The 576,716-nt window shown below is 42.2% G+C and overlaps 6 protein-coding genes and 4 long non-coding RNA genes across 24 annotated transcripts; 6 read left to right on the forward strand and 4 right to left on the reverse strand.

The window, feature by feature from the left end:
- The first annotated feature begins 7,205 nt into the window (after positions 1–7,205).
- Positions 7,206–8,218, forward strand: LOC112992654 (uncharacterized). The gene is made up of 3 exons (XR_003261585.2): positions 7,206–7,250; positions 7,529–7,626; positions 8,085–8,218. It is a non-coding gene; the product is annotated as an uncharacterized LOC112992654 (long non-coding RNA).
- Positions 8,219–14,229: 6,011 nt separating this feature from the next.
- Positions 14,230–313,587, forward strand: DOCK1 (dedicator of cytokinesis 1). Of its 2 annotated transcripts, none has more exons than XM_026115844.2 (52): positions 14,230–14,433; positions 38,282–38,365; positions 43,225–43,265; positions 45,927–45,982; positions 47,224–47,320; positions 51,209–51,357; positions 54,599–54,734; positions 56,431–56,588; positions 57,156–57,237; positions 57,692–57,827; positions 58,308–58,380; positions 61,015–61,157; positions 63,660–63,785; positions 65,426–65,550; positions 65,882–65,980; positions 67,241–67,313; positions 68,989–69,092; positions 69,589–69,772; positions 75,144–75,241; positions 78,754–78,843; positions 79,339–79,439; positions 80,739–80,873; positions 85,542–85,650; positions 98,278–98,348; positions 99,882–99,988; positions 111,799–111,926; positions 114,271–114,366; positions 189,470–189,571; positions 197,328–197,422; positions 231,031–231,109; positions 231,644–231,744; positions 234,378–234,436; positions 240,112–240,260; positions 250,651–250,736; positions 250,924–251,080; positions 252,659–252,699; positions 253,620–253,710; positions 258,237–258,356; positions 266,621–266,710; positions 269,195–269,299; positions 273,493–273,634; positions 273,844–273,922; positions 274,842–274,926; positions 276,532–276,618; positions 280,242–280,418; positions 281,480–281,563; positions 286,114–286,251; positions 289,359–289,504; positions 293,640–293,838; positions 298,853–299,006; positions 303,518–303,663; positions 312,249–313,587. In XM_026115844.2, the coding sequence occupies exons 1-52, from the start codon at positions 14,388–14,390 to the stop codon at positions 312,342–312,344; spliced, it is 5,655 nt and encodes a 1,884-aa protein (XP_025971629.2). In that variant the 5' UTR covers positions 14,230–14,387; the 3' UTR covers positions 312,345–313,587. The 2 variants fall into 2 exon arrangements, with proteins under 2 accessions (XP_025971629.2, XP_025971630.2); XM_026115845.2 differs by having other exon boundaries at positions 14,231–14,433; positions 61,078–61,157.
- Positions 120,801–168,143, reverse strand: INSYN2A (inhibitory synaptic factor 2A). Of its 2 annotated transcripts, XM_064514373.1 has the most exons (4): positions 167,868–168,143; positions 152,360–153,512; positions 134,392–134,463; positions 120,801–123,999 (listed from the first exon to the last, which is right to left on the reverse strand). In XM_064514373.1, the coding sequence occupies exons 2-4, from the start codon at positions 153,505–153,507 to the stop codon at positions 123,816–123,818; spliced, it is 1,404 nt and encodes a 467-aa protein (XP_064370443.1). In that variant the 5' UTR covers positions 153,508–153,512; positions 167,868–168,143; the 3' UTR covers positions 120,801–123,815. The 2 variants fall into 2 exon arrangements, with proteins under 2 accessions (XP_064370443.1, XP_064370444.1); XM_064514374.1 differs by lacking the exons at positions 120,801–123,999; positions 134,392–134,463 and adding an exon at positions 149,073–151,075.
- Positions 313,588–330,009: 16,422 nt separating the features above from the next.
- On the forward strand, positions 330,010–336,799 carry LOC135328767 (uncharacterized). The gene is made up of 3 exons (XR_010389803.1): positions 330,010–330,924; positions 331,064–331,140; positions 331,388–336,799. It is a non-coding gene; the product is annotated as an uncharacterized LOC135328767 (long non-coding RNA).
- Positions 336,800–370,016: 33,217 nt separating this feature from the next.
- Positions 370,017–383,754, reverse strand: LOC112992647 (uncharacterized). Its single transcript, XR_003261580.2, has 3 exons — positions 383,699–383,754; positions 374,387–374,515; positions 370,017–374,298 (listed from the first exon to the last, which is right to left on the reverse strand). It is a non-coding gene; the product is annotated as an uncharacterized LOC112992647 (long non-coding RNA).
- On the forward strand, positions 382,277–383,443 carry FOXI2 (forkhead box I2). The gene is made up of 2 exons (XM_064514449.1): positions 382,277–382,751; positions 382,841–383,443. The coding sequence occupies exons 1-2, from the start codon at positions 382,277–382,279 to the stop codon at positions 382,990–382,992; spliced, it is 627 nt and encodes a 208-aa protein (XP_064370519.1). The 3' UTR covers positions 382,993–383,443.
- Positions 383,755–420,035: 36,281 nt separating the features above from the next.
- Positions 420,036–432,910, reverse strand: CLRN3 (clarin 3). Of its 2 annotated transcripts, XM_064514375.1 has the most exons (4): positions 432,539–432,910; positions 428,073–428,252; positions 426,228–426,304; positions 426,042–426,096 (listed from the first exon to the last, which is right to left on the reverse strand). In XM_064514375.1, the coding sequence occupies exons 1-4, from the start codon at positions 432,765–432,767 to the stop codon at positions 426,088–426,090; spliced, it is 495 nt and encodes a 164-aa protein (XP_064370445.1). In that variant the 5' UTR covers positions 432,768–432,910; the 3' UTR covers positions 426,042–426,087. The 2 variants fall into 2 exon arrangements, with proteins under 2 accessions (XP_025971699.2, XP_064370445.1); XM_026115914.2 differs by having other exon boundaries at positions 420,036–426,304; positions 432,539–432,907.
- A 5,015-nt stretch (positions 432,911–437,925) lies between these two features.
- PTPRE (protein tyrosine phosphatase receptor type E) lies at positions 437,926–521,670 on the forward strand. 3 transcript variants are annotated; one of them, XM_064514381.1, is made up of 20 exons: positions 437,926–438,018; positions 481,685–481,798; positions 488,395–488,497; positions 488,736–488,809; positions 489,963–490,099; positions 494,441–494,531; positions 495,162–495,238; positions 495,368–495,404; positions 496,018–496,115; positions 497,725–497,844; positions 499,572–499,732; positions 502,764–502,899; positions 503,311–503,460; positions 504,247–504,340; positions 505,193–505,269; positions 507,349–507,483; positions 508,311–508,436; positions 510,191–510,351; positions 514,126–514,261; positions 516,112–521,670. In XM_064514381.1, exons 2-20 carry the CDS (start codon positions 481,759–481,761, stop codon positions 516,184–516,186), a joined length of 2,028 nt encoding a protein of 675 aa, XP_064370451.1. In that variant the 5' UTR covers positions 437,926–438,018; positions 481,685–481,758; the 3' UTR covers positions 516,187–521,670. The 3 variants fall into 3 exon arrangements, with proteins under 3 accessions (XP_064370451.1, XP_064370450.1, XP_025971626.2); XM_064514380.1 differs by having other exon boundaries at positions 481,685–481,794; XM_026115841.2 differs by lacking the exons at positions 437,926–438,018; positions 481,685–481,798; positions 488,395–488,497 and adding an exon at positions 488,504–488,662.
- LOC135328768 (uncharacterized) lies at positions 510,345–529,922 on the reverse strand. Of its 3 annotated transcripts, none has more exons than XR_010389804.1 (5): positions 529,691–529,922; positions 529,302–529,407; positions 512,876–512,971; positions 512,191–512,427; positions 510,345–510,460 (listed from the first exon to the last, which is right to left on the reverse strand). It is a non-coding gene; the product is annotated as an uncharacterized LOC135328768 (long non-coding RNA). The 3 variants fall into 3 exon arrangements; XR_010389805.1 differs by having other exon boundaries at positions 512,191–512,424; positions 529,691–529,921; XR_010389806.1 differs by lacking the exon at positions 512,876–512,971 and having other exon boundaries at positions 529,691–529,921.
- MKI67 (marker of proliferation Ki-67) lies at positions 529,431–554,324 on the forward strand. Of its 8 annotated transcripts, none has more exons than XM_064514376.1 (16): positions 529,431–529,449; positions 530,792–530,905; positions 533,270–533,351; positions 533,433–533,548; positions 534,074–534,143; positions 535,075–535,153; positions 537,101–538,630; positions 538,964–539,202; positions 539,990–540,410; positions 542,675–542,790; positions 543,563–543,734; positions 543,830–543,964; positions 546,267–547,354; positions 548,463–548,538; positions 549,075–552,164; positions 553,645–554,324. In XM_064514376.1, exons 2-16 carry the CDS (start codon positions 530,814–530,816, stop codon positions 553,800–553,802), a joined length of 7,464 nt encoding a protein of 2,487 aa, XP_064370446.1. In that variant the 5' UTR covers positions 529,431–529,449; positions 530,792–530,813; the 3' UTR covers positions 553,803–554,324. The 8 variants fall into 8 exon arrangements, with proteins under 8 accessions (XP_064370446.1, XP_025971623.2, XP_025971621.2 ...); XM_026115838.2 differs by lacking the exon at positions 529,431–529,449 and adding an exon at positions 529,944–530,180; XM_026115836.2 differs by lacking the exon at positions 529,431–529,449 and adding an exon at positions 529,944–530,120.
- The last annotated feature ends 22,392 nt before the right edge of the window (positions 554,325–576,716 follow it).

Genomic DNA, 576,716 nt, shown 5'->3' on the forward strand with positions numbered 1-576,716 from the left:
GACAAATATTCAGAACAGAAAAAACCAATTTGGACGTACATGTAGATATCAAACTTCTGCAGTGCCTATGCTAATGTGCAAAAATTCTGTTCAAAATTCACTTCTTTTGGTTATCACTGATCCTGACCATTTCAGAAACCATGCTCACCACCATGCAACTACATAACAATGCTGTATCCCATTCAAATACTCTAGCATTCTCCTATATGCTGTTTATAGTCCTCATAAAATACTTCTGTGTTATGTGTAATTTAAACTGTGAGCTCCTGATAAAGTACCATGCATACCTATGATGCTGTATAAATAGTAAAAAGGAAATAATGCAGTCTTTCAAATGCTCAAGGCTGAAAACTCATTTAGTCCTAAATTATTTCTGTTATTATGACCACAGATATTTAAATGTGAGATAAATTCTTATAAAGTTGGTTGTTAATAGAGACTATTAACTTAAATTTATATTAGTAATTTTAGATATTATTAACTGTATGAACTGATAAAAAGAAAAGCCTAATTGGAAAATGGAGATTAACTTCATTAAAGAGAACTTAACGATGTAACGTATCTTGTTTGACTTCTCTGAATAACTAGACTTTTCAGCCAACTTGCCTGGAATGAGGGTGTTCTTTACAGAGTTTGTGTCCTTGTTGCATTGCTGAATAACTCCTGTATAACTTCCATCAGTATAAAAGGAAAGAAAAATCTTCACAGAATTCAGCGGAGAGACGGGTGCAGGAATCCCATCCAGAGCAGTGTGGGAAGCAGGGATGGATGGACGGATGGATGGATGGACGATCTGCTTTCAAACTGTGTGGGAAAGCAAGGTTGTAAAGAAACAAACCTGAATAAAAAATTATTAAAGAAATAAATGAAATAGGGGAATCCCTATACTACAGTTTCACAAACCAAAATTCAAACTGAAAGTACTAAACTTACATGAATTTTAAGATTTACTTTACTAATACACATTAGTACAAGTGCTCAGTATATATATATAAATTTTCTCAAACATTTAATGTGGTGCAATGTTCTTTTAAAATGTATATAAACAATGTATAACAAATGAATTATGAGAACTTTATTCCTGCTCCTTGCAAAGTCCCATTTGTCAGTAAGACTAATGAGGGAATTACTCGAGGAGAGATCCAGAGCTGCAATCAGAATAAAGAGGGAGAGGAAAAATGAAGAATTACTTTTATGTTTTGCTATTTTCCCAAGTAGAAGAAAAAAATCAGAACACGTACACAATCTTTGGTCTGGCGATGACAACATTCTGGTGAAAACAAACAGGAATGCACTAGGCACACCACAAAACTCTTCATTTCACAGTACTTTCAGTCTATTTAAAGAGCATCTTGTAAATGTATGGTCTGTTTTTCCCAGGTTCAAAACCGATTTCACTAAGGACTGCTTGAAAACTGCTTTCATAGCCCCAATGTTAAGCCCTTTTACTTTCTTTATTTTATGACTGTGACTCTACTAACCGTGTTTTATATTCTTCCTGGGAGGCCACCATATATGAAATCGGATTAAAGACTGAACTTGAGGAAGTATATCTGCTCTGCTTCAATAGAGATTTTTTCCAGACTCCAAGTTAATGCAACATAAGATCTCAGCGCAGTATTTAATCATCCAAAGGAAAGATAGACCGCTCTCACAGAGAGGTAAAATCTTATTTTTAGCAAATTTGGGAAGTCTCTGCTTTTTAGGGTCATTACTCATAACGGTGACAATACACGGCTTAGTGCTGGTGCTGTTTGATCTAGAAATAAAAATGAAGAATACTAGATCGTTACAGGTCCTTATGCTACTTGATCACCAAATAGTGAGACAGTTAACTTTCTAAAAGTACTCTGAAAAGCGATATTCGTGCACATCAGTCAGCTGAGGCCTCACCGCTGAGGTTCACCAGCCCAGGTGGTCTGTCTGGGGGCAGGTGCAGCTGGTTCGCACTTCTGGGAGCCAGAAAAAACTTAAAGCAGCTCCCTAAACCTAATGCTGTTTCATCAACCTGTGATTATTGGAGTGAAATATAGGCCGGCCAAATGCTCTTGCTTTGTATCTAAAGCCACCATCTGGAAGACTTCCTTAATGCTGCCAGAAAGATTTTTCTTGCATAAGAAGAGTATCTTTCTATTACATCAAAAAAGATGCCGGGGGGTTCTACACCCCTGCTCTAAAGAGGGGTAGATGCTGATGAATGTAATTTGTGTTGTGTATGTGGCCTCGTGGCCACCTGAGGACCTGACATGTGGATCTCTGCCCTGTGGAACGGGTGGACAAGAGAGTGGGCGTTTGCAGGCAGGGAAAAAGGAAGTACAGAAAATATAACGTAGCATGTGCCATTGTCTATAACCTTATCAGTAAGTAAACCAGAATGGAGGTGACTAGGAATGGTGTCAAATTTACAGCACTTCACCCAACTCCATCTGTCTGAATAGCAGCTCTCTGCCATGCACAGTTGTCCAGGCTAACATTCTCCGTAGGAGAAGAAGGCTGGCTTATACAGCCTAGGTGACCTATTTTGCACATTTTTTAATAGGAGATGAATTACCTTCCCTTCACTGAGCACAGAGGGAGCCTAGGTGAAAACAACCTAAATTGCTATTATTTGAACTGTTTTAGGGAGAGCAGCGATACCCTAGCCAAAGTGTTTCGACACAGTTGAAGCGGTCCCAGCTCTCCCTCTCAAATCAAAGTTACTGCAGGATTATATATCCTGCCATAAATGCTGGTAAAGTCATCTTAAGGAAAACACTTAGCCTTTGTAGCAGAATACAGGAGCCCACTTTGCATTCTGTGTCAGATGCCGTATTTTTTTTTTACCCATCATAACCGAGGCAGCACTTGGATAAATATTCACAACCACCTTTACTGCTTGATAGACCGCTATGATGCTGTAGCCTGAGCAATAAGGTAGAGCTCATGCTTCATTTTCATCCATTTATATATTCCAGAGAGCTGACCTGGTTTTTTCACACTCCATACATTTTGCTCATCAAAATGGCACTGTATTTGCTGAACCAAACTCACCACCTCTGCCCCGTGTAATCACGCACGGTAGAGCTACCCAGCATAAAGTGAAAACTAGGACCACGACCCCCAGTTGGACTATTTTGCAGTCTCTCTGCAGTGATATAACCCAACACAGCAGGTGAAATTGTGAAATAGGTCAATGGGTATTGCCACCACAGCCTGTTGCTTCCTTGATATGTAATCCAAACTCATATTTGACTCAGGTTTGCCGTTCAATGTAAGGCAATCACTAGGCTGACACATAGTGACTTACATTTATTTTTCCTGTAGCCATACAGCTCTCATAGCAATGAATATCGCTTCTCCTTCGTGATTGCTAGAATCCAGTCGGAAGCGATAGGCTTGCTCTGAAAACTGAGCGTGGCCCACGGACTGTAAGTTACTGCTGGTCGGTCATGAGCAAACATGACGTTTTAATTAGTATTTTCATGGGTGAACCATGGGGAAACAGAATGAGAAATGACTTTAGAAATGAAAACCTGACGTAGGAGACAAGGTTGGGGATTTTTTATCTACTCTGTCTACATCTCTGTAAATCAGAGTAATAATTCCACTGAATCACTGAGGCTAAACTAATGTAGGTATATCTAAGATCAGGAGCAAGTTCTAGACCTCTGCCGCTTGCCAATGATTTCAGTTAGAGAACGTAGCAGTAATTACGGACATTGAGGAAAGGATGTTTGTGTATCTTCTGGCGTCCTCATTCCTGCCAGGTACGCAGCCCGGGGAGAAAGTCAGATTGCTTCTGCAACATATCACCAGAAACCTTCTTCAGCACTTTAAGTTGAAATCCTAACAAAATCCTGCGTGGGACCAGGATTTCGCCCCCATGTTTATCATTACTCCTTAGTACATTCTTCAGCCAATTAGTTGTCCTTGTAATTGCATTTCTGTGCAATACATTTTGATCCATTTGTCAAACACCATTTTGTGGCATGCTGTGTCAAATGCTTTAGCAAATTCTAGATGCTTTAAATATGTTCCCTTCCCTTCTTCCACTAATTTAGAATTTAATTTAAAAAGTAATTATTTTTGCTTGGCAAGATTTATTCTTTACATACCCATGTAAGTGACATTTTTTTTTTAATTAAATCCAGCTTCAAACCTTACATAACCTCGTACGTTTTCTCTGACAAAGCATGGCATTTTAGTTTTTGTCTTGAGAGTAAAAGTATTTTATATCGTAAAAGGCTCCCAATGATATTTTTATTCTTGTGCTTTCCTGGTGCATCTCTATCACACAGTGCATTTTTGAAGCCAAACAGCTAAATGGCATGTTGTTATTGCAGAGTTTTAGATTTTTACTCGATATGGCCCAAATATATATAGATTTGCATGTAGTGAGATCAGACCTTCTTCCCATGAGTAAACGTCTGTTTCATTAAGTTAAAAATTACTTCTGCTGGTTTCATAAATCTCTCCTCAACAGAAAATCTTTTAATTTTCATACCTATATATTCAGCCCACAGAATTTTCAGGTAATGGTAAGTATATGTTTAAGTGTCAGTATCTGAACAGTTGTCTAGTCTACCGTTTATACAGTCTATTATGGGCTGTCTAGTCTAGGAGAAGGATGGACACCATTAGGAGACGGCGTATCCCATCCTGACACAGAGATGTGAGATAAATGGGATGAACGTTATCTGCAGATTTCTTCTTTCTCCATTGGCCATGAGGTAGCTTATACTATTAGCGTCAACTAGACTCTAACTCTTTACAGATATATGGAATGAGTTCTACCCAAAATTGAAAATAAATTAAAAAATAAAAAACCATGACGCTAATAATCTGAATGCAATACTTTAATACATCATTCCATGCAAAATGCTTGCAATAAATGCAATATGCCACAATTTATTTTGTCTTAAGTAAAATTACCGCTATGAAACAACTATACATTTGCACGTGGAATCTATACTCCAGAGACATATTCTTGGAGACTAACCATAGACTGGGTGGCATGAGCAGAGGCCCAAAGACAAACCTAAAGACAGCATTCAGTACCACTGACATGTTTGTGTTGTTTTTCCGAAAGTATTTGCTGAAAATGTAATAATTAAAAAGGTGAAATAGGTCTAGCTCGTCACGTCTGCATAACACCTCAATTTTTTCAGGGCTGAATTTCAACACCTTCGGTTTGCCCTGAAATTAAAACATTAACAACTGTTTGCTGCTGAAGAAATTACTTATGCATAGTATCTCCAACTTCTGTAAAAATAATTTACAATAAATACCAACAGTAATCTTAAAAATCCTACGAATGGAAAAATGCATTTCATTCTTTAGAACTCTTGTATCTTTTTAATGCAGAAGGACAGAATCAGTACCATGTAGCAATGGAAGGTCTGGTAAATTATTTCATACATAACAATTCATGTTTGCTTATAATTATAATTCACAGGAGCACATTCCTGCAATCAAGAGACAGGGATGCTCAGCATGAAAAAACACTTAGCACAGAGCATACCGCATGAATAATTGCCTGTCAGTGTGGCTTACTAAAGAGAAACCACGATTTTACAAGACAATTCTTGTATCTGCTTGTCTAATCTAAAGACAGATAGCTATATAAATAAAAAGAGTTCGAGAAAAAATATTTCTTATTCTGAAATTAAATTAAAAGTTAAAAGTTTATAGTATGAAAAGAACTATCAAAATGTGACAATTGCTCTCACACACGAAAGCACAGACAGTTTTCAATTACCAAAAAATAATTCACTCTCTAAAAATTTTCTCTCTAAATTCTTTACCGGGCTTGACGGTCTTCAGAAAGTATCTCACATTATAGTGAGCCCCTTCTTCCACGCAGCCCTCGCCCACCCAATGCCGCGCGCGGGCGCGAGGCTTTGCAGCGAGCGTGGCACGTGCCCCACGCTGCCTGGGGGTTCAGAAGGAAGTTTGGCTTCCTGGAAGGACAAACTCGGGGTTATTTGCCTTATTAGCTGGTTGCACTTCCTCCTCCGTGACTGACAGGGAGTTCTTGGAAAGCAAGGACTTTGGCACTAAAGCGAATTAAATTTAAAGAAAAATCTTGCCCTTTCTTACAAAGCCCACCGTGAAGGCTGAAACTCCCGAGACCTCAAACCAGCTCACGTTCTCTGCCAGGATGCTGAGACTGTCACAGCGGCGACAGATTTCATAACGATTATCATTTGGATTTTCCACTGTGAAATACACAGTGGAAATATATTTCATATATAGTACCTCATCATAAAAATCTATCAGATGGAAACATCTTACAGCCATTGAAGGAAAGCTTTCAAGTACACTTGATAATGTTTCACTTGACAAAAACTAATAAATTTTTTAATAATAATCCTGGAGAACTTAGAGCCAAGAGTTCTCTCTGAAAACATTCAGACTCCAGAAATACATCGTTTGGTTTGGAGATTTATTATCAGTTCTGAATATTATAAATCTGAGATAGATTCCAGAAAAAGGTTGTAAACAAATTATTGGGACTTCCAGGAAATACATTAAAAACAGCCAAAGTAAAAAATTAAGCTGGCCAGTGAGAAAACTGTCTAGACAAAGCTTCCATTATATGATTTAACAATCCCCGGCAAATGCTGCTTAAAAGTCAAATTGGATTCCTGCATGGAATATTAATACTTTCATTGCAGTTTATGGCAATGCATATGTTTTATGGAGATACACGTACTTGCTCATTACAGACAGTCAGACGAAGAACATCCAAAACGGACTGGATAATGGTTTGTTTTATCAGTGTCTCTCTTTCAAATAAATAAATTGTCATTTTTAAGGCAGAGGCTTCTGATGTCGACGAGGATTTCCTCATTTTCACATAGGGACTTCTGTATTTCCATTTCAACCACTATCTATACAGACTTTCGTGTGTCTGTGCGTAGTTACTATGAGTGACATAAGGAGCTTGTGGCTGTCGCCTGAGGAAGTGACCCCAGCTTTCTCCTCCCAAATAACTCCCTACACATGCTTTGCAGGTTACAGATTCAGCTTAGCTACAGGAAACTCATGAACACGGAAAGAAGCCTAATGTGTTTGACTCATCTAAGTGCTGCATCCTTATGAACATAAAAAGCGACATTTTTATGGGCATAACGGGAGAATTTGAGGTGCTTTTCCAAGTTGGACAAAAGGGAGGAATTCTTCCTGAGAAAGCCGAAGACATGGACAAATAGATCTGTTCTTTCCTTTTTTTCTGGAGACTGTATCAAAATCACTACAAGCTTTGTGTGGTAAGGCAGACAAGAAATAATCAAAGTTAAAATAGTCACTGTTTGGGGTTTGTTCTGACAGAAAAGCTTAGAAAGGAAAGCTGTGTTTCTAAGCTTCCAGGGCTGGGCTAAAAAAAGAAAAACTTGGCAGGGATGGCTAACATTTATATAAGATCAAATGCAAGTGGTTGATTTCTTTGCTCGCAGGTGAATAAATAATAGCTCCGCTTAGGAGAAGCTGTTTTGAGCTACTTTAATCAATCGTGAGGCACAAGGTTCAACGGAAACATTTTTTTCAGAGGCAACTGGACCTGCCATGCTGACGCAGCCGGGAAGCGTGGTGTCACCGTCCTCTCATCTAGCTGGAAAGCGGTCGGACTGCAGGACGCTATCTAAAGTAAGGGGAAGTAGCAAATTCTGTTATTCTGCGGTACATCTGAAAAAGCTTTTAAAAGGGCTCTTTGAAAAATCAATCCTGCTACCTTTGCTGTATGGTAGGAAAGCCCAGCAGTCCATTTTGGGTTTTAGAAATCTGTTTTTGGAAGAACGCCAGCGGAGAGATGGAGGGAGAGATACTAGCTGCTGCTGGCCCCTGATCCGTGGCTCCCAGCCCAGCATGGTCCTCCGGGTGCTTGTGGGGTGGCTTCTGCTGCCGAGGTGGACGACGGCTTTAGGCCAAACGGTTGTCTCAAGCGGTGGTAGTTTCTCACACTACGTGTCGTCTCCTGGGCATCCTCTGATCCCTTTCTGTCTTGTCGCCCCTGTAACGGTTCAAATGGATGTAAGATTTAGATAAAAAGTTAACAGGATGCTTTTATTTTTTCTGCCAAAATTAGCACTTTTTTATACTTGCAGGTCATTTCTGTGAACCCTGTCCAGAAAGAAAGCTCTTTGTTCCCGCAAAATCATTTTCATCACTGCTTCAAATACTTCATACTTCAATAACTAGCTTCTCAGACCTCCAAATGACAGGTGATACTACATCATGTTTGCTCAGTATCATTACTTACTGTCAGCTCAGGCTCTTCATCAAAAGGCTAAGGGGAGCCCTGTCTGCAGGCCAAGCAAGCCATAAAGCCCTGGCTAACGCGTCACTTTTGGCCTTAGGAAAATCACATCATCCAGAACTGGCAGAAGCGGTCTGGAATTTTCAGCTTCTCCATTTTTGAGTGCCCGGCACATTTTAGAAAGCTGGCCCTAGCTCAGCTGTCTCGCAGTCGTAAATGGAGGCGAGGACGCTTCTCTGTCTCACAAGAGAGAGTTAATATTTGTTCAGCGCTTTCAAAATGTTAAGTGCTATGTAAGTGCTAAGCATTATTAACAGGAATAATGTATGTTTTCATCTTGAGCTTGTACTCCTCTGTCTGATCATTATCTAGCTTATAATAAATAATGAATTTACCAGGGTACAATATAGTCCCAGAAAATGTCTTTCTCACTCTCTTTAAAAAAACGTTCCTAATTTTTACTATGAAGCTTGAACAACGTAATCTATCAGATTCTAAATCATGGGTCACCTGGAATATATAATGTAAAACAACTGGTCTCTGGGAGGGATCTTCCCTAACTTTTATACAGAACTTTTTGTTTTGCCTGTTATCTCTGAGTTTGCCTGAGATGATGTAAATGGAGTTCATCATTACATTTAGAGTATAAATATCAACGATATGAAAAATGTATCAATAAACTTTAAACAGAAAACCATAAAACCTTATACTGTTATTTTTTTAAGTCCATTGCAAAGAGAATCAGGTTGTTAGTAAACAACCGTAAACAATATTTGTTAGTTCCTATTCTAAGGTCACTTGTACTGCTCTTGCCTTTAGCTGCGTGGACCTGTCTGCGAAATCCATAATGATGTTCATCACTGCTTGCTCATCAGTGTGGTTCTGCTGTTACTGAGTAAGGGTTAAAGTCCAGCTCTCATAAGTAACCCAGGAAAAATTAGGTTTTGTGTGATCTGAAATTTGCAAAGTTTCACTCACATAGTTGCTAGGCATTTCAGTTGTAAATACAAAGATTAAACCTTGAATTGGTGAAATTCTGGGCTGCAGTGAAGATCAAAAACTTTAAAATTACTGCTGCAATTTCCTTCCCAGGAGCTCCCAGAGCTTCAGTCCTGCAGGAATAAACATTTTTCCTCGCAGATGTGGCAGTAAGGCAAATACGCTGTTTCAGCGTCTCTTGTTCCAAACTGGTCACAAGGGCTGGCGATTAAAAAGCGGCATGCTCTTCTGGCGACCCGGCCAGAAAGTTCACGTTATTGAGGCGGCTGTGCTGCCCCAGGTTAACTACTTATTTGCCAATGGCCAAGACACTCTACACGCAATCAATCAAATAAACACGCCACCTAAGACGATGTGTACCGTGCTTTTTACCGAAGAGGAAGGGCCCCCCTACTAATGTAAACGGTATTTGTGCAGAGTACACAGGGACAGAAAAGACTGACCCTTTGCAACTTCTCAGCACGCTTTTTCTCAGAAGAATGCAAAATCTTACGCTCTGGCATGCTCAGAAAGCAAAGATTCCCTTTGACTAGAAAGGAAGACACATTTATCATAGCACTTTAAAGCTCATCTAAAATTTTTTTATTCTAGAGTGCAAGATGAAATACCAGGGTATAATCTACGCTATATCCATGATAATCATACCCTTCCTAAAATACATCGCTTTGGAAACCCCTGTGTGTTTATAAAGAATAACTAGGAGATTTGCATTTACACATTTGCATTTAAACATCTAACCCAATGAATATGTCTTGTTAATTATATCACTTCAGTGTAATATACTAAAAACAGTCTGAGGTGTTTCAGAAAGAACATAACTTACAAAACAATTATTTTCATGACAGGGCCCTATTTTTAAGGCTGAAACCAGGCAGTTTAATCAAAAATACTACCCAATAAATGAATTTCTTTATTTCCTTCCTGAAGTTAAAAATAATCATCCTTTATATTCCTAATAATATGTCCCATAATTGGTAAATAGAAAAATTCAAATGCAAGAAGGAAATAAATGGCACTTAAAACCCAACAGAATGGAATGAAAAGCACTCTCTTTAATCCACCTAGAAGATAGTAAACCAGTGAGATGAATGCACTATATGTCACCTTAGCTATACAGCCCTGTAGAAATTCAAATACTTCAGCTGGCGATTGGAAGAGGGTACCGTTCCACGTCTGGCATACTGGTTATCATAAACGTCATCCTACTAGAAGAAAAGGTGAAAATATCCATAGATAGTCACTAAGGAGCTCAAAGGAAATTCAGTCTCGGCTTCTCAGTTCTCCCTGAAAACTGTCCACATTCATCTGGACGAGATCCCCAGGGCAAACATATGTATCAGGTATATGTAAGACTACGGCTGAAAGACTGAAGTAATGTTTGCGGGTTTTTTTCATAAAATTAATTGTATTTCTGATCAAGAACAATACACTCTAAAAAAAACAGTCCTTTTTAAAAGTGTCTTTCCATCAAGTATAAAAATCTCTTACTCTGTGCATACCCAAACAGGGTGGATAGGCTATCTATTTCATCACAGGAATAATCTAGACCATAGAGGTCATTCTCCCCAAATGAAAACCATGTAGCAAAAACAGATGACAAGCATCTAGAATGGAAGCAACAACATTTCCAGCAGAAAACCTCTGGTAGAAACAGAAAAGCAAAACAGTTATTTATTGTACGTTTTTGTCTCCCACATCAACTCCCAGGAGGAACATTTCCAAGAGGAATTTGCACCATATATGTACAATAACTACTTATATATTTGACTGAAAATGTTGAATTTACTTACAAGGCTTGAAAATGAAAAAAATTATTCCAAAAATTGTGATATTTTTCTGCAATGGGACAAACATTCTTCTTGTGCAGTTATATGCAACGAGTATGAAATATAACTTGACTGCATCTGTACATTTATAGAGTATACTTTATTTATTGCAAATATATTTCATGCAGGTAATTGTTCTGTTCCCATTTATCCTCTTCAAAAGATACTTCTAATCTCTCTGACAAGAGTTCCAAATATCATTTGTGGCAAATATGGCATTTGGATTTTTTGGAGCTAATTTTATGAAAAACAATGTTTCTTTGCTCCAAGAGAAGTGCCTCCTAAGTCAACATGTTACATTAAAAAATAAGGTGAAAATCCAAAGAGATGACATAGTGATGTGATAAAACTTTCAGATTTTATGAAAAGAAGCATTTGTCAGTTCCCTCTTCATAAATGAAAAAAATATATGCACAGTGTGAAGAAACATATTATGTCTAAGTATGTAAAGTATGTCAGCTAGAACATTTTGCAGTTTAATGAAAAATATTTTTCATAAGGATACTTAATCTTATTTGTTTGCTGGAGAAAAAGAGAAATCTTTTACTTCCTCAGTATTACAGTCCTGTCTCATTACCATTTTTTTTCCTGGTTGTAAAAGCTAGCTGTGGAATATTTATGCATTGTGAATTAGGAGCGATAGTTTTTACTGGCTATCAAAATTTTAATGGCATTAGTTCTGCTTGTTACAGATTTTCATTAAAATGAAAACGTTGACAGTAATACAAGCAATATAGACCCTCACTGATCGCAATGGGGCTTTATGTTGGTCATGGGATTACCTGTGTTGATTCTGTTACAGGATGATGGTCAGATATGGCCATTTTTCTCATTGGCATCAAAATATTTTTTGCAATTGTAATACCGAACAAGGATTTAATAGGTAGGAAGGAGCTGTAAATAAGTCTTTGGCTTTCATTCTAGCGAATATGATACTTCCTACCTTTGGGCCGTGTTTAATCTTAGGCATATATAACTCCCAGTTGGTGCAGATATACACATACACTTCAACTAAGTAGCCCGTATCTGTACGAGGATTTAATTTAACCCTTAGTTAACACTTGAAGAAACAACAGTACTTTTCTCATGAAGGGAAACGTGCTCCTTTAGCATCCTTCAAAATGGAAGAAAACACAACAGTTTAAATTTCAGATTTGAATGTCGTGGCCCAGAAAGACGAGTATCTAGCATTAGCTTACTTCATTAGCTAATTACAGTTATTTGTAGGTTTAAATTAACATCAAAGTGCGCTGCTTTGTATCACCTCTTCACACCTCATATCTGCAGGGCTACTACTGTGTTCAAGGAAGTGATTCCTGTTTTTCAGCAGTCTAAAAAAAAAGTAAATCAGGTTCCCTGTAACAGTTCATTACAGTAACAGTCTTAAAGACCTTTAAACCATCTAATGCCTGAGCTGTCAAAAGCTGCTTCAGCCTTTTCTCCAGTTTCGCAGCACGTAATTAGTAGCGCCACAAAAATATTGCATTGTTTGTATGGAATTGCAAAATGTTCATCATTAGAAATAAATACTATTGCTGCACTGCTTTTCCATTTTACTTCTCCTTTTAGTTGCATGGAAAAACCAAACATAGTCATGAGAACAGAACAGATATGTCCATTATTTTCAGTAACTCACATTAATTTATCTTACCAAATACAAACCTTTTAAATCAAAGCGCTCACTTTAAGTTGTCTTTGGTAAGGCTCTGATCATTTACCCATTAACGCAGGATAAATATGACGACCCATGAAGCAGACTTTGAAAACCTTTTCATCTCCTCACTCCAGGGCACAGCGTGCAAAGGTGCAGTGGTTCAGCGTATCAAATGGCCTTTGAATTCCTCAGGACCAGAGCAATGAAATCCAGATTAGTTCTGCGCAGGTGGCAGAAGAGACACGTGAATCCCAAGGATGGGAAAAGCGAAGGCAGGTGGGAAGAGGAGCAGACTGCTTCCATGCTTGAGATGGAGTACTTCATCTCGAAACCTGGCAATAATGAACGATGTTGCAGAAACCAACCCCTTTTGTTCCTAGCAGTACAAGGAAGTAGGAGGAGAGAAAATAGATTCAACCCTGACCTCCAGAGAGGATCCATTTTCATGTGTACACTTGTGGTATGGGGTTTCTCCTTTGGTGGAGCAGCAATCTTAACAAATGATAGACAGTCAGACATTTTGTATGTCTTTATTTCTCACAAGTTTTATCCTTTCAGCTTTCCACTGACTTTTACACAGCTTAGACAGATCTTTCATTATTAAAGTCAAAACTTATATTTTCATTTTATTTTTACATCCCGGTACTGGGTCACAGGCTTTACAGGAGTACAGAGATCGGGAGCAGAGGATCAGGAGGATCATTCCCCCGTTCACTCCTTCGTAATCAAATTATCCCACAGCCCTCATCAGCTGTAGAGATGACCCAGGTTTCAAAGTCAGGAGTTTTTAATCATTATCGTCAAGGAACGATTTACTCAGGAGGGGCAGTACCCAAACACAGACAGCCTGCTGCTTTTAAATATTAACAGAAACCTTGCTTTAGGTTTATGGTGCTATCTCTGGGAAAGAAAACAGGCAGAAATCCTTGAGGGCCAGAGAGGAAAGTGTTCGTCTGCGGGGACAGGAAGGCTTGATGAGGTTAACAAGGAAAGTTATGAGTTTTGCTTGCAATAAAGAGAGAATGAGAGCTAAAAACGAAACAACAAACTGTATTTTAAGGAACGGGCACCAGGAGTAGACTGGGACGGTTTTCCTGGGGCTGCTGGGTTTCTCTGGAGATGGGGCTGAAGGAAGGCAGGCAGGTGGGTTTTCCACGGCGCTGATGGCGGGCGTTGGGTGGGAGCAGCAGCTTTTCTGCAGAGGTGGGACCCGAGGGAGGAGGCCAGGCGCACGGGGGCTACCCCCACGATACTGCCGCCTTTCCGCAGGGGACGACACCCCCCCATCCCGCTCCGCCCTCCGCGGGAGCCGGGGCAGACGAGGCGGGCGTCCCTGGGGGCAGCCCCGGGCCCGGCCGGCCAGAGCGCGGTTATGTGGGCGACAAGAGAGAGGACGGGGACAAAAGCCGGCGAGGCCGCACACCTGCGCCGCCGCCCTGAGGGGACGGGGGCGGCCTGGCAGCGCTCCCCCGCCGCCGCCCCGCTCCCCCTCGCCGCAGCCCCCGGGGGCGGCCGCGCCGGGCCGGGCCGCCAGGCCGCTGGCTCCGCCCGCACCACATGACTCCGCCGTCGGTAGAAACTTTTCCCGTCCCGCGGTTGGAAAATGGCGGCTTAAGGAGCGGGGCTCTCGCATCCCCGCCCGGTCCGGCCGCCGCCGCGGCCCCCCGGCGCCATGACCCGCTGGGTGCCCACCAAAAGGGAGGAGAAGTACGGCGTAGGTGAGGACCCCGCCGCGCCGCGCTCCCGCCTGTTGCGCGCGGGGCGCCTGCCCGGTCCGCGGGGGCCGCTCGGCCGGGGGCGGCGGGCGGCAGCGCCCGGCATTTCCGCGCCCTCGCAGGAGACGTCCCGCGGGGCCGGGGATCCCGCGGCTCGGCTCGGCCCGGCCCGGCCCGGGGGTCTGGCCCGGGCGCTGCCCCGGGGGCTCGGCGGCCGGGAGGTCGCTTTGAATCGTCCGCGCGAACGGCCTGGCCGCTTCGCTTCTTCTCCCCCCGGGGTGTCAGTTTAGCGGAGCGTAACTGGCCTTAAACTTACTTTTTCTTCTTTTATCTCCCTAGTAGCAGAGTAGGAGTCAGTTCCAACATTGCACTTAAATATCTTGTAGGAAACTAACTTTGCTGGACTCCCCAGGCCGGGGGGGACGGTCCTGAGCACTGCGTGCCAGCGGTGATGCCCACCCTGCTCGGGGGAGCATCTCGGCAGCGTTAAACGCTGGCTAACTTAATACCCCACATTAAGAGAAGGAAGGAGTGAAGGTGCGGGGGGAAAGGCCCTGTATTCGGCAGGGAATGGGGGCTTAGGGCCGGCGGGGGGTTTCCCTGTGCGCTGCTGCCCGAGAATCCATTTCGTACGCTGCCTCTTCCGTCCCGCTGGAACAGAGGGGGATTGTTCTCTGCCGCTGGTCAAAAAGTCTCAGTTTTAATTAGACAAAACCAAACTTCCATGTTTCGGGCAGTGCTCTGCCCAGAAGGCCCATTTTCCTATTGAGGATGCCGTGCTTTTAACAAAAGCAATTACTAGGGGTTGACGAGAAGAGAACTTCACTGGCGGGAGTGAGGATGCTTGTAACAGGGAAGGAAGTAATACATTTGACTGTTCTCTTTGCAAATCTGAAATTTAACTTTTTTCCCCAGTTCTTGGAGTCTGTTAAGTGTGAAGAACTGTTTTACTTCTGACAGTTTTAGTTTTACTCATAGCTCAGCCTTGTATATACAACTTAAATAGGGGAAAGGGAATTTCTGGGTCTGGGTAGAGCCCAACTGAATTTTTAGGAACGAATTTTAAATTCAGTTTGTATGTCCCTAGAAAGCCAGAGCGTGACTTCTAAAATGTCATTCCTGTGTTTACACTGGGTTTACTAGCAGATCGTAGCTACCCAGTTAGCTTTTCTGGGAACTCTGAGTAATTCCCATGTTAAGGATTCAGTAAAAATGTAAGGAAGCAGAAATGCTACAGCTGGCAGTGTCTCATTAAGTATTGCAAATACCTGTTTTATATTGTATGATAGGATATTTTTGAAATGTTGGAATGATGTAAGGAATGTTGTAATGTAGTGTACACTAGTGTTATAAACCTAGCTACTCTCAAGTGCAGATGCTCTGTACTTTTTTTACTGTGATTGAGCAGATTTGCAAGACCTGGCTTTCCAAGAATCTAAGTCATGTCTTAGGATTGCTTTTGAAGGGGCGAGGGAATAAGTGTATGGGGTGGTTAGTATATTCTAAAATCTACTTTAAGTATATTTGGATATGCAGTGTGGAAAATGACATGTAGTAAGAGACCTATACTTAAAGAAACAGAAAATCTTGTTTTGCAGTTCTACAAAGCACCAGATTATTTTCGCATTGGATGCCTTCTCATAGTTTAAGTTTTGAAAGGGCTCAGAGAGATGGTCAGTCTGTGTAATTCTTTTCTTTGTCCACAGCTCTTAGAGAAGTTTGTCATGGTTTCTTACAGTAGTTTTTTGGGTTTTTTTCTATAATAGTTTCTTTTTTTTCCCTTCCAAGTTAGCTGTGAGTGATGATCCTTAGTTACGTTAGGGATGAACTTAGTTATGTTCCCTGATGAACTGCAGGGGTGTGAGAGTCAAAAGTAGGCGTAGCGTTGCTATGAGGGAAAACCAGATTTAGAGACAATGAAACATAGCTATTGCATTTGCCTTCACTGTCTTGTGAAGTGCAGATTTTTGGAGTGGATGTCCTGTTTTCTGCGTCACTGAATTTCCTTCTAGGGAAGACTAATATTCCACTTGATTGCATGTGTTTTACGCCTCTTTTTTGTAGTAGTAAACAAGGGCGCTCCTGTGCATTGCAAGAGTTCTGGCATTTCATTTTTGTGCTAGGTGCGAAAACTTCCGAGTTGGGGCGGAATTGATACAGCAGTTACGCAGTCACAAAACAGAAATGGAGAAGACATAATTAGGGTGAACACCCTAATAAAAGAGTATTTCTTCCAAAGTAGTTGCAGTGACCAGTCCTGGAGAAGTCTGGTTATATAACGGGCAGTGGAACAACATTGTCTGACAGTGAGAGGGGAACGTCTGCATTTCTGAAGTAGGGTTGTTAATTGGACTGCAGTCTTAGTGATATATGTGTACGTGTTGTGTAAAGCAGAAATAATCAACAGGAGGGTGGTTTTTGGTTGTGGGTTTTATTATTTATGCTGCTGATGTGGGAGCTCAGAAATGTGGGTGTGTGTGCATATGTACATATAAATGTGGTTTTTTTGCCTCTTTTTTTGGCTTGTTTGTTGTGTGCATGACTAGTGTTGGTAGCATCTCAAGTTCCAAAGACTTGCTGTCTGTGATATACTTGGAATAAATGATGGAGTTACCTATACTGAAACTGCATTAGGATACAAATATTTCTAGAAATGCTCTTTCTGCTTAACCAACTTCATCCTATAATGTGGGATTTATGAATGATGCTGAGTGTCCCGTACATCTACAAACTAACCTTATTGTCTTGAGATGGGAAGCACTGTACTGAAACGTGTAAACATTATCTCAGAGCGCAGTTGTAAGTGTGACTCAGCCTCGCTTCCTGCACAAATTCAGCGCTCGGCGTGGGGGGAGGCTGGATGGGGAATGGGTGTGGATGTGACAGGATAAAATAATTCTTTTATTAACATAAGGAGAACCATCTAAACTGGAAAAATGATCAGCTTAACTGAAGTAGCTTTTCTCCTCTCCCAGTGTTTCTTATCCTTCTCCTTCATCTGTGAGTTTAGTTGTGTGTTCCATGTTTCTTTCCAAGTTATTTGAAAAGGCATGTAATGTTGTTGGGATGCGACAGTCTTTGGATGGAGGTGGCCAAACGAGTGTATGGCTTTCTGAACAGTGACATTAGAGGCTTTCAGAAAGTCCTAGGAGTTCCTCACGTCTACGGTGCACCCTTGGTGGTGTCCCAAGTGGCTGTGGCATATGGCTGCACAGTCTTTCATTTCATGCGCTCGCTTTGATGTGGATATTGTAATTTTGGTGTTCGCCCAAACGGAGTTGAAATATAATGAGCTCCAACAGGAGGTCTGTGAGCCTAACTGGCACTTCTGGGGTGGAATAAGAGAAAGTGAATTTAGTAACTTCCAAAGTTCCCTTGGACTTAGAACTGGAGTAGGAGGTAGAAATGGTGCTACTGTGGTTACTTCAAATGTGGTATTTAAAATGCCTTTTTGTTGAAAAGTCTGTGCAGGTGTGGAGTAATTAAACCACCACTGTGTGTGTGTGCGTTTTTTTTTTTTTTTTTTTTTTTTTTTCTTTTTTGTTGGTAAGTCAGTGATTATTACTTCAGGACAGCACATGATGTCCAGATAAGTGCTTCCTTATGCTGCTTATTATTTAGGTATGCCATAGACACTAGTGTTCTTATACATACATGGTCACAGATGTTATTTTAACTGTTGCACTCGTGTTACGGCACATCGAGGTGCTCTCACGCTTTCCCCTGGGTACACAGGGTGCTCGGGGAGGGCGGTCGGGAGCTGGTGGGCTAAGGGAGCTCCCTGAGGTGGGGATACGCAAGGTCTGCAACCAGAGTTGTGCCCTTGCAGCAGCCCTCTGAAATGGGGGTAGGAGCTCGACAGCAGCGCTGTCGCTGAAAGTTTTGACAGAATCCAGTATTTACAGTCCGCAGATGCTGTGTCTGGAGTTTGCAAGTATCACGCAGATGCTGTGACTGGTGGCACGTGGAGAGTCTCTTACGAGTTTAGCATCAGAGTTGATGATCTTGTGTTTGCATATTTTTAAAATAGAGAAGAAAGGGTTTTTGGGAAGTGGAAGAAAGGTATGTCTTAGTGATGCTGTTTTGTGAGAGGTTTTTAGTTCTTTGATGGGAGGAACTGATAGTTGACTTTATGCTACTAGTTATGGTTGGCCTAAGCCATGACATGTCCAAAACCAGAGGAGTGAAAATGCGTATGTAGTGTTTAATGTTGTAGTACAAGACTGTAGGATTTCATTTATTCAAGGTTGGTGTCTTACTATGCTGATGTCTTTCTGTAAGGTAGTAGCACCTTGTGTGAATTAAGAATATGCTTAATTAGCATGTGTGCTTTTCAGTGTGTTATACCACGTATTCTTACTAATAACATATGTACTGTGCTAAAGAAGTGATTCAAAATTTCTGTGTACTTGAGATTCTCCTGGAAAAGGGATACGTACTTTAGATGCTCTTTCACTGCTAAAAATTTAAAAATCCAACTACATGCTATCCTTGGTTTAAATATACACATATCTATCCATCTGTATCTATGAAGTTAAACTTCTTGTTGTGGAAATAGTATTAAATCATTAGGAAGTCTGGCTTCTTTTGGAGTTACTTAATGCTCAGGATATCATTCAGTTATGGAGACTATTTTTTTTTCTTACAATAGGATGTCTGTAGTATTTAAGTTGTGTCATGGTAATAAATGTCAGGACAGATTTTTGAGAAGATCTGCAAGAACTGCTTCTGTACTCGGATCCTATTGCTGCATTATTTGCCATTGTGTCGTAGGTAATAACAGATACTAGCGTTTTTGCTCACGTATTTTAACAAGAATTTCTTTTTTTTGAGGAAAACGCATGCAAATCGCTAGTCCTAGAAGCAGTATGCCCTGATTGTAGTTTTCTTTTGTGCTATCTTAAAATGCCTTTTAATGCCCTTCTCGCTAAAGGGATGCGTTCCAGTGCCTCACCTTTACTGGCAACATGTGAAGGATATGCAAGACCCTGGTAAATGAAGTATACCTGTCCCTAAATGAGTGACCTTAATTTGACTGTGGGTACGTGCTTGGTTATGCTCAGTTACTAGGCAGCCCGTACTGCTCTCTGTCAATGAACTACCCTTGTTGCAAGCGATGGATTGGAGAGGGATAAACACCCCGGATGAGTGGACGTGAGTGTGTGCACTTCTCTGTTTATTTCCTTCCAGGTCAGAGACAAGATTAAAACCAGTATCGTTCTGAGAAATGGTTCTTGTAGGGATTTACCAGAAGTACTATTTCTCATTGATTTTTCTCTAATAGCTTGTTATAAAATGTATTTATTAAACAGTGCATATATATTTCCTGTGTGCTGTAGGTGTAAATGCTGTATTTATTTTTAATTGGGACATTTTGGCTCTTGGGCCCTAATGTGTAAATACTTAGAAATGTGAGAAGTATTAATATCTACTTCAGTTTAATGGAATGGCCGTCTTATGACAGACATGCTCTTTACCCAAGTGTCTTTATTGCAAACCATTCCTGTGCTTTATAATCACCTGTGAAAAATCTTTAGGGTTCGCAGTGGGAACAGTTAACAAGCAATGTGACTTTATAGAGGCGGTAAACTAGCCAGACCTTCTTTCAGATGAGTTTAATGCACATCTGGCTGGAAAGGTTCTTTAAAATTTTTACAGAAGCTTAAAAAAAGAGTTGTGCTTTGATCCTGAAAGATAGCTTGTGGCTTTATTCTATTATTCTGTTATAAACTATTTGGAGAGGGCATATCATGTGCTTCTGATAGATGCTGTTTCATTCCCATAGACAGCTGCCTATTTAGAGAGCGAGTTTTCAATCAGTTTAAGAATTTATCCACTATTAATTAAGACACTTGCCCCTGCAAAATAGAAGGGAGGGGGAATTTTCACATAACCAGGATTTACACTTACACAAGTATGTAAGTGACAGTGGGACAAGATGCTCATTCAGGTGGTTTTTGGTTCAGTTTTAATTCGGGGTGCGGAAGAAGTGTTTCTGAATTTCTGGCTTAATTTCAAGTAGTACCTTAGTGCTTTTTCATAGCTTTTCTGTTTGTGTACTTGTCTTGCCAGAAATACATTTAATTTAGGTGCATTGCTACAATCCTGGGTTTAGACTGACTGCTTGCCATATGTGGCACTGCTTTTTGTATTTATCGGTGTGTAGTGAATGCATCTTCTTTGGTGCACAGGGAAAACTTTCAGGAGAAGGGGGGGAATTCAGCCAAATGCAATTTAAAGTCAAAACAACATGTTCTCTTCAGGAAACTTGTTCAGCTTGCGGCCACAGGCAGAAGCGTTGCAGTAATTGTTTTCAGAAATACATGCATTTCTGGAGTTTGCCCAATGTTGGCTGTGGACCACATGCAGGATATGCTTTTCTTAATACAGATATTTAGCACTCCTTTAGGAGTGGAGTCCAATATATTTTGTTAAGTACCTATAATCGTGTTAACTTTAAATAGCTGAAAGGTGATATATGTCAATGAATTGAAGCTCAAGTGAGGAAATAGGGCCAAGCCAGTTTTAAAGTTTACTCTGTTAAGGATGTGTCAGTTTTATTTATTACCTTGTGCCTGCTGCAAGTCTGAAACTTCTACAAAAGGTTCACCGGCAGCTAGCAGCAGTCTCTGTGAAATACATGGTCTTCTCTTCTGTACAGGTCTTTCTCTTCCTTGATGGGAAGATGGAATACTGATAGCGTAAATAAAAGCACATGATCTTGTAAGCATTTTTAACTCTGTTTTCTGATCTGTGGTAGATACCAGGGCTATTATAGCAATAGTTATTTGAATAGTATTTTAATGAAATCCTTAATGAATTGTTGAAATATTTTTCTCCTCTAGCTTGGAGGAAAACTGAAGTCTTTCCCTATCTAAATAATAATAAAAAAGTTTTAAAAAAGTAATTTTGAATCTTTATCTACATTTTAAGCTGTAGTTATGGAAAACTTTTATAGTATAATTTGACTTATCTTCCCGTGGTTATGTAATTTGTGCATTAAATCTGGTTTCTGGTGTAAAGACTTCTATAATACAAGCAGCAGCACTGAATTTCAGTTTTATCAGCACACTATGGAATATCCGTTAATGTATTTCCACTCCATATAGCTTTAACCAAACTGAAGTAATTATGTTGAGAACTATTATGTGTAATCATGTATCCATATACATAACAAAACAGATGAATAAGGGGAGTAACTATGGGCATGATATTTGAATTTGGGGATTTTGGGGATGGTATAGTATTTCTTAGTACTGGTGTTTTTTATTTAGCGTACTGATTATTTAGCACAAACACTTTAGAAAGCGTGTTTTCAGGGGTTTGTGGTGGTTAACTCTTTTCAGAGGGTGTTAGTGTAGCCAAAGGTTTCTCCCTTACCAAGCCGAAAAGACGAACAAGTCGCCCATATAGTACTTGCTGTGTGAGGTATGGACACTGATCGGAGTAAAAACCTACGTGGTCACCGTGTGTGCTGGTAGACACTGAACTTCTCGTGGTGCTCTGTTGTATTCCCCTTTGCTGGTGTAGTAGCTTCAGTGCTTCTCTCTGTCACTTTAACTTTTTTACTATGCAAATTACTACCGAGTTTGAAAACCTGCTCGAGTGGATCTCGAGTTAAGCCGTGTGTGGCGGTTTCAGAAGCGTGCTGCAATGAGGTAGCAGTACTTGAGAAATTTTACATGCCAAGAGTGTCACCGGTGGAACTGAAGAGTGCTTTTTGTGTGGGGATCTAACGGTGGAAATGGTGAATTCCTAATTGATTACCTGCAGAGGTTTGTGGAGACGAAGCTCCTGAATGGCTTTGAAAGGTGACATCTGAAAGTCCAGGTAGGCTCTTGGGACTTGTGAGAGCACACGAACCGTGAAATGCCAAGGCCTGGTGCAGCGTGAAGTACCTGAGAGCCTCTCAAAGCATCTAAATACCTCTTGAAAGTCTGGCCTTAGGTAGTCTGTGTTCACTCTGCAGGCATCTTCTTTTGCTCAGAACAAAGCACAGAAATACTGACATCACTGGCTTTGAAGTTGAGTGTGATTAAAATACGTTTAGGGAGCATAGTTGAGTAGCAAGTACCCCTGGGAACACATGGGTCCCGGGAGGAGGTAGCTGGTGCCAAGCAAGTAGCTAATGGCACCGGGTTAGTACCCAGATCTGCAAGCTGTAGGGCCTTGACCTGTACTCCTGTGGTGGAAATTACTACATGTATGGAAAATGGGGGTGGGGAAAGCTTGAATATGTGGGGGGAACCAGGATGGCTGGTGGGGGTGGTGTGTGTTTGAGATCCCTGAATAACAAAAAAAAAAAAATCCCTAAAGGGCATAAGCGGAAGGGAGCAGGGATAGGAGGATCATCCATGCTGAGATGCTCTCTGTCTGCCAGCATGCCCGCTCCCAGCTGCGGTAGCCTTTTACCTAGTCAGAGGATCGTCCCAGCTGGTCTGCGGGAAAAGGTGTTGGCAGGAGGGAATGGGTTTGGGGATTTACTTGGGTGGTTTTCTTAGCAATTAAGTAGTCTCTGCTCCAGTGCAGTAGGTATGTACAACTGTCTGTGGGTGGATATCAGAAATGAGGTGAAATGAAAGCAACTGGTAATGCCGAAAGTATTCCTGTGGTGGACCTTGAAACGGGAAATATCCGAGTACTGAGCCAGATGAAAGTTGCTGATGATGCTTGAGTTTTCAGGACTCGAAACACAGATGCTGAACAGTTAAAAGGATGCTTGCTTTCAAAAATCTGCTGTGCATGTGACTCCAGTGGACAAATCATGACTAATAAAGGACTGCACTTTATCAAGGTAATTATTTGGAATGTCTGATATACTTTCTTATAAAGGAGAAGTTGCATAAGAATTTTAATGACTAAGTAGGAATAAGGTTAAGCATGTTATTCAAGTCAGGAAAGTTACAGGTAAGGATGTGTGTGAGCCTTTAAATGTTTTCTCTTGACTAAATGTTAGGTTCCTCTCCTAAAATATGAGCGTATAAATAAAAACTAACATCATGGTGTTAAGGAGTGGAGTTCTTTTATTTTTTGTTTTCTTTCCTCTACTGGCTTAGGGTCACATGGGAGCATGTTACCATTTTTGCTGCTGCTCTGTGTCAGACAGTCTGTGACTCATTTCTAATTCAAATATCTAGAGACCAGTACTTATATTCCAGTCTGTTGTGTGCTCTGTGTAATGTGAAGAAGCAGTGATGTTATCTGGTGCCCAGCCTCTGGAGCCGGGTGGCCCGGTGGCTTTGCTGGGCTCCGTATCTAGCAGTGCGTTGCATTGTTGGCAGAACGTGGCTGTGATACAGAATTGCCTAAAAAAGCACACAAAAGAAAAAATCAGGAAATGAGAAGCTTTCTTGTGTAATTATGTCATCTGCTTATGTCATCTGCTTTTGCTAATGATTGTCTGGCTTTTGTCTTTACTCTCACATTTTGTTTTTCTTGTACACAAATACAGTTTTTTGCAGGCACTGTGTCACCTCTTGTCTTAGCTCTTTTCATCCTTAAATTCCTTCCTTGCCACTCACCTAGCTACCATATTTCACCCTTTGTGTTCAACGGAAATAGTGTTTGTCTTTGGAGAGTTTTAACTGGGGGAAAGCAGAAAATGTATTGGAGCCGCCGTCCTCTTTTCCTCCAGTGACCAACCGTACGCCCGTTTGCACTCCTCAGTATATGATCACAGCACTAGCGGAATACACGTGCACGAAATACAAACCCTCGTTGACCTTGCACCGTTCTGCTAGATTCCACGTGCTGTGTCTTCTGCTTTTTAATTTCCTTCTTGTGACTTGTGTTGTGTCCATCAGTTTGTAGCATTTCTGATGCTGCTTTGACCACGAAGATCGGTGGAATAGACTTGAGATACTCTTCTCCCTGCTCTGAGATGCTTGTTTTGCTTCTGTGGAATCGTGTCTGAAATTTCCAGGCTAAGGCTAAGTGGTGCAACTAAAACAATAGTTTTACTGATAGTGTTTTTCATAAGCCAATTGAAGCGTAAGTGGTGTGTGGGTTTAGTTTAGTTTTGGAGATATCTGTGCTTCTGTGCCAAGTAGGAGGTTTTCTCTAGCAGGTATGTCTTTGGTGTGGCAGGATCTAACTTGGCCTCTGTCCCTTGACAGCTTGTCAGCGAGATGCCTCTAGCTGTTGTCTGTCTTTCACCTGCGTGTGACCTTGCTTAAGTCTTTTGTGCACTTCTTTTTGCTTTTTCTGATGCTGCCGGTTAATTGTCAGGCGAAGAGAAAAAGACCTTTTTCTCATGTTTCCCCTTGCTGGGAAACGAACAGCAGCAAGCATAAGAGCAACTCGCAGTTTTGCAGAAGGCTGGACCTCTGCCCACAAGGACAGCAGCCAGCATTAACCCTTTTTTAAAACGAGTTGTTATTGACATGTGAAGCAGAAGATGAAGATGCCTTTCCCCAAATTTGCAGTTACTAGGATATTCTAAGGGGAATCATTCTTGCTTGCAAGTTGTGTGGCTGGAGGTGACATTATTGTGGCAGAGAGATTTCTTAGGCAGTCTGTGAGTCAAAGGGGGAAAACCGGCAAACCCCAAACCTTGACAGAGTGCCAAATACTCTTTCGGTATTTAATATATGACATTTTGTTTATCTTTGTCAGTCTTGTTCTTGTGTGTTTCATTGTAACAAAGAGTCTTAAGAGGATTCAGGAAGGATTAAACATTTATATGGGTAATGGGAACATCTGCAGTTAGATTAGATTGGATTGTTTTAATCCTAAGCATTACAGTCTTAAACAGCTCAAGGACAAAGTTGCTGACGGACCTGGGCTTTTTTCCTGTGCTGGCTATTTTGGTCTGCCAGAAGTTATTAGTGTTCCTCTAAAATGCTGATTGCCAGGCACTGAATTTTGGAATTCCTGTGGTCTGATCCAGTGAGACCTCTTTTCTTGGGAACTGCAGGACTGTGGTGTAGATGCAGGTAACACACATGCGAGTCTTGATGCAATTATAGCACATCCTTAGTTAAATCGATACTTTTCTATAATCATCTGGGAAATGCTGGTTAAAAAGTTTATACATTTAGTCAGTGTATGCTGCCTCTGTTCAACAGTGTATACTGTCGCTAACAGGGAGAGTGCTTAGCTGGGTATAACCAGATAAGCATATTTTAGAAGAGACTTAAGAGACTTTACTCAGTTATGATACTGTTTACATTTTTAGAAGTCTTCTGTGGATGCAGCTTGTGTTTGGCTTTGAGTTTCTAGACAAATTCATTCTTGAAATGATTTATTAAAAGGCTTTATCAATCACTTTTGCTGTAAAAGAGGCCTCTGTTTATTTACTGGACTGTGATAACTTTGTGCCAGTGATTTAAACTGGTCAGATTGGTGCCTTATTTGATCCAGTGTGGAATGTGCAGTTTGGACGCCGTGCAGCGATTTGACTCTCGGCACGCGTGTACGCGACCGCTTGCCTGGATGCTAGAAGAAACTTTAGTGGACATCTAAAGTGCTGGGAGAAAGGCGTAAGCCCTTACAGCGTAGGCCTGATGCTGTCTGTAACACGGTATGCCGATCCGGGAGCTGTTCTTGCCAGATAAATTCTTTAAGATTAGACGTTCAGGTATTATGTTTGTATAACAGTCGCTAGATGCTTCTATCATATATTTTCATACTCTTAGGTAAATACAGAAATTTTTTCAGAGGGGCAATGGAATAATGGAATATCAGCTCAAGCGCTGATAAGATACTGGTAGTGTTCATAAATGACTTTCTAAAAAGCAAAATGTAGGTGAACGCTTGTGAAACCTTGGGTGCCACAACTGCATTTCCTTTCTTACTGTGCCTGCACGTCGTGGGCATTTCTGTTACCGTCTTTAGATGCAGCAACGCTGTCTTACTTAAAACGTTAATAGACCAGAAACTACTTTTGGGTATAATGCATGTGTTTTTATTGTGTGTGTGCAGGTTTTTCTTTTTCTTTCTTTCTTCAGAACACTTAGGGCTCCTAATTGAGATGAATAAGTTGGATTCCTACGCTAAAATGGTTCAAATACTCTCTTCCTTCAACAACCCTCCTGTCCACAGCATGTGAGCTATGAAGCGGTTTGAGTCTTTCAGACTTTGTCTCTTCAGTCTTTCATTTTTCTTTCTGAAGTACTTGATTTAATAGCTTTTAGCTTTTCAAAGTTTAGCTCCAAGTTTAAATGATAGAATGATCCAGGTGTTTGGTAGGACACTTCCACCAAGCTTAGCCGGTGCAAATGCTTGTTGATTTACATATTAAAAATAAGCTGCTTTTCTGGCTATGGGGAACCGAATTGAGTGTGTAATGTGCTTGCTCTCGAGAGGGTTAGTTTTCTAGTAGTCTTGTGCTGAGGTAGAAGTCCCAAAACTGATGAATGGGTTGAATCAGAAACTGGAATTAGCCTAATAACCAGTGATTCATTGGATTATAAGAGTAGTTTTCCTCATTTTTTTGTTAAAGAGTATGTTAATGAGAAAGGGGTTGTGAAAGAGAGAGAGATTTGTAGTCCCATTTAGTGTGAACTTGTGTTGACAGTGGAAGCTTGGCAAATACACACCTTGGTGCATGTTTAGTACCTTTGCATTGCTTTGGAAATCAAAGTAGGTGGAAAATGGTTATCTGTAAGTCACCTTTTACATTGTAGCAATACTAGAAACTATCCATCTAATCCTCTGATGGAGAGCTGGATATTTTTTATATATATATATATATGTGTGTGTATGTATATGTATGTTGGCTAGCATAGCAGAGTAGTAGCCAATAGAAGAGTGTACGTTGTGTGCTAAAGCTTCACTTTTTTCAAGCAAATAGTTGGAATAATGCTGGGGACAGAGCATACTAAGAAAAGAGGTCAGGTGTGTATCATGTTTTAAGAGATAAGAAAATAATGTTACTTGCAGATTTCCTGCCCCGGTGACTTTATCATCCCTAGTCAGTTGTTCTGTAGATTAATTTTATCCTCTGTGACTTGATTTTGCAGCTTGAAATTAAGTTTCGGTGCTTGATTCCTTAAAATTCAGCCATATTTTCATGGCACAGTAAAAAGATCTGTCCTTATAACTCAACATCAGGCATCTGATGTGGTAATCGTTGAAATTAGCAGGTGGTAAGAACGCTTCAAAGACCAGGATGGGGTCTGGAGGAGCCCTTTATTTTTGTCCCGGAGCAGGAAGCCCTGGCAGCGAGCTGACTTACAGCCCTGCATGACGAGTACCCCGCTGTACACAAACACAGTTAAATGACTGGAAAGGACGGGAGCCACCGTGCAAAGGTTGAATGAAAGAGTATTTAAGACGGTTTCTTTTGAAGTGACTGGTTAGAGTAACGGTGACCACTTGTGTTTGTTGCACTCCTGCTTTAGATCAATCTTGGAGCCTTCCTTGCTTCTCCTGCCCCCTGTACTATCCTGTCCTAAACCGAGTCAGAGTGTGGAGAAGTGAGTAAAGACAAAGGTTTGTAGGTATGGTGGCACTAGTTTAAACTATGACTTGAAGTGTAATTGGTGCAAAACCTGTGCTTCAGTGGCTTGAAGGAGTAGCTTATTTTGTTTGCTTGAGCTGAGTGTGTGTAGGTTTAGGTTATTTAAGCAGAAATTAATTTCTCTTAGACTGAAAATGAGCATCTGTATAGTGCTGAGCAGGTATTTAAATCAGCTTTAAACATCTTTAAAGTTATAGCTACGCAGCTTCACACAAAGTGCTTGCCGGTTGTTGCTGGAGGATGGGAGCCTCATGCAGAGCATATGGGTTAAAGTGGCAGGGAGGTGATGTTTATGGAGGTGGGAACTGCTGCTTCCCCATGCGCGTGAGCTGAGGAGGTGGCTTTGGAGATGCTGCTGCGTGCGCGTAGGCGCGTGGATGCCTGCAAAGCCCCGGTGTCTGCCCTCGCCACCCCGCAGCAGAAACCTTCCCCGAGGGAGCTGGAGGTGGAAACACTTGTTATGGGCTTTGCAGTCAGGGTCCTCTTCCAGCTTATCCTCTCTTCTGTGTCTCTCTTCTTCTAATGGGTGTCTTTTAGGACTCTGTCTGTCTTCTTCTAATGGGTGTCTTCTAGGACTCGATGCCAGCATAAGTGTTCACTAGCCTGAAGACAGTAAGTTCAAGAATAACCTAGGCTTTCCTGTTTTGTTAAGTGGAGGTGTGATAGTTAGGAAATTACTGCTGGGTTGGTGGCAGTTTAAACGCTCTAGTGACACTAATATACCTGACTATCAACAGTGTTTTTAAATACTTTGTTCAGGTTGTTACGTTTAACAAGTAAGGCTTTATAGCCTTGAGCTATTCTGAATTAACAGGGGTAGTTTTGAGAGTGGAAGGAAGCAGGATAGCATTTATGATGAGAGCCTCTGAAACCTTTAAATGTACTAAGGTGTTTCCTGACGGTGGAGAATGGTATTTGTCGGTCCTGTAAGGCTCAAAGAATGGCATTTGAAGGCTTTGGTGTTTGCCTTTCTCATGCTAATTTGTGCTGCGTGACAGATTGAGTTAAATCAACGTAAATTACGGGAGAGAAGGTTTTGGAACAATCCCATTAACTTGTGTTAAATTACCAGTTAAGTGTTGCAACTATAAATTTAGGTTACTGTTGAACTAAAGTGTGTGGATTTTGACTTTTGACCTTTGAACTGTCACTCTACTTCCAGGCAGTTTCCATATTTGGTTTATGGAGAGGGTAATATGCGTTACCGCGTTTTTAAAGAGCAGTAATCCTCTATCGATTACGTTTTCTCTTCCCTTCTTTCCACAATGAAGGTGCAAATTACCGCGGGTGAGAAGGAGCCTCCTTAGATGGTTAGCGGTTAATTCCTGAGGATGTGCAGAATTCCCTGTAAAACAATGCGAGAAGGAAACCACGTTGCTAGTGAAAGGGATTGATTATGAGACACTGCATCTCCGAAGCTTCGAGTGCAGCGAACAGTAACTCTTTGTTGAGGTTTGCTGCCAAGCCAATTCTGTTGCTATTCTGAAAGCTGCAGGAGTCATGTGATTTCTTATGGGTTTGGAGGAAAAACAATTTTTCCCTGTTTTTGCAAAATGCTGCCCTTATCTTTTGATGCATGCAGTGTTTTTTTACTAGCTTCTATAGCTAAATTTTTGCATTAATTCCTGTATAAGAAGCAACTTCAGAATAATATTACATAGTTCCTATTTCTATAATAGCCTAGCTGTTGTGGAAAAGCCAAAGTGTTGGTGGATCAAACTACAGCTCCTAGCAGGTAGTTCTTCCCTCTGACTATTATTTTTAAGAAACCAGAACAAGTTCTTCAGGGATTATTTGACTGTGGATCCTTCTTCTGTAGTTCTTGTTGTTGGAGACAGCTTGAAGGACCGGGACACAAGGTGATAGCAAGTAAAAATTAATAGAATAAGGTCTGATGTGTAAAAAAGCTTAAAACACCATTTCCTTTCTTCTGCACTCCGTAAGCTTTCCCGGAAAAGCAACTTCTGTAGTTCTTCCCCCCACCCTTGTAGAAATCATGAGAAGGAAGAAGAGTAGGAATCGGAAACTTCTTTCCATCGTCCCATTTTCCTCTTGCTTTAGGCTATTTGCTTTGCATCATCAGCTCTGTGTTGTAGTGAATGGTGTCTTGCAGGGGCCATTTTTTGCTAACAACTTCTGCAGTAGCGTGATGGCTGTTTTATTGTGTTGAACTTGATTTTTATAGTCCATTGAAATGACTATTAAAATATAGCTGTGACATTAAGCTTGCTGCTGCACTGCTGTAGAAATGCTTAGTGAAAGACAGCCTCTCTGCAAAATTATGTTGGGTGCAATAAAGACCTGCTGCAATGGCAAGGGAAAAGCTTGAAAAAACATGACTGATGCTTTGGGCGTTCCCTGTCTTCAGAAGGAGCGAAAATGAGCGGTGTTTTTGGTTGTTTTTTTGTTGGCCAAAATCTTCATGCAGATGTAGCTGGGCTTCATTGGTTCTCGGTTTTGTGCAGCAGCAGAAGGCTGAAAAATGTTTTTTTCATAAATATTAGACCCGTGAAACTCCTGCTTCATCCCATGAGCAGCTAAGTGTGGAGGGACTTGCTGTGTTCATGATCCGTTACCGATCTTTCACCCGACTGGTCTAAAAACTACTGCTTTGAACAGTTTGGCACGTTATATACCCCACTTGAACACCAAATTGAAGCTTGTGTTTGGGCAGGCTTTTACAGTAGTAGCGCCTGTGCCATTTTAGCCCAGAGCGTGGGACTGGGAAGGACTTTAGTGGTTTGCCTGCGTTGCAGGCATGACTCTAATTGTCCCTTTCCTAAACTGGCTTTAGGATCGAGTTTGGTACGTCTGGGGATCGTTGTACCTGCCCCTGTGATTGGAAGGATAATTTTGGGATGCACCGCTCTAATTGGGATCCTCCAAGGCTGTCGTTAAAGTCCGTTTAAGTTGCTGTGACCCTGCCTTGCCTGGCCAGGCGTCGCTGCCTTCTCCGTCCTGTCGCTACCGTTTCTCCGATGGCTCTGCGCGTTACCTAAGGAGGGAAGATGCCCTGCAGGAAGAGCAACCGGTGTCTGAGCAGGCCGAAGCCCTTGCCGCAGGCCCTGAGGGGTCAGATGAGGACCGGTGCGGTGCGAGGGAAGGGACGGTAGTGTGCAGCCAGAGGCAGCTCCGGAGGAATGGGTGGGGAGCTGTAGCAGTGCCAGCTTAGTTACTTAGTCTTTTGTGGAAGCTCGGTCTAATTATATGGCCTAACCTTTACTCCTGACCAGTTTATACGCACTTGATGCTATGCCAGTATTGTCCTTAAGCTGCACTAGTTCCTCCCCCTTGTCAGTGTTTAACTCTTTTCCTGCCTTCTCCAGCGCAAACCTGGATGCGTTTTATGCATAGCAATACTGAAGATTTTGCCAAGATTTCAGGTAGAGGCAGCTTCAGATCTCAGTTTTTAAAAGCGTGGGCGTCCTTCCCTTGGCTGTACCGAGGCGAGGTCAGATTGGTGCGTGCTAAAGCGCTGTCCTTGTCCTCTTTGAGGATGTTGCTGATCGGTCCAGCGCAGCAAGAGCCCAGTTCCTGCTCCTCAGTGTCCACCGGCGACATGCAGCACTCGGACGGCGTCGGGATGTGCGGCAGCCCGAGGCTGTTAAGCAGCTTGAACTAGTCAGAGCAGTAGTGTAGGAGCTGAGAGGGGAGCAGGGAAGAAGGTGGCACGTGTGGGTAATACAGCTCTGCTACCAGGCAGCGGGTGAGGGCAGGAGTAAGGCAGCTAGCATTAGTTTTGTTCTTGGAAAATGAAGTCTGTGAAGAGATAAACAGTAAGAAAGAGGTAATGAAGTGTGTGGAAGCAAAAGTATCCACGGGCACAACTTCACCATGGTGAAGCTGTTGCTGCTGAGGGACAAATTCCTGCTTTGTGTTGCAAGTTAATGGGGAATGTGAAAGTTGCCTGAATTCAAGGGAACATCAGAACTGACTGACTTTGCGATTCTGTTACCACTAGACAGATGCCAAGACATCTGGCTCTAGATGATGATAGCCATTTTTCTGAACTGGCATCTTGCTTTCCTGCAAAAGCCAGTCTTAAGAGCTTGAGGTGGCACGATTACTTCTTGCATACAATGTGTTTCAGTTAATGGACTTGTTAATATTGAAAATTGATCTGAATTTTCTTGATTGGCTTGCTTCTTGTTAGCCGTACGTTATAGCACATTATTAATGCTTTTAGAGTCAATAACTTCTTGAAATTAGTTTCAGCTTTATGCCCTCGGTACTCAGTGTTTGAAGTACTTTGAATACACACGAAGTGGCAAGCAGAAGAGAGAAACCTCTTAAGAGTGAGTTGGTTTCTTTATTTGCAGGGAGCTAATGAAGTGTCTAGCTTAAATGTTGGGAGGAGCAAAACCAAGAGCCTGAACAAGTCTTGAATAGGTCCAGAGCCCTTTTAAAGGGTTTAACTCACATGGTAGTGCACGTAATTTTAAAATTGCACTGTGTACAGAAATAACTTTTAGTAATGGACTCTTTCTTTGCCATATGCTTTTGGGCCACACTGATAGTGGAAGCTGGGACCTTCCAACACAGTCAGTACACCCATTTCAGCATGAAAAAAGAGGACAATGCAGTCTGGATGGTATAAATAGAGTTTCTTAGGGCTTCTCCCTTTTGTTCAGAAATATCATCTGGCTAATTACAAAAGATGGACAATAGCTGGAATATTGAGGAAAAAATTGTGAATCTAACTTGGTGAGATTAGAAATGGCAAAAAATGGGGTGACCTCAGTAATGCGGGAAGAGCAGCACTCAGTATATATGGAGTAGGTTTACTTAACAGAAGCACAGGTGCAAATCCACGTTCCTGAAACTTGGTATTTTCTTCTTTCTTATCCATTAGCCGCAGCTGTAAAGTTAAGAAACTTGCCAAGGTAAGTAATAGAGGAGTAAGGAATTTCTATAACACTGAAAGCACTACTTTGCTTTTAGTAGAAAAATGAGGTAAACCTTCAGATTTCTTTTACTTCTAACAGTGAGATAGCCTCCACCTCTGTAGTTTCAGTCTGCTTTTGTAGAAAAAGCATAATTACCATCTTTAGATTTTCTTTTGAAGACAGTAAAACATAAAGGTGATAATGTGTTAAATGTAGTTTGCTCTCCTTCCAGAGGGTGAGACAATTAATGTAGATTTTAATGCAAAGTAGTTCCAGGGAATACTGTACTGCAGCATTTTTGTGGTATCTTAGGATATCTCAGCCTTCATACTCATCTTCAGTCAGAGGAAAGCTTTTTCAGTATGTGCTGATGTTGCCTTTATTTGCTTTTTCCCTTTCTTCCTGTGTGACCTCTTTCTAATTCTTCTAGTGTTGCACTTCTCATTTTTCTAGTATGCACAGATTAATGAATGCAGCTCTTTAAAGGTGTTTGTTTTGTATTCTCTAGTAGTAAATGGGTTTTAGTGCAATTACTGTAATGCCCTACTCATTGTTCCTTTCTTTATCAACTCCTAGAGTTTAAAAAAAAAAAAAAAGTTCTTTCCTTGCCCCCACTAATCCTTTGGCATTGTATTACTTTTGTATAGGTTTGCTCTGTGGTTTTATTAGAAGGAGGGGGGAAGCAAGAACAGTTTTTACTGGAAGAGTTGCTCAGTCTTTGTCTGAAAGCACAGCTGATGAAGAAAAATATCTTTGGTGATGTTGAAATGTAGCTCTCTTAAGCATAGAATAATACCTTTTACCCTGCTGTCTACACGTATGTGAGATGACTTTAGGATGGTTTTTGTCTTTGTGTGTGTGTGTTCTTGTTGACTGTTTCCTTACCATCTTAGTTCTGCTCATTAAAACAGCGTAGCTGAAACTCCAAATTCACAGCAAATACTGCATTTGCTGAATGCTCTTCAGGTTTCATATCAGCTACCTCCATGTTAACTCAGGAACAAATCGCAATAAACCCATCTGCAACTGTGCTCGTTCAGTACCTATATCAAGAGCCACAGCAATTCTTCGTTAATTGCTGTGTCCTGCAAAATTACTAGATGCTTTTTCTATCATGAAGAGGTTTGGCTGATTCTGTTTTTATCAGCAGGTTAGATGTAATACTGCACCTGAAAGGGTCTGTTTGCAAGCCAATATGAGCATACTTATAATATGGTTGTCAAGGAAACTTGGTATGATTTTACAAATATAGAAGGTCCCCACAACTCTCGATGAAATCAATCACAGTTAACGATGCCTAGAATTGGAAAATAAAGCTCTGTATTTCTTCCTGTACAAATTTGCAACAATACTGTTAAGTATCATCATGGTGGTTGTTTTCTACAAGCCAACCTTTTAAATGTAATTAAACTTTGGGGATATACAGGTGCCCAGGAAATGCATAGCTCATGCCGAAGGCAGCAGAGGGTAACCGCCCTCTTTGTCTTTTTGGAGGTCCCTGCCAGGGTGAGTAGTCCTCTGCTCCCAGAAGGGTTAGAAGTCACTTTCCTGGAGGTCACCTTCATAGGTGACTCCCTTGCTCACTTAAGGCTGATGTCTAGGTACTGGGCTAATTAAGCATGCCGTATGAAACTGATACTTCATCTGTACTGCAGACCATAGTCCGAGTTGACTGCAGTGGCATTGGGGCACAAATGCCTGAATTTATTTCTGTAATGCTTCTGTAGAAAGGCAGCATGTTAGCTCGGGAAGGAGCATCCTTGAGCTTCAGTTACTCTTGGCATCTCTTGAGCGTGGTCTCTTAAGGGGATACATCTACAACAAGAAAGTTAAGGAGAAGAGAAAATACATTGTAAAAAGTATTCTTTTAAATGATAAGCAAAGAGAGTGATTGATTGCAATAGAGAAAAAACTGATCTGTGCCTTTGGAGTTGAGGTTTATTAGAGAAGAAAAAGGTCTGTACAGATGGAGAGCATCAGAATGCTGTATAAGGCAGTGCTAACCAAGAGGTTAACTCGCGCTGTCTAGGTTTAGCTATATATCTTTTGGTGCTTAACCATCCTCCTTATTGCACATGAATCGTCAGAGACTCTTCCAACCTAATTTATGAGATTACATAATTGCATTAACAAAGCAGTGAGCCTTGGTTCCTTATTTAAGCACAACAGAGGGGCCTACGCTTAGATGGTATCAATATTCCTGATGCATCATTTACCTTAAAACTCTCCAAGTTAAAAATTTGTCATACTGAGTACTAGATTTTTCTAAATTAAGCAGAACTTTTTTTTAAGTAAAAAAGGACTTGGAAGTTATAGTTCAGGCTTTTAAATATTTTAAATGGTGACTCAGAATACAGTTGATCAGACAATGTCTTGTAAGCATACCAGTTTCATACTTTATTCTCCAAATTTTGTCTCTTTCCTGAATTAAAGCCTTGCTGTTTGCTCCACTCAAACATTTTATGTCATAACATTTTTAATGTCACTGTACGTATTAAAAAAAAAAAAAAAAAAAGAATTACCCTGGGGGTGAGCAAGCTGTTAGATTATATAGGAGTATGCAGAGCAGTTCAAGCCTTGTTTTGTAATCACCGGGGTGGAATGCACTTCACAGTAATTTTAGTTGTTTGCTTTGTCACCTCTTAATGCCGCTGCAAGTCGGAAATGTCATTTAGGACATGCATGTTCTCATTTAAAGTTAAACCTGTCCCCCGTGGTCACTGCTCCTCACTCAGTTGGGTTCAGGTCGGGGGAGCTGTCACGAGCAGTCAGTGCCATGTGATGGCTGTTCGTCATCTTGCATGAAAAGAGCCGGTCCTTACAGTGAAGCTCCTCTTAGGTGACCCTCCTCCTCATGACAGGCACCCGTTAGCACTCCTGCGTATAAATATTAATGTCCCTTGCTCATAGCTGCCTTTGATTCTCAGTGTTGCTCGGTTTTACTGCTGTAGAAATGGCTAGCTGAAGCGTGGATTTTGTACAAAACTGTCTCTTAATCTGTCGCAGCGTGCGTTTTCCTTGACTCGGATGTCTGGTACCGGACAGCCCGACCGCTCCTGGGGGCCGAGGGTGAGAGGCTCGAGACGGGCTTGGGGTGGACGTGGTGGGCAGCCCCCGGCGCGGTGCCTCGTCACAGCCGTGAGTGTTCGGCAGCGCTAACTGCTCTTTCAAAGACCAAAAATGTGGATTTAGGTGTTGAACTTTAGCTGTCCAAGTTTGACAGACTCGCTCTTGACTGTATAACTTTGTCTTTGCTGGTACGCAGAAGAACTTAGCTGCAGAAAATTCCTGGTGAATGTTATCAAACAGGCTGTCCCTTGTGCTGCTCTTCGGACGGCTGCCATGTGTTCAGCATTGTTCACGTTCCTCTGCTCCGAGCAGTTCAAAATGTTAATTTTTGTTAACGCTTTTCCACAGAGCGCTCTTCTCCTCCAGAACAGCAATTATGGTTTTGAAATGCTACACTTCAGAGAGCTAGCAGGGAGGGGTTTTCTGTCTTTTAATAATGAAAAAGTTAACAGAAACATTAAAACAGGAATAACTAGCTTGGTTTGTTTTGATGTCAATAAAACTGTATCACTTTTAGATTTTTTTTTTTTAGAATCCTCTACTGTTCGCTGTGTCTTCTCTTGTTGTTTCTGTGTCGTCATTTTTATCTTTTTAATGTTTGCACTCATTTTCGTAACTTGTCTAAAAGCAAGAAGAGTACTGTGGAGAGAAAGGATCAGGAATGCATGTCACGTGCTCATTATTCTTAACACCGTAAGTTGGAATCAGATTAAATTCTGCCGGACAAAAATGGTAGCTTGTGGAGACAGAAAATTAAGCTGTGATGTGAAATCTTAGTGTACTGATCCCCTGCCCTGGCCAAACCTAGTTTGCAGCACGTTTCTCAGTTGAGTGTCCTGTAAAGTATTCTGGGCCTTCCTAATTTCAGCGTTTATAGTTTGCAGATTTTTCTTCTGGGAAAGATGGGCAAGAATGGTCTTGGAGTTTGGAAAAACAGCAACAACAAAAAAAAACCCAAAATGTTTTTGAATATCTTCTGAAGATGATGGTTCCCGTGTCATTTCATTGGTGGCTGGGGTTATGCGTCTTTTCCATTTGAGATATCTTTGGTGTTACACCGGGCTACTGTTTTTCAGAGCAAAACAATTTCTAGTCTTTCCAAAATTACTCCCTGGCCAGAACTGAACTCTGGCAAAGCGTGAGCGATGTAGAGGTTGACGGCTGTGGGGTGTGAGCGATTTCCATCGGTTGCTTCCAGCGTTTGTTCCCATCGTTGGCTTGGTCGCAGGCTGAAGGCGTGCCTCCAGGAAGGATCCGAGGAGGGTTCAGCTGGGCCGACGTGAGCAGAGGCTTGCGGTGGTTCTGCGGAGCCGCGATGAGCGGGCTCTGCTGTAGGGAGCTAGCTGGGACTCCCAATAGACAATAAACTCCCTTTTCCAATGTACACGCTGACCAGCTTTGCTATTAGATACATCTAAACAAATCTGAGAAGTCTTTTCACTTAGTCCAAAATCCTTTCTTCACTTTTTCCGGTCTTTAGTATTGATATTAACTGCAAGTAGCGTGAATATACTTCAGGTATCTTTTAAAGGTTATGGCTCTTGCTGTTTACACTCGGTGGTGAGACCCCAGGCTTTTTCTGAATTGAGTACTGGAGCAAGGAGGCAATTGACATTTTATTGTCGTTGCTCGTGGTGTTTGCGACTCCAAGCGATTCAGAAATGTCCGCAAAACACGTGCGTTCGGTAAACTTCCACGTTGTGGTGGTGCTTACCTTTGAGCAACGGAGGAGAAAAAGGCCCCAGACTACTTCTATAGCTTGTGTTTGATCATTTATCCCGTATCCAGAAGATACTGTTAGTCACAGGACAACACTGTCGGACACTGTCAGGGCTTGCTAAGGTGTGAAATATGGTAGCTTGATTATGATATTATAAAACGAGGGATATGACTGGTCTCCCCCAAGAATATCGTTGGATTAATGCATTTACCTCTGGCATTTATGACTTCTTCAGTCCTTTCATTTTGAAGTGTAGTATTCATGTAGTAAATCTATGAAGTGTGACTGAGAAATTAATCCTTAATATTGTTTATAAAGGTGAGAATTTTCTAAAAACACTTTATAGGTGTTTTTGTGTGTTAAGCTGACAGTGAAACAGTGCAGTTTATTGCAGAGCTGTATAAAATTGGCACAAAATACTGGAAGACAGACAAATTCAATGAAAAATTAATTGAATGTATTTTTTATGAAGAAGTAAAGGTATTATAACTGGAGTGAAAGACTGTCTTTAAAAAGTGGCTGTGTGGCTTTTTTTAGACTTGTTACAAGGGGAAGTATTAGTGGATCTAAAAAGCTTGACCCAATATAGCCAGATATTATACAGAAAAGTTGTCAGTGGCGATAGTGAATAATAAAATCGAGTGTGCAGGGAAAAAAAAATCTTTGATATTATGTTGTCATATATATGCTAATAGCAGTATTTTCTTTGCCTAGCTCTTTACAACTATGACGCGAGGGGACCAGATGAACTTTCCTTACAAATAGGTGACACCGTACACATACTAGAAACGTATGAAGGTAAGCTTTCAAAAGTTGCATCTAATAACACTGTTTTTTGTAATTTACATTTCCTTTGGACTTTATCTTCCTGTCCTGTCAGGTGATGAATTGCTTGCTTCTTGCTAAAGGACAAAATGTTATTTTTAATGAACATAGAATTAACCAGGGCTTGATGTGAATGAGCAAGAGTGTGGTAGGTACCTGATGAATAACCATTTCCTTTTCCATGAAAGATGAATGTTCTCACAGCTTTATTTATATGGATCAATTGCATCATCTATTGTATCGTTAGAGAAATGATAGATGTTTTCCAGATACCCTCAGATAATGCAAAAGAGCCTGCTTCTAAAAGAAGTCTTAATCTGAATTTGAAAGTCACCTGGGTCCTAAATTATTTATCTCTCTCTCATAAAATGGATGTGCGTTAGTGCCATTGACTGATTTCGGGCTTTTCAGATGCTTTGCTTGTTTTGATATGAAGCTGTAGCAGCGTTATATGTGCCAAAGTCTTTCCTCCTTGATCCATGTAAAAGCAAACTTGAATGAAGAGTATGGTAATCAAGAGACTGTGAAAATTGTCATGTTTTTCTGCTCTTGCAGATCCAGTACTGAACCAAGTGAAATAACTGCTCTGTTGTTATACCCTTGAATCTAGATTTTTGTAGCCTGCTGTAGTTTGGAAAGGTATAAGTAACATCGTGAAAACAAAGTAAACTCTCTTTATTTAAAATATTGTAACACTTTTTGCTTTGAAAATGTGATTTACCTTAATATGTTGGTTTAACTTGTTTGTTTCTCTAAATATTGATCTTTTGGTATATCTCTATGGTAAATTTTCTGTGTCAGCTTGAATAGGATTTCTATTGTTATATCTACTAAAATAAACAATGTTGCTATATCAACAGAAGTGACTAACTTTGCTCATCACTACCTGCCAAGTGAACTTGCTCATTGTTCTTAAGTATTTTCTTACAGAATTCAGCCTGCCTCAGTAATAATTTCCCTTTGACGCTGCACAAAGTAATCTTTCCATTATCCAGTGTTATATGCTTTAACAAATATCTAATAATGAGCAAATTTTAAATGCAAACAAGATGATTTATATGTTGTTGTGCAGTTATATACTGTAGATTTATTTAAAGAAAGTGAGAAACTTTGAATTCTGAATAGCATAGCTGACACCATGTCAAGTCGTGAATGGTGCTACCTTAATGGGACAGTGGAGATGACTCATTTTTCACCTAGACTTGAACAACAGAAAGACCTTTATGCTCTCATCTAATGGCTGTTAGGCTTCAGGCACATGGGATGAGTTCATGTTAAAAGAAATGCAAATAAATTAGTGTTCTTCCAAACATTTTACACAATGATTAATCATTATCTACCTGCTGTGATGGGAAATGAGAGGCCATAATTCTTACCTCTTTTGTTCACAGAGCTGCCGTTATTAGGTAATTATTTGAGCTTTTTGATCTCCAAGTTCCTGTACACAAAATATGCCTAGATTGTGCCCCAGGAGGTTTCTTAGCGTCTGCACTAGTTTTGCTTCCAGGTGTCCTAGTGGGACCTTCCCTGTCATCACTCCTGTCCGTGTTGGGACTCTGTTCCCTTAGGATGCAGTGGAATGCGCTGGTCTGAACAACCCCCCCAAATAATAGGGCGGTGAGGGCAGCAAAGTCACTTGAAGAGTCAAGGGAATTATTTTCCAGTAATAAATACAAACCCGTAAGTTTTTCAAATTACTTCAATAAAGATTGAATTATTTCTTTTATTTAAAATGATGGTGTCGGCCTTTAAAGGAATACCAAATACCTTGTCAAGGTAACAGCACAGTAAATCGGTGCAGAATTCAAGAGAAATAGCAGCAAGTGCTAGTGAGAAATAACAGCAACAGCTAGTGCCCTTTGCATATCTTTCACAACTTGAACTCACAGATATTTCATTGGTCGCTTTTCCTATTTGGGCATTTACTTGGATGCATATTTCAAGCCATTAAATCCCATAATATTTGTTAAGGAAGTGGCTAGAACACATAACTAAGCCACTTAAAAGCTCAGGTCACTCCGGAAAATATTTATGGCATTAGCTGGTTTCCTCTCACTGGCATTTGTGTGAAACTGTATTTGTTAATAAATAGACTCAGGAGGATCTGCAGTTCTGTGCTGTGTACTTAAGTGTTAGATGTTGAGTGTGGTTTTTTTGGACTTTCAGAAGTCCAAACTACAGAGGCTTCAAAATCAAGAACTGAAGTTAGAGAGTGCCACAATTGTAGTTGATATGTGTATTTGGGTACCTTTTCTAATGTCATTAACTCACACGTGCACACACATCCCTCCCCTGCTTTCTACACCTTGCTTTGTTTGGTGTGGCGGATTAGATACCACTCGCCTAAAACAGCACTTATCTGATACTTGTTTTTTTTTCTTTTTGCCTGGAATCTGATAACAAAAAGATTTATTGTGCTTTGAAGAAAAATAATAATTTGTGACCTTAATGTGAATATTTCACATTTTTGAGAGACTTAGTCATCTTTGCATTGCTTAGCTGCATGTAGAAGAGAACTATCATCATGTAACAGAAAACTAAGAAATGGAGTAGAGTTTTTATGTTTTGGGTAGTCAGTTGGAGATTATTTCTTTCCCTCCTCATATATTTAAATTACATAGCCCTTAAAAGCCATCAAGGCATGGCTCGGTGCCTTCAGTGGAATCAGTGAGAGTTTGGCTCCTTGAGAATCGGACTCCCTATTGCATGGTTATGGGCTTGATATCCAGAAAGAGGAACGCTTAGGTGGTGGCTGCCAGTGAAGAGCCTGGCTGGACTTGCCCAGCTCCACTGGGACCTCTGCGACGGAGCGGGACTGTAACCAGTTCTCCAAGGCAGGTTTTGGCTGCTCTCTTACCTGCAGTCTCACGTATCTCTTGCTGCTTGCTACAAAGCTTCTCCAGCAAAGAAACCAGCGTTCCTATAGGGATGCACTACAGCTGCAGATTAAAAAGCTACACAGTGAGGAAGGCAATGTTCTGGGTTGGGCAGCAGCTCAGCAGACAGAGGAAAAGGGATTGAGTAATCAAAGAACACATAGCGCATGTGAGCAGAGGGTCTGAATTAAGGCAGTTTTAATTATGGGGTTTAGCATCAGAAATGCTGATCTTCAGTCTTCCTGTAACATAACTGTAAAATGTAAATTTCTTGGTTTATTCATGTAAAACTGAGGAAAAATATCTGAATTTAATCCTTCAGTAAGATTGAGATCCTTGCGTTGCCTCTGGCAAACAAAATTCTTTGTCCTCGTGTTTTGCGCCTGAAGCAGGAACTGTGGACGCTCATTTTGGCTTCAGTCTTCGTTGGTATTTGCCAAAAGCCATGGCCGGGTGAGATGTAAGATCGTCGCAGCCTCTGTAGGGAGGCGAACTGTGACAGTTGCAGATGCCAGGTTGAAAGAAGACAGCGTTAACCATTCCCGGGTGATTAGGGAGGGCACAGGGCTGCGAGGCAGCGCGAGGTCAGGGAATCGGAGTACCTGCTGCTTTGCTGCTGGGGAGGAGGCTGAAAAATCCTGCACGCTTGAGACCTTAATTTGCATTTCTGGTCCCAGAGTCTAGACTAATGAATTCTTCAGCCTTGAATTCTGTTCCTACCCAAAGGCTTCGTTGTGTTTTTTCTCTCTTGCTCCATTTGATCCCACCTTGCTCTCCCCTGTGTCCTGATCTCTGAGGGGGGCAACACAGCATACGTGCACATGCTTAGCGGTACAGAAACCCTGCTTGCATGTGAGCGCTGCAGGTAGATGTGGCAGTGCGTGTGTAGGTCTGTGCTGAACCCAGATAAAATCATACTGTGCTCTAAAAGCTGTGGAGCACTGCTGTGTTCACCCGTGGCTTCCCCGAGGTGCCGAGTAGGAAGGAGCGAGGCATGATGCAGGCAGACTGCAATGTAAAGTAGAAAATGCAAGCTTGCAAGCAAGTCCGCACCAAATTGGGGGCAGTATCCACAAGAGATCCCTTCTGACTCGTCTGGTGCAGTGTCTTCTGGGGGGTGAAATTAGGGTAGTTTGTAGAAATCCTCTTTTGTTTTTGGCTGCCCGGTCACACTGCAGTGCAGTGGCCTGAGAAGCCCTCATCAGTAGGTGGATCTCTTCTTTTCGACGTTTTGCAGAGCTGGTCCTTACCCCAGTGCTCTGGGGCATCGCGTGAGTAACGTGACGCATGTAACCCTTCCTCCCCGATTAATTATCCATTGGTAGGCTCTGATTTTTGTTGTTTTTTTTCCCTCTTCTCCAGTTGTTTTTCTGAAGCTGTTCTGACACCTCAGTGCAGGTTGATACATGTTCATATTCTCGATATTATGCCAGGCCCTTTCGTCAGGACTTTGGCCTGCTTTTGTATTTTGGTGTGGGAATGCCGCTGTAAATCCCAAAGTATTTTTTTTTTTGCTATTGAGATGACAAAAGGCTGATCTATATTTGAGAACTTGCATTTGTTAAATTTGTTTTTAAATCAAACTAGTTGCACAGTGCGCATTTCTAGAGTGAATGCTCTTCAGTTGATTTTGGTTTTGTTGGTAAATTGCTAATTGAAGTGAAAGTGACCTTGCTTGAGAGTGACGGTTATACGCGTAAGGTGACGTGCTGTCTCTGTTATGTCGTGTTCTCCAGCAGCCCGTCCATACGTCATCGCACTGGTTTTCTAGCTTTTAAAGAAATCTTGGTTTAAGCGATGCTATTAACTCTACAGAGAATTGAAATTCGGTTCGTTTTGTGTGTACGAGGGGGGAAGTGTGATTGGAAACAAGGCTGAGGTGCTGTTGAGCTGGGGAGGAACACATTAGGTGACATTAACAAACCCTTTAATGCTTTTCTGCTTTCTTCCTCCTAGGTTGGTACAGAGGTTATACACTAAGAAAAAAATCCAAAAAGGTAGGTTGTCCTGTTGTAGTAGAGTGTTCATTTTTCTCTTGGACAAAGATGTATTATGGCATTGGATGTGTTATGTGTTCATTACAACTGCGATCAGATGCAGTGCATTACTACGTGATAAGAACTTACCCCGTGTCCACTGGTCCCTAATGACTGTTTGTGTGTGGTCTGAACCTGGAGTAAATGAACGTTTCCAGTTAACTGAAACTGCTTTCGGTGAAGCCTGAAAGCTGACTTGGATGTCTAGTGTTTCTGCAGTGTAAGCAGGTGTATATTATGTACAGTCAATGTGGAATGGTTGATGTGCATCAGCTCGTTTACTGCAATAACTTGTTTAGTGCACCAGAGCCTTTACTTCGGTAAAAAGTTAAGTGAGAACTTTTGCAGAACTTTACATTTTAGTTGGTCTGTTTAAGGGCTGATGGCTTGCTTAATGTCTGTTAAATAATGCATTACTCATAAAAGGCAGTTGCCTCTTGGAAAATGGTAAGGAGATCTACACTGTGATTTTCAGCCCTTCTCTGTGAGAGGTGGCGTCATCTTCTACAGCGTAATTTTTGCCTTGTTGTTAGGCTTTAAGCGTGCATAAAGGGCTGCTGTTCATAGCAGCGTTTTTTGGTGGTGGTGGGGAACTAAATAGCAGAAATATTGCTTATAATATTGCATTTTAGTTTTTAGAGTTTTATAGCAGTAATTAACCAGAATTAAAAGACTTATATTTCTGGTTCTTTTGTCATTTCAGAATGAGAAACTAACATGTTTGCATACAGAATCGGATTTTGAGTTGTTTCTGCATGTCTAAAAGTAAAGAAAGAGTTTTATGGTTAATCCTGCCCACTTCCTAACAAGGCCTGTTTTATGTTTTTTTTTCCTATTATAATTTTTTGTGATATGCTTATTTATTTATTTTTAAGGAAATATTTCACAAATATGCCTTATTCAGCCTAAGCAGCAATGACACATTCCTGTTGGCTGAAATTAATTCCAGGTGTTGCTGCATTTGCTTGGCTGCAGTTAAATGTAGTCGGATTTGCTTGCTTTTTTTATTCCCCCCTCAGGCTAAAAGGAAAATTATACAGTGGTACCGTACCTATTTGCAAGCCTTAAAATGTGAATTTTGATAAAGTTCTTTAAGTGTAAGATGTAAGTGTACTTGCTCATATAAAATGGGAAGATACAGCGTTCATGTGAAAGGATGAGTGTGTTGTTCCTCATGCTGTGAAACAGATATGCCTCTCGCGCATACCCTTCGGGATGCAGGCAAGGGTGAAGCAGAGTATGTTCCTGCTTTCGCTCTTGCTTCGCCTCTGTCTTTTCCCTCCACTATTTGCTGCTTAAGAAGTGGAGCAAAGTGGCTGGCCTTCCCCTCCGTGTAGCGTTATAATCTGGATTTCTTGTTTTTTCTGTCTCTTCTTGGCCGGTGCTCTGAGCCCTCTAATCGTCTGCGTGTGTCTGCCTTGATGTCCCATTCCTTCCTCTTTTTCTCCTGAAATTCTCGCCTGTTCTTGTGTGTGGCTCTTCCTTGTGGGTCACCACTCTCTGCACCCTTCTTTATTATCTGCGCCCAAGCTTTACAACTGAGTGCTGGGTTTTAGTCTGCTGTTATGCACACAAGTATAGTTTTTCTGAGAATGATGTAGAAAACTAGAATGAGTAATTTGTGCTCCCCACCCCCAAGTTTGTGTAGCATCCTAAGAATTTCTTGTTTGCTTTCCCAAGTAAGAAAACTGAACCACCAGCTCTAAAAGATGAGGTGGAAGAAACTTACTTCCTCAGCTTGACTTGAAATTATTTCTTAATATGTGCTTGCACTATTTTGAAAATAAATATTATTTTATTTCTAAAATCTTGAGGTAGAGCATATATTTTTCAGAAAAGCAGTATTGGTCTCTTGAAGTACTGTTGATCAAAGAGCTATTTGGCTTGCAAAGCTAGCGGGAGGTTAATGATATGAGACGGTATATAGCAAAATTCAAGTCTGCATACTGTAGGTTGCAGTGAAGGATGGTTGTGTTCTCCATGTGCGCGCATCTGAGCCAGGCAGCCCAGTATCGTGTGATGTTCTCACATAGGCTCCCAGTTATAGGAGACACTGTAAATGTTGGGAAAACGCTGGGAGGGAGAAGAGGCATCTCCTGTCTCATGTCTAACCAAGCCTTCTTCTCCTACTAGAACAGGCAGCAGGACCTGGATTTGGGGAGAAATGTCACTTTGGAGAAAGCCTGTATAAAGTGACTTGTTCATACTTTGAAAAGCAAGTCTATTTTAGTTTGAATCTGTATATAGTCATCCGGGGACCTGGGGAAACTAAGGCAAACTGTACCTTAACTGAGGGGGAGACACTCCTTTGCAGGGCCACTTACAGCAGGGTATCTCTGCTGCTTTGTTCAACGTTGTGAAGATAAGCTTAAAAACACTGACTCTCCATATTTTTCTTTCATTTTTACTAATGTTGCCAAACCTTCTTGAAAGGACATACAATACAAAGCTTAAATGTTGCAAATTTAAAAACAAAAAGTTCTAATCTGTTGCTTAAGAGGACGTGAACAGCTCTCTATGCAGACCTGGCAATGTGTTTTGGCACGTTGTCAGGTAATAGATAATGTTATGTGCATCTGGTTACTTAAAATAATTTTTTCCTCTCTCTCCTCCCCTCTCAAGGGCATATTTCCTGCATCTTATATACATCTTAAGGAAGCAATAGTTGAAGGAAAAGGGTGAGTTTCATTTGAAAATCATGAAAATTCATTTTTTATATGTGTTGATGTAATTTCAGTGCATTCATCAGACGGGCTCGTATTTGCTGCCAGTTAATAAAAGAGCTGATGACCACAGTTTCTTAACTCATAACTGAACTCAAGCTCAAAGGTGCTAATATCAGGGGTGTGTTTGGCTTCTTGGGTAATACAGTGCTTAACTACATCAGCATGTAGCTGAGCTGCAGCATAACCTTTTCTGTTTTAATTTAAAAGCTTCAGATGAGTTAGTAATTTACCAGGGTGTTTCTTGTAACTTTTATTACTCACATGAATAATAATTACTTAGGTTAAACCTGCCCCCGGTTGGAATTCCCTGCTGGAATTCTGTCTTCCAGCGAGGAATTGTTTTTGTGGTTCTCCTGCTGCTTTGCCTGATGTATGTGACTGTAGTCCAGGCTGTTTTTTGTCAGTTAACAGCTGATAAAGTTCAAGTCCTTACATAAATACCAACCATTTCTGGGCATGCCTGTAAAAGTTTGTAAAGTTGATGTAAAAGATGACTTAAAAACAAAAAAAGGAAAAAGGAAAAAAAAGTGGAATGAAATTAATAAAAGATTAGCCAGGTATGAAATGGAGAGAAACAGGATTAAAATATTTTATTCCTTTGTGCCTGATTTATTTTTATACACTGTTAAATATGTAAATGATAAAACTACTAATCATATGATTGCTGCATAATGACATCTTTCTTGCTGATTACCAAACTGCCTTTAAGTACTCTGCTTCTGAGATATTAAAAGATCTTGCTGTTGTTTTAAAATTATGTGCCACCCAAGTATGAAACAAGTCATACAGATAGTTAATGTTAATGACTTGCATGCTTGAATATTTTTTATTAAGACCAATAGTTTGAAAAACTGCTTTGCTATCATGATGTTGCACGTGCTGCATATCTGGCTTTCATCTTTATTGCTTCCTGTAAAATTGGTGTTTCAGTAACAAATGGCATGGGGAGGTATTGCTTGAGCTCAATGGCATAGTCTCAGCCCACTGAAGTATCCTTTAAGTCGCGTGAAACAGGTATATATTACTGCTTCTGTGTGTTGTGGTGTATATTTTTGTAATTGTAAATTTATCATAAGTTATGTTATTTTGAGTCATGTTATTGGATTGGTTTTGGAAATGAACAGTTGCTTCTTTGAATTGAGTAATTTTGGGTAAGATGGCAAAATCATTCCTAACTTTTTTGTTCTTCTAAGGCAACATGAAACAGTTATACCCAACGAGCTCCCGCTGATTCAGGAGGTCACCACGACGCTACGGGAATGGTCTATAATATGGCGGCAGTTATATGTTGTAAGTATTCACGTAGAAAAACTATTTACAGTATTACGTGGTTTGCGTGAAGAGTGATGATCTGAAGGTTAAGATAGGAAGTAGGAAGAATCTGTTAATGACCTTCCCTTTCTACTGCTTCTGAAGGCTACTTCAAAACTAATGTTGTAAAGCTGTTCAGCATCTTCTGGGTCATGGCACAAATCCCAACTGCTTCTTTTGGGTGTCTTCTCAAATACTGTGTATTTCTTATGCAGAATCAGGTTTCTGTAGAGTGATACCTTGATCTAGCAGTAATTTTTTTGAGTAGTTAGGACTGGCTTGACTGAAAATCCTTTTTCATGGGGTACTGCAGCTTGCAGATTATCCAGAATACATTGGCTTTAAAAGATATTTTAGGTCTTTCTAAGTCTGTGGATGAATGTATTAAATGAAGAAAAGTCAGTTCTGAAGACAGTTCTCAAGCCTGTCACTCTACATTATGAGAAACTTGAATTTCCAATGTCAAACTTGTGGGTTGAAACCTCAGTCTTTGAAAATGCATCAGTATGGATCTTTATCTGGCAGTATTCTTGTACTTAAAGTTGATTGTTTTAAATTTATCCTGACCTTGCTTGAATTTAATGCCAATTATTTTCATATACTTAAGTTTAAGTAGGCATGTGTTAACGTCTCTAGCTGATGTCTACAAAAGCTTGTAAAATTCAAAGCTGTATTTTTACATGTGCTCCTCCTAGATAAGAATATAGTCCTAGAATTTTTGAGTAATAAACATTTACATTGTTGGGGTAATAGAAAAATACAATAGTCATGAAAGTACACAGATGAAAATACTCATAAGTATGGTTTAAATATTGTTCAAATGTTAAAATGCAGTTCAAATGCAAGGTACCCTAGCTGAGACTTCTTATGCTTTCATTGTGCTCTTACACAATGAAGGAAAACAGTCTCACATTCATATTATTTTGTTAAAATAGGGTTTAATGCAAAATCCCTATCTCTTAAGCATGTCTGAAATTTTGCTTCTACCGTAAAAGTAGTTATGTCATGTAGAATGAATGTTTTACAAAAGTGTGTTGCTGAGAATGTGGGAGAGGAGGCTATTACTCTAGACATGTGGAAAAACTAGAGATAGCAAGGAAATGAAAATTTACTTTTTTCTGTGCCTGGTTTATGCCTGGTTTACTTTAAAAAGATATTTAAAGGTGGATAGAAACCAGAATTGCTGAGCAGCTGATGCAGTATCCATTGCAGCCAGTGAAAAGTTTCCTGTGAACTTACATGGCTTTGAATTGCATCTGTGAAAATACAGTAAAGAGTGCTAAAAACATAGTATATTAAAATAATGTAGTGTTGAAGTAGATGATGGATAATACATTGTATGAAGAGAGACAGAGGGAGGTGGAGTTTCAATGTGGCATAATACTAGAGAGCTGATACATTGAGGAGCAGGGAAGAAATAAATGGAGGTAGAAGCACCCTTGGAGGAACAGAATCTGCAGAAGGCAAAAATATAGAAGAACTGGAACTAGGTAAGCAAAGAGAGCCAAAGTAAGGGATTTTTTGAGTAAGATCCCTGATATTTTCTTCAGTAATTCCTACTTGGAGTGTGGGACAGTGGAAAACTAGAGTTGAGTAGATTCAGTTGTTTGCCAATTCGGTCAGTATAGTGTTTACCAAACATTATCTGCGTTTACCCTGGGTTTCACCGCTCTGTGTTACTGCGAACAATGAGGATCGCGGTTTGACCCAGTGTCGTTCTTGGGATTACTCTGAGTATGAAAGGTGATATTTCTTAATGTCAGAGAAATATCACTTATACAACTGCACAAAACTGGGTTGCTATGCACGTACGATAAGAAAGGAGGGACGGTAAGACATTGTTGGAAGTTTTCTTACCAATTTTTGTGTGTTTTCTTGTAGCAGTAATTTTTTATGAAATTACAAAATTCCCGTAATATAGGAATCATTTTGTTCTAACCGTTAACACGTGGTATCTCATTTGTATTGTGTATTTGCTTCTATAAAGAAACAAGCAGCTAAACGGTGCTGCTGTGCGCTGTTAATAACTTCGAATTTGAGAGCAGATAGTGTGTGATGCCACCAGCGGTCTCGGTTTGGGGAAGGAAAGTGTGCCAGTCCCTGTCGTGCTCTCAATACGAGTAGGTTGATCACTTGGTGAGCTTGTTTGTAGTTTGTATCTCCAGGGTATCTGTACAAGTTAACTGCATATGGTCCATTGCCAAAAGGAGACTTGTTGCACGGGGATTGCCTTTTCAAGGGGGATTTGGTTGCCTGGAGGTAACAGGCTTCGTTCAAATCGGTCCATTTACAGACTTCAGAAATCATCCAAAGCCACGTGATCCCCATGCTTTCATATCAGAAATCATTCCGCTTCCGCAGTTATCCCAGTGTTCAGTCCATAATTTGTCTGAGTAATGAGTAGGTACCTAGTTTTGATTTGCAGATAATAAAGGAAGTGCCATGTTCTTCATCTTACTGGTTTGTAATTGCCTGCAGCATAGAAAATGGTGAACCTCTTTCTTAGGGGAATTTGTCTGCCTTTAGCTTCCAGGCATAGGTGCCTGTTGTGTCTTTCTCTGCCACATTAAAGAGCTTTTAATAACTGGTATTTTCTCTCTGTGAAGGTTCTCACACGCTGTAATCAAGTCAGCTGCTTGATAATCTGAACAGACTGCAGTCTTTACGTTTCACAGTCTGGTATTTTTCCCCGTGCCTCTGTGTTACTGTGTTCTTCTTCTGCACCTTGTGCAGTTTTGTTGTCTGTATGTATAGCAGAGAATTGTAACTCTATTTTAATTATTTAGTAATTCCAATTGCTTTTGGTCAAATAAGGCCTGGGTATAGTTCAAATGAAGACAGCTGTGCGTAGCCTGAATAGTTCGTTGATGTAGGATGCTTGGGAAGATGTAGTCTCTTCTGGAGTGAGTTGGACTAATGGCTTAGCTGGAATCTGAGAGTTAGGAAGGCAGTAGGAGAGTGTATCTGGGCGAGACCAAGCACTCAGAGCCTCAGTTTCTTTGTCTGTAGGTGTCTTTCCCAACCAAAAAGAAGACTGTTGTTCTGCAATTTCCATTGTGCACAGGGTTGTTCATGTGCCGCGCTAAAGCTGGGGCCACTGTTTAAGCCAATGTGTCTAATCCTGTTTTGTGGTTAAGGAGTTAATCTTTGGTTTTACAGTGTGTGTGTATATATGGATGTGCATACGTGTACATAATTGAAATGTTCTGGAAAAGATGCTTCTTCTGTTATAAGTATGGAACTTTGTCGCTCTGCGTCCTAGCTTAGCTGTGCGTTGCTGAAGAAAGTTTGTGTGTGCTGCTGTGTGCTACTTCAGAGCTGTAGTTCCAGGCCTTATAAACGGTTAAGGTATCTGACTTTCTGTGAGGTTTTTGCTTTCCTATTTTTTTCCATCCTTCTGCAGGTGTTGTTACCTGTGGACTTTTAAGATACTGAGGAATTTTAAAGTATTATTTTGAAGCTTTAACTAGAAAAAAGACTCTCAAGCAGGTATGATGCACGTGGGATATGGCAGAACCTAAGCCTCTTGCTGTTAGTTCACCGTTTTTAGTCCTGTTCAACTCAGTCTAGTGGATCCTTGGATAAAACTGCTATATAAACCAAAAAAAGATGTCTTTTACCTTGGAAGCTTGTTCTAAATAGATTATGATCCAGGTTTTAAGGTAACATAAGCATTTACATTTATTTACATACCTTATATTTGATGTTCTGTACTAGGGAAAGTTTGACTCTTGTTTTAGAGCTAACTGTAGATTTTAACCCTTTGAAACTCCTGTTTTATGATTTTAATATACTGTATCTACTTAAAAGATGCTCAGTAGACTTTATAACTAACTCTACGTGTTTTTTTTCCCCTCTTCCAAACAGCAAGATAACAGAGAGATGTTTCGTAGTGTACGGCACATGATATATGATCTTATTGAATGGCGATCTCAAATACTCTCTGGAACGTTACCACAAGATGAGCTCAAGGAACTGAAAAAGAAAGTGACTGCCAAAATTGATTATGGAAACAGGTTTGTGAACAATATATTACAAGTGTTTCCATTTAAAAACAAATCAGCTTGGTATTGCATATTAGCTATCAAGTACATCTTACAGGATTCTTTTACTCCTGTACTTATGCAGTTGTAATAGTACTATATTAACAGTGTTTTAATAGCAAGATGAAGGAAGAGGGAAATTGAATATAACATCTTCTAAATGGAGTAAAATTATAATATACAAAGTAGAATTCATATATTATTGTCACTTGCTTGATGACTTTATCAATTCGATATCGGAATAAAGCTGTGATTTTTAAGGTCGGTTGAAAAGTGTAAGTATTGCCTCCGTTCAAGCTGTAATTTAAACTCTACTCGCTTCTGTAGCGTGTAACTGTTGTTGCCTTCTCAAAACCACCAGCTGTGTGTGCCCTGAAGTTACTTATGCTGTAATGTGATGTTGAAGGATTTGGCTCAGAAACAGAGTTTAAATCACTGTTTCTCTGCTTATGTCGTATGCAGCTTGTGCCAGAAGATTACCAAACAGATTTAATAAAAGGAAATATCTAGTCAAGATGACAGTGGAAATTGTGAAGTCTTTAAAAAAAATTACAATAATATAGGTTGCATACATCAGATATGTCAGTAAATTAAATGTGTTAACTCTCGATTATCGGATAACATCCAAACAGGCATCTGGATTGAAGCAAAGTGTATTTTTAAAAAATACAAGTTGTAGGTTACAAGTTGTCTATATGATTATGACTTTCCCTTTCAATTAAAAGTGGGGAATCATACCCTTCTCTCAAAGAAATCAGGAAATTGTTTGAAAAAGTGTTTTGAATACTGAAAGAGAGCACTGTAGTACTGTGCACCTGGGGACTGAAATTATTCAGCAAACCAATCTTTAAATGCCCTTGTGATGTAAATAATTCATCAGATTTGAGCTATTTGTGCTTTATTTCTTAAGAACTGCCCAGCTTGCAATATTTCTGTTAATGTATTTTATCTGCAAAAGCTGTAATTAAAAAAAAAAAAAATCAAAAATAAAACCCAGTAACTCCATTCAGTAAGTAATTCAGCATTTATAATCTAAGATATGGACTGCTGTACCCCAGCAGACAATTAACCAGATGTTATTGATATTATTTGTTTGGCTACTGTATTTTACCATCTGGCTAAGGAGTTGGTTAAAGTTACTCTGAATAACCTCCAGATGCTCAGTGTTCAAATACAATAGAACATCTTGTGCTGTGTTTTATATTCATACTGTTCTGATGGACTAATTAAGTGATCAGAACATTCTCTGTAGAATATGGGAGAGAACTGAATTTGAACTTCTGAGTAAATATTCACAACTAAAAAGATGCTACATCTTTCTAATGTAGTCATATATTCACTCTTGTCTAAAATGAATGCGAGTGATGATTTCAATATCTGGACAGAAAGAATTCGTTATGCATTTCATAAATATTTGCTGATCTAATTAGAATCCTAACTTTTCCTGTTTTGTGAATTACTGATTTGTAAATATGGTTTTCCTATAAATAAAGGCAACAATTTCATTGCATATTGTTGGAATACCTGATGAAATAAAAGCAGTCTTATTTTTACTTCTAATGTGCATCTGAAATTGAATCAAATAATTTTGTTATGAAAACATATTTCTTTTTCAGTTGCAACAAAACTGCAAACAAACTGGACATTTAAGAAAAACTTCATTCCCTCCCCCTTCCCCCCCGCCCCGTGTCACTTGTATGTGAAAGGATGAAACAAAGGAATCAAAGGAGTGCTTGATCCTACTCACTTGGCGATCTGTGCAAACGTTCTTGTCCTGTTTGTGCGTAGTAGGCTGAGTCATTTTCCGAGTGTCTCTTCATCTGGTCCAGCTGCACGTCTTCTGCAGAAGGACTCTGCTTTTGTTCATCCAGGCCACACAGCTGTGATACCGGTAGCCAGTAGCTGGATCCCCTGCTCTGGCTGCTGTCCAAAAACCAGTAATAGGGAGCGAGAAGATTTTGCCTGCTTTTCTCTTTGGCTTCAGTGATGAAACCACTTTCTCACTAGAATGTTTTTCTGAGCTTGATGGCCCAGGGATGCTTAGGAGTTTTGTGATGACCAGGTCTGGTTACAGAGCAGAGCTGAGGAGGTGTTTCTTAACAGGCTGCTGCAGCCCTCTGGGACTTGTCTGAGTGATGCTCGTCCACCTTTGAATTAATGCATTGCAACTGAAGAGTTTTCTGTACTGACCCTACTCAAGGCTTTGTCTCAGACCTCCAGGTTTCCCTCTTGTTAGGGAGTGGCAAGGAGTGATCCTCTCAGTACATGAACGTCTCCATCTGCTAAAGCTCGTGTTACTCTTTTCAAGTGATTGAAAGTCATGTCCGAAGGGGGTTTACTCTCAGGTAAACTATGAACCTCCATGTGGTGTATTACATCCTGCAAGTTTGAGTTAAGCTCAATGATAAAACACTTCAAAGACTAAGTTTCAGCAGCACTATCATGAGAGGTGACTACGGAATTAGAAGATGATAACTTTTGGGACCATATGTATTGAAAGGGAGTTGGAGATCAGTCTTAGGTAAGTTAGGTAGAGAAATACAGATCAGCCTAAGCTTGAATCTTTTATCTGCTGACAATGCAGTATTAAAATGGAAAAATGTGGAAGATTGGACTTGATTATATTCTTGGACTTGATTATGAGTGGATTTGATTACGGTGGAAACCCTCCTTTCTGTGGAAATAATGATGTTAACACCACGCTGACAGAAATCTCGCTTCTGCCTTAGAGAAACATCTTGTGTGTTCTTGTACTTTGTGGATTTTTGGGAAACATGAATATGCCTGTTCAGGAGGAGGCTGTGAAACGGGACGCAGATTTGAACTGACCAATTTGCATGTGGTGTGACTATAGATGTTTGTTCAAACTGTTAAATGAACCGGAGGAGAAGACAACATTTCTTGCAAGTTTAGTTGTTTAAGAAATTGCTTCTCCAGCTTTTCCACTATTTAAATTAGGCTTTCTGGTTTTCCTCCGAAACGGATGAGGAATATCCATTTACATCAGTTCTGTGTGTGCTGTGGGGAAATGTGACTTCCAGTCAGGGATGGGTATCTCATGGGTTGATAGTGTGTTAAGTTGTTTTATGGTAACTTTTTCTAGCCCATATCAGGTGTGCATGAATTTCACATTAAACACTTGGCCTTTTTTTCCCCAGCATGAGCATTGCTTGAGCATTGTTGATTCACAAGTATGTTTTATGTTTTTCTATAGAATTCTTGATTTAGACCTGGTTGTTAGAGATGAAGATGGCAATATTCTGGACCCAGAGCAGACCAGCACAATTAGCCTTTTCAGAGCACATGAAATAGCTTCCAAGCAAGTTGAAGAGAGACTGCTGGAGGAAAAGGTAAGATACACTATGCCCCTGTAGCTATTCTTTGAAACATAGCTCTTGTAAACTAATCGATCGCTATTGCAAGAGTTAGGATTGAAAGAGTTGCTATGTTTATGAAGAGCTGTCAGGCTTAAGATCTGTGAGTACTTGCATGTCTTGGGCTGTTTGATTACCTTTTTTTTTCTTCCTTTAAAGGAATGCTTATTAGAATTTACAGTTACGTATCAATACGTTGTATTAATGAATCAGCTATGTTTGTGTGTTAATATGCGAGGTGCAGAGACTACTGTCTATGTAGCAAATTTGTGTCTTAGGTTGTGGTGAGGGGTTATTTTTGAGACTCAAGTAGAATACTGTGCTCGTCATGTTTTTGCGATTTTTTTGGTATGCCAGTCCTGAAAACTTCTTTGTCGAATTACAGTGAGCAAATTTAAAGACTCTCCCAGATTTAAGCAGTCAGCTTCTTTGCAATTCAAATTTTATTTTTTTAAAAGAAAAAAGGCTTATGTTGTAAAGAATGCTCCCAGTGTCAGGAACGCGATATTCCTGAGGAATGGCTCGTGAGTCCACCAGTGCAACTGAATTACTGTGTCCTGCTGAGTTGTAGTGGGCCATAGACAGGCTCACAGCCCATAACAAACTTGGTGTGAAAATACACTAGTTCAATCCCATTTAATCTCTACTTACATATTAAACTAATACATTTTTGCATTCAAAGTTTTTTCTGTGTCCCTGCCTCAAACAGTTTCGGCAGTTGTACCCCTGCTTTCCTTTTGTTTCCCTGAAAATGCTTTCTTCTTTTGTAGTCTCCCACAAATATAAAAAGTACAATAGGCAGAACATAGGTTTATTGTCCTGTCTCTTCTCTCTGCACCACTTACGGTATTTTAAGGGTAGGGTTGTAGTGTTTTTTGCACACCAGCTGATGTGCAGGAGCTTAGAAAACCTGCGGGTGTCCAAGCTTCAGGTTTTGCAGCTTGGTACTCTTGGCCGGAAGGGAATTTGGGCTATTTCCGTGGATTTTCGTTGAGGACAGAGGAGCCTTTTGCTATTTTGCACGCTCCCTGGAGCGATGGCTCTCCCTGAAGGGAGAGACACGGACCGAGCTCGGTGGCTCTGTGCAGTGGGGAGCTCTCTTGGCACCTAGTCTCTGCTCTCTGGGCAGCATCTTGGTTTCTTGGTCTTCTCCTGCCTCTATCATCTGCTCTTGCTCCCTCCCCTTTCTTTTGTCCCATGTATGTTCCTCCCTTCCACCTAGATAAAATAGTTCATGGAAGTTTTAGGTAAAGGATGAGGTGCAATAACCTGTAGAAACTGTAGAGCTAGCACTGTGCTCTCTCCCCTCTCTCCCAGTACTCTGCAGCTGCCTTAAAAATAGCAGAGACAGCAAAGAATGATCTTCCTTTTTTATCAGGTATTTCTGAGGTTCTGTGTTTTGCTCCATTTGTTTAGTGTTTTTTTTTTTTTCTTTTTTTTTAAAATAAGTGAATAAGTCTCTTTTTGCTGATGGTATGGGACTTCATGATAGGACTTAGGACAGACTGCTTTTTCTGAATCTAATATAAACGAAGATGACTGGAGCAGACACTCAACAGACAGCCCCTGCTTTTTCATCTGGCTGAAAGGTTTTAGGAAAAATGTTTTATAATGGTTGGAGATTCGTTAGACAAAGTTAAATTTAAAAGTTTCTTCTGTTCTTGAATTACAGTCTCAAAAACAGAATATTGATATCAACAGACAAGCCAAGTTTGCTGCCACTCCTTCGTTTGCTTTATTTGTAAATTTGAAAAATGTAGTTTGCAAAATAGGAGAAGATGCTGAAGTCCTTATGTCTCTCTATGATCCACTGGAATCAAAATTTATCAGGTTAGTGTCTTCCATCTCTTGCACTGCGTGTACTCCCTAGTCTGCACTTAATCCGTTTTAGTAGTAAGGTAGTTTTGCAGGATGAGGGGGCTTAGGGTTAAATTTCTTTGAAATGCGTAGGACGAGGTGATCTGGGAAGCTACAATGCAGCAGCCCTTCAGTGTCTTGCTCAGCACAGCATTGGGCAAGTCCCTCCAGCTGGGGAGCATCTCAGAGTCACACCGTTCCTTGTCGCTTTGTGTCTTTAAGTGCAGAGCTTAAGTGAGACACGAACACACCTGCAAGGCTTTGTGCACTCACCCACTGCAGCCTTGACAGTAATCTGAGTTAGATTACTAGATTCCTCCCTCCCTTAAAGAAATTCCTGTGCTTGTTGCTGGAGAACTGCTTTCTTTTATAAATTATATGCAATAAGTAAAATAGCAGCTGTCTACTAAATAAATATTCATTTGCTTAGGATAGAGATTGGGTTTAGAACAGTCTTCTGTAAATCCCGAAGTTGATTTTATATGTTTATGTTAAAGGAAGCTGTTTAAGCAAAAAGTTCTCAAAACATTGTTCTTTCAGTGAAAACTACTTGGTGCGGTGGTCAAGCTCTGGACTCCCCAAAGATATAGACAGATTGCATAACCTTCGAGCAGTGTTCACTGTAAGTGCACGGGGTTGGTGAAGTTTACAAAGTTGGAAGAACTTGTTTCGTATCTTGTGAATAATTGAGGAATTTAATGATTTGTACTTAAAAGTGTGGAATTACCTCTGCAGGGTATGGTCCTGGCGAAGATTAGTGCGAGACATTTCTCATAAGTGACTCCTAAAAATGCTAAACACCTAAGTTTCTCCTCTTCGGTATTTGTGAAGTTTTAACTTATTAGAAATGACTTATTAGAAATGATTTGGCTTCCAAAGCAATTAATTTGCACAGAATTCAAGATGAGACTTTAAGTACTGTTATGAAAGTTCTTTTACTGTGAGAATAATTTGCTCTGGTGCTAGAGGCTAATATGACAAAAGCAAATTCTAAGCAACAAACTTCTTCTGTCTTCTAAAATAGAACTTGAATTTCAGTTAGTCTAAAGTAATCTGAAGGAACTAATATTTCCTAGGACCTTGGCAGCAAAGACCTGAAAAGAGAGAAAATCAGTTTTGTCTGTCAAATTGTGAGAGTGGGCAGAATGGAACTGAGGGACAACAATACGAGAAAACTAACCTCTGGGCTACGGCGGCCTTTTGGAGTAGCAGGTAATTTTTTTTGTGTGTGTTAGATCTGTCTATGTTGCATTTTGTGGTTACACAGAAAGTTGTGTGAGAGAATCTCCTGTAGGATTGTATAAATTCAAATTTGTTCGTGGTTTAATCAGACTTATCATTCTCCTAGAATTTCCTGTAGCTTTCAGGAATTGCAGTTGGCTAGAGACTACAAAGCTAGCAAGGTGCAAGTCCTTGTGGTGGTTCTGAATAGGCAAGAATTTGAAGATACAAAACTAGAACTAACAAAAATTCTTATTCATGTTAAATAAGTCAGTTCTGTTTCTTTGGATGTTTAGTGTTTATTTGAAACTAAACGTTGTTCTACTCTCTGATTCTGAAATTGCACTTTTGCAAGTGACTTGTAATAGAGATGGAGTTACTGTTTTCCAGTCCCCAGTGTATGCCAGTGTATTCAAAACCGTTCTTCCTGTGTTGATCGTTTAATTCCGTACACTTTGTTCTTGTTTTCAGTAATGGATGTTACTGACATAATTAATGGAAAAGTTGATGATGAGGACAAGCAACACTTCATACCATTTCAACCGTAAGTAGGGAGTAGCTCAAGGCATGAGCAGAAGTGTTATAAAATCAGCTTCTGAAGTTAATCTTTGGATTGATACAAGTGTTCCGTAGATACCCTGAAGTTAATAACTTATTTCTGTTGGAAATTTTATCTTGTGCAGTACTTACTAATATTTCTTCATGGTATTTTCCCATTATTTATAATAGTGATAGCTCCAGAAAATTATGTTTTTTAAGGCCTGAGTTTAAAACATGCATTCTCTGTTTTGTTTTCTTGTTTCTTTTTGTTTAAAGATGTCAGGGAGGTAATGTGTAAGAGGACCTACTTAAAATAGTTATACTGCTTGTTCAAATCTGGCTGAGATTGCTAATGATCAGCAGCGTTGCCAGTGTCCATTACTGATTATTTCTGTGGAATGAGTTAATGATAACACTTACCCTTTTCTTGGTAGCTGATAAAATTTCGTGGTAGGGGCCACAGTAACTGCATACAAGCGAAGATTTAAAAATGTGAAGAATGACTGGAGTCTGTTCTTCAACTTTATCATAGGAGACTTTTACCAGAAACCTGAAGTATTTTGGCTGGGTGATGAGGGAGAAGATTTGTCCACTGCACATACCTGTTATAGTTGCTGTACAGAAACAAAGTCCAGTCCCTTAGGTTGACCTGGTCTTATTTGTAGTCACCCAAAACTGCATACATTCCTGTACCAACTCCAAGACTGCTGACATGAAGCGTGGGTTTTCTTTTCTTTGTTTGCTTGTTTTGATCTCTCAGAAGTATTGGCCAGAATACAGAATGATAAGAGTTGTATCCACACTGTTTAGTGACTTTAACAGTAATTGAATTAGCTAATAATAAATGTAGAGGTTTTTTTGGGGGTGGGGGAAGAGAGAGAGAGAAGAAAAAAGTAAAATATTTAGTGCATTATGTGAAACTTAGTCACGGTGTCCCTGTAAAGTAAAATAAGTACTGATATCAGTATTTCAAGTACGATCAATTTGGACTTCAAGCCACAAAATCATGCTAAGAAGTACAGGTTAAATAGTCTGAATTTTTGTGAATATGTAGATATATGCATAAGTATTCTTAATTTTGAAAGAAGTATTTTATATATAAAAGCTTATTAACTAAGGAGACTGTAGCAATATTCAGTTCCATCTGTAGTTCATAGGGTTTTTTCTGTCAAGTGGGGGAAGGCAGAAGGGATAATTTGAATGCATGTGCATAAAATGTGACTGTTTAGTTTTACCGTTGCATGAATAATAGACTGCCATCTCTTCAAAACAGTAAAAGATAAAGTTACATTAACTAAGGTCTCTCATTAATGTACTAATGGATATCTGGAGGGTTTTAACATTAAAAAAAAAAAAGGTTGGAATAATTTAATATCGAATTAATTTTACTTTAGAAAATAGTTCTAGTTCAAGACGTCTTACAGTTTGCAAGAGCCTGTAGGGATACTGAGAGAGCTGTAAGGTCTGCAGGCGCCGTAGGGAGCGGAGGTGATGTATGCCTGATGTCGGAAACCACTTCATTCGTGTATGACAGTGTCAATGGAGTGGTACAGAGGGTGTTAAACAATGTGACAATTAGAAGTTTAATGTTATTTTTAAAGGGAAACGGAGGCATTTGGGGAAGAGAGCTTTCATATTTGTTTATTGTATGGTAAACAATAGCAAGCTAATTTTTTAGTGCGGAAGTATGTGATGAAAATGAATCTTTGAATCAGACTGGATGCTAATGGAGCATCTAGTTTTCTGCTCCATTAAAACTGATTTATTTTTTCTGTGTATATAAATCAGCTTTTTGAAAAGAGGTACAATGTAATTTTTTGCTATAATAAATTAAAATATCTTTCAGGGAGAAGTGTATACCAAACAGTATGAGTAATGTGCAAACATGCAATGAATACTGGTGTCATTATTTCTAATGTAGACTTAGGCTATATATACGAGCCACATTTTTCTTCCCCATTTCATGCTTTGCTTCTGTTGTACCACATGCGATTCTGTTTCCATATCTTTGTTTGTTTGTATTCATTCACTAGCCACCAACACAATGGCTGTCAAAAGCACTTGGCGAGATTATTTAAATGACACTTAATGCTGCTTTTTATTTATAGACTTCATCTTTTCATTTATTCATCAAATTTAACAAAATGTTTGGGTTATCTGCTTTTCTTGTCCTATGCCATTTCTGTGAAATTTTTAGTAGCTTTTCCTTCAAACAGTATGCACTGCTGCTTAGTTTATAATTGTAGAAGTGACCCTGATGGTTTTTCAGGGCCAGTCTGCTATGTATCTATTGTAGAAAACCTGCCTGTATGGGTTTTCCCTGCTTAACAGGGGATTCTCAGGTGGGAGACATCCTTGCTATGCTGATGCAGTATTACTGGGACCTGTGCATGCGTGTTCCTGAAGGCAGAAGCAGCAACATGAGTTTGCTGTACTTCTCTTTAGTAGATCAGCATTTTTCTGATTAATGATCTTCCTGTGTCTTTCTTGTTACCTTTCCTGTCCTTTGTCTTGCGTTGACTAATCAAAACTCTTTGTCACAACTATGATATGATCTTTTGTGTTCCCTTGTTACTGTGACTTCTGGTTTTCTGTGACCCTTTGTTTCCTGGTGTTGGTCGTCATGTGCATCCTCCAGGCTAGCGTTGGATGACGCCATTCGACACAAGCAGCTGAACATATCATCCCGTTTTTCACCCAGGGTGGCAGGGGAGAATGATTTCCTTCAGACTGTTATAAACAAAGTGATTGCTGCTAAAGAAGTTAACCACAAGGGTCAGGGTATGTACTGTTCTTTATATAAACTGGCATATGGAAAACTTCTTACTGCTTGAATTGCAACATGTGATTACTTTAATTTGGTTTCCAGGGTGCATAATATTAATTTCCCTTGTTTGCTCTTCTTTAGTCCCAGAAAACGTACTTGCGCTCTTTCTTTCCACTCTTTCCCATCTCCTTTGTTCCTTTCTGCTATTTCCCCCCTCCATTTTTTTTCTCCCACCTTCCAGTGTTAACTTAGCTGAAGTTGTCTGTCTTTGCGGTGTCTGTAACTTGGACAACTTTATATTTCTACCTTCCCCACGTAGTATATTTCTTTATTTGAAACAGTGGTCAAGGAGATGGGCTCTCATGCCCTTCAGCTTGGGACATTGGTCTCCTCATGTTGAAGGAAGAAGCGCTCTTTGCCTTCCTGCTTTTTCTCCTTATTTTTCCTATTAGCAACCGCATTCACAGCAGTTGCCTCTCTGTCAAGAAGACGAGGGAATTACTCTCGTCAGAGCTGATACCGGTTTGTGCTGTGAGGTGGTAAGGACAGCCGCAGAACAAGACAACCCCGTTGATTGCCTTGTCTTACAGGCTGTTAACGTCACTGTTCATAATTCAGTGTACGCTCTGCTGACATGAAATTGAGTTTGCTTCCAAAGTCTGTTTTTTGCATACAACACTTCTTGCCTGTGATAGGCCTCCCAGTTAAAGGGAATTGTATCCTAGTTAACACTGTACTGGCTTCAGTCTCTTTTTGGTCTGGATTAACGTGCCATTAGGCATGCAAACGCAGAATTTCCAGTTAGCACTTCACCTGTGAGTATCTGTGGTGTTTGTAGGGGTATCTGAACAATAGATAAAAGGAAAACCATCTCCTTTTAGTGTTGATTTTTAGTAACTTATAGTAAATAAAAAAAAATCTTAATAAATTGTTGATTCCTTAAATTATCTATTAGCTAAATGGGAAAATCTAGACATACTCTTTTTTCCTATTTTCAGCTGCCACTGATGTGTATTGTAAGGGAGGAAACGCGGTGAGACTTTTTTGATTCATTTCAAATTCTTTGCCTAAAAAAAAAAAAAATCGACCAAACAAAAAGGATGAAGCATAGTTGCTTAGCCAGTCATTGTAGGTACGGTTACTATTTAATGACATAGCAGCTGTTGGGGCTGCCTCTGGCAACAAGTCAGCTTTTACAGCCTTTTATAAGATATTTTAATAGAAAAGAATGTTAGCTGCCAAATGTATACAAAATGAATGCCTAGTTAATTGTGTGTGTAACGGGATAACCCACAATTTGGATGATGATGAAGACTTTTTTTTTTTTTATTTTCATAGATTTTATTTTAGGACTTTTTCCTGAAAATTGCTGCTGTAATTTTCATGCTTAAACTTAATTGCCAGTCAACTTTACCAACTGTGTAAGAACTCACTCTTTTGTTTCTGTATCTCTTTCTGTGACAAGCATGCCTGATGTTAGCTGGCAAGCAGTGGCACTTTCTGATGGTAAAGTGAAAAGTGTAAACTGTGCAAATCTGCTGTAGGGGTAAATCTGCTTCTTTGAATTTAGTGCAGTAAAAACAACTTATGGCGGGGAGTGATGAGTCAGTTCAGGGTACATATCAACTGTTGGTGCTGTCTTTATTGGTAGCTTGATATTGGTTTGTTGTAATATTTCTTCGGTTCTTCCATTCTAACCGATGTTGCCACTTCTGTTTTTTTCTCTTGTGGAAGATAAAACATTTCATTAGAAAGAGCTCCTGAGGATTTCGGAGGGTAGATACAAGCTGGAGGCAATCCTATTAATGGCTTAATAACCATATTTCTACAAAACCCTTCGTGTAAGACTTCAGTGATAAGAGAGCCTATTTTTCAAAATGCTGCGAGGAAGAGGGAGTCCTAGTTCCCCTCCAGCTTCATCTAAAAGGCACTATAGGCTTGCTTATGTTTTTCATACAGCTTCAGGGGGTCCAGCCGATGTCCAAAGATTTCAGCTTCCTTTTTCCAGTTTGTATGATCCGCCAACCTGTTTTTCCTCTGAATGAAGACCTGATACAGTGAAGCCTTTAGGCTCTTACTGAAATCTTTGGCTTTAGTAAGCCTGTGCACAGGAGCCTGCCTGCATCTGCGTTAGAACATGCTGTTTCAGAAGTGTGACCTGACTCTGTCTTGCCAAGAAGCCTCCTAGATGGTACTGCTGGAAAGTGCACACTACAAAGGCATGACTCCTTATCTTGCACAGGTTTCCAGCTTCTCTGTTTCTTTTAAGTAGCCCATCAGCTTCAAGGTGTGGATTTTTTTTCCCCCAAAAAAGTCTGATATAATCAAACTATAGTGAAGTGTACTCTACTCATATTTCTGTTTGAAGAGCTCTATTTTTATTTAGAGGTCTGTCTTAAATGCATACTTTGAATGTTGTAAAGTGTAATTTTTGTAAGGTAAAAATATTTGTAAGTATTTTTCTATAATAACTAGAAAAACCCACAAGTTTAACAATTGTGTTCTTTACACAACAGGTCTGTGGGTGACTTTGAAACTTCTTCCAGGAGATATTCATCAGATTAGAAAAGAATTTCCACACTTGGTGGATAGGTCCACAGCTGTGGCTCGGAAAATGGGGTTTCCTGAGATAATTATGCCTGGTAAGTATAAACTACTGTATTGGGATCCTAGTAAGAATAATGTTTTCATGTAAGCTAAAATAAAGGTGGTGATCTGAATTATATACTTTCAACAGCTTTGTTTTGTCACTAAAATATTTTTATTTTTGATTGCTTCCTTAAAAAAGGAAGGTTTTAAAGTTAAATCCACAAGAACATTGTGTTGACTGTGTTAGTGCACGTGGTTAAGTTTCAGTAAGTGTATATTTCATTTGTTACCTGTTTTTAAAGTTTTGCCTATGCTGTGGCTGAATCTTCTTCGCTATTGGCAAAAGTTCAGAAAGGAATGAAGTAAAATGTATGTTTGAGTGAAGAATTAAATGGATTCAGTGTTCTTTGCAAGTGTGTGAGTTGTGTGCCCAAGAGCAGGGAGCCATTGTGTTGAATTAACTTTGCTTTGTTAGCTTTTAACCTTCTTTAAATACTTGTACATACGGAAGCTCTGGTGCGGGTGGGGAAAAAAACAACCAAAGTATGATGTACGTTGGAAATACAGCATCAAAGGATCTAGTCTCATTTAGTCTACCTCATGTTATTTGCTTAGCAAGGACATATGTAAAATGCATCTTCTGCAATGAAGCAAAACCAGAAAGTAGATGAGATGTTTGGAGGAAATAGCTTGATTCAGAGATATGCAAGTGTCTTAAAGTTGTGCTGGATTTGGATAATATGTTTGAAAGAAAGCCATGTGTGTGTGTGTGTATATATATATATGTATATATATATACATATGTATTTTTTTGTAGATATTCAATTCTGGTGTTTATTTACAAAAAACAACTTAGTACTTCTCAAAACAAAAGCAACTTTATCCATCAGATACTTCCAGAAAAATTCCTGAGTTCCAGCCCTGCCTATAGTGGCTAACTGCATTTCTCTTGTTTTCAAATATATCCAATGTGGTGCAAGTGCCTCAACATCTCTGCTTGTTGTGGTATGTGGCACGTAGATCATCTGTCTCATGAAATTACTGAAAATCACCTGTTTCTATGCTTTCAACATTTCAATTGAATAATCTTGTAGTAAGAGAGTTTTAAGACATAAAGCTAAATATAACCCCTCCTTGCATTGCCCCAAGCAGTGAAACTGTCAAACCATCTCCAACTTTAAAAATTAAACAGACATCTGTAAACTGTTAACTCTTTTTTTTTTTTTTTTTTTTTTAAATAAAAAAATTTAAGGTATCAGTTTTTGGGGATAAATTAATGACAATATTGAAATTCATCCTTTCAGGGTAATACAGAGTTAAAATTAGTAATGATAAAAAAGAAAATGGAAGTCTGGTGAGATGTTTTTGGAGTAATAGAGTATTTACTGTTAATAATGACATGACATTCTTCCACTTCAGAAACATTTCTGGTTTTTTTGATTCATCTTGGTGCACTATGCTTTTATAGATCGCATCTTAGAAATCTTAGCCCAGTTCTAGCTAAACATACCCTTTTTTCACTACTTTTAGTCTTGCATGTTCAAGATGATGTGGCTTTTTAATGTTTTGCTGTATATGTGTGTGATTATCCTTAAAATGTCGTGGTCATTGGTTCTGCGTGTTGTTGGTTTCACAAACTAGCAAGTGCAGTCTGTGACAATTGGGAAGAACTTTGTCCTCGTTTTTCTTTTAGGTGATGTTCGTAATGATATCTATGTAACATTGGTTCAGGGCGACTTTGACAAAGGCAGTAAAACAACAGCGAAGAATGTAGAAGTTACAGTGTCCGTTTATGATGAAGATGGCAAAAGATTAGAGGTATTAACCAAGCTGTCATCTGTGGGGTTGTTGTGTGGGTGTTTTTTTTCTTTGAACTTCTAATATTCATCAGTTTGAGCCTTTTTGACATCTTTCTAGATGTTTGTCAGTATAAATGCTTACTTTGATTTACTTTGATTTGCAACAAAGTTTTATAATTTGTCATAACTAAATACATTTTGTGATATTAATATATGCTGTTTGATACTCATTGTAAGAGGAGCTCTGAGCGTGGGTCATCCTTTGACCTGCTTGCTAACTTTCTTTTTTTAGTGAAAAAGTAGAGTTTGAGACAGGTGTAAACCCTTTCTCTTTTGTTTTTGTTTTCAAGAGTGTTATTTTTCCTGGTGCGGGTGATGAAGCCATCTCAGAGTACAAGTCAGTAATATACTACCAAGTAAAGCAGCCTCGCTGGTTTGAGACTGTAAAGGTATATAATGTTACATTAACTTTCCTGGGTTAATGTGAAATGAATATAGATTTCAGTGGAAGGTCTTGAAACACAAAACTAGGGATATTAATGATTGTGACCATGTTTAGTAGGATAAAAGGAGTAGGTAACTAAGGAAGGCATTCAGAAACTGCTAGAAAATAGATTTGACTTTTATTGTATAAAGAATTTCATCCTTTTGATCAAGACGACTGTTATGGGGGCATTCAGACATCTGTTTAGGAGTGGATTTACTTTATTTCCAAGACACTGATGTACAGAAGCAGGATATTTAAGGTTAAAACATAATTGCCACTGTGGTGAACTCGGTGTTTTGGGATCTGGCTCATTGTGCTTTAAGCTTGCTAAATTTGCTCAGCCTAGTAACACTTTAGCTTAAGTGCCTGGTTTTAATACGTGAGGCTGATGTTAGCTTCCGAAATATATAATGTCTAGCTGTAATCTGTGGAAGCAATGTCTCTGTACTGAGAAGACCTATAGCTATTCCTTCTACCCACCCCTGCATGCTGGCCTTTCAAGACCAAAGGTCCTCTTACTGCACGTGGAGCCAGAAGGTCACAGAAACCTAGGTGTGGAGCTGAGGAGCAGCAGGCAGCCCACAATCTGAAAGCAGTTAAGAAAATAGGATTGCTCTAGCCAAATACTGGGGGGAGAAGGTTGGGAGTGTTGGTTATGTCTGTGTTTTGTTTTGTTTTTTGTTTTGTTCCCCCCCCCCCCCAAAAAATTTTTTTTTGGAAGTTAATGGCCTTCAATAGCATAGAGGGCAAGGTGAGAAAAGAAAACAATAATAATAATAAAAAAAGATGGCAGTTAGTAATTGACCTGAATTGGTGCGAGTTTCTCTAGACTGTTGTCATCAGTAGTTATGTGTGGATCAGGTGGCACATCCATGTGACCTGGGGTATCTACAGATCTTGCTGGGGAACTTAGCAGGTTTGCTTCTTTCCTTCTGTTTCTTGGGTGCAAGAATAGTGATTTTATTTATTTATTTATTTTCCTGGGGAAATCATGACCTCTCAAGGTCTTACATGCAAAATTGAGGCTGGTCCTTATCACTAAGTCTTTGGAAAGAGCCAAGCCTCTTACTGAAAAGCATGAGAAAGCTAAAATAGTAGTTGAAGATGCAGGACTGACTTTCAAAGCATCTAGATGAAATTTGATAGTGGTAGAAGCTGTTTGAAGATACAGTATTCAGTGCTTTTTTTCCTCCTTTGTTTCCCCTTTTCCCAATACGTGAAGGTTGCAATCCCTATTGAAGATGTGAACCGCAGTCACTTAAGGTTCACGTTCCGTCATAGATCATCACAGGACTGTAAGTAATTCAGCCTTTTCATCACGATTCTTGTCAGTGTCCAGTGCTAAAGTCCGCAGAAATGAGCATAAAGTTCCTAGTTGTAGCAGACTATTGTAATTGTTTTTAGTGTGGGGATGATGTGTATTTTTCCTGCTTATTTTATATTAAGATCTGAACTTCTTTTTCCTTTGCAACTTCCTCCTCACTCTCAACCTTTGGCCTCATCTTTTTCCTTTCCTGGCATCATCTTTTTCCTTTCCTGCACAGTTAGTTCTCCAAGTCAAATAAAAGGGCTAGTGAATAAAGCCTTTCCGTTAGCAACTGAAAGGGCTGTGGTATTGCATATCCGAGAGGTAGGATGAGTAGAGCAGTAGTAAAGAAATCTAACAGTACTGTGTGCAAAATGGAACTGCTAAAGAGAGGCTACAGCAGGCTTAACATCAATAGTTGCTGCCCTGGCTATCGAGAAACTTGGTTTCCGCTTCTGGTTGTGACATTGACTTGTGGTTTGTTTTGAAGTAATTTTGATCTAAAAGATATTTGAGAGCTTGTGGTTCACCTTGACTTTCTTGTAATGTGGGAGGTAGCTGAGATCTTTTGAGTTGCTGAGAATCAAACCAAGACAGCTAGGTTTTTTTTTTTTAACAGTTGTTTTATTAGTAGTATTTGGGAGTCTTACGTTGGTTGTGATAATGTTCATTCCACATAGCCATTACATTGCGATTGTCTTGCTTGGTATGAATGCCTTTCAAAATCTGCAGCAAAACTTTTTGCTGCAGAATAAGTATTAATCAGATGTCCACTGCATGATTTTTAAGGTTTGTAATATTTTCCATGCATGTGTGCTGTGTTCTTCCATAGTAGTTATTTAATTAAAGCTTTATGTTTTCTAAATCAGTCATTAATAAATGATTTACTTTGCTTATACTAGCAGCTCTCATTCCATTAAAATATGTACAGATAATGAGTGTCATAGTTATGGCTGTGGACTACAAATTACTAGAGTAAGACAAATTTAAAATGATGCAATAGTTTAGGTTGGTTACAATTAAATATTCATTATAGACTGTGCCTTTGGGTCACAGTGCTTTCTCATAGGCTTCTTGGACTATCTCAAGTCGATTGTACTTTCCTTCTGCTTTTATTTCTCATTGTACTTTGTGGTTTCTGTTTACCCCATTGCCTTTTTTTTTTAACTTGGCTGTGCAGTGGGTCAGCTTTTGCAAGCTTAAGCACTCCAGCCATAGGTATGGATCAAATTCCTGTTTTGGCTCTCGGGTTCCCACTCTGAATGACAGAGCCCAGATGAGGTCTTCATTGCTGGTCTTTAAATCATTGTTCTAGTTACAAAGCACTGCCATTCTTTTAAGTCTGAAAGACGTGGGCATTAAAATTGCATCAGTTTTTTTTCCTTTTTTCAAGTTGCCTCAATTAAGCTCTCTCAATAAACAGATTTTAGACATATTAAGCATTGGTTAAGCTACTATTGGTGTGGTCAGGTTCTTATGCATTTATTTTTCAAATTTTTGGTTTTATCTTACGTATAAAAGATCCTCTCCTAATTTCTTATACCTTTTTCTCCATTTGAGAATCTTTACCGTGGTCATGCACTTACACGGTATCCATTTTTTTTGAGATTTAGGTGGAGTGTGTGTACTAAATACTTAACTACGTTTTTGTTTATTTTTAACAGCCAAAGATAAATCTGAGAAAATATTTGCCCTAGCATTTGTGAAGCTCATGAGATATGATGGAACAACTTTGAGAGATGGAGAACATGACCTTATAGTTTATAAGGTAGAATTTTGAGATACTTTAGTCTTTCCATGATAGCCAGAGGAGTGTGAGCATTATTTACTTTTAGTGAATTACTTTGTTATGCATGAATTTCATTGTAACTGTGCAGAAAAATATATTATAGAATATTATATTAGATCAAGCAGCTAAATACCAATTCTTATGCAGTTGGCTTATCTGGCAAATTGATGGTTAAACCTTGAATGTGATTTTCTGGGGATGCTTTAATGGTTGAATTTCCAAGGCTTGTCACTGCATCTTACTTAAGTACTTATGTGGAGAAGAGTTGCTTCTTCAGCCCTCTAAATGTCACATCTTGACTCCAAGGTGTAGATAGGTTAGTGATGAATTTGTACCCTTAAAGACCTCCTGGATACGTCCACTTCTGGAGCAAACCTAAGAAAATACAGTGTAAAATCAAAGTTTTATTATTACCAGGGCTTTTTTCTAGTTTTTCTTAATTACGTTTCGTATTGCACTTAAAACACTGCTGCAGGCAGAAGCAAAGAAGCTGGAGGATGCCTCTACGTATTTAAGTCTGCCATCCACTAAAATAGAATTGGAAGAAAAGGGACACTCTGCTACAGGGAAGAGTATGCAGAACCTTGGAAGCTGCACCATCAGCAAAGACTCCTTCCAGATTTCTACTCTAGTTTGTTCAACAAAACTGACCCAGAATGGTAAGTTCATAGAACTGCTGAGCTTCTGTTCCTTGCAATTTGAGAGGAGATGTGTGTGTTGACTTTTTCCCTTTTCTCTCCTCCTTCACCTGCGTGGACTTGTTGGTTGTGCGATATGGAGTGTTGGATGAATTGTCTGGACATGACACAAGCATGTGCCGAGAGTGTGGTATCCGACCTGTGCGCTGCCTGTGTGCTTTCTTTTGCTTCAGAACGGTTTATGTCTGTATGATAGCAGAGCGTTTCCATACCCATTTAACCTAGGCTTCTTCAGTTTGCCGTGTAGTTGAGACTTGTGCTGAAATATACTGAACACCTGCTTGGCAGCATTTTACTTGTGTGGATGTGAGTAGCACTAAGGGAAATGAGTGGTGTTCCCTCGTGTGCTCCCTCCCAGGAGTAGATAATGTCATGGCTGTGGTCCCAAATAAGCTGTTTTGTGAGATTTACAAGGTGCGATATTCTGTATTTTCTGTGTGGCCTAAAGAAAGCTTTGCCATCTTCTCGTGTTTGGCAGAAGATATGTGAACAGGAGAGGACAGGAGGATTTAGAGGGGGCCTCTACCCAGCGCAGAGCACTAGGATTGGGGTTGACGTATTTTGTTCCTTTCAAAAACTGCCTTACATACATTTTTCATCTTTGTCAGCTGGCTGCCTGCATCTAAAGCCTGTAGAAACGAGAGCTCATGGCAGCCACCAAGGCAAATATTTCACATAGCCAGCCTGCGCCCTCTCTTTCCTTTCTGTGCTTAGTTGCCATGGAGCGATCCGTTGTTCTCCTCGCTGCACCAGAAGGAGACTCGGGAGTGTGGGTGGGTCATTCAGAGGCGAGTGAGTCATTCGAGGGAAAGGGATCGCTCCTTGGTGACTCACGAAAAACGGGGGCTCTGGACAGACGGAGCAGCCGAGCGCGTCGGCTGTCGAGGCTCTGGGTGCGGAGGGATGGGAGCAGGGGGTAGCTGCTGGGACTGGCGGCTTGATGGCTGCTTTGTTCAGCCCTGTCCAGGGAGGATGCTTACTCGGCTCATACGACTTCCTAGTCACCTCACAGTTTTACTGCAGTCTTTTCAGCGATATCTCTATTAAAGCACATTCTAGGTATTTCGTATTCAGAGCACATCAGATTCACTGCAGTCTGGCAGTCTTGTAGCCCGAGAGGATGCTTAGCAAAAATTCAGAAGTAGTTTTGGAATTCCATTGCAAATATGGAATCGTATCTTCACAATAAAGCAGTGATTTTGTGCTTTGGTACAACACAGAACCCAGCACGTGGAACTGAGCTGCTTACTGCTTTTTGTTTGTCACTGAGATTATTAGAGGTTTTTCCCCAGCGTTTCCTAATGCTTATTAGTATTTAGAAATATTTCATAGTGGTCAATATATCGACTTTGCTTTCACAGAAGATATATTACTAAAATTAAGACTGAGAGAAAGTTTTTGTGTGTAATTAGCATAAAATTTGCTTTGGACTTTTGGTCTTTATTTAACGTTACTGATAATTACATTGTCTGTGAAACTTCCTAGAGGTGAATCTTTCAAAGTATTAGGATGTTACTAAACAAGATCACCACTTATTCTTAGGCAATGTAGAAAGGGGATAAAAAGTATACTATTAAACTCCTACAGATCTCATTTTTCACCTAAAAATTGGCAGTGCTGTTCAGATTGTAGTTTCTGAAGCTGATTTTTACTCCTGTTGAATTGTTAGCTAATATTGTTACTTTAAATTTTTTTAACGACAAAAAAATCATGATTATGTTCATTTACCAAAATGGTTATCAAAAGGAGAAAGTTATGTTTTGGCCCACCTACAATATTTGTCCACCTACAATATTTGTTTCACCCTTGGTAAGCATTTTAGAATTGGCTATAAAAGCTTATTTTTTGTAATTTTGAAAGTTAGCAAATCATGCAGATTTTTCTGCATTGCATTTGTTGTTGCAGACTGTCCTTCTGTGTATAGGTTCTTTGGATACTCACTTGATTTCCATTCTTTAAGAACAGTAACCTATAAATGTTGCTTTTCTATTAGTACCTTGTGTCCTTTGCGTCTGAAAGGTCTCCTAAATAGTAAAATTTGGCACTGATGAGACTTTAGCTAGTTTCTTTGAGAGAACATGATTTTGAGGTATTTACTTAGTTAACATTTGAACAGGTGTTAGTGATTCATGGCAGAATGCATTAGTAGCAATAAATTGTCTCCTGGCCTTTTCTTAGGTTTTGCAATTCATTTTGAGTAAGAGCAGCAATGTAAGCTCAAGAGAAGAATTAACCCCTTCCCCCCCCCCAAAAAAAAAACCAAACAAAAAACCCCAAACCAAACCAGCCAACCCAAAAACACACTTCCCCCACCAACCTGATGAATGAGGAAGGAAATCAGCTCTTTGCATGCAAACATGCTCTTCAGCATCACTTTTAACTCATGATGAGATTGTCCTCCCTTGTCAGCTGAGGCAGAAGAGAATGTTCTTGCCATATCTGGAGGACTCGGTCAGTATATACCTCTCTTTATTCTGCTTTCAAGACTTCTTAACAGGTAGATCCTTTATGGGCTGAAGAAACACTGTGATGTAAACACCAAGTATATTTTTATGCAAGGTAGTGGAGTCTTTATCTTAAACCTCTGGAACTTAAGGCAGTGTGAAGCTTGCATCAAACGATAGAGACCTCCGTGTTCAGGTAATGATCAAGAGCACCACTGTCATGTAGTGTCTTAACAGGCATAGCAGCATTGGGTCCCCTGTCTTCTCTAGGGGTCCGGCTGTCTCTTTACTGCATGCTTGCTTTGCCACTGCTGACATGTTGGGGGTTCTGACCACATTAGCGGTCACCCCAAGGTGGTTTATTTTAGGCTGGAAATGAGACTTGATCCCATATGTTCCCAACTGCAAGGGGATATCCCGTAACATCTCAGTAGATCTGTTTGTCTGCAGGAAGAAACGTTGGACCTTCTGTTCTTGAGGTGAGTGGGATAGCAAGGTCTGTTTTGGACCAGTTCATGATGTCATGGCCAGGTCAGGGGTGTGTGTAGATGTGTAATTTTGCTTTCGTTCTTCTGAGTGGCCTCACTGAGTTGTGACAAACTGAGGTCTTGTTTACTCCGGCATAGGCCGAGGAGTTCTGGTGTTTGAGTCGTCTTGTTCTGTCAGTTAGAAGTTGGATATACCAGCAAATACAGAAGGAGGAGCAGAATGGCATCAAAAGCGACATCCCCTTCTACACGAACTGCCTGTGGCTAGTGTATCTTATCAATGCCTGTTGTGAGACCATCAGGATGGATGTCCTTTTATTATTAGGGTGATAAGGCTAGGACTGGAAATACATTAATGGTCTTGCTGAAAATTTTCTCTGAACACCAATAACCAGAGAGCTGTCTAGTGATTTACCTACGTGTTTGCTCTTGTGAAGCATCCAGAGTGTGTGTAACGCTTACTAAAAGCATTTCTAAGTTTCCTTTTCTGCCTGAAGGGCTGTTAAACCTCTAGATAATAGTGACTGTTACTGATCCAGAGGCATGAGCTGGGAAATCACAAGACTTCAAGGAACCAAGGAGACCAGGCTTTCGGAGAACAGTTTAGAAGAATTTTGCTTAATCATTCAATCATACAATTAATAAGTAAAGAATAAGGCAGGGTATATATGACATGATGAATTCAGGTGCTACAGTGGCATAAAGATGAAGGTGATGTGAATACAAAATTAAAATAAAACAACTCATGAAGAAAAGCAAATGTTTAAAATCAAGAGGAAAGGTTACTTCAAAGAAAAGATACCGGAATTAGAGTGGAAACACTATCTGACTTGAATTCAGCACCTGAGTTTTGAGAAAACTTTAAGCCATCTGCATATGGAAACCTCTGCATGAACACAGGTGAAGGAGCGAAGAGCATAATCAGGAGGTTGGACCGCTTGTTTTTCTTGTTAAATAAAATAAAACCTTCATCTCTATCAGGTATCACTATACAATCACAAGTTACCTTGGTCCGAATAAGGTACAAAGATGATGAAGGCGGCTTGTTTTGATTTGAGGACTGCTCAGAGGGGGAATTATCCCATGGAGAACTGCAGCCCATTCCTCTCAAAGTAATCTTATTTCTTCTGTCGAACCAAAGATTCTGGGGAACGTACAGCAGCTGTGCTGGCTCTCTATATCATTCATAGAGTAAACACACCTCTGCAGTTGCAGGTCTCTGTAAGCATTTGATTGCTTTGAATGTTTGAATAAAACACATGAGGGTGGTTGGTCGGGGGAAGGCATTTGTCATTACTGATAGGAGTTACACTGGGCAGAGTTCAGATAGGTATTAACCATATTTTTGTGGGTGGGGGGGAATGGTAGTGTGCACTAATAATCTAGTGGCTAAATTAAAGGCAATCTTTAAAACCTCTTTTCTCTCTTTGGGCTCTTCTGCTGAGGATTACTTGCAGAGAAAGTGTGTGTTGTGCTGAAAGTAGACCTTTAATGAGGCTGGGAGAAATGTTTCCTTGATGTTAGATCGGCTCAGGCAGGGCGAGCTTGGGGTTTTGAGTTTGCTTGCATTTCATGTAGCATCTCAAATAATGCTAGCAGGGGTATAACTTACTGGTATTCTGGTGGTGTTAATATTTACTGGCATGCTTATTTGCAGATGAAACACAATTGCCAGTTGGCACGTGGGAGGTTGTCCTTAAAGGATACTGCAAAATGGTGCTCTGTTTCTTTCAGGACTAATAAAAGAGGGAGAGCTTATTTTTTCTGTTTCCTTATTCACCATTGAATGATGAAGTGACACGATCTTAGCAGTGGGATTTATAAGTTGGGGGCAGGACCACTGTCAGTTGATTTGTTTCATGATCTGATCTGATTTGTGTCCTGGGTGTCTAGCACTTGGAAGCGCTCAAGGAATCTGGACATGATGAGTTATTAAGCAGACAGCTTTCCACTGAATTAGCTTAGCTTGCAACGGTTTGCCTTGCATTTTCTCTTATTTTGCTTTCACTTTATTCAGCGAGAGCAAAAGCTAAAAACATGAATGCTCAAAGAATCACAGCCCTGTAGATACCACTGTGTTGGTAGCTGAATAATTTCATTTTGGCATCTTTTTCTAAACACAACCATTGTGTACAACAAAATTAAAACTGAAGGATCGGACTTCCTTGGCCTAGATTTTAATGCTGACATGCCAAAAGCAGTCGGCTTTTTTGAAAGCCTTTCAAAATTCTTTCATGATAGAAATATTGTACTTGGTTTCTGCAGTGTAAGATGCATAATAGAGATGTGTTATTGACCAGTAAAAATGGCAAGTAAAGGTTTTATTTGTCCTGAGTGCAGTTCTGGTGTGTGAGCGAAAGTAACTATCCTGCATATGATGATTATTTTTCTTACTCCTAGTTGATCTCTTGGGACTTCTGAAGTGGCGATCTAATACAAATCTGTTGCAGCAGAATTTGAAGCAGTTAATGAAAGTTGATGGTGGTGAAGTGGTTAAGGTAATAAATTAACTTCTTTAAAAATAAATTTGACGTTGTAATTTTGCTGAATCCTGTATTTCAAAGTATTCTCTCCTCCCCACAGCTCCCTGCATACATTCATGTGCAACTGTGACCAGGTATCTCTCAGCCTTCAGTACACTAATCTCCCTCTCCCCCCTCAAAGAACACTTCTGCTGTTGAGTACTGTTGAACAGATGTACAATGCAAATTTGTAAAAATACGGGGTGCTTTTAGCACTTCCATAGATTTTTTTTTTTTTTAATATATAAATACACAGTGGTAAAGAGTGTTTGCCTTTGTAAGGTTAAAACATCTTAAAATTATTACAGGATGTTAAATGCATTTTTCATATATGGATGTGGAATGCATACATCTTAATGTATGCTACTGATATTTTTTTTAAATTGTATCTCCTGAAAAAGGTTTAGCTGAGCCAAATTGTTTACATTTGCCAAGGCCATAAGGCCACTGAGTGATTGTGGTGACCTACATAAAGGCAGACTTATTTGTGGAAAAGAGTAGGCTGAGACTTTGAATGTGTTGTACTGAATTAAATCTAATAATGTGTCAAAAGATGTAATGTATTGGGGATAGATGACCCTTAAGGGCCTGTAGGTTTTTTTGACTTGATTTGGATTTTAATTTGGTTAATAGAAGCGTAATGAATGCTTCATCTTGAAGGAACTTAAAACATCTGAGACCACTGACACTGTTCTTTATTAATAGTGAGGTGAAAATAGCATCTTGCATATGACTTGTTTTTCAGGAAGGTTCTGTTTATTGTTGTTTTGTTGTGGATCATTTGATAGCTAGAAATGTGACACTGACACTTCTGACAAGTATTGTCGTAGTACTGTCGTTTGTAATTTTCACTGGTCTTCAAATGACATCAAAGAGTATACAGCAGATTACTGCTTGGCAGATATCGATGATTTTAGAAACGTCAACAGCATGCAGCACAGACAAGGTTTAGTTAAAGACAGTGTTAGAATGAATTCTCCAACTGCCTACATTCCCATTTTTCCATCTGTGTAGCAGAACTCCTGAAATATTGGGCTTGCTTCTCCCTATTCATTCTTTTACATAGGAGCCTGAGCAAAAGTTAATTTATGCTCACAGCAAAAGAGTGAACATTTAATATTGCTCTTTTCACTATTTTCATTAATTTTTTTTATTTAGAAGACCAGTGTTTACTTTATCCATCTGTTACAGTAATATTCAGAAGATTTTTCTATTCCGCACGTTAGTACTATCTACTTTGTAACTGTTCCTTTCTGTTCTTTCAGCTCTTCATCCTTCATGTTTTTAAACAATACATGATACAGGCTGTGTATATAATGAAAAGCACATATTTTAATAAAACATATTCAATTTTTCTTTTAAATTACTTCTGTTTTTTAAACTCCAGTAAAATACTTCTGTGTACTGGTGTTCATTTATGACTAAGAAGAGATCAGACAAAGATACTTGCCCTGATTACTTCAGTGGTATATGAAACTCTAAATTTAATCTTCCTTTAATGGAGGCTCTGACTTTAATAACATTTGTGCATATGATCTATGACGTTTGATAATATAAATTAATAGTCCGACTATTAGTCCGACTAGTAGTCAGCTCCTTTCCTGAGAAATGTTTTCCTGTGACTCTTGACAACAAGAAGCAATAAGCACAGGTCACTTCAATGGCCTGTACACTTCAGAGTATTCTAGCTGTTACATGAGGTCCTGGTAAACAAACTTGAAACTTTCCACGTAACATGAACTCTGCCATTGGAAGTCTATGTATGATGGCCAAATGTGATATAAAGACTTGATTAGTCATGGCACGAGCACGACACGGGCTGTTGCCCTTGTGAAGGGGACTTTGCCAGGCAGTGTTTTGGGAACTGCCAGCACTTCTCTTCAAACCAAGGTAGAAATTTCTCCTGTAAAAGCTCAGAACTATGCTTTACTCCTTTCTTATGCAAGTTAATGCTTAGATGTGCTTAGTATAAACTTCCATGTGTCCCAGATACCCTTTCATTAAATGAATGGGATGGTAAGATGTTTGTCACTTTTTTTTCTTCCCTCAATCCTATAGTGAAGTTGCAAGTTGGTTCTCCTACAGAATTGTAGTCTATTGGTGTGAAAGCTTGGCTGCAAGCCTTTTGGCATCTCCACTTTTCATCTTCAAATATTAGTAGCATGGACTGTGGCTCCACATTTACTTGTTTTGAGGACTGTTTGACATTCAGCAGTGTTTAGTGAGCTGCTAAATGAAGGTTAATTCATGAGACTGAACTCTGAATTTAGTAAATAGTCCACATAATCACATTTGGTCTAGCAGACTCTTTGTGTATACAAAATGTTTTCAAGGAGGAAGGTGGGAGTTTAAGCTGTTTTTTTCCCTCACTCCCACAATGTATATAATTTCCCTGTGTGGTTGCAGTCTCTGGAAGCATTTGCCTAGTGCTTGTTCAGACATTCCTCCCCAACCCTACCTTGTCTAGTCTACAAGACAAAAAACACTTACTTCATTTGAGACCAATAAACTTACTAGGACAATATGCATTGAACCCCTTCTCCCTAAACCCAAACCAACCCAGATTGTGGCAGTGATCCATCCTCATCCTGCCTTGGAGGAGCCCATGTTGTTTTGTCATCTGACAGAAGAAAAGGCCCACGTATGGAATTCTTGGCTGGTAAAACCAATGGTATTAATGAGCATCTTCAGTCTCTGCATGTGCTACTTGCTCTCCCTGGGAAGAAATACTGTAGTTATATATGCATAAAATAGCTTTTATCACTCTGCTTAACTTGGGTCCCCTGGCACTAATCTGCTTTTACTTTCATGTCTCACAGATCAGGGTATCCAGCCAACTGGCTAGTGAAGAGTCTTCTCTGTTACAGTGATAGAGGCCTGTAGGTTTTGAGCTGGGGCAGAAGGTTGTGTGTGTTTGTTTTATGTAGTTAGTTAGTTACTTATTTTTTCCATGCCTGCATGGATGCTGTTATTTGAAATTGTGGATCTGAGTCTGTGTAGTCATGAAATGCTACATGCTGTGCATTTGGTATTGTTCAGCTGAAAACTACTGAGGATGACTTGATTTATTTGGCATGAGACTGAGTTGCTTGTCTGTTCTGTGCTCTGAAACATCAGTTTTCAAAAACTGCATGATCCTGTTTAACTGTACATTGATACTGAATCTTGGAATATTTTTGTTCATTTGCTAAATTAAACTTTTTGTTCAGGTACCAAGTGTGATTTCTGACTCTTTTTTTTTTCCTTGAGGTTGTGGTTTTGTTTGTTTGGGTATTTTTTTTTGGAGTGGTAATGATGTATAGATACTCAACTAAAAAGTAATTCACTGAAAAAAAAATTACATATTCCTTTTTCCAGCTAACTTTTAAAATGTTTATACTGTTTGTACTGTGTAAAGTATAAATGAAAGCAAACTTGTCTCTAGGTATATGTAAAATTTGAATTTCATTTTTTCCCTAAAATATGATGACTTGAGTATTTATTTGTAGTTCCTTCAAGATACATTGGATGCACTTTTTAACATAATGATGGAGAACTCGGAGAGTGAGACGTTTGACACGTTAGTGTTTGATGCTTTGGTAAGTTTGTTTTCTTGCGGATGGGCTAAACTGTAGATACTATAATGACTTGACGAATCAATAAAACATAGATGGTGTAAATGCTAGAATGAAGGTTATAACTAATAAGATCTGTTTTTATTAATTTAGCTTAAAAATGCATGGAAGATGGTTTGATATATTTAAAATTTCAGTTGGACTTGAGATCCAAGAGTGTTTGGATCACATCATAGTCATCCTCCCAGTAAGGATGGAAACAATGAAGTCCATATATTTTAGTGGATAAAGAGCTGAGTGTGGGACACTTGTAAAACTGTGTGCACACGTCAAGAAAAACTTTCTCTGTTAAGAAAAGAAAGTTTTCACAGGAAAATAAAATATTAAAATATTGGGAGGATAACCAAAAACCAAAGTCTCCACCTCTGTTTTTAATGCTTATCTGAAAATGAAGATTGGTGAATGTGCAGATTTAAAGATTTTTCTGAGGCTAATGCAGTAATTATGCTTATTCTTCAGGTATTTATCATTGGACTGATTGCTGACAGAAAATTTCAACATTTCAATCCTGTCTTGGAAACCTACATTAAGAAGCATTTCAGTGCTACATTAGCCTACACGTAAATTTGAAAACTTTTTTTTCCCCCCCAATAGGAGTTTAATGTGGCTTTTTTTTCTCCCCCAGATAATAATATTTGGTTACTTAGTTGTGTAGTTCAAGTAGGAATGTGCCCATGTATCTTAGAGACAGGAAGCTTTTTGAGGAAGACTAGGCATAGTATATCTTTCTCTTCTGAAATAATAAAACCTTCCATCGATACCAAGGTAAAAGTCTTGATTTTTGTTATTTTGAAGGAAGTGATGATTTGATTTATGAACATTTTTTCATATTAAAAATTCTTGAAATAACAGTTAAAAAGCTGGCTTCCCTCCCCTAAACAGGGAGCGAGGCAGTTGCAGGGGTGGGCTTGAGGGTGATGGAAGATTTGACCATTCTGGCTTGATTTGTGACCATAGGTATGAGAGATCTCTGCCTCCTCTACCTCTTTTATTTATTTATTTAGGACAAGTTTGTTTATTTAAAGAGAAGTTCTATCTAGAGTGTATACTTACATTTGTAGCCTTTTTATTTCTAGTAAGTTAAATGCATGTCTGTCAGGACACCTGTCTACTCAACATTATTTTCCATTAGCAGTAGATAATGTTGTACTTACTTTTAATGTGCATATTGGAGCATACACTGTAGTTAAAATGACTTACAACAGAACTGCTCATAGTCGCATTATAACAACTGATTTATACTTGCTGGAAGCAAGTTATTGGAAGTGGTATTATTTTTAGAAGGGCATCACTTCCAAATTTGGTATCTTTAAAATACAGAATAAGAGAATTTCCAACTACTATTACACATATTTTGAAAAATAAACTTCACAACTTCTAGCCTAAAATCCCTGGGAAAGCTATGTAAAGGGCAGGCCTTGTTTGAAGATGAAAATCCTGTTGTGTGTGTTGTAATTCTAGAAAGGTGTTTGTGTTTCATTATTTAATTTATTTTTAATAATTTTTTGATTATTATTAATTGCTGCATCTTTATAATAGCCATTTAACCTGAACATCCCTAAGTACCCAATATAAAATAAATCTTATCAAGACTTGCTGTATTGCCTTCAAATTGGATGATGTAATAGTGTTTTTGTTTGGCTTTGCTTTTTTTTTTGTTGTTAAGAGCAGTGTCCCAGGGACTCTCCCAAGTTGCAACTACTCATAAGCAAAACCAAAAATGTAATGAGTATTCATTAGTTGCATTATTTTGTGACTTGGTGGGTATTGCTTAGGTGTGTAAGTTTTCTTTAAAACCATCAAAGTTGAAATTCTTGATTGTAAGCGTACTTGTAACTTGTATGTTTGCTTTTAAACAGAAAACTCACTAAAGTTTTAAAGACATATGTGGATAATGCTGAGAAGTGTGGTATCACTGATCAACTTTTTAAAGCCATGAAAGCTTTGGAGTATATCTTCAAGTTTATAGTACGGTCCAGGATATTGTTCAATCAGTAAGTATGGTGAATGCTGAAACCTCCAGTAATTTGGGGTATGACTTCTGCCTTAGTGGTAATTGACAGTATTGAAGTAGTTCTGACTTTGTTATGCTGATGTGGTTATAATGAAGAAGTTCATGTTATGACCATGCTGGTGCTGGTTATTTGTTTATAATAATATTGTGTAGCAAGTCACTGTATTTGGTCCAGCATCTGTCTTCCAGCAGTTGTCTCCAACTGTTTTCCCCGGGTTTTCCAAGCTGATTTATACACATATTACAAGTGTACGGAGGGAGCAGTGTGGTGTGTTAAGTCTGTATTTTGGTGGGTTTGGTAACCAAGTTTGGTTTTGGATATGGTTCATAACTTCCTGACCTCAGTGTTCACTCACTTCAGGAAGCTGATATGTAAAGAAGGCCAATCAGTCACTTTGCTGCTCTTATAATAAGAGCAAAATGATGACCTGTGTCATTAAAAAAAAAAAAAAAAAAAAAAAAAAAAAAAAAAAGGAGGGGGGGCAATAAATTTGGAATGGCAATTTTATGTAAAAACTGTCAAAATTGTGGGTAAGTAACACTCATTGTAAGCTTGTGAAAGCTAAACTCCTGCTCCATAGCACACTGTGGAATGAACCATGGAGTCGCGTAGGAAATAGAAGACATTGTTCACTGTTTTACTGTTCTAGAGACATCTTGACCTGCTAGTATTTACTTCAGGAGACAAATATTCCCTGAGAGAGCCAGATTTCCTTAATCATGAACCTAGCGGTATGGGAAATAGTAAATAGAAGAAATGTGTATCTAACAGAAATAAATCTTTTAAGTAGCACTTAAGCGTATAGTACTAATAAAATCAAGATGTGTTGCAGTTCTGTAGGTTAGGTGTGTGAACAAATACTGAAGCTTGCCATTATTTGGGAAACTTTTATTAATAATTTTGTGGTATTGTCTGGTACTGTGACTGAGATATCTCAGATCCGGGTCTAGCTTTGCTCCTGGCTTTCCTGCAAAAAAACCCTGCAAAATTCTGGGAAGCCTGAAAGTATTGAAAAATTTCCAGCAAAATAAAGGGACAGCTTTTTAGGATGGGATACATGACATTCGTCCCTGAACAAACGGTGCTTGTAGGTCTTGGGGGAAACCCGTGGTTTGCTGATCCTAGACGTGGAGAGGGAAGAGAGTAAAATAGACTGATAGGTAGGGCAAAAAAGGCATATATTATATGCTGCCTTTGACATATTTGCTCTTTAAAGAGAAAAGTATTCTTACAGCTAACCTCCAGAGCTTCCCGGGGGCCCCCACGCCGATCAGAGCAGGAAGACGGTGTTGGAGGTCGGGTGCTGTTTTGCACAGTTGTGCCTTCGCGATAGGAAACTTCTGTCCTTCGTTTTGGAGGGGAGGAGAGAGGGTGGAAAGGAGGGCTGCAGAAATCCTTCTGTGAAGGGTGATATTTATTATTTTTAATCAGAAAACCATTCGAGTGTTTACGAAAGCTCTTGTCCCTCAGTGTGGAAGCGGCTCTGGGGAGGGGAGCAGAGGGACTTTGGGTAGGTTGTTTTCCCACTTCACGCTCAGTTTTCTGCGTAGTGAACTATACAGTGACTCATTCGGTGTTGTCTGAAGTGAGAGTCTATCCATAAAATTTAAGTAATTATTCTAAGTTAATTTGGAAGTTGGTACTCTATTTTGTACACAAAATACGAAAAAAGTTATTGGCAAGTTTAGTATGCATTTGTCTTAATTTAGATTCAACTCTTTTACTGTTACAGACTGTAACAAACTTATTACAAGGGATTTATGTAGAGCTCTGAAGTTACCAACTTCACCAAGCTTTCTCTAAATTAGAGAAAGTAATTTATTTCTGTAATATTCTTGCAGTGAGACTCATAAAATACTGAATGTCACTTATATTATTGCTGGTCCTACAAATCACTTTAAAAGAGAAAAAAATAATTATCTCTTGCTGCAGATTAGATTTACAGACAAAATGACCCTTTAATATTGGCCATTGGATTTCTTCATGCTAAGCACTAATTCAAAGTGCTCTAGCATTGGGAAGACAATTCTCAATGACTAGGCTCTAATCAGAGAAGCTGCTCACTGTTGAATGACACCACAATTTGTTCTGCTGTAAGACTTAAATCCTGCCAAAGGGGTGTGATTGTTTGAAATGATTATAATGTGAAGTGTAGCAGTGTTCTGAAATATTCTTATTGTTAGTGTTTTACAGAAAAATGTCAACACGCAATCTTTTAAGATGATTACATATTTTAAACTCTAAGATAGTAATGTAGTAGGGGATTGAATGTATGCAGCATTTTAGAAATGCGATGCTAGGCAAGCTTCAATTTTGGATAAATATGTAGAAGCCTAGTTAATCTAGTTAGTCTGGGAATTCGAGATGATCAAGGTTTATAAAGGCAGACTACTGTAAGTGAACTTTAGAAATATCTTTCAGTTATTTGGTTTACTCAGTAAATGTTTCCACTGGTTATGTTGCTTTTGCCATGATTATGTTGCTTTTTTGCCTTAAACTTTTGAAGGCAGTAGCAAAAACTGTTTATTTGGTGTAATCCTGTTTTTCTCATAGTGTTTTTTGTGTGTTACCAGGTGTACTGAATAAATGAATGTTAAATAACTGGCAGCAGAAACACATCTGTCACTAACTTGTCTATTTTTATTACAGTTTTCCTTTTTTGAAACGCAAAGCTTTTTGTCTGTGTCCGAAGCAGCTTGATTTATTGGACTGTCAAGTTTAGTTACTCCTTATATTGGTATTGGTTGCACCTCCGATCTGTTCAGGGGAACACTGAAATCCATTATCGAAATTGGGAGTTAAGAAATAATTCGTGCTGCATAGCCCCCAATCTTAGCTTAAATGGGGAATAGAAATTTGCCCAGCAAACTAACACAATTTAATAATTTTGCTGTAGCTTTATTTCCCCTGTGTACTAGTTAAGTAGCTTTTTTAAATATCTGTGGCTCCCACAGGGTTATGAAGACGGCACCAAAAATGATATGCATTAGTTTGGGTGTAAAGCAGCAAGGACATTCTGATCTCCACGTTTCACTTAGAGATGTCCCTTTCCTGCTGTAATAATAGGTGATCCGTCATGAGCTCTAAATACACCTTGATTATTTTCAAATATGAGGATATAGTAAGAATGTACATTAGTGTATATGTATAGTGGGTCTTTTTGAGCTAGAAAAGCAATGCTGTATGCCACATTCAAGACTCCCTTCTGATAGGGTTTCACAGAAGAAAATGGAAGAAAAAGAGGTGAAAAAAGAAAATGGAGGAAAACCTCGCACTGAGAGCTGCTTTAATGGCTCATAGTGCAAAATGTGAAAGGGACATTTTTAGATGAGCTCGGGGAGAGGCGCTTGTGTTTTGGAGAGGAGGGCTTAGGCAGCAGAGTTGCTGTTGGATGAGGCTTTTTGAGATGCTAAAGCCTACACGGAGAAGCATGGAGTTAGGCAGGGAGAAATTCTAGTTGTTTAGACTTGACCCGCGTGCCAGTTTCTCCTGTGTTTCTTTTAAACACTGATCCTTCTTTTTGGCTGTATTTAGTCTGCGTAGCTTAATTTCATTTTGCAGAAATTAGTAAAATTGAATAGTCTGTAAGAAGTATGCTTGTGGCAGCCCTTAGACACGTGAGTCATGCCTAGTGGTCTTCTCCCCTCCCTTTCCATTTGTAGTGAGAATCATTCTCCCCTATGGTTTCCCCCCCTACATTTTAAACTTACTCAAATTTTCACATTTAAAATGCTCAAAGGAGTTTCAGAACTATTCAGTCATATACCATATTGAACTAGTGGACCAAGTTTTTTAGCTTGGTTTCATCTTTCTCCAAGTTGGTGTTCCTCAGGAGTCACAGGGCAGCTTTGATCCCTCTGGAAGTATCTGACCAAGGGATCCCTTAAAGCTGGGAGGTTCCTGCTGGCAGGTCAGCTCTGTGATAATGCTGCCTAATGGCACAGGGACCGTCTTGCCGTCTTTAGGTTTAGAGGTACCTGCACTGACTGTATGGGAAACAAGACGTAGACTAGGTTGGTGTCAGCTCTCCAGAAATTAGAGGCGAAAGGCATTGTAACTTCAGTCCTCTCTTGACATGAAGAAGAGGGTTTGTTGAGGAAATAGATGGTTGATGCATATTTTTCTTTTTTTTTTTTTTTTTCTTCCTTTCATGGTATTTGGTAAGGTCACTCCCTGTATGTCACTGGTGGATTTTAATGATTGCTGGCAACTTGTCTGTGTCTGGCTGCTTTCTGGCCTCCAAATGGGACTGCTTTTTGGCCTTGTTCCTCTTGGATGTCTGCCAGCTCTTGTACAGAGTGGAGAGTCTAGCCTGTTGCTGCTTTGGCGTGGGGAATTGGGTCACCGCTGAGGGATTTGCGGTGACTCAAAAGCCTCTGAAGAACAATACTGGCCATGGTATTGGACATAGGAGGTTTTAAAATATCAACTCCTTTTTCCTGCTGGGCAAACCTCTGTCAGTCCCTCTTTCCATTCCTTATTTTTCCATGAAAGAGAAGTCCTGGTTCATTGAAGAAACTTGTAGAAATTTTAGGATTTCTTTTTGTTAAAGTAATACAAAGAGTTGTCATCTGTCACTAGAAGAACAGACTTTGTGCTACTATCTTTAGCTAGCCTGTGCTTATGACATGTGTAATTATTTTTCAGACTTTATGAAAACAAAGGAGAAGCAGACTTCAGGGAATCATTGCTGCAGCTGTTTAAGTCCATCAACGAGATGATGAGTAGCATCTCGGATCAGACTGTCATAGTGAAGGTATGTGCTTCGGAGGTCTCTATCTTGGCTTTCCTTTTGCGTCCTATGACAGTGTGATTAAAACATTTCATCTTTGTTGCACTGGAAAACCATAATGAAGTGGTTGATGAAGCATGTGCTTGTATTTGTGCCCAAGAGTGTATTTTTACTGCAACGTGCTTAATACTTTTGGCGTCTGGTAAAGGCTGACTGTATAAAGACTGTGCTTGATGCAAGTAAACTTAGTTATATCACTGCAGGTACCTCACTTGTTTATTAACAGAGCATTTAGTTAGGGATCAAATAAAGGTTAGCTTATTTAAGTTCTTTAAGTCATCATTAAGTATAGCCTTCCTTTAAGGCATTATCTTTAAGATGCTGGTGACAGTGTGGATCATCATATCCTTAGGCATTTACATTTATAGCCTAGCCCTAGTGCGTGCGTCTTGTGGAAGACTAGGAGTGATTCAGACTGTAAACCTTTTTTCTCCTGTTCTGTTGTCCCTTTAGTATGATGCACGCATTTGGTAGAATTAGCTGGCTCACGGAATTGGGAAGGCTGTAGCTGAACATGGATGTTAGTGTTACAAAGCAGAAGCATTAAATTATAGGTGTTATAGACTTTGCTTCTACTACAGTCTGAGGTCAATGTAGCAGCATGTGTGTCTTTCCAGTATCATGTTCAACTGGCAAATCTTTTCCAGTTTGGAAGCGTGTAGCGACTGTAGTAAACAGCTCTTTGGTTACGGTGATTCCTAATAGCATTTATTGAAAGACCTAACTCTTGACCCAGTTGTGCTGAATTAGTTGAAATATGACAATCAGAAAGGGGCTAAGAACTGGGGTTGAATTTGGGAATAGTATGATACTATGACTCCTCAGATAGGGTGGTTCTGCGTTAGAGGAATTTTCTGTAGCAGTTGGGAGGCAAAGAAAGACCGAGACTAAGTGCTGTGCTGTGCAAGACCTTCCTGTTGAAGTGGGAAAGAATACAGCAAAAAGTACCTGAGTCAGAGACAAAGACCCTTTGTAACTGAATAAATGCAGCTATTACGCTAGTAATACCCTGCTGAGCTCACAGCAAAAATAGATAGTGGGGATAAAGCTATTGAGTTGGAATATTTTGGTTTGAAAGGCAGAACCGAGACTGTAAATTTTGATAACAAAATAGGGATATTATATATTTCAAGAAAGCTGTATTTTTGTCCCACTGGCAAGCTACTATACTGAATGGATATCAGTAAGCTTCAGTGTCAGTGACTTTGGATATGATATCCGGTGTTTTACAAACAGAACATTTTCAGATTATGAGGATTGGATGCAAGATTTATTTTCTTGAGAACCATTTTTGAGGCCTGCTTTGGGAAGATAGATGCCGCTGAGTCTTTCTTTTTCAATAGATTTATGCCTTGAAGAAACCATTACATCAATATCCAAAAAATAGGTTTTGTTATATTCAACTGAGATGCAGGTAAAAAGATGTTCTAGCAAAGGCTAGAGATGTCACACTGTAGCAGTGTCTGTCCTGGTCTGCATATCGTTTTATGTTTGAATTCTTGCAAGCTTGCGTAGGACCATCTACTGTCTACAATTAACTACTTGAAGTAGTTAGGTAATTGTAGATAGATGAGGTAGCCCTGTGTGAGGTTGCCCGAAAACTGTTTGTGGACACTTCTCAGAAGCCTCAGCAGCCTTTCATTCCTTATGCATTGCTTTCAGGTTCTTCGGACTCTAGTTACTTAGCTGTTAAGATATGTAATTGTAAGTATTGGCTTTCTGGAGCTTGTGAGATTGCGTTTGTTAGGTTAAAATATCCACTGAGCACTACATTTCGTTCAGTAACTAGGACTGTATGGTTGGAATCTATTATAAAGAATATTATTATTGAATAGGTGGATAAACAGGAGAGAGAGTGAGCATGGCTCCTGTAAAGGAAAATCTTGCTTGACAAACCTGTTGGAGTTTTGGGAGGGTGTCATTAAGCATGTGGATAAAGTAGATGTGATACAGGTTCAGCGTGTTTGTCAGAGACCTGGAGTTTAAAATTAAATACCATGGCAGTGGTGAGGAACTTCAGAAGGACTTCAAAAACTGAGTGGGCGAAAAGATGAGCTTCAGAGCAGATGAATGTAAGGTAATGCATTTTAGTAAAGGTAAATCAAACAATACCTGCAACTCCTGAAGCTGATCGTTGCAGTTCAGGAAAGATACTTTGGAGTCATCACTGACAACTCTGGGATTGTTGGTTCAACGTGCAGTGGCAGGCAAAGAAAACCAAAGGATGTTGGGTGTTAGCTAGAAGGATAATGGGAACAAACCAGGGCTGTCATTTTGCTCCTATGTAGCCATGGTGCATCCACATCGGTGTTCTGGTGTTCCTGTCTCAAGAAGTATTTACAGATGTGCAGAGAATCATGATCAAGGAATGGTGCAGCATCCTGGAAGATAAGCTGTCTGTGAAACTGTTCTTCACCAATTCCACAGTACAAGAAATAGGGTGTGCTCACCGAAACCAGTAGGAGGTCAGTTTAAAACAGGTAGAAGAAAGTTGTTCTTCACTCCTGAAGCTTGCTGTCACAGGAGGTTATGGAGATGGACAGGATCAACAGGCTCAAAAAGAAATTAGGCAGATTTATAGACCACAGATTCGTAAATGGACAGGCAGAGATGCACCCTCTAAAGGATGCTGGGGGTGCCAGGAGGGGTATGGACCACAAACAGCCATGCTCGCTTTAAATAGCATCTCCTGCGGCCGCTGTTGGAGATGGCACTGTGGGCTGGATGAGCTACTAGGCTGACGCAGAAACACTTATGCTGCTGGATACGCTGTTAGGTTTTTTAGAAGACTAATGAAGATGAGCAGGTAAGTTGTTAGGCATATTGTGCAGTGAAGATCTGCAGATCTAGCTGTAGCAATCTTGGGTTGTGTGTGGGTTTTTTTTTTCTTTGTTTCTTTTTCTTTTTTTCTTTAATATGTTTTGGGGGAAGCTGAATAAGTGTATAAAAAGTAAGTCTGTCTGGAGAGACAAGAAGTTGAAAAGACCTACACAGGAAACTCAGGTGTGTTACGCCTTGAGAGAGAGGTGCTTAATTCATAAATTTGAATATAGCTATTTCTTCTTGCAAACATTATATAATCTGTCTTGATATTTTATCAGCATGAAGCAGAACTACCACTGGAAAGTTCTGAAATCTTCAACTTTTCTCTTTGGTTTGGCTGTACTGAGACTTTTTTCAGCTTGTCTGTTAAGAGAAGAGGCATTCAAACTGACGTTGTGCTGGGGAGAATGAGTGACTAGTCTTATGTTCTTTGCAAGAATTACTTTTTGTTTTTATCTGTTCAAATACTTATGTCCTTGTGGAAACTGATGAACTGTTTCTGACTAGCTCAACTCTTCAATTACTTAATATTTTGTGTTTAAACTCCCCCTCCTCTACCTTCCCCCTCCTCCCCCCACCCCCCCAAAAAAAGACGTTTGGATACTTATAAAAATAGTTTAAAGAAAGCTGAATGAATGTACAAGGATTTAAGGCTATAGAGCACAAAAGGAGACTTTGGATTTATTACCCTTTTAGGCTTATGGCTATTTTAAATTTCTTGGTAGGGGAGAATTTGAATATGTGGCTGATTTGCACACATGACTTCTGTTTCAGCCTACGAGGATACTCAAAATCAAGAACCTTTTCTGTGGACAGCAAGAAGGAAGTGATACTTAGCAGTTTTGTTAACCACTTGTAGGGCTAACTTTACACAGATTAATTTTTTCTCAAGAATTAAAAACGCAAAAATGCCTGTAAAATCCTTTCCGGGACCAAAATCATGCTTTGCATTACTGAGGAGGATGCCTTGATTTGCACTCTTGCAGCTGGGAAGGGCGTTGGCTGAGTCTTGCACAAGGTCCTCTAAGATGCCTTGAGCTGGCCTGGAATTAGCAGTGTGCTTTTTGGTGTCAGCTGCTTGTTCTTCGCTGCTCCAGCTGCCTCTGACGGGCATATTAGTCAAGGAAGAGGGCCCCCAAAGGTAAACCCCGTTCTGGCCCTGGCTCGCTCTCTGCTTTGTTAGTTGTCACTTTGACTGAAGAGCTGGTCACCGAATGCTTTGTAGTTGCTGGCTAAGCGTAGGCATGGAAGAAACTGTTTTTTTTCCCCGGAGTATAAAGATCTGTTTCATTTTGTGAGCTTTTGGCATTGCAAAATAATAAGTTTCAAATTAGTATTAGAAGTTCATTTTACAATTGAGTTGTGATGCCTCAGCTACATATTTTTACAACAAATAGATAAAAATCTTTATTTTTGCATCACAACTTGGACAAAGATTTATTAGCATTTATAGCTGTTAAAGGACTGTTTAAATATGTTGCTATGAAAACATTAAGCTGGAAGAATGCAGTTTTCGTACTAGGTTGCAAAGGCAGCGACAGTCAGTACTATAGCCTTGAATTTAAACAGCTGGCATGATATAAATAACAGTGTTTAAAACAACATAGCTTTTTTGTATTGCTAGTTACCTAAACAGGATTGCTTGTTTGTGTCAGCGTTAATCCCCACTGTGGCAGGAATTTGGAGGCCACTTTTTGGGCTGTGTTGGTGCACGTGGAACTGGGCACTTGCTTTTGAAGGTGTGCAGTCGTCCAACCTGGAGAGGGAAATTAAAACACTGATGTAAGCTGACAGATGTTGTAGGTCTTCCTCTAACGAAAATGTTTCTTGCATGATGAATACTAGTGGGCCGCCACAGTAGCTTCATACATAGAGATTAAACTGTTTTTCAAGTATGTTTGATTTTTTTTTTCTTTTTTTGACTTATTTGTTTCAGTAAGGTATGCAACATTTGGTGCATATGCATATTTTTAACAGCTACAAGTGTAGTGAGCTTTCCTGATTTTTTTTTTTTACTCCTATTTTCTGCTAATTGGTGCATGATAATTATTTCCCTAACCTTTTACTGTTTAAGCATGAGCTCAGCTGAAGCCTAGCATGATGTTTCAAGTTTAGATAAAAATGCAAATGTTTCCTAGTAATTTATTCTTGCATCTCTTTGAAACAAGGGCAGTTGAGCCAGCTGCATCAAATTTATGAGGACTGTCTGATTTAGACTGTTTGTATGAGAGAGCTCAACTGTTCTCAGCAGGGTTCTTGCAGTTTGCTGGGATGTTTGCTGTTATGCCTGGTTTTGTACTGGCGTTCAGGGTGACTTAAAAAAAAGACCACTAAATGAGTTCTTTGTGCTTTTAATGATCTTGATAAAAGTAGGTGTGTATACAAAATTATCCTGTAATGTGACCAAAGAGGACTGGGGCAGAAGAAGATAACATTTCATTCGTAAGAATTCACTGGGGTATGTGTGGGCTTTTTATAATCCTTGTCGCTTTTAAAGCCATAATGCATATTCTTCAGTATCCATACCATATTTTATTCTCCCCTGATAATAAGCATTTATTGCTAAAGCCCCTGCAAAGTAATTAAGATACTGAAATACATTACTAGCTGCTCAGGTGCCTAGACCCCCCCCCCCCACGCCCCCCAACAGAAAAAAACCCACACCCCACATAAAACAGGAGCGCTAGTCTTGTAGGGTTTTTCCAACAGGTTAAATATTCATAACCAGCATTTAAAGTAGTACCAAAATGCTGCTCCGGGCTGAGGTTTTCCTGTTTTGTAGAACCTATTTGGGGAAGCCTGATACACTAGTAACAAATACAATGATCTCTGGAAATAGGCAATACCATTTTGCTTGTGATCATACTTCATGCAGTCTTAAACTTCGTGCCAGAGGCACTGGCTCAGATGTGATTTGGGATGAAAGAATAGTGCAGACTGAGGCAATTCGAAAGTTTTCCAGGCATTCCTGGAAACTGCTTCATCCAGCTGCTGACTAGGCTTTATTTGGCTGGGTTTGAATTTGACAGAATCACATCCAAGGATAATACTCATGTAGAAGGTTTGTGTTTTGCATTAAATGACATAGAAGATGAAAATAAACATTAAAATCATGTACAGACTGAGTCAGGTAAAGCAAATTTATTCCTTCATCGTACAAAAGAGTTCATAAGAATACATTATATTTGGCAATGACTTTTTTCTTATTTCTAAGCCTAGATGTGCAGTTTGAAGTGATTGATATTAGGAAATGACATTTTTTTAAGCAGGGTATTTTTATATCGTACAAATAGTTGAACTTAAATGCTGGCCAAATCAGGTAGTATACTATTCGGAATTTGTTCAAAACAATCTTATTACACCCTGTAGTTAGTATTGCAGTTTTAAACTGCTATTGTAAAGAAGCTTTTATTACCATTTTTTGACATGCCTTGTTGGTGTAAACTGCAGAAAGGGTAGAATAGGACGTAGACTTTTCTGTTGTTGCAAGACTCTTGTGCTATACTCTTTACTGCTTTGTTGGCATTTATTCACTGTTGATTGTTTTTATTATTGTAGTTAGTAATTTCCGTTCTGTATTAGTGAAAGGATTGCTCAGTACTCTCAATGGCATAATAAAAGTAAATTAATAAAACTCCCATTCTTCTCATCTGTTATCCAAAATTATATCAGAAGTGGTCTCAAGCTACTTTAGCCAGGCAACCATATCTTATTTTCAGTGTGCTTTGATAGGAGAAAGTGTTTGTGCAGACTGTTTTGTTTGTCCTCTATAGAGTAGTAGAAGGATGCTGTGATGCAATATAGTGCCATATTTTTGGTCTTTTTAATGTACCTTTGTGTTAATACAATAGTGTGTTAGATAAACGGTGATAAACTAAAATTTTTGTGTGGGAGAATATCATTATTCTTATTCAGCAAACCTGCAAAGGTACTAAATGCTACTGGACGAAAAAGGGGACATGCTTACAAACAGTTCCTGGTCAAAACGTAGATTACAGCATAAACTTTTGACTTTGAGACAGAAGATATTTAGGATAACTATCTAAATAGCGTACAAAGTATGCTTCAATCGTACTGATCTTGTGATGCTGCTTAAACTGTTTACGTGTGTTTCTGAGCACATGCGCTTGTGTCCTTGGCTTGTTGTTAGGCTACGTTGGCAATGCAACACATAGACATCTGTGTTATTTTTCACAAGGTGGACTAGACTGCTTTGGGAGTTGGTGACCTGATACTTAAGGTAATTCTCCTTTTACTGGATGAAGCCATCTCCTAGCTTAAAAACTTATCCCAGCTTAAAACTAGGGACACTTGGAGTAAGCTGGGTTTGGGGCATGAGCTTACACATTGTCCTAGAGAAAAATTTGTTAGAAGAGGGATTCAGATTTATTACAGGACTCCAGCACCTACAACATCATCTAATAGTGCATCATCTTAATTTTAGTTTCCTGGGTCCTAGCATGAATCCCAAAATCTAGGGTGTAGGTGCTTCTATTTGCCTAAAGGTAGGCATTAGAGATAATAAAAGGAGGCACATACCTGAACTCCCATCTTCATCTGGGAATACTTCTGCTATGTGCCTATTTTCATTTGGACATGAAAAGCTCAGGAACTTTTCATTAAGGTAGCTCCTTCAGTTAATGTTGGGGTTTTGAGGGTTCTTGTTTTTTAAAAGAAAAAGAAGGCATGCTCTTACTTTATGCCATATCTATACGCAATTGTAAGTGTTTTGACAGTTGCTATTATCTTTCCGCTCCTTTCTCATTATGTGATCTTGAAGGTCACGAAGGATGGCTGCTCTAGATAGTGAGCTGCTTGTGACGATGAGAGGAATACGTTGCAATTATTGCGTGGAACAAGAAAACCTAGGAATTTCATCCTGTGTATTGAATGCGCAGAGAACCGCGACCATCACTTACTGCTTAATTTATTCTATTTAAGCCAGAGCTTTGACTTTTCTGGACTTTATTATTTTTACTTAGTGAGCTTTAAGTCTTAAATAAGTGTGTCTATATATATACATATATATATATTTATATTTTGTAGTTTAGTACGGCATCCTTGAAGCACTTGAAGCAGAAACCTTAAAAATCACAGAAGTAAAGGTCTTTGTGTTTTGTCTATTGCTATTTTTGATATGTTTAAACGTTTTAGGCATCACTAATTATGAAGTTAAGTTTTTTTTTTATTTAGATTGTTGTGTACTTCTTGCAGAGATGAGGAGTTTGAACCTTTGTCCAGTACTAATCGAGAGTGGAAAGCGATCTAATTTACTTTTCTTTTTCAAAGCTTTGGAAGAAGGTAACAGGTTGCTTATTTGTTTGTTCCTGATCTTATATTAAAAGATGAGGACTGTTCTTTATCTTCTGAATTTAATATTCTTCACATCTATAGTCTAATATCCTGGGAATAGCCAGCATTGTAATTGTGCTACTGCCAATAAACGACCTGTTCTCAGCTGCAGGTTTTAACAGAATAAAAGCTATAGTGTCAGAGCTAGTCGTTTATGAAAGTTAGTAATTTTGACAAGTAATTTTGGTAGAGCTTTTACTTGCAGAGATACAGATTTACTGCTGTGGCTGCAGAGCCAACTTGTACTTTTGTACTGTCTTATTTGTAATTGTCAGTTCTGATTAGGAACTGGAAAATATATTTTCAAAATTTTCTGTAAATTTTAAGATATTAAACTTCACTGGTTTGTCTGTAAAGCAAAGCTGGAACAGACGATACTTGCAGTAAGTACAGGCACTAAATTGCTGTTGTAAATAGCTTTACCTGAAAGTACTTCATTTAAGTCATTAAAATGTTAATTTTGATGATTGTGCCAGCACAGTGTGAAATTTTAATTCAAAATATAAAAGACAAGCTCTCTTTTAGTGTGTGTTACTAAACATTTATTGCTACATGCATTTGAATGATAAGCAAATAAAAACACAGCAATGGCTGCAGTTTATAACTGGTCATTAGAGTCCTCATCCATCAAAACACATAAGCGTGTACATAATGGGGCTATTTGCATAATTACAGTTATGAGCTTGATTTCTGAGCATGTAAGTAGTCCTTTAAGCATACGTGTTAACACTTGATGATCAAGCTTGACGGTTTAAATGGACTGTGAATAAAAACTGGAATGCTTTGAAATTTACATCTAACCTATTGACAGTTTTCTTGTATTCTTTGTTTTTTTCCCCTGCTGTGAAACTGGCCAGCAACCATTGGCAAATTTTCCATGTTAGGTACTTGAAGTTATTTGATAGATATCATATGGTAATGGAGCACTCATTCTGGGCAAGCAGAGGCCTGGTGGCTTTGGAATTCAAACCTGGTTTTCTTTACTTTTCCCTTAAACCGTTTTGTCCACGAATGCTCCTGCAGACAAACTCATCAGTTATTTTTTTTGATTATTTATTTATTTTTTAGAAAAGCAAACACCAAAATATTACCAATACTGTGGCAAAGTTTTTATAGCTGAGCAAACTTTAGTGAGAATTACTAGGTATTTACTCAATTCTAGTCAATAGAATGAATTTGAGAACAAAATCAAGCGTGTGCTCTGACAGTCTTGTCTTATGAAACTTTTTGTTAGTAATATTTTTGTAATACTCAAAAACGTGTATCTTCATATTGCAGAAGAGTGTGAGCTGATTTGAAACTGAGCATGCACTTAATGGCTAAGCACACACTCTACTCAAACTTTTATTTAATATTTTAATTAGAATTTTGTTCAACTGCTTCAATCTGGTGTCTTCATCCAGGTTGTCCAGGACATTTCCATAACAATAGTCTTTGCTCACTTGGAGCCACTTGTGTAGTCTTATTAGATTTGATGCAGTTTATGTAACTGATAGCAAATTATTTCGTTTATGATTTTGTCCTTAATTGGACCCAGGCCTGAGTCCAAGTCCTGAGTGTCCCAAAGCTTTCTAGAGGGGGGTGACAGGTATCACTGCCTCTGACGTGATCCCAGGTCTGGTAGTGGAAAGAGGGAATGGAGTGCCCTGTGGAAGGACCAAGAGTTTCTTCCAAAAAACCTTATTCTTGTCACACAGAGCTGCTTTTGTCACTTTGGAAAGACTGCTAGTCTGTTATCCACAAACCTATCTGAAATGCTTAAAGTGTGGAAGAGCAGTGGTTTAGCACCTGCATGCAACTAAGCTTTTCATGGTTGCAGTAAAACACCTTCCTTGCCTTTCTCAGAGTTTGTGAAAAGAGGAAAACATCAGCTACAAGCTTAAAATCTCGTAGTGTTTGTATGGGGGTCCTTTCCCTTAGCTTTCTCAGGTGCTCCCACTACTTAATCCCTCACAGGCTACTGATGCATGTGATATATTTGTGTTTGACAGTTGTCTTTCTCTCAAATCAAGTTAGTTTTGCAAGCTCTGTTTATATGGTAACATAGTGGAGCAGCAAAAAAGCCCATGAGATTCCTAGGGAATTGGATCGCGGTCAGGACCATCCCGGTGAGCCTGCCCTGCACGTCTGCTGTTCTGGAAGTCCATGAAACACCTGGAGGACAGGGACTGCCACTCAGGAGACTTTGTATTTAGAGATTTAGGGTTTCTCTTTGACCGTTTCTCCTGACCAGCACCTGCCTTCTGTCTTGAATGGGCTCCTTTCTTTAATCTCTTCCTGCGCTGGTATACCAGATGTCCCGCCACCATCCACTAATGCCAGTATTTTGCGAGGAAGAGGCAGAAGAGAGGAGAGGGGTGGGAGTGAGTACAGTCCTGCTGTCTCTAACACGGCAGAGCAGTTGATTTAGTAAATGGCTCTTGATTGTCTACAGGAAAGAATTGTCCGAACTTGCATTTTTGGATATCTTTGCAGACATGGATAGGTCATCTCTAACCAGCTTACCAAACTCACTTTAATCTGCATTTTTTTTGTGAGAAATATGTAAATTAATGGCTGCTTCATACATTATTCACAAAACTACTTATTTAGTATCACTGATACCTCTTGTAATCTTACCTAAAGATATGCAAATGATTTAATTAGAATAATTATCCTGTATAATATACCTGAACTTTGCTCTAAAATAGTACATATTAATCATTAATGGTACTTGTATTTTTAGCTGGAAAGACAATTAAAATATTTGATTGATAGTGGAGTCTAAATGTTTTTTTTCCCTTTTTGCTGAACTTTTGGGCTAAGACAGCACTTGTGACTGTAATCAAACAATTGACCTAGTACATTCAAGAATGGTGTAATTTGATTTAAAATTATCAGGGTTGTGGCAGAAAAGTGTAGTAGTTTGAAAACAGACCAGTGGTGCTGTGTTCCTGTGCAGTGATATTCCTTGCTTCACTTTTCCTGTGGCTCTTCTTACTAATACTAGGACTGTATTGCTAAATAGAAGCTTTCTGTCTCTTAATACTCTTCTGACCATGCCGTTGTGAGGTATAATTGCTTGTGATAGCAGGGATTTCAGGCTAGAAAAGCTCTGAGAAGAAGAAAAGTGTAAGGGCTGGTCTTCCTTCAAATTTATGACCCAGCTTAAAAGGGTGCCGAGCACGTGCTGCCCTCACTGATAGACACAGCAAACGCTACGCGCTAAACGAACAAAACTGCCTGATGGGGGGAATGAATTGTTCTGCCTTTTGGAGGCTAAAACCCATCTGAACTCAAGCTGTTTCACGTTAAGAAAGTGCGAAGCAAAGTGAAATAGGTCTGGCTGTGGTGGTCTTCGCCGGAATTACCCTGTTCCTCTTGGGTCTGTTGCACAGCGGAGGCGAGAACTGGGCGAACCTCAGTAGAAACGGTGCATGCGTGTAAGCTGTTGACTTGAACATTAAAACAAAAAAAAGACTTTTGTACAGTTTTCTTAGGTGGAATATCTTCTCAGCTTTGGTGTTGAAATGAGGCTGAAATTTATCTTACTGTGGACATAAGGAAGAGAAGCAGGACAAAATGTGACATTTCAATCCATTTGCGAATGGAAGCTGGAAAAAAAAAGCTTGAAATGATTGAAATTGCTGTTTGTGTAGACTGTTTTTTAGCTTGGGTGTTATTACAGGTCAACTTACTATTGTTGTCTAAGCAAAAATGTATTCTACTAAAATCACATTAAAATTGGTTCGTATTAAATTGGACAGTGAGTTAAACTACTGGATTTTAATTACTGGATTTTTTTTATTGATGATGCAAATGGGAGAACGTTTGCTTTGGAAATAAATTAATAACTGTGGTAACAGTTATGAAGAGATGGAAAGAACCCTAAACCAAAAATAGTTAGTACGAATATGAATAGTTAAGACATTCAACCTCTCGGTAAAGGTTTATATCTTATGAATCATTGCATATATGCTGTGAAACGGAGTGACTGCTGGAAGCTCAAGGGCAATGAGGAGGAACTGCAGTTTCGTTAGTGGTTACTAAGAATTTGTTGTGGGGAAAAAGAATCATAGTGCATTTCTGCTTTATTTTTAAATAATGGAGGCAGAATTAAACCCAAACAGCTGTAGCATGGCTGATGAGGATAAGGAGAAGGAGCTTCTCTAGCTCTACAGTTTCTCCAGCTCTATAGAAAAATGATTAGAGGAATGTAACTTGTGAAGCCTTGCGTGCCAATTCATTTTCATTGAGTGTTAAGCTTAGGCAACTTATCCCCTAGATAAATTAGGCTAAGAGTAGGTTACAGTGGTTCAGCTGAAGCCCTGGTGAATAATTTAGCCAAAGAAACTTATGATGCAATTCTGTTCTCATAACCCTGCCTCCAGCTTTAAAGAGGTATAAATTTCAGTCTTGCTTGTTTTTATTTTTTAGGGGGCAGCACTTAAATACTTGCCAGCGATTGTCAATGATGTGAAGTTAGTATTTGATCCAAAAGAACTTAGGTAAGTAGAAATAATATGTACTGTGGTCTAAATTATACATTTTAACATATAATTTTTAGTATATAACTTTATTACTATACTGGAGACTCAAAGCTCTGATGCAATGAAATATAATCACCTGAGATACTATATCACTTTGATCAAATGTCTTTTCCTCTGCAAATGGTTGCAGGGCTACATAAGTACCTTATTTCTGAAGTAAAATGTGTAGCGTGGAGGTCTGACACTTCTTGACAAGCCTTGCAAGCTTGAATAGTAAAATGGTGTAATGAGATGCCAAGAATTAGCCAGTCAAGTAACTGACATAACCCCAAAGTTATATGCTTGATTATTCACTCTTTGAATTATGAATTTGTTGTAAATCATAATAGCTCTGTTATTGTTCATTGAAGCCTATTGCTGGAGACATTTCAGTAGCTTTGGAACACATGAATGCTGATAATAGTAAATAGAAAGGGTAATAGGAAGGAGTTAGAGAGATACCCAAATGAAGACCAGTATTTTAGCATTTTTAATAGTAAAAAAATGCATATTTCGACTTTTTATTTTAATGTGAAAGCAACATAACAGGACTGTGAAAAACGCAATGAATTTTTATCTAATTTGATTGCAGAAACCCTTGTATAGGTTGTCTGTCTCCATTTCTGTGTTGTGATGCCTCAGAGTGAGGCAGGGGGAATTAAAATAGAAATAAAGTAGGTAAGTGTAACCTTACTGTAACGCTGTCGTCAGGAAACTGGAATTTAGCTTCTAGTCCTCTGTACTGTAAACTTTTTAAAATGTATGTTCACGCTTCCTTTGGGACTGCAGAGCGTATCTAGTATACAGTTGCTGAACTAAACCACAATTTTGCTATGTAGTAATAAAAGTACTGGGAAAAAACTACCAAATGAGAAGTACCAAGATCTGGCCCTGATTTACCCTGAGCACTACAGTGTTTTTCCCATTGGTTATAGTACTAAAATTGAGGTTGAATAATACTTTTGAGTGTAGGCTTAATAGAAAAACAAGCTTTTAGGAACTTACAGAAAATTATTGAGACATTTTTCAATCTGTTATGTAAGAGCTCAGCTGAGAAGTTTCAGACCTTATTGTCCTAAAATACATGCATTTCTGTGTGCAGGTTTTTTTTGTTAGTGAAAACTTGTGACATGATGTATCACTCTTTTACTATTTTTCCATTTCTTGTTTAATGTGGTCATTATTATTATTCCACTAAAGGTATGTGATGGTTGAAGTAAAGGGGCAGTGTTACACACAGTTGAAGCTTAAGTTGATAAAGCATAGATGAAACTGAGAAACTCCTGTATAAAACTGGAGTAAAAGGGAGAGGCAAAAGAAAGAAGGAAAAAAGACAAGAAAAAATAATGTGTTGCTCAGAGAAATGTGAATTGTCCAACTCTGTGTTTGGAAAAAAGTTGAATTTTTTTGTCCAAAAGTATTCAGCTGTTTAGCTGCTACTGTGCAATTGGATTTTTTTTAAATATATTTTGGAGAGGTTAATAGATATTTTAATTGTCCCTTTGTACCTAGCAAACTTTTCACCGAATTCATCCTAAACGTTCCGGTGAGCCGGCTCACGATCCAGAAGCTGTACTGCCTGATAGAAATAGTTCACAGCGACCTCTTCACGCAGCATGGTAAGCACAACCGCTGGGACCGCAAAATCGTCACCGTGGTCACCGCCTCCAGACCTCTGGCAGTGGAAGGCTTGTCCTTGCTGCCAAAGTAGTGGAGGCTGTAACCAATTAACGTTGTTCCATTGGAAGGACGAGAAAACTTAAAATAAAGGAGATGCTAATTGACATTTATCGCAGGTTATAGATCATAAAGAAATGAAAGCAAAAACTCATAATTTTTAATTTAAAAGGGGCCTAAGCCTCCAGCGTTATTGGCATGTGTTCTAATTTTTAGCCTCTGGTATAGTTTTTTTCATAAATTATTATTTCAGCTTTTGTGCTCAGTAAAGTTTTATAGAGAAAGGGAAGTTTTAATGTCCTTTCTTTCTGAAGCATTGTTCTTTCCCTGTAAGCTGTCTCCTATCTGAAGTAAAACTATGTAAACCAGTTAGTGTACCATGCAGCCATGCTCTCTTATTTTCTCCTTTAAAATTAGTGGGCAAGCGAAGATAAGTTCAAGTAGTTGTCTTAGATTTCTCAGTTGGAGGTAAATCTCTTCATTCTTTCCTAGCCGACTGTAGGTTACAGGAACCTAAATAAGCGTTTACGTGCTGTCAAAAGAACGTAATGAGGGAGCAATAGGCAATGGTTCAAACATAAAGGAAATTTGAAGGATTCTTCTGTCAGATGAAAAATGCTGTGGCCATGAGATGCAAAGTGCTGATACAACAAACTTTTCCAATTTTAAAAAAACTTTTTGGTATATTGGCTTTCTACTGGCAGGTCTTATAGCAGGTCAGATGATGACTAACCCATACCTATGGAGCTTTGTCCTGGATCTGCTAATATTTGTTTTCTTACAGTTAGCAAAAAAGTACAAAGCCAACACAACCTATGCTGCATATGCTCCTTAATTTTGCCTATTCATGCCTGCTGCAGTTCAACTCTGTATTCCTGGCAGATGTGGTATTGCATGGGTCTGATACTAACTGCTGTGGAATTACGGTCTGCCTGTAGCTTTGCTTGCCATTTGAAGTTGTCCTTCTGATTTTGGTCTAGTACCAATAAAGAATGATGTTAAAGAACAAATGTTACATACGGATGGTACTTTTCATTCAGACATAATGGATGATTTTCATGAGTATAGTTTAAAACACTTTCCAAACGCCTTGGCTCTCAATTTATTTTTCTTTCTCGCTTTTCTCATTCTAATTTCTCATTCTTGTGTTCGTAGGTAATGTGTTTCATAAAACGTTTTGAGCAGTGGAGAATTCTCCAGGGGTTTAAATAACAGGGGAATACTTATGCGGATGCTATTTTATATGAGAATGTCTGAATCAGATACTGGAGAGGGCTGTAAAGAAAGGTCCAGTCTTCCACTTTCTGATTTGTATGAAGCAGCTCAATAAATACGACCGCTACTTACAATTTCAAGGAGCTTTACAAGCTCTTTAAAAGTCCCAAAGGGTGCTTTTTAATGTGAAACCTGACAGCCTCAGCATAATTTATCTATTAATTTAAATTATAAAATGATAGATTTAACAAGTTTAGTTTGTGAAATGACCACTATGAAATGATTGGAAAGAACTCATTAATGTGAGAAAAGAGACAAACAACAGGAACTGAAGCTTCCTAGACAGCTTTATTATTCTTTATCTTCTGTGGATTTTATTCAGTAGTATAGGCAGCATTTTGAAAATTTAACAAAGCTTGCGCTTGGTGATCAGTGGGGAGAGTAGTATGACTTTGATAGATATGCTTACCTAGCATTGCAAGCTATCCAGCCAAAAAATTGACAGAGTTAGGATTTTAGATTTTACTTGGAAGAAAATGTCATACGCTACTTGTTGCTTTTCATAGGTTTTGAAGGATTTAGTGGCTGAGATTTATCAGAAGAGGTTTTGTGTGTGTGTGTGTGTGTGTGTGTGTGTGTGTGTGTGTACACACACATATTAAAAAATACTTTTCTAATGTAAGTAAAGGGATCAAATAAAAATTGTGCCTTTAAAAAAATTAAAACTAGTCATGTAGATGTAGCACATGAAATTGGATTTTAAAGAATATTAACTCAGAGTACAATATTCCTTGAGGCTCTCCTGTTGCGTGCTGTGGGTGCACGTGCAGCCCTCCCTATTCCTCTGCAGATACTGTGTATTCGCATAATACAGCTCTGTAAAAGTTAACTCTCGGTTGCATGAAGCAATTTATTTCTATGTTCTGATTTTATTAGATGAAGATCGATTAAACAGAATATGCAAAAGCACATCCCCCTTCAAAGTCTGTATGTGCTTCTGCATGCAAAGGCGTTTCACAGGAATTCAAAGGACCATTTAAAAAGGTGGTTGGATCTGGGGGGGAGATCATAATGAAATAGCTTAAAATTAAAATCTATACACAATATAAAACACAATAAAGTAAAGGCTAAGAAAATACCCCCAAATGTAAGCCCTTACAAACTTGCTCTGAAGTTTTTACAAACTCAAGCAAATTTGATACTAACGGCATAAAACTGGAGCTAGTGCCGCTTCCCTTAGGATACGCGCTTCTGCGTTGCCCTCCCTTTTGCAGGGTTGTGTGTGGCCTCAGATATTCTTCTGTGTTGATAATTAATATCTCAGAGGCTTTTCTTGCCACTGATAATTCTGTACCTTGTTTGTGGCCAGAGAATGAATTGTACAGGAAAACTTTTAGGAACACTAAAATTCACTTGAAAATAAATTAAGCCAATAGCCACAGCCACTGTCAAATTCCCATTTTCCTTGCTCTGTGGGTCTGAGTTCTCATTACTCAAACATAGCTTATTGAATGAATGAGAAGGGACAGAGGCAGTACAACTAATTTTAAACTGATTGGATATTCATATGAAAATATTGCCTACTAATCCTGTATTGTATTACATAAATGAGTTTTTCTTTTCTGAGGAGCAATATGCAATACAGGATTGTGGGACTGATAGAAAGCTGGGAGACATACAGAAAATTGGATAGCATTTCATCAATACATTTCCATTGGAGAAAAATGCTCCAGTGCTGTGCCCTGAGAGATCGGGGAGAATTTGTGGTGTTTTGAGACGAGTTAAAATTCAAAAGACGTGGATTTGTCAAGCTGCAAGGATTTTTGGTTGAGAGGGGCAGGTGTGATAGATTGCCAAGACAGTGCTTGTACTCAAAAAAAAAAAAAAAAAAGCATGTTGAGTAAGTGATGGGTCAATGGTCTGCAAGTTTGGGATCTCGGATAAGAATGGGCTATAGTATTGTGGTTTGTATGTCTTTAGAAGATGATGATGTGAAATACAGTTGTAAAATCAGTTCACTTGTTTTCTGGTTATGTTGTATGCCCTGCATTTGGTGTAGAGAATTTTATTTCCTTCTGGAATTCAAGATAACTTTTGTCCTTTGTGGAACTTAAATTAATTTTTAATAAGTTTTCTTCAGCCCTGGAAGGAAAATCCTGTACAATCCTTATATTTTGTTGCTTTTGTCCTAACAGTGATTCATAACTGAGCCCTTGTACAGAAGGGAAAAAGATTAAATCAGTCTGTAGCTGGTCAGTCCAAGCAACTTTAGACAGTGTTTGTGTGTATATTTGATAGGAGAATAACAGCCAGGTGACTTTCAGGAGCGTATTTTTCCAGGCCTGTGGTTATTTGCAGAGACCAACTGTATAGATTAAATCTGTAGTAGATCTTCATGCTTCAGGTTTCCAGCCTTGAAATAGCAAATCCTCAAATACCACTAGTGGAGAAGATGCGCTGTTCTGAAAGCGATTCCCTGCTAATACAAGGACAGTTGTTTCTGCCTATTTCTAATGGTTGTATTCATTGAGTTCAAAGCCTGTTTTCTGCATATTAGATGATCTGCCTTTTCTCGCCCTCCATATTTATATCAATAATCTATTACGGCTTTAGCAAAATGAGTTTTCCTCTTGTAAAGCATATGTTACCTCTTGTTTTTCTCAAGCATGGAAAAATGCCTAAAGTGATAATATTCAATTGTGTGAACAGGGTGGGGGGGGCACAATAGAACTGTGTTTTAAATTGGTTTAATTTTTGTTTCCTTTCTTTCGTGACGGAACATTTACTGCAAGGTCATTGAGAATGTCCCTTGGTCACGGTCGCTGGAGAAGTTCTCCATAGGGTATAACAAAACTACTTTCAAGAACTGAATCACGGAGATGATCTAAGTGCTCTGCCTGCCTTTTGAGAGGGTTTCAAGAGCTAAACTGCCGTGCTCTTCTGTACAGTATCTTTCTTAGACAATTTTTTTGATTTCTGTGTTTTGCAGATAGATTACAGGAGTGGTGGTATTGGGAGAAAGCGTAATTCTGAAGGAGTTTTGCAGCCTGTGCTTTGGATTAGTTCAGTTGACTCTTTCTCACTCTCTCCCTGCTTCCTGTAGATAGGAAAATTAATTGCCAGGATTCTTTTGTACAGAAGCCGGGCACTTAACTTCTGTAGTGCCTTTGAAAACCCCAGTGTTCATCTGCACTAACTGGGATGCAATTCTGGCATGTTGTGAAGCATTTTGAATTCTCTGTGGTTAAGGTCCTGGTGCAGCAAGGTACTTAAGATTAAGACTTGAGCTTGAGTAGAGCCTTATAAATACTGGTTAAGGCAAGTAGGTATGCACATACGCTCAGCTATATCAATATGTCCTTATATGTGAATGCTAGATGCAATATTTTATATCTCCCTATATAACTAATATGTAAGTATATATTAATTAGTATATAACAATAAATATCTATAAATATGTATAAGAAGGATGGAGATATATAAAAATATATATATATAAAATACATAGTTATTGCCAGTACTGCAGTATTTTATCTAGCTCTGTGGCACGCACACACAAAAAGGGTTTTCTTGTGTATGGAGCAAAAAAACTCTTGACCATAACCAACTCTGCTTCCCTTCATCCTTCCATGTCTTTCTGCCCTCCAAAATAAGAACAATCAGCTCAACCCCCCAATACAGGAAACATCTCTTCTGGTTAACTACTTTATCTTGCAAGTATATCTTGTGGAAAAATATGTGCATATACATGTATGAGCTTATAAATTGGAGTGGAGCAGTTTTATAATAGTGTGTTAATACTTGCAGTTGTTAGTTAAGTGAAGTGTCTTTGAAAAATCTCAAAATTTTGGTTTTATGTAAACAGTGACTTGTTTGGTCCTGTAGAGATGTTTGTATTCTCTGTTGCTTTGCTTTACAAATGACTTCAAGCTAATTACCAAGTGAGCCATGTGGCTGCTGTATTCTTAAATAGTTGGAAAAGTGTTTTCTTTATTAGAAAATTGTTTGTCTATTAAATATTTGTAGAGAGCATAAAGCATTTAGAAGATTCCTTACTGTTTAATTCTCACTAAAATGATCATCTTTATCTTCATGCTGTGTAAAAGCAGCAAGGTTATTAAGCATAATTTTTATTTGGCTGCATTAACTAAATGAACCATAAAACAAAGAAATGCATTTGTCAGTGTCCCTACAAAACTGACAAAAATTTATTATGCGTATTTAGCTGCAACATAGTTCTGGTGTCAGTGGTCCATTGAAATCTTTGCTCGGATACTCCTAAGTTGGTAATGCCTCCTGAGCATCCTTTTGTGAAGATTAATATTTTATTCTCACTGCACATCCCTGTGACATTAATCATTGTGGGTTGGACTTGTGCACTAGAGGATGAACAGATGTCGAATTATTGTTGTCTGTAATCATTGTGAGTCATACTTGTGAGCTATCTTCAAAGCTGGCTTTTGAACGGGAGACTAGTGTTATAGGCTGTAGATTTATCAAGGCTGCCCATTAGTCAGTGCTGGGAGGTGTGTGTCACAGGCAGTCTGGTGAAGGTTAACCTTTCCTGTTCTGTACTTTTAAATAATCAAAATATAATTGATCAACCAAATTTTTTCAAAGTAGTTTATAGCAGAGGATGCATGTAAAATCTTGTCTCCCTGTAGAGCGTACTGCCATAGTATTAATTTGTTTAAAAATATACATTTATAGTGTTGGGTTCCATCTTCAGTTTTTGTTGCCTTCCAGTTCTGGTGCATTTCATTAGACATATCTGGAAAGCCTCAAAACTGTCCATGAAGTAGGAGCAGCTCTTCGAAGTGGGCTTGAAGTGGTATTCAGTGATAGGAAATCCAGCCAGTGCCCGCTTACTGGTTGTCTTCCTCCGTGGCCGGTTACTGGGGCTGATACCGCTCAGTGTCTTCAGTAGCAGCCTGGGCGAAGGGATGCAGTGTGCCCTCAGCAAGCTCCCAAGCGACCCCAAATTGCGGTGAGCGGTTGAAGTGCTGTAAGACAGGGCTGCAGCTTGGAGCGAACTTGGTAGATGGGAGAAATGGGCAGATAGGAAACTCATGAAGCTTCCCAAAGACACATGCCGAGCCCTGCACCGGGGTGGGATAACCCCATGCAGCAGTGCAGGACGGGGACTAGGGCCAGGGCCAGGCTTGCAGAGAAGGAGCTGGGGCCCTGGCGCGCAGCAAGCTGAGTGTTGTTGCTTAGCCAGGAAAAGAGGACTGGGGAGGCCCAAATGCCCTGACCGAATAGGGAAGCAGCTCTGCTCTGGGCTGGAGGTTGGGCTAGATGAGCCCTGGAGGTCGCTCCTAACCCAAATTATTCTGTGACTGTAAAACTAGGCCTTTAACGACTGTAAGAGAAAGTCAAAACTTGCATGTAAAAATCATCCAGCATGTAAATGTTTCTATTACCTGTGAGATGCTGATTATCACCAGGTTCCCGTTAGCCCAAGATTTCCATTAGTAATTAGAGGGACAAGTAATCTTTAGAAGGATTTCACAATGATAGTGCTTGCACGCTTTTTTGGGTGGCTGGGGGGGAAATCTGGGAAAGATCCGGATCTTCAAGTGTGGGAAGGCTGTCCCCATCTCATCAGGAAAAGTTGGGAGTATCTATAAATTTTCCAATTTAGTTATCTGCAAGCAGATCACAATGTTGCAAGTTTGGGAGTACGTTTGACGTGTGTGTGTATTTTTAACAACTCTTGATTTTGAGGAAGTCCTGAGATACTAATAAATGCCAGATCGAATAACTGCTACTTCTGTACAAGCTTCCCTTCCCTCTCTGTGCTCCGGTGATGTGTATTCAGTGATCATGTATCCTGGACACCCTGACACTTGGCTTTATCTTCCCATATTATATAACCTGCAAAAGGTACACACCAAACAGCAGATGATCACAAGTTTGATGTTTGGGAAGGCAGAGACAGTAAAGTGATGTCAAGTCCACCCGAAAGATCTCTGTCTTTTGTATAGATTGTGTAATACCAAATGAAGTAGTATGACAAATCAATTAGTTTTTCCTTTCTCAGAAATTCAACTTGAATACCTTCTCCCTTGATTAATTTGTACTGCAGACAATCCAACTTAAAGGTGACACAGCTGCAATTTTCGCCCTCTCCATGCTTGCAGATATTAAATTGATCTTTGACCATTCTGTAGTAGTGGGGCTTAGCGGGGACATGAAACGTTTTCAGACCTCTAATTAAGGGCCTTTGTAAGTTATTAAAGATTGATTCACCTCCCAGGCTTTAGAGAGGGGAGTTAGCATGTCTCTGCCGAAGCACTTAGCAACTGTGTGCCAGAGTGCTTCCTCTCCCTTGTATTTGGTGAAAGCAGGGGGCCATATCTTTGCATTGTGTCTTTCTTAATTTGTGTATTTTCTCTCCAAGTCAGTCAAAACAAGTAAGATAACATGATAATAACTGTGGAAGTTTCACAGATGCTTTCTGATTGCAGCACTGTCCTCCACCTCTCTGGCAGAAGCAAATTGAGCTGAACTAGGGAATTCATCAGACAACTTTATATGGAAAATAAGTAGTTAATTTTGACCTGCGTCCATCTGATGATTCCTGTCACCTTAGATCGGTCTAAATACTTGAACAAGGAAGGAAACCATTCTTGGGATAGGCATGAGTGGTCAAGGGCTGGAGTAGCTAAAGGAGCTGCTTTTTTCAGTGAGAAGTTTAAAATGAGTGTAAAATAATGATGATACTAACATACATGGTGAGTCAGTATCTAAAAAACCTTCTTTATGTAATGGCTAGATCTTCATTCAGATGTGTTTTTCTGTTTGAGGAGATGCGATATTTTTAGTTAAGGTTACGCATTTAAAGTATGTGACAGCGAACTATTACTTTAAATGCACATATTTTGCTGTCTGCCATACCAGGGCAGTTGTGACGCTTCATCTTTGTATAAATAGCTTCAGATTATTTAATGCATGTTTCTGTAAATAAGCTCTTTCAGTGGTGCTTGTTATGCTTTTATGCTTGTATACTTCTAGTCACAGTATAACAAAAAATCCTGTATCTTTAAGGTTTTTCTTCCGATTATAATGTTTCAGTGCAGCTTTGATCAGTTCCGTTGGGCCAATTTAATAGTAGAGATCACCATCCACTTTCACTTTTGGGATCTGTATAGATCCACGGATAATATATAGGTATAAACAAATAATGGGAACTTAGGCTGAAGCTGTTTGTCTGGTACCACATTTGGTTCTTTTGGAATGCAGTTCTGTGCGTCATGGGTAGGTATTAAAAAAAATGAGTATGAGGGGATGTGACGGATTCATGGCCAGACATACTTCCCTAGGTAATTACGTGGCAGGATCTAATGCCTGTTTTTTGAGGCAGAAACTTCAACTGACACACTGATTCTGCTCCTTTTTAGAACTATAAAGCTGAAGATTAAATAACCAAGAAGCATTAAATAGAAAATTCTTCATTGAAGAAACTGGTCTTCAAAGTACTTTCTTTGACTGAGAGCCCACTTATGCATTCCTACTGCATGTGTTCTTCCGTGAGTTGCTTGAGACTGGAGAATATTTTTCTTGAAATACTAGAAGTTGGATGTTCTTATACACCGCTCTTCTCGCTTTCCGTTTGTGACAAGGTGGAATGAGGATGCTGCTGTTTCAGTTCCTCTCTGCTATCTTGTCGAGACGGAGTGCTCTCTATTGTGTGTCGTAGCATGTTGTTTCTTGATTGTTTTTCACATCAGTGACTCTTTCCCCGCTGTGCAGTTCGTGTGGTTCCAGCCTTTGCGCAGGTACCTCGCCATAGGGCTGAGGGATGTGGTCCTGGCCAGTGCTCCACCTGGAACTCCTTCATACCTAGCATAAGACCAGGCTCTGCGGTCAGCTGGGAGTCCTGAAACTACAGCGAACTGTTCAAGTCGTTGCAGTTGGACCTTCTGGCACTGGCTGAAGGCTTCTGGCAACCTTTAAGCAAAGACTCCTTTCTTATGAAGTCCATCCTGAAGTATAGCTTTGTCTTGTCCATCCTGTCTATCCTTCTCTTTCTTCAGAGTGGCAAAAGCAAGTCCTTTTGGGTCCATACTATTATCATGGACACTCACCAAGCAAGAGTAACTTTCACCTTGGCCTTGAGTTTGTCACATCTGTATCAATTTATCTGCTGCAAGCCAAAACAAAATACCATAAGCACATATCTATTTCTTCATCCTTGGCACCTCTCTGCATCTGAGTGTGGCCCATGCATTGCAGTTCTATATGTAATAGTATAACATACACTATATTTTATAATATACTATACTAGTACCTTCTTCCCCACCACTGAGATCTCAGTGCTTAGGGAGTGGCGTCTCTTTAATATTGATATGAATTGTCAGGAATAGTCAAAGGTGGAAGTTCATGTGTCGCCTCCAGACGCTTCTTCAACAAAGGATGAAACCAGCAAAGGTTCTTAATTTTGGTGAAGTAAAGCCAAAGGGTCATCCTTTTTGGTGGTGCACATCTCTGTCATCCTTTGAGCTACTGGGTATTTGCTGCATCTTCTCAGCATCAGCTCATTCATTCTGTAACTCCTGCCTCTCCTGCCTGCTTCTGGATGCCACTTGTATCTACTGTGGACAGGTAGATAGGAAATGCGTGCCAATAAAGAGACTGGTTGGAGAAGGAGCTTCTGCCTTCAAGCAGAAGCTTTTACTCTAAGTCTCCCACTACCAGGACACGCTTTGAAGTTTCAGATGGTTGAAAGTTTGTTGAGCCTGGGTTCTTCAAGCTTTTCAGGAATGTGTTAGTTATAACTCCAAATGTGCGCTTTCACATTGCAGTATGATCATCTCCCTTTGAAAGATTAGTGTCTCCATTTCATTTTTAGCCTCGTGTCTGCAGTTGTTCTCTGTCACATCCGCCATGTCACGTGGTGATGTTCGCTAGTCCAGAACGATTAAAATGCTCTTGAAGTTCTTAATTGAGTGTTCACGAGCGTTGCTGAATGTTGTGGGGACTTCAACTTCTGTGTGAGTTTCTGCTAAGTAGTTCTTATAGTACAAGGCAACTTTTAGGAGTAACCAATACTGCGAAAGTATGTGTCCATGCTGACTCAAGAAAGATTACTTAACAGTAACTATTGTTTTTCAAGATATGTAATCCATGTGTGTATACACATACAGCTATGCTGCTTTCTCTTTCTCATGCATATCACTCTTCTGAGAGAAAAAAATTCTGCCTGCCAGCTTGGCAACACAGCCCTTTTAGCATAGAGACCTAATACTCTTTCCTTTGGACAAAACAGAGCTTATGCCTTCTCTTAGGTGTGTGAAATAGTCGGGCAGACTGAGAGGGAAAGGCATGTTTGAATACCAGGCTGACTGGATACATGCATAACTTCATCATCGTAATATCTCTTTGCAGCAAGTCAGGCTTTGATGATCAAGGCCATGAACAAGAATAACCAGTTCTCCTTTGGGTATAGATTTACTGGGAGGAGGGGCAGAGATGGAAGAGGCTAAGGTTTTTAACTCCCCTCTTTGCTACCTCGAGGATAAATCATGCGTGCTTCTGGTCTCGTGGTGTGGCTGCAGCTGGTTCCAAGTCCGAACGCTCTGCTCGAGATAACTCTCAGGTCACACGTTCATTAGATTCCATCAGTGCCCGAGCGTTACCTGCTGGAAGATGTAGGAGTGTCAGTGCTCGGTTTTTACCTTACGTTCTTGATTTTTGGGTCATTATTTACCTTCCTTTCAGTTTTGCTCATCTTGTCCTTATCTCCCCTTTCTGAAATACTTGTATGGTACAGGACTTCTACAAACCACAGCTGAATATGAGCATAAAATACCTTAACAGCATTTTTGGGGAAAACCACTATAGCATCTACTAAACAAGATGACTCTCTGACCCTTCTGATTTGAAGGGAGATGCTCCTATGTGCCTCTCTGTGTTGTCTTGGGGATGCTATTCCAAATGACCAAGCTACATGAGCATAGGGACACAGTGTGCTACTATCATGAAATGCTTCTGAAGAAGGCACAGAGATCAGAAAGTCTAGAAAAGACTTGGCTGAATGTTAATCTAAGTTGTATCACACATTTTGGTAAATTATGTTTGTGCTCCTAGACTATGCTACCTTGATTACAAGTGCAGGTAAGGTAAAGAAAGTGTAACATGCCTTTCCAACATTCATCCTGTTGAGCAAGTGTGAAGCTGTGTTTATGTGTAATGCTTTGTGTAGCAGTGTGTTATGGGTCTGATTAATCAATGTTCTTAAGAACAGGCAGGCAAAATCGGTGAGACTGCTCAAGCGCTTTGCTGAATTGGGGCCTGCAGGGAGAAAAACCGTACTGTTTGTCCACGCCTTCTTAACCTAATGACTCTATTTTCATTTGCTTATAACTTTCTCAGGTTTTCATCTCTTGGGCTGAAATGCAGGTGACTATTTGGAAATCTGGAAGTTACTTTTTCTAAAACTTTGTCTTGTATAGGCCCTGAAGCAGGTTGTATACTTAGGAGATGCTCTGAAGTTATTTAAAGCTGTCCATATATCCTTATGTTTTGTGTGCAGACTGCAGGGAAATCTTGCTGCCAACAATGACAGATCAGCTGAAGTATCACTTGGAAAGACAAGAAGATCTGGAGGCTTGTTGCCAATTGCTTAGTAACATCCTGGAAGTGCTTTACAAGAAAGATGTGGTTAGTATCTTGTGTTTCTGTGATGATTAGCACTTAGAAATGGGTCCTGCTAGGACTGATTAAGTAGGTAATCTTTTCTTATTTTTCTCTCCTTCCCTGTTTCTTCCTGTTTTCTACCAGCCTCTCTCCCTTTTTAAGTCTTCTTTTTAGGTATGCACGGACAAGGATGTGTTGTCTGATGGTACCCTCTCATGGTGTTTCTTACTGTTTCTGAGGTGCCTCTCTTGCATCCAATAACGTTTTTCCAGACATTGATCAGATAGTGAGTTACACCTTTCTTACACAGTGTCCAGCCTCTGCTAGGTGGAAAATGTTCAATTTTCCACAAACATTTTGAGAAACAATTTAACTTATATCGATGTTGACCTGACCTGTATGAACACATACTTCAGTAAACTCATTTAGCTATTTAAAGTACTGTTTAAAGTTGTATAGTAGAATTGGCCACATCAGGAAGAAATAATGTGAATTAGAATGTGGCTTCTTCTCTATGAATATGATAACTAATGTAGTTGTCTTAATGTTCAGAATATAAAGACATGATATAGTTGCACAGGAGAACCTGTGCTGTGCCCTGGGTTGCTATGTAGATGTGTAGCTTGCATAATAGTCCATTTTTGTCTTTTCTTGACTTCACACAAATATGCAAATATGGGTGCTTTACTGGAAAGCTTTAATGACTTGATGCTGTCTTAGAGCAAGTTTGGGCTGATGAGGCTGCCGTCTGAACCTTCAATCCTATGTAGACTCATCAACTAATTTAGTTAGAAAGGTCCTCTGGGGTCACCTAGTCACACAGCGTCTTACTCGACTATGTTTTTGGACTAGTTCTGGGTTTGTTTTTTTCTGAAGTACTCCAACGTGACTGCTTCAGGGAGCAGCTTGCTTTAAAAAAAGGAGTTTGTTCCTGACAGCTTGGCTGCTCCCTGTCACTTTGACTGCGTTGCTCGCAGCAGCAGCTACCTTCCTGCTCTCCCGCTTTCGGAGGTGACCCCCGCTGAAAAGGACTGCGGGGATGACGGGAGCAGAGCTGAGAGCTGGCCACCGCTGCCCGTCAGCGGCTGGCTGCGAGCCGGCTGCAGAGCCGCCAGGAAGGAGAGAGCTACTTGCCAGTAGAGAAGGGGGATGGAGAAGGGCTGTAGGGAGAGGAAGCAAACACTGCAAGCGAGAAGGGACATAAAGACATTGAAAATGGACAGGACAGCAGAAGAGCCAGGAATGCAGAGAAACTGAGACTCCCAAGAGAAAAATCCTAGGAGAGAAGGAAGGGAGAGCCAAAGGGTAGAGAGGAGCAGCGTACTGAGGCAGATGCGTTCCTCCCTGGAGATGCTCTTTGTACTAGAAACACACGTTTTATTCCAGAGACAGATCTGTCAGCAACAGAAAGAAAAGTCTATATTGTGGCAGTAGCTGTGGACGATGAAGGATCATTCTTCAAATATGCAAATATATTTTTCCATATATGCAAATATGCCTTTGATACTTAAGTATAATCTGATGATCAGCTGGGGGTATTATTGCGTGGACCCAAGGACAAGGAAGAAATTGGTTCACCAGAATGTTTGTATAGTAGTGAAGAAGCAACACACAGATACTGTTTTTTCTAGATGATTATATGGGAAAATGCTTCTAAATGTTGGCCATAGAATTGTTTCCCCTTCCCCTCCCACACCCACTTCTGAAGTCTGCTCCTTCCGACTAGTGCAAATTCTGAAGGCACCTGTTTATAAAGTAAAAGGTGGAATGAAGCTCGTCTGTTTTTTGTTGCTTTTTATTTCCCTTCTTTGTCACATGTTTTTTGGCTTCAGCTTCTGTAGACCTCATTCTTCATGAGGCTAAAAGGCCAGCTGCAATGAATATTTTTTAGCTCTTACAAAAAATAGTGGCAAATCACTTCTAATAGAAAATTATTAATTTGAAATAATTGACTGAAATTGAGGTTCCTTACCTAAAGTTTTTCTTTGTTTTTGTTATTTTCTTTCAGTTGAGCTGAATCTCTGTTGCAGAATAGGCTGCCAAACCCTGGTGATGACTGTAGGCTTTTGATGTTGGAAAAAAATGAGTTTGGAAAATGAAGATGTTAAGTAACTAAATGTCACAGGCTTGCTTTTCATTTAGATAACTGCAACAGTACACCTAAATTTGAGTAGCATGTATTAATAAAATAGACTTTGGATGGTCTTTATTAAAATCGGAGACTAATTTTCTCCTTTTTGATCAACAGCAGTAAGTGATGTTTTATTTAACTTTCACAAGAAGGGTGAATTTAAAGGCAAACATAAATATTTGAATCGTAGTGGTGTATCTTGTATCTAATTACCACCGATTTATTCTTTTTCCTTAGGGACCAACACAACGACATGTCCAGATAATCATGGAAAAGCTATTGAGGACAGTAAATAGAACAGTCATTTCCATGGGACGTGATTCAGAGCTCATTGTAAGTGTCTCTTGATGTAAACTTAAATACCTTTGTCACATCTCTTTGAACCTGACTGTAATAGGATTTAAATCCCAAGTGATGCAAAGCAATCAAAACCTCTGTTACTGTCCTTGAATGTTTGGAAAGCTGTAAAAGGTTGGCTTGTAATTTTTCTGTGACTTACATAGGGGAGAGAAAAAATATTTTAAAATGTTGGTGACTGAGTGATTAAGCAGATTGGAGATGTCTGTGTTAACCAGAATGATGTATATTTTTTTTGGAATTAACCAGCTGAAACATGTGGAAATGAAACAGCCTTGCATATCTGTTACTACCTCAGCAATCATTTGATTCTGCAAGCATTTACTTCCTTTTTTGAATAAGACCCAGCTAACATGGATAGCTGCAGTATTTCAATGATTGCAGAATGGAGCCCCCAAATTATTCCTTTTCTGAAAATCCTGAGGAAAGATTAATACAGTAATTGCAAGTTAGCACATTAAGACTCTGTTCTGGCAGGGCTTATTAGAACACCGTGATTTAGAAGCCTGTTAATTTTCCAACTGCGTCCTTAATATTGGGCTAAGTAATGGGAAAGAGGGGGGGAAAAAAAGCCCTTTTTATATCCAAAACAGGTATAGATCATTATCAATAGATCCCTAGATGATAAAAGTGTGTTTTGGGGAATCTTACCTTGTGTTTGCTTTGTCCTTGTACTCTTAGGCATCTGCTGCTGGCTGTTAATGCACAGAAAACTGGTCGAAGTGGACCAGATTTTTTTTGTCTGTCTGAGCGGCTTTCTGTATTAGATTGGTTTGGGTGTGTTTGTGTTTTGTCCCCCTCACCCCATGGAGCTCTACCTCCCCCCCTGCCCCCCCCAATTTTAAGCCCAGCAGAAGCCACAATCCTTTCTTCAGAAAGTGTTTGTCACATTTGAGTGCATTAGCACCCTCTCTCTCTCTTTTTGTCCACTTTTTTTTTACTCCTATTTTATTTCTCCCAGTAATTAGACAGTGATATTTCCCTTTTTATTACAAGGCTGTCTGTCCTCAATCCATCTTACTTATTTCATCTAGTGCTGTCCCTTTTACGTGGCATATATTTGTGCTCGTGTCTGCAAGCATAATACAGTTTCAATTTTTTTAGTGCCTCATGCACTAACATTTTTTCCCTGTCTTCTATTTTCATCACTTTGATTTGCAATAATAGTTTTTGTCACCAGAAAGTGATAATAGATCACCAGATCCATTGTTGGAGCAATAAATAGTTATAAGTAGCTGTAATTCTTACAGACTTAATGTTGGAATGTAGTAACAGAAAAAAAGTCTAGAGATTTAAGTATTGTCACTAGTTTTTGTGTAGGTTACCATAGAAATTGTTGATAATACACAGAACAGATACCTTAAATTGTCAGTTCTGTACAAGGGTACAGATATTCTTGCTACTTCTCCCATCTGTGAAGTAGGACTTGTAAGACATGAATACAGGAAGTTTCTGCAGTTATGCAGTATGTGAATTAATTCCTGTTTTGATGAATATGATTTAGATATTCATTATCCCTTTTTAATTTAGCAAATTATATTTGAAAACGTCTCCTGTATATATTTTTAACTAAATACAGTTGTATTAAAAATACACACAGCGATTATGAATGTAGCTTGAAATCATTCCATCTGCAGACACTATAATTACGTAATAAGTATTAATGGGACTAGGTCTATTCAAGGAGCACTTACCATTGTTTTAAAATTCAGTCCCTAGCTGAAAGGATCCTGCTGTGATCAGTCAGTGACACTTCATTTTTGTGGTGTCAAAAAGTAAGAAGAGTAAAATGCAGCTGCTAGTTAGGGGGTATAACCTGGCCCCTCTTGGATTAGCACCAGCCTGAGATTATGCATGAATTTTTCTTTTGTCAGTGCTACATGGTTTGACCTGGAATTGAAGAGAATTAACCATACAGGACAAGTAGAAGGAAGGCTATTTTAAAGATAAAGGATCTCTTTAGATGCTTTATCCTTTAGAAGGATCCTTTATCTTTCAGATAAAGGAGGCATAGTTCAAATAGTGTTTACTTTTTTTTTTTTTTTTTTTTTGCAGTAAAACACAGGACTTAAGTAATTTATTGCTTATATAACTATAGCTATATTGGTATAGTAAAGCTGGCACATCTACACCTTGAAGAAGTACTTAGCTATCTTATCTTCATCCAAAACCTAACATTGTTGTAGAATACATTTAAAATATAAAAAAGGATCTTGAGTGAGAATACTGAAAGATTGGTATTTAGTACTTTAAAAGTGAACTACATATCCATTAAGGTATCAGCTGAGAGCTTCGTTTGGGAAACATTTCTATGAGGATCCTGCTTTGACTAGCTCAAATGAAGGTAAAGCAGCAACCCTTTTCATCAGAGATAACAAACTTGCTTTCTTTTAGGTAGCAATGCAAGAACATAGATTCATAATCTGCTTACAGTGTTAAAGTTTGTTCAATTTTATATTCTTTATATAATTTGATTCTAATCACTGTGGAACTAGTGGCATATGGACTTGCATGAACTGTATAATCACTAAGGGTAAATATCCAAGAGTTGTTTTGTAGAAAAGTTGTTGCTCTTTGTATTTTAACTTACATGATATTCTCTGTATGCACTTTGGAGTTGAAGTAGCATGCATGACTTGCACTTGCGCTGGCTTTGGCTGTGTGATGAGTCGCTGGGAGTGTGTTTCTGAGAGGCTGGAGTTTCCCATTATCAGTGCAGGACTGTGAAGAATTTAACTAGTCAATTAAAATGCAGTTATTTTGGAACAGAGGTGGCAGAAGTATGTTGAATACATTCAATATTTTTTTTACATAAGTTTTACAAGTTTTTACATATGGAACAAAAATCTGTGGTAGAATGTGAGGTTGCTAGATTTTGTCTGTTACTGATACAACTGTGAGCAGAGCAGGTCAATTCCCTTTGGAAAAATGGTGACAGAAGATGAATGGGTGGTTGTGCAGAATTGACCCAAATCCTTATCTTGGAGTCGGACGCATGGCTCCTGCATTCCGGGCCACCAGTCCACAGTCTATAGTCATCACTGTAGTAACAGTAATTTTTTTTTTTTACGCTTTTGTTTCGATGTAGGATTTACAAATACTCCATAATATCTTGATCCAGGAACTAAGAAAGGATTTTAACTTTTACCATATCTCAATCTGAATGCAACTTGAGTGGTCTTCCCTATGAAACTACATTTGCTTTGTTATCATTTAATTTATAGGGATCACTCCTCTTCCAGCCTTCCCCTCCCAGCTCATCACTCGGTAACAAAATCCTGAGACGGGCTCCTTGGAGAAGGGTGCTTACTAAGCAAGGTCTACCTGAAAGAGAAGGGAACTCCTCCCAGTGAGAGGAGATAGTGTGACCTTTTCAAGGTTTTCCGGCCTTAAGTATTCTTCAAGGCTGTGCCTTGCATTTGTTGCAGATTTTGCCTGTTAAAACCTTATGTTGCCAGTTACCATGTTTAATTATGAGGTGCCTTTTCTACAGTATTGAATGGGCTGAAAGGCTTCTTTAAGAGTTTTTTTTTTACTTTGCAAATCTTTTTTTGAATTTTTGCTTCCTTAAATAAACATATATAAGTTACGAAATAAAAAATAATAATCAGCTATTTTTATCTTACACTTTCAAATAAGAATTATCTTGAAATAAGATAGAGCCATTATAAAAAGGAAAAGTAGACAATGAATAGAAGAGTGGGAAGGGATAGAATAAAATCTGATTTGACAGAATGTAACTGCTTAATCTTGGCAGAAGTTGGTAGCAAGATTTGTTAAAGTTAACATTTGAGATATTGCACTCGGTCTTCTAGCCTCTAGGACTTGTAAAAACCTCAGTTTCACTCTAGTTCAGAAGAGCATAAGTGTCTGTATTAACTAAGATTTAAGCACAGTCTTGCTACTTACCCGCGTTGTTTTCAATGAAAGCAATGAATTTATATACCTGGAAAGTAGCATTAGTTCCTAGCCTACCATATCAAATGACTTTAACACTCAGAGAAACACTTTTTTACAATTTTAGTACTGGGTACCTTTTTTCTGCAGTTCTCACTTTGATTTTACTTTATCTGTTTGCTAAATGAGTAAAAAGGCTCTGTTGTTTGCAGCAAAGACAAGACCTGGATGTAATTTTTCGCAGTTGTGCAGTTTCTTGCTCGGTTATGCGCAGACACTAAAATAGGGAATAAAGTGTAAGGTTTGCCTGATAACTCTGACCTTTTTATCCAGAGTGACTTTGAACTTTGCCTCCTTCCATATTTTCCTGTGTGTGCTCTCCAGTCCCTTCTGAGACTGTTCCTGGCTCCTTGATGGTTTATTTTGTTTTATTGTGGAGGAAAACGCTGCAGCCCTTGTACCGGTGGTGGAAGCAGCAAGGTTGCATTCTGCTTTGTCTGATCCAAGGCTGGTGGGGGTATTTTTTTAATCTTTTTCTATTTTTTTTCTTTACCTGCTCCAAGAAGCCTACTGCTTTAGGCAGCTGCATACTTTGCATGTGCTTAGAGTCAGCCCTGCTTAGGTTGCAGTAAGAATTTACCTATAACAAGACCACAACCTCTTTTATAGGGAAAAAATGTTACTTGGAAAAAGTCAGTCAAGCATACTTTGAGTCTTTCCTAAGTATAATTTTAAACAATCTTTTCTCTTGCCTAGCAACTTTTGAGGAATGTTAGGTTCCTTGCGAGTCAGCATATTAGCCTCCTTCAGAAAATCAAAGCTGACCAGATAGGATGTTAAGGCCAAAACGAATCATGATAGCTCCCAGCTTGCTTGTGCTCAGCAGCTTGGTATGTTTTTCATTTACAAAGCCAAGAAAAAGAACTCAGTTGCTGAAGTCTTAAGTTTCAGAAAGGTCACCAAGCCTGGGGTTTTGGGTTGTTATACAACTTTTGGAAGATGCTTCAGTTGGCAGATTTGTGTAACTATGGGGTCATTGTTACTCACAAGATCATCTCGATTCCTTCGTATGGTGGAACAATTCAAATTCCACCGAGATGCAGACGAGTGCCAGCTCAGATGTTCAGGAGCAAAAGCAGCTGTACTCCTGAGAGACTGTTCTTAAGAGCAGTGACTCTGAAAAACACATAGTGGTCCACAGTGACCAAACAAAGCTGGCATGAAGGCTTGCTGTGCTACTGCAGGAAAAAATGCTGTTTGGATTCTCTGGACTTGTGTGAACAGGTCGTAGTGGAGGGGAGAAGATTTCATGGCTTTCCTGATGAATGGGATGTTTCCCATGTTTCTTTTTCCTACACTTTAAAAAGAATGCAGTAAAACCAAAATTGAAGAGTTGCAATAATTACCAGCAAGTTGAGTGGGGAAGTGACTTGTGCTGGGAGATGTGAAAGACTTCAGCCTTCCTCGGTGACTAGAAAGAAGATGTAGGGGTGCCCCTTGGTCGTACTGAAGGAGAATCTCTGTGGCCTGAAAATGGCCCCTGTCAAAGGGGCGAAGAAAAGACGACGACTGATGGCAGCACGGGAGAGCGAGAACTTTAAGCACGCGGTTTGGGCATGGAAGTGGGAAGTAAACAGTGCAATAATCCATGAGACAGTGGTGGATGCTCCATTTGTTGAGATCTTCGAGACAGGCTGCCTGTCTGGAAGGAGTGGCTAAGTGAAACAGCAGTTATCTGGGGGTCACTGGAGAGAGTTCTAGGGCTTGCGTTATTTATGAGTTGAAGCTAGATGATGTAATTTGCCTTTCCAACCTTAAATATGGATTTTAAGATACAGTGAGTTCCAAATTGTTTGGTAGACTGCTTCATTTTCTTCACTGGACTTTTACGATATATGAAATTATACTTTTTATTAAATTGCATGTTTTCCTCCCTTGCAAAGACGCTTGAGATTGTGGTGCTAACTAATGTTGCAGAAGTTGAAGTGATATTTGAATGATGGCAATGATTCTGTTTCATCACTAATACCAAGCCTTTTTATGTTGTAAAATGAATAATATTGCAGAAGCAGCAAATGGGTATGAAATATGCTGTACCAATGTTTATCTAACCAAACTGCATTCACCTAAATAAAGTGGCAGCATGTTTCTAGCACTCCAATTATTTTAATAAGCAACATTTGTATTTTATGGATACTGAAATAATACTAAAAATTGCCTCATGCAGTCTGTTTCATTCTGCTAGAACAGAATTGTGTAGGTATAGCAGTTATATTTTTAGGGGCAATCCAGTTAAATTCAAGTAGTAGTGCATAATGTGTGCTATTACACAGATGCTAAATAAATGGTATAATCTAAAACTGTTCTTGATTTTTTTAAAGTGTTCGTGAGAAATGAATCTACTTGACTTTTTGTTTAAAGTGATTAAACATTAGAACATAGAGCAAAATTAACAGCACAGACGGTTGTTTTGCATTTGAAGCAAGAAAAAGCAAACACTTTTGTACTTAGGATAGGATTTTTCAGTTTTAATCATGACTTTTTTCAATTTATCCTGATTTTTAAACTGTTTTTACAGTGATTCTTTTTCTTTAAGAAAACAAGTGATACTTACATGAACTGTGTTTCCCAGTAGCTCTAAAACAAAGAATGTAACTGCTTAATGGAAAGTAGGCAGACTCAGAAAATAGCAAGTAATATAAAATCACTGCAGTATTTATTGACTAGAAAGTATTTTAAGCATGATATGGGAGCAGTGCATATAGTAAATCAGTGTATGAAAGTGCATGGTACTGTAGTGAATTCAGGGAAGCTGTGTTATGTGCCACGTTGAAAGTGGTGATGCATTTTCTTTGTTATAACCTCATACCTGCAGTTTATAAGATCTTCTACATTAGGGTGAAAATAGCTCCATGTCAGTCACATTTAACTAAAAGCTCTAAAGAATTATGTTTCTCTCAGTATCTAACCTGAGCCTGAGTGATCCTAAACGGAATACAATATGATACATTTTACACACTTGCAAAAACCTTTTATTACAAATGACATTGTATGATACGATATAACATGATATGTAATTTTAAGCAAGACTATATGTATGTTAGCTTTTTCATTTTTAAAAAAATGTAAAAAATTAAAAATTTGCAACTTGTTTAAGAAAATAGCCTGGACATATGTAGACCACTCGGTGAGAACTTTCACTTAGCTCTTAAATGTTTCACCAGTGAATCTTCCTCTGTCATTTGAATGATTACGGAATACTGGTCTCTGTAGGAACCGGTAACCACACATAAAAACAGTTCAAAGAGTTTTGTGCTGGAGTCCCTGCACACAGGAACGTCTAGAATAGGTTTATGGGAAAAGCTGCTGCTTAGTTGATACTAATTACTTGTTCCCCATTGAGCGAGGTTTGATTTTATTTTCTTAAAATGCTAGGTGTGTTCGCATGCATGACTTGATTAATCATTGCCACTATTTTAAAATATTGAATACTGTTGTATTTTCTTCTCGTGTCCTTATTTGATATTTCTTTGTTTAGGAAAAATACTTTTTTTTTTTCTTTTTTTGAAATACTTGGGTTTCTAAAACATGTAAGGTGGGCTGTCTTGTAAACAGTATTATAGCTTTAATTAAAAACGATATAAAATACATGAAACACATTTTTCCATATGAAACAATTGCACTTCCTTCCTGGTACACAGGATCACCTTTTCGAATCCTTTAGCTTTCACAGAAGTATCTCAGGATATTTACTCACGTGCGAGAACTCGTAGCCCTCTTGAAATTTACTACAAAGGTGACTTCTTCACTAAAGCACACTGGCGTTGGCTTGGAAGTGGACATGGACAGCTTCCATATTTGTGTTTTTATATTAACTTACTTTTCTTATTTTTTTCCCCAAAGCAAAAAACAAATGTTTTTCCTCATTTTTTTTTTTGTAAAACTTGTCACTGATTTGATCTCGAGTTAAGAGAAAAATAGCATAAATTGAAATATTCCAAGTTTTCAGTATGTGCAAAGTCTTCAGTAAATGATTACGTTTCTTCCACCTTTTTTATCCACCTAAAGACTGAAGAATAAATATCTTATTGACACTGTGGGATATGAAATTTCAAAACCAATACTTTGCGAACCAGTTTGTCACATGACACTGTGCTACTCAAATTATCTTCACTCCTAAAAGAAAAGGCGAGATTCCCATTTCCTGGCCAGTTCTAGCATTAAGCATTTTTCCCCAGTTATTCCAGATAAGAGTTTAATAATGTTAGCAGATATGTAAAGGAAAAGATTGCAGTGTATAGTTCAGAGCAACATTTTAAGTGTCATTAGAAAAAAAGAAAAAGGAAAAATTTGATTCACATTTCTTCCCTAAGGGTCTTGGCTAGCAAGTACAATTAATAAATTATTTAGATATAAATTATAATATGTTTGTTGGGAAACTCATCTTCGAAGCTCAGCTAAATAAATACCCTTGAAAATTGCCTCGTCCTTCTAAACAGGTTTCAAAGCATAATGCATGCTGTAAAATTTCGGGTGCCGTCTGCAATTGTGTACAGATTTTCCAAAGACTTTGTTACAAAAAGATACTAAATTATGGCAAAAGCCAACAATCCATAGAGCTTTGTATCACAGGGTGTTTTTGTTGTTTTTTTTTTGTTTGTTTTTTTCTTTCTGTTCCAGAATGTTTCATTTAGACCTTTTGGGTACCAAAAGATTAAAAATGAGATCTAGGACAGTGTATTGTCCGGTAGCCATGACCCTGTCAAATTCGTATGGTTAAAGGCATGTCCTGACTTTGGGAGACTTCTAGCTGCTTACCCATGGGAGATGAAGAGCAAACTTGTTAGTCTGGGGATGAGGTCTTAGCTAACTTAGAAAAGATGGTACCATGTTGAAATGTAATAACTCCGTTGAAGTTTACAACACATGAAGGCAAATATACATATAGTCACATCTTAGAGATTGATTATTCATGGTCTCGGACCACGTGAAAAATTGTGCTTTGTCCAGGATATCTGTGCTGAAAATTGCACTCCCCGATCCACATGGATCTGTAAAACTGAAGACCATTGCAAACGTAAGGCTTGCCTTTTTTTTTTTCCCCTCATTGGTGTTTAAAGACAATAAAACAAACCCCCAAAAGGCTTCAAAACAATAGTGATATTTAGCTGTGTACAGGATGACAGCCTACAATTTAACAGGTTAAAATGTGATGCTTCCAGATCTAAAGGGAGAAAAATAGTTTTACTTTCCATCTTTGTACAAATTTCAATTCAGGTTTTACATCCCACATTGGTGAACTGCAAATAAAAGTCAGCGAGGTATTACTTAATGCCTCGCTCCTGAACAGTAGTTTATAGGTACAAAGGCCTTTTTGGTACATGTGATGAGAACTGAATGCTGCCAGAATAGTCAGAACAACGTCGGCTGATAACACTGATCAATTTACCAAGATCCCTTTTAGATGATTGATAGGATTCCAGATATTTCTCAAAGAAGGCCTTGAACTCCATATGTAATGGACTTGGTTAAAGGAACCAGAGTTTCCATCTTCCATGCTTTTTTGATTCAGTTTTGGATTTTTGCTTGGGAGTTGAGGAGTAACTCTCCTGAGAATAAGGCAAAGGTGCAACCTGAGTTTCCTCAATGGGATGAAGTTTTCTCAAAACTGGCTGTAGTTTGTCTTCTTGCTGCTTAAAATCCAATTCCACACTAAAAATGGGGGAAGAAAAAAGCAATTAGCTACTAAATTATGATGATACAAAGATTTCTATTAAGACAACATCTGACACTGATATCCAAGGGCTTAATTTATTAAAATTAAATACAAAATAAATGTTTAAATCGGATCTCTGCAGTTCTTGCAACAGAAGTGAAAGCGAGTAATAAAAGTTTGCATATTGTAAAAGAAAAATGAGAAGACCTCATTACACTGGACTGCGCAGACTCTTCCCTCCTCGTTAGGAGGACCTGGGGGATTGCTGTCGAAGTGTCTTAGGGTGCCTGAAGCCTAGGAATGCTACTTTGCCCTTATCCATACGGAGAAATGCTCTTTCAAAGGGTTTTCCCCTTTACATTGCAGCCCTCCAGCATATGCTGATAGCATCTAAACTTAGCACTATTTCTAGCATAATAATATAAAAATCTATTTAGCTCCTGCTGCAATTGACTGCTGAAACAAAACATTTAATGATGTAGAGCCACTTATTAAGCTGGACCAGATCTGTAGGTAAAACAAAACCCCTATCTGCTATTAAAATTAAGCAGAAATAAGGGCCATTACTCATTTAAGTGTAAACCTGCATTCAAAAAATAAACTGAAACTCTAAAATATACCTCCTGAATGCTAAGCACTGCGCAGACTAAAAAATCCTGCCCGTAGTGAAGAAACATAATAAAGATGAAATTATACCCTAATATCAGCAGAGAGAATTACAGTTCCTTTCAAATTTAGCTTGTGAACAAGTTTGGCAGAGAGTCTTTTTATCCTGTCCTGCATATTACATTGCAGCATGGCACAGCTGGCTGTCGGAGGAGGAATTCAGGAGACAGGGTGGGATTAAGTTAAGAAAGGAATTTGGACCCTGCGAAATGAACAATTTGGTTTTTCTTCCTTACCTGTTGCTTAACACTTTACAGTTAACAGTATATGATCAAACTGTGTTAAAGATTGCGTTTGAATGCATCCTTTGAGACACTTTGATAGGTTGCCCTTTCAGCTTTACCTCTGAGATTTCTTGGGTTTTCAGTGACTAGGTTTGCTATTTCGGTATCGCATAAATGAGTTTATTGTTCCTGGATGTCAATTCACATTTCAAAAGCATTAAATACTTTTCTGCGTCCTTTCTGCCATTGCATGTTTAAACTCTACCGCTAGGGAAGCTGTGTCCGATTCCCCCCAGGCCTCAATGATTCCAGTGCAATTCACAGGCTGCCCTGGGCTGACTTACGGTTTTAATGGGGATCAAGGAAATGATTCCTTAAGCCATTCTCACTTCTCAAACTTAGATGTTCAGTTCCATATGTAAAAAAATGTTTAAACTTCTGTTACTACTCCTTCATTTTAGCTTCAGGAAAAGACACTCCACCTTGAATGTGTGCAAGCAGACAGTACAAAACACTTCCAGTTTCAGCGGAACCTCTCCAAATAAGCTGGAATAATGGAAATCATGGGTTTTTTGGTGGACTTTAGTACTACAGCCTTTGCAAATTGAGCACACCTTATCTTCTGATTTAAGGGGATCTCCTCCTCCTGTTAGAGAGGAGAGGGAATCAAAGATACTGACTACAGTTTTGGGTTATTTGGGGGTTTTGTTTTTTGAGGAGATGAGAAGTCTACCTCCCTGGACTTCTGTGAAGTCCCTGGAAAGGGCTGCTGGAAAGACGTAAGGTTGTTTTTGCTTTGGACTGCAAGATCGGTCTCTAGTTTAACTGTTAAACACATATTCTGAGTAATATAATCAACTATTTTCTGAGTGATTTGGATAAACTTTCTAATAGTCAATGGAGGAGACAAATTTGATAACGGTTCAAATATTCAAAATATTTTCCCCACCTCCATGTTAGTAAGTACTCAGAAGACATTCCAAGTTGGAGAAATTATTTTTTAAATTTCAGATGTATTCAGAACAGTAGCTACGAATACTGAATTTGTGGCAGATAGCTGTGTTGGGTGTCCTGTTACTAAGTAAGCACACTACAGAGCTGCTGATCGGTTAGTGTTACTGAAACAACACTGCCATCTTCTTCAATACCACCCTCTTTTGTTAGCTGCTCTTGGGTAATATGTTCTTTTTTGGAAAAAAAAAAAGCAGTGGGTTGGATACCTGTGGCATTAATTTTGTTGGAAGATTAGAGGATCAGCTGATTACGAATGCCCTACTCTATGTGTTTTCAGCACTCCATTGAAAGAATCTTAGCGTGAAACAGCTGCTTCTCCAGCACCTCTGTAAAACTCTTCTAAGGAGGCATACATATCTCTGCAGAATTTGGCTTATGCTGTAGTTGGTTTGTTTTTCAATATATATTTTAGAAAAGCAGGCGTTTCAGCTTTGGCATTGGCAAGGAGTTAATCTTTGCTTATCTCGAAATGTTATTCTCATGTCCAGCTAGGAAACTCTTAAGATCTACTTGAAAGTGATATAAATTGTTTCTTAAAAAAACTCGCTGAGTAGGATAACTTTTTATAATCAATTTCTATTAAAGATGGACTTCAAGAGAAACTTTCTTAGTTCTAGTTCCTGTGACAAAAGTCTTTCTAATTATTGTTCTTTACTGCATAAAATCTTTTGCACCTTATTTCAGGCTGTTTTTATCTGTTTATATCAAAATAATATTTTCCTTCTGAAGAGCACAAGAGGATGAACGGAACCATTCAGATTATTTCAGCTTTTATAAGTAAACGGATGGGACTGCTCGCTGTCTATGAAGATCAATTTATTTAGCTGTGTAGTTTTTTTTTAATGCAACTGTTCCTTTCATGCAGATGGTTTTCCTGCAGACTAATGCTTTAGTGTATACTGGTTCACTGCAGTAAAAGAACAAGAAGATTTTTCTTTGATTTTTCACATTTTTCTAAATTTAGCTATCACTGACTTTAGTTTTGGTTTTTAACTTTTTGTTGAATGTATGAAGTACTATTGAATTCAATAAGCATACATATCTGACTTTTTTAGTTACAGAAATGAAGATATTCTGCACATTCTGCTACATCTTTCCAATTCCTGCATTCATGAACTTTGTCACTTGTCATAGATTTGACAGTTTTGTTTTTCTTAGTGATTACTTTTTGTACTTTAAGTATATATAGGTTTCTCCTCAAAGTGACCTTTGCTTGAAACATTCTTTATGCCATGTAGTACTTCTCACTTTCACATTCCCTCTGTTTTCACCTCTTCTTTGATCGTTCCCCACAATAACCCCATAAACGTAATTAAAGTGGGAACTATATGTGCTGGCATTATGCATGATGGAGCTCATTATTGCTTTCAGAAGGATTTCTCCTTAGCGAGGTAAGCCTGAGGTGACAAAATAAATACACTTTTCACTGGCTACAACTACAAATGAGAATAAGCCCTCCAGAAATGAGAGAAGAAACTAAATATTACCTATGATGCCAGTAATACAAGTTACTACTAGAATTGTTTGATGCCTCTGATTAGAGCATGCTAAAAATTCAGTTACTTACAATGTTGCCAAGCTGAAAAGGCTTGGAATTTCCCATATGCATTTTTTTTCCCTAAACTACTAAATATTTACATGCTTTACATTTTCTAGGCAGTGGCCTGTGTATCAGTGTTTGGATATTCCCATGAAAATTTGGCCAAACAGGCTGAAATGACAGACTTTTGAGAATTTTCTTTTGACATGCTCATTAAACATATGCAAGAATTTTGTAATTAAAATCTCTAAAATTGCATCACAGTGAGCAAGTCTGGGTCCAGGACTGCAGCTGCAGCTCTGAATTACATTAGGTGGAACTGAGCCCCAAAACTGAGAACGTGAAGCCTGCTTTTTCTGACTTGTTTTCTGCTAGTTACTGATGCCAGTGCAAGGGGAACCCAAAATGTGATTTACTTCCCTTCCTCCTCCTTCCCAGTATCCTTATTTATTGCGCAGGACAGATGTGCAGTAAATTGATGGATCAGCCTAGTTGAGACATGAGCGAAGATCTAATTTTGTCCCTCGGAGGCATTACTCACTTGCTGGGGAAGTTGGATTTGTGGCGAATAAGGCAGCGTTGCAGAAAGAGTCAAGGGGTAACAGCAGAGCGGTTGAATGCTGCCTTGAAAACTGTTCTCCTCCATGACTGTTAATTTCGGGATTGAATAAGTGAGAGCCACCGTGGGGTTTCTCTGTTTGTTTTGCTCCGGGTCCAGTGTCCCTTGGCTTTTTTGCATTTGTGAGATGGAATTAGTGTGCTCGGAAAACAATGAGGCACTCGCATGCCGTAATAACGAGTACCAGCGCAAAACCTGTGCCAAAATTAATACCGCTTTCTGTGTAGACTTTGATTTGTATTCAGGAAATAGAGGAACAAAATATGCTGAATAGCTGCTCATCAGTGGAGGACTGCGCCGTTTATTTTTACATGCCGACAGAGTGAACTTTAAGCTTTTTCTAATTTTGTTGCCGTACGAGGCATCGTGTGTAGAGCCGGAGGAGTCATAAGCGCTTGGGCTGAAGCAGACGGCGCGTGGGAGGAGATCTAGCATCGAGCCGAGATGCTCGGGTGGGTCTGCTTCTCTTCGAGCGTCGGCACGCGCGATTAGCGCGCATCATCGCAGCCCGTCCACGGCTTCTCCCCGCGCGGGCTAGCCCCGTGGGCTAGACGAAGCAGGAATTAGGGAGTATCAGTGTGTCTCAGTCCGGGTTGCGTTAATTGGATGACATGGAATTAGTGTGTGCCATGCCTTAAAGAGCAGGATCCAGATAAGCACTAATCACCTGAAAATTTAGGTTAATACCCCTTTACGACAGTCCTTCTTTTAAATTCCCTGTTTTAACCTGAATATCGCTAAGGCCCAGGATCCAAAGCATCGTTAATGTTCACAAGCCATTAAGATGCACTTTTTTGTACTAGGCATCTTACCTTCTCTCATCTTCTCTGGACTGTAAGTTAACTCATGTGGGTAGAAAATAAGGGAGTGGAAATTACTAGTCACTTAGTTACCTGTCTTTGCTCTACTGCTATCTTAGGTGTTCACTTGTCTTATTTTTACTTTGTATCCCATACTTCTATAATAATTTTCCTGGATTATGACAAATGAATTAATTCCACCTGGACTCTATTTTACCTAGTTAAATTGTATCAGCATGGTTTTAACCTGTGAGCTTGTTTCACTTGGCGGTGTTGGATTGAGAGAGTTAAAGTTCACAGATTCAAATAATATTTTCAATTGAAGAGTTGGAGCACACTTCAGGAGAACTTTAATATCAAAGACAAAATTAAATATTGAAAAATAGTAGATAAAATTTCAAAGGCGTTGAGTATTTCTTTTTCCAAGGACTATGATAGCGTGGTCTTGACTTAGTTTGTGTTTTCCGCCCTGCGGAAAATGACCAGTGATTTTTGTCGAATAAAAATATAGTTTCAGAAGCTAAGGAAACTTTGTAAAATACTGCTGTATTTCTGACTTTTTTCGACCAAAAGGAAGTCTAGTCTGAATTCTTTCAGATGCTCCTTCATGGAGATAAGTGATGGTAAATGCTGAAGAATAATGCACAAAATATTAAACAGAAGACTCATGGAATCCTATAGATTCCTGTTAAAGGATTAAAATTCACAAGGGATGGTAATTTAAACAGGATTGGAAAGGGCAGTTCCACTAAAAGATAATCACAGCATAAAAGAGGCTATGAAGGTTTTTAGTCCAAGTAGGTTTTGGGTCCAAGTAGAATTTGTACAGTTCCTGCATACCAATGACATTTCTTAATAGTAAGATTTTGCTAGGCTTAAGTATTTGAGTTGTCTTTGTTCTGACAATGTATCCTCATAAAAATTACTTTCTATCCTTAAAAGTTTCAGTGGGGAATCTACATTAGTTTGTAAAAGATTTGGAAACTATTTTGTGAGCTCAGATTGAGATGTTGGTACTAATGGAATAGCTTAACATTTGACATTGATGCCAATGGTACCATATTGTCATTTATATTTACCACTTAAAATGACATTTTTTTGACTACTAATTTAAATAGTGTCTGGAACAACATGATGCAGAATAGTTTTTACTGACTGTTTTAGACTATTGCTTCATACTTTGTTTTTAAAGCTTATGATAATGACGGAGTTGCTGAATAAAAGCTTTTTCTTCCTCCTGTATTTGAGCCTGGAGCTCCATAAGATGTAGCATAATCGATACTGTCCTTATCAGAATCCTTGTGATAGTATGCCTTTAAAACAAACCTTCAGTAATTGCTCAACCAACCTCATACTATAGTACTAGCCTTTGAAAAAGTACTCTTGCCTTTACTCAAATGTATAAAGTAAATGCTTTTTATTACAAAATTTTGTGATGCTCAAAAAAAATAATGCTTGCTCAGTTTCCTGTTTATTCAAAAGAAGGAAACAGTAACTTTTTTCCTTTTTTCTCTGATACCAGGAGATGTGTTATTTTCAAAATGAACACAAAATAATATAAAAATAGATTTGGAATCCTAAAATGTAAATTTCCTATGCAAAATAGTTGTATTCTTAAAAACCAGTTTTTAGAATTTTAACTGAAAGTATCAGAGTTTTTGATCATGAAAACCAACAAAAATAACTTAAGGTACTGTAATCATTTTTTGCCATCTTCCACATAGCTTTAGCTCTTGTGTTGGATCACATTAACATTCTCAAAATGTCATCTTGAGGGGAAAAAATTTAATTACATTGTATCTGCATTCTAGCTTCCCAACTATGCTGTGCTTGACATTATGAGATGCAGTTGGATAGTCAGTAAGGCAGCTGATTCATTCCTCTGAAGATGCTGATTCACTTCAGCTTTGCAAAATAAAGGACTGAAAGAGCTCTAAATATTTTGTGCTGTTACTGTGTTCAAAGCTGAATCTGTTATTGCACTAAGAAGTACGGTACAAAACAGAGTTGGTCACGGAGAAGTTAAGGTTCTTTGTGAATTCTGAATTTGCCTTAGCACCACCTCTGCTTTCTGTCTGTGATACTGTTTCTTCCCACGTTGAGTGCCGTGGCTGAACTCGGTGAGCAACAAGCAATTATTTGGGTTTCTTTCCGTAATTTTATTAGTGTTCTCGTGTTTTCTGTGATGTCCAGTAATTGAACCCTGCTTTGAATCCAGAATTAGTTTCCTTTCATTTTTAATGGTGCCCCTCTGTTGCATGTCAACATTTAATAAATATAATTAATTTATTTTTGTAATACTTTTCTGTTATTGGAAGCTATTATCTCCATTTTGCAAATGAGGCCTGTGAGGGGGGAAAAACGGTTTATGGTCGAAAGTAATCAGCATGGTCATAGTGCCTTCCCGTGTGTCTGCAAAGGTGACTGGAAGTTTGAGCAGATGGCCTGAAAGGGTCAGGAAGCAGAAGGGTTTTTTGGAAACTGGGAATGGTTTTTAGATCTCCAAGACTGAGAAATGGAGAGGCAGATAGGACCATTACTCTGAGACAGGAGAAACAACTTTGCTTTGCATAGTAAGTGTGATACTGATGCGGGGCTGAGAAAGAAATGCTCAAGCTCAACGTGGCCGACCTCGGAGGACGTGTCGTGTCTCTGCAGCTTGTGGAGGTCTACCTCACCTACTTATTTTCCTTCTCTGTGCTAACATGTTAAGCGTTGTTCTCAGGTCTCCCCTATCTATTGCATGGGTTAACAGGTCCCAAGGAGGATCATGAGCCCAAAATAGGGGCATATTGGAAAAGCAGATCAGACTGGATGATCCTCTTGGTCTTTGAACTCTGATGCTTACTGACAGCTTGTAGGTTCAGTGCTCTGAAAGAAATCCAAGTTTTTGGTGCACCTTGAAGGGTTTAACCTGATTGAAAGCAGGGCAGGTGTTAATTTCTGTTCCTGTAAGGTGTTCTGTCTCAAAGAGAAATCATGTTAACTCTACGCAGCATTTGTCATGCGAACTCTCTGCAAAGGGTCATGTGCATCATTGCATGCAGAGTTTGGATGTAAGGGTAACTTTAGCATATTTGCTAATGAAATGCTCTACTTTTTTCAGAGGTTTCAATATTGTAATATTTGACTTGTGGAGGAGGAGATGATCCTACAAGGCATTCTGTCTTAGTGTTAGTTTTATCAGTGAATTCTCTTTTATCCCTTCAGGCTACTTATCTTGCCTTTGTAATTCAGTCTCCTAGTTGCACTGTTTTGCACTGTCGTCTAGTTCTAGGCTTCTTGCCTGCAGCATTTATTCTCCTAATTTGTCAGAGCTGAGCTGTTTTTTTTGCTAAAATTTCCCCTGGAAACATTGCTTTAGGCAAATGCCAAGCATTGAAAGCTTCAGTCCAAATGGCTATTGCGGTGGGAAATACTGAACAGCCAGAACTTCCAAACACGCTGTCACTGTTTATGCAGGGAAACACTTAAATTTGCATTTCTGGATTAGTTTCATTTGCTGTAAGGGTAAGAGGTAGAAACTGGAAGAGGAGGATAATTCTGACATGAGTAGCAGACTCCTGCACCACTTTAAATCTGTGTATAGATATGAGGCATCATGGGCTTTATTTGAGACTCGTGCACTATAAGCAGTTGGGCAATGCGTTATTATTGCAATAAGGCTGTTAGTAATTATCTGCTCTTACATATGAGACACATCACGCTTTCCGTATGTATCTTATTTTCAGTAGTTGTATATCAAACGCTTGACTAGCAATCAAAACTTAAAAAAAAAAAGTCTAATTGGATCTTTTTGGAAAGTCAAAGAAAAAGTATCCCTATTGCTACTAGACCTGTGCTAGGCTGCAACTTCCCAGTTTGCCCTGAAAAAGGAATTGCTCGGGGGCCTGTCTCCAGAGGAGCTCCGAAAAACTGTGGCAGAATGGGCTTCTATCCTTTAAATGCTCCTAAAGCTTGCTCCAACAGAGAAGGAAGTTAATTGGTTCCTCCCTCTGCATGGAAAAGCATCCGTTCTCCTTTATAGCTTGCTGGCAGAAAAGATGGAGTTGAAGTTTTCTGTCTTTTTTTTCCGTTCACTTCTAGGCTGCTAGTAGATAACGTATATAGAGTTGCAGGTCTTCTGCCTAAATCAGATACTGAGAAGAGAAGTAAGGAGAGAAGGGGGGAATCCTGTGCTCTTCAGCCCAGGCCAACACTTGTATCTTCACTTTAATTTGTATCTCCACTGTAATTCCACTCGCTAGAAATGGCTCAGGTGCAAAAAGTAAACTCAGAGTATTGCCTTCTGCAGAATAAACTGTGCCACGTATTAAACAACAGAATCTTCAACAAAACCTTTAAGCTTTAACCAGTTTGTTATTTTTCATCTGGTACTAAAAAGTTCTATGTACTTCTAAGGATGTAAAAGCCTGAGTAGCAACGTTGTTGTACTGACTAAAAACTGTCTGTATTGAATCTGCCTGAGGTCTGGGATTAGGTTCTACATCCCATATGGAAATTACCCGTGTCTGATGACATCTGAAATAGTTATTTTATACTAAAGTTGTCAAGAATTAACAGAAACAACTCTTTGAACTGCTTTCACTTAAACAGTGTAATAAGTTGAAAGAGACTTGACTTTTTAGCAGCATGTGAAAGACTTACAAGATTTAGCTGGACTCTGCAGCAGTCTACAGCCCAAGTAAATGAGGTGTAGAGTCCAGATTAGGGCACTAAAAGCTCTTCAGAGTACAAAATAGCAAAAGAGTTTTCCAGGAATTGCTGTAGAAGCTACTTTTTCTGAAATGATACCGACTTACTAACATAAATAGCTGAAAACTCACTATTCTGAAACAGGCAGGTCCCATTCTGCTACTGTAACTTCAAGAAAGCCTCTTCCAAAGCTTAAAATAGACACAAACAGATGCTGCTAACACAAAATATTCTCCACCTTCCTTCCATGCAGAGAAATATAAATATATATACAAGTATATATAAAATATATATATAAATATATATTTATAAATATATATAATATATTGTATATAATATATTATAATATATAATATAAAATTATATATATATATTTATAAATATATATATATATTATATACATATATATCTCTCTCTATATATATAAAAAATATTCCAGCATGTCCAGGATGTTTCCTAGACCTGAGAGCTTTTCCTAAAGGAGCATAGTCACATTGGATTGTATAAGAAGCCAGCAGGATGCTAAAAGATAAAACCAAAACCTTTCCATTTGCAATGTGCTCTCTAAAATAGTAATTTAGACATAGAAAGCAGAGGTGAAAATAATCTGCCTCATGCAGGGACTGCTTTTTTATTGTATTTTAATGTTAATATTAATACTCTATGCTGTTGAATTTTGTGAATTTACCAAAGAAAAATTTATTTTTGTATTTTGAACTGTTTTCATGTTATTGAAGTATCAAATCAAGACTAACATTTGATCGTGCATTAGTGAATAAATCATTATTTTTGCTCAATGAAAAGTGAGAATATTAATGTTTTTAACTTACCTGTAGATAATACATGCACTGTTCCTGCATGTGTCGCAGTTAGCTGTGTCTTGACCAGTCCGATATGAAAGCCTGCAAGGAAAAAACCATGAGGTCATTAAGAAGGGTGTGGCTTTTAAATGTTTTTGCCCTCCATCATTGCTTTTTGTAGTAACCAAGACATTTTTTTTTTTAACCTTAATATTGAATATAAAAAATATCTAGCCATTAGGAAATTGGGAACAAAAAATAGCATATTCAGCTTCACTGAACAACATGGGAAGATGCTGGTGTTTGGAAAATGTGTCTTTAATGACTGGAAGGAGAAAATATCAAAATATCTTTCCATTATCCTTTTGTAAATTAAAAAGAAAACAACAAGGAAACCAAGTTATGTGATCTTCTATTTACATAATGCTTCTGGGTACTAAAATGATGAATCATAACTGATACATTTCCAGTTTCTGCAGACAAAGCACTGCTGGTTTGGTGATTTCTAGTTTCTTTTCAAATACACAGTGCACAAGCCTTTTGCTAGTTATTGGCGGATGTGCAGAATATAATACTGGAAAATGACTGCTATTTAGAAATTTTGTCCGTCAACAATGAAGTCTGACGATCTGTTGTGCTGGCGTTTATAGCTTAAGAGCAAGAAAATGGCACTTAAATGACACTTCCTTTATTCACCTAGCCTATATCTATGCTTTGTCTCACTTTGGTTTGAAGGAATGTGTTTTAATTTACTGAAATATCATCTGACTTGGTCAACTGGAAAGAAAAATATTTGTAACATATAAAGGTATTTTTACGTACACAGACGAATTTCGTAAGAAGTGTAAAACGAAAAAATACAACTGCCTGGATATCAAAACAAATGTTCTTTTTGTGCATGCAGATGATTTTGAAATGAAAAATTTCTAATATTTTATGTAGTAGCATCAATTTTGTTTTCGATAAAAATCACACACTGAACTGTAGAGTCGTTCTCTTAAGTTACGTTTGGTTCGTGTAAAATACAGACTGGAATCTGTGAAGCTTCTTCATAGTGTGCTTTTAAAATAAACAGGACCCGTTAGTGGAAGTTTGAAGAAGTTGCATAAAATGCAGCGGGTTTAAGTAGAGGAAGGTTGCTGAGGCGTGGGAGGTTCATGGTGCAAACCGTTCAACCACCTGAGCATCAGGCAAGTCGGTGGTGGCTTTGCTCGGCAGCAGCATCTCGGCACCGCTCCTGGCCCTATCTGTGCTTGCTGCGGGGAGAGAGCACCTTTTCTCTGCTCCCCGACGGTCAAAATAATAACGAAAAATCTAACCTTCCCACAAACACTTGTTTAAATTAAATTCTTAGGTGACAAAATATCAAACCCCTATAAAATATTAATAGGAAAAGGTATAGCTCAAATTGTTTAATGCCTCTGTCTCTAAAATGGAAAATCAGCATTTCTTACATACTTGAGGCTATTTAATTTTCTTGGTGAACATACTCTCAGGGACATTAATATTACACTGTCACAAAATTTGTCCCTGTTTTATTTCTTCCTTTCTCTGAAAACTGTCATCTTATGCTGCGCCACTTCTCCTGAGTGTTTTTAAATGCCTCAATATTGCTTTAATGCTTTGAATATTGTTTGAACATTACTGATGTATTTTATATAAAATTTGTGTTTTGAAGGAAAAAGAAATTTATTGGTATGAGCTTGAAGGCAGAGAGTGGATGTGAAGCTTATTAAACCAGGCTTGTCTTCACAGGTGACACTTCCACTATGATTACTTTGATTATAAAGCATTTGGGAGGGTGCCACAGCAGAGTCTTCTAGGCCTGTGAATAAAGCTCCTCAGCACAAGGGTAGCACAGATAATAGTTAATAATAAGGTGAATCTACTTTTTTAATAATAACGAGGATTTTTTTTCCCCCTTGAAAGCAAAATGTGAGCTAGAGTTCTTGTTGTTCTGGTTGTGTTTTTCTTTGTTGTTTTAAGAGGACTTGGAACACTATGGATTTAAAACTTACACCAACTCGTAATTCAGGAGCCTTAAAAATACTTTTTATTCAGAGGAACTTACCCACATTAACCAGACTGCTAGATTTCAAAGCCAGATGAGCAAAAGAATTTCAACAAAAGCAGAATTTCTCTATTATTTCTATACTATTCTGTGCTGTTCCTTTTGTGGGGAAAATACTGATTTGTATTTGATTGTTTGTTTTATTGCCCATAAGAGGGATGAATTAGTATCTGTTCTTAAATTCTCCTTTCAAGCTGTTTTAGAAGCTGACATTAAAAACTGTCAGTGCAGCATTAAACTTGGACATTTAAAACTATTTTTTCCAGGCTATTAATCAACCACTAAAAATTCTTATTGGAGGTATAACATTTAAAGTTTACAGATTGGTTGATGAAAGCCTTTATTTACGGACGCTATAAACAGTATTTAATAGCGAAGTTTAGAGGAATACAGCTGAGTTGTCTGACTGCCTCGGCATAGGTAAAAGCATAAACACATTGAGTTGGGTGCCACTTTATTTGTTCGTTAGACTTCAACTGGGACATTTTCATTCTCTTTGTAAGCCTACAAGCTGACATTCAAATACAGGCAGTTATCCAGCTTGTAGACTAAAACCCTCCCGTTTTCCCCCAGTATCTCCTGTTTCTGCACAGGTTTTATGCTGTTCGCAATTGCCTACTGCTGCGCTCCTCTGTTTAAGCGAAAAGAAGGCTTTAACAAGATTTTCGAAGTCCAGTGTTTATGAAGGCAAATCATCGTATCCATGTTATTTATCCTGCTAACATCTCCGTTACCCTGGAGCGTGGAGGGACCAGCCCTGGGGCAAAGAGCGCAGGCGATGACTTGGCTGTAGTTGTGAAGTTCCTCAGGAAAATGACTGTCCGCGTTTTAGGGATATGTCTGCTCCCTAAAGGATTTCGCTCTGGGAGAGCGAGGTTTCGGGGTGCCGTTGTGAAAGCAAGGTGGCCAGGTCATCTGTTCAGTGGTGGGGCTCCCTCCCCAATCCTGAGAGTCAACATATTCTTGACTTTTTTTTTCTTGATGTTTTTCAATTTTTGAGCCTGGGAGCCACACACAGATGAATGAGGGTGGTTTTCAATAGTTTAATCATTGGTAAAGAGCCTTGCAAGCAAAAGTGGCGAAAGGAGGTGACCAGTTTGAAATCCTGATTCTTTTTGTAATAATAAAACATGTGAGATGTAAATTTTTTTTTTTCCAAAACAAAGATTTCTTCAGAAAACTTGTTCTTTTCAGAAATAAATGAAATTTGGTTTTGGATTATTTTCGATCCAAAGTGGAGTATTTCATTTTGTATTGAGTGAGATGCCTGGGAGCCAGGAGTCCCCAAGCTGTAACTCCTGTGAGCAGTGTACTTAAATTAAAAACGATTCAAAATTAAGCCTTGCAGCTTATTTTAACAAACTTAACATCCTGATTTTGGGAATGCCTCACTGAGTGTAAGAAATTTTATACTTTGTAATTTGCTTTAGTCTCTCCCCTTTTCATTCATTTTTCAAGAAGGAAAAAAAACCCAGAGATGGCAGGCATGGGGTGATTTAATCATTAATTTATTTGAAAAATCTGGAAAAAAGTCCGAGTGGGAATTTTTTTATAACAGTATTTCCACTGTTTGTTATACAAACATATGTCCTGCTGGCTGGAGGTCAAGAATAGTGGTAAGACTACTCTGGGCAAACTTTGGGGTTGAGCTCCTGGGAACGGCACTCGTCTCCGCGTCCCTGCGAGAGGCACAGCCTTGGTTTGCGTTGCAGCCCAGGAGCGACTAAAGCAGCAGCTGGGCAAGTTAAACCGGATCACACCGAGGTGGTGCTGCCACGTCTAGTGTGCACGCTGCGGTACGTCTGCTCCGCAGCTGCTTCGCGGTGCGGAGGAGCCTGTAATGTCTAGTAACTCCTCAAAGGAAGGCAGGCAGGCTCTCAGCCTTAAAGTGTAGATTAAACCTAGCTGCATTTGGGTACTAAGGTGGGACAAAAACTGTGCATGTTGAACACTCCAAAAGGCAAAATCAGGAATGTGCGGTCTCCCCTGTCTCTTGGCCTCTTACTGACTTTTCTCCTGTGTTACGGTCTTCAGCGTGTTCTTATATCCTGAGTTTCAAATGTTTTTGCTGCCATTGGTGATGCTGTTTGGACTGCTCATTTCAGGTCTCCTAAAACGTGGTGCTTTTGGACTTTGCACAAAAATCCATTTTTGCCTCAGTCTCTCTACGGAAAGGCAGACAAGCAGTTGTGCACCATGGCCCAAGAAGGGTGTATCGGTATTGAAAGGGGAGAAGGCGGCTGTATTCCTTATAGGAAAGAACTGTTGGTATCGAGAGGTACAGGTAGGGAGCAATGCTTGCCGCCATTGCCATCGAATACAAATTCTTTTCCGACTTCTACTTCTGACTTTTATGAGTAGAAATCCACCAAATTTGAGCCCTCAAAACAACTGACAATGCCCCATTTGTTCCTAGCAAACATAACAAGAAAGATGCCCTGGCTTATCTCACCCGCATTGACAGAAGTCTTTTAGCTTGATTAGGTTCCTGTCTGGATAATTGGGCAAAATCTGTGCTACTTGATAGTTTTCCTTCAAAAACAATAAAGAAAAGAAACTTGAGTGATAAGGAGTGTGATTTATGAAATCCCTTGATCATATAGCAAAGTAAACCTGGCACTGCCCATCACCAATTTGATGGGATGCATGCTGATCTGCAAAGAGTGAACTGAATGCACGTACTGGGCTGCATCGGCGGCTTCCACAGTATTCCTGTTATTGCTGTGTTTCATACGCTCTTGCACCTAATGTGCTGCGATGTACACTAATAAAAAGTCCTTACTCAAACAGCTTAATTCTTTGATATCTTCTGTTTTCTATTTTCACACAGATGGATAAAGCTGGGCCTGGTTAGCCCTATGTGTTATAGTCTAGATGCTGAAGAAAGGAAGGATATAGGTTAGTTGTATTGCTGCGTCTGCATCTAATTCACTGCGTGACCTTGGGAAGGATACCTGATCTCCAGCATCATTTCTTCACATACGCGTTCCGTCTAAATTGTGTATTGGTTGGAAGAGATTTTCATTTTATTGTATGTCTTTAGCATTCTTGGCACAACCTGAGCTTAACCTCAATTAGCACTTCCAAGTATTAAAATATTATAATGAAGAGCAGCTATTTTGCTGACATGGACTGGCAGTGACTAATAATAGGCTGCAATTTTCAAAGGAGCCTAAGGGAATTACACCTTATAAATCACTGAAATGCACTGAACTGGTGCACCTGCTTGAGGCTTCTTTTGAAAATACCAACTGTAGCACATCAAAATCTTCCCTTCATTTGAGTTGTTGTTTGCTAGTATAAATTAGAGACCCTGTTGAGCTGAGAGAGGGAGGCTTAGATTTGTATGTGCTGAAATGTGCTATTGTTCAGTAGGTAGCAAGTGAATGGGCACTAATTCAAGCATCCTGGGCATCTATTTAAAAACAAAAGAAAATCTTACAAAGCCATTTGGGAAGACAGCTTCATTACATCTGGATATCCTCCCTTATACTGTTCCAGGACGTAGGGAATACTTCATATTAATTGTGTTATTTTGATGGCGTGGTTTTACAGAAGTGGCTGTGTTTCAGAGCGTGTTTGTGCTTTGATCGGTATGCTCTTCAGATGATACTGATGTTCATCACTCTTTTGATGTAACACCACCAAAAAGGAGGATAAACAGACTTGTTCAAGAGATTTTTTTTGTTGATATTTTTATTAACATATAGTGAAACAAATTATGTTAAGAAGGCAGTGGGCCTTTGAAGTCGTTTTGAAGCGACAGTTGTGGGCAGCTCTGAATAGCTGAGGAAGTGTAGGCCATGATTCTCCTTAAATCTTTGTATAAACAGGTATTATATTTCTGTGCATTGCCTAGTTCTGCTGGGACTATTTACAGCATAGATAAACACACTAATATTATGCGTCTTTGCAGAATAATGGTTTAAAAACAAAGAGTCCAGTGGTGAACTTCTGAAAACCGTTGTTTCCTATTGTAAAGCTCTAAAGAACTAATGCTACTTAAAAACTGTGCTTCAAGAATTGCCCACACTTAATGTAATTTGCCTTTTATCAGAATAAGATTACCTCACCATATTACGTGCATTTTCATTGTCCTCAGGACTTGAGTAAGTCATGTTCTAGCTATGTAAACAATGGGAAAATCACTTGTATATCCTTTGCAGATTAAAATAAGTTCTATTTAGTTATGTCGGTTTAGCCTAACCTAGGAAACGCTTGCCACTACAGCTGCATGGAAAGCCTTCTTGTATAAACATGCTTCTATCAGCAAAATCATGTTTTTGTTGGATTAATAATCTTCCTCTGGTTCCCTTAAGAACATACACTGTGCCATCAGAGCAGCAGATGTGTCCAGCTATAACATATCTAGAATCAGCCTTCTGCGCACAGAAAACATTTCTGAAAAATCACTTGCCCGGGAGGAAGTAGAAGAGCTTCTAGAATTGCTTTGGCTTTACTGCTGATGCGTTTTGATTACATTTGCGACTACTGGCTTTCATTTATAGATGATAATGGTACCGTTGAATAAAAATCAAAGTCAAGAACACTGTAATGCATTGGTTGTGTTCTGCATAATGGTCTTGAGGCTCGAACTGTTTAGTTTGATGTCTTCCCCTGGATGCAAGCATTGAGTAGCTTCATGCTATTCGGAGGTGTTTCAGTCCCCCTTGTCCCCCCCTTGGCTTTCACCTGAAGATGGCTTTTTCTATGGTTTGTTGACCAAGACTATTATTCAGTTCCCCTGTACAAGCCCTGGGAGCATCCTGCGTGTTCCTCCTAGTAAACGTGGTTCCCTTGTGTTTGAGAGGTCTGTTCCCCATCCTGTGACCAGGTGTTAGCTCCCTTAGCAGTGTGCAAGTCCTGGTGATATTTAGAGCAGATAAAGAGGTGCTTTAGTATACCCTCATTTAGGCTGCACTGAACTTGGTTACATTTGCAGCGGACTGCATGTGTTACCGTTACCAGTACAAGCCAACTCTGTTACTGTTGTGCAGGTCTTTGCAGAGACCCCCGCGGCCTGTTGAGCTACCTGTGCACCTCCAGTGCTAACGGGTCCAGGCAGCATGAAGCCATGCCCTGCCTTGTCTAGCAAAGTCATGTTTCCGTGCAGCGAGGCTCTGCTTTCGGGCTGCTGCTTTCCCTGCTGGTCTGAAGTTGCCAACATAACTCTGCTGTGAAGCCTCAGTACTGGGCATATTTAGCAGCTGCAGCTAAAATCAGTGCTTGAGCATGGGAATACGTGTGCCAGGATCCTACGGTACACGGTACAAGCAGAAGTACCGTGGTTCCCGGGTAACCCGGGTATTTGGCAGTAGTCTCTGGGAGCACTGCGCAGATCTGAGTAATGCTTACTAAATGCCACCTGTCTGAACGGGGTCACCGCGCACCGACGCTGCGTTGTCTGACACATCATCATCCTTTTCCTTCCTGGCGGAGATCCTTGATAGCGTTAGCTGGCTAGTTTCCTTTAAGTAGTTACTAAATGAGAAGTAACGGAGCCGTAGTGAATACAGCTTTATTCTCTCTGAGGAAAGCTGCTGTCCGTGAGTTGCAGGGAGAGCAGGAGGGAGCCCACAGGCTGGACAGATGTGCAGAAGCACAGCTGGAAGGAGCAGGGATCGTTCCTGGGCCGAGCTGTGATTGAGGCCACGCAGCCTCTGGCTGGCGTCAGAGTAGCGGGGAAGACCACTGTTGTCATGCTGCGTACAAGCGTGTTTTAGCAACAACAAAGTGTAGGTTTTCTTTAACTGATGGTCTAAATGGTGGAAAATGAAAGCAGAAATACTGTGATACTCTAAAATGATACCAGAAACCTTTTCTACTGTGTTTTTTCATCTATCTTCTCATTGCAGGGCTGAAATTGTTCACTTGGTTTCTGAAAATACTTTGAAATGTTCAGCAGCTCAATGGTGAGATTTTCAGACTGCTTCCAAGACAGTAGTTTGTTGTCTTTTTTACTGGATCTTGACAGTTGGAAGCAGATGACTAATTTTCTTTTGGAGGTATTTGTGCTGTGGGCGGATGGCATGACTCCCAAGACAGCAGTTCAAGTGCTTTCACCCCATAAATACATTTTATATTATACTAGGGTTAGTCAGGGAGTGAAGGATTTAAAAAAAAAAAGGCATTTTTTAATAGGGCTGCCTATTGGTTTGAAAAAAAAAACCCTGACAATCAAAAGAATTTAAAAATATTTCAAGTGAAATCACAGAATTTCGTAGGAATTAGGACTCTACGAGGTCTAGCACATCGCTTAAATATGTGCCTTTGTCTCATCAGAAAAATCAGGAGGATAATTAGTGTCAACTCTGGGCACTAATAATAAATCAGTGAATTTGTTTGCTCTAGTTGATTAGCAACTGTATCACTGGCTAATAATTCTTAGGCCAAATACTTTCAGCAGGTTATCAGGGAGTTTCCTCCAGTAGTTGCATTAAGATGAGGTCTCTGGCTTTACCCCTTGCACTCTTGCTGGCAGCTATAAATCTCTCTGCTGTGATCTGCTTCTGACCTCAGTGTGTCATTATTTACATTCCCTCAGACTCGCGAAACTGCAGCTCATCCACAGGTCTGCTGTACCTGGTCTTCTCAGGATTGCTGCCACTTCAGAGCGTGCTGCTTCCCTCCTCCAAGTTCCCATTCCTCCCCCCGCCACCAAGGCCACCTCATTTTAAAATGAATTTCTTGTGCGTGTAATTTCTGGGATTAGCTGGGGCAATTTGCTCAGTGGTACGGTCATTATGCAAATCCATGCCTATAGCCTCGTGCCCTCCTAACTGTCTACTGCTCATGACCCCGAGCTGAATTATTTCTTAACTGCGGAGTGATTATTCAGCTCCCTGCACTGGGGCTAATAGCCCTTTCTCAGCCATAGTACAGAGATTAATAACTGCACAGTTTTAATGCAAAGGAAATCCTCTCAATTGGACCAAGAGGTATTTCACAGGTATGAACTAATAGTGCATTTATAGGTCAATAACGGTATTAAAACACAGCCCTTTGGATTTTGCTTGGCTTGGCCCAGTAGTTACACATAATGTTTCTGTAAAGGAGGGAAGGTATTAAGTCTAAGAGTATTAAGGCTTGGGTGTTTTTTCATAATTTCAAAGAGATCGAGATGCCTGCTCAAATACTTTGTGTGCATTACGCATATAAGCCTATACCAGATTATAATAATAACTGTATAAGCCATACTCTGTGTCAGCCAAAACCAGCTTGCTTCAATTTCTAAATATGACACTGTAGCATGAAATTAAGCAGAGGGAGTTCAGTTGCTGGCCACTGTTCATACTGTTTATGTATGATTATGTAGTACTTGCAAGAAGGCCGGTGGATTGTATGGAGGGGGGAAAAACCCCACAGGGGAAGGACCTTGGAAAAGCAGAACTTGCTCTGTAGATGTGCTGCAGTTCGAGTAACTCTTTGCAGGTCTTAATATGTTTTTTTCTCATTTCCTTAAGTAATGGTAATTTGAGATTTAACTGTAGTAAAGGGCATCCGCAGAGAAACAACGCTGCATGCGCTTGAGCTTCGCACACAGGTGCTCAGGAAGGCCCCTTCCCCAGCGGTTTCTCTGAGCTTGTGCAGGTGACAGTGAAGTAAACCAGTCTCTTCTCACGTGCCCGAGAAATTACCTAAGTCATGCCAGGTTGAACTACTTTGGAGTACAAATGGCCTTGTTAATACCAAAATATCTCTGCTCATCTCTACAGTCCAGTCTCTCTGAGGAGTGCAGGCTAATAATTCAGAGATATTGTTGGCTTCTGCAGCATCTTCTTAGGATATTGGAAACGAGCGGAAAAAACTGTACACCCAATACAATGCCGTCTCATCTTTCTGAACAAATTTGAATTTTAGAAGAGGACTGAGTACACCTGGGGCTGCTGCTTGGCGTGATTTCCAGCCTCCCTGAGAAGGGCGGTTTTTCTTCCCGGCTGCCCCCGACGTGGCCCATTCCTTCGTTCCTGCTCAGTGAGAGGTGGAAGCGAACAGTCACAAACTTCTGCCGAAACGGGAACTGCTCTGAAGCGTCTCCGTTTTGCTTAAGCCTTCTGTTAAATTATTGCTTTCCTAGTCAGTGTGTGCTTATAACATGGGAAAAAAATGACAAAGCTGGCAGAGAAGAGTAATGTTGGGTGAGCTGTAGACAGCAGGTGTGCACCCGTGCCCCTTGTGTTGGACCACTCTGCATGGTTTAACTTAGTCATCTATTTACTCATCTGTCTTTAAAATTACTCTGTATTGTGTGCAATTCCTCAGTTGCATATTTATTTCTTAATTCTGGACCTGGGTAGTCGGGAGCCTCAACAGTTTAAAAGCAAAGCACTGCTCTTCAAGCAAGACTTTCTACTGTAATAGTCAAAATCCGTTTTTCCCAGTCAGGATGAGAGAGATGAGTATGTCTTTGTGTCTGCACAAAGGCTCAGAAGTAGGTGTCAATTAGAAATCTAGGGATTAATCTCCTGGAGAACCAACAGCAGTGAGAAATTTCACACTGTAAAGCTCATTTTGTCTCATTTTTACATGACTGGAAAGATATCGGGCTCAGTGCTCTGTCTCTTTGGATTTTTCTGCTCCTGACAGTCAAAATGCAGTTATTAAAGGATTACTCTAATTGTGTAAAGTGAAAACTGGTAATTCAGTACCTAAATAAGGTCCTCTTTAAAAGCCTGATTTAGCAGAAAAACTCTCCTTGCAGGTATGTAATTTGGACAGCTCAGTGACAGCTGGAGGAGCTTCCCTTATGATCTGTAGTAATTCCTATGGATGCATTTATCTTTGCTTACTTCCCTTTAATCATTCACTATAAGACTTCACTAGTATTTGCAGATTTGAACTGTAGGAGTGAGTAATGGAGAGCTGTTGCTTCTATTGGCCTTTGGGTCACTGTCGTCCATGTGATGGAAAAGTTTGGAGCCTTCATTTCGCCGCGCAGCAGAAAGCGCTGCTGGGACAGGCCATGGGGTGGGCAACGGGGCTGCAGCTTGTTTTTAAAGTCTGAATAGCACCTTGATATAAATGGAAAAAATTTTTTTTAAATATTTCAAATACTGTTTTTTTTTTCCAGTTGTGGCTGTACAATATATGTAGCTAAACAGCTGGAATGTTTTAGCAAAGCAAGTAATATATTCTGAGACTCAAACTGTTTCTGATGTAATTTTTGGTGAAAACAGAATAGCCATTAAGAATATCAGTAACTTTGTTAAAAAGTTACTGTTTATTTTTTGTTTTGGTTCTTCCACATCCTGGATGTTGCTAACAGTTCATTTTTTCATTTTTGTTCAACTGTGCTCATTGAAAACATCATGCCACTACCTTCCTAATCAAGGATGTTTAATAGCTGTGAGCTAGAGATTATGGTAGGATTACTTAAGACTCTTTATCTTAAATATTATAGTATCTAGATATTCTGAATAGCTGGGACATGCTCCGCAAATGTCTGTGAACTGTGAAAACTTGCCCTTGGTTTTATCCACTGTGACAATATGATCTGAAGTTCGGATTTCAAGCAACAGAACAAATTTGTCCGACTGTTATGAAAAATCCTGTCCAAAAGAGAAATCTTATCAGCTTCAGAAAACCATAAGCCTTAGCGCCATTTGCATCAAGATACATAGACAAATGAAATGTTATGTTCTTTTGTAGCATGAAGTACTCCTAAGTTAACTGCCCCTGCAGATGCAGCCTGAGGTTGGATTTGAGTGATATAATGAATTTATTCCAGCGGAGCAAGTATCCAGAGCTGAGAGATACATGATACGGCCCTGCCACATCTACTCGGTTGGCGGGGAGGGGATACAGGACAGAGAAGGCTGGACCACTGCTTTATAACTTGGTGTTTACTTGCTATAGGGGCAGATAAATGGGCTTTAATGGACTCAATACTGAATCCTGCTTTCTGGGAAGACTAAGGAGTGAGCAGCTGAGTAACGGCTGCAGATGAGCTATAATCAGGAAATGAGCACGGAGCAAGGCGGGAGAACCTCGCGTGTGGCCACATGCAAACAATTAGTCTTAAAACTGCTGTAGTGAAATAACACTGGAAAAGCGTAAGTTTTCATGGAATTTTAGTTGCTTGAATATGGCTCAAAGTATGTAGTGTGGTGGATGCACCTTTTGGGCAATGACAGAAGAAGCCTCACAGTTCAGGAGGTGGCTATTAATAATCAGAATTAACTGTACACTTTCAAAAAAGGAGAGGAAAGAAGAGAGAAGGAGTGGTAATAACGAAAGGCCATAGGAAAAGTAAGAGAAGGGTGTTTTGTTGTTGATCGAACTAGAAAATAAAACCTGCTATTACTACTTGTAGTGTGTGTTTGTGCGCGCTACAGGAGGCAAATGTTTCACTCTAAGGCTGATGTTTGTGGAACCAGAAAAAAAAAAAAAAAAAAAAAGGACATATATAAATGAGAATATTCATGGAAACAACAATCTACTGTCCTAAAGGTTGTGAGATCTACAGAGCAGGAGTTTGTGCAAAAAATTCCTTGTTTTCCTTGACTAAGGAAAATGCATCTGAAGACATTTCCTGTCTCCACCTTAGAAAAGTGAATTGTTACAGTCTCTGTCTTGATACATCCATGCTCAGAGAAAAAATCTGTAAAAAAGGCAAAGTCTGAAATATGACTACTGTAGTTAGGGTAAAGAGAGGAAAATTTAGGAGGTGGTCTCAGAATAATAGCCGGAGTGAATTTGATGGCTCCATAGGACGGACAAAACAGATATATGTAAAGATCATAGAGCTGAAAGTGAAGTGCAGTCATAGTCGTCTTGTCCTTCCAAGGACTGTTGTTATGATGTCTAGAGATGTGCTTTTGCATTCAGTATATGATGTAGCTTGGGCATCAAAAGTGGAATTGAGTTTATTTTCTGTGGTTTTCATATGCATGTTTACAGTGCAGCTGTATTCTGCTTTTAAGCTGCTCAATTGTATTGCTTCTCTCCATTTCCAGGTTTTCCCCTAGGACCAATTTTATTAAACTTTTCCTGTGCCATGTCTGTAATTAAAGCAAAACAAAACCAAAGAGGGGGAAAAAAAATGCCGAACGAGGTCATATCATTTCTGCAGCTAGCACACTGCAGTGTGCTAGCAGTAGAGGTTTTTTCAGGGTGTTTTTTTCCCCCCAGAGGTTTTATTTCTGTAAGCTCTTTGAGCTTGCTTTTCTCCTTATGTGAAATAAGAAACTACCCAGCTTTTAAGAGCATCATCTAATGTGTAAAGGTGGATTTCATTAGACAGCAGAGGTTGTTACTCCCCCTTTATTTACCCTGTCCCCTTCACCTGGACTGAATAGCTGGATTGTACTTGAAGTAGTTTCTGAAAAAGGTGAGAGGCAAACATCCAGCGCAGTAATTGCTTCGGCTATCTGACTTCAATTTGCCGCTGTTCTCGCGTCAGGATGGTAAGTTTACGCTGGGCTCTTGTGACCTTGAGGATGATTGCTTGCAGTATTTGTTAAAACAGAGAAGTACTTGGATGAGGATGCTCTCTCTGCACTCGTCAAAGCTCTCCCCTTTTTTTGGTTTAAACATGCATCCTAACGTGCAGTTTTGTTAGGTGCTGCTTAGAAATGAAAATAGACACAAACATCCAGTATTAATTGGAAGGAAATGTGAAATGGCATTTAAATTCTGTCCATGGAAAATACAAACTTCCAAAGCCTCTTTGGAGGAGCTTTCTGTGCTGCAGACGTCGTCTCATCCTGCTTGCTTCAGGCACGTTTAAGGGCTCTGAAAACCCCTGCGCCACTGTCTGCTAACGAACGAATATAAACTCTCTCTGAATATGGTTCATTCCACTCTTGTCTAATGTGCAGCGTTTGGCCTATCAGAGTCCAAATACTGCTGCTGTATTTTTATATGGTAAACTGAGAACTTTAAAATAAGTGATTTACTGCATAATGAGAGGGGTCCTGATTACCGTTACTTTTCATGTTACGGATTTGAAGTTATTGCTGTTCTCCAACTGCAAAGTATTTTCAATTATTTGTTCATCTTCTGAATGCTCCAGTTGCATATTTGAAAGGTGGTACTGGGTTAGCCAGGTTTGGAGATTACTGATTTACAGCTTGCTTTCGATCCCATTGGCCTTAGTGAGGCTCCATACAGGTAATGGAGCAGAATTTGGCTTAATAAACTGAATGCGGTGTGTTTGAATATAGACAAATAAGTCTACAATTTATAGAGACTGTTTTTAGTTTACTAGATGATAAAGCAAGCATTATCCAGAGCAAAAACCTGTGGTGGTGTTTTTCAAAGCTGTGCTTTGCATCATGCAATATTCAGCATGTTTTTGCCCACTTTATGAGCTAGAAGTCTGAACTGAAGCTGTAGCTGTTTCCTCTGTTCATGCATGACCTAACGCGCATGTTGTTGAACACCTTTTGCTGTGGTGTGTTTTTTCTGAAGTTTTTGTAGAGGCTTCTACATAAAAATAGAATTACCACTTTGCCAGAGATGAATAAATAATGATACCTGCATGAAATACACAGTTTTAATAATCTCCTTTGATCTGGGGTGGGGTTGCACGCTAGCCATAGCGATTTCTTCCTCCCTTCCCTCCTCTTCCTCCCTTCCCTCCTCTTCCTCCCTTCCCCCCACCCTGCCAAAAAGATCTCCTACGTGTTCTTTAGGTAGATGTAATGCATTAAAACTACGCAGTGCCTGGTGAGAAGAGCTGGCTTTCCTGACGGCCTGGACTTTGCACTCTGTGAATAACAAATGGGTCCCGACCCCATGAGAGGGAGGGAGGTCCTGGTGCATCCCCGGAGCGAGCCCTCGGCCCCGCGTCTGGCGTCCCTGCTGCTCTGCTCCCGCTGGGTTTCGGCTGCTTTTTAGCAGAGCCGAGTGCTGCATGTCGTTGCTAACTGGAGATAATGTAGTACTGACGTTTTAAAAAGTATACGTGGATGATATTCACCCAAAGGACAATACTACTATCTTCAGAGGTACTGATACATTTTTTCCTGGCATAGACTCATTTAGTGATGAATCGCAGTAATAGCAGTTCAAGACCTACAGCATATTAGAGAAAATGAATCCCCTGAGCACTAGTCCCATGGCACTACAACAGCACTTAAACAACACTGATTTTCTTGAAGGGAGGAAAATCTGACTGAGAGATTAAGCTGTTTTTTGTCAGCAATCTGTGGTGTTTCTTGATGTGTGTTACTGTAAGGAATTTAATATACAAAAGAAAACTAGCAGAGTGCTATAAGCACAGAACACGGTTTCAGTAGATGGAAGGCTTGCATGTGCTTTAGTAAGCAGACATGCAGCAGTAATACTTTATTGAATTTCTTGTTATAAACTGACATAACACCTGATTAAAAAGGGGAAAAATACCGATAGCTGAGCACTGGGAAGTTACCTAAGGGTTAGCAGGGACATTAGTTGGTCGCTCTGGCAAAAAATATTGTAGAACTGAATGCAATTATGGGGAAGAATTATTAGAATAAAAGGATGGGGCAACCTATTAGTTTTTATATTTGGGGTGAAGATGTTGGTGTTAATAACGCAGTGGTGCCTTGCATGAGAGCAGAACGTCCTTTCGGCTGTGGAGTATGGCCAGTGGAGAAGAGAAATGTTCCTTGCATGTGGCTGCCATCTAATCTCTTTCAAGATCACCTAGGCTGGGGGAAAAACAAAACTGAATACAACTAGATGGATCTAGAACATAATTCCTAAAACGAGAGAACATACACAAGGCTGCATCTGCTGTCAGCACCTTCCCCCTCCCGCCCCGGCTCCGCAGCCCTCACGTCTAGCTGGGAGGAGGCGTGTTGAGGACATGCCGGGGGCACGTGGAAGCGCAGCTGAAAGCGGGTTAAGGAGGAGAAGCCTTTTTCTGCTCTTGAAAAGAAACAAAGCCCTCATCTGAGTCTCGCTGTGGTTTGTAGATGATATGCCTCCAATTTTTATGATTAGCCTCGGCCACTGGTGTAGGCGCCACTGGTGTGATTTCACAATTAACGTCAGCTAATCAGTAAAAACGTTTTAACAGCCTCTTGCACACCACAGGACATGTTTGAAATGATTTTAAAATGTGTGATGAGTCTTTAAGTGGTGAAGAAGCATCATTTTACCATAGCCAGGGCAGCCCACGCGGGGGGGAAGAGCAGAGGAGTCATAAGTAGTCTCTTTGTGATCAAATACAATTAGTGTTGCAGACTCGCACACAAGTCCGTGTGTACATGAGAGTCAGTAAAGATACTGTGAAGAAGTGGAGCGCGCAGACTGATTTCCACTACTTTAGGACAGCAGTTGGCGAAGGCTTTGTGTGGTTGACAGCTTCCAAAGGACTACCTGAAGACACGAGTTTGGGCGAGATCCCCTTTGTGCTGAAGGCATGGGTGCAGTCCTCATGTTGGCTACTTTGAATGGGTCCAATTATGTGAAAAGGAAAAAAATATATATATATTTGGGGGGTCTGCTCTTGAGTCTTTAGGCAAAGGGTGAAAATTGATATGAAAATGTATGGAGAGAGTGCTGGTGTTCATAGCAGATGACTGTGTGTGTATGTGTGTTCGTGCACACACATGCGGTTCTGGATGGTCAGGGGATGAGTAATGATGAAATATCTTTCGGTGTTTTGTGATTTGATAAGCAGCACGTCACTTCTTTCTAATTCTGTTGCAATTTCTATAAGTTAACAAAATCAGAGAAATACTGAATTATTTTTACTCAAAAAAAGAAGTAGTAGTAGTAAGTAGTAAGCCTGTGTTCCTTGCAGCTAGGTGAAGAAGCTTCCCAGTCTAAAGATTCAGGCACTAACAAGATCTTCTAAAAATACTATAACCATCCGTAAAACAAACTAAAAATGGTAAGGTTGTGTTGACAACACTGTCTAACAGTTAAGATCACTTCTCATGAAATGCATTTTGAAACTTTAGGATTAACAAGGTATTTTCTACATTCCTAAAAAAAGGAGTTAAATCTAAGATGTACTTTTTTGACTGAAATTAAGCTATGTACTGCTTCAAATAGAGTAGCAAGGGTTATCTATGGCTGTCAAATCTTAGCATCCAGGTTTCTTCTATCAAATTACGATTTCATTATAGAAGTTTATAAAAACACAGAAACAGTGCACATGCATTTTGAAGTGCATCGATTGAATAAAATTAGTAAGTTAAAGCAAGTAAGTCTTAAATGCTTTTGTTAAGATAGTAATAAAAAAAAGACAAAAGTATAGAGGTTGAAATATCTAGCTAAAGACTAAATGTTGTAAGAAGTTATTTGGAATGCACGTAGGTAGATTTAAGTAAGGTAAGGATAAACAAAACTGGGCTCAGGAGTTTGGCATTTATCAGATAGTGTGAATGCTACAAGGGAGACTTGATATTCAAGGTTTTCATTGAAATTTGCACTGGAAGAAATATGATTAAAAATGCAGGAGCTGAAAGTAAAACAAACAAGATTCACATGCCATTAATGGGATTATATTAAGGGTTGTAATAATATCCCTTAATCTTAAAAACATAAGTCTCTTACAGAATTATGATTGTTACGCCACGTGAGGTATTACGGTTAATGCAAGCGGCTGATGGAAAAGCCGGCGGATAATCCCGTCTTGGGAAACGGCTCGCTGGAGGAAGGTGCGCAGCTCTGCGCCAGGTTGGGGCGTTAATTCATCAGAGCTGCACAGAAAAGCTACTATAGGTCTTTCATTAAGTAACTACCTAGCTATATTCAAGTAAAATTAGAAGGTAACAAATCTGCTGATTTTTATGTGCAGGTTTCTGTAGGACTTCTCTCTAAAGGAGGAAGAATTAGTACACGAGAGAACTACAAAGTGCAACCTGTTGGTGTCCTGGGGAGGAACATGCGACCGCTGACACAAATTTACATTTGCAAACTTCAGGGCCGGATTCGCTTTAAAAAAAAATAAATAAAGGCAGCATTTAAAAGGCGGCAGCTCCTACTCACCCTTCTCTGTGCGCTTCTCCTTTCTCTAGCTCCTGTATGACCCCCAGCAGCACTTTTATGGTTTCCTGACTCGAGCTGATCAGACTCTCCATCATCTGGAGCTGTGCTTTCAAGTCCACCACTTCGGTGTGAGGCACGATTTGCTGGCACTCCTCGCTCGCCGCCACCGCCGGCTGGCAAGGCCGGGCCTCCTCCGCCGGCGCCGCGTTGGCCTCGAGGGCCTGGTCGCGGCACTCGGCCGCCGGGCACCGCGCCGGCGCCGAGCAGGCCGCGGCGTCCGCCGGCGGCTGGACGCCGTTGAGCCGCGCAGTCCGCTTCCTGCCCTCCTCGGCGGCGGGGCACAGCGCCCAGGCGGCCTCGGCCGCGAGCTGCCGCAGCTCGGGCTGCGCGCCCTGCGACGCCGGGAGATACAGAGCCGCCACCTCCGTCTTAAACACCCTGCCCGGGGCGGCGGCGGCGGCTGCCCGGGGAGGCTCCTCGCCGCCCGGCGGCCCCGCGGCGGCCTCGGCCCGCTCCCGCGGCGGGCGCTCGGGGTCCCGCGGCGGCGGCTCCTTGGCCCAGCCGTGCCAGGCGGCTCGGCCCCACGGCTCGGGGCCGCGGGCCGCGCGCTCCGTCGCGTGGGAGATGAACTCGGCCGTCTGCAGGCTGCCGCCCTTCTTGCTGCGCTGGAGAGCCTCCCCCGAGCTCCTGCTGTCCTTGTCCTTGATGTCGATCAGAAATCCGTTGTTCTGGCTCTTGAAGGTGTCGACGGCCGAGGCGCTTTTAATGATATTCCCTTTTTTCCGGTCCAAAGGAAACGTCTGGTAACACTTTTTAAGGTCCGGGGAAGTCTGGACTCCTGTGCTCTTGGTGACGTTGGGGATCGACCGTCGGGCAGGCACCGTCATGTACTTACGATAAGCCGTTTTGTAAGAAATGGGCTTCGCTTCTCTCTTGTCCGTGTCCTGTATCGTAGACAGCTGCTTGTCCCGCTGTTCGTTTTGGGCCTCGCAGATATCTTTAAACCTCACCTGGAGGGCTTTGTTTCTCTTCTTAATCTGCCGATTGGGATCCAGTGCGTATTTCATCTCCAAGGCGAGCGAAGCTGCTGGCTCGACTTCGCTTTCCGAGGGGGTGAGTAGGCATTTGCTGGGCTCCTTACTCACCATGATGCCTGCGTGCAAAAACAGTTCAAAAAGCCTTTTGTTACAACAGAAATACTGATTTAGCTCAAATATATTGCAAGCTATGAGAACGCTTCCCGGGCTTTGACGGAAACATCTGCCCCTCACAGCGGTTTTGCTTGATTCTTTTAATTAAGTCATAATCCTTGATATTAGACTTCAGTCTTTTGCTAGAAAAATAGTGCCTCTTTATCTCAGTATATTTGGGGATTTATTAAAACATTCTGCTACCCAGAGAGGTTAAATATAGGTAATTCCTGTTTTATAGCCAGGGAGATTGGATTGTAAATAGGCTGAGACTTCTGCAGGGTCACAAAGCATGGTATCTACATATCGTAAAAACAAAAAAACCAAAAAAAAACCCAAACAAAAAACCAAACAATAGTTTTTGTGGCACTCCAGAGCTGCGCCGAGGACTTCTCTGTAGACCTCTTTCCAGACTGTAGGCAACGTTGCTGCTGCCTGATTGATGGTGCTGGTTCACCATTCTGACCCCTCTGCAGGGGAACTTAAGCTGTCAGGAAGCCAGTCATAGAAATTTACTTCAAAATTAATAAAAAAAAGTCTGGGGAAAATGAATAAAAAGGCTATCTGTGCAAAGCATATAGTCCTGATTGCCTTTAATTCTCCTTTGATGCAAACGTTTAATAGCAAGGCTGTGATACTGCTTTTAACAACGCTCGCGCTTACAAACCCCACTTCTCTGTGTAATATACTCTGCATCTTTACAAGGAGTTTATTTAATTTGTCATTAGAGGTCTAGGTATTCTCTGTGTGTTTACTTATTTATTTAATCTGCCTCATAGTTTAACCTAAAATCTGGATAAAGCTTAATTACTGTTAGCAAGTGGTTGGTGCTGCTGTGTGCATAAAGATTATGAGCTATGGAAGTTCGTAGCAGAAGCAAACAGTGCATAAATCAAGGTTTTGCTTTAAACGCAGAACAACCCAACCTTCACTAGAAGCATTAATATGCCTTTATAAAAAGAGCTCCTCATCCCAAAGGTTCCTAAAGCACTTTAGAAAGAAAAAGGAAAAAAAGGCAACTGTGATTCACAGAAATGACCTACTCTGCTATTGAAACAGAAGCACCTCCTCGAGGATGAAAAGATGCCAACTGCTTAACACGGCACGTAGCGGAAAAACAACAGCTCTATCTCTGTACGGATCACCTGGGATCTGTAGGAACCATGAATGGTTAAGACCTCGTTTTTACACCTCACTTGAAAGTTGTCACTTTAGTCTCCTATTGCCCAGATTTCTCTCTAATGCTGAGATTTGCCAAATTACCAAATTCCCACTTAAATCAAGCAGTCTGCACGCGTTCCCTATTTAAATGCTGATGTACTCTCAGAGGGACTCAGAGAACAATGTAATATGAGTAAAGGGACTTTCAGGTACTGTAATTGAAATATTTAATGGAATAAAATAATTTTATCAAAAATGTAAGAAGTCTGAAACTCTTGAAGAGTTAAGTGCCACAACAGGGTCATGTTTTAAAAATCAACCCCAGTGGCACCAGGGAGTGAATTCTTATGGCTACTCTATACTTAGTTTTCATTTAGGAAAACACAATTGAGAAGCCATTTGCAATGGAAAACTTAAAGTATATAGTTTTTTTTTAAAAAAAGTACTAAAACCATTTTCCAGAAGTTCCTAACACGCCTGAGTGTGCACGGCAGACGACCTGTATACTGCAAGGTTTCCTGGGAGCAGTGGTCCATTACACTTGGAAAGGAGGTTATCCAGTTATCCACACGCTGAATTTAATATTCCTTCAGTGTCAAAGCCAGGCAGGGAGATCTAGGTCTTGGCTGAGTGCTTCGGCCTGAACTTGTAATCTTCTTTATATTGCCTTTTATCTTTTGAGATATTTCTTACACGTTAGCTCCGAATGGTCACACAAAAGTTTGATCGTGGCAGAACTTCAGTTTCCAGGCTATTTTTCACTCAAAGTCCTGTTAGGAAGTTTAGCCTGAGAAGGGGTGAAACGTTGTTCTCTCTCTAAATGGCATTGTGCGATAAAGGGAAAAAGTCTGCCATCTAGAAAGAGCAAAACTTAACCGCTCCAGCCAGGGACCCTAGCAGCACGGCAGCCAATTTTTTCGCCGCCTTTTCTTCTGGAGAGAGCGGGGTGTGAGCTGGCTGCCGCGGCACAGACGGGGCATCCTGAGCCTTGCAGCGGACTCGGCCTCCTGTGTTAGCTTGTTGCTTTCCAAACCTCCTGGGCAAATCTGCCATTGCTTAGATTTTGTCATGTTTTATTTCCCTGGCTCCAGGAATTTGTAAACAACTAACTGAAGTATTCCAAAATCTGTATAGTTTGTGTGTGTGTTTTTTTGTTTTTTTTTGTTTTGTTTTTTTAACTCATTTGTCACGTGCAGGTAGTGTGATGAGAAACTGCCCTTTTAGAAGGGGAAGTTCCTACCTGAGTCTGGATGAGAAACATCCAACCTGAGTATGAGGGGGTAGGGGAAAAGGGTGGAGAGAGCAAAAAGAGAGATGATTTGGGGACAAAACCTCTCAAATAATGAAATCTAGCATTGCTATGTAGTAGTTTTCACACTAAAAAACTTCAAGTTACAGTGGTCTCTTGTCCTTGGCACCTTACTGGCAGGCTAGGGTCAGTCCAGTTATCTGTATGCCTTTAATCCATGATGTACAAACAAATGGTAGTTTTTGCAGGAAAAAAATGAACTAATGAATATTAGGGAGTTTTTGGTCCAGAGGAGCGCCAAAAGAAGGGGTTAGTCAAGCTTTGTGGGGAATAATAGCATCCTATATTTTCTGCTTTGGATTATACCTTCATTGCAACAAACATTAAAGCAATGAAGATATGCCTGTATTTGTGACATATTCTGTATCCGACTGGTTTGCCCCAGTGGTTGACAGCTTCCAAAGATGCCGATGGTAGGAAATATAAATATCTATCTACCTATCTTAATATATAAAGCTGGAAAATCAGAATGCTGTAATGAGTAATGAAATGCTTTGTAAGATACAAACCGTCAGTCAGCTTGAAATTTGGCAGACATAACATGTACAGTGCTAAAATACATTGTAAAAAACTACCACTGAAACCAAACCCTCTGCACTTATTTCCATATTTATGAAAGTGTTCCATAATGATCTGCTAAACTAATGAGTTTACTGAAAAAATGAATACACAAAGATGATAGCCGCTGTGTCCATTAGTTTTCACATCTGCTAATGTGAGTTCTTGCACTGCTAAGGAATTGCAGCAAATATGAAATAGGTTGCACTTAGATGTGAAATATTCAGTAATTATGTCTGATAGGTGGACACACTTCGGAAGCAGCTTACAAAAACTGCTTTTTACCTCTGGAAGTCACCTACTGAAAATGTCTCCTAGGATTCCCTGTTGCTCTGGAAGTTCCTGGAGTCATGACTTTTGTTATTTGACAACGGGATCCACCAGCACAGTGGATTTACTCTGAAGTACTGGCTTGATATTTTGTTAGCACACCTCTGAATTGAAGACGCTAGCTCAATTTTCAGATCCCCTAATCCTTGGGAACGCCAGATCACTGGGTTAGTTTGGAATGACATACCAGACAAAATTAATTGAGTCTTTAATACAGATGAAAGCAGGAGCCTGATGATATTTTACAGAATGGAAATAAGATAAATGATGTAGTATAGTCTGTGATGCAGTTAATTTTAAGTGCCTTTAATAGCCAATAAATTGATTCTTCAGAAATGCTTCTCTCCCTTTTCCACCTGCACTAGCCTGAGTGATTTAGCTAATCTAGAGGTTTCTGTTCTCAATGGTAGCTTGGACTCATCATTTTCTAGATACCTGTGATTAAGAATGATAACTATCAAAAGAACTAGATTTTTTTTTTAAGTCTTACTCAGTCCTTGGTGTCTCCAAGGAGAACCCTATGTGCACATCTGATAGAGCAGTTGAGAAAGCAGTTGATTGGGAGTTAATATTTATCGCAGAAAAGTTTATGTGGGAGTTCTTTGTTTTGTTTCATTTATTTTTTGGACAAGGTGTTGACTTCAATTTTCGCTTACTTAGGCATTACCACCTACAACACACTCTTCTGGGAGGCCTGCTTAATCGTTTAACCTGTATTCGCGATCTGACCGTGCTAGAGGTCTGCCCCATTCCCACCGAAGTTAGCGCAAAATTCGTATTGATTTCCCGGGGAGCAGGAGAGCATGCCGTGGGCACAGCCCGGACTGGGGCCGGCAGATTGGAAAAAGAAATCTCAATTTGTTTCCTCTGCCTGCATGATTTCTCTGCAATTCTCCTGGCCATTACTCAAGCCTGTGGTGCTTTCTGGAATACAAGCAGAGACTGGCATACAAATGTGCGACTGGGAAATACGATGCAAACTGCTGGGCTTTGTGGTACCTTAGGAAACTCCCGAGATGCAGTTTCCCTGCTTGCACGAGCACTGCAAAGCTTACGGCTTACTCTGTCAGTGGGCTCGGAAATGCTTGGGTTTGGGGTTTAGCTCCAGGTGCCCATGAAATACAGATAATACAAGTAATTTCTTCGTCTATAATTACTAAGAACAAACCCTGACTGCATGACCTGATTTGCTAAGCTAAATATTTAAGCGATCACGGAGCTGATTTTTCATTTTCTAGCCTTGATTTGTTTTTAAACTTGTGGTTGATTACCCTTAAGCAGTGTTCCCTTATGTTTGAATATGGAAATAATCTATTAAATAATAATTATAAAAAAGGGATGCACAGAGAAGCCTTAAGTCAGTAAATCACTCTTCAGGGTAAGTCATAGAAACCACCTTCTTTATTATTTCAGGTTCCCATAGCATGTTTTATTCATCTACATGAATCCCTCCCTTTCAATTCTTCATTTAGTGATGTTGTCCAGATTTCCTTCCCTCAGTATGTAGCAATGGCATGCACATTTCTAGGAAAGAGGCCTATTTTGTGATTCGCATGCTAGTTAGGAGGAGCTCAGTGGGTACTGAGCTGTCCTGTTCAAATCAGTGTCGGCAGGAAAAACTTAAGTATATATGGGAATCTTTGCGGCACTGCCACTCCTAATGCAGAACTCTGCAAAGTCATGGCACTGTAAGGTGAATTACGCTGCTGAATTTCCAAATTGATTTGTTAATGAAGAAAAAGTAGATTTGTTGCTTACCTTATAATTTAAATTTGATTTCTGAGTTTTATGATTTAGTAATGTATTTAAAAATGAATTTGTTAATAGATTAATCAGAGTGGATGAAAGATTCCAGTTTCCAGATGTGGAGGAAAGGCACAGATTCCCGTCTGTGCATCTTCAGGCCAAATGAAGGCTGTAGAGACGGTAGCTATAAACTTCTGTGCACATACTAAGATTACAAAGATTTTTATGCATATATTTAATAGCTTAAAGTAAACATAATGCAAGGGATTGCAAATAATTGGGGTTTACCAGGTAAAGGAAAGGTGGTTAGTGATATGAAATGTCTTTAGGCTTCTAAAGATATCAAGGCAATACTTTCTCATGAGAAGTCTCCCCTGCCCCGTGTGCTATTTTTGTATGTCTAAATATTACAGTAAAGTTTAATAATGCATGCTTGTTTTTCAAAAACTATTTGATGCCCATGAGCCTTATTTTAAGTCCACTGAGGAAAAGAATAGGCATTTACTGTTAAAAACAAACATCTGAAAAAAACTTGAATTTACTTCCTATAAAAAAACTTAAGGTAGAAGCCCAAGCTTTATGTTAATTCTAAATATACCATAGCATACACTAGTAATAGCAATCTAAGGGTGATATATGTGTCATCTAAATGTTTTTCTTATTTTTGAGTCAACTAGAGTGTTGTTAATACCATGTCGTTATTTTCCCACTTTCAGACATTATAATTTTTTACTCAATTTATACAGAAGTATTTTCAGTCTTTTGAAAGGAATCTAATTGTTAGATTAACTGACCATGTTAAGATACAAACTTAAAAATCATGCGGTAGTGTCCTAATTGTAGACCAGTTGTAAGCAATGTCCAGTAAACAAAACCAGATTGAATAATAAAAAAAAAAGCTAGAAGATATCAATGATCTTAGCCAGTTATTAGTTGTTGGCAGAGACTTTTCTCCTGTGATATGAATATTTTGTGGAGTTTTAATATGCAAGTGTGAGGATCAAATATGAGTGCCAGATACATTCAAGGGTGCTTATATGTGGAACTCTTGTGTTTAAAGTAATATCCATCTGTAGATGGATATTATTAGGAAAAATTCCCACTATATTCTAGTGATGCACAAAAGTGGTGTGGTAGACCAGCCTGTCGTCCCTGTATCAGAATTGCTCATGTAAAGTAACAGAGTTAGCAATTACGGTAAATGTCAAACTAATACTTTTTTCTTTTTAAATCTGTTTTGAAACCCTTAGGCATTGAACTTCATTTTTTTTGCTCTGAATTTCCTTATTTATTGCTCAATACTGAATTTCACTCTTATTGCTGCATTTACATATTCTGTACTTTACCAAGTAGAGGGTAAATTGCTGTAGCCTTACAACTTTATTGCTTTGAGAAGTTTGCACCCCTCCAACGATTACAGAGCATTCCCACCGTTTGCCTGTATCAGGGCTTTCCAGCTTGTGGTCCGGAGACGCTTTGGGCTTTCTCGCCTACGTTATTTCTACGTAGGCCAGAGAAGAGGCCTGCGGGTGCTGCCCGGCGGCCTGTGGAACGGCAGCTTACAAAGGGCGGTTATATTTTCCCTGGAAGAAGCTTCAGAGGTTGCACGGATGGGAACAAAGCTGGAACCTACTAGCTTAGACTGAGCCTTTGGTTTTTCAGGTGTTAGATTCTGCTGCTAGGAGCAGCTGGGGGTTGCCGGACTTCGAAATAACGCAGTGCACGGCGGTGGGGATGGTATAATTTCCAAAACTGGATCTGCCAGTCATCTGGTTACGATGATGACACATGGTAGCTTCTTCATTGCCTTGAAAGTGTTCCTCTGGGGTAAATATGATCATGTGGCACCTGGTTGTTTCCTGCTCGGTTACGTGGCTTGTTGTTTCTGTGAAAGCTGGAGGACGAGTTTACCAGCACGGCTGGGCCACGCGGGTCTGCACCGCCTTGTCCTGCCGGTGCTGCACCCGATGCTCCTCGGGGCAGAGCAATGAAGGTGTCCTGGTTTGGGTGGAGGAACCACTAGTTCTGCACATGCTCTGCTGACTTACAGGAGTCCAAAGGCCAGCGTACTTCAGCGGGAGGCTTTTTATGGGACTCTCCGTTAAATAATTTACATAGCAAGCTGTTAGAAATAAAAGCTTGATGTCAGTTTGTTATCTGCAGTATTGCCTAATACTAATTTTTAACTGTTCTCAGTAAACATCAGTAGTTCTTGTGGGTGCAAAAAAAACCCAAAAACAAATGATGACAGACAGAGCCGTTCTGCTCTTTAGCTTAGGCCAACACATTGCAGAAGTGCCAGACCTCTAGAGAGGGTGATCGGGGCAGTAGGCACTGAGCACAGTTCTAGACCTCAAGCATCTGCATTAAATGTAGCTTATTTTCATTTTCATCTTAGCTGTATGAATGTTGGGTAGGTAAAGAAAGGCCGACAAGCAGGTCCCAGCTCCGTACTTCAGTCTTGCATCTTCCATTTCATGCCGCAAGGCACCGGAGCACTGTCGGCTCTTTCCGCTGGGATTACGGTGGAGCACAGACACGCACGAGGACTGTGTGAAGCAGCGCTTAAAAAATGCATGTGGGTAATTCGGGTCCAGAGCCTGACATCTGTAGCAGGATATTAACTGATGAATAGCCTCAGTCTAGGAGATTTGTATTTCCACTCCAGGTTGTCAGCCGTCACCAGGAAAGAAATGCCGTGCAATTTTCACTTTCTTGAGGAAGACATGTGTGAACGGGTTTTGGGTTCACATGCTTCTGGCTCTGCTGAAATTGTAAATTAACAATGTAGAGTTAGACCTGAGCCTGCTGATGTTGACTTCTGCGATGGCAAAGGATGGTACAAAAATCCTCATTACTTGAAAAAAGTGAAATCGGTACAGCAAAAAGCTGTTCTTCAGTTGTTATACTGTAGATATGTGTGCTCTCCAATTTTGTAAAACTTCTTTCATGAAAGCTGGTTCTGAGATGCTTTAGAAAAAAAAATAACATGAAGAGCCACAAACTCAGATGAGAGAGGAGGTTGTCTTAAACTTGAAACTCGGTGCGAATTCCCCAGATCCCAAGTCCAAAAGCCTGAGCTTCTCCTCAGCGTGGAACCGAGGAGGTTCAGAACCGACAGGTAACGCAGATGCAAACAGGCTAGCGCCAGGTCACCATGGAAAAGGTTTTGGACCCAGTTTGGGAAGAACTGTACGGAGGACGGAAGAGGAAAGCAATGAGAGCGTGCAAAGATAGTGCAGAGAAGTGGAATAGATTGCCTTCCGTTTTTGTGGACTCGGGAGACAATTTGGAGAGAGACCTGGAAATAAATAATCTGATGGTAGTATTTTAGAACAGATTATTTTATGCTGTGAATGACTGGAAAGTGTATTAACCTAATTAAATATCCTCTAAGAATATTCATATCCCCACTTGTCAGCTTGAGTTATATACTCTGCTTATCTGAAAGTGTAGGATTGTAGCTGAGAACTCCCGTACTATTAATAAGAATTGCCTGAACAAAGCTCCAGGCACCAGAATTGCCTCCTAGTCAGATAATTTGCATTGTTTTTATTGTGGCTTTGTGTTCAGTGCTACCACTAGTGTGAATGTAAGAATACAATACACTTTTCCTCCACCAACTTGTGCAGCTAAGACTGCCTAAAATACACAGATTCATCCTGAATTCAGGCACTTAGGCCCAGTCTGCAGAATGGATCAATGTTATCAGCGTTAACAGACAGTTCAAGCGTAATTTCTGCTGAACTACGCTCTCCAGCATGTGGATGTTTTGTCTGTCCGTTTGTCAGCCCCTCAGAGATACTGCGGTATTTTATTTGCTGATGGCCTTGATGCACAAAAATGTATTGAACTGATTCGTAACTTAAATTTCTTTACTTGTATCTCCTCATTCATTTCCCATTATATTTGCAGGAGAAAATAGTGAACATAATAGCAAAATGGGCATGAACAACCAATTGCTACTGGTTTGAAGGAGAAATTGGGCTTGCTATAAGTTTCCTTCCTTATTTGCATGTAAATGCCCAAACATCATTACTTTGACTGAATTGCCTCTTCTTCCTTGCTTTTCCTGCCAAGAAGCAGCTACCCAGACCCAAACCGCTTGTTGTGTTGCCGATCTTCTTAGGCTACGGTTCGCAATCCACGCCTACTTGAGCGGTTTTGTATCGAGCACTATACAACCTCCTTTGCAGTTTTGAAGAGCGCTGCAGCACGGTCCCAATGCGTGAGGCTCGCTGGGGCCACGTAACTCGTGTCAGCGCTGAACCACGTTTCCCGTCCCAGTGCTGGAGCCTGGCAGCTCCGCGCGAGTGAACCGCTGTGATTTTCCTGGAAGTCCTCAGTGGGCCTGGGCTCTCCTTGTGATTAAGCTTGGGTATCTACCGCTTCCAAAACCAACCCATTTACAGACAGCTTGGATAGAGCTGTCCAAGTTGTGGTTGCATGGCGAATTTTCCCCTGCATTTTGTTTTATGGGTCTCTCTGAAATTTAACAAGACTTGGAGTCCCCATTGCTTAGGGCGCTATGGAAATAGGATGTGCACATCTAAGTTATGCTGGTCTCGTAATGCTGGTCAAAACTGGGCCTGAGTACAAAAATCACAATTTTCTAAGCAATTAGAAAACATACCGGATTTTTTTTTTTTTGTCTGTATGGCAAAGCTTTTACTGCTTTAAGTTTTACGGTTATGACTTGTTTCAGAATGTGTCTTTTCTTCAATTGAACCACGGACAAGGTGTCTGTGTTTTTCCTGAAGGTTAAAAGAAAATGAAGAGGTGAGGAAGGCCTGGTGTAAAACAAGCAGGGAGGAAAAGAATGAGATGAGCACAAAACTTCTAAATCCTGCTTTGTTATTTTTTGGTGCATCTTCCTCATTTAGGCAATATAGAGTGATCTTCATTCATATTTTTTTTAATAGCTTAATTTTGTAACTGCGTTGGCATTATTTACAAGAATATAGTGCAATCATGGAAATGCAAAAATAAGACAAAACATTTGCTTCCCTTCTCAGATGTCACAAAAAACTGTTAAGGTCAGGATTTTATCAGCATTATTTCAGTACAAATAAGAAGGAATTCCTGTACTAGGTAAAATGGAAAAAAAGTAAATACAGATGGAGGAAAATGTCTTTAGATGGTGTAGACTACTGAAAAAGAAGTTAATGGTCTCTCTGGAGAAGGAGAGAGCTTCAGCCCTGCATCCAAAGGAGCAGGCTGTCCAGGTGGAAGTTAATGAGGGGGAAAGCATTTGTCGGAGCAGAAGAGGGATGCTGAGAAAGACCAGACCAGTGGGAAGGGACGGGGGAGCCCTAGACAAGTCAAGCACGAGGAGGAGGTTTGCAGAGGGCTTCAGAAATGTTTGTTTTAAGAAGCAAGTGTGCCAGGCCGTATCACTGCTCCTGTAGATTTTGCTAAAGCAGGTCACCTGGGTTAGATGTTCGTGGGTCCACTGCATGACTGTGTTTTTAGCTTGTTTAATGAAAAGCTGGCGTTAGACGAAGATTTTTAGAAACACGAGGCTGAACTGGTAGCATTTCTGCAGAAAAGCTGGTGTGGTGAGCAGTTTGTCCAAGACTTTTTGCAGTCGCCAACCGAAGCGTTTCTCTGTGTGTCCTGGCTGGTTGCTCCACTCTGCTCCCCCAAACATGAAGTGCAAGGTGAATATTTTGGTTTGTTTTGTTCCTTAATTTTCAAATAGTGTTATTCTACTAGTTACAGTCTCTGAAATTTCAAATTAAGATCTCATTTCAAATAGAAATTTCCTTATAAAGTTGTCTGCTCTTGCCATACGGTTGCATTTCTATGTGTATGTGACCATATTGCTGGTTAGCTTATTAACCATTATAGAGGACTGCACTAGCGTGTCTCGTTTAGTAGCTGCAGGAGCACAACTATATGGCCATAACGACACAGAGCTTGTGAGATGTTTAACTTTTTTTTTTTTTTAATGGACTGAGATGGGGGCCAAATGATCGGACGTATTGATCAGTGGATTTTGAAACCTGCCATGTAGTACAGCTTCAGCACATCTTTGTAAGAACAAATCCCTTCTTGTCAGGATGTGTTAAGAAGCTCTGACCTTCACCCATATATTGCAGGGCTTGGAGGCCTCCAGGCCCAGGGCTTGTAAATGTGTCTCAGCTTAATTCAGACTGTGAAAATGGCCCTTAGGTGTCTTCTACGCTCCTCTGAGTACGCCTAGCTAAAAAGCAGGCGATTGGTAAGGCCCTGACCACCACCACGTGGTGCCGTGCAAATGTACAGGCGAGTACAACTATTTTGAAGGTATTAAGGGATCAGCAGAGTGGCTGTTTTCTGTCTGAATGTAGTAAAATTGGCTTCAGAGTGGTGATGTGCTGCTGCAGTAAGAGAATGCTCTAATCATGTACTCTGTACTCAAAAATAATTGAGAATGCAAATACCTGGTGAATTTTACCGGTATATTCATAGGTTTCATGGTATTTTTCTATGCAGAGTAAGAGCAAGCTGCAATTTTTAAAAAGCCAAACCTGGAATTCACCACTCTGAGATGCTTCCTGAAAATATGCTTGCTATCGCATTTCCTTAAAGCATATATAGTTTGAAAACTGAGCGCACAAAAATGTAGATGAGTATTAATGCTGTGAAACAGATTTGTTGCTTACGTGTTTTTGATGACTCGCAGAGACTTTCAAGCAGTTCTTTAAGTAGGGGCTGTGCTAAGCATGACATGAGAGCTTTTGAATAGGTAATTTAAACAAGTTTTGTACGTGAAATTCTCCTGTTCCCCAGAATCCTAGATTTACTGTAATCGCCTCAAGTATGCATGGTTTCTGTGACTCTGCATCCTAACTTCTGCCTGCCCAAGCTGCCGGTGGTTGGACGAGGAGCTGCCTTCAGATGCCCCAGCTCCATTGCCTTGCAGAGGTGCCTTTTCCGTTTCAGCAGGGATTTTTGGCAAGCTAACAGGTTTCCTTGGCCGTCATTACCGCACCGGTCACAGCAAAGGACTAGTGTTTTATCATATCCCTGGGTTTGCTTTTCCCCTTCTCCGGAGCAGGCTAAACACAACATGGTTATTAATCGCTCGCGGTGCCGCTCGCCCACGCCGCCGCGAGGTCGGGCTCCCGCGGAGCGCGTCAGCCTGCCGTGGCTCCTCGGCCGCTTCCTCGGGGTGCCCATCCTCGCTGCGCCGAGCCGCCTCCCCCCGTACCTTCCTTCTCTGCGCCCTGCCTCCACCATGCAAAACCGCCCCTGTCGCGGAAACAGTTAACCCGAAAACACCGCCGAGATGCTCCTCCGAGCCACTTGCTTGGGAGCCTAATTAGCAGGAGGGCGCTGAATGCTAAGTGCTGTCCCCTCCCGACGGCAGCCAGACTTTCCTTTGTGCTGCTGCTGCCCAACTGGTTATTTTCCCTCTCTGTCAATGGGGGGCAAAGGTACTGATTTCTTTCCAGATTGGAATTACTTTAACCATCCTGTTAAAAATAAACATCATTAATAATTGTGGAGCCCTAAGGAGCACATATTTTTCATCAAGGGCATCATGACGTCCTTCCCCCCCCCCAAAAAAAATCTTATTTAGAGTCGGCCTTTAGCAGCGAGCCCATTAGAGGAAGGCAATATGCTTTCAATGCAACAGCACCTTAAACTCTTGTGCAGTAATTTTATTTTACAACTGCTCAGTATGAATATTTGGATTAGCAACATAAATCATATATTTTATTGAAATCACTTAATATAAATGTCATCACTGGATAGAATAAGCCCGTGGATGATCAGTTAGTCACAGCTGAGCACGGAGATATTTTCACTGGGTCTGCTTATATATAGTTAGCATGCTAGGAAAAAAAAAATCCAACTTTTTAACTTCAAGCTGTTATTTGTACTTGAGGAGAACAATATTAGTGTAGTAAAGACAGACAGACAGCAGCAGCCTGGCAGCACCGACAGGCTCAGCACTAGCAGTAAGGAAATATGTTGCTTATTCTTTATGCTCGTGATTTTTACTATAAATCTGTTCGCTGGAAATTTATCTCGCTAAATTACTGAGTACGTGCCATGGCAATTAGGATGCTTACATGTCATGTGATTTTTAGCTCGTAGTTTTTCATCTAGCGTCTCGATTTCAGCCCGGATGCATATAGCGTTCCTGACAGCATCGTGCACACGACCGGTAACCACACCGAAACGCTTAAACGGAGGAATAAACCTCCCATTTACGTGAGACCTGACCTGTTACTGCTTGGGCTTTTGCTACTGTTTTCCCGGGTTCAGCAGAAAAATAATGCAACGCTCGGAGATTTGGAAAACAGCTCTTTGCAAACTTCCCCCTCGCGGAGCCTGATGAGTTAAATTTCCCTCGGTGATGGTTGTGCAGGATTTTAGTTGCTTAGACATGCAAGGTCAAACGAAACTGCTCCGCTGCCTCCTCTGCCTCGTGGCCGAGGGGGACCACGGTCCTCCCGGGACAGATCCCCTGGGAGGAAGGGCAGCAGCGAGGCACGATGCTCTTTGCTTTCACGACTGCAAGATGTCCTTATTTTAAGGCTTGCCTGTTCCCCTGCCACACGCCTCCCAAACAAACCCGAGCCACCTGCAATCCCCCTTCCCCGTATTGCCGTAACTCCGCGTAAAGGCTGTGCCGAGCAGCGATGCCGAGGGTGACACGACCGCGAGACGGGCGCCCGCGGCGTGCGGCTCCGGTGGCCTCGGTCCGGCGGCAGCTCCCGCCCCGGTGCCCGGTGCCTGCTGCCTTTTGTCCCGTTCCCCTGCTGCATCTTCCCACCGTCGCCAATGTAGATGTGCGCGACCGATGCCGGCGGCAGGGGACGGGAGCGGAGTATGAAACGGGGAGAGCCACCGACTGCCGCGATGCCCACTCGCGCCCCGAGCAGCCGCCTTCTCCTAACGCAGCTGCTGGATGGCAAGTTGCGGGCAGCAAAGCAGCCCCGATTTCGCACTGCCATGTTTAACGGGCACTTCGGCAGGCTGCGCCTGGACTTGGCCGCGCAAGTTAAGCGGCGGCGGTAGCTGCCGGCCATGCATCGCGCGGAGGAGCCGAGCGCTCCCTGCGCCCCGCAGCCATCGCCCGGCTCCGGCTCCCGCTCCCGCGCAAGGCAGCGGTATTTTTCCAGAGCCAAGTGCGACGTTCGCCCCTCCGCCGCCGCGCAAGTTGCATAACGCGCCCGCGCTGCAGCGAGGCGGGGCGGGGGCCCGGCGGGGCGCTTACCTCGTGCCCTCAGCGCGCCGCCGAGCTGGGCGCCGCTCCGTCGCGCTGCATCCCCCTGCGCGGGCGGGCGCGGGGCGGCGGGGCGCGGGGCGGCGGGGCATGGGCGGCCCCGCGGAGCCGCCGGCCGCGCCGCGCTGCTGCTGCTGCCGCTGCCGCCGCCGCCGGCGCCCGGGCTCTGCGCGGCGCTGCGCGGAGCGGCGGCGGCCGGGGACTTGTTGAGCGGCCGCTGCGGGTGCCCGGCGCGCGGCTGGCGCTGCTCCGCGGCCGGCGGGGGCGGGGCCGGGGCGGGGCCGGCGGCGGGGGCGGGGGCGGGGGCGGGGGCGGCGCGGGGCCGCGGAGCTGCGCGCTGGGCGCCGCGGGCGGGTGGGGCAGCGCGGGGCGGCGCGGCGGGAGCGGCGCGCAAAGAAAAAAACAAATAATAATAATATTAATAATAATAAAAAAATTAGCAATCCCGCGGCGCAACTTCCTCACTCAAAACCCTCCGTTGTCCCGGTTTTCCCTCCGCATGAAGTCACCGCTGACGGCTTCGCAGCGCGACCCGTCTGCAAGCGGTGCACGAGTGGCCGCCGGTGGTAGATACCCCGGTTTCCCGGTTGCACCGTGCAGCCGGGGGCATCGGCGCCGGGGTTCCCGCAAAGCGCCCGTTTGAAAGCTGCGCTTTATTTGGGAGGAAAACGTGCAAGGTAGTGGCGAGCCGGTGCTGCTGCTGCTGGCTTCTAAACCGTGAATAAAACGCGTGCAAGTTGAAAGCAGGGCAGTTGGACAAGGCAGCAGGGGTTACCAAACACGATGGTATTTGTGGGGCTTGCAGCCTCGCGTCCTCTCTTTGCTCCTCGCCCCTTTGGCCACGTTATCGCCGTGTGCAGGGCTTAACGGAGCCCAGATGAGTGCAAAAAAAAAATTAAATGGGTCAGCTCGTTAATCAGAGCTGTCAGACAGGCCGGCGTGATGGACACGGGAAGTCATCTGGGGAGCTGTTGGTCAGTCAGCTCTCCCGTGGAGGCTCTCCGTGGTATTCCTGTTTAATAAACATGCTTTGCCGCCGCGTGCAGCTGGCCGGCGAGCCGGGCGTCACGGGTGCGCACCGCCCAGGCCGGGTAGCGGCACCGCGTCGCCGTCGGCAGCACCGATGAGAGCCGCCGGTCTCCGGTCTGACTGACGGCCCGATCCGCGGTGGAAGGGCTCGGGGTACCCGGCCTGGTGCCGGCTTTGCTCTCGTTGCAGGGGCCAGCGGTGGGTAGCGAAGTCACTCGGACCCTCTTGTCACCTAAACACCTAAATCTGTCCCATAATCATATTTAGGCCACTGTCCCAAGCTGATTACTCTTGCACAGCATTATGCATAGGCCTCATCGATAAAGCCAGGTGACTATACCTAGACTTTAAGAGAATAAAAAAGGACTTGCCGGTTGTGGGACAGATACTTTCTTGTCCTGCACCTCTGTAATTATTTACACTCTTGGTGTAAAGTATTAATAACAGGTAAGTGGGAACACTTTAATCATGCTTTGTGAAAAAATGTATATGATCTCTGATTATCGTGATTCATGCTGTTATGAAAATGTATAGGGATTAATATGTTGGGAAAGCGGAGACACTTCCCCATCCTATTTGCCAGTTTTTCCGCCTTTAAGAGATGCCGAGTGCAAGCGTTGCGTGATGAAATGTAGTGTCAAAGCGATGCTTGAAAAGGGAGAGATGCGGTTCTGACTTCAAACTGGAAAGGAAAAAAAGATAGTTTACTAATAAAAAGTACACCTTTCTTTCTTTCTCTCCTTCCCGTGGAGCGTCGTAACCTTCCCGTTTGCCTTTTTCTTCAGACGTTTGCCGAGGAGCGGCGAGCGCCTCTCGGGTCTGCGGTGGTCGTTCCCGGCAGACGTGGGGGGTGCGGAGGAAATCCTGCCTTCAGCCTTTAGGCTGAGCGATACAACGGTCAGGCTGGTTTTGAGAGCAGTAAAATAAATTGTTAGTGGTCTCTCTGTGGGAATGGAGAAGTGGTACAGCGAGGGATCCTTCTTACCCACGGCTAATTTCACACCCAATGTGGAGGTGCGTGTGTGTTTATAAAGGTTACTCTCCTTGCACAGCCTGGTTTTACAGCGTTCAGTTTTCGCTCAGCTCCAGCTTGGGGAATAGCACGTGGCAGCTGGAGCGCCCGGTACCTGCCAGGTGTTTCAGCTCATGCCGGCATGGAGAAGACGATACCCAACACCAAAGTCTTTGTCACAGTCCGCATCAAAGCTGGTACTTAAGCTTACCCTGCAAGGCACCAAAACGTGCAACGTACGGTGAGATGCAGGCTTAGACTGAGGTCAGTGTCCTACTAAAAGGGAAAAGACCAAAACCTGACACGGTGCTGAGTGCACGAGATGGTGTCCCGCTTGCAGGGTCCAGCTTCGGTGGTGGCTCCTCGCGTGAGCGTTGGCCCTGAGGGTGAGGATGGCCATGCAGAGCTGCTGCACGGACTCTGTCTTCAGGAGGGCCTTAGAGCTGGAGACCTTTCCTGCAGGATATTTTTTTCTTCCTCATTTTTCATCCCAAACCTTCTTTCATATTTGACAATTGTCATTTTTAGTCCATGTTTTCTGATCAAAAGTGCTAGTTGCATCTTCCAATTCCTATCTCGATTAAGTTGCAATATGTCAAACGTCGGAAAGGATTTATCCTTCCAGCGAGGTGGTGACCGCTGCCCAGGTCCTTTGTGCCTGCCCTGTGGTGCAGGGGGAGTGCTTAGGACTAGCCCAATGTTTTCACAGCCTCTTACTACCCCTTTTTACTTGAAAGAAGAGTGAGTTTTGCTTGATTTGAAACATGGAGGCTTGAACACTGTTGTGCTTTTTGTCTCCGTAATCCTTTGGGACAAATACTGTGATTGTACCGCTGCTAAAAGCAAGCATTTTCATATTACTGAATCTTCGCTTGCGCTAGGTCATGATTTTTGTGGCTTTATGTGATGACTGCGTTGCTTTCTATTCTAAATCTCTTACTTATTTAGTTGCACCCGCCATTGGAAGAAGAATGGCGAGATGTGAAATATGCTGCTTCCCTCCAGCTGAGGTGACTGCGAGCTCAGCCTGAATTTCAAGCAGGTTGTCATGCAGTGAGGTCCTTGGAGATGCGCCCTGCTCTGAGGAGGCATGCAGCCGCTTGGCTGGGGTGGCGGAGGAATAAGGTGTCTCGGTGTCGCGTTAGGCAGAAATTTGAGAGATTTAATTTTATGTCTTACTCCGTGAGAAGTTTTTTCCGTGATCTTGGACAGCGCATCTGAGTCTGTGCTTCTGTCTGCTCTTTATCTGTAAAGTGGGAGCAATTGCACATCTGTTAACTTAGAGGAGCGTTTTGAAGATGAAGTGGATTTAAGATTATGTGTATGATACCCATAATACCTGCGTGCAGTTAAGGTATTAAACAGCAGATTGAGCGAACTGCTATTTATGGGCATTCTGCTCCGAGAATGGAAATGCTGAGTAACCTCATTAGCTGCGGTGGTTGCTCCTGCACTTCACCGGCGTGAGTCTGAGCGGGGCTTGGACCTCTTTTATTTTCATTTTGAGCAGATCACTGGAAGGACAGCGTAACAACAGATCTCATCAGCGAAAACTCTGATGTTGAGCTCCAGCTGAATACCGTCTCATTAGGAACCCAAAACGCTGTACGTGTTAGAGTTTTAGTTATTCATGTGAATCAAAAAGTCCTAATTTTATTGGGATAGCAGGCTTTTTCACGTCTTCACTCTGTCTAAAGCTCCGAAGGGTTCATTTTGAGAAGACAAATCTGCTTGGGAAGGGAGCTAGCCTGCTGATTTGAAATGCTTGTTTCCTTTTCAAATGATTGGGGTTATGAAATAATCTGCTGTTCTGTGTGCGAGTTGTAGAAACACTTATCTGATAAAGATGTTCTCAATAGATGCAAAATTCGGCACTACTGAAATTATCATGCAGCCTGTACAGTTAGGAAATAAATGAGGGTCTGGGAGATGGGGATATATGATACCCTAAACGGCTGCATTTTGTGCATATTTGAAAGGCAGTTTAGCTTGTCGTCATTACTGATGATTTGTGCTTTTATGGCCCTTCTCTTTGCATCTCAGAAATCCTTTGTGCCCATCTGAATAATAAATCACCATGTTTGATTTGTTCAGTAAGAGCAAATGTGAAATTATGTCCTTATTAAGATGTCTCGAAAAACTGTAAGCGTGAGTAAAATTTTTTTAGAGGAGTGTTATGCCAGCTTTGTTAGTATTTTATTTAGTCTTCTTTATTTCATTAGCTTAAATCACAGGGATATATCTCCAACTATTTTATGGTAAAGGGAGAAATATTGCCTTGTTTTAAAAAAAATCTGATCGTAGTTTTGCTTTCAAACAAATAGTTTCAGACTTAGGCACTTAATGAAGTCTGGAATGAGCTTCAATTCGTCTTAGAGCTCAAGTTACTACTGAAAGGAAGGCAAATATTACAAATCATGTGAATCCTTTCATCTGCTTCGTATTTACTCTTTAGTGGAGCAATATGTTATTTATATGACATTGATTTCATTAGGAGGAGGATTTGATGCAACTTTTCTGTCAGAATGGAGAACCGTTAAACTTTATAAGATACTATAAACTCCCTAGCCCTTAGTGAGGCTTTCTTGATTGAAATATTGAACTATTTCTAATTTGAATATGGTTTAAAAATACAGATTTTGGGGTGCTTTTGCGTGTTCTTTTAACGTTAGAAGCCCAGACAGCAGTCTGGTACTAATGCGTAATACTTCACAGGAAGAACAAGCTAAAATAAAACACATGATTCAAATAAAAAATGAAAATAATACAGTTAGTTAATAAAGGGCATTGATAGTATGAAAGTATGTTCAATTTACTTTCTACTCTTTGATTGTTCCCTTTTGCTTTTCTTACCAAATTGAGTATTTTTGGCCTTAGCGGTCAGACAATGAACTCTTCAAGATAGTTTCCAAATCCATACGCAGGCAAAACCTTATGAAACCTTATTTAAATAAAGGCATTAGACACTCTGAGAGAAATGGAAGGTCATTGCGGACTCATTTAAACATATATATTATAAATTTCTTAAAAATGATAGTTTAGATGTTCATGTTGGTGTGTTCGTGTTGAATATTTGGCATGCAGACTAGCATAGGAACGCCCTTTCATAATGTATGTAAACAGATTTCCATTAAACTTTCTAAATCCAAAAATTTTTAAAAACTCTTGGAAACCCCACTTTGTTTATACAGTGTCCAATAGTAGCAAATCACATCAGAAGGCTTGAAAGTATTTAGCTCGAGCAAAGGACTTAGTTCTGTTATATAGAAAAATATGTATGACTATCTTTTTCATTAGGAAATTAATACAGAAAATTTTTTATAGAAGTATGAAGTTCATAAAAGCACAAAATATCTCAAGCCATGTCACGCAGCAGTCTGATTACAAATACGGGAAGCCTAATAACAACATTAAATGAGCCTATACATGACAGCAGAGGTCAGGTGAAGTCCCTGTTGATCCCAGCCTCGTGGCTCTTTGAAATACAGTACAACAAAAATGTCTCTGTTTGAATAATTAAAAAAAATTCTCCAGGATACTAATTAAAAACTATTATATGTAGCACCACATTGTGTTTTCTGTAAATTTTTAAAGAAGGAGTAGTTCAGCACCTTTAATATTAATAAGTATTAGCAGCAGTTGAGCGTAATTAGCACCTGCTTTAAATCAAAGAGTTATCAGTCAATATTGTGGAAAAGCCTAAGGAGTAAAACCACTTTCCGCGGGAGAGCAGCGGGAGAGGGACGGCGGCGGCCACCCTCGGACACCCAGGTGGGAAGTGCCGTCTTGCTGGTGATGCCGTTGAACGGCAGCCAACCTTTAGAAGAGTTTTAGTTTTCTTTCAGGGAACACTGGCAAGAGAGAACATGACTGTTAATGTAGTTAATGCTAGTAGTGGTAATTACCCCTCTTTTATTTTCGTTTTATTTATACAGCTCAGTAGAGGCAAGCGACAAGGTCAGCTGAAGTCTCAAAGTTTTTTCAAAATAGTCTACTAGTATTTGAGAAACCTCCTCCTTGTTAAGCCTGTATGACTGATGGGATTCACAGACCTTTGCGTTGCATGTGTTGTACGTTTGCCTGCCCGAGAGGTACTGCCGTACCGCAGCGTGTTGCACGGGAGGATGGAGATTGTGAGGGGACGTGCAGGTTACGTGGTCAACGCTGAACGTAATGACAAACAGGTTTTGAGAAGAGATGGTGGTGAGCACAGGTCACTTTTTCTGCAGGTCCTTTGTATGTGTAGCTGAAACATCTGAAAACCCATAAAAGAGTTAGTGTTTACTGTGCTTTTTATAATGATGTGGTGAAACTCCGTTAGAGAAAATCTGTTCTAGCTAGCCATATTCACTTTTTTATATACATATATATATATATATATATATATAGAGGAATCTTATTGTAATGTAAGGATTTCAGCTGTATCATATAAATTAGATAAAGTAAAAAGATAATGTGAAGATGTGCTTATAGGATCAGAGTGATACTCTTTGCCTCTGATGTTTGAGTCTTTTCCTATTCTTCCCTTCTCTGCAGCCCAGCTTGCAAAATACTTTTGGTTACTTAAAGTATTTTAAGTAGTATTAGTAGTAATTTAAGTAGTATTTAAGCAGTATTTAAGTAATATTAGGAATGTAAGAGGTAGGTGCCTTCTGTGTCAGACCAGTGGTCCATCTAGGCCGGTATTTTGTCTCTGACAGTGGCGATAGGTGACACCACTTAGAAATAGCGCACAAAACTGGCCATCTTCTGCGGTTGGTTCCGCATGTACCTCTCGGTGTCCACAACTGTCACGATAGGGAGTTGGTGCATTGCCTGTCGTATGTATTTATGGGCCTGTTGTCCAAGAACCTGTGTAATGCTTTTCTGAACCTCCTCACACTTGCTGTGTTAAAGAAAAAAAAAAGAAATACAGAAATTAGAGTAGTTTCTCTTACGTGTTTTAAAATCATCTCCTGTTAGTTTCAGCAACTGCCTCCTGGTCCTAATACTGCAAAACTGGTGAATAACAGCTCTGCACGCATTTCATCCACCACCTTTGTGATTTTGTAAACCTCAGCTCGACCCTGTAAGTCCCCCCTCAGCCTCCTCATCTCTGCTTGAAGGACTCTCGGGCATCTCCATCCCCTCTCGGAGGCACCTTCTCCACCTGCCTGACCCCTTCCTCTGCCCTCTGCAGCTCCCTCAGCTCCTCCTTGAACTGGGCAATCCGTAGCTATTCATTGAGTCCATTTTTACTTCCCTGGGAGATGACAAATCAAGGATTTTATTGAAAGGTATTAGTAAACACCACTGGATGGGCGATGTTTTTAAACTTAGCCTCCAGCATCTGTGGGCTGGGATGAAGAGCTAGTGAGGTTTGTTTTGACGTGTAATTTTGTTGCTTCACATCAGTTACAATATGACAGATAAGCTGTATGGCAACTAATTGTCCAAAAAGTGATTTGATGCCCATTTGTGGTGGCCTGGGTGCGACGCTGAGGACGCGCGGTGACCTCCTGTCATGCCGTCTTCACCGGACGCTTTCGTTGGGCAGTACAATAGATGCTATTTCTGAAGTGGGGGGAAAATAGGGCAAGGTAGCCTCGTGTTTGGAGGGTTGCATGTAAAAATCTTCTCTTCTTCTGGGGCCTCTTTTGTGTTTTGACAGGTCTCTACATTTTTGCAGGCGCTTCTGTCCTTTCCTCTCACAAAAGAGGTAGTTTAATCTTTGTGAGGTATCTTGGCCCTCGGTCTCCTCACTGTATTCCATGTGAGCTCATCTAGTAGACGTTTTGAGTGATTGTTTTTCATAATATTTTAGTTAAACAGAATTGAACTTGAGCAATCTAACTGTGTTTAAAAAAAAAAAAACTTTTTAATTTGAGATCTTACTAGCAAAAATCACAAGGTGAAGCTTCCTGGCTAGCAAAACTCTAGTAATTGGGAAGAAAAACAGAATACTTGTACATGTCAATTTTTCCATGTAATGGAGAACCCAAACCACTTTAATAATTCACATGGAGACAGTGACGATTTTCCTTTTGTTCATACATATTTATCAGTTGGCTTGAATGGTAAACGTAGTAATTCCAGCCTCCCCGTTAATGACTTGGGGTAACATTCGTAATCCTTATGCAGAAATCGTCTCTGTAGCACGCAGTTACGGAGGGGGGCTTCATCAGGGCTCCTTCCGTCGCCCTGCAAGAGAGGGTGTTTTTTTGGTTATTCACGTGAGGAGCTCTGAGCGTTGTGTATATGAACTGAAATATTTCTGCACAATGTGGCAAGTTCTGGGTTTTTTAGGCCGATGTATTTTCCCTTCAGGGTCTGCTTGAGGTGGCAGAAGGAAAGGGGTGGGAACGTGTCTTTTATGGTCTGGAGAGTCATGAAGCAGTTTGGGTGAGTGGTGGGACCTGGTGGAAGTTGAAAATATTTTCAACTAAAATATTCTATCTCCTGGTTTTCATATTTTTAGTATATCCGTACTGTATCAGATTGAATTGGCATATTTGTCTTTTGTGATGTTAGTGGAGTTATATGTTAATGATATGGTAATTTTATTATTTTTAATTATGGTAAAAGATAAGTGTGGGAAACCTGCTCGTATCTACATCATGCATAAATTGTTCTTGTGGATTAAATCTAATTGAATTGTGTTTGTAGTGGAATGTAAAAACAAAAAGTTAATTGTCTAGCATTTCTAGGAAAATAATAAGTTTTAACCCTAGCTTCTGATAATTATTTTTGCTTCGTTTGAATAAACCACGGAGTTCAAATACGCGTGTGAAAATCTTGTCGAAGAAACAGCAGTGCTCCCCGGCGTCTCGCCTCCTTCCCTGTGCTCAGCTCCAGGATCCACGCGCGCGTTCAGGATGGTTCCTTGCAGAGAGGTTAATCTGCTCCAAAACCGCTGTTCTTACTATCCAGACAACACGATTCAGCCGTTTCCGACAGCCCAAGGTCTCGATAGCTCGGAGACGCACGCCTGTGATGGGAGGACGGGGCGCTGCCGGTACGCACGCCTGTTTTATGCGTGTGCTTGGGTGGGATGAGTTTGCCAACGCTGTTTGCAGTTTCCTTTTTGAGAGTTATTTAAGCAATCTGAAGAAAAGAGTAAACTTGCACTTTTTTTTAAACTAGTGAGGGCTGTGTGATACTTTACGCTGATCTGAGCACATAAAGGCAGCAGAAGAAAGAGTTGTGCATGGCCCTTCTGAGGCATCTCTTGAGGTTTAATGTTGACAGACATCTTCTAAACAGAAGCCGGTCTTTGCCTTCGAGTGGACGTGGGGAGCTGGCAGCCGCGCATCGCCCCGCTTCTGATACGCTTTCTGCCTCAGTAGCCAAACTCTGCCATTTAGACCTCTTCTCCTTCACTTTGAGTGTTGTTTTCCGGTGTCTCCGCTTTACTAGCTTTACTAGCTGTTAATCCGGAGCAGCTCGGCTGGAGTCGGGAGCGTGCAAGTAAGTGTGTAGGAGAGGGGAGTCAGACCCAGAGTTTTAAGTGAAACCTCATGAGTATATATGAGAATTAAAACTGAGCTAGACTTGAACGAGAGTCTAAAAACAGAAGCCTGCAGCCCATCTTTGGCCTAGTTGCCATCTCTTTTGTTCTTCGTGTCCCAAGAAGAAGTGAGCCGGGTTCTCTGAAACACCGCTGGTTTTAGTTGGACTGTGCAACTTGCATGATCTGATAGAAAAAAAAAATATATATATAGAGAGAGAGAGTAATAAATATATATTTTTGCCCTCATTTTTGTTGCCATACCGCAGCCAGCTGAAGAAGTATTACATGCATAAATATTTGAATTATGAGGAAAATTTTAATTAAATCTGAATAGTAGCCAAAGATGCAGGGGAAAAAGTGTTCCTAAATCAAACTCGTTTCATGTAGCTTTTGCTTTAGCATGTGTCCTGTTCTTATTTTTTACATATTCCTTCCTAACGTTCGTTACATATTTGTAACGGGTGGGAAATCCCGGGTTAGTTCATCCGAGGGATGTTGCCTGGGAGAGCAAAGCCCCGTGGAGCAGCACCGTCCCTCTTCCACCGCCTCCACCTCTGCCGTGCCCGGGAACGTGGCCTGTCCGTCTCCGTGACTGTTTCCAGCACTGCGCCAGCACTGGAGCAAAATAAGCTGATTTTTCCATTGGCATGTTTTAAGCCACTGATTTTAATCTTGTTTTGGATTTATAATTTTAATTGCTTTTTCATAGAAAGATTAATTCTCATTTAGGTGTGGATATGTAATTAAAAAGATCTCTAGACTTAAGTTGCCTTTGTTAACCACAGTGCGTGCGCTATGTGTGTATTAAGGCAATTACATAGCTGAATATTCATCTAATCCTGTTCTTAATGTTTAAGTGTTATTGTGTTAGAAAATGATGAATGACTTCTTATTTGGGAGAGGATTTACTTTTTTCCCTTATGATTTCTGCCGGGTTGACGTTGGAAGGAAATGGGAATTCAATTATAGATTTGCCTCAGTGGTAGAAAACAGGCATTGAAAGTGCTTTGGTTCCTGCTGGTCCGCGGCGCGTCGGAGCCCGGCCGAGCCGGCCTGCTCGCGGCGGCCGGGCTGCGCGGGTGGACTCTGTCCTGCAGAGCTCTGTTATTCCAGTAGATTAGTTCCCTAAGCCATCATGCTTTTGTAGGTAGTCTATTTTTTTTTTCTAAAAAAGTGTTTAAATTTAGTATTTACTGAATCTGTCCTTTTTCTTCATGTGTATTACGGCTGCTCCCATTTACTGCTTGTTCCTGCCCTCAGACTTGGGCAGAAGGTTTGAAAGCAAAAATGGCCTTCGCTTCCCCTCTGCCCGTAAGAGAATGAGTGATATTTTCTTAATGACGCCTGCTGCACGCTGCCTCGTTTCTCCAGCCTGCCTTGCCCTCCGGTAAGGAAGGCGCGCAGCGAAGGCGAAGTGGACCCGCGCCTACCCGAAAGCCGGGCGTTTGCTGGGAGGTCGCGTGGCTCAGGCTTTGCATTCCCTCAAATACCCTGCCGCGTCTTCCCCAGCGTTCGCTTGTTTTCCTTTTGTGCTATTGAACGTGGTGAGTGGCCCCAAATCACCAAAAAAACCCCGGTGTGTCCTTAGCAGTCTGGCGGGTGTCTGCTTTTGGCGGGGGCTAGCTGGACCACTTTCTGCAGCAGGAGACACAACGACTTAGGTATCGCTAGCATCCGACTGGGATATGTTCTGTTACACTCTGTGGTCACGTTTCCAAATAGCAATTACAGCAAATGGATTTAATGAATTTGTTTTTCCAGGATGTACAAGTTCAGCTATTTTAACTTACATTTCATACTATAGCTGGATTTCATATTCTTTTAATGAAGCGTTTTTGGAGCTCTTGTTCCTGTGCGTTGTTTAGCGCTAGGCAGTCTGCAGCAATCCCCAGAAGTCTCGTGGGTTACTCTGCAGTGAGAAAGAAATAAAATTCAAATTTAATAACTTTAGAGGGGAGAATTATATTATCCTTGAGACACAACCACATATTATCAGTCTTCAGTTCTGCAGAGGAATCTTTCCCTGTTTTAACTCAAGTTCTTATTAAACTGCTATTGTTTCTTGGACTTCTGTGTGTAATTAAATGGGAAGTGCTAAATAGATGTGTATTTGATCTGGTATCATTATGAAGTGCAGATAGGGCTACTTCTCTAAATATCTGCAGATAGCCTCCAGCACTGCCTGTAGGAAAATATTTAAATTTCAACTTCTTGCTTTTCGTTTTCTGGAAGGAAATGCCACTGAATTCCTTGCAGCTCCTGGCAAACTTGGCAGACATACGGGAAAATATAACGAGGTGCTGAAATTGTATAGGAAAATGTCCTGCGCAAGAGAGACCTATGCAAGACAAAGCAAACTTTACAGTGGGAAGTTCCCTTAAGATGATGTTGTTGTCGACTTCTGTTCCTAGGATAAACGTAAAGTGTTGAAATTGCTGGTATTTTGGTGCGAGGTGAGAGCGCTGCAGCCAGCACCGCTGTTATAATTCCGGCGGTGGCCGAGCTCTGTTCACGCTCTGCGTTTGGGTCGCGTGGGACCCTCAGTAAATAATTTTCTCTCTCTCTCGGCTTCAGGTTTTTGCGTCTCTGTAATGGAAATAATGCTTTTTCACGTTCCTCTGGTGAACCGTACTGTAGCTTTCGAATGAAAGTTGCAACATATGTATTAGCAGTAACTTGCCACTTCCAGGCTCTGCTCTTACATCTGTCCTGATGGAGTGCAGGTGCTGCTTGAAAATCAAATTAAAAGTGAAGAGGTAGGTAAAATGAGGATAGTTCGCTAAGCAAAGAAGAGCAGCTTCATTTCTGTTAAATCCCCTGTTTACAGCTAGTAGATATTAATCTTTCGAGTTCCTCTTATCTGTCAATATTGGTACAGAAAGTCTAAATTATAATGTAAACGCGTTGGAAACTGTATTTCTCCTATTTAGCATAGTGACCTCCTAAATAATATTAATTTTGCTACTATATTGTGAAGTGTCCCAGAAAATTAAGCTGAAATTAGAAATGTCATAATAAATGCCCAGACCTCTATTAGCAGGGCTGTTTGTATTGAATCAGGCTTCCTGCTCTTCGAGGAGGAGACAGTGGGAACATTGACTATAATGGGGTTTTCATCTGGATAACATGCAAATGCGAAATGAGCCCTGTCTTTATTTTGACATTGATTAGAAACTCTTACAGTTTCTTGCAGAAATTCCTGTCTGCAACCAGTACATAACCTTCTGCCAAACTGGAAGTTGGGAAATGCAGTTGTGCATCAGCGACTGCCTTCCCCTTAAACCTGCTCCCAGCATCCACGGTCCGTGCTCAGCCCTAGCAGCATGGTGGGTGGTTTCTGCAATGACGAACCGAAGGTAGAAGCTGGTTCAGAAATGCAAAAGCCTTCCCAAAGAGCCTTCCCTTCTTGCACGTTCCTTTTTTAATCCAAGAGTATCTAATCTGTGTGTTTCTATCAATTAAATTTTGATTGCACGCGTTTCTGATGTTGCTTTCAAGCTCTCCAAGCCCCTCAATAAAACAGTTGTGTTAAATATTTTATATCACAACAGTCAAATGAGAAGCACCAAAACCAGAATAATTTGTCTTAACAACTGCTAAAAATGGCTGTTTCTTTTAGAAGTATACTCATCTAGCAAGATCCCCTATCTTGTATGAAGAGGAGGTTCATTTAAAAGATGCATAATATTCCCATGATTTGTCATGGCGATACCTTACTGCAGCATATTAGAACATAATTGGGTTGCTGCAGAGACAATATCCATTATACCGCAGCCTATCACAGTTGTTGAAATTACTTAGTGTAATCATTCTTAACATAGGATGACAGTTTTACCTTAAACTTACCATTGTATTTGCGAATCCTAAATTTTGGAGCAGGGAAGCTAATGGGAAGAGAAGACGCCTTGTTGTAGCGTCTGTGTCTCCGCTGCGTTCTCTTCTGTCTTCATAAATTTATATTAGCTGTTTGGTGACTTCTATCTGCTCGAGAAAGTTCTGCTTTTTTCCATGTCATTTAACTAACGCTCAGCGCTGTAACAGATATGTCTTTCGTTTTGAGAGTACTTCAGATGATGATAATAATAAGTATACTTAAATTAGCTTCCTAACAATGATATGAAGCAAGTAAGACATAATTTTGTATTGGGAAGTCTAAAATAAACAAGATAAAAGACTTTCCCTAGGGCAAGGAAGGCAGTTAGTTTCAGGTTCACGTTGGTGTCAGGAACTTTATTACTCCAAACTGTTAAGACTGGACCAAGGTCACTGCTCTGTCTGTCCACGCGTGCGTGTGCGTGACACCCCGTTTCTAAGGACTCTTGGTTTGGGTATCCATCGCTCTTGGATGGCGCGGACAGAGAGGGCTTGGGGCTCGAGTGAGATGCGTTTGTATCAGTAATTCCCCAAATGCTGGAGCACTTGATGAGGATTTTGGAAGAGTACAGATGAAATCAGTGTGCATGTCTGTGAACACCTCTGCTCACTTAGTGTAGCTCGAAGCCCCAAATAAGCAGCAGGTAACGGCAGAGGTGCTTAAGTTAGAGCCAAGATTTCTGGTATGCGCATGAGATTTGGAAATAAGCTATCTTAAATTAAATTTCATTATATGGTAGAAGATTCCCGTTTACAGCAGGGAGTGGGAGGGGTGGAGGAGAGGTCTTTCCATGGAGAAATGCCTCTAAATAGTAATGTCGGTTGACTTGTCTAGGAAGAGGGTTGGAACGGCGATAGTCACCCAAACGGAGCAGGAACAGGGGCTCGAGCAGAGAGGAGAGGCTGGTGGAGCGGGAGCGCGGGCACCCAGGTCGCTGCCTTTCGTGGTTGTTCCACCACGAGGCCCTGGCTAAGGGATAAACTGTATGGACAGTATGGACGGTACGGCAACATGGATACGGAATAGTGTACGTGCTTAGAGGAGCAGCACAAAGAAAGCAAGCAAAATGCCGGAGAGAGAAATGCCGAGTCCATCACAGTCGACTTTTTCACCATTTTTTAAAAACCCTCTAGCTTGTCATGGTTTATATCTTGTTATACTGCTGTGGTTTAAGACTTTGCTAGTATAGTCTTCTCATCAGGCCAACGTGCAGTAAAGCCGCTCAGTGCTAACCTGGAGAAGGAGGTGCCGGTGCATGCAGCAGAGGCGACAGGGATGCACGCCGTAGTTAGCGCGGTACAAACTCGCTGAACGTGCACTGTGGATGAAGGCTGCTCATCACCTCGCTGCCGTATTGGCTATGGCCAATGGGCTGACATGTCGACTGCCCAGGTAAGCAGCTCTCTGCACCTGGAGAAGTAAGGACAGAGGCTGAGAAAATATAATTAGGTGCATTCAAGGATAGCAGGTAGCTCCTCAGAACGACAAATGATGCCGGTCCAAATTCCTATGTATTTTTAGACAGTGTAAAAATATCCAAGTCCATCTCTATGCTTTCCTGTGAGTTCACATCTTTCAAGTCTAACTCCAAGCTTGCTCCCCTCTGGGTGCAGTTCTCTGGGAGTTGCTCCTCACGTAAGGACTGATGGGTGGGCACGCTGGACCCTGTTTATTCTGCATCGCTCTCCGTCTCCTTCCCAAGGTATCCTGATACGAGACATGAGTGATATGAAAGGCTTTGAAGACCATCCATTGATAACTGCAATAAAAATAAAGAATTCTAAATCCCAGAATCCTTCTATTCAGCTTTTATAGCTCATATTAAGTGCTGAATGTGTGCAAAATTCTATAAAAGCAGATTTTTGTGTGGCCTTTCCTTAAATATTTTTTTCCCTACTTGAATGCTAGCCAACACCCATATATACTGGGTTTGTATATTACATTAGCATTATTAGATGTGTAAAACAAGATACCTGAAACAGATTTATTAATGGCAGTTCTCTAGATTTTCAGTGAAATCATTTTTAACATTGGAGGGGGGAAAAAAAGGGTGGGGAAAGGCAATCGCATGTAGGAAAACCAAAAATAAATGGGCCGACCTCCACAAATCTGAAGTGCCATGATTTCACTTGAAGGGCATGGTATTTAACACTGAAAATATAGAGAGCTTTTTAAGTGAAATGTTTTTTTATTAAATTGGACTGTCCTTCATAAAGAGTCCTAGAAAAATGATAAATGGAGTTATTAAAATATTTCATTAATTTTTGCTTGCCTTTATGAAAGTTAGTGCAAAGCACTTTCCAAGTAGGGAACGTTTTGTGTGTTTTAATCATGCATTTCATAAAGTTTTTAATAAATAATCTTTTTGCAAAATGAATTGCAGTTAAACTACCATGATCTAGTATACAATTTGTGATCTCTAGGAAGGTAACTACTTTTTTTTTTTTTTTAATAACCTATGTCTATATTTACACCTCTCTGATCAGTACCCCTGCAACTGGGTAGCTTGTTTAGCTGTGAGCTTGAGGGCTTAGTAATCTATCAACCCCTAACATTTTATTTTTATATATATATTTATATTTTTATATATATATATATAGTATTATATTATCTGTGTTATATATGTAATAATTATAGCTGCTAAAGAAGTTTCCCTGTATTCAGAGGTTCCCCGCACATATCCACTAGCTGGGAATATAGGATTTTCAGGTCCTGTTTCTTTGGATTTCATTTTGAAGTAGGAAGATGACGCTGGGGAAGATCAGGGATGGTCGGAGAACTGCTGCAGCACAAGAAGCAGTTGAAGTAGAGCTGTTGAGTGTTTGTACCTTGCTGCGGCTCACTGGGATCGGAAAGGATCTGCTGGTTCTTCATTTTTCCAGGCAAACTAAATGAGAGCTGCTGCCCGAAACGGGGCAGAAGGTGGCTGTAGATTTTGTTCTCCTTCTAGCAGTAAGTGACCCCTGAATGCAGAGCGTTGCGCTTAACAGTGAAATGCAGGCGTGACTGCTGTTGTGTTTTCCCGTTTTTATTTTTGTTTAGATAATTAGCACATCAGACGTTCCTATGAATGTTTAATGATGTTTACCCCAAATCCTTGAATTTCAGTAGGATTGCTTATAAAATCAGACAATATTCTTATACCGGTGACCTTAACATATGTTGTAGGCAGCCACTGATGCCTCAATGCCTTAATTCACCCACACGTTAAAGCCTGATGTAGGCAGTAGTTGTCCTCAAAACTGCCTGCAGTTTTTGAAGAACTGCAAACGTTACACTGATAGAGATGTTTGAGCTCCGCAGCACGTAGAAACCAGGTGGATAGTGAGTATTTTTGGTAACGCTTGCACTAAATACACTGAAACATCAATGAAGCGTAACCTGGCTAGAGCAGTTCTGACATGAAGAAGTTTGGAAACCTTTGGACCTAGACTTTCAGACTTTATCACTTACGGTATTACGAATGCGAGCTCCTGTTTCTGGGAGAAAAGCTCGCATGTTTTATTCCTTCCGCTTACTTGTAGTCAAGAAGGCGGATTTGGCCTAAGGAATTCAAAAGCGGCGTACGGCCGAGGAGGGAAAGAAGTGATCGACGTTAACGTTGGCTGCTTGTCTGCATTCTGCTGCCGTACCTGTGACTTGCTTTTGCTCTTACGGAGTTGTTGAATTTACTGTCAGATTTTAGGAAAAGAAACGCTTCTTTTAATACTATGAGAACTATGTGTTTGTGTTAAATATATACATATGTATACATATGTATGTACATATATAATACATATGTTCACGGTTGGGAGTTGGGATGGTTTTTGGTTTGTTTTGGGCTTTTTTTTTTAGTTCTCTGCCCTTGTTCATGTGATGATACGGATAGATGCCTTGCTATTAGGGACTTAAAGAATTTGTGTCAAAACCATTTTCGGGGCTGCCCGGGCTGATAGGGCAAAATAATAGCTGTGATTCCAGCTGCTGCGTGCTGCCCGGCGGAGAGCGCGTGAGCGTGATGTTCGCCCCGACGCTGGGAAAAGCCTGTTAGCAGAAATGAGCTTTTATGCTTCTGGGGAACTGAATTACGCTCAGAGAGAGCCATTTCAGTCCCTGGGTTTCGGCCTATTTTGCTATTTCGTCTTAACCTTCGTAATATGTTTTCATTTATGCTTAGAGCAGCATGATATAGCCAGAATTACAGGCTGATGCATTTCGACCATTAGTTAATGGTGAGATATATACTCCACTACATTGTTGCACTAATGAAAAAGTAATTTTTACGTTGCTGAACAGAGCATCGTATTCTTTAACGTCTGTATTGACCCATACTGTAAAACTAGAGTTTCTCTTACAAAAGTCTCTGTTTTGGTAATTTGCAAAATGAAACATTTGTGTCTTGGAGGAAAAACCGAACGGATTCTCTCTTTATGGAGCCTCCCTGAGAACAGCCAGTGCTGGAGATCCTCCACCTTATTCACTCTTGGACTGTCGTTTTCTGTAATATTTTGCGTAAGGGAGCAAGGTTGGCTGCAGAAATCACTCATTTTACATTCACTAGGTAACTCATCTTTTAATGAAAGTTTGTACAGCAGCCAGCGTTCTTAAAGCTAGTTACTGAAAAGTGGAAGTTTGGTGCATTTGAAGGGTGATTTTTATCTTGTGGTTTCGAGAGTCCTGAACTAGGGAAAATTTCATTAGTGGCTTTTAGAAATTATAACAACTGATTTTTTTTTATTTATTTATTTTTTTTTTTGGTATGTGCCTTGTACTTGTAGGCAAAGAGAAAACCACCTTCATGGTTACATCCTCGCAAACTGGCAAGTAGCTGTGAGGGATCCATTTCACGTGTGTTTTTGAACCATGGAAACCCTGTGAAACCCCAAACCTAGGGAGTTCTTTCTTTCCAACTTCAGGGTCTTTTTCTGTATCTTTTAGCTGCTTAGTAGTTTAAGAGCATATAGGAAAATTTTAGCAAAAAATAAACGTGACTGATGGTTTTTCATCTGATCCAGATCATCCTGAGAAGGAATTGGTAATGAAATGTCCCGTAACTTTGTGCGGTTTTGATTTCTGTTCCACTTTCTCGCTATACACCAAGAGCTTCATTTTTCCCACCTGGAGATTTTCCTGGGAGAGAGTGGACAAGGCAATTTAAAATAGGATGTTTTTACCCATGAGGAAAAAAAGCGTTTGCTTAAACTGCTTACCCAGTGCATTAAATGCTCTTGCTTTGTATTGTATGAAGGAATTATGTCAGTCGCTTTGCAAAAACTTCGTTCCCAGTATTTGTTTCAAAGCTTTGCAAGTAAGGAGGTATGGAAACATCTTTCAGGATAAACCTTGACACTATTTCAGGGAATAAATAGCTGTTAATTGCAAAGGGCAACAGTGAGCCCCTGCGCTGCCCTGGCGGTGCTTGCTCTATAAATGTGGGTTTGCAATTACTACTACAGTAAAATTGGAATTGATTTTTTAGAGAATTAGGTTTTTTTAATTCGTGTTGCTTGGAGTGGTGTGCCACAGAAGATGACAGCAGTCTCTGCATCCGACCAAACATTAAATATCAACCTAGGATTAAAATTTAATAATGTTGTTAGTTATTGCTAAATAGTTAATGGGCTACGCTAAAAGCACCTACTGTACAATATTGCCTGTAAACAATTACAAATTTTTATTAGCATTGTAATTAAGAGCATGCTGGCTGCAAATGATACCTCGCTAAATGCAAGGAAAATCATGAAAAGTAAACACATGACCCGTAGTACACTCTTCCCAATGTTTAATGATAAGGATAAAGATAAGAAGATACAGATTTTGTAATGGCGAGGCACGTGTGTTTGGGTGTGTGTAATGCAGCAGAGGCTTAACGAAACAATATTGTATCAAAGAAAAAGGTTGTTTCATTATGAAGATGATACTAAGATGAGAATATTCCATTAATTTATGTAGGGAAACGGGAAAAAAATGTTGATTAACTTGTGAAGGACCTGGCGACTTTCTGCTGAGCTCCCTTTTGGTGCCCAGCCTAACTTGCCATTAGAACATGCAACAAGTTCCTATAGGTTTTTTTTTTTAACTAACACTTAAATGTGCTAAAGAATTCTCTCGCATTCATTTTTCGTTTGTGTTATTCTAAGTTGGTTTATTTTTCTGTATTTATTTGTCCAGCAAACGTTGCAGTTTTTAAGGAGCTTTCGCGTTTTCCTACTTCCATGCAGAAGCAGAGTGTTTGACTATCGCACATTAAACTTTCATGCGTCCTTTCTAGTTCTCGCCATGCAAATTAATAAGATATTCTGCTGTAATTGTCTCTCTCCTGTGACTCATCATTTTCCCTAGCTTATCAGGACAGTCGTAGCGATTCCCCCGTGAATTAGAGTGCTGCTGCAAAAAGAGGATTATGATCCCTTGGCAGGAGCTGGGATGCTGGAACAGGAGGAGAGGGCTCGTGCTGGCAAACAGCGATCTTCAACGCTGAGCTGTAAAAGAGGGAAAGGGGGTCACGGACAGGCGGGAAGGAAAGTGCACCGAAATTTTTCTGCATCTCTAGCAGTTACTATATCTAAAAAATGCAAATTTAAATGCATTTAAAAGTTTAACAGTTACTCCACTTTCTTTTTTTTTTTCCCCCCCCTCATATTGGAGGTTAACAGTAATTAACAGTAATTTCTTCAGGTATGAAATTCCTCTTCTGACTGTTGCAGCTGTATACATTAATTTAGATTACTTACCAACCAGAATTAGATAAACATAGAAATGTGGTCAAAGCTATTAGATGCAGAAACTACTTTCTTACAAAAAAGCTGTAAGTTTACTGACGGATTAAGGGAAAAGGACTGGATTTGCAAATGTACAGCTGACATTTTTATGTGAAGGAAGCTAAGTATACATTTCTGTGCTTGCAAAAACAATGGAATTTACCGATTATTTAAGTAAATGGTGATCTGTAAGAAGGTACATTGCGCAGAGCAAAGGTTGTCTTCTGCTCTCCTGGGCATTTATGAACCATCTGCAGAACCTTGTGTGAAATGACGGACTGAGTTATACCTGGAGGCTAGTCTTAAACGGCCAGTGTAAAAAAGTAAAGATTCTGACTTTTGCAGCAATGAAACATCACCTTGAGATCAGAGTGTAAATAAGGTGGCTCATCATGCACACAGAAAAACTGATGTCACTGGGAGTTTGATCTCAGTTACTTGGACTGATGTAGCAGCACATACTTATATTGCAAATAATAAAAGTCTTAAATGTAACAAGAAAAACTCTTTGCTGTCATAGAATAGAAAATTCCTGCGTGGTCTGTCACACTGTCCATGACATGGAATTACCTTGAAAACAAGACAGAAATACATGTTTACAATTTTATCTAACTGTATATAGAGTCAAAAAACATTCCAAATTTATTTGCTGAGTAATTCTGTTATTTTTTCCCACCAATTCTTTTCTTCATTAAATATCAGAAAGGGTATGGACTGTTTTACCATAACCAGTCAATGTGTGTTTAGCAGTAGTCTTAGAAGCGGTCTGAACAAGTAGAATTTGCCATTTATTGTACTGGGACTTTTAATTGCAATAGCAGTGTTTTTTCCTATAATATGGGTTTGGGGTACTTTCAATGGTATTTCCGTGTTCCAGAATGGAAGATTAAAACTATTTTTGGGTCATTTCTTTCTTTTTTTTCATGGTTTGACAGAGATGCATTCAGTACTGCTCTCCTACTTCTGTGACAGCTACTGTTTTTTCTTTGCTCCTTTCTAAGCATCACCGTGTTTGAACTTACCACTTAATGAAATTAAAACTTGGGGTTTGAGTGTGATACTCACTCTAATTGCTTTGAAGGCATTTCTTCCCTGAACATAGTATTGACTTTCCAAATGCAAATACTGTATTACATTTTTGGCTATAGTATTTATTACCTTCCAAAGCCTTTAATGCCTGAGCAATTTTTATATGAAGAATATGTTATAAAATCTTCACTGAAGAAGCTGGTAAAGCCATGAAACCAGTAAGCAGAAACTTTTCAAGAACCAGGCTTTCAAATGTGCTTTTTATTTTCTCAGCAGAATTTTGCATATCCATTAGCGAATTTAAATGATTGAATTATGTCCACTGCATTACTCAATGTTCTCTAACAACATTATGCTTTGGTAACAAGTATTAAGTTGCCCTATGCTAAATCACTGATGTGTTTATATTTTATTTTATAGGGGAGTTTTGTTGCATGCATGACTGCCATTTTAAGGCAAATGGAAGACTATCACTATGCTCATTTAATCAAGACTTTTGGAAAGATGAGGTCAGATGTTGTGGTAAGTTTAACGTGTTTTACCTCTTGATAGCATATTTTAGTTTGTGGTTTTTTTTTCCTGTTGCTGTTTGTTAGTTACAGTTATGAAATGTAAACAAAATGAGTTTCAAATTACATGATATGAGAATAATTATTACAGCTCTATTACTTTTTACCTTTTCCAAATTTGCAAAGGGCAGTCTTAACCTTCCTGCTTTATATAGGAATGCAGTTCATCTCTGGAACTGTTTAATATTTGAAAACAAGCTCTGAGATACTGAATTTAAGGTAATTAAAGGAAAATATTAGGAAATAGCCATGCCATGCCAAGTTATTATTAAAACTGTTTTGTTTAGGAAAAAGAAAAGAGGAAAGCTTTCTTGAGGAAGGAAACTTTTATTATTAAATCCTCCAGATGTCCCAGTTTTCTTCATTTGTTTAAATAGCTTTTACTTATAGACTACTAGCTTTAAAAATTGTACAAAACATTTTAACCTTAAAGATGCCCTCGGTTGTTAAAAAAGCAATAATAATTGAAATTCATCTCCTCAGAATCGTTCAGTAGCCTAACTAAGCCTACAACACGACTTAATTAGAGCATAATAGAAGAGAGTTTATAGCTAAGGAGATAACTCTCTAATGACCTGGAACTATCATTGCCATATGGCAAGAGCGTGCTGCAAAGTAGCTACCAAACTCGCTGGCTGAGATCCATCAATTAGCAGCTGACCTGAAGTCTGATCAGCTGTATTACATTACCCAGACTGCTACCAGGGATTCTCCTAGGCATTTTTAGCAGCTTTCATCTGTAGTTTAATCTTCGCGATGACCGTTATTTAGATATCCTTCCTTCTTCCAGTTCCCAAACTCAACAAAACAAAAAACCGTGGTCTTTTATTTGCGCAATTACTTTATGTTTGGACTTTGCAGTTTTGCCTTTTGTCCTTAATATTTTCCTCTTATTTCTGCTTATATTCTGTAAGATTTGAGCTATTTGCCCTGTGCCAGGTTTCAGATAAGGTGCTGGAGCCTCTGTCCTTCAATATACTTGTGCCTGCTCCAGAAGAAGAGGTGTTAAGGAAAAAGGTGATGATAAAGGTGATTCAGGACAAGGAAGACAAAGTCTCGCTGCGAAGGACTGCAGCAGGACATCACAACGCTGACAGGGTTTCTGGGTGCAAAAAGTGACAAGTGACATGCCATATGTAGTAAATCTAAAGTGATGCCTACAGGGAGAAAAACAACCCTCGCTTTACATAGGCAGCCATGAACTCAGGGTTGCATCTCAGGCATTTGGAAATGTAACCTAACCCCAGGTTATCGTAGCTATTTTTGTGCTTAGTGTATGAAAGAAGGCAAAAAGGAGCTTGGGTGTTTATAATTGTTAGGAAAAGAGAAACAAACAGAAAATAATGTTATGCCCCTTTATGAATCAGTGGTTCACTCACATTTAAGTTACTGCATCCAGTTTTGATTGAAAAAAGATGTAGTAAAATGAAGAAAGTAGAGAGAAGGGTCAGGGATAAAACCTTAAGGACCGATCCCATGAAATGACTAAAACTGGGACTCTTCAATCTGAAAAAGGGGTGTGAGAAGGGGAAATCACAGCTTATCAAATCGTGAGTGGTGTGGGGAAAATGAATAGGGAACGATCGTTCATTGGCGCTGTCAATACAGAGGGAAAACAAAATACAGCTCTCAGGCGGCAGGTTGTGAGCAAGCACGACTAAATGGTTCTCACACAATAAATAGTTATATTAGAGCTTTTTGGTACTAGGTACTGCAGCTACTAAAAGATTACAGGGATTCAAAAAGTAGCTGCCCAGATTCGTGCATGAGAACTTCATCAAGAACAACTAAATACAAAAATACTCTTTTGGCTTTAGAAGTTCCTGAATCAAGAACAGCTGAATGTTGAGAGAAGTGTCACTGTCTTCTCACCCTGTATCTTCTTGTATTAGTCTGCTTAGCCTGTACAGTCATCCTTAGGCCCTCCATAACCCTCTGCTGTTGACCTGTCGACTGACTTCAGAGACAGGAGAGCCGACCTGATAGACCTGTGGGCTGATGTAGGCTTACGCTCACAGCTTCTGTAGCGAGCACTCTTTGGGCATGCCTCTGCCTTCTCTGTTGACGTGGGCTAACCTCGAGTAACGTGGATTCGGGCTCTGGAGGCACAGAGTGCGTACAAAGGCCTTGGTCTCTAGGTCTGGACTTTGAACTTAGATTATGGGATCAACCTTTGAAACACAGGCAAGTGAGTGGCAAACCTGCAAGATGGTACAAACAGCCCCATCTTTGGCCAGAGCCTGGAGAAGTCCTTTGGTGAGAGAATGTCCAGAAATGGCTCCCAAGGATGAAGAGGAGGGATCTTTGCCTCAAAAGTTTTCAGGAAGAAGGATCGTCATATTTGGGCTCTCCAAAAGGTGTGGAGACTGCATGGCCTTTCTAGCCCGATTCCATAACTGGCCAGTGCCTAAGCAAATACATATATCCGCACAACTCCTGTCCGCAGCACAGAAAGCGTTCTTCCCAGCTAGTCTGCGTCGGCTTCTTGGAAGCAGCTCCGTTAATACCAGGGGGTAGTTCTCTTCATTTGGTTTTCCAGTAATAATCAAATGTTCAGGAATGTAGGTAAATGCAGCTCGTTCGGTGGAGATAATGTTTTTAGCGTATCGAAAAGACGTGACTGTTAAGGTTAATCAAGCCAAGTGTTTTCAGTATTTTAAAATGGTCCAAACCACGTAAACCTGGAAAATGCAGGCTGACTGTAGGTTTTTATATGGAAAGAGGCAAAGCGGTTTGCTCTCAAAACATGTAGTGAAAAAACAGAGAGAAAAAAAATTCATTATGACATCTGCGATTATTCCGATGGAATAGAAAGAGTTCATTAAAACTTTTCTCTCACTTTATGCTTTTTTGTCTAAATTTTGACTAATGGGTGGTTCTATAGGTCAGATCTGTCTGGGCAGAAAAAAAGGGAGTATTTATCAATTTGAAATTTGGTAAATGATCTATTTATAATTACTCATTTTAAGAGTTTGATTAATATGCTTATGCAGTGCTTTGTGGTACATCGAGAATTGCCTTTTTTCTTTTGTCTCGATTCCTGGTATTTTCTTCCAACTGTGTATGTTCTTGGTTCTGGTAGCTGAAATTTTTCTATACTCTTAAAACCTTATTTTCAGTCAGCTATGTACTGTTTTCCATAGTTAGGCCACTTAACTATGGCTTGTAGTTAGCGGATACACTAATCCAAATTTTTCTATTTGTCGGTTGCTGTAATACCTTTTATATCTTTAACTAAAATGTACCTTTTAAATATTTTAATACTGTTGTTGATTAAATGATAATGTATGCTAATGGGAGCTAAAGTACCTAGTAATTTAGTAAAACATTAAATGGGTAATATGTTAATGGTAAATAATGGTACCTTTAATTTAAAACTATTACTAAAACAAATGGAGGTGGGGAGGTATAATGGCAACACATTGTAAATCCTGCCATAAAAGCAGACTACAGTGGGTAAACCTTTTCTTCCATGGATAAAGTTAATTGAATTATCACTTAGGAGATAATAGAAGATAATAGAAGATAGTAACGCAATAAGAACATGTTCAGTTTTTTGCCTCTGTTCCTCTCCCGAGGCTTTTGGTTCCCTTCCATCTTCAGTGCAGCGATGCTGTTGCACTGTACTGTTTGTATATAGTGCTTGATGTTATGTGCTTTTTGTGGGAAAAAGCCCCTTCCTTTCACTTCTTACGCCTTTTCCATTTCGCTTTAATCCGACAATTTCTTTGCCTCTCCTGCCAGCGCCCTTTGGCTCTCTTGCTCTTTGGACCTGGGATTAAGAAGCAATTTAATTCTAACCCACAAGTCTACATACAGAGGTGATATCTGCATCTGCCATTACAGGGGTTTCAATCTAATCCTGACGGCATAAAGATACAGTGATTTAAAAGTGAAACTAGATGAACTCAAATAGAAATGTCTTTTTTTTTAAAAAAAAAAAAGACGTGTGAATGGAAGAGCTTAAGTGGAAACCGTGGTTGCTTCTTTGCATTTGAAACCTTTAAATCAAAAGCGGACATTTCTCACAACTCAGCTTGCACACACACACTTGCTCAGCCAGAAGTTACAAGCCTGGTGTTGGAAATGCTAAAGGAAACTCTATGGCCTGTGTTACGTAGGTGTGGGTTCTTCTAGATTATTATAGTGGTTGTCTTTGGCCTTAAATATCTGTGAGGAGATGAACTGGAATGCAACAAAACCCGTCTTGTAACTCCCCGTGGAACATATTATTTAGCTTCAATTTTGAAAATTGTTCAGATAAAGGAATTTCTGTCAAAAAGGAGAATTTCTTATTTCCAAGCCTACTATCATCCTGACATGAAATATCACCTGAGATCAGCGAGATGATTTCTGGGGCTAAAGGGTTTCTCTCCCTCCCGCCCCCTTGTCTTTTTGGGAAACTTTATATTTAGGTATTTGAGATCCGTGTAATGTTAGTTGACAGCAGAACCTGTGCTAGTGTTGTTCCACGTGAAACATTTCGTAACTGTTCCTCCTGAAGGCATTCAGGACAGTGCTGGGAAATCAGTGAAATGTGTAGAAGGGCAAGCTCCATAGAGCTTTTTAGATTACTTTCTTCTGCACCGCCGTCTTTCTTTCCCCGTAAAATGTTGCGCTCCTAGGACCTTTGATTTTAGCGGTAGTGTGAGAAGGTGCTTAATATTGACAAGCTTTGGCTAATCATTGATGTGAGTGGGTAATTATATGGCTTAAGCAGGCTCTTCTTTCTGGGATGTGATGTGAGAGTCATAGATTAGGGGATGCACTGATGCAAGAGTTGCTTTCTTTTTCATATTGACTTCATGCATATTTTAGCAGGCTATTTTTATTAAGCTTGAAAATTTATTGAAATTGAAATCACAGTCATTAAAAAATGTAAATGGTATATCTGTATCCCTGTGTGACGTTGAGCAGTGTGAGGATTGTCTAACCCGCCTCTGTCACCACCTACCCAACTGCAAGGCTGGGGTCGCTTTGCTTCCCTTCTGTAATTGAAGGAGACCCATGTATTTGGGAATTCTGCTTCCCTGGGATCTCCGGTGGGATTTGTATTTGTAGCTGAAGGGAGATCAGGAGTTGCACCCCTTGCTCCTTTACTACAGTTTTTCTAAAATCACTTTTAATGATTGGAACAGTTTGTGGTCCAAGTGCTGAGAATCTGCTGTCCAGACAGTCTCTACAGGAACACACCATGAACTCACAGCTGCCCTTCCCACCTCCGCCCCCCAAAAAAGTTGGGTTTTGCTCATAATGTGAGGTTAACTCATACAATTCAGTTGTTCTTCTGTAAGAAGGATAAAATTGGAGAGAGAGCAATGTTGTAAATACATAAAATGCAGGTAGGCATCAGAAGCTTTCTATTTTGATGAATAATTTGATTAGTTATTACACTGGATTATTTAAAAAACCTGGGTGAAAATAGGACCATTAAAATGTAAATGTCAGTAGATTAAAATGTATAGTTGAATCAGCAAACTAGCTCAAATCATGTGTGGCACAACCTTCAGGGTCAGTAAAGACTGCAAGTCATCAACAAAGTATATGAAAATTCAGCCACCGTTGCATGCAGCTTGATCAGCAAAGTGTGCAGAGCCTCAACAGCTCAAGCCTGTGACACAACAAATAAAGTATAGAGTAGAATTTATTACAGGAGACCAGGAAAACATACGTCTGTATTCATAAAATATTAAGAAAAATAACCTGTGAGAGCTCAAATCTGCCCTCTTGGATGTGCAATGACCCTTTGCACAGGACCGCTTCCACTGAAGCCTTGGTTATTGAGCTCTGAAGCAGGATCGGTGAGCAAGTGCATGCAGCAGAAAGAGCGGGTAGTCGGATGACAGAAATACTGTGCAGTGCCCGGTCAGCAAAATATGCAACGCGATTTTTAAAATTCTGTAACTCTTTCAGAAGAGTTCCACAAAATATGTGGAAATTAACAGTAGAGTATGCAGCGTGATCTCTTAAGTGAAAATATGTTTTCCTGAGCTAAGTGAAGGATGTGTCTAGAGTGAATTTTGCCTTATGCAACGGTAACATCTCATTAACCACTAGAAGTTCTGACTTTTTCTCAATCTTTTTGATGTCAAAACAGCTTTTCTGATGTTATGCTGTGATTTTGGTTAAAGAACGCAGGAGAGAATTTACTAACATTAAAAACGTATCTTTTGTGGCTGCTGATGCTCTGTTGGACCTCTCTGGCTCTGTTGCGACTGCACCGACAGATGAACCGGCAGATTACAGAAGTGAAGGGTGTTTTTCCGCAGTGGCTGCGTTAGACGTCCGATGCCAGGCGTCCTTGCGCTCAGCTCCCACCTCTCCCAGCCTCTCCGGTGCCGGCTTCGGGCTCTCCTCGTCCGTGGAGACGGGGGCTGAAAGCAACATTTATGGCATTACCAAGGGAAAGCCAAATGTCCTGGAAATAGGCATTTCTTCGGGATCTCTATATTGTGTCCTCAAGATCTGTGCAGCTCCCTCATTCACACCAATTTAGGAGCCAGGAAGCACATTTTAAAAGAATAATGAATCGAGAGAGAAAATCCAGCCAAGATGCTGGCTCTCATGTATGAAGAAATACTTATGAGAGCAGTAACTTCGTATTTGTTTTTCGTTGAAAAGATTATGTAAAAAACAGCCTTAGTTAAAAATCCAGTGAATGTATAATTTTGTGGGTTTTTTAATAGAAATTTGACATTTTAAAGATAGAGGATATAAATACCGTTACTGAAAAGCTATAGCAGAAGAAAAGTATTCTAACCTTGGACAAGAATAAAAGTTTTTATTCCTATGTGCAGTGGATCAAGGACTTTTTGCAATACATTTTTTCTGGGTCTGTTTTTTTCTGAGCATTTGATATTACTTAAAAAGTTAGATAGTAATTATAGATTCCCAAATTGTACAAGATGATTTACATTGTAAAGTACATGAGGTTTCTGGTCTAAAGTGATGTTTGTTTATATCTATGCAGAAATAAATTGGTTTAAGCTACTAAATTATCTTTGTTCTGGGTCAGGTTTTCACTTGCAGAAGCAATTACTGCTTCCCCCCTTGGGGAGAAAGTCTCTCGTAGACTCACGGTGGCCAGCGGAGAACCGTTCTTATCGTCTCACCGAGGTCCTGTATACCGTGGGCCACGAGACTTCCCCACATGCGTTTTAGAGCTAGAGCATATCTTTAGAAAAATACGTAATCTAATTTCAGAGAATGGAAGTCTTGGGGAGGACATTGATGAGACGGGAACACTCACCAACTGCCCACGGTGCCTGTTTTTGGTGCAACTGCAAGATTAAGTTAACACTTTATCCTTTTACTCTTTCTTTCATGTACCAGGGTGGTTTTAAAAACTTTTTACCTTCAAAAGGTCTGACCATGCTCGACATGTATTGTTATATGTATACTGCAGTAGACTGTATGCACAAAAGGGCCTGTGAGACTTGGTCCGTAGTCCTGTGGTTCTTAAATTAAGGTTTTTCAGCAAGGCTTCTTTGACAGACTGGTAATCCACTGTTGTTTCTGAGTTAATACAGTGGGTTGTTTACAGTGTAGGATTGCTATTATTACTATTTTTGAAAAGTTTAAATAGAGTAATTGTGGAATTTCTATACATTGTATACAAATATGAGTTGGTTGGATTTATATATGTTATATATGAATAATGTCTTTTTATCAAGCAGAATAATAGATTCAAATATTTTCTCTTATTTTAGGATTTTCTGATGGAAACATTCATCATGTTCAAGAATCTCATCGGGAAGAATGTCTATCCCTTCGACTGGGTTATAATGAACATGATGCAGAATAAGTAAGTACAGAGGAAAAAGCACTGAAGCTCACTGAGATGGCTGTTTCACGTTTGATCTGAAACAACAGTGTTGCTTAGAAACAGTAAAACACAATGCGGCAGCTAGGGCTTTTTTTTTTCTTCTTCTTCTTCTTCTGTGATGCAAATATTTAAAACTTGGCTTTGGAGATTGCGGTGGAGTGTTTTAGGGGACTGTTTTGGGGCTCTTTGAGCACACCACAAATTAGGGGTGGCGTCATTCAGAAAACCAAAATTTTGGTTTTCAACTGCAGATGCAGCAGAGCTCTATACATATATTATAATAATGAATATATTTCTTTCAGGATAACTGAGGTGGTTTCTACATGACCTTAGAAACTAGTGGCTGTCATATGCTTATGTTGAGTTCTACGTATGATTTCAGTGATGGTAACAGGAAGGACTTGAAAGGGCATGCATTTTAAAACCAGATGCCATCAGCCTGATAATGAAGTGACAGGCTGTGCATATTTCTAATCCCTGTTTTTTTGCTTGATAATTGCAGCATTGTTGTTATTTAACATGACTTTGTGTAATATTTTGTTTGTGACATTTATTAAATTTGTCAGGCACATTTATGTGTACTATGATGAACGTGTAAGGGAAAAACACTCTATTTACTAGTTGCCTGGAGAAATCTCTTATGTGCTTACTGCTAGCTACCATGGCTATAAAGTTGTCAGTGTTTACCTATATAAAATCCGGTATTACAGTTCCTACTTTTATTATAAAATCCACTGTAACTTGAATCTTGACTTCTGAAGTTGTCCTGGCTGTCTAATAAAATCCATTCTTTATAAATAATGAGTTAGATTCAGCCATCCTTGAATTATACCCATTGGTTGTGGATGCTCGCTTCCATGTGGCTATAGCTTGAAAAGCACCTGCTGTTTTAAATAAAAAGCCCTTTGAGCTTAGCTGATGAGGAAGATGCAAAGCCTGTAGGGTTTCTTTTTTAAAATTTTGAAAGTGGCTCTTGTTCAAGAATTCCAGACACCTTGAGAGTTTGTTGCAGATGCTCTGGAAACCCTCACAGCGTCTGTTATCTGGCATCCTTTCTGAAGGAGAACGCTTCTGTACTTTGCTGAATCTTTTAGAAGGTTGAAATGTGAGTGGCAAGATCTCCGTTTGGACACTATTAACCTCAATTAGCCAGTCACACAGCAACGACTGTGGTGCGAAGGATCGTACAGCGGTTCTTTCCCCAAATCTGTTGAAGATGGGTATTCTTCGTATGACCTTCTCAGTGTTCATTTCAGTGGGGTTTTGACCTTGATTGCTTTCTAACTGTGGCACTAGACACATCAGAGCAAAAGTGTAGAAGGTGACTTCCCCTCCCGCTCCTCTTTTTTCCTTCTTTTTTTCTCCCCCTTTAAACACAAAGGGTGGTTCTTATGCGTTTTCTCATTCTGCAGATTTGGAGTATTACGAAATGCGATGTAGAGGTCCTGTTAGGATATGAGTTTTGATTTTCTGCTCCTTAAAAAGTATTGCTGTATCTTTCTCCCGGGCTGAACAGTTGAGTGCTGCAAAGAACAGAAACGGGATATATAAACGGGATATATTGCTAAACCCTTTGACTCCTGCTGAATAGCTTCAGTACCCTTGGGTTATTTGGGTAGTATTTAAAGCTGAAAACAGCAGTGTTTTTCAGGTCTTTCTGTTGTTGATGAATATCCAAGGAAATGCTAAAGAGACTTGTTCATCTCTAATTTACAAGTTAATTTTCATTATACTTGCTCCTGTTTGTAAAAGCTTCTGAATTCATTAGAGTGTTTTTATTTTTTCCTGTCAAAGTTAATGTGGTTTCCAAAAACAGAAGACAACATTTTAAAATATTTTTTGTCTTTCTAGGCCATTTGTTTTCAGCCCCTTAGCTTTCATTAAAGGAAACTAGCAAATATTTAAGAACAAGTTCCATCTGCTAAAAGTAGCGTCTCATCTCCATAGAAATATCCGAGTATGCCATTTTATGTCACTCTTGCATAATATTTATTTCTGCAGATTTGAGTATTGTTGTGAGAGGAAAAGTATGAGCAAATTTTTTTTAAGTGAACTGATTTTTAGCTATATGCAGACTGTGAGTTCATCCGTTTCACTGATTGGGATATATGTGGTAGTTTGAGCTTTCAACCTTACTTTACTAGTAAGCATGCATGCTCAGCGTGCATTTGATTAAATGATACAGGTAAGTGTGCTGTGTTGCCACATATCCTGCCCAAATGAACACAAATCCCTTCATATTCAATGAAATTATGGTTACTTTTTTGCTCTTGGATGTGTGTCACTTAATACTCCTGCACCTTCCCCCTTCTCCCTGGTGCATCCACCTCCGTGGTGCTTTGGTGGCTGTCCGGCTCTCCGCACTCCTCCTCCGCGGTGCCCTGAGCCACACTTACGTCTCGGTTAACTTCACCTGGCTTTCCACCTCTTGGTTTTCTTTCCCGACAGTATTTTAAACGTGGTAAACTGTTAGCAGGTGGTTCCTAGCTGCATTCACGATTACAATGCCTGAAAATAAAGATGAGCTAAGGTAACTTCAAAAGAAAATCCTTCTTGCAGTTTTCAGTATTACCATTGGAAATTGCTAATAATTCCGTTTAGGATACTTGGGCAGTAAATTACGTTTACTGTGGGGTTTATATGCTTTCATATTTCAGGAAGAGTTATGTCTATGGAAGTGAAGCCTATCACTGGGTGGGAAGGAAGTGTTTTATGGGCCGTGGTGACAGCTCCTGTGATGATTGCTTTATGGCTATCTAGCACACACTTGAGAATGCAATTTAGGCCTGATCTTCAGCCCCCACGCTATTTCCGTCGCCGAGTTCCCTGTGATAAAGTTCGACTGTTATGTTGAACAGTTGTAAAGTGTTAGAGGGTTTTCTTGTGTTTCAGAAGACGAACTAGGACTTTGGGGACAGATTCTTCATTCCAGTGATCCCTTACAAAAAAGGAACTCAAATAGTTGCTTTTTTTTTTTAAACTATAAAAGTAGTTTTTAAAAGTTCATTTGCTGAAGAGTTGCCAGGGATTTTGTGGAGTTTACTACTTCTTCTTCTAAACCAGGAGGCTGTTTTAGGAATTGTTACCTTCTGTCACAAGCAGACAGCCTGAAATTAGTTTCGTCTTAAATAAGACAAAACACCAACTGAACTGCTTTATACTTGTGTAAATTAAGATCAGTGAAACACTGGTTTCAGTCTTTGCGTTTGAGGAGAGATGTCAATTCTTTTTGCAGACCCTATGGTGTTTTAATTTGTAATTCGTACTTTCACCCGCAGCCGTTCCAATGGTTGGTTGCCTCTGAAAAAAGGATTTGATGTTTTCTATCCTGTTTCTTGCAACTCATATCCACGTTTACACACGATACCTGTGTTATTTCTCTGCTGGAAGTCTCTGTGCGGGGAAAGAGAGGGGCGAGATGCTTCCCAGCGAGAGTGAGGTGTCTTGGGCCTGCGTTCGTTTTCCGGAGGAAACGCGTGTTGCGCCGGTGAGGCTGTCTGGAGACCGTTGCCGCTTCTCCTGAGGACGGCATGGCTCCTGAGCTTCCCTCCTCTTGCCGGGATGGATGGTACGCGCTTGTTCTGGGAGCTTTCGGGGAAACGCGGGCTGTGCTGCTGCGCGGTTGCCATAGCAGTACCTGTCAAATGTGCCGTCTGCTCCCAGAAGTCACGTCAGCTTGTAGTGACTATGGATGGGGAAGACCCTGAGATGGTTGTGGCTTAACTGGAAAGCTGAAGAAGTAGTACGCGCTTAACTTGCTTGAGACTTATTCTGACATATAACCCAAAGCGAAAATAAATGTGCTTTTAAAATCATTACATTTTTGCTACGTTGCCTTAATCTGCTATATTCTATATGTGCAAACACACGCACTCGTAGTTTTTAACGAATGAATCAAGCTAAGCTCGTCATAGTTCATAATTGACCAGTTTAGTTGTGGCAAATTTGGTGGAAGTGCAGCAGCTCCTATTCGAAGCTGTCTGGTGAGGAATCTCTACGGTCCCTTTTGGCTCGGTTTTCCAGATCTTTTAATACAACCGTAAAAAACATTTCGGTCCCAAACTATTGATGGAGGGATAAGCGGTTTTCAGAACAGGAGAGAACAGTCCAAAGGGAGGACAAGTATAGAAAAACGCAAAAAAAAAAAAGAGCCTGGACATGTAACTTGAGAAAAACAAAGTGATTTTATTTAGGAGTGGAACGAGCAAAGACTTCAGATGTGAGCAGTTCTGTTCTTCTTTAGTTTCAAGAATTTCTCTGTACCGAAGAAACTATTTACGATGTATAGAGTAAGGATAAAATTTTCAAAGCATGCAAGTTTCCTAGGGTTCAGTTTTCAAAATTAACTTTTGTACCCAAAACTTCTGCCTTCACTTTTGAATAAAACAGGCAAGTGCACGTTGATACATGACATGAAGATACCTGCGGGTCTGCGTTGCTGTACACGGAGGGGAATTGCTGTTGTGTGTAAAAGCTGGTTGCATAATGTATTGACCTTTTCAGTAAAGGCCGTGCAGGACTTTTGGTTTAGTATCGTGCCTGTCAAATAAACCGGACTTGGAAGGGAATTGACTGTACTATATTGGCTATATTTGAAACCCGCACAATTTTCGTCTCGCTCACAAGGCTGAGGTTCCTTCAAGAAGGTGCTCTTCTCAGCTGATGGGTTCCCACAGTGAGAGGACACAAAACATCCTCCGTAGCGCGGGTCATTTGGAGGTGTCGTACCTAACATTGGTATCACATTGATAATCTAAGAGAATGTAGGAACAGTTGTTTTTTTGGCAGTCTGCTAGATGTGATGGATGTGTTTTGCTCACACGTTTCTGTTCTCCGTGGCCACTTCCAGCAGCCTCTCGCGCTGGTGGAGCCAGACGGGCCGGCGTTGCGGATGGACGGGCAAAGTGCCTAAACTCTGCCCAACTCCCCCCAAGAGACAACTGTTACTTTTCCGAGTGCCGCCCCCATCATCTACTTTGTTTCATGATTTACTGCTTCTGGGGCCTCGAGGTGCAGTGATAATTGCACGCATTAAAATAGCTACCAATTTAATCCATGTGTATTCTAAATTAAGGATTTCATATGTTTGGAGACAGGTGTTTGTTCCTTCAGAAAGGCGTCTTGCAGAAAGGTGGGCTGCGTTGCTGTTTTGTGCATCCACTGTGATTCCTTTTCCTTCTGTGTTTTATTATTATCCTTCCCCTGACAAACCTATTTTTGTGTCCCTGAGGTCTGGATGGGTTTCGTTCTGCTCCTGGGAACGCAGATCTCCGCACCATGCCGTCTCTACATTATTGGTGAAGGCTGTAGCTGTTGTAGTTCATCCTAAAGCAAGAGGGAGACCGTGCTTTTAATTTTTCTGGGAAAAGAATCATTTTTATTTGGTAGTTGCTTCAAAAATATCAGTAGGGAGAATTAGACTAATATGCCTACATTCATTGTTCGCTAGTAGTTAGTGCCTTCTGAAACCATTTCTAAGGTATTTTATGAATATTAATTAAAGAACAGAATTTTTAAGACTGGTAGTTGGGGGACATCTCTTCCTGTTGGGGCGAAAAAAGCTTGTGGACAAAAGGGTCCAAACTGCCAATGTTCTTGAATCAAAGTTTCGTATGTAAAGTGGGGGGGAAGGTAGTGTGAGCTAAATTTAAAATACATACTAAAAAAAAATCTCTTTCAAGGCCTTGTTATTTTTTGCTCCTTGCAAAGTTTTTAGTAACAAGGTGGTATTAAGGTTTGGAGCCGAAGAGATTCCCGTTCATTAGCTGGTTATCCTCTTTTAAGACTGGTGGAAGGTTTAATCCCTCCAAGACATTTTGAGTCCTGCATGTATCTTACAAAGCATGAGAAGTGTAAAGAGATTTATGAAGTTAGAGTAACATGGTGGGCTTCCCATGCTATTGTCGTGGTTTTTACTTATTTCATATGGCTTCACTGCTGGGTGGCTACTAGACCAAAAGGCTGCCCTGCTGGTCATCTTCCTTCATATGTTTTAGCAACTCAAATATTCACTGTGCAAACTGGTGATGAGCAATTGCGAGGCACCTCGCAGTCTGTAATGCTCATGAGCAGCTCAGAAAAGTGATTATTTAAAAGAAAAATAGGACATACTAATTATATGCAATTGGCTGAAAGTCGCACCTTTGCTCAACAGTTAAAATGAGCAAAAGCAAGATTACATCACCAATGAGTTATTTTTTTCTTCATCGGTTTCTGGAATCATCATCCAAAGTCTGTTGTGGATGTGTGTTTTGTTTTGTTTTTAGAGGAGAAACTAATAAAACCAAGCTAATTATTTTGGACACTTACACTTTTTCCCAGCTTGCATATATACAATGGTACAAACACCCTTCTTAGTATGCTGTGTTGAAAAGAGGCTACAAGAGGTTATTAGGTTATGCATCCTGACAGCTCACTAGTAAAAAAAGTAATCAAGATCTGAAGAAGCATTGCAAAATTAAATTCAAATGGAAAAGAATGATTTAGGTGTTGTTTTCTCTCCCAGAATTTAAACTTGGGTTGGCATTAAAATACTTCCTGATAATTGTGCTCATGAGTGTATTATACTAAGCAAAGTATTTATCAGTTTGATTTGTATGATGCTATTTTGGTTATCAAATGGTCCAGTTCAAAAAGAGTATGCTATATCCACTGAGTGGAGGATATTAATATTTTGTTCTGTCTACTCATTTGTCCTGGCTTTGTGCTGTTTGTGCTGACATCTGATTTGTGCTGTTATTGTGTCATAAGTAATAGAAACCCTTAGCAGTTAGATGTCACGTGACGCTAACCCTGGCACGTAGATATTCCAAATAATAATCCGGGGAGAAGAAGTCCCGCTTGCCATGATCTTGGCTGGTCATTAGCTGTTCCACCATCCCCTTGCAGAGGTTGCAGCTTTTGCAGCAGAGCGGGTGTGCAGTGCCTGAGAGCAGGGTGCTACCTTAGTTTAAAGTGGCAAGGTTAGACTGGGAAGCGCTCCAGTTTGGGGGTTGCAGGAGCCAACTGGAAATTGCCTCTAGGACTGGTGCCCAACTCCAGAAGTCCTCGTGCAGTGAGTTAGCAGTGGTGCTACATGGATAGGCTGGGGGTAGGAAAGCTTGACTGCACTTTTCTGTTAATGCTGTTTTTATTAAAATCAGCAGCTTTTTGTAACCAAAACTTCTCATTGAAACTCATTGCAAAATTTCTCCTCGTTGGGCTAAGAAGTGATGAAGCCCTCGCCTTTGGAGGAGGTCGAGTTCACCTTCAAGTTCAGAGCTGAAGGCTCATACAAAGTGTGCGGAAAATCTAAGTTTACGTCTTTGTGCTGGCGGCCTGGGAGCACAAAACCGCCTAATTTTCTAGGTGAATTCCCCCATATTCTGGTGCAAGTGTTGATGTTTCTGAGGCTTGCACCTCCCCATTACTTCTTGGGCCAGACAGAAGAGCCTCTGAGCGATGCAGGAGCTGAACTGGCACCTTGCGAGCGCGTGCCGCAGGTAACGGGCTATTCTGCTGAAACCGTTCCTTTCTGCCGTTTGCATTTTAAGAAATGTCTCAACTCTTCTAATGCAAAATGGGGAAAATAGTTTGAGAAGGTAGAACTGTTCTCAGAACTGGAAATCTTTTTCTGACCTGCCTTAGAAACTAGTGAATTAGGTGCTTATGTAAGCTACCTATGTGGAAAACTGGGTTGTTCCCAATAACAGAAGCATTTTAAAATTCTGCTCTTAAATTATATCTGAGGGTATAGAATATCATACAATTTTTACATCTCTGGAAAATAGTTGTTCTTATCTTTGTGCAGCCAGTTTTCATAGAAGCTTTTTTCCTGGACCTTGTTTCTCCACTGATGAAATAAGGATATTCCAGCTGTTCGTCTCAAAGTGCTGTGATGAAAATGAAGAGACTAAAAATTAGAAAGCACGCTAGTTATGGCCACTGTAGAAGTTTTGTGAAAAAACAGTTCTGTCTCAAGAGCGGGGCTTGAAGGGGTGCAGCAGGAAAGGCGTGGGAGCTGGGTGAGGAACAGGAGTAGGAGAAAACCAGGACTTGGGGAGAGCCGGTCAGCGGGTGAGCTAGCTCTGTGCACCAAGTGAAGCATATTAGGGAGAAGAGCTGTGTTCATGCAGGTGAAGACTTATTCGCAGTGCATGCCTGGCTAACCTTAATTCTAGTATTTCCTACCTTTCGCATGCTTGGCTTTGCAAGCGCTCTGTTACTTTAACATAGTTTATGAAATCATTATTTGTATTTTATTTTAGTTTTTTTTTCTATTTTATTGCTTTTGAGGTGGAATATTTGTGATACGGCATGCCCTAGGCTCTCATGGGAAAGATTAAGCATCAATCATAAATGTGGCAAAAATCAAGGCTGAGAAAATTACCCAGGTGTCCTTTGGTGGTGTGAGGGCAAAGATGGTGTAGGAACGTCCCGCTTGTCCTGCCCTCCTTGGGAGCAGGTGAAGGCGGGTCGGTGCCGGCAGGCAGTTGCCCCTGGAAGGATGCACGGCTCTGAGGGAAGCGGGGTTGCAGCAGCGTAACCGTCCAGCCCTTTCGTCCCCGTCACGGCGGTGGCAGCCTGCCAGGAGCAGCGGAGCACTTTGCCATGTGGAGCGTCCTTGGGCTCGGCGGAGCGGCAGAAGGACCGCGCGTGCCGACGCGGGGGCCGTGCCCGAGATGGCCCGGTGCTGCACCGCTCCTGCTAGCGCCCTCGTGGTTAGCCCTAGCTTTAATGACGCTAATCTGGGGAGTCAGGAGAATCCTGAAGGGAAAAGGTACTACCTGAAACTATTCTGTATAGAAAAAAATCAAAATTTAGGTATGTATTATGTTGAAAGTTGACATACAGTATATTCCAAATGGCTTTTTTATATATATATATAATATAAAATATATACACAGACATATATACACAGACATATATACACAGTAGATACACCAGGACGCATATCCCACCAGAACATGCTGTTCCATTTATGAATTTGAATTCTGGTGCCTTGGCAAGCCGTCTGTACTCGGGCTGAATTACCTGAATGAAGAAGTTCTGCATATTTAAACAATGGTATGAAGTGATGTCAGCATCACATATCAAAATATGAAATGTCTCTTTTTTGGGTTTTTTTTGGCTCAAAATATATGGCATGAACAAGAACGTGTGGATCCTTGTTCCTTATAAAAGCAAGAGCGTGAAGCAGCTAATTAAACGAAGCTGAAGTGTTAAGTCAAAAAGAATGTTAGCACTCCTCAATTTTTACTAACAGTAAAAGCTAGCGTCATGTGATACCTATTTTTAAAACTGATGGTGTAGCAAATTTCACTTAAAATTGTTATTTTTTCCATGTCAGCTTCATTTGAAATACTACTATTACACATTTAAAAATATCTAGTAGGTGATAAATGTGCTGCTTGTTCACACTCAGAGTTTTGTTAATCTTTTTCTCTTCCAGTATTTTAAAAAAAACAACCTTTCAATCTTCAGAAGTAAAGCAAAATGTTTGTTTGTATATTCAAAATGGAAGTTCAGGCTCACATGTTTCTCTCTGCTGTTGCTCTGCAAGAACGATTTCTGTGGTTTTTGAATCTGGACTGTGAATTCCCTGGCTTTGGCCATGAATCAGTGACTTCTTCATTTTCCACACTTGGAAATGAAAGCGATAGGGGTGGGAGAGAAGATTGGCTTTTAGCTGATCAGTCTTATTTTAGGAAGTGTTTTGCTTGCTTTTCCTGTAAAATCAATTGCTCTGCACTGTAGTTTTCTCCTTATGTTTGCTTAAAAAAACCCAAACTCAGAAAGTCATGCCCCATTTCCTTCCTTTCTCCTTCCAAACAACCAAGTAAAAATCCAAGTAGTATTTGGAGGGACTCCAATAAGAAATTTGAATAACCGGCCTGATTTAAAAGAGAAAAGTGTGAATGTTGGGGTGTTGACCCTGTGCTGGAAGTGAGCTCCGAAACCCTTCCCTTGCCAAGCTACGAAGGAAAATCACCCGCAATATCAAGGAAAACCCTTTGCACTCGCTTCCTGCTGAGACAGGGTTTTCTTTCGAAAGAAGGCTTTAATGGTACAAAGGAAAGCGTAGTTGAGCACACGTCCCTCTCCTTATGCGCGAATAAACATTGCAGGAATTACTTTAGGCTGTTGATCCCGGTTGATATACTTTCCATAGCCAGATCAGCATCCTTAACGGTGCCAGGCTGCTCTTTCTGGCTGCTTCCCAGCAATCACCTTTCTGCGACACCGGGGTAGAAACCGTGCATGCCCATCTCGAGAACGAGCACTCAAGAAATGCAAGAAACCCTCAGCACGACGGTGGTGCTGGAAGTCAGGAGGCATTAAGCCTGTTTTATGCCTCAGACGGTTACGGACGAGAAAAATCAGCAAGCTCTCGGAGAATTTCATCCTTCACATACTAAATCAGCGAGGCTGGTTGTGTAGGTCTAGGTGTAAAGAACACATCAGCTTATCAGAGTTTCAGGGTTACTGAAGTTATTTTGCTCTGTTTGTTTTGCCTGGGAAATGCCTTTTGGAAGTGGTACTGCATACAGAACCGTCCTTTCCACCATCTAACGTGATTTCTCTTGCCAGGAAACGGCAACGGGAAAACGTGTAAATCAAGTTTATACAGGCTTGGGGGCTGAGCCGAAGCTTCCTTCGGAAATAACAAGCTGGAAAAATTTTGCCCAAATGGAAGGAGCAAGGTTTTGAGCTGCTTTCTGTTGGCCCGGACAGGTCCGTCTACGACGAAGGACAGGAGGGACATCTGGAAGCGTCACAGGTGGCTGCGCACTTAGATGGTCACTGATTGCACGTAGCCAAACGACACAGTATTTCATGGCACCTGCAGTCTGTTGCGTTGCCAAAGACAGATCGTCACATTTCTTCCCGCGAGAATGGGCTGACCAGGGGCTTTTTGACTCAAACTGCATCATTTTGCTCGTTCATTTGGTTTATATTGAACTATGGCATTTAAGTGATTGCTGCTTGAATTCGGATAGATAGATTTTAACCCCAGTGGATAACAAATCTCTTAATAGCCTTCATTTGAGGTTTTCCTCACTGTAAAATTCCTGTCTGGCCAAGGGGAAAAGGAATAACAACTTCAATTGTATTTCCTTCTCCTTCCAATTTCCTTCTCCTTCCGTTTGAAGGAGAACTGACTTGTACGAGAATAAAAGTAAGATGAGGATGTTGCTAGTCATTTTGCTGTATCATTTCAAATCCCTCTGTTTTTACTGCAGGATTTTTCTGCCATGCATTTGTGGCATGTTAAATGAACATGGTAGGAGGAGCAGCTTGATTAAACCGCAGTAGTTTATGTATTGTAAAATAGCATTTTGCTCTTTATGCATGAATTTTTCATAATTCATGGGAATAGTGACCAGCTCAGTTATGAGTTTAATATAATTTTGATAAAATGTGCCAAAATCTTTATTTGTTTTTTAATTTGGTGACAATGTCCTTTTCTGGCTTTTTGTCTTTTTAAAAGACTGACGATTAAGTAGCGTTTTGGCTTCTGAGAGAAGTGTCCTCCACATACAAAAAGACAACGAGGCCTTTCATAGGGATATTAAGTCTTAGGGAAGCTGGAATGATGAAGAAGAATGATGACCTCCAGAAGAGATGAAAACTGTCATTTTAACGGGGCAGAACCAGTAAAATAACAAGAACGCCTTTAGGTGTCTTTAGAGAAAGCGGAAACCTCAGCTTCTGGTTTTATACCCGGTGTCTCCGGCTGCACCGTGACAACTTGTTAAAGTTCGTTTTGGAGCTCCTACCACGGGGTGAAAAACACCGCGTCTGCCTAACACAGAGCGCCGGTTCCATACAAAATCATCCGCCTGATTAGACTTGTTATTTTTTTTGGCAGTTTAATCTGTATTGGCAGGCTTTGTGCCAGCCCAGGTGGCCTCTGTCTTTCCGCAGCTGGCGTGTCAGGCTGGTGCCATGCTGCGGATCGCGGGAGGAGAAGACAAACCTTCCCCGTAGCGTTAGGGCAGCGCGTGCAGGCGACGTGCCCCGTCCGTCGAAAACGGGGCATCAGCCCGGCGTTGAGCTGCGCTGCTGCGGTGCCGGCACTGGTGCTCGCCTTCGCCGCTGTCCTGGGCGCTCGGCAAGTCCGTGGGGATGCTGCAAAGTGATTTTTTGGAGTTCAGCTGCTGCCAGGAAACTCGGAATCGAGCTGCAGGGACGGCTATGGAAGAAGGCACAGGGCAGTGGAAGCTCTGCTGGTCTGCTCGTACGTGGGCAGGAGCACAGGTTGCAGCCTGTGGCAAGCCTGTTCTCCAAAACACTGGGAATTTAGTCTGGCAGATGGTGTTCTGCATAGCGATGAGGACGGATCGCTCTTCCTTCGCAAGGATGGATTGCACGTAGGTTAGACGGAGCGCTCACACGATGAAAGGTGGAAGGCTGGAACAGTTGTATCCATCCTCCCCAGCCTCTGTTTCTCTTCTCTTTTTCCTCGGGTTCCACCTGCAAACAAATTTTGCTTCTTCTCATGGTTAATTTAGAATAGCTTTGTGGGAGGAATAGGTGGTCCTATACTAGTAGAAAAATTAAAAACTGACTGACCTTTATGATACTATTCATTTCTTACCATGCTGAAATTATCCTTCTGGTAATTGGGCTGTTGAGTAACCACTTTTTCTGTTCCCTTCCCTGTTTGGCTCTGATGACGAAACGTATTCCTGCCTACGGTTTGCTCTGTAAGCCCAATCGTGTCTGCAATAGGTAAGGCACAACCAAACTACTCATCAGGCGACCTGGAAAAATATATAAGTTTTAGGAGAAGATGGCTAATGCATGTCTTTAAAGTGAAATGTCAGAAAACTAAAGAGAAACATTTCTGGAATGAATTGCGGTTCCAGGTTTTTCTCATTGCGGTATAGCACCTCCTTCTAAAAAAATCAATGTAAAATAAAAATATATAAATATAAAATATATAAATTTTTAAATATATAAACATATAAATATTTATATATAAATATAAAAATATCTCTCTTGGAGATATGTCCCCTACTTACTGCCTGATTAACACGACATGTGGGATGTACCTTCCTCTTTGTATACAGCATTATTAAGCACTTTTATGCTGGCCACATGCTCTTTTGGCACTCGCCACAGCAGACGCAGGTAGCCAGCTAGCCAGAATAGGCTGGTCCAGATGTAGGACCAGATGGTCACAGGAGAGGCCTGCTTGGGCACCTAGCTAATCTCCTCCCTCAAAAAAGGGATTTTGTCCCATGGAATATCACTTCTTAGCCCTAGAATCCTCCTAGTCTCCATAAACCTGTAATTTTCACTGCTTTTTGAAAGCATCTAAGGATATTTTTTTAAAGGATTGTTCCGCATCTTTTCCAATTTGTTCAAATTTTTCTGCTGCAGCAGTGCCAAGAAGTGAATGTCCTTTTCCAGGTGAGGATTGATGAGGGCTGTATAGAGAGGGATCACTGTGTTTCCGCTCCTTGCCAAATTCAGTGCTGGAGTACATAAGTGCAACTCCATTAAAGTCAACGAAGTTATAAAAAATGTGTGCTGAATTTGGCTTTCCTTCAAATGTTGCTTCTATATATGCCTCTGTGGCTCTTTTTTCACCATAACTGTGCTCTGATACCTTCGGATTGCTAAGAAGGGAAACAGGAGTTCGACTGCTCCTTGAGAACATTTTTCTTTGAGAACGGCTTCTTTTTAAAGGCTGAGGATTTGCTTTCTTCATCCAGCCCAAGCACAGAAGTGTCTTGGAAGAAGGGAAAAGTGAGGCAGGGTGAACTTCTGTTTCTCTTTGTGCTCTGAGGTCCGGGCGTCGCAGCTCCTTAGAAGCAGGGAGGAGAGGCCTGGGAGCATCACTGCTGCAGCAGGGGAAGGAGAAGACTATGGGTGCGGAGAATACCCACCATAAACAAAAAACTTAAAACCTGTTTAAGTTCCTGCTCCCATTTAGAGATGGAAGAGGTACCTCTTTAATCCAGCCCCTAAAATGACTAGCGGTCTTCAGAAAAAAGCTTGCTCGCTTTCTCTAGGAAACGCCTGTTTACTGGAGGAACTGAGGAAGGTCAAAATCTCAGTCTCTCCTTCAGCGCTGAAGTGAACCAACACAGTCTGTAAAGAAGGTGAATTTATAAATGGGAAACAAGGATTAAATGTAAAACCTTAGGGAATGGCAAGAAGAAAATGAGTATAGGAAGGGAACAATACCTGTAGTGTGAGTTGATAAGCAGCTAGGCAGAGGTTTTTCTAAAACTCTCTGTATTTATAAAAAGCCCTTTGCACGCTTTTGACATGCATATTGGGTGATAAGCGTATACCATGTCTGCTTGTCAAACATGGCTGCAAGCAGACAGTTGTCTTAAATTAGAGTGACGTTTTTACAGCTTCATATATTCTAGTTCCTGCAAAGACAACTGACAACAAGAAATGAGAAATTTATGAAGAATTCATGAAAAATTTATGCTGGCATATGTGATTAATTCATCCGGCATATAAAATATATGTTAAATTCCAACATTAAAGTTCATAGCTGCTAATAAGAAATTTGCAAATGGACTAAAACTGTTGCTAGTTTTGTATGAATATACACGCTGCATGCCCGATTTTGATCCTATGAGAGTCTCTGTTTGATCCATAGCGAAGCCAAAGTGAGTTTTAGACAAAAATGCACTGAAGGAAAGGCAGACGACTAGAATGTTGCCAGTGAGAAACTTATACTAAATCCTTCCATATTGCATCTTAAAAAAAGAAAGAATGCAATGTTCTTTTTTTGGTTTTTGTTTGTTTTTTGCTGAATGGTTTTTGGATGTTATCTTCACAAAGCAGAGCCCTGTGGAAATACGCGTCGAGGAAAATAATATGCATGTCACTCATTAGACTCACTTTGGTTAGACTCATTTGCATTAATTTTCTTTATAACTTGTGACAACTGTAATATTAATTGTTAATTTGTTTGTTTTAAATGTTAGAGAAGAAACGTTTACCCCCAAAGTCAATGGCAGAAATGCTGTTGCATTTGAAGAGGCAGCGATTCCCTTCTGTGGTTCCCTTGACACTACAGACTCCTTCGTTTTGTGCTTCACCTGGATTTGATTTAAAATTTGTGAACTTTTGTATGCTGTCCTTAAAATATCTAATCTCTTTTGCTTTTGAGGTTTCGTTAAAGTCGTTCTCTTGTTCTGACATAGAAATCCTACTTGTACAAGCTTGATAGATGAAATACAACAGTTGCCTTCATTTAACATGGGGATTGTGATAGGCTGCCTAAACCTGATAAATAGCAATATTTCGTATTGAAAAACTAGGCAGGATTCTAGACAGAGGAGCACCAGGAGGTGCAAGATGAACTGTAAGACTGAACGGTCATGAGAGTTGTTCTACAGATCTATAAAGCGCTGCGTTTACAGCCCGCAAAGACCGAGGGGACGTGTCACGGGAAGCACGTGCAGTACAACAGTAACCTGCCACAGTCTTACGGTGAGACAGAATTTTTGTACATGCTATTTTTCAAAGTACTTCAGCTAATTAAATATATTATTTAAATAGTAGGAGATGACTTTATGTGAATGTATGCAATCCATGGATCGTTGTAGTTCTGTGGCTGAAGACCACGCTCCTGCCTGTAGGTCACTTCACGTGGTGGGAGCACGTCTGTAGAGCAGAAGGACTCGGTGGCTGCGCGGGGGGCTTCTCGGGGGCTTCCTCCGGACTCGCACTGGCCTGGGCCCATGAGCTCTGGATGCCCCGTAGCGTTTGGAGCACCGAAGGCACCTTGGGAGCCCTTCTTCTGGGGCCGTTTATCTAAAGGGAATCCAGCTGGTCTGCTCGTGGTGTGAGCCACAGCTCGCAAAGCAGGATGGTGACTTGCTGTTGGCTCTGGGAAGGCATTCGTCTCTGCTGTCCAGACCGGTTAGGCTGAGCTGTGTTCGGTGCATAGATAGGCGAGAGAGCAGGTGAACTCTGCCGCGACTCGGCAGGCTCTCACGCGGCAGAAGAGGTCCGCGAGGTCAAGGGAGAGCGAGACGCCTCTCTCCATCGTACTTGTCTGGCAGCGGGAGAGGTGCGTGTGGTGCCTGGTGGCATGGGTTGGAAAGATGGAGTGACATGTGCTGGGAGAATTATCACCAGGTAGTTCCCAGCTGTGTTATTGAATGAAACTGCAGCGATATTGAACCAAGTCCTTTTTTTTCCCCTGCCTCCCGGTGTTATTTATTAATAATTGTATTCTAGCCGTACAGTGGATAACCTGCTTGGGATGGTAACTGCTGAAAGGCATCTTACAGAGCCAGAGATCTTCTTTGGGAATACTGCAGAATCTCGCAAGAGCTTTAGCAATCCTCAAGAGACTTTTTTTGAAATAAAAAGGGAGATTTACATGCTTCTACCTCTGCTTACAGAGTAAGGCATCTTGCAGAGGCTTTATCTTGTGTTGCTCTCTACTGTCGCTTTAGTAAATTTGATTCGTTAGCTGGAAGATTCAGTATGAAGGACCTTTGAATGGAAGTGGCATCGACAACAGATGGGTTTTCTAATGCTGGACACCATCTAAAACTTGTGTCAGTGTCTTACAAGAGTTAAGTGTAAGGATTTCATCTTTCATTTGCAGACTGTATTTTCTTTGTAAAATTTGTCAGTTGGAAACGTACCCATTTACATATATTATTAATTTGCTGCTTAGATGAGACCACCACACATCTGAATTTCCCAACTCAAATCCTCTTGCACATTTCTCTGGAGTATAAAGGGAAAAATTTGCCCCCCCTCTTTTCCTTTCCTCCAGAGATTTGCAGATGTCCGCGAGCCTCGCTGGAGCGGGAGCTCTGGCTGAGACGAGCAGACGCCTGGAAATCCCGGGCACGACCGCTGCACGTGCAGAGCAGTTCCAGGAGACGCGCAGAGCAGCCCGGCGTGCTCGGGTGCCTCACGCCTGCCGCCCTTTCGCGGCCGTCTGGGCGGTGCGTAGCACGTGCGGGGCTTGGACGGTGCAGCGTGTGCTCCAGAGGGAATCCAGAGATACTGCAGCTCTAGCAGTCTATCGTTTAATCTATACATTAGTAACTAATTGGAATGAAGGACTGTTAGGGTTTTCAATGTATACATATAGACATATATGTTATACATACTTAAAATTTAAACAGAAATTTGGAACGCCCTCTTAACAAAACATGCAAGCTTATTGATCTGCAAATGATGGGGTAATTAAAAATCCATGGCTTTTTTTGTTTGCTGGTGCATTTTGCAGGTTGATCAGCGTGCCTCAGATCCCAAGCTAATATCCTTCAGCTCTCCTTGACTGCGATAAGCAAGCGCTTTGTCCAGCCTCAACTTATAAAGCAGCTGCCTTAAACATCGCCTTTTTTTCATGAAATCGTAAATTGTCTGGACGCGGAGGGTGCTGTCTGCCGCGGGAAGGCAGAGGCTGGTGCTCTGCCTCCGAGCTGGGCACTGCTGGGCTGTGCGGGGAGTCACAGAAAGTGCAACTCACTCTCGCTGATTCAAGGGAAAAATACCTGGCCTGTGTGTTTTGGTTATTTATATCTCGTTCCGGGCAGTTCATATATTAAGAGGACAGAGGAAATTAAAGCCCAGGTTTTCGAAAGAGCGTAGGCGATTTGTACGTGATACATGACTCTGCGCCTCGTGATGGGGGGGATTTTTTCTCGCCCTCTCATAGGTTTCCCAGCAAAATGTTGACAAGGTTGTGGAAGGGCTCTGCGGGCTTAATTGTCTCCGTAGGTCCTAAATGCCTCTTTCTTTGGCCTCCGTCCTCTGGCTGCACTGACACGCAGGTATCCGTGGCACGGACTGATCCGGGAGCGAGTGCCTAGTGTGCACGGAGAGGGAAACACTTTGCCTCGTGCCATTGCTTAACCTACGTTATTTCTTGCTTCAGCTTTTTTTTTTCTTTTGTTAAATGCTTATTTTAAGCTAACTTAACAAATAGGTAAGGAAGATGGTGTGAGTAATTTCAGCTTGCAGGTGCTTTTTTTTCCTTATGTTTGTAACTCAGTGTCAGTATTTTTCTTTTTCTGTAGCTAAATTTCTGTGGGTTGCATTGATGAGAAAGAATTCAAAAGTAGCAGTAAGTCTCAGGGAAAGAGGGTTTTTTTTAAAAAAAGCAAAAACTGTGCAGCATTGTTTGCATTTATGCGTGTACGTAGCTGGGCCCCTGCTCGGTCGTCTCGCTGGAGGAGGGCCGTGAAACCCGGTGGGGACATGGAGAAGGTGCTTGGTGCTGGGCGTTCTGCCACGCCAAGCGCGTCCCTTAAGTAGGACATAGGATTTGTGGAGGTTTTGTGCTTTTTTGCACATTTCCGAGTCGTTGAGTCCATTCTGGAGCCTGACTCACAGCAAATACAAGAAAGTGACGAGTTTAAGGTGAAAATTCAGGTATTTTGAGACAGCTGCACACAAAACTTGTAACCGAGCAGGAAAGGGGATGCCAGCAGTAAAGCCTTCTGTGCCGGGAGAAGGCAGACCACGTTTTAAAAGCGGTGCAGTTCATTTCTGAAAGTGCTGAGGGCTGTGGTAGCCATATGCTTCAAAATAACGTGCATAAATTGTATAGACAGCCGGCCTTTGGGCACAGGTGGTGGAAGAGCAGCACGAGCCGCCGCGTCCTCGGTCCTCGGTGCTGCTTTCCGCTCTGCTCTGCGGACTTGCACGGTGCAACTAGAGGTAAAGGGTTTTGTAGAAATCTTGTGCAAGTCAAAGATAAGAAAATCTTTTCTTTTTTTTTTCCTTTTTTTTTTTTTGGTATGTGTCAGGAATCTGTTTTGTTCCACGTTATATAAATACTAGTCTAAAACGGGTCGGTGACCACCTTTAGGTAGCATCTTATTTGTTATTGAATCTAGTTTATCATAATAAAGTATTTCTTAGACTTTGTGTGATTTTATAAGTTATGTATGCTTTTGATCTTCCCTTCACAATCCTCTTTGAATGTATTTAGCTCTGCAGTGTTTGATTTTAATATACTTTTGGCTTGAATACAGTTAAGTTAAAATATTTTTAGGATTATTACAACACAAATCTCACTGGCAAAGCGGCCCAATTTACTCTCCTATGCAAGCATATACCTATACTGCTGTGGTTATTTTTTAATTGGTGAAATCGTATTTTAGATTGGTTATCCAAACAATTTGGGTATTCTAGGTAAATTAAACGTTACTTAATCGTGGTAACAACTGGTTCAGCTCATTTGTTGGTGCCGTCGTCACAGATACTTTATTTGCCATAAAGTGAGATTGATGGTGCCAGTTTTATGTAGCAAAAATAATATTAATTTGAATTATTTTTATAAGAATCGCAGCATCTGGGGAAGCCCGTCTGCGCTTTGTGGACCTTACAGATGTTCAAGCTGATTCATAGAGGAATTAAGCAATTTGCCTGTGTTCAGGAAGCGAATAACCAGCAGGGAAGAGCACAGCTCAGATCGTACATCATTTTCACGTGAAAAATTCTGCTCCGTTTCAATAACTAGATGAATATTAACCATAATTTTGTTTGAGGTGGCACAGCCCGCGTCTTGGGTGCGCGAGTAGAAAAAACGCTCAAGATTTTGTGCGGGGAGGAACTGCTCTGCTCCCCAAAAGTGCTTTCGAAATCGCTTTGCTTGCAGCTACAGGCTTCGCCGTAAAGGAAGATTTCTCATTCTGAAATTTCGGAGCCACGGGAACGGTCACATCGCTGGAGAAGGGACGGCCCGATGATTTAAGACTATTTAATGCCTTGCTTGTTGTGGAACAGAGTAATATAGACCCTGCTGGCCTAGCGGAGCGTATTACTGCGCTTTCCTAACGCCCCAAACTAGGGAATTGATTTATTACCCATTAGGGCTTATTAGAGCCCGTTCAGTGGGAAAAATGAGCTGCTCTAGCCGGACGACATAAAATTAACTCGAAATAAAAGTTATCTAGTGAAGCTTCCTCAGTTCTTTTATCCAAGTCAATCTCTGCTTGTTTTACCGTTTTAGAGCTTGTTTTACCGTTTTGGCTGGGTTTATCAGAGAGGGGCGTGCCGAACGCGCCCGCAGGGATAACGCAGAGGTCCCGGGACTCGGATTGCGCCACGCGTCCGTAACCCAGCTCTTCTCTGAAAGGACATTTGCTGTGTCCCAACGGCCACGCTCGTGCTGGTGGAGGTGCTCATCAGCAAAAGCACGGGCTGCCGATAGCCGAGGCGTGGTAGCTGAACGTGGACGAGGTGGTGTTTCCAGACCATCTCAGGCTGGACCTACTTGGACGGTAAGAGCGGCAGTCTTGCTCTCAGTTTACTTCTTGTCATCCAAACCCTCCTTGGAAACGCGAGCTGATAGCAGCGTGCTTCGCTGGCGGCAGAGCAGCCCGGCTGCAGCCGGCAGCTTTGCTTCCCGAGGACCTGGGGGGAGCTGATCTTTCTTCTTGCCCCGCTTTCCTTCCGTTCTGCCTTTTGTGGCTGTTGTTTTTAGTTTGGGTGAAGAGCCCTTCAAATGCAACGTGAAAGCCGTCTCTCAAGTTAAAACATGTAACTGCGAGCCGCTAGTAACGCAGAGGGGTTTCACCCCGCGTTTGCCTGCAGAAGCAACATCCCAAATGCCCTTGGAGAGGTGGGCAGGGAAGCACAGATGTGCTGCCCACCCAACCTGGCGATGCCCTCCTGGGTGCTGAGACCTGCCGAGGGGTGAGGAGGTGTGGGTGCCGGGCTGCTGCTTTCCGCGGCAGGAGCAGGGTCTACCCTTGCAGTCCTGCGCCGCCGAGTGCGAAGCGTCATGTGTTCTCTTAATACCGACCAAAAGGTAAAATACTGAGACCTTGTCTTTCATTTGTGCGTCATCATACCAGCGTTTTGCTGTAGCCAGATCGTGCTTGTTTCTGTGATTTGCAGTTTTCACCTGAGGGCACGTTGGTTTTATTGAGTGGGAAAGTCGAAATCCGCCTCGCGGAGCGTGCAGTCCGGGGCTCGGAGGATGCCAAGTCGTTTACTTGCTCAGCAGCATCTGCTGATGTACTTTGTGTCTCAGGGAAACGCAGCACCGTGTTCCCTCCAGATCAGCCCATCACCTTCATCTCCTCTCGCTCTTGTCGGCCCGCGTTGAGCCGTGCTGCGTGTTCCCCCGCCAACACGTCGGTGCTGTGTGAGGGGGAAAAGCAGCGTCTCACATCAATTTACCGGGCATTTCCACCCATTTTCTTCTTGATGTTGTATCTTAGAATTGCCAAGTCCAGTTGATGTTTCTTAACAGAAGCGAATATATACCGCTAAATGATCATCCGGTAGTTACGACGCGTCACAGACTAATATTTGCCTTTTTGACTCATTTAAAACATTATTTTCACTACATACGAATTCAGAATAAAGCAGAGCGTTGCTCTTTGAATGCATAATTGCAATTAGGATGCAGAAATAAAATGCATAAGGTTAATTTGGACTCAGGCTTTTTATGTTTATGTACAATTAAAGAATTCTACTGTCACGTAGAAAAATAGTCACGTGGCATTTGTGTCTGGGCTCTAACACAGTGATTCTAATGGAATTGCAAAAGCATCTTCAACAGACTTTGTTAGTAATATACTGTAATGAAAAGAAAAATATTTGTGATTTAGTTGGCTGTTTGAAATACTAGTTGGGTTTTGGGGTAGAGTTTTCATCTCTGTGTGTTTTGTGGCTCAATATATATAAATTTTTTGTACCTAAGGGATGCAGGTGGCACACCCGCCTTGCAGAACACCACAAATTTGTAGAAATATTGTCTGTTCTTGATGCTATATATAGTGTGCTAAAATGTGCAACATCTCCTACCCTCCCTCCGAGGACTGTTGTATTTCCTTCCCTCATTTGCCAAGAAAGCTGTTAGCGCGGTCATTGCCATTTGTATTCTTTCCTTTCTTGTTCGTTACAAGAAAGACTTGGTCTGTTTTATGGGATTCAGTAAATGTATAACCCTTAAGTATGCCTAAAGAATTTCACTAGGGCAGCATAGTAGAGGAAATAGTGAAATAGGTAAGTATATATAATATAAACGTATAGAAATAAAACCACAAAAAATAATCATAATATAAATATATATATAATAAAAAGGATAATAGAAACCCTTTCACTATTTCTCCCAGGGAAAATTTAAATTGCATGACCTAAATAGCAGGGGCTTCTTATTCTTTCCGATAAAGCTAGAGAAAAGCAAAAGACTCTTAAAGTGTGGAGAAAAAAAAAACCCCTTTATCTCCCAGTTGGCATTTTTGGAAAAACACTGTTAAAATTGTCTTTGCAACAGTGTATAAAATGTTTATTGCATTTTTCACTCTCTCTCAGAGGAAGTGAGGAAAGGTAATATAGTGCGCATGTTCAATTTTAACGTCCCCTAAATCTTCAACAGCGGTTCCTAAATCTTTTAGGCCTATCAGCATGATCAAAGCTGAACCCTTTTTGCTTTTGCGTTGGCGATGTAGTCCTCAAAGTTTTAATTGAAAGTGCTATAAATTCTGTCACAGTTTTGTACACCACTTGCAGCCCACTTTTAATGTCTTTGGGATGGTCAATGATCAGCAGACCGCAGTTTGGGTGCCACTTCCATTAAAGTTGAGGTCATGTAAAATGTAAACTAGCTGTCCGTGCCATTCTGCTTTCAGGGTTGTTTGCTCGTATATGGAAAAACTCCAGGACAACATGCTTTTTAGCACGTTTTTAATGTGCTTTTAACCCTTGACAAATTCTCCGGTCGCTGCATGGTGGCCTGGCTAGCTTCTTGCTGGGAGTCCAGAAAGCCCGGCTGCATCTGAACTCACCAGCTATACGGTGAGACATTGCTTCAGTTCAACGTTTTCCCTCCCAGAATTGCATTAACGTTTTCCCTCAAAGCTCCTGTTAGTAAGACCCGGCACTGCAAGTTCACTGTGTCATTAAAAGCAGAGTTTGATATGAAAGTTTTGCCCCCTCGAAGTGACCCACCGCGTTTCCTTCCCATTCCCCTCAGTGCCACCGCGGAGTTCACCTCCTTCCAGCCCGCTAGCATTTTCAGTGTTGCCGTATCACACGTGCTTTTTTCTTTTTTTTTCTCTAATTGGAGTAGACGGCCAGTACTATTTTTAAATAATCAGTAATACTTTGCCTTCTGCAAAAAACTGAGTCGTTTCAGTGTGGTCCAGGTGACCGAACATTTCGCGTAGGGTAGAATCTACTCAAGGAGCAGCCACTCAGGTGTAGTGCCTTTGGCGTCCTACGTGCTCTGCCTAGGGACAGCCAAAACGTGACATTCAGGCCAGAGGAGAACGCAAGAAGAGCATGAAAGGTGCATAAATGGCATATGGGCCCTTTGCCCAACTGTGCTTTGACCCACTTCGGGAAAATTGGCCCAGGGCCGTTGCTGGCTGTGCAATGGCTGGCTGCCTGTCTCGTCCTTGCAGGGCTCAGAGGCACGTCCACGGCACAGCAGCGCTTTAACGGTGCTGGCGCTTGCACGCTGGACGTTTTGCCATCTGCTGTGCATTGCGGGGTTTATGAACTTCCAGTTCGTTAGTGTCCCGCAATGCTCCTTGGGAGCATGCAACCAAATTGTTGGGACGGCTCCGTCTCGGCAAAGACTGGGATTCAACGTACTGCCGCCGTACCGTGCAGTCGCTGTGCAGTCCTACGAACTCAGCTGTCAGAAACAAAATTTGCATCTCGCGGTGTGCTAAGAAAGGCTTTCCAAGGTGCTGTTTATATTTCAAAAGGTAGAATAGTTTTCTGCAGTTTAAAAAAAAATGCTTTATCCATGCATGACATTTGTGTAGCTTGAAGAGCTTGCTGGGGATTAAGAGCAAGGGAGCGACAGAGCAACGTATTACCTACGCGTGAGAAGTTGTACAGAACCAGGCGTCCTTCCGCGCCGTCCAGCTACAAGGTTTCTCAGGACCAAGCTTTTTGAGAAATCGCTGGTCTCCCGTTTGAAGGCAGTATTTTTCAGTTATTCTGCAAAGCAGCTCACTCTTCTCTGGCAAATAGGTGTGTTTTAGCGGCACGTTATGGCTTTAATCCTCTAAAATTCTTAGCTCTCTAGGCAGATGAGGGCAGTATTTGGTGTCCGTGTACGTGTCCTCTTTAGATGTAGGTAGAGCAGTTCGGTTTTATACACGTTACCTGTTTCTGACAGCCATCTGACAGACAACGAAGGGCGCTTAATGTATTCTGCTCTAAATGCTTGGCAAATTTGGTTAAGCTTCTTAACGAAAGGAAAGATAGATTTGGCTGTACCTATAAACAACGGTATATTCATATTCAGTGGTGTATATATCTGCACAACTGTATTTCACAACTTATTTCATACGAAACTACTTTTAGCAAAAACTTTTGCTGAAATGCTTAGTCATTTTTTTGCTCTTTGGTCATTTGGTTGCACTTGCCTCTAAGGCTTAGACTCTTCTGGGCAGAAAATAATTAAGAGCTGTAAAACTGCAGTAAACACCAGCCCCTCCATAGCCTTTAGCACATCCGAAGGCTGCAAACCGCAACCACGTTGCTTTAGAGCGCGGTGTTTTACTACAGAAAACGCACGTGTCAAGGCCACAGATTGGTCTGTCCATAGCGTCGGAAACATTCCTCTGTCGACCTGCAATTCTACTGAAAACGTGGCGTGGTTGGTAAAATAGCTAACAGAAATGCTTTTGGTTGTCCGGTTTCGCTGCAGTTTCTTGTAAGACAGGTCGTTTCTGTCTGCAGTGCTGTTTAGCTATTCTAAACTGGCGAAAGCAAGTGGATCGCAGTGGTGAAATTACGGCTTAGGTTAATCAGAGGTGATCACAAGGAGGGCATCGTGTTTGCCCCCGTTGGGGAAGGACCCGCTCCTCCGCCGAGTCCCCTCTGGTTGTGGCTCTGCTCCATTAGCCTGTAAAAGCAACAGGACTGAAAGCCAAATTCAGCTCCTGTGAGCATTTTCTGCCATCGGGCATCCCGATTGACTTCACCTTTCGGGTAAAGGACAAAGAAAAGAGCAAAGTGAGCTGCAGAGACGCGCCCGATTTGTGACCTAGCACCGCGGAAAAGGTGTTGAGCTAACCTTTCGACACCTCCTTGCTCTGCACATTACTTTCTTGTTCCTCATTAGTATCCTGTGATGGATTTTGATAAAGTAATTAAATGCCCGTAGGAAAAATTAGGATTATTTTTGACAAAGCATTATGCGATTTACTTAGCCCTCAGTAATTGTCATAACAGTTGATTGTAGATTGATGCAAATGTCAAAGAATTTGAAATGGGGGGATCAATTCTATTGATTTATCCATGATTACCTAAAGTAGCCTTCTTCTGTATGCACCTCCAGATATCCATGGAAATGTATAAATTAGAGGACAGTGCTGTCAGCAGAAAATGAGAGCGCTTCCTTTGGTGCAAACAACGAGATACCATGACGTGTTTGAAAATTTTTTGCCAAATTCATAGGCAGAACTTTCACACCATGTTGGCAAATTTGCCTACAGTGGACTTTCCCACGCTTCCCGCGAGTTTGTTCTCTTCTCTTAATTATTTCCCTTTCCAGATGAAACGTTTCTGTAGAAAGCAGCGCACTAGGAAGAAAATATCTTTTGATTTATCGATTCTGCTGCTGCAACAACTGGCTGAACTGCTCTTCTAGTCCGCAGCGTGGGAGGGGTGGCGAGGTTGGCTGCTGCTGTGCTGAGTGGGTGGTCGAGGCAGCAAGGACTGGCTGTAGGACTCGCGTGGTGTGCTAGAGTGCTGCAGAGCACATATCTCCTGAAAAACTTCCTCACAGTGTGCCAGCCCGTAAAGCCAAGCAGATGTTTTATATAGCGGCAGACAGATAAGACGCTGCATCAGTATTCTCCATCTACGGTCAAGTCAAAATAAGAAGACATTGTTTAATGGCCTGTATCCATCTTGTGCAGGGGGACTATCTCAAAAGCCATCCTCCTTCTCACTTTCAAAACTTAGAGATCCGTTAAGCATCTTTCTGTGCCCACAGCTGGTGTTTACTCAGGAAAGTACTAGGCTGCCTGCAGAGCTGCATGTTGAAGCCTGGGGGAGAGAGGACCACCAGCCATGGACAGCTGGCTCGGCAAACGTCCGGGAGCACGTGAAACTGTCCTCTGTGGCCCGCAGTTGCTTGGAAGTGACGGTTTTAGCAAATGAACTGGCCAGCGGAAGGTGATGATATGTGTAGCTCAGTGCAGGCTCTTTGCATTTTATTGAGCAGTGTATTATGATGAAAACTGCTTGTTTAATAGCTAACCTGGGTGCAGAGACATCTTCCAGCAGCACTAGAGCAAATTATGTTTATGTTTTAAATATAAGATCTCTTGTAAGTTTTTGCCAACTTCCGTAATAGAAAAAGTCACTTTAAATTCACTAAGTCTTCTTTCTTCAGAATATTAATTTTTTGGGAAAAAAAAACCCACTAATGCTGTCAATGTGCAGTAGATCCCAGGTTCTCAGTTTTAGCCTTAGCTAAAAACTCTTCAATTATATTGTCCGCTAGCACTTCCATTAGAAAAAACTATTTCCAAGCTTTTATTACTCCACCATAAAATTCTCTAGGAGGTGAAATTTAGTACATAAGGTTACATCCACAGTTGGAGTTGCGTCTTAGATAAATTTTGAGGAGACAGAGTTTACGGGCGCTCTTGCAAAAGAATATAGAAATCTCAGGCTTCTTCTCTCTTGCCCGCTGGAAGTCATCAGGAAGTCACACGCTGCACTTCAGAGTAGTGGTGAGCAGAGAAGGGCAGTGAGGGTGCCTGAGCACAGGAACGGGTTGCCCAGAGCGGTGGTGGAGTCTCCACCCTTGGAGATACTCAGCACCCCACTGGGCCCTGAGCAACCTGCTCTGCCTTGGCTGGAGACCTCCCAGGTGCCTTCCAACCTCAGCAGTCCTGTGCTTCTACCGTTCTGTGAAAAGGCCATTAAGCAGGTTAAGCTTTGACATGAATGCTCTTCTCTTCTCCCATCTCCCAGTGAGAGAGCAAGCAAGGAAGCCAGCCCGTTCGTAATTTAAAACTTTAGTTAGTTAATAATTAAATTCCAAGAGCAGCCCATTTCATTGCCACCCTGGCTCCACGTGTGGCTCCTGCTGTTCCAGGCATTGCAGGCACTGTCTGCAGAAAAGGTCAACCTGGACTTGTGGGCGAGCTGGAAGAGGTGGCTGGAGCATTGGCAGGCATCGCAGCCCCAGGAGTTCCGCACAAATCACCAAATCCAGAACATTTGGTTCATCAGCTGATGGAAATTTTAATTTTTGCTTAAAAAAAAAAGTATTATGCTATTAATTTAACTTGCAGGTGATTGTCAAGTTGAGGGAGAGGATGCAGATGCTATTGTAAGAGTGCTAGGACCAGTTCTGCTGCCTCTACTCATGAGGATGCCTTTCTTGCCAGGAAGTCTCGTTGATTTTAAAAGGTACATGAAGTGGATCGTATACTCAGTGTGGATTCACCAGCTGGCTAGTAGGCAAGGTATATCCACCAGGACACTTAAATGGAATTTAAATTCCAACTTTGTTTTCTGGAAATATTTATCACTTCATTGTCCGATGTTGTAACTGTCTATTTCCGCAGGGTTTTTTCTGTCGAATTGATCTTAAGGTGCAAGTTAATTCTACTATAAAGGCTTTTTGTGAAATAATCCATTGTCTATGTTACAGGGTATCTATTATTGATAGTCAGACGGCAAGTTTGTCCTTCAGAATTTGTTAACTTGCAGCTGTTTGTCATTCCTCTGTCTCTATTGTTTTAGAGGACACACAATACAGAATACAGATTAGGAAGGAGAAGTCGGTGATTACAGGTAACGTGCTGAAACGGTTTCGGAAATATTTCTTAGAAAATAGGTTAATAGAGTGACATGGTGCCCCTGTACTGGTGTGAAGTACACCCCAGGAGAAGATGATGCTAACGTGCGTGTTTAGTAGCAGGTCTTCGCTGGGATTACTGTGTGCTGTTATCACAGGCAGCCCGGGAAGGAACGTGCATCGTCATTCAAAGGAAAGCAAACCGTCAAGATTTTTTTGTTTTAGAGTTTTGACCGCTATTTAGCCTGATGAGTTAGAAAGAAAATAGTGCAAATAATCTTTTTAATTGATTATTAAAAAAATAGAGAAATAGACTGGACAGAGAAGTACTGTATGCAGCAGTGTAAAATAAGAAAAGAATCTGGCAACCTTAATGTGGGCTGGGTGGTTGTCATGTTAGGAGGCGTGAAAAAGGGTGAGCAATAATAACATCTCAGGAAGAGAAGAGAGATGCAGAATTTGGGAAGGGAGAAAACTGGGGAGCAATATCCAGAGGCAGATACCTTCATACATGCACATTTCAGTTATTTTTATCTGCCTCTCATTTGACACAGACAAAATACGTATGAGATCACAGCCTGGGGTCACTACGTATTCTCTGTGTTTGGGTATGGAGAATCACCCTACTTGTATATGATGCCAAGAGCAAAGTAGTCAGAGAAGTATATTGAAATAAAATTTTTAATTCATGTGGGATAAAAAGTTTTTTAAAATTAACTGTGCTGTACAAAACCGAAAAGTTGAAAAAATAATTTGAAGGTGTTTGAAGTGATTGCTTTTTAAGAGAAGACTTTGCTGTTCATGCTTTGGTGAGCATTTGTTCAAGTTTGGAGGTTTGCGGTGGGATTTCAAGGTCTAGGTCTGTTGTTTCATACGCAGTCTGACAAGATAAGAGTAGTCTGTCTCATACATGCACAGTAAATTTGTCTCCCAGAGAAGCAAAAGCTCGAGCATGCAAGGAATGGTGATGTGCAGGAAGGCTGATGAGCTGTAATAAAGCATTCATTATCCTTCCATCTAAATTAGCTGGAATGGCCTCGTAATAGTGCCGGTGTAACCCCACTCCCAGTCCCTGCCTTCTACCATATTATCAGATAAACCTAAATTATTTTAAGCTGTATCTGCATATTCTTGTTTAGATAATCATTCTGTCATTACGGATGCTCTTTCTTTCCTCCTCTCTCTCGCCTTCTGTCTGTCTCTCTCTTTTTCTTTTTTACCTCTGTTTCTTCCTTTTTGATGCTTTTACTGGGGAACATATTTGTAGCTTGCGGTGTTTTCCTGTTATAAGTGTTTTACATAACTGCATACTGTGTAAACCAGGATGCCTGGGCATTAGAGCTAACTAAATAACGTACAAAACAGAATACGCCGTGAGAAGTTTTCCACTTTTGGCATGTCTCTCTATAGAATATTTCTGCAAACAAATATTTTTGCAGAGGTAGTTACTGAACTTCTAGTGAGCTTGGTTTGTGTGTATGTGTCACCCCATGAGCTAGGTGTGTTACAGCATCACACGACTTCCAGCTGTCCTTATCTGTTTTATTTTCTTTTTCCGTATTTGTACGCACTTTCAATGATAAGGGAGGCTGAATGGAAGAAAATGGGGCAGGGAATATTTTTTAATGTGAGTGAAGAAGCAAATCAGGGCACCTGATAAGTTATTAGGGAGAAGGGAGGAAGGAAGAAAAGGCTAGACCTGAGAAAGCAGAGAAAGACTGAGACGTTTGGCCCAGGTACTGCAGTCATGCTTGTAAATGGGATCCCTTTGTCCCGTCCTCATTTATTATTGCCGTTTGAAGCCTAGATCCTTCTTTTTGATAGATGTGAACAACCTCCTGGATTCAGTGAGGTTGTTTGTAGGAGAAAGGGCCTCTCTGCAGAGGTATAATTATGGGCTCAAAAAGTTAAATTTTGCCTTATTTGGCAGAGCGTTGTCTAAGCGCGTGTGCACGGCCCGGCTAACACCGTGCGGGCCATTGGAAGCCATTGGTAATCGATAGCAGGAAGAAGACCTTTTTGCAACTTTGAGGCTTGCTGGTTTCTGCTCAGCTTGTCGCCCACTGTTTTATTAAGACAATTCTGCAGTCTTCTGTTGTGTATTTGTGCCGTTGATTTTCCTTCTGGCTTAAAAAATGCTGATAAGGTTTCTCATCAGGAAATAATAAATAGGGATAAAATACCAAGAAGTCCTCACGATGGACAGAACCTCACTGAAGCTACCTAAATGCAGAAAAAAATGACAGTCCCTTGCTCAGAGGACCTTCATTCTCACGATAATAAAAGAGACACCAAAGTTGCTGGTGGGTTTGGGAGCCATCCCCATCGTCGTCCTCCCCCAGCAGCTCCAGCACATGGTGCACCTGGGCTCACCAGGGCAATAATTTGTTGTTCGCTAGATTTTTATGCCCTTTACCAATGGCTTTTCTTTCTTTAATGTATCCTGATGTGATTTTCTTCTGTAATTATACTCCTTCTATTCCAGTCACATCTTAAGAAAGGTTAATTTCCTTCTTTTAATTGGGTTTGTAAAGTCTTTTGTCTCATGGATCTCCTCCAATATGTCAGCGTTAGAGTTTCTTACTGTACGTGACATTCTCAGTGTTGGAGTAGACTGCGTTGTGATCGCTTCCCGACTCCAAACTTCTCCTTTTCAACATTTACCGTTGATGGCTGTTACTGGCCATCAGTAACATACTCTTTCATTAATCAAAACTGAACTCCACAAAAGCACTTTTTTCCCCCCGTTTTTACGCGCACACAGCTAGAAATGAGCGTTTCTTATTACTTGCACCGAGATAAGGTGTGCCACTGCGAATTGATGTTCACTGTATGAACATCAATGATAGTTCTCATTACTTGTCTCTTGGTCCGGTGATGTCCACGTGTGCCTTTCTTCCTTATGTGCATTGGCAGCAGCCAGGTTGTTCTTCAGTGCAGAAGTGACCCACTTGATTTAATTCTGCATATTCAAAACAGCTGTGTTTTGGGTGGGTTATCTTCTTGTTTTGTTGTTTTTATCACTCCTTCTCCCTGTGGTATCACAGGAGAAGTAGCAGAGAGCCGGTGACTAGCAGCTGTCTCTCTCGGTTCAAGCGTAGACATCAACCTCTCCAAAAGTTTTTGGAACAAACACTAACTACTCCGGTTTGGCGTTGTAGTTTGATTTCTCCTAGACGCACTTGCTTGCAGAGGATGCCCAAGCTGCTTCTATCCTGGTTTAAAATCAGAGGTTTCCTTCTGGAAGCAAGCGAGCATTTTCTTCCAGGTTATCTGCAGAATGTCGGCCTGTTCTTTGGGATCCTGTCTACGCAGGACTGTCCAGTTTGCCGTCAGGGTGGCACCTCTCGTGGGTGTAGGGGGAATATGAGGCACCCAAGTGTGATAGTCGGTGCTCTCAGCATGACAGAAAACTACATTTATCCAAATCCTGCTCTGGGGTCCTGGCGGCTGGGCTCGCGGGAGCAACGTGTGCCCCCTCCGCCCGCCCGGGTTTAGCTATTCACACCCCGCTTTGCTTTTGTTTTGATTTTAAACTAACGTTTTAACGCGCTTTTAATTAACATTTTATATTGGCATTGAAATCTCCGTCTCCGTTTTTTGGATGCTCTTTTGGGGATGCTCTTTGGAGTTGGGGGCAATACCTGTCTCCCCAAAGCCGGCCGACGCTACAGGGCGGCACGTGGGCTGTAAAAGGCCAGCGCTGCTTATTTACAGCCACACTTTCACAGATATTTTGTGGCTGGGTGTTTTTGCAGCTGCGGTGTACCGTAGGTTCCACGTTATTTGCTCTTTATTTGCATTTGCTAGAATTAATATAGGGGAAAAATGAGAGTTACAATTTAAAGAAAATAATGTTATATAAAGTAATGAGATTGTTCCAAGGCTTAATTAGATGGAGCAGATTGAATGCATTGCAGTGATATCTTGAGGCAACATAATTAAATTGTAGGCATAATCCTCCCTGTGTTAGAACTGATTTTATCTTCATAAGGCAAGGTACGCTAGATAGTCCTTCCGACTATGTTAAATTACTAATTCTTCTGGGAAGACTAGCGGATCTCATGGTATTATCAAATTTTAGAAACACAAAACAGAACAAGATAGAAGTCTAAATATCAAATTGTTGATATTCCGATTCCACGGATAACTTTAGCTTCAATCTTAGTATATGCTACAGCTCTGTAATTGAACCATAGATTTAAAATGCAGACGTATGCAGCGTATTATTGTCTATGCTGAATTCATCTCATTTGTGGAATCTCTTAAAGAAATTGTTTCCAGATGTATATACTGACAAAGACCCGGGTGAATAATGCACAGAAGTGCTGGTCTCGAAGTGCATCTCCACATGTGCGGGATACAAGTACATTCATCCATCTGAGATTTTTAGGTTTAATGAGCGATGCTGTAAAGTGTGTGTGTTCGTATGTGTGGACATATGAACATATGCCTTTGTCTATACATATATTATGTGTGCATCTAAGGGAATAAAAGGTTTTTTGGAGAAGAAAGCAATCAAAACATTATAGCTTTATCCTAGAATTCCCACTTAATATTCAGTGGAAGCGTAAGTCCGGTTGCAAGGCATGGACTATCCGTGATTTTTCCTTTGGTGCTTGGAGTCTCTTCCCTCCCTTCCAGTGACACAGCCGTGGAGGCTGTAGTGCAGACACATCCCAGTGGTACCCAAATCTTTGCCTTACTCATTTTTACTGGCTTGATTTTGTATACGTAAATAACCTGGTATCCCATCCTGACGCCCGTGTGTTATCTGGAGGCTTTATTTCCCTTGGGTTAGTGAACGTTTTGCTAAACATTTGTTTTTGTCAGGAGAGATCAGGAGGTATCTTAAACTCAGAAAAAGATCTTGTTAACTGCCTCTACTGTTAGGTTTTTAAAAATGCTGATATTTGTCAGCCTGCACAAAGGCTAACTTTATTTTTTTGCATTCTAATGTGATGAACAACTGTCTTTTTAAAGATTGCTATTGAGCTAAAAAAGGAGCATCTGCTGCGACTGGGCTTCATCGTTGCCCGTACTGGCAGGAGACATAAATCCGAACCGTGGACAGGCCGCGCAGAAGGCACCGTCGTTTGCCTGGCCATTAGCTGCCAGTGTCAGCATAAATTGAAAGTTTCCAGGAGGAATCTAATGTTTATTTTGAAAATGGAGATGAGGATACCAAAGAATAATATGTTTACTTTTCAGCCCCATGAATATGTAGTGACCTACTTATACTATACCATTTCGTTTTATTTTTAAAGCTTGTCAAGCCAACTCCTATTGTAATTTAGGAAGCGGCCTTTTTAGAAAAGCAATAAACTATACTGGGTGCTAAATTAACATTTTGAAAGTAGAGCACAGGACAGGCTTCAAAGTGTTGTTCATCAGCAGCATTTTTGTATGTTATTGTGCCATAAGTGAAATAGTGTCTGGCTCATAAGTGCTTAAAATTGCATTTTGCTTGATCTGCAAGTTAAACTGCAGACGGTTTCAGAGTCTAGGTTATATATAACATTAAGATGCTGTAACTTTAAAAAAAATCATGCTTTTTGCTAATAAACTGAATTTTTAATGATCTCTTGATTATCTTGAGGTGTTTTAAAGAGAAGTGATTTTATCCGAAACATTCCTTGCGTTTCTTTTACTCTGCATATGCTAATTTACTTGATTAATTTTGAGAACATCTGCATATAATTCTGAATGCTCAACAGTGGTGCGCTCACACTGCTTTCCAAGCCGCAGCCACAAATTCCACTTTGCAGACAGACTCCGGGGTTTGTCTAATTGGGATGCCAAATGTACCAAGGTGCCACAGCAGAGTGTGTAATTATGTAATTTTCTCTTGATCTTTCAGAGTCTTCCTGCGAGCAATTAATCAGTACGCAGATATGCTAAACAAAAAATTCCTTGATCAAGCCAACTTTGAGTTACAGGTAAGAAAAAATAGCAAACGGTATCTTGGGGAGTAACGTACATGTTGTAACGCGCTTCTGTCCGCAGGCCGTGATTTTGTCGTGTGGGTAAGTCAGCGTTCACCTCTTCCCTGCGCGTCAAGGCTGTGCTAATGTACGTGCGTCTCGTGGGTCTCATCCTGCAAAGGAACACCGTCCCCTCTAGAGCTTAGACAAGCTCCCTTCGTCAAAATTAATATGTGCATTACATTAAATCGTGTTTGTAAGTCAAACATAGATTTTTATTTAAAAAATAAAAAACTCGTGTTGACATTGAATTTTGCTTGAATCATCGAAACGCAGTTACGTTTTGCAGCTGGGAAGGGTTTTGTGGGAAATACGCACGAGGAGATGTACGTGGAATTTGCTACGAAACAACTTTTCTGTGGTGTCTGTTGCTTTGCCATTAAATTTTTATGCGCGTCATTTAGATGCTTCTAAGGTGTTTTGTAGATGTGCAGAAAAACATTTCAGAGCGTTAATGGTATCTGTTCTTGTCATTTTGGGGGTTTGCAGCTTTGGAACAACTACTTTCACCTGGCTGTTGCTTTTCTTACACAAGAGTCTTTACAACTGGAGAATTTTTCAAGTGCTAAAAGAGCAAAAATACTTAACAAGTAAGTCCTATTCGTCTTCTAAATCATGGACAAGAGCTTGAGGTCTATTAACATAATTTCAGTCTAATTTCTTAGTTAAATCCATTCAAATTGAGATGCAATCATGGTATAATGAAAGGTTGGTTTTAAAAACATGAATCAAGTATTGCATGTGTTTCTACCCTCGAATCAAGATCTAAATTACACGATTCATTACCGATGAAGATAGTATTTTATACTGCAGGATGTTCATAAAGTCAAGACTTTTCAGAAGTATTAACACATTATAAAACTGCTTTTTAAATCGCGTTAGCTTTGTGCTTATTGTAATCTCATTCTGCATGCGCTCTGTATTGCTTAGTGCCTGCAGGCCTCGGAGAGGGGATTTTCGTAGCTGCAGTAGGTTTCACCGCTGTCTCCCTGCAGAAGTTTCCTTGTGCAGCTGCAGCCACGTGCAGTGGCCGGGCTAAGAGGGATTGCGTTGCCCACCCCGGCACAGGCACCTTGGGCTAGCTGCTCTCTGCCTGAAATTTCACAGCAAATCAATCCTGTCCAAAGAAAAAAGACAGCAGAGAATTAGGAGCAGGAGTATTTTGTTTAAAGCGCGCGTTCCTGCTCCATTTCCTTGGATTATCATTAAATAACTGAACGAGGAGCACTGAAGAAGATCAGTTGCTTGTTTTCAAGCGGTTTGGGTGGCTGCTCTTTCTGTGTCCCGATGCTTAGAAAGAGCATGTGCAAAAGCAGTTTGTTTTCAGGCTCAATCAGGTTACCGCAGTTGATGCAAGAAGGTCAGTCCTGTTTTGGGCAGCTGAGTTTCGCCCTTCAGCCGTTTCAGTCCGTCATGAGTTTTGGCAGGCTTGCTTTGCCGTCTTTGCCTTACCTGACTGTTAAAACAAATTTTTAATCACTGTATGCTGTGATATACATACGCACGGCTCTGGGGGCTTGCTTGGTGAAACAGGAATATTTACAAGTTCAGTGGAAAAGTGGTGTCAAGCAGAGCTCAGGCTTCTGCACTTGGGATGTAAAAATCGTAAATAACATGAAAGTTACACATTTGCAAAAGGAAATCAAGCTGGTTTTGTAAAGCCAGTGAAATTTTCTTTCATTAGATTGAGAATTTATAGAACAAAATGTTTTTGCACAAGATGGGATCGACAGCACAAATCCTCTTTTGTGGTTAAGAGTAGGAAGGACACTTATAAAAGTCAAAGCGCCCCAATCAATCAGTTGGAGCAGAAGCGGATCGAAACTGGCTGCTGCAGGTCCCTGGCAATACCTTTGCGTGAGCTGATTATCCTCTGCGTGAGGCTGAGAGCCTTAGACGGAAAAAAAATTCAGATTATTTTTATATAAAACTACACAGTTGAAGAAATGCAAGAAATCAACAGACGTTTCTCACTGAGAATATAAGTAAACAAGTCATTTGAAGATGGTACTTAATGAAGTTTGCTGAATTGTAAATCTCTGGTATAATAATTTTACAAATTGTTATTTCAGTTTAATCATGTTTTGGGGGCAATATCTAAGACAGTAAATCGCACAGAATGCAATAAAAGTATGGTCTTGGAGCACTAACTTTTATTGGTATGTGAAACCACTGTCAGCTCTATGCCAAAGGGATATAAATAATCACAGAGTCCCATATCACCCTCACCCTCCTTTTTAAGGTTGTATTTCAATTAATACTTTTAGCATTTAACAATTTAAAATGTAGTTATTGTAATTTGTAGTTTTCGCTAAACATTGCATATAAGTGTTAGATAATAGCAGATGCTTAATGATACAAAAGAATTTATGTAATCCGTAATAATGTCAGGGGATGTCACTATTATCCCACAACAATCCCACAAGTTGCCAGGTGTTACCATTTGGCTAATTTTACCATTGAAATAATGATTTTAAAATGTAAATATTTTGTCGAGCATGCATATTTTCTTGGAGCTCATTAAGGTCCTGATCCAGTCATGGCAACAAACTGTCGGTGATCTGCGGTTTAGAGAACTTGGAGGAGTTTGCGCTGGTGACATCAACGTGCACGATGTCACTAGGTGTTTCTCCTCCTGTTTTCTAGGGCAACGCTGTGCTGGGAGTGCATGTAAAAATAAAATATGCCTTAGGCCGTAAAGCTCTCTGTTATGCTTCCTCCAGCCATTACAGTCTGAAAAATAGAAAATGCTCACAATTAATCTCTGTAACCACCCACATGCTCCCGAAGGACACTTATGTAAGCTGAGGACAAGGCAAAGAGAGGTGCCACAATTGCTTTCCGCCCTTGCTAGGGCTTGCAGCAGCACGTGCAGTCCGTGTAGCTCTCGGGGGGAGCCAGGAGCGCGGCGGCCGGGGGCGACCGGGGCCGGGGCTCCTGGCGATGCTGCCGCCTCGTTTGGGGAGGCGCGAAGGAGGCAGCCAGCCTCTGCTTTACCCGTTCGTGAAGGGGGGTCCGCAGGGTTTACTGTCTATAGGTGTCTCACCGACCGGCGTGAGCGAGGCTGCGTAGCATCATTACTATGAAGTCGTAGCATTAGTTGAATTTGGAGACCTTCTTGGGTAGTTTCAGATATTTTTCGATGCTGATCACACTTGGAAATGAAATGGGTTTTGCTTACTAGTGTTTGATTAAACACTCCATGTTCTTGTTTTCTTTTAAGATACGGCGATATGAGAAGGCAGATTGGCTTTGAGATCAGGGACATGTGGTATAATCTGGGTAAGTAGCCTGAGCGCTCATTGCTTGACATGTATCCAGCGTTTCTGTAAACAACGTTATAGATGGAACGAATCTTTTTTTCTCTTGAAATAACGGTACGGTTCCAAAAGGCATTTAAATGCAGGTGAGTTGAGAAATAACACCTCCTGTGCAAGCTTATTTCACTGCCCGGGAAGATGCATTCCTGTAGTCGAGGCTTACGTTTCCTCCGTTTCTTCGTGGTATTCTGCCTAATATTGCCTGAAAAGGGATGGTGATGGTGATGGTGGTATCCATTGACTGGTTTTTACTCTGTTTCTCCATAGGCACGTGCGCACGCACACACACACCATTCATGCAAGCAGTCACTGAGACGGTAGCAAAATGAATGGGTCCAAGGGGTGGAAAGAAGTTAGCCTGGAAACTGTTTAAAGTCTGATTTTTCGGTTTTGTTTGGCTGTATCAGAAAGGCTCAGGAAGATCAGGAAAGAACAGAAACTTGGACATCCCTCAAGTTCCTAGATAAGTTAGGCGTATCTGACAGTCCTGACCAGGCGTATGTGCTGTGGGTGTAATTTAGTTGTACGTGGATGGGATTTCATGAGAAAAACTGAGTATTTACTCTGACCTGAATGTGCTCACCTGCCAGATCTCATTTTCCTGAGCTTAACGGTGGAGACGCTTAAGCTGTTCAGAGTTTTATCAAAATTTCCTTAAATTATCAGAAATAAATGCATTTTACCAATTTCATTTATAACTCTAGCTGAACTGTTGTTGCTCAAGCTTATAAAAATTCAGCATATGGAGAAGAAGGGGATGTAAAGGTCCTTACTTATTTGATATCGCAGAGTTTGCATCCACTCTGCTGTAATGATGAAAAAAGCCATCTGAGAGCAGCTGAATTCGCTTTTTATTAGAAGTGTCTTTCATGAGTAAGTGTCTGGAGAACAGCTTAAAGCACAGTATGCAGTAATATATGACTTGACAGACAGATAATAAATTCAGCATCATGCCTGATGTCGGGTCAGCAAGCTCCGACCCCTGGCATCCTCTTCGGTAGTTATTAGCTAACTCTTTCACTCTTCCAGGCCTGCAGTTATCTACTTACGTGTTATTTTACTAATTTCTCTGGCAAGTTTGGATACTTAAGCTTCTTCCACTTTTTCAGGAATTTCCTGAACTGGAAATGTTTATTTGTGTACGTAGGCGTGCACGTAGCTGTTTCTACATGAGATTGTTTTATTCCGTCTGGTGACCGGGGAGTGCATCATGAGTGTTGCTAGTGTCACTAGGTGCTGTTGGACAGCTTCATTGATTGCTTTACATGGAGATAACAATCATTTTCGCTGGAGTTTTGTGAGGGTTTGAACTGATTGGCATGTAAGGGGGGTTATGTGCTTTCATGAAAGCCTTCTATATTTGGTAGAGTTGATCAGAGAGATTCTTCGTTCCAGGTAGAAGTTTTTTGTAAACTAAGTTTATCCGGGTGGATGACCACCATCCAAAAAGGCCTTTCTGCTTTTCATAAAGAAAAGCTTTCTTTTTCTCACCTTCTTGGGAATCCAGGCAGTCAATGCTGATCATGTTTTACTTCTGGCTCTTCATCACTCTCACGTATGTCCCAGCGTCAGTTAAGAAAGAATCCCGAGTTACCACTGCAGCAGCATTGATTCTGCTGTGCTTGACACCTTTTATCTCAGAAGTTTCACTACATTACTCAAATTATTAATGTATATGTTCAGAAACAAGATGAAAAGCTATAATTCTTGCATATGCTCGAGCATATAATTTTTATGACTGTCTGTCATTGTGCACAAAGTATGATGAAGCCAACTGACTTTGACTTTTGATTTATGTGTTAAAGGGTCTGGGTAAGCCTGAAAAATTATTATTTTATCTCATTAATTTTTGCTCACAAATACCATGATTAACATATAATACTTGCTAAGTTAAAACTCTCCAATCCGGAACAAGACAGCACTCGCTGCCAGTTTTCATTGAAAGAAGGTGCACCAAAAGCAATGTGTGTTAGTCTTTGGTGGTTTTTTCCTCCCCTATCACAACCTGAACATTAGGATATGATTTTGCATCACTGTTGTGTTAGAACCTTTGACCTGAGGGAGACAATAAGCATCATACTCACGTAAAGAGAGCCATGGCCTCTGCCTTGAAAATCTTGGAAGTCAAGTGATGCACGCTTAAAGGTGCTACGTGATGCATATACAAAACACAGCTTGGCACTGGCACACGCAGAGCAGTTTTCAATGGCTAGAGCAGTTAAATGTTGAAGAAATTGTAATTACATCAAAAATAATATTCTTGATCAAGGAGAGAGAGGGAAAAAAATATTGCTTTTATTGTTGACATCTGAACCTGCTTGAGGGAGGTTGGAAAGTGAAATTCCTCAAGATCAATTAAAATTGTTGCTGCTGCTGCTGCTGCCGCTGCTGCCATGCAGGGAACTAGCCACTGGCCCGGCGGGTCACTCCAAGTGCTTGACGTCAGAAAAGGTGTCTGGACAGAGATGTTAATCTTGTTGGAGGGAAGGCCAGGATTTAAAATAGACCTAAACCTTGTACACAATATAAATAGAAATCATTGCAAATAACATGCACCAAATTAGCCATGCATGCTTAGAGCTGACCCAAGTGAGATGTGAAGTTGCTAGCAAATTATTCAATGGATTTTTTATGGCCCAAATTAAAAGAAGGGGAACATGGAAAGGGAACATCATGCGTGCTATTAAATAAATAAAATGTCTTGATTTTGGTTCAGCTAATGAAATTTGGTACTATTCTGTGAGCATTTTATAACAGTGCATCTGACGGCAAGGCAGAAGGCAATACAAAGAGAAACTTCTACATATTCATAAAAATACTGTTTTGCATATAGCTCTTAAAGCAGCTGCACATTGTAGTTTTCAGAAGAGACTCCTCAAATTTCTTCCAGACTTGTCACATTTTGAATCTATGCGTGGGAGTTCCCACACTGGAGGAAGGAAGAAGAGAAACCCAGCGCGCATTCCTTGGTGGGTTGTTTATCAGTGTGCAGCGTGCGACAGCAGCTGGGAGGGATGCGGCTGCAGGCCGGAGCAGGGCTGCATCCTCTTGCGTTTTGCTCTCGTGCTTTATTTCATGGCACAGCGTTGCAGCGGCTCACATCATCACAGCGCGTACATGCGTGTGTGTCACTACACCCTTGATGCAGGTCATGCATCAGACATGATGGTCAGAGGTTTAAACCTGCTTCCTTTCCACCCAGTTATTAGGCAATGTGTTATTCCTTGTGTATGCTGGATGAGGAAAACCAGCCAAGATTGCTTAGCAGTTTAATTTGTGCTGCTTTGGCTTCCCATAGTCGTTGCCACCCTCCTCCTGCCGCGGCCCTGGCGCTTCAAGCTCCTAAAAAACTCCCTACGTCGGAAATTGCCCTGGAAAACAGCTTTGTGAAGCACGATGCCTCGCATCTGAAGCCGGGAGCTGCTGCCTGCGCAGTGCAAACAGCTTATTTCCCTTGTTTTTCTGTGCGCCAGGGCTGTGTAAATTCTGGTGGGAGCCACCCACGTACCCTCCAGATGAAATGAAGAGCTAAATGGGTTTCAAACGGCAGGCGAGGGATTTTTCGCGGTGCAGTGTTCGAGTGGATTTAATACTTTCTGCTAATAACTCTCACACTTCTATCCCCCCAAGTCCTCCTCCTGAATTTCATATTCTGAAAAGCGCTCTGTCCTCATTGATTTAAAAACTCTGCTGATTATTACCTGTGAGACAGCGCTGCTATAAATACAAACAGGCTTTGAATGACAAAAAGACTGAGCACATGCAGTGCGATGGCAGTGGGTTCTCTGATGGCTCTTAGAGACCGGCTCCGGCGCGGTGGGGACCGAACCCTGCGGATGCCTTTACCTCTCTTGACATCTTTGCTGGGCACCCGACGGGGCCAGGCTTAGAGCTTTCCCTTCGAGGCGTGACTTTGTCATGACGTGCCATGTCCAGTACTTTCTGAGCAAGAACTGTATATTCCACCATAGAAAAGTGATCCAACATTTAAAAAGTTTAAATTCACTATCTTTTCACCTCTAGACCTCAAAAGATATTATTTACTTTTCTGCGGGAATCCCTGTGCTGGAAGCAATGAAAAACCCGTTGTGACACGTAGAGAACTTTATGACATTGAATTTGTGCCTGACGAATATCTTTTGTCACTATCATTTGTTTTCTGAAATATTGGCTCTGACACTTTTCAGGCGTAATATAAGAAAACTGTCACCTGAGAGGCTGAATGTAATAATACTTAAATGAAAGACAGAAAGCTTTACTGCTCACTCTTGATGTTCCTCAACAGCGATCAGCATTGCAGGGCCATGCGAAGTAGCAATTTTAGCTGAGTACTAATTTGCCGTAAGAACATGCTAGCAGGATTCAGAAGTCTGCCAAACCAAGTACTTTAAATTGTATCTGCAAAAAAGAAAGCATTCTGTTAGTAAAGGATCTCTTCTTGATTACCTTTCTTCACATGTATGTTAGTTCCAGTCAAAATGAAACTGCTAATTAAATACTTCCATAGTTATACCCTAGTAGTCTTACTAGTCTAGCGGAATATGGATGAATTAAAATATATTTGTCTGCCATATACCACTGCAATGGGAAAGGAGTCTTACAAGGGAGGAAGCTGAGGGCTTCTAAAATGAGCTCAGCTTTAGAGAAACCTGATCTGAACCACCTCAATGAAGCATTAACTTACTTCTCAGTGCGCTTTCTTATAAAACATCTATTCGCAACTCTGTGTGAGAAGCTTCACCAGTTGTGTGTGCTAAACTTCAAATGTATCGTAAGATACCCAGATTTGTTTAAATTTATGTTCTGGTTTTTTTATTTTAAAAATCAAATGACATCCATCGCGTCGCAGAGTTAGCAGGATCCTGTAATACACTGGACTTCTGTAACGTCTTCCGTATGGGAATTTCATGATGTTTCATAAGCCTTATAGGCACCTTGCAGAATGTGTCATCTGCCTTCCCTACACTTCTAGCCAATAATATGAACAGTAACCAGGTGCTTTTAAAATATATAAGACGTTTCATGTTCCCATTAAGATTTAATTTTTATACCCTGTGGAAGAGCACAGCGGGGAGAGTTGGGCGAGGTGCCGTTGCCTCTTGGGAAGATAAATGTGAAACACGATTTGCCACTTAGATCAACCGTTGAGGGAAGAAGACACACTGTAGTCTTGGTGAAGACGTAGTTTCGTGTCCTGAGGCTGTGTGAGTGTGCACTCGTGCTGACGTTTTGATAGACTGACACGGAGAGCGTTTTGTACGCGGAGGAAGAGGTGGAATTCTGGTCGCCTGATGTAACCGATGGGCCTTCTGGCCACCTTCTCGCCCATCCGGAAGATGGATTTAAAAGAAAAACCTTTGGAACTGTGTAAATGCAGTTGGTTTATGGAAAATAGAGCAAGTTCCAGTTTGATTTTTTTGATTGAACAACTCTTTATTAATTCAGGCTTATGCATACCCTTTAGCTCCCCTCTCGAGTCATAAATCACACCACCTATTTCGGTAGCATCAAATCTTGAAAAACACTATGCTTTATTTGAGCTATGTGAGGATTTATTGATATAGCTTTTAAAGCAATTATCTTCTACCAAAGTCAGTGGCTGCTCACTAACTCTGAAATGCATTTTTCCTTTTAAAGGTCAGCATAAAATCAAGTTCATCCCAGAAATGGTGGGACCTATATTAGAAATGACGCTTATCCCCGAAACAGAGCTTCGGAAAGCTACAATCCCAATATTCTTTGATATGATGCAGTGTGAATTTCATTCGACTCGAAGCTTCCAGATGGTAAGCAGACGGCTACAAATATTTGAAGTTTGTAAGAAAGTTCTTTGACAGACATGTATGAATTTTTGTTATCTCTTGTTTTGCTCAAGCGTAATATAATTATGGGTTTGCTTATTTTCTACAAGTCTGAGTGGCTATAGAATTTTCATCTGAGGGTTTTAAATCCTTACTGAGGCAAAAATTTGCATGAAGTAAATGAAACCTTTCTTTATGATACAAAAGGAGAGCAAAGAGAGATGTCTTAAATTTTCACTGTGACTCAGGAGAGGAGTCTGCGTCTGAGTTAAATTAGACTTAAAGGAGTCCTGATGATGTGGCAAAGGGAATTATAACCTGTAAGAATTTGTCATCTCGAGGATCTTATAATTTTGATATTCTTTATAACTTTATGGATTTCGAAGAAGGGAAAAAAGCTATCCAACCGGTGACGGTGTTTCTTCATGCTATATAGGCACTCTAAAATATAAAGTACTAATGTAGCATTTTTATTCCATTTCATTTTAAAAAGCTGAAGGAAATCCTTGAATAAACACGCACAATCTTATCCTGAGAGCTTCGACTTCTGAGAGACAAGTGTAGTGAAAGAAAGTTTCTTGACATTGTTCATTTTACTTTCTTTCCCTTGAAACTTTACCTTATGGATTGAGTATAAGAGTGTGCATTCACAGCAAGGTTCTTATATGATTTTTTTTTGACATCGAAGTAATTTTTTCATTTGAGAACATACAAAGATTAGCAGTGCTTTGAAGACAGATTGCACAAACTTTAAATCCTGTGAGCCAGGTAGTTTGGTGGTATAAATCAGTGTAGCTCCATCACGCTATGAAAATTACTGTCAGTTCAGGATATGACCTTGTGAATTTTGCAATGAAGTTTGACGTGGTGTTCGTTACTTTTGTTCGTTTATACTGGCAGTTTTGCTTCTTGCGCGAGAAATCTTAACCTTTTCCGTACTTCTTTGTGAACTATTGTTCGTAACCAGCTCGTAAGAAATCTGTAGCCAGAATAAATGAATATCTGTGTGGAGTGACTTAAACATGTAAAATGGCATCAGCTTTATTACTTTGATTTGTTTTGCGCTGGATGCTGTATAGAAAGGTTGTGAACTGTATTTTGGTGCCATCCAATTACTGCCTAATCATTCTTTCTTATGTTTGACTCTGATGATACTGAAGAGATTGAAATGCTCACTGGGATGCCATTTAAACATTTTGCTGTCAGATACTCTCTTTTGTTACTTGTCATTTTTTATTTGTACAATTACATGGATCATGAAAAATCCCAGGGTAACTTTATAGCTAAATTTATGGCCCTGTATTTTCATGACAGAAAAAAAACCAGCTTTGTGTGGAATAGTTGGGTGATTTTAATAAATGAATGTCTTAAAATATTTTAACACAAACTCTTTTTGCCTTTTGAGAAGAAAAATGCCTTGTAGTTAAAACAGAGATGTCTTGGATTGTAGATAGTCAACATATATTTCTTATGTCACTATAACTTCTTTATTTATGGACATAACATTGATGACAGTTACAGAGGTAGCAAACCTTTGTCCAGTATATTTGGAATGCGTAGTCGTGTCTAACAGAAAATAATCAATCTATCCATTTATAATTTTGCAGATAATGTAGTTATATAGCATACTGGCAACTTTAAATCTGTGTTTTGGGTGATGAGGATCATAGACTGTAAACAGCAGAGAATCACAGAATGATAGAAAGTCTGGGTTGGATGGGAGTTCTGGAGATCCCTGGGTTATCCAGGGCCATCTGCCCCGAGTCTTGGATGTTTCCAGGGAGAGAAATTTCACCCCTTCTCTGGGCAACCTGTTGCAATGTTTAAGAATATTTTTCTTACATCCAGATGGAATTTCCCATGAAGCAACTTGCTCCTGTTGCCTCTTGTGTTGTCACTGTGCACTCTTGTGAAGAGAGTACCTCCATCTTCTCTATAACTGTGTTTTATGTACTGGAAGATTGTGAATAGATGCCCCTTGAGCCTTCTCTTCTCTACGCTGAACAAACCCAATTCTTTCAACCTCTCTTCATGTGCTAAGCTCTCCAGCCCTCTAATCCTCTTAGTGGGCCTCCACTGGACCCTCTCCAGTTTCCCAATATCTCTTTTGAACTGGGGGGACGGAAGCTGGACACAGTATTCCAAGTGTGGCCTAAGAAGTGGAATAATCACGTCTCTTGATCTTCTGGCTGTACTCTTGCTGATGCAATCCAGGACACAGTTTGCTTTCCTTGCTGCAAGTGTGCACTGCTGACTCGTGTTCAGCTTGCTGTTCGCCAGGTCCTTTCCAGCAGAGCGACACCCCAGCCAGTCCGTCCCCTAGCCGGTACTGCTGCTTGGCACTATTCCAGCCCAGGTTCAGGACTGCACATTTCTCTGTGTTAAACCTTACGCAATTTCTTGTTGGCCCAGTCTTCCAGCCTGTCAAGGTCTCTCTATATGGTGGCTCTTCCTTCCCGTGTATCTAACTGTGCTCCCAGTGTGGTGTCATCTGCAGACTTGGTGAGGGTGCGTTCATTCCTATCATACAGATCACTTTTAACGATATTGGGTAGTACAGAATAGTACTGAAAGGACATAGGACCCGGAATCAACCCCGAGGAGCTCCGCTCATGACCAGCTGCCTGTTTGACATCGAGGCATTAACCACCACCACCCTTCAGCAATCTAGGCAGTTATACATCCATTTTGTATTCCATCTTCCATTTGTTTTCAGCTTGTCAACAAGTATGGTGTAGGAGACCGTTTCAAACACCTTGCTAAAATCCACAGCTCTCCACTCACCCACTTGTTTCGTCGTAGAAGGCAGTCAGGTTGGTTAAATATGATTACCTTTGGTAAATCCATGTTGGCTTTTCCCAGTCACCTTCTTGTCCTTTGTGTACCTGGACATAGCTTCCATGGGGACCTGTTCCATAGTTTTCTCAGGAATTGGAGTGTGCGTGACTGGACTGTAGTTTCCTGGTTTGTCTTTTTTGTCCTTTTTGTGTTTTATATTTGCCCTTCTGTGGTCCTCTAGGATTTTCCATGATCTCCATGGTCTTACAAAGCTTGATTCAGTGTGGCTTTATAATGAGGTCAAGCGATGTCCTTAGTGCTCTGGGATGCACCCTCTCAGGTCTTAACAACCTGTATATATTGAGTTTCTGTAGGTGGTCGCTACCTCAACCCTCATCTGCTATCAGCGGTATGCTGTTTGCTCCGTCAGTGCTTCTGGGCTTACAGGCTTGGCGGCCGACCTTCTCTGTGCAGACTGAGGCGGAGAAGGCGTTTAGTGCCTCGGTCCTTTCTGTGTCATTTGTAACTAGCTTGCCAACCCCATTCAGCAGCAGACTGACATCTGATGTATGTGACATATCTGTGTGTCAATAATTGAGAATCAGTTATCCCATCAAAAAGCTTCCCTGCAGCATGCACTTGAATGGGACAGATCCTCTAATGGGTTATATCCTAAGAAAGCCAGAAGTTGATATTGCACTACCCAGAAGAAAATTGTTGAAGACAGGAGGACCCTATAGCATAATGGAGGCACAGAAGCCAGAATGCATTTGTCCCTTTCTCCTACTGCGCTCCGGTGGTACTGAAGAGCAGAGGCATACTGGTGTAGGCTACCACGAGCATCTCAGACTGGTGTCACTTGAAGCTGTCTGGTGTCATACCGATGTTGAGTTAGAGCTGGTCCTAAGAACCAAACAGTCGAATCCAAGTCCCAAGTGCTTCCCTATGTTGAACAAAAATGGACTGCATCATCTGTCTTGCAAACTGTAACTTGTTTCTTAATTGTAGTGTTTGCTAGCTTCTAAGTAACAGAAATAGATGTAAAATGATTTAAGTATCACCACTGCCTAGGCAAGCTTTCATACTTAATGTGTCTGTGCAATGGAGTGCATTATATCGTATACGTGCCACCACCAATTGTGACTGTCCAGCTTTGCTTTCAAAGAGAAGTTGAGAATTGAATGGTTGGCTGCTGTTAAACTAATCTGCCAGAAATCCAATTAGCTAACCTTATTAGTCACATCAACAAGGGTTTAAACAGGCTCCACTTCCCCAGCAGATGTGTAAACCTCATGATGTGTGGGAGAGGAATTTAAATATTTTTGCAGAACTTTAATGCTGTGATGGCTTGTGTTATAAACAGACAGCTTTCCCCATCACCTTTTTAATTTCCGTATGGATTGGTTTGCTTGGTAAAACCTGTAAGAGACAGAATGGGTGTTTCTGTTCTTCCAATATATATAGTCCCAAGGAAAAAAAAAGATGATGAATAAATTCCTCTGTTTTTTACTGAACTAAATTAAAGGCATTAAAAGCTGGAGTTGCCCAGTTTTGTCCTCTCCCTCTTGAGGTGCTTTGAAGCTTTATATAGGCTTCAAAGTAGCCTGTACCTCAAAGCATGGATCTGATGCTAAAGTCTGTGTGGGACTGAAGCTTCCCTATAGAAGAAAACGCCTCCTTCTCTGCTCTGCTTTTTTCCTTTGCCTGTTTTACTAGCAAACCCCCTAGATCAAAGAGAATATGTCAGAGCTACAGAAGTGATGAAAGAGAGTTGGTTTGACTGTTCAAGGGCTGGTCAGGTGATGGTGATGGATCCCATGGCGACTGCTGGAGAGAAATTTCATCATGAGACAGTCATTCGGCTAAAATGTAGAATTCAGCCATGAGCTCCTGCTTTTCTTACCTATTCTGTCCATCTGTTCCTTCCTTTAGGCTCATTTCTTATGAATATTCTTGCTTGTTTGCCTGCCCAAAACTTTAACTTTTCTTTTCTCTACCTGTCTCATTGCTCATTTGATTTTCTGCTTGTTTTGAGTTGAACCCGTTCATGGAGACATGCAGTCAATGCCAGAACTGGTACAAAATAAACCGTGGGGGAAGCAGGGAGGAGGAAGGGAGAGGTACCTGTCTTTGGCAGGAGTGAGATGTTGGACACGACCTCCCTTTCTTATGGTATTGCACCATAAGATTGCTTTTAATTGCCCTGGTAATTAGTAGAACTGGTAATTAGTAGAACTAGTTTATTTTAAGAGGCAAAATCTATTAACGAAATAAGATAAAGGATTAAGTCAGAAGCAATTCCCTTCCCCTTCTTCCACAATGTTATTGCATCGCTTGTTGAATAACATGGAGGGGAGGACCCTTATGTGTAAAGAATGGAGTGTGAGAGATGCAGCCCCCCTCCACTTTGCAGTGATGAGCATGAAGAAATTATGAGTCCTGTGTCTCGAGCTTTAAGGCTGATCAGCGCTATTAAGGAGCATCATCCCCGTGTCCGATGGTGATAGCTTCAGTGGTGTCAAAGGAATGGCCTGAGTAAGAGCCCTGAGAAAACCACAATACAGCTGTCCCGTTTCGCAGGAGAAATTCGAATAACGTTTTGCAGAATAGAGCTGTGGCCAAAAAGATAGAAAAATCATATAGGGATGTGTAATAAATGAGTGCATAATATTTATGATTACTAAAATAAAACTATGGTACAGCTAAAGTACCTCTAGCTAGTGTTCTGTTATGAAGAGAAGTAATTGAGTAAAGATGAGAAAAAATGAGGGGAGACATTTTTAATTCATTTCTAAGAGATAACAATAAATCCCAGTGTCATTGAGGCAGTAATACCGGCATTCATATTTGCAGTGTCATTTCTTGTTGGTTATCAATGAGTTTCAGATTAATACATTTCTCTTTAACAAGTAGTAGCTAATTTATCTGAATATCTCTCAAGTTTTACAACCTATAATTCATTATTAAATCTTCTTACCACTTCTGAGCCTTGTGTTAGCATCCGTATCCCCCTATTATAGATTGGCAGACAGAACAGAAGTTAATGACTTCTCCAAGGTTTTGTGATGGTGCATATTCTCTGTAATCTCACTGAATGTGCAAATTAAGTTAATTTCAATAAGTAACCTTTTTAGTTATCTAAGGTTGAAGTGTAAATGTTTAAGTTTTTCTTGTTTTCTGGCCTTTTGGAGAATATTGGGCTCTCTCCCTCAGCCCACCTGAAGCACAAGCAAGGAAGGTAGTGTAGTAAGGCCAGTGACCTCCAAAGTCATCTAATGTTAAATGGCCGCTTGAGCTATTTGCTGGCTAGAATGCTGTGAGAAATAGTAAATGGAGCAGATGAAACTGTTGGGAATTATTGCCAAGTTTCACAGCAACCTTTGAACAAATTTTTACAATAACTGTGTACTATTTCTGTATTGGAACTAATTTCTAGAGCTGTTATCTGGCACTTTTATATGGCAGATTCAGTATTATCCCATATCTAACCATGTTTATAGCAGATTGGAGGATTGAAAATGGGAAATCATCTACAGGTAGAATTAAATTGTCCATCAGTGCTACAAATGTAGCCTAACCATACTTCAGGTAAACCTAAAACTAAAAATGATTAGTTGAGCTGACACTCCAAGAAGCTAGATAACTCTCATCGATTTGTAACCACAGTTTTCTCCAAATGGGAGATTGTAACAGGCAGATGAAGTAATGGATATAGTCTTTGCCAAAGTTCAAACACTTGCCCTGAAGAGAAGCTGAGATCTTCATCAGCTGCAAGTAAGAGCTGATAATAATTTCCAATAATCTTCCTAACATCTCCCCTCGGGCTTTCACTGTCAATAGAAAGATAGGAATCGAACTCGTAGATTGTGCCAGATATTCCCCAAGCCTCCAGAAAAAGCCTCAGCAGGGGTCACTGGCTCTAACATAAGGGCTGAAAATTTGGCAGTTCTTCACTTAAGAATAAATTCCATTACAATAATTGCAAGCTGACTTCGTGTTGTTGTATCTGTTGTAAAAAATAGAGGAAAAAAAAGTCTTCAGAGAGAATTTATCACCAGATAAAACGTCACACCAGATGCAGTGCCTCCATCACTGTTTTTTGTGGGCACCAATCCTCCTCAAATCATGGAAGGCAATAGCTATGTAGACCACAGCTTACACTAATGCTACCTTCTTCTGTAGAGACCCAGAAGACATTTTAACTATGTTAAACAGTGTTTAGTTATCTGGCTTGTATGACCCAGACCATCTCAATTGCCTGATAAGTATCAATAGTGATCAAAGAGCAAAGCCATTGGTAAAGGTCCTTTCTCTTCAAAGCACAGAAATGCCACAACTGTAGCTCTGTCCCACCCCGTTGTTCAACCCAAGTGGGCATTTAGGGAGATAGGCTGAAAAAGCCAGGATCTATAGAAATTTGAGTAAAATTGATACCAAGAAAATGCTGAAAATCCTGTCTGACAAATTTAATTGCTGCCCTTCATATGAGTAATCTCTTTCTAAAAAACACATTACCCAAAGGGCTAATGCTGGCAGCAAGTGTCATTTTTCACACTGGTGTAGAAAGCCAATTTCTTTCTGTGTCTTATTAGAGAACATGAATTTTGTGACTTCTTTGTTTCATTATTGTATTGCCTTAGTGTTTTACTTGACATGTCCTTGTGCTCTGGGAAACGTATTTCAGCTTGTGTTTGCTTCGTAGAGGGGGTGGATTGCATTATTCTTCTTTTTCTCATTTTCCTGTCATTTTTTGAATAATGCATTCATTGTATTAAGAATCTTATTTCACTTCACTTTCCATTCATTTCTTCCCAAGGAAAGTACTGCAGCGCTGGAACAGGTTGCCCAGAGAGCCTGTGTAATCATCCAGCCGTGGAGATTTTTGACACTTGGCTAAAAGAAAGTCGCAGTTGGCCTGATACAGTGTGGCATTAATCTTGCTTCAGCTGGGAGTTGCGGCTAAATGATCTTTGAGGTCTTTTCCGGTCGGTGTTTCTATGATTCAGTGGTTCATGTGGGGTACAGAAAAGTACCTTCAAAATTTCTAGAACTCAGGTTTTAATCTGACTTTTGGGGTTTTATTTTTTAAAATCTGGCCAAGCAGAGCAGTAAAAATTGTTTTAAGATGCAGTATCTGCTGTTTGGTTACTTAATCGATTTTATCACTGTGTGCACAGTATGATGTATAGTTAAGGTTTCTTAGCTGTCTTCATATAAGTTCCAGTTTTCGGTAATGCAACTTTACCAAACTTTGCAAAACTGGGAAATTTTGCAGACTGGATGTCTGCTCGCCTATTTGGTTGGTTCTTAAGTTACATTTTGGGGTGTTGTGTTGCACAGAGTCATGTTGAGACCTGAGTTGTGGTTGCCTTGCGAATCTACTTACTGATCCAGCGGCCATTGCTTGGTCTTTTTAGTTTCCAGGCTCAGGCTGGGGTCGCGCGATGGGCAGATGGCCCGAGGGAGGCACGGCTGGGCGGAGTGAGGGCCAGTCCCGCTCCGGGACGGACCACAGCTGGCTTGAATTACGCGTGTTGTCAACCTTTACCCGGAATTTGCGCTGAGCAGTAGGTCGCTAGCTTGTAGTCACTGAACTTGGAATTTTTTTGCTCTGTTGTTAAGACAATTCTGGCTGGTTTCAGGTGGTATATAAAAATAAATTTCCCAACACAAACACTGAGGAGACAAAACCTGGGGTGCCCTATGACAAGTGGCTGTGGCAGAAGGCAGGACATGTCTGATTGCTGTTTGACGGAGATGCTGTGATAACCTCTGCCGGTGGAGGGAGGACCGTGTGGGCAGAGCCGAAACGCAGCATACGCTGGCAGGAAGAGGTTGGTGGTGGACGTGGCTACGCCTCCTCCAAGCGATATAAATTACGGTGCCAAAAAGCACTCTGACCGTCAGAGTTGCATCATGACAGCGCTACCTTGGCAAGGGATGTGTGATCTCACACTCCAGCTGACATAAATATGCCAGCAGAACTTTACAGCGTGGACTGAAAAATGCAGCTTCTCTTTATAGCCAAACCAATCTCAACCATGCCACCGGCCAGGGATAACAGCTCGTCTTCTCCTGCTCCCGTATGTGCCTGATCCCGTGGGAGATGACTCCCTCCGGGCCCCGTCCGCGTTGGGTCGCGTTGCCGAGCACTTCGCGCTGCAGCTGCGTGAGCGTGGGCTCCGCTCCAGGAGCAGCAGCTCGCTTGGCGGCCCACCAAGAGCGAGCCCACCGCCCACTCGGACCTCCGTGGTGCCCGCCCCGGGCTGCTTTGGGATGTCGGTCCCCATGCCCGGGTGCCCGTGACCAGCCCTTGCGCGGAGGCTGCAGTCCCGTCCACGGCCGGTCTGGCAGGGATTTTGCCTCCTGGCACATACGTTTTGCTTTTGTCTTCGAGGTGGAAATTTGAGGAGAACTTGAGCACAGCATAGACTGCAGCTGCGGGCTCTTGGGCACGTGACCTCCATTGCGCAGCTCTTTGAAGCTATGCTCGTGGCCCCCTTGCCATTGCCCCTGGTGAAAGAAGCCTGGTTTTGCTCACCAGCTCTCAGCAAAAGCCAGAGACCAACTTCTCCAGTTATGGGAAGCCCCTTCGTTCTCCCCAGGCAGCCCGAGGTGGCTTTAACATAGGACCTCATACTGTTGTCACCGTCAAGTGGATACTTTGGTATGAGGAGGTAGTTGAAGAAGTGCCATCAGGTTCCTGGTACAACTTGGAGGTGGTGAACTGTAGCATTGGGAAGGAAAGCTCGTAGCTGGGATGGAGGTGCACGTGTGGGTGGCGGGACCTCTTGAAGGGGCTTTGCTGCTGAAGCCAGTGTTTGAGGAAAAGCATCCTCAGTCTGACAGTACATCGAGCTACAGAGCATCCATGCTTTTCTCATCAATGCATCATGGGCCCTAGTCAAGGTAGCAGCAACAGGCAAAACCTTCTGTACCCATTAAAAGTCCAATGAATTATCCAGTTTGCATTTAAAATATATTCCAGTGCCCACTTGAGATTGCATTCTTTTATTATTTCCTAAATAAAAACGTTACTCTTAAGCTGTTTGTAACAATTTCCTTCCCCTCTGCAGTGACTTATAAACAGTTTATTGGGTTGTGCCACAGGGTGAGCCAATGTCTCTGTACTGAGGAGAGATGTTAGTGATGCTAGGGTTTGCATCCCGCTGAACGATGCAACTGGCTGAGCAGCCTTAGGTGTCATATATCATCAGAAATAGAGCTTTCAGAGCTTTTATTTATTTTGCTTTTGTTGCTATTATCATTATTGCAGGAGATGCTGTGTGCTCTACTTTGTGTGTGCTTTTTTGCTGCTCTCATTCTTGTCATTTGTCTCCTTATTTAGTTTTTCCTAATGCAAATATTTAAGCTTCATTTAGCTACATGACCAATGATTTCTTCAATGAAAGATCCTTGTAGGGCAGTAGATCATAGCGGATAGAAGTCTAATATCAGGGACTGCAAACTCTTAAAGGCAATCAGGCTTTAAAACATCTCGCAGAGATACCCAACCACTCTCTGAACCATTTAGGCCACAGCAATAATGTGAAATATTTGCCATCTGATTATTTACGCTTGCTTTGTTTAATTATAGTTTGAAAATGAGATCATCACAAAACTGGATCATGAAGTGGAAGGAGGCAGAGGAGACGAGCAGTACAAAGTGTTATTTGACAAAATGTAAGTGTTGATCAGCAGCGGGATTTATGTCACCATGAAGTCAGGAGAGAGAGCAATTAGACTACAATGAACTTTGTAGCCCAGAAGTAATTAAAATCTGTTAATGATGCACAATATTTAAAATTGCACCTGAGTCAAGCTCTTTTTTCTGCGTGTGATTAACAAGGCATATGTAATTGTTTCCTAGTCTCCTGGAGCACTGCCGAAAGCACAAATACCTTGCTAAAAGTGGAGAAACTTTTGTGAAACTCGTTGTCCGCTTAATGGAGAGGCTGTTGGACTACCGGACCATAATGCACGACGAGAACAAGGAGAACCGCATGAGCTGCACCGTCAACGTGCTGGTAAGCCGGGAGAGGGGAGCAGCCCCGCGGCACCATCGCTCACTCCACGTTTCCTTTAACACCTTTCGCAGGAGGCTCGGTTTGTGTCTGGGTCACTGTCCAGTTAGAGACCAGCTAAACTTTTGTCCATTTAAAGCAGAATTGGAAGCAGTAGGTGGTCTTCCTCACCAGATACATGTCAGGCTTTTTGGTGGAAGCATTACAATATGAGATTTTACTAGCGCAAAATGAACCCCTATGGAAAAATTACATTAAAATACATTTTAGAGACCTCTAAGCTGGTACTAGTTAGATTAGATCTTTTTCTACTGTATTTTGTTTAAACTTGTGGCACACAGCGTTTACGGCCTAATGTGATATGGCTGAGAGGTTTCATGCAGGCCATTTTGGAAAGATCTGTGTAAATATTTGGCAGCTTTTTAGCACTTGTGAGTGCTGCAGACGTCCTCGGCGCGTGGAGCGCAGCCGTCGTGCCCCGCTCCTGCTCCATCAGAGTGGGAGAGGGTGTGGAGGCATCAAATCACAAACTGCGATTGGTATTTTAGTTTGTTTTCCCTCTGTCTGCATCTCAAAAAATGTCAGGACGCTTGTTATTTCCCCCAACACAGAAGTGTCTTCTACTTAAAAAAGAACAAAAAGCCCCCACAAATGGTAAAAACCAGACTGCAGAAATTTCAGGTAGCATGGTTTCGTTTGGTTCAGTGCGTCTCTGGAGCTGAGCTCACAAGAAATGAGCAGGTATACTAGCTATAATGGCACATTCCCTTCGTTACAAGTCATTTGCAAAGCAGTACGGAGTATCGATCATATTGCTGCGGCTCTCTTCGACGGGAACAGTTCTATATTGGACTTACTCATGTGTTAGTGGCTACCCAGACTGATTTATTTATTGTTTAAATTTATCCTAATGCATTGAAGGATAAATTTCTGACTGTTTTGTTTTCTTAGATATATGTTAATTTTTCAAGTCAAACTTTAAATTGGATTCAGAAGTGCCTTAAATATCTTGCCCAATTTATCATATCCTGTATTTACAATATTTGTAGTGTTAACTAGTTTATCTCAAGGCCAGAGGCATTCAGATATGTCTTAAGGGGAGGCGATGATGATGTGTGGTATATGAAACCAGATAAATAACGCTATTCTAACTTTCTATTCCCAAAGAAAATATTAGAATCCAAGAGCAGATGATGTATTGCTCAAGTAAGGTTTAGAGTTTTAAATCCATAGTACAACAGTTACTTAAAATTATGGTTTTGTACATTACCAAATTTCAATTGCAAGTGGTTAATGATGTGTGACTTGCAAATGCCAGCAGCAATTTCTAGCAGCACTCCGCTTGCAAATTCTTAACCTTTGCAATGAAACATAAGCCCTAATATGCTACATCATGAAACATCATCACAGCATTAGGTTTTGTAAGTTAAATAACTTGTGTTCTATCGCTAGAGGCAGATTTCATTTTGCGATTTTGAGGCTGATGTTATGCAATTATGAATTTTTAATCTGGAGCATGTTCTGTATACATTTCTGACTGCGAAATCAAAGACTTTGTAACAAAATAATTTTGTATTTCAGAATTTCTACAAAGAGATTGAGAGAGAAGAAATGTACATAAGGTTTGTAAACATGACCACTGACAGATTTTGCTTGACTTACTGTAGCACAATTGGAGAAAATTATGTTTCTATTAAGCAATCATTTGGGGGTTGGAGGGGAAGAAGTAAAGAAAAGCATACCTGTCCTGGGGCTTAGGTACATTGAGTTCATTGAGAACAGTGAGCATTAGGGTTTAGACTCATGAGCTTTTTTTTTTGTAACTCCTTCAATTTTATTATGATGCCTTTATAAGGAAAATAAGTAAAACTAAGGAAGAAATAATTTTACTTTCTGGCGACTTACAAAACATATGACTGTTGGAGGGGGAAAAAAAGGACTATCCATATGATGACTGATGCTTATTTTAAATTTAAAACTTCTGGGAACCTTTCAAATTCTATTTTTCGTATGAAGTAAAAATGGTAATATGTTGTCATGCTTTTTGTAAACCTCAGGGTTCCTAGTCCTCTATTTTTACTTTGGCTTAAAATTGGCTAGACTGATATGCGAAAACAATGACGCTTGTGTTTTTACTGCTATTTTTGGCATCTAAATATTATTCATGAATTCATTCTCAGATGCCTCTTAACTTTGGGGAAAAAAAGAAAAAACAAGTGGAGAGAATCTCCTTCCAGGGGCATGATGATGTTGAAATTAAGGGACAAGACCTAGATCTATCTCCATATCTGAACAATTAGAACAATACTACTTAAATAAAATCTGTATTGAATTTGTTACTCTTCACAAGTCGTTTATAGGTACTGGAAGAAAAACGCAATAGAAAAGCAAATGCTCCTTAAAGTTCATCTGAAACACAGAAATGGGAGCTTTAAATAATCCCAGATACGTTTACCTGTTTGAGCATAGAATTTAACTTTTGCGATCTCCAAAACAAATGATTTTGTAGCATTTTAAGAACCAGTGCTTGTGTTACTTGTAGGTATTTGTACAAACTCTGCGACCTGCACAAAGAATGCGACAACTATACGGAAGCCGCGTACACGTTACTCCTGCATGCAAAGCTGCTTAAGGTGAATACTGAAACGCATTGAAGTTTTGAGAATCGCGGTACCAGTAACCAATGGCAGAATTGTTTCTTCAGTCTTGGGAACTGATGAACTATCTGTGCTTTGCCTCTCACTTCGCAGTTGTGTATTACTGCACTCTGAATACATGCTGAGGCAACTGTCAGCCCTCTGTCATTAGTGTGTCAGAGCGCGGTTTACTGATCTTGATCTAAAATGATCAGAAGTGCAATCAAGTAGAGGCTGCAGGTTGGATTACAAAGCTCACTGTAATGTAAATTCCTTTTAAATAGGACAATTATGTAATCTGTGGAAGCATCTTAGCACGTATTGCAGTAAACGAGCTGTCCACCAGTTGTTTATGCAGAAGTAGTGCAAGTGAGGCGAAGAGACTGCCCTTAGGTGCTGTTAGGGATCTGTACATTTAGTTTTGATTTGGGATGATAAAAGAGAAATTCAAGTGGTCTCTTTCGAGGTTCACGCCTTTAAAAGGTATGTCTACTGTTAATGCAGTGATACACAGTTTACAGCACTCTTAGAGACATACCGTATTGCTGTTCTTTGCAGAGTGTTTTGGTGTAACCTACATGAAGAACAGCAATATAAATAAAATTGTATATATACAATGTATATATACATGGTACACCTAAATAAAGCATTTGAGTTTTTAACACTATATAGTGACAATCAGTCATGTTTGATCGTGCAGGAATTTCACTGAGAATTTTTTTGGTGTGTGGAGTTGTCTAAAACGTGCAGCTGGTTGACATAATTGTGTCACAGATACCGGAGCGCACGCAGCCGTGTCCCCTGCGTTATCACTCGGGAGGATTTCAGCGGTGCTTAGTGGCAGATGTTTCGTTTTGAAATCGCATCTTCAATATAGCGACGTCACTGCTAAATTAGTAGCAGCGAGTTTTATGCTTAAAAAACCAGTTGATAGAAAAGTAGAAATCTGAATTTTGTAAGAATCGGCGTTTTCTGAAGCATTTGTTTTAGTCCCATTTCACCCCTCCAGGCACCCGCAGCGAAATCTCCATCTCCCTCTCCCTCTCCGGGGAGACCTGCAGCTCTCTGCGTCCTTTCTGGATGCGGTTTTGCCGTCCGGTTCCTTGTGCGCAGCCCGAGGCCGAGCAGCGCCGCTCGTAAGCGGGCAGACACCCAAAACCAGAATCACCGAGAGCTGCATCTTCCCCGTTACCTGTTTCTTATGCCAGTGGCACGTGTATTGCAAGCCGTATGTGTTATTGCAGAAGCTACGCTAGCGGTAACTGCTTTCTTCAAGGGACTTTATTCCATTCTGTGCAGCAAATTATTCTTAGCAATCTTTGATTTATTCTACGCAATCTCGAGAGAAATGTTAGTGTTGAAACAATCTATTTTGAAAAGTTGCAGTGGAAGGAGTGGAATGAAATGCTCTTAAAGGATGCTTCGAGATTTATTTTACTTCAACACTGCGTAAACTGCATCCAAACTGTAATAAGACTAAATATGATGCAAACCATACCTCTGCAATTTAAATTAAGACACTTTGAAATATACTTACTCTGTTCTAAAATTGATTGAGGATTGCAACACAAAGGCAACATCAGTAAGATTCATCTGGCACATAAAAGCACTGGAGCAATGTTAATATTATTAATATTACTAGAAGCGGGGGCAGTTGGGAGTTACTTGTTTGGTAACAGAATTTTCTGTGCCAAGACATGTCTCGGAGAGGCGGAGGGCTGAGGAGATGACTTTGACACCTTCAGTTGCCCAGAATGGTCCAGCGAGTTGCCTGTGGGAAGAGGTTTGAGTGAGGAACTAGCCGATTCTCTGAGCAGAACGATCTCTCCCGTTCCCGCGAGGAAAGTAAAACAGGACTGACAAATTGCATCATGCTTGCTTATTGCACCTCGCATGAGTGAACCCTTTAGACAAGATAAAGCCTCCCCTTCTATAGGTGCTGCATTTGCTTGAAAATGGTGGAATGAACAGTGCCATAAAATGTCATTCTGAATTTTACCCGTTATGTCCTGAATTCTCTAATCGATAGGCTTTATATGACCTTAAATTAGAGTTTAGCCAGTTTTTCTTTCTTACGGCATGTCTTCAGAGACTGGATGAGTATCTTCATTTGCTCCTTTTATTTTCCTGAAATAAATATCCAGAACAAATCCAGTTTTCTTCTCTTATAATGCAAATCAACAGAAGATGGGAAACATAAGGGTAGTATTTATCCTGGCTTCTCAAAACTCAGGAGGGTATTACGTGTTTATTTGTAAATACACGTGTTATAATTTGGAATTACTTTATGATAAGTGGATATTGATCTGTCTAAAGGAATGTCCTGTCATTAGCATGAGTTAGCGGTGGGCAGAGGGGCTCAGCATTGCTTCCAAAGTAGCAGCAAGAAACCCTGTGGCTTCAGTATTGTGGTGTGGGTCACTCGGAGCTATTGAGTGCCCCAGGATTCTGCTGTCATAGCTTGAGGACAGGGTTTTCAATGACACGCAGCATTGGCATATGCTTCATCACACTGATTTTAAGGGGATCACATTTAGGTCAAGGCTTGGAGCTTTTGAGAAATCCACCTCTCAATTTGCAAGAATGCTGTCTGGGTGGAGAGAGAGTCAGCATCGTTTTTGGCGGATTACTGCAAGCTGACGAATTGCACTTTGGAGAAGAGACTTAAATTTTATTTTTAACCCAGTTATTCAAGATTAAGGTGCTGAAAACTAACAGAAGACACTGACACTGGAAAAAAAAAGTTACTGCATTGTAGGATCCCATGGAGTTTGAGTTGCTCGGAAACATGGCTTTACTGTACAAAAGAGGTCTATTTTCATGAAAGCAGTGGAGATTTTAAAACCTCACCAGATCACTTGTATTTAAATTCTAGCCTGTGTTCCAGCATCATCTCTTGCAGAGGTTAGGCTAGATCTTTGGAAAAAAGGCTTCGTTCAAACGCAGGCTGCAATATTATTTTATGTGCGTATTTTTAGAAAGAATTAAAAATTGGAAAGGGTTTGAGAGCGAGCTGAAAACAGTGTGAGAACTGGAGAAAGCTTCCGTCAGTGAGAAATTTTTCTCTGGCTGCCCGGCCAAAAAGAGATCAACTTGGTTTGCACCACGTGCCTATCTTCAGGGGAAGAAAATAGTATTGAAGAGCCTTCTAAAGCAGCTTAAAGTTCAAAACTGTAGTCAAGACACATCTACATCAGACAGTGTGTAACCACTGGAAGACGCTACCAAGGGCTGGGGTGTAGCCCTCATTCCTTCCTGTTTCCAGAAAAAGGCAAAATACGATTTTGTGAGATACACTTTAGCCAAACATAAATTATGCTTTAGTCAGGCACAAAAATCTTGGCCAAATAAAGAAGTAATTAGGTAAAATATAGTATACAGGAGCTAAAACTAGATGATATAACAGCACTGACCAATTCTATGAATAAATCTGTGAATTGCTGATCCTCATAGGGGTTCGTTCCTTTCTGGAAGTTAAACCATTTTATTTCTGTGGGCAATCCTCCTTCTATGGCAGCTTTGCTCTTTAGAGGAGAAAGGGGGCAGTTCCTTTAATTTTTTAATTCTTTTTTTTAAACTTGGTTTCTTAAGGCAACAGGTCATGTCGGAGCTCCTCTCCCTGGCTCTTTTGCAATCAGTGACAAATTCCATTTGATTTGATGGGCTTTTGTGAGCCTCAGAGGTATTAATTGCCTGCCAGCTTTGTGCAAGTAGGTAGCTATGTAAAGGCAGCATATACTATTAGCACCCTGGGGAGGGAGAAGCTCCAGTATCGTCTCATCTCCAGTTAGGGAAGAGTGGTGGGCGGAGGGGAGAGAGAGGTGGAAGAGCTGGTGTGAAGGCTGGAGTCCAGCAGTTTGGGCTATGCCCTGCCTCCCTGGACCCTCGAAAATGCCGGTGGAAGAGAGAAAGCCGTAGGGAATTGCTCGGTCCGCTTGGAGCTGGGCATTCAGCGAACCAACAGCGGTAGTTATTTACTCCCGCGGTCTTCAAGGTTCATCTCGTGGTCAAATCCTCCAGCAAGCTGGAAGAGCAGCAAGTGTCTAAGAGTAAGCAGGCTTTATGATTTTAGTTGCTCTTTTCCATGCCTCCCGAGATTCCCAGCAGAGCTTAGCTCTTTAGCTTCTGTGTCTATAGCCCTTTCCACTTGCATTGATGTAGCTTGGCTTCAGGGTTTCTCCCAGCAAAAACCTGCTCATGTTGATTTGATACCTCGCAGGCTGTGCTAATCAGCAGGCCAAGGTCAGGCGCATCAAATGCGTTGGGGAGGAGAGGAAACCACTTCAAGAAGTTTCCTTTTAGCTGATATCTGTAATTAGCCTCTAATTACAGCATTCAAATAAATGATCCTCGCGCCCAAGGAATCAAATTACACAACTGCAGTAAAATCTTGGTTATTGCATTAGCCGCGGTATCACTTTTTGAAATCAAAATGTGTATTTTAATTAGCCTAATTTTACTGCCACATTTCATCACTTCTGATTTGCTTTCATTTTTCCCCTCTTTATTCTTGTATTATCCAGTGGTCGGAAGAAGCATGTGCAGCACACCTTACCCAGCGGGATGGATACCAGGCGGCTACTCAAGGACAGTTGAAAGATCAGCTGTATCAAGAAATTATCCATTACTTTGACAAGGGCAAGGTAAAAAGGGAAGAAAAAAGCCCAAATATGTTTCATTGCTTTTTTTTCTCTAACTGGCAGTCGAACAGTAAACACAGCTTGCATCAAGTGACCTTCAGGGAGCTTTAAACTTCTTATAAGTTATGATTTGGAGTGTTTTATTTAAACAGTTTGCCCGCTAGCACTTAATAATACCAAAAAAGTAATAGTAAAAAGAAGAATCAATGGTACGTTTATAAGTGCTGTGTTAAGGATAAATATATGTGCATATGATGCTACAGAGAGGGGGAAAAAGTCAGTAGCGATGCATCTCATTTGGGGGGACTTATTTTCTTTGGCCATTGCAATAGCTCTGCTGGCTAGTGCTTCAGCTGCCCTTGCTTATTCTTGCGTAGGCAAAATAATTCCCTCAGAGAAAGGATGCCTGTGTGGTTCGTACCCTAAGAAGGTGGAGGAGAGAACGATCACATGAGACTATTTCTTTGCAATTGCTTCTTTTTTGCAGGATGAGTTTGGATTTCACGTTGCATGGTGGAAGGGGTGGGTGTTGGTGTTACCTGTCCACAGCGATGAGGGTTTGTAGCTCAGTAGACAAAGAATTAGAGACGTATCCCTGTTTGGTCATTTCATGCAGACAGTGTTTAAATATAGAGGTGGAAAGCTCTGCGCCAGAATATTTCAGAAACATAAACTCAGGTTTTTAAAAGCAATTTTTGTTGCATCAACGTAGTGCAAACGAAAATGTCATTTTCTGGGAGAACTTGAATGTTATCCAACCACCTCATATTACCAAGTGAGTTTTCAGCCAAGTCATATTAGTATTTTGACAGAAACTTTGTTTAAAAGGTCAAATGCTATGCCTTATCTTAATGCTATGTTTAGAAATGGTTACTAAATGATGTTAACGAGTTTTATTCCTAGATTGTCATAGAGCCGAGCTACTCAAACAGGACAAGTGTATTTCTGTGGCACACTTCTGCTTTCCATAAAACTTTTACTAACCCTTTAACAACTGTTAAGAAGAAGAACCCAATTACAATTTGGGTCATATTTGATTTAAAAGTAGATTGATTTTAATATTACACTCCTCTCTTGAAAGGAAGAGTCAGAAGTTGCATATCTTTATGTTGTTGTTTTACATTTTTATAGGTTGCAGTTTCTCTTTTATGGTGCAAGTATACAGTCGATGGGAATTGCTCTTCTGAGCGCCAGGCCACTGCATTTGAGCTGTAAATTAAAAGCTATGGTTTCCTTTCATCTGTACTGAAAACAATCTATGTGAAGGTTGTCTGCGCCCATTTCTGCTGATAGCACTAATGAGCTGTTTATATAAACAGCAGGCAAAATACCTGCTGCTCACTTTTCATCGGGTGCCACATTACACAGCACGGCATCCACGCTTGAGAGACCGTTGTTAGACGGAGCAACCATTCGTAATTTTTTCTCAGATCGTACAGCTAGAAATAAGAGAAGGATCTGTCTGCTTTCAGAAGAAATAGCACTGAAAGGGCTATTCTGTGTCTACCCTTTTCCCTCATATTTAGATAAAGAATCTTCATTCTTCTAAAATTTATTTGTGAACTGTGACATCGAGGGAACCACTGTAATTGCTTAATCCCATCTCCTTTGCACGACTTAGGTCATAGGATTCCTGCTTAATTTTTTTTGTGAGCAAACAGTTCATTTTTAAAGCACTCCTTTCCTAATCAGCTGAGCCGGTGGTGACAGAATTTTTCATATCCTTCAATGAAAAGGGAAAGAAAATCAATATACCCTGAGAATATGAATATCTTCCGTGAATTTTCAAAAGTCAGGAAGTTCAAAGCTGAAGTTTTCGCAGTAGAATTAAGCTGTTTTTCCTCTGTGAATGAAGAGACTCTCAATCGGGATGTGCCCACATGAGGTTAGATCAACTTTTTACGTTTACCAACGCAGTTTGCAAATTTAGTCCAGCAGTTGCTTAAACTGTGCCATTCCCTGATGAATAACACATCTGAAATGGCATTTGCTGTGCATTTTTGGAGTACTACTGCTAGATACGCTAAGCCGTTCCTGCCCCAGGCTTGCACGGGTGTCTCTGCCTGACGGTTCCCTCTGCGTTGATCCTACCACTTTGCTTTCTCTTCCCGTAAAGTTGTAAGAGATGTTAAAGGGCCTTTTTACACTGAAGACCCAGAGCTACATCCAGGCTTTTACAGACGCTCCGTAATTTTTGTTTTCCATTTAAAGCGGTTGTGAGCATCCCTTCCCTTCTGCTTCCCCTCCAGCCGGCGAGACTGGTGGGAAGGAGAGGACTTGAGGGAGAGGTGGACATGGTTAGACACATAGCGTAGGAGGAATGGCAGAGGGGGATTCCTCAAGAGGCAACGCTTGGTATTAAAACATGGGCCTTTTTTGTAACGGGAGACGTAGTTCAGCCTCTCGATGATCACGATCCTTCTCTCGTAGCTCAGTGATTTCCCAGGAGGAATTTCCTTGTGTAGAACAACCAGGAAACTTATTCCCCCAAATTCACATTGACAGCGGGGTGAATTTGCGGGAAGGTATAATCGTTGGCATTCACTGTACACAGAAGTGTACCACTTCTAGACCAGAAGTACCTGAGAAATTCAGCCTATAATAAGCCTGAGTGGGGGCTTTCACTGGGTATCGTTTTGGTGAGAGCAGAATACTGGCCTTTGCCCTGAGTATCCTGCTTTGGTTGTTTGAGACACATTTAGTATTCCTCATTCTCATTTTTAATAGATTTTTCTTAGCAGTCTTGCTTTTTGACTTATATTTGACCTTCAGTCCTGAAAACAGTATTTGCTAAAGCTGAAGCACATCCTTAACCTTTATGAAATTACCATCTACAGATACAATTTCTGTATTTTGCTCTCCTACTTTATGGATTTGATTCTTTTTTCAATAATTCAGAATTACCTTTCTAAGCTGCTCCTTTCCAAAATAGTATGTTCTCCCCTCCGAGTTTCCCTAGTGCTTGCATGGTTTTCTTTCTCCCCTAGATCATTCCCCTTCTTTGTGTGGAACTTTTCAGTCTCATCTTCATCTCGCTGGGCTTTTGCCCTTAAAAGCTTCATCTTCACATTTATCACTTGCAGTCTGACTTATCCTTTGAACCGCTCCGAAGTGTTTGCTCTTACTATGTTTTGCTGAAGCCTTGTAATTTCCAATAAAACACTTAATCCAAGGACTTTGCTGAAAATTGCTAGGCTTGAGCATATCATGATGAGAAGGAAAAATAGTGGCAGTAATAAAGAGACGTGGGGTGAAATTTCGCCGGTGTGGAACCATTGGTGTTAGTCATTGCTAATATATTCCTGGAGCCAAGAAATAGTCTGGTGTCCTTGGCAGAGGTATCATTTATGAACAGACTTAGGCGGTCTCTGCGGCTCTAAAGGAGGCGGCAGCACTCTGATTCCTTCGCAGTAAAACGTGCAAGCGGTAGCGTGTTTCCAGTTTGCCGGTGGCTGCCGCAATCCATAAATTAGCCGCTTTCTGCGGCTACTTCGGAAACTGAAAGCGCTCGTCCCAGAGAGAAAAAAATAAATAACTGCACATTGCTGGCTCGCCCCCTCCCTCCTTCCTCCCCCTTCCAAAAAGCTTTTGCTGTTTTGCTGGAGCCACAAAACACAAAATATTTGAAAATTTCCAGGAAAAGCCGTGCTTTTGCCTTCAGGTGCCTTTTCCAGTTCATGGGATATGGCAAGGAATGCCTTTTTTTCCAGCTAACAGGATACTGGAGAAATCCACCTGTTTGCAAAGAGTCAGTACACGGCTTGTGTCCAGCTTATATCCCACTTCATGTCTTAAGCCTGTGCAGAAAGCAGACCGTCTTCAGGGATCAAAGATACAGTGTGTGATCACGTTCCAAGTGAATATAGCAAGTCGTTTTAAAGGGTTTCCAGCCATCTTGCAACTCTTAAATACAGTGCTAACAGTAGAGAAATATGGCGTTTTAATGTTTCATTAAGAATATTAAGCTTTAACGGTTATCTGATATTATCTGAAGTGTAGACAGTGTTTATAATTCCCCTAATACTTCAGAATGTTGCATGATAATATTCTTATCCTTGAATATTTCATTTTTATTGGCCATTAACTCAGCAGGAGCTAAAAACCATCCTAACATCCTCCATTCCTGCTATGAAAGAACTCAGAAACGAAGTTGGACGCTGCAGTTCTTTCTGGGCAACAAGTAATCTAAACTTCAAAAATAAATTAAATTGCAAATTTTGCCATGAAAAGGTCTCCTTCTGCATCTTCAAAGTCCCCCCCATAAAAATTTGCAGCCTGTGTCCACATAACTAGATTTAGGTTATGCACATTTTTCCTATGCTTTCAGCATAAAGGAAGCATTTTTCTTCCAATATCAGGAACCTTTCGCTTGTACCCTCTCCAGATAAATTGTTTCTTGCATTAATGAGTTGTACAGCACAGAAATCCTGTGTGGTAGCTCCCCGTACGGCTCGCTCCTCCAGAAGACCTGCCGTGTCCGAGGCAAGCCTGGGAAAAGTTCCAGTGCGGGAAATCTGTGAGGCAGCAGATGGGGAGTTACTGACCTTCAAGAATATACATTTCATTTATCAGAATCCTTTGCCGCAACCACGCTGTCCTCACCTGAATAAATTTGCTCTGTAGTAAATAGAGAAATTTTTCAGAGGACTGTGCAGGGTATTTTAAACGCGCTGTTCCTGTTTGCTTTGTGATGTTAAAAATAAATTACCAGGTTTAGTTTTATTTTCCTGTTTCCCCACAAAGGAACATTGCAGGTGTTTTAGTCCGGTTGAACAAACAATATAGAGAAAAGCCAAGTGGTTAATTGACTTGTGGACCTTGGAAGTTCAGGGCACTTGACATTTTACAAATTGAGTCTTATAATACAACTCCTCACTGCTCCTTCGCAGGATTGAGCTGGACTATTGGATTTCAAAAGAGAGATGCTGGAGCAGAGCAGGATTTTTGAGAAGTAGTAACAACAAAAAGTGGGTCCTTTGCTCAGACTCCTTGGCTCAAGGAAGTTTAGACATAGGCAAAAATTGAAAGAATCTCATCCCGTAGTTGGGCAGTTCTATCACGTATTTGTGGTATAATAGCAGAAGAATGGTTTTATCTGTGATTTGTACCTGAAGGTGTTCCATGTAAAAATGATGTGACAGAATATAATTAGTATAACTTGTAAACTAACTTTTAGAGAATTCTATTAAAAGTAATTTCAGTAATTTAAGTCAGAAACAAGTGTGTTCATAGAATCTGTTTTTTTTTCCTGTTCAGCTACAGCTACAGATAAGGGAATGGTTATTAAATGGAAGAATGCTAGGATTGTGCGACTACTGGGTGTGTAATCGAGATAAACTAAATCTATATCATATTTAATTTGAAGATACATTTCTTAGGCTCTCTGGTCTGTAACATCTATAAAAATCATTATTAATATTGATATTCAGTAACATCTAAAGCTGTTGATCAAGATGGGGGGGCTCCTTCTGCTCAGCTCTGTAAAACCACGGCATCTGCGCTGAAGTGTTTACAGTCTTGACTGACAGGGATGGGAAGGGAAAGAACTCACAAAAAAGATACAGTTCTGTCAAAGTCATAATTTAATCGGTGGCAGAGCCAGAAGTAGAGCTGAGTCAGCTGAAGCTGCACCTCCCGCCTCACCTTGCCTCCAGGTAGGGCGTGAGGATTCGTCGTCTTTAGCATCGCTGCACTACCGATAGACGTTTCTGTGCACGCAGTGCAGGTCGGGGTTCGATGGCATCTGGGCACTGCAGAAATAAAAATGGTAATGCAACTCTAGAATTATATAGACTACCATTTATTGCAAATCCTGTTTGCCACACAACTGCTTGACTCGGATCATCTACAAATGTTTTCACAAAGGCAGAGAGAGTAGAAGTGCTTCTGCTTTGGAGAGTGACTAGTTAAATTTGGAGCATGCAAAGAGAAAACAGATGCAATGAAATTACGGCAACGCCATTTTCTTTGAAATGAAAATGTGCAAAAGAAGTTATGGATGACTGAAGTTAAAAAGGAGGCAGCATTCAAAGTGAAGAAAGGTTAAATGATTTTTGAAAGGGTTCTCTTGCTGACTTATCAAACAACTATGAATATTTGTTTACTTTCTATAAAGTGGTAGGATATTGCTCCTCTGAGCCCAAATTAACCTAGCCTAAAATGTAAGAATATGCTCATTTTTTCCCTAAATATTCCTTTACTCTTAAAGTCATGTTAATTTTTGTTTAGAGATAAAAATATATTTCTATATCATCATTCTAGATTAGACATATAATATGGGTAAAAACTTTGCAAACCTTCCGTTTTTCAGAAGTTGCGTTCCCGAGTGTAACAACTGCCCTGTGATTGTCTGCAGATGTGGATTCTCATTCTGGTGGTTGTAATTAGGCTTTCTGATGCATTTTTTCATCTTCAAAGCACTTTACAGACATTAGGTAACTCGTGCTCATTCCAGTCCTCTTCCCTAGGAAAAGAGTATTGTGAACCCTGCTGTAGAAATGAGAAAAATCAGATGAACAGTCCAATATCACCTGAAGTCACAAAGAGAGGTTAATGTAGGTGGCAGATGCAACACCTCATGAGCTCCTGTGTTAAATTAGGTCACTATTCAGCTTCCATTTGCCCAACCGTCCGTCCCGTTGGAGAACATGCATCCATTCTTTTTGAGGGGCAGAGGATTTTTTCTTTAGGACTCAGAAGCTCCCTTTTCTCACTGAGACATGCCAGCAGCTTCTGGGGAAGTTCCTGGCCCATATTTTCTTTCTTGCTTCCCTGACCTTGACAGCATCAACCACGTGTCCCTGTGGCCTGTTCGACCCCTTAGCTGGTACACAGATCAGGTCAGTGTTGCCGGCAGTCACAGTAATACCACGAGCCTTATGAACCTTTAGTGGTTTGGTTTGGTTTTCAAAGCCTCAGTGTCTAGAATTAGGACATTTCCTAAAAGTCTTGTTTTTCCCAAGTCTTCCTGAAATACTAATAAATGTGATTTCAACTTGCAGATCAAAAGGCAAAGAAAATTTACCCAACATTTATTAATTTTAGCTTTGAGCTATGGGATTTTTTCTTTTTTTTCATTTGTGTATTTTGGAGATTTTTTGGACTTTTTTTTCTTTTTTTGGTAGAATGTTTCTGGTTTGTGCAGCGAGGTCAAGCAGGTCTCCATGGGATAGACACAGGAATTGGTTGCAGTCATGAAGGTTTCCCAGGATTGCCGTTCTCTCTCCTCTCTTCTCCTCTCCTCCCAGCATCTAGCTCTTGTCATCTCTAGCAAGCTGGTGATGCTTTATCTGAAAGTCTTTTTTTTCCCCCCGCATAAGGCAGATGTCTTTGGGGAGTGATGGGGGAACATGTCCAGCCCTTTCCCTCAACCCTCTGCTCGCCTCCCGCTCTTTGAAGCTGCATCCGTCTCTCTGTATTTCACCAAGGCGAGCAATGCGTGGCGTGATACCGAGAAGAGTATTAGGTGGTGTGGACAGGGGATTTAAATTTAAGATGAAGAGTAATATGAAACAAATTGATTTATAACTCATTCCAGCTCTCATATTTTTTTTTACAAAGCGAGGTCAGCAGTGCCAGCCAAATTTCAGCAGCAGAGACAGACCATCAAGTTTGGCCTTGGATTTCCTGGTGTGCTAATTTAAGCACCTTTTTGGTTTGGAGTGGTGCTTTACATTCAATGCAGAAAAAAAAGAAAAATACACATTTAAAAACATTCTTGCTGCTCCTCATTAAGATTGTTGGCTTCTAAAGAGCTGAAGGATATTGTTAAATTACTTTGGGTCAGTTGAGATGCCTGCTGCATTTCATGGTTGAAGAACAAGAGAAGAAAAAGAGCCAATGGAAATATAATGAATATTTGTTGAAAGCAATATCTGCAAATTGCCTGTCCTGTCTAATCTACATTATAGATATTAGAGAGAGGAGGGTGATTATAAACTATAATCAATCAACAACATATATCTGAAGTGCTAGGCTCTGGGTTTCTTGGTGGGCAGGCCGTGTGTACACATTATTGGATCTCTAGCTGGGCTAGCAGGAGTCATTTTATTTCTGAAATAATTTGATCATTTTACTTGATTTGCACTCAAGAGAGACACGTGTGGGTAAAGCTCCCGCAGCTATTTGGCACGTCTTATGCACTGTGTTTTCAGGCACGTCACACAATACATTTTACTAAGATTTATTTTATTCTGATTTTGTGGTTTAACTAAGGTATGTAATTAAGGTTTTTTGTTTAGTTGGTTTTTGGTGTTTTTTTCCAACAGATGTGGGAAGAGGCCATTGCCTTGGGTAAAGAACTTGCAGAGCAGTATGAAAATGAAATGTTTGATTATGAACAACTCAGTGAACTACTGGTAGGTTTTTATAAAATAACGTAGATACTGTGATAGATTTTCCAGGTTATAATTTTTAAGCTTTTAGAATAATATTGAAAATTTCTCTTATGTTAATATAATGCAAAAATAGATGCTTAGTTTGGCTTTTTTGGACAAATGCTGATAAATTGACTACCACTGATGTGTCTGAAAAGGATATATTGATATATATGTTTTTAACCTGGACGAAAAAGTTTGTGATCATGTTGAGCTGATTTATTTGGGGTATAAAAGGAAATCTGGCATTTAAATATAGATGGGAGCATGAAAAGTCCCCATTCTCTTTGAAGTGTCTTTCCACATTCACATTTCTTTTTTTAGATATGAATAATCCCCAAACACTCACATCTCGAGCTAGTTCTTTTTCCCTGATGTTACCCATTCATTATGCCTGCGCCCTTTTTTCTCTTGCTCTGCTCCAAAGAGATAAATGGCAGCTGCCACTTTCACTCCGATCTTCTCAACTGTTTTCACACAAGTTGGTACATCCAGTTTTGTTTCAGAAGATTTTTGGCTTTCAGATTTTTGATAGTTTTGTTCTCATTTTTTTCCCCTTTGCACTCACCAGAGTACTTCTTCCTTAGCTTTTTGATTGTTTCTCCACTTTATCCTGGTCATTTTTAGCTGGACACTAACATGGTGAAAGCATTTGTTGGAGAAAAAAGGTAAATCTCACCCTTCCCAATTTTATGGTTTCTTTAGTCCTTTACAGGCCCTTCTCTTTTGTTGTATCACTTCTTGATGGTCCTCGTTTTCTGGTAAACAGGCATTTTAACTATTTTTGGTTAACTGTATTTGTTTGCCTAGCCAATGCGTCTGGAGCCTGGTTTCACGTTGCTTTTTGCTCCAGGCTGTAAAGGATGTACAGATAGAGCATTGTGTAGGTGCTATATTATTCAAGAAGAGCCTTCGCTGGTCTGCTGGCTGTGCTGCTGTCCACAGAGCCCCGGATGCTGCGTTCAGTATCGAATATGCTGCCTTGCAATAGAAACGTTCTTCTTCAGCTAGAAATTATTGTCATGCGTCAGATATGATCATTCACCAATAGACAGCTCACGTCTGAGTCCCTTCCTGTTAATTTTCCATCATCTTTACGCTTACAAATGGAAATACGAAAAGCTTTTGTCACTGAGGCAACTGTTCTTTATCACACTTTATTCATTCTTTGGAGCAGAAGCTTGAATTTGCACTTCATACACTGTAGATGATGGCTAAAAACGTTGAGTTATGGATTTTTTTTCCTTTTCTCTCATGCACTAAATATGCCATTATTTACATTAAGTGAGATAATTTCAGAAGATGCAGTGGTATAAACCCGATTTAGCTCACTGGCCTGTGTAAAGGAAGTTTGCCCATTTCTAACGTGGGAAATGTAGAGCTCGCACTTCTCATAGTTGTCAAAGAACTGAGTTTACCTGCTTATTTCACAAGAGAAACTGAGGGAGAGCCATATCAATGGTTAATACCATAGTGCCTTGGACATTGACCCATGATATGGGAAAGATCAAAATGCAGTTTCCAGTCTCACGTATCCCGCAGGCTCTTCTCACTGGTGCATTCTAGCTCTCTTTTTTCCCCACAATAAAATAAGAAGTTTTTTCTTTCTCCCTGTTCTCCCTATCGTCTCTTTTGTTAAAGCAATATTAAATATTAGACTCTGAGACAATTCACAAAGGACAAAATAGTTTTGCTACAGGTGAACTGAGATATATATGGCAGATCTGGGTCTTTGTAGTCTTCTTGCCGTTTACTGTTATCTGTCATATGGGAGCAGTAATAAAGCTGCCCCCAAATCGGAATTCGTTCTCGTACAGAGCGTAATAGGCTAAACATAAGTTAATGAACAGATCGTTTAAAGCTGTACATTTGTTATTATTTCATCATTTGAGATAAAGGATTCCACTGTGAAAACAGATGGTGTCTCACATGTGTGTATTTATTCCAAAAGTTATATTTTTCTGCCATTTTCAACTGCACGCTTTCCATATACAAATAAACAGTTGTAAATATGGACTGGAAATACTAGAAAAATGTAACGAAATGCAACAGCTGAAAACTGAGAAGTCAGTACCATGGAGATGAACTAACTTTAGCACTGAGCAGTTGATAGCATCTTAGCTCCTGCATCTCTGCGTGCCGCCTGTGTCGCCGGTCGCGCCTGGTGACGGAGTCGCAGTGCTTGGGGCAGCAGCACTGTCGTCCCTGGGAGCTGAGGCTGCCTGGCGATTTCTGCAGCTTCCTCAAGAGCTCGGGATTAAATACGGAGGTTCACCAAGATGAGCGTGAAAAGAATGGATGCAGAGTCTAATATTTCAAAATATGAGTTAATATCTGTTAGAAAAGTGAACAAAAAGGGGCAAGAAAGAGGCGTCTGTCACCTTAGAATTTCAGCTCTAATTTAAGCTTAGGAAATCTGCTTTAAAGTCTGAGTCATTAAATGTGTTTCTTCTATTTATTTTTCAGCGAAAGCAAGCCCAGTTCTATGAAAACATTGTGAAAGTGATAAGACCTAAACCAGATTATTTTGCTGTTGGATACTACGGCCAGGGATTTCCCACGTTCATAAGAGTAAGTGTTCTCCTTTCTCCACAGATGATAGCCAGGTCTCTTGCTTTGGAAACTTCACTCCGTGTGAAGAAATCACCGATACCAGTATGTTATTTACAGTCTGTCTGACATTCCTTTACCTATAGTGGTTGTGTTTTAGCTCTGGATCCAGTCTGTGAAACAAGGTTATAACCAGCACCATGTGAAATGGTGACATTTTTGCCTGACAGGGAGATATGAACAGTAGAGAAGTCTTTCTGTATGTGGTCGTGTTTTCAGGTGAGTGTCCTTCCCAGCACAGTCTCTAAAATGGAAGTTGGATGTCACGGCGTCAGCTTTGTATACTACCACTGCTTTTCTCTACGTGCTGTTGGCAAGTTTTTTTGCATGTTGACCCCTTAAAGGAGTTGTGACACACAGGAGACCTGCATGTTATCTTTAAATGCAGTCTTTTATCCTAAATTTTCGTGAGTCATGCGTCTATTTGAAACATAGGTCACTTAGCTGATGACAGCAATGGAAGTCTAGTAATGTTTTAGATTTCTTCCGCTGGTACTGGGATTGTTACAGAGTTGAGCTAGTGGTTAGCTGGGGCACTTAAACATCTAAATTCCATCTGTATCATGAGTCTCTGGACTATGTCCTCTATTTGGTAGTCAGTGACATGGAAATAATATGTTAGCTATTTAGCTGCTCTGTTGCTCATATCTATCTTAAAAGCTGAGGATTTTCAGTTTAGGAAGAATCTCTCTCCAAACCCCTGTGGAGGAGTTCCAGTAGATTAAGGCAGTTCAAGAGACAGAAGAATAAGATTACTTTTGCTCCAGAAGACTCGGAGATTCAGTCTCAGGGGCTGCTAGTGGGTTTCCTCCTGGAAATACTTGTTGAAGAGATGAATTCCTGAATATAACTGAATAATTCCTTTTTAACACTCACATATTATGCCATAATAAATACCAAGGGTAAGCCCAGGCAAATGCTAAAGTCTGGCTCAACGGGTAGATCCAGTGAATACTGATTAAGCTGGTTTTATCAGTTTGCTTGTGGTCAGCTGGTTCCTTTAGATATATTTATGATGTATTAAAAGTGTGCAAAGTAAAGAAAAAACCATGATGATTTCAGAATAGAGTTGTCTTAGAATGATCCTCCCTCATGGAAACGTTATGATCAGATATTCACACAGAAACTTAAAATGTTTTCAGAAAAGAAGGGAAAGGCTTGCAAAAAACCCCAAGAAATATAATATTTACTCCAAGTAATCAGGAGTTCATTTGGAAGAAGTCTACTGCTCTTCAAATAAATAGGGCATTAGAGGAGTATTGTTTTCCCATTAGATCCAGCCTCAAATGGATTACTCTGAAAAATAAACAAGGCTACTCCAGAGCTCCAGTGGAGTGGCAGCAGAACTGGACGCATCCCCTGCACGTTGGTCTGTGTTGTGATTGGAATTAAGCTAGACCAAAGTATGAAGGGCATTCACAAGAGTTTGTGGGATGTGCCCCTGTTCTGTATATTCAGAACTACAGTTCATGCTAATAAGTAAATGAAAGCAGAGGGAGAGGGGTAGATGGATCCAGTGTTTAATGTTGACTGGGAAAATCCAATACGGTCACCAAGAGGTGCACCCCAAGCATTCCTTTCATGAGCATAGCTGAAGGTCACAAAGACCAGCAGTGGAGAAAATGTCTATGTAATCCTATCAGCAAACAGTGAAGGGTCATCCAGAATCTTGGTCAAGACGGGGAACAGGGAGGAAATATAGAGGTAAGCTATGTAATGAAGTTTTTCGTATCACATATGAGTCCTTTTTCACAAACTAACAAAAGATCATGTTGAAGAAGTAGAAGTTCTTGAGTTATCCCATGAAGAAGCAGATGCACATGGCTTTTCATACCTTCTGGGGTGCTGCATTACAGGTATAGTTATGCCGTTTATACGTCCCAGTAAGCACAACTAATTATCAGTTCCCCTGAGCTGAAATGAATAGAACTGACCCTGGGCAGTTTCTGCCAGGCTAAGACTGTATTTTGGAGCATCCCTTGTGTGCAAACTATTAAACAAAAATTTGGAGATAAGCTCTGATATGTTCGCCCACTCTGTGTGGTCTCCAAATTATGGCCAGGCAACTCTTGCCAAAGAGAATGTGACTATTCGGTGGAGTAGGAGCATGATCAGCACCCAGATCTGCCCTAAAGCTCGTGAAATGCAATTCTGCAAATTGACAGAGCCATATGTTAGTAACAGACGTGGATCCGTGATGGTGTGCAAGCTACGGTGGTTTTTGAATCAAGAGACTGATGCTAAAGAGATGATGATGCGGAAAGCTAAGCATTACTGTCACGTTTGAAGTACATGTCAAGTATTGTACATGAAACATTCTTTTATCAAGCATCAAAGAACAAAGACGTTTCTTTACGGTACATTAAATAAGAAAAGTTTATTAAGACTTCTTTAAAATCTTAATTGTCTCTTAGGTTTTACCAGGCAAAAAAAATATTTATTTTCAGGTAGGAAGGAGTCATTGTTGAGCTCAACCAACCTGATTCTCTGGAAAATAATTGAATTAATATTTTAGGCTACTCCTGTAGAGAAGGTTTGCATTAACAGCTGTCTTCAAGACTATGTAACACAATGCGTGATAAAATCGCGGGTAACTTTACAGAGCGTATTGCGGCTGTGATTCATCATGAAATTTGGCTCACGTCTGGTCACTCGTAGCAGAGGGCATCTTACCCTCTCCAGACGTGGTAGACGTCCAGTGAGGTAGAGCCGCTGCCGAGAGCGTGATCATCCTGGGACCGCAGGAGACGCAGCGGGCTGCCGCGAGCGTCTGGGTGCAGGGGCTGTGGGGTAGCTGGTTGCAGCTCCCACCCCAACCATGCATTTATGTGCAGCAAAAGTGCACAGTACAACATGCAGTTTTCCAGCTGGAGCTCTGTGTTAAACTGTATAGTCCAAGGGATATGATACAGAATAGCGTTAATCTGCTGTATTAGTATTGAACTGCTTTTTCTCATCACAACTGAAAAATTTTTTTGTAAGTGCAGGAAAACTTATGTTTTACCGTAGGCTTGAGGATTCATCAGTTTGTAATAAATGAGCGAGAAAAACTCTTAAAATTTGGCTATTAAGTGCCTTGCTGAATGAGTAAATTCTCCATACAAGCTTTTTTCTCCTATTGTAATTCTCCCTGTGAATTATAATACACCTCCTAGACATTTGCCCTTCATATCTTTTTTCAGATAGAGTATTGTTTTTATCTATTTTTAGTTTTAACAGACAGCATTGCAGAACTAAACCTGATAGGTAAAGGTAAATCATTTCATCTTTTTTACCTGAATTCCTAACACTTTTTTTGTAATAAATGCTATATAATTTTCTCACCAGGTGTTCATTCTGAGCTGAATAATAAACTTAAGGTTAAGCATATTCAGACTCAGGTCTTGCATCCATGTCAAAACCTACTTTACTTTGTTTGGTCAGTTTACAAATATGCATATTTTCTTTAGAATTTAATGTGTTCAGTACATACATGGACTCTATAAAATATATCATAGTTTTCTTTATTGTTAGCAGAAGAAATCAATACATAGAAATACAATATATTTAATAATCTGAAAGTTATACTGTGTTCAGACAACGGTACTCTGGCAAAACTAATAGACTAATGTGAAGTCCACAGCGTACAAGTCTTTCCCCAAAAAGTCGGTATCTTTGGACCTCTACTAAAGCTGACCTCGTCTCACGTGTATAACTATCTCTGCTACTCTCACTTGCTCGTGTCAGTACCGTTTCAGTACACGCAGAGAGGGCGCCTGGTTCTGTTTATTTACTTGCATTCTTACTTTGGAAGATGGATTAGAGGGCTTTAAGGAGATCTTGGATTTCATAGACAGTATAATTTGTCTCAATACTTTTTCCATGGGCCTCTGTGCCATAGATCCTTTAAATCATGTGTTTCAATCCTGGTGAGTTGAGCTGGGCTTACACATACGCTTGAAGGTAAGCACGTGCTTCATGGTCTCAGTGCTGAGCTGGAGTCACCGAAATGCCTCCTGCTTTATGGAATTGGGGTCAAATATTTGTAAACGATCATATCATAGCGTTAGGAATGTAAAACATCTCCTTTACATCCTTGGGACCAGCGTTTAAGGGATCCCAGTTTGTTGCTGTGGATGCTGCTAACAGGATTTTGCCTCCCCATTTGTTTCCAGAACAAGGTGTTCATCTACCGGGGCAAGGAGTACGAACGGCGCGAGGACTTCGAAGCGAGGCTGCTAACGCAGTTTCCAAACGCGGAAAAAATGAAAACGACATCTCCACCCGGCGACGACATTAAAAACTCCTCTGGCCAGTGTATCCTTGTGTTTCTGCGTGCAGAAGCCCGCACGCGCGCCCGGGCTGGTGGCTGTGGCCGCAGGAGCAGGGCACTGCTGCCCTTGTGCCTTCGTCGGTGCCGTGTGTCGATCCGGTTGTTCTAGGACTCTCTTATCCGCTCTCTGGTTGAAACGTCTCTCTTGCGTAGTTGCAGTTGTCTTTTTTCAGTTCTTAACCCTTGGATTCAGATATTCAGTGCTTTACCGTGAAGCCAAAACTTGATTTACCTCCTAAATTTCACAAGCCAGTGTCAGAACAAATCGTGAGGTGAGTTTCGGTGGCTTTTGCAATTTTATCAGTCTCCCCTCTAACATTTAAATTAGTTCTTTGTATAACAGATGTTAGATAGTGAACAGCTCTTCCAGGCTGTCCATAAACAATAGATGAAAATACTATGTGGATGCAAAAGGAAACCGTAGGGAGGAGGAGCGCGTTGGGACTTGATTCCTTAACGTGAGACCCCCTGTTTAGTAGTTGCTATTGGGTAATAAATAATAAGAAGTGAGGGAAGGTAGAGTATGGTTATATGGACATTTTGATCGGTGGCAGGAGGAGTTTGTAGCCCCTCCTCGGGCAGTGCCTCCAATGCTGTCCTCAGTTGACTTGTGCAAGTGCTTGGGCACTGTTTTGTCAATGAGATTAGCAGCTTTGGGAGCTTAAAAATAAGTCAGTTCTGTGTGTGTGTGTGATGTGGCATCAAGACAAACTGGCAGAATGAACTAGCTCAATTAATACTCGCTTTAATTTTATAGCTGGGATGGAACTGCAAAGTATCACCAAAAATCTAATGGTAATGAAAATTAGAAACAAATTGTGGGAGGCTCTTTTTTATGATTCTTAAAAAATTTCTAAAGCACGATAAGTTATATTTTGAAATAATTTAGAAAAGGTTATGTTGTTGCAGATAGGTGGGTGTTCTCTTGTTTATTTGGGTTATGTTTTGGGGAAGTGGGTTTTGTATGTTCCTCTGTAAGCATGCAGCCCAGGAACATAGTGATCGTACTGATGGTTCATACGTATTTTTCCTATTAGTAGAGGTCATATGTAACCCACTGGAAAATGCTCATCCCACAGGCATTTTATATTCATCCATAAACTTTTTGCTAGAAATAGAGTTTAGCGACAATTCCTAAACTGAAAATATTTGATACTGATTATGCTTTTCCTGGGATTTTTTTTTTTTCAGTTTCTATAGGGTCAATGAAGTCCAGCGGTTTGAGTATTCACGCCCTGTTCGAAAAGGAGAGAAAAACCCAGATAATGAATTTGCGGTAAATAAAAGAAGCGTACTTTTGGGTTTTGTTTATTCCCCTCTGTTCGGAGAATCTCAACCATTCTTTGTTTTGGTTATTTAAAAATGAATTCTAGGTTTAAATGTGATTGTACTTGCTAGAAGCTCGATAAAAAAGCAATTTATCATGTTCTGTTTTATGCCAGTGAAAAAAACAATGCACAAAGCTATATTTAGTTTGCGAAAACCTGTTTTGAGAAAGAAGTTCAACACTATTAGGCTTTTAAATATAGACGTCTCCTGCTGAAACCTCTTGCCATGAGGATTCTAGTCAGGCATCTTCTAAAACCAATCTTTTTGCAGCAATCCTTTTTCTTCTCCATATGTTTCTTCTAATGGTCAATAAAACTCATTTGAGCACAGGTTGTATTCCTCAAAATGTTTACAACAGGTTGCGTAAAATTGATTACCTTTTTTTTTATAGACATCGTTTTATTCACGGTGGTTCTAGTAGGAACAGTTAGTAGTAAAGTAGTAGTAATTAAAATGTTAAATTCATTCATCATTTCTTAAGCAAAGAACTTAGTTTTCTGTGTAGGAGTGGGGCCTAATCAACTCCGTTCCTAATGAATGCTGAGTATTTGATTTACTGCAGCAAAAATTTGGGTGTTCATTCAGAGAGTCCTTGCGTTTCTCTGGCCTCTTTTGGTGGCCGTTACATCAAAGTGGCTGATTTGCTGATCTGGAGGGGTTTTGCTGAGAAGGTAGGAAACCCCCTTTTCCTGAAGCCAGAGTGCTAAACCAGACCACTATAGTTTATGATATATTTTGAGTGCAGGTAAAATCTTTAGGCATATCTAAATCATTCTGAAAACTCATCTTCTGTTGCTGGGAGATGGAATAAACAATTCTGTTTTAAAAAAGCCTCGTATAAATAAGATGAACTATTAACATGCCAGTCCTAACAAAATCAGGTCAAGAGACTTTTTTGACATCTGTTAAGAAGCAAGTATGCAGAGATGAAGAAAAGTTAAATCATGTTAAACGATGTTAAATCATCAATCCTTAAATTCAAAACAGCAAAAGGATGTGAAAATAAAGCCATTGCAGTTCACAGTCGTTTACATCGCAGAAGCACCGAATGATTCAGGCTGGGGCCTGAAGGTCAGCAGGGGACCTCAGGAGGGTCCGGTCCAGCCGGCTGCTCAGGGCTTTTATCCAGTCGGGTCTTGAAACCTCCACGGATGGAGATGGCACGGCCTCTCCGGGGATCCTGTCCCACAGCTCGACTGCCTTCATGGGAAAAAAGCTTTTTCTTACGTCCAAATGTTGTGGTTTTATGGAAGATAGTCCTTAAAAGCTCTGGAAGTTAAACTAGAAAAATGCCCGTACAGTAGAAACAGGTGGGTCTTTTACCCAATGTTCTCCTTTCATTAAGGGAGCAACATTTCTCTGCTAGATGATGTATCAGTGTCAATGCACCACACCACCCTCAGATTTAAATCAGCACTATTCGGTCGTCTCTCCAAACCGAGATTCCGCGTGAACCTTCCTTTTTAATGTCTGTGATGCTGCAGTGGTTTAGGTCTGTGTTTAAGATAAAAGCCGTCCGTCTGATAACGTGAGGTTTGTGTCACGTTTGCAGAATATGTGGATTGAGAGAACCATCTACGTGACAGCCTATAAACTGCCCGGGATTCTGAGGTGGTTTGAAGTCAAATCAGTTTTCATGGTAAGATCAATTTTGCTTTACTGAAATTGCATAAAAGAACGTGGTTTTTATACACTTAGCGAGCACTTCTATTTCTGTACAACTGTGCTTGAGTGAACACCCAATCAATGCGGCTATAGTTGACATCCGAACACAAAGGAAACTTGCTGGCTTGCTGCGGATGCAGATTATTGACTGAGGGTGGCTAAAGTAATGCTCTTCCACTCCTGGTACAAAAAAAAGAGCGTGCCTGAGTCTTCCAGAGCTTTAGGGCAATTTCCGATAAAGGGCTTGAAATACTTTTAAGAAGTACTTCTACCTTGCAGCAGGTGAGCTTGTAGAGCCGGTGGTGCTAGGCATAAGCCTGAAATGAAGGAGGACCTGAGATAGAGCAGGAGAACCCTAGTGTATAAAAACCAATCTGCATTTTGGAAAAGAGAATTTAGGTATTTTGATTGTAATTTATGCAAAATATACCACAAACCAGCTGCATCATACGTGTCTGAATTTCTTCTCTACTTATCAATTGTGATTAAAGATTCTTTTTATGTTGCTGCTTTTCCATAGTTAGCCAAAATATACCCTAGCAACCTCACTAACTCAAAAATACGCATTTCTGTGGTTGTACCGCTTAAACTGTTTAGATAAGACATGTCCATTAAATGTCTTAAAGATTAAATTATTTTTACGCAGCTATAATTTTTAAATAGCAATAAAAACATTGTTACTGCAGTCTTTAAATCTCCCTTGTGAGACTTATTTTTAAAGGGAAAGAACAATTTGCATATGATTAATCAAAACCTTTTTCACTGCTCCATTGAGGTTATGTTGGACAGTTGTATTTAGATGAACAGAAGTAATGCAGAAAATTACTATGGTATCTATAGTAACAGAATATGAATGTGATATTTGACAGTAATAGACAACTGTATAAAACGCATTGGATTTTTAATGAATTTTGCGTTTTCAATATAATCCTGATAGAGAAGATTGTATTTATCTTCCTGATTGCCAAAAGTGTTGTTTATAAGGGCTGGCAAATCTGATGAAAGTCTCTTTTCCTTAGGAGTTAAGAATAGAGCCTGACAGGCTGCTTTATGCAAACAATTTGTATACATGCACCTTTAACGCTATGCTTGTCACAGAAATGTGCATAAATCCTGGGAGAGTGCTTTCTATAAGCTTTTTGTAAGTAAGGATTATATTAGTCACACAGTTGAAAAATGATACCAGAAGGGGACTTAATAATATGTGGGAAGACAGCAAAGGATAACTTTTGACCTAGCTCTGGCATAGTTACTACAAAATTGGTATTGACTTTCTTCAAGATTGCTGTCAGCTGCAGTGCTAGAAGCGTGATCACCGAGTCTGCATCTCTCTAATGCTAAGCTTTGATTATGGATACAAATATTATTGCTATTTTACTAAACACAGTGAATTAAAATACCTGTGACCATTTTGTGTTCTATTGATGGAACTAGAACACCTTTAAATGAAAAGGTGAGATTGTAGCAAATCAGTGATAAGAGAGGCCTGTGTAATTTAATAAATGCAATGTATTATGTTACACAAGCAATAGAAATGCGCATCATTTCCTCAAATGTGTTTGTTTTTTTAAATTATTGTAATCATTTCTGCACAATTGTAGCTAAACCTTTTCAGTTGGTTCATTATCTACAAGGAATCTGTTGTGTACATGCATTTTTCTGAATCTAATTTGCATTGGTTAGACCCAAACAATTTTAGAGGAAAAATTTGCTGAGGTCAGCCAGTGAATTAGAAGCTGGATTTTGAATTATAGTTAGTGAGTTTTAAAAAGCGCAATTACTAATCTATGCTTTGTTTTGATGTTTAATCTTTAAAGTGTTCCAAATACGTATAATTTTTTCTTTGCCATAAATAGATTGTTTAGTGCCCAGAGTTAGCAAGCTACTTGGAAGAAAGGTCATAATTACAAGTATAGAAATTTGTAATAAATGGCTTTCATCAAGGTCCAAGGCACAGTTTATAGTAGGCTGGAAACTGCAACCCTCCATCTGCTTTTAAAAAACTAAGAGAGAGGATTGTCCAAATGGTAAAAGAAAGGAGAGTGAGAAAGCAAGCCGTGATTGCTGACATAGAAAAGTTAAAAGGATGTCTGTCAGCTCAATGAGTGCTAATTTCTATAGATATTCAAGAGCTTTAAAAGCAATGGTTCATCAACAAATTATTGGATAGCTATCAACCCGTTAATAAAAATGACAAGAGTCCTAAATTTAGCATGTGATGTTCACAACACAGCTCGAACGGTTCTTGACGGATGAAATGCTGAATCGGGTCTCAGATAGATTTGTCCGGCTCTGGCTGTCAGAGCAGTCATCTCGCGAGCACCCGAGCCGGTGCCGGGTCGGAGCAGACCGAACGGCACCATTTGGCCTGTTACCTTCCCTCCCTAAAATAATTCACCAGGCATACTTTTAAAAATGCTAATTAAAACATCCTCGATGTAATCAGACGGCAGGTGTAAGAGTAACAACTGAAGAGATTTGATTATAAGTGGTTCTCAGCACCATGTTAAGCAACTGATAGCTAGGTAGAAGTGCTGCTTTGTTTATGTAGCATTTATGCAGATTAGGGTGTAATCAAATACACACTTGCATTTTCCTCACAGGCCCCAATTAACCTTTCTTTTCTGTTCCTACCATATCATTTTTTAAATGCAAGTAGACGATGACTTCAGTCTTCCAATGAGGACTTTCTGCATTGTGGGTTGCTGCTAGTTAGTGGAGATTTTTTTTAGCCCGCTGACTAAATATGCAATTTTAGGTACATTTTAAATATTTAACCTGTTTTTCAATATGAAGAGCCGCCATTCCCAAAGTCACAGTATCTGGTCATAAATAATAGCCAGAGATCAGTCAATTAAAATAAACCAAGTTTTACACAGTATGAGAACTACTTCACCCCATTAAGGCATCGGAGGATCTCTCTTCATTGAAGTCAAGACTCTCTGAGAAAGAAGAGTTCGTACTTCAGTTATCCAAGTTAGGGAGAAGAAAACATGACCTTGTCAAAAAAAAAACACAGTGGGTAGTGTAGAAGCCATCTCTTCAACATATTAAACTCTATTTCCCTGGAAGTACACCAAAAGTAATCACTGCAAAAATACCTTCTTGATTTTTGAGCTTCTTAAGATTACATTTTCCATCAGAAAATCCACATTAAGTTATCATTTATTTCTCACTGTTGCACTAAGCTGGATTTTTCTTTGTACTTCTAAAACTTATCGGTTCTTAATCCGGGATGTTCTCCGTAATCTTTCAAAAAAAATTCATGAGTCCTGTCAGAGCCTTTCTAAATTTTTTGCTCTGTTACACTTCCAAGATCTAATCTCTACTATAGCGGTGAAATTCATTTAACTTTCTCCATTAATACCGATAATCATACCAGTTATTATGATATATATATAGATATATATATACATACCAACATTTAACTGCCCCTAGCAACCCTTTCTACTAATTACTGGTTAAAATATCTTGTGTTGTGAAATTTCTGAAGTGTTTGGAACTGTGGTGGTTGGGTGGACAGCCAGTTCTACTGAGGTGGCCTGGCCAGTAAAAACTCTATTCCTTCGTTAAAACCTCCTTTTGTTGTTGTTTTAGGTTGAAATCAGTCCACTGGAAAATGCAATAGAAACTATGCAGTTAACAAATGATAAGATCAATAATATGATTCAACAACATCTAAATGATCCAAATCTACCTATTAACCCTCTCTCTATGCTACTCAATGGCATTGTGGATCCTGCGGTCATGGGAGGGTTCACAAACTACGAAAAGGTAACGTCAAAATCAACTGTCCTGTCCTACGTCACCCCTTTGGACCTGGCCTCTCCTGTGATGCTGTAGAAAGCGTGTGTGCGTGCACCCGTATTTGCGTATGGACGAGATGCGTATGTCCCCTTACACGTGCTCTGCAGAACGTTGCCTAGAACCTGCATTCTTCAATGTCTTCCGTGTATTTCTGGAATTTCTGGGTACATTTTTGCCTTTCTAAATTTGAAGTAAAAGATGCTCAGCAGCGAGCGTATTTTAACTGCCAGAACGTTCGCGTAGGCATGTGGTGGATGGTTGCTCGCTGCGGTTGCAAACTGAGATTGATGACATCTGAAACGCGCGCTCTAATGCAATTGGACATCGGAGCCGAAGCAGGAATTCCTGGGTGCACTTCAGTGATCAAAGTAACTGATTGCAATTTTCTCATTTGCTTTCAAATACATGAGTTTGTAAGGATTAATCAAGTAACAGAGATGACTTCTGAGGTACCAGCCAGTTGCAAATCTCTCTAAATAATCCTAATGGCTTGTTACAAGTAAACTGTTAAAACTTATATGAGTTATATGAGTTATATTAACATTGGGAAACTATAAAAACTGTATTAATTATTCATATTTGGAAAATTAATCTTATTAAGCTGGCATACATAGGCAACATGTCTTAATAACGTAAATGAAGTAAGTGCACACCGAGTTAAGCTGCCGTCGGATCATTTCTGTCCTTCGGTAACTCTGACCCACCTCATCTACCAAGAGCTCCTGCGCAAGAGTAATGCCCAAGCCGGATTGCTCAGCAGTGCTGCTCGCTCGATGAGCAGAGTCGGTCTTCTTCACCATGCAGTCATCTGCCCACTTCACTGATCGCAAAAGATGGATACCTTAATCTTAAGATATTGTTAAATTATCTCTCTTTTTCCTAGATTTTCAGCTTGTATTCATAGCTGTTGCTAGTATTTTGTAGCACTCTTGGTTTGGTTCATTTATCTCTGCTTCAGGTAGTTCTTCTGCGGTAGTAGGTGTCAAATCATTTTCTGAAATAACTGCTCGTTTTTCTCTCTTGTCTAGGCTTTTTTTACTGAAAAATATATGCACGAGCATCCGGAAGACCATGACAAGATTGAAAAACTGAAGGATCTGATAGCTTGGCAGGTAAAAATTTTGAAGTCACGTTGGTCAGGGGCCAACTACTCTGCAAAGGCAGCTTAATGTCACTTTTGAGAAAATTCAGACATCAGACTGTTCACCCTCTCTACCCTTCTGCAGCATTTAAAACTGTCTTGGAACATGAGCTAAAGTTCATCTTTTCAAATATGACATAATTTGTCATTTGATAGACCCACAAGTAACAAGCATGATTAACCTTTTTTTTTTTTTTTTTACCACAATATAGTGAAAAAATATCCCATGTCCCTGAAATGAGAAAATATCTTGTAATAATGTTGGTTAGCGTTACTGGCAATTCAGTTTTGCATTTTAGTTTCCTAGGATTGATTTCATAAATACTTCTAAAACTTAAGGGTTGAAATGCTTAACCCTGCATCTCACCTTCTCCCCCCACGCGCTGAGAGAGGATTTCTTCACATGTTCTCTTCTTCCTTCAAACAGCATATTTTCCTTTTATTATGTGGTAGATGTACACTTACAGTACCTTTTAGCACAGAATCTTAAATGTGGGAGTTACTAAAATTAACCTACATGTGGAAATGGATAGTAAATTCATCTAGACACTCTGTGAAATGTTTGATATGTCCTCTATATAACTTCACGTGGTATAAAAATAGTACTGATCCATAAACGCCATAATGGGTGATGAAATCACCCAGTACTTTTACGGTCGTTGGCCAGAGCAGAAATCGTTTTAATACAAGTTCACGCAGCTAATATTTTCTGAGCCAGGAGTGGAATCCAGATTTCCAGTCCAATGCCTGAAACAAAGCCGGATCCTTCTTGTCTCAAGAACTGGATTTCCATGTACCGAAGAATATTTTGCGGGACAAACAGGAAACAATCCCAGTTTTGTCCCGTAGCTGTATGCTGACCTTTTTACAGTGCTCTCAAGATAATTTTGTGATGACTAACAAATACCAATGTGACTAGGACTGTTTTTCCTCCAGAAGAAGAAAGTACATCATTGTCTTTTTATATTCAATTGTGCCTTTATAATAAAGGGAATAATTTACATTTCTAGCGGATTCAATTTTAGAGGTAGTAAAACCAAAGATACAACACTGAAAACAAAAAATTGCTCTGAAGGCTGTAAAACAGCCACTGAATAAAAACTCTCTTGGTCTGCCAAAATTCTTTTTATTTATTTATTTATTTATTTTTCCTGGGAGCTTTTGCAGAAGATAGGATTTGAGGAGCTTTTAAGTTCTATAGAGGAAAATAATTTGATCCCAGAAGACTAACTTCATGTCAGCTCTCTGTGTTTGCCTTTATAGCTACATTTTAAATGAATTACAGACACATTTTTCCTCAGCAAAGATTCGCTTTGCTGACATTTGTGTATTAAAATAAGACTACTATTGGAAAGTATGTATTCAAGCTAATCACATTTTATTTTAATTATTCAGTGGTTTTAAGTACATAATTTCCCATCAGTATTTTAGTTCCAAACAATAGGAACCGAGAAAGAGGGAGAAAAAGGATGAAGAGAAACTGTCTCATCGCAAAGGCTCTCCACTGGAAGGTCTCGCCATTTCGCGGTGGAAATCAGTGCTTTTTGAATTAGCTTAGTCTTTTGGTATATGTGTTGTGTAACCTAAGATTGAAACCTCTTCTAAAAATATTTCACAGTTTTCAGAGGGAAGCTTACTTCTAAATATTGGATCATATAATGAGAGAGTTGTTATGGAAACTTTCCAAACTCAATCAGTGGTTTGAATTCATCAATGACTTGACAGTGATTGAAAGTAAAAATGAGTTTTCATTTTTCAATAACATGTACTGTGGTTCTTGGGGTTTTGTAATCGCATAGAGATTTTCTTTATGCAGTATAAATCAATCTGGATATATGAAATAGTAGTCTGACAATCATGTTATCAGCTGACTGCTTATTTTTTTCTGCCCCTTTACCTTGCCTTTGTCTTGATCGTCTTTTGGAATAGCTGCCTTTCAGGACATGGTCCTCGTATAATTCCTGTGAATTTTAACTGTACATTTCTTTCTGCCTGTTGTTTTTTCAGCTAAATATCATTAGTAAAGTAATGTCCATTTTTGCCCAAGTTAGTGCTTTTTCACTTAGAAAAAATTGTTCCTGTGCAACTACATCATTTCAAGCTGATCTTTTATTCTAACGTAAAGGTAATGAAGTCCACACTGATGCTGTTGTCACTCCACGTTTAGCCAGTGTATTTACAGCATACAACAACTAGTGCATGACACTAACTTCTACATCCCTAAAAGAATTGCAGCATACCAAAGTTAACAGTTTTTAAAGCATATTTTGTCAAAAGATTTTATTTTAAGCTGTTTAATAAGTAATGTTTCGGTACCTTTTTAAACTGTTCAGACTAGCAGAAAATCAAGATCTTTTTTAAAAAAATCAAGGAATAATCATAAGTTGCAATACAGCTTTATGAAATTCTAAAATCAACAAAGAATTACAGAATAAATGCTATCTTGAGCTGCTTTCCTTTCTCATTTAGGTTCAGTTACTTACTGTTATCTTTACTTTTTCATTCATCTGTCCAAAGCTGAGGGCACCCTCTTAGCGTATTTTAAAATACCCCCATAAGCAAACCCCTCCCTTGCTCCAAAGCCAAATGAGCTGATGCCAGAGTGACCGTCACATCATTCTGCCTCTGTCTCCTTGTGTTACACCGATTTGTTCAGGTGGAAAGCGTGGTGTCACTCGTAAGCAGATTTCCCTGTGTCCATGCCTGGAAAGGAGCAGCGGGAGGAATTTTGAAGTTAGTGGAAGAAGTTGAAGCAGAAATGATAAAACAGTCTGAGAGTACTTTCTTATATAGCTAATAAATGTTTAAAATATTAGTCTTGAGCAGAGAGGGTCGAATGTTCAGACCAGGAAATCTGTAGCAAAGGAGCAGGAGGTTTATGAAATTTAGCTCCCACTAAGCTAAAGGAATTCCCCAGGGAATAACAAGCCACTTCCTCCTCCTCCCCCGGTAGGTCTTCTCTCCTTCCCTTCACGTAGGATCGGTGCCGTCTCTTAAGCTGCACAAACACCTTTCTTTCAAATAGGAAGCACCTATTTTTTTCTGACTATGGCATTTACCTACCAAAAAAAAAAAAAAAAGAAAAGAAAAATTTGCTTCCTACAGCCTGATTTTTCTAATTTGGAGGTGTTGGCTCCATAGGAGAGACTCATTAGTGCATTTTCTCCTTAGGAAAATGATCTCAGAGCTGTCTGCTCTGTCAGCAATCCTTTCAAATAAATGAGCCGTTTGACCACTTACCCCTTCAAAACAGGAGGGTCAGAATTTGACCTGGTATTTATGAAAATTTTCAAATTCATTTACTTACCTAGAGCAGAGAAATTAGCTGATTTTAATGTTTAATCTTTGTGGAGTGCAAATCCATATGGCTCTAAAAAGAAGTGGCTACAGTGAAAAATATTGTCATTCTTTTTTTTTCCTTAAAAAACTACCAAAAGAAGTAACAGCTGTGCCCTGGTAAAGAGCAGCAAAACACATGGAATCATCTTGATAAGATTTCTTAAGCCCGCTCATCCGTAATTCATCTGTGTATTTATTATCCTCCTTACTAATAAAGCTACTCATTCTGATTGCTGCTCAGTCTTATTAAAAAAAATCTGTTTTTAATCAGTATTATGATTTAATTATAATTTATTAAGAAGAAGCTTCTTAGCTTGATTGCTGTGGAGAATATCTAAGTCAGAATCAGCAGTGTGTGGGCTGAAACGGACCTGGAAGAGGAAATATTTTGCCTAAGCTTGAGATAGAAAGCTCTGATGGTATGTCTGGATGGCTGTGGGAATGAAAATGTCTCTCTCAAAACATTTTAAAAGGTCAGCTACACCTCCACGCTATGAACTAATTATATAATCCTGTGCTGGCATGGATATTTTGTGACAGAAGCCTTGCACATAAATGATTACTTTCAGTTACAAAAGAGAATTAATTCAGTTCTTTCTCCTGTTTTTTTTCTCAGAGAAAATAAAATAATTTTACTGAGAAGTGCAGCTTTTTATGTGGAGAGCTATAAATTTTATTAATAAATATTGCTGTGTAATATATATGTGAATGTCCAAGGGTGTAGCTCCTTTGCAGCTTTAGAAATAGCATTCATTAAAGCAAACATATAAATATTTTCTTCTTCAAGTTTTTATTCTCAGGAAGCTGGGAAAAGACTAACGTTAATAACCCGGTTTGAGAGTCATCATTCATCCGTATGCCACTTTAAAGTGCAGCACGTATGGGGGCTTGTGAATATAACGTAATAGGAATATTGGTGCTCTCAGATAAATTCAGCTGTGCCCCTAGTGCATGATCACTGGGCAGAGGGATGGAGGTGGCAATTTTAATGGACTGTGGGTAGCAGAGGAAAAGGAAATCAAGTGTAACATTCCTCAGGTACCTTTTTCACTATGTTGTGCTTCATACTTTTTTAATTCCATAAGATCCTTCATTCCTCCTGCAATATATGCAGAAAACTTGTGCTAATCCTTCACTTGCAGAAGACTAGCATGCTAATTGTAATCCCGTTCTGATTCCCAGATTCCCTTCCTGGCCGAAGGCATCCGAATTCACGGGGAGAAGGTGACCGAAGCGCTGAGGCCCTTCCATGAGCGGATGGAAGCCTGCTTCAAGCAGCTGAAGGAGAAAGTAGAGAAGCAGTATGGTGTCAGAACTGTTGTAAGTCATCTGCAAACTTTATGCTTCGAAAGATATTTGGAATTGCTGTAAATTGGGGGCAACTTTGTATTTCTCTATTATAATTCTCACAGATTAAAAGAAGCAACATTAATGCAGGATTGACAATGATAATTATTGAGCATAGTGATTTTCTTCTAGTTTAGGGGTTACAGCAGTGGTGGAATTAAGTTCGTTTTTGGACATGGACATACTTCTCTTAAGGACCTCACAAATTCCCAGAAGCAGGCTCCCAGAAGGGGTTGCGGCTGGCCATGTGTTGCACGTCAGACTGGATGTCACGTAGGGTTGTACCAAGGGTGTCTCTGGTTACTGATGCTGTGATCTGTGCTATATTGTACCTGCTGCAGACGCGGTTGTACTCACTGATCTGCATCTGACGCTATCAAATCATTAAATAGTGAACAGAAGCTGTAAGACCTGTCCAGAAAGCTTTTCTGCTTCGTTTCGTAGCGTGGGAGTCATTTCTAACTTGCCTGAATCTGTTCCTTGAAAGTCAGGGCAATTCTTCAGTGTTCCATTTTTAAGGAATTATTTTTAAAAAATTGTTATCAAGGGATCGTAGCATGTTGGTTCTAGAGCTGAATGTCGCCTTCGTGTTGTTTTAATTCCTTTTCGGATGTCAGGACTGTACTGCTCTTCCGTAGTGGGCTGCTCTTAAGTGTAGCTGAGGTCTCTGATTCCCCTTGCATCTCTGATTTTCCCATATTGTGCCACCACCCTCAATTTAGGGAGGCAATAGATAGCTGCTACTTGATGGGATTTAGTAGTGCTGGAGTCCATGCTTCTGTCATTCAACCAAGCTTTTTTCAGTTTCTACTTCTGCTTCATCTTTAAGGCACAAACAAGAATTTTATGGTGTTTCCAATTAGGTTTTGTTCTGCTTTATATGTGTGTTGCACGTAGGGGAGGAAAGCCAAAAGCTATCAGACACCTTCTTAATTGACAGGATAACTGGTAGTTCTATAAAAAGCCGCATGGACCAGATGCTATTTTATGAATCAGTTTTAAAAAGCTAGGAGTAGAGAAGCAATTGGTGTTTTAAGGCTGAATATGCTGAGCTGATGTCCTAACTGAAGACCGCTGGGGCTAGTTTTATGCTGTATGTACTGGTAGCACTGACAGGAGTGTTGCCTGCTGCAATTTGTAGGCTTTGTGAAAAGGAAAGGAGGATGAGGAATGGCGTTTGTGCTATAATCCCAGTAACCCCCTTGGGAAAAGAAAGCCGGTGAGCGGGTCACAGCAGACAGGTCCCGTCAGGAAGAGGACGTGCTATCGAATGTCAGAGGCTTAGCTGCAAGTAAATGGTGACTTGTATTGCCAAAGAATTGGTTGAATTCTGCAGTGCCGTAGGAAAACACCAAATTTCATGGCTGTTAAATTGGGGTTGGGTTGTGGCTTTCGGAGGTGCTCTATCCATTAATGTATGTGTTTAGGCAAATGTTACTTCACTGTTTTAGATGTAGCTCAGATTTTGAAGGTTATCTCTGCACCTGTGAGACTAAAAACATTTGCAGTTGTGTTTTTGTTTTGTGCCTGAAAACTTGGCATCTGAAGCACAATTCCATAGAGAGGGAATCATAGAAAAAATTGGCCCCTCTTCATGCCTTTCCTGCTTTCCCGTCCTTAAATCATCCAAGACAAGATAATCAGATGGGAGCTCCCAGCTAGGCTGAATTCAAGTGGCTGTTCCCAAGACAGCAGAAAACTGGAGTAATATGACACATTCCTTACTCCCCATGTTATTGCTTCTCCCTGCGGCAGTCTACTCTTTACGCTGCAATCTAGTCCTTAATAAATTAAGAAATGAGATTAGGAAAATGAACAAAATTGGAAAAGATTGAAAACAATTGCAAGTTCTCCAGTTTTATTCCTGTCCCTACATGAGCAGCAATCACTAAAATGTGCCTTTCATGAAGGAACGAAACCCCTAAGAGAGGCAGCCTGAGCACAGCCTTAAAGCAAGGCTCTCTTCATCCAGCTCTTTCGGGGCATGTCCGTGAGCTTATGGATGCTATGCCAGAGGCACACCGGTATGGTCAGCACCTCCCGTTGACTTTTATGGCAGGCCCAATCTCTTCAGAGATTCGTTACAGGTTTTTCTGTAGCGACGACTTATTTTTCACCGGTGACGCTAATGTCGTAGGTGGGACTTGACGATCTTCACAGCGTCCTTCCAAGCATGGTTCAACTTGCGGTCCTTTAAATGCCACCTTGCCGGTGTATTTAGGAAGGCAGTAGTATATCAAATAGTACTTTATTCCCAAGGAGAAGAGGGATATTGACATTAACGGCACTTGCATGTCGCTTACTTCAGTGATGTACGTGGGCATCGCAAGGCAGGCGCCGGGGAAGCCAGGCACGGGAGCCGTTATCTCTCTAGTTTCACTCTGTCTGCTACTAGGAGTTGTCAGGATTGATGGAGTTTTATCGCTTCTGTCTTCCTTGTACAGTGCCAATTTACCAGTAGTCGACAGGGTGGAAAATCTACCTGTAATTAAGCAGCATGAGGTTCTTATTTGTTGTCTGAAGGAGCTCAATTATTTTATGCATATATCAGTTATTAATGACTAACAAAGCTTGTATAAATATTCGGGACTCTAAAATTGTCGGCACTTAAAAGAAAACCTCTGTCATATATTTTCTTCTTAACCAAGATGTTACTCTGTAAATTGGCTTTCTTGACATAAAGATCCTGTTAGTGCATTTTTTCTTTTAAAAAAAATCATTTTAAATGGCTTATTTTAAATATACTGAACGTCATTTCCATTGCAGAGATGAATAAAAGGTTCTTTGCAAGTAGCTGCTTTTTAAAGTCTAGATGTAAAAAAAGCATGTAAATTCCATTGAAGCAAATGAAGCATGAGAAAATGTTTAAAATTGTGCGTGTGCTTATAAATCAGGACCTAAATAGATCCTTTTTGTCCTTTAAATCTTCTTTAGAGTTGATATCGCTGTCATTACACATGATGTATAATTTATTTATATTGAGAAAAAATTTGTTGAAGCTCTCAGTGTTGCTTTTGGTGGGCAGATGTTTACCTGCTACGTTGCGTGCCGCGAGGAGTAAATCGTGCGTTTCTTTGCAGCCGTCCAGCCTGGACGACCGGCGAGGCAGCCGGCCCCGCTCGATGGTGCGGTCGTTCACCATGCCCTCGTCTTCCCGACCCCTCTCCGTCGCTTCGGTCTCCTCCATCTCATCGGACAGCACGCCTTCTCGGCCGGGCTCAGACGGGTAAGCGAGAAACAATCGTTAAGGGCTTATCTTTGCAAAGCAGGATTTAGCGTGCAGATCTTCACCTTTTTCAGGTCGTGACCACCGTGCTCCAGATCGCAGTGCTATCTCGGTATTAATCATTCATAATGAACCGTGAGGGTTTTTTTGGTTGGGTCGTTTCCCAGGGTATTTTATCCCAGATGCATTTCATTGAGCAGCCCCACCGGCATTTGTGTGGCTCAACAGTGTGACTAACTAATGGGCAGTGGGGATGCCCGTGTGAAATGACAGCCTAACAGTGACTACATAAAAAGAGAATAATAAACTTTTATCTCAGGATATACTGCTAGATTTTATTTATATATATGTATTTGTGTATATATATAGATATATATAAACATTTTTTATCAAGGTAAATATAATGCTGTTCTCAGTTCTGTTTAAAACAAAACAAAAAACTCCAAGCATCCGAACAAAAATCCCCGAGCAAACAGGAGCTGAATTACCACCCTTTAAAGCACTGCAGATGATATGGTTCGGAACGGGTCTTTCGCTAAGTGTTGGATGAAAGGTGTGTTCAGCCGGTCTTGTAGGGATGAACAGGTGTAGCTTGGGAGAGGGAAGGGATTAGCTAACTGCTCAGTCATTTCTTCTCGCTTTTGCTGCCAGAAGAAAAGCTGCTTATGGCAAGATTGTACTTCAAGACTTACCAAGATATTTCACACGAGACCTGGGAATTCTGTTGCTAAGCCCTGTCTCGCGGTCGCATCCCTCAAAAGAAAGGAAGGAGCTGTTTTCTGTCCGGGTGTCCGCTCAGCCTCAGAGCTTCCTTCTCTCTCTTCCCCCCACCTCAACGTTCCCGTAATCCAGAAACTCAATATTTAACCAAGCGGCAGTTTTTAAAAAGTCTCCTGAAGGACTGCTAACTTAGAGATGTGCTAGAAGTGTTGGTGTCCCTTGTGCACCTTCAGAGGGAGTTATTGCCTGAGGAGAGAGCAGAAGCTTTGAGTCAAATGAAGTACAGCACCTAAGGACCAACATGATACTTACCTTGATTACAAACAATTTATATGCCCATTGGGAATGAAGTGCAAACAGAGAGCTATTCAGATCTCATTACATTACCCTCTACAGCATACACACGGTAGATCATTTTTGTAAAAACACAGGACAGCAGCAATTGTATCAGGGACGGTAATGCGTTTTGACTAATTCATCCCGAAAGTTGTCTTGCTGGAACTTGGGGATAGCTACCATCCTCGGTCAGTGGGCAACTTTATTGTATCTCAGGAGAAAATTATCCATGTTCCTCTTCCATGTCTCATCTTTTATTCATTCTCTTGCTGCCTCTACCTCTTTCTCCTTTCCCTTCAAACTCGTTGCACCTATTTTTCTTTCCTTGCTGAATGTTCTTTTGTTAATTTTTGCATCTCCATCCCAGCTGTGTTATAGTCTGTGTCACTTAGCAGTTTAGGAGGATCTCATGAGTCAACTCAATATGAATACGAAAATGAAACTCCCAAACATCACTTTGCAGCTCAGCTCCCGCTCGGAGCCTGGGGCAATATAGTTGTAATAAATATGAGGACATCATAATGAACAAATTTCATTACCAAGAGAACCTGAGAATATTCTCGTTTGCTTGATCAGTGGAGCAGGAGCAGGAAAATCATCACATTAAATAACCTAGTGGAAGACCTCTAAAAGCTGGCAAAAGACAGTAAGAAATAGATGGGTGGTCTGTAATGATTAACCTGGAGGAAGTTACCCCACGTACGCATAGTTCATTGGTTTTATAGTCAGTCGTCCATTCCCTCCTTCACATTCCCCACTCTTCTTATGTTACTTCTGAGATTAAAGATGGAGCTAAGAAAAAATTAAAAATGGATCTGATAGAACATTTTGCCTAGATCACCCTACTTATATTTTATGCTGCCTCCCAGCTTTATAGGTTTTAAACAGTAAAAACTTAAAGCAGACGCCGACATACTGCATGTTTTACAACTCCCAACTCTACTTATCAATAAAATTCTGACCTTAAAAAAAGGACCTTTGATTTATTCACTGCTTAAAATGGGACTTCAGAAGTATCCACGGGAACACTGAAGTCTGAGTTGGGAGAGGGGACGTCTCAATAAGTCCCTGCGACGTCCCATTTGCCACCTCTTGAAAGTCTGAATGTGCTTTAAGTGCGAGCGTGGCATGCTGACAGATACTAGTTCGTTTTTATCACTGATATATTGCATGCAAATAATTAATAGTACTAATAACGGTAATGCCTAGAAGGGAAGCAATTAATTGTTGTCTAAAAGGTTGCAAATCCTCCTGTAAACTTGTAATCTGCATGCGAGGTGGTAGCACGTACAGATGACTTTTGCTGTAAGTCGGCACGTAGCCAGGCAGCCTTCGGATGGCTGAAACACAGTAAGCAGGAGACCCTCGTCCTCATGCAGCCTCTGCCACCCGTGCGCTTTGTGACCGCCGGCAAGTCTTTCTCCCCTTTTTTCTCTCTGCAAAATGGGATGAAAGGTATTCCGTAAAGCGCTTTGATACGGAGAGATAAGAAATCCATGTAATATCAAAACGTTATGATTTTGTTTCCCAACTTGTATGATTTTGGCTTTCGGTTATGAGGGTGATGAGTGAGGGCCTGTTGCTGCAGGTTTTGCTCTGAATATCTTTCCATCAAAGGAGCTAACTTATGCTGAGAGCTGAAGGGTTGTTTAGGGTTTCAAACTAAAATGAAAAAAATAGTCCAGATGTAACACAACATAAATTAGAATTTTTTTCACTGGATGTTGAGGCTAATGACATTGATTAGGATAACTTAATAAGATAATTTAATTGGAAATTGTCCGAAATATGAACCATCGGATACACTGCAGTACAAGATCGTGGCCTATGCAGGCAAGCATCATCTTGGCATGCTAAACATTTTTCCAGTGTTATAAAATCAGCTAGTTCCTCTTTGTTTGAGATTTTCTGTTTTGATTTGGTTTGTAATGTGGTAATTTGTCACATCCTCTTAAAATCTGTTAGCATAATTTTAGCTAGGTCATGTTTTTTAGTAGTTTATAATGCAGAGTACATCTTTAAAGTTTTTAGGCCCAGCTAAGAATATTTTTAGCTAGTTAAAAGCAAAATGTCTCTTTACCTTCTAAATAAGTGAGTCATTAAAAAAGGTGGGATGGAGGAGAGGTTTGTTTAAATTATGGAGTGAAAAATTAGCTAAAAAGTTCCTATATTATTTAGAATAGTGCTTTACCTTGAAAAATAAAATAAACACTCTTGAAACAAAAAATGCTTTCCTTTGGAAGTTCATTACACCCCTAAGGATTTTTTTCTTCATAACTAGAATAAAAAAATAGTGATGGAGTGTAAACCTTTCAGGTTACGGCAGCGCTGTGTCAGCGCTGCACATACTCACGCGCTTGCAGCACGTGCCTGTTTTGCGATTGCTTCAGGTAAGGAGCGCTCCAGATGTGAGATCTTTGGAAGTTAACCCTTAGCTATTGCCAGCAAAAGACTTAAACTGAAAATCTGTCTGATTTTTCATTCTCGAGTTTCTTCCGTGGAAATGTACTGGAATTTGGCCGAGTTGCAAGCGTTAAAGCCCTTCACGTTGCTCACGTCCCTTAGACACTTGCTGCTCTGCTGCAAAGTAGTTTCTCAGCTGCTCTTCCTTCTCTGAGGAATACGTGCATCCTCTTTCTCCACCAAAAAAAGCTGTCCGGGAGGAATTTGAGGCCATTTATAAGAAATACCTAAAGCTGCTGTTAGAGAGACAGTGCGTTCGGCTGGTTGCCAGCCCCCGTTGCCACAGTACGCATAGGGGCAGCGTTGGGTTATAAATTCATTTTTATATAAACACATACGGTGAAACTCAAGAGTTTGTAGAGCCCTAAAATAGGGGATTTACAGCAGGGCAGGGAAATAGGCAGTCCTGATCCTTCAGCAGTTCTGCAGTAAATTTTATCATGACAATTAAGATTTTTATGAACTTCTGCCCCCGCTTTGCTTTCTTGTGAGTTGTACTGGATTAATAAAGCGTCTTTGAGCTAAAATGAGCCTTGTTGGGACTGTGAAAATTAAACTTGTTTCAAAAATAGTATTTTATTGATCTAAGCCACAATATTTTTTAATTTTTTTTTAGGTTTGTGCTTGAGCCCCTCCTGCCAAAGAAGATGCATTCGAGGTCTCAAGATAAATTGGACAAGGATGACCTAGATAAAGATAAGAAAGAAAAGAAGAAGGAGAAAAGGAACAGCAAGCATCAAGAAATATTTGATAAAGAATTTAAATCTACGGATATTTCTCTGCAGCAGTCTGAAGCAGTGATCCTTTCAGAAACGGTAACTTTGATAGCAAGTAATGCTTTATTTAGTTATGAACAATGTTCATTCTATATTTAACTAAAAATGCTGAGTTTTACAGTTAAGTTTATTTTTAAAGTAAAAATAACACTGCCTGAATACATTATGATGTTAATATATTTGATAATCAATAGTTACAATATAAAAAAATCAAGGTATATTATATGAAAATCTGCCAAAAGCTATATAGGCCTGTTCAGCACAAGGAACAAATGATCTATCTGAAGTAAAATAAATGCTGCCATTTTAGCAGTCTCTTCAAGTTATGGTTTCCAGTGGATTGTGATGGGTTTTCTCATATTTCAGCTGACTACCGCAAGACACTTTTTGGTGGAAATGTTATAAGGTCATTTCATGCATGGAAATTATGTGTTCTTGAAAGGCTATTTTGAGCAGAAAATTGTGAGAAGTTCCACTGGTGGCTGTGTATAAGGATATTAACTATAGAGTATATCTCTTTTAAGCCCTCTCTTCCTAGCATATATCTAATTCTCTGAGAGTGTCCTAAAGGCTTAGGTAAGTTTAGAAGTTTTCTTTCTTAAATTGAAAGCACGTCCATTTTAAGCTGGAGCAGCAAGTGTATGAACTTCTAGTTGTAACTGTGGAGCCTCCGAGTGGACTCCTGTTTTCATGGCAATAGTTTAAAACTTGTCCTCAAGAAATACTGGTAATGGTCTCTTAAAGATTTGCACGTGTACTCGCACAGTGAACTTTTAATTCAGCAGAGTCTTTCATTGGTGGCTGTAACATTTACGTTGGACTCCTGAAACTACTCCTCTCTGAGCAATCGCTCGTGACGATAGCTCCAGTTCTTGGTAGCAAAAACGCCTATAAAATCCTTTGTGCGTTCCAGGAGATTCATCCGAACCCTTTTGAAGCCCGTGACAGTTTTCCATTGACGTCAGTAAATTTGGGATCAGTCCTGGTTTGCTAAAACGGAGATCCCTCCTGCCAAACCAAGTCAGACGAGCATCGTGAGAATGTTTTCGGAGAGAAAATACATTTTGCATAAATTTCTGTATGTCTCATCTTTTTGGCACAATGCATTGAGCTCTGGAGGTATTAGGCACATTGCAGCAGTCATATTTTGACGGAACCTAAACATTAAAATGCTAAGGTTTGCGCTCACACCTCCTGGATCCCCAGACATACTAGCAGCGTCTGTGGGAGAGAAGCAGAAGAAATTAGATTTTTGGAGCAGCTAAGTCAGTTGGGCTTGCAAGAGTCCGTGGGATGGGATGCATGCGAGGATGCTGGGGGAGCTGGCTGATGTCATTGCAAGGTCTCTGTCGTCTTCAAAAGGTCTTGGAGATCGGGGAGGATTCGCCGCTGGGGAAAATGCCAATGTTGTTTGCACCCATGTTGAGGAAGGATTATCCGGGGAACTTCAGTTCATCCTGCCTCACCTTGGTCCCTGGGATGATTATGGAGCAAATGCTCCTCGAAGTCATTTCCGAGCACATGAAAGACAAGAAGGTGACTGGAAACAGCCAGCAACAATTTACCGAGGGCAGATTCATTTACTTCTGGACACTTGCCCTCTTCGATCTTTGAACTAGCAGCATTCACTACCAATTTCTGTGAGTGAGACTTATCCCTGTTACCTCTTAGGAGCAGAATTCCTGTATTTATTCTTATTGATTTTAACTCTTCCTTGGCCACGCAGCAAGGATTGTAAAAACAGTATGGTTAGAAAAACGTGCTTGCACACAGTATAGCCCATGGAGTTACAGCCTTGACTGACGCCCATTTGACTGCTTTGGAAACATAATGTCTTAATCCAGAAGCAATCATACTGGAGATGCATCTCATTTACTTCAACAGGAAAAGCAGTTTCTGGGCCAGTGTCCGCTGGAGGCAGTGGAGATCTTACACGCGTAAAAGGAGGACGTGATACCCACCGGGTTACAGTTATTCCAGTTGTGTCCCTTCCCGGATGACGAAAGGCAGAGACTGCTGTCTCCCCTTCAAGGCACATTCACGTTTGTATTTTGAGGAACAGAAATGGGCTAAGCTCCAATTTGCTTTGACCTGAGTTTTCATCTCTTTCCCCACTGAAGAGCTTTCCGTGCATGACTGGTGTGGCTAATTGTCCCCTGGTTAGACAGAGAGGGGAAAAATTAAATGCAATCTTCATTTCTCGCGGTTACTTTGAGCCGATGGGAGAGCTTCTTGGGATCTGCAGTGCACTAATATAAAAAGGAGTGTACTGGTAAAGAAAAACTCTTTATTTTCAGTATTTGCAAAGTACTTAGCAACCTCCAAAACGACAAGTCAATTTTTAATGCTTGATATTAATGTGGTTGATTTCCTCTAATGTGTGAAATGGAGAAAACGCTCGATAAAGCTTAGTTTGAGAGTCGTTGTATAATTCCCACTAATGTTTTCAGGAATTTTAGAAACACAGTGGCAGGTAGCATAAAGAGAAAATTTGCCTTGTCTTAAAATTGTTGCATTCTGGAGACGTATGTACCCTATCATCATTTGTGGGTAAAAATTCAATTTTTCCATCATCCTACTTTTGTAGGCTGCATTGTGTCCATGTTTCCTTTCTACATTTAAACTACCCCAAACGCACTATTACCCAAAGCAATATTACTGCTGTGTTTTATGAACAAAAATTTAAGGCACTTGGGTTTCTCTTGTCTTCAGAGCTTGGAAGCAGAATGTTCGCCAGCCTAAAAAAAGACAATGATGGGAAGGAATAAAGATATTAAGGATTACCACTCTTGGGCACCCATTTGCACCCAGGTGCCTTGGCATCCCCGAGCACTTGTCTCGATGGATCTCCTCCATTTCCAGGATCTCCTCCTTGCAGACCCACTTGCTCCATCTAAATAGCCCGCGTGCGGAGGCAGTGTGTGACCGGCCTCCTGGTCGGTGGCTCTGTCTCATGTCCGTCTGTCGGAGGCCTCCACAGAGCTGGAGTCACTGTTCAGTGTGATGCAGTTTAATGGAACGGGAATTTCCCCCGCTCTGACGCCTTCTCTTACGCAGGAACTTTTCCTTCCAATTCAATGAATCTTCATGGAAGAACATGAGAAGATTTTAAAACTGCAGATTTATTTCCTGGAGATTCTGCTTTCTTAAAAATCTAAGATTCAGGCACTGTGTTGTCTAGTTTCATAGCTTAAATACTTTTTTTCCCAAATTTCACTGTATTCATATGAATCTTCTAACTGTTCAAAACCCAAACCCTAATTACAGAGATGTTGTACTGCTTTGATCTTATCAGAAGATAAATTAAACACTTTGATATGTGAAGATCATCAGTAATGTCTTTTTAGTTTTCCAGAGACAAACATCTTCTTTTAAGTATCAAATAAACTTCTTTAATTTAAATTCTCATTGTTAGTTCTTTCACTCTCTGAGTTGATAGCAAATCTAATACTGAAGCCAGGCAGTTAACAGACAACTCAAAAGCTTATGTTAGAGATCAGAATAATAGGGTGTGTATTTTGTCGATTTAATGACGTCTCACACCACTCACTATTAATCCTAGACTAAAAAAAATTAGCAGTGGGTTTGCTATGGATTAGCAATCTCCTAAAATCTGAGTTACTAGAGCTGATATCCTCTAGGAGAACCGGTGAACCTTCAAGAAGAGGCCCAAGCTTATCAGTATCACATAAAAAGTTAAAATTTACTTGAAAAGAACAGCCATAGACCAGATTAACTTGTGAATTTGCTTTGATGTTTGATTCTAGTTGTTCTTTTTTCTCTTGATTCTGGAATTCCAGGTTTCCCTACCCATTAGTGCATTCTTCTTTGTTGCTTTTTTGTAATCATATGCCTCCGAGAAAGTGATTACAGAGTTTATCCATTTCATTAAAAATCTGTTTTAAAAGATCTTGCAAGAAGAAACTTTTGAGGTCTCTGAGACTTCAATTTTAGTATCAAGCAAACTTCTGAAAGTTTTACCCAAAGTCTTTATTCTCTTTCATAAAAAGTTACATACTTAATGGTCATTTCTGTTAGATGGGTCTTAGATATAGCCCGTAAAGGAAACCCATCTTTTAGAGTTTGTTTTCTGAAAATATGTGGTAGCATTCATTCTAAATTTCTCCTTCTCAAAATATTTTCCAAAAAAAATTGCAAAGCAACAAAATTATTCAAAAAGCATGAATTGCTGCTGGCAGTTTCCGTTTTGTCCTACCATGGTACCTTGGCTTTACCGCCCATCTCAGCTTCAGGCTTCTGCTCCATTTTCTGTGATCTCCTGGAAATGAGAACTTCCTTTTCTCCCTGCGATTACTGGAAATATAGGTACCAGTGGATGACTAAGAAACAGCAGAGCACAGAATTAAAGTCCATAAAAGCAATCGCCTTAACTTTTGTTTAACTTGTATTAGCCGCCCATCAGATTACAAGTAGCATTTCAGAGTTTCTGATGGAAAATTAAAATGGATTATGAAGCCGCCAGAGCAGGACAACAGGGCTATTTCAGTGGATTAAACACGAGCGCAGAAATGCAGAATCGAGGAAGCGGTTTTGGAAGGTAAGTTCTGCCTCAGAAGAGACTTGGAGCATGCAGGCGGCTGGAGAGGGAAATTCTAAGCAGGAGGTAGAGCCCTGTGAGAAGAAAGAAGAGATTTTTGAATGTCAGGCAATCGTGTGTGAGGTTATAGACTGACTTAGCTCTCCTATGCTTTAAGCAAATGTTTTGGGAATTGGCTCATTGCTTCAGAAAAATATGCCAGGCTGAAGGAATTCTCTGCATTAAGTCTCATTGTTATTCCTGAGAAGAAGGGAAAAACATTTGGAGCTGTGAAATGCTGTGTTAAATCGAAAGTATTGTAGGTTATCATTGCCTGTTATGGTTTGGGAAGCTGTGGGAAAATGCAGCAAGTGCGAGTTCTGCTGCGCAGGAGTAACGTGCCTTCCTGAGCTGTGTAGCCTCGATGACCGTCATCGTGCTGCCAGTATCTGCTTATACTCTGTGTCGTGCTGTAGCGAAACGATTATGATTTTCATTGCTTTTGTCTATCTGCAGATCAGCCCGCTGAGACCACAGAGACCAAAGAGCCAAGTCATTAACGTCATTTCGAGTGAAAGGCGCTTTTCCGTGTCTCCTTCCCCGCCCAGCTCTCAAGTTACACCACCCCCAATAACTCCACGGTCAAAACTCTCTTTCAGCCTGCAGTCCAGTAAGTTTTTGTTTGCTTTATTTTAATTAAGTTCACACAGCCACAGGATCACAGAAGGGTTGAGGTTGGAAGGGACCTCTGGAGATCGTCTAGTCCAACGCCCCTGCTCGAGCAGGGTCACCTAGAGCACGTTGCCCAGGATTGTGCCCAGAGCACATTCCAGTAGAAAGATGTGGTTCCTTAGCATTACATTACAGTTAACAGTAACTTCATCTTTCTACAAGTCCCTCATATGTGAATCTTTTTATAGTGCTCACTCATGCAGCTATACTTCTGCAGATTACAACTTTATGACCTGAATAAGTATTTTAGGCAACAGATCAGTATTAAGATCAAATTTTTCATTAATATTTCTGCCCAGAAATTCTCACCATCTTGGTTTTTGGTTCCTTTGTTTAGTCTTTGTGCCATCAACCATGTGATATGACTTGCAGACGCAAGAATTTACCTCTCAGTGCTGCGCTTCTTGCATTTGTTGACTGACAAAAAAGATTTCAACGTGTTACAAAAGCAAGCAAAGTTGTTGCGTTGACAGTTTCTTTTCCGTTTCAAATAATCATTAATAATTATTTATATATTTAGTAACTATCAAAAATTGGATCTGTAGGGCATTTTGGATCATAAACACTGAAAAAAAAATCTTCTAATGTAATTATACCTTAAAAGAGCTTTTATTTGCTGTGTAGTGAATGCAAGCCAGAGAATAAAATGTCAGTCTTTTACAACTATTTTTGTTTGACATTCTGACATCTGTCACTCAGTTTTTCTGTAAAATACTGTATGTTTGGTTCAGTCTTTAGGAAACCCTATTATAAAATTAAGTGTAATACAGCACTTATTTCTTTTACAGTGCCATTTTCCAAAAACTGACTTTCAGCGTTTTCAATTGCTGGCACTTGGCGTGCACACACAAAAAAAAAAGTGATCTTTTTGATATGTGTACCCAACCTCTCATACAACAGACAGGAGTTACATGTTAGTAAAGAGGAGTATAGACGGGCAGTTTTAAGAAAAAATCTTAGTTGGTCAGGTTCACTTTTTTAATTTGCTTTTTTGATATATAAACATTTTCTTTAAATAATCAGCGTTTTGGAAAATTTGCGTCATAGCAAATACATGTGTTTGTTCTACAAATCTGCAGCAACAGAATTGTCCTCTAAAAGGCGTGGGGTGTTGCTGTAGTTGTTTCAAATTGCTGATTACAAAGCTAATGTGGAAGAGGAGAAGCAAGCGCAAATCAGTGGAGCATTTCCTTTGCGCAGTCAGACACCCTGAACAATCGTTTTGATAGGTGTGAACTCTCTCCTTTCTTACCGGTTTTGATTTCCAAAAACTACCAGCGTATTAAAAACTGAAAATACAGAGAAAATGAACTATATGTATTCCTGCAGAGAATATCCTCTGAGTGGGATTATTTCTTCTTATATTTATTAAAACCAACTTGATCTCTTTTTTAAAAAAAGTATCTGCAGCTATCATGCATTTCTGAGAATATTTGTCTTGTGCTAGAGATTTATGGGTTTGATGTAATATGAACTTGCTTGCTGCAAAATACTTGCAACTTCTGCATAATCTTTTGAAGAGTTATAACGCTGAAATTTCCAGCAATTCCAAGGTTACTTCAGTGCAAACGTAGACCACGCACGGTTTTGGGTTGCTGAGCGATCCTGCCTGCTTGCTAGCAGCGTGGGAGAATGGGGTGTAAAACTTGGTCATTAGGTTAAGATGAAAAAGGTCTAGTTAACGTATATTATGAACTATTTGTGCAGATGGAAATATTCTGCCCACAGTTAGGGGGTTTCAGTGCTATCTTGCAGAGGAGTCAGGTAGTGAGGACGCTGTGCACAGGCTCAGCTCGGACCGTGGGAGCTGCAGAAAATGAGCGCTGTGACCGGAGCGGAGGAGCGTAGGGAGGAGGAGGAGAAGCGGAGGAGAGCTGGTGGCCCTCCAGGGCATCGCAGCCCTCGCAACGCGGTTGTCTCCGCGAGCTGTTCCCTCTGTACCTCTCACGGAAACCTTGCTCATGTGTCTTTGCATGGATCTTCCAAATGTCAGCCTCAGACATGCAGGATCAGCATTAGGATTTAGCCCTTAGAGAGACAAAGTGTTTGTGTTCTCAAAAAATAACTTTTTTTTTAAGTGAAAAATCCCTATACACTTTTTTCTGACCAAAAATGAAGATGAAGTTAATTCAATGGTTGTGACATAGTTTCTAAAATATAGTAGAGATACTGAATGCTTCTGTTGCAAAGATTTTATTTTTTACATCTTTTTTAGTAGATAAAATATTGTAAGGAAAAAAGTGTTTCTCTGACTGTGGTGAAATTCTAGTTTTGGCAATTTGTGGTTTCTTTGAAGAGCATTAAACTGAAATTGTATGAATTGCATGAATGCAATAGATACCTTCCCTGTTTCAGAATTGTGATTATGAAAATACTTATTGTAGAAACAAACATCTGTCATGAGCTGCAGTGGCTCAGATTTGATACAGTTCTAGTAATATCAGTGTTCTAATTCATAACAAAATTTGCCTTACCTTCTTGGTACCTTGTATTAGGTTGCACGTAATGGCAGAGGTGAAGTTAGATACTGTAAAATCATGTTGCATTTAAAAATGAAGTATTCGGGACAGTTAAATTTGCCTCCTAAAGGGTTGTAAGACTGAATTTGTAACATTTATCTACATGCTATTATGCAGATTTTCAGTTTCCACCCATGGAAAATATGTAGTGAGACCTAAAAACATGAATTGTTTACACTAAATACTGAAAGGAGGTTTCCCTCTGCAAAGCACAGCTCAGGGCTCTGCTAAAACTTTGCCTGTAAAGAAAATACGATTTTCCAAAGATCTCCCAGTGTTCTCCTAAATTGCATATAAATAAATAAATAAATAAAACATATGTAGTCGTAGATAGGCAGACACATGCAGCATTTATGCTAAGGAGCTGTTTTCCAGGAGGTTTATGCCCTCCAATGCCTGTGATATTTAGACATACGGCATGGCTGGGAAATTGATACCAGATTAACAAGGAAGCTCACTTTCAGCATTAATACTTGGTAATAAGTGGGTAGCATTGCTTTCAAATTACATGTTTTAATAATATAGGCTTAGTAGAAGTAGATTTTCATGGAGATACCTGTCTGAAAATACTATGAATACTGCAACCTTTGGGGAATGGAGAAATCCGCTGTATCAAAAAGCAAGGATGACAAGCAGAAGGGACAGAGGAGGTGATGAGAGAGACTCAAGGACTGCTAGAAAAAAAAAAAAGTATTAAAGAAAGGGCCCATAAAACCATTCAGGTCCTGAAGGACAAATAACCATTTTCACCCTGATTCAGGAGGAGCCACTGAAAGTTTGAAAGCCCGGGATGGAAAAGATTCTTGTTCCTGATGTACTGAAAGTTCAAGTGAAAGGAAGGAGGGTGAAATTACAGTTTTCAGTGACAAATCGATACCTCTGCCTTACAGTTATATTGTGTTAGTCAGAGCCCATTTTAGAGAACAATAAAAGGACGCATGGTGTAAGATATTGATAGCATCCTTGCAATAAAAATATCTGCATAAACAAGTTCTCCACTTGTTTCACAAATCACCCCGGTAAAATAAAAATAACATTTTTTTTCATTCTCTGAATGAGAACAGTTTCCCTAATTTGTCAAAAATAAATTAAGTTTCTTATCTCGTCAAGCTCATAGTGGATTTTGCATTTGTTGGAATGACTGAATTACCCTGAAATGCACCGTGGGTGGTTTTCAGCAGAAAAACCTCTGTATCACTCGGGCCTTAATAAGTGGAGCTTTATTGTCCCTCAGGCTATTCCCCTCCGTGTTAGGATTTATCTTCTATGAGAAAGGAACTTTCTACCCAGCCAACAGCAATAAAAAATGTTTCTACCATCTCTTGCATGATTTTATTTGCTTAAATACCTAGCGGTGACTGCTCATTTATTATTGTTATTTGGAGTTTGGAAATTTTTGAGAGGGAAATGTAGTTAATGATAGGTTTTCATTTGTGCGGTTTATTTACAGAAAGCTTTCTGCTAGTTTACTATAGACAGGTAAATAAAGCTTGGCTTGAGTGTATTCTCTAGATGCACTTACCAAAACTTTTGTTATTTATTAATGTACAAGGTGTAAATGCAGAGCTTACAGTTGAGAAAATTTTTTTTACTTTATGAGCTATGAATATTTCTGAGTGAAGCTTTAAGGAAGCAAAACCTTCCATTTCTATTAGAAAGAGAGAGATCTTTCAAGTATTTTAGGGTGTATCGTAAAACTTAGCCCGTCTTGACACAACATACCTGCTTTCCAGTCATTGTGGGGGTTGTTCATTTGTACTACTTTGCTCTAAAATCCTTCTTTAGGTGAACTGCAGATGGAAAGAAGAGAGGACAATGATGTTTCATGTGCCGTATCGTCATAGTCTCAGTGCCGTGAGAATTGGTGTAGTCTGGATCTTTGGATTCAGTTGGGTTATTCGAAGAGCTCAATAAATGTTCCTTTTTACAGATTTGGAGCTGAACGGTATGTCTAGTACAGAAATCGCGGACATCCCTCCTCCACTGCCCCTCAAAGGAAGCATGGCAGATTACGGGAATCTCCTGGAAAGCCAAGACTTGATTAGCCCCACGACGTCCCCCCCTGCGCATCAAAGGGTGAGTCCCAGCGATGGTGATCGCTTTCTGCAGTTTTATTTGCTTTTGCACTTTTAACGACCCGCAGCCAGAGGTTGTCCTGCTGGTGGAGAAGGCAGAAGATCCACGGATTTCTGTGGTTGCAAAAAATGTCGGGAGCGTGAAGGAACGGCATCGCTCCTCCTAACTGACACCAAGGCAGGTTAGATTCATGCTCATGGAGAAGACAAAGCAAAACGCCGTTAGATATGTTGGTAAGGGAGCTTAAACGGACAGGGTATAGTCCCAGCAGCAAATTAGGGGTACTCCGTGCCCCCTCGGAGCAAAAGGAGCTGCTTCGCAAAAAACTTCTCAGCAGTAGTGATTCCTTTCTGCTCCCAGATGTATCCTTCTAAAAGTTCTTCATTCAGATGAAATTCTGCTGATTAATTTGCTTTTCAGTAAATTTTCATGGTTACAAAAACCATTGCTAATCTCAGCAGGGAAAGAGTCAGGTAAGAATTTAATCTTTCTGTGTGAACAGTTGTGCTTAGCGCAAACCACCGCAGTGCCTTAAGGCAAGCAAGCCTATCTCTTCCCCGGTTTGAAATCGTAGCTGTTTCTGCTGTTGCACCAATTTAACGTTGTCAGGCTAAATGGAAAAAACAGGTATAGAAGTCACTTTAGGAATGTGAGCTCTGTTGTTCACAACACAGTGATTTACTCGTTATATGCATATTTTGAAAACTTTGCTGTTCCCACGGTCTCTTCAGTAGTGCTTCCCTGGAACTGGATGGTTTTAATGAACATTTTCATTAAATTTTTTTGTGAACCCTTCTCCTCTCTATTTTCCAACCCAGCGTACCAAGCTCTTAGTGTGACGAAACTCTCTACGTTTCGCCGGCCTCTCTCTCGGGGCGCTGCTTAACCTGAATACAGGGCCCTGAGTAGGAAATTGCAGAGTGTGTGGGAAGACTGCCAGGATTTTTGTCTAAGGAATCAATTTTCATGAAGAAACCTGAGAAATTCAAATTAGCTTTCAAATTCGTTAAACTCCTCACCTCCTTTATGAGCTCCAGGATAGCGAATTAATTTTGCATGATATACTGTTAATTTTTGGTCATGGTAATAGCTCAGGATTGCAAACTTGCATTCGATTCTCAAATAAGAGGTGTTAAACAAGGAGATGATAAAATGTGTGGTAAGGCATAAAATCCAGATTGCAAGGTTGCTTTTCCCTTCCCTGCAAGGCTGTTTGAAGGCGCTTTCTGTTCAGCGGGCAAATGCGAAGTGATTACTGTCCTGTTTGCAAACACCATCATGCTGCGACGGTTAAAGCGCAGATCTGAGGACGACCGAGGTCCTGGCCTCAGTCTTGTTGCTGTTTTCAGTGTGACCTTGTGCAGCTCCTCTACCTGTGACGATCATGATTTCTTTATCATGAGATGGAAGGTTGTAACAACAGTAATACGATCTGGATTTTTGCAAAGTTGTATTTATTTATTTATTTATTTAGTAACTGTAAAAATGGGCCCTGTTGTTTAGCATCCCACCTCGAAGGAGCTCAGGATTTGACCGTACCTTAGAAACGTAGTCGAATTCAAGTTACATCTGCTCAGTTAAGTGTATAAAATTTCCCTCGGCATCTACATTTTTATAAACCTTTGAAGAATAGGGAATATAGTTACGAAGTCTGGAAGGTGAATCGGAAACAGATTTTTCACAAAGCCCCAGGTATTAGTCTTAGAATATTTTAGAGTAGCCTTATACCAGTCGCTTTGCACATTCATTTGATTAAGCTTATAGGAAGTAAGTTTTAAAGGACATAAAGAAAATGAGTAGTGCTGGGCACGAAAGAACAGATAGGTACATTCTTATTATGGCTATCAATAAATCCCAGTGGATGGTTTTTCATGCCCTTTTTCATGGGAGAAATAACTACAGTTTATAATTATCTGTCTAGTAAACTGATGATTTTTTTTAAGTTATGTGTGGTTTGTATCAATAAAGAAAAATCAGTGAAAAATATTACAGATAATGTTATCCTAGTAGCTTTTAAATTGGAAAGATCTCCCAGCATTAAAAGTTATTATCTGGTTCAGTATGGCTTCCCTTTCAGTAACTTACTAAAAAAAAAGTGTAGAGAACAGCAAAGCCTGCCTCGATAAATGCATCAAGGCATGCTCACTGCTTTGAATCAAACTGCAGGCAATAATGTCATATAGTGCCTGAGACTGTAATCTTAGATTGTTTGGACTCTGCCGTTAACTTAGTCTACTTAAGTCTTTTATCCCAGTAATCATCTAATTATAAGTTTCTGATTGCCCTCTTATTCATTGTTAACTATGATACCTTATGTATGTTTTCTTGCACTGTATGACTTGTTCTGCTAAAAATGTTCTTAATGATATATGGGAACATAAAAAAAGAAGTCTATGACTCCTGCAAGGATTATTATTACATCAAGGGATTCCTTTAGGCACTTCTGATTCTTTATGGGTGCATACATATCCTTGCATAAAAATCCACCGCCTACTTAGTATTCACGGGGAAAAGAGAAACTCAAAGAAAAAAGACAAAGGAGCACTTACATTTATAATATCCGCTATAACACTTACTAAGCAGCAGATAATGGTTCAGAGGAGAACATCTCGATCAGTCCATCAGCAGATATGGACCTTGGCAAGCAGAGCGTAGCAGAGGCTGAAGCACTGTGAGATGCAAGACCCAAACCAGACCCACGTGCCTAATGATGGCAGCAGCTCTTTGGACTGTTGCACTAGTGACATGCAGACTGGGAATCAGTTTACTGCTTAATTGCACATATTGAAAGCGTTTGCACAGAAATAAAATCCAGAGGATGTTTAAACATGTTGCAGGGCCTCTACTGCAGTGCCGATCACTCTCCATCTCTTACATTAGCTGCAGGGAGCGAAAAATGACCTAAAAGGCTTCAGTGGGTGTGCTGTCCTCATGTGGCCAAAGCCCGGGGCAGGGAACTAGAAAACCAGCTGAAGCTAGTAAGGTGGATAGTAATTAGGGAGCAATTATTTCAGTGTTATCAATTGTTTTTTTCTTTGACATTAGTCCTCGGGAGGTTATTGTCCGCTGCCCTGCCCTCGATCAGGATAGCTGCAGGGAGAGGGCTCAAGGCTTGCTGCAGGTCTCTCCTGGGGCAGGGAAGCATTAGCATGAGCAGCCTCTCATGGAAAAGCTGAAAAACGTGAAATGGGAAAAAAATCAGTTTTATTAAATTTTAACACTAGAAACTTGACTATATGCTCTGTGTTTGGTCACAAATGGAAATAAACTTACCCTATTCCATCTGATACTCCAGATTTTTAAAAAAACAGGACCCTCTGGTTGAACCCCAGGCTTCCCATGACACATAGAAGTATGTTCTGTATCCAGACGATATTTCCCACCCAAGATGGTTTTGTATGCGCTGATACAAAAGAAAACCCGTTTTTCCTCTGTTGTGATGAATGAGAGTTGATGGCCAAGACTGACATGGGAGGCATAGATCCAAGTTTGTAGTCATGGGACCTCAAGGTCTGAAAAAGCATCGGGAGGGATGGACGAGGCAGTCCAGGAAGACCAGCCAGAACGTTTTGGTGGAGGTGGGTGAGGAGAAGGTGTTGGGGAAGAGAAGTTTGGATAAGACAAGCAACGGTGCTAGGGCTTACATGGAATCCACCTTCTCAGGAAACAACGACCAGACACATGTTTCTACGTGTAAAGTTGAATTTTAACCCAGACTTATGGGAGTAGGGCTTTCTGTAGCTAGAAGATGACCAAAACACCAGTGGGATTCGATTTTTTTTTTAGTGTATTCACATATGCATACAAGACCCCGGAGGTGTGCTGATGTAAGAAAGATCATGCTTTTTAAAATCATGCTTTTTAAAATTGAGTTAGCCAGCATGGGCTGAAGTCCTAAGACTCCATGTGCAGCATGGGCTTTAGCAGTGTAAAATTGTATTAAATGTGCTCTAACACGGATGCTGCACAGCACCTCTGCCCAGTCCCCCTTCGCCCGCTGCCAAAATTCCCGCGCGAGCTCCGGGGAACGGCGCTGCTCGGCACCCGGGCGTCGAAGTTGGGCTTCTGCACAACCTGCCAGCCAGACGCGGGTGGTGCGGCAGGGGCGGCTGAGTCGAAGCCCTTGCTTGTTGCCCTTGCCCGAGGAAGTGGGCTTAGCACGTGCCAGGCGGGAGGCAACACGGCGCGCCAGCACAGCAAGACACCCAAAATTGCTTTCTGTCCTCAAGATAGTCCCCAGGAAGGGCGCTTCTTGGAGGTGGTGCAAAGTCAGACCAAGCTGTAGTACGTGGAGTACGAAAACAGAGTTTAAATAAGCATCTAGCATGGCTGCATCCAGTACTTCCCACGTAACCTTACACACTGGGCCGAGCACTCAATTAGCTTAAAACGTCTATAATTCGATTTAGATTAGTGGAGTTGTGTTGATGGTGTCAGCCAAGAATCTGGAGCGTTATCACCCTTTTGGCATGCGAGTGCTGTTCCTGCAAGACTTCACGTTACGTGTTACTTTTCTATGCAGATAACGAGACTTTGCAGGTTGCTGCTTGCCAGGTGACTTGGTTCCTTGCTAAAACCAATGGTACGAGCGAGAATCTGCGATTCAGAACCCAATATTGGGAAGCGTTTGCACAGTACCGAGTAGGCGATAGCCTGATTGCCTTCCATTTGAACTGCTTATGGCTTAAATAGTGCCTGTCATTGGATCTCCATAGCCAGTGTATTGGTGACCACGTAATGTCAATAAAAACAGATGTGGAGGAAGGGATCTCTTCTGCAATAACGGCACAAGGTTCCATCTCAAATTTTGTTTGTGGCTTTTTTTTTTACAGTTTTTTCTGACCAAGAAAATCTCATATGTTTTGCTTCTTCACAGAGTAAAGATATTTTCGTCTTCTTTATTTTTCCTGTATCCTGGACGTGCCTAGTGTACTGTAGTCTCTTTCTATAAACGAATGGAGACAAATGTTTTTAGACTTGCTTCTTTTCTGTATCAGGGAGAAAAACCCAAACAAATGGGAGCAATTTAATGTTTGGAATAGAAGGAACAGATTGCTTCTGTGTTGCAGATGTGCCTTTTACATAAGGTTTCTGCTTCCCTTGAGGTACACGTGAGTCAGGGAGTCTGCCCAAAAAAGGTCTGACGGTGAACCAGCAGCCTCTGTCAGTGTCTCAGAAAGCAAAAGCATGCTCAGAGGCTTGCAGGGTTCACAATTAACCGCTGAAAAATAAATACGAGCTCTGCAAAGTCGCTCCCAATTAAATGTAAAGGAAAAAAAAAGTTGGAAACTTCATTTTCTATTTCAAAGTTTCTAAGGGCGCAAAGAACTTTGTAGGCGTGAGAGTAATTTTCCGAGGTGGATCTTGGAGGGAGAGAGGAGGTGGGCTTTGGGGTACCCTGTGCTTGCATAAGGGGATGCATCTCGGCGCTTGGGCTGCCGGCCAGGTCGGCATTTGCACCAGTTCTGCACCGGCACGTTTGGTCTTGCTCATCTCTCAGTGATGGTGCCCCGACTAGCATTACATGGCCTACTTAATATATTCAGTGGTAGCTTATTATATAAATGAACATGTACTAAATTTATCCTACTTTCTAATGGAAATTGTAAATTCAATTATAATAATTATCTACCTATCTCTGTTATTTCTTTCTGCCTAATTTGCTTGCAGAATCTAAGCTCTTGCAGGTTTTGTGCTTGTTATTTATAGCATATATATTTAGCTTATTCTCATTTTATTTGCATTATATATGCTCTTTAGTAGCAGGTTTTCAGGGATAATTTGATTGTTCTGTGATCAATATGAAGGGCTCATTTGTTTGAGAAATGCCCTTGATCTAATTGAATTGAGAATTATTGCCAATGTAATGTTAGTTAAATTCCAAATAGCTTCTCACAAATGATGCTATCAGCAAAGTTGGCTTCGTCTAATGATAAATATGAAGTTGAAGATATCTGAGAGGAAAACACTGAGGGAATGTGTATGTTTGTGTACACACATGTTTAATGTGTATTTTACAGGGGTACCTAGATTATCTGCGTTTTGAAATCAGTGTCTTCTACGTGAGGAGTTCATATATGTTGTATGCTGATGTATGCATCACCGTCATCTTTAATGGACTGATTCAATACTTATCCTCTTTACATTTGTAAAGGAGGATAGCCAGTATTTCCAAAAGTCTTGTCCATAAACTCATGCTTGAATACATGATTGCAGCTGGCCAGTTTTTCAAACAATATGAAAGTGCAGGTCACCATTACATGTGTGAGGTTGAGTAACCCCTGACCACCCAGCACCTAGGGGCCTTCACAGGGATTCAGGAGCTGACCTAACATACCCGGTTGAGGAAATATTTGGTCAAGCAGAGCCAGTATTTCATGGGTCTGGCCACAATACTTAGAAAAGAAGTGGCTTTTTTTTTAAGTTCAGTTTTGCATTTAGTAAAGTAGGAGTCTGTCTTTATCTGCTTTTCATATTAGTACGTTGACATGGTTTTCTGACTCATACATCGTTGTGCACTGTGTTGCATTGTAAATCAGAAACGAGTTGTGTATAGTTTGCTATCGAAAATGAATGCTGTTTCCTCTGAGCCCCGTTTTCTTTCCGGGTACATCTCCAGCAGCGGTGTCTTCTACAGTCTCCAAGCTTTATTTAGGAATCTGGTTGTTTCCTCAAAAGAGGTGGTAGAGACTTTAACAGGACTGTCGATATGAAGGTCTCCATTGCCAAATATGTTAATTCCTGTCTTCATTAGCGTGTAGGAAGCTTCCCCTGGTAGATGGGGAGCCTAAGCTGTCAATGTCTGTTTGACATCTTCTTGACGTTTTTTACCCGTTCTGACTGCAAACACACCCTTCCAAGGAGGATTAGCTCCCCCGCTCGCGTGCCGAAAGCTCCAGCGTCCTGCTGCTGGTCATCAGTTTCTCAGCCGGGAGCGGATTAAAAGCGATGGTTTTCCAAGTGGATGCAGAGTATTTTATGGTCACGGGCGAAGGCGAGGGCACGCGCGAGACAGGGACAGATTTGGGGGCATTGCTTCCCCAAGAAGAGTTGGTGATCCCTGTTTGCTTGCCAAGGCGGGGAGCCAGGAGGAACGAGGAAGATGCTCAAACGGAAGGGAAAACATGTCTTTCCAGCGAGGATACAGGAAAGCTCTTCCAGCAGAAACCCAATGTTCCTGGCTCTGCCAGTAGACGAGCTTATCTTGCTGTTTGGTCGAGGTTTAATGAAGCTACCCAATCTGGTAAAACTCTACATTTATCACTTTACCACTTTGGTAGTGACCAGACTGTGAAATATCCTGGCATCATCCAGAACCACTGTGTTTTTGGGTAGCAACTGTGGATATCATTTAAAGGCTGTTACTTAAAATTGCACATTTTCACATGGTTTATCAGAGCTGTGTGTGTAGCAGTTTGAGTATGCTGCTGTGCTTAAGAAATAACCGATTATTTCGTCCAAGACCTTAACAAAAAAGTTTCTATTTACAGAGGGCCCAAGTAAGGGAGAAAAAAATCGCTCACGTAAATATGACCTCAAGTAGAAATTGCAGCACCAGTAGGAATATTGCGAATACGGCGCATGCAGTATAGTCCTAAGCCGTTGCAAACCCGCGCACTGTTCTCGTGGCAGTGATCAAGGAAAGGTGGCAGATGCACCGTGTGCTCTGGGATGGTTTAAAGCGTTTGCACGCGGCTATCGTTTCCGTAGCCTTTTATCTGGAAACAGCCCCGGTGACGGTCCAGCGCTAGCAGGTAGTATTTGTGCAGCGTGTCGCTGCAGGAGAGCGTCGGTGCGCTGATGGAGAAGCTGTAATGGCTGCGTAGCCCAAGGCTGCTGCAAACCCGACTGCAAAGCCCAGAAGCAAATCTGCAGTGTCCTTGGTCTTGCTGAAGCGGGTCCCGCTTTATCATACGTATGGCTGAACTTTATGGGAAAAAAAGTCTAATCTCCATAATAATTTCTTTTTTGTATTTGTCTAATTAGCGGGAGAATCCAAGAGTACTCTTGTTCTGTTGTATAATGCATGAAGGGATTGAAAACCTATATTTTTAAATAGTCTGGGTTTCTGATTTGAACGTTTTAAACATGGCTGACTGTATAATGGTAAATTGTAAGATACTTGCCTATTTAAACAGTTTCTTTTTATTTTTTAGAATGACTTGTGTTCTAAAAGTGTGAAATATAGAAATAATGGAGAAGTAATGAAGCCGTTACTTGAGCGTAGCCTTTAAGCTCTGTAGTGCTTAGGGGCTGAGGGCAATCAATACAGACCGAGAAATCGATATTCTATCATGATATAAACTGTGGAATTATAAACTTCGCCAGTGCTTTCAAAAGATTTTTCCTGAAATACCGAGCTAATTAATCATGAACTCTTGAGAGATTTTTCATTGTCAGAAAAATTGTATTTTAAGCTAATGGCAAGGAGCATTCGGTCTTTGTAATAGCAAATTCTGAGAAGTTTTCATAAATCAGGTGGTTACAAACTTAGCCGCTGTCTCTCGCGGTTGTACATGAACTATGGGATGTTTTGGAAAGCTGCTTGTGGGTAACATGTTCTACCCGAAATTCGTTTCTTCCAGCACCTGCCACCTCCGCTGCCCAGCAAAACTCCCCCGCCTCCGCCTCCCAAGACGACTCGGAAGCAGACCTCCGTCGACTCCGGGATCGTCCAGTGAAGAAGGAGGCGTTTTTTCCAAAGACGAAGCTGTAACAATTCATTTCCCGACGTACTCTGAGATACGTAACGTTTACCTCACTCCGGTGTGCCGTATCTAACTCGTAGTGCAATGCTCTAAGTGGGTAGGAAGCGCCTTTCCGGCAGCGCGGGAACGCCGCCGCGCCAGCCCCGCTCCCGGGGATGCTCCCCCCGCGGCTCGGGAGCAATCCGGCTTTCTGCGCGAGAGCAGGAGCCTTCGACTGACAGCACCCGTTCCTGAACGTTTTCTGTTATTACTCCGAATAACTTAAAGCATATAGGTAGCCGTGGAGATTAAAACGAGAGCTGCGTATTTTGTACCTAAAGCACATAGGTAGCTGTGGAGTTTGAAATGCAAGTTGAATATTTTGTACCTAATTTCAGTGTATATAGGAATCAATGGCAATATTCACGCTGAATTCAGCGCACGTTGGATTAGGCTTCGCCATAATGAGAAGCTGCCGTAGGATTTCCTCAAATAACACCTACGCCCAGGGCTTAAAATCAGGCACAGCTTCTTTGTGAAATGCCTTTTTTTAAAAAAAAAAATTGTTCTGTCTTATAAATAAGCTGACTGTTGATGGGCTTTTTAAAATTAGTTGTTAGTGATCCGTCATTTACCTGTTCATTCAGTTGGCTGTTCTTGGTGTTGATCAGTTTTAAACTAGGCAACTTTTTTAGGCACTGACAGGCACGAGTGTATAGGAAAAGAAACCAGGTGTGCAGAGAGAGGATCTGTGGTCATTCTAAGCCAAACGGTTGAATATGAGACTGGGAAGAGCTTTTTCTTTTTTTTCTTTTTTTTTTTTTAATGTGTAATATTTCTTGTGGATTAGGATGAACTGAATGGGATCATTTTGTCCTTGTGCCATCATTCTGTACAGAGTTTGTATATATGATGGTTTTTAGAATGTTTAATTTTTATGGTGCCTGCTTTTCATGTAATAACGAATTAATGTACCTGCAAATAATGCCTTACATATTTTAATTTCTTAATTGCTGAGAGTGTAAAAAAATGCTAATTTTTTTTCAGGTATTAGGCTCTGAAAAATATTGGACAATGATGGGGTGAGGTGTTGGGAGGGAGGAAGGAAACTAACTTCATACTCTAGCGTTTTTTATTGTCATCACACTTGTTTTTTACTATCTACAATCTTTATACTCTTACGATAGGTTGTTTTTAAATATACCACTGACCTAAAAAATAAAAGATTATTTTAAAAGCTTGTCTAAGAAAATGCATTTCCTCGGTATTTTTCATCCTTCTTGCAGAATTTCAGGAGCTGCTGGACTCAATAGAGAGATACACGTACACCCACGTTGTTTTGTTTTGTTTTTGGAACAATTTTGGAGGAGTCTGTGGTCTTTCACAGCACCGGTATGCTTGTTCTTACATATGTGCAGTAATGAAATAAAACACACATTTCAACACTGTAAACACACATTTTTGTATGCTGTTGCTGCTGAAGATTGTGTTGAGATGCTGGTGAGTTTTTCTCATTTCTGTTCCATTTCCTTTCTAGAGGACAGAGACAGATTTTCACACAGGCCTTTTAACTCCATGCTTGCGAATTGTATTTCTCATATAGTGTGTGTTTTCGCGTGTCCTTAATAAATTCTTGTGCAAGCAGGTGTTACAATTTGGCCCTGCAAGACTCCTTGAAGAAGAGTAGCACTTTCCAATCGCACGTTCAAAATCATAAACTCTAATACTCGCACACATCTGTGTTTTACACATACACAAGCCTGTGACTGGGAACCGAAAATCAGACTCTCGGATTCCCTTTCAGACCCAAATTGTCACTATTTTACAATCTAACAGCTTCTAGGCTATTACTCGTATAAAACCGAGCCAGAACGAATCATTACCCTTCTCGAAGTGTTGGAAAAACACACTTCAGCAAATCCAGAAGCTAATTCAGATGCAGTCGCTAAGCAATGAACAGTCCTGCTAAGGCAGTTATTCTTCCTTCAGTATATTTGCTGCCTTTATACTCTGGTGACATTATATCAGAATATCCAAATGCGGTATGAATTTCTTGTGACACTGCAGCAACAAAGCTCAGCTGATGTAGAAGAGCTCAATACAAGACCATACTGGAAAGGAAAGGGATTAAATTTAACCAAGCTGATACCACTGACGCTTATTCTCTCCTGACTGAGTATTGCCAAGCCCCAAGGCACCCGTGTCCAAGTAGTTGTCCAGAGTTCCTTGCAGGCACATAGAGGATGAGAGATACCTGCTGTGAGGTCCTCATCCATCTCCTGGGTTATTCTGAGGTTGGTGACCAGGTGCTGGTTTTTGGGTGTGCCCTTGGGGAGCTGACAGTGACTGTAATCTTTCATCTCGCTATTCGGTCCTCCTTCTGTGGGACTTCATTAGGCAACACTACTGATTTATTTGCTGTCTTATCTGGTGTGGATCTAGTATGGTTCCAGTTCTGCTCTTTATCTTCCCACCATCATCTCCCAGTGGCCTCAGTCCATTCTTGGTGCCATCTGTCCTTTGTATTCCTCGTCTGGTTGCCTTGAGTAGCTGCAAGTGGATGTTGCTGGGACCTTGGTGATGTGCCTATCTAGGTGTCCCTCCTTCGTCCTCGTGCATCCATGCCCAACAATCCCCATTCATACTTCATTTAAATCAACATTTCTGTTACCAATATCTGTAAATTTATTACCAAAATAGATAGAGCTGATGTGACACTTAGCAGACCCAGAATTTAATCTCTGAACAGCCTTTCAGCTTGCTTTAAATTCGAAAGACCGCACAATCAGAAGGCTGCTGAAAGAAAACCACGGGGAAAGGTGATCCCTTCGTGTCTTCCATAGCCAGCCTTGGCAAGGGCGTTAGCAGTGTCCACGGGGGCCCGTTTGTCACCATTTAAGACAAGTCATACTGTTCATAGATAAACCACTTGTGATCTGCTCACGCAGACTTGACTGAACCAATGCTCTGTCGAGCAGTTACCCGAAATTAGAGTCTCCCTTTTTTTCTGGGAGCCAGATTGACATCACTGCAATACTTTGTCATCGCTTGAAAGGTAAAGCTGAAAACAGCCACGTCCAAAGGCTGTTCATTCCTCCAGGCCACAGGTCAACAGGAGTCATTAAAAGCAGGACTGTCACGTCCTTGAACACTGCGGGATCAGCCCGTTGGAGCGCCCCGTTCCCATGGGAGCAATGCCGCAAGGCTTCGTAACAGAAGTTCTCCCAGCAAAAGAAATTTAATGGTGTCAACTTTCCAAGTAGTATGAGAAAACAGATTTTGATGGCCTGTAGTCCTTGCTTCTTGGAATTTGGCTTATATTTACATGCTGAAAGTTACAGTTCTTATATAGAAAACGGAAAAATCTCACAATATTATTTCTCTGAGCCTTAGCGTTGGATTGAGAGGGGAATTTTTACCAGTGTACACTTTAATTCTCGTCAGTCCCATGCAAAACCCTGAAAGGTTTGTTGGGGAGTTTTTCGTTTGTTTTTAATCAGATTTGTTTTCAACAGAAAGCTCCATGCAAAGGTCAAATCTTAAGCCAGTTTTTGTAACTGACATTTATGATTACTGAAAATGTCTCCGATGAGGGCACAAATGCTATGTGCAAAAATGTTTTTAAAATCTGTTTTGTCTTAGCGTGCGGGCTGTTCCTTATGTTGCACGTGTGGTGTGTGCCTTAGTGGTCTGCAGAGCGTGGCAAAGCTGGCACTAGCTATGGATGGGTCTGCGTCGTGGGAATGAGACTGAGGGTTTTTCTTATTGAAGGTAACGGGTGAGGCATTCACATGGGGGAGGATCCAGATTGGAGCCAAACTGGCGTATGAGTCAGCTTTTGTCGTTTCTGGGTTACGTGTTTATTATGTGTGTCTGTGCACACATGCATATATCAAAACCCTCTTTTTTTAATGTGAATCTCCTCATTCCATTGACTAGCGAGGCGTGCACCGTCTTGCTTCGCGTTAGACTTCCTTCCCCTTAGTTGCTGTGACCTTTCTTTGGAATTCTTCCGTGCAAGGAGCTCGGCGCGGTGTTGAGAGTAGCCGTCCCTGTGACGAACGCTCGCAATCATCTGTTCTTAGTCCAAGTTCCTGTGGATAAACGAGTCATTCCTCATATGCATATTTGACACAATCAGGTGAGCTAAGCAAAGCGTTTCTTCTATAGGCTACAGCGGGTTTGATATTTAAATCTGTGTAGACCGGATTTAGATAGTGTATGGTATTACAGGTGTCTTTCTATTTTTATAATCCAATTTTTGCCATTCTGCACTAGGCTTTGGAATAATTTTGGATGCCATTTGGAACAAAGTATTTCCTGTTGGAGCTGCAAGCGGAGGGAGCTGTTTTTCCGGCTCCGTTACGCGAAGTGTGGGTCTGCGGTGCTTCACGGACCTGCCGTCGCTAATCCTGTGTACCTGGCAGAAACGCGCGGCGGAGGAGCGGGTTGCCCTCCCTGCCGCTTTTCAGCCTTTGCTGGGAACATTGCACTTTGCCTTGTTGAGGTTCTCGACGTTTCCCATCACGAGTCTCCCATTTAAGTTATTTGCATTCTCCTGTAACAAAAAATCATTCTATTTCTTTTTTTTTTTTAAGTAAATACAGAACGCCTTTCTGGTTGTGTGATTATTCTTAATGTTTCCTATGAGACTCGACACTGATAAATTATCTGCATTTTGCTGACTGTATTTAAATTCAGTGGAAGGTGCCCACGCTAATTTTGCACTCTGTGTCTTCACCTTGCCTTGTGCCCAAGCAGTAAACTGTGTTACATGTAGAATATGCCTGTGCAAGAAGGGCCAAGCGTGCGTGGGTGCGAACCCTGAAATGCTTTAACTGTTTTCCTTTATCTTCAGCTTTCTGTGTTAATACAGTAATGAGAACTGTGAGGTCCAGTTGCTCTGACATTTCAATTTCCTTTCATCCTACTTTTGTACTTTTCATGGCTTTAAACTGAATTTCGGGCTTGCCATTGCCATCTTCCTGGGGATGCAGAAATGTGTGGATAGGTATAAATACCTTGTTATTGAGCAGGAATTAACCAGCTGTTATACAGTGAGGCTGTTGATAGGGTTTTTAATTTTTTTCCCCTGGTTTTGTCATATGTATTCTGTAGACATGAACAATTACTGTAAATGAGGTTTCTCTATCAAATGACAGAGATTTAAATTTTTAATTTCCAATGTGTGTTGTATTCTAGCACTTTAATTCAAAGACGCTGAATTAAATAACTCATTTCACATCTAACTGAGCTGGCTCTGAAGCGGTGCGTTACATGGATACTCACCAACCCCGTTGCAAGACTAAGGCCGGCCGGTGAGTACGCTCAGTCCCTTCTTGCATTTTGCCAAGCCGTTTCCATTCCTTCATGCTGTCTTGTTAAGGTTACATATTGATGCGTGGTTTTCAGAATCCAGGTTAGCTGGGTGAGATTCATTGCTATCCCAACTCCCTGTCTGCCATCCTGAACGGACCGAGATTCTGCGGGTGGTGAAATGGTGCTATATTGGGTGGAATCCGTACAGTTTTGGCCTGCTATTCCATTCACTCAGCTTTTCAACGCCCAGATTGGCACTTAGGCTATCGAACTTTTGTGTCTGCAGCCCAAACTCTCTTGCAGAGCTAAGGAACTAAATGGGGTAACATTGAGCACAGCCTATTAGTGCCACAGGTTCAGTGTGAAACTTCACTTTCTTCGCAGACAGCTTATTATTTGCCTTCTATATTATGAACGAAGCTTCCTCTGAGCTGGAGCTCAAGACAGATTTCAGTAAATGGCCTGTGCAGCACATTCTCCACGTCTTCAGCCTCCTCAGTAGACACTTGCATTTCCATACGTACAAATGCAAGCAGTACTAATACAGTGGCAGGCAAATATATAGGTGACATTTAAAAATTACTTTTAACTACAAAAGCAGACAGTTTCCTGGTCTTCCCAAGACACTTAACATCTAGTCTAGCATGTGAATTCATTGCACTGTTTTTGCTGGTAGTCATTGGGGGAGCTACTGGTTTCATCTTCAGAGTCATAAGAAAACTAAACTCTTTGGAAATGTTGATAGCTGAACTTCAGAGAAACCCCCATAGACTTAAGCTTTTGCTTTTCATCATGAGAGAGGTGTTCTCGGGGGAAGGTGGAAGGAGGAAGAACTGCTGGTGAATTTTTGCCAGCAAACCTCCCTGCCCTTGCCCAACGCTCTTGCATTTGCTAGTGCATTGCCCCTTTTCTCCTTTGAAGTACGAGAAACCCAAATCCTGTTTGCATCTTATTTGTCAAATGATTCCTGACAAACTCCCATGGAAAGCATGTTTTTAGAAGGCTTTTGGGGCCTGGGCACCAGGGTTCCCGTGTGCTACCTTGAGCTCTGCCATGCCACAGCAGAGATGTCTTCGTTACGGGCAGTGCCCGGTTACTCGCCTCCATGTCCTTTGGGTGTCTTGCATAGCGTCGCATGAAACAGCTTTCGGCCTCTAATCGTAGTCATAATTATATGACCAAGAGTAAGCATTATCAGTCTCCTACGCATTGCTAGGCCGGGAGGTCTAGATGCTTAACAAATGCTTGAAAAGATGCTTGTTTTGCTCCTATCCAAAGCTGTGGCCCGTTGCCAGTTCTCCTCAGAGGGGAATGTATAGTGTCATCAGCCTGTGAGCGAGTCCTTCACAAAGGGACAGAGAGACAAAATCAAATGTGACATTGTTTTCCGCCAGATAAGGCAGGTTTTTGTGTGCTCCTGTTGTTGGCAGTTCTTCCCAGTTTTATATTTGTTCTCAGAGGCCTTATTTTCTTACGACGGCGCTTATATTTACTCAGCGCTGTAATCACAGTTTAAATTGTTTCCTTCTCCGCCATCCCTCCGACCATTGACAGAGCATTGTATCACTGGTGGAGAACCGAGGAAATTGAACTGCAAAAAATGTCTCTACTGAAAAATACTTGGTAGAATATGAAACAGCCCATGGAAATTAATAGGTATCCAAGCACCATTTTAAAACAGTGTGACATGCATGCTGTGCTGACTCAAAACCGACTAGTGCAGAAGTGTAACGATTTGTGAGGTAAAGAAATCCCACCGGTGTCGGTCTGTGCAAAATGCTTTTTAGAGTAGCGTAAATTATGCAATTTTAAATGCTTATTAACATTTGTTTTAACATTATGAATACTGGTTTGCGAAGTGAGTTCTTGTCAAAAGAAAAGTCACTGCAGAATATGGGAAGTTCATTTAAGCTGTAGTTATTGTTTCTTAGAAAAGTATATATATTTTCCTGAATTTTGAGCGCATGTGCTCAAAATCTATCAGAGGAAAATCAAAAGAAATCAAGCATAAATGCAGAAATTTCAAATAAAAAAATACTATCTTTTTTTCAAAGAGGAGCTGGTTATCTCCTCTGGACTAGCATTGCAAAGCGGCCTGTCCTGATATATTTTTATACTCATGATGAGATTTGTCTGCCAATATTGTGTTAGTGTACTTGGTTGTGATCTTCTTGCCATGAATTTATTACTGGGTAGAGCTGGCAAATTTATTTGTTGTTCTTCTATGTAGTGTGGTGTTGTTATCTCGATTGCCAGAAGAAAGTAACAGAAAAAAGTAGACATAAAAGTTTTTTAAGAAAGAGGTCCCTTTGTGTCTTTCACTCGTGACCTCGTGGTCCATGGAGGACCTTTGCTTAAGGTAAATAGCAGAAAGCATGTCTTAAAATAGGCCAGTTCTCTTAAAAACCTGGAAAATCTGGAGTTCTGTTTTATTTGATGGCAAATGCAGTATTGATCTCTCAAGTTTCACACCACTCGTACAGTTTAAAAGCAGAAAGGGAAGACGGAGGGCTAAATCCTCTCCTAAGTTGCAGCTCAGCTGTACCAAATCCGTTGAAATCACTCTTCACAGGTATCGCTTTCAGCAAAATGTAGAGTCTTTTCCCCAATATTTAATCAATGCAAATGAGTCCATTAAGCTGTATAATAACTTCTTCAGGATAACACTGAGTTTATGCCCATGGCGCTTGCACACATCATTTCTATATTGCATTATTATTTTTCCTAGTACAGATGTAATACTTCTGCCAAAGGGGATGTGATAGCGTTTCTAAAATGCTGATAGCAGTAAGGAGAACTCTTGCCAGAAAGGCTTAGTTTGTTCCTCCTGTACTATGCCAAAAATAGTGTTATGAAAAGATTTCCTTTTTTTAAATAAATGACCGATCAGTACATGTTCAATTTGCCCCAAGTAGTCTACAACTAATCTTCATTCGAGAGTTATTCAGACAAAATTGCTGTTCCTGTCAGTGGATTACACAAAATACTGTCTAAAAACTGAATTTGGATTTTGTTTAAGTTGAAGGACTGTCGTCTAAGAAATTAATCTCATGTTTGAGTTGCAAGGAAGTGGAAGACGATACTAAAGCTAGGCTTAGGTTGAAAGTCGACTTTGAGTGATGATTAGCCTTGATTCTTGGTGACTGGTCTCCTTCCGTTGGTAAGACTGGGGTTTAACTGCAAAACCCCTTCACTGGATCCCGCCTTGCGGTGGAGCGTGCTTCCTCCAGGGAAGATCCATCCAGTGTCCGCTTCCAGCTCCCGGGTCGAACAGGTTGGGGTAGGAGTCTCCTTTCAAGCTCCGATCCATTTGCCCTCCGAATGTATAGCTGTGTTTTAAAATGTCGGTTAAAAAGCCTTTTTCTCCAGTGCTTGGAAATTTTTAGCTGCTGAACTGGTTCCGAAATCAGTAATTATTACTGAATGCAGATGAAGATCTATTCCTTTTTTCCTTCTCGGTCTCACGTGAAAATCACAATAATTTGAGGATGCTGAGGCTCTGCCAGCCAGGACCAGCACAGCTAACGCTGCGTCCGTCTGACACGGGGCGAAGGAGGCTGCTTCCAAGACACGCAGAAACAGGCACATTTCTTCCCTGGCAAAAACTTCCCTTCCAGTAGTCGTTAACGCTTTGCAACAAAATCAAGGCGGTGCTGAAATAAACCCAAATGGGGGCAATGCAAATGCAAATAAAACCAACGCGGCTGCCAGAGCTGTGGGGGATAAATCAGAGTCCTCCGAATCCAGGGGAAACGCGGGTTGCCGCAGCAGCCGGGGGCCGGGAGCTGCAGTCTGGTTGTGCCCCTCTCCCCCGGGGTTACCCGCACCCGGCTTTCCCTTCAGGCCGCGGCGGCCCTGCCGTGGTGTTTTGCAGGGATGCTGCTTCTCCTGGAGGCCATCGTAGTACCGAAAAAAGGAAATTTTTTTTCTCTGCGCAGAACTTATTTTTCCGCCCGTGTTCGTTGTTTCTGGCTGACAACCAGCATTACCCGTGGTGCAGCCTAACGGGACGTGACCAGTGACCGCGAAGCCCTGCGTGGGAGGGAGAGCCTTTTCTAAACACCGACGGTTGCATTTAAGATGCTCTCTTTTTTCTCCCCCCTCCCTTCTCCCTCCTTCCCGCTCCCCCTTTTGCAGGGCAGTATCGCGTCTGCAGGATACACCGGAGCTGCGTGCGGATGCCGAGAGGTGGCTCGCGGGAGGGATTTCCACGCTCGACCACCACCGGCCCGGACCCCGCTGCGGCCGGGGCCCCCGGCTCCAACCATCAGTGCTTCCACAGCTCTGCCATCTCGGTTTCATTAAACCGCATGTTGCATGGGCTCTTCATTAAACTGTCTGCAAGCCAAGCCCCGTTGCAAGCGAATGTCGTTGTTCTTTAACTAACTGCTCTTTAAAATAGCAGATTGCATTTCTCCCAGTGTAATAACTGTGAAAATAATAGGTCCCTGCACCTCGTGCGGTTTTTACTGGGAGGACAAGAAGAGTCAAAGGGAAGAAGGCCAAGCGCTCACCTGTTCTACTTCACTAGCAAAAAAGCCGGTTCCCGCACTTGATCCGTGTCAGGAGCAACTTTGACAAGTCCGTGGGCTTTACATGATACACAACATTTTAAGTGTATTCCTGAGGTTCTTTCCTGCTTTCTCCCGCTCTCTGTAATCCCCCGAGGCCTCCCGTTGCTGCCCGTGGTCCGGGGAGCCCAGCTCGGGAAGAGCCCAGCTGGCTCCGGTGGGCAAAGAGCTTTGAGGCGCTGCAGAGAGGCGAGAGAAGTCACATTGCAGGCAAAGGAAGGGGGTTTTGATACAGGATCATCAGTAGCTCAAGGCTTCAAGAAGAAAAATACCTGCGTGGAGAGGTACAAAATCCTAAAGGAAAAGGAAAACCTGGGGAAGGTTGGATCATCGAGTCAATTTTTGGGGCAATGGCCATCCCGTTGCTCAGCCTCGGAGCGCCTCAGATTCGAGCTACATTTTGTGTCCGTCAGCCAATAAATAATTGCTGTATCGTTTAAATTGCAGGCTGCTGGCAGAGTCTTTTTGCACGTGGCTGCAGAAGCTGAACAAAGTGGCCCAAAAGGGGCAGTAACGGGTCCGTTGCACGTTGTCAGAGAAAGCAGCGGTCCCTGCTTGCGGCTCCTTCCTACAAGTTGCTCTCCAGGCATTTTCTCTGAATTCATTTCGGGGAGGAGATTTGCCTCCTTTGAAGCGTACAGAGAAAAGAGGGTCAGGCAGCCGCCAGCCGGGGTGACGCAGACCCCGTGTGAGCTCCTGCTCTGCGCTCCTGCTAACACCTGATGCTCATCGCTGGAAAAGTCCCACTGCGGTAACTTCCCAGTTACCTTCGGAAAAATTGTTTCTCTGATAATGGAAAAAAATAGTTTGTTTCATAGCTGCTACTTCCACAGCTCAAAGCTTAGCCGAAGAAAGCTGGTTCTTGCACATAATGTTAGAGTAAGAGCTAGTGGGAAGGAAAAAAATCCCCCAACAGCATCAATTCTAGGTGCCTCTCAGCAAGAGCACACGGAAGTTCGCTCTCGGTATTTGCTCAAACACGTGTTTAATAATGGTACTACAACTTAAGCATTTAGTCTAAAATCTAAAAGGCATCTGTGTAAATGAGAGATAAACTTTTAATCTGAAATTGGTATTGGCAGCTGAGTGTTACATTATTTGCCTGTTGGATTAATACTGAAGATTACATGCCTCTGATAATATGCTAGTATTTTTTTAATTTTATCTAAACTAGTCCACCAAATTAAACTGTTACAACTATAGTATTTAGATTTTGATAATGCCATAGGTTGCTATAACTTTTATATTAGAGAGATAACAGTAACAGTATATAAATAGTCCTATTTCAGTTCTCTGGTGAACGTGTTAGGTATCTTACCACTTAAACCTACATCTTACATCATGTCATTCTGCATCGTACGTAAATCTGGTCCTCCAACCTCGCTTCAGCATGCCGGATGCAGAAGGTACCGCCGAGATGGTGTGCGTGTTCACATCTCGGCCTCGCTGAAGTCAGTGAGGGTTTTTCATTAATTTGTTATTCCTAAAGTTGTGTTTCACCTTTTTTTTTTTTTTTTTAATGCCCGTAAGGCTCTTTAAATCTTTACTATCTTGTTCACAAACTGGAAGGATTTACAGAAAGTGCAGCCTGCACTTTCTGCAGTCTAAAAACTGGCGTTAAGAGAGTAAGAAAACTGAGTCATTTCCCTGGTTAAATGTCTTCACCCAGATTTCGCACAACAGAGAGAAATGAAAATGCTAAAAAATGGAGGCAGTGCTTGAAGCCTCGGCGAGTGGGAGCCTCGGACGAGTGGCTGCAGCGGTGTATCATGGCTTTCCCCAGTTTCTTGGTGGGCCGGCGATGGGCTGCCGGGACGCGAGCCGAGAGGGCAACGCGGGAAACCGGCCGCGGCTTCCCCGATGCGGCGCGGTGGGTGACAGCGGCACTGATATGGCCAAGCCACCGATGACATTTTAAGCCCTTGGAGCTGCCGTTTCGCCTAGGCTAAGCCCCCACCACTCGAGGAGCAGGATTACTGGGATCATACACAAAAATGACGCTTTGATTCTCTATAGCTCCTCATCCCGCTGTTTGCCCTCGGTGTGGTCGCCAGCTTCTATGGCTTTTTGTGACTTTTCCTGTCTCTTCTGGACTGAGTCAAGGCTTCTAGTTATATCATCCTTTTAAATTCTGAATGCAGGAATTCTCCGCATCTGCCTCGCTGCAGCACAGAGAGATTGGCAATGCGGGAACATACGTATAATGTGGATTTAAAAGCGTTTTCACTTAAATGGATTTGATTTTATCATTCTAGATGACTTCCACTTCCCAACACATTGCTCTTATCAGGAGCATGGTAGCTGTCAAGAAAAATGGGATTCAACCATTCTGACGAACTTAAGGGGAAAACTCAGGATTTTGAATATTTTGTTCTCTGCTCTAAGCATTATACCATTTTTTTTGTTCCTCCTTTATTTAAGGACAAATATTTGTTCAGTACTGTCCTGCTAAAAGTGCAATGCCAACCTCGTGTTAAAATTCAGAACCTGAAGTGGATCAATTTTATAATTTCTTTTTTAACTTTAGACTTGTCAGCTCTGTTATTCTCAATACAATCTGACAGTTGTGGGTTAAAAAGACATCAATTACCTTTTGAAATTACCCTCTCTGCCCTAGGATTAGCTGCATTTCTGCTGACATTGAAAGTTCATTGTGCATACTAGACATTTTTTGGAGGAGGGCGAGGGGGGAGCCTCTAAGTGCTGCATATCACTATTTTATTGCCCTTCACTAGCTGCCTTAGCTACCGCATGGCACTTTCCCTGGACCCGTACCTTGCTCACTCTTGACCACGCTAGGCAGTCATTTTAGTTACTAAGAAAAACTAGTCTGTGTAGGTTTATTGTTATCGTTTCACTACTCTTGTAATTGGTACAGCCTGCAAATTTGCTATTTTGCTATTGCATTTATTCTATTAAACATGTAAATATTGAATCAGTACCAAGGACTGCCACTCCTGAATAAACGTGGGCAGTTTTGTTGTGTTCTGTGCTGGAAATGGCTTTCCTATGGTGCAAATGTTTGTCCAGGCTTCAATATTTTCTCTTCTGCATTAGGATGGGACCAAGGCTCCTGCAAGTGTGTTTGTGTGGTTTTGGTTTTTGCAAAAATAGGAGAGGGTGGAGGAACAGCGGAAAGGGCTTATCCAGAGGACGGTTCACACCTTGACACTCAAAATTGCCTTCTGGAGGAACTGTGCTGTAACGTGTCTCTTGTGCCTGAAAGTGCTTTATTAATAAATACGCCTATGCTTCTATGGGAGTTTAGGAGGATAACAGAGGCGAGACTTCAGATTCGGTTTCTAACAAGGACTAGTTCCAGAGGTCAGTGTGTATAATGTGAAGCAGCTCGCCAGAAGTGACTGACACACACGTATGGGAATGCCCAGCTAGGGGCATCCTCGTGAACTGAACTGCTGTTAATCTGGATTTTTCCCATACCTCCTCTTTCCCTGCAGAAATGCTCTCGGGACATGCACTCTGCAGACAACGTGTATATCCAAAGCATTTTGAATCCATCAGATTTGGTGCCCGTGCGTCGTTCAGCCATGGGGAACACGGGCAGGAGTTCAGACGTGACCGTGCAGCGCCCGGTCTGTTCGCCATCGGTGGGGTCTGCTGTGTCCATGCAGCACGTGAGCGCTAGGTCTGACGTGTCCTGGGCTTCTGGGATTCACCACGTAAAACACATGTTGTCCACTTTGCAAAGGCGTAAGCTCAAAACCCCAGGCAGAAATAAGTGAGATGCTGAGATTAAAGTCCTTTGTCCAAAGCAGACTGACACCAGCTATTTTGGCATCTTCTCGCTCGCACTCTCTGATTTTATTGACAGCTTTTGCCAGAAGAGAGGATATGCTAGGAAAGATCACCTTAAAAAAAGGGGGCAAGTATGTTCTTTGATCTTTAACATCTGGTATTGACGTTTTGAGTGACGGGGTTGGATGGTTCTTTGGTTTGAACTCGAGCCATAAGTTCTCATGTCCACGTGTTCCGTGACTATATTTGACCTGTATGGAACATACTCAACTGCTACATCCTCCCCCCTCTTTTCCGCATTTAGTCAGGCTTTTGTGCATATTTTCGGTGACAGTAGATGAATTGATACTAGAAATGTTGCAATTTAATTTCTAACTAGAAAACAGGGAATGTGACTGCAAAGGAAATATTGTGACCCAGCAACAGAACTGTCCTAGATTCTCACATCTTGTTTTGAAATTTTATGACAGCCTTATTGCCCAAGGGTACAGCATAATCACTTCGCAGTTCAGTGATACGCTTTCTTTTAGCATCTGTACTAAATGCGTTTTTATGCCTACTGTATGTAAGAGCGCTTTTTTAATTTTTCAGATGGAAAAAAAAAAAGAGCTGGATCAAAATGTGTAATAGTTAAAACTTCCTTATTTTTATATGGAATGTAAATGTGCTTTTTAAATTAACCACCTCCACCCTCCTCCTGATTTCTTCATGGATTATGTTATTTTCCTTACTATCATAAGACAGGAAGCCTGGATAACACTGTCATAGCTCACTATATTGTCGTCTTTGCCAGGATATCCTCTAAATATCTAAGGCACAGTATCACTATTGGCAAAAGTTACTTTTTGTTGTTAAAATCATGAGCAGGTTATTGGTATTTTAGCATATTATGAGGCATTCTCCATAAAAGAATTACGCTGGAAAGATCAAACACAAGCCCTGAAAGGTGTGCTTGGTGTCATTCCAAGAACCTTAAACCATCAATTAGTTCATCTCTAAATGAATCGTTCACGGCAGTGTTTCTTGGGCTGGGACTCCAGCTGCCACCAGGCACGGTGCAAGGAGGGCGAGTGGTCTTCATGACAGTAAGTGAGCTCCTCCATTCAATGTTTTGGGTAGACACGTAGGTTCCCTTCCCCAGCCCAGCCCTGGGATAGCATGGGGTGTGCTTACGGCTCGCGGAGCGGCGCCCGTTTGCACCGAGGTCCGATTCCCTGGTCTTTGCTCCTGTGGGGTAGCTCTTGCTCCGCGTGGTAGCTCTGAGTTCGGTGCTGTTCTTCCAGCCCTTGTGCTGGGATCACGTGCAGACCTCCCGTGATACGCACAGCGTATAAAGGCCAGCATGAACCTGAGAAGATATGAAATCATTAAAGAGACAAAAACATTTTTTGTAACTTAAAATATATCTGCATGGTCATATTTACATGTGCATGCAACTAAAATAGATGCACAAATGCAATAAACATATATTGCTCTGTTTTTCTCTTAAAGTCCTATGTGCAGGGCCTGAAAATCATTGTTTCAAGTCCAAGGTGCGTGATCATTGAAGGGGTAGACTGCTAAAAGTGTAGTCGTTATCCTGAAAGGTGGTTTTAATGGCATATTTTTGGATCATATGAAACAACTTACTCAAGTAACTCAATAAATAGCTGAGTAAAAATTAGATGTTATTGCTCTGGCTCTTGTCTCCCCAAGAAGCATGCTTGGATTTTTCCGGAGCACTTTTTGTGTTTGCTTCCAGTGAAACCAGAATACGTTTCACCTTGATTTCAATGGACCTTTGACTAAGTTAAGTTCCTCTAAAACCCCGGCCCTGTGCATGGAGCTGATGAAGAGCGAAATAGACTGTGCTGACAATTAGGAACCGTGTTTTGGAGGAAAGAAGCCATCCCACTGCCTTTTCCACTAAGATACTATCTGACATCTCTGTTAAACGGGGATGGTATGAAGCAGTAGAGTGAGCAAATGTCCCAGGAAGACCTTTTTCTCCTTGTCCCAGCCAGACCTCCGCAGTAAATCTTACTTCTTTTGTTTTGGAGGATAGACTTGACATTTGCCGATATATTGTTCTGTGTCTTCACAGTGTCCCAGGCCTTTCGGCTCCGTGACAGTCGTGGACAGAAGGTTACGAATGAGCTCTATGCCCTGAATTATTTCACCTGGCTGCATGGTTCCCGAGTCTATCATCCAAGAGAGGCATTTAAGTGTCAACATTTTTATTTTCTGCTGTCTTGAATGAAATAGGACCTTCACTCCCTGTGACTAGCATAGCATTTTCTCATCTTCTCTTGGTGCTTGGATTAAATGCATAAAAAATCTTGCAGAGGTGTGTGATAAGTTTTAAAAAAAAAGAAGTAGTTGTTAAATTAATAAGGAAAACATAAGTCATGAACTATTGTATGGCCATAAATACTGATTGTATTTCTTGCCATAGAAATTAAAACCAAATTTATTTGTATTTCACACCACCTTATTTAAAACCAAAATTCCTGTTATATTACTGGAAAAGTAGTTAGTATATAGGGATGAGAGATTAAACTGTCGATGATCTCAGTCCTTTGTATTCCGTTATGATCTGTTGGTCCCAAACGGTGGTGGTAAGGTACCACCACCTCCATATCCACTAGATTTCTCATAATTGATCTGAATTTTCAACTTTCAGTTTATGGAAAAGGTTGTGTAACTCTTACTTCATATATTCTTTTCCTTTCTGCTTTTTCTTCCCAGTATCATCATCATCATCTTTTTTTTTAAGGATACGCACTGATATGGGCTTTCTAAGAAATGTGGGCCTATTATTTTAATTTTATCTTATATATCCTATACCTGACATAGTTGGGAGTAGTAAAGTCATTTTGAATGTTCAAATTAGCTCTTAAATCACATAGCAAAAGTTGAAAATGCTTTCTTTATGGCCTTCTCTTACGGAGCAGCATCAAAGCTGGCAATGATCTTTCCTCCTGGAACATTAGGAGCAAGTTTAAAAGAACTTTAAACTTCAAAAAAAGCCGTAAGCTTCAAAAAAGCCAAAAGCTCTAAGCTTCAAAAAGCCCTAAGCAATCAACATGCATTTTTCTAGCTACATGGAAATAATGCTTTTTTCAAGGGTACTTCTTATTGATCGTATTTAAATAATTAGTTCAGTTCTGAAAATGAGACCACACCAATTTAGCTGAATAGTGAATTCAAAACATTCACTTTATGTACCAAAGCTTCAAAATATGTTCCCCAAAGTATGTTTATACCTGTACCTGCACCTTCTTCTTTCATATGCATGCTTTGATGTTAGTGGCAGCATCATACAGTTGTCCTATCCTAAAGAGTCCTGTTTGGAGGTATGTACTGCATCCCAGCACTTTGGGGAAGCTTTTCACTTTAGAGAGGTTTTTGCCAGGTAGAGATCAGCGACCTGTTGAACATCGCTCATCGCAGATCGGAGGGGCAGCATCGCACTCAGACCCATATCTAAGCAAGGAGCGTCTGTTTTAAGTGATGAAGCAGCTCTGATCAATTCTCATGACCCGAGCTGCCTCCCCAAAGCCTGTTCCTTCCTCAGGATCCGGTTGTGAGGAGCAGTCTATGATGCCTTTCTGGAAATCAAAGTGAACAGGTACGTATGCACTGCCATTACCAGTGTTTTAAGGCCATCACTGAAGTTTTTCATACAGATCATGCTCTCCCAGGCCATTATTATACAAGAATTATGTTCCTCCTGCTTCTGGTGTTGTTTGCATGGTTTTTAACGCCACAGCCCTGGAAGCCGGTGGTTCTGGCGTGACTTGCTGCACGGTTTTGGAGGCAGTCAGAAGACACGCGCGTGTGGTCTCTCGTTTCTGCACTGGGAGAGGAACACCTGGGTGCTTCAGGGCTACATGACCGAAATCAAAACAGGTTTTTGCATTAACCTCGACAAGAGAGAGACCTGGCTCTCAGTGCATTTGTGCACACACGCTGGGACCTGCGAACGCTCCCGGCACTCGGGATCTGCCCGCACATGCGTTCCATAACGATCATCGGTGATGTCCTCGGAAATCCTTACAGTCTCCTGCCACCTCCAAGTTGATCCCATCGTTTGTAAATCGGGTGGGTTTTGAAGCAGCTCGGGTGCCGCTGGCTCGGCAGCCGGCAGTTGCGGTGCTCCTTGCGCTCGGGGGTCGAGCACCGCCGCCGTGCTTCGCGCGAACGCAAACGCGTTCGAGGAGGCTCGTGCCTCCCTCAGCCGGGGCGCGTTTAGCAAGCGCGGTTTGCGGTGCAGCACTGCCGCCGCAGAAAGCCCTGGACAGCCTTTGGGGACGGAGCGTGCTGCGAGGAGCTCCGTCAGAGACCATCTGTCCCCTCCATGACCCACGAAGAGCCCCAGGCTGGTGGCATCTCGTGGTGAGATGGTGCAAAGGCAGGTGATCGGCCAGGCACAGCGACAGACTGGAGGGGGAAAACGGGAGAATGGGAAGAACCGAAGGGACTGGAGCTTGCTGAGCTGTATCTGCTTCTAATGGCTTTGGGACCGAGCGCTACCCGAGCAGCGCACAGAGCCGTGGGAAGGCTTATTCCTGTTGGGAAAAGAATTACCGGAGAGTGGTGAAGCGAGGATGCCGCGGCACAGAAAGCCGAGCTGCCCCAGCGCCGGGGAAGCTGCTGATGGCCACGAGGGGCAGGGGGAGGAGGTGGCCCAGCAGGGAAACGCTGCTGGGTGCAGAGCAGCGTGTTTATTTTCTATAAGGAAACGTGCAGTTTTGAGTGACTGGGCTTCTTCCTTCTTGTGTGACACCTGCATGAAGGACACTCATCTTTTCAGGGAGCTTTGGCTTCTTTGCTGTTTCCATCCGTGCTGTGCAGTGGCGTTTCATGCATGGATACCGAGAAGGACCTTCCTGGCCGGGGGATGCCATCACGCCGTGTGAGCTACCTTGGGCTTGTCCTCTCCTTTGGTAAGAGCTGGCCAAGGACGGGAGTGTTATTCACAGTTGGCCGATGTTAAAAAAGTTCCTCTTCAAATTGCAAACTCGTTATCATTGTGCTCAGGGTTAACGTAGTGCATCATTTCTGGGAATGGCCATTTTTTAACAGGTCCTTTCGCTTAGCGGCGCACGCTAACGGGGACAGCTCGAGGTCGCTGAGAGTGAGGCATCCTCCAAAAGCATCAGGTACGTGTGGGGTTGGGGAGCCCCGGTGGGGCTCTCTGTCCTCTTCAGCCTCCCCTGGCCCTCAAAATAGGCAACTCCCTATATGTTAAATTCCTGTCTGGCCCCAGCCCCTTCCCTCCACCCTCCTTTCTCCTGCTACTCTGCCATTTTTGCCCATTTTGCGCTCCGCTCTGTGTGGCCAGGGGAGGTGTCTTGTTCCTTTGCACAGCCCCTCTCACCTCCGTCTGTCCTCATTCTCACTCGTTAGCAGCAGACGGGTATCTGCAGATGAAGACCTGGCAATCGTTGCTGTGTTCAGCGCCTTCCCTTGGATGTGCCAGCAGCTAAAACAGGCTTTTCTTTGACTGTACAGCGAGGAACGGTGGGCTGCAGCATGTGGGGGGCCCAGGGCTGCCAAGGTAACAGAGTGAGCAGTGATGGGTGACTGCTTTACCTTCGATATCTCAGGTGGTCAGGACAGCTATATCGAGATTAAATTTTTGCTTGCAATGAGGTACTGTTTTACAACAGTTGGAAATATTTTTGGAGCTCTTTTAAATAAAAAAAAAATAGTACAAGCACTGAATGTTTCGGAAAGCAGACTGCAACTCGTAAAGAACATTTGTCCTTTTTTTCTTCTTTCTTGCATAATGCCGAATGCAGGGCAGTCCTCGTACCATGTTGGGAGTCCCAGGCCTGCTGCTTTCTGATAATGAATAATAACAGGGTCCTGACAAGGCTTCACCCGACTGCACTGCAAACCTGTCATGCCGGGGTGCTGCCCGTTCGCAGTCGCCCGTCAATGAGCTGATGTTCCCCTTCTGGTCTTGCTGGCTGCAAGCAGCGTTTCGGCCTTGGCACGGGTTGCGTCGTGACTCCGCTCCATCATTTCCATCACACTGCAGCGCGAGGGCATTGTGCCTTGCTCATTCGCTGATACGGTCTTGGCCGTTAGCTGGAACGCAAAGTAGATATTAACTACTCCTGATAATGCCTCTGACACACAGCCACTTATTTCATCCATCATTTTGGTCCTCGTTGTACTACGTGTCTCAGAATTTCTCCAGTTTGTCCTGGAAAGGTCGAAACACTGTGTCACAGTCACCGCCTTGCTCTTTCTTCAGTTCTTCCTTGCTTTCTGTGCGGATTGACTTGGAAGATATCTAGAGACAGCGAAAAAGCTCTTTTGACACTTCCAGACTAATTCCTGTTGCTACAACAAAAAAAGGGCAATAGCTTTCACTCAATGGAAAACTGTCTAATGGCTGCCTGGGAGTCTCATTTCCATGTCCGCGAATAGCTGCAGACTGTCATGGCAGTAGCCTTCCCTATATCTGAACTTGTTGCAATCGTGTTGTAGAAGCAGGCATTTGGCAAAGTAATTAAAAGCTTTGAAGATTTTATGACTGTCGTTGCAGATATTATATGGTGCTATTTGACAATTCGTTTCAGTCTCTGCGTGAAACGCCTAAAATTGTAGGCATTTCCTAAAATAATTGATGCTACTGTTATTGTCATATTTTGAAATCGATCGTTATGGACATTCTGTTGCACCAGTTGTTCTGTGAAAACTTGCGGGTTCGTTTTGTCAGAACTAGTGTCTTCAGCACGTTCCCGTGCTCAGGATGTTGATGATGACAAGCAGCACAAAGAAGCGTAAACCAGACTGATGCAGATGTCTAAAGGACGTCATTGCCACGTGCTTTGCCCCAGTTCAATACACAGTACTCTCTACTTCTTATCTGGGAACTTCCTCCTATGACAATTTTTTTCTACTGGACTTTCTCCTTGCAATCATTTCTGTTGTTCGATAGGCAGCAAAAGTCCAGATTACCACAACACTACCAAAATCCTAGAATTGACCCTGGGGCCGAGTAAACCACAGAAGTCTTGAGCTAGCAAGAAGTACCCCCTACCAGACACTGTCTACTGGTTCTTCTGACAGAAAGCTGGAGGAGGACCACAAAGCTTTGTACCTTCCGAGGTGCATCATCAGCATGAGAACATGTAATCGTCTAGTTGAAATCTCAGGCAGGAAACATGGCCATCTCCAATTCTGTGGTCAAGCGAGGTAATGCCGTATCCTGGAGAGCATTAGGGATGGATAAGAATGGTCAGTACCTGCTTGCTGCAGACACAAAGAGTTCTTCCTGGGACCTGTTCTAGGAATAAGCTGGAATTGTGTCCCCCAGGACATCTTACTGTTAAAACTGATGAGCTGAAGTCTGCAAGGGTCTGTTTTCCAGTTCTCCGCCACTGCAGGACAAGGTTATATAAAATGTAATTATACTGGTTTAAATAAATATAAAGTGAATGGATGCAAATATTAAAAATGAAATCAAAAGATTGCAGTGATCCTATTTTTGAAAATAGTTGTAGGCTCCACTAAGAGATAGGTCTGATTGCAAAGCAAATAGTAGAGGGCAAGATAAATCATGCAGTCTTACAAGCAAATACGAAGCACTCTATAATATAGAAAACCTGTCTGATCTGATAGTCTCAAATAATTTAAGCACTTAATTTATGAGTGCATACTATTTTCAGTCATTTCCAAAACTTCCTGAAGATCTTAGTCATTTGACAAAATAATTGGCTTCATAATGTGTCAGTAATGTACATAGTCCGTGTGTGTGTTGACATATGGTCTCTCTGGCTATGAAACTTAAATCCTTCTTGGGACTAAAACACAGGAACTGATGTGCAGAATAAGGATTGACTCCTACTTTTCCACTAGATGCAGAAGAAGATAATTGTACTAACTCCTAAAGTCTCAACTGCTGCTGGATCTTTCGCATGGGCAAAAGGTAGACAGAAGGGACAGACTATTCCCGTCAGCATGCTGGAGGGACGTAGCATAGTGCCGTCGCCATTTCTTTGGAAAATATTCCAATTCAAGCACTTAACTGATCTAAGTGCAGCAGAAGAGGAAAGGGGCGCAACTGATGTGACATAAAAATAACACGTGACGTTTTAGGGCTTTTAACCGGCATCCAGAATTCTGTCCAGAAGCTCCTGATGTCTTTGTCCTTCTGACCCTGGCTACCTGTAAACTGGCACGGGTTGCTTCTTCGTTATTGGTTTGTATTTCGCTCCATCACTCTCTGTGACAAATATGTACAGCAATTTGTTTGTGGAAAGGCAGAGAAGAAAAAGCGGTTATAAAAAGCTATGGCTTGTCCGACAGGACGTGAAGGTCTTTTAACTGGTTACTTGGCATTCAGGTCATTTGCTTGCTGAGCTGTCGCACGAAATAGTTCATGGTAAAACTAAAGAATTTCTGTCTGGCTTTCCAATATTTTCTTACTCCTTGACAAGGGATATGGTACTCTTGGGGAGAGAGTCGTCATCTCCTCTGCATCAGATAACTGTTTTCATGGAGCTTTTTGGTGATGTTTTGTCTTCCCGTGGAACGGAGCTCTCCCAGAGTGTTTCAGTGTTGCCTTCAGGACTATAAGGCAAAAAGTGAATTTCTGGGCTCAGCTGCGTTTCCTAATCCTGGCACAATGATTTTGAAGCGTGACTGGGCGTATTGCAGCGCTCCTTGAAGTTGCTTTGGCAGCGGGCAACGGTGCTGGGTGGTTTTTTTGGAGCGCCTAGCCCGATGAAAAAAGTAATCCCAGGAGGTGGCCGGGCAGCACCGCCGGCATTCCTGCGTCACGGTAACAACTCGAAGCTCTATTTGGCTTTAAAATGAGTCTTCCGAGGAGGCTGGCGGATATCGATTCCTTCACTGCGGGTGGCTAATGCAGCTCCCCAGCCCCTGGCCGCGGTGGCTCTTTGCTGCCCGGCCTGGGACAGGTCTCGTCCCCTGCGGGGGGAAGGCCGTGCCCAACCAGTGCTGATTGCCGGCCTCGTCGGCGGCCCTTGCTGAGAGGTCGAGGAGGGGTCTGCAGCGAGCCGTCGGGAAGGTCCCGCGCTGCTCCCTCAGCCGCCGCGCCTGGCCTGGCAGCCTGGCACCAAGCGGACCCGGCTCGCTCAACATTAGTGCTAAAAGCAGAGGAAAACGTTGACAGGGAGATTTGCTTTTCTTTTCGTTTTTAACCTTACAGAGAGACTGGTTGTTGGTGGGGCGTGTAAACCTGTGTGTTCTCCCCAGCATCACTGGACGTCAACCCAAATAACACGGCGTCTTTACCTCTGAGATGCTTAATCATTTCTAACATTTTCACCTGAAACACTGCTTAGTTAAAACCTCAGTCAAATCAAGCAAGAACTGAAACGGTGAAAATTAGAATCAGTTTGCTCTCCCACATGCTTAAAATGTACGTGGTTTTGCCAGGACTCAAGTGCATGGAGTTTACTAGACGTTCAGGTTTGTTTGTGCAGTTTCAGAGGACCCGACTGTGCTTTTAACAGCACGTCCTGTCAACCGGACTGAACAACCTCTGCACAGGCCTGACTGTAACCTGGGAAAAACACGGGTCTGGCTGGCAGCAGTGCTGCGCCCTTCGAAGACTCCAGACGATTTTCTCATGTACAGAAACTTATGTACGCATATTTTGGCAATAAGAATCAGCATTAGGAATGGAAGACTCAATTATATTTTATTGTTATATTTAACAAGAAAGGCATAATATAAATTAGTAAGAATGTGTATAAACTCAATTTAATAACTGTGAGAAGAAAGATGCTTGCATCCTCCAGTATGTGGAATTTATAGCCTGGTGCAATGTAATCACGTTTATATGAGGGTGAGCATAATAAACTGTAGAAATTCACACTGCAGTGAATGATAACAGTAGACATAATTCTAATGATACTCAGTACCACATCTGAAACGCTGAACATAACCTTGTAATTTGTGTAACAGAGACAATAGAAGAAGATTGTTTTGTTTTGTGGGGTTTTTGTAAGTGAAAGACACTAACCAAAGACTTAAAACAAATGAAAAACCAGGCTAACACCATTGAAATCTGCTATTTATACACCTCATCTTCTGTTTTCCATGCGCATTAAGAGCATGATCCCAATAATTCCTTTAAGGTCCCTATCGAGACCTTTTGACCCTCGTACGACAGCAAAAACGGGCGAGTGGAGCGCTCCTGATGCTGCCGTCCAACTCCAAGCCGTGCACCTTCCTTTCTCAGACAGCTTCTCAAGCTGCCGACCGGGCGTGAAGCCTTGCGAGTCAAGCAGACGATGGCTGCTGTGCTGCCCTTAGCTGGTCGAGCCCCCCGCCGTGACGGCAGGCCCTCGCGGGAGGCCTGGTAACTCGGGTTTTAAATCCAGCAGGGATTTCAGCCTCCCTTTTTGGCCGTAAGATTTGGTTCTTTCAGAGAAGTCGGCTGCGTGCAATTGATACTCCTGGAGCCTCGAGCGCAGAACAGAGTTTTAGCATCTATTGCTAAGCTTGACATTTCTCTGCGTTTCCTACGCCGCTTCCCAGCCTGTGACCTAAATTACAAGTGGAAGATATTACGCCTGGATTTTAACTTAAGAGCTCACTACACCCACAGGACAAATTAAAGCGCAGTGTTGTTTTTTGATTGAAGGTAAGCAAGCAGGAAAATTATACTGTATTCTTCGTTTAAACTACTGTCAGAAATGTGAAGACTTTTGAGCAATATCTTGCTCTTTCGTCTCTAAAACCTGTCTCATAACCCCACTGAATTTAGACAGAGCACCGTCCTGCTTTCACTTTTGGCTTGTTATGTTGCAATAAAATGCCATCTAGCCTTAATTCCTTGCTCTTTCTTGCTTACTGTTGAATATGTTCCCCTCAGAGCTAATGCTTGCCTGCTTCTGTATGTCTGCAATATTTGGAATTCCTTTACCATAAAGTCTATGGGTTTTTGTGTGTAACGCTGTGAATACTGGATTGTGGCACCAGAGAAAATCTTGGGAAAGGAGTGTGGCAGAGGTCTGTTTTTTGGGCTAAACACAAATCTTGTTTTTCTCCTTATCGTGAGAAAGTACAGATGGAGGCAGTACCTGATTGTTCATCTGTGGCTGGTCTGTGGCTACCTGGCTGCTCCTGATGCTGGCTCTTGTAAGCCTTGCATGTACTCTTTCTTAAAAACAAACCAAAAAAGATGTTCCAAATTTGCAAATGGTGAATCTAAACAAACAATCTCTGTCCTAGAATAGCCCCATCTCCTTTGATTATTTATGATTTGCCTCACCTGGGGGGGTTCTTTCAGCTGCTGATGATATGCCACTGGACTTAAACATTATGTCTTCTGCTGAAGAGCGAGATTTGTTTAACTGCAACCCGCCTTTACATTCCCAGGGAAGCTTTGGTTGATACTGGACAGTGAAGCATTTGGTACTGGGTTTAGCTTTGTGGAAGTTCAGCTACTACCACAGAAGAGTTAATTGACTTTTGCAGGTGGCTTGCGCTCTAAGTTTATCCAATGTCAGGATTTTCTCCTGACACTGCTCATAGACGGGGTGATAATCTCGTGTCTGAAGGCAAACATATAGAATACGTTTTAGTGATCCCACGGAGCGGTTTCCCAGGCAACTGTAACATCTTCATACACAGCAGGGCACAGGGGTTGCCTTGCCCGGTTCTGTCTGTGCTAGCAGGGACTGTAATCAGCCAATATATCCTGCCATTTTTGTCGAGGTTAAAGAAGCGAATATGGTTTGGACTAGCTTTGGAATTTTCTTCTTCACGTTTGAGTGATTCAGGGGTCTGGTGTTGGCCAGAATAAAGAATACTTGACTGCTCAGGTTAGAAAGATACGTGGCCCTGTTACAACCTGCCATCTACGATTAAATGGATGATAGCTTTTGTGAACACAGTGCAACACAGTGCTCAGTGCCACAGCTGGACAGATGAACCAAAAAAATACCCCTTTCTCAAGACAACTACTATGATGTAAGAAAAAAACCCCCATACAGCTAAAATTAGGAAGAGGAGAATCAAAAGATGACTTCATACTGGGGAAAAACATAGTAAACACATTTTGTTCTCGTACTGCATTCATTTTTGCGGAAAATGGGACTGACATCGGAAGGACAGCGGGGAGGACGAAGTCTGCATGGATGCTGTGTTCCCCTTGTCAAAAATCTTTCCCCAGCCTCTGTTTATGCTATGCCACCCCACGAGAGGCAACTGGGCTGTGGGAGAGGTTGTAGGTTATAAAATGCCCATGGGGAATTCAGAGTTAAGTTCTCCGTTTCGTATCTCTGACATTTGAAACAGAAATAGCCAGTTTACGGCTTGTGATCTACGGGGATTGTAAAGCAATTTGATGTGGCTGAAGAACATAGTGTGTAATTTGGCATTGAAAATTCACATGTTAACTCTGAGAAGTGCATCATGTAACCATAGTAGCACTGAACTGTGAAACGTTGCTGGGATATGGGAAATCTTCGGGTTGCGTCTCTTGGTTGCATCTTTGAGGCACAGTTACCAGTATCTGAGCTAGCTTGATACGCCCGCAAACTACCATCGTACCTTTGACTGCAGTGGAGACATGCCCTAAGGCCACAAGCTTCAACACTTTCCAGGAGTGTGCTACCCTCACACGAGAAGCTTGCGATGAGTTGAATGAGCGTATTTTTAGCTCTTGTCCTGTTGGCTTAGATGACACTGATAATATGAAATTTGGCAAGGCATAGAATTGTAGGGTTATTTGAGTTTGGAGGGACCTCTTGCATGTAGCGTAGTCTTGCCGTGGTAGAGAGCCTGGGAACTCTGCGAGCTTTGCTTTCTCGGTCTCACATTCATAATTTGTTGTACGAGTCTGCAGCACCTCAGATCTCCTGAACTGATGATGGAGGGCAGGTCCACGCCAGGCGCTGGAGCACAGCGCGGAGCTTCCTCGGCTAGCTGAGACTGTGCTCGCTCGCTGCAGTGCCTGGGCAAGCATCATCTCATCCACGGGATGGGGTCCCTAAGCCAAGAAGCTCTGCTGAGAAGGCAGCTCAGCTGCCCTGCCACGCTCACGTGGTTAGACGGCTTTCAGGACCACGCGAGTGGTGCACGTGGTGCTTCCATGAAGGGGAACTTCAGACTAGCACTAATTCAGGCTCACGGATCCGCTTTTCACCATGGCGATGCTCAGAAAGCTGAACTACCGAAACGTTCGCTGAAAGCAAGCCAGAAGAGTCACCAATGCACTAATGTGTTGATGTTTGTTTTTGAGTTAGGATGAAAGTTCACTTTCACTACGCACTCCGTTCTGAAAAATGCATCATTGCCTTGCAGGAAACGTGGGTAATCCCCATAAAGGAAATGCCCTCCCAGACCCTCCACCTGATTGCGGTGGTCGGGAGTCACTTAGTCTATCCTGGAAAGTGTAATATTGAAGTCTGTCGTATAATTTCCTGAGTGTACGTTTGTGACGGGAATTGGGTTTAAAAGCCTGAACTTTTACTGCTTGAAGAAAAGAACTAGCTGTCAGCAGGCAGGCTCTTTGGAAGGAAGGAAGAGTCACAGGGGCTTTCTGTGGACTACGTGTTTGTTTCTGACAGTCAATACAGTGTCAAAGTGAATGGAAAGATGGTAGTTTCACATAGTGTGTCTTACCAGCTTTTCCTGCGGGACCGGGGCAAGGAAACCCTGCGGTAAGCGGCCAGGGAGTATCCAATGCCCTCTCCAAAGCTGCTGTTTAGCTGGCAGCCGTGGCGAGAGGGGCAGCTCAGAAAAGAGCCTGAAGATGTTGACATTAAAAGGGGAATTCAGAGCATAAAGACAGCAAAACAGATTAGATTAGTAGGTTAGGTACCAATGCAAGCGATACAGAACAACAAGGGATGCAGATATAACTTGTTGCAGAGTTGCAGCATGTGCTAAAACAGTGCTAGGTATGGAGAAAGGCATGCATACAGCAAGAAAAGCTGGGTCAGCTGAGACAGATTTTCAGCGAGAAAACTGCAAGTTCTTCTGTCCTTTGGCATGTGATATTTTTGATGAAGCCTTTTGTAAGGGGGGGAGGACACGAGGGGAAATCAGGCTCCGTAGCTTACGTTCAGACAAAAGGCACGTCAGCGTGGGCACCGGGTGGTACGACAGCGACATTAGCTCCGGTCTACGTGAGGACCTTTACACGGCAACGACAGGCATCAGATGACGACCCGGGGCTGGCACGCTGCAAGGCAGCAAAGCTCCCTGCTGCCGGTCGTCGAGTTAAGAAAGGTCCCGTGGGATGGTTGACGCCGGGGAAGTGCTGGCCCCGAGCCACCGGCCCCCTCCCTTCGCCTTTCGGGCTCAGAGCAAGGCAGAATAATGGTTCGATTTTGTCTTTGTTCCAGCAAAATTTTAAAGCGTAGGTATATTCACAGCGTGGAACTTGCTCTAGGGCTCAGTGCCTGTTTGTTTTCTGTTTAGGAGGTCATTACGGAGAAGATCATTTCTATCAAAAGGGTTTTTGCTTCTTTGCTGAGAAGGATGATTCCTTTAAAGAGGATGCAATCTCCTTGTTTACTTAAGTGGTACAGACAAGTGGAAAGAAAACAGCAGTGAGTCAAAAGAATATAGTGGGTAGGACAGGTGGAAAATGCTCTGAGTTTTGGAGACAAGGGGTGTCCTCTCACCTGCTACAAATGTCGACTGCTGTTCCAGATGCAGCCACTTACTTCCTAAAGGTACTTTAGATTTTGCATCACGAGTTTAAACTGGCTTCTTACCATTCTCCACAAATGCCAAGAGCTAATCTGCAGAACAGCTGAGATTTCTCCCTCTCAAACATTGCCCGTTCAGAAGGAAATGAGCCACCTCTCACTTGTGATCTGAATATTTTCTCATAATTCTGCACCAAAGCTTAGCTAACTCCGCTGTCTTCGTTGCTTCTGTCGAAGCCAACAGAACAGGACTATCTGTAGAGGAAACGATACGGCTGATAGAGGTTTTGCGTTCAGCTGATCTTGTTTTTCATCTGCAAGGTCACTCCAGACAGTATAAAAGCCGGCCAAGGGGCAGGTAACGCACCTCTTTCCGTCCCTGTCGTGAGTGTGTGGCCTCCTTGCTCTCTCCCGGTGATCCTGCCGTTACTGCCGATCTGCAGGTTTCTAGCATGCTTTTTGTCACCCAGCTGCAGTCGTTTCATTGGGATAGCTGTGCTACAACTAGTTTTTGCCCTTCGTTGCTCTCTTTCCTTCCATTCCCAAATGCTCACGCTCAGGTGTGCAGCATCTCGGGGACTTACAGAGCAGAAAAAATGGCTTTGTGCTAACTGGGATCCTGCAGACCAAAATACACAAATTTGCTTGAGCCAGAATGTTCTGTTTGCACCTTAGTTTGGTAAAACATACCCGATACATTGCCTTGTCTTTCTTGGCCTGTCTACCTGCCTGAGAGCACTGCTTAATTACGGTGATTAAGCGAGATGCTCAACCTTTTTGCATACTGCCTGAGTGCTCCGCAGCAGCCCGAGCTCGGTTCTGAGCCGGGGCCGTGCGGTGTACCCGGATCTCCCCCTTGCTGAGCACCACTGCTGTCTCTGGGTGCACCAGCCCTTCTCCTGGCTCAGGTCCCTGGCCAGCAGAGCAGAGATTTTAGCTTTTCTTGAATCCTTTAAAGTTTTATCTCTTCTTCTTAAGTCACTTCTGTATTTCCTACATTTTTTTCTTCTCACTGCTGCCTTGTAACATTAGTTTCCTGGTCTTTCTAGTTTCTCTTCTTGTTCTTACTTCTACTGCTCTTCATGCTATCTCGGATCATTGAGATCCTTGTTCTGTTTGAGCAGAAATTAGGTTTCGGCTTTGACAGGTGTCTTTTTAGCTCGGTACTGACATCTCCTCTTAGGCAGCAACTTCCTGTAAGATCTATTTGAGAAATTTCAGAAGGCATAAATTACGTTGGCATGCACAAATAAGCATAGCAAAAATGTTAATTACCACCACATCTCAGTTGCTGAGTCTGTCCTTAATGGGTTGAGCAAGTTTTGTCTGCTGTGGGTTTTTTTTCTTTCCCAGATAAATTATCAGATGACTTTAACATTTGGTGGTTGTGCATACAAAATAAGGAGAGCTTTTTTTTTCCATGTACTTCTTTTCTGGAGACATGCTAAGGAATCAGACAAAAATGCAATATCATTTATAAATCTGAAATATTTTCTGCCATGGTTAAATAATTTTTTTGCCAAAAGCATATATGTCATTTGCAGCGGAACGCAAGGCGAAGCTGGTGTCAGCAGAAGTCCAGTGGACATTTATGCAGTGCACAGAGGACCTGGCAGGTACCGTGCACCAACGTCCACAGGAGATGGTGACTTTCGGCATCTCAGACTCAGGTTTAAAATGACTGCAAAATCGGACGTAATTGGCAGCTTTGCCCAGGGCTGCGGCAGGGCAGGCGTGATGGGGATTGTCAGACCTGCCTGCGGAAACTCACGCTTCATCTGCCCACATAATCTCCGTGTGCTTAAACTGTAACCGGGAAAAAGAATATAATTGTGATTTCGACTTTAAAATGCCAAGGATGTCGATGATGATGTAGCTGGCGATTGCTTTGGAATCGCTCTGAGGGCAGGAGCCACAAAACATGACTTTAAAGCTGATTTTGGCTTCTGGTAGCTCAGCCTGCAGCTTTGAGCCCGTTTGCCGTGACGGGGTGACGTGCACCTGCACCGGCGGGAGGACGCAGAAGCCCTTGGAAAGAGGACGGAAACCGGCCCTGAGGTTGTCCTGGCACGGCTTGCCGCGCCGGGGCTGCCCTTCTGCTCGGACCGGCCTCACCACGGCTGGCTGCAGCGTCCCGGAGCAGCTGCACCATGTCCCGGTGTGAGGAACATCTTCTGCATTTCCATGAATTTCACTCCCTGGTCCTTACGGATTCCAGGACTGCTTGCTTTGTGCAACTTTCCTCGTTTCTGAACATCTGCCCACTCAAAACCAGCAGACCAGCACGCCGTTAAGGGGTGGGAGGCAGGAGCGGCAATGTTCCTTCGCCTTTTAGTGTTCAATTTCCCTTTTCTCCTCGTAGATCACAGCTGCGTGTCAGAAGGTGCATGGCTGGAGTCTTCCCTATCGATAACGAGAATTGCATTGAAAATTAGCCTTCAGAAAGGAGCCGTGCGTCTTTGAAGTGATGGCTTCAGCGTCGCAGCTTAGCGTAGGAGCGGTCCCCGTTTGGAAACGGTGCTGCAGATGGGACGGTGGCAAGCACAGGGCAACGCAGCAGATGTGACACCGCTTCCAGGGAACTTCGGAAGTTGAAAGAAGGAAGCAGAACTGTTTATCCACAGCAGCAAACGCGGTCCTCAATGGACTCGGAAAATATGCACCTGACCTTTGATGAGATTATTGTGTCCTCCGCAGAGAGCCGTTCTGGGTAAACACCTTTGTGGCGCAGGATCAAGGTAAATAACAGCGATGACAGGCAGCCTCCCGCTCTAGGAGCCTGTCACGCACTGCCCGGGCCGTAGCCGAGCAGAACAGGCCAACCTGGGCGCTTTCCAGACGTGCAAAATTTGTGCTTCATCCCAGCTGCACGGGTGGGTCCTGGGCTGCAAGACCCCTGACGTTACATGCACTTCATCATGTCCGTTCGTTGCCGCTCTTGGTAAATCTCATCCACGGTATTTCAGGTTGACAGTGAGAAACCAGCAATAATAACCTAAGGAACAAACCGGCTGGCAGCGTTCTGTTTTTCCGGCGTCTCTGTACCTTGCTGGGATTTTCTATTATCACTGAGTCAGTAGCAGATTTATAGCCTGCGAGTATGATTAATTTCCATTTTGCACCTTGCTCTGATCTCGAAGCAAACCATCCTGCCTGGGCTTCTTGATTACCATGCTCTTGAAAGCGAGCAAGAGAGACTTGGAGCTCGGAGCAAAATTTCCAGGTGGCTTTCCGCGAAGAAAACATGACGCGGTTTCACAGGGAACGTCCTGGGAAGGAAAAATAAGATTTAGCACTTTTCCCTTACGCAGACCCGCAGCCTGCTGTGGTCTTCCGATGTTCGGGGTTATATTAATGGACCATGCAGACAGTCTTTGGTATATGCTTCTCATTATTTTGCTCCTTCAGCAAAGGCATACAATACCAGTTTAAACACTTTCGGCTTACTACTGTGATGGGGGAGGGAAATATCAGCTTCTAAAGCTTATAGGGCTATTAGCCTTATTAAGTTGCAAGGCTTGATAGGCTTATACGCGGGCTTTGCAGTGAGTTTGATATGTTTTTCCAACCAGACACAGAGAAACCCAAATCAAAGCAGCAAAGAGATGCAATGCAGTAATACTCCCTTAATAATTCAAGCAGGAGGGAGGACATGCTTGTCGGTGGGCTTTTCAGGGAAGTGGAAGCTGTTGCTGCTAATTCAGACTCACAAAATACAGATTTTATGGATGCTGGGAATGTTCGTTATGGTTATTAATGATTCGTGTTACCTGTGAGACCTGCCAGTGAACCTTGCCCGAGATCGGGGCGCACACTGGGTGCTCTCCAGGCAGAAGAGAGGACAGAAATGTCAATTGCCACTCGTCCTGTTAAACCTGTTCCAGCTAAACCTGAAGTGGGAATAACTGGAATGTATCTAAAGCTCGGTATACACTTCATGCATACAGATCACGGTTGCGGTATGCTAAATTGCATCTAGAAAACCCAGAAAAAAAAAATCAATTCAAACATAGAAGCGAAAGCTAGTGTGTTTGAGTCCTGCTCCTGCTGCGATCGTGTACCTAACTGTTTCTGTGTTTCGCAGGAGTATACGAGTCTGGATTGGTAATGTCTCAATAACACATATCGGCATCACTGAAATCTGAATCTGCCTCATGTGAGAGCAGTTTGTGGTCAAAACTCTTCAGAATGTGGAATTTTCTCTGAGATTTTGCAGGAAAAAAAGCACATCACTTGCCTTTCCCCCTGAGAGTAAGATCCTAAGGACAGCGGTTTGTCACAGGTGACATTCGTGGCTTTTAGGCAGAGTCAGAAACCATAAGCAAGCTGAAGAATTTTGCTATAGATAAAGTCATCATAAGAAGCCAGATGATAAAAATGATTTTCATAGACTATTTCATCAGACAGGAAGGGCAGCTGAGCCATGCGTCTATTTGTCCATGACTAAAATTCTCATGAAACCGGCACAATTTAAATGAGTCCTTCACAGGAAAAAAAAATTATGGTAGCTATTAAAAGGCGAGAGAGAGACGCTATGTAACCAAATCAGTCTCAGAAATCATTGCAAATCCTGAAGAAGTGCTAAAAATAGGTCATATTGTGGTCATTTATAACACGAGCATGAGTGAAATACAGATAAACCCTCAGATTAACTATAGATTTCTTCCCCGTATTCAGAGCAGATGCTATCAATTTTGCAAAGCCTGTGGGAGACTCACTGTCACACGGGTCTCTCCCTTTCCCACCCGCCGTACGAAGCACCCTAACAAGCATATTTGCTAGTTTTGCTCCGAATGTGACCAAAGTCGATGGGGGAGCAGAGCGTAGCCGGCACGGGAGGACGGGACGGGCAGCTGGGCTGCTGGCCAGAGACGCGGCTGCAGGCAGAGATATAAGTGTGCCCCAGCTCCTTGATGTCTCCAGTGAGCTGCTCTCCTGCACCCATTGCTTGGCCTCTGCAGCCTGCAAAACCACTCCTGATAACGGTGCAATAAAAGTGGGAGTAGGAGGTGCTGACCAGGCATGAAGGAAGGTCACCAGGAACTCATGCAATTTGCAGTTTAATAAAAAAAACCCAAGATTACCCAGAGACTGGGTGGTACAGCTCTGCGTCCAACCTGCGTGTCCTGAACTTCAATCACGAGGCTATTCTTGTCCCTCGTCTTCCACAAAGAATGTTCTGTGAAGGTTAATTTTGTATTGAAATGGAGTTAACTAAAGGCAGATACAATGGGAACCGATGCTCAACATCGCTCAAGCAGAATCCAACCCAAAGTGCTTTCCATTGTACCAGAAACATCGAGCTAATCCGCTTATCTGCTGGAGTTGGAGGTTGTGTGTGTGTCGGGACGGGATGTTCAATTCCAATGAAAGGATTTTCTCTCTGAATAGGAGGACACATACTGAATATGCAAATAGTCAAATGTTCTCTTGACAGTTTTTATAAATGGATTGCTTACTACGGTGTTCAAATCAGGCTAATTTCTTCTTTCATTTCTATAGCTCCGTTGGTCCTGAAGGATCCTAAAGTCCTTCAGCAGCAACCGCAAACATGTACTTTTTAAAAGTAATTTAAGAATGCCTGGATTATATCAAACACTGACATGACCAGTACCACCTTGTACAGCGATGAAGCGGAAAAGTGTTCAACCACCATCTCAGATCAAATTATGACTTTTTCTCTAAAAGCGTTAAAGGATCTTAAATGCCGCTGTAATACTTCAGGCCTTGTCTGAAGACCTTGTCGCTTTGAACTTCCCGGAGTTAATTGCATCTACATCAGGAGACTGAATGTTCCAGTCAAAATTGCCCTAATTTATAGCAGCTCCCGTCTCCTCCAAGACTCGCACAGCGTTGCCTTCTGGAGCCCCGGTATGTTGATTTTTCAGTGTAAACATTGGAGAAAATGAAAGATTTGAGGCTGCTGAGTCACCGGCGTGCGTGTCTCTGGCACTGGGTGAATATCGAGGGGAAAAATCCCTGAGCATTTTCACCCTAAGGGGAAAATTTTAATTCCCCCACTGCCAGGGCGTCTTGGCAGGTGGGAAGGGGTCGAGCACGAGCTGGCCACGTGCCCCAGCACTGGGCATCGTAGCTGCTCTGATTACAGTAAAATATAAGGTTCTTTGAGGAACTTTCCACTTTAATTACACTTGCACTGTCTTTCCCTTGCAGCCAGGCTTTGCGGGGTGTTAATATGATATATTGTTAAGCAGTAACATTTTTTGGACTCTTTAGACCTTTGACCATATTTGCTCAGATGATACAGCCTTAACTGTAAGCCCACTTGAAAGACATTTTAACGGGACACTTTAGATGAAATCAGTTGGTGCTTTTGTAATGGCAGCTGAACGCGCGTCCTTGCCATTTTCCCATTTAACAAGAATAAAAGGCCAAGCAAGGACCAATTAGTCATAATGAAATCAGCTTTGATGACATTTTCACTCCTGAACTCTGGTATAAAATGGTCATGCAAGAAAGGACTGAAGGGACACGTGGAGAGGTAACTGCACATGCATCCCTACACTCCCGAGCGGAAAATGAGCAGGTAAAGAGGCCGCAAGGCACTTTGCGTACGGAGAAACTTTGCGTGCTTATGTGCATGCGTATGGCTTTGCCTGATTTGCTTTTAAATGTAAACTGATTTCGGTTTCCCTTGAAGTCTGTGCAGGTTGAACCTTGTTTTCATTCTCTGGATCTCAACAACATTCATGTGCTCGAGTTACCCAGTTGTCCCTTCCGTGGTAAGTCATATTCCCTACTTACTTGAAGATCAGATATTTCCTTTCTCTCACCTAGCTATTTTATTTAAATTAATTTTTTTCAATTAATAATAAGAAACTTCTTGTATTAAAGCTATGGGATAAGTATTATCTAATTTTCCTGCAAGATAGCTCCTTTTTCTGCTTTAATTACTAATAAAATATGCAAGCTTCTAAAATAATCATGTGAGAAGTCTACTGAATATTTAATTTAGAGTATGGGGAGCTTTTGCAGAAGTTGAAGCAGTCTATGGAAAAGAGAAGAACACCAGTCTCCTCTCCGTTTCATCTCCATTCCTTGTCTATATTGAATAGGTACAATAATCTAGGTATACTTCTTTTATTCATTTGTTGCCAGCTAGTTTGTAGACTGCAACTGCTAAATGTATTAACCATTTTTATTTTGTGTATAGGAGAAGGAGAAAAGCATAGAAGTGCCGTTGTGTTCTTATGTAAGGTTATGAAAAATTGCTCCCTAGGATCAGTGATGTGAATTTGATTGAACTACAAAAGAAAGCTGTAAAACAGAAGTAACCAGATTATTTAAAGCAAAGAATACTAATATTCTGTAGTGCTAGCTGCTGTTCTAATTTGCTAGCTGCTAGCGTGGCTGGGCGCGAGCGGTGCGGCACTCCGGGAGCCCTGGGCATGGGCTGGTTAGCCACGTTTCATAGCCGGCCTTATTTCTAGAGCGACGTAATAGGGAAAATGAGTTTAATATTTAGGATAAATCACTGCCTTGCACGTCAGCGTAACACATAACCTGGTTACTCGATAGCAGAAATCCCTGCACAGGTTGTGAGGCAGCAGCTCGATGCTCCGGAGGGAACGTCTCTGCTTCTGCGTTTCCTGCAGAAAGTATTTCTTCATGCCAGGGAGAAACTTCAGTCCGAGGAAAAAGCCCTGGAATGGGAAAAATAAGGCTGTGTGGTTAGTGACTTATGTGAGCCTTTAATAAAAGTATTAATAAAAGCAGCTGCATTACAGCTAATCTTAGTGAAGCATAGGGCGTATGTCTCTTAAACCCCTAATCAGCAAGCTCGTAAATCATGATAGAGTGAGAGATGCACCTAGCAACGACAGACAAGGCAGGACAGGTTTTAGTTCGAATGCAATGTTAATTTAAATGCGATTTGAATTTGTGCAAGTTTTTATGTCATTTATACATTTCTATAATGTCAAGTGCAGGTAGAAGGAGCATAAACATAACACTACGTGGCTTTTACTCCAGACTTCTTACAATCCCGTTACTATTTTGTCATTATTAAATTTAGTCGTGACTATTATGGTAACTAGTCATAACTACTAGAAATCCTTTTCCTCCAAATTTCTGCTTCACAGGTACTTCCATTTTCTTTTAGCTGTCATTTGAACTCAGTGATTTCACAGGAGTGCTAACCGGGTGCTGTTACGTCGTTAACTGAAAAATCCTGTTTTATAGCAATAAACATGCACGATGTCTAGGGGACCTATGTTACATGTCATAACAGGTCAACATCAGGGAAAGCAGTTCCTGAACATAACGGTAACCATACCTGTATTTTATATCACGAATGCTCCAGTTAAATATTCTGTAAAGCTGTGAAAAAACATGTGATTCTGAGTACAATGAATCCTTAGCAAATAATAGGTCATTCTTGTCATTCTAGGCATAAATTGTTTTTGTGTTTCTGCTTCGTGTTTTATACTGAACAAGTCCTGGCAAATGCATGAAATCATAATTTTACCTTTTCTTATCTTTTTTTCTTTTTTTGATCTTCAGAGCAGTAATCCTTTTTATGTGAGTTGCCAGCTGTACGGGAAACCCGATTACTGTCTCGTCCTGCTGAAGAGCTGCTTAGCCAAGGTGGACAGGAGCGAGGAACGGGCTTTTTTGAGGCCTTACCTGGAGCTGCCTTTCAATAAAAGGTCCTTTCGCAACGGCGTTGGATCAGGAATTAAAAAAACTTCCTTTTGAAGAGCAAAGTCATAAATAAGTGTTCGAAACCATACCCTCGATTTTAGCACCTGATGCTTAACTTTGTGCTTAAAATCACTTCTGACGCTTTTTTAGGATAAAACCGGCAGAGAGAAGTGTGTCGGTGTCTTCATCCTGTCACCAGAGGTTTGCCGCGAAGGTCGCAAGCCAAGCGAAGCCGATGGAAATGTCGGAGGGGGCTTGGCTGCCCGAGTTACGGCACGGGAAGGTTTTGTGTTGGGATGCATGTTTCCGTGCGGTTAATCCCCCTTCCCTGCAAAGCTGCAGATTTGATCAGCTCGCTCTTGGTTAACCCAAAGGCAGTGCCGTGCTGTGCACGGACGTGTGCGTGCAGCCTGTCGCCGCTGCTCCTCGCGGATGCTCCTCTCCGCCGGAGAGGCACCACGAGGCACGCTTGCACTTCCCTCCATCCCTTTTACTTGGGGATGAATGCGCTGCTCTGGCGATATTAACAGCTTTAAAGCACCTATACTTCTAAATTTCCAAAAAAAGATATGATGGGCCTCATCAAAAAGCAGAATCGGGCCCTGCTTGCAAGTTCTAGCTTCTTTTTAATATAGTTATTTAAAATGGCTTTACAAGGAGGTGATCCCTTGGGATGTGCCATCTCGTTTTCAGGAGAGTCCTGGGAAATCCCTCCAAGGCAGTGTATCGGTGCCTGGTCCCTTTGCCCCCGTTAAGCGCCTCGCGCAGGCATCGCCCGTCTGATGAAATGTGCCAAATGCAGCTCCTGCCTGGTGGTGCAGTAATGAACAGTGCTCCTCTTGCTTCATTTTTTATGGAAAAAATAATAAAAAAGTCCTTTGGTCTGAAAATATGTAAATGTTTTCTGCAGGAAAGGTCATCTGCTGAGTTATGTTTGTGTGAATTTTGCCTCGTGGCCATTTCCTCCAAACACAGTGTAACAAGCTGTAAACGTTGGCTTGAAAATTCTGCAAACTGTCCACGTGATGCATTTTGAATTCAAAGCTAAATTCAAAACAATAAATCGGTATGTGGAGCCTTTCTAATATTTCCCTATTCAATATCGTTCCTGCATTTTGCACCACTGAACCCGTGGAGAAGAGTGGCTTGAGCACACAGCTGGGTTTCTGGGCTGTGCTGGCTCCTCGCTGTCTGGTACGAGGAGATCGGACGCACTGCGGTCTGCATATGTCCAAGCCGACAGGTCTAAAACACCACATTTTCTAAAAATGCTTAGACACTTGCACTCCTTTTGAGCACTCTTGGCACCTAGGTCACTTAGCTCTTGCACCTCTTATTCAAGTGATACCTAGAGACCTTTAAAAATCCAGACCTTTAAAAATCGATAAGGAAAATGTTGGATAATTATTATTCTTATGTATTTTAACTTGTGTAATTTCCGGATGAGAGGAAGCCCTGGTCGGGAAATGCGGTGGCACAAAGTAGTTTCGCTGTAGGAGGGAGTTTGTCCTCTTTCCTTCTCAGCTGCTGTGATTTCAGATGTAGTAAATGTCCTGCAAATGCAGTTTTCCAACCCAAGCAATCTCCATCTCTGTTCGGATCTGTCCAAGAAGCAACGTTTTAATGTCTCGGGAGATGTAAGAAGGAAGCTCCACCACGATCTCCAGGTTTCACAAGCTGTAGTTAGTCACTCCTCTGCAAAGGTTAAATTGCAAGCAGAGTGAGCATAACTTTTTTGCGTGTCTCCTGTGGACACCCTCTGGGTGCAGGGGCACCCCGGTAGCTCCGGGTGCGCGTGCAGGCTGCCGGGCTGCTGGCGAGAGGTACAAAAACTTGCCCGCGGATCCTTGCACCAGGCTGTGGCACCAAAGCTGTGCACCAAATGTGTCCCTCCGCCACCCTCCTCGTCCCCAGCGGTGGCCCCAGCACCCTGCAGAGACCCGGAGAAATTATTGCACTTTGCTGCTGCGCCCGCGCTCCTTAAGAGCGATCCCTGCCTTCCAGCAAGGCACTGAGGCTCAGCGCTGAAAAGCACAAACCCAATAAAACACGAACAAGGGAAATCTGCCTGAAGACAGTTGGAGGAATTAATATATATTTTTTATTCCTTCTTCACAGATTATTGGCAAGAAAGGCAATTAGATAACCTGATGTAATAGCATCTAATTTACCTGCAAGATTGAAAATTAGTTGTTGTAATGAAATATCAATACCTGATTTTCTGATTACCAAGCATATATTAAAAAAATTCTTCCCTATTTAGATTTCCTAATTTGCTATTATATGCATGTAGACGGTAATGTATTCCCTTAAACTACTGAAAGGAAGCTAGGAAGAAGTCTCTTGCCGCTTTTAGCTCTGGATATAATTTTGACCTTAAGAAAGAACAAGGCAGATATGAAAGAGTATATTAGATGTTATTATTGCCGTAATAAAATACAGATAAAAATCATAGTGCAGAAAGAACCTAAGACAACTATTAAGCATTTGTCATATAAAGAAAATCAAAATTTAACTTATCAGATATTCTGGCACTTAAAAGATTCATCATGAAAAAATGCTTCTAATAGCGAAGCGTCTATGCAATATGTCATTGATGAGCTGACTGCTTAAACGTTTGAAGAGTTTGGAGAAAGATGAAAGAAGTGTCAGAGATATACTTTTTATTAGTCTGACAGAACGTTTCACTATGTTTGAATTTATATTTAGTAGAGAACCATTATGGCAATACTTTTTTTTTTTTTTTTTGGTAACAAACTAAGGTGAGCTCAGTGTGTGCTATCCCAGCATGCCACAGTTAGTGACCATAACCAAACCAGCAATGTAGTCTGTTGACAGTGAAAAATAAAGCGTACATCAGACTATTCGCTTCAGTATTCAGTTCTGCATGAGCCTTAGAGCAGGGAGGATTTTTCTGCCTTTGTGGTGACAGAAAGACTTTTTCTTCTAATTCCCTCCTGGATTTGAAGTCATTGGGTCGATTGTGCTTAAAATTAAGCATATCTCAAAAACCTGATAGGCTGAGACCCACCTTCTGAAAGTCTTCAGCAGGAACCTGTTAGGGGACATGAAAGGGCTTGATGTGAAAAGAAATGAGCTATCAAGAGCTGCTCTTGAGGCGTCATCCGCAACTCATTGAAGTCAACGGAAAGGTACTGAGAGCCTTCAATGGGCTTTGGATCAGACATCCCGCGTATTAGCTCTGAGAGCATTTTGTATTCGCTTCTTACGGTCGGTCAAATGAATCCACTGAGTCACTATGGCAACCCTTGAACACCTCAGACAGGCGAGGTTCGCTAATAGATTTTTCTTTCCAGAAAGCATGCTCATTGATTTTTTTTTGTAGCTTGTGCCTATTGTCCCTTTTAGCCCACCATATCTTAATTTGGGGCCCATAACGCTGTTTTTTTTTTTTTTTTTTTTTTTTTTTCCCTAAAAGGAAGCCAAATCCCGGCGTTCTGAGTCTGCATGAGCCCCGCGCTCGCAGCCCGGTCGCCGACTTTGCCTCTGCAAAGCTCTACAGTTGGCTTCTTGTCTTCATTAGTAGCCATTAAATTATAATTAGTGGTGTGACACTCAGCTGAATTCAAGGGCCGTGAGAACGCATGTGAAAATTTAATATTAAGCACAGAGATGTAGGTACAAGAGAGAACATCACTCTAGAGCGATTTCCTCCCCCTCCCCGCTTATTTTTTTCAGAAAAATTATGCTAGCTGGTAGGTGCCGGTTATGCACATCGTGGTGTTTCGTCTACTTTGTTTTTAAGTAAAATCACAAAATAAATAAAAAGAAAAATGGATCTCGAGTTGATTCAAAATGCAGGGGGAAAGGGAAAATATGTAAAAGCGAAGCTGAGCGTTGGTGGAAAAATCACTGTCGTTTAGTAGTATTTGTTCTTCTGAGCTGAATATTTCATTTATAAGCCTCTACAGTGCTGTTTTAGAATATTTTTAGAGTAAATGAAAACCTGGAGTAATGAATTATTCCAGTAAGAGCCTGCTGCGTTGGAAGCACTTTTCTGCAGCAGGGCCTGGGCACTTTTGCCTTGCTCGATGGCCCATTCTCAGCGTAATCTGCAATTCACAGTAATGGGGGATCTTAGAAGGGCATTAGTGCCGCACTGGTTTGTAAATGCATTGATGCATTGACTGCATCAAATAGATCTCTGCTGACTGCGGTGGGATGTTGGACATACAATTCACTTATGGACATTTACTTTGGAACCGAATCCCACTGTTTCTGGTAAACATATTGCTGAAAGACTTGAACAAAAACATACTGGCAGTTATGGTAACATTCCCCACTATATGCAAATGTGTCAAAAATATCAAGCATTCTCGGTTGGGAGGCATAAGTCCTTTTTCTACATATTTTGGATAAAAGAATTCATACCAAAATAGCCACGCCGCCTGCTCTGCAAAAGCCTTCTTGGTCACGTGTGCCTTTTGGTTTCCCCAGGGTATGACATGGGACATATTTTACTGTGCTGGTCTTTTTGCTTTTTGGTTTTAGCCAGGTCTGCAAATTATTCCTTCCTGCTGGCAATGCGAATCTTGCAAGCTTCCTCGATGATAGGAGCAGCACAGTCACGAGCAGATTTTCTACTGCTCAGTGATGCCTAGCAAAGTGTATCCTGCGAAATGTCACTTCATTTCACAGTTTTAAATTCATTCTCACATCCAAAATCTGGCAAAATTATTGTTGCACAAGACACTACGGCTTGTCGGGAAGAACGCTAAGTCATTCACACGATGAGACAGCAATTGATGCTGGCTGGGATGCTCCGCAACGCAAAGAACCAGCATGTAAGTCCAGGGGAAAACAATTTGACTGCTCGTTTTTGACTCAATTTCACGTTTTGGCATCAGAAGTCATGCCAAGTGTGGACTGTCACAGCGTGCTGCAACCAGAGCCTGCAGAACAGTGCTGGACTCTGACTGCCATCCTATCGTCTTCCTCCAAGATGTGCAAGAGAATTGCACATGCCATATTTTTATATCTTTTAATAAAACACCACAAGTTGAAGAATATAAACTCTACTTAATGCTCTACTCATATTCTCCCTTATCTTTGGTTACCTTTGGTTCTGCAATCTAATCATGTCCATTTTTAAGAGGGCTCCTTATAGCCACTTAGGGTAATGTAGCACAATTGACTTCAGGAGCTTATGCAGCAATTTAAGGCCACATCCTGATTGCTGAACATAGCGAAGTGTGCTAACTGACGCATGGAGCTGCTGTTGATTACTTTAAACCGCCTTAAATGGAAGAAGACAAATGACCCGTGCGGGTAGAACTGGTGTAATTGCTCTATGAAAAGACACTTACAAACCAAAAAGATTTTTCTTTTGCCACTTGCAGATGTGTTTTTCTTTTTTGCCTAGCTAAGAATACATATGTCACTGTAATGGACTTGCTCACGGGTGCTCCTCGCTGTCAGCGGCCAGGCAAGTCCCTGTTTCAGAGCGTGGTCTCCGTTTCAGGTTGATGTAACTTGAGCACCAGGCCATTACAGAGCTTCAAAAATCCCAACTCTACTCTTGGGTCAAGCTGTTGTGTTTCCAACCTTCTGCCACCAAACTCCTTGCTTTGGCACGTGGGTGCTTGGTGACACATCTTGCCAGTGTGCCGTGTGTTTTTCCAACCTCGGGAGAGGGGACGTGCAAGAACGAGACGTGCAGTGGGTTCACGTTGGCTCCGTGGCATTTAGTTTAGGGCGATTATTTTGTTTTTTCTGCATGCAAAGTATCACGTCAATCTGAGTATGTGGGTATTTGAACTTTGCAAATCACTCTTTATGATCAATAATTAAGGTGCCATTTGCATACTTATCTTAGGAAATGAGTTACATTTATCTTCACTAAGCTCTCAGAACTAAGTCAAGTGGCGCAGTGCAAGCTATCGCTGTCTTTCGCTGTTCGTCCCCCCTCACCCAGGATGAAAGTTTGTGTCTTTTGGCCTATAGCACTGCTCAGTCAATGATACCATGAAGGCTACGTCCCTTAAAATGAAAATAGAGTTTTTGGTCACTAGCTTAATGTGGATATTTTGCTAAAACATACTCTTTTTTTTTTTTTCCATTTTTTTATTCACGTAAAATACCTTGTAGAGAATTTTAGGTGGATATAGTGATACTGCATAAATAACTAGCATTTTTTTAAGGGCCGCAGGGCTGAAGGCTATTACATTTGACACAAGCAAACATTAATTGGAAAGTGTATATTTTAGTGCTTCAGAGCTAGTTTGTGAATATATGGGATGTGGGTATTCATTGCAAACATACCATTTGTATTGCTACATGACAGTTCTGCTGCTAAAGCGTGGATTTTGGGCAAAGTATTGGCCTCTGAAGGCTATTGCTTGGGCTGGTGTAAGACAGAAGTTCACTCTGCAAGTTCGACCTCACTAATATGCTTTTCCACATGAATCGCTGTCCTTCTTTACCCTGAAATACCCAGGAAGGTATCAGAATCTGGCCTTTCAGTCGATCGCAGGAGCTTTTTACCGTACTTGTTGGCTGTATTCTTTCAACGTATGTCCAACAAATGTAGAAATTTTATTTTGAACACAGTTTTAACAACATTTGTTTTATAGTGGACAGTAGGAATAGCTAGGTCAGCGCTCGATCATGGCTACCTGGTGCAAAACTGGCAAGTACAAACAAACCCAGCTGCTCTCTGGGGATTTGGTCTCCAAGTGCATGAAAACCTGGTTTTCCTGGGCATCCCTTTTAAAATTCTTGGCCTTCAGGAAACGCTTGAATTTATCATAAATAAACGATGACTTACACATGTCAGCAGTGGAGAGTGAAGAGATCCTTCTCTTTCTGTTAATATTTTTATACCGTGGAGTTGCAGAGACGTAAAACGGGGGCCGCAGAGCGTAGACGGGAACGCGGTCTTGCAGAGCAAATAGATGGAGGCACTTCTCCGTCTCCTGGCGTGAGCCGTCACCGGGAGACCGGCAAAGGCAGCAGCCGCACGGCGCAGAGGAAAGGCCGAATTCTGGACAGACCTGGTGCCAAACACGGTATATGAATTTGGGTTACTGCCACTGCCATGACTTTAACGCTGATGCCGGCTGCCTGGCAGAAGCATCTGCGGTGGCAGCAGCAGGGCACCTGGCCAGAGGACGATCTGCTGCGTCTCGCCTGTGCAAATGCAATACTAATTAATTAATTAATTAGTATGTGTCAGCACTAGAGTAGTGCAAATGGTCACGATTTATGGGAAGGAATGGGTGTCTAGCACGTGATGGCACGGAGGAGATCTGCAGAGGAGAAAGAACAGGCTGAAACGGGATCTCTGAGAAATGTGCGTATTTTGTAATCCTTCTCTGTACTGCACATTTGCACAAGAAAGAGTTACCAGAGAGCTAAAAGCCTATGATGGATGTATATTTTATCCTTTCTTCATTTTCATGATCACAAGCTTGGTTTTTTAAATTTGGTGGGGCTGGAGATGAGCGACGTGGTACTTTTTTCTGTGTGCGCTTGAAGTCACTGCAGGTTACCATTCCATAATTATTTTTGTCATAAAGACAAATGCCATCCTAAAAAAGTTGGAAGCTAGCAGCACCTTGGCTTTGATATATGAATATTACCGCTTTGAATGTTGGAATGGCATTATAGATGGTTTATGGTTTTATGACTACGAGACATTTCCTAGTCTCTGATTCAGAAATACATTTTCTACACGTTTTAAAGCAACTTTCAGTCTTTGACATCTTTCTTTTCGGCTGGTCTTTGATTTCAAAACATTTTGCGAAGTGAATTTAAGAGATCATAGGATTTTAGAAATATTCATCATGAAACTTAGGTGCAGAGTAGTCACCTTTAGCCACCTCTATTTTAATACCCTGCAATGTCAAGAAAGGGCTGCATTGCATTAATTCACTCCAATTCCTGCTGGGAAAGCACAGAGCCTTCATATTTAGCTATTGCAAAGTGAAATAGTTAATACGTGTTACATTTTCTAAATTGTATACCCTTCTAGCTATACAAAGATCATGCAAATGTGATATTTGAACGAATATGTTTGCAGAATTGTAGTAGTTTTTTAAACGAAAATAGCACCGTTTTATTTCGAATGCATTTCTCCCCTCACCCCTAGCCTGCCAAAGCGCTTGCGGTTCTGCACGTTATAAGAAGCGCTATGTGAAATGCGTTTGGAGGAGCAGTAAAACGGAAGACTGCCCTCTAACGTCAACAAAGCCACTGAAAGCGGGCAGAAGAGGCTCCGAAAGGCTGCGGAGGATGATAAAGATCAGCCATAACTTCTCCGACCGGACAGCGTTTCGGGTGTAAAATCATGTGAGAGTACATTTGAAAACCGCACTTCCAAAGCATCAGAGGTCCAGGCGCCAGTAAAAGCCAAATCAATCTGAGCCTCAAAGGCTGTTTGTTTTAAAACCCTCCACCAGATAAGGAGTCGACCTTTTCCTAAACCTCTTCAAATACAGACTGGGACGCGCAGTCGGCGGCGGGGGAGTCTGCGCAGGACTCGTGCAGCAGGACTGGCGTGTAGGCAGGTCTTCGGGGTGTATATTAGCCGCCAAAGTCAGCTTAAGGATGCTCGATGGCCGGAGCGCAAGGCGAAGGCAAGGCCACGGCGCCGGCTTGGACGCGGAGGCAGTTCTGCATGCGAACAACACACGGGAGCACAGCGATGGCCTTTTCCCAGGGCAAAGCTCCTGCCAAGGACTAACTGGAGCCCAGCAAGGACTTTCCAGAAGTCTTGTGCTGTTTTAAGCAGCTGTGTTAGTGACAGCTGTAAGGAAACCCACCACCGCTTGCACTAATGCGTGCTGGCGATTAAGTAACAAAGCTTAACGAGCACGAGGCGTAACTCCCGGTGTGAGGTGCACGCCGTCATCGCTCACGCCTCCTCGGGTCCTGAACCCTGCCGTGCTTCTGGAGTTTGCTTTAAGCTGCTGACTGACGGCAGCTTTCTGCGGATCTCAAGCTGGGTTGTTTACGGTGTGACTACCAGTTCGCATGCTGGTTTCTGTCTCGCCCTGGCACCAGAGCTACTTCACCGTGGAGAAGTACTTGGGGAATAAACATAAAATGTGTTTCTGCAAATACTCCTGCCTGCAATGTTTAATTTTATGATCATTCAACAAGCTCATAGGAATATTCGCAAGAAAGGAACACCAAGGTGGATGCAAATTCAAAGGTAATTGAAACATCAATCACATATTCACTGAAAAATATTTACAGTATTTTCCAACTTGAGAAAGGAATAATTTAACGAAATGTACATCCTAGGGGGGTTGTATGGGCAAATTTTATTCCAAGCATTTGCACTCAATGCAGAAACTGTTCACTCATCAAGTATTGAAAAAGGCCAGAAAGGAAACAAAACCCCAAAGGGATTAAATAGGGCTAGCCAGAAATCTTCTGACAACATGTTTGCATTGGAAAATGACAGTTTGTAAAAAATGGAGTGATCTGAGGAAATCAATCAGTCTTGACAAAGTCACAGTGAGGAGGATTTCCTGCCAGGTCGCCTGTCCAGCTCCCAGGTTCACGTCTCCTCCGGGCTTCGGAGCGTTGTTGCTCCACTGTCCCGGCACCGAGTTCCTGGGACTGGTCAGTGGCCGAGCTGTCTGAGCTGGCGACGCGGCCAGCAGAGCCTCTAGGTGCTGGCACCTTGTGTCCCCACAGCATCAGGTACCTCTTTCAAAAGGACATGTAGTTTTTTTTCCCATTTCTTAATATATTTTTTAATTTCAGCATTTCTTGTATTGGGGTTTCCGGTCAGAAACAAAGCAGAAGCCAACCCAGCCTAAATACTGCTGACCACCACCTATAGAAAGGATGTCTCAGTGTAGCAAAGCATCTAAGTGTCCATCTGTCTAAAACATGAGCACATTTATTGGAGTTCATTCTTGGTATTTGTTGGTTTATTATTCTTTATTTGTATTTCAGTGCTTCTCAGATAATCCGAAGGAAGCTGAGTGTTCACGGTGCCTACAAGAGAGGAGTTCGCAGCCTCAGAGAGCTTTCTCCTAAATCAGCCGTTCCCAAACTGTGGTGCAGGTATTGATGGTGGGGCATGAGTCTTGCCTGAATCGCACTATATCCGACGTGGAGCCTGCGGTAAGGCGCTAGCGATGGGGATGTTGAGGGACACGTGAGCACGGGGCATCAGGAGTGGGAGCAGGGCCTGCGGCAGGTACCTCTGCCAACAGCAACAGAGGGAGCAAAGGGGCAAATCTTGACCTAAATTGCAACAGACGTGGCAGGGAAATGCAGAGGTGACTCCTTTTAGCCTAGGTCAGAAAGCACATCAGAGTCAGAGGCGTTCCTGGTGAGATCACATGCTGTCATCCCTTCCTCACCTACCCCTCTCTACCCATCCATCCCTCTATCTACTCATCTCTTCCATCCAGCTATCTAACCATCTCTCCATCCATCTTCCATCTATCTACACATCTGCCCATCCATCTATGTCTTCATCCAGCTGTCTATCCATCTCTCCATCCACCAATTTATCTACCCATTACCTATTTATCTGCAGTTAACCCCCCCCACGCCCCTGAGTACAAGTCAAAGGCATCGCAACGAGCTCTCCTTTCTCGCGCCGTAGCTGTGCGCAGCGCGATTCCCAGGCGTAGCGGAGGTGCGGCCACACGGGCAAACGTGTGTGCGGGCTTCAGACGCCTGCTAGCAGATGGAGCCGGTACAGATGGCACGGCTATCACATACGGGGAGGAGGGTCTGGTTCCTCCGAGCGCGGGTGTGAGGTTGTTCTCAAGCAGAGAGGTCAGAATAGCTTTCACTCGTCACTTGGTATTCTTGGTGCCTGTTATCTTGGGACGGAAAAATCTGTAAATATTGCACGTCAAGGCTCGTACTGTGGGAAGCTTCAGGTGGGATGGGCATGTGAGTGGTATTTCCAGATAAGGCTATCTGTGTTTTGGAAGCTATTTCTGATAAATCCTGATTAATTGTTATTTCTCTTTAATAAATGCCATAAGCACAGATGAAGCTCTCCTCCACATAGCCATGATGTGGTTTAAATTAAGATTCAGGAGAGGGATGGGAACGCTCCATCATTAAATGCGTGGGGAGAGCAAGGAAATAGGGCAGCATTCTCATTTTCGAGAAACAATGCCTAACACTTTCTCCCAAAACACAAAGCACAGCAGTGGGTAGAAAACAATATTAAATCTGTCATGCTTTTATCTCATTCTTAACATCTCTGTTCAAAATCTAAACTAACTTGCACAGAAAAGCAAGGATCCCTCTAATAAAGCAGCGTTCCGGCAGCATAAACAACAGCCAAGCTTGAAAGGGAAAAACCGTATCTGTGCTCTCCTGACATTATATAACTTTTTAATAGCAGAGTATTCCTCTGCAGTGAGTGAGCGTTTTTATTTCTCATATGGATTTTCTTAGAATATTAATGGGAGAAACCAAGTAACAACAAAGATTCTTCCACTTTAATAGCTGATGGAGTGGATTATATGGAAAATGAGCGCTATGTCTTTTATCTTTTCCTTATGAAAACACTGCCACCAGCTGGCTAAAAAACGATTCTGACTAGGGTTTTACACAGAAAGAATTACAATCCCTTTTTTTTTTTTTTTTTTTTAACCCACAGCTAAGCTGAAAGTGGTACCTCTTTTTAGCTCAGTATGTTTTCAGAATAGGGAGCACTGAATATTTGTATTTTCCATTATTTTTTAAAAATTAAGGTAACACCAATAATGTAATTAGTGTTTTTTACTTTCCACATATTATTGTTAAACATGCTTCCCGGGTGAAGCTTGGCATGTGGAAGGAAGGCAAAGGCCACCCCTAAATGATGCCCTTCCCTGACTTTCCGCCTTCCTCCCATGGTGCGGCTGTCTCAGACGCTACTGCAATTTGGACAACCTCAGCTCCATAAGTGATTAATTTTAAATTAATAGCAAAATAAACACGAAAAACCGAGGCATCTGAAATACATCGCAGTCGATTTGCTCTGCCTTTTCAGATTCACAGGGTTTTACTGATGGCCAGGGTTTTGTTGACTCGTTGCTCACGGGGCTGGAATAAAACCTGGCAGCCAGGTGCTGCGACGGCTGCAAATGCCTCAGTTACGGGGTCTGGAGCCAGGGCTGCTGGTGGTGGCACGAACGTTGTCAGCTCCTTACTCGCTGCTTTGCTCAAGCGTCAGTAGTGGCTAAGGCGCGTTGGCAGCGTTGACGTTTGAATTGCCATGTTGGTTTTTGCTCCCGTGCTCGAGACAGTTCATGCGCTCAGGCTGATCGTTTTGGGCTGAGACCGATCGTTTCGGGCTCTCTGCAGCCTCAAGAAAAACGCAGTTCAGTTTTTTAAAGTTGCCGTAACAATCAGGGGGAACAGAAATCTTCTAAACGGCGGCGGAGCTTCGGAGGCATAACTCCGCGCTCCGGAGGGACTCGCCATCGATCCCGTGTCTGAGAGGCAGCGGACGTTTTGCAGCCGCAGAAGCTGCCAGCCCGGGGGTAGGTGTCTCACGCGGCAGCACAACCGCTTCCCTGCCTCCAGCAGCCTCGTTCAGCCCCAGACGCGGCCGGTGGCCTTTTTTTTTTCCCCCACAGATCTTCCAGCAAGTTGAAACCACTGGGGATAGCTGTGTTTCAAACGCATGAGAACCTGTGTTCAAACCATCCGTCTGCTCTGAGTTCTCCCCGCTACCCGGTCAGGACCTCCAGGACCTCCAGGACCTCCAGAGGTGGAACGGGATGATGGTCGGAGCCCCATCGGTGCTGGAGTACTGCGCTGGCATCGCTTCTGTGCAAGGGCTGATGGTCTTTGCCACAAGACATTTTGCCTGGGTTACTTTGCCAGGTTAAAGTAAATCGACCCTTTAAGTTAACCCCCACGCTTTTTTCCAGCACTGTAGCACACCTTAAGCTTCTCCACAGTGAAGGCTGTATTAAGTTTCTTGCTGAAAGCAGCCCAAAGTCCCTCTGTCTCACATTTTCAGCAATGATTTCAGCTTCCAGCCAAAGCAAATGGGGCTGCCCTTTGCTTTAGCACAGCTCAGAGTTGCAGGTAATACAGCTTGCGTTGGAAATAAAGGTTCCCCCTGGCCTTACTGCTCAGCGCGAGGGAAGAGCGAGCTATGCAGATCAGCAGACCAAGAGAGCAGAGTACGCAGTGCATGCCGTGGGGAGGCTCTTTCGAGATGCTGTGTTACCCTTGCAAACAAAAACAAAAATTCAAGTACCGCAAATAGCAGCATCCCCTTCTCTTGCACAGCCAACAGTGGAAAAGTCTTTTATTGATTTTGTCTGAATGTCAATATCACAGCAGAAACATTGCAACAGAAACAAGCTTTTTTTTTTTTTTTTTTTTTTTTTAACGTGCATACACAGAAAAAATAAGGAAAACCTCAAAACTCATATTCTGAAATGTAACTTTCAGCAGTCTGTCACCACTACAGAAGGGTGATCCAAAGGTGGACATACTCTTGTAGACAGAGCAAAACTTCCCACCCGTGGATGAAAGCTCACCTGCAGATGCAATCTGTCCAGCCTTCGAAGCAAAGAGTTAAAAATCCAGAACACCTGGGGTCCAGCTATGTTTACACAGCTTTAGGTTAATACCTTAAATTCTCTCAGAGTCAATTAATCTATCATTAAAATGCGATTAATTGCTACCCCACAAGGGTAGGCTTAATGAGGAGCAGCTCTCTGATCGTGATGTCTAGAAGCAGGTTGGCTACGGGCACGTTGGGTTATCCTGGCGTTTAGGCTTGTTCTTAACATCCGACTTGTGCGCGAGCGCCTTGAGAGCTCATTAGGCCTAATCTAACAGCACCTGTCGCCAGCGGAAAGCTGAATCTGCCAAACGCTGGTCCAGAGCCTTGCCCTGCATGGTAACTTCACCGAAGTCATTGGAAATACCCTGGTGTAAGATGGGTGCACCCAGAAAAGGAATTCATCCCACTTCAAGTACCCGCAGAAAGAAGTTTAGGATGAGTCAGCTTTGCATTTCCCAGAGAATTAATTCCATCATATGCTTTCCAACTTAAAAATAATTACGAATTTACATTAGAAATATTTGCTGCTAGTACTCATAGACTTCTTCTATGTCCATAGGATCTTCTACTTGTACATATTTTTGATTTTAGTTAGGTCTGGGGTTGATCTTCCCTTAGAAAAAGTAAAGATCAATTTAAAAAACACAATTTAAAACTCAACACTTCTTTACATGAATTAAATACATGAGCCATTATTGGGCAAAAAAAAATCAACCTACTGCATTTTATTCTGCATAGAGTATAGGTTTCTGCCCAGTTTTCCCTCTTACCTTGAAATTACCAAGGATTAAAATAATTCATGTTATTGGTTTTAACAAGAGATAGTGATAAATTATTGAATGACCCCAAGTATTCTGCAAGCATTAGGGTTTCAAAGCAGCAGCCCACGAGGCCTGCTTTGGGCTTCTTGTGATGTATTATTCCACCCAAATTAGCGCGTGCTGCAACCTTCCGTGATGTGAGACTAAATTAATTGTTCCTGTTGTTCCTTGGAAACTAACATTTCTCTAATGATCCAATTTCTCATTAGGCAACACTAAAATACTGCTTTTGCTAAAGAGCAGTTTGCCCAGAGAGGACCTCCTTGGCATCTGATTTGTCGTGAGCTGACGGCAGGCGTAGTACCTTAAAACCTGAGAAAATTAGAGCTATTTTTTCTATATGCTTTCCACACGCTACGTGTGTACGATTCTTCATATCTATGAAAATGCCTAAGGAGAATATTGCTGTTCAGCAAGAACAGCAAAATAAATGCATCCAAGTCCATTGGTACAAGTTGGCCGCGAGAACCTTCCTTTCGGATGACGTTTAGGGCACACCAGCTTTCACAGGCCGGAATTTGAACTTCTTTTAGGTCTGGATTATGCCACGTTTTTCAAACGATCCCATTAATTCCAGCTGAACTCCTGGACAAACATGGCAATGCCCCACGCAGGGAAGCGGGGAAGCGGTCCCTCGCCTTCCCGGGCACGCAGCAGCGTCAACGCACGGGACTTAACGCGTGTTAAACTCCTGCATGGACGTTCGCGGCCAGGAGCAGCAAGTCCTTAGCTCAGTGGGCTGTAATCCTGCCTTCGAGAGGAGGATTAGAGGAGGATTAAGCTGCAGTGAACCAAGGTCACCCTACTCCTGAGTGACAGACTTCTCACAGGGTTTTAGTACAGTTTGGAAAATGCCCGTTGGCTTCACGCTGCTGTACGGTTTACCCTGCCTTTCTGCAAGGGCCGGTGTAGACACGACCTTGGTGCTGGGAGCTGCAGAGGTGCGTCTCTGGGGGGGGGTGGGGGGTGATCCTTCTGATTTCTGCAGTCACTGGAGAAACTTGGGGTGGCTGCAGGGTGGGCAGCATCTTTGCTGGCTACCGCAGCGCGGAAGCGATTCCTCCATAGCTATTGCCTGCCAGAAGCTGGTGGGAGCTGCAAGTGGAAACCGAGCTACATGCAAAAGGGCATGGATGCGGTGGAATGGTAGGTTTATTGAAAACCAAAATATAAAGATTTCATCTATCTTTTTTTTTCTAAAATGTTATTCATACTTTCTATTTTGGGATGTGATACATAAGCATATATCCTGCCTGCAGTCTATAAGCATGCAGCTCTGATTCTGAAATGAAAAGTTGTCCCATATTTAAACAAGAATTTCAAGCATTCTCAATGTAACATTCATTGCAAGGAGATATTTAGGTATCTGCCTCTTTCCAGCATCCATAGAGGTCACACTAGATTCTGAATTTATCATTCAGTTAGAGGTTTTCTTATGAACAAAAGGTATTTGAATAATTAAATTCAGTTAATCAGTTGAAGTCTAACAGAGGATATGAAAAACCTAAATTGAAGATAGACACGTCGAAGATACAGCTCATATTTTTGTGCAGCTATGTGCATATATTTTGCTAGCGAAAGCCTTTTTTCCTCTGCTGGTCACTGGAGGCTGGATTGCTCTGAGTTACCTGGCAGCTAGGGAAGGGCCTCAGAGCAATTATGCTTTTAAATGTGCACGTGTGCGCGTCTGTGGCTGTCTAGGTATATATATCTTCTAAACGACAAATTAGCCAGCACATCTGAGAACTCTGCGTTATACGATAGTTTATTACGAGCTACACAGTAATACTAATTGCACTTGTAATTACCATAAAGCCTGATGGAAGAAGCAGAGCATTTACGGGATGGATTGCAGTGGCTGAGCCAACGCGGGTGGCCCACCAAGAGCGTCCCCCCACCCAGTGCCACCCATCTCCCCGCATCCCTCTCTCTTCCTGGGGCCCTGCCGGTCCCCGAAACGTGCTTTTCCTCCCCAGTAAGTCCCGCAGCGCAGGCTTGCGTTATGCAATATGCGTGGGTTATGAGTTATGCAGCCATTCCTGCTTAATATTCAGGTTTCCGTGCAGCTCTCATTAACTGCCCTTGCATTAGCTCCCCGATGTGCAGCGCAGTTGGGCTCTGCTCATTTTACAAAGAGAATATGTTGACCTTCAGTCAAATTCAAACAGATACTTTAGGGTATGATTTAGAAAGCTCGTCCTAGAAAATGAAAATTGTAGTGTGTCAGGCATTACAAATGTCTTTATTTTCTCTGTCTGTTTCTGTGGCTTCACTTCTGATTCAGCACATTAGCACCTGCAAGAAAAGCTGTTTTTCCAATGTTCTTGGCAGATTTCTGCTCTGGATTATTTTAGATTGCAATGTTTTGCTTGATGGCAAGACATAAATAAATCCATAGGCTCCTATTCCCCTTTGATATATGAATTAATAGAATAAAAGATGAAACCGTCTCCCTTAAAAAATGTTTGCATACATTACTCAGTCATGAAGCTTTCGGCAAGTTACTCATGCAAAAAATGAAACAAAAGCGATGTTCACTGAAGTTTTGTATTGTATTTCAGCAGGTTACCATCGGGCTACTAAGCTGATTTATTTTCCCAAGTCCTCCTTCTGGATACTCAGTCAATTTTAAAATGGGAGCAAGGAAATATCTCCGTATTTAGAAAAACTGATGTGCTGCAAGCAAACCTGGTCATGCAGCAACGGTGGGAGCGCGTAGCAAAGCCTTCTGCAAATAAAGCCGTTGCTTCTGTAGTAGATACCTGACTTCCCAGGACAAACATTCGGACAGCAAATTGACTCCTAACAGGACTGGGTGAGCCAAATACCTCCAAAAATGTTGTATATTGAGTCAGTCAACGCAAGAATCTGCTAACGTAAAGAGTCCTCAGTTAACTCCTATGTACTTAGCGTGGATGAAGAGCCTGCCGTAGGCTGCCACGGGCTTTGGCTTGGCGCCTCGAAGCTATACCTTGGGAGCGAAAACGTTTTCACAGGAGAAATTACTGAGGATCTCCCAGGCTAACGCCGGCTGGCTCCTGCCACGTTTCCCATGGTAACGTGAGCCGTGCAGAAAAGAGGGAAAGAGCTACCCTGAGGGGAAAAAAATGACAAGGATGGAAAATGCAAGCTTATGAAGCTGCTTGTTTCCCAATGACTAAACAGAGAAGATTTCTCCACTGCCTCTTTCTAACCCAGGCCACCACCAGCAAGGGGACCGCTGCCGTCTTGCTCGTGTCTTGGCGGGGCTCAGAACAGGCTCCTCGTTCGCTGAGGTATCTCTTCTCTCACCCAGAGCTGCATAAATGAACAAATATGGGGTTTTTTGATGTTATGAGTCAGAAAAAACATCATTCCACAAAAGTGAGGCCTCCAGAGCTGCTCCAGCCCTGCACCTTGTGTGAGACCGCCGCTCTTGCACTTTTCCTTCTCGTGCTGAACAAAACCAAATCTTTCAACTCTTTCGGAAAAGTCAGTTTCCCTCCAGTCTTCTTAAATGATGTTGCCTCTCGTGCGGCGGTCGCAATGCTGCCTCCCCTTCGGCGTATCACCCCCTCGCCCCAAGCCGTCCCTGGGGTACTGCTGCTTGGGCAGAGGCTCCTGCCCAAAGCCCACCTCCCTTAATGCGTGCCGTACCCTCAGCTTGCTACGAAAACCTTGAGCCGGGTTTTTTTCCCAGTTTTGTGGCAGTGTGTAAATACTACAATCCTTTCTGTGTTCCTGCATCCAAGTTGTGAACGGAAATATTCAATAGAATTAGACCAAGAAAGGATTCCTGTGGATCCACACTGAATTATCTCCCAGCGTAAACGTAATTAATGAATTACTTTCTGAGGGGAGAAAATGCTGTTTTTCCCAACAAACATCCAAAAGAAGTGAAATTCCGCCATTGCTGCCAAAGCTCCCGCTATCACGCGGTGCTGGAGCTCTTTGCTCTCCACCGCGGCCCGTTGTGGGTCCACATCGCCAATGCTCATCGGCTCGCCGAGCTCCTGCGGCTTTCATGAACATTTGCAAATATACGAAACTAGCACAGCACTGATCCCAACACCCAAATGCCTCCACACAGCACTCCGGGAGCGTTGTGTTTATGCCAGCAGAGCTCTACCAAGGGTTTAGCAGGCGGAGCGCACACCGAGACGAGAGCCAAAGGTTGTTCCAATTGCATTATAATGATGAACGGGGCACCCCCATGAGCGGGGAATTCGGGTGAAATCCATGGCGCTTAACTTCAGCCACCTAGGAGCTAGGTGTCCGATTAAACAAATTATCTAGCTGCCTCTGTGGTCAAGCATCTTGTCTGGGCGGCTTGTTAATCCCGCAGAGAGCTGAGGACATTTCGCTTCCATAATCGCGCGGTGGGAGGTGGTGCGAGGTGCTCTATGAAAATGCTTGCTGCACCCTTAGCACCCTTGGTGTTTCCTGTCTTTTATAATGCCACGGGGGCCCAGATGAAGGCTGTGTCAGGGATTGCGTCCTGACTCTCTGTTTTTAGGGATTTATAATTCAACCAGTCATTTTCACTGCAGGCTGAAATCTGGCGCGCCGACTCTGAGCCGAGACTAAGCTTAATCACTAAACTTAAAAGAAAAAAAAATCATCGTGGATGGTTTGTGTTACTGGAGTAGTTTTTGGTTTTGCGATGTTTTGCAATACTTTTTCTTTTTTGCATAGAAGACTTTTTTAAAGGAATGGCAAGAATTGCCGTGACACACAGACTAGAACAAGTGTTGTACAGGAAGAGATTAATAAATTGCCACAAATTTTAAGTGGTGACTAGTGGTTCCAATATACACCCATTACTTTTTTCATCGTTTTGAAGGTAATAACACAAATCTTCTTCGGGTCCCTGGAAATTATCTCATTTGTGGTACACGTTGCTGGTTTTGCGCGGTGCTAACAACTTAAAAATGTTAAAGCCTTTAATTGCTCAGAATGAGGTTTCCTTTGCTGTCTTCCCCAAAGGTATGAAAAAGAGGAAATTTCTAGAATAAAGTGTCCTTTTCATGCTGTGTTTTCTAAGCACAGATCAGCAGTTTAACTGCAAGCCAAAATGCTTTTTTTCAGCGTGAAGGTAATAAACTTTCCGGTTAAAAAAATGTTTTTGAAAAAGGCCCCAGATAGATGGAAATGTCAGTTAAATATGTGCTGTGATGAAAAGAACAGTTATTGCCCTATGCGAGCGCTACAGCTGCCAGTGAAGCTAAAATAAAATTACAACAACTTAAAAATAACACAAAGAATTTATTGGATTGCTACAAACAAATCCTAATGCGATCGGCTGCAAAAGGATTTGTGGTGCTGGTGTAGTAATTAGGGTGAATTTGACACATTGTCTCGCAATGTCCTAATATTAGTAATATTTTGTCAAGTGTTATAAATGATGTAGCGATGGTCTGGAGTGATCCTTTAATGGCTGACTCAGCTGGTGCTTCCTAGACAGTTTTTCATCGGTACATGACTACCCAGTCATTTTTTAAAAAATTACTGGGATTTCTGATAATTTTGCAGAAGAATTCATCATTGCAAAGCGGAGGGCTTCCCCTTGCAAAGCGCTGGCACGCTGACCTGGCGGGAGGCATTTCATGCGAGCGAGAAATGCAGCACGAAGCAGCTCGTCCGGAGGAAAACCCCGATGCGCGGGGAATGCTCTGAGTCGGCCAAGTCTAGCATTAGAGATATTTAACAATAGCTATTGCAGGAACATAACGCACCGTGCGTTAGAGGAGCAGCCCTTGGCTTGGGGAGCGGACGTGCCGCGGTGCAGGATGATGGGTAGCGCGGGAGAGCGGTCCAGGAGGCGCGAGGAGATGCTAAGCATAAGATCTAAACAGCGGCTGCAGTTTTATTAAGAGTTTTTGGTAAGTCACTCAAACTTAGATTACTTACCATGCCAGAATTTAATTATTTAGTCTAAAATTAAAAAATCTATCATTCATCTAAAATTCATCTAAAATTCTATACCGAATTTTTGGTCCATCTACCAAAGCAGCCTGCTGCTCATCCTCCGCCCGCCCCTGCCAAATTACGCAGTTTTAGTTCTCTCTGATGACTTGAGCAATAACATGGCACTACACTGTACAACAAATCTTTCATTATCTTTTTTGCTTCCAAATGGACTTATAAAAATATTTTTCCTGGTGTTTTCAATTACGAGAGAAAGCTTTGCACCATGTGGATGCCTCACATAATTCAACCGATAATCTCAGCAGTCAATTAAATTTTAAACACTTTTCCATTAAATACTTATTTTAAGACAGTAAATAATTTAACATGTTTCCATTTAAAAGTGTTTCACATCACAAAGTTTTCAATCTTCTTTTTTAATAAAGTGATTTCAATCTTCTTTTTTAATAAAGTGAGTCACATCATCCTATGTATTGAAAGTGAAATAAAAGAACTTTTATTTAAGGGGTTTTTTTAGCTAGTGTATTTGCTGTTAAGAATTCAGTACATATATTTCCATTTGCTAACTTAGTAGTATGTAAAAGTAGAAGAAAAATGGAAAAAAAAGAAACATGAAAACCCTGAAATCAGGAGACAAAACTGAGGTGCACTGACATTTTACCAAGACTCTGCATCAATTTCTATTCTGCATTCCTGTCCAAAAATGTGCATCTCCTTATTGTCATAAGTAGCAATGACCAGTGTAATTCAAATTACAGAACTGCTCTCCAATGCAATCACCTGTAGTGTTCAATATTTCTATGCTTTTTCTTTCCCAGAAGTGCTCTTACGTGTTTGTTAACTTTGAGCAAGAAACCTTGTTCTGCTGTAAACACTGTTTTAGGAAGTCAGTGTTTGCTGGGAACTACCTTTCATCCACTGACTGCAGTCTGAGATTTCCTCTCTTCATCCTGACTTAGATGATAAACTGGGAATTGTTTAGGAAGATACTTCTGGAAAGATGGGAAGAATATGCATCTCCCTCAGCGTGTGAACCAGAACATCTGAAACCCGGATAACGCAGCATTGCAGAAGCCGTAGCCTGCCTCGGGCCGTTGGCTTTGCACGCTCATTGCATGCGTGGCAACACGCAGGACAGCACCGGGCCCGGGAAGGCGCCGGCCGACATCGGTGGGGCTCGGCCTCCATGAAATCCCGAGAGTCAGGCTGGGAGAGGTCAACACCCAAAAGTCATCTGCGTTCAACGTTCATCGACTAACACGTCTTAAAAATGTTGTAAACGAGCTGGGAAATACTCGCTAGATGAGGATGCGCTGCAATTCCATTTTGTGTATTTATCTCATTCACTTCATAGCACGAGTTATGTTTCCTGAGCGTCATTCACGAGCGTAAGCCGCTTATCCCGGCATCATTCTCTTCTCATCCCTTTTCTCCTTACAGGCATCAATGGCCTGGAATTATCCCAAAGCCTTAGGAGCAGGGCTAGGTGCACAAATCCGGACGGCATCCAGCGTGGCGGGACCTTCTCTTGGCGTGGGCATTGTCACCATGAGAACGGTGCTCCGCAGCCACCGTGCACGACATGTGGAAGGCCCTGATAAGAGTTCCCTTAAAGCCTTTTAAGGAGATATGACTGCGAGTGCACTGCTGTCCTGCAGAAAACAGTGGGGAAGTCCACGAGAAACTTAGCGGGCACTGGACCAGCTTAAAGGGAATTTGCTCACTTCTAGTTAGTTTGTATGAATTGAAAGCTTTTTGTAAATTAGTCCTACATTTAAAAAAAAATCTTTAAGTTGGCATGTGTATCTGCTGCCCTTAGGCATTCCCCTGTGGAATAATTGCACTTTTATAGAAATTAATGTTTGCTATACTCTGCAACGCCTAGTTTACCTTTCGACCTGAAAGCAAAACACTGGGCCGCGTAGCTAAAGCCTCCTCGTTTTAAGGCCAACAGCCCAGAAATGTCCTTTTCGTGCTCTTTACAGAGCTACTTCCAACGCGTGGACTTTTTTTTCTTTCTTCACGCAAGCAATCCAAATATAAGAAGGCAAGCTGTGTACGTGGGACTTGCGAGAGGCGGGATGTGTATTTTTAGGAGGATAGTGACGTTCCTGCAGACGCACTTCTGCGCTTACGTGCTCGCTGCCCCTACGCATCCCGGTGACGTTTCCCAGCCGGAGCTTTGCCGATGACGTGCTTCGTGGAGAGATTCAGCGACTAGGTGGAAACGGGTGATGCTGAGTAGTATGCAAAAATAAAGTTGGAAATCAAATGATATACTGCTTAAAGACAATTCTTTATATATAGAGATAAATATACTGCTTTTTGTGACTGTGAAGAACATGTCCCAAGGGCAGTTTTGCGTGGGAGCAGCAATCCCTGGTGCTCAGCACTCAGCTTGTGCAGCCGGAGGGCTGTGCTGGCCGGCGCTGCACCAACGCACGTATCCGGACCGTGGGGCACGGAGACGGATCCCTCCTGGGCCCCTGCAAATGCAGAGACCTCTGGCGCGGTGCGTTGATACTGGGTAATTATTGCAGATTTCATAGCGAGCGGGGGCTGAGCGAGCAAACACGTTGGGAAAATTTGTATGCCGAGCTGCTGATTTTTAAACTTTAATATCTTAACTACTTATTTATTCGAATGCCTTATGCACCTCCTTTACAACGCTGTCTATTTGCTTGCAAGATTTTACGTAACGTTTGTTCAGACAAGGGGAGGGGAGAGGCTCGGGGCGGTCGCCCCAGCACATTCGCTCCACCCATCGCGTTTCGTAGCCTACGGTCACGCATTTGCAGCATGCCCTGCTATTTTACGGATGCTTGTGGCCACATTACGATTCTCAGCAAGTTGCTCGTTTTTGTAGGAAGGAGAATTTGTGGAAGAAGGTCAAAGAAGATTAATAAGGCGCAAAATGTCTAATAACTACACATATTAGACAAAACTCGGAGAATGATTACTCTGACGCTCACACTGTGCTGCTCGATCTTATTACCCTGCATTAGTGGAATCCGTAATTTACAACTTCAATAAACTCCCAACCTCTTTGTGCCAAAATATACATTGCTTTTGTTCTTATTAGCTGCGTAATGGGAAGATGCATTATGCAACATAATCACCCTGCATAAGCAAACTTCTAATCACTGCTAAGAAATCCTTTATGAGCAACTAACAGAGACAAAACCGGACAATTCCAAGATTATGTGCGTTCACCTTCAGGTCTCCAGCGTAATAGATATTGCTGACGAGTAGAGGTCGCTCACTCTTGGAGGAGATGTCAAAGAAAGGGCAGGCTCCAAGTACCAAAGTTCACACGTTCTGCTGTGCAGGAAACACGCGGGCACTTTTTTGCCAGGGCAGATCATAGCCACAAACATAAACCAGGCCAATCTATACAACACGTTACCACTTTGTCTTTTGGATCTTCCCTCGGTCTCCTGACTCGGTTGTCCTCAGCTGCTGCACGTCAAGGAGGTTTTTGCAGGCTGAACCTAACTTTTTCAGCCCAGTGCTAGTCTTCATTTCGGTCACTTTAACTGCTCCTGCAAAAAGCATTTTCTTACTTTGTTGTGTCGCCTGTGTCGCACCACTGTGAATATGTGGACTGGTTTTCTCTTGCATACATAGTGAGCTCAAACAATGTATCTTCATTTTAAGGCCTTTCTGGCCAAATCCATCCACTTACCTATCATGTCTTTTACAGTACCGAGCCATATTGCCTGCACTCATTCAGCGAGCGGTGCTGACCTGGGTTGCTGATGTTTAATGTATTTAAACAAACTTTGTTCTCTTCTGCAAAGTCACCTTGCCGTCCTTTATATTCCCCCTTATTATTTTATCTTCTAGGATGACAATAAACAACACAAATGATGATTTGTGGCCCTGGTTTTCCATGCAGACCGCTCTAATTTCATTCTTTCCCTGGTGCCTCTGTTTTCTTCGCCTGTTTTAGATGATGTTACTCTGAGATTGTGTGTTTTGGGGGCTAGCGGGCATCCGTGCGTACGGTTAGAGCAGTGGAGCCCTCTTGCCCATCCCGCTGCAGTGCAAGCTGTCATAACAATAATAGCAGCAGTAGTAATGGTAATAATACTAATAGCTTTAGAGAACCCCCATTTTGGTGCCAGATGGGAGAGGGTAAGCTGGGGGAATTCAGGAAATACGAAATGTCAAATTGCACCACTTCCACACACGTATGCACGCAGTAAGGACGTAGGCACCACTTGGACCTCTGCAAATTATATAGGTGCTCTTGCAAATGTCTGCAACGGGCACTGTGCGCTGCATGCCTTCCCCTGCTATTCAGGCACGTAGGGTAGGAAGCGCACGGGAGCTGCGAATTAAACAGGGCTAAATCATGTTTTGGGGTGATTTCCCTTGGCCGCCGGTGCCGGGCAGCGAAGCACTGGCTGCTTTGTGTTGGCTGACAAATCAGCCTGGATTTTAAGGCTCACTAAGGAGGTTCAGCAGAGATTATAAAACGATCATATTATTCAGTTTATAGAAAGGAAAGCAGACGCTAGTGCTGTCACTTAATGCTGCCCTCTGAAAGGCATTAGAAGCGACTGAGTAGAACAGCATGGGAAAGGTTACGTGCAATATCTACAGCTCAACCGCCATGCATTGTTTCACTCCCTAAATCTAATTCACTTTTCCACCCACTACTTAGTTTAATTCCCATGCATATAATGACTGGAATACAGCACTATTGTGCTGGGAGCCAGCAGAAAGACCAGGTAGAGGTCAAGCGAATGTCTGAAAAACAGAACAGATTATAGTAAATACATTGCTTTATTACGGGTTTTATGCTCTCATTTGTGTAAGAAAGAGCTCCTGAACTTACTGCTGATGGTTTCAAATATTTTCATACTGTTGGAGTAACAGTGTTGGTGTCCTGACAGAAGCAGGCTACAGCCGCTGGTGTCCTTGCAGGGTTGCAGTGGTTTCTCGGTGACAGCCGTAGCCGTTAAACCTGCAATAAGAACCGTAGGCAAACCATATTTACTGGGCCACATCACGCAAAGATTCTCCCTCTGGGTCTGGACTAGTGTGAGTTTGGGCTCTGCCAGAAATCGGTTCTTCACATGCTTTTATTACTGGTGGCGATGGTTCGGTTTTGTGTGTCTGAGAAGGAAAGCTTCAGACAAGGCAATTTGTTTTAAAGAGTTGTTTGGGGTTTTGCAAACTGTGAGAAAAATCTATAAAGGCGTTTTGAGTTTTTTACATGCAGAGATACACTTTCCCCATTTAAAAAAGCCCCCGTCAGGCTTTGCACCCCTTGGTACTCCGACATAACTAGAAAAAAAGGAAGAATAGGGAATATCACCACGATCATTTCACCAAGGAAGGCAGCTGGGTGCCAGGCTGCTCTCCCGTGTCCCTTGGTGCTGCTGGCACCCTCCGGTGCCGGGGTCGGCGAGCGACCCGAGCGGGGGGCACCGATGCTGCCTTGCCCCACGGCGGCCCCACGTAGGGAAGATGCTTTCAAGGAAGATATTCAGTGTAATTGCAGGCAGGGTAGCTGCATGCAGCGTGCAGCCGGAGCTGCTCCCCTAGCCCGGTGCAGCAATGCCGGCAATGAAATGGGCCTCACGAATAATCTCCATTTGCTTTTTTTTTTATGCTGTGCAGCAATGCTTCAGGATGTTCCCGGTGCAACATCATTCAATTCAGTAAACAGAGGCAGAGATTAATTTCGCCCTCTGAATTTCTCATTGGTTAAAATGAACTATGTCATTCGGAGAAGAAAACTGCTTGTCAAACATTTCATATTTAGCATGAGCATTACACTCCTGCACAGCAAACATTTGCACTGTTTTATACCAACTTTTCTGAATCCCTACACATCTTGACTTTTTACACCTGCAAATTAGTTGCATGAGAACAAAATTAAAGCATTTTAAAAGAGAAGAAATGTGGGTTGCAGGAAAGGCAGAAGGCGATATTATCAAGCGAACAATATGTCTTTTTATCTCTGACTTCTGTGAGTCAGTGAGCCGCGTTTCTGACACGGGCTTTCAGGGGCTGGAAATGCTGCAGCGCGAGAAGAAAAACAGAGCTGAGGCATCACCTTGCCAACGAAGGGCAATAAAGCAATTAAACAGCCCGGGGGCTGCTTTAGTTCTTTTGATTCTGAAAGTTTTTTTCCAAATAAACGTGTGAACTTATGGTTAACAGTATAATATCTATAAAAATAATTAATATCACCGGGGCTTTTATCCAAGGTCTCCAAGTGACTTTACAGGCAATTAATCCCATGAGGCTGTAAGTATTAATGCCATCCGTTACACAGCTGCGAAAGTGAACCGAGAAGAGCCTAATTGGCTGAATCGAATCCCTCGGAGTAAATGGGATGTGGGGTTTGTGCCTTCGAACCGGGCTGAAGCGCTGGCAGGACATGAGAGTGGGAGCGTGGTAGATGCCCCAGTGGACCAGGGATGTCCCCGCGCCAGCCCGGCCACCGACCTTCCTATTAAAGAAGTAGTAGAAGACCCCGGCGCCACACAACGCATTCCTTGCACGGAGAGGTGGTGGGAAGGATTTCAAGGTGTCACCACGGGGAAAGTAGGGTGGTGCTCATCAGGGGGAAAAAAGGCATATGGCCTTTGGGGAGCTTGAGGAACGGGGCTTTTTGCAGCGTCGAGAACATATGGTGCCTCGTGGACAAATGTTTTTCTCAGCAGTAATGTCCTTGACTCTTTTTTTCTGTAAAAAATGCTGCAATGAACAATTGATCTTGTCGTTTCCCACCAGCTACGCAACACACTGTAAGGTACCATCCAAAACGGATAAATCTGATATGCTGTAAAGCACAGATGCAGTCTTTATTTTCAAAGGGAAATCTTTCAGCCCGTCGAACCATGAGTATGACTCCAAGCTGATTTTGCATCATAGGATTCTTAGCAGGAATCGCAAATTACAAAATGCTTCAAAAACATGTTCTCCTCCTTTATTTCTCTTCTTTAATATTTTTGATTCATATTTTTGAACTGAAAGACATAATGAGGAGCCTACAGACAGAAGGTGGGAAAGGGAAAACATTTTTTTGGCATTATAAGCAGAGTCAAAGTCAGAAAATACTGTAAGGAACAGTTAAGACAGTCACTGTGGTGATCTTGGTTAAGGTGCTGAACCTACAGCGCAGTTTATAATGTTAATGTATGCAGAAGAAGTCAACAGCACAGGAAACTCAAAGGTTGGCTGTAAATCTTCTGTTTCCTAAGATCATTTTTCTGTAAACACGATGCACCTCTGTACCACAACTGATGAGTGACTATGTTATCTCAGTTTCTCTATATTCATACTCAAATCCTCTAGCTCAGCGGGCTGCGCTTGGAAAGAGTCTTGGCATTGGTGAAGAGCAGATTTTATTGCATTTCTAACCCCTGACCTTGAAGTCAGCTAATGGTGACCCCAGGCAAGGTCTAAACCCCAAGCAAGTCAGACTGGCTTCTGCATTAACCCAGAGCTTGAAACTGTTCAGGAGCTGCCTAACTTTTAAAACCCAGTAGGACACGGCTGGGTCTCAGGTATCCGGCCATCTCTTGCCCTGCACTTTGGTTAGTCAAGTAGAGCCGTAGAGCCGACGTAGGAGGTACGAGGCAGAGGCTAGCGGTCACTAGCAGAAGGAGATGAACTTCTGAATACTGGCAAAACTGTGTGTCAATGAAAAGAGGTTTGCAGTGGTTAGAAGCCGAAGAGCTGAAAGGGGAGCAGTTAACGTAGAAACACTGGTGACTTTTTTTTTTTTTTTTAATCTCAGATGACCAAAAAACACTCATGAAATTTGACACTGTTTGGTGACCACAGGTTGGTTTTGGCTTGAAACCATTGCCAGCAGAAGTCAGTTCAAATGCACGGCACGGTGCTAATGAAAGCAGACTTTGAAGCGGCATAAACAGCTGGCAGAAAATGAAGAAGTCTCTCCCATCTTCTGCATGGTTGCCCATCCACGGAGCACGGGCAAGCGGTTCGAGGACCTACGCCAAACAACACAATGTGCAGACCTGGTGGTCAGAGGTCAGGAAGTTCACAGGAAAGGTGGAGAGCTGACAGGGGTCTTCGGCTTCAGAAAGCGTGGAAGCTCTCGACCTAAGCCATTATTAGCAAAAACACAGAAGAAATGTCCCGGAAACAGAGCCGAAGGTTGCTCCTAGCTAGATACAGCTCCTCATCAGGTGGGCACAACCGCTGCCGTGAGCCGCAGCCTTGGTTTGCTTTCGGTGGGCCCCCTTGGCAGAAGCATGGAGCTCTCCAGTTATTTTCTGTCCTGTCGTTCATCAGGGGATGGAAACTCCTGGGCAGACCCTGCCCGCAGGTGGTGAGCTGCTCCCTTGGTAAAAGGAGGATGCTCGAGCTTTGCTTAGGAGAGCTGTGGTTCCCGTGCCCTTTTTCCCAGCTATTCCCTCGGCAGCCGCTGCAGGAATGAGGTTGGTGGAGCGCATACACCACCTACCCACCGCCCAGGACTGTGCTATGATTCCACCGAAATTTGGGTGGAAATCAGGAAACGGGGCAAGCTGGTGGCCCAGCTCTCCCATCCCGCTCCTGGCAGCTGGAGAGGGAGCGTGGGGCACAGCACGGCGGCTTCGGGGGCAGATTTGGGGACCGCCGGCCACGTGGCCGGCTGGCAGGTTGCCTCGCTCCTCCACGGCGTGATCGATGGCCATCCTTGCTGGGGAAATCAACGGCTCTGCTCACAGCCCAGCGTGGCCAGCCTCAGCACATCCGAAAATAAATCATAAGCGCTCACAGGGACTTCCAAAACCATGCCAGGCCCTCGAGGAGACATCCTCCGCATGCCGTGCCATTAAGGGCATGTTCTGCCGTAATGAATAGCCTTTTCGGTGACAAACTGGGGCAGCCCCGGGACAGGGGTAGGTAACGGGGAGAAGAGCTGCTCCCTGGGAGAAGGAGCGGCTTTCCCGGGGCTCGCTGTGGACCACTGCTTTACAAAACGACCTTAACCATTTCACTTGACAGTGTTAACTACACCCGTAGGTCAAGCCTGATGCTCTGCTGCCCTGCACCACGCGCAGCGTTTCCCCCGGCCGAAGCCACCACGCCGGGGCACGGCGACACCAGAGCCTCGGGAGAGGTGACAAACCTGTTTGCTTTACTAAATGCGGGGAAGAAAGGCTTCGGCTTCTCCGTTCTTTCTCTTGCAAACGCATAAACCATCACGTTGCTCTGGCCATGCACAACCCTGCCCCTGAAACGAGGTCTGCATGGTCCTTTGGTGGAGCCGCTAACCTGTGAAAGGTTTGTAGTGAAAGTCACCATCGTCTCGGCCACCCATTCATAAACAAGCAGCTTCTCTACACGCAATTAATTAATTCATTTAAAATCCGTAAAATATCATTTCTTTGCACTTATTCCCAGAAAGAGGAGGATGTTACACCTCCAAAACTGAGCAGACCAAAGGCGGTTCCTATCAATAGATGTGAACACCAGCAAAGCAGAAGGGACTCCCTCATACCAGTTCACTGATGCACTAAAATAAAATATGAAATAAAGCGAAGTAGAAATGCAATATACAAAACATAAGCTATTTATATGTCATTTTTTATATAACCTGAATTTTTATACCATGTTTTCTGACTCTGGCAGATCACGAAATGTGAGAGTTGAAAAATGGAATATTGCTGTGCTGAAAAAGTTATTTTAGGTCATTGTAGATATTTCTAAAGGCATTGGTTATAATCTGGCTCTTTTTTGAGATCATATTTCTACAGTTGTCTGGATTTATCGGTGGAAGCAGATGAAATGTAGTACCAGCAGCACTTTAAAAGCACTTTTAGAATGGCTCTTCTGAAAAATATATCGCCTATACAGAATATATAACCACGCGGTATGATCTACAGTTGCATCCACATTGCCAGCGAATGATGCAGGTCACCTTTGCTCCTCAATGACCTGTAGGGAATTTATTTCTAAGACAGCCTCTTCTGAATTTCAGGCCGTGGTCTGGGATCACTTTACCAGTTTGACCAGTTTGGGAGGTTTTAAAGCACAGCGTGGCTGGGGGGGGCGAGAGGCCGGGCGCCGGAGAGCGCGTTGCGTGGCCGGCAGCTCCACGGGGGCTGCGCCCGGGAAGCTTTCAAAGCGCTGCAGCACCGGGAGGTGCATAAACCTGCGTGGCGATGGCCCGCGTGGGCCTTCTCGTTCCGAATTACTCGTAGCTTTGTCAGCCGAGGAAAGAGAAAAGCTTAGGTTTAATAAAACCAGTAACAATTACAGATGTTTCTAGAAGAGACTGTTCCAGGCCTAAAAATCTTTTAATTAAATAAAAACTACTTTGACAAAGTTTTTGACATATGGGCAGGAAGAAAATTGCTTGACTGAATTGCATATTGAACGGCAAATTCTGGTAAAGGCAGAAAAAAATATATGTGTGAAATCCAGTCCACAGATTTACACGAACAATTAGAAGCGCATAGAAATGAAATGAATTACCCATGGAAAGTGTATAAATTCAAACCAAGCGGGATATGACACCCAAGGAGCGGGGTCCGATGGCAAGACCTTTTGTGCATGGAAATCCTATGAGTTTGAGGTGCAAAAGGTTGAAAAGCGCACATGCCACGTCTCTTGGGTGACGCCATCCTTGACGTGTGGTCCCGGCAAGGGCTCGCCCCACCGGTCCGAAGCTGCATGTGAAAATCAGTGAGAACACGTGTGCAGCTTCAGCGCGGCAAACCCGCGGAGACGCGTCCTCGTTCCCGGCTGCTTCGGAAGCGGAGAGGGCCGTGTCGCCCCGGCCGCGTCCCAGCTGAGCTCTCGCCGTGCCGCTCGCGGTGGCCAAGCGGGGAGAGCTGCTGCAGCGGCTGGGCCTAGGAGGTGGCCTTCGGGTGCACGTTCCCGGCGCGCACGTTCCAGACGCGCACGTTGGAGGCGGCGGGGAGAGGGCGATGCCGCGGGAGGCGCCGTTCTCAGCGGCCCCGCTCCCGCTAGATGGCATCGCAGCCCCGCGCTGCGCCGTGGGAGCGAGGGGAGCGGCGACGGCTGCAGAAACCCGGCCGCGTCTTGAGCTCGAACTTCGGCTTTTCGGGCAAACGGCGACGCAGCAGCTGGCGTCCGAACGCCGACGCTTTGTCAGCGTATTTTTTCATTTAACTATTTTTCTAACATAGCGCAAATAACACCACGCTGTCTCCTCACACCTGATGGATAAAAGCACTTTTATATCTTTTCTTTCCTTTTAATCCTTTTTCTGATTTTTTTTCTTTTCTTTTTTTTCTGGCTGCAAAAGGACCTTTCTCCATCAACTTGCACAAACCCCTTCGTGGTTTGCAGCCCAGCGTCCCCCTGCATCAGCGAGCTCCACAGTTTAGCAGGCGGAAAGTAGGCTTTTGGTTTAAGCTTGCGGCTTAAATATTTTACCTGGCCCCTCTTCAGCGCTTGCACTCGGTCCAGCACCGAGTCCTGCAGGCCCTCGTGCCGCGGCGCTCGCTGCACGCAGCAGGCGTATATACATGTGCATGTATGTAATGGGTCGTAAACATCACGCTGCGGGGCATAAGCCATCCACTAACTATCCTCCATCAGGAAGAAACCCAATCCCCCGAGCGGTTTTCACATCTCGGAAGCGTCTGGCACCAGGCAGACCTGCCACGGGAACGGCCATATCCTACATGTGCACATGCAGGCTGCAAAAACTCCTAAAATATATATATACACACAGGTGCTCTTCTTAGAAAGAGCTATTCGGGGGGTAAGGATGATGCTGAAAATGCAAGGGAGATCTGGCGAAATGTATTTCATTTCACACCTGTACTCACTGACCCCAGATACAGGTTGATGGATCAAGAATTGGAAATTATTTTATTTCTATGATGCCACCTGAAGTATCCTAATTCCCCGCCACAGATCAGCATCCCACTGTATATTTATCTCTGTGTCGCTGCAGCTGCTGATAAAGCCAAGCCTTTCATCTGCATTTCTCAGGACTGATTTGTAATTTCGAAAAGACAGATGTGCTCTAGAGCAAGAATAAATACAGAAATGCAACTGAAAATCCATTTTTCAACAGATTATGTCCTCTGTCAAAGATGAACAATTTATAGATGATTTTCTTCTCACAATTTTAACATCAGCAGGAGAAAACGTAGCCAAAAAAGTCTGTTTTTACAGGAGAACAAGAAATACAGGCGAAATGTGTTTCTCAAGTATTTACAGCACGTCATGCACGTGTCACAAAAGTCGAGTTGTGCATGTGCTTTTTCGGCTGTTGCATTGCACCGAAGCTGGACAGTTTCGCAGTTTGCCAGGGACGACGGGCGAATTTCGCCTTTTCTTTGCTGGAAACCCAAGTGTGCCGGCGGGGCGGCTGGGCCCGCGCTGTCAGGACGCCGCAGACCCCCGGGAGAGGCGTGGGGGAAGGGGCTGCTCCGCTCGGAGCCCAAAATCCTCTTCCAGGTTGCCGGAACGGGACGTTTCGGCCGGGCGGCAGCGGCCCACGCGCGGACCCGGGTGCCGGCGAGCGGGGGCCGCCTGGGCGGAGGGGCGGCTTCTGCATCCGCGCTGGCCGGGAAACCGGGGGGGGGTCAGGGGGCCGAAGCCCCCTCCCCCGCGGTGGGGCACCCCTCCTCCCCCGAGCAGCCGCGGCGGCCCCCTCTCCCCCGCCGCCGGAGGGGGGGGGGGGGCGGCTGCGCGGACACGCGTGGGCCGGCGCAGGGCGGGGGCGCTACTTAAGCGGGGGCGGCGCCGGCGGGGAGCCCCGCGGCCGCGCAGCATGCAGGCGTTCGGGCAGCCGCCCGCGGCCGCGCAGCCCCGCGCGCAGCAGCTGCTGCAGGCGACGGCGGGCGGCGACCCCTACGCGCCGCACCGCGCCCCCCCGCCGCCGCCGCCGCCGCCCTACCTGTGGCTCGACGGCGCCGCCGCGCCGCCCGCCCCCTACGCGCCCGCGCAGCGCCCGCTCCCGGCCGCGGCCGCCGGCGCGGGGGGCTCGGAGCTGGGCTGGCTGGCGCTGCCCGGGCCGCGGGAGCTGCTGGGCGCCGCGCGTCCGCCCTACTCCTACTCGGCGCTGATCGCCATGGCCATCCAGAGCGCGCCCGACGGCCGCCGCACCCTGCGCCAGATCTACCGCTACGTGGCCGACGCCTTCCCCTTCTACCAGCGCAGCCGCGCCGGCTGGCAGAACTCCATCCGCCACAACCTCTCGCTCAACGACTGCTTCAGGAAGGTGCCCCGCGCCGAGGACGACCCAGGTGAGCCCCCCCACACCCCACCCCCGGCGGGGCGCCCCGCGCAGCCCCCCCGCGCCCCCCCCGACGCCCGCGCCCTCCTCTCTCCGCAGGCAAAGGCAGCTACTGGACCCTGGACCCCGACTGCGGGAAGATGTTCGACAACGGCAACTTCAGGAGGAAGAGGAGGCGGCGCCCCGACGCCGCCGCGCCCGACCCGGCCGCCCAGGCCCCCCCCTGCGCCCGGGCGCGGCCCGACGTGTGAGCGCCGCCGGGGGGGCCCGACGGGGCGGCCTCCCCGCGCCCGCCCGCGGCTTCTTCTCGTCCCCAGGCTTTAAATCAAAGCGCCTTTTTGGGTGCCCCCCCGCCCCGGAATCGCGGCCGGCGCGGCCGCCCCGTCGGGCCGGCAAACTCCGCACCGGCGGGGCGAAACCGCCGGCGGGAGCTGAAAATGCAAAAAGCGGCGGGTTGGTGGTGGTGGTGGGGGGGGGGGGATTTTTTTCTCCTTTTTGGCCAGAAGCGCTGACGAGCCCGCGGGGGGCACCGACGGGGCGGGGGGCGCTCGGGCCCCCGCACTGCCAGCCGGGGCTCGGCGGAGCTGCCGCGGCGCCGGGGGGACCGAGGGGCCGAGGGAGGACAGAGGCTCGTGGGGACCCCCGGCCCGCGCTCTGCCACGGCGTTTCTCAGTAATAATAAATAAAAAAACCTTTCTTTTCTCCAAGCACAAAAGCTCATCTTTGTGTCGGCCCACGGAGCTGACAATAATTTATCCGCAGAGTCTGAGATTTAATCGGGCGTCCAAAATTAATCCGGATCCCTGCTGCGGAGCGCTTTAATTGCCGCTTTCCCGACGGGCAGCCTCCCCCCGACGGCGGCGGGCAGCGTCCGCGGGGAGCGGTGCCAGCTGCGGCCCGGCTGCTCCCTAAATACTGGAGAGGAGACGCGATGCTTTTGGCCATCTGCTCGCTTACCTGTACCTGCTCCCTGCTCCACTCTGCGCGTTGTTCTTTAAAGGCCCTCGAGTTTGAGGAAGAGGAAATTATGGGTTACGTAATGCTGCCTTTCCCTTCGGCTGCGCTGCCTCCTCCTCCCCCTCGTCTTAGCTCACGGCAAAAGTGCGGTTTTGTTAAATAAACAGCTAAACACGTTATTGCTGTAGCTTACAAGAAAGCAAACCCAAAACATAGAGCTGGGGTTGTTTTTGCCTTAGAAAGGGACCATAAAGCGAGCTTGACCAAGAGACAAACAGGAGCAAAACACAACGAGTCAGGTAAGACCCTGCAGGGAGGCAGATGCGGGATGCTGAGATGGAGGCAAGGAATAAGCTTTCCCGGCTGCCTGCGTAGCAGTGCCCAGCCTGCAAACACCCAGCGCGGGGCAGCCGCAGAGCGAAGGAGGCAGCACGCCGTACTGCTCAGCCTGCGCTAGTCTGTGCGGCCAAGTTTCTCCCCTATTAATCGCCTGCTTGAGAAAAGCTTTATAGGAGAAAGCTCGCTATCCCAAAACGGCCTTTAGAACGGTCCAGCCCTCATCTCCTTGTGTTTATGGTGTTATTTTCTCAGGCTATCCGGTGAGGAGACATTTAAATTGCAACTCCCGTTTCTTTTTCAAAGTGGATAGACTAAGGGCCAGGGTTTCCAGCTCTGGTCGCAGTAGGGTAACCTTTAGCTACGACAGTAAGGGGTGCCAGGAAAGTTGTTTTTGCAGTCAGTTGCCTCTTAAGTCCCTTTATCCTGGTGGCTGAGGGTTGCAGTAAATGAGTTGTGCAGAGAGGGAAGAGGAGTATCTTCACAAAAAAAAAAAATCCCTTTGATAAATCTCCTGTTGAAAACATATGTGTTTCAGAGAGGCATTCAGATTTATAAAAAAGCTGCTTTTAGGCGGTGAAATTCCCTCGCCAAGGGATAGATACCCGCTTCTGAACAGGAGGGATGGAGAAGCAAGTGCCTAACCTGCCGCGGGGCGCGGGCGGGGCGAGAGGCGCGGGCGGCACGAGGGGCTGGGGACGCAGCGCTGCCCCGCCGGGACCCTCCCGCGTTTTCTTGCCGAGCGACCGGATGGCCTGAAATCCCAGCGAGGAGCCGGCGCGAGGGTGACTGCGGGTGACACATCACGGGGCCCAACCCACAGCTTGCTCTGCTGCAGGTACGACGCGCTGGATCCCACCCGAGGGACCGAGCTGGAGCTTTTGCACCGTTTGCGTTGGGACAAGAAGAGCCGTTCCAGGATCCCCAAAACGCTAGCAAAACACGAATAAGGAAACTCCGGCTGGCTGCGGGTGCTTGAGGCTTTCGCAGCTGCAGCCGTGCGGTGCCGCCTCGCTCGGCTCCTCGGCTTGATGCTGCCGTGGTGGAAGTCCCCGGGCGGCTTGGTGAAGGGATCAGACCGCTTTGCGAGAACTTTGCTGCAGGGACGACTTCAGATGATGATGATTCAGTGTGTCCATCCGTTGTATATCCTTGTGCCTATGCTGTGCTTTTCTACTTTTGTGTATTTTAAAGAAAAAAGAGGATTTTTTTTAAAATAAACCAATCTAACCAGAGCAGGGAGGTAGTGAGCTCTTTAAGCAAATGCACCGCTTGAAGGGTGGGTTGCATGAGGGAACCGGTCCCTGGGTGCAGATGGTGACAGGGTAGCTGCCAACTTCCACGAAAAAAAGAGGAAAATATTCCGCGTTTGAGTGCTGAAGCTGGAAGGACTCTGCTTGCCGTGCGTGGCTCGGGCAGCGGGGTCTCCCCGGCCGGGGGCACCCGGTGTCGGCCGGCGGTCTGCTCCGGGAGCGCTCGCCCCCCTTTCCCAGGCCCGTGCGTCCTGCTCCCGGATGTCACTCGGGCGCTGCTGGTTTGAAAATCTGCTGGATGGGGCTGTGCGTTGCCACACGGAGTTGGGTCCAGGTGGGAATGGAAACACGGGGGGTTGCAAGGGGCCGGTCCCCGGCGGACGGGACCCCAGGTGGGACGTGTGGCTGCACACTGCCGTAATCCCGAAACCAGGTGGTTCGCTGTTTTTAGGGCTGCATGAGCAAAGGCTGCAGACAACTTTCTGATTCACCCATCTCAAACACCAAGAGCTCCTCTGGGTCTATGCGAGAGTGAGCAGGGATGGGGCAAGCGGGGTGGTGACCACCCATGCTGTTTGTGCGGTGGACTGCGGTGGGACTAGCTGCTCCTCCTGGCTCGCAGAGCAGGTCACTGGTCATCTCTTCCCTGAGCAGCCAGCATAATCTCCTCCCGATGGCCAACAAGCTTGGCTTTGCCTTGAGCTCATGCAGGGCCTATCTCCAAGAGCTGAGAGCGGCCAGATGGGTTCAAGGGGGCAGTAAGCGGGCTACGCACGCCCTGGGGTGGAGGAGTAAGAGTGAAGGACTACTAAACGCAAAGACAGAGCTATACGCTCACATCAAACCTTCGCTGCAAATGGGAAGGTCAATGGGCCTTAGCCCATAGCCTCAGCGAGGGGTGAAGGTGCTCCAAGCACGCGACAGCGTCAGCGTTTGCCTATGGGTCACGAGGAGACTACATAGACGTGAGAGTCTTGCAGGTGGGTACCGTTTCAGGTATCTCATGATCCTGGATCTGCTGGAAATTGACCCTTTGCTGCAGTTTAGAGCAGCTTGACACCTCACCTGTGTTGTGTTAACGTTTCATGACCGCACAGGTGGATCTCAAGGAAAGAGCTGGCCACAGCTCACGTCTCTTCACCATTGTCCCCACAAAAATCTGGGGTTGGAAAGATTTCGCTGTATGAGGGAATGCCCAAGCAGAAGGAGAAATCAAGCTCGTGGTTCCTTTAAGCCAGGACACACTGGAGAATCAGACTTACATTAATATGCTGTATAAAAGTTCAGGAAATAACAGAGTTAATGGTATCAAATAATTATTCATGCTACTGTTGCTCCGCTTTCTATCCTGTGCTTCTTACAGAGGATGCTGTAGGACTGGCAATAAATAACAACAGCCTTGGCTGATTTTTCAAAGATTAAACTATGAAAACGAGGAATTAGATGATTTCTGTATCAAATAAGATTTCAGCATGACAAAAAAGCCATTTCTTTACTCCAGAGCAACATGTTGGCCTAGGTAGGAAAGAGAACAGGCTGTCTGCTAACCATGAATTATCCATGTAGGAACCTGCAGTGATATCGTGGCTGCGGAGCTAGACAGCGGCGGGTGGCCAGCGGCTGATGTGCTGAACAGCGAGTTCTTGCATTGCGGCTTGAGCGCGGCTTCAGGTCCGAAGCCGAGCGAGCCTGGAGGTCTCGGCTCCGCTCCTGGCGAGCAATGGTGGTCTTCACACAGAACATCCATGCAGAAGCGGCTCGTCGCCGCGGGCAGCTCCTGCTCACGAAACGCTGCGCAGAGCTCGCAGCGGCATCATGACCCGCCTCGCGTACGGGCGCGGCGATCTTCGTTGCGTGCGAGCGGTGCCCGCGGGGTGTCTGCCGGCTCAACTGGGAGGGATGGAAACGTCTGAGCATGCGTCCCAAAAACCCACGTGGTCGTTCCCGCAAATTCCTCTTGTTTAAGCAGGGAAAAGACAAAAAGCAACTGAAAAGGGCAGAGAGTTTTCGCATCTTAAGAATATTCCCAAATCTTCATCTGTGAATGATTTTACTGAGCTCGATCCCGTATATTTTAGTCTTTTTTATATGCTATTGTTATTTACATTTTAACCTAATTGCAAAGGCAGTAATTCCTTCTTAGAGCGATTATCACTTGACAAGAGAAGTCCATAATAAATGCAAACTGGAGATGGCAAATCAAATTTATTTCTAACTTTTTCTTCCCTTTTTCTATCACAGCTTATACTTACATACAATTCATCCTTACTAAGCATTACGATTGCCCTCTGCTTTACTGTGTTAAGATATTGCTTCCCAAGGTTTTAGGCAAAGCAGAGCTGGCAGTGTGACCATCAGGTTGTGTGCAGCTGTTTTGCACAGGTAAAATCAATGCTTATATTTGTAACCGTAGCTTTTAGCGTGTTACCGATCCCAGCATTGAGACTACCGATTTTGCAGTCGTGTCTTAGCTGTGAACGTCGTGCCGACCCTCAGCAGCTTGGGAGCACCCGAGGGACAAGGACCCGCTCCCGGGACCCCGCGGCCGGCTCGGGAGAGCGGTGCTGCCCGTGCCCAGACCAGCTCCCAGCCGGAGAACGAGCCCTGGGGGAAACAACGCAGGAACGAGGGTGATATAGCGGAAATGCAACAGTGATATCACAGCAGAGCAGAATTATAAAAATGCCGCCTCGTATTGACTTTAAGACCATCTGGCCATAACAGACTAGAGACTCTCTGATCCTGTCTGCGGTAGCGTGCAAATACTGCAACAGGACATAATCTTCCCGTCTCCCCACTGATATCCACCTAAAATGCTCTGCTTACTCTCTCCCCCAGGTCAAACTAACTTTTCTTCCTTTCAGAATGACAATCCTCGACTTAGCTATAATATTGAAGGAAAGCACGTCTTTGTTATCTGTATAACCAGCAAGACGAAGGGAAATTTTTCCATTTTAAGACAATTATTGCGATACTTGCTCAGTGATTTCCTGTTATTATCTCTGTTAACAGCTTAATTCATTTATAAACACCAGTTTTTGACAGAAATGATATATTTTCGTTTATTTTCTTTATAAGTTTATCTTGCAAGGGGTTGCTGTTCATGCTGATTCCAACGACACTTCAAGCTTTTGAGTTTTCCAGTGTTTTTCTAAGATAAATCAAGCCATTAATTTTTCCTCAGGCTGAGAAAAGCCAGTGCAAAAAATGGTTCAACCGCTGGACAGCTGGTCAGCAGCATGGTTATTCGATCACTTTTAAAGAAGGGATCCTCACAGACTCTTACCTGCACTGGCCATGAGTTGTTAAAATAAACGTTGTTCTTCATTGTTCATTTGCAGCTGATGTTACCTGTTTGGTGTTTTATAAAAGCTTAATATATTTAATCAGAAATTTTATGAAATGCCCTGTCATTCTAGCGTATACCTGTACATTTACATTAAGACAATTTTTCCTAATGTCTTAATAAAATTAGGATCTATTTAAAAATCGTTTACATTGCTCAAGCATGTAGGAGAGCATTCTGCAACGGGTGCCTGGTCGGCTGCTGCTTTGCCACACTTCAGATAGGTGCAGGATTCACAATTACCGGCAGCTCAGCCTAATGCACTTATTCTGTATATAGTTTCTGGAAAATAAAACATCATCAAGCAATGTAGCAAATAAAAAGTCATACGAGAAAGATTTTTGGAAAAAGCTGTTATTGTTTCCTATCCAGTGTCTCTTCTGGTAGTATATACAGCCATGTATATATGTACATACGTATGTATATATGTATATACATACTGAGAGGCGCAGACTAACGCTGTTACTAATTACGAGACTTACTTTCAAGGAGGCTTCTCTATAAATTGATCGTTCAGTATAGCCCATGCTTATTTTTTCTTACAATCTATCGGTGTTGGCTTGCACTCAGCTTTCATGCCGAGTAATTTATCGCCTCTCGCTTGGCTTTTCCCTGCTCTACGCTCTGCTGGGCGTCCGCTGCCTAAGGCGCACATTAGCTCCAGCACCTGCGTCAAAGTAACTCCAGCCGCGCTGACTTAACCTTGGCTTGCTGGATTGAAACCTTTTTGCTCGGATAAGCCCTTGGGCGGATTTGTTCGGATGGCAGCGAAGATAGAAGCTGCCTTAAGAGTGACAAGTTTTAATACTTTAATTAAAGGTTTCAGATTCATATGCCCAGTTTTAAACTGCAGACTTTTTTTAAATTGCACGGCCTGACTCTTCAGGCTCCCTTTTAATCCTGACGGGACCCTCGGCCCCCCCTGAAGTTTCTTTTTCACACTTCTGCCTCTATAATGAGATAATTAGACATCTCATGGTTTGTTAAACTATGATCTCTGAAAACAGGCTGCAGAGCTTTTGTTTCAGTAAGGGAAGCCTGGTCGTCACAGGCTACTACTAACTGTTGTGTAACCTCAGGGGACAGATTTTGCCCTTTCTTAAAGGAAGAAACTGCTCAGAAAATCCTGCCTATTAAGAGCAGCATTTGATTTAATGCCCGCTGAAATGATTAGATTTCAATATTTAAAATCAAGGAGCTGCTTAAGCGTTTCCCTGAATTTGAGCTTATACTGTGAGCAGGAGCCTCGGATGAGTCTGGAACCGGAACGTGGGAAAACCCTCGGGAAGGACGCGGTCGGTGCAAAGCCGGCGCATGAGCAGGGCAGCTGGGCACCGTGCAAGCTCCGCTCGCCTCCAGCTCTGCGCGTTCACCGGCCTGCTCAGCTCCTGCATTGCAGGTAACAGCCGTTATTCAAAGACCATTTTCTTTTTTTTTAATCTATCAAATACTTGCTATTGGCAAGATCATAGTAGAGGGGAAAATTGCTAGGAAATTCAGCTTTTTAAAGGGGGACACATTCAGAAGTGAAGTGTTCTGGGTGTAGAAGGCAAATATGAGTGTCGTTGCAGCAGCCTGCTTGCCTGGGGCTCCTTGAACTATACCGTGGAAAAGCCCCCTAAACCTTCATATGTCAAAATTCATTAACCACAAGTTGCATGCAAGGCAGTAGAAATGCTTTTCTTTTAAGGTTAGTAGCCTAAACTCTTCTGGTGTCCTGTATTCACTCTAACCATCATCGTACTCTCAGCTTTATCTTCAAAGTTCACCTCATCTGACCTGAACCGTTGGGGACCTCCCAGATGAGGACTTCCAATGGCATCAGTACCGCTGTCCCCTTTGGAGATGCAAACAGACTGGGAGACCTCATGGCTCACAGCCATCATCTGGCCCAGCCCAGCTCTCTGTTCCCTCTCCCACGTCCAGCTGGGGAACCCGCAGCGTTGGCCACCCATCTCTTACTAGGCACAGAGGACTGCCTACCCACTTCACATCACGCCTCTCACCTCTGGTCACCCCAATTTAACTCGGGCCGGGCTCACATTCGGTCAGTGTAGACTGTTGCAGGTGTAGATAGTGGCTTTCAGCGCCGTGACACGTCCCCCTCTCCAGCGCCCCGTTTCAGCTGCTGTGCTCTTGGCAACTTTTATGCCACAAATGCAAAATGATCAATCACTCTAGACTTAAGCAGAGCAAGGGGTGTCAGCAAGGAGGCAATATTGATGTTTCAAGCTCTAAAATGCGGCAGCGTTGTCGGCGAACTAGCATGCAAGCGGCCTGATGGGGCAGCCGGCGGGGACAGGACCCTTTCGCTCAGTCCCCCACGGACAGGTCGCTCCGGCTGCGCTCCCGCACGTGTGCATCGCTACCTGAGGGCCCATTGCCTACCGCTACACACAGTCAAAGTTTAAATACTCCTAGGTGTGGGAAGATAAGCTGTGCCACTGCTCCACTTATCATTTATCCCTCTACAGCTGTATTTTCAAAGACGGAGCTTAGCTGATGGGCAGTCCTGGGAGGTCAACGGCGTGCGCCTCGGGCTTTCCCTGCCGTTGCAGCGGGCTGCGGCTGGTGGAAAGGCATGGCACGCTTTGCAATCTGCATGGGTATAGCCCAGAACATTTCTTATTGCTGTAAACAAGGAATAGAAAACAAGAAAAAGAAAACAAAGCAAACTTCTTATGGTCGAGCAGCTTGCATTTTTGCAGAGAAAAATGTTGCCTGGAGTCTATATTCACTTCTGCATAGTTTTCTCATTTTACTAATCTGATGTGATGAGACAGCTGCCGTTTGCAAATCCATCTTCCATAGTATAGCAGAAGACCTGTCCTGCAATCTCGTGCAAGTCAGTGCCTTACCACCCTTGTGCTGCACTGGGCAAGGCTTGGGGCAGAGTAGCAGCATTGCGTCGCAGCAACTCACGCTGCCGTTAATGCTGTGCCACACGCTCGTCACTCCAGTCCTGCTTCTTTCAGTGCGTTGCTGCCTCTGAACACCGGACAAATGCATGCTTGCCTGCTCTGTATAAAATACCGTGCACTTTTCATATGAGTGGAGTGCACAAGCATGCACAGCACCTTAATTTTTGCTTTAGATACACAAATCTCTTTTCATAATATATGCAAGTCTTAATTATTATGCACCTTCCACAATTACATCAGTCGTATTTTCTATGCATGTAGAATGGAATGGAAAAGTATAGTGATGACAGGGAAAATCTGATGTTAACGTTTCTTCTGCGTGCTCACAAAAGGCAACATCAAAGATGCAGAATAAACGTGCGTTTTTTATCTAGTGCTAAGGTATGGCTCATTAACGCTGCAAATCAAGTTTCTCCTTGCACTGTATTTGTTTCATAACAACACATTAGCGACAAAGTTTGATACTTTAACATGCTTCTCCTGATATCTGAGTCTAATGGGTCCCTGCAAGCATAAACCGTATCTGCCACCTAATTTCGCCAGCTCTGCCCATAAAACGCTGCCGTCTCCGGCAGAGGCTGTGCGATAGCGGGGAATCATGCTGCCGCTCTCTGGGAAGCCGCGGGAGACGGCAGGCGTCTTTGGGGCAGAACCAGCCGCTTTGTGCGGAGCTGGACACGGTGAGCCGGTCAGCAGACGTGTCTGCAGTTTAACCCTTGCTGCTCCTCTCCATCACGTTTTCGGCGCAGGGCTGGTCTGCGGGACACCGCAGCAGAGCTTCCAGCTTCACCGGTCCGGGGGGATAATGCCCACGTCAGCTCGGGGCTCCTGCCAGATTCTGCCTGTTTAACCAAAGCTGGGCTTCGGCACTGGGTTAGCTAAATTAGCGGCATTTTGACATATCCACTTGGCTCTGCTTAGCCCTGTAAATCTTTTTTTAAGATAAATCCAGGTAGGCCATTTTTAACCCAGAAGTGGGGAACGAGGCCAAAACCAGAAAGAAAAAATGGAAAATGGACTGTCGATGGTGGCATATATTCCTATTTATCTTTAAACAAAACTTTCCTGTGCCCAGTATGGATTCTTTTCTTACCGTTGCTTGACTTTTCCCTTTCAGAGGTTCGCTGGTGCTTTCACAGTCGTGAGATCCAGGCTACCCGGCAGATTTTGCAGCCTCTCTGATGCCTTTTTCACTCTCAAGAATTTTTTCCCTCTAGATACCCGTTAGCATTTTTTCCCTTTTTTGTTTTTTAGTCCTTTTTTCCCTATTTCTGCCACCGTGCTCGGTGTTAAATAGTAGCTTCCTTTGTCACGTCCTGCAAATAGTCGTAGACTTTCTATTCCTCTCCTTGTCCCGCTCCGTTATGTTTCTGGACACTGAGTGGCTGCCCGCAGGGTTTCCTCCAAAACGCCCTGCGGTTTCGGCTTTGTGCCTGAAAGGTCTGATTTCCCCAATTAAAGAGGCCGAATTTGTTTGTTTATTTGTTTGGCGGGAGAGACAACTCTTTTTTCAGTGAGGCTAAGAGCTTGCCAGCAAGACCCAGAAATCACTAACTTGACGTCTAATTGGGAGTGAGAGGCGGCTTTTTAAAAAAGAATGAATAAACAAAGTTTAATTAAGACACAAAAAAGGTAAAAGCATGAGCTGGACCCTTGCAGCGGCGAGGCCAAGTCTCGGCTCTTCTTCTCGCGGATGGACTTCCAGTGAAGTGCAACCTGCCTGCGTTACACGCAGAAGAGGAAACCAAATATTCGGGTGAAATTAGCAGGGCAAAGTCCTCGCTGTGGTCCGTGAGATGGCCAGATCGGACCGCTTCGCTGCCCCGTCCCTGGTAAACACTGCAAGAAAACTCGATCAATTGAAATGCTCAGTTAGGAGTCCCAGTGCTCTCCTGGCACAGCACGTTCAGCCCGGTGGCATCGCACGGCTAATGCTCACCATAAATTCATTAACCTGCACCTGAGAAGCAGTTCCTGCCTGCCTTGCATCGCCCCGCTTCGGAAGTCCAGCCCACCTGGGAGTTAGAAGCATTCCTCCATTTCTGACCTGGCTTTAATCGGGGCCATGGTGCAAAATTTTGTGCTTACTGGAAGAAAATAATTTTTCCTTTTGCTTATGTCATCCCCCCCTGCAGCGCCTCCTCCCATTTGCCTCCTCCGCTTTGGGCGCTTGTGCCCCTTTCGGCCAGTTCTCGAAACGCCCGGGAATGCTTCCACTCGCTTCCCCTTTTCTCAGGTCATTTGTCATCTTACCACAGATCAAGTTCTTCGATGAAGCCCGGATAGATCTGTTGCATTGCTCTGGTGGGAAATCGGTTACCGTATTGAAGAAAGATAAATTAGTCTGGTGTTATAGCCCAGTCTCCATTTACCCTTCTATCTTTACTGGAGGAACAGTTATGTTCTCATCCCCCCCGGCCTCCCAATTCATCACATTTTGCACGGCCACTCTTTCGTCTTTAAAATAACGCCTGCGTGATCCAGATAATTTAGGAAAAAAGCAGATAAAACACAGAGGACATATTGACTGCGTGTGTAAGATTAAATAGTGCCAGGGAACGTCCTGAGATGCAGAACTGGGCTGTCGGTGCGGCTGCGCTGGTCGGGCAGTGCCTCGGCCCCTTGCGTCACGCCGTCCCGCTTGGGAAAATAAAAATACAACGGCACAGACGGAGCTCAGACGCAGCCACCTGCGGGTTAGGCGTTTCTGGTTTTACATACAGCTAACCCCTTGGGCTCATCACCGGGATCATAGTTTGCGTGCCGGAAATTGCAGCAAATCAACTTAATCTGGTGTGATAGGTCCCTGATGGCATCGGTCTGCTTCAAAGAGGGTGTTTCTCTAGCGATGGTGGGATCTCCCCTGCTCCTGGAAGGAGGGAATTGTACCCACTGGGATTCGTGATCAAACCAGTGTCGTCTTCGTCGCCAGCACATCCCCTTGAGCTCCAGGTGCTCAGCGCTGCCCTGCTGCCGTGCCCGTCCTGACTTCCCGGAGAGCAGAGCAGGAACCACGGCTTTGGCTTCTGGAAATCCCACCCGTCACCAAGGAATCTGGAGCAGAAGCCTGTGGATTTCAGCTCAGACTGAAGGGTGAGACACAAGTACATTTAACCCCCGAAAAAGGCAGAATTCGGGGTAGTGTGGTCTAGGGGCTTACTCACCAAGGGATGACTGGAGAGGTACGAGTTGTAATCACGGGCTGGTGCCTAAAGTACAGCACAAACCTGTGAAGGGTTTCATGATGGCCCAGCTGAGAGGGGAGAAACTGCCTCGAGTGACAAAATGAAGGTTATTTTCATGCTGGGAGTCTTTTAAGGGCGTAAGGGCAGGCACAGGCCCTCTTCTCCTCTCAAAGGTGGGGTGGTGTAAGGATGCAGCTGAGGGAACTGCGGGTCCTCCTTTATGCAGGGGACGAGATTGTCGTGAGCACATACTCCATATTTGCACTTCAAAATAATTTTGCAATTTGCAATTTTCCTTTCTTTCGAGCATTTTAAAAATAGTTTGCCTTTCCCAGCTTTCCCGCTGAATATTTTGGAAAGCCGACAGCGGTTTTGCAGCAACGCTACCGCAGAAGCAGGTGAGAAGGCAGCGGTGCTTGAGCGTTGTCTCCTTGGTCCGGCATCGTGTCCGTCCGGACGCCCTGCTGGGTATCTGCACTTCTCATCCTTCCTGGATAGCCTTACAGACGGATACGCAGGGGCTCAGAGGTTACCTAAACGCACTACACATCATTCCGGCCTGACACTTGTAACACTCTAACTCTGGAAACGCTTCATAGTAAAGAGCCCAGTGATGACTTTTATAATTCCAAGTGACCCAAATCATTACTATATCTCTTACCAGGTGTCATCAGTTTTCAGAGTAAGTTGCAACAGTTTTCTCCTCCTGCTGGCTATAAAATCACCGAACAAAAGGGTTTGCTAAGCAGGGGGATATATTTCATGCTTCTGAAGTTTTCTCACACTCCGGAGATCCTGAAAATAATACGCACTCTCCATATTTCCCACTGCAAATGACAGCAGAAACTCATTAATTTGTCTCATAAAGAAATACAGGTAAAAATTATTCGCATTCCTCCTGCCTTCTGCCCAGCAAGATGATGCAGCGTAGGAAATTGGAATGATGCTTGAAATCCAAGACACATTTCATTGCATTTGTGTTTTACCGCCACAACGGGAGCTGCTTAAATGAATATCCCTTGCTGCTGTGCCCGCAGCAGCGCCAAGCCGTGGCCACTGAGATTTGGGTCCTCTGTGTCACACCTCTCAGGGCAACGCAACTCTTCGGAGAGGTCTGAGTGACTATATCTTGCCCAGAAGACATTTCTGGTAGTTACCAGCGAGGCTGAGAAGCGGGAACCTAGAGGCAAAGAGGAAAACGGGCTCCTGAAACTGAAAGAAGTGAAGAAAATAGAGCACTGGGAGCAAAGATGAAGCAATGAAAAGGAAACTATCCCTAAGGCGTCTGGCTGTGAAAAAAATCAAGCCAGCCAAAGGCTGCTTAGCAGCTGAGGTCCTAGGGTGAGCCCATCAGGCATGTGACATTGTTTTTGTCTTTTCATATTTTCGTGGAAGAAAAATCATGCATCAGCAAGGAGTCAGTTCTTGATGGAGTAGGAATTTCATTAAGTCCTCTTGAGGAAATTAGACTGGAAAACAGAAGAGCAAAAAAAAGCTCTGAAGGAACATAAAAGTGTAACGAGGGGCTGGCTCCTTCTGCTTTGTTCAGGGAGGCAACAGGCTGGTGCAGACGGCTGCCAGTTTAGCCAGGGGAGCAAGGGATTTAACTTGCCCCTCCAGGGTTTCAGAGAGACACTCTCAGCACAATGCACTCTTAATTAACTTCCCCTTTCCCCCGAGGATCTTGAAACATCCAGTTGTTTTTGGACCTACCTGAATAGAAAACTGTGCCTAATTCTCTTTCCCAAGTTAAAATTTCCTAAGCGGGACCTCTGAGGTCAGTAAGGGACCGGGGATTTGTCTCCCGCAGTGTGCGCAAGAGTCAGCAGCTGATGTACTCCTGGCAAACAGAAAAAGCAGCTAAGAAATTAGCCTCAGCTATTCTTTTTAACTGCATGTATTGCAATAGTAAAGTGGAAAGTCTTTAAGAAGTGTTTTAACGCGGGTTAACGTCAGGCCGGCTGCCTGCGCCTGTGGGTGCCCATCTCCTTGCTCTCGCCAGCTTGCAGCTGGCCCGCATGTGAGCTGCGGAGATCTACTGATGCGAATGTTGCGTATTTTGGCGAAAAACTGTTGATGTCTAGGCTAGAGCACCCACCAAGAGTGGTGTAAAGTGTCACAGCCCCGGCAAAGTCAGTAAGTATTTTCACGAGCTGCAAACCTGTCTCGGTGGAGCCGCAGTGGCAGGTCAACGTTAAAGTGCTGGTCTCCTCGGGCACCGTGTGACATGTTTTGTGCTTTTCTAGTGGAAACTGCTTTTTTTAAATATGCCAAAAAATTGACTTACTTAACACGGCTCTTCAGGAAGCACTCCTGCTCTCTCCACGTTTCGAGTAGGGTTCATCTCAACAGTTGACTTATGCTTATTGTTTAGTCTGAGGCAAGATGCCTGGGATTACATTTGCCCTCTAAATGTCTTGTTACTGCGGTTTAACATATCTTTATGATGGGCAGTGTCAGGGAGGCTGAAATCTCAGTCTTTCCTGGTGTAAAGCTGAAGATGACAGAATGCCAACGAGACAACTGCCTTTTGGAGGACAACCAGTCTTTCCCCCTAGTTTAGGAGATCACTAGCCGGCTCTTGCCTTTTGGGATCATTATTTTCTATCAAGACCTCAGCTTCTCATTTTAAAACAAATATTGTCCTTGAAAAGCATCATCCCATTGCTCTTGGTAAAATGATGCTTCATTGAGTTATCTCCTTAAGCACATGTCAGCAATTGCTGTGGATAAATTACATACATCAAAGAATTCTAATGACCACACTTGGAGTCAAATTAGCCTCCTGTGTTTGCATCATTAATTAAGCTCAATACTGCCCTTTTGCGGTATTGGCCTCCCCTAATAGCCTACGATATCTATGAAGTATAAATTATTGCTGGTCTGTTTGGGGTCAGTTTGGATACGCTGGGTGTACTGACGTGATGTAGTTTGCATTAATTCATTCTGGACGGGCTGTTACATTGCACGTCTCTTAAGTAAATGGTGAAATACCAGGAAATTAAACCTGAGTACAGTGTGTTGTATCTCTGCATCGGAAAGCAGTCATCACCGACACGTGATTTCGGTGTTTTCATGGACTGTTCTATGCCAGGGTGTGCTTGTTTTCCCAGTCTCGGCACGTGTAGCTGCCCAGGGTCCGTTTTACACCCTTGACGACGTGACACCACCTGCACACAGCAAGGGACATAGCTGTGGCCATCTCCCTGCAAACAAGCAGCGGGATAAAAAAGGTGGGCCTGCTATAAATTGCAAAGAGAGGTAGGAGAACGAGCAGTGCCTTAGACAGCAGGCACAGCTGTTCTCAGCCCTGCCTGTGTGCCGTCTCCAAGTCTGCTAATCATTCAACGCACGACTGTGCACAGTAAAGCCAGCTCCATCCACAAAACTTCCACCAAACCTGTATGATCAGAATGGAGACAACTGGCTTTTCAGCGATTGGTTGCAAAGAATAAAACAAGGAAATTAAAAAGTGGGTGGAAATTGGCAGGCCTCAGCAATAAGCCAAATTCTGAGCAAATTAAAGCAAACTGGTACGAGGTAATTATAGAAACGAGAGCTGTGCTTAATCCTTTTAGAGCAGGGCCCTGCACGAAACATTAGGCAACATTCACCCAGGCAAAGAAGAGAACATAAAGAAGCTGAACGCCAAAGTCAGATATATTTAAACTATATTTGCATCTTTATGACACACGTACACATACTGCAAGTTTAAAGAGGCTCAATTCAAACATAACTGTATATTAAAATTTCCCCAAAGGTGGACTAGCTCATTTCACTCTCATTTCTGAACCATTTATTTTAGATGTAGGTTTCTGGCACTGGCAGATTGCTGAACTAGGTGTTCCAAACTCAAAGTTCCTAAAGGGAGCTTGGCTGAGGTCACCCTTCAGCTGAGAAAGCCCTTAAAAAATCTCTTAGCATTGAATGAATGAATGAATGAATCAATCAATCAATCCATCCATCCATCCATCCATCCATTCATCCATCCCTCCCTTGCAAATAGAACACAAAGCCTGTGCTTCACATTTCTTTAGCTGGAGTGTTCAACAGCTGCATCTTGTTGTGGTTTTTTTTTTAATTACCTGGTAATTAGGAGTCACCTAATTACATATAAAAGTATGCCCTAATCATAGAGCTTGTTGCTATTCATGCAGATTGGTTTTTCTGTGTAACCTGTGCTTGTCAACCAGCAGTTACATGAGCCTGTTACTGCGTGGTAGTATAACAGTGCTAATTCCCTGCTTTCCCCCAAATCTGAACTTGTCAATGAAGCAATAAGAGGTGCTAAAGAGGCAGCTTGTGCTTCCCGCTTCTCAGCAGAAACTCCACGCGGACAAAGGTGTTTGGCTTTCAGCTCCCTTGGCTCTGCCGGGCAGGCTGGCGATGGGGCTGCCTCATTTTAGCATGCAGTGTTACAGGCCCTCGCTGCAAGAGCCGGGGCTGGGAGCCTTCGTCGAGGGAAAGCTAAGTGTGCGTGGTTTGTGTTTGCGTCTTCCTTCTTTTTCTTATTTGAGACCACTTTTATTAGATAGCGATAAGAAAAACAACAGCTGAGTGAATGAATGTGCCTTTTCTGCATATCCAGTGTATAATTCTTGGTAGAGAATAAATAGCATGTTATCCTCATTTTAACCTTCCAACCAGGACCAAGTATCTAAAATGCTTAGTAGCATCAGAAGTAGACTTGCTAGCTTGTTGTTTTATTGCAAATTATTTTATTTCTGTCAATACCTCAACTTTGGTCATCATGTGGCTGCATAAAAGTCTACCTAATTCATGTGCGTATTTCAGAAATGCTAGGAACATCAATGAAAGCTGCTACAAGGAATAAGACAACCACACTTCTAACTTCTTATTAAAATTTCTTGTTGTCGATAAATCAATCTTATGATTTATGAAGCTTTTTGGATTGGAAACACCACAGAAACTGGTTTAAAAATCTACTCCTTTGTTTCCCAGTCCTGTATCTCCCCCTCTAGTCTTCCAGTCTGGTTTTACTCCGGTTGGTACTCCTGAGGTGAAAACCCACCACAGATGCCCAACTTCTTCAGTGCCCATCTCTTAAGGGGGTCTTAAATGATACTGTTCTTGCAAGCACAGAATTGGACTTTCTATGGAAATAGTAGCATCTAGAGCAGTTATGTACTCTTCTTATTTTTAAAGCATATTTTTGAAGCTTTCTGATATGCTTAAAAGATTATTGTTGTTTTAGCTGCAACTGTAGGCTTTTTTTTAAGATTTGCTTCCTAAGTAGTTTAAATGCACTAGTAGAAAGTGTTATGCGTTTGAAAAAGTACCAAGGAAAGGTATTCCTCTTACACACCATTTTCTCCGAATCCTTGGAAATTTGAATGAAATGAGATAACTTATTGGTTTCTTCTTTTTATGAAGAATTAGTCCAACATTTGTTTTGTCTTTGCTTTAATAGCGATGGGGATGTTATAGAGAATTGATGTTTGAACCTGGCTTTCAGTTTCACAGAATGTCTAAGATACGAGGTCTGGACCCAAACCTGAGCTCCGCTGAAGTGTTAAGATCTTTGATTGGCTTGAAGCCTTGTGTAATTTCCTTTTCCCCTTACAAGGAAAGGATTAATGATTAATCCTTCCAGTACATGGACTCTAGATAGGTTCCTCTTCTGTATTGTACTGTACTCAGCATTGCACTTTTTTTTAAATGTGCCACTTATGTGTTTGTTGTAATTCAGAATCTCTTTGACATCTACAATGATGATCATATTCATGATGAAGAAAAAACAAAAAACAACACCCCACCCCAATATCCTGAAGACCTGAGAACAAATCTCATTCCCTCATGCACGCACCAAAGCAGTCTCCCAGAGAGAAAGCGGGCAGGGGAAAGGGAGTGGGGAGGGCTTTGTATTTAATAAGTGACATATAATGCTCGCAGTGGGTTATGCCTTCACCCCCGTATCCTGCTGAACGCTCCCACCCTCTGAGATGAGAAAACTGCTGCTGTCTGGGTTTTTCTTCATAAAAAAGTAGGCACCTGTGTGGTGCAGCCTCTCCATCTTGCCTACGTGGCCTTGCAAGATGAGAACATGCCTGAGGACAAGAGCAGAGACATCTTTCTTGGCAGGGCACAGTGATAAAACATTAAATACTTATGTTCCTTGGATTCCCTGTGCTGCTTGTTGTATGCTTTATGGTTCTAATGCCGCTTATGAAATGCCTCAGATGTTACGGTAGCTCAGGGCCCTAAAAAATTAATTACTATGTTTTATTTATAAACATATATTATGTTTATATTTATAAATAAATATAAAATATTATATTTATTTATAAAAACCCTTTCCAGTCCTTCTATAGCTGTGTCCAGAAGGAAGCTGAAATATGCTCTTTTCCACTTGCTAGCTCAGGAGTTCACAGCTGGAAAACTCTGATGGGACGTTCTCAGAAGCTGCCTGCCTTCTCCCAGCAATTTGCTTGGACCTCTAGGAGTTGATCTCAGACTCGGAGTTTAGTTCACCATATACTTTGCTTTTGGGGCTTTTAATGAATCCTAATAATCTCTACCCGTGGCTAATACTGTAGGGTAGTTTTTCTGCTGTCCTAGGAATACATCAAATCATGTTCTTTCCCTGGCAAAGAACTTCTGGGAGGGAGGACGTGAGTATTGCGGGTATGGAAGAGTCAAATAATACATGATACAGCATCCATTGGATAACTGGAGACCGCCTATAAGATGTTGAACTGTTTTAATTTCCACTGACTGCAAGGTTAAAAAACATATCCAGCATGTTGTAGGGCTCAACCGCTGCGCTTTCTAAACTTCCTAATTCTCAAGTTCTGTATATTGTTTCTGCCAAACTTCTTTCTTTTGCCAGGAGAGTCACAATCGATCAATACATCACTTGCAAAACAACTGAATGATATTGCTTTTGTTGGGTTTAAGAGCCATTTTACAAAAAGCCGAAACCTTAAGGAAAGGCAGAAAATATTCTGACATCTGGACACAACAGTAATTATTTTAAAAGTAGGCTCCCACAAGATCTACCAGGTTCCAATTCCTGAGTGAATATTCTTACACAAAATAATACAGCCCTCCGTTTGGATAGTGTCCCTCTGGGCTAGTTTAAATATCTTTGTCAGAGCTTCCCTGCTGGTTCCAGAAATCCTGCCCTCGTGCTATGCCCGTGACTGCAGCCACCCAAATCATGGCTTGTACCAATATCCTAAACATGAACTTCTTGGATTTTTTTCCCCTCTCATTAAAAACTTCTGAAACCTAATGAAAATGAGCAAAAATACATCTGAACAAAAATATTCTTGAGATTGCTGTTGGAAAATTTCCTCGCTGTCATTACGCTAAATCAACGGAAAGTTTCTTACCAACGTGAGAAATTGGACCATAAAGCATCCGCTCCTGTTGCTGCAGGAACCTCTTCAAGGATAAACTGCTTCTGGGGATGCTGAGCGGTGGGAAAGAACATTTTTCTGTTGTAGATACATCCGCTGGATAACGCTGCTACTTCAAAATTAAACTGCCATGGGAGAACACATGCTGTGATAAGACTTAACCTTTGTTTTTGACTTTTTCCAGAATAAACTCTAGTATCTAACTTCATTGAAAACACTTTTTATGTTACTGCTCCAGCTGGAGATGTCGTAATGCTCCATTTCTATGCATCAGAGATTTTGAGGTGTAAAAAGACAAAACGATGGCCTTGTAACTAGATCGTTTAAGCGGTTGCTTGTAAGCTGAAGCCTATGTCCATCAGCGTGACAGTTTAGCATGTGACTTTTTACGGTGCCATGGATGCTCCCGTATACCGCTGTTGCCTGGGCACGGCATTACCTTGTGCTGCTCTAAAGATGAACCTGAACCCTCAGCCTTAACGTGGACCAAAACTGAGGCTCTATCGTTAATAGTGAGGGTGTATGGAGATAAAACACAGTGCTGGTGTGAACATTTCGTTTTAGGTCTTGAACTTCTGTCAGTAAGAAAAGAGCCCCAGCGGATGGGGGGGGTTAGCAAGGGCACCAGCTCTGGCACCCACGTGAGGAACAGAAACTCCCAAATTAACGTCTTAAAGGTGTGGAGCTCACTGAAAGTGCTTTTTATTTATTTTTATTGCTTTAGCCATGTCAGTCCCCACCATACAGGAATTGCACAAACCCAGTCTCTGGAAACAGAGTGGAAACACAGAGGAATGGGCTGTTATGAGAGTTGGAGATCGTCCTTGATGATGAACTGGGGTTCAATACCCTTTATTGGCAATATCCTACCCAGCTCCCTGGTACCTCCACTCTAAAGTGCACCAGGACCATTTATAATGGGTCATCTGGGGGAAAAGGAGGAAAAAAAGCTTGCCCCATGGTTTGTCTGCTTCTCAGACTGCTCTTTAAACTTCAGCGAGTCTTTGAAAACCTGCTCAGTGAGACAGTCAATAGCACCTAATATTTCATATTTTAAAGGAAGGTATTTCTGAGTCATCCTAGGCTGCGTCTATGACTCAGTTGTTTAGACAACGAACTCTGAGCAAATGTCACAAATGCCAGGGTATAGGTTGTCGCAAACTGTGAGAAGTAAAAGAAAAACTCATTAAGACATAGTGCAGCAGCTGTGGCAGAGCCCCTGGCAAGGTCCTGCTTCTTTCAGAAATATCAGATAGCCGGAAAATTTCAGGTAAAATCTTGACAGCTTGTCTTGCTGCAAGGGGCTCTAGAATGATTTAAAGCTTAATCTGTCTTTCCTGATACAGCCTATTATTTGATTAAAAATGCCCCACAGCATTATTTTGTGATTTATTGATAGATTGTAAACACTTCCCCCGCCTTGTCAAAATACGATGCCGTGCTTAAATTTGTGGACTTTGAGACTTTGTGGACATCACAGGGATTTTTTTAATAATGTGGCAATGGCTGGGAAGGAAAACCCCAAGCGATGTGTTGTTTTAAGCGTGCGTGTCCAGCAGCTGACGGCCTCATGACCGCTGTGGGGGGCCTGGGCACCACCCAGGCTTCCCGCAGGTCCCCGGGCCGGCGGCTGTCTCCGCGCCGGGTGACGCGGCGGTGGTGCGCGTCGGACAGGCTGACTCCCGGCGCCGCCTTCCCGAGCTTCGGACCGCCGCCGCCTCGCTCCCTCCCGCGCCAGTGCTGCTCGCGGTGGTTTGTATCTCCCGTCCTGTAACTTCTGGGCTCTGTAAGTCAATGTGAAGCTCGACGAAGCAAAATCAGCCTTGCGATGCCTTTGTGGAGAGAGGTCGGAGCGCGGCAGCCAGATACCGTCCCGCCCAAGGCGGGGGGAGGAGGGTAAAGCATAGCTGTCCGAAAGTCACCTTTCCCACGACGCTGCAGCAAGCACCGGTTTGATCTGGGAAGAGAGCCTTGAACCAGCGTTAGCTCCAGGCCTATTAACCCCATCGCTTACTTTTCTCCTGCCTGTTCCTAAAGCGACTTTTGACGGCGCGGAGCAGCCCGTGCTGCGGTGGCCGCTGGTGCGAGGCGTCGGGGCTGCTCCCCACACCGCGCTCCGGCCACCCCGGGCGAGGGTGCGTTTTGCCACTTGCAAATGCTTCAAAAGTGTCCGTCGCGGGAGGACAACGGACTGTAAACACTCAGGCATACAGTCCTGGTTCCGGTACTTTTCTCACCGTTGTAAAAGCCAGCCATTCACCTTTCTTCCCTCCGTAGATAGTGGCTGAAGCAGCTTCACATTGTGTTTACTGTCAATATAACTCAAAGTAATAATATTGTGCTCCCTTTTTAACCCTGGCCAAGGCACCAAAATGCCGAACCATTACCACATGATAAAGCGGTTCACAGTGCTGTCCCCTGCACCGAAATGTTTTTTCTTTTCCTACCTCTGTAATCTTGATTTCTGACGAAAGAAAACAGATCGTTGGCTCAGGATAAACTCTTTCAAGAGGAAGGCTTGGCTTTGCTCTGCTCCAGGCCGGGCACAGCATAACGCCAGGCGTGGGTCCGTAGGGTTTGGTGTGCTTGGCCGGACTCGGCTGCCTTGTGCCCTTTTATCCTGCCCGGCCTCTCGGTGCCCTACCAAGCCCCAGGCTCCCTTCAGCTCCTGCACCATGTCCGCTATCCCTGGGCGGAGGCCTGATATCCTGGGGGGAAGCAAATGGCATCGCACAGCTGTGTTTAGCCCACTGGACTGGCCTTAACGAAACCTGAACGTGCCGCACGCTGCCAGCCCTTCTCTTAAGTGAAAACCTGCTTTTTCCCTCGCTGAGTGCTGCTCTGGATCAGAAGATGCTGAACCTCTCCAGCCTGCCCGATGCCACGCGGACAGCTGGGATCGGCGCTAAGACAAGAAATCCGGCAAAGAAGCTGCTCTGTTCTTTCTTTAGATATTGAAATCCCGGTGCGGTTCCTGTCGGGGAGGGTGTTCAAGAAACGGGTCTGGGCTCCTGCCTGCCCTCGCGGTCGGAAGGTGTGGGTCAGGTGTGGAGCTCACCGGGAAACTCTCCGGAAAACTTTCTTCTACCTTATTCTCCAAACTTGGTGCAACTGGAAAAGCTTCAGTTTTCAGGCATAACATAACCACTCTACACCTTGTATCTTGGGCAGGACAAAAATGAAATCCTTGAGTAGCTCCTGGAATACTTCAATACGTTCTTAGGCAGGGTTTTCTTGGCCTGAGGTCTACCCATTGCCACTCGCTGCCTGTGGCTGCGCTGTTATTACGGGGTGGAATACAAAAAAGAAGAGAAGGTCTCTGAAATGCTCCAGGGACAAGGCACAGAAGAAGGAAGACATTGTTGGAAGATGTGGCTTCTCTAGAGTGAGCACCCTTACATCCCTTCGGTGCTGGATGCTTGGAGGGCTTTCCTCCTTCCTTGTCCCATTGGGTTCAGAGGCCAAGGTGGTCGCACACCAGCAATCCTTCGCTGCAAGAACATGGATGCTCACCTGAACTATTGGTTTTTAATCTCAGCCCACCTTAGCGAGCCCAGGCAGCTCAGCTGCTGCTGGGAAGGCCTCTGCCCTTGCCTTCTCTCACTTCTACGCAGGCGTTTGCACAACCTTTCCTTGCCTTATTTCTTTTCCAAGACGGGAGTCACTTGATGCTTGAAGCTCTTGAGAATATGGGTAGAGCCAAGGTGGAAGAGCTGGAGAGTGGTGATAAATGACTGTCATAAAAGAGCTATTTAATTTAGCCAGAGACTTCTCCTACCTTCTGGCTTTCCAGTTGCTGTAGAAACTAGGAGTCTTGGGAATTTTGGAACTGATTAGAAAAAAAGTACGGTATTTCTGTGATTGTCTGTCTACTTGAATGTAACACATCAGTATTGAGTTCAGGACCTTGGTTCATTCTATCAAAAGCGTATTACAGTGTTCAAGAACCATTTGCTTGATCTTTTAATTCAACGGTTAAAGTGAGTTTCAGAAACGGTCAAGATAACTCCTAAATTGGTAAAGAAGGAAATCTGTTTCTAGCATAACTTTCCTCATGCTTTTATTTCCATCTTTGAACTCCTCTGAGCAAGCTAAGCTTTTAGATGAATTCCATAAAATAGTGTGGCATTTCCAACAAAAAGGAGACTGGCAGTATTTCGGTCATGCGCTTTTGTTGTGCGGAGGGACAGGGGAAGTGTCCCTCTTCCATGCGTGCTGCGCGGCGTGACATCCGCACTCCAGTGTCACATCATGCAACTTCTCTGTGCGGTGACAGAGACGTGGGGGTCAGGGCACTGTCAGCCCTGTGGCACTCTTTGGCACAAGCGATGTACTGTGTGCAATAAATGCAATAACTATATTCTGATTTCTCAAAGTGCCATAATTTGTCTCATGTTGTCACCGAAAATAACGCTCTTCATAATGAGCACGGCGTGAGGTGGGCACCGCCCAGGGTTATATGAGAAAATACAACATTGTGCAGCTAAACTGTAGTCAAAATAAGGACTAGGGCCAATGCAACCTACCTTTTAGCACTTTACTAAAATTACTGCATTGGACGTTTCCCTGATGGCAAGACTTGGCTGATGAGTGCCAGCTACGGCTTAGCTCCGCCTGGAAAAGCTCCGTGAGATGCTGCGGGAATGACGTGTGCCGTGCTGGTGGCACAGCTTGACGGCTGCATGGCTGCCGCTGGCCTTCAGCCCATGCACACCTCTCTGGTCATCACGATGGTGTTGAAAGAATTGACGACTTGCCAAGCTGCCTCCCCATATAGGACCTGAGACGTGCAGAACTGGCTCAGGAGAGTGCCTGACTTCAGGAATAAAAGACTAAAGCCCATCTAAATCAGAATAGCTGGAAACAACGATGCAGATGCTCAAGAGTGGCGTAATTCCCCACGGCCCAGCTCCTTGCTCACAGCAGTGACTTCACAGATTTAATATGAATCTGCCCCATTTAAATTGCAGCACCTGGTTAAGAGCTCGGTATTTGTCTCTGCGCACCGATTTATGAAGACAGCGTTTATCTGCACATGAGGATTTATGGGCACGTAGCTGAGCTTCGTGGCTCACCTCCGCGTCGCGGGCTGCGCGGGGGGCGAGCTGTTGCTGCCGCGGCTTGCGTGCGCTCGCCTGCCCTTCGCTGTAATGGCAGCGAGAGGTCTCGGGCCTGGCAAGGGATGGCGCTGGGCTGCGAAAGCCCCTGCTGTGCTCTCGGGGAAGGCATCGGGCGCCCGTCGCGTCCCCGCTGCTGATCCGGCAGTGCGTGCCTTCGTCTCCAGGGTCCCCTCCGGGCCCAGCACGGCCGGCGGGGCTTGTTGAGTGGGAAAAGACCAAGGAAGTCCCAAAGCCAAGAAAGTTTAAAACCAGATCCTGCTCTGACCGAGGATCTGCTAACCATAGAGGGGTAGAGAGGAGGGGATACCTTGGGGGAAAACACGTACGATGGAGGAAAACCCTCGGCTTCTGACTTTCATGCCCTCTTCTAACAGCATAAATAGTTCTTTTAGACTATGCTAAAAAAGCCTGAATTTTTGTCTTGGGAAGCTACATACGCTGCATCTGCTGCTCTCGGTGAGCTGTGGGTCCACGCCTGGGCCTTGCAGCCTGGCAGGAGGAAGGGAGCAGCGGGAGCAGCCCGCGGTCCCGCAGCGATGCCCCTCGCGCCCGCGTGCTTCTCCGCGCCGGGGCTGCAGCGGGTGCCCTCCTGGAAAGCCCTTCTCTGTTATTTAGCATCCTTAATGCACTTTCTGTCGTGCAATGCTTGAAATGTTCCTGGCTCTGTATCTCAGTGTATCACAGCTCTGGAGACTTAGTTTTATTACGAAATATGCTCTTTTAAGAGAATATTGGCTGAAATTTGTACCCACTTTTCGGATAAGTATTTATTTGTTGTTGCTTTTGCGAGGAAAGGAGCTGGTCTCTGCTCAGCCCCTTACTGCACGCTCTCCCAATTATCTGTCATTTAGCGATGAGAAGAGCAGCCTTTTAGATCTGCAGTCACATAATCATCGCAAAAATCTGCAGGGAGAAACCAAACACCTTGGGAATGGTCACTGTTGGCCTCCTGTATGGTTTAAAGTGCTCAGAAGTGCCTGGGAGAGGTGTCATCGGGAAGATTAAGAGGAAATTTCCTGAGGCAAAATACTTGTGGGTCTTAAAATGTTTTCTTTTCTTTTAGAAAATACATTTGTCCAAGCGTTTCCCACATGGGCTGAAATACTAGTGTCTGCGCAGACAACATAATTTTATACCTGGCACCAGAGGGTAGAATCATTTTTAGACACATGGGAAGAAGCGAAGCAGCTAACCTTAGATCCTGGTGCTCTATAAATCCTTACATTTTAGCCTAGAAGCTCTTTTTAAAATAGTGCTCACTAGAGCATGAAGCAAGAACCCTTACTTATTTGTTTGCTTTTTTCCCTTGTTTTTTTGAAGTACCATTATTATCTATTTCTGCATGCAATGTTATTTTGTTGTTGCTATGGTAACATGATGTGCCTGTCTCAGGAAAGTAGAGGAGAGTTAAACTACTACTACTACTATCATTTTTATTTCTAATTGTCACTTGTGGGTCATCCACAGAGAGGGCACAACCTCCATCCACCAAGCCAAAGAGACTAACCCTGTCTAAGAAGATGCTATGGATATTTTTGTTGTTTCTGGTCTCTTTAAGCAAAGTGTTTCTATATCACTGTTCCCTGTTGGACACTGGGGACCTGGAGTCCTTCCTTGCAGGCAAGATCTGGAGATCATATTTGTGGAGTGATGACCAGAAGAATGACCTTCTACTGTTAATTTCTTATATTGTGAGCTGTGGCAGCCCCTCATCTGCACGTTTTTTTTGTGGTCCTGACCTCTGCCCTGCTCCACAGAAAAAGGACTTAACTTTCCCTCCGACTTCAGCTCAAATAAGTCCTGCAGGTACCACCAAGGAGCAGCCTCCTCCGGGCTTGTCCTAATGGCTCCTTCCACACCATCTCCCACACCTTACAGTGACTTTTTCTTCATAGTTGCCCAAAGAATCGCATCCTTCTCACTCCAGTTTTTGCAGAGCCACGCTTCTCTTGCAAAGGAGAATTCAAAATTATATTTTGAATAATAATTTACCAGGGGAGAAAATAATGGTGGGGACCGCGTGAAGGTCTAAGACTAGATCTTCTCTGGGCTACCAGCATGCGGTCTGCAGCTGTGGCATTAGTTAGGATATTTTCCATGGGGTTTACTGGAAGTTAGGTTTTTAGCAAGAGAAAATGCAGGTGAAACCCTACGATCTCTGATTTAATGATGCTTCCAATCTCTCCGTGCTGAAGGTATGCCTGGCACGGAAGCACTTAGCACAACTATTAATTTTGATACTGAAAATATCTTTCTAAATTGCATGTTTTCAGGTGTCATGCACTGAAAGCCAAGCCCGGACTTTAAAAACCAAGTTATCTTTTATCTGTAAAGAAGCAGGAGAGAAGCTACCTAGGGTATTGCTGCTATATAAAGTCTTTTACAATTCTTTTGGTTTTGTAGTGCAAGTGTCTTGACTTACTGTCTTGTAAGCAGCTAAAAAGCAACTCCATTTGTGTTGCGGTTGCACTAAAACATCTGTGGCTAGACGGACCATATATTGTACGATAGGAAGTTTCCCATCGGAGCTGGGGATTGAATTGGCTCTAGGGTCTTGGTCCTGTTTTCCTCTAGTGCTATGAACTGGTAGCTGGAGTTTAATTCTGGCTTGTAATTATAGCTGGAAAGCTCACAAATAAAAGCTGCTTGACGCCTGGTTTCATAATTTAATACTAACAAGGCTGGATGGCAAATGAATCAAAATTGTAAAGAGATAGGTAGCGGTGTATATACTTTTTTCCACTCATTTTCCTGACTTTAGTGTGTCATCCTTTGCCAGACTAAATTAACACTTCTTTTTGTTTTGTTAATGGTATTAGCAGCCCCGTAATTAGTAATGCGCTGGGGTCACTGGGGGTCAGAGCAGCAGCCTTATCTCTCCCGAAATCTCCTGGTTTTAGTACTATTCCATCAGGCCCTGAGCTTGTGCGTGCTCTGCAATGTCTCGCTTTTTCACAGCTACTCCTTATTTGCCTTCAGTTCCTAATATTAGCAATGCAATTAGCAATAGTAGCAATGCTGGAAAAACAGGAGTAAAGAATTAATTTTTTCCATAAGAGTCAGGTGCTAGTTGTGACTCAATAGTTGGGAGGGAGATTTGGATGTGCATTTGTCTCCTCGAACTGCTGGATTACAATTTAAAGTAGGCAAAAAGAGGCTGGTTAAATCTTCAAGGCAGCGAAAGGCAAAGAATTTTAAAAACATATATTTATATTTAATGCAGCGAACTTAGTTTGCTTCAGACTGCTTCTTCCAGGCTCGTCGGTCCACTGTCTCGATAAACCGATCCTCAGCCATGCTCGCCCACTCAAAACGTGCTCCGTCTTTCTTTTCTTTGAGACGCTGTTAGCTAAATCCAGCAAGTCCTGTTCACTTTATGTCGCTCTTAACAGAGGAATAAGAAGTTCCTCCTCAGCAGCTGCCCGGCAGCACAACCCTGCGCTGCATCTTCTCCTGGTGCTGCCTCTAGTGCCGCCGTGACGGGGACAAGGTCGCTTTTAAGCATTTGCACATAGTCTATGCAGTTCTCTGATGTGATATCTTCAGATGACGATCACTGCGTATCGCTGCTCGAGTCCTTGACATAAATGCTTTGGGAGGGCTTCTGAAACACTTTGGTCTTAAAAAATTTTAAAAAAAAAGTTGATATATGTATCTTTACCGTTGCTGTACTGCTTTGCTGAAATGAAGATGGGATAATGGAAAATATAAAATTCCTGTTAAATATTGTTATTATGCACCCGCAGCCGGTGGAGCTGCCTCCGCACACTGCAGCGTGCCAGTCCTTCCCGCTCCGGGGGCAGAGCAAAGCCCTCTCCCGGCGCAGGGATTCAAAGCAGCGGAGAGCAGCAAATGACTCCTGCAAGGTCCTGTATGTCCGAATCACCGTTTCCTTGCAGAGACACAAATATGCAGACCCCCCCTTTTTTTTTCTCTGAAGTTCCCCTACTAGCTGGAGAAAAAAGCAAAATAAGAACATAACATTTCTGCATCAAGTTTATTTGCTGACTGCAGGCACCTTGCGTGCCTTAACCTCTCTTAAGATTCGTTTCTGTCTGCATATCTGGATTAAGTCATTTGAATTTGTTTCATGGGGAAAGTGCTTGTGACCTAAGTAGCTCTTGCAAGCAATATATGGTTTTGTCCAGCCATTTTTGTTAATGAAGCCTGTGTTTGCAGAGGTTTCTGCCAAGTCCAAACAAGAGTGTTAAGCACAAAAAATCAAATCGGTATGGGTGCAGCAAATCCTTAACTGCACAAACAAAACAAAGGTCAAAGCCTGAGACTGAATAGTAAGTAATAATTCAGACAAACTACCTTTAAATATTTACACAGTTGTAAATACACATGTGCCTGTCAAAGCTGTGATGCTTGTTCCTGTTTCTGGTTGAGAGTGGTGGATTTTCGTGGTGGTTGTTGTTTTTCCCCTCTTTCCAAAGGGCAAAGAAGCCGTCGGCGTGCCTGAGCGGTGCAGCCGGGCTTTGGGCCGCGCTCCTGGTGCGGCTCCAGCTCAGGACCCGGGAGTCCGGGCTGCTCGTTTCCACCAGGGATGGAGCCCGTGGCAGGGCACCCAAGCTGCAGGCGTTGCTTCACTGCGCAGAAATTAATGAAAAGCCCCAGTCAAACCCAAACCCGCAAAGCCTGATCGCTTTGGGGAAGCAGCTCAATAATCTCGCTGGCCGAATAACTGAATCGCAAAGAACAGCCCACCGCGAGCCACGACTTCTCCCCAAGAGCAAGCAACTACCGAGTCCCTCGGCTGCAAAGGTCCTAGAGACGAAGACTGTGACTCTCTGGTCAAACAACTTGATTTTTTTCATAATTTTATATGCTTTTTCTCTCATTCTAATGCAAAGCCGCTTGAAGCATGGTGGAAAGTTATGAAAAGGGAGGTCAGATCCTGGTGCGGGGGAAAAAATGAATTGTTTTTCGACACACAGGCACTGTGCAACCAGCATCCACTGACTGCAAAAGTCAAGCGGGCTTTGCGGTTCGTGGGAGCCGCCGTCCCCGGGCGGCCTGCCGCAGCGCGTGCAGCACGCGTGCTTTGCAGAAACTGAAGTGGCAATGGGGCCACAGCAGCCTGCACAAATACAGCTTCATTTCAATTGCAGAGACCTTTGTTTTCCAACCAGACCATGATTTCTTCATAGACTTACTTCTTTGCTTTGAGTTAAGACTGGAGAGTTTTGGTAGTGTACCGAGGGAGACTTGGAAAAACACAGGTTGTAGGTTAGGAAAACTTCAAATCCTTTCTGCAGCCTGCGGCCGCACATAATTAAAATACTTAATTCATCGTTTGCAAGCAGTGCTCTACTGGGCAGTATTAATTGCAATGATCCTCAAGCCTTGACCTTATGACATTCCTCCATGCTTCTCCTCCCTCTTATAATTTCCTGTGCTCTTTCACCCCTTCCCTAGACCCCAATGACCTTTACAATTTCTTTTTTTTTCCTCCACATTCTGTCTATTGCATTCATCGGAGATTCCTCTTTTACTACTAGGAGGCAGAGAAGAAAAATGCTTTAAAACCTATTCTTTTACAGTTCTTAATCAACTACCTGACTTGTATACCCATTGGTAAACTCTTTATTGTATATATTTAAAAACACTGAAGACCATCTTAACAAAATTTAGCCACAGCCTTTCTGAAAATGACTTCACCATGCAGTGGGCCGGGTGATACAGCTTCAGTGAATGGCCCTGCAAAGGTTCTGCTCTCTGAAGAGCTACTCTGAAATAAACTGTGGCTCTTGGAGTCAGTGAGGGCCAATTTTCATTTTAAAAATACCTGGAAGACTTCCAGAGGCATTTAATTCCTCTGGGAGGTATGGCCAAGGTGCATTAGATATTTAGTGAGGTTTTTTTCAAACAGTGCCAGTTTCTGGCAGTTCCTAAATACCTTTAAAATTTTGATGCTTGATATGATCCATTTGAATTTTCTACCTCATTTCAGTTACCAGCTGATGAGTTGTATGTTTTTTTGTTTGTAATATGTATGCACACATTGAAGAAAAAATACCTGAGTCTCTCACAATGAAGCCGAAGTAGATTTGATAGCCTGCTCTGAAAATCTCCTAACGGGACTTCCACGATGGGGAAATCTGTTGGATTTCATGGCACTGCTGCTTGTTTCTCCATGCTTGTTCGAAAGAAGCATAAAAGCAGGATCAAACATAATGATGAGACTGTAAAAGCCCAATGTTCAACTTCTAAGATTCACTTGTGAAACCCAAGTGCACTTTGGTTCACAGAAGTGTAGCGTAAAAGGTTGCTAGGACCCAACTTGCAGGTCTGGTAAGAAGACCATGCCCAGCTTCAAGGCACCAACTCCATGGACAGACCCCAGAGGCTTCGACTGACCACTGAGGTCTCCATGAGGTCCAGCTGGGCAGTTGTGTGCTCAGGATGGGCTTGGAAATGCGCTGAACGGTGAACCCCGGAGCAGGGGATGGACATTAGCCAAGGGCTAGGACTCGGCAGCAGGTTTGCAGCCTGGTGTCCCTGCTCGTCCTCCATGAGATCCGTGCACCAAAGCATCAGGAAACAGCTCATCCTTTCAAGTAAGAGCCAAGGAATCAGCCTTTCACCCAAGAAGTGGTAGCTCCCCATTGGGTCTAATTGCTCCCTGTCCCTGAAGGAGTCCAAAATCTCTCCTCTTGCCTGTGGGAGCTATTGAATGGAGAGTAACCATGCAGACTCAGAAATTTCCTCCTGCCTTGAAAGTGCGTGACTGGCAGACAGCAGAGTCGAAACTCTCTCATCTCACCTTCCTCTCTGGCTCAGAAAACCTTCAATTCTGCCTACAGTCTTCTTGTTGTTGTTTTTCTTCATTATATCTGAATACTTCCTTAGTTTGGCTTGAGTAATGCTTTCCTCCTCCATTTTTTAAGCAAGTTGCCACTTCAGAAAGTCCGGGTGTTGGATTTGCAGAGGAGCAAATGTGGGAAGTAAAAGCACGAAGCACTGTGTTAGGCAAAATAAAAATGTTGTAAGGAACATAAACCTTAACCTTTAGGGCACAAGCCAAACTTTAAAAAGTTGGAACTAAGGGGAAAAAACTCGATTTAGTGGGAGCTTTACACCATTTATTAGATCATAAAGCTGTTGGGATTATTTCTTAACACTGCCTATATTATTTATGATAGTTTGCCATATCCTTGTCTGAAAATACTCATTTTTTTTTTGAAAACTGATCTTGTTTCAGTTGAGAAACTCTTCCCATCTAATCACATCTCAGTGCTCGTCACCATTAGGCACCGGGAGGCTTTTACTGCTCTAAAAGACCACTGCCCTATCCTGACACTGACAAATTGAGGCCTTTTATTCATCCCACTTTCAGAATAAGACTCGCCTGCCATTTCTATGAAGGAATGTAGTAGCTTCAATGTCTTCCTCTAAAAAGGCTTTGGAGGAAGCAGCACCCCTTCAGGCAAATTCCCCATCATTGATCAGAAAAGCACCTGACATTGGGGGGGGGCAGGTCCTGCCGCGGCTGCCCCTTGGCAGAAGCCCCCTCGTTGCACCAGACTGCAGCACCTAAGTAGGTTTAAATATTTCATAGACATGTTCCACATATTTATTTATGGACAGAAAATGCTGTTTTTTTAAACCCTAAATTTCTTTCGCAAAGGAAAATTTGTTAGGTGGTTTTTCAGGCGCAGGAGGATTTCTTTGGTCAAAGTCAGAGCATCAGAGGGAAGGGGTTTCTGTACCGCAGTGTCTGTAGCCAAGACTAGGCTCCTGTACGTGCGCATGTGCAATTAGAGAGTCTCGGCTTCATGTCAAAGTCCAGTGAAAACTAATGGAGAAACTCATAACTACTCCGAAAGCTTTTATTTTTTTCTGGGCAACTAATTTAATCAATTCTAACACATTATCAGAGCAGAGCAACCTGAGCAAGTAAAACTGTCCTTGGACCTCAAATTGTTCCATGGATGAGCAGGAGCGTGCGGGTAGCTTCAATTAATGCTAACAAATAGCTACAGCTGCATGAGACAATTCACACGAGAGGAAAACCTCACAGACTATATTCTTTACCTGAAAGTCAAAAACTCTTGGAGAGCCTATTTAGTCCTGAAATTAATCTCAGACCACAGTCCGTGTATGGAAAGCATGTTTTATCGGTACCAAAGATGACTCTGGTGCTTTTGAGAGTCAGCAGATGTGCACGTGCAGAGGTAGGTTTCTGCATCCTTGCGAGTGCATGGTTGGCACTTGCTAGCTTCTTAGAGAAAATGTTGCTCTTTATTTTAGAGACATATAACAAATGAGTGTACGAGATGAAACAAAACTTTTTTTTTTCTTCTTTCTTCCTCCTTCTTGTAATTCCCTGCCAGAGAGCATGTCTTTGAGTAAGTGATAGCATCCTTTTTCTCCTAAAGAAGGATGAAAAGTAACATCTACAGATAGGTCAGTGCCCTGTTCCCTGACTTGCCTTAAGAGAATGTTTTGATTAAAGAGAGAAGATGCTTCCCTGTTCAGCTCCCCCTTTTATACCTCATTTTCTTTAGCCTGCTGCACCCGTCTCTGATTAAGGACTTTGATCTTCTCTTACATCGCTTGGTTTTCTATCAGCCTTACCTGCATTTACAGGAATTTACAGCCTGAAAGTATTGTTAACCTGTGTTTCACAACAAAAAAAAGTCTGAATATCCACTTTAGAATTAACCAGAAGCTACAAGTGCTTTTCAGTAACCTTTTCTTTAGTTTCCATTATTGAAACTATTTCCAGATTATTCCAGCAAAATAATTTGAAGACATGCTTGCTTGCAGGACACTTTGGCTTCTGTGAGCATATTCCATTCATTAGCTCATATTAAACATAGACGTGCTATCAAAATCCAATATACTGTGCAACAGTTTCGAGCTGCAAGGGAGCATCGTGATATTTGCAACAGAGGAGATTTATAATCGCATTTAAATATAGCATTTAAAACTTGACTAATGTGTTCATTTAAATATTGTTCTGAATGATAACCCTTTGCTGTATTATTGCTATCTTTTCCTCTTCTGTGCAAAACCTTCTTTCCAGCAAATTGTGTCTTAAACCAATCTTCTTCTGAAATCTAGGACCTCTGGTCACTTCAGCGTGTCTGAATCCATAATGCCAGGATTGCAGGGAGTGGAGAAAAGGGAGCGGTGGCGATGAGTAACTACCAAGATGGTATCAGTTAGTAAAGGCCAGCCTGGTGAAACGGGGGCCCTACTTATCTTCCCACATTCGTGGAAGACAGATGAAGATGGATGAAAATGGGTTGTCAGTTCTCTTCTCATCAGGCTCTTCAGCGATATTGCAGGTAACATGCCTTGCCAGGAAAATTGGAATTTATGGGCTGAGAAACGTTCTTTAGAAATTAGAAACTCTTGTTTGAGAGGTGTGTTTGCCAAGCAGCTATAACTTTAGAGACCTCCACAGAATGGGTGTATCAACAATGAAAAATTTATTCATGAGAGAAAGAAGGAAGGGGTTATAGGAACTAGATCCCTTGTTCAATGTACGGCTGGAAGGTACCTGGACACACGCAATGAGGGAAGGGTGAGAAGGGGACCTGCATGGAGTGGGAAATGAACAGGAGCTGCTTTCCATGGAGTTCAAAGTCTCTGCAATATGATTACATTTATTTATAGGATTTTTCTCGTTCTCCAAAGAAATTGTCTGTAAAATGAACATCTAAACTGTTCCATTAAAAAAATTCCCTCAGCCCTAAATGAAAGCATTGATTTGAAAATCATGATGATGTTCAGGCTTTGGAAACCCCATCAGGAAAACGAGGCCGAAAAAAAACCCTAAGCAAAGAAAAAAACTAGACAATCTTCAATGTGGAAAAAAGATTGAAAACAAAAAGCAAAACAGTCTCCAAGATGGAAAAGCTCATTCCTCCTCAGAGGAACTCGGCCTCAACTAAGATCTGATTTTCACTATGAAGTCAATAATCACATTTAAAAAATAAAAACAAAACAAAAAATCCCTTTATTTCCTTTCCGTTTGAAGCCACTGTCAGAAGTGAGGCAGTTCCATACAGTTCAGGACTGTAATCTCCCAGTACTCACCACACACTGGAAAACTGAGAATTGCCTCTGAAAATGTGAGTCATCTCTTCTGTATTGAGAAAGAAGTGAAGAAGCAGCACAGAACCACCTAAGCAGCCGCTACCCGAGGAGCTGTGGCATTGTTATGTTTCTTGATGACTAGTTTAAAAATCTTAAGGACAGGAAATAGAGCCATGAAGAATATTTTCTGAGCCCTAATGCTGGAAAGTGAGTCAGAGTGCCTCCGTAACTACTGTGTTTGCTAGCCATTCGCAGTCCCTGGGGCGACGTAGAAGCTTGGAGCCCATGCGTAGGCAACGCTCGGAAGACAAGAAGGTAGGCAGGCCTCGATCTTTCTCACTGCACACTGAAAGGTGTTTTATTTTAAAACCATCAGGGGTCATCTTGCAATATTTTAGTAGTTCTGCCGCAATACGTTGTCGTTTTTCTGTCATGCTCATAAATATGTTTCAGTAATGTCAGAAAAGACAGAAGCTGTATAGTCAAGAGGGAGAGGAAAGAATGGCTAGGATAAGCCTGCTTAGTTTCTGCATGAGTTTCATCACTCTACATGACAAGTGTGGTCATGACTGAGCTGTAGAAAAGTGGGCAAGTTGGGAAACATAGGAGTAGAGGGCACTTAGTTTGTTTTTTCCCATACAAAGGCAACTGGATAGAGAAGACTCCCTGATAGTAACTATGTTGAGAGAATTAGTAAGTAGACTGTGGCTTGCCTGTGCTGGAAAAGACCTATTTTAACTGACCACAACTATACAGGCGGAATATTCCTTGCCTGATGTCCCCTAAGGAGGGTGCTTAGCTCAAGGTGTGTGCCATGCTGACCCTGGGTCTGTGCCACCATTGTCCCATGGAGGAGAGGAAATTCCGGAGCCGTCGGCCAGGCTCGAGGTGCTGCCTGAGTTGGGACAATAAGGTTATTATTATATAAATATTAGCAAGGATCATGACCATGCTTAATCTGACCTGGGCCTGTGGGCTTTCTGGGGATGGTATGACCATGGCTGATTTATTCATTACCGTTTTTAAGCACTTCTTTTTTCATTCACTAGCGTGTCAGTATTGCAGTAATGATTTGATGTGACGTGTATGCAAAGGTGTCTGATCCTTAATACTGTTAGACTATTTTAATGTAGGCTTTCTTTGATTTTCTTTTTCTTTCTCTTTTGGCTTTGGTTGGTTTTGTTTTTTTTTGTTTTCCTGAAGAGACACAACAGTGTCCTGGAGAATTTGGTGGCTGCAGCAAGAATTTCTCTTGGGCTGCTCTAATCCATGTAATCTTATCTTCTCTTCAAACTAAGATGGGGAAAGGAAGAAGAGATTAGCTGAGGATATTTTGATCCCCATCCATTTGTGCTTACAGGGTAAACATGAAGAGATCCATGTCATTGTCATGTTAATTTGTTCACGACCTGATCCGCAGCCCACTAAAGCCAATGAAAGTTCCCACTCTTTCCTATTTTCAATTGCTTTGCAATTGCTGCCAAAGCTGCCGGCTGGTGCAGAGCCGCCGGCTTTGCCAAAGGTGCCGATGCACCGAGAGCATTTCCTACCGGCTCCAGAAGGACCCTCTCTTTCATATTTCTGGACACGTAGAGGTGTCAGGTCTTACCCGTATGGAGGTAGTGTCTGGATTTTAGATATTTCAAAGCAATTTATGTGATGGAGTGTTGACAATGTAGTTGTGGGAGAGGTTTAAATTTTCTCTCCCCAATTGTCTCTCTGTCTTTGACAACTCAGTCCCTCCATTTAGTCCCCTGCGGCACGCTCTAACTTATTTTTGGAGGTGTATGGAATCGCTGAAAGATTTATTGTCTTGGTAACAAATTTTCTGATGTCTTTTTATTGTGTTTAATCCATGTGTTGACAGAAAGGAATTTTCTTCTTGATTTGCTCCAGCACAGGATTTTGAAGTTATTCTTAAACAACTTAATGGTGTGCACAGAGCAACAGCAAATGCTGCCCACTTCTTGCATTGACTTTGAATAGGATTAGCTTTTTTTTTTTAATGAAGAACATAAATATCCACATTCATGTCTGCACACATGCTCGTTAGAGGTACGTATGTGATCGGACGTTCTTACAATGCACTTGGAGAGTCTCTCTGTGCAGTTTCCTGCCTAGGAGCAATAATTAATAGCTTCTACATGTACTTCAAGTGTGGGGGCATTTTTTTTCCCTATCCCTCCACCTTTCTTGTTTATGTCACTACTCTTTCTAGGAGAGGATAATTAAACATGGAGCTAATTTTGCATGCTAATGGTATCAAATAACAGGGAAAATATTTTCCAATGTTTTGATGTCTTCCTTCAGCTAGTTTGAAGCCTGGGAAACGGTCACTGGGGACCACGGTCACAGACGGGCTTGCAGTCGTGCCTCGTGTCCTTCGTTTTGCCTGGGCACCAACCTTGCAAGCTCAGATCTGCGCAGTGTATGTCTCCTTTCGGAAGCTGCTCTAAGAAATCTCACGAATGGGGACAAAAATCTGCATTATGTTATCCTGCATTTGTCATGTGATGCTACCGCCGTGTTGCCTCTTCTCTTTAAAGTGTGCCACGGACTCATCGCTTTCCCAGCTATAGCCCGTTCCAGCTGGGAGACTGTTGCCAAAAGCTACTGTTAACACAGAGAGTTCCTACTGAAGTGTTTGGCAGTGGCGCAAGCAAGGAATTCACTAGATTTGCTGATTTTCTTTGGGTGACTGAATATGAACCCTTGGTTTCTTGGCACGTTATATTAAGGGGTTTTTTACCATTATTATTTTATTTTATTTTTCCTTGTCGTGAAATCTTACACATAAAACCTTAGGATTCAGTGTGGAGCCTAGAAAGAGCCCGTACAGAGAACATAGAGATGCATGTTTTGTGCATGAACAGGTGAAGGCAACGTCTATGTTGAACCCCCAAGTCCTTAGTAAATTAAGCTGCAGCTTTATTAAAAGTAAGTGGTGACTTCCTTTGAAGTGCCTATAATTAGGATATCATCTGTCTTTCGGTGGTGTTATTAGTGTTGGCAGCTACCTTGGGGCCGTGGACAGACCACGTGCCGGTGCTGCCCGTCGGTGTATTGCCCTGTTCCCCAAAGGGCTGTGAGCGTTCCCCACCGCTTCGGGTTCCCCGCGCTGAACGACACTCTTATTTTTCCCCGTAAGTCCCGTTAGGCAGATGGTATTACTCCTGCGAGCAGTGGAAGATGGATCTGACCCCTAACGCCTAAAAACACACATAGAAACAAATGGTCCGCGGTCTGCTTAGGCTTCCTCAGGTCACCACTGCAGGGTGTCCAGCACTGCCAGGGGTCCCCAGAGGAGCTGTGGCAGCTTAAAGCACAGCCTTTAAATAGATCAAAGGAGGCTTGAGAAGCTTCCTCAAATCAATGACATGTTCTAGGGCAAATTGTTCATTTAAATGATGTTATGCAAAGAACAATGTATGCCATGAGAGGAGTATATACGTGCAGCGCTGTTAAATCATAGAGAAAATCGATTAGAAACATCCTAGAGTGGGTCAGAAATGTTACCCTGTATCAGATAAAAATGAGACAGTCTGTTTTTTTCATGGCAAATTATTTGAATTTCTTTTTTTAATTTAATTTTTCCATAATTGGGCGGGGGGAAAGGTTAGGGGAGGGACAAGGGCTGGCAAAGTTTCCAGCGAATGATCTGTTGTTTTGGGGATAGCTGGCCTGATCTAAGTGAGGTTACTCCAAGTAAGGTCCACGCTTATGGACAGTCCCGAGCAAAGTCAGTAGTGTTGGGTCTACACCTCGACCTGCGCAGCCCTAAGGTTGCACCTCGCGCGTGGCTCTGTTCCTGCTGCTAGTCCTCCCCGGCCTTCATCACTGCCTCATCTTCCTCCGGGGGGCTGGGAGGAAGAGCATTTACCCAGTCTATGCTGTGCCTATGACAATATGGTATTGCCATTGCATGTGCAGCTAGGAAAGTGCTTGGTCGCTCTCACTCCTCAATCGAAAAAAAAAAAAAAAAGAGAAGGAAAGGGATGTTCAAGCCTGGGAAGGAGGATGCTGCCCTCTCACGGCTTCCCAGGCAAAGAGCTCGCAGGGAGGCAAGCTAAGCAGCGGGGAGCATCCACCGTGCTTTCCAGCAGCGGTCTGGCGAGCGGCGCAGGAGCCGAGGTCAGCCGTGTGGCTGCCGGGCCCAGCAGGACAGCGCAGATCCGAGGTCTCGCAGCGTCCCGGGTAACGCTGCTCCTGAGCGCGGGCTTTGCCGCCTCGCTCCGCTTCTTGTAGCAGAGTTTGTTTTGGCTCTTTTCCTGAACTGCAGTGTTTAAATGTGTGCGCGCTCCGACAGTTAGCTCTATTATTTCTGACAATTAGAATATTTTGAACAAAAAGATGAATATATATGTCCATGTTTTGATGGGATGTCATATACCTACTCGGGATTTTATGCCGCCAGATCTCTAGAAGAAGATCCGTGCTTATTAGCCGAGATTGGTTTGTAAGATCTTATTTCTATGGGTGAGCTTCATGCACACGCATCACGGCCGAGACCCGCAGCTGCTGCGCGGTGCTGCCCACTCAAAGGAGCCGTGCAGAGGAGGAGAGGGCATCCTTCGACGCGCGGGGAGAGGAGCGGGCGCGTTTTCATAGACGTGCACAGATCATCGGGCACCGCTCTGAGACGGCTCCCTCGGGGCGAGCACCGCGAAGAGCAGGGAGGTTGTTCTCTGCCTTGTTGCCTGTTTGGAGTCCGTTTTACAAGCAGACTTTTTTCCTCTGAGCCAAGTTTGGCACTGATTTTGTCTTATTTTTAAAATGCCTGTTCCTATTGCCCAGCTAGAAAGAGCTGCACGTGCCAGAGCCTTCCCTGCTTGCCCCTGGGAATCCGGCCCCCCAGAGCAGCGGTGCAGTGATGGGCGACGATACAGCACATCCTTCTCGAAAGGTAACTTCAAATAGAGCTTCATCGAAAGCCATTGCGACGTTTCTCCGGACCACTCTCCAAAGCTAAAAAAAGTAGGCAGGAGAAACGAGATGATCCCTGCAATGCGGGGATTGACTTGCATCCACTCCTTAGGAAATGGGCAGCTGATTAGAAACATCGATGACAAAAACTTTCCACAAAGAGGAGACTCAAATCTGGCCAGGGTAAAGGGTTGTTTTTTTCTTGTCCTTGCAGCAAAGTTTTCCAGGTGAGAGCTTCTCTGGGATGTTTTTCCAGGCAAATATCAAGCCAAGCGAGGCATCTCAGCCGTAGAGCTGTTTGCTGCTGACACCCAGCGATGCCGGGCGATGCTGCCCGCTCTCTAAGGAGCTACAGGAGATGCACTGGCCAGCGTGCAGCCATCCCCAAACTGGGGCACCACGCAGAGTTTCCATCGCCGTTGAAGGCATAGCTGCATTTTTACCTGCAGCACTTTCTCCTCGTATGATGGGGCAGTTGAGCTCTTCCAGCGCCAGCATTTCCACTGTGAACTTGTGAGCTGTGTCACGGTTTTAAAGCAAACGTTTTAAAGGGTGAGTCATGCAGAGGAAGGGAGGAGCTGCCGAATGACACATCTCACCACCACGAAGCCTGCTTTTCCAGCATAAATTGTACCTCTGACTCTTTCTCGTGCCATGTGACAAAATGGATAATGTTGCTTTATGCACTATAGGTGTGACAGCAGGCATGAGTGTCAGGTGGGACTCGTGCAAAGGGAAGACATTCAGGCCGTAAAAGGTGCGGTTGCTGGTACAACGCAGTTAATTGTGAGAATAAATGCTTAAATCAGTGCTAATCTACAGCTCTCATGCAGACCGCCCCATGTCTTGTGGGGCACAGCCTGTCCTACATCCACTGCTCTTGTAACGCTTATTTTTAATTTCGCTAATAAAAATCAGCACGGTGTTGGTGGCACTGTGCTCGATTTAGCGCATCGATTGCGAATTCTGGCAATCCTCCTCCAAGCAGAGATTTTTAAACAGCGCGAGCGGGATAATCCTCTGGCAGAAGAGCTGCTGGGGACAGGCATGGGCTTATCGACGCGGCTCTCCGAGCCAGGCCGCATGGCTACGACTGCATTTGCCTGCCGTTTCCAGCTGCTGTTACTACTTAAGGTAAGCGCTGATTTACCAGGCAGAGAGGATCTGCTTTCGCCGAGCCCGGCTGCCTCCCTCCACCCGGGCAGCCACAGCTCGTCGCGGAAGCACTCGCACTGCTGGCAGGTGACGAACGTGTAAAATTACCCGCTTTTAGATAAGGTGGGAGCTTGATTTTTCTTTCAAGCGTGCATCAAGCTGACAGTGCAAGCTTTTTTCCTTGTTACCTAAGGGTGAGCTGCCAGGATTTGTCCTCATTAAGGGGACGAGCGCGCTGAACACAGCTTCATTCATCGCGAAGGCTGGCGGCTGGCAAGAGCCAGACCGTTCCTTTCCGGCATCCGAAAGCTGGACGCAAGGCCGGTTTATGTCCCGTCCTTCCTTTCCCGCTCGGCCCCTTCCCGGGAGAAGCGGGCTTTGGCTCAGGTGCGCGTTCCCTCTTCCGCAGCTTGTGACTCGGGTGGGAGGTGGCACCTCGGCGCAACGCAACCGCGGCCGTAACGGCGACCGTCGCTTCGAGGCCGGGGCCAGGGCTCCTCCGACGTCGTCCTGCCACGAAGACCTCGCTGCCCTCCCAGCAAGCGCCGGATGCAAGTGCAGTCGCGCGGCGTGATGGATGCTGGCCGAGCGCGACAGCGACAGATGCGCGCTGAGACCGTGCGAAAGTTTTTGCAGCCAAAGCAACGCCGGCAAACGTTTGGCTTCGCGCCAGCGGAGCTCACGGGTGCAAAATGTCTGACGTTTTAACCGAAATGTTTACAGCAGCGGAAAGCAGTTCCAGGCATGGTTCTTGCCACAAGTGCAGAGCAGATAACGCCTCTCGTTTCTGTGACCCTCCTGCCCCCCAAAACAGAGACCCTCCTTTGTTTTTTTCCCTGCTCTGCACTCATCACACTTTTAGCCAAATTTTTAAGCAGGATGTAAAATACCTCCCTGCTCGGACTCCTTTGATAGAGTACAGCTGCATGAAGTACTGGGCACCTCAGTCCCGAAGCTTTAGTTTTTGGGCATACATGGTGAGAAGTCACTTTTCGTATCTTCTCATTGCTTCGTCTTAGCTGCTGTTTCATTTCCTCCTGCATCGTGGAGCAGATGTCGAGCACGATGGTGAAAGTGATACCGCAAAGGGAAAGCGCGTGATCAAGACCTGGTCGTCCAGCCGCGGGGGTGAGCGGCAAAAGAGGAGGCCGACCGTCCTGCGCGGGGAGTTTGCTGCTGCCGGGGCACGTGTCCCCAGCGTGGCTTCACGCCGTGGCCCGGTGCCAGCGCTCCTGCCTAGCGAAAGGTCACATTCCCCTGCTCATTCGCCCTGGGCGGAATCGGGAGGGAGCTCGTCGGCGTTGTGCAGCTCCAACGTTGTGTGCGTCTGTGCACATACCCTAGACCTGTGTTTATTAATTAAAGTGTACACAGAGGGGAGAGGTTTGGCTATAAAACATCACAAAGAAGCCCAATATCTGGCATTTGTGCTGGGGCAAAGCGACGCTCCAAGGTGGCTCGCAGGAGAGCGGCGGGCCACCACGCCTGCTCAAGGTGCGGCTTTACAGTCCTGCTAATGACGCCGACCGGGAGCCTATAAATAGCCTGGAACAGGGTTTTGCTAATGTTGCTGCAAATTAATAAACGTGCATGCTGACAGCAGGCTGTGATTCTGCTTTGCGCGGGCCGTTTCCCATCCTCTTGCTGCCAGAGGAGCCCAGCGTGCGGTTGCAGCCGTGCAGGACGGCTCCAAGGCAGCGACGCGGGAGGAAGGGGATGGTGCTGCTGCCGCGGCGGGGTGGGAGGCTGGGCGCGGCGAGGTTGTTCGCACGCTCGTGCTCCTGCCTGGCGAAGGGAACCTGCAACCCCATGTGCCGTCACCTAGGCAAGGTGTGGGGGGGACCTCCAGGAGAGGGGACCTCCAAGAGAGGACCCCGAAGTGTTGGGGCAAGTGAGAGCAGGGAGAATTGCGGGACGAAAGGAAGCACTGACACCTCCGGGACCATTTCTCACAATCTCCACGATTTCTGGCATTTGCACTATTTTTGTCCCTTCCATTCCCAAATTACATACACAATCAAAACAGCGTCTTTGGTCTTCACAGCTGGATCCAAGGGGGAAGGCGCAGATGCCTTCGTATGAGGCCCGTGTTGGTGCACCCCGGCCGCAAGCCGGGGCAGTCGGCAGCGGGGCGCTTCTGCAGCCCCCAGACCCAGAAAACGCGAGGTGGGAGCCAGCGCCGCGGGGGCAAGGAGCAGCCCTGGGTTTGCTTCAACCCCACGTTCCAGGAGACGGCAACGGTGAACGGAGAAGAGCTCATCCCGGGTCCTCCTGCCACTGCTCCCTGGAGGCTACGCGCGCCCCGCGGGCTTGTCCCCTCTGCCGGGAGGTCGGGGTCTTCGCTCCGCTCGTGCTTCCCTTCTAGGGATTCCCCGGAAAACCAGAAGGCGCGTGACGTTTTCCTCCCGAACGGTGCAGACTTAGGGTCGTTGCTGTTCTGATGCACTTAGGTGCCATACATCGATGGAAATTTATAAGCACTACCTGAGTACCCAACGTTATAAAGAAAATCAATCTGCTCTGAAGACACGATAGGCTATTTTGTTAATTGAACTATATGCGTACCTTCAATCTGAATGCAAATGATCGGCCGTGATTGTCCACATTAAATAGTCTTTTCCTGTTGCACGCTCTTTTCCACGAGGAAATCGATATCCTTAAAACAGAATGACATCTTTTGGTGCATTTTCAATGGGTCTTTCCTGCTCTTTCTTCTTATAATACCTTGCGTGGTCATAGAAATATATGATGATAATAGTAGAAATGTTCAAGAAAATGATAAGCAGCATGATCCAATATGAATATCCGTAATTGTTCTTGGAATTAGTGTATGTCATTGAAATAGCGTAACATACCTCAGCCAATTCTACAGAGAGGCCGTTGCTTTCTATGTTCACTGCAAAAAGTATGAGGACTAGAAGCATGAGGATTCCTAGAAAATACAAACACAAATGTTAAAGGTGGAATCGTAGCATCATTTATGTAGCTACCTGTAAGTAAAAGTGTTCTCTCTACACCAGTTGGAAGACCTGGACTAGAACAGAGATGAATCTGCCATTTTCTGTTAATAAAATATGAACGTATTTAAAGGACATATTTTGTCCCATCTAACAGTGCCTGGCATATGTTGTGACATAGGTAGCTACTTCTCCATCCCGCCAAAATTAGCAGATTCCCTTTGACTTTTCTTAGATAAGGCTATTTCATGCAACCTCTTCTGTTGCTGAACTTGGTGCTGATGTGTGTAATATATTCTCCCCTTAGGTGACTCGCCGGATGCCTATTTGATATGAGTGCGAATTCGTGGGGTGTGCAGGTGCACAAAACCCTGAGCAACCTGGTCTGAACTGCGTGTCGACCCTGCTCTGAGCAGGAGGCTGCACTAGGGACCCGAGGTCCAACCTGAACTATTCAATGACTGATCAGTCAAAACGAGAAGTCCTTTGAGATCCGCATCTATTCCCCACAGCCTGCTGAATGTATGCGGACTCCTGTTACTTTGAGATTTAGCTAAATCATGCTTGTACATGTTTTCTTAGTGCTGACAGAGGTATAATCTGGTGAAAATATTTCTCTTCCTTCCCCCCCAGGTATACTGTCCTACAGCCATTCCCGCTGAAACAGGTTCAGGTTTTTGCAAGGACACCATGGCATTGCCAGCTCTCTGGTGCGAAAGCTAAGAACCTTCAAGATACACCCACATCAAACGATGCATGATTTTTCCATGCAAACATGCCCCTGGTTAAATAAACTTCCAGGTCAGAGCACTTATGGGGTTGTAAAAAGAAACTGTAATACTCGGTCAACACATGGGGTCTACTTTCTCGCTCATGCTTTGTTTTGCAAGTATTTGGTCCTTTGGTCCTTTCTCTCCGGTTCAGAGGTTGCATTTTGGGTTTCCCTTCCTGCTAGACCTGGGTCGGAGGCTCCCAGGACCGGCGTGGAGGAAGGCTCCCATCCCACGTGGGCTGGTTTCAGAGGTGGCTTCAAGGTGAAGCAAGTCCCGGGTGCTGCAGGCGAGCAGCTTCGTCCTTCTGAAGGACAAGGTGCCAGTTCTGAAACACTTGGCGACCAGGTGTCTTTAAAGCAAATTTCCTGAGTGCAAACCCAGCATTAGAGGGAAGCGTAATCCTCTCGAGACAAGCTGAGTGTGAGCGCTCAGTGCATGTCCTCAGACACGAGGAAACGGGTCTAAGCATCCATCCTGTAGGCTAGATCTTAAAGGCCAGATGTGGCATGTAAGTAACCCAGGACCATAAGACAACAAATACCACAAAATGGTGGTATTTTCAATAGTGATGTAGATTCTTAGAAAGCTTAAAATTTGCCCTGTGGTCACATCCAACACATACGCTTTTCTGTTCTGTTTTAATTCTGCAGTTTGTCGGCTTACGCTGCTCTTCTTGCTGTGCAGCATCAAGCATTAAGTGATTTTGCAGCTGTTGGGGCTTTTGCACTTCCATTTTTGCTGCCAGTGAATCCCAGCTCATGCTGATTGATGGCTTCACTTAAAGTAAGGAACACAGTTTTACCAGCACTTAAAAGGCAGTTCGCGGATATCCCAGCAGACACGGTTTTAAAAACCAAAACCAGCCCAAAGCAGGCTATTTTCCAAATGTTTCCCTTTTTATAAACGTTTATTTCTTAATCTGGGAATCCAGGAGAACAACCAAGCGGTGGCTAGGGGCTGCGGGACTCACCGTTGAAGGCGTTCCAGGTGTAGACGCCGGTGGGCCCCAGGAAGGTCTGGTAGGGATTGCTCACCGCGTTGACGCCCGTGAAGCCCGCGCTCAGCAGGGAGCTCAGCAAAGCCAGGACCAGCAGCACGATAATCGCCACGTTCACGGCTTTCGTCTCGGCGTTCTTCGTTGCATCGGCGACTGGAAGAGAGGAGCTCTGTGTTAATCATTGACCGGCGCTGGTAACGGGAGGTTTGGCATGGTCATTCGGGGACAAACACACGAGGCCTGGATGGCAACGGAGCTGGTGTCCATACCCCGAATAAATTTGTCTCCTGCCACACCACGCATGGAAAAAAATATAGGTGGTGGTGGTGTTTCCTCTGCTTTTCTAAAAGGATGGAGCCTGGACGCTGCTGCGGAGACCACGCGTGACCAAGCTGGGCGTCTTAACGTCCAGCATCCCGGCACCTTTCCCTGCTGGTGCAACGTGCTGCGACGTGCACGCGTCGTGCTGTCTGCTGGGGTTTCTATACCCTGGGCACGGATTGCCATATCTGCTCGGCACATACAGCCAGTCCCACCAGGACTGTACAGTTCGCCCAAATCCCTCTAATTATCTGCTGTGCTTTTGGTACTATAGAAACGCAAACGTGGATGCAATATACTCAAAATGTAATTGCAGTATAGTTGCATCGAAATATATTATTCTCCCTCAATTTAAAAGAAGGGCAGGGGGCAACTCTAACGTGCTGCTGGCTGCCGTAACCTTCACCTGTGACAAACACGGCGACAGTGCTCTCGTGCTCTGTTCAGACGGGTGTTGGGATAGACATCCCTCTGCAAGAAAATGTTCCTTTCTGTGCTGCTTTTAGTACGAGGCTGTTACTGCAGAGTTGTCGGTGCATAAATTGGAGAAGTCATAGCCATAAAAATAACAACAGCAAAAATAAGAAACACCCATAAAAAAGAAAATAAGCACTCATAGCCAAAAGAGCAGCTATTGGAAATGAAGGAGGAGAGCTTCCACCTCGCTTTATGTATTATTCTTGGGAAACGGAGAAGCCTGATATAAGTTAACTTCTGCTCCAGGAAAGGGCAGCTGAGGAAGTGTTATATAAATCAGATGCAAATTTCGGGAATTGGGAGGTTAGGCATTTGGGAGGTATCACTAAATTTGATGGAAGCGAGCCCAGCCCCAGCTGCCCCGTGACCTTGCTCTAGGCAGCCCCGGCGCTGCCCAGTCCCAGAAATAGCGCTGCGTTTGAACGCGAGGGGCTTCTGCGATTTCTCCCCGGCAGCCGTCCGTGATCTTATCGCCCAGAACATCTTCAGAATTAGTTGAACGGCTGCACCTCTTGCACCCCTCATCGATTTTATTTGTTTATCTCTGACAGCGATCCCAAACCCAGGGCAATGATTTTGTCAGCCTCCCCTTGTCGTAAGCAACAGCACAAGACCTTTCCAAAGGTTTAAATAAAATGCTGGTTTTGTACAGGCAATTTTTTTCTTTTTTTAAGTAAAGTGGTCAGTAAGAACAAGGAATATAGACTAATGGATCTGCTCGAATGCAGTCTATACAGATCCACAACCAGCTAATCCTCTGCAGTTAGTGTAAAACAAGTCAAACATGATGGGATGAAAGCAGAGGTTTCTGCCTCCGTCAGGTCGCCCCTTCTTCTCCTGTATCATCACCTTTTTTGTTTCTAATCGTCTTTAACTCTTGTGCAATCGGATTTAATTTCCCAAACTTTTGCTGACTTGAGTGTGAACAACTTCGAGCTACCAGCCTGGAGGTCTAATTTCGGAGCGGTGCTGACTCGGCAGCTTTCACAAGGTCGAGGATCACTTAAGAGTAATTGTAATTGTGCCTTAGGACTGAAGTTATTCAGAAGTTATTAAATAACTCTTACATTTTTCCAGGTCATTCTGCTCATCTCCAGGGCCTCTGAAGTAGCCGTATTGATTTATTACCCTATTAAGGTCATTAATGGCAGTCTATTAAAAGAGGCTACCTCGATCAGGCGGTTCATGCTCTGTAAGCCTGCAGAAACTCTCTTCCTTTGTTCGCCTTTTATCTTTACGCTTGGAAATTTCTTTTAATGGTGCGGTATCCAATACAGTAAGCTGTTGTCTCTGTAAAGGGTTTTGTCAATCTACTTTCATACAGCTATTAATAAAAGCAAACCTAGACTAGGGCTAATAAGTTCTCTAGGTCCTCGAGAGTTATCCTCTTTGATTACTCTTTATTATTTATTTCACGCGTTCCATTCTCCCTTTTTTCGCACGGACCCAGGTAGGAAAATTCCCCCAGGGAAACGCACTGGGGACGGAAAATTCCCCCGGGGAAACGCACTGGGGACGGGCAGTGGACACCCGTGCCGGGGCGTGTTTGCTAGCGACAGGTTGCACCGCACTTTAAAGAGATGTTCGTAACTCTTCTCACTGTTGTCTGCAACCTTCGAGCGGAGAAAGAGCAACGCTGAATTTCGCCACAGCACAGGCAAATCATTGCTTAGAGACGCAGGTAAACGGAAGAGGTTCTACCGTGTTAGGCGGATCTGACTGCGAGAATTAAAAAATAGTATGTGTACAATTCTGTGAAATATTTTTTTCCTATTTCAAGAATGTGTACACTCATGCTTGATGTAAAACTTGACAATCGTGTCTAGAATAGACCCTAGGAACTAGTGTAAAATTAGTTCATTTTATCTTGGATACATGCCTAAATGACCTTAAACTGAGGGAGACGGGCAAATCTGTATTTGGACTCTCTTTAAAGCATGCTTTTCTTCCAGCAGCTGTTGAAAGCAGCTAGCAGCTCCTAAGCTCTCTTGTTTTGTTCATCCCTCAACGGTTTATATGTCAGAATTGAAGGGACATTTAGCAAATGACAAGCACAAAGCCCTAAATTTGGGGGACAAAAAAGAAAAGAAGGCCGTGCGTGTAGCCCGTGCAAAGAGCGGCACTCTCACTCATGCAAGCGTTTTGTGAGCGCTTTTCACTAATTGCAATTAAAATCCATGCGGCGGCAGCGCCCGGGCACCGTAATGGGGATGGGGGCTCGGACAAAGGCCGGGGGCTGCCCCAGATCCGGACTCGCCGTCGGGGGCCCCGGCGCTCCCGGGGGCCCCCTTAAACCCAGCACGAGCTGCCGGCGGGAGCGTGGGCCGGGGCTCCGGCCAGCTGGCACCGGGCAGACGTAATCGCGCGGAAACAGTTTCCACGAACGTGCTTTCTCTTGTGGGAATTACCGAGCTCGTTCTGGTGAGGCTGTAGATTAACCGGTTGCAATGCGGCTCCCGGAATTTGCAATTTTAACACCGTTTTTTTGCCTAGTGTTATGTGTTTTGCATTTTGTGTAGTATTACATGCCTCGTGGGGAACACAGCTGCACGCAGCTTTTTCACGGTGATGCCACCGTATAATTGCACAGTACGGCTCTGCTGTTGCACTGATCTGGGTGCCTGCTTGGCTGGCTAAAATATTTCGGGGGGAAAGAGCTGGTGGGTGAAAACCGTGGCCTCCCGCGCTGGGGGCTCAGCTCTGCGGTGCTCTGCCTTGCCGGCTCGTCCCACCGCAGCTGACAAAAGACAAATATTGCAGAAGTCCCTCCTGGGCTCCCAGGTTTTTTGGCCCTCAACCTTACCATTGAGCAGAGGTGCCAAGAACTGCAGGTGCAGGAAAAATAGGATTAGTTGCCCATAAATGTAAGATCCAGTTTGATTCCAGCGGATGTTTTCTGGGAAGATACCCTAATATCTCGTTCCAAAATCTCACAGCAGCTTTCCAGACTGTTGTGATGATAAATCACCTGTAAACTGCTGGTGGGGGGGAGAAGGGGCAGCAGAGCTGTGTTATAATACGTGTTACATATATGCTATAATACATGCTTCATAGTGCAATGCAAGAAAAGAGTCACGAGGGTAGTGACGCGCAAGCCTAAGTTTCGAAAGCACGAATTAAATGCTGAAGTATGATATTAGCACTTAAAAAAATGGGATGGGGTGCTCTAAAAGGAGAAAATAAAATGGGCACTGTGTTTGGTCTGATTTCTATGATGTCGGGCACATATAGAAACACCGTATCTGCCTGAAGCACGACGTTCCTCTGTTTTGTTCTCCTCCCTCCCGTAGTGTCAGAAAACCTTCTTCCGTGAAAATAAGGCTCATTTGATAGCGGGTGTCTAAAATCAAGCAATTAAAGAAATCAAATTCTGGAAGCTGAGTGAGGTTTGAAATCCTGTGATGAAATGGTAAGAGCGGTTTCCCTGTTCCTGCTGGAAAATCCCGTTTTATACAATTTCCTCCTTCAAAGGTGAAGGCTACGATCCCAGGCGGATACAAGAAGTTACTACCAGCAAGAGTGTTGTGGCATTTAGGTGCTTTTTTTTTTTTCCTTATTTTTGTCCCACTTAAATTCCCAGATTGGCTTATAGCTACCCTCGCCTGAACTGACGGCACGGCGGGCCCGCGGGCGCGGCTCACCTTGGAAGGACGTCTCCGAGACCTGCAGGCCGCCCGTCACCGTCTGCTCGCAGGTGCCCTGGAAGAGCCCGTAGGCGACGGTGACGGTGACGGAGGAGTCGGCGCTGGAGAAGCGGATGTCGCTGGTGACCCAGGAGCGGGTGGCGAGGACCACGCAGACCAGCACGAAGGAGCAGGCGCTGGTGAAAAACGCCGCCGTGAACAGCAGCGTCTTCTCCTTGGACGGCATTTTGTCGGAGGGATTTTTCCCTGGGTTCAGGGGAGTTTCTGCCCTTCGGTCCTGCCGAGCATGAGCCCCTTCCCTCCCGGCGGTCCGGGACCTGCTCCCGGCGCCAGCACAGCGTTATCCCCGGAAACCGCGGCGGCAATAAAAATGTAAAATAATTGAACTTTGGCCGGGAGAAAAGGCGTTGCTATAGCTACGACGAAACAGCCCGCGAGCCGGCCCCGTTCCCGCTTTTCTCCCCCCGGCCAGCCGGGAGCCGGGCTGGGAAGCCGGGTTTGCGCTACGGCTGCGGCTGAGCAGCTTCGCGAGCCCCCGGCAGCCTCCTGCAGCAACGCGGTACGGCGGAGCTTCACAAAATGCCCTTTTCTCCCTTTAAACGCCTGAGCTCGCTGAACGGCCCCGCAACGTCCGCACGCGCGAGCGCGGCCAAATTCCCAGCGCCCGTCCTGAAAACACCGGGTGCTTCGGGCTTGGGGGGGGGGGCAGTCCTACGTATCGTCCGTGGGCTATAGGCTGTATATTTTTTATATACTTACATATATATATATATATAGTTCTGTACATTTTCCAGTGAGAACTGTTATTCTTGGGTTGTTTTCTCTTTGCTTTCTGAAACGATGTTTGATAACTTCCCACTAATCTCAACAAGCATCAGTGGTTTTAAAAGCACGATGGTCTTTAATTTCTTTTTGCCAAGGAGGCTTCAGATCTTCAGTTCTTCCTCACCTGAGACCAGAAATGTGCGTTATCTGTTGATGAGCTTAAGTACGCTATGGGGAGAAAGAAATACCTTAAATAATGATTAATTCCAAAGAAGTAGTGCATATGTAAAGGTAGCAACGCTGACAAAACCTGCCGTGGACTCTGAGGCAATAAGCTATAATACACACCTTCCCTCGGCCAGGTTGACTTAAGCACAGGCAAAAGACAGCAACGGCATGATTTCAGACCTAAAACACTGCGCTTAATATTGAGACTGAAACCTAATTTTTAGCATTCAAAGTACACTAGTTACTCAGTCTGCTGTTTTTTTCTTGTGAAATCTGAATCCTGAATTAATAGTCTGTCGGCGAAGGACTTCTCAGGAAGAGAAGACGTCTCTTCTGTACCGCAGCGCTGGTCTGCTCTAATTGTTTCGGGGGAAAAGGTTTCCTGGTTTCTTATCTGAAAACTTTAAGGCGGTAATTGCATTCGAAATGAATGCATTTTATTTCGGAGATCGATAACCGGACTTCTATAGCACATGGTGTTGTAAATCTGTTTTTTATATTATATGTTACTTTGAAGATATTTCTGATGCTATAGCTTTTATGAATTTGTACATTTTATTCATAAATAATTTATACGCTTCATATATATTCGTACTAAAATTTCTATGCTTCATAAACCACTATACAGCATTTAACACACATAGAGGTCTGTCAATACGTGATTTTAAGCACCCAGGGGAAGCTTCCCAGCCATCCTAAACGCATTTAACTGTCCTCCGGCACTTTGGTTAAATTTTAACCGCAGCGATGAGGGCAAACTCCATGAGACCGATCCCTGGCTGCCTTTATACCGTCATACTCCCGGCGTCGTTATAGCCGCGCTCGAGGAGCAGAGTCCGGGCGGCTCCCGGCGAGCGGTCCCAGCCCCGGCAGGGCGGAGGAGTTTCCTCGTCGGACGTGGGGGGTTTTGTGCCGACTTCACGCCAAGCGCGCACGCGTGGGTCGGGGCTGGACGTGGGTCGGGGCCGAACGCACCGAGCCGCAGGTCGGCACCGACTGTGCCTCCACCAGCGATTCGGCCCTGTGCAGCGGTCCGGGGGAAAAATCAGGGCAATTCGTTAGGAATCAGACCAAGAGCAGGAAGATTCGGAATCCATTGCTACGTAAAGCCCTGTATTTTTATAGATAAACTGTGTCACTATGTCTCTTATGTGCAACCCGGTCTGCTGTAAGCAGTTCCGATCTACTGTAAAATACAACACAAAAGCTGATAAAAATATAAAATTTTTTGGTTAAAACCTTTCGTTTAATAATAATAGTAATGAAAAAATTCACGCACAGTGAGACCACGTAGCATGCTAGCTGGTTGGCAGTTGCGCTGATACCTGTGGTTTTCCTTGGACACCACCTTTGTGGTCCATCCTTTTACATCTCACACCGCTTTTACGTCCGTTTTATTTTCCATTGTGCCGGAGAAGTGCGAGACACGTGATTGCTGAGGAGCTTGTCCTCTGAGGCAGCAAGGACTCGAGCAGCTGGTGGCTTCAGAAGCAGCCGAGATGCCTCCACGGGAGGCAGACCCCCATGCAGCGCTGAAGGATCAGGCCTTGGTTTCTGCTGCTTCTGAAAGGGGTGAAACGGGGTTGAAACAGGTGACTACAAAAGTGCAACGCTGAGAATGACACTCCTTTTTTCTGGTAGCTGTGCAGGCAGCGCTCCGAGTGATGGGAACAGTAATCTGTTCACGCCTTTTGGACTGGGCGAGGGAAGTCTGATAAATCATCGTGAATTTTATTGCTGCTGGAGAAGAAAACCTGAAGCTCGACTGAACTGAAAAATTACTGCAACAACTGTTTGGGGCTGTTGTTTTTTTGATTTTTTTTTTTTTAGGAGACTTAGGGGGATGTGGTCACAGCAATTGCCGTGTGCCGATACCCGTCGCGGTCCGCGCTTGCTGCAGCTGCGTGGTGGGTTTGTACCACTGCACCTTCTGACCGCGTTCTCCTGTTGCTCTGGGCTTTTTTACAGCGCCGTTGGAAAAAGAAAAACCACACACATGCACAAAACCATCTCAAGTGTTGTCTGGATTTCTTCCCAGAAAAAGGCAGACTCTCCTCAGCCGAGACCTCCACCACCGAACAGCTCCTGATTGCTCAGCTCCGGCGTGGAAGCGTGTTGGTAAGTGCTGTCGTGACATCTGGAATATCGTACCCCCGCCAAACCCTCCGAAGAAACATCCGTCCGTATGAGCAGTTCTCCATAACGGTGACTCTTGGGTTCCAGCTTGAAGTGAAAAAGGAGGAAGACCCCCGACCGCACACCGGTGTCACCGCCAATGCAGTGAGCAAGATCTTGTCTTAAATGATCGCGGAGTCGGCACCTGTCTTGGTGTCTCCAGTCACCATCCGCGCTGCTCGAGAAGGCTGTAGCGGGGACCACAGCCCGTGCTGCTGAGAAGCTACCGTAACACCGCGAGACATGAGGCCACACTCTAAGGTGGCAGGGAATGATGCCCGCAATCCTCATCTCATTTTCCAGGATTGGTCTTGGCTTGGGAAGAAAACAGCATCCGCCCTCTCACTCTTGCAGTGCTGTGGAAATCCAGCTAAGGGTCGGATGCACTGTGCTACTGCCAATTGCATAGCGGCCACTTACCAATAAATAGCAAAGCCTTGTGAAATATTTTGGGAGCTTTTTCCTAAGGGAAGGAAACCCGCAGGATTATACGTCCCACAGAAACTCATAGGATTGTATAGCTTGTAGTCAGGAAGACTAGAAACAGTCCTCAAAATCCTGTCTCCAAAAGCTCTGGCCGCACGTTAGTGTCTTTTGTCCTTACGGGCATGGTACAGCAGGCAGGAAGCACAACTTGACCTTACTGGGAGCTATTAAATTCCCTGTCATGCTGGAATACTCGAAATACATTTTTGGTGTTCAAATATTGCATATTTCTGATCAAAGTTTTCTTTAGCCGGGAGCAAAGAGGATGCTTTTTAGAACAAAGGGCAGCAAAGCGACTATAATCGTTCGTGGGAATATTTCCACCGTTTCTACCGTAACAATATTATTTCCACCGCGAGAAACAAGAAATGCAGGTGTTGGCTCCTGCCAGCAGCCTGTCAGAGGTCTCGCAGCTCCTCAAGCAAATTGGGAGAAGGAAAACGGTTGCCAAAGCGCTGACACTGCTGGGAACGGGCTTGATTTGTGATGGGAAGAGAGGAAAAGACAGATGCCCAGTGGACTGTGAGACGGACAAAGAAAGGCCCCTGCTGGAGCTCCGTCGGGCTAAACATGCCACATCGACCGCTTATTATCTCACTTTGCTACAGCATTTCATTCTTCCAGTTTCTTAAATCTATTTTCACGATGAAGCAAGAAGCTCTGTCAAGGTAGCTGAATTTCCTCAAGCCCGTAGCAGCCAGCGGACGGCTGCAGACTGGGAGCCGGTTGTCCTTCAGCGGTTAATCACTGCTGGATCCTCTAATTGCTCACTGGCAGCTCCCCCCCATCCTCTCCCCCTTTCTAATGGCATAAATTCTCTTCAGAAGATAATTTTTCTGGATAAAGCACTGTATCACGGGACATGACAGTGTGCCCTTTTGCTTTAGCTAGCAAATGAAGGCAAAATCAGTCCCGGGCTTTGTCACCCCTATTTGCCTCCAGCTCGTTAGTGAACCCCGTAGCACAGCAGTGGCATAAGACTGCGCTTAGGCGGGTGGACGCGGCTGCACGAAAGCAGAGTTAGTTACGATGACGTGGATCAGCAAGGCTGCATTTCAGCTGCGCTGTGTTATTAGCTACACCGAGACCTCCTGTATGGGTCTCCAGAGCAGGAAAGACTATATGAAACTGTGCCGGAGAGCTAGCTTTAGTGGCCCTCCTGCTCCCTTAATACTTGGGTACGTTATGGGCAAGTTACGTAGTTTATAGCCCAGCCAGTTTCTTTTTATAACCCTATTTCACAATTGTATCATTTCCTTAGCTATTCCTGTTATTTCCTGAGAAAGTCTCTTTTCCCGGAGCATTGTGTCAATAACTATAATTTTAATATTGTGTGAGTTCGGTTTCACTTCTTTTTTAGATTGCGATTAATGAGGTTTTGAACCGCAGTGCAATAGCACCTGCGGCTTGCGCACGGCTATAAAACGCGGCGATTTTGTCCAGCGCGTGTAACAGCTCAGTTTATTTCACCGCCTGGCGCCACGCAGCCATTTGCGCTAACACAGCGCGTGGCGAAGGGAGAGGCGGCGGCTCGCAGCCCCCGGCCCGCAAGCGGCCAAACGCCCCCCGGGCCCCGGGGCCGCGGCTGCGGCGGGAGCGCGGGCGCTTCCCACGCCGGCGGCGCAGGGGGCGGGTCGCGGCGGCGGGCGGCTCCGCTCGCGGCCGCCAGGTGGCGCCGCGGTGGCGGTGTTGGCGGCGGCGGCGCGGGGCGGAGGCGGCGCGGGGAAATTTCCTGCCTCGCCGCCGCCCGTCGCCGGCAGAGCGCCGGGGGGGCCCGCGGCCGCGGCAGCCTCCGCGCGGGGCGCCCGGGAAGCGCCGCCGAGGTGAGCGGGGTGCGGAGCGGGGGGGGTGGGGGGGGTGCGCGGGGCCGCGGGTCTGCGCGCTCCGCCGCTGCAGCGCGCCGGGGTGGGGGGGGAGAGGGGGCTGCTGCCGCTGCCGGCGGTTGAACTTCAGCAGTTCGCTGCGAGGCGCAGGTGCAGGGTGGGGGGTCCTGCACGCTGGGGTCTAGGTCGCTTTTGTGCCCTGCCTTCCCCCCCACCCCGTTTTTGCGTTTCGCGTGTCTCGTACCCCCCTGGATTACGCAGCCTGTTGCCAGTGTGAGAAATGCACTGGGGGGGCTGAAATTTCGGGAGCTGGAACGTCACGGCTGGGGACTCTGCAGCGCAGCGGTCTGCCTGAAGCCTTGCCGTCACACGTGAGTTACAGCAAGTGGTGTGCTGCGGCTTCGCCGAGCTGTGGCCTGCCCCTTGCAAGTCCGGGAGCTCTTGCACGCTCATAAAGCGACAGCGGCTTAACGGGGATTTGGAAGTACCTTGATACCTTCCTTACAGCGCGGTAGGTACCTCCCAGCAGCGAAGACTGCTCCCGTAAAATAACCTCGTTGCTTGTAGCGTGCCTGCTTCACGCCACCTGCAACTCGTAAATGAGATAAATGGTGCCACATGTCTTTTTCTGGAGCCGTTGCCTTATGGACCAGAGCTAGAGCCCTGTGTTACTGACTGCAGTAGCTTTCGAGCGCGTTGTGGTAGTGCTTGGACTGGCGTGCATGCTGACGTTTCCCGTCTGAGAGGCGATATGAAGAAAAATGGGTGGATGTGGGTTGAGAAGCTGCAGAGCGCAAAGAGCTCTGCGAAGCCCCGGGCGTGATCCTGCCTCCGTCCAGGGGCTTTCGACAAGTTCGCTGCCCAAGTTATCAATAAAATGCTTCTATGCCTCCTCACGTTTGGTGTCATGTAAAGGTGGTCACCAGGGTTTCCAAGCAGGTCAGTCACCCTGTGATGAGGAAGAGCAGAAAGGAGCAAATAAAATAGTGCTGCACGATGTTGCATAAAGATTAAAAAAAACCAACATTTGCTTTCCTGATTTAAGCACAGTCCACGCATTGAATGAGTAGGAGGGCCTGCAGGAGAAATCGTTCCGTTAGAGAATCTAAGGAATATATTTGTGTCTCCTTTGAACGTTGCTGTCGTTTTGTAAATGCCGTGCTGTGTTTCAAGCTCTGTTCCCAGCGTAACCTTGCGCGTGGCTTCGTGGCAGGCCCTACCGGCTGGTACCAGGGTCTGAAAGTTGTGTCAGAGCAGTTGAGGGCCATCAGTTATGAATGAAGGTGGAAAAATCATGTTTTCAAGTGGAAACGCTACCTTGAACGACTCTGTCTGGAAGTTGTGTGTACCCTGAAAATGCCTCCGCAAAAGCAGGCGGAGAGGACAGGAATGTCCTGGCCAGGAAGTGACATTGCACCCGCTCCCAGAGGGTGAGTCTCTGCCTGGAGCAGAGCTGGGGGCGATTTGGGGTCTTGTCCCTGCCCAGAGAAAGGGGGAACCCAACGGTGACCTGTGCTCTGTGGCCAAACCCGCAAAGGAGCCAAGCTCCAGCAGCAGTTTGCTTCCCGGTACTGAGCCGAGGTGAAACCAGTGGTCTGGGTTGGAGGTGTTGGGCACCTCGTACAACCGTTCAGAAGCTCCTGGGTCCTGAAGGCATCGCGCTGAAGTCTAACCCGTCCAGCCAGCCGTTCTGCCAGAAGTTGGGGTTGATGATGAAGCAGATGCTGTGTTTGCCTCTTCCCCACAGGCAAGCGCAGGAGACCTTGGTTAAACCTCATCCTTCCAGAGGTCGATCCTGACATCTTAATTGTCAGCTGGTTATTCCCTGCCCGCGTGCGTGTTGGCGCGGTGCCGGTTTGCAGCGCTGCTGGAGCAGGATGTGGAGGGACCGTGGCCCCACGGAGCGGCTCCGGGTCCACGCTGGTGGCGAGACGCGGAGGCTTCCCTTCTAATGGGCAGATCCTTGATAGGCATTTCATTATCGATTGCCCGATACAATATTAATGGAAACAAAGTCCCTCTGTAGCCCAAAATGTAATTTTGTGCCCTGTAAATGGAAAGCGTCATAAATCGAGTTGATACATTATTAAGGACTTCTGAATTGCGTGTTCTTGGTGCATTGCTCTCGTTTTGCTGGTTGAGAGCTGTCGTGGAGAGTGACTCAAACGCAGCTTTTGCTGGTCTGCTGTGCGGTGCGGCAGAGCCCCAGCTTGACCGAGCGTGGCTGGAGCCGCCAGCCCGCTCCGCGCCTGCTCGCTGAGGATGGCTGACCCTAAGCCCGTCTTTGCTCTCGTTGCCTGTGTCCTTCTGCCTGGAGTTTGAGCCGGGTGTATTCCTTGTCCTGGCTGATAAGCAATTTGTGTACTCCAGAATGCTATAATGCTCTCTCTCTCTATATATGTTTTTTTGAAGTGACTCTATTTATTCCAAACTCTTTGCTAAAAAGTACCTATCTTCTAAGTGTATATGTACAGTAGATGTGAATATTGGTATAAGCCAGAGCTGAAATGAGATATTGATAGGGGAAAGATTAGGAGACATCCAGCAGTGGTGACTTATTGCAGTATGTGTACAGGGCTTATTTTCCTGAGTTATGCCCAGTATGGAACTTATTTTAAGGCATACGTACAGTGTTGCGCTTTTTAATTCAGTTTACTTTGTGAAGGTGTGATAATTTCATCAGCGATGCCTTTCGAGATCTGTTGCGTTGACTGCAGAGTATCCCCTGGGGAACTGGAGGAAGAGATTGGAGATGTTTTGAGGGGGTGATACTGTTGGGCTATATCTCAAATTGCAGAGTGCTCAGGTATTTTTTCAAATAAGTAAGCCAACTGATGATTTACAGTGAAACAGCTTTCTAAGCAGGAGTAAAATTAAGTTTTTTTGTTTGTTTGTTTGTTTTTTTTAAAATCTGTTCTTCTGTCCCTTTCCAGTGAGGAGATGGAAAGGTATCCATCCTCCTTCGGGAGGTCTCTGGGCATCCGCTGCACCTGCGCTGGACCACTTTGCTACTCTTCTTGCTAAACGCCCTGAAAAGATGCACTTTTCCCCTTGACTTCTCTCTATTGACCACCTGTTGAAGAGGCATAATAAAAAAAGCTGGTCCTAGAGATCTCGGGCTCGCCCCTGAGGAAGTGATACACCTCTATGCAAAGGCGTTAGATGAATTAAGGGGCCTTTTCCTACTTGTGGCTTTTGTTGCTCTAGGAAGGGTAATTCAGAATAAAGTATGCAATTGCACATTCATGGCAAAGTCTCGTTCTTCTGAGATAGATCAGCTTCAAGTTTTCAAATGGTTGGATTTTTCTTCAACTATTGGAGGTGCTTGAGGCTTCTTCTTTTATTAAAAATTATTATTTTTTTCATCTGAAGTAACTTTGGAGAAAACTTGGGTAAGGTGGAAAGCTGCTGTAGTTCAATGTGGTGCCCCTTTCGGTGGGGTATTTGAAGACCAGCAGAATAATTCTGATTTTCTGGTAGTCAAGGAATATGAGAGTGGTTGTTAGTAAGCGTGAAAACAAAACATCTTGTAAAGTGTACTGAAAATTAATTTTTCTCCTAACAGATTTTTTTGCTTAACATACTTGTTTCTTTAGCTGTAGCTCTTTTTCAACAGAATTAATTCCAAAAGCAATCACACACATTTAAAAACAAGCAAGCAGATGAACAAACCCAACTTTCTCGAGCCTTTAAATGTTCATCTAACTCAAATATAATGTACTTTAACCCTTCCCCCATTGTTTAGCATTTCTCTTACTAAATTGCATTTCCCACCTCATGTCGTTGCTCCTTTGATCTTATCTTCTTTGCTTTCTCTGCCGTTTGTCCCTTGATCCTTATTTTTCTTTGCATTTCTAGTCTTAGCTTCTGCCAGTAATAGCCATGCTTTTGTGGAACAAGCAATGAGTATGTTTGTATTCTGTGTTTTTAGGGATTAGATGCATCTTGGGTATTTTCTGAGGATTTTTTTTTTTAAATCTGGATTTGAATTTCTGAAATGTGTGTAATTATACTGCACAATGTCACTTAAATTACTGTGGCTGAGAAATTAAATATTTTCTCCGCTGTGTCTCATTGTACTAATCATGTACAATTGGGCAAAGTTTGCAAAGAGCTGCTGAGAGACAGATGCTGGTGCAACAGCTTTCCTGCTGCAGAAGACCAGCCTTTGTGCAAGGAGGTTAAAATGATATATGCCTTTCCTGTTAAACACAGGCATCGGTTTAAATGGATTCGCATTAGCACTTTGTTTGCACTTGTCAAAGGCTCCGTAATTTTAAGTCAAACTACCTAGCCTGCTGCTTCAAATTGCTTTAAAATTACACATGTGCTGATCAATGTGGAGAAGCTGAATTAAAACCTCAGTCGAGGGCGTGTGGCCACAGATGCAGCACTTAATCTGGTTTTCCCAGGCTAAGCTCCTGCCTTTGGCACCTTTCCGCTCCCCCCTGCAGCTCTTGGGATAAGTTTTTCTTTTTTTTTTTCCTCTCTCTCTCTCTCTTTTTTTTTTTTTTGGTGACTTTAGTATTTCTGGGAAGGTGGGGGAGAAAAGAGGTGCAAACAGGGACCTATATTTAAATAGTGACGTATTTGCATTACTTATTTTAAACTATCAAAAAAAAAAAAAAGCTTGTGATAGCTGGACTTTGAGATAATGGGCACTCCCAGCATGTGTGGTTTTTGAGAAGACTGACTCCTTTTCTAGTGTAAATCTCTGCATTTAACTCAAACAAAACAGCCCCTGGCATCGGATACAGCAGGATATGCAAGAAAGCCCTTGGCAGTCAGGTTCTTCACTGCTTCTTTTTTTTCTTTCTTGCCGGTTTTGATAAGCAAACTGCAGAGGTTGCTTGGAGTCGTGTGCGTGTGCCTTGAGGGTGCAGATGGCACTGGAAAAGCCCGAGACTTGCTGTGCTAGGTCAGGCTGTTTGTCCTTGCAGCTTAGCCTGATCTACCAGGATCTCCAGAAGAAGAAACTCGAATACGTCCTCGGACAAATCGCTTAGCCCCCAGAAGACGTCCCCTGTAAACAGGGCAAGGTGTCCAAGCGCCCGTGGTTGCGGTTTGTCCTGCGAGAGGGGAAGCTTGCTCCTTCCAAGGGACATCACCGGTGATGTCCAGCGTAATTCGCTGGGCAGCTCCTGCCTTCAGACTTAGTCCTGACCCTGTGCTGCTCTCTGCCCTACCAGTGGGTCAATATACTGCTTTTTTCTCTGATAATGTGATATTTATATGCTATAATAAATTTTAGCGTGTTAATGGAGCACAATATCTTTTATTTTATTTTTTTTAAACACTCAGTCCTTCCTGACCCACTGGCCTCTTTCGTTCCCACAGCAGTTTTAGCGTCTGTAATGTCTATATTCCCGCTGTGCTGTTTGCTTTAGAGAAGGTTGTCTGTGCCTGCGACCCTGCCGTGGCAGAGGACCTACGCGGCATCGTCCCTTGGTGTAGGAGCGAGCCCGCGGGTGGCAAGGGAGGACTCCTGCCTCCTCCAAGCCCTTGGAGTTCTTCATCAGTGATGCGATGTGAAGGAAAATCAAAGTATACACCTCAAAGTGTTACACCGAGGTGGAAAAACTACTGTATTACAAATCACAGGGCGAGACGGAGCTCAGGTCTTTGATTTTGAGATGTGAGGGATGGCTTTTGACTAAAGCCTGCGCTTCTTCACGTCTGTGATCTGATGTATGGACTGGGGAAATCGCGTACAGCCAGACTTTATCTTTGGAAGTTATTTCACTTTCCGAGTGATGTTTACGTTCAGTATAAATACCGGTTTGAAGTAAAGCTATGCTGCTGGTGCTCCACCACCAGCCTCAAGAAACGTGTGGGCTTTAATCCCAGGTGGAGATGGAGCTCAAGTGTCCAAGCGAGGTAACTAGCTGGCAAACGGGGTTTTCCGAGCTGTCATCCTTTATGGTCAGCGGAGGCACCTTCTCTTTGGGGATCGTCTGAAGGGAGTTTAAATTTGGGAGTATTGAGACAGAGGGCAGGGCCCGTCTCGTGAGCTGCTGCCGTTTGGTGCCTTCATCCCTGTGCCGCGGGAATCTCCGCGGAAGGAGCGCTGCAGATGGGGAGCGTGCTGCGCGGGACGCCCGGGCTCTGCAAGGACGGCTCTGCTCCGAGTGCTCTTATTTTCAAGGTGACTGGTTATGGAGATGCTGAAGGGGGGGGAAAGCTTATCTTGGCCAATTCCCTCTGGAGGAATTGGGCTGTAATCCTTAATAAGGGGAATTAACCTGATTGCAGAAGGAGATGGAGGGTGTGCTGCGCTTGCTCTGGCAGCAGTGGGTTAGCAGAAGAAAGCTTTTTTGGTGTATGGGAAGGTGCACGTACCTTAGCCACTGTGGCGGGGTAAGACCTTGGGGTCATCTCTATTTTTGGAGACAAAACTCATTTTAGACTTGTCGGAGGGTGGATATACGGGTATCTGCTGTTACTGCCCTGCCTGGCTGTGGCTGGCTGTGAGCTGTCGTCCCCGGGAGAAGCTGTTTTGCCCCAAAAGGGGGTATTTGATGGAGAATTGGGGCTGGACCGTCGCTGGGCTCGTGTCCCAGCTCTGAGCTCGTTAGGAAAGCCGGGCAGTGGCCGGCTGCCGTTGCACGACACCGGCATTGCTGGAAGTTATAATCGGCACCAGCTTGGGAGCGTGGGAAAGGAAGGAACTCTCCGAAGGACAGCGGCTTGCAGAAATATGCCCATCTGTCAAGGGAGAAAACAAGAGCACAATGTTTTGATCAGCTTTGAGCTAGAAACGCACTCGCCGCTGTGTGCCAACTTTTCGGAGTGTGTTACGGGCTTTCGTTGCTTCCGTATTTGAATTCCTATCTATTTCAAAGTCTTAACCCATTTAATGACTTTTACTGAACATAATCTCCTTGCTCAAAAATCTACATTCTTTTTTTCCTCTTAAGGCTAAAAATACTTTTCTGAAGCTGTCTGTAACGCGGACATGTGGTAGTTATTTCCCCAAATATGTGCACTCTGCTTGGAAGAGATAGCTGGATTCTGATCTTCAGCCGTGATCTTCCACATTTAATTATAAACCCGATAATAGTTGTCCAAAAAAGGCAGCTATATGATGACTGCTGTGAAAATGCCATCATTATACCAAATGCGAAATCGGGGCCTGATGCGGTTCAGGTGACTTTTTGGGTATCTGGCCTATATTGCAGAAAATAGCTTATCCTTATTTATTGTTCCCTGTAGGTGGGTTTTATTCTGTCCGAGAAATAGTGGCTGATAATTCAAGAACAACGGGACAGACAACGCGGTGTGACACATAATAGGTATCTGTTAGCAGAGTTTCTGGTAGGGGAACTTTAAAAATGTTCCTTTTATACAATTACATTTCTGGAAAATATGCTTGCATTGTACTTTACTTTCAAAAACGCTTAAAAAATATTAAAAGTCGTGTCCTGCAAAGAATGACCTGCCTATGTCAGAGTATTGCTTGTCAGGATAATTGGGTCGATACGCTGTTTTTTAAATAGATGAAGACATTGAAATGCAGTGAGGACTAAGTGCTGAACTGAGGTTCCTCACATGTGTAAAGTTGGAGTTAAAACTGGAACTAGGATCTTGCTGCCTATGGTTAGAGTGCTCTTCTTAATAGGTCCATCGGTCTTAAATGTCTTGGTTCGTGCTGCATTTGTTCTGAGATTAATTTCATGTATTCACCTGTTTTCTAAGGCAAATTGTGAATGTTGTGTAGTTAAAGCTGCTTCTCCAGGGGTAATTCAGGGGACCTAAACGGGGTTTCCACCTCTCCCTGCCTTTCCGAGACCCTTGTCCCTCGCTGTCGCAGTCCCGGGGGGGGTTGGCTGCTCCCGTGCTGCTGTCAGCAACGTGTCTTATAAACTTGGGGTTTCGAGGTGAAAAGGTGCGTGGTTAATTACAGGGATCAGGATGGTCTGTGCTAGCGGTGCAGATCATGGGATGGTTCAGGTTGGGAGGGACCTCAGGAGGTCACCTAGTCCACCCGCCTGCTCGAATTCACTTAATTAACCTCAAATACATGGACATGTAGGTGTGTTTTGAGATCTGTATCTCTATAGGGAGTTTATCCATGGCAGTTGAAACATCTTAAAAATCAGATGCCTGCGGGTGACCTGTATCATTCCCTTGATGGAAGCAAAGTGGGCACTTGCCTTTTCAGCAGAGAGGAGCTGATTTGCTGCGGAGGGGCGGGAGTGAGAGCTGTTGGTGTCTGCGGGTGAGCTGACCCAGAGACAAGGACTGAGTGAGAGAAGGTGGGATGCAGGAGCAGAACCTTGTGGAATCGGCATAAAAAGCTGGAGGAGAGTTTCAAGGGATTTTTCCCCTTGGAAAGGCATCCTGATACGCTTTTAAAAAACAGGGTTGCAAAAGCCTAGGGAAGACGGGAGGCCTAAGCGGACCCTAACCCGTGGTGGCAAGCTAGTGCGGGTTTTCCGATGGCGATGAAAACTCGGAAGTTAGCAAAAGATGGTGTTTTGAATCACAGGTGAGATCCAGTGGTTTTATTATTATTATTATTTTTTAATTAAGCAAGCTGTAATTGTAAGAAAAAAGACGTGGCAGAGCGAGGGCGTTTTAGAGAAGAGCAAGAGAGAGGATGGTCAGTCCTAGGTTTAAGACAAGTTAATGAAAGTAGAAAAACTGCTCTGAGATGAGAAGAAACTCGTAGTTGTATTAATAGTATTCCTGTGCAAATTGTTACGGGCTTTGAAATGTCGACAGAAGAAGCTGCTAGGTGGGTGTCGCGGGGGCAGGCGGCAGATGGGCAGCGTTCGACGAGGGGGAACAGCCTGCCCGTTCCTGGCCTTGGTGGCCACCACCCCGGCTTGGAGCACGACCGGGGCAGAAGGACGTGGGTCGATCCAGTGTTGTCGTGGGCCAGCGAGATGGAAACTCAGCTGCTTTCTTTTTTTCTTTTTTCCCAGCCTAAAGACAGTAAGTGGTACTGTGATATTTTCCTGCGCAGGCCACATGGAATTCTTCCTTTTTCAGTATTTTATGGCTTCCCTACTATAGTAATACCCCACGAAATGTTGCAGTAAAATGGCTGGAAGAAATCAGTTGTGGCAAAAGTTTGGGGTTTCCTATTCCTGCACTGAGCAGCAAAAATCTAATTTCAAAGAAGAGCTTACAAATGGGTCATTAAAGCATTAAAGACTTTGGCATAAAAATGAAGAGCATCCAAAATCTGCCGTAATTTTTTATGGTTTGAGCATCGCTGTGCTTTAGCCTTCATGTAGTTGAGGGTGTTTGCTGGTTTCGTGCCATTTGGTGATGCTCTGTGGCTTTGCCGTGGGTTGCTGAAGGCAGCGCCAGGATGCAAGTGCATGCAAGAATGGAGCAAAAGGGCTGATTATTATTTTTTTTCCTTCCTTTCCCCAAGAAAATCCTGTGTTTCACTGCAGTGTTCTTAACCAGAGGTGATAAAAGTGCATGAGTGGATGCGCAGTGGGCCAGGGCTCAGCGCTGCTGCGTGGACCCACGGGTGCCCACGCGTCACCCGCCACCCACCACTGGTGCTATTCACGCCGGCCCGGCCGCTGCCAGGGGCTGACGGCGGTCCGCGGCTTTGCACACAAACGCGAATTTTCCTCTGGGGCAGAAGCAACAAAGCTCCAGCAAAATGACGGTGTTCAGCCCCAGCCTGTCGCATCCTGGCCGCGGCGAGGCGGGAGCGTAGGGAAGGTCCTGCTGTCCCATCCCGTGGGCAGGTGATGCCAGCTCTGCAGTATCCCGGTCTCGTGGCTGTGTTTTATGTCTATTTATCATTTTTATTTATTTATTTTTAAAGACAAATTAGGTCAGAAGGGCGTAGTACTTTCTTTCAAGGTTCTTTGTATTGTTTGTCTATGCTTGAAAAATAGTGTATTGATCATTTTGGCATCGATGAGTTGTATCTATGGAAAGCAGTCTTCGAATATTGCCGTGGCCTCGGGTAGCAGGCAAAGGCAACTTTCTTAGCTGGCTTCTGACAGCGATGGTTAGAAATTTTATAGTCTAAATGATGAAAGAGATGCTGCGTTTGCTGGGAACTGGTGTCCCGTTAGAATTTATTGCTTATGAATTTGCAGCAGTTGAGCAGTAGCTAATAAATTTTCAAAAAGTATGAAATGGATGTTGATTCTCCTAATTTGGGGGGGGGGCAAAAGGAAGCAAAGAACAGAAACCTCAAAGGCATTTGTGTAATTCTCAAGTCTACGATTAAGAATTCCCATGGAAACCTCTACAGCTAGAAGGTTTTCCTCCTTTATTGTTTTCCAGCTTCTTGGGTCTCCTTAGAAGCAGAGATAAACTTGCATCACGCGTCTGGCGGGACAGTGCGGAGGGGCAATGAGCGGTGGTAGTTGTTGGGCAAACGGGCGTCCATCACAGCAGACCCAGGAATTTTGCCTTCAGGAGAGGCATTGAGAGTAGTTACCTCCATTGGTGGACTCCACGGTGCAAATTGAAGATGGAAAGAAAGAAATGGACTGGTAGAAAGAGACAGGATAGTTATTAAAGCAGCGTGCAGCTCCTGTTAGAGGAACGTGCTTATGGAGGAGTCGGAGCTCTTTCGAGGGCATATGTTATTTGGTATTGATGCAGAACGTTGAGTCCTCAGTTGAGTCTTTCTCTCGTTAAATCGCTTCATAATTACTTTAAAATGGTTTCAAAGCTCCTTCTTGGCTATTTAAAAAAGGAAAAACGTCCCATCTGTGTTTCTCCAATTGCGTTCCTCAGAATCGCAGTTTTTCGCCCAACGCGGGAGGTGGGCGCCGGAGCAGAGACCCTAGAAGATTGCCGCAAACGCACCTCCCTTGTTAACCAGTATTTACATAAAACACGCTGACACCAGTTTGGGGAGACCGAGTGGGATGCTTTCGCAGCTGCTGAAATTTGCACACGAGATGGATGTTTTGATTTAAAAAAAAAGGTTAGCTGAATATTTTTCCCATTTATTCCCATGTGTCAAAATCAAAGCTGTGAGTCTCTAGGCCTTTTTTTTTGTTGTTGTTGTTGTTGTTTCAATTGTTTGCATTTTTTTTCCCCTAAGGTTAGGATTTAGCAGCTTCTCTTAATGGAAGAATTCAATAGCTTAACCAGATAGATAAATGTTAAAAAAAGCCTTCTAGGCAGAAATGAGCTAAATATAACTGGTTTTGGATTCCTGTTCATTTTTTCGTAGTATTTATGGTGTCTTCCTGCCGTAAGACCCCCTATGGCAATGATTACAGTTATACTGTTTCGCTTCTATGTGTTTTTTTCTGATTTGTGAGACTGGTAATATGCAGCTGTTTCTCTCGCAGCATTTTAGGCTGGAGTACGCGGTTTGTTTGTTTTCGAGCCGTATTTCAGAAGCCCGTTGTCGCGGAAGAGGGCTCCGCCTTCCTCTACCCGGGTTGCGATGACTTTGTAGAAGCATAAAATGGAATCGTAATCTTTTTCTCCCTGTAGTGGGAAAACCATTCCCTGCCTCATTTCTTTGTTTTCCTCTGCTCCACGTGGATGCTGATGCTTCTGGCCGCTCGGAAAGTAGAGCAGAATCTTTTTTTAGAAACTAGAGCAGAATTTTCATAATAAACCTGATCTTGTGCAGATTCAGGGCCTCCTTGGGGGGAGCTGAGGGAAGGAAGCTGGAGTTAGGGAGGGTTATAAGCAACGTACTTTCAAGGATCCGTATCCTAAAAAGTCCCCCTGGATTTGCTACTGCTTCTTGGATTAGGAGACCCTTTAATTTGCTTTTAATTAAAATGATTTTCATTTATTCTCTGCCTTCTTCAGAGGTCCCAAGGCACCTTATAAACTTGTGTTTATATGTATAAAATGCAAAATCCATATTCATGCAATGCTAAGGTTTCATGTTAAAGGTAAGGATGAATGTGAGTTTAGTCTTTTTGGTGTATGTTACGGTATTTTTAGAAGCTCAATTCCCCATTACAAGGCAAATTTTAAACCATTGTCGTTGTACGTGTTGGATCTAATAGACATTGCAGTTCAAAATGGAAACACTGACCTTTCATAAGTATCTTATCTGAATCACTCATTTAAATAGCCAAAGTTTTATTTTTCCAACTTTACTAAGTTGGAGGAAAAGTCATAAAAACAGCTTTATACGTTGTTCCTGGGCTCGCTGCGCGCGGCCGTCCTGCCCGTTCCTGCACCTGCGAGGTCGCACGAGGCATCGCCTACCGGCAAAAGCAAAAATGCTGGATTTTCGGGGGGATACTGGAAAAGCTTCTTGTCTGTTGGTGCTTTTTGTTTTGGTGGAAGTGTAAGGTGCTGCCTGGCAGAGACGTGGAGCAGATTTCTTCTCATGTGCATGAATTTAGACAGCTTTAAATTAACCTTGTGGCATTTTGTAACGAGCTGCCCTTTGCTGGAGGCAGAAGTTGTCGTTGTGCTTTTGTGCCGTGTGTGCAGCCCTGCAAGTCCTGCAGTTGTACACGTGGTTTTGATAGGCAGTGATTTAAGATGGAAAAATAGAACAAACTCCTTAAAAGTGATTTAGACATCTTTATTTCATGAAGAAATTGCGTCTTGAAAGCATGATCCCGTGCTAGAAGAAGAAAACCTGAATTTTCTTGCTTGTTTACACAGAGCCAGGAATGTCACTGTTCAAGCTAGGACAAGCAAAATGCCATTTTTGACATTGCACTGTTGTTGGCTGGTATTACACCAGAATTGTGAGCGGCATATTTCCTTATAATGCCGTTTTTGTTTCCCAGCTGAATGCGGCAGTGTTCGGCGCTGTGGAGGAGTTATTCATGAGGAGTTCACAGAACTTTCTCAGGAAAGTGGATGGCTGCGCTCAGCAGTTTGAGCCTACGGAGGAGTCTCTCTCTCTCTTTTCTTTTTTTTTCTTCTTTTTCTGGTTAACTTTTGAAAGGCTGAAATCTTTATGTGCATATCTGATGTACCATGGCAGCACATCTGACCGAGCTGTCTGTTTATTGCATACAGCAGTTGTATAAAGCAGTGCTTTAAACAAAGAATAGAGATTGATACGGGAGCGTTAAACGCTGAAACTATATCCAGTGTGGTCAACCTGGGGAGCTAGGAGACATTGAAGTGGCGTGGGGGGGTTGCTGAGGAAGACCTCGGTCAGTTGGCTTGGCAAATTCATTGATCCTTGCCTTTTCTAGGCATCCTAACTGTGAATTTGAGAGCGTGTTTTTGCATCATTTGCACATTCGGTTTTAACTGAATTGACTTGATGATGTTTTGATGGGCTTGATGTCTGATTTAAACTGCTTTGGCCATTTGGTCTGGCTCTCCGTGTCCTGTGTTGCCCAAGCTTTTTCCCCACGTGATCCTCGCTGAAGAGGAAGAACACCAGAAAGTCTCAGTATTATGTTCTGGTGTAACTAGTCCATGAAAGTGCTTGAAGATGTGAAGGCTGATACTGGACACAGCACTAGCGAAGGACCTGGTGGGGCAAAGTGTCTCCTAAAGGCAGGGATGAAGGTGCTTCGCAGGGCTCCTTCTCCCCTCTGTGCCTTAAGGTCTTCTCTGTTTTATGGTGACAGCAAACTTCTGCTATTCGAGTCTTGCTCTAGATCTAAAGTGGTTTATTTCTGATGGGAAGTAACCTGTTAACTTAGGGCTGAGGTTTCATGGTTTTTTTTCCTCTTTTTTTTCTTTTTTTTTCTCTGGACACGCATCTGTTAGGCAGTAGGAGAGCTATATCTTAAAAGTTAAAATGACAAGTGCAAAGTAAAGGTAAAAAGGCCTTTCATTTCTTCATTCTTGTTTTTTGACAGTTATAAAGCTGGCTGTAAATCTCATGTCTGCTGTGACCTGTTGTTGCAGGTGGGCTGTAATAGACACTTGCTTTGGGGTCGTGCTCACGTGAGCCTGGGAAGCGCGTGGCAGGCTGCCCATCGTGTTGCAGACTCTTATGATGTTGAGATGATGGACTTCTACCCATGGCAGTTGCCTGCAGTGGGCTTTATTAAGGGCTGGTTTATGCATTTGTGATGAAAACCATACCAGTCGTGTATTTTAAGACTCTGCGAGCCATCTGTATGGCGTGTAATATTCAGGCACAGATGTTAGAGAAACTACTGAGTGCAGTTATGTGAAAAGTCAGTGCAAATTCCTGTTCTCTCTGAAATTAGGATGGGGCTCCTTGTTTTGGCTCCAGGGAAGTTAGATTAAATGGGCTTGGTGAAACAACATCAAATATGCCTACGTGCAGCTGGGCGTGACCCCAAATGCTTTGCAAGAGCACGCTGCTCGCGGTGTGCTTAGTGGTGCTACCGACGTGGATTATGGTCCCTGGGGAAACGGCGTTTATGCCGTGGGCCCCGTCCTGTGCGGGAAAGTCGGCATGTAATAAATTACCGTAACGTTGGAAATCCAGTTGAAGAGATACATCCTAATGCTCTCATGGGCTTCTTCAGGGCAAAGGGTGTCGAAAAGATCCTATGCATTATACAGAAGTAATGGAAGGACGTATAGATTTGTGCATATAGATGTGTTCCTGTTTTACCTTGGTGTTTAATAAACTAGCCTTAGGGCATTTGGTCTGCACTGCTTGCTCTCTGCTATGATCAGTAATTTGTGTGTGAGTTTATCCCGGCCTGGCTCAGCAGTGAATGCTTAGAAGTTGGTTTCACCTCTTTTATGCGTAAGAAGGAAGTTCCCTAATGACCACAGGGTAAAATCATTTTCAGAATTACTTTTCTAAAATAAACTTAGTATTTAGGAAGTTCTCATGACTTAGCTGGACAGGTTCCTGGAAAACCTAATCTAAGGCCCTGCTTCCAAGAGGAGGTTGGACCAGATGATCTCCAGAGGTCCCTTCTGACCCAGGGTGCTTGGCAGTAGCCTTTGGGAGCCCAAGGAAACATGTATTTCAAGATTTCTTTCCCTTTCTGTAAGGGTGAGGGGGAAGTCCTCTTAATGCACGCACAAATGCAGGGTGAGTACCCGCGGTATCGGCGTACGTGCGGTTGCACGTCCATCGGTGGACTTCTGCGCTGAGCTGTTGGTGTTCCTTCTGAACCGAGATGCAGAGTGACATTTGCTAGTCCACCTCTCCCGAGTGCTTGTAGCAAATAGCCAAAATATGAGCAGCTGAAGGCTGCTGAGATAACTGCAGCTCTTGGAGCGTTTTATACTCATCGAGGAGCAATTTGGGGGGTTTCTTTTCTTTTTTAAGATGTGGTAGAAAAGCTGGATGTTAACGTAGGCCTACTTTTGAATTCTTTGTACATCTAAAACATCCGAACAAACATCCTTTGTACATCTAAAACACTGAAGGCACGCAAAGCCTGACCTTTGAACGCAGTGATTTTTTTTCCTGTTTACATTGGCCAGGCCAAAAATTATTTATTGGGTCACGAAGAAAACTACCAAATAAAAACTAACATCTGTGCAAGCTCTCAGAATGTAAGTGGTGAAACTTGGCATGTTCTGCATGTGTGAGAGAGAAGGGGGGAGTTTCAGGAGATCCTTCAGGAGTTTTGTGTGATGGCTGTTTTGTTTTTTTTTTTTTTTAAATCATTGCAACCACATGGAATCAAAATGAAATTGCTCCCTGCTAGATGGCAGTAACACTGAGCTGTGCAGTCAGATCTGCCCAGCAGCTGTTCCTCATTTAATCTGAACAAGCGTGAGAGTGAGATTTGTTATACGTAATTTTCCGCTGGATGGTATTTGGCCATATTCCTATTTTAACGTCTTCGTCGGTGACCGGGCTGTGGGATGAAGCACGTGCAGAGGGTCAGCTGATGGCACCACTTTGCGGGGAGCGGGTGATGCGCTGGAGGATGCTGCTGCTGCTCGGAGGAAGCTGGAAAGCTGGAGGAACGGGGCGGGAGGAACCTCAGGAAGGAGGACAGAGCCAAAGGCGAGGACGTGAAGTGCGAGCGGAGCCTTCGTTCAGCCCAGCGGGGCTAAAGGGTGGCACCGAGCTGTGCTCCGAGCTGCCTGAAGGAAGGTCATGGAGAAGGTGGAGCCAGGCTCTTCTCCAAGGCACAAGCAGCAATGGGCACAGCAGGAGAAATTGCCACTCAGTATATGGAAGAAATATCTGCATTTTCAGCGGGAGCAGTGTGCAGCACTGGGAGGCTGTGGACTCGCGGGACAGACCCGGACAGCCGGCTCGAGCGGGGACCTCAGCTCTGCTTAGAGCAGGAGGTTGGACTGGATGACCTCAGAGGTCCTCTGCAGCTGAAGTTACTCAGCGGCACTCAGTATTGATGTCCACCTAAAAGCCTTGCCGGGAAGCTACACTTGATTTTTAAGTGACTTGCTACATCAATTAAAAAAAAAAATGCAAAAAAATCTCTAAATGACTTATTTAGTGGAATTCACGTCTGCGTACAGCACCGTTCAGTTATGTACAGCATTATTTCAAAACCCTGAAGATACTTTTTTTTATGCATTTGCTTATTTTGTTCATTATTTTTAATCATTATGGCTACTCTAAGCAGATGTTCAATATTTAAGCTTAGAGCTTATTTTGACAGAATAGCGTAGCTTATTAGAGCAGATACTCGGGCTGTTCTGTGGGAACGCAGAGCTTTATAAAACATCCTCTGCTTGCAGGTTTGCACTGAATCATATTCCGAATTAATTTCCATAGCGTGTGTGTACTGTTATGCTTTTGTTTTTAGACATGCATGTTATCTGCTGTAATCTTGGAAATCAAAACAATTTTATTAAAAAAATGTGTTTTTAAGTTGACTCAGAGGAAAATAAATTTTAGGTAGTGCAAACCATCCTGATGCTTGTAACAGAATATAGGCCAAGCGGAGAGCTCTGCTTCCAGCCGGGAAGGGTGCAGTGCTTTCCTGTACTGTCAATCTGCTCCGTATACTTGGTTGGTAAAAGCATCATTACAGTTCATATTTTTAAGGGAACTGAGAAGTGAATAGGTACTTAGGTGATTGAAAGATGGTGTGTTTGAATGCTGGCCTGTCCCCATGTCGCACCCTATGAAAGAGTTTGGCTTTCAGGGCCATCCCGCCTTGCTCAGGTGCTGTTGTTAGCCCCTTGGACCAGTGCATGCAAGAGCAGAAGCAGTTTGTGGAGGAAAGAAGAGGCTAGCTATGGGATCTATCACGTGGTTTTCCAGGTTTGACATTTTTTCCCTGCTGAAAAGTCATCAGTTTTGGTCCAGATTGTGTCTTGAGGCATACCTGCTTTGGTGTTTTTTGCAGTGCATTTTATGTATCTGAACGAACACGGGCTAACGAAGAGCGGGAGGTGCTGGAAGCCCTCCGCAGAGCGAGCGGGCGCCCAAACTAGGGCAGGAATTAATGATTAATCCGGCGGTGGAGCTTCACTTCTGCTCCACGGCTCCAGGATATGAGGAAGTCGGGGACTTCAGCTTTGTCCTTGTCAGAGATGATCTCCATGGTGTTTCCTCTGTCACGGGATTGTTCTTAGCTCACCTTTTTCTCCCCTCTCTTCTGTCTCCGTTGTCCTTCAGAGGAGTATTTGGTAATGTGTTGTTTTAGCTCCTGAAGCATCTCGCCCTGAACCCCACCTAAAAGCATCAGCCCCAACAAATATCTAACTTGGGAATCAATGACTCCAAATTTTTACATTTTTTGCTTAACTTTGTGTTTTCCTGTGCTTGTGTGCCTGTAGGTTACTACTTAAGCAACACTTTTGCTTTACTATTGAAGAGTCAAAAATGCTGAAGATGAGCTGCTCTTAATCATGATGTCAGAATATTGGTTCTGTTATATTAACTACGCTGCCGTGAAATAGGATTTCTTCTTTTTTTTTTTTTTAAGGAAGATCCTTAAGCTGATCTGTTTAACTTCTTATTTTCAGTTGGTGCCTTGTCCGTCCTCTGAAGGACTCAAACCCATCGGTTTTGTTGGTACGTTTAGTGAGACTTGTGGCTCGCTGGTATCCAGCAGTCTTTTACGCCTTTACGTAGCTTAGTGGTGTGATAAGCAAAGACGGCAGAGAGCCAAACGGGTGCAGAGCTGGAGCCTGGAGATGAGTTACGATCTCAGTATTTCGCCTCATTTTTCAGGAATGTGGCTGTAATTCTTTGGTGGTGGCACGCTGGTGGGATTGTGCCAATATGCATGTCTTAGAAATGCGGAGAGGCTCAGGAGGTCTGCAGGACCCTCAAGGAGGTCTGTGGGAGCGCGGGACCTTGCCGGGATGTCCACGGGGTCCCCGGGACGTTGGTGCACGTCTGGTTGCACCTTGCTCTGGTGTCTCCTGCCGTTGAGGTTGATGGAGTGATCACTTTAACGTTACATGAGAGGAATAACTTTCTAGATCTATTTTGCAAGCTGGACTGGAGTTTTTAGCTACGCAGCAGTCTGCGTCGTAGATATAGGAGCAAATTATCCTTATTTTGTTCTCCGGATGGCAAGGGGTTGACTTGAATCGAGCAAGATCGGAACTAGGCATTGTCGGCTGCGCAGCTGCCAGAGGGCTTTTTTGTCAAAAAAGCATTTCATGCCTCTTGTCTAATCAGGTCTCAAGTTCCTCAGCGTTTGGAGACTTCATTAACCCTAGTTTATCTGCTTTCGGCTGCTTTTCTGAGTTTTCCAGTTAGAAAATGCTAATGGTGTTGTCTAAAGGGGAAAAAAGCCGCTCTTGGGGAGCAGGCATGGTCTTGGACACGTCAGCCCGGTTAAGCCAGCTTTAAAATAAGCTTTAAGAAGCTGAGGTTGGAATTTCTCAGCGTTGATTTTCCCCGTGGCCGTTTTCAGACGGGAAGATGGTGTTGTCGTGGCTTCGGCCAGCCGCTGAGCAGCCTGAATTTTCCCTTTTCCAGTCACAGCAGGAAAATGTTGATGTTGAGGGGCGGCTGGAACGGCTCGGGTCGTGCCGGCGGGTTTGCGGGATGAGCCGGCGTCACGCGGCAGAGCCGTCGGGTTCCCATCCCCAGGGTGGCACCACAAATGCTCCGCGTGTGCTCTATAAAAAAGCTCACCCGGGTGTTTTTGGCTGATGTATTCTGGAGGAAGGGTTTGACGGCCTGCAGCGTTCGGCCCCTCCGCAAAAATGGATCCCGCGGGGCAGCGGCGTTCGCTCCCGCGCGGTTTCACCTCCTTTGGAGAAAAGGTAAGGGGAGAGCGGGAAGAAGCAATTTGGCGGCTGAGTTGAGCGCAGCGTGTCTGTGCCCAGAGGTGGGAGCAAACTTTGGGGCAAATGTGCCCAAATCCTGCAACCCCCCGGGAAGGAGGAGCGCGGGGCCACGGAGCTCGGCAAAGGACCCGAAGGGGCTTTTGTCATTCAGTAATGCCATCCCATAATATGCAGGTCTAACTGAAATGTGATGGAACTAGCTTATTTAATATAGCTGGAAAGATGGAAAGTAGATCAGAACTACTAGCAGGCTGTCCACTGACTGCTTAAATGACCTGAAATAGTCTTGCAAGGATTAAAATTAAAAAAAAAAAAAAAAAGAAAGAAAAGGGATTATCGATTATAGCAAATTTTGCACCATTTGGAAGTATGAATAACTCGGCTAAAAAGAGCTGGAAATGTAGCTTGGAGGAAATGCTTCCCACATCTCTTGGGCCTCTGTTCTTCTCCCGTGCACTTGCCTGCTCTCTGCAGCCGGGGCTCCAGCTCGCGCTTGCAAGCCCCAGCGTGCGTCTGCGCTTTGCGAGAACAACGGGCAATTTCGTTACCTGGCTCCAGAAACACAGAAAACCGGGAAGTTATTTAAAATACTCACTGCTTTAAAAGTGTCTTCATTTTGGAGGGGCTGCTTAGATGTAAAGCATCAGTACCTGGGCGTGTGTGAGTTATGCAGCCTTGCCCTGAGGCTGTTGCACGCAATGCTATTATTAACCCGCTTCAGCGGAGAGGGTTATTAAAAGGAAGTAAGGCTGACCGCCGTTTCGCTTCTCCGAAGCTAAAAATGTCGTTTTGGTAATTCTTGGGGCTTTGCTGTGTCTGAAAAAAGAGCCCTAAAATTAAGTGTTCGTGTTGCTGTAGCCTGAGGGGATCTCAGCTCATCTGGAAGTTTTGCAACTGTATAATTAAAAATTAGGTAGGGCATACTTGCAGTCTCTTCTTGTGTCACAGCGAGTGACGGGAGCGTGCTGTCGTGATGCAGGATTATCTGGCTCGATGCCTCTAAAATTGCACTTCTGGTGAAAACTTGAGCTTCTCTTCCACGTCCTACATCTGCGGGAATGGGCTTTCGGGTGCGTTTTCCCGCGGTTTTGTTGGGGAGGTCGCTGGCAGCGTCTGCGTGCAGGCAGGTAGCTGTTCCGCCGTTAAGCGAGAGGGGATTTCGGAATAACAGGTTTTCTCTGCAAAACGCCTCCAGGATTTGCTCGTGCTGCCTTTGCTCCTGCTCCTCCCAGGGCATAAGAGGTTGTTTTTCTTTTTTTTTTTTTTCCTAGCAGCCCTTGTATTTTATCCCCGACACGTAATGGGAAGTGACAAGTGAGCTGAACGGGGCACAGCCGAGCACCTGGCTGGCTGGGACGCGCCGTGCCGCGGTGTGCGTTTGTGCATCGCGGACTGAGCCCGGGGCCGCCGGCGGGTTTCTCCCTCAGCAGAAGCAGATGGCTGCGGCAGGAGCCCATCTCCGCCAGCCTCCTTCTGCCGACGTGCCGCGATAAACACGGGGGCAGGGCAGACTGGGAGTTTTTATTAAAGAGATGGCTACTCTCTCAAAAAACAGCTAGTTTTACAATGGGAAGAACTTTCCAAATGTGCCTGCAAAACTGCAAGGACTGGTGGCTCAGGGCCCGTCCTTTTTTCTTTTTTTTTCCTTTTTTTTTCCTTTCCCTTATTCCTTCCCTAAGGAGAAACATTCCTCTATGGTAAAATCCAACTTTTAGAGTGTGCACAAGGAAAAGAAATAAACTTGTTTTTAGAAATCATTGCAAAATTACGTTGTTTTAGGCAAGATATAGCAAAATACGCTGTAAATACCCCGAGCAGCGCTCTAAACTTGCTTGTGCTAAGTATTTCCCAAGAGCATGTTTCTGTATAATAAAATGGTATTATTATACCATTACTCTCCTATTACTATTAATTGCATACAGTTGTTCTCGCGTTCCTTGGTGAATATGTTTAAGTATAGCAATTCCTTCTAACACCATTTCTTGAGAGTTTGAATGCTAACCTGCGACACGCGTTGAGTGCTTTAGACTAAACCTACACTTTATAAGCAATAATGCTATCAGCAGCTCCAGTAGTGACTTTTATATGGGTCAAATAATAAAACATCAGTTTATCCTATGGAAAGGATGCCGGTAAATGTACACGGCTATTGACAGCGGCTCTCGGTGGAAAGCAAAGATGAGTTTGGCTGTTTGCAGACAGCAGAAACGCTGACAGCGAGATGCAGCGCGGGCAGGCGACCGGGCTACATCGATGACCGGCATTGCCGCCGCGCCCTGGGTCTCGCCGGGCTGTCACCCTTGGGTGATGCCGCCCCAAAGCACCGCGGGCTTGCGTGCGTCTGGGTTAACGGCGATGCAGTTCTCAATATCCCAGCAAAATAAGAGAGGGGTGCGTGTATTAATAGCACACGTGATGGATGGCAAATGTCGCTGCCTGAAAACGTGCAGCGTGGCGGCCGGGAGTCTCCTCCCCTCCTCCCTTGTTCATCGGCTGATTTTGCTGGTCCCCACGTGCCTGCCGGCTTCCTCTTTCGGCCGCCTGCGCGTTTGCATGACGTGGCTTGACCGCTTGAAATCACGGGCTAACAAAACATTACCTTGCCCTGTTTTTTGGTTGCAGTCCAGCCCCCGCCATCCTCTTCCCCCTCCTCTGGTGACGCTTTTTTATCTCCTTGCGTTGCTACCAAGAGTTCCCAGCAAACCGAGCCGTTCCGGGCAATTTCTGGTGGACTGTGTAATTCCTCTGTAATGACTGTACTTTAAAAATGTGACTGGCTGGAGTCAATGCTAGACGTGTAGGACCTGCCTGGTGCGTGGTCGCCTGTGCTATCTGCCTTCGTCTGTCCATTTAGTGCCCTAAATGAAGCAGCTGATGGGGGAAAGGCTCAAAGTGGCAGCACGTGAAGGTGGAAGATACCACCACAGCGTAGAAAGGGCAAGTTAGACTTCTTCAGCAACTATAACCACTCTTGAGTTGCCTGATTTTCCAAATAAATCATGCTTAGGTCCGTTCTTCCTTGAAAGATGCTTTGCTAGCACTTGAGACCTGCGAACCGGGAGCAAGAGCTTGGGGCGTTGCTGGAGGCGGCATTGCTGGGCATGGTGCTGATGGGACGACCAAAGCGGGAGGCAGCTTGCAGCGACCACGCGCCGACGTCGGGGCAAGGCCGAGCTGGCGAGGGCCGTGGGGTGGGCTGCTGTCCTCCGCCCTCGGCACGTTGCCACCGGAAAAAATACATCAGCATCGGGAAAAGCCTTGCGGGTTTATTGACCGGGGAGGAGGAAAGGTAGCTCCCTCGGGGGTGGTATCTCCCCAGTCAAGCCTGTGTGCTCCGCTACCGCGAGGAACGCGTAGGTGACTGCGCTATATAGGTCACAGCGATCTTATATAATTAAAAAGCTCTTTTGCCGTTGCCACTTCCATAACCATCTTTCAGGATGCTGTTTGGCTGTATCTTCATTGCAAACGTATGAAATGAGAGTCAGCAAAAAACCGGTGCGTATAGCTGTGTTCATTGAACTACAACCCTTTCTTGAGGCTTTTGACCCAGAAAACTTGTTCTGCTGCGGGAAACTGTAACTAGCTGTTCTGGGGAGAAGAGTTTGGTTGCATCCTCAGCCGCTTCCAGGCGCCAGGCCTGAAGCTCGCCCTGGCTGAAGTCGTGCTGTACTGAGGCCCGTCTGCAGGACAGGGATCTTTTGCACTTATTTAAATCACTTCTTTTCCCCTGCTTTGTATGAAATGACTCAAGACGGTGTGAGGTTGCTATAGCAGTTAATAAACTCTTCCTGATCTTAATCAGAGTTGGATGGGAACAAATGGCAGTCCCCGCTGAACCTGCCCTGGAGCAAGCGTGGCAGGAGCAGCAGCTTGCTGTTTCCCGTCCCGAGCTGCGACAATCGCTGGCTCTCGTCCAAGGGAAGCTTCACGGCTGGCAGTCAAAGGTGGGGTGGAAAAGGGAATCTCCTCCCCTGGGCACGGGATAACGTGCCAGGCGTGGAGGAAGGTCATGAATGAGGAGCTGTGGCGCAGAACAAGATATGGTATTTTGCCAAAAGCCGCGGCGCTTGTTGTGTACACACCACGTTTGGCAGCGAAAGGAGGACGCAGGCGCCTCGGAGGTGTTGATCATTCCCGATAGTCCTGTGCAACGCGGTCTCCTCCCGAAAGCTGCCTGCAGCCTCCCCGTGATGCCTATCCATATCGATGCTCACAGTAACGCGATCCGGGAATGACTAAAATGTATTTACAAAACAACGGCTTGGGCTTCGCTGCTGGGTTCACCGCGGGCGAGCGCTTGGGTGGAGGAGGCGCCGGGCACCGTAAGGCCTAGGAGCCGGCGGCTCGGCGGCGGAGGAGGAAGAGGAGGTCTAAGGCGGCATCCCCGTGCTCAGCACTCGCGTCGCGCTGCCCGTGCCGAGTCTTCCCCGGCACAAGGGAAGGAGGCAGCTTTCGCTGTTGGTTTCTCTTTTCTGCCCATCTGTTAAGCCCCCTTCGCGCTTGTAGTCCGACAGGCGTATTTTTAGCAGTCCGGCTTGTTGCTGTTTGGCAGACTGATGCAGTTGATGCGTCGCCACGAGGAACAAGGAACGGCGCCCGAGAAACAGTTCATTAAGAATACACAAATAGGTCTAAAACCATCAGATGTCCTCCAAGTGATTCTCGTGGTGTAACGTGGCTTCTGATTGCTGCAAAAGGAGGGAGAATGACGTGAAAAACCCAGATCACTGAGGGCTTTTGTTTTTTCTTGACTTGTGAGCTTACAAGTAGGTCGTGGCACGTAATGGTTTTCAGTTTGGCACCAGGAATTATGGGAGAAATCATCGCTCACACTGGTTTTCCTGAAGTTAATAGAAACTTTCTATTGAAAATGTAGGAGTCGAGGATGGAAATTAGTTTGTGGGTCATATTGCATTTTGGAATTTGTAAGGCGACTGACTTTTAAATCGCAGTTATGTGCATGTGCATGTGCAGGCCATGCGTCTCAAAGCGGTGGTGGGGGGGAGTGGCAGGAGCTGCGGCGTGTTGGGCGCGTCGTGTCCATAGGGATAACCGTCTGTCAGAGAACATCTCCCTGCTCCAAAACGACGTTTTTGTTGCTTCGTTGGCCCATTCGGCACCGTTTCCTGGCTTCGGCGCTGCACCTCGCTTCAACTCCCCATTGAAGAACGTGTGGACTTGTCGGTGAATCTGGCTGAAGCATGGGTGAGGCATGTTTGGAGAGTGACAACCCTTGCTTTCCTCCCCAAGAAACAAGGACAGATGTCGCAGCTGGCTTGTGTACGGCTTCGCTTCTGCAGAGCAACACGCCGTGCCGGGCAGGACTTCATCGCGTGGTCCACCTGCGTGTGGGGGTTAAAGCGTGCGCTCCTCCGCGGGACCTCTTAGCCGGCGTGCTGGTTTCGCAGTCCTGAACCGAGCGATGCAGCAGCTCGTGGGTCACTGGTGGAGTTGTATGCATACACAATTTGGTCGGGAACCCGGTGGGAAAAAGAAGGTTTGGCTGAAGTTTTTGCTCGGACGGAGTGGGAAGCCCCAGCCCCGCGTAGCAGCGATGCTGCAACATCGCCATGGCAACTGGTGAAAACCGCTGCGAAAACGAGAGATTTCACGTTCGGTTGCGGCCAAGAATTATTATTAGCGTCTGACTGTAGAGCTGTCACGTTGTTGTGTCAAAGTTTCTCCTCCAAAAAAAAGTAAACGGGAATGGCTCTTTTGCTAGTGCCTTGGCGGAGGCACTTGCAATCCCGTGCTGTAGCATGAAAAATAAAGGGGAGGAAAGCCAAAATATGGGCAAGAAATGCAGCATTCGCTGCACTGACACCGCTATTACGTGCAGGATTAAAAACTAAAAAACGCCTGCTGCAGTCCGCAGTTGAGTGCGCAGCCCGCTTTGAGCACGCCTGCGTGGGAGGCTGTTCACAGCTCCCCATCGGGGCTGGAGCAGAACGTATCTGGAGCAATCGTGGTAGATACGGAGAGCTGCCCTTTCAAAGGGGGGATTTGTTCCTTAATAAACCTAAAATATCAGAAAGCGCACTGAATTATGCAAACTATTTAGCAAATCTCTCCAAAACGTAAATATAAAAGGCAACTTGGTAATTACAAAAGGCGTGCCCTTTGAGTCGGTGCTTATTCGGCGCAGAATTACCATCTCATGTCCCCCTTCGTTCAGAAACTGAACTATTTAAGCAAATACCGTATGATATTACATATGGTATTTTAATGGCACCGACTTTGCATAGCTTCTGCTCAACCTAACCTGATAAATGCTACTTAGAGAAACGTGGAGTTTCAAAGCAATCTTACCATTTTTAATTAAAAATTAGGTTAGCTTGCCAAAAAAAAAAAAACCACCTTTTTTTTTTCCCACTCCTTTAATCAGGTGGTGACAGTTCCTTTTAAAAAATTGCTTCAAGTGAAGATTAGTGATCTTTTCATGTTATTTCTGGCTGCTGCATTTTAACTGTTGAAGGGAGAAGGAATGAGCGTAGCTGAGAGCCTACCACCAGCAGATGAAGACCGTGGAGAAGGCATCTACACGAGCTCCGGTGGGGAGGGCATCTACACGACCTACCTGAAAGCTTTGGGCCAGAAGCCCAGACACATACATTTTTAGGTACTTGAAGGCACCAGAAGCCGCCTAATAAAATTTCCAGAAGCACTGAGGCTTCAGATCAAAAATGTAGGATTTTTACCCTTTCACAGTTACCCCATGCCTCCTTTGAGGACCCGGGTTGGTGTCTTACTCCTGTGGTATTTGGAAGCATGAACTGTTTGTAAACTTTGGAGTTGGGTACTGTGAGTTTATCTATGGGCAAGCTACTCTTGTCATAGGAACTTTAGCCTTCGAGGGCGCTTGCTGAAATATTTTTAGCCCTCTACGTAATTGGGGAAGTACCACTTCCACTGTAGCACTGCCAAACGGTTTCTAAGACTTCCTAGGAATTTACAAAGATAATGAGCAGTGTTTAGTCGGAAAGGCCAATTAACGTCTTTTCATAACTTTAATCTTATCTTGAGATTATTCTGAAGAAATACATTTTGTTTCATTGCATCTGGCTTTGCTAGGGTGGAGGCCTTGGAGTCTGCAATAACGACGTGACCTCTACCCCCTTCCTCCCATTATTAACATTGGAAGGTTGTGATGGTTTTCCTCTGTTTGTTTACACATGAAAAATCTATTTGAATAGATGAGCTCCATATGCCACTTCCTTCCTGAGAAAGCGGAATGTATAGATAGGCTTTAGTGATCAAAATGATGTATAGGCACAACCCATCCTATTATTTTTAAATATCATCGCGACTATGGTATTAAAACCCATGATGAGCTTGCCTTTATTGCAAGGTAAGCAGTCACTTGAATATTGGCCATTAAAGAATACTTAGAAATACAGAATCAGAAGTTCTCAGATGTGATTAGTTGTGGTTTGACTAAGTGAGACATGATTTGTGGTCTCATGCTCAGCTGCAGAGGTTCAGCCTTGGCTGTTACCCAAGCAAATAAAACCTGCTACTTTTTTTTTATGAGCACTCAGTGTGGTTGTCCCCATTTTCAGTGCAGTGTAGAGAAAAAGGAGACTATCTGGCCACATTTTTTTTATATATAAAAGTTGTTATTTAATTATTACTATAATTTTAGATTGAACTGTATTTGAACAAGCAAGTCCCCGAGGTCGCTTTACAAGTATGTTTGAGGTGTGTTTTAGACTTTGAGTGTTTGAAATTAATTTTTTTTCCTCAAAGAGCTGTTCTCAAGTTAACATCATACCTGAGTATTTTCAGATCTTTTTGAGCATTTCCGAGACTGTTCTGTGAACTTGCGGTTGAGTTCTCATGACTATTCTGGATTATTGTATTACTGATGAGATGGTATAAAATACCATGTCTAAAACAGCCCCACAAAAGACTTGAGCCTTATTTCAGTGCTTTCGGCTTAAATTTCAAGGGCTTCGTTGCGTTTGTATGTAGAATTTCAATAAATATATATTGCCTATATTAGCTTAAGTGGTTAGAAAAGCAGCGATAGGAAGGGATGGTAATCCCCTGGTTACCAAGAATGGAGTAGAGAAGTGTTAAAAGTAGCTAACTACTTTCACTGTCGTGAGCACGCAGGTATTGCGCTGTTTTTCACAACGGGATCATCTTCTGACTGAGTCCACGTGCATGTTAAGTATAGGCATGTCCTGATTTTGGGTGTATCAAAGTGTCGTACACCAGCAGATGCATTCAACAATTCTACACAATTGCCACTTTTTATTATGTTATTGGTAATTAAAATGATGTCGTTAAGTAATGTAAATGCAGGCACAATTAAAATAGTTCTTCTATGATAGATTTACCCTCTGGCCATGTGCACCAGAGTTTGCTCAATATGATTTTTCTTAGCAGCAGAGTAACATGCTCCCAGGGTAAGCTGCTTTTTTGTCCTCATTTAAAGGATATTCCGTTACCTTTTCCCCAGCTTTGCGTGGTGCCTCGCTTTGCTGGTGTGCACGGTGCCTCCCTCTTGCTGAACAAAAATTTGCTTACTTCCACGCGAACAGCGTCTTTCGTGGTGATTAAAAGGAATTAAAGATTATAGGTATATAAAGACAAGTAAAAATCCCGAAAGTGTCTTAAAAATGAGTGTTCCTGCATCAGGAAAGTGTTCTTTGACAGCTACTTATATATAAACACTTTGTTTTTCAAATAGTTTTCACTTCAGTGAAGAAATGAGGCATAAACCCGCACTTTCGGATCCACGTGTGCATTCTAGAAATGACCTGTAAATATTCTGCTTTTTCAGTGGTCACAATGAAGTTCATAAAGATTTCAAAACAGCAGCGCTCTAGATTTTGCAGCTGCTACATTTTGAGGTCTGTTATGTTTCTTTGGGGCTAACTTTGTGTATTTTAAATATTAATCCTTTCCTTTTGAGGAAACATCTTAGAAAAATCCAAGCATTCAGTTTTGCTCAGACTCATCCTTCTAGTTAGCTGAAAGGGTCTAAACGGGAGATGTATTATTTCTTGCTGTAGTTGCGATTAAAGAGGAGGTTTTAGCACCAGATGTCATGGGTGGACTTTGAGGAGAAGGAGCAAAGCTTCTCCGTGGTCGGTCGCTGTGCATGTTCTCCTGATGTTCCCTCTTCTGAGCCAACAGGATATCAATATCCAGGAAGGAAAATAAAGTTCAAGCGTAAACTCCCGGATCAAAGGAGGTCAGCCGGCACCTTCCAACCTTCGTTCTGCTTATCTGTGATGAAAATGCATTTTTTTTTCCCTCCCCCGAATGTAAACAAACAAACCAAAAGGGAAAAGCCTGTGAAGTCCCTGGGGCGCGGGCAGAGCAGAGGTGGGACCATGAGGAAGGTGAGGACGGGTAGAGCGGAGGGGATGAAGGCTGCCATGCTGATGCTGCGTGCTTCATAGGAAGCTTTTTCACCAACACCTTCTTGGCACTAATGTTTAATGTAAATGGGAGCGTACTGTATTTCAGCATTTTGGCTAGTCCCCGTTTTTGCTGCAGGTTGGACCGGCCTCTCCCAGGAAGCTCAGATTGCTAGGACCCTCACGTAACAACGAGAGTTACTGCAGTGGAAAGAGGGCTGAATTTCAAAGTTCAGTGACGGTATTTAATTTATAGCCCTCTTATTTGGGGCAGGAAGAAGCTCACTCTGCCGTTCAAGTTTCTGAATTATTGAACGTGACTAGCGAAAGCAGCTTGGCAGAGAGGGTCCTGGTGGACACCAAGGGCTCACTCGTGGAGCTGGGCGTGGGATCTGTGCTGCGTTACCACCCTCCCGAGCCGGGACCTGTCGCGCCGGGGATGCCCCGGGAGCCCTGCCCGGGGACGGTGCTGCTCCGAGGAGGAAGGAGGGAGGAGAGCTCAGCGCCACGTGGGGAGTCCTGAGGCTTGAGCAGCTCACGCATGTTACCGAGGTCTCGTGAAGACTTGAAGAGTTGCAATATTCATAACAAAACTTCTAAGGAGAGCGCTGTTCCAAGAGATTCTGTGATTCTCAATGCTGCTCCATGTAGTCCTCTTCTGTAGAAGTAATCTGTAGGCATTTTTTTTTAAAGGGTTAAAATTCAATATATGAAGTACAACATTAAAAAAAAATGTGTTCACTGTCAGCCTTTCTCCAGGGGGGTTGAGTGGCTTTAAATACACTCATGACTTAAGAATTTATGGGATTGCATGGGCAAAATGTACATGGGAACATATTTAGGGAAACTTCTATATGTAGACATTTCTTCCCAGAATAAGGGAGTTTTTACCCAGTACAGTGACTAAGAGCCCGTGCTGGTGTAGTTGTGCAGCTACAGTGCACCACGCAGAGAAACTGGGAGTCACCGTGCCTTTCCCACATTGTTTGGGACCTTGGTGTTGCCTTCTCTACGCTTCACCAATGGCTGAGCACTACTGAACTGGGATTAAAGGCTGAGGAATCCCACTCTATATTTAAATCTGCTTTTGTATCTCTCTTTTGCATCCAGCTTTCAAAAGTGACCCTTTGGTTGGCTAATATTACACGTACTTGGCTTCAGCTCTACGTTGTGTTTTAGCACTTTCAACCCAGCTCTCTGAACTGGGGCACTTGCAAAAAAGGCTGATGTTTAAAATCCGGCTGTGGGTATATGTAAATATTTATTGTGGTTTAATAACTTTGCTCACTTTGAACAAACTGGGTTTTGATTTTTCGGTGGTATTTAAAGGCTGTACACGGAGCACATGCATGTGCAGTGGGTTGCTCCTGCAGCTAAGCTGGAAGTGAAAACGGGGGCAAGGCCTGCGGTGTTTGTAAGCTGCAAGGGCTGCTGCTGCACTGTGAAAACCTTAAAAATAACTGGGTTTTGATTTTTCGGTGGTATTTAAAGGCTGTACACGGAGCACATGCATGTGCAGTGGGTTGCTCCTGCAGCTAAGCTGGAAGTGAAAACGGGGGCAAGGCCTGCGGTGTTTGTAAGCTGCAAGGGCTGCTGCTGCACTGTGAAAACCTTAAAAATGCCCCAGACCAACTCTTTTGGCTCTCTGAACGGTCCAGTAGTGTTGCAGGATCCCAGTCCTGCCAAGGTTACTGTGGATGTTGAAATTCCCGTCATTGCTGTAGCTTGGCTGTGCTGTCCATGCTTCCCATTGCTCCTCCTGGCTTTTTTCTTAATGGACTTGCACTTTTCAGACGGTTTGCACCATTTCACAGTTTAGTACTATGACCTTTATGGATGTGTAATATAGGGGCCCAAAACAGAAACGTGAGCTAAATAGTCAAAAGTAGGCGATAGCCTAGAAATCACTGTTTTGGAAGGTCTAAAATAGATGAACTGTTTTTTCTGGATCCTCAGGCAACCTAAGTTCTGAAGGTTCTGCAGTTGTTATCGTGCATGTTTAGCAAAAGCAGGCTATCTTTTCCTAAAACAATATAATCTTGTACTTCTACAGCTGCAAAGTCTCTGGCTCCTAATTGGATTTCACAAACATAACATTTGCGGCATAAAAGATGTTGTTTTAAGCAGCAGTGTGTAGCCATGATTGGTACTGTTTTTCCTTGAGGTTTTCAAAAGGAATTTTGCTACAGAAGTTGCAGTATTATTACTTCATAGTAAATATCACAGATGACCAGAAAACCTATTTCTAGATGAAAGGACGCTGCTTTTATTTATGTGGCATTTAAGAGAGCAAAATCCTGATCTAAATACTCAGAAAAGCCATGAGAACAAAATAAATAGTATGTTCCTGCTTGCTTGATCTAACGCTGTATTTTCTCAAAAGATGCAGCCGCTCTCCCCAAGAGATATCCTTGTATTTTGGGTAAGTAGCACACATTTTGGAGAAGGCGGGGAAGCCACTGGCCTAAATACGTGTTTATCTGAGAACTATTCCATTAAAGGGAGGTTTTAAATAAAAGCTATCTTAATCTTAGTCCTTTGGAGGCTTGGAGGCTTTTAAGGTTGCAGAGCCTGTACGAACTGCACGGTCGCTATTCTGTCTTCATTACGGAGTTTCCTTGATTTTCTTGCAATTCATCATTACTTTGGATGCTAGTGTTTCGGTAATGTGGGTTTAGCCTGAGGGGACAGAACAAATTAAGTGTACTCTGTTGGATTTAATATTATACCTAGTTTGCATAACTTTTTTGAATGACTGTTTCAGAGGAGATCATTCTGTGGCTGTAAAAGTTGAGATTTCCTTAAGGCTCGTCTACCTCGGAGCACTGGGTAGAGAAATGCATTTTCTTTTTCTTTACTCTCGAGATGCTATCAATGATTTTTATATAGTATAAGTAGTGATTTCTTTTTTTCTGATGAGCTCATGTTTGTAAGTTGTCTCTAATACACCAAAAAGGCTACACATGTGCATCGGGGTGTGTATCACATGGGGCAAATACCTGAAATTCTGGGAGATGACGCAGATATGAGGACTGAGTTTGTCTTGCTCACAATCTGCCAGCTCTGTAAAAGTGCATATTTTGCAAGGGCTGTGGTCTCTAGGCTATAGACAAATACCGTAAGGGGGTAGCAGTATGTTGGATTTTACAATTCTAGCTCCTGAATCTTTTAAAAGTGTCTTGAACGATGCGTGTATACTCAGAAAGGTGTAGAAGAAGGAAGTCCCTGCAGCTCTTAATTTTCCTCTCAAGTTGTGGGAATGATGTGTTTTGTTTTTCTTCCACTTTAGCTCTTTTGACGTGCTCTCCCACCCACTGTGTCGTGTGTTAGTTCCCTCCTTTAACCTGTTCTTCCCTTCCAGGGCCCTCCCGGCTGCTGGCTTGCGGTTTTCTGCTGCAGTATTTTGGAGAAGTAGCAGTAATCAAGGAGGTAGCAGAGGCTGGAGAGGAGGAGGAAGAGCAGAAATCGGGGGGTTTGCAAATGCCTCGTTTCTGCTGCATCAAAGTTGAAGGGCTGAGTATCAGCTGGAGAACTTGCTATGGTGTGACCCAGCCTGGGGACACCCGCGTTAGGAGTATCCATGTAATGAAGTGATAGACTCTTGGAAAATTTTGTTGTCACTTAAGAAAAGGTAGTAGATCCTGCGTAAGACTGGAATGCTGGCCATAAAACACTTGCAAATGTGAAAATCAAGTTAAGTGGTAATTTCAGGAATTGATGCTGGCAGGAAAGAGTTTTTCAGACACCAGGAAAGAAGTGAGAGCTCTTGGAGGCAGAATAGCTTTATTTTTCTCCCCCTTTAGGAATGAGCTGAGTAGAAAGGGGCATGGAGCTGTTTAATGCAGAAGCTTTGAGCATCCCAAGATGTTGTGTCATTCGGCAGGTTTGTGGAGCAGAGGTACATGTTTGGGGACGGCATAACGTGGCAGGGGAGGAACAAAACAGCAGTGCAGTCAACAGTCCTTACTTAGCCAAAGCTTTCTGTTGCCTCGCATGGTACATTATGAACTCCGGGAGTCACAACCGTAATTTTTGCAACTGTGGTAACTCTACCATGCTATTCCGCTTGTGTTTTACTCCTCTGCTTTGTTTTTGATTATTTTCTCACCGCTTGCGTTCTTGCAGACCAGCGGCTAAGGCTGCTGGCGTTGATGTCGGAGATGCCGGGAAGATGATGCCATTTTTTTCCCATAGGAAAAGGCGGCGATGCCCAGGGAGGCGCAAAGCCTTTGGGACAGGTGACGAGGCGCGGGCACGTTTGCTGCTCCGCAGTGGAGAGAAACCTCTCCCCGTGGTCGGGGAAACCTGCATGGCCACGAGGAAGGTCACCCCGGCCTCCCAGAGCAGGGCAAAGCCCACACTGACAAAATTCAGCGTTTCAGTACTGTGCTCTCGAATGAGCAAGGCAAGGTCTGTGCTTTAGATGGTTACGGATATCAGGGGCGTTTTGATTGATCCAGGAAGACCCAGCATGAATTTAGGCAAATTAAGTCCGGGTGGAAATTACTACCATTTGAAAATGGATTCTGAAATGAATTCAGAAGGGCAAAGGGCAAAAAATGAAAAACTTAATAATATTTCAGTAAGGGAATCTATATTTTCATTCAGGAGGAAAAATTAAAATCCATATAATATTAGTTTTCTAAGGCAGTGGACAGAAGTCAAGAAAGAAGAATTATCTGTGTGGCTTTTTATGCATCAAGGCTTCAGTCTTAAGCCTGCCGTCTGGAAATGTACAGCTTACGGGCAGATTAATTATAGAAGTCAAATGGGCTTTTGTGAGTGTGAGTTTCTTCAACATGTTATAAATCGCAGTTGTAAGTAAGCGATTTTTCAAATTAACAAAGTTTAAGATACCCACTCCTAAGGTTTAAGATGCTCCATATGCAGAAGCTCCTGAGGGGTGGGGACGATATTCCACATTGACTTGTTGCATCGGGGTTGGCCCAGAATTTCTGGCAAGCTTGGGATGAAGAGGTACCGATACCGTTACTGCTGTCGTCTTGGACGTGGCACGCGGTGTAGCAGTGAGGATGAGAAGAATTCGAGCAGGGGTGTTCAGGCACTGGAGATACTGCGGGTGCGTTTTAAGCATGGTTGGAGGCAGCTCACGCGGTGCTGGGTGGCAGCATGGGTGCAAACGGGCTGCTCAGGACGGTCGGTGTGGACCGATAAGGCTTGCTTCAAAGCAGCGGTCACCCCTGTCGCGCCGAAGAGCGTTTCCCCCCGCGTAGGAGTTGTGAACTGGCTGTGTAATCTTTTCTGAATGTAAATTGCTCCTAGATAAGTTGGTGAAACAGCAGACCTCGTGGATCTCGAATGGAAGTAGAGACAATTACTTCCTTTATGCATACGAATAAACTTCTGCCGCGGCGTCTTTGAGGATGTCAGAAAAGGGCACCGTGCCTGCAGGGAGGGGGGGATGAGTCATTCCTGCTCCTCGGGGGCTTGGTGCCTCCTGAAGTGGAACCAGCTGCTCCAGAGGGAGCCGTGGCCAGTGCTGCTTGGCTTTATACGGCTTCCTTGCAGGGGGTTGCTTTGCTTGTGCCCTTGTAGATGCAGCAGAAATGCAGAGTGCAAGCTTCCAGAGAGCATTTTTTTTTGGGGGGGGGGGGGTACGTATTTCCATAGAAATACAGTTCTAAAAGATAGCTAAAAGTCCCTAAGATTATGTCTTTTAGCCAGATAGGTCATGCTAGCAAGACTACCGTGGCTCTTGCATACCTGCGTTCAGAGCAGGCTGAACTGCTTTTGTAGCAGCACGGCAGCATTGGTACGTGCGTTGCTTTCTGAACTGCTAGGAAAATATATTTGGGGTTATAAAATACCATCGCAGACTCCAAAAATAAATCCGCTCTTTGGACTGGAGTGCCTCATCTCTGGTGAGGGCAGACGTGGCACGCCGGCTTCCTCGTTGGAGTCCTGCACGTGGACGTAGGAGGACTTTGCTCAGTGGTGCACCCCTTGCTATCGCTATCCCCAAGCCGTTGCTTGGATCCATACAAAGACCTGGACGTCTGTCCTCTTGCTACGTCCATGAGAAGCACCAAACTAGGGAGTTTTTTAAAGGCAAAAGGTGACCTTACGGCCTTCTAGCAGCTTCTGGGCAACGTTGCAGCAAATCTTGCTTAGTCAAAGAAGAAGTAGCGTGCTCAGCGGCGAAGAAAAAAATTAGGAAACCTTCGGTTTTGTTTTGAGGCGCTTCCTGTATTAGGTCAGCACAGTCGCGTTCGGCCGGAAGGGTTGTTTATCCGACACGGGTTGCTTCAGCGCGGTGGAAGCTCGGCGAGCGAGGCAGCGGGGCCGCGAGCGGTGGGGATGCCGCCGCGTGGAGCCCGTCGCCGAGGGCGGACGCCGGGAGCCTAGCCGGGGCGGAGGGACCGCGACACGCCGGCAGGTAACTCCCGGCAGCCACCGGCTTCGTGGAGTCAAATGCTTTTTTTAACCTCCTCTTTATGTTCTCCTAACATGCTCCTGCGGCTCTTTAGCTTTCACTCCATCTACCCGAGGTTTTACCAGGAGTTACCTTATTTAGTGCAGGCAGCTGTAATTGCATTTCACAGTGGACCCATTAGAGATTGGTGTCCTCTTTGGCAGATTTTCCCCAAGTCTCTGGATCTTTGATATCAGAGTCACCTGTATTTGAGATCATCTTCAGCTGTCGCTTAACTGGAAGGTGATATCCAGCATCACACTTTAAATATATACACTAATTTACAGCTTAATTCCTTAAGCTTAACTCTGTGCAAGCAGTGGTGTTAAGAAAAAAGCGTCCAACTCATGCAAAGCTTTATCCTTTTTTCTAAGCTTAACGTAGAGCTTTTTCCAAGCTCACTGGCTGTATCGTGCAGCTTATGCTGAAGAGCACCTGTGTCCTTTAGTAATCGGTGAGTAATACAGTGGAAACTATATAAACCGTGCAGTGTGTTTGTGAGCTTTAGATGCTGCCGGCACCTCCTCTCCTCTGAGCTCCCCCTCGGTCCTGTTGCACAGAGGCTTTGCTGGTACGGTGACAGACGGGAATTGCCCGTGCCTGTAAGTTCAAGAGCGGGTGTATTTTAGAGCTAGTGGGGTAACGTGGATTGTTCATGAAACATCTTTTTTTTCAGTGCACTGGGGGAAATATAGATACCTATATGTTGCACCTACGGAGTGCACTCTGTAGGAAAAAGGCTCCTGTGCGGGCACCTCCCTCGCCCGCATCCCTCGCGGTGTGCATGGGTAGCAATCTCTTTTCTTCCTGAGAGAAAGGAATGGCATTTTGGCAGGCTGGGACCGCTAACAGAAGATGCATGCTGTGGCCCAAAGTCATCCTATTTTGGGTTAAAGCTGCTGCTGTTTGTTGTGCATTTACTTTATATAGCTAAGTTTATGTGCTAACTTAGTGGCTATTTCCAGGGTCGCAGGAAGGGAGGAGACCGTGGCCGTCTCTGACGGATGCTGCAGCGCGCGTGTAACAGCAAGCCCAGCTCTCGCTTTGCTTTTAACGCCGGGGAGCTGGACCACCTCCAGCCGGCTCCTTCGAGCAGCCGGAGTATCGGGGCTTTGGTGCACGCTCCGCAAGCAGCTGCGTTTTCAGTGCACGCTTTCCAGGGTGCCCCTATGGCGACGGGACGTGGGTGCTGTATAGCAGTGTCTGGGCTGCAAGGTCAGTGTCCGCCCGCTCCCGGCGGTTTGCAACGCGGCGGTGCCTCTCCCATGGCAGCAGAGCCGTGAGCACGCACATTTCCCAAAAATGCACGCTGGAGAGTGCATTTTGCATCGCACATCTTCAGTCCTCCAGAAGCAATTTCTAATATTCACAGAGGTCTATCAGGAGAGAGCGTTTCGATGGCGGTGTGTTTTCCGCAGCTCGAGAGTAAAAGGGCCGCTGGGATGGGATGAAAGGCGGCCTCTCGAGTTAATTGTGGGATTTTATTGGTGTTTCACTCTGCTGCTCTCGGGTTACTTCTCTGCATCGATTGCAGGCCGCCTAATTTATGTATGAGCTCTGTTTGAAAGGCAGCACAAATTGATTTGCTGACAAGGCACGGGGAAAGGTGACCCTAATTTGTCACTTAATTTTCAAACAGGCCTACTGGGAAAAGACACGTACTAGAGCCGGGCAAGAATTAAAATGCAAATTTCCGCGTTCGTTTGTGAGAATCTCCATAAATACCTAGTGGAACATAATGAATTTGTGGCAAATGTTTAGTGCTATGTGAGATGTTAAGGAGTTGCTTAAAGCAGTGAAGACTGAGCGTTTGTGCCGATAAAATTGTGCAAGAAACTCGGGGAGCGCGTTGCTGACGGTGGGCGGGCTGTCGCGTGCGTGCCCTGCGGAGACGGGTCTGCTTGCTCGGTGAGTCTCTTCCTTGTCCGTGCTTCTATATTAATGAACTTGGTCCTTTTGTGAACTCTCGGGGGAAATAGTAAATAATTCAACATAGAGCCTTGCTGTACACATCTTTTTTTTCCTAAAATTAGACCAACAAGAACAGACGATGCATATTTATGTAGCAAGAGACACATTTGGATATGAAATAGGAGAGCGAAATAGCCGTGGCATAGGCCTAGTGGTGGCTAGCAGGTACTTTTACAATAATTCAGTGTTTTTTCTTTGATTTTCTTTTTTTTCCCACCCAGTCATTTTCTGTGCTTTAATCCGAACTCGGGATTTTATGGCGTAAGGGCCGGGAAACGCGGTTGCATCGTGAAGCGGGCCACGAGCTTTGCGGCTCTGGGGACGTCGCGAGCGTTGCATTTGGGGATGGTAGTTCAGCCGGTGCCGGCAGCGGTGGCTTTGCAGGAACGGGGGACAGGGGAAGGCTGGCTCTTGCTGTTCTCTGTTTATAACCTTTTCTACATATAAAATTATCCGACTAGCTCATGATATCGCTAACGCAACGCGAAATGTTCTATTAACTGTCTCATAAACTTGATGAGATTAGTGGAAGTTAGCGTATGTGTCACTTGTTCTCCATAGGTCATTTCTCTAATTAGCATCACTCTTCTTTTTCCTGCACATGGATGGACGTTGCAGAAACCGCTACCGCAACTGAGCAAGTTAGCCGAAAGAAAATGGTAAAACTGGTCATTTAAAAAAAGGAATGGGTCCAAACCCAGCTATACAGTAGAATATACTGGGAAAGAAAACTACAATAAACTGGAAACGGAAATAATTTGGTCTTTCTGTAAAGCTGTGCTGTACCAGAGATTCGCGTTACGGAGTTACCTCCCAGCCAGAGCTCTGAGCCTGCGGAAATACTGCAGATTTCGGTACTGCAGATGACTTGCACAGCTCGCTCTTCAGCCCGAGAAATACTTTTGGGAAAGTTTGTGCTTTCCATGGGGGGTGAGGTCTGTATGCGGAGGTGCCTGGCAGCGGCTGAGGTTTGCCCGGAGCGTGGGCGAGAGGAGGTCGTCCCGGGACGGTGGCGGCGAGGTCCAGGCTCGGTGTTTCAGATCCTGCGTGTGGAGGTGTGTGGAGTTGCAGCAGCAGAAAGAAGTGGGTTCATTATTATTTATTATTATTATTTTCATTCCTGGAGCTCTGAAGCTGCAGATTAAGGCATCTAGGTAATTCATGATCTGAATGTGCGGTTTTCCTAATAGATGGCTGCAACCAGAGCTCGTTACGTTCCTTATTTTAAACACGTCTGAACAGTCCTCTCTTTAATATCATTTACTCCATATTTTCATTACTGCTTTGACTCTAATTGCAATGAATAATAGAACCAAAAAGCCAAGCAAACAAACCAAAAAAGCCCCTGACCCCTGTAGCACTCCTTGCTACTGCCTCGTGGTCTGGTCCGCGTTTTTTGAACCGTTTCCCACTGGTTTCCCTGGGGTCAGCGCCGCTGGCGCGGGGCGGCAGGAGCCAGTGCTCGGCACCCTGCTCGGGCCGGGGTGCAGTGGAGCCATAACGGCGGTGCTCAGTCCCCTAGTTACTAGCTCAAAGCATCGAGAAAGTAGCTAGGACCAGCTCTAGGGTCAGTAGAGTTATATATATATATATGTGTGTGTGTGTGTGTGTGTGTGTATATATATATGTGTGTGTGTGTATATATATATGTGCGTGTGTGTGTATGTATGTATATATGTGCGTGTGTGTGTATGTATGTATATATGTGTGTGTGTGTGTATGTATGTATATATGTATATATATTTATTTTTTAGATTAAATCCTGTTATGCGGTATGCAGGGCGTACCATTTTCTACTATGCTCACCTAGGAAAGTCGCCGCGTGCAGATCTTCTTTTCTCCGCTGTCTGCTGTGAATTTGTCTCTCCGCTGCCGCGGCCTCCCACGACACTGAAAACAAACGTACCGATTTGTCTGCCTGCATTAGCAGCCTCTCAAGCTTCGTTATTCTAAATGAAAATTCACTTTATTAAGTTAATTGTTACTCTGCCTCACTACCTCTCTTTGTGCACATGGTTCTTCTGCTTGGTGATCTTTCATCTGGTTGTTGCCATCTCCTTTAGCAGCACCTCGTCGCGTGTCTTCTCCTCCCATTGGGAGCCCTGGGTGCCGGGTGGACGTGCAGCGGCGCGCGGGCTGCTGGGAAGCTTAGGCTCCTTTTGCAGATGGACGAAAGTTTCTTTGGGAATTGTCAGCACCGTTCCCACGTGATGGGTGCATCTCCGAGGCAGGGAGGTCCCTGGCGGAGCCGCTCGGCTGCCCGGGCACCACCGCGATGGGCAAGTCGCGCCAGCCGCGGGCGACCTCGGAGCCCGTCATCACCCCGGCCGATGCTCCTTAAAGGAGTTCGGTTAGAGAAAGAGGAGGCTGGAAGGACAAATTCGAGTCACTGAGTAGCTCGGGATAATCATCTCAGTTTCCTGCTGCGGTCTTTAATTGTGCTTTTTACTTCCAGGCATCATTACCGTATAATATATACAGTATATAGAGAGTAACATAATTTACCTAGTGTATATTGTGTGTGTGTGTGTGTATATATGTGTGTATGTATAAATAAAAAAGTATATACACACGCACGCTTTTTTCCCCCAATATTAGGTTTCTTTTCCCCAGTGCAGGAAGGCAGCTACATCCGTCTAAACAGTTACTGAACGTAAAATGTAAACTACTGATGTAACTTGTAAACTAACCTTTATCCTGAGTGCAGACAACACGTCCCCTAAGTCTTTTTCTTTCTTTTCCCCCCCTCTGGATTTTAGGACCTCCAAAGTCTCTGAAGCAATGCTGAATTAAAGGGATTCATTAAAACAAGGAAAAAATTGCTATTGTATTAGTTTTTTTTAAAGCTCCTAATTTTTAAAGCAGATCAAAACATGCAACTTCTGCAAAACTTCCCGAGACGTGGTTTGGTGCTTGAGGGATAAGTCCAAGCGTCCCCTCTGAGGGGAGGTCTGCCAGGAGACCGGGTGGTGCCTTCTGCTCCGGTGGGCGGCTGTCGAGAAGCCGCAGACGTGGAAAGGTCACAGTCACACGCTTGTCGCTTTGCTTGCGTTGCAGAAACCAGAGCTAAGCTGTTTGCTCACAAGAGAGTTTATTTCCCAGGTTTTCTTATTGAAGATTTGATTGGGGTTGCTTTGTTATCTTGAAGACAAATCTCCTGAATTCATCCCTCTTCCACGTGTTCATTTAGAACCGAATGTATCATGAGAGTTTGTGCTAGTAAATCTTCCTCGTTTATTGTGTAAGACTCCTACGTACCCCAGTTGACGCTGCCTTTACCATTACGTTTGACAAATACCTTATTTTACATGATATGCTAATCTGCGCCTCTTAAACGGGCTTCTGATGGCTTCGTGCAAGGGCAGCAGTGCTGGAAAGGTACGCTGCTTCTTAAAGTGATTTTGTGAAAACGTGATTTGAATGAATAACTTTCCTTAGCGTGCTTTAGCGGTAAAGTTTTCATAATCACCTTATGACATAATGGTGCTAGATATTTAAGTTAAATTATAACTAAGCAAGGTCCTCTTGTGGTATGTGGTTTATGGCCCTCTAATGGGTTAAGAGGTAGTTCTGGAGGGTGCAGCGGGAAAGCCCAGAGACTTAACGAAAGAGAAAGTAGCTGCGGTGGAGCTGGCAATAAATCACAGCTGTGCAGGGCGCGTGGGGCTGCTCCCTCGGGGGCCGAGCGCCTTGGGAGAGCCTCCGTCAACCATGGCCACAGCGGCCGTGCCACCACGTCTTGCCTGCTTCGGGTAGGCCAGCGTGCCGGGCTGTCTCGGGAAACCGAGGACGCGTGGGCTTCGCTTAGGAAGGTCTCTTCGGTGAGACCAAAGGGGTTCAGGAGTTGATGGGTGAAAAGCAGGAGCAGCAAAGGGAGGGAAAGCAGAGCAAGGAGAGGAGATCTCCTGCCCTTCCCTTCTGGAAGAGGTCTCCTGCCCTCCGTCTCTGCGGTAGGTGCTTGCGCTTGATGTGGCCAATGTCTTGGATGCCAAAGTTGGGGAGTTTCAAAGTGCGTTTTGCAAATGAATTTTGGGGATACCGCTAATGTATATGATTCCTCCGGTGTGGTGGAAGGTGCGTAACCACGGCTGTGATTCCTCCGGTGTGGTGGATGGTGCGTAACCACGGCTGTGAACAGTTTCCTGACCCTTAGCAATAGGAAGTGAATCCAGTGTTTGTCAACTCAGAATGAGAATGCCTTCCTGTCTCTTCATTTTCCGAACCGATGATGCTAGTCCTTTGCAACAGTATTACGCCATCTCTATTTTTAGCCCCAGGCTGTGTATTAGGCGGGATGTTTAGCTGGTTTTCTGCTGCTTTAGGACGCCGTCGGGGCTGGGCGGGCAGGAGCACGACTCCGGTCCGGCGTGCACGTCCGGCTCCTTGAGAAGAGCCGCGTAGCGAGAGCGGTGCCGCGCAGCACGGCAGCGGAGACTTCAGCATCACGCTCTCTTCAGCCCCAGGATTTAGCCTTGCTCTGTCAGGTCAGATGAGGATTCACTTCTGCGGCCAAAATAGGAATTAAGCATGCGTGCTAATCCAATAAGCCCTGAAAATAGTGGAATTTCCGCACGTTTTGGGGGAGCGGAGCTGTCCACTGTGGTGCCGCCTTGCACCGGGGGAGAAGCGGTGGGAATCGCCCAACTGCAGCGAAGAGCCCTGCAGAGGCTTCGTGTTCCTGTAGGATTTCTGAGCCAGTCCTTGTCAGACTGCATTCAGGTTTTAAGTGCCGTGCCTGCTTGGCAGGGTTTGAGCTAGCTATGCAATTTTCCAGCGGTTTCTTTTTTCTTTTCCTCGGTCACGCTGTGAAATTTACTGTTGGACGTGGGAGCTCTTTTCTGTAACGGTGCAGCCTTAGAATTGTGACTGGAACAGGAATTTTGAAATGGATTTCAAAGTCTTTAAGACTTAAGATCATGAAGAATAGCTAATAATCCTATACAAAAAAAAATGAAAATATTATTCTAGGGAGTTAAAGCTTAAGTTACCCATGAATAGCCCCAGAATAAAGACTTAAGGATGTAAGTAGACAACAGTGCCCTGTATCCGCATATAGTTATCAAAGCAGTTCCTATTTCTGCTTGCAGGCAAGCCAGAAGTTGCTTTACAGATTGGAGATGTCCTTGAGCTCTATGAAAGCCAGGCAATAATGACAGTGTGTGTTTTATACACTCATTTTTTCTGATTTTGGAAGCAAGAGGCTTCTTTTTTGTGTATGGCTGTCCTTTCTTGTTTAGCAGTACTTTTCTACCAGTCTGCTTTTTCTGGAGGTTGATTGCTCTTTTAACATACTATATCAAGGCATTGGATCCTCTTGGGAACGGAAGATGCTGCTGTTTCTTTGGTGGTGGGTTTGTCGTTCCAAAAAATTCTGGGGTAACTGTAAATAATCTCCCTGCTCGGGAGATGCATGAATACGCAGCAATACGCAGCTTTTTTACATACTGCTGCTGCTTGCTCACCTTCCTATCCGCCCGGTCATCAAGGATGCTTGTTAAACCAGTGCAAAGTTCAGGCTCTTGCAGTTGCTTCAGTATAACGGCAGGCCTCAGAAATTTGCTATAAATGTTGATCATTTTTTTCTTTCGTGAGCAGAAACACGAAGTGCTTCACTCCTGGCTTCAGGCAAAAGAGAGATCCCAACACTTGCGTAATTGCTGTAGTTGTGTTTTTCTGATAAATTTTGGTGCATCAAACGTATGAGCCAGTGCTGCCCTGTGACGTTCAGGGAGGAAATAATTATAAATATAACCACACTTCCGAGCTTTTTCTTAAATTGTTCAGGTTTCATTTGTATTTGCAAATTTGTGTTGTATTTGGGGATGCTCCTGTGCATGGAGGAGAGCCGGAGCCAAGTGAGTGGATGCACTTGGCACAACCCTCGTCGCGCCGGGGAAGGGTCTGGGCAGCACGCGAGCTGCGGTCGCAGGAGCTTGCTGCGCGTTCAGGCTTGCTCAGAGGCCATTCCCCATGGGTTATTCCGTTTTACGTTGAACGGAAAGACTTTATAAGGGCTATAAATTTTAACAACTGGCAGGATCTCTTCCGTCTGCTTTGAAGCAGGATCATGCGATACCCTCTGGAGACGGCAGAGCTCAGTATCTAACGCGGGTTAAACTGGGGAGTGCCGCGCTGCGGCATGACCTTGGTCCTGGTTTTAGCAGAGGGTTTAGGGCCCCCTTCTGGATACGTCCTGCCAAACAGAGAGCAGCCGTTGCCTTTCGTGTTTTTTTGCCCAGGAAGGTCTTTTAAAATCAAGTGAGACGGAGTAATGGCTGAGATGGCAGCCATGGATGATGAATGTGCTATTGGATAAATATAAAGCTGTTTAGTAACAACACTTACTTTTTCCACGTAAAGCTCAGTTTTGAGGATCTAGAGTATTCCTGCACCAGGTCGTTTGTCTACAACTATTAACTCATAGCACGTTCGGGGCTTCTGAATTTCTCTGTAGTCCTCGAGGTAGCAGCAGTTTCGTCACACCTTTTGCTCTGATCCTCTGTACGGGAGATGTTATTCCTTGGTCTCACTATATCTGATTTTCTTCTTTTCTGGGCAGAATCTGGATCTTTAGAAGTCTCTGAACTACAGCTGAACGCTTCCTCCTTAATCTTGGATTTAAAACAGTTTTAATGCATTCGTAACGTGTGCAACTTGTATTTTTTTGTCTCTGCATCAGAAATGGAAGTGTGAAGACAGTGCGAGAGTATAAAGCAGGTTTTAAAACTTTCCCCAGCTGAAGTAAATGCTTGCTCTTTTATGAAATGGGGGGGGGGGGGGGGAAAGTAATATAAATTTGCCTTTAAATTTATCGACCGCTTCTGTTTGCCCCTAGGTCCAGGATGGAACATCCCTGCTCGTTGCTGCTGCTCTCTGCTAGTTTCCTGCTCGTTCGCGCTTTACCGCCAAATGGAACCGAATTACCAAAAACAACAGCAACGACGAGTAAGTACGTAGTTTCATTTGGGCGGTCGGTTTTGGCGAGGTCCCTGTGATCTTCTACTCCCCGGTCCACCACAACAGCCCGTGTTCCTCCTGATTCCTTCCTCTTGCTTCAAGCCTCCCTACAGCTGCTTCCGAACATATTGCAGCCATATATTAAGGGGCTACTTCAATGCAAATAAAGGTTTTTATTTAAGCCATCAGACATGAAGACATCCTACTAGCATGTTCTCCCACTGCATGATACATTCCACTTGCGCGTGTTCCTTATTCTTCATAAACCTAGCTCTGTACCTTCAAAGTTACTAAGATGGTCCTCGTTGGCACTGTCTTTCGACAGAGGTTGTCTGCTTGGACACTGGCCAGCGTGTGACACTGAGCCTTTTATCAGCTCCCGTCGGACAGATTTCAGTAACTGTTGTTGACTGACTACCCGCCCATCTTTAGAAGAGTTTTCCTTCTTCTTTCTTTTTTTTTTTTTTCCTGCCCGTAAATTTAATGCCCACGTGGAAGAAAAGCCAAGCAAGGACCAAGTCAAGCATGTCTAATGGCAGGAGCAACCAGCACCCATGACCCAGTGCTTCTGAGCAAGGACTGGCCAGTGATAGAAAATCCTGTTCCCTTACAGGCTATCAGGGGTGCAGTCATTGACAGGGTTGCCTTTAAAAAAGTGCCACTGCTGACATTTAATTGAGCAACATTTGAAATAAATTTGGCTATTTACACTTTAAAACTGCATCTTAGGTTGTCCAAAAACTCATGTGGGCAACATTTCCCGGGTGGCTTTTTGGATCCCATTTAGATTCGTCCGGTCTGTAGTTGCAATAATTTAGGTCTTGCTTTAAGCCAAACCTAAGACTCTAGAGAGCAGCAGAGGTCCATCTGTGCGCCGCTCTCCTTCGACACTGTGAAACCTCAGCGTGGCACTCGGCATCTAGAAACGCGGGGTTAGAGGAGCAAGGAGGCTCTAGTGATAACAACAACGGCAATGAAAGTCTTAGTGGAGTCTTGCTTAAGACTTTCAAATATGAAATTGCTATTAAATGGCCCCACTAAAGTACTGTCAAGTGGTTGCCATTGCTCTGCTCGATAAATGAGCTGGGCTGTGTTTCTTGTGAGGCACCTGGAGCGTTAGAAGAACCAGTTACTGACACTTGTCTGCATACGTAAGAATACGGGAGCTGGGGAAGAGAAGTAACTTGGTAGTTGTATCGCTTCCTAGGACATTTCAATAAAATTAGTAAAAAGGCAGTTGTTTCTTCATAGATGCTGTTTGTCTTCAAAGGTTAATTCAAAATGGTGCTGCATGTATGAATATAGGATAATACAGATAAAAGTAATCTTATCTTTAACTAAATCTTAATTTCAGTGATATGAGTTAGATTTGCTTAGTGGGACTAAACTGAATTTTTTAAAAATATCAAAGCCTTCATTATTATTTAAATGCACGTTAACGTTTCTCCGTGGTGGGAAGGGAAGAAGAATTTTGTCTCGTAGACAAGTGTACAGACTGAAAATACGCTGCTACATGAAGAGGGTTCCAAGGTAACAGGATTAGCTAATGCTTTCAATGGCCATTGAACTAAAACAACATTTTTAAAATCAAAAATAAAGATTTGGTGAATGATCCAAAACAATAAGATCATTTTTTAACTCTGAAAGGAATAGTCAGAAATTATTGCATTTCAGTATAATTTTAGCACACTTGATTTTTAAAACTTTTATTAGCTTCAAATATTGATTATTTTCATTCTCATTTTAAACGTGGAAACATGATTTATCTTGCTCCATTTTCAGTACTGGTGCCATTTTGCTTCCTACGAAAGCACCGTGAAGTATGTTTTTCCATTTTATGAAATCAGGGTATTCTGTCTTTTATTGCACTGCCATTTTCTGGCGGAAGAACATCTCGGTGTATTCAGCAAATACAAAACTGTGTTTATTTGTTTTTGCATAAATAAATGCTAATCCACTCTGGTATCTTTCAAGTAGATAATAAATATGCGTAATAAATTATTTATATATGATACTGTCTAATAGCATTCAAATAATTCTTAATTACTCAAATATTAATTGGTTATCCAGTATTAATCACAGCCAGAATTCTCTCCCTCTTTTTTTTTTTTTTTTTAACTAGTTATATAGTTTAAATGTGAAAGCAGTCTGCGAGTTGCAGGAATAAAGCTTTTGAGTCCTTTCCAAATTTTTACATTTCTTTAGCGTTTACTCTGTGAATAGTTGACATTTTCATGCCTATCTTTACAGAATTTTTTTTCCAGTACCGGAATAGTAATATGCAGATGTAATTAATTTATCGGATGAGTGGGAGGTGGAAAGACAGTAAATGGAACAGCATTTGATGCCCTTTCACTGCTGTTTTAAATAGCGATCTTTCAATAAGTTAGTGGGTGTCTTTGAAGATATTTGAAGAATATAGAAATATATAGAAAGACCCAAGTGGCGGTATGTAATGGCTGGACTTGGACCCAGGGATGGCGACTTTCTCATCCCGCTGGATGCTGTAGCGCTGCTTCGTCACGTGAAAAATGAGGCATCTTCGGAAAATTGAGCGTTGAAGAAGGCGGCCGGCCCCGTTTCCGTGGTGTTTTGAAAGCCGGAGGGATGCTCTGGTAGATGGTGGTTGAGGAGGACTGCGGGAAGGCTTTGGGCGACTGCGGGAAGGCTTTGGAGGACTGCGGGAAGGCTTGAGGATGCCCTGCCGCACGGACAGCCCGTGAGGGATCCCTCAGCCTAATAAAGTGATGTCGATATACCAACGTTGGGTTAACCCCAGAAACTTTGTACCTGCAGATGGCAAGAGACAGATTTGACCAGAAATCTATGCACAGCTGTATGGTTGTAGCATGGCACTAATTAAGGTCGAGCGCACTTTGTTTGCAATTTGATGGATGAGGTCTGCGTCAAGATGTTGCGCCAGCCACTCTTCATTTAAAATGAGCATAAGAGGGGGTCAGGATGTTTGGCAGATGTCTGAAACATGGGTTCTGACCCAAGGAAAAGCCCCATAGCACGGGCACGTGCTGCTGCCCGAAAGCACGGCCTCTGTGGTTTGAGGGAGTTTGCTGAGACTTGCTGTAAAACTGCTTGTGTCCGTGAATAAATGAAGCTTGTGGTTGTTGAATTTGAAAGAAAGGGTGTTAATCACAGCTCACGGGCTGTTGCCCCGTCCTGGTCCTTCGTGCAAGGTAACGAATGGAGGGGCAAAGGAAGCGGTTGGGAAGGGCCGGTGGAAGGAGGAGCGTGGTGGATCACGAGGTGCTTCCTGCTGTGCAGCCACTGCTCGTGGTTCCTCTTTTTGGTCGCGGTGCTGGTTTTGTTTTTAACACTGGTGTACTGAAATTAGGAACCTCGTAACCCTGGAGGAAGTGGTGACGCTTCTCCAGAAGAAGCGGTTCGGACATCTGGGAGAGCGTTAAGGGAATGAGGCGGGGAAGAGCCCCGGAGTCGAGCTGAGCGGGAGACGGGGGAAGCAGGACAGGGATTGTGGCCATCCTAATTCCTTGTCAAAGGGAAAGTCGGTATTTCATTCTGTTTCCAAAAAATACCCTGGGATGATTATTTTCGTGCGGCTGCGAGCAGGAGACCACGTGCTTGCGGACCAACGCTCCCTCTGTTGCAGCAGGGGAAAATTTCCCATGGCAATGGTGCACCGCAGAGCTGCTGTAGACGACATCTGCTTCTCCAGCGTGTGTTTAGTCATATGTTTCTGTTGACAGCTTCTGAAGCAATACTGAAAGAAAGAATTTAGGTCTGTGTTTCAGTTTTCCCTTAAAGTCCAACTTAATATTTAGGCAGTTGCGTTGGCCAAAGACCTTTCAGCCTCTGAATCTGCAAAGACTTAGCCCAGTGATATTTTCTCGTTTGATGTTTGGATTCTGTTTACAAAATTACCAGTGCAGCCATTGAGGAAAATACGGGTAGTAAATGCAGTGGTTTAAAAACACACCATGCCCGACCTGTGGTCTTTGCACGCAGGTCTGAGGCTGCAGGTCTGAGGCTGCAGCTCCGCTGAAAGCCGTGCACCGGTGTGCAAGGAAGAGGGACTTTTTGTGGTTTTATGAGCTAGTTTCCCTGTGAAATGGGAAGGGAAGACGTGAGATTTTGATGCAGAGAATTGCCTCAGTCATTCTGGGGGTTGCAGAAAGAAAGGGAAGCAGGACTCTGCCAGAAACCTGAACTTTTCTCCTCCTGCCTTGGCATGGGGGGTGGCTGCAAGCTTTTCTGTCATGCCCTTTGGTCGGGAATCAGTGCTTTCCAATGCTGCCTCAAAAATATGGCATAAGGAACATGAGTTATTCTGAAAGAAAGACGGGGTTTTGTATTGTGTAATGAACTGAGGGAGTTTTTAATTCCCCTGTGACTCAGACATTTTGTTGTCGTCCCCTTCTCCCCTCCCCGGCCAGTGTCCTGCGTTTCGACACAGTACAGATGACGAAAATTGCTATAAAAAAAAATTAATCCTGGAATATTCTCAGATATTCAGTCTGAAACTTCCTAATTTCTGAAGTGGGACAAAGTGTGGTGTGGGTTTTTTTTTTGTTTGGTGGTTTTTTTTGCCTTTTGCAGTTTTTTCCTCTATTTGCCAGATCTTGGTCTCTGTGCAGAGTATGGTGTTGATAAGTGCTGCACGGAGCTTGCAAAGCTGTCCCTGACAGATGCACATGCATCCAGGCACTTCCTACGGCAGCGACTTTCTGAACCAGGCCAAGTGATGGTTTCCGATTACGATTTTGTCGTGCCTGTCCGTTTTGTCTTTATATACCATTTAAATATCCAGCCTCATACATTTTATTGCCTTGTCTTTCTTGGACCATTATGTTGACAGAGGTAACGTCTTTCCTAGGATAGCGTGTGGCCCCGGCGAGTTTATACCTGCAGAGGAAGTTTTATTCCCTGTCCAGAACGCTGCGTGAGCAACCTCGCGTCTTTTCTCTCCAAATTGTATCCCTTTCCCCTTCTTTACGGAGTTCTCTATTTAACAGTGTTATTTAAACTCCCTTCCTGCTCCCTCACCCACAATTTAAATAAAATCTAGGCATGTTTCTCCTTTAAAGAAACAAGAATAGCAGTAGCTTTTTACGTTTAGCAAATGCATGGTATCCGTACGCTTGCATGTGGGGTGCACGGGGCGGCGGGGAGGCTCCTTGTGCAGAAGCGGTGCCCAGAGCGTGGAAACGCCGCCCTGGCCCAGCGATACACCAAAACCACGAGGAAATGGGTAAGAACCCGCTCTGGGCTTTGAGCTAAAATCCCGCTGCGCGCAGGGTACCAGCCGATGGGCAGCAGAGTCTGCGAGCATCATTTTGGGGCGTTCGGCTCATTCGTGCGAGCTCCTCGTCCAGTTTATGTATTATGTAGTCTTACATCGTTGCTATAATCTTCTAATGACGTTTGATGTCGAGGTTTGTGCAAAAAGGGTTTGTTGCGAGCGAGCGAGAGCGAAGGCGGGGTGGTGGGCACGCGAGGGGGGCGAGGAGAGTCAGCGCCGCAATGCAACGCGCGGCCAGCTTGTAGCAAACCCCCCTAGAAATGGTCGAGAATTCATTGAGATGTGTAAATACCTCTTAAAAAAGCAGTCGCCTTAGCTTTGGAAGAGCGCACGTGGGTAAAATGGTAGAGAAATGCACAAATAAAGGCGACAGAGGAATGCTGCTGTGCAGGCAGGAAAGCTCAGCATCCCCCAGACAGCGTGTTTTTGGCTGTTTGCATGTGGTTTGAGCAATGAATGCTAGGTGTAAAGACCGATACCCTTCCTCCTTGGTGAGGAGGGAGCAGTCGCTTTCCACCATGCTCAGAGTAATGTGGACTTCTTTGGCCACTTGGAAAAAGTAGGATTAGCATCCTGTTGCTGAAGACTGAGGCTCATATTTTCATTTGTTCAAATAAAACGTGTTTTTATGATTTTAATGTGTTGAATTGTTCACTGGAATTAGAAGGTTGCTGAAAGCATAATGAAAGTGAAACGTAAAATGTCGCATGGATGACCCCCCCCCTCCTAACAGCAGCTTGAAACCTGTAATTCTAAGCTAGTTATAACATGGTTTTTATGGCTGTGCTGAGTGTTTGTGAAAGGTTCGCCGTTCCTCCTCGTTCTCGTGGCAGGGCCCGTAGCAAGGTCCCCGCGAAGGGCTCTTGGGTGACCTCGGTCCGGTGCGCATAAGGGTGCATAAGGTGAAACCTTTTGCGTGGGATTTAACTTCAGTTGTTTTTTAAGACCTTCCACCAGATTTATTGACCCAGCTAACCCATTCTGATTAAAAATAAGTCCTTACTTCATTTCATTTTTGGGCCATCGTTCCCCCCCACATTCTTGATGTTCCAAAACCCAAACTGCTTGTAGTAAGGGGGGAAAAAATGTATGATTTGGAATCTGGGCTTTGCACGTATTGCAGATCCTTTGCGTTGCTTTTAGTACATGCAAGCAGACCGGCGCCCAGAGCGAAATTTAGGGATCTGGGGACGTCCTGGCGCGCTGAACTGGGGCGGGGGACTCGCGGGGGGAAGGCGAGCGCAGTTCCTGCCGCCGCCAGCTCGGCAGCCCGCGCCTACGGCGTTGCCCGTTTGCTGTGCTCGAATTCGCAGACTCCACAGAGGAGAGCAGCCTGCACCAGGATCTCCTGACCTCCGTGCTCATCCTGCTGCTGGTGTTCATCATCTTCCTCCTCCTGGCCGGCTACTTCTTCAGGTGGGCGGGTGCGCGGGGCCGTCGCGCTTCGATGCGCTGGGCTGGGGAAACGAAAGCGCGCGTCGGCCGGCGCGGAGGAGGGAGCCACGCGCTCGCCGGGGCCGGGGCCGCCGCCGCAGCGGCTCCCGCGGCCATGAGCAGAAAGAGCTTCTCCAGGATTACGTGGTGCGTAGAGCGGGGCGCGGGGGCCCGCGGGCCCTCTCCGGCTGCCCCCGTTAAGGTGCCGCTTGCGTTGCAGGTTCAGGAGGCACAGGAAAGCCGTGGTGAGCTCCAGCGACAAAAAGATGCCCAATGGGATCCTGGAGGAGCAAGGTGAGCGGAGTTTGCTTGCGAGCACGCACGCGTCCGCCGTCCGTGTTAAAAAACCAAATCCCAGTTCTTGGTTTTAATTAACTTTCGCTTTAAGCCGTGATACAGCAAATATTTCTTTGTGGTTGCTCTTTGGAAATGGTTTATTAGGATGCCAGCTTTGAGATCCACCTTGCTGGCACGCTTCTTGTGTTAAGAGGATTGCAGTGTTTCTTCTTAGAAGGAAAAAGCTTCTTAATTGCTTGCAAAGTTACAAGCTAGTTCCCCGTACAGAAACAGAAACGGGGTGAGATGGGGAAGGGCTGTAAGCCATTAGCCCTGAAATAAAACATTCCCAGAAGCTGCAGATATTTTCCACCAGGTTTTTCAAAGGCGCTGGTACTTTAGGTGCTTTCCTTCAGCGGGGGACACCCGGGATGGATTGTCCCATGAGATGCTGAAGCCTAGCAAGCGTGGAGGAACTGTTAATTTCTCGCTTATAGATTTTTATGCCATAGCAAAGAAAATAACGTAATGTCGAAAAGAATCGTGTCTGGGCTTTCCATCGGTTCCCCGTCGCTCATACGCGCTGAAGAGCTGCTTAGGAAAGCCCGCGCTAGCCGGAGGAAAAGTCAGACTTCTAAATATAGCCCCGCGCGGCTTCCTGCTCGGCGATCGGTGTTTTAAGCCGATTCGGAGCATTTGGGAGTTTCCCGGTGCCGCAGAGCTGTGCCGGCCCTGCGAGGTGGTGGCCCTGCTCCCCGTCGCGTTTCGGCGCGGGGCCGCTGCAAGTCGCACCGTCGCTGCCCGCCCCGGGGACGCGGTCTGGGCTGGTGTTCGCCTCCGGCCGCCCGCGAGCCTCGGCGTCCGGAACGAAACGGCGATTTTTAATATTCCCCCACGTCTTTTTCGGCTGTCTTGGCCACATTGTAATCTGGTGGCAGTACCGAAACCATTAATTTTACCAGTTGTGGTTCTACTTGAATTTATTATGTTCTCCAAAAAGACACTTGGGCCTGTGGTTTTTTCTTCTTCTTTTATTTAAATCAGCTTTATCGCCAGTTTAAGTTTCATTTCAAAAGTCTATTTTGTCACCTTCCAGCTGAAATGAATTGTGAGCTGGAATCGCCTGTTGCTGTAGAAGTGCCTCTAACGCTCGTTTTCCTTGAACCGACAGAACAGCAGAGAGTGATGCTGCTCAGCAGGTCTCCGTCGGGCCCCAAGAAGTATTTTCCTATTCCAGTAGAAAACCTCGAGGAGGAAATCAGGATCCGGTCAGCGGATGAGGGGAAACTCTTCCGGGAGGAGTTTAACGTAAGTCCACGCGCTGGCCTGGAGGGTTGCGTAGGGGAAAGAACTGGCAAATGCATGGCTGCAAAGACGCACGGTTCTTCTAAAAATACCTAAAAATCCCACATCGCCTTAGGGGTGTTGGGCGAGCGTGCCGGTGCGTGTTGCCTCTGATCTTTAACAGCTTTTTGGTTTAGCTGCTTCGTTTTGCAGCGCCTTTGCTGGCCTCTCCTGGCTTCCTCCCACTTCCTCTGCCAGCGGGAGCCACTTGCACAGAGCCGCGACGCAGGGTTGAGCGCAGAGCGGTCAAACTAGTGCCTGCCTTGATTAGACAGCTCATTAAGCCACTTTCTTAATCGGGAGCGTGTTTATGTCTGCAGCTTGTTTGGTGGTCTGTGTAACACAGCACTTTCTGCGTTGCTGGGAGGTGCTGTGCAGCGGCGGGGTGCTCGGCTGCACGCAGACGCGCAGTTTGCAAGCTGTGGTCCAGCACCTGCAGCTGAACGGTCACGTGTCGCCGTGGCTTGCGAGCACGGTAGTCCAAGGCTGCTTTGGTGGTGGCTTTTATTAACCCTGTTGCCTGTAGCTGCTCGCAGGGATGTGGGTGCTTCTGCTCGAGCACCTCCTCAGCCTGGGAGGGAAAAGGGAGTGGAAGGAACAGTCGAAAATTGGCGTGATCACTTTTATGGCGTGCAACAGGAAAGCTGATAAAGAGACGTCTGCCGTTTCAGTAGTAGAAGGAAAGTGGCTGAGAAACCGGTGCCCTTCGGCACCAGCAGATTTCTGTTGCGACTTTCCTGTGCATCCTTTGACTGGCAACTTCCTCGCAAGGGGAGAAGAGATCGCCACAAAACCTGAATGCAAACACTAAATCTCACGCGTACCCTGTAAGTGCTGAACCTGGGGCAGAAAGTCGAGCTCGGCGTAACCCTTTGAAAACGCAGCGTTTGCTTAGTGAAACTACAGCTGAAAAAGAGGAAATCTGGAGAAACTCGCCCACTCGTTGTTGGCGATGGTTTAGCGACTGGGACTCGACAGCCTGTGCTGCCCGTTTCAGGAGCGCTAGGGCTTATAGGCAGGTCCGGAGACGTGCTCAGAGAGCTGAGCTGCGTCCAGCCTGTGTCTGCCCCTCCAAACTGCCACAGTCACCGCATTTTGATGGGGCAGTCATCTCCCGTAAAAGCTGTTGTGCAGGCAAGGGGCTCGGGCCCCTCGGGGACCGTAGGAGCCGAATGTCTGCCCTGCGAGTTTGAAGGAGATTTTGGCCCGAATTGGGGTCCTGGTGACCCAGCAGGGACTCAGCACGTGCCCTAGCCAACGCTGTTAGGCTCCAAGTGATTCTTTGGGTGAAACCAAGCAAAACAAGCACTGGCAGACTAAGATAGGCAGCAGGTTGGATTTCTGAAGACGGATCTCTTAGATTTATGTGCCTATTTCCCCTCTTCAATGCTTTTATCCTTAAAGCCTAAATTATCCTTAGTAAGCGCATGCAAGTAAAATATATACAATGCAAACTGAAATAGCAGAGACTCCTGCTACCCTCCAGTTGTTTCATTTCTTATTATTTTTTCCCTATATGAAGACAGGCAGCTAGGAGGATTGTTTTCTTTCTTCACAGCAAAAAAAAATAATATGAGCCTGTGCCTTTTTGTGGCCTTTCAAATAAGTCTTACTTGTATTTGTCATGCATGATGCAAAATGAGCTTGATGTGTTGTTGAAGGATATGATGGCTAGGCTGCTGCCTCAATTTTCATATTAATGTCAGAAAACCTTTCTGTTAGCGCTTGCTTTAGAAATTTTTTGTCTTGACTTGGTTAAGATGTCGCGGTGATTCACGTGGTGGAAAGCATGACGCTACGGGGTGATGCTGGGGTGGCTCGGGCCCCTCGGAAGCGTCACCTAGACCTTCGTACGGCTGCTGAGTGGGAGGGAATGGGCCTGCAGCCGCAGGAGACGGCGCGGCCCAGCCCGGGCTTCCTGGGGTGTCCCCATGACTCGCAGGGTGGGAGGCAGGATGTGATGAAGGACCTCCTCGATGAATCACCTTGTCCCCTTTTGGAGCTGGGCAGGAGCAGTCGAGCAGTCTGCAGCCCCGCGTGAACGGTTCAAAACGCTCTTCAGGCAGCGCAGCGTGACATTGCCTGGTTTTTAGGGCCTCACAGAAGTAAGGAGCAAGCATGGACCACATCTCCTCGAGGGCCTGTCTTTTCCCCCGCGCTCCAGGTTGCCTTGTGCAAGCTCTAAGCTTTGAGCACGGTGCTCTGCTGGGCTCCACAGGCTCAAGCTTAAGTTTTTAGCAGAGGGATGCTGCAGTGAGAATGCAAGCTTATTTACCCAAATGCTACCTGTCTTCTAAGGTAGCTTTCCACCGTTGTCCTGTGTGAGCAGGAGGAAGAGCTACTGTCCTGAAGTTCACTAGGAACGAGCTCAAAAAGTGAACACCCTGCCCATCTGCAGTCCCTCGTGCGCAGCAAGCCGTGTCTTTCGCTCCTCTTCCTCTCTCTTCACTTAGCTCTTTTCAAATAAATGAAGTATGGGAAGCTCACAACAACGCCGTGTTTGCACCATGGGTTTTTAGGGACGAAATCCTGCCACGACAGCCTCTGTCAAAGGGGAAGATCTGTAATGCCCTGCAGAGATTTCTGATTTCCTTTTCCCCCCTTCATTTTTGAGAACTTTGCGTGCAGTCTTCTCGGGAGGATGCAGAACTAGATGCCTGCTCGTTAGCAATCCGTTGCCTGACTTTTGAAGCTTAAAGACATTATGTCTGAAGAAGGACCAACTATTTTCTCTATGCAAAATATAAATTCTGTGTTTCTAGACTTTGCATACAGTTTTTCTATGTTGCATATTGTGTGTGTGTGTGTGTGTGTGTCTCTCTCTATATATATATAAAAAAATACTTTAATTAGGGAAAGTATGGGCTTTACTCAAAGAATTAATTAGTTTGCAAAAAGTAGCTTGCTTTTTTAACTGCTGGCCTTTTTTTAAACCTTCTCTCTCTTTTTTCTTTACTTTTCTCTCTCCTTGTGGTCACAAGTTTTAGTGGTGTAAGAAAACTGAGCCCACGCGTGCAGGTAGCTGGTTTTCCTGTGGTGGCTGGGAGGTCCTCGCCTCCCCCTTTCTGCAGGCGGGCAGCCTTTTGCAACCCTGGCAACCCCGATTTCTGCTTTTTTGGGGGAAATTCCCCGCAGGGTTTCCGGGGGGGCAAGCAGGGAGAGCTGCCGGAAGCCCGTTCGGGATGCGACGCCGCTGCCGTTTTTCCCTTCCCGAGTGATTCGGAAGAAGGACCGTTCTGGCCTGGCCCGCTTGGTGGGAGGTGGAGGAGCAGGAGGAGGGTGGCGGAAGGCGGTTCTGCCTTGGGGTTTCACCTCGGCGTGGCACCACGCACGGACATTTTTTGGGTGTTTAATGGGAGCAGCTCGATGAGGCTCCGTTCTCGGTTCCGTGTGTATTCGCGCCGAGCGTAGTGGATGGGGAGCCTCATGCAGCTCCCCTGGTGCAGCCATCTCCCTTGCTTTCACCTGGGCTTTCGCCGTAGCGGCCGTCACCCCAGCGTGCGCGGAGAAGATGGCATTTCCATGGGCTTTTCCGCAGCGGCCGAGCTCTGCCTGGCGGGGCTGCGGAGACGGGAAGGTGCCACGTCGGTGCCTGTGACTTTGTTCATCGCCCTTCTTCATCCTCGTGTTGAAGTGTCTTCTGCTTTGCTGCTTGTTCTCACTCAATTGCTCTGCAAGGCTGGTTTTTTTTTTTAATTTAGCACACGACTATATTTATCTGCAATCTTAGATTTGGCTGATTACCAGCAGAAGCGCAGCTTGGGCTCTCAGGGCGAGTTTCAGTGCGGGAGAAGCACGACGTTGCTGTCCCCCACGTCTGCCAGAGCTCGGCCCTCGCCGCGGCACCGCGCCACGACGCGTCGCGCTGAGCTATTAGCAGCCAAGCGCCCTTTGTGTCCCAAAATGTGACTGCTAAAATAGGTACCGATGCCGAGCTGGAGAGGGTGATGCATCCGCACCCACGTGACGGGGTCACAGGCCTCTGAGTCACTACGGCAGATGGCATTTTCCAGCAGAAACGCCCCTTCTGACGACCTTCTGAATAGCTGCGATTGCCGGTGGAAAAACAACGTATTCCTTCAAAACTGCTGAACTGGTTTTCCGTGGTGAAAGCTACCAGGGCATCATTTCCGATTTTAGATTAATGAGGGAAAGCTATTTAAATAAAGAAATTAAAACGTGTTTAATTCTGTTGGATGTGAGACATCATGTAAAAATGTGGCTTTTCTGAGAGCCACGTGCAGTTAATGTTTAGCCCTGTTATAACACCCTGACTTTGAGTGTGATGTTTTTTTTCTCTTGTAGTCATTGACACCTGGACACGTGCAGGGAACATTTGAAATGGCAAACAAGGAAGAAAACAGGGAGAAAAACAGATATCCTAACATCCTTCCTTGTAAGATGCTACCTTTTATTTATTTTAAATCAGCCAGTTGTCCACGTGGCAACTGTGTGGTTCTGATGATGCTCCTTGGCTGGACCTACTCCAGTAATGTAATTTTGCCTATCGCAAATGTTCTTTATATATTTGTTTGTGCAAAAACTGCTTCTTTGGCTGTGGTGTCTCTCTAGCTGATGATCATCATCCGTTATGCTTTTCTTTAATGGTAATGGGGTGCTGTGAGATAAAACCTCAGAAGGAGTTCTACCAAAATAGAATATGTCAAACTGGTATTTCACTATCTTAGGTGGGTTTGGGGGCAATAAAATATGGGCAAGTTTGGGCTGCCGGTGTTCTCCAGACGCAGTCCCAGTGACCTTCAGGGGTGGGAGCAGAGCAAGATTCCTGTGGCGGAAGTTTCCCAATTGGAGCTGGGAACAAAATGCTCAAACGAAGCTGAGGAACACCAAAACCCATCAGCGTGAAGTCGACAGGACATGGCTTGTGGGGAGTAGCTCGTTTGACCTGTGCTTTGCGATATGGTTGCTTTCCTTGCCCTGATAGTCACCAAGAACTAACGTATTTTGAATTGCTTCAAGAACTGTAGCTCTGATGTAAATGTGCTTGTAATGCGTTTTCTTCCAGATGATCACTCCAGAGTGATTTTGACCCAAATAGATGGCGTCCCATCTTCAGACTACATTAATGCATCCTACATAGATGTAAGTTAACAGTTTCCCACTGTTAGCCAAGCTGCTGGTTTTGACTAGAAATTAATATTAAATAGGTATTTGTCTTCTAGTGCACGCTGGCATTTCATCTTTTAACTCCCATGATATTTATTTCCTTAGGGTTACAAAGAAAAGAATAAATTCATAGCGGCACAAGGTAATTTATTTTCATCTCTCCGTTGTGTACATTTTATGATTAAAAATGTTTAACATTAGAAATGTCTTAAGGCTATCTTCAGGGGCAGATGATGGACAAATATGAGAAGGGATTTAGAGGTGACAGTTTAATTAAAAATGAAGTGAGCGTACGGTAACCTACTGCCTTTGGACCTAAAGTTTCTGCTCCTCCCCTTAGCAAAGGAGAGGTCTACTTCTTTCTCTATCTGTCTCCTTTTCTTTTTCCCCTTTTTTTTTTCTTTTTTCCAACCACTTACTGAGGGTTTAAAGGAGGAAAAATCATGTTAGAGCGGATAGGGAGAGCGGCGTCATGACAAATCGTCCTTTGTCATCCCCTCTGAGCCCTCTTGCTGGATCCCGTGGGGATTACCGGAGTTTCCAGGACTGCTTAGAAATGACACAGCCCACATGATACAGTAAAAGCGTCAGTGCATATAACGGTGTAAAAGAAAACAGGATTTTTTAAAGGACTATATGGTCTATTCAAAAGCTGGGAATTCTATAGCCAACCTAGCTGTGGGTGGGCAGCAGCAGCTGTGATGCTCCTGGTCTTTTTTATGTCTCTTAAATGGAACTGTATTCTGTGTATTCAGGACCTAAACAGGAAACAGTCAGTGATTTCTGGAGGATGATATGGGAGCAGAAGTCTGCAGTTATCGTCATGTTAACAAACTTGAAAGAAAGAAAAGAGGTGAGTAAATTGCAGTTTGATTGAGGATCTTCCTTAAAAAGAATGCTCCAAAAACGAGCAGGCTGGGGCAGCTTGGCGTTTGGCCGTTAGTATTTCTAACCACTTCTTTTCCCAGTCCCTTTCAGCACATCTGAGTTTCTGCTCACAAACATAGTTTTAATTTCCAAAATAAAAGTTTTGTAAGTAGATATCGAGGAGAAATACCTGACGGTAATTTTGTCCTGTGTAGCCCATTTGTCATAGCCAAAGGCAAATTCTTTTCTTGGCACAGTGCAAGTAAGGCTGGACTTGGACTCTTTTGGCTAGAAATGAAGATTGAAACATTATTCTTTGAGTATTATGTTTCAAAATGATTTTTTTGGCATATGCAATTAACAATTAAAAAACAATCCCTCTTTCCTATGAGAGTAATTCTGTTACTCCGTGTTCCCACATTCCCCCCAACTCGTCCTCTCCTCCTGTTGCGTTAGGCTTTCTAAGGGTGTTGGCTGAACGTTGGCTCTCACTTGTTAAAATGCTAATGTGTTTAATGTCTTTGCTTCAGAGATTAAAGAAGCTAAGTTAAAAAACATTAAGGAAATGCACCATCAAAAATACCTTTGAAAAGAGATGCTTTTAATTTTTATTTATTTATTTATTTATTTTTTACTTGGGGACAGTTTGCTATGCTGATCGTGCTGCATTCTCAGCTGAAATATGTAAACTTCTTAAAAACACGTACGCCCCAAATCAACCTTGCCTTTCCCCTGTAGCTGTGAAAGCAAGGAGATGGAGCAGAGGGAATATTATCTAGTTGCTGAAAATACTACCTTTTTTCCACTGCTCAAGGGTGACCTCTCCTGCCAATTGTGAAATAATGTTGATAAAGTCCAGTAGTTTACCTTCCTTGGGAAGGAGGTGGGGACGCATTTGTGATAACTGATATACCGTATCAGTGTTTGCAAGTGCGCTTTTATAACTATTTTGTGCATTTTTTTTACAACAATAAAGAAAAGATCATCAAGAGACTCTGAGCTGAGAGCAATTATGAGGAAAGGCGTTCCTTTTTTGTCTGTTCAAGGTGGTACTCCTACTTTATCTTACTGTAATTGTAGTATTGCCATGCCGAGCTCAAACAGCAAAGGCAGTCTATAATAAGAGCCTGTTTCTAATATGAGAAGCCAGAGCTGCTAAAACTTGATATTCCTGATGACTCCTACGTGAGGACTACCTTGCATTTCTCACTGACTGCACCTAAAGCTTAAAAATAAAGGGTCGAGAGATCAAAAAATCCTCTCTCTACTATCTGAAAACCTCCCAAGCCAAAAAAAAAACCAACCAAAAAAAACCCAAACAAACAACCCCCCCCCCCCCCAAAAAACCATTGTTCAGGTCCATCTGGTTTAAAAAAAAAAAACAAACCTGCAAAGCTCTTCTTGCCCTTCTCTGTGTAAATAAAAGCATCAGTAGTCTGAGCAAAGTGTTAAAAGTTGTATTATGTCAGATAATTAAACTCTATATATTTGTATACAGACTTATGTATTTTATTTTTAAATAACTGCTTTATTCTCTGTGTGACCAATAAGGAAATTGGTCTCAGTAGTATAAAACAGACCGTGTGTTTCTGTAGGACAAGTGTTACCAGTATTGGCCTGATCAAGGGTGCTGGACTTACGGGAATATCCGCGTGTCAGTGGAAGATTGTATAGTCCTCGTGGACTACACCATTCGCAAGTTCTGCGTTCAGTCCGTAAGTAACAACGTTCTTGCTGGGTCTTCACTTTAATTTTTAAAGCAAATTGCCACAGTGTAAAATGTTTGCTTAAAAGAAATTTAGCAGATTGGTTAAATATATTTACGGCACGTTCAGTGTCTGCCGCAACTCAGTGGGTTGTAGTAGGCTGCCCTCGGTTTTGGTCTTGTCTGTAGCCACGTGCCATCCGCAGTCAGTCATTTGGATCGGCAGGGAGGGGGCATAGGAGCGGTGGTCTGACCTTTTCGGGGACAAATTGCATAGATTAAATAAAAAAGAGTAAATTTGGATATACGTGGGTATTTGGAGTAGTCTGTGGATATTAGCTGGCCAAAGTCAGACAGTATTAGAGCTTCTTGATTTCTGCCACATCGTTGTTCTTGTGCACAAATTAAAGCTTTGTCTGTGTCCAAAAGACCACAGGAGAGGACAGTCGTGGTGGCTTCGTGTAGGTCCACTGTGTGTTGCCCTGTAAGGGGGGCAAATTCCTTGAGAGTCTCCTCCCTTAAGGGAGGGTCATGTTTGTACCGTAACGACCACCCAATTCAGAGCGAAGTCTTCAGGTTCACCCACAATATTTAGTTCAGCTAGCGTGCCTGAGGAGAGGTGCTAAACCACGTTACTGCCGTGCAAAGCTACAGGGAGAGCTAGTGAAGTCCTCCAAAAAATGCGTGTTGACTCATTCAGCCTTAGGTAGAGGTTCTGAGCTGTAAAGCATTCATTGCTGATTTTGGGTGGAGATTACTTTAGTGGGACTAGTGATCACTGATAAGGCATTGCTGATAAAGATGCTCGTGGAAACCATGCTCAGAAAGCAGAGTGGGAACGATGCAACAGTAAGGAAATACAAGCGCTGTGGATAAGCTGAAGAGCTGGACATTTATGAACGGAAATGGATGCCTTTCACTTGTTGATCTCTACCGAATATGTGTTTGTAAGATTTGGTTCTCCGTTGATGGAGACCATGTAGGCTTACTGAACAAGCCAGTTCCCCAAATTGAAATAAATGGCCTTGATTAGCACTATGGCTAACAGCCTTAAGAACAAAAGGAGAAGGGGAAAAAAAAAAAGGGAGGGGATTGACTGGCCTTGGAGATGGTTTTTACTGCCGTTGCTTCTGCAGTATCTCCTCTTTAATCTTAGAGAGCACATCAGTTTCTGAAACTGTCAGTAGATGGCCATTAGCTCTTCTCCTTAACTCCATGACTCTTCTTCTTTCATTCTTCATGCATAATGTAGACTGGTGAGATTCAACCCAGTAGTACTCATAATTGGCCTCTAAGGTGGTGTTGTCAGATCTGTGTCCACATCTTTATCCTTCTCATTATAAAACAGCTTGTAAAAGTTGGCATTTTGCATCTCGTGGTTGACGCAGATCTTGAAGATTTAGACCAAATTTTGTGAGTGTCACCTGAGGCTGTTAAAAGAAGTGTCATAGGGATTTGATAAGTGGAAAAAAGACTTCAGATCTGATCCATCGTTAACATAAATTGTGAATCTCATTCTTCATGTATCTTGTCCTGGGATTATTCCGGTATTCACTGAAAAAATAATATATGGTAATTTTACTCTGCTTGTATTGTACATGCACTGTAAGCTCCTAATCTTTGACTCAGGGTCTAAATGTTGAAGGAATAAAAGTAATAAATAAGTATAGTAGTTTGTTTATAAATCTTTGCATGAAGTTTGAAATGTCAAACTCAGAGCCTGTGTGTTCCTGGCAGCTTCACGACGGTTGTAAAGCTCCAAGGCTTGTTACACAGCTTCATTTTACCAGCTGGCCTGATTTTGGAGTGCCTTTCACACCTATCGGGATGCTGAAATTCCTGAAAAAAGTCAAAACACTGAATCCTGCCCACGCCGGACCAATTGTAGTACACTGTAGGTACGTATGTGCTCTCTAAGCCACTCTGTTAGCTCAGACTGGAATTGTGTATAAAACGCCAAGGCTAAATATTTAAGTTTCTCTTGGAGGCTACAAAGTTTGTTTTGTTTTTTAAAAAAGAAAAAAAGTTGCAATAATATGCAAAGGTTTTTTTTTTATAGCCCAAGGTAAGAACGAATTCAAAAGATCTGTCTTTGCTGTCACTTTAATACTGAAGCAGAAGTTTTTTTTATCCATGAGTGAGATCCAGTCTTTGGCATAAATACGTTCTTTGTCAGAAAACAGACTTGTAATACGAATCTGCGACCTTTGCCACTAGCTGCTCCTCTGAGAATTCATCCCTCACTTTTCCCACAACAAAATTGTCATTTGCTATATAAATTATCCATTAAATGAGTAGAAATTTTTAAATGAAGACTTGCATTTAAAAGATTTAAATGCTGCAATTTTGAAAGTGTACTGGTATACCAATGTAGAATATGTTTGTACTTATTCAGTCACCAATACTTGAGTTTCTTGCTTTTAAAGGTTTCTGCTAAACTCTTGGAAATTTAATAAAACAACAAACAAACTCCAAATCAGTTTTAAAAGAATAATTACGATCTCTACAGCAGCTGTAGGCTTACAGCTAAGCAAGAAGTGTCTTCTCAGGAACCATTATTGAGATTAGAATCGAAAGAAAAGAATAACACCTTTGTCCTTCTGGCCTTTGTTTTTCAGGAAACGGTTTTAGTTTCATGCATTTCATTCTTTGCTGCCGCTTGTGTTAGGCGTCTAGAAATGCTCTCAAAGAGCCTTTGAAGATTCACTGTGCACCATTGAGAAAGAGCACGGTTGTCATGACCAGCCAGCCTGTTGTTTCTTCATTTCCACACAGACCTTGCTGTGTTACCATTCATAAGAGTCTTTAAAGCAAAGTTTAGGAAGGAAGAATAAGACTGTAGTTGTCTCGCTTAGTCTTTCCTATGAAAACCCACATACAGCCTTTTTCTGTGATGTTCAGTGGAGGCTAACACTGGGTTTGAGCTTTGTTTTTCACCAGGGGACGGTCTGTACTTAGACTAACTAACCGAAGTAGGTGATGGTAAGGAATGGTAAAAATAGAACATCTCTCATTGCACATATGCAGCGACCTAAGTGTAGTGATCCAGCGGAACGCAATAGCACCGTTACGTGTCAGTGTTTGGGACTAGTACGGTGCTTCCGTATGCTTTAGAAAGAAAGATTGGGAAAGGTGACACTTAACTTCCTTTGCTGCTCAGGATGTGACACTATGGAATTGCTGGGAAAAGGAAAGGGAAACTCATCGATAGGAGCGGTGCGTTGCTGAGCGAGCCTTTGGAGAGACGTCAGCCAGTCGTTCGGAACAAAAGCAGCCCAGTTAGTCTTTTACGTTAATACGGGGCTGACTGAGCACTTGGAAGTGAAGAACAGCAGGGAGAATGTGGAGGGGGAGTTGGAAGTTTCTACCAAAATACGTTTTTTCATATGTTACTCTCTCAAGCAGAGAAAGAAATTGAGGAGGAATAACAGAGTACAGGAGACCCTAAAGGAGGGTAAAGATGGATAAAATCGGTGAGGTTTTGAGGCAAGTGTCAATGACGAAGTTTCCAGCTTTAGCAAGAACGTGCAAGGTTTGAGGGAGCAAAGCTAACCTGAAGAGAGCTAGCCGTGAGGCGGTGAAAGAGTTAAGTGCACGAGGGAAGATGGATGTGGAAAGAGGGATGGTGTCTGCAGAGGGAAGAGCAGTCAGGACGCCATGGGGGGGCTGAGAGCAGGGCTCGGCGGGTGTACGTGAAGGACAAGCGGGAGCTGGAGGTGAGCAAGCCACGCTCGGAGGTGGCTTCCAGGGCAGGAAGAGGAAAATAGCTGCTAAACTGTGAGTCAGGCAAGTAGGAGAGGCTGAGGTGGACTCCTCCGTAGCGGTCGCGTACGAATGTGAGGAAGCGAGGGGCACGGGGGGCAAGCGCTGCTCCAGCAGCGGGAGGGCAGGGAGAAGAGGAAATGGCTGGAAGAGGGGACAAGCATGAGGGAAAGGAGAAAAACCTGCCAAATCAATGAGTAAGTGTAAAGGAATTTGGAGGCAGAAGGTTACAATGGGACTTTGTACCTTGAAGAAGTTTGGTGAAATTTCAGTGGAGAGCCGAGTTCCTTGATTTCCCTGCTTGCTTCAGCAGACTGAACATCATTCCAAGCAGACTTGGAATAGTATTTTGATTTTTTTACATAGCATTTGCGCATAAGACTATGTGTGTGTACATATATATATACACGTATGAACCATGTAGCGCTATATATGCAATTAGTAGCACTATGCATGCCATTAGTTTTTCTGGTATTATTTAAAACTTAGTGTTTCCTTGCTGAAAGTTAGTCTGTATATTTGGGAACACTGGGATGAGGGGAGAAATTTTTGTCATTTTTTTAGAAGGTGTTTTTCTGACATTACAGCAGTTGCTGTATAAAATAAGCGAACAGAAGGTTAAAGGAGAGCTATTAATGCCTAGCACAGGATGCCATGCCCTTTTCCTCTGAGAGGAAGAGCTGAAAGGCATTCAAGTAGCGTAATTCATGATAATCTTGCTCCCTCTCGTGGCTGTTGAAGGACATGTAAAACAATATTTTGGGATAGCTCTATTAAACAGTGTAGAACTTGTTAACAACGTAACATTTTCAAAATAACATGCAACAGCAACCACACAAAAAAGATCTCAGAAGTAAGAAAAAATATTGGAAAGTCCATCCTTTCCTTAGACTGCATAATTATAGATGGTCAAATACAATCTTTTTTCCAAAGATCTTTTCTAATATAATTTCAATCTTATCATTTCTGAGCTGGAAAAAAGGGTGACATTTTCTGTTTAAAAACTGAGCTCCTTTTGTATTGATACCGCTATTGAGGTCAAAAATGAAACTTTATATTTCCCAGTATTTCAATCCAGTATAAACAGCCTAAGTTCTACCTGTGTCTTTGCTGTAGCAACTGGTGAAGTCCCTGTAGTTCATTTAAGTGTCTCTTTTTCTCTTGAAGTGCTGGCGTGGGTCGAACAGGCACGTTTATCGTTATAGATGCCATAATAGACATGATGCACGACGAACAGAGAGTTGATGTTTTTGAGTTTGTTTCAAGAATCCGGAATCAGCGTCCACAAATGGTTCAGACTGACGTAAGTAGACGTTAACCGGCTGGAATTACCACTTTTCAAGTTGCAAGTAGCACATGCCTCTACATCCCTGCTCTGACATGCACCCCAGTATTTCCCGTCCTGTCATGCAGCTGGATTATTGCAAACTGAACAAAACCCAGGAGAAGGTTGGGGAGGAAGATCCAGACAAGTTAGGGCTGTGATAAAACCACCATAAGGCACATTTTATTTAGCAATCACATCCATGTTTTCCCTGTACATAACAGGATGGAATTTTATAGAATGCGAGTGATATAATAGAAAACTCTGTTTTAGCTTAAACTGTATTTTGATGACTGTCGAACAACTGAGAGTAAAGGAAATGCCAGATTTGATACAATTTCACTTCACTGCTTTCACTCTACTTACGTGCTTATTGTTTGTTCCTTGCAGATGCAATATTCATTCATTTATCAAGCCTTACTTGAATACTACCTCTATGGGGACACGGAACTAGATGTGTCATCCTTAGAAAAACATCTACAGACATCCCACAGTACAGCACCAAATCTTGTCAAAATAGGGCTAGAAGAAGAATTTAAAGTAAGTATGGAAGGCCTTTGCCCTAAGATTTCAACAAAAAGATACCTCAAAAAAGATACCTCAAAAATGGAAAAGTATGACCTTAAAAAAAAAAAAAAAGGAAAAGAAAAAAAACCTGTCCAAACTGAACAACTCGTTTATTTTATCGTGTGCCTGTGATGGGTGGAACCTGGCGGGACAAGTTCTGGGCCTTGCTTTAACATTCTGTTCTTAAAAATGCTGATTGAAGGTGACATCACTTTACTGACCTTTTCCTATATGCATTCACTAATTTTTGCTTATAAAAGTAAAGTGGAACTATTCGTTTGGCCATATGCTAGATGTCAGATCAGATAATGCTGGAAAATGGAGCTGGATTTACATCGCACCTAATTAACAAGTCAACAGAAATGTTAACTTAGTCGTGACTATAGAGTGGATTACTCTGAATTTTCAGATCTCGCGCTGAATATCTAGCATTTCTATTCAGAGAAAACCCAAATGGAGAAACCGAAAATGCTGGCCTTTTGCGATCCATGTGTGGAAATGAGAAGGCTGACGCTGGTGCTCGGCATGCTCCAGTTCCTTTAGACAAAACTGCCGAGCTGCGGCTGGAGATGCCACGGCTAAATGATGCTCGGCGTCCTCCTCAATCTTCCTCTCGTTGCTCAAAGGCTGGAGAGACAGAAATGGCAGTCGCTAGACAAAAAGGCAAACGTTTTCAGAAGCGGCTGATTTTATGAAAGGTGAGAGAGAACTGCGTCCGTTTCAGCTGGCCCTTACCCGAATCTCTGTGTTTTATTACAGAAATTAACAAACGTTCGAATAATGAAGGAAAACATGAGAACTGGCAATCTTCCAGCAAACATGAAGAAAGCCAGAGTCATCCAGATTATTCCATGTAAGACGATCAGTTTCGTATCTATAGAAACGAGTGTTATAAATATATGATTATTGCAGTGTTGTTGTAAGTAGACTTTATGGCTCTCTGCTGGTAGCTCCACATCTCACGTGAGAACGTAGCTGTGTTGGGCTGAGCTCAAGAGCAGAGCCCTGCCCAGGCCTGGAAACTGCATGTCTGCAATAATTACTACATACGTTTTCAAGAGAAGACGACTGAATTTCTCTGCCTGTGTAATTCCAGTCCTTTCAAGACCTGGTTGTGCTGTCCTGCCTGGTAGTTCTGTTTCTTTTTCAGCCAGGACAGGGTTTCAGTTAGCCTTCCCTTTGGTTTTGCCGCCTCCTTTGCAGGCAGGTCTGGGCTAAAGGTTCTGGAGAACTTTCTTGACAGTAACAGCAGTATGGCAGTGTCCTTGCAAAATGTCTGCAAGCAATTAATTCTGGCCTTACTGCTTTTTTTTTTTTTTTTCCCACTTTTTCAACATAAAATATATTATGATCAGATATTTCTCAGGACTGGATGAAATAATTCAGCAGTTCCAGCGTTTCAACAGCCATCCCTCGTGGTTCGCTGTGCTCCCCTGCATCCTCCTGAGCAGCGTTGTAATGTCCGCATGTGAAAACGAAAGTTTCCGAGCTTGCTTGACATATCCTGTGTGAACGGAAAAACAAACAGCAGGAACGCGAGCACCCTCCGCCACGCACTCAGTAAATCCTGGATAAGACCTCTAAGTCCTTTTTCCTGGCTTTCAGACAAATTTGTCATCGTCGTTGTTCTTTCACAAATGTAATAATGGAGCAGTCAACGTACAGTTGGCAAAAGAGAGAATAGATATTTGTTTTTATTTTTCAGATGATTTTAATAGAGTGATTCTGTCAATGAAAAGAGGTCAAGAGTATACAGACTACATCAATGCGTCCTTCATAGATGTACGTATAAAAATTTTAATGTACTTAAACTGAAAGTCAAATATTTTGTTGTTGCAGATGAGTCCTTTTAAAGAGACACTATCAACTTTGCTTATGAAGAACATTAGCATTTTTGTTTTGGTTTTGCTTGTGAGAGATTCCAGATGCATTTCTTATCTTACTCCAATGTTTTCAATTTCAGTTTAGAGAGTTATGTAATTTAAACATTCTTGTTGTGGTTAGGTTTATAAACTAAGGTTTTTGTTAAATCCTAAGAAAACAAACAGTGAAACAGATTAATTAGCTCTACAACTAACAGTTGTAATTGGAGCTAACTGCTTCATTATCTGCATGCAGGTTAAAAAATAAACTGAGTGTGCACTTTGCTGACTTGCAAAGCAAAACACCGGTATATTTAGTATGGGGAAAGGATATCACAGTGTTTGGGAGATTCGATTTACCTGGGGAGACCTGGCTTAATTCCTAACTTTGTTCCTGCCTTGCTGTGGGAAGCTTGGGCAACGTCATCTATTGTGTTTCAGTTTTATTTAAATATGAGAATTAATTATATCCTTAAGCAATAAAACCCTATTAGTGATTGAGGATCTTGGATACTCGTTATGAAGATCATATCCGTATGTAAATAGAGCTGCAGCTCAGAAAGTGAGTTATATGGTAATTCTGCAGCACGGCTAATAACTGCAGTTGTTAATGTTCTTTAATATTCTCGTCGTGAGATCCTCTCCGTTAGCTAGCGCTGCAGAATGCGAGTCCTTCAGCCGTGACTCTAAGAAGCCATAAAGTATGGCCCAGAGTCAGGAATTGCCTTTTCTGCAGGCAGACAAGGTGAACTCACGTGGACAGGGAATTGCAGGAGCTGATGATCCTCTTTCACATAAAATCAGAATAAAGCCATTTCTCCCCTGATTTCAGTGGGGTCACTTCTGCCTTATCACTGTGTTCATCTCATGCTCTCAAATGCTTTCCCAAACCCCAGGCTTTAACATCTGACATTCCTCTGCAATTCATACTCATTTTTGTAAGGAATAATTTGAAACTGCTAGTTACATATGGGGTTTTCAAATCATCTAACTTCAGGCACCTGGTTGGGTGAAGGGAAGGGGAAACCAGGAGTGGCTCAGCATTAGCTTCGAGGTGGGACTTCATGTTGCGTAATCATTCGTATCTCTTGCACTCAAATCATCCCAAGGGTTAGCTGGATAGAAAGCTTGTCATCTGCAATGACCTAGCCTGAAACTATGCTCTTATTTTAACTTTTTCGTTAAATTAAATAATTTAACCACGATTTAAGCATGCTTCCAGAGTACAAGTATTCTTATGGTTCCCCTAAAAAGATTGTATCAAAAATGTGTCCTTTGACATCTCATGACTATGCCTTTTACGTTAAGAATTTGAGTAATTTTTTTTTACTGCATTTCTAGCAGTGAACAAATTCCAGATGTTTTGTAGATTTGGTGCAGAGAATTTGAGGTAGCCTTCAAATTATGAAACAGCCAGTTTAAACTTAGCAACTGAAGTAGCGTTCAGAGAGAAACTGCATAATAGTCTTTCTGAATACTGAATCCTGTCACTCTCTACTTGCATTCCTTCGGGGTTCTTCAAAAAGCTTCTCTTAGTCTGGCATTTCAACAGCAGATTTTACTGCTTTCCAGGCTCCCTTTACCTTTCAAGTAAAGAAGTATTCTAATGTAACAGAAAACCAGCAGCATTTCGGTCGTGTTTTCTGCTATTACATCTGAGCGATGCATCTTTTGCATCTTTTTTTTGTCTTGTAAAAATAGATATAATTTCAAGGGAATACTTCGAGTATTTTAACCTTTGTAAATCTCTTGGACTCATCTAAAGTTGGGTTCTAACTTACTCTTCTCCCTAGAATAAGGGAAGTAACTAAAAAATACTTGCTATTACTTCCCTTTCCATAACTTACAGCACTTTGAAAATGTTGATCAGTTGTCTGTTGAGGAGCGTAGGTGTTTGCATCAGGTTCGGGGTGGATTCTGGAGACTGTTTGAAAATATACCCCAGATTTGAAATAATATCCTGTGTCACTGTATAAATACATCTGTTCTTTCTGCGCAGGGCTATCGCCAGAAGGATTACTTCATCGCCACGCAAGGCCCGCTTCCTCACACCGTGGAGGACTTCTGGCGCATGGTTTGGGAGTGGAAGTGCCACACTATCGTGATGCTCACAGAAGTTCAGGAGAGGGAGCAGGTACGAGTCGCGCAGCTTCCGATCCTCGAGCAAAGCAATTTCCATTCACAGCTGTAAACCCTCCTCGTGGTTTTAAAAATGCGATAAATATGAGCGTCGACATTAGATAAACTATTTGTTTCCTGCAAATCCTAGTGATAGACGATTTTTTTTGTCTTTTCTGAAATGACGTGCTGCTTCACTATGAGGCATAGGCCAATTTTGTTTTTTTTGCTTGAACTGTCAGAAAATCCGCCTAAACTACTGAGAATTATGCTTTGTAAACAGGCCTGGTCCACCATCGAAGGCACAGCGCAGGTAGGGACACCTGAAGTGGGCACCTGTTGAATAGATGGCTTGGGCTGGAGAACAGCAGGCAAAGCTCTCCTGCCAGGTTCCCTCGCTGTTTTGCTAGCGTGTAGCTCCAGTGGCTTATTCCGAACCCGCCTAATTCCGTTCTGGAGTAATGAAAAGCGTCCTATATCCCTCTCTGCTGCAGTGCTGGAGCTTCAGGGCTCCCCTCTGCCGCCGGGGTGTTTCAGTACGGGTCTGGGTGTTTGCTTTTGGGAGACTTTTAAAAAACATTCCATCACATTTAGGTGTTAATTTTATTCTAATCTGCTTATAAAGCAATATTTACTACCCTTCATCTCTGTATCCTTTTTATCCGAATGGCCTATATTGTGGAAATACTTTATTGCTACATAAACCAAGGGGTTGTTAGCTATTCCACTCCAAAGTATTTAGAACATGTTTATTAAAACCTCTCCTACAGTGGAGACTCGTGAAAAATTAGATAACTGGAAAAATTTTCAAGGAACATTTATGATTCTCTTTCAATTTTGCAGGAAAAATGCTTCCAGTACTGGCCGTCAGAGGGCTCTGTGACTCACGGAGAGATAACCGTGGAAATAAAGAATGACAGCCTTTTAGATGCCATAAGCGTAAGGGACTTCATAGTTACATACAATCAGGTATTGTGTTTAAATTACATGAGTTTGGTTTTTGCTTTTGTTTTTTTGCATTGGAAGGCATTTACAAATAAGATTACTTAAATGCTGGAATTTCTATGTAAAGTTAACTGTGGTTAGTCATCATCTGACATTTTATCAGTGGAGTGGAAGCTTATATAAAACACTTTGCTTAAATGTAAAATTTAAGCAAAATTCTGATTGTAGAACATACCCTTGATCAAAGTGGTTATCTTGGTTTTTGTTTTTTCTTTTTTTTTGGTTGTTGTTGCTGTCACTCTTGCATTTTATATCATCTCCCACATAAAGAGCTGAAAATTTGAGTCAGCATTTTAAAACTCTGAAGTTTATAGCACATGTACTTACGTCTGCCTACCAGCTGTTTATGTTTCTCTGTTACAAGCGTGATTCACTCAAACCAGTTTGGTCCTTCTGGGCATGCATCTCTTTAGGAACTCGTTTGCATTTTTGTTTTAAAAAAATACTTTTTGTGAAAGCTTGAGTATCATACATTTAAATAATTATGACGTTATACAGACCTTATACACTTAAATACTTGGCACATGCAAAGCCTTTAAAGTCCAAGTGCTCTGTATTTCTTTATGAAGGACGGATAAGACATGAATAGACACTCTGCTTCATGAAGCATACAGTTCTTGTCCATGTTTTGACTTCTGTTATACTGGAAAGTGTTTAAAGCCCAACTAACAATTCTAATTCATATCCAGACAGCAACATTTGTGCATTACAACCTTGCATCCTTAATGTCTGTTGCTGTAGATCTAAGAACATCTCAGTAACTAACTTACAGTGCTGGAGTGTCCCGAGTGGAGACAGCCAGACTGCATCAGTAATATTTAAAGTAATATGTTAAAACATCTTCTGCAGAGCTGGGGGAGAGGAGGATTGACCAAGCCTTTTTCCCCAGAACGGTTAAGTGTTCCAAGTCGTGTGGTACAAAACAGTGACAAAAGACTTCATCAAACTTGTGTGTCAGTAGATATCCATTACCAGCACAGGTTCCAATCCAGTTCACTTCAGGATTAATTTCTAGGATAAAGGTAAATAACACGGAATCAGAAAATTCCGCTACTGCTATTCACATCGCAAGAAGAAGCACAAATGTCAAAGTATTATGTTTTTTTCTTTCTCAGATTATTTTCTGTTTCTCTTCCTTATCTTTAACATCAGAATTTTCACACTGTTAGTAAGGTCCATTCCAAACCTGCCTGTTGTAATTATATTCAAAATAATGATGTAACATTCAGATTATGTGACAACATTAGCATGATGCAAATACCCATTTATGGCTACTTCTAATTAGCAAACATATAGGCAAGGAAAATAATTTTTAAATTTCCTGGTAACAGGTGGTGTTGAACAAAGATGAAGGAATTTCATGAATTGAATTTTTTTTTTTTACTGACACTTTGGATTTTTCCTTTGGATGATAAAAGTCATAAATGATTGATACTGAAAATGATAATCTTAAATGTGTATATATCCTCAGAGCTACTCAGATGAAACAGCTGTGCAAATCGAATGGAAATTATAGGGGCAAATTGTCAGTGGAGTGTGCAGGGAATGAAGAAACAAAACACTGAGGTCTGCCTGACTAATATATTATGGATCAGGTTGAAAATAGCCCCCTTTATCATAATATAATGGCACAAAATTTATATTAAGAATATCTAAGGTAAGAAGTGTGTTTCCATTTTGAAATAACTACATAAAATCTGTCCCCTGCGCGCGTGCAGAGTAACCAGGAGAAGCAGAGCAGGCTTGTCCGACAGTTCCACTTCCACGGGTGGCCAGAGATTGGAATTCCTGCCGAAGGAAAAGGGATGATCGACCTGATCGCGGCTGTCCAGAAGCAGCAGCAGCAAACGGGGAACCATCCCATCACTGTGCACTGCAGGTAGGGCTCGCCTCCCGCCTGCCTCCGGCTGGCTAAGGAACCGTGTCGTCCCTTTTCTCGCCTGGCTGCTGTCATGGCAGTTTTCTTTTTTGAGGGCGTAGATGGTCTCCTTTTTAATAACAGACAAACAATTAAAAAAAACATAAGTTAGGATTAAAAGGACTTATGACTTGTCTTTTGCTAAACTACTTTGTTAAGCATCAGTACCGTAATGGATAGAGAATGAACAAGTGCCTTGGTTACTTGGGGAACTGTAGTCTTGCACCCGAGTTTAATAAACCCTGTGATTAGGAGAATAGTGCTGTAGGATTATAGAAGTGATGTCTAAATACTTCCCACCGGTATAGTGCTCAAATGTTCTATCGGGATGAAAATGCTGTTGTTTTTGTACAAATTATCAGGAGAATAAAATATATCGCTGATCTAAGCTGAAGGCAAAAATCTACCTGCGACCTTAAAAGCAGTTAGAAGGAGTTGGGAGGACAGAGAAAATGATGTTTAAATTAATGTTAAGAGGTAGCTTGCGTGTTACTTGATACCTTATGACTAGAATATCTTTGTCATCTGCCAAGTTCTCATTTTTTTTCCAAACTGTCTTTTTTTTTTATTGGAACATCTTTTTTAGTTCTTTTAAATACATATATGTGTGTGTGTGTGTGTGTATGTATTGGGCTTCTGTGTTTTTTCAAATGATATCTTTCAAGACTTGGTGGAGGGGTCATTAGTAACTTAAATTCATCTTTTTCCCTTTTTGTACTACATCTGCTGACTTAGAAAGAAAAAATAAAACCAATATTATGCCTTTTCCTAATTGAAAAATCATAGCTTGCTTTTAAAATATTTTTTTATAAATCAGTGAAATCTTGTTCCTTTTGTTTGATCGTGTCTTTATTAAGTCCCTTTACTGCCATCTCCCTACAAATAATCGAAACAATCACAGTTCACGGTGGCAATGTCACAGAGGTTTCAGAGTGCCCACAAGAGAAGTTTCTGTGTTTAAACAAGCGGTCTCTAACCTCCGGAGATCACCGGAGAGTGACATGAGCTTCTTTACCAATGTGGATTGCTTGGAACCATTCTAAAACACAGACTGATGGGCTCGTACCCGCTTTTACCTAGCACAGAAGTTTACAAAGCCCACGGCTCTGTTCATGTAATACCTAGTGCAATAGGATGCATCATGTGATTGAAGTTTGCAGGCTCAACCACAACATAAAAAATAATCATCGTTTTGTCTCTAATTGCCCTTAAAACTGGTAAGACTGGTAAAGACAGACCCTTTAAATCTTTTCTTCTTGGGCATGTTGCACAAGTCAAACTGTTTTTTTGGGGGATCATTGTTGCCTTCTGGCACTACACAAGTCAAATCCCAGTATCTTTTGGGGTGCACTTTTCCTTGCCCCCCCTCCGTTTTTTTTAAACTCTACTGTTTCTTAAAATGATTAACCGAGAAAATAAAACTCCAAACCACACAACAAATATGTTCCGGGACTGTTAACATTTAGGATTCTCTCCCAGCCCCAGTTGTCCAGCCTGTGCATCCCAGTTTTTGAGAGTTATTCGAACTTCTCCAGGAAGTCATGCCAGGGTCTTCAGAAATAAATGAGTATAAATTTATTACTAAGTAAACACATTTCAGGTCTAAGACCGATTTTTCAGCGCTCACGTGACCTTGTGAAAACTTCTATTCATTTTTTTCCAACTGTTTAGGAATGGTTTAAGGAACCACTAACAAAGATAATTGTTATGTGGAATAAAGATAAAACTCTAAATAGCGTGGGGGGTTTGGCTGACGGGGCAGCCAGCAGACTGCAAAGGCAATCTGCTACTGCATCCTACCTCCCTTCTCTTCCAGCGTGTCTCTAGCTGCCATCCGTGTACCTCCGCTCTTCTGCTGCCGTGGTCTCTGCCTTTCAGCACTCCTTCATGAACTGCACAGGACTGCTGGGAGTCTTGAAGAGCCTTGCTTGCTTTTCTCCTTTGCCTGGTCGCTGCTCTTTCTGACCGTGCTTTGCCTTTCAGTTTTCAGTCTCAGGAAATGAAGTTCCGAGAGTCAGATTTAAAGAAGCTGCCCTTCTTTAAAAAAGGGATGGGGGGAGGATTGCAGAAAGAGTCATGAGTAAGAAGTGCTGTGCTCCGATGAGACAACATGTATTCTTCTCTTGTATTTCAAATGCAGTTTAGTTTTTCATGCATCTATACTAAAAATTCTTAAATACATAAAAAAGTATAAAAGGGGAGCTGAAAGCAACATATATCTGCCTCTTTTACACACAAGTGAATAAGCACCACATGTGATGATATAAGTGTACCGGTTTACAAATATACCTGTACTTTATATGTTTATTTCCCCATCGTTTTGTAGCTGTGAACTTACTCCAAAATGCATCACTCGCAGGGTTTTGAGATGGTTACTAGAGATTACCTAATTACAAGTAAATCTGAATCTCTTTAAATCTTGCATTTGTCTTTAATCTGGTAAAAGTAATTGTCTGAAGGGAATAACACATCCAATACATCTTACCTGTTCGTTTTTCCCCAGACTTCTTATGTATCCAGCTGAGGATACATGCATTTGCACTTAATCTTTTCATAAGGCCACGCTCATTAGAAGGTTTTTCTGTATTTGATGGAAACAAGGTAGAAGCAATGACCTGTTATTATGATTCGTCTGCTAATGAATGATTAAAACACATTAAAGGTTTAAATTTAATAAATTATTTTGTATTTATCCTTGTTCAGCCATCCAGTGAGCCTTTCACTTTGTCTTATCACTGATTACCAAATTCCCAACTCCATCCTGTTTTTAATAACTATTCCCTATCAAAGCTATTTGCCTACCAGTGCACAGCCACCGTTTTGTTGGTCCATACCAACAAAAGTGTGATCGGGAGAGAGAAAGCAAACTTTTCTCTGGCTATGATATTAGGCATAATAAATGAGATAAGTTATTCAAATATATTTTGCTTCCACAGATTTATGATCTCAAACAGATGTAAGGACAAAATATATTGAGTCAAACATACTAAACACAACTATATCAGACTTCTTGTCATAGTGAAGTAAGTTAGAGGCAGAATAGTTGTCCTTAATTTCTTGTATTTAGTATAGTCTCATATGTAATCTTGTTTTAGTTTGTCCATATATTAATACATCTGTTTCAGAAGAAATGGTTTCATTCACAACAGTCATTAAAATCATGAGAGTTAGATATGACATTTTCCATCAATAACTTTGGAATAATAATAATAAAATCCTTTCATATCTGTCCATGAGGAAGCAATATAAATCATGTCTTGAAATGTGTGGGTTTGATCACACAGTGCGACTTTGTGTTATAAACAAGTTTTGCCATTAGAAGTCTAAAGATTGTGCTCCTGTCACATTAAAACGAAAAACAGAGTGTGCGAGCACCAGAAGTTTGTTGTTGTTGTTGTTGAAGCTTAATTTAGATTTAAAGCAGAAACTTTGCCAGCTCATCATCTGAGTCTTGCCGACTTTGGCGTATACTTTGTGCTATCTCGGCCAGCTCTGGCATCTCTCACCTGAGTCTATAAGCTGTGAGTAATGGGCCTTTACTGGTTCCAACTTGACTCAGAATTAATTTTGATTAATTCTGGCTCCTGTCTAGCAAAGCTGGGGTGATTAAAATAATTGCAAAAAATGAGGAGAAAGTTGGCTAATAGTAGTATTCAGGTATTCTGTGTCACTATTATTTCTCTCTTTTACCTTTTTTATCCTACTATATGTCAAGCAAATATGTTTATGTTGCAGTGCTGGCGCTGGAAGAACAGGTACATTCATAGCACTCAGCAATATTCTGGAACGAGTAAAGGCTGAAGGGCTCTTAGATGTATTTCAAGCTGTGAAGAGCTTAAGACTGCAAAGACCACACATGGTGCAAACACTGGTATGATATTTAACAATAAGAATCTTTGTCAAAACGTGTGTGTTTGTAAATATTCTTGTGGGAGGAGAACAAAGTAGCTTTTTGCGGGCTGAAATAAATTATGTATGATGACTCTGTATGTATGCAGTATTAGCAGAAATCTGTATTTGTACTTGCAGTACAGTTTCTAAAAATAGAACTTAACTAAACATTCTGTGGTTTTTAGGAATGGATGACAGTTTAAAAAAAATCTTTCTGAGTTTTGCTGATGACAAACATAGGAAGTGTAAATGCCTTTTAAGCTACACATCAGTTGTTTTCTCTTACATTAAAAATGTCTAGGCTTAAATTGGCTTTCCATTCATCGCTGAAAGGGAAAAATGTTTTTGACTTGTTTAAAGTCATCTACAAATATTATGTGAAGCTTAGTGCAGACACTTTTCCTTATTCAATAAACATTAGAGTTTCTTGGAGACGTACCTTTTTGGACAATATATAAAAGTGCTCTTTAAAAATAGTCTGATAGCAGCTTCCATTCAGCAGTTAGAAACTTTTTTAGAAACAGTTATCTCAAAACACTTTTTTCAGGTAGATTTTTTTTTTTTATCCCTCTGGATAGGGAAAAAAGGGATTATCTGCAGTCACACTGAGACAGGGATGAAATATGTATCTTTTGGGGTTCTGGCTCTGTGATTTAATAATGCTAATTATAGGTGTAATTGCAACAGATATTCCCAGCTGAGCCTGCAGAAGCCTATGGAAAGGCTTCTGATAGACTCTGCTTTCCAGCATGAGCGGATTCAGGTGCCAGTTTCATTTATTATCAACGTTGTTATGGGTTTCGTAGGCCAGCAAATCATATACGAGGCATATCAGCATGTCTGGAAGTCCCAGCTTGAGGATGCAGAGGACTAGCCAGTGGGCTAGCGTAGGAAGTGGATAAACGTAATGCACACAGACAGCATTTACAAGGGGAACTCCAGTTCGGAGATTAAAACACGGGTTGACGCTGGGCAGCCCAGGGAGTCTCTCAGCCGGTGCTGGGGAGGAGAGAGGGTACAGCCCGAGAGATTTCCCAGTGTCGTCGCCGTTACCTGCTGAGCCTCACGAGCAGCAGAAACTACCGCCCTGAGCTGAACAGCGGGGCTCCCCAGACAGCGCACGGGAAGTGACCTGCTGCGGAGGGATGGGGAACAGCTGCATGCAGTAAGCAGCTTATTAATCCAAATAAACAGGTTTGGGAATTCATTTGCATTTTAAGAGCTATTACCTAGAAAGCTTAAACAAATCCTTTTAACTGAAGACCAAGAACCAGCCTTTATTTGACAAGAAAGGGAGGCATTGCTTTTATTAAAAAAACAAAAAACATAAGAGATTAGGCTTCAGCTACTTCTGCTCACAAAGGGGAGACTCACAGCTTTGAAAGGAATACCCAGCTGGCAGGTCAGTGGTTCTGCCAGAGTCGGGATGTTATCATTCCCGTATTAAAAAGTTTGCTGCCTGTGAGACAGAGAGAGGTCTTTCATGTCGGAGGTGCCACGGGTCAGCTAAAACCTTGACTCTGCCTGTGCAACCCGCGTCGGAGTCCTCGGCCTTTGGTTCAAACCTCCTTGCGAGGACAGGGCCAGGAGGCAGCTGGTAGGGAGAGGAGCGTGCAGACTTGGAGGCTCGACAGCCGCTACACAGATCTCTTGTGCAGTGATCAGGAATGAGGAAATTTGAATTAATTGGAGATTCAGTTGGATCAGTAGTTGTTACAAGCTTGTAATGGTCCAAGTTAGAACATGTTGCATTTAGCGCTTGGATTTTTCTCCAATGTAATCATACTGTGCAACCAAAGTACATTTTGGTATCTTTTTATTGTCTTTCAGGAACAGTATGAATTCTGCTACAGAGTGGTACAAGATTTCATCGACATATTTTCCGATTATGCTAATTTCAAATGAAAATTCCTGCCTTATTTTTTAAGTTGTCTGTATAAATAGTTGTATATTCTGTTAATTTATTTTGTCATTCTTATTGTTGACTTTTCCTGTAAATATGACCTTGTGTTTGCTCTAAAAGTTGCATTTGCTGTATAAAATTTTCTTAAATATAAATATCTTTAAAAGCAAATTATAATGTTCATATACAGTATATCATTCTAAGATGTAATAGAAATCTTTATTCTAAATAAGAGTAAATTAATTCTTGAGGGTTTATTTCTTTGCATTTTTCCCCTTAGAAATATTTATCAATAATGTTATTTCCCAGTTCTTGAAAATTTATATAGCTGATTTACATTTCATACTAGAAAAATGAGTTGTGGTAAATATGTTTTAGCTGAATGTGTTTTGGCCATAAACCTTTTTCCATTGAAGTCAATGGCAAATGAAAACAGTCTTTATTTGGGGGCACACTCTGATCACCCACTCATGCTTATTTGTAATTTCTTCCACAAACAGTCTCACTGAAGGTCAAGAGACTGTTCACTGAGTGAAGTGCTATTAATGATAGAGGTATCAGATTATGGTTTGTGTGTAATAATGTACAGTCCAACTGAAAAATATAGCTGCTTTTAAAATGTTTCGAAGAACATCCAGGTTGATGGTGGTTCTATTTTGAGTCTTACTGTCAATAAGATATAATCAGTATAAACACAGATTTGAATTGTTTGATTTTAGTATCGTTTTCAAAGTCCATATATTTTGTTCTTTCCTAAATATTACACCAGCTTAAATCAATTTAGAGGTACAATAATGTGAGTTTACCACTATTTGGAGAATATTTTGCATATCAGAAGAGTATATTTTGCTGCACCTGAACTTGTCTACTTCAATAGGCTTTATAGCCGTTATCAAAAATTGATATAAAGCTTCTATATACATGTGCATAGTTTCCCCATTCTTTGAGAAAAAGAGAAAGAGAATAAGGTGAAGACAGAGTATCACTTTTTGATTAGAATCAACAGAATAATTAACAGTATTTGCTGAAATTTTGAAAAATACTTTACTAACTGTATAATGCTAACAGTAAACACTGTAGCAAAAAGCTCTTTTAAAATGTATATTCTTAAAATAAGCTCCCCATATAACTGTCAAGAAAGGAGTGCTTCCTTTATCTAAAAGGGGTATATGACTATGTATATAGATATATTTTTACTTAAAGTACTACTGATAATCTAATTGGTAGAATAAATTTTAAAAATCTTTATCATAGTCCTGAACAGGATTTGCTGGGGGTTGGAAAATCCAAAAAATCACAGGGCATCTGAATGTTCAATAATTTAAAAAAAATATATCTTTTTCGCTCTTTAAAATGCTTTTATGAATTAATGAGCACAAAGTATGAGAATATGTACTTTAATTACATAACTAATATGCAATAGTTCTGTCTTGTCCAGTTGGTTGGTTTTTTTCAATGCAAACGTAAAAGCCTTATTTAAAATAAGCAACCTACTCTGATCACTTCACTGTTGTGCTTGCACTATTTTATCCCATGACCATTTTTACGCTCTCATACTAAATAGCATTATACTTTGTAACAACGCAAAGGGAAAGGAAGGTGTTCATACTTTTCCTTCCATTTCAGACTGAATGGGAAAGGTGCAGTTCGGAAATTTCTAAGCACACTGTTCTGAACACTGCCATTTACTGCTTCTTGTCTTCCCAGTGACGCACTTCTGTATTTATTTGTACAGTAAATTATGCACTTAAAGATTCTTTAAAGACTAAACATTTGTTACGAGTTGCTGTTAGAAGCTACACTCACAATGCAAAAACATCGACTACAGAAAAGAATGTTAGGTGAGCTTACATTACTGCTGCATGCTATAAAATTTTATAAAATTTTAAAAAGCCAACAAATTCAATATGAAAACCACTATGGTGGGGTTTTCAGTATGATCATTTGTAGAACAGGGAGAATTAGAGGTGTTAGATGATGATAGAAACTAATGTAAAGAAATTTCCAACATTTTCTAAGGAAGTACATTTTGTAGTCCCAGTCGATCCCGAAGTCAGGATTTTTCCAAACATTTGGCCTACATTTAAAAAATAATTTATGTCTACTGGACAGCCTTTTGGCGTTGTGTTTTAGGGATTTTTAAAAGAAGCCGATGGTAAGAGTTGCCTCGTCAAGCAAAGCTCCGCAGCCGAGTGGCAATGCGGTGTGGTGTCGGCTGAGACCCATAACCCCCCAGCGGCAGGAGCCGCAGCAGGACTCCGGGCTCACCGCGAGGGACCCCTCGGAAGGGCGTAGGCAGCAATGCGTAGTTAAGCAGCGTGCAGCAAAGAGCTAAGCGGAAACATCAAATACTAAGTGGGTACTCTGATTTTTAGTTGCTAACCATATTAAAACATCTAAGAGGAAACTGAAATACCTAGAATATATTTAAGAATTCATAAATATAGCTAGGTAATGACTTTTTAAATAATTTAAATGCTTGTTTTCTACTTGTGTTTAGTCCATGGGCTGTTGTACTTAACTGCAGCAGCCTAATAACTGAGGAGCTATATCTAGATAAAGTTATATGAATTTTCTTTTAAATTTTCCTATGTTGCATGGAATTACTTTACAAAGCCAAATAGTGATTAGAAATTGTACCTTCTGATCTGTATGTGGTTTTGGTCACTATGTGACTTGACTGTCTGTTTTCATGTGTTAAGACAGGTTCCAGTTCACCTAAGCATTTAAGCATTTGCTTTATGACATCTCTATGCCACAAACTATTTAAGTACCATAGGTTCTTTGTTCCTGAAGCAATCCCTTAAGTGCTTTGCTGAATTGGGCCTTAATGAAGAATGCATACTGTAATTACCAGTGTTTTTTAGAGTATTTTTATGTATCAGTTTTTTAAACTTTTAAAATGAGCCTGACCACCTGCGTTCAATATTTTGAATGTTTTCATTTCCCTAACATCATTTCCAATGTAAAGTTATTGAAACTTTTCTGTATAACCAAATTGTATTTAATTAGTCAAATCTTTATAATATATGTATGTATTATACAGTTTCAGCTATCATTGATATTTTCTTTTATTACATTTATAATTTGATCTTGCTGTGTTTTTAATGCCAGTGAATGTTGCTGAATTATTTGTATATGCAAATTGCAAGATCTAATACATTCTGATGCAAGAACAAAGCTTTGTTTTATTCTCAAACTGCATTATTTTCTTTAAATCTTTTAATTTCATTCCCGTATTGTGTGTTCATTTAAATTAAATATTCTAAAGGAGCTGAATTCCATTACCTAGATAAATAATTTTTCAGTACTTCTAATCTGCAGTTATTTCAGAAATAGTGTTCTGATTCATGTCGTAACTGAAGTATTGTGCATATCAAGTGCATATCAACTCATGATAGCAATGGGAAGGCTAAGCATGCCAAAACTGTATTAGTAAGATAGATGACAGAGCTTTATGACATGAGCAGTCCCGTTGCAGTCTTCCCTTGCGAGTATAAATCTAATGATTTGAAATTCTGACCCTACAGTACCTCAACAGCTGTTACTGCTCCAGCGTACTTGTACAGCACCTAGCACAAAGGCTCTTTGTCTTTGATCGTGCCCTTCCTCCATTCCTTCTTCCTTCCTTCCTTCCAGCAGCGTAGGAGGGCAGAGTGGGGCAGAAGTGGAAGAAGGGCTGGGGTGGGGCTGTGCTCCCTTCCAGAGAGGCGGGGAGGAGCGGGGCAACCCTGCACCACTTTGCTTTGCAGGTTACGCCGTGGGATGAATTAGCCCGGGAACGGGTTTTGCTTTCTGTGTGAGATGGGATTTTACAAACAGGAAGAGGTGAGAGGACAGGGACACCCCACTCATAGGACTCAAAACCTCACTGTTCTTTTGTCTGCAAGTTTAATAGTATTGTGATACACTATGGTATTACACCAAGAAAAATGAGTAGCTTAAACTTTAACTATGTCAAATCAAAAGCCCACTCTAATTAATAGCAATTTCTTCATTAATTTCAACAGGCTTTGTATTGGACCTCATGTACCACGAATAATCAAGATGCACTACTCTTTTAACAGGTGTCAGGGGATACCTATGTAAACCAGAAATAACTATGCTGAAAGAGATGACTATCCTAATGTCAAGCCAGTATCACTGAGATTAGGAAAAAAATCAATATTCTTTGTGAAATACGATTTAATGAAGCAATGCTGAGTTTAACCCCCTTAGCCCTGTTTCATCTGACACCTAACATTTGCGAGGTTACCTTTACAATGCACATAATTTTCTGATTATTTTTTTCCAAACTTAAGTTGGAAGAACTTCTAGTTTGTGCATGGCCCTCCTGTGTACTGTATGTTAACCTATTAAAGCATTTTTTATTTGTAATCATGCTACTTTGTAATAGAAATTGAACAATCCAGAAATAATTGTACCAATGTTTGCCAAGAGTAACTGCACTGAAGTGCTGCTCTCAGAAAGTTGCAGTCATTAAGTATCTCTCAAAGAGATGTCTCTGCTTTCTTGAAAAGATGTATTTACTGATCAGAAATTTGCCCGCTGATTTTTAAATGCAGGGACGTAGTGCACTGAAATACACAAGAGCCTTTCAGAAATTAATGATAAAATAATTTGTGTGATCCCATCACCTATACTTCAAGCACATATCCAGATGCACAGCTTGTGAGGCCAAAGTTAGCTTTGCATGGGGATGGACAGATATCTTTGTGTGGTTTCATAAAATAGAAAACTCTCACAAATATTAATCAGTTATTATTGCCTAATCAACCACTGGTTAGTAATTATTGATGAATAAGCAAAATTATTGATTACTACAGATCTGCACAATTTCCAGTGTAATGAGGTTCTGTCTGGAAATATCGTAGGATCACTTCAGCTTTTTCAAGTTAGATAATGGGGATTACAAGCTATGAGACTAAAAGAATGATGATTTTTTTTTAATGTGTTCATCTTCGTGTGCTTCTATTCGTTCTACTTCTGTATTAAAGAAGAATAATAAAAGGTATCTTTGCTAACCACACAGCCAGTCATAGTTAGTGTGTTTATCAGCACCAAATCTAAAGACTTGGGATCACTTGGTCCTCATCTCTTTAAAGTTAGCTCTTTAAAGCTAACAAGCTGCTGTTTAAATACTGCAGTGATAATGAAGTTTTCTTTTCATATTTGATTCTAACATCCAGTAAGAAGGGATTTTAGTGGGAAGGTGACAGTATAATTAAGATTCAAATAGTGGAAATGTTTTTCTCACAACAGAGACCCTCTGCTCTCTTAAAAAGTCCCATTCTAATGAAAGATCTGGAGAAATCAGTTGAGAATCAGAAATATCCTAGGACTCTACTGGCATACAGAAATAATGCAACTATACAGAAAACACAAAAACTGTAACTTCTGCAATCCTGTTTATGTATGTAGATTTTATTTAATTAAATTTAAGACCTAATTTTGTCATTATGTGTTTCTTGAGCTATTAACTTTTCTTGTCTCATCTGATGAGAATCTGCACGTGTTTTTTGTACTTCTAAATGTTACAAATAAATATTTGCATATCATTAGTGTTTCTTTATGAAGGTTTTGTGTTTCACAACTTGTGGTGCTGAAGACAGTTGCATTTTTAGAAACAGGACTTTTAGAAAGAGCAAATCTTAGTTGTAAATTGCCCCCAAATATTTATTTTTATAGGCTATTTAAATAACGTAGAATGAGCGAGATTAAAGATGGGGTTTTTTTCCTGTATAGGGCACGTAAGTCAAATCTAAGCTAAGCTTTCCTAATAATGGAAGTTGTTCAATGCATCTGAGAATTCTTCAAGCAAATTAACTTCACTGTGCATTTTTTTCCACCTTACGTATTAAAGGATTATGTTGTAATTTAGGTATTATTTTAATAACAGCTTTCATCTAAAGATTTTTATACATTTCCTGTGCTACTGTGCACAGAGTGTAAGAATTAATCTAATTATCGGGTGAGGAGTTTTCCATTTCATTTATAAACATCAAACAAACTGAACAAATGAAGATCTATGTAGCTACTTCGTGATGTATAGACAGATACTCACAAAGAAAAGCCATACTATGTTATTCTTGAAGAGCATGAAAAAATTATTTAGCATAATTGCAGTTGTATCAGATTATGAAGCTCAATTTGTGCTTTTGGTTGCGTTGGTCTTTTATTAGGAAAGGGTGGAGTAGAATAGACTGTGGTCCAGTTCTCCTACATTTCAGCATAATAGACAGTGAGCAGCTTATGACTGGCCTGCTGATGGTCTGTTGAAAAGAAGATTATATTCCTGCCTTTTTGGAAACACCAGAACTATCTCAGTCTCTATATTTTTTTTTTAATTATTTTAAATTATTTCTCTTCAAAAGTGTATGCAAATATTTTCTAGTTAACTTTTTTTATGGTAACTGTGTGGCAGCCTATGGATCAAATACAAACTATTTCTAAGGGAGTAGCAACATGGAATTGCTATATCTATTTCACAGAACAGTCAGTAGTCTATGTAAACAGAGCTCTGTGGAGTCTTACTCCATTCACAATAAACAAGTGTACAAATCATTAACTCTTACACAAACACCCTCTTCTGGTCACCTTTAAGATGAGAAACTTACCTGTTGTAATGGCAAAATTTCCTGGAGTAACAATTTTGTTCCTAAACTGCAGGATTTTCACTGCTTTTGTATCTAGCTGTCAGTGATATATTTTTGGTGAGCAGTACACATTATCTGATCAGTACACTCATATGCGTTATCTGATCAGTTCTGCAACTTTATAATATGCAAGTCTCTTATACAAACATAGAAATAAGTTCCCAATCCCAGATAAGAGACTGCAAAGCATTCATTTACATATAAAAAACCGATAGATTTCATCATGACATTGTGTAGTTTGCTTTCCAATCATCTTTGGTGGCTTAGAAGGCTTTATGTGAAAGCAGCCTACTAGAAAGTTAGTTTTCAAGATGAACTTTGATTTAGTGAAAGCCAGAAGTTTTGCTTTAAAATAATTGTTAGTTCCTTACATCATATGAAGAAGCTTGATCTTTCAGTTTGTTTCCCTAGATAGTTTGTTACATTCTGTACTTTTATCATTTAAAAGAAAGAGACATGGATTATTTCAAAGCATTTATTAAATTTGAATTTAATATGAACCATTTTGTAAAACATATCCAATCTGTTCATAAACTTATGCAGACTCCTGCCACATGGGAATAAATTGTCAAAATCAGGTTCTGTGCTATGAATACAAGCATTCAACAATCTTAGGTGCAATAACGTGTTGGTGTAATAGGGCACCATTATAAGAAAGGGAGTCGACTGCAAAACAAATTTTCAGAGATTTATCATAAAACGAATTATTTAATTACTAGACTTTGCTTGATGCAGGGTGAATAGCCTGAAGCATATATTTTTCAGAGTACCTAGGAAAAGTTCATAAACAAAATCAAATTGAGAACTGGTAGGTGATGGTAGTACAACTGTATTTATGCTAACTGCATCTACATGAGCACTTTTTGGTTACAAGTTGGTAGTTTAATCATCACTTAGCAAGTATAATTCTCCCTGAACATTTTTAGCTTTGATTATTCTAGAAGCAAACATACCGTGATGGTGCTGTTTGTCTCTGTTCATTTTCCCTGCTATCACCTGGATCCATTGGCCAAATTACAAATAACATTGACAGACAGCTAGCATTTTCAAAGATAATTCCGTTTTCTAAAATGGGGGGGGGGGGGGGGGGTTGGTCAGTGGCAATGCTTTTTCATTAATATTAAAGCTGCTACCTGACTTCATGCTTTATTTAATTTAAGACCTGTGTACCTTATAAGAGTCCTAATCCAGGAAAAGCTTTAACTATGCTTGTGCTTTAGACTTTTAGTTAAATAACAATACAAATCTCTGGGAAATAAGCTTTAATCATTCAAGTGCTTGCAAACCACCTGCTTAAAAACTAGAACAAATGATCTCATATAAAGATCTTCAAATGAGGAGTTAAGATATTCATTTCTCTCTCTCAATTTTTTATTTTTTTTTAGTTGTGCTCTTGACAAGTCTCCAGTCCCAGTATGCTTCCATGATTAGAGGCCTTATTTTACTGTGTCAGTTTTTCACTGATAAGTCCCGAAAAACCTCATAGATTCACACTGGTGGATCTCAGTGAATTATCTGTTCTCAATTGACTTTTTATTTATTTATTCATAACTTAGTCAATCAAAAGGTTAAATAACTGGCAAGGAGATTCAGGGACTGATTTAGAATATAAAACTTTTTCAACACACTTTTGAAAGTTGACAGTTTTACTTCATATTGTACACAAATATATTTATTGGCTTGTACTCCTAGTAAATTAAATGTTCACAGATACAAAGTACCCTAACAGAAAATTTAAATCATGAAGAAAATGTCATTTCTTCCCCTCCTATAGATCTATTTTTGCAAGTATTTGTATATCCATTATTTAAGAGACTACTGTTGCTCTTGAAGACAGATTTAACGCCACACTCAAAAGCTGTATAATTTGCATTTTCTTGTAGGTATTGCTGTGTTTGCAGACATTTATCACAAAGGATGTGATAGGATTGTGTGGTAAGTGCCCTAATACACCACTACATGATCATACCTGAATATAAAATTATTGGCATACAGCAAAATACTACTTTTTCCTACAGAATCACCAAAGCCCTTGTTAATGTGACAGACTAGCTGAGTGCCTATTCAATGATAGTAGCAAAACTGCACTTTGCTGTCCAGCTCAATTTGATTAGATGGGCTAGTAGAGACTGGAGCAACTTACACTTTCAAAGAGTTTTCCTGGTGTAAACTGTTCACTTTAGATACATAGTTGAGGAATAACTATGCTTGTAAAGACACCCAAGAAGGATTGCACCTTGATATCTGTTTATTGATAATGATTCCCCTCGTTATAATTCTGATTCTTCTGAATGTTTTACACTTAAATATAAGATTGCCCAGTAGCACAAAGCTATTGCAGCAAATTTAAAGTACGATAAGTTAATGACTTAATACTTTAAACTAAACTAAAACCACAAAGTTATAAAATGGATTTCAGAGTAATTTAATTCAAAAGAAAAAAACATTTAAAAAGCTGCTTATATCTAACTATCACATCTAAAGTTCCCTAAAGTCATCATACAACATAAAAAATGCAGATGAGACAAGCTAGATGATTAAATAAAAAAGTAATAATATCAAAAGAAGTTCTGCTTTTTGAAAGATCTGAATATTAAAATTTTATCCCCTGAAGCACAAAATATTGGATGACCTTGTAGAGGGCCTTCCTCCCTTTGTATCCATCTCCCCACACAGGTACACACATAACTTTGTTAACTTGGAGTTAAGGTCACCAGACTCCATATCTCACTACTTCATACTTTTTTTTAAAAAAAAGTCAGACATTCAAAAACCTGTCCATTTTCCCTCTGATTCCCCACCCCACCCTGATCTGGGGGTAGGGAGAAACTGTGATAAGATTTGACAGTAGAAAGCAAGGAATTGAGGAAAACTGTCTCTGCTGTAAATTAGTTATGGTAAAAATAAGGCTTGTTTTTTGATGGAGTACAGTACCCAAAATGTTTTAGCTTTATATGTCCTTGATAATATGCTATATATCAAAAATACAGTGCACATTACAGCCCACACTATTCCTTGAGGGTGTTTTTCCTCTGTTCTTCTTATAAGATCACAGCCAGGTTTTAGCATTAAGTAGTTATCAGTTTCTGTTTGATAGTTAGGAGATAGAGGACAAAATTGGAAATTTACACCCTGCATAGTACACATAAGGAAGTTCATTTTAAATGTAAGCTGTTGGACTAACTTCCTCTTCTTCAACTTACAGGCATACCTCATTTTATTGCACTTTGCAGATACTGCAGTCTTTAAAAATTGAAGGTTTGTGGCAACCCTGCGTCGAGCAAGCCTGTTGGCGCCATTTTTCCAGCAGCGTGTGCTCACTTTGTGTCTGTGTCACATTTTGGTAATCCTCGCAATGTTTCAAACTTGCTGCAGTAGGTTATCCAGCAGATCTAGCTAAGGTGATTGATGAAGGTGGCTTCGCTAAACATTTTCAATGTAGACAAAACAGCCTTATATTGGAAGATGATGCCATCTAGGACTTTCATAGCTAGAGAGCAGAAGTCAATGCCTGGCTTCAAATGACAGGCTGACTTTCTTGTTAGGGGCTAATGCAGCTGGTGACTTTAAGTTGAAGCCAATGCTTATCTACCATTCCCCAAATCCTAGGGCCCTTAAGAATTATGCCAGATCTACTCTACCTGTGCTCTGTAAATGGAACAACAAAGCCTGGATGACAGCACATCTGTTTACAACATAGTTTATTGAATATTTTAAGCCCACTGTTGAGACCTACTGCTCAGAAAAAAAAAAAAAAAAAAAAAAAAGATTCCTTTCAAAATAGTACTGCTCATTGAAAATGTACCCAGTCACCCAAGAGCTCTGATGGAGATGTACGAGATTAATGTTGTTTTCATGCCTGCTAACACAACATCCATTCTGCAGCCCATGGATCAAGGAGTAATTTCAACTTTCAAGTCTTACTATTTAAGAAATACATTTCATAAGGCTATAGCTGCCATAGATGGTGATTCCTCTGATGCATCTGGGCAAAGTAAATTGAAAACCTTCTGGAAAGGATTCACCATTCTAAATGCCATTAAGAACATTCATGATTCATGGGAGGAGGTCAAAATCTCAACATTAACAGGAGTTTGGAAGAAGTTAATGACTTTGAAGGGTCCAAGACTTCAGTGGCAGAAATAACTGCAGATGTGGTAGAAATAGCAAGAGAACTAGAATTAGAAGTGGAGCCTGAAGATGTAACTGAATTGCTGCAATCTCATGATGCAACTCCTCATCCGTTAAATTTCTTATTTATTTTCTTATCATTTTTCTTATGGATGAAGAAAGAAAAGTGGTTTCTTGAGTTGAAAGCTACTCCTGGTGAAGATGCTGTGAACATTGTTGAAATGACAACACAGGATTTAGAATATTTCATACATTCAGTTGATAAAGCAGTGCCAGTGTTTGAGAGGATGGACTCCAATTTTGAAAGAAGTTCTGTTGGGGGTAAAACGCTATCAAACAACATCGCATGCTACAGAGAAATCTTTTGTGAAAGGACGAGTCAATTGATGTGGCAAACTTCATTGTTGTCTTTTAAGAAATTGCCACAGCCATGCCAGCCTTCAGCAACCACCACCCTGATCAGTCAGCAGCCATCAACATTGAGGCAAGACCCTCAAGACCCTCCATCAGCAAAAAGATTAGGACTCATTGAAGGCTCAGATGATCGTTAGCATTTTTTTAACAATAATTTTTTTAATTAAGGTATGTACTTTTTAGACATAATGCTATTGCACACTTAATAGACTACAGTATAGTGTAAATATAACTTTTACGTGCACTGGGAAACCACAAAATTCATGTGACTCACTTTATTGCAATATTCACTTCACTGCGGTGGTCTGGAACCAAACCCTCAGTATCTCTGAGGTATGCCTGCATTATTAACTCCTGAAAGTATTTTAGATTTCTTTTGTGCTTATTTTAAATACCTGAAGTTCTAATTATCCTTCTGGCAACAGCCAGAGGTTAGTTTGGCTTAGGTTTCTGTGGAACCACTGCCTGAAAACAAGGCTCCAGACAGCTGAACAAACCAATGCCAAAAAAGAACAGTCTTGCTCCTTGTTTCCCTCGACACTGGCCTACCAGGGAGGGGAGGACTGTTCAGTCAGCAGGGCCTTCTTCAACAGCCTGGCAAATCTCTATTCTCTACTTATTTAAGCACTCTTTCCTTAAACTGTTTAATGCAGGTGAAAACAGCAACACCCCCAATCTCTTTTATAGAAGTCAAAGATTTTTTCATGACTCCTTTAGGCATCAGGAAGAATCTGCAGATAGCAAATGTAGCGTTTTTTTAAACTTAGTCTCATGCATCACATACAGCAGACTCCAGAGAATAAAATGAAATGTTTGGAGCCCATATTTTGCAGCCCCAGACCGTTGATACATATGTTTAAACATTATATTCATTTCTGTTGCTAGTTTAAAAATATATAGCCTTAGCACAGTCTTATCTGTGCATTTCTCTGCACAAATATCTTTTAAAAATTGCTTTTTTCTCTCCTTTCTAATGTATCTTGTTTGTGCTAGAAAGGGCTAAAGTTAAGCAGCCTTCCAATCTGGAAAAACTTTTGTGATCTGAGTCCATAACCAAAGGGCTTAGAAGTAACTTCCTCTCCTTGGCTATTTTCAAAATAGGGCCTTCTCTCATTTTTAATACCAGGAGATTGATCTCACTGATTGGAGATTCACTTTTAAAATTTATACAAATATATGCTAAAAGACTTTACAGCTTGCTGCAGAGAGATCCTAAATTTTACCCAAATTACATGAAAAAAACCCTTTACAACCTTATGCATTTAAATTATACTGTTAATAAGGAAATTGCCATAGGAATGTTGACGCTTATTAAAGGCACAGTTTAGTCCATGCATCATGGCATGGTGTTTACCTGACTCTTAGAAACTAAGCAAAAAACTGCCCACACACTTGTACGTATAGAGGCAGTGATCTAGAAAACATTAAGTACTAAGATGTATGCTTTCAATAATCAAACTAAACCATTATCCAAAAGTTTTGGTCTCAATTTAGTAGTATGGCAGACATAAACAATTGCTATGAAACTCCACTTATTTTCCAAAATTTTTCCTCTCATATGGATGTCTGTTAGGAGACATACTAACTCATGCACACCAAGTCATGATCTATGACTTTTGTATGTCCACTCAAGCAGTATATTGGGCTGCTGGTATTGCAGAGGCTGCTCATCTAGGGAGAAAGTGTTTAGTTTGCATTTCCCATGTTATTGACAAATGTCAGAGAGGGCTGGATAGGCTTTATTTTATAAAGAAAATGGTAATCCAGAAGTTAGGACACAGTGCAAAAATAAGGTAAATGAAGCTCCTAGAATCTTGCACTTTCAGAAGAGGGAACTAGTGTAGGAACACTTTAAGATTAGCGGCATACAGAAGGGTAGCGACATCAAAAATGTAAGTCTCCCCCTCCACACACACCTGCATATATGAAGTACAGCCTGCGGCTGCTCTGAGTTTACACAGTCTCGAATTTCAGCTCCCAGCACGAACTCCAGGCGAGGCGGGGGGAGAGCAGGAACCAGTTCTGTTACAAGAGTGAAGACAGCCATTTAGCTGACCACAGCAGGTTTAGTATACTATGATTATGTTAATTTTATGTTTTTGCTGTTTTCTCCCTCCCCTCCTCACTCCCTATTTTCACCTATTTAAAACTTCCTATTTTTATGACTAAAAAATATTTTTACCAAAATAAATTACCAAAATATTGTTGCAGCAAGCAGATAAAAGTGCCTAAATTAGTTTAAAAAGCAGCTGCCGGGGTTACACTGAAGTGACATATAACGCGCTCCTGGCCCTGCCTGACTGACCTGCGCAGCTCTCCTGAGGCTCAGACAAGCCTAGGGGTGAAGGAGGCGCAAGCCTGGGCCTCGGGGGAGCCGCACCCGCCCCTCTCGCTGAGGAAGGCCCCCCTCAGCCCAGCGAAGCCGCCATTTAAACCGGAGGGGCGGCGGCGCCGAGCGGGAATCCTCGGGCTGAGAGAGGGGACCGCGCGCGGCCGTTTGAAATCAAACGGGCGCCGCGCTCCCGATTGGCTCCGCCGCGCTTTGACGTCACCGCCCTCCTACCAATCACAGCCTGAGGCGCGTCTTTTCGAAATTCGTGCTCAGCGTTTCGGGGTGCTTTTCTCCTTCCGCCAAGCCAGCGTGGTTGGAGGTTAAAAGAGTCCGGCCGCTGAGGGCCGCCTGCCTCAGGCAGCTGAGTGCTCCGCATGCCGCCGGCCATGGCCGCGGCCGGCAGGTGAGGGCGGCAGGCAGCGGCGGCCGTTTCGAGCTGCTCGGCCCGGCCCCGGCCCTGCGGGTGGGTGCGGCGCAGGGATACGAGCGGCGGGGTGAGGCGGTGCCGGTGGATGCGAGGGGTGCGGCGACGGGTGCCGGCGCGCGCGGGAAGCCTCAGTCGGCGCCGCGTCCTGACAGGAGGCGCCGCGGGGGGGAGGGAGGGGGCGTCCGGCCGCCCGGTGCGGTGGCGTTTGGTGGCGGTGAGACGCTGCCCCTTCTGCTCCCGGGTGCGAGCTGTAACAGCGGCAGCCTGTCGCGAGCCCCTGGCCACCTGCGAGCTGTCCTCTGTGAGTAACGCCACCCTTCCCGCCTTCCTCTGTGTGAAATGGTGCTGTATAACTCGGTCTGCGTGAGCGTGTGGTGACTGTTCTTGCCGCAGTGCGTAAGCATCGGCTTCTCTGAACATACGGTACCTTCAGCTTGGTGTGATTATAGCTGTTACTCGTGGTAAATGTTAGTTCTCAGCTCTGCACAGGGCAAGCACATGTAAAAGGCACCGAGATGCACTGCTGTACATCTGCTGTGCGTTGTAGAAATTGTCTGTTGAACAGAAGTAAACATTACTTACAATACTTTATTTTCATAAATATGCAGACTGTTATTTGGAGGAGTAATTGAGATGTTCTCTTACAGGTGAGATTCCTAACATCCGAAGATGCCGCTCTTTGGGAAAATCATTGTGATTAAACGGAATGGGACTGATGGAATTCATTTTCCACTCACTGCAAATTCTTGTTTATTTGGAAGGTGAGACTTAGTCGAGTGCTCGTGTACGTTGGAATAATATTATTAATGGTATTAAGAGATATCATATGCAGGAAATACTTATTTTTGCAAATATATCTATTTGAATATTCATGAATGATGTTTAAGGGGAAGAAGGTGATACTGGACTAACATGAATTGTAAGAACAAGGAGCTGAATTTATTCTTTCTTACTGCTTTTTGTCCTTTCCTTGCCAAAACTTTGCTTCTAGTTTCCCAGAGGAAATGGGAGCCAAGGGAATTTGAGGAAGTGATTTGGCAAAACAATGAGACTGAAAGTAAATAACAGTTGACAAGCAGTCAGTGGTATGGGTAGTTTCTAAAGGAGCTGTTCAAGACAGAATTATAGATGCCAGAGAGCTTACCAGTAAAGAGAGGAGAAGTATATGTCTTGTACCACCTTCATCACACCGGCATACTCTTCTCAATCTCTCTTTGGCTCTCCAAGACCTCAGTAATGGATTACATGAGCCACTCTTTAGAACTGATAACATCTTAAAATTTGATAAGACCACTCTTTAGAACTGATAACATCTTAAAATTTGATAAGAACTTACCCCTTCTCTTCCAAACTTGAAACTCACTTTGACTGGCACAATTGAATGATGGTGAAAGAAATGAATTTCAGTGTGGTTTTTTTTTTTTTTTTTTTAATGTGGTACAGCTATTTTATATAAAAAGATGACATTAGTATACCTGAAGATGTGTGAAGACTTGACTAAGTGACCTTACTATAGATAATGCTTCAAATAAAATGGTTTTTGCTTCTCTTACACCAGAATTTTTCAGCACTTTACTCATTGGTAGATGTCTTAAGTAACTGTAATTATTCAGTCCTGAATCAGATTACCTGATGAAAGTCTTTTGGAGGCACTTCAGAGTCAGTAATATTGTTGTTTGGCTTCCGTAGAGCTGCCCAGATAGATGATACTTAACATTAATTTCTGCCAGCTACATCTGAGAGACGTGTCTGATGTTTGTATGAAGAGTATGTTTGGTACAACAGGTGATATGTTTGCTGCCTAAGATCCACAATGTGTCAAAAGAATTAGAGATTATTATTAATACACAAAAAATGTATTAAAAAGCCCATATGCTTAAAAGAACAGCTGTGCACAACTTTTGAAAAAGTAAGTGGCTACTCTGGCCAGACCAAAGGTCCATCTATGTAATATTCTGTCTCTGATAGTGATCAATCACCAATGCCAAAGAAAGAGTTTAAGAGCTTATATAAGTATTTACTGATGACACTTACTGATGAGTTAGAGAGGGCAATCCTGTATTCTAAAAATTTAGGCTATAAATAGTAATTTGTAGATTCATCTTGTGCCAGTCATGTAATACTTGGTTTCACTGGCAAATGGAGTAGTTTCTTCTTTGCCTGGCATGCCATATTGAGGCTGAGATCTGAAACTTAAACTGTACTTTTTGATCTATTTCTTGCTGTCAGTAGGGTAGTTTTGGCAGCAAAGGATTTTGTTGATAAGTGATTTAGAATCTAGACTATAGCCTTTATGTTTCCCTCTCCGCTTTGTTTCTTTTTCTTTCCTTTTTACTTAAGTGCTGGTTATCCGCTTTATCTGCTTTAGATGTTAGTGCAAAATACGACATTCCGCCTCCTCACCCAAAGCACTTGGCAGCTACCTTCTTGCTTTCTTTCCGCTTGCAATTATGTTGGGAATAAGTGTCAGTGCTACAAATCCTGAAATGAATGCTTTTTAACGACCTAGCTGTTTTTGATAAACATATGTATAACTAGTGTCTAATTTGAGAGCTTTAATAGTTTTAACTGAAAAGAAATGTGTGTGAAAAGATGTTGTAGTACATGCAACAAAATAGTAACCTTGGTCACTTTTTAGTAGTTATAGCAATAGTTTTCTGGCTCTTTTTGCGAATGTTGCGAACTTTTTTTAGGATGTTACGTATTGCTTTTAATGTGATACGTCTTTATTTTTCTTCTCTCTTTGTTAGTGGTTGCATCTGTATTAGCTAGTAAGGTTTTTTATTTATGGTACCAGGAACCATTGGAACAGTGTTGCAACTACTAAATTATGGACAGAGTTGCAAATCTGCAGAGTGGATCCAGCCTACAGTGCGCAGTAAATGTGTGGGCCCTCTTAGACCTATTACACTACTTCTGGTGACAGGAAGTTTAAAAAACAAACAAACAAACAAAAAACCAAAAAAACCATGTTGTGATTATGGTCTAGGTTATCAAATTCGACAAAGTATCATGCTGCTATACAAATTATTAGCTGAGAAGTTGGAAATTGATCTAATTATATAGCAATCAGATTTTTCTGTCTTTTGTATGTCTTAAAATTGAAATTATATTTTCACCCATAGGAAGGCAGAATGTGATATTCGCATTCAGTTGCCTCAGGTCTCTAAAGAACATTGCAAAATTGAAGTAAATGAAAACAAGGAGGTAAGATGTACATATTTTAATGGCATTTATATTGCATCATTGCATCTCTTCAGGCTACTGAACTGTTTGTTTCGTTTTTAGGCAATACTGACTAACTTAAGTACAGTGAATCCTACACAGCTGAATGGCAGTTGTTTTCAGCAACCTGTACCTCTGAAGCATGGAGATGTGTTCACTATTATTGATCGTTCTTTCAGGTAAGTACCCGTGACAGAGATGAACTGTTAATGCCTTGATCCGAGAATGTGGTCTGCAGGCAAACTGTCTGGAGAGCTCTACGGACACAGGGCCTTACTGCTGGATGAAGATGAAGGCAATGGCTGCAGATAAATGGGAAAAATTAAAATGTCTTTTTACCATCTTCAGAAACAGAAGTTAATTTAGTTTATTTCATATTTCTTTACCTAGCTTTATAGAGCTTCTTCAGAAGGCAGGATTGCTTAAAGATTTTTTTTTCGTACTTTTATATTATGTCAAGCTAAACCAATAAAAATAGAGTTGTCTAGAGAAATTATTTTGATTTTTTTGTTTCAAGGGCAGTCATTTTTAGGGGAAAAGTTAGAGGTATTTTGATGTAGTTAAAGCCTTTAAAAGCAATATGTATAAATTGTTGGAAGATGGCAACTATTACTATGTCATTTATCATAATTATGGCAATTTAATCATCAGCTATTTGTTAAAAAAGTTATACTTTTATTTTACTTTTTTAATATTTCTTCCAGATTTGAATATCCTCCCCAATCAACTCCAACAAAGAAGCGTTCTAGATCTCCAAAAAATGAAACACTGCAGGTAACTTTATGGCTATAGGCTTATTTATTGCAAATATATTGGTATTAGTACTGATATGGTAATTTATTTCTCCTCTGTGTGTGTGTGGTTTTTTTTTTTTTTCTCCATGTGATTAGGAACCATTCGTCAACTCTAGACTAGCTTTCTGTTTTTAAAAAGCAAATAAACTTCTTTATCTAAATACTTTTTTCTTTGTTCTTAATTTATTAATTTTAGACTTGTCAGTTTCTAGAAGTAAATACTTGATAATCTATGAGGTTAATAATACAGGTAAGCTATTAATCCTTAGTTTTTTCCGAGAAAGGATGGGATGCAGGAAGTATTGACATTGGGAATCTTTCTACTTTAAATGGGAAAATTTGCCCTAGAGACTGAGCAGCCTTTTTTTCAAAAATTATCTGTTATGCTATGTGCTATTACACTAACGTATTGTTGGAATTTATAAATATTAAACCAACTCAATCTTTTAATGATCTATTTTCATTAATTTCTTTCTCTTTTTGTTCCCAGCAAAGCTTTCTTCTTAAAGGGGGTACTGTTAGTTAGCAAATGCAGTGGCTATTGAGATATTTTTGTATATTACAATTTTCTTTTTGTTTAAATAAAAAGTCTTCCCCGAGATCTGTTAAAGTGATTTTTTTTTCTTTTCAGTTACTAGAAAGTATTTGTATATATGCATACGCTGCAGCTTATTTTAGAGCTAATAATTTCAGTCATAAGAATTAAACTCTTACTATGTAGAGCATCAAATATATTAAAGTCTGTATTCTTAATCTTTGAAATATTCTATAATTTCATTTGAATACTTTTGAGCTTATTTTGTAAGCAATGCATATGCATCTGTAAGATCAGTGTTTTCCAGTGTATGGTAGAAAGCTGGACTGTTCATAAAATACTTGTTGCTCTGCTGTAATATTGTGCAAATTTACAGGTTCTTCATGTTCAGCAGGTGGCAGAAGTGGAATCATTACACAAACAAACTTCAGGATCTAAAAGTCTTCATGATTCTGGTTGGTACTTATTTTATCTTTTGTTCTCTTTTTTTTCTTCTTCCCCCTTAGCTGTCTTTTATTCCTTGCATAAAGAAGAAGAAGAACAAGGTTGCATGGAGCAAAAGGTTATGTATTTTAAGACCTTTTAGGCTGAGTATAATACACCTTTATCATAGCATGCATAGGTGCTATGATTTACCAAAGCCAAGTCCTGCCAGGATAAATCAGTATAGTTGCAACCAACAAATGGGTGGTAAGAGTAAGAACTGGCAAAATCTGTATATATTGTTTTAAATGATTTGTGCAGATCAAGTTTATGAAGCTTACAGCTAAGAAGGCAGTTCAGCATGTCAGCTTTGCAATTGTATTACAAATGTCTGTTGAAGCTGATATGTAAAACTTAATTACCTATTACATTTTGTCTTTCAACAGAAACAAGTATAATTGAAGGTAAAGTCATCCTTGTGATTAAAATTTAACTTGCAGTTCTGCCTGACCTAGAATAGACCAGATTACTGTTGAGCCAATCTTGCGTTATCTCAGGTGTGCTATTAAAAAATGGGAACAGGTATAATTTTGAATATACATAGGAAGGGTTGATTTTGCTGATTGAAATGATGGTTCATAATAGCTACTTTATATAGACCCAGTAAAAAACCCGTTCCCCCAGAGCTACTAAATGTGAGTGATTATAATTCATAGACTGGTTAAATGTCAGTGCATCACCTTTCCATCCTTCCTTCTTCCTCCAGTAAGCTTCTTTGTTTGTTCAGAACCTTACAAAGATGTAAGGTGTTCAGAAAAGAAAAGTGTCTATTATTTTACTGGCAGCTGTATGCTGTGAATTTTGCAACAAATGTTTGTTCCCATGCAAAACAGGACATTTCAAAGTGCGCAACCTGCATGGGTTGTTGTGAGTGCATCTGGACTCCTGGAATTTGGACAATAGGTTTCCTAGCACCTTCTTACAATACAACAGTCTTTGCTTCCTTGTTCTGTCATCTTTAAAGGGAACAATTTGTCAGGTCAATGCAAAAAATATCAGTGTACTTGTGTGCAGGTTAGGCACAAGCTTTTTCATAGAAAGATCTAATTTCCTGCTGTCTCCCATCTCTCTTCCCCTTCCCTCCCCCTTCTTTTCCTCAAAAGAAAATAATTGACAGGTTCTACCTTGTATATCTCCAGCTTTCATCTTTACATGGAATATTTCCCATCACAACTAAGAAAAGGCAACGTATACCACCATTTATTTCAGCAGTTATGTATGCTGGCATCAAGCAGTGCTGAGAAAGAGACCTTGTAGCTGTATAGATGTTCATGAGCTCTCGGCCTCTTGTGGCTTGGAGAGGTACCTCTGGTCAGGTGAACCCTGTTAGCTGACCACTTGCTCATGGAAAATGTAAAGCAAAGCATGTTACTTCAAGCCTTCTTGAAGGCAATTTGCAAACGACAATGGAATAGCAGGATACGTGCAGTCACTTTCTATGTCTCGTCTCTCTGCTTTATTATCTGGCTTTACCCTAAAGAAGCACATTGCTGTAGTTTTTGCAATGCATCAACAGTGTAAATGCAAAATGAAGAACTGGTTAAATTGTAGTGGTAAGCTGATTTAAATGATTGTTTTGTTTCTTGCTTATAGATCTATCTTGTGGCAGCCCTAAAAGATCTATGTGAGCCATTGATTTTAAAGATAAACAGCAGGGAATATCGAGTGCTTTACCTAAATATGGGACAAATTGAAGAAAAGAACTTAGTTTTTATGATAAACATTTCAATACTGATGCACTTATTACAAAATTATTATTGCAAGCAGGTTTTTTTTGTTTGTTTGTTTGTTTTTTACACTACTTTCTTGGGAGATGAAGGGAACGACTTTTCACCTGTTTTTAAGGAACTTGTAGTTTTGCATTTTTAAGCAACTATGCATCTGTATTGTTTTTTTCTTTTGTTTTGCTTATTTTGTAGATAATATTGAGTGTGAAGAACAAAATACTGATGAAAATAAACAAAGTACAGAGGAAAGTATCTCCAAAGCTTTACCCGTCAAGCTACTAACACCCAAATCTTTATACAGAATCCATCGATCTAGTAAAAAGGAAAATGAAATGTCTCCTTTTAGTAAACTTTATGAAACACTGAAACATGAGATTGAAGTGAAAAAAACTCTGCAAGAAGGAAATGTATCTCAACAAGCCAGAGAAGAAGATGGCAAGAGTGTGTCACTAGAATCCAGTGGTCAGACTTCATCAGCAGGTTATGCTTATGGTCTTGGAAGCCTGACTAAAGAAACAGATGGAAGTGAAACTACTGAAGAGTATAAAGCGAAACAAGAAGTGATCAATTCAGAATTTAATGTGATCGCAGCTGCAGGAAGTGCAACCAAGAGCAGCTTTCCCAGAAGTCCCCAAACTTCTGCTTCAAATGAGACTTCAAATGAGATGTCAAGAGATATTGGTAAGAAAATTCATTTGCAGGATCACAAGGAACAAAATATATCAGGCATATCTGAAAGTATTGAAATTACGAGCAAACCAAATAAAGACAATGATGGAAATGCAGCATGTTCACCTAAGCCATGCTCTATAGAATGCTTGGGTTATGCAGATGAAACAAAAATATATTCCTCTGCAAAAAAAATAGAACGACCAGCACAAACAACTGCTGTAACAAATGTAGCTAGCAGAACTAGTGTTTCTCAAATAGATGAATGTGTTTTGTCTACACCAAGGTCCAAGAGAAAGAGTCTTTGGTCTCGTTCCATGTTCTCTGCCAAAGAAACTGGTGGAATGTGTTGTGTGAATACTGATATTCCAACAACGCAACACGATGTATTGTCGGAACGTAAGACTTTTTCAGAAGTTTCAGCTGAACCTCGAAAGGAAGATATAGTGTGCAGAAATGATAGCCTCAAACAACTGCCTTTGGCAGAAAATACATGTTTAAAACAAAGGCGCAATAGTAAACAATGTACACCAGGAAAATCCGTAAAAGAAGAAGTGCTGAAAGAAGTTTGTGATCAGACAAACTTTGTTAACTCAAAAGAGAGAGATTCTGAAACTTCTGCCTCTTTGTCTAATTCAGAGAGTCCCAGAAGAAACATCAGGCGGAGTAAAGAACTATTAAACAAAAGTGTGTATTCAGAGGCACGGCGTTCAGAAGAATTAACACCAGAAGTTGCATCTCCTGCTAGTCAAAAATCTAGCCCTGGAAGAAAAAGGGGTAGACCAAGGAGCTCTGGACTGCTAACTAAAAAAGCACTAGAGCCAGATGCAGTTCAAGATCATCATGATAAGTCTGTAGATAGAAAAGACAGTGGAACTAAAGAGGAGCTGGCCACAAATGCTGATCAACAGAAACTAGATTTGGAAGATGCCAGTGTTCTCAGGCCTCGTAAATTGTCATCAAAAAGGTCTGGAAGTGCTGCCATACTGAAAGAAGATGAGGTTGTCTCAGAAATGAGTATTTCTAGCCTGTTGGCTGAAGAAGAGGAATCAGGTAAATACTTTTAATCTCATTTGAGACATTCTCCTACACTTCTTTTTTTTAGCAAGAATTTTTTCTACTTGCATAAAATTTAGAACTAATTGCTGACACATCAATTCTAAATTATTTATCATGTAATTATATTTTACCATGAACATACACAATTTGATCTATAAAAGTTTATGCAATTGAATCTGTTTCTCTTTAAAATGAATCATCTTCTGATAGGTTTCCAACTTTAAAACACGCAGGTAGTCCACTGTTTTCAGTGCTGGTTAAAATGCTGACTTCCTGGATTCTCAGACATATAGAAATGTTTTCAATTCCTGTTTTTATTTTTTTTAGGTAAAGCAAGAAGAATATCTCAGAAGGGGAAAAGCGGTGATTCGTTACTTCCACCTTTAGGAAAAAGAAAGAGGGTGTCTTTTGGTGGTCATCTAAGCCCAGAACTTTTTGATAAAAGTTTACCTCCCAATTCGCCCCTTAAAAGAGGTGCCATTCCTGCAAGACTGAGCTTACCATTTGGAAACTCGCCACGTGCTGTTCTGAAGAAGGCTCAGGGACTGAAGCGTTTTTCAGTCCAGGTAAACCTTAAAAGTTCAGACTAAAAGAGTTGCCAAAAGAAATAACATGAGCGAAATTTGTAAGTTCCAAGACTTATAAAAATGAATTCAAAGTGAATTGTAAACCTTGTTAGGTCTATCTTTAGAGAAGCGGACATTTTAATTGCAAATTAAAGTTGTGGTTGAAAATAGCAATTCTTAATCATTTTTTTTGGGGGGGGGTAAGGAAAAGCTCAGCTTACCCTTTATATCTAACTGTCTGGGAGATGGGTTTTTATTTAACTCACATGCTTTTACTCATTCTCATGAATATGTCTAAATATATTTCTGTGTGTTTGCGTATAACAGCAGTATCTACATGCTCTAGTTTACCATGAAAATCAAAAAACAGACAGTATAGAATGGGAGTTTTTTGGCAGACTGCTATTGCGTGGCTTGGCTAAAAGTTGGGAATATTTGCCTACTGATTTAAACTAGTTAAAATGTGTGTCCTGTACATGATGTGAATACAACTGTTTTTGAATAAAGTAGAATAATTCAGTTAATTAACTAAACTGAATTTGCATGTATCTTTTGAGACTATTTTGAAATTTAAAATGTGCTTTGTTTGTTTTCTTTTTAGAGAATAAGATTTATTTTTTTTAATAATCTGATGACCTTTTATACTACTGCATTTACCTTGCAAAGATTTAGATGAGCATTTGTAGTTCTGCTTTGTGCAATAACATTTTTATTTGTGTGTGTGTGTGTATATATATATATATGTATGTATATAAAATTTATATATACAATTTCTTTTTCTTACTAGGAACTTCCTGAACATTTGCCAAAAGAAAAAGTGTCACCAAAAAATTTGCTGACCCGGAGGTTCCCAGCTGCCTCATCCCCTGTTTCTGGAAAAGCAACGCCTAAATTTACCTTAAGCTCTCCGGCACCTTACACTAAGGGCCGTTTCTCTGTTTCTTATGTCACGACGCCATCACCAGTTGCAGAGGAGCAGGATGCTGTTGCAAAAGATGCCAATACCCAGGAGAAAAATGGTGCTCAAGTAAAAACACCCAATTCTTCTCACGTTAATGAAGATGATAAAACTTTAACAGCTACAACTAACAAATTAACAAGAAGTGCACAGCTTACTTTGAAGAACACTCCCATGAAGAGGAGAAGTGGGGCTGTAGCAGTTATTAATGCAAAAAGAAGAAGTGGTGCCTCCAGTGCCAATTTGCTAGGTTTGTTTAAACATTTAATTTTTAATATGAATTTTAATGCTTTAAGAAACAATACCAAAACTGATGTAGGCCTATAAATTCATTTTACAAAGACTACCAGATATGAATGTTATATCTCATGTCAGCTTTTGGCCTTCTTGAAAACAGCTGGGAATTGCAAAGTTTTACATTCTCTGATCTTATAAAGCATATATAGAGGAGTATTTAGAACACAAATCCTAATACTCAGAAGCTGAGAAATGCTAGAATTAAGGTTCTCTTTGCAAGGTTATTTACAGTAATGAATTCCTTCATGAGAAAGCATTTTGATGATGGTTGTATGATCAATTATTATTTTTTCATCCAAAGTGCACAAAAGTAGATAGTCACATTATAAAGTCATAAATAAAGATGTCTTTTATTCTCTATACATTGCTCAGACTTCAAATACAGTTACAGAACATAAGGTATGCTATGTGAATATGAAGCTATTGCATTTCATCCCATTAGCATTGTATTGAGCCTGTTTGACTCAAATAGGTCAAATAATATTGAACTAGATCAAATTGTACCAGTTACATCAATTTTGATGTTAAAATGTTTATTTTTATAGCAATCTGATTTTTGTCTAGCTTCAGCTTAGTTTCTTTATGCCATTTTCCATATGTAGTTCCCAAGCTTTGTGCGTAGACTGGACTGCGCTTGTGCAAACTGTTGACAATGTTACCTGGCAGTTTTGATTATAAATAAGATGATATCTGGGTGTGTTGAGTGACAGATATTTTGAATATTGATATTGGTCAAAATAGTTTTGGAGCCAGGAAGGACTGTGGTTCTTGAAATGCTTCTGTGTGAAGATACTTACAGACAAGTTATCTTTCAGTCATTTGTTTTCATAAATCAAATTAAACTGACTCTTTAAAAGTCAAACTTAAAGCTTATCACCACCTTTTCCCAGTAGTTTTTGCTATTCTTTATCTCCGTTTTCATAGTAGGCTTTTAACATTTTGGTCATCTTACTCTGTGCGGTTTCTCACTGATGGCCTCGTTAATATTATATGGCAAGATAAAATCACAGGCCTTCACAATACCTCCAGGTTAATACAGTTGAAGGTTGTGTTAACTTTTTAACAAAATAAGTTTTTTGGTTTTTTTTTTTTTCAGTTGCTTTATTCCATTCATTATAATAGCAGAGTACTTCACAAATATTAATTTCATACCTTTACTCACCACCTTTCTGTACTGTGAAAGTACGGAGTGGTTCTTAACGTCTATGCTTTAGTTTCCTCTCTAAAATGGAAATAACACCACAGTTGCTAAATATTTTGATTTTTGAATGTCTATGTTGTATACAAAACACAACTCTGTGTTCCCAATGCCTATTCAGATAATTTCCTGGGTACTTGGCAATTTTCTTCATAATCTGAGCACTGTAAGAATGACAACTTTTGGAGCAAGTCTTCAAAAATAAATTTTCAATCTGCACAGTGACTCCGACAAGAGAATAATAAAATCCAATTCTTCAGGGATATCATTCACTTTTCCTTCTTTAACTACAAAAATAATTATTTGCTTTATGTGATCCCTTCCTCCTTATAGCCCATTTCTGCAGTAAGCAAGGTGGATGTCCTACCAACTTACAGCTTCATTTATTACACAGCTGTAATTAATTCCCTGATTGCTATGCAATGTACAGAATGATGTTGTGATAAAGGTAACCTTGCTCTGGGAATTGTCAGAAGAGGAGATTATGTGGAGAAGGTGATATAAGAGTTTTGGAAAGTCTGTGAAGATCTAAATGCTGTAAGCAATATAAATATGAATACGAAGTTCCTTGGAAAGCTGATGAAAGAAAAGCTAGATATGAGTCACTTGAAAGCCATTTCTCTAATGTTAAATCTCACAGCCCACCAAGGAAAAGTTCAGGTATAATAGTGAATGAGATGGAAGGGCTCATGACAAATTTCTTTTGGGGAAAATACTTCCTTAACAAAAAGATTAAGGATGAAATTGGGTCAGTGCTCTGTTCTATGATCTGTAAAGTATTTGGTGCTATATAAGGGCTTTTTTGGTTCTGGAAACAGTTGTAATGGATGTTGGAACACTTTTAAACTTTGATATTAGGCCTTCCAACTGAAAGTGTTTTCACACAGCACGTGGTATAGGTTTTGCCAGATAATATACTGAGTCACACTCTGCAGAAATCCTTTGGAAGCATAAAGAAATAATCATGAACTCTGACTTACACAGCTGAAAATTAAGCTTATTTCTGTTCTGCTTTCTAGTTGCAAAATCTTGGGCAGAAGTGGTAAAGTTAGGTGTTGCAAGACCACAAGCAAAAGCCATTAAGAAGTCTGTCCTAAAAGGAAGATCAGCAAAGAAGATAACACGATCACCAAAGGTATTTTGTTTTTTAACTTAAGTACAAAACAGCATTTTTTTAGATGGAAGCTTATGAGTTTTTAACCTGATGTAAACTGAGTATTAATGTTTTTGTCCCAGTGTGTAAGAAACTTGAGATCTGTAGGAAGAGGTCAGGAGCGACAGCTATTTACTTTTTGGTGCAAGTGCAGTAGGTGCCATCTGTAGTAAAGGATTAGATATGTGGGTGGGTGGCTACTCTGTTACATGGTTATAGAGTATGTTAGATAACCAGCTTCACTAGTGTGATTCAAAGTGAATTTCTGGTAATCTCTTAATTCGAGTCATCTTACAAGGCTACCACTAGGTAAAAGTGAATGTGTGGGGTAGTTTGAATATGTATTTGTCCCTTCTCTACAGTCCAAACTGGACTGCAGTTTGAGAGGGCAGGGCATGCATTTCAATTTAAACACTCTGAAAGTTGATACGGCACAAGAGAATAAGGCTGAAGCACTCTAGGGATATCCCTTGGCTCCCTAAGGCTAAGAAAACTTGTGGTCTCAGGTACTCATCAAGCACGGTCACTCAAGTTTTGAATGGGTATATAAGCTGCATTTCTGTAAGTGCTCACTCCTTAAAGTAGCTGCGAGTTAACCACTTCTGTCTGCAAAACAGTCTGCATTAGCTAGACAAGACCAACTAAGTTTGTGGAAGACTTGAGTGATTACAGTTACATTTTTTTTTAAATACATCTTTTTTTTTAATTTATCAATTTTTTTTTTCTTTTTTTTTTTTTTTTTTCTTCTCTGCAGACTCCAGAAAGAAAAGTAAAAGGTCATTTTAGTACAGGTCATGCAGAGTCTCCTGCTACCATAGTTGTAGGCAGAGCTTATACCACAACAGTCAGAATGGCTGGACAGGTCCCTAAAGTGGTAAAAAATCCTATCTTGAAACAAAACATGGATATGGATGAAAGTTTCACAGGTAGGTTGTGTGCTTTTAAAATGTACTACTGGCTCCACCAACTTTGTAGTTCTTTTGTCAAAGCATACGCTTACTTCTCTGAATGCAATTCGTAGGAATCACTGAGATGTTTCAGACTCCGGAAGATAAAAGTGGAAAAAGACTACCTTTGTCTGCTGTTCAGAAGACTGCTTTTACACCAGCATGTACTCCAGTGGAAGTTTCAGAGTTGCACACACCTGAAGAATCTGGTATGTTTGTTATTTGGAAAGAGAGCAAACGGTTAGGTATATTTAGGGGTAGCAATGTAGTGACAGGTCTACTGCTTGAGCCTAGGCGGACTTGATATATAGTGATGATGCATCTGGCAACCCATGAAGTGAATTGCCTTATCATGTATTAAAAGACATTTTTGTAGTTCTAGTTAATTTTTGAATAGGTGTTATTTTCTGATTCATTCTATTCTGTATGAACTTATCAAAATGCTGAAGCATGTATTGTTATTTTAGGCAAGTTTAAAGCATGGCAGATCTTGTGTTGAAGTATGGAAGTTCTTTAATCGGTTGTCTGTAGATGCATCTAAATCCGGCAATAAAGTTTCATGGTGGGAAGAAGGTGTTGTGTAATTTTGCAGAAAGAGTCTACTAGAAAAAAAAGGTATCAGGTTAGGAAGATTTGTGTTAAGGTGGTACTTCACTTGTCTTGCATCTTTTTGCTTGTGACCTTTGAGGCTAGTCATCGTGTTCCTGCAGAACTCAGACCTCTTTAAATTTAATTTTTGTTTTCTTCAGAACTTAGCAAAACTGACTGTATAGTGAAACACCAAGGGGAAAAAGTCAAAAATAGATCCTCCAGTTTTATTAAAAAAAAAAAAAAAAAGTGAAATACTTTTTGGTTTATTTCAGATTTTGTGGAAGTCTTTTGTATAACAAACCTTGTTACAACTTCAGAAGGGAGTCCAGTATATTTACCTTGAAAATAAATATTAGCAAAGTGATTTTCATCTACCTGAAGATGATGTCTGTTATCAGCTGTTACCTCCTTATATTCAGTGTTTTCCCTTAACTGGCAGGCAAGCCCTTAGTCTTAGGTGCTCTATGTGTTGATCCTTTCGCATGTCATAAATACTCTTTAGTTTTAGAATTTAGGAGTATGGAGCCAGAGCCTTTTCAGCAGAGCCAGCCAGTCAGTCCCCAGCCTGGATTGTTGCAAGGGCTCTTCCTTCATCGGTGCTATGCTATGCAACTTGCCCTTGTTGAATTTCGTCAGGGTCCTGTTGGCCCTTTCCTCCGACCAGCAGTACTCTACTTGTTACTGGCCTGCAGGCAGAGACCCATTCACCATGACCCTCTGAGCCTGATCATGCATCCAGTTTTTTATCCATCTAGGTGTTAATCCATCCAGGCTGCAATGTCCTAACCTGGACACCAGAACATTGTGTGAGACAATGTTGAAAACTTTGCTAAAGTCGGGGCAAGTAATGTCCGCTGCTCTTCCCCCGTCCACAAATCCAGTCATTTTATCATAGCAGGAGATTAGGTTTGTCAGGTGTGATTTTCCTCTGATAAATCTGCGCTGACTGTTTCTGGTTGCCCCCTTCTCCTTCCTCTGCCCAGAAAAGTGTTTCAAAAGGACCTGCTCCGTTATTTTACCGGGGGTGGAAGTGAGGCTAACCTGTCAATAGTCAAGGCTTAGGTCTGGGTATACTACTCAAGAGATTGTGCTTCTGCCATTTTAAACTTAACATCCTGTAAAACCTTTTGAATGTTGTTCTGACCAGGCTTTTCTCCATAACCTTTCCTTTGCCTCAGTTCCTTTTACCACTGGGAAGAATGATGGGGAAGTATTTTGTCAACAAAGAGGAAGACTGGTGGCCACTTCTGTTGAGCATAAGTGTGGTTATGCTTGTTCTGATGCTTATGTTAATGATATTTGGAAGTAGTAAGAGAAAATAAATAGCTGGTACTAAATAGCCAGAGAAATTCACTTTCAGTCCAAGTCGAACAGTCCAAGCTTTCCCAGAGTCAGTGCTTCTACAGTGACCAAAACGAATACTTGCAACAAGTGCCTTTCCAAACACTAGCTCGTGCAAACTGAGCGCAGGTGATGCAAGTGGTAGAAAAATCTCACTTCATTTTTCTTTCTCCCATACCTTCCAAACTGTCAGAAAGGTCAAGACTGTATATATTCTTTAACGTAAAAATTTGATGTCCGATATTGGTACAATACACCAAAGAAACTTGCAGTAAAAAAAGTGCATCGCTAGAAATTTTAGGGACAATATAAATTATTAATTTGTGTATCTGATTAAGCAAGAAAAAAATTGTCACACTTTATATAATCAATTTTTTAAATGTATGCTGTGCCATGCAGGAGCTAATTACCTTATGGTTAATTACCAAATCAATTGTTGAAGCACATTTTTGGATTTTAGTTTGTATAAAGCTCAGGCTGTTTGAATCTGTTCTTTACTTAGTTATACAACAATTAGAATGTTTGGATTTTTTGTTTAATTTTTTTTGCAAATTACATAAGCCTGTTTTTTTATTACAGGAGAGATGATAGTGTCACCCTTAAATAGTTCAGATGCTTCAGAACAGAAACAATATAGTCAAGACATCTGTCATTTTCTGAGAGACGAAGAGTGTCTGAAGTCTATGGTTGATGCAATTTCCACAAATACTCCTGAAAAAAAAGAAGCTATGCTGGAAGAAAATGTTGGCCTGGACAGTTTGCTAATAAATCCGGAAAAACGTACATCTCGGGTGAAATTAGGAATTAAAAGCAGGACTCCAAAACAGAAGCTGGAGCCAGTGGAGGCCCTCTCAGGCATCAAGCAGCTCATGAGAACACCAAAGCAGAAACCAGAGCCAGTGGAGGCCCTCTCAGGCATCAAGCAGCTTCTCAGGACCCCAAAGAAGAAGCCGGAGCCAGTGGAGGCCCTCTCAGGTGTCAAGCAGCTCATGAGGACCCCAAAGCAGAAACCGGAGCCAGTGGAGGCCCTCTCAGGCATCAAGCAGCTCATGAGAACACCAAAGCAGAAGCCGGAGCCAGTGGAGGCCCTCTCAGGTGTCAAGCAGCTCATGAGGACCCCAAAGCAGAAGCCGGAGCCAGTGGAGGCCCTCTCAGGCGTCAAGCAGCTTCTCAGGACGCCAAAGCAGAAACCAGAGCCAGTGGAGGCCCTCTCAGGTGTCAAGCAGCTCATGAGGACTCCAAAGCAGAAGCTGGAGCCAGTGGAGGCCCTTTCAGGCATCAAGGAGCTCATGAGGACCCCAGAGCAGAAGCTGGAGCCTATTACAAATGAAACTGCCATTAAAAGATTGCTGAAGACTCCAGTGGAAGCAGTTAAAGATATGGCGGGTGTTAAATTAATTAAGAAAACTCCGAAACTGAAATATCAACCAGTAGAAGATATGATTGGGGTTAGCCGTATTTTCAAGACACCAAAGGAAAAAGTTGAACCAGTAGAAGATATGTTTGGAATTAGTAGATTAGTGAGGACTCCAAGAGAGAAATATCATCCAGTTGAAGATTTTGTGGGTCTGGAAAAGCTTATGGCAGAACCCAGGCAAAAATGTTCAGATTTTGAAGTGGAATATGTTGGAGTTAAGGAGATGTTTGATATACCAGAGGAAATCAAGGTAAAATACTTTCTTTAGTTTTTGGAAGCAACTTACTCAGAGCCTGTGGTTGAAACTAGTCACCTAATATGACATCTTGTATGTCATAGCACATCATTTCATTTAAATATCTCATTTCTCCAGCCACTGGAGAAAAACTACCTCGTAGAAAAGTATGTGATGTTGCTTTGAAAACTTTCTAAAATGGCAATCTTATCTTTTCCTTGGTAGATTTTGAGAGGGGTATGCCCCCTGCTAAAAGACATAGCGTATTACAAATTTGAGTATGAGTGCTTCTTTTTCCAGCTATTTGTTTCCATTGTGTTTAAAGCATCCTTTACATTGCTTACAAACTATAATCAACTTCTTTCTTGCTGTCCTTTTCATAAGCCATGCACATACTTGGATTTCTGTGTTTTGTGCAACCCCTTCACAGCTTCTATATGAACTTTGAAGCTTTTTTCTGCTTTAAACTTCCAAGACTGTTGAGCTTTTGCCAAATATTATGTTGTTTCGTGGTCAGTTGATTGCTCACTGTGCCCTTAAGTTCATTCATTCCTTCCTGAATGGTCACCTGTTAGAGACAGCTATCTCTGCATACATTTGCATGTATTAGAATGTATTTTCTTTGAATGAACCCTATCTAAACAGTAACTGAGGTTGCTCTGGATGGCCATCCTGACCTTATTATTCACAGCTTTATCACTCTTGTCATTTGTGAATTTTATTAGCATTGATTTTTATGTTCATTTCCAGATCCATAAATAAAATGTTGAGTATCACTGGGCCTAGTGCTGATCTCTGTAGAACTACAATAAAACACTCTAAAATGCTCAAATTATTCAGTGATAATACCCAAAATTGCCTTTGGGATCTCATTTGGGCACTTTTAAGCCAATTTACTGAATGTTTTTTTTAACTCTATACGGTATTGTCTTTCATTGTAAAAATTGCTTCACTAGATCAAATGACTACTATGAAGTTCAATGTATGTGTGCTAATACTAAATACATTACAGTTATCAAACTAAGGACATTGCATTTTTTGAGAAAAGTATTTGACATGATGTTTTTCAACTATTATTTTCCTAATTTTGTATGGATTTATTGATTATTGTTTATTCCTTTAGGCCAGATCAATAAATATTACGGATCTTGAGCAAGAAGATACTATACCTCCTTGTACTAATTCCAGTCATGAATATGGTAAGTATAAATGCTTTGATTTTAACTAGAGGAATAATGAACCTTATTATGATGTTTAAATGGGTGTTTTAAAATTCCAAAATATACAGAGTTCAAAAATAGCATGGAATTAGTATAGTAATCACTAATGAAAAACAGCTGCTGTGGAAGCTAGATTTCGTTGGTGTAGAAATAATGATGTAATAGTTTATTGGTGTAGTAATGGTAGCATCTCCATCTGTACTAATGTAAAAAACCTAATGTAAGCTCCGTACTTAAAATTATCTTTCTTTGCAAAGACTTTCAAGAACGTAGCTTGAAGCCATGAATGCTGCCTACCAAATAAATCAGACATCTTTGTGCAGTAACCTGTCCTTTCTTCTAGCAGTCAGTAAAAGTTACTTTTTTATTAGGAATATTAAATGTGATTTGATTTTTTTTCTTAATAGAATGGTCTTGCTCAAAACTCAGATATTTTGGTCAGGCATAGAAATTTATAACTTTTGTTTATGCTCTTTTGTATGTAAACACTTCTAATGGGGGGAAAAATGCTTTAGAAGACAAAGGAAATGTTTCAGAAGGTGAAGATTCTCAACAGACAATATCACCCAGCAAAGACCAGTCTACCAAGAGGCAAACAAGGGGCAGATCAAGGAAGACAGCGCATCCTATGTCAGTAAAACAGCGTGAAAAGAATCTAGAGGAAGATGTAAATTTAAAAGAATTGCAAGCTCTGGAAAAAAAGAGCACTCGAGAGGGGCGTGGAGTGGTTAGTCCTTCAACTTCGGTAGCTAAAAATCTGGGAAGAGAAAAGAGCACAAATCGTTACATGCAAGAAGAAATTGTTTCAAAGCACACTGATCATGAAAAAGCTGAAATTGTGTCATTTATGGAATTACGTGGAGCTGCTCAAAGACCAAGAAGAGGTAAAAAGAATGAACCAAAGGAGTTAAAACATCAAAGTGAGAGTCTTGAGTGTTGTGAAAAAGATCCTTCAGTGCCAGAAAAAGAACCTGCAAATATAAAACAGACTTTGCAGGAGTATATCATCAATGATATATTAATAACTGAATATGGTCAAAACGTAAAGACAGAAAGTATGTCTAGTAGCATTCAAAATGCAGATTGCCAACTTCTGCAAACAGAGTTCAAAATAACTGAAAACAAATCTAATGAACGTAGTATAGAAAACAATGAAGAAATGCTTCTGTCACCTAAAAAAACATCTAGAGGAGAGAAAAGAGTAGAAACCACAGAACCAGTAATTCCACCTAAAAGAGTAAAAAGAGGAAGAAATGACCAAGTCAGACAATCACCTTCAGAGGAGCTTCATGGGGCAGTGAAGAAGCTCCGTAAGGACCCTTCAACAAAGATGACACAAGGAGATGAACAGTCTTTTAACAAAGATATCATTGAGACTACCCCAACAGAAAAATCTGAAATCAGAAATAAACATGATATAAAGGTGGTAGAAAAAAGAGGAAAATTTTTAAGAAATGCTAGAAAGCATTTGACTGAAATAAAACCAGAAATTTGCAGGATGGCACCTGAAAATATGCAAAATGTTCAAGAAAGCAAGGAAACTTCAGCAGAAACTGTTATTGAAACACAATCACACATGAAAAATGAGAGGAAAGTATGTCAGGGAGATGAAGCTGAAAATGCACAGGGAAGTGCAACAGAGGCATCTCAAAGATTAAAGTTGGAGTCACCTTTTGGAGAGACGAACAAAGCACCCACTACTGTTCTGTACTTGGAAACAAACAGAAGCGCAATACAAGAAACAAGCAGAACTAGAAACAGGAGAGTCAAAAAGGACACTCTGGAGAAAAAGGCTGATGAATTTGTCAAAGATGTAAATAGCCTGAAAGTAACTGTGCCCAAACTTAAGTCAGAAACAGAATTGGAGGGATCTTCTGTCAGGAATTCTTCAGGCTCTCCCTGTGTCAAGGACATGAACGACGCAGCTGCAACAGCAATACCTGCTGCAGACAGTGACAGTGCTGCTCGTAGCTGTCAAAAGCAGACAAAAAATGAACAGGAAGTACTTAAACCTCAACAAATTGAAATCCTGCAAGAGAGCCAAACACAAAGAAATGAGACTACTTTTAGAAGAGGCAGAGGGAAAAAAGTTAATTTTGAACTTGAAGCTAATTCCAAAGCACTTAGAGGAAAGCATTTACCTGGAGATGATAAAGGAATAACGTATAAAGATGGTCAACATGGCACTTCAGAAAATGCTTCCTCACAAGTAAGGAGGAGCAGCAGAAGAAAGCAAGTTGACTCCATTCCACCAACAGCTTGTTCTACCTTTACTAAAAAACAAACATTAATTGAAGATCATAGTAAAGATGAGACTTTTGTAAAAGATCAAGATCCATCTTTGGAAGCTACTCTCTCCTCAACAGAAGAGAATCCACTGAGATGGGGCAAAAGAGGAGAGGTTGCTGTAGCATCACAAACCACTAGTTCTCTTTCTGTCAGAAAAAAATGTGGGTTGCCAGAAGGTGATGATAAAAAGATGACTGTGAAAGAAGATCAAAATACGGCTTTGGGAAATAAAACTTCCCAGGCAAAATCAAATGCAGCAGCAAGGGACAAAAGAAAAAAGATCGATCCAGCAGCAGAGGCAAAAAGTTCATCTTCTCTCCAGAGAAAATGTGGCTTGTCAGAAACCGATGATAAAGAGGAGAGCTCTAATCAAGAACAAAATACGCCTTTGGAAACCACGTCCCCTGCAAAAGAAAAACCATTAGGAAGGGGCAGAAGGAAAGGAGCTGCTTTGATGTCACATACAACTAATTACATTTCTCTTAGAGGAAGATGTGGTGTGCCAGCAGATAATGGCAGAGAAGAGACTCTTAAAGAAGATCAAAGTCTGCCTTTAGAAACTGTCGCTTCATCTGTAAAAGAAACTCAGCTGAAGAAAGGCAGAAGGAAAGAAGTTGCCATCTTGTTAGAAGCAACAAGTTCTACTTCTATTCAGGGAAAACAAACTGCATCAAAAAGAAGCAGTAGAAAGAATGCTTTTGGGGAAGCTGAAAATTTTGTTTTGGAAAACTCTGCTTCCCAAGAAAAAATGGGTCTTTCAAAAGGGAACTCAAGGCAAAAAGCAAATATCACTTCACTAGCTGTTAGTTCCACTTCACCGCAAGGTAAAATCGGTTTGCCAGATAGTGGTAAGAATGAAGCTCCTAAAGAAGAACAGAGCTTACCTTTGGAAATAGTGCCATCTGCCAATCTATCAAGAGCGAGCAGAAAGAAAACTGTTTCTTTCAAATCTGAAGAAGCTGGTTCCACTTTTCTCAGGGAAAAACGTGGTTTGCCCAAAGACATAGGTCAAAAGGATAATCTTGATGAAAATGCATCCCAGGAAAAAACACGGCTATTGAGGAATAAAAGAAAAAAGGTAGAAGTTGTATCAGAGGCAGCTACTTCTACTGCTCTCCATGATAATGGCAACTTGCCAGAAAATGGTAACACCTCAAAAACTCGAAATAAGTGTTTGAAATCCACCGATCCTGAAAAAAGTAATCCCTCTAGAAAAGGAAAAGAGGTTAACCTTATACAGCAGACAAGTTCCACTTCTCGCAGAAGAAAATGTCAGTTGTCAGAAGATGACTTAGCATCCAAAAAATTAAAATTGGGTAAGGCACAAATTTGCTTTCTATTTCCTAAGAATAACTAAGTTATGTATTGATATAAGAATAATGTGAACAAACTCTGTAATTTATATTACTACAGGCTACCATATTCTAGTGTAGATATAGCATAGATCTTTAATACAGCAAGACAGCTAAAGTAAATAGGGGTTGTTACTCTAGACAAGAGAATGTCTTAAGTGGAAAGTATAGATTTTGTGGGATGTGATGGTTGTGTTCATTCTCTGTTCGGTTATTCAAATGTCCTCATGCTTTTCCATACCACATTCTCAACCCATAACTTGTAGTTTTAAAGCAAATATGACAACTAACTTGTAGGAGAATGTGATCATGGCATAATATGATAATCACCTGTTTGTAGCACCAATTGATCATTCTTATTTTCTCCTAGATGCCATCTAAGCTCCTACTCTTATATCCCTGGCTTCTGGGGGACCTTTATGGCACAGGTTCCATGTGTCTCCTGTTCTTCCTCTTTTCTCTTTTACCTTCCCCAAGCCAATATAATTCTTGCCACTGGTGTCTAAAATATTCTCTGAAAATTTCAGCTGGATATGATGTTACTTAAAAGCTAATATGAAGTAATTAGAAATATGTTAGTAAATAAATATATGCACTGACTCTTTACAAGTACCTATTTAGGGATTTCTTGGCAAATTATGTTAAAAACCCTATTGTGATTTGATCATCCCTTCTGTTTCATTTCTCTTTGCTTCTTTCACTTTTCATTTGCACATGCCTTATCCTCCTATAACATGTACTTCTATTTTGGCTTGCTTCTATCTGAGTTTATGGACTTTTCTTATGTTTTCCTTCTTTATACATTTGCTAGTTTCTGCCTTCTGATCCTGCTATATGTACTTGCCAGAAGTACATATACATACATCTCTTCTGATGCTGTATATGTTCTTCACTACCTGCCTGGATGGCTTCTCCTCCAGGGAGGTCATCTTTTCTCCAGATGGGTTTTAATGGTGGTTTCCATGTATGGTTCTGGTGCTCATCTCTTGGGGTAGCCTCGGTTTCTTGTGCTGTCTAGATTCTTGCATAAGTGTCTGTTCTTTTCTTTGCAATTAAAACCTGACTTGTGAGCTCTGTTTGGACCATAAAACCATACTAAATATTCATTTTGTGCAGGATTTTACGTCAGTATTGGGTATGTTTTAGTTTTACATATCACTAAAAGGGATTTTAGCTAAAACAGTAGCTAATTGGTTTTGGTGCTCTCATTAATGTTAACCTACTTTCAGAAATAGCTGCAAGTCCTCGGGGAGCTATCTTAAAGGATATTGGATGTGCAGAAATGTGGGTTTTGTAACTGGTTTGTTGAGTTCCTAGATGTAATCTTTGGAATATAGTCATTAGGGACACTTCCTTTAAAAACAATGTAACTGAAAATTGTATGTTATATAAAATGTTTGATTTATGATACATACTTACAGTTAATGTTTTTGTCTACAAATAGAGAATGATGAAAATAGATCTCTACAGAAAGGAAAAAGAAACAAAACTAAAGAAGAACTTGACAAAGGGGATAGAGGAACCCAGCAGTCAGCTGGAGGAACGGACAGGAAAACAAGATCAAGCACAAGAACAAGTACAAGAACGAGACAATACTATTAACAGTTGCAGAACCAGTTTTTAAATCAATGCAGTAACTGAAACTTCGGTTTTTTAATGTGAATTGGTTTGCACTCAGATTTTAAACTCATATTTGTAAAGTGATCAAGGAATTTTGATATTAAAGAAATATATATTTTTAACAGATATAGCTTAAATATCTGTTTAAATCGATCTGCCTGTATGTATAGTGCTTTCTAAATAATGGGAAGCTTGTGCAAAACTGCAAACATAAAAATAAATCATTTTGTAACTGTATCTATCCCTTCTTTCTGTTGATCAGTGCAGCAGCTAGGAATTCTTATTACTTTACCAGCTTATTTGTAAGTTCTTTTCTGCTAAAATTTTCCTATGCTTAAGTCTTATTTTTCATTGATGTTCTGTAAATACTCTTTAAAAAAAAACCCTATAGGTGTATTAGCAGAACTATGTTGAAATTGTGATATTTTTTTAAAAAAAAAAATCTGAATTCATTGTACTGCAAAATTACAGTTTTGAAAGTCATTAAATTTGAAAACATTTTGAGACTTGACTTCTTATTTGCATATCTAGAAACAATTAAGAATGTATAATTATTACCGTTCTCTTGCAAGCGTATGTCAAAGATTCATTCTTCCAGGCCAAACTGCACAGTCAGGAAAGTGTACCGTAGGTCCTCTGGAATGCAGGCAGTTCTCTGCTAAACACCGCCATGCTTCGCAGCACTCCTATTTGCAAGTAGTCATTGGTAAGAGACACAGGAAAAGTGAGTACATGAAGTTCTGTTGTTGCACCTTTTCGGAGAGTTGCAGTTGGTGGCAGAGTTCCTAGTGTGCTTTGGAGACCATTTTTCAGAGACCAATGTCTGCGTTCTCTGGTAGCATCAAGGTGTGTTTGTCTTTAAGGCTGGGGGCTTCTGGTACTGTATTAAATAAAGGAAGGAATAAAATCGGGCTCAGGCATCTAAATTTTGTGCAATTTCAGATCAAAGTTAAGAACCTGTATTTCTATATAATCTAGGAAGAAGTACAGGTATTTTTACGGAAAGGTATTCGGATGCTCTGTTCCAGGACATTCTCGTTAGCTATTCCTTTGGGGGACAATAAAGGTCCTTTCTTTGAATGTGTCCTCACTTGTGAAATCTTTTATTTTTCTTTCTTCAAAATCCAAGGTAGCCAAATTGAGATCAAGAAACAAATTAAGGAATGTATTGGATGCAGTTCAGATATTTAGAGCTCCCATGTGATACAATTTTTTTTTTTAATTTTGGGTAAAATGTGATAGGTAAAATATGCTGTGTTTCAATGTTTGAGGCACTCCCCATCTTAGTTCACTTAGTTTTCTATATTTGTACTACAGTGTGTAGACAGCCATATTTTCAAATTGGCTCTATGACTTAGGGCTGATGTGTTTGCTCTGCCTTGGTTATTTGTATGCTTTCCACTGATCAGGACCAGTGGATGGTCTATTTCTGTTGAAATAGGAGCAAACCCCCCAAACTCTCCCCCCCCCCCCCCACTAGAGTCAGCACTAGCTGGTGAGTATCGCTATAGGAGTGAGAAGTGTTTTCTCCAGCTTAGTTTTCAGTTTCCCAAATGTGAGGAACATCTTCACCAAAATGTTTAATCGCAAATCCAGTGCCATGGACTCAAGCTTATGTAGCTTGATGCTCCTTGTTACAGGAACAACTGAAGTGGTAGATCTGAACTATTAATCCTAGAGCTTTTCAGAATTGCAATGATGTTTCGTTTCAAAGCAGCACTTAACTGCTTTGGGTCTATGTGTACATTAAGTTGGGGCAGGCTCAGCAGCTTCTTTCTTCAGTTCCTTGTCACCCCACAAAAGGATTGTCTTTCCCCACACTTGGTTCATGGCCCTACATCTACCTAACTATGCAAAATGGACACCTCCATCTTCATGAACCTCAGGCTATATCAGCCCCTCCAAGGTGTTTCTTACTAATATCACCCAACGTTTTCATAGAAACCCAGAGACTTTAGTCACATACTGATTCACATAGGGCAAAGGGAGCAAGATAACTTACAGATGTAATACTTATTAATATTAATGTATCATGAATCATTTTGTTAGAACCCCACTACGACTATAGTTCATGTAGCAACATTACAAGGATTGTAAAAAACCCAACATCTAAGCATTGCAGGCACCACTGTAGATTTAAATCCCCAAACTGTTACTTAAAAGTTGTGCTAGAAGGAGAATTTTATACTTAGCATTGATGTATTGTTTCTTACCCTGTTTTTCCTAGCATCTTGCATTCTTTCTAGAGGAAAAGATTATCATTGTTATCTACCAGCTGAGTGTTTTGCAGAAGATGACTAGATCTCAGCAGGGAACAACGGGAAGAAATAGTGATGCACTGTAGTAAATGACAGCATGTGCAGAGAAAATGAAATGCTGAACATGATATCGAGGTAAATGTATTGGAGGGTACTGTTATGCTTATGTATGCACTGTATTAATCTACATTGCTTATCTTGCACAGGCTACTTCTATCTGGAGTAACCTGTCATTCTCTTTGGCATTCTACTCCTCAAGAAATCATTTATGCATTTGGGGGATCCATCTCAAAATTTGATCCATCTGAATGAACATTTCTGCTTAGAACTCTGCATTTATATTCAACTGCTACTTAACTTTGACATTTAGTTTTCAGTGAGCCATAAGAAGTTCTTCCTACTGACTGGCCCAACTACATAATTAAAGAACACTTATCTGGCTTGCTAGCCTTCATTATGAAATGTGGATATAAAGTGGAAATACAATAATACTTTGACCTCTTGTGGCATTTGATGGTACTCCTCTTCCAGGTGAGCACTGCAATCTGTTCATTTCTTGTGCTCCCATCTGTAAATTTTCTCCTCTGTTGTCATGGTCGTATAAAAGAATCAAGTGTCTGTAAGTAGCTGTACCTCTGTTGTCTTTTTGGACTTTAGTATCCTTCTGTAGTTAGCCAAGGCAGTAAATTCTAAAGCCTAATGATAAATCAAAGTCATCTTAAGGCTGAGGTAAAGACTGGTTTTCCAGAATGACAGGAAGTAGTAGTGTTGAAATCTGTTGTTTGGGGAGAAAATACTCCACTTTTCATTGCATGATATAAATCTGTGTTTCTTAAAATTATAATGGCTCACACTGACTTCTTTAATTTAGCTAGTAAGTGTTCAATGGTGAAGCATTCTCCGTACAAAGGAGAATTTAAACCTTGTGCAGATACACTCCTCAGTGTGCATGCAGAGAAAGGATGCAAGGGAAGTTTCCATAGCTGCAATGAAGTAGCTGCATTATTTTTCATTTCAGCCTGGCTGCCAAAGTTGAAAGCCGCAGCATATCACCAACCGGTGATGGTGAACTACTGCGTGCAGTTCTGAGTATCAGAGCATACTGGGACATTCGGCGTAAAGAGCCAGCTGAGATAAATTTAGATACGTTGTACCAGCTCCGGTACAATGAATTAAAGCACAGGAGAGTACTTGAGAGTACTTCACGATTTACGTGCCAGTCCTTCAATTCTTAGCTGCAAGTAGGGTGTAAGAGAGTATATCAGCCTTTTTGTGCAGAACTGTGCATAGTAAAGGACACGTGAGCAAGACAAGCAAACCAGCTTTTTCACTTAGTAGCCTTGTAGGTTATGCAAAAAAGATGCATATCGCACAAAGCGGGATACGTTCATCTGCATAAATGTTATCCTTGACTCGTCACGCAGAGCCTACTTAAGCCATTCTGACAGTGTGGGCAGAGTTCCTTTTTGCAGTGGCTGCAGAGGAAGTTTTTAAAAGGAGGAGTAGGAGCAGTTAGTGATTTTTGGCTTCTTTTCACAAGCTGTTTCAAGAGAACTGAGAGTGCATCCTTAATTAGATAGAACTACTAAGAGCAAATCATCTCTTGTGTGCCTGACACCATTAAGCAATGATCTAGCTTATGCAATCAAATTAGTTGTTTGTTTTTTTTTTTTTTGGGGGGGGGGGTAGGAAGAGAGAGGTAACCCCAGTTTTAAAATTTTGAGTTTCTATGTGAACCACAGCAAATGAATAAATAACTGCTTCTGAAGTAAGAGAAGTCTGTCTTGGCACAGCTGCACCCTGTGCCTTCTGTCACCAGTAATTCAGTAATGCCTGAAAAACAGGTAACAATTTTGGAAAAGTTATGTTTAAACCATGGTCTTGGGTTTGTTGGATTCTTTTGGGGGGGATTGAGGAGGGATGGAGAGTTGGGGATTATTTTTGTTTGAAGTGTTGTGATGCAGTGATTTGTCTTGGGGAGGCCATGGTTTCTGTACTTGTCATCGCGTGCGTCACCCAAACTTGTAGCAGAAATTTGTTTCAGATTTTACCCATTACAGGATACTAGTATAGTATGTCAGCTGCTCCGTTTTATTCCACAGTCCACCAAATATGAAGGTTCATGTTTTATCCCTCTTCAAGGAACTTAGGGTGAAAAATGGGGTTAACAAGTGCAATTGCTCCTCTCCTGAAAGCAGCCAGAGTTTAGGATTCTGGAGTAATGGTAGCAACTGCTTCCTCATGCGAAAGAAAACGGGAAAGTGGCATCTTATTTTGCAGTTAAGTTTTTCCACCATAAATAAAAATATGAGCCTCTTAATTGTTTTCCACTTTAGAAAGATGGTCTTACAATTTTTTTTACTTGGAAAAACATGAGGTAGTTTGGACACAGGAGCCTGCTGAGTTTCAGCTGGCTCATGCATGTCTGTTCAGAGGTCTCTTCTCTGTGTGTCTTAGCTGGAGCTCAGAGCTGAGCTGCTTCTGTGCCTGCACTCGCTGCAGTTTGCAGGCTTATGATCAGCAATTCTCTTTAAGCATTGCGGAGGTGCACATCTGACTAATTTGGCTGGGGTCAACACAGGTCTGCCACTGGGTCAGAGCTAATGAGCCCTGCTAGAATCTGGACTGCCACTGTGCCTTTGCTTTCTGGCACAGTGGTGTGACGTGATGTCTGAGCTTGTTCTGCACGCAGCTACTCTGGAGCATTAGCTCGAGCTCCGCTTCACAGGAGAGTAACTGCTCTGAGGCTGGAGCTGGCTCCAGTAACGGCTGAACCACTGTAACTGCTCTAAGAAGCCATACTGGACTCTTTTGTAGAACTGATAATTTCTGTGATTTCTGGTTGATTCAAATTTTATAAAAATGTATTGCATTGGCAATTAAATCTTGCTCAAAACAGTTGAAAATGCAGGGGTATCTCCAATGTACCTCCCAAGTTTTTTGAGTAACTTCTTAGGAAGCATTGAGACCAAGCTTTTCCTGAGGGGTTTGCCAAGGAAATAAGTCTTTTTCCCTCTAGGCAGAACATCTTCAAATTACTTTATCTATGTTCTATATGATACTTCATCATCATTGGTAAGTTGCCAATGTGGAATTAAAAAAAAGAAAAGGAGGGGGAAGGAAAAGTTGGAAAAAGTGTATTGCTACCTTTCCTACATGGACCTGCATTACAGATTCCTTAGAAATCCAGCCACTCTAAAAATTCCTCCTCTTTTAGAGTTTTTGATCTGGGCAGATTGCTTTGTTATAAGGAAATAATGAAAAGAATGGAGTGTAAAAAAAATAAATAAAAATTAGGAAGAGAAGTTGTAGTCCTTGTGTTTAAGTCAAAGACAATAGCATTTCTGGCAATTTCTGGACATAAGTTTTGCAGACCTGAAGGATGCTATCAGTAGAAGTGAAAGCTCCCTCCTTGCAGCAAATGAAATTGCTGAAGTTGAGCGATTAAGAAAAAGGGAGTTTGAGGTTGATGATTACCTGTCACTCTCCAATATCCATTGCCAGAAATTTGGAGAAATAGAATGCAACTGTGCCTTTGCCTTTTAAAAGTTTATGTATTCAGAAAGTCTACTTTGTTTGTGTTCTTTTTATGGTAAGAGTGAATTATTCTAGTGTAATTTGTATTTGAATAATATGTTTAATTTCATCATTAAATGCTGTGAACCTCATTGATACTACCGATCATTAGAACAGGTCTTTTGAACGGAGGATGTATGATCATTGTAGTATCATTTATTCATTCAAAACCCTTCAACAGACACAAATTCTGTAATTGCTGGCATTCTTTATTTACTAGTTTCAGGCCACATGTATTATTCTGTTTTGTATGCATATTTATAAGTATGGTTATCAAAGTTTTGTATTTACATGGAATATATTTTTTCAGTATAGAAAGAAGTTCAGACCCTACCTTGCCAGTCAATAGGGAACTTTTCCTTCATAACATGTGAATTATTTGTTTACAGTTAGTTAAGATGCCAGTTATTGAGGAAGGAAATGTTGCTTTCTGGCCTAATTTTGCCTGGAAGCGTCCAAAGGTCAGCAGCACTTCTCAAGTCAGGTAGGCACACACTACAGCCCTGTGAGAGACGTGTTGAAACCTGGTATCTTGATTAAGTGTTGAGTTTGTGAATTTTAAGAAGTCCTTAGAGAATTGCTTTGAGTCTGTATGTCACCTTAAGGAGAAAATAATTAAATAATTATATATGTACCCACGTCAAGATCCCTTCCGATGAAAGCAATACCTAACGTGAAGTATGGATTGGATGGCTTTTATCTATGGATTAGATTCCAGGGTACAAGCTTTTTAAATATTTTGTCTGTTTTCTGGCTTTATGAAATAGAGAAAGCCTTCAGCTTTTAGAACTGCATTTTCATATAAGTAATAACAACCATTGGGGCTTTTTGTTTTTTTTTGTTTTGTTTTGTTTCTTCAGTTCACCTGTTTCTAGGCATACTAACAGTGTGGTTAACATTTGATATACAGTTATTATCTATGTGACAGTGAAAAAAAAAAATCATTTCTTACTTTTACCTGAACATTTCTTTCGGGTTAAGAGTGAGTAGAGAATAACTTGGCATTCCATCCTTAACAGAACGGTGATCCATGGACCAAGACCGCTGTGCTGATCTCTCAGCTCCTAGCTCTTCGTGCAATGTTCACAGATACCAAGAGGTAACGAAGTGCTGCTTTACTAATCTGCACCGGCCAGTTTGGGAGCCAGTAATAGAAAATGTCAGTTTTATAGAACCATCTTCCAGTGTCAAGTGTTAGCTATAGCACCATTTAGGAGCATGCAATTTAGGAGGACAGTGGAGGAAATGCCTTAATCTCAGTCCACAGTCAGTTTGTAACATGGGAAAAAAACAAAACTTAGAATTATCTTCTGTAAGAAAGCACATAAATTATCTTGCAATTTTTCTCGAGTGTAGCTATGCAACTCCAATTAAGTTTAATCCTTTTCTCAAGCATTTACTGGCAAATATTAATGTGTGGATGAAAATTTCGAGGTATAATCTGGTTGTCAACCCATGCCATGTACCATTCATGGTCTCCTGAGTTTATACCTGTACTTAGTTCCCTTCAGGAAACCTCACTGTCTTTGGTATTGCTAAATACCAAACAGTATACCCTCTGTGTGTTATAAAATGCTACTAATGGATAGATATTTTTGCCCATTCAGGAAACTGAATGTATAGTTTAAAAAACTCCCTGGCAGACTTCTCACTCTTTTTTCTTTTAACCATGTCTCCAGCAGACTTTTTGCTTTTTCTGAAAGACCCTCCTTTGATCATCCCTACCAAAAGATGGTATCAGCTGGGCACATACAGAATTTAAGTAAAGTACTTGCAATTTTTTTTTTTTCTGATGAAACTCCCTGGGAATCAGAAAATGAACCCCAAAAAGTGGCAGAGTCCATGAAGAATGTAAATCACAAGTGTTTCACTGTGCAAAAGTTTTCTTCTAAAACAGTCTGTCGTTCTGAGCCTTATGCTAAGAAAATATTCTAGGAGGGAAAAAAGCAGGTACCTGTGTAGAACCCATCTGGAAAGAAAGGAATAACACAAAATTGAAATACAGGGAAAGTTCAAGGATAAGCTATGTTAGAAGAGTTCAAAGAAGGTATAATGTTCATACTCATGTAAAACATCTTACCAGGAGATATTTATAACTCTGTCAACTGTCTCAGTTTATTTACCTTTGGGATGTGAGGTGACAGTGTCATTTTCTATCCCAAGGTATGAGCTACAGATGACAGCAGCAAAGATTCATCTAATTTTTTAAATGTGCTGCTGGAAGAACACAGTATGTCTTTCATTTAAAGAAATACTTGTATTATTTTTTGAACAGGCATAATCTGCAAACTAAAGATTCGCACAACTGAATGTTAGTGTTGGAAGAGATTTTTACAATTATTTTTTTAAGATGTGGAGGGATCAAAGTATTGGGCAAATGGTGCCATAACATGTTTATTTGCACTCTTATCTCAGATAATGAATTGTTTGTCAACCTAACTAGAATGTTTTGATTATGAATTTAGAAAAAATGTAATTAATTTTCCATATATGCCTCACTGCTTTTTATGCCTTGGTCCTAGAAAGCTTTTGTTTGATGATGGTAAAAAACTTACTTAATTTTGATATAGTTTATAGTGACTTGGGGTTTCAGGGTTGCATGAAAATGTGCTTGGGCTTACCATTGACTGTGTACCATTGACTGTGTTTGCATTTCTGTATTTCTCTGTGTATTGCTCTTTACTTGTTTATCTATGAGCTTAGTTAAAGGATGGATATAAACATAAAGCCAAAAGTAAATAAACACAGAATGCCAAGTACTGGTGGTGAAGACTGATGGTGAATAGCCATGATTGGGTAACATAATCAGTTGACAAATGGTAATATCCTGTGGTCGTTCTTTCTGTGCTACTGGAGCAGAATTCACTTTCAATGACTGAGGAAAATTTAGGTAACATAATAACTGCCATTCTTTTAATCAGCAGGTTGTTTGCTTTGGATCAAAGGGGAAAAAAAGAACTGCATAAAAAACTAAGTGGTGCCAGATAGTGCACCACACTATTTATTTTGATATATTTTTAATATCATATTATGGAGGCCAAAATCAAATATATTTTTTTTCTTTCCAAAAGAAACAATAGCATTCCAAAAATACTTGCAAGTATGTTAATATAGTACCAGCAACTATTGCCTAGTGGTATAATATATACCCTTGAAGAGACTGTTACTTGTATTACTTTTAAATAAAATATTACATGAATACAAGACAGTAAACACAGTCAAAGCATCTTCTGCTTGTTTTTTGTGTTTAGGAGCCTAGTCGCACCCTATTCAACGTGGTCATGAAGCTGCAAACTTGTAAGGCCGGGCTTTCGGCCAACTGCTTGGTCATATTTGTTAAATGACCTTGAACCAGTAGAAAAGAAGAAATCAGTATTTTAAACCTTTTTTTCAATAGCGGGCTGGCTGCTGATAATATTAAAGTAAGGTGTTGTCTGTGCTGTCTTTTGGAGTGTTGCTATGGACAGCCTTTTGCTGGCATTTCAGCTGCTGCGCTGTTGATGGCCGCTGGCCTACATTAGCCCTCCTGCAGCTGGAAGTGCTGGGGAAACCTTCCCTCTGCAGCCGACGTATGTACTCAGAGCTTATCTCCAAGCTTTTTAAAAATACATGGGCTTTCTACTTCAGTTACATAGATGAAGATGAAAAAGTTGCTTGATTGGCATGGGGAGTTTAAAAATCTCGAAAAAAATTCCTGATGACAAGACCAGATTTTGGTGACAATAATGCTGGTTTGAACTAATGCCACAATTCTGCATGTTCTTGATACACTCTTCAAAATCCCATATCCTTTATGAATGTCGTAAGTTCTTGGCTTGAAAGGCTTTCTTGACAACAAGATCAACTGCTTAATTACATGAGGTGTGGAAAGAAAACTTATACCGGTTTGAATTTTCTGTCTTCTAATTTGCATCTTTCCTTGGCATTCCTCTCCTGACTTGACACTTAGGTGTGCTGCTATTTTGAGAGAATAGTATGATTGTAGTTGTTAACCTTGATGCCAAGTTGTAAACACTGTCAGGCTTGATAATTTCCCAGAGGCTGGGATCTAATGGAGGCAATTCTCAGAGATTAAAAGATATCAGGTAATTGATGATCTTTGAGGATATTGTCTCCGTAGATTCCCACTTCAGCTTCCTTTCCTGTTTCTTTAGAATATAATTTATGGCTTGTACTCAGAGGAGGTCGTTAAAAAAAAATGGAGACAGGTGGGACTTGCACCCTTTTTAAAAATTGCATGTGAGGTTACATGCAACTCCAAAAGTCATTATTAGTGAATGTTCTCAGGCTTGTGACTAGAGGTACATGCGCTTCGAAGGCTTAAATTTGTGGAGGCGATACACTTGAACATCCCATGAAATAACATTTTCTTTTATAGTATTAAAAAAAGGAATAAAAATCCAACTAGAATTTTAACTGTCAGGTACATCAGGTTATCTGACAGGTGGTTTGGTTGGTTTGTTTGTTTTTACTCACGATAGACACAGATACATTTTTATGGTACGTACGAGTACCTGTGCCTGGCAAGGATTTTAATACCAGTCTCTGACTTGCACTGGCATCACTATTTTTCCTCATGAAGTCATCTGAATGATAATGAAAATAGCAACAGGTGTGAACACCAAAAACTGGAGGAACATCACTGTATTAGAAAACTCGAGAAAAATTAATGATCTTATCTTCAGTATCATAGTTGTGAATTTTTATGTGTTTAAGCAAACTTTTCTATGTTAATAGAACGTTATTGGCCAAGGAGTCTGATCTTTTAAAATTCCAATAAAATGCATGATAGTGCATGGCTGAAATATGCCCTTGCAGTCCAAAGCTGACATTTGGTAGCCACAGCTTTGACAGGATGGATGCCAGAAGTACTGAGTAAAATCTTCCACTACCTTTCACTGTAAAGGAACTGTTTTATCTAGAAGTGAATAAAAAGTGTTTCAATATCCAACCAGTTTTGACAGAAGAAGTTTAAACCTGTTGCAGATGGTGCCATAAGCTCTTACAAAAACCAGTTCTTCATACACCTTGCAGCCCTAAGCATATTGATTAGGGCAACCACATTAGAGTTGGCACACAATTTGCGCCATCACACTTTTTGATAAAGTAGGGAAATAACCCAGTAAAAGCTATGATGATCCTGTGAAAAGCATCTAGTTTATCTAGTCTGGGCTGGGATGCTTATCATTCTCCTGTGCAGTCTGTCTACACTAGGCACTTGAGAAAAGTTGGCCATATCTTCATGTAAAGACTGCGATCTGCATAGTTAGGCAGGTGTGCCATATAAACATGGGAAGAAAAAAAGTTTTACCATGTCCAGTCACATCTAATCTTGACCATCTTAATTCAGGGTCTCCTCACTCAGGGTGCTCTTGATTGCCTGGAAACATCCTAGCCCATAACAGAAGGATTCTGAACACTTTGAGAGACATCCCTGTGTTTCTGTATTTTAAGGAGGAGACTGACAACAAAGCACCATTTTTAATACTACTTTTCATGCTACTTTTAAAGCTATATGAATTTAATCAATACATCTTAAGGCTTGTATGATACTATGATCAAGAAATGAAAAAAAAAATCTTCAGAGAAACAAAAACTGGGTGAAAGAAGTCTCACTGCTGAAAGTGTTCATCTAGGAATGAGTCACAAAATTCAGACTTAAGAACAGCCCTTTCAAATATGCTACTCGTACGAGTAACTTCAGCACTAATGCCTAACCATTAGGAGCTTTTTTGGATGGGCTCACTGAACTGCTGTGCAATAGGACTTTAAAAGAGGAGTTTAATCAAATCTGAATGCTTGAACAGGCACAGTATTTTGTTGGCTTTTTGTTGTTTTGATATGCACCCATATGCTTTTCCATTGCTATGGAAACTTATTAACAATAGAGGTGCACTAAGTAAACACTATTTCATTGACCAAAAAAACTTGTATGTGATTGGAAAAAATAGCATATTCCTGGAAGTGACGACGGGAGATAAACAGACTGCACAGAGACTTGCAGCAGTCTGAAAAGTATTTCTAAACATGAATTTACTTCTAACAAAACAAACTCTCTAAGCTTATTTTAAGTGAGGAGGGTTGGCTGAAATATTTATTTTTTGTTTTCTTAGTATTATTTCCTTCAATAAGAAGGTCATATTTTGTAGGAAAAGACACAGAATCAGAAGTGCTAGCACGGCGAAATGGAAACTGGCATATTCTGCAATTAGGAGCCTTTTCCAGGCTGCTGGATAGGTATGGAAGAAATATAAGGATATCTAAATGGCTAACATATGGCTTAGAAATGAGCTCATGAACTTGTCCTCTGCTCACTTCAGAGGGAGTTGCATTTACCTCTGCATCAAGTATATTTGGCTTTGTGGCTCTGGAAGTTTTTAAAAATACAATTTCTATGAAGATCAGAAAAAATTGCAAGTTTCGTTGTCGCTAAGAGGGTCAAACGAATATTCCTAAAAATCAACTTATTAGAGCTGTAAAATATATTTAAGGACTGGGCTCTTAAGTACCTAAAAATCCAATTACTATCAGAAGTTCAGCTCTGAAACAAAGAACGCTCTAGTCAGTCTTTGCTTTGAGGGAGAAGATATCCTGGAAGCTAACCAAATGCATGTGTTGCACGAGTTTTGTGATTAATATTTTGCATGTGTTCATGAAGCTCTAAATGAACCTATTTTTAAACAGAGGAAAATGATAAAACACTTTCGAGGAGGGTCAGCCAGGTTTCAGTCAGAAATCACGTGTAAGACAAGTTAAAGGCCAAATTCGTATTAATTAAACTCGCTGAGAAAATATGAGGGCATGTTTCAAGTCAAAGGCTGCAACTCAGTCAGCAACTTAGACTTCTAGCAGGCTAATCTGGTAGTTGGACCAGGTTAAAAATACAACTTTTATCTATTGAAATTCAAGTGTGTCAATTTACCACGATACCAACCATTCTGTTATTATGTACTGCAATGTCTTTTAGGGGGTGGAGAGTAATTTGCAGCCCTTCTCTTAAGTTGCATGTGATTAATATCAGCAAACGTGTGAAGTCCAGACCACCAATTAGAGGTGGCTAATTTTTCTGCTTTTTGTGTGCGGTGGGCGCTTCCTTTGTCGTGCCACGCGTCGTGTTGTTCCTTAGCTGCTGTACCAGGTGACAATTAGGGAGGGAGGCAGACACAAAGACTAATTTGATCACCCGGAGACTTGCCTCCCCAGATCCCTGTGTAGTCAGAAGAGACACAGCAGTTCCTCCAGGGCACTTACACTTAGCTTTCTGCTCTCAATCGCCCTCTAGAGAAGCCTACCTCTTTCCATTAACTAAAGGGAAAGACTCGCATCCCCAGGCAAAGGCTGGCCTTGCCGAACCCTTCTCCCTCTCTAATAAAGGAAGTCAGAGGCAGTTTGACTCCTGAGTTTCAGGGTGATGGCTGCTCATCCACAGCAATGAGAACAGGACCATTCAATTCATCCGACACACAGACTGTCGGAGAGGGGGATTGTCCACCTCTCCCCTCTCATTTTTGTCCTGGTCCTGCTGGTTTGTGGGCGGTAGCGTCCGGAGTCTTGGCAGTTCCCTCTTGCCAGGCTGCCGCGTTTTCCCGGGCTCCGCTGACCTCGGGCACACAAGTTCGGGGACGGGCTGGCAGGACCGCTGCCCCAGGGAGGCAGAGAAGCTGCATGACGGACCTTCCATATGAATCCAAACCATAACGTTGAACGGGCCTCCTATTGCATGGACGTATTAATTGCTATAAATGTAAACTTGTAAAGTTTTACTTAAATATTGTCAGACAAAACTAACCCTGCACACTCTTCTTCCCCTTTTAATCCAACTCCTAAACAGCCAAATCCTCCCGTGCTGCGTTAGGATAACAACAGATCTTGGGTCTCTTTCATAACACAAAACATACTGGCAACTTTCTAAAATAAGGTGCATTCTTCAGGAATATCCAAAAGACATTGCACACAATGATTCTTTCCTTTCTTAATATTTGACCAGTAATACAGCTGTAAAGAGAGAAAACTAGTAAGCGGATTTAATACCGCTGCATGTTTAAAATTGCCTTGTCATTTGAGTAATGAATTCTCTGTGCTTTATGATGGAAAAGATTACAAGTGAGTTTTATTTTAGGTAGGGTGGCCGACTAATTTGCTAAACCACTTTCATAGCCCAGGTGTGTTGCTAACCAAAATTATTAACCTTAATACAATTTTTAAACAATTATTAAGCTAATCGGATGCAAATTAAACAAAATGAACCTATAAATATATGTGTTTTTCAAATTAGTAATTGGATTTTTTGATGATCTTTGGCTTGACATTGATAAGCTGCTTCTCATAACAGTCTAATTAGGCAATATGTAAACTTTGGCATTCGGTTCTGTCCTAGTGGCTTTTTCAAATGATGTTTGTAAAATTTGCAATTTCATATTACAGATTAAAAATTAAAAACTGCAGGAGGCTAACATTAAAATGAGAATTCATTTCATGGAAAGCCCTGTAGACAAAATTCACCCTAATAGAATTGTGCATAAGGGGCTGCAAATCATGATCTATAGTTACACAGGGGAAGGCTTGTCAAAACCAGTATTGTTGGCCTGTAGTTCTATTCACAGTATTAAACCCATCAGTGAAGTCACTTTGGGGAAAATGCGAACATTATCAAAGAACAGTAAATTAGCAAGAAATTAAAGCATATACCCTTGCATTTCCAAAACAAAAGATCCCTTCATTAAAAACCTTTCATCAGTGGTTTAATATTCATAGCAGTAATTTGCATAACTAAATCAGTTTTCACTGATGAGAGACGACCAAAGTTTTTTCACTAATTTCTTTTTTGAATGAGCTCTCTAGTTTTTTGATTAAAATTTCACACCAGTAGTTGGGCAGAATTGAATACATGACTTAACCATATTTGCAAGTATCATCTTTTAAAACGCCAGGTTAAATGCTGCTACCATAAAAAAAAAAAATTGTTCTAACCGCTTTGCTTACCTTAACAGCACATATCCCTACCTTGCTTGAAATTCAGGCTTTGTGTTAAATTGCAAACTGAAAATACGTGCTTGTGTGGCTGGTTTTTATTATTTTGTTCTCTGCTTTTTCACATTCTCATACCTGTACATGGATACTAAGCAAAAAGGTGACACAGGTGATCTAGTAATTAAGAAAAGTCATTAGAATACACATTACGAGCTTTCCAATATCTCCCTGAAAGTGATATCCTTTTTCCATGTCATTTTTTTTTTTTAACATTTTGAAAAGACCAGTTCCCTTGTGAAAAGAGGGAAGGAATGAGGAAATACATTTGCCTTGGGGAATGAAGACAGAAAAGTCTTTTTCGGTGTGCAAAATACATGTATATTATGCTGGCTCAGGATCACATAATAGCCCTTACTAGAAACCATTTTAAAGAGCATGTTTGCGATATGATGAGAGTTGATTCTGTCTAAGTCACTGGGAGATTAAAGTGGGTAACCAGTCGTGCAATATTTACATGTAGATACTCCAGGCAATGATTTGTTAAACTGAAATCGTTTTAATTCATTGGAATACTGACGTGGTTTTGCTCCCACAATAACTGCGTTGAAAACAGGACGAGTACAGATGCTGCTACAGTGTTTACAGCCATGTAACTGTAATCAGCCACATAACTGATTTCAAGAAAATTAATTTCAAACAAATAAATATCCATGTTCATGAAAGACGGTTTGGTTAGAAGTTACCAATTTTATCTGATTTTTTTTAATTGACAAACACTGTAACCTAAATTAAAAACAAAAAGATGATAGAGTCAAAAAGGAAGAGATCTGCTCATATACAGAGAAATAGGAAAACAACTAATTAGAGTTAGCGAAGTCTTCATTTCTGCTTTTCCCCTCCAAATTTTTTTGTCCTATTATTAGTACTGGCATAGTACTAGTCTAAAATGTTTAATGTTTACCAACGAATCCTGTGTGCTCTTAATAGTTCAAAGGTGTAAGCTTCCCAACTCTTTCTATGTTAACCAGTTGCTATTTCCTGTGACAATGATATATTTTAGTTCAATTTTTTTAAGGATAAATTTTCTCACTTTTTCTCATTACAAATGGTTTCTCATCACAGATGGTTTTTTTCCATTGCCATGGTGCCCACTGATCATCACCAGGAGGAAGTTATCTACCTAGGTAACTACGCCATTTCCATGCTGCTTCAAGTAAGTTTTAGAGAATGATCCGTACCGTTAGAGGACATGATGTTAGGCAGTCCTTGCAAGCTTTGAGACACCAGGAGTTGCACGGCCGCCCATGGTGCCACAAGCAGAGCTCCTGCTACTTCTGACTGCAGGTTGTGAAGGTCTCACAAGGTAAGCACAGCTTTCTGGTCTACCTGCATACTGCTCAGGTGCTACAGTAATGCTACCAAGGTAGAAATATAGAAACTGTCTTAGATTTACTTAGCTATGTCCACAAAGCAAGCAGAGGGCTCTTCGCAGGGACAAATGCTTGAGAAAAAGCCATTTGAGATTTTTAGAAAGCTTTGAGAAAGTTTGAGATTTTTTTAGAAAGCTTGCAAGCTGGAATTGTGGCTGTTAGGTTTGACAGATGTCATGACCCACAGGGAAGGGTTTTCTTGCCTTATTCACTGTTTTGGCAACAGATGAAACCAATGTTAATGTTGCTAGAGATCAGATTCTTATTTGACCTGTGTCCTGCTCTAGCCTCCAGTTCTCATTTTATTTGAAGATGAGATTATGAAAGGGCTGCAGTGGTGTGTATGACTGGTGAAAAACATTTGGAAGTCAGTTCACAAAGACCTGAAGGCAACTTATAATAACTAATTACCAAGTGCTGAGATATTTCCATATTCACTGGATGCTTCATTTTACATTTCCACGTCCTTCAGGGCATGCCTGTAACCTGGTCAAATATTTTGGACTAGAAACTTTTTCTTACCAAAATATAAAAGTCACCTTTATCAGGTCTTATTTCACTGTAATAGGCATAAATGAAATCCTTCAGTAAATAGTCATTCTGGACTTGATAAACTGGTGCTCTTCTGAATTTAAAGTAATGAAAGACATCTCTATTTAGATTAAAGGACCATACACCATCAAAGTGGCAACCTTCCTCAGAAGTTTGGGCTGTATGAACAAGAGGTCTGATCCCCTTTCACTGTTTGAATGCCAACACACAAATATTATCCATGCAGATATTGACATTCTCTTCCAGCTCTGTCCTTTTTTTTTTAAAGAAAAACTTAGTGCCCTGACAGAAGACTTTTTAGTTTTATTTCAAGGGTCATGACATTCATTCTGATATTTAAGTTTAGTTGTGTGAACTGTGCAGCACTTTGATTATGTATTACTGTCTTTATGCAGTTTTCTCCCTTTGTAGCAAGGTGGTGACACATCATGCAACTAGTGTATATTGTATTACTTTTAAAAAACAGATTTATGAAAACAACCATTCTTGTCTATGAATATTTAATAATGGAACTTTGCCATCTCTGTTTCCTGTGCGTTGTTTCTATTTATGGATCCCTCTGTCCATGAAGGGTAAAGGGAGAAGCACCTTGCCTCTACAATGCCAAACGTGGTGGTTCCATGGTTTTGTATCCTTTGTCATTTCTTTGAATGATTCATTCCATTAGAAGTGCTATTTTATCATTTTCATGCACTCAGAATTGAGCCCCCATCAGCACTGTGCAGCAGTGAAGGAAAGGAAGGTGTCAAGATGAACAACAATTCCTTGTTTTTTACATTGATCAAATATATTTTTGTAAATATTGAAATATCCTTTTTGTTATTTCAGAAGTCATGACAGTAACAGACATAAAAGCTCATGTACTATATATTATGCATCGTCATTAAAAGCTCCCTTTAAAAAAAAAGAAACAGGTGAATCCATCTGAAATAATAAATATTTCTTCACTGAGATCGTAACATGTCTGCAAAGAAAGAATTGAAAACAAAATCCCATTCTTTGGAACACCCCACATTTAGAGTGCAAAACAGTTCATATAATAGGTTGTCTCGTGTGATATCCTGGACATGTTTGTAGTATCAACACTTTATCATTCTGTCTAATAAAGAGGCTCGAGTCTTGATCTTGATGTTCCAGGAATTGGAGCTGAAGATGCTAAAGTTCTATTTTTGTATGCAAACTCACATAATTTTATACGAAAATTTAGCTAGGAAATTTCTGTGGGAGCAAATCCACTAAATTACCACACCATCGGCTGAAAACTTCGCTAGGTGCCCTGGTGTGACAGAGTGCTCGGCGTTGTGATCGGAGTGAAGCAGCTGCCCAGGAGGCGGGGATGCCGCATATCCCCCGAGGTATAGCGTGCTCGCTCTCACCCTTCTAATGAACGGACCGCAGAGCTCTACCTGTCCCTTACCACCACCTTTACCTGCATCTGCAGGTACGCATCTGTCCTCAATCAGTTAAGTCCTTAGATTAGGGATGTGTTTGCATTAGAAACCTAATCACCTTCCATTGTAAGCACAAGAAACTTTTCTCAATTTTGCTTATTCTAACATAAGTCCTTTGCAACCTGTAAGAGTGGAGCCAACTCTTGGAAGTAAAAATAGAGAAAAGTAGAGCCAACTTGGACTAACCAAACTCCAAACAATCAATGATGTCTCCATTAAAACAAACACACCTAATTTTCATGAACAAGTTCCTTGTTCCTCATTTAAAAAGCAAGGGCAAGAGAACAAAAAAGGAGAGACTGGTAATTTTGCTTCATTGTGCTACTGTAATAATCTTGGAAAATATAATGCTGAACATAGTTTAAGGATCTATAAAATAATGATAGAGATTGAAAGCTTGCTATTAAGCTATTACTGACTTTTTATGGACTAAACTATAGAATTCGCTAAATATAAATTTGGCAAGGCAAAGCGTAAGGCCTCCATCAATTACTATCTTTTGATAGCAATTATTTGTAAACAATGTAGATGACCCACTTTAAAATGGAAGCATGAAAGCTGAGACATTTGGGAAGATAACAGTTTACTATGTTTAAAAGTGGTTGCGTAAATTGAACTTTGCTCTAAATGTCATTCTTACCTAATTTTAGGTGTTGATTGTGTTGCAATTGTAGTACCTAAGTAAGTTCTGCGTCTGTGACTAGCCAAATGTTCTTTCAAAAACTTTTCTGTGGTTTGAATTTTTTTAATATGATATCATCTGGATTTCTAAAGAAATCCTAGTGGTAGCCCCTGACCCAAATGTACATCAAGTGCTGTTCCCCTATGGCCCTGGCCTATTTATTGCTTTCCTAACTACTTGAGTTCAAATAAGAGCTCAGAACAAAATTGAAAATGAGCTTGGGGTCTTTTTCTAGTCCCAATTTGTGCACTTCCAAAACCACTACCCAATTTAGCACAATTGGCAGCGTCTGCTCAAGAGAGGGCAAAGGCTGGAATAGCAGGGATGCAGAAGGGCAGGACTGAAGTGTACTGGCAAAACAGCATGGAAGAGCTTTTCCAGCAGTACGATGGCTGATGTAATTTCTCAGCTAGATGAGCGTGACAATTAGCATGCAGAAGTGAAGATGGCAAAAAGAAAGTTTATTTTCTAGTGCTACTCAAAAGGTGTATTTGAGTGTGTAATACGCTGTGGCAGCAAGGCAGCTGAATTATTACTCATGACTAAATATTACTGTATTGCTGTTTAACAGAGGGGCTTCTGTACTGAAGAGGTGGAAGACAGCTGATAAGTGTGTGGATCACATGTTATCGGTAGAAAAATTTCTGTTTTCATTTGTCTCTAATCTAGAATTAAGTACCTGTCGTGTACATAATTGATAAGTGCTTTACTATGCAGAAAAAAGGTTATGGAGGAAGCAACAAAGCGCTGGACACCTTTATTACCTCTTAAGTCAGAGAGAGTTGAGTGCCCAGCACTTTGCACAGCTGCAGATCTAGATGGCAGATTAGCCAGTTGCCCTGAATTGAGACATTTATTGTATTTTTATACAGATACATGACGTCCTTTGAATGGTTTACATGAATACCTTTTCAGAATGTAAAGAAATCGTTTTAAAATAGGTAAGTAACTATTTGTCTATGAAGGAGGCTGAAAATGTAAATGAGAAGTAAAAGAAATAGGTGTCATTCTTGTCCTAGAGAAAAATCTTGAAAACAAAGTTTATCCTTAGATCACTTGAACTGCTGCTCTTAGATTAAGCTCTTTGGTAATTTTAGTTTACCAAGACCTATCTTTCTACCATTTCAAGTCAGTTTTCTGGCACCAGCAGCTGCTATATATCATCTCCTGCACATGATTTTGTAAATAGCTGACTATTAGCAATTTAATTGCATTTGAATATGCAGTAGACATGCATGAAAACTGTAATTCTATAAATTAGGGGTGAAATCAAACAATTAAAATGAAAAAATAAAGTGGTAGTGATAATAAAACCAGAGGCTTTAAATTGAAAAAAACTCAGACAAGCTTTTTGTTTGCTTTGAGGTATTGCTAACAGTGGCAAAACAATTGAAGAAAAACATGTGCAGGCATTACTCTGTAAACATTTCCTTAGATTATATTACTGTTCTCTTGACATTTTTCCTCTCAGCTTCACGTGTGTTCGATACCAGGAGACACTCATCACTCAGTGAAGCAGATGCTCAGTCTAGCAGGAATATACTCAAACCTTCAATAATTTTGCCTTTTGAAATATTGAGGTGATTTTATTTCGTGTAGGCTTTTAAGGTACCCTTATTAAAAATGCATATACTTGCATGACTGATATAGCAACAGATTTCCTCCTACAATTAATTATACTTGCATTTGCCTCGACTGGAAGCATTTACTTTTGTCAGGTAAAAAAGTGTTCTGCCCACAGATACTTAAAAATAGACAATAATAGGAGAAAAGACTTCTTTTCAAGGATTCACTATCAACAATATGAATACAATAATAGGAGAAAAGACTTCTTTTCAAGGATTCACTATCAACAATATGAATACAATTCTGCTATACAGAATTTACAGTGGATTTTGGCTTTAAGAAGAGATGAAGTAGTTTGTTAACAGCATATTTGTTATAGTACTTTTAGTCATCTTAAAAAATTGAAGACTATGATTCTTCTTAGACTCTCTTACCTTTCTTTTTTGGCAAAGAAGTCCTTAGCTGTTACAGTCACTTACACACTAAAAATACCAAAATATATTACATGAGCCTGCAAGCAATGTGTCTACTGTCTTTTTTTTTTTTTTCCTGCCTGCCAGTTCTCTCTGGTAAACTCCCATTTTATTACTGATATTTTTACTCTTAATCCAATTCTTCCAGCATTCTGAGATGAGGATTGCCCGGCTTCCCTGGTCAAGTACGTTAGTTCCAGCACAATTTTTAGTAGTTTCCTCCTATTTAACTTTGCCCTACACTGATCATCAGTATCCTTTTTCTAACAGAAGTGAAATACTGTTCTACATCTTCAGAAATCCACTCATGGAGTTTCTGCATCTGAATATAGGAGTTCTGATCTTTTTGTTGAATACTTTTGTATATGTACCAGTTGATGCTTTGAGCCTTATTGGTTCCATGCTATTTATATTATTATTATTTATTACATTTATATTAAATACTTATACATATTAGGTAAAGCTTTTCAATTCCAAAGTTGCATCAACTTATGCATGAAATTGGCTTGAATTTTGATAGAAATTAAAGTGATAGAAATGTCAGGTTTGGTGGTGAACTTACCTAAAAATGCCTATGTAGAAATCCAGGATTAGAAACGTAGGACATCTTTGTAGTTTCACGTATTTCAGCACACAAAATGTACCTATTTTTGGAAAGCATTATTTGCTAGCCCACAACAAGCCTTTCTTTTCATAAGAAAAGTGTTATCTGAAATAACAATAGCCAAATTTTACCATATTGCAGGAATTTTTATCTACTAAGGGCTATAGCCCTATAAAGGGCTTTTGCTCACCTTGTTGGAAGCGGAAGGATGCTAATTTGGCCACGAGAGGTGCAGCGCAGCTCAATGGGGCAAACTCACCCCTGGGGTAACACCGTCAGCTTCAGTGAAACAAAACTGAGCTGAGTCTGGCATAAAGAGAGTTATATTTAAAAATTAATAAGAAGCTGAGCAGATGCCAACGGCTGTAATGTTCAAACAAAATGTGTTCCCTAGTTTGTATTAAGATCTACAGACATACTCATCTTCATCAAAACCCAGGCTTTATTTGTATGTATTCTTTCAGAAAGGTAGATGAAAAAGAAGAAGGTTCCTAAATGGGGAGCCAAGAGTAGAGCTGAACTTTAAATATGGAGTATTTGGCTTCTTGTGACTCTTCTCCCCACAAACTCTCAACTAAGGTTTTTATCCCCCTCACCTCTTTTCCTTAATACTACCCATTGGATTTTCTTACATACTCTCTAGGATTTGGATCAAGGGTTTCTTTTTTGAAATAACCACAAGGACGTTTCTTCCCCAGAGGTTAGGATGAACCAAGACCAAAACCTTCATACAACTGAGGCCAGGAAACCTGTTTCACCGATCTGTGAAAGCCAAGAGCCAGGAGGACTTTCAGAGCTACCAAAGATGACAGTCGTTGCCAGGGCCGTTTTCCCTCGGTTGCAAGGCTGGGCTTGGTTAGCTACTACAGCATCTTAGTAAATAACCTAGTAAGACCAATACTGGCAGCCCTCATTCGTCTTCTCCTGGTGAGCAGGCACTGGGTTTTCCAGTCAGCCTTTGCATCACCGGAGCTGTTCTGCTGGCCGTATGACCACACATCAACTGTTTGCAGACTGCATGTGTCTCACAAGCCGTGGTTTGGCCATCTTGTCCCTTCAGTAATGCTGTTCAGCATAAAACACCTTGATGGGGAATTAGGCTGGCTCTGTTTCCTCTTTTCTCCTCCTGTAGTGTGGGAAGAGTTGAGATGATTTCCCTCTGTTCAGGAGAAAATGAGAGAAAAACAGCAGGGATACTTCAACCCAGTTATTTCTTCCTCATATTTTTGTCTATCCATGATCCGCATTCTTCTGCTTTCCAGTATCCCTTGCACAGGAGTTTGGATTTCTGCAGCACTCTTCTAGTTTTACATTAAAGATTCTTCTATTGCTTA

Source organism: Dromaius novaehollandiae, chromosome 6 (genome assembly GCF_036370855.1).
Source record: "Dromaius novaehollandiae isolate bDroNov1 chromosome 6, bDroNov1.hap1, whole genome shotgun sequence".
Taxonomy (NCBI): Eukaryota; Metazoa; Chordata; class Aves; order Casuariiformes; family Dromaiidae; genus Dromaius; species Dromaius novaehollandiae.

What these genes read in the sequence shown, in the direction of transcription:
- CLRN3 (XM_026115914.2), bottom strand. Translation starts at nt 432,767, where the DNA reads ATGCCGTCCAAGGAGAAGACGCTGCTGTTCACGGCGGCGTTTTTCACC. An exon ending in CTCGGAGACGTCCTTCCAAG is followed by an intron (nt 428,253 to 432,538) that starts GTGAGCCGCGCC and finishes CCTCTCTTCCAG; the next exon opens with TCGCCGATGCAACGAAGAAC. An exon ending in CACCTGGAACGCCTTCAACG is followed by an intron (nt 426,305 to 428,072) that starts GTGAGTCCCGCA and finishes TGTATTTTCTAG; the next exon opens with GAATCCTCATGCTTCTAGTC.
- INSYN2A (XM_064514373.1), bottom strand. Translation starts at nt 153,507, where the DNA reads ATGGTGAGTAAGGAGCCCAGCAAATGCCTACTCACCCCCTCGGAAAGC. An exon ending in GGAGAAGCGCACAGAGAAGG is followed by an intron (nt 134,464 to 152,359) that starts GTGAGTAGGAGC and finishes TTTTCCTTGCAG; the next exon opens with GCTTTCATATCGGACTGGTC. An exon ending in AGTGCATGTATTATCTACAG is followed by an intron (nt 124,000 to 134,391) that starts GTAAGTTAAAAA and finishes CCCCATTTTTAG; the next exon opens with TGTGGAATTGGATTTTAAGC.
- FOXI2 (XM_064514449.1), top strand. Translation starts at nt 382,277, where the DNA reads ATGCAGGCGTTCGGGCAGCCGCCCGCGGCCGCGCAGCCCCGCGCGCAG. An exon ending in CCGCGCCGAGGACGACCCAG is followed by an intron (nt 382,752 to 382,840) that starts GTGAGCCCCCCC and finishes CTCTCTCCGCAG; the next exon opens with GCAAAGGCAGCTACTGGACC.
- DOCK1 (XM_026115844.2), top strand. Translation starts at nt 14,388, where the DNA reads ATGACCCGCTGGGTGCCCACCAAAAGGGAGGAGAAGTACGGCGTAG. An exon ending in AGAGAAGAAATGTACATAAG is followed by an intron (nt 252,700 to 253,619) that starts GTTTGTAAACAT and finishes TGTTACTTGTAG; the next exon opens with GTATTTGTACAAACTCTGCG. An exon ending in AGTATGGTGTCAGAACTGTT is followed by an intron (nt 286,252 to 289,358) that starts GTAAGTCATCTG and finishes GTTTCTTTGCAG; the next exon opens with CCGTCCAGCCTGGACGACCG.
- MKI67 (XM_064514376.1), top strand. Translation starts at nt 530,814, where the DNA reads ATGCCGCTCTTTGGGAAAATCATTGTGATTAAACGGAATGGGACTGAT. An exon ending in AATTCTTGTTTATTTGGAAG is followed by an intron (nt 530,906 to 533,269) that starts GTGAGACTTAGT and finishes TTTCACCCATAG; the next exon opens with GAAGGCAGAATGTGATATTC. An exon ending in CTCCAGTGCCAATTTGCTAG is followed by an intron (nt 540,411 to 542,674) that starts GTTTGTTTAAAC and finishes TCTGCTTTCTAG; the next exon opens with TTGCAAAATCTTGGGCAGAA.
- PTPRE (XM_064514380.1), top strand. Translation starts at nt 481,692, where the DNA reads ATGGAACATCCCTGCTCGTTGCTGCTGCTCTCTGCTAGTTTCCTGCTC. An exon ending in TGGGATCCTGGAGGAGCAAG is followed by an intron (nt 488,810 to 489,962) that starts GTGAGCGGAGTT and finishes TTGAACCGACAG; the next exon opens with AACAGCAGAGAGTGATGCTG. An exon ending in TCAATGCGTCCTTCATAGAT is followed by an intron (nt 505,270 to 507,348) that starts GTACGTATAAAA and finishes CTTTCTGCGCAG; the next exon opens with GGCTATCGCCAGAAGGATTA.